This window comes from Balaenoptera borealis, assembly GCF_965194805.1.
Source record: "Balaenoptera borealis genome assembly, chromosome: 5".
Taxonomy (NCBI): Eukaryota; Metazoa; Chordata; class Mammalia; order Artiodactyla; family Balaenopteridae; genus Balaenoptera; species Balaenoptera borealis.
Genome location: NC_138862.1, coordinates 118,409,268 through 118,933,947, shown reverse-complemented (window position 1 = coordinate 118,933,947; position 524,680 = coordinate 118,409,268). Strand labels below are relative to the sequence as shown.

The 524,680-nt window shown below is 37.9% G+C and overlaps 3 protein-coding genes and 2 pseudogenes across 23 annotated transcripts; 2 read left to right on the top strand and 3 right to left on the bottom strand.

Moving 5' to 3' along the window:
- Positions 1-50,932: 50,932 nt before the first annotated feature.
- Positions 50,933-73,969, bottom strand: ZIC4 (Zic family member 4; the record flags this gene model as incomplete). 9 transcript variants are annotated; one of them, XM_082395133.1, is made up of 6 exons in its annotated part: positions 50,933-53,727; positions 55,834-56,152; positions 60,692-61,309; positions 67,267-67,351; positions 70,339-70,516; positions 71,020-73,961. In XM_082395133.1, coding segments are annotated over 5 exons (1,131 nt in total). In that variant the 3' UTR covers positions 50,933-53,726. The 9 variants fall into 9 exon arrangements, with proteins under 9 accessions (XP_082251259.1, XP_082251263.1, XP_082251257.1 ...); XM_082395137.1 differs by having other exon boundaries at positions 70,343-70,516; XM_082395131.1 differs by lacking the exon at positions 70,339-70,516 and having other exon boundaries at positions 73,823-73,969.
- A 54-nt stretch (positions 73,970-74,023) lies between these two features.
- Positions 74,024-78,738, top strand: ZIC1 (Zic family member 1). The gene is made up of 3 exons (XM_082395129.1): positions 74,024-75,774; positions 77,211-77,374; positions 78,064-78,738. The coding sequence occupies exons 1-3, from the start codon at positions 74,793-74,795 to the stop codon at positions 78,259-78,261; spliced, it is 1,344 nt and encodes a 447-aa protein (XP_082251255.1). The 5' UTR covers positions 74,024-74,792; the 3' UTR covers positions 78,262-78,738.
- Positions 78,739-85,980: 7,242 nt separating this feature from the next.
- LOC309629921 (uncharacterized protein) lies at positions 85,981-407,164 on the top strand. Of its 11 annotated transcripts, XM_082394513.1 has the most exons (10): positions 85,981-86,272; positions 284,837-286,591; positions 287,201-287,284; positions 319,099-319,237; positions 320,601-320,719; positions 326,847-326,993; positions 382,532-382,599; positions 383,534-383,609; positions 403,996-404,088; positions 405,421-407,164. In XM_082394513.1, exons 6-10 carry the CDS (start codon positions 326,856-326,858, stop codon positions 405,499-405,501), a joined length of 456 nt encoding a protein of 151 aa, XP_082250639.1. In that variant the 5' UTR covers positions 85,981-86,272; positions 284,837-286,591; positions 287,201-287,284; positions 319,099-319,237; positions 320,601-320,719; positions 326,847-326,855; the 3' UTR covers positions 405,502-407,164. The 11 variants fall into 11 exon arrangements, 6 of the variants coding, with proteins under 6 accessions (XP_082250639.1, XP_082250641.1, XP_082250638.1 ...); XR_014245282.1 differs by lacking the exons at positions 319,099-319,237; positions 320,601-320,719 and adding an exon at positions 371,826-371,874 and having other exon boundaries at positions 382,532-382,605; positions 403,931-404,088; positions 405,419-407,164; XR_014245283.1 differs by lacking the exons at positions 319,099-319,237; positions 320,601-320,719 and adding an exon at positions 371,826-371,878 and having other exon boundaries at positions 382,532-382,605; positions 403,931-404,088; positions 405,419-407,164.
- Positions 101,753-104,687, bottom strand: LOC309628946 (large ribosomal subunit protein uL23 pseudogene; annotated as a pseudogene). Its single transcript, XR_014249502.1, has 2 exons — positions 102,101-104,687; positions 101,753-101,764 (listed from the first exon to the last, which is right to left on the bottom strand). The product of XR_014249502.1 is annotated as a large ribosomal subunit protein uL23 pseudogene (transcript).
- A 53,125-nt stretch (positions 407,165-460,289) lies between the features above and the next one.
- On the bottom strand, positions 460,290-461,223 carry LOC309628933 (small ribosomal subunit protein uS5 pseudogene; annotated as a pseudogene). Its single transcript has one exon. The product of its transcript is annotated as a small ribosomal subunit protein uS5 pseudogene (transcript).
- Positions 461,224-524,680: the final 63,457 nt, after the last annotated feature.

Genomic DNA, 524,680 nt, shown 5'->3' with positions numbered 1-524,680 from the left:
ATTTTATCCAGTAAAAATATAACTATAATCCTACACTGGACAATTGTATCTATATTATTTAGGTAGTAACCAAATAATACAAGATAATTAATTGGTAATTAGTCCTCTAATTCATTTGCTGTTTCCAACCAAGATACTTTATTGGTCTCATATTGTCGAAATTGCTTTATTACTAAGAAAGTCTAATATAGGTTCAGTTTTAAACTGTGTCATGTAGAATTGCCTTTATATTCCATAATATTTGAAATATGATAAAACTACAAAATGCTCTTTATTATCAAGATGAAATCATGTCCCCTAAAACTAAAAAATTTATTCCTGAAAACTTTAGCCTACGGTGATGTATCCCAATAGAGAGATATTTATTTGGGAGACTTACAAACCTTTATAGATTTATATTTCACTAGCAGCTTTTTTTTCCATAACAAAAATCCAAAAAGTTTCACTCTATCTACCAGACTGGTTGTGCTACTAGTCATACAACTATTTCTTAAGTGTCTATATGGTACACAGACTTATGCTAGCTGTATTATTTTAAAAATTTTAAAGGCTGAAAGTATGCAACATTTTCAAAAGTACAACAGATCATTGCCATCATTTCCAAAAAAAAAAGGAAGAAAAGGATGGTAAGAAGGAAGGAAGGAAGAAAGAGAAGAATTACTAAAACAATGTCTCCTGGTGTCTGAAAATAATACTGACATTACAATGTAGAAACAACCTCAGCCCCCTCATTGGAAATACACAGGTTTAATTGCATGTTATAAAGCCATTTTGATCCTGTGAAGCCTTAAAAAATTACCTATAATTTAGTATTTCTCTCTAAAAAATTTATCTAAAGATGAACAGGCATCTTAAATTCTAAATGTGTTATTTTGAAGAAAAATGTGCATTGAGCATGTATCTAATATTCCTTTAACATTTAACATATCTTAGAGCTTTTAAATATCTAAAAGGAAATATACAAAACCTTAAAGCATATAGCTAACATATAAAACTATAACCACCATTTACAGCTCAAAATGTTACATGTCAATCACAGCCAACAAAACAGCTTTTTCTTCTCTAATAGGTCACAAATATATATGAGAATGCTAACCTTTAAAAAACGGATAAACGCATGTACTCCATAAAGTAAGACATCAGAGGACTCTAGCAGTTTCATAATCTGACAATAAAATTTATTATTGTTCTCTGAAGACATGTGTTTACAAAAAGCAAATCATGCATGGCTTTCACTTTCTCTCCCACCATCCCTACCACCCACAATTTGGGTAGTTAGGAAGAAATCTGTTCATCTTTTCATAAATTTCAAAATCTATCCTTTGGGCAAAACTCAAAACTCCTTAGTCACGTCTCTTCAAAATATTTCAAATTCTAAAACTGAAGTCTCACTCACGGAGTACCAAAAATCTTGATTAATGCTTTTCAACATTTCTGTTTCTCTCTCATATTTATCATCTGAGCATATAAATTGGAGGAAAAGCTATTCACTTGTTAATCATAGGATTACAATTCTACTGTGAGCAGTAGTTCCCTTTTGAACAGATACACTTTTGAAACTGGAAATATCTGTTAAGAACCCTAAATCTTATGCAGGCTATTTTGTGAAATGTTCACCATGCAAGTATAATAATCATGGTGGTGCACCCCTCCCTCAAAAAAAGATGGATTTTACAGTTCTGGGTGAAGCATAAATTCAAGCCACATAAATTCAATCATTATTTCAGGGGGAAATAAAATGTATCTCACAACTCAAAGATGTCACAATAAAATATGTTGCTGTGAAACTATATTAAGTTTATTACTTCAGGATATAATATACATGTTATGATCATTGAAGTGATTAAAATGTCTTCCTCTAGCCCTACAACCAACAAGCAGATGCCCGTTGCACTCATAAATCTGCTCCTGGGAGAACAGTAAGACTAGCAAACCTTCCATGACACTTGCTGTGTGCCAAGTACTTTGCTAAGAGCATAAGACACTCATCTCATCCTCAGTCCTCCTTATATGGCTCATTTCAACTTTGTGCAGTAGATGGAATCATTGCCCGTATATGACAGAATCATTACTTGTATATTACAAATACACCCATACGTTTGAAACACAGAGAGGTTAAGTACCTTACCCTGGGTCATACACTCAGTAAGCAAAACCACCATTGAGACAGTACTTATTTGTCTTCCTGGGTCAGAACAACAGACATAACTTTCTAGTTTCAACCTCCAAAGGAAGGGAGATAGACCTTGCCATGAAAGAAAGGGGGAAGTCAGAAAGAGGTGGCCAGTGAAATCAGAGTGAGGGGCAACAAACCTCCTAGTCAGTCAGATGGCCTGAGCATTTTCCTTTTCCCATCTTCTTAAAGAGAAATGATCATAGAGCTTGGAAAACCCCACCCCCATGATGTAAGAGCCTCACTTCTCCAACTATGGGGAAATGCTAAGTGAAGAGAGGGTACGTACCAGGGGTCACCAAGCAGAGATGAGCACCGAAAGACTGGCCCAACTCAGTGTGAAACCCAAGGTGAGGGGGTGGCAGGAGAAGCTGGAGTAGCACGGAAAACAGCAGAGCAGGAAATGCCCAGAGTGACAACAGCAGGAGAGAAATTCTATAAGGGGAGGGAACCCATTCGCCAACCAAGGAGGCGAGAGGCAAACGAACTTGCAAATATTTGTACTGAGAGTAACAAAGTCTCACTCACTGAACATTCATCTAAAGGAGTACAAGGCTACAAAAGCCAGCCTCAGACACCATAGACAGGCAGATGGGGACCAAAGAAACCGAAAGGAGATGAAAACAGCTGATGGAGAGAGGAGAAGGCAGCGACACAGCCATCATCAGAAAACATTCACCCCCCTCCCCAGACAAGAACAGGAAATGTGGTCAGAGAAAGGGTTGCCCTGACACAGTCTATATTTAATTGGCATGTTTGATTTCATATTTAGTAAATGGAGTTAAGAGTTTTTCCACAGAGCCCTTAGAATGTTCTCTAGACAATCCAGTTCTAATTACAAGTTTAAGAACCTTAATAGGAGTTTGTCATGTTCTGATAGCTAAATACAGCTGCATCCTAACAAGACGCTGGACACTGGACAGATGTGCAGAGATAACATGACTCAGCTGCAGGCTGATGGGGAAGGGTGAAAGGGACCAAATAACGCCAAGACCCTTAGTGCTTCATGGCCGCTGCAAGGTAAATCACCAAGTTCGTTCTTTCAGTTTATTCTCCACCAAGTATCAGACTATCTGGTATGTGCCAGGAGATATAGACATAATAGGATCAGTCTGCTGATGCCAATTAAGTAAACAATTTATGTAATATTGGGATAGGGGGATTTTTTTGTTTGAGCTTAAATGCTTTTTTTTTAATAAATTTATTTATTTTATTTTTGGCTGAGTTGGGTCTTCGTTGCTGTGCGCAGGCTGTCTCTAGTTGTGGCGAGCGGGTCTACTCTTCATTGTGGTGCGCGGGCTTCTCATCACGATGGCTTCTCTTGTTGTGGAGCACGGGCTCTACGTGCACAGGCTTTAGTAGTTGTGTCACACAGCCTTCAGTAGCTATGGCTCGAGGGCTGTAGAGTGCAGGCTCAGTAGTTGTGGCACACGGGCTTAGTTGCTCCGCGGCATGTGGGATCTTCTCGGACCAGGGCTCAAACCTGTGTCCCCTGTGTTGGCAGGTGGATTCTTAACCACTATGCCACCAGGGAAGTCCATGAGCTTAAATTCTTCTGAGCATTTTCCTTTTCCCATCTTCATCCTGTCTTTTTTTCTTCTTCAGTTTCCTCTTTGTTGGGCCCTTTTTGTTTTTCTCACCCCTAAGCATCTCTCTCCTCTTGGTGTGGTTCACATCTGCCTAACAACCTCCCTCCCTGCTCACCTGTGTCCATCAAAATCTAGTTTTTCATTGTAAATTCTAAAATTGTGGGATGCTATGTGGTCCGTTCGAGGAAAATATGTGTGTTTTTCTCTCTCTCCTCCTCTGAAACCATTTTAACCTACCTTTTGTTTTACAATTTTTATTTTATAAAAGCTCTAAAAATATATAGGAAAAGGAGTTTAGCTTTTCTTTCTAGTTCAAAGGTTCATACTGGAGTATTTAGTATATGCCCTGAACAGAAGTTAGCTAATTTGGAAGTCTATTTGAATCCTATCCAATTATAGCATAAGATATTACAATATAAAGTCTCTCTCCTGTTAGAGAAAGCCTTCTATTTTAGAAAAAGCTAACTGATAGAAATTAATACAAATAAAAAGCATCATCTCTTTAAAATTCATTATATTTGCATTCCACTCCCATGTAGTCCTCATTATCTCTTTGTAGTTGATGCCTGTAGCCCTGTACTCATTTTTCCAATTTTCATGAAGGAATTGTTATTTCTTTAAATTGCATGTGTTCCCAATATTTTAGTTGCCCCTAACTTTTTTCCAACAAAGGGCCAAAAGTCATAGTTTTGTCATGTTGTTTTTGCCACAATAAACATTATAGCTAATGTCCTTTGTCTAAATTGGTCTTCATTATCCTCTACATCTTTGTGGTGGTTGTTTTTTGCATTATATTTTTCCTAGCATTGCATCTCCATTCTCTTGAATATCTAATGTGTTGATATTATTTTCTGAGGCTCTCATTATTTCTAGCACTCTTAACCAGAGTAAACAACATATATTCCATTATTTTCTAAATTGCTTTTAAACTATTTTAGGGAAGTTTGAATAATTCGATGACTAGAATGCATGACTCTGAATTTCTTTTTGATTGACTAGGGCAAATCAGTGGAAATATAGAAACTGATAGGTCAGAAAGAACATGAAAAATATTTTATGAGTTAAACCCAGTCTAGGTATATCATTTGAAAAACAAAATCATCAATACATGTATCAAGCAAATATAATACTCTTTTTGTATGCTTAACTACAAAAATATTAGACGGTATTTTTACATGGCTTTGAAATTCAAACCGTAAAGCTTTTAAGTGATTTCTGCCCATTTTTAGAAGGGAAAATGGTTGAGGGGAGAAATTATAATCATGAATAAGAGAGAAATTTTGTACAAGGTGATTTATAATTATCAAACCTGAAACCAGGACAAAATCCTAAAGGTAAACACTCTTTCTTGTTGAAAAGTTCATTGGAACTTATACCATAAATGAAAACTTATTAGTTGTTATATAATTTTAATGTCATACTAAAAATTAAACTCCAGGTTGTATCCAAGAGGAAAACCTATGCAAAGAAATGTCTTCAATTACAGCCACAAGGATTACCAGAAAAGATCATGCTCAATCTAATTTTACTAAACGTGTGTTTTTCTGCTCCAGGGGCCTACAGCAGCCTCAGGTGTGCTTTTTGAATTAGGGCAAAAGTTACACTTCTCACATACCCAGACCACAGTCCCAAAACTAAAACCTAAAGACCATCACAGTCGACTGGAGTAAATTGAAAGGTGGTGAGGAGAGAGAGTGAGAGACCCATGTTACGAATTAAAAGCAACTTCTCTCAGATAGAACCAACATCTCAACATGAGCTTGGCTCTAGAAACTGGAGATATTATTAGATTGAAGGTACTGATTCCCAGAGCACACTTGCCCACCATGAGGAAGCTAATATTTCACTGAGAAACAGAAGTTTATTTTCCACTTAAAGTTGGTTTTTGATAAATGCCATAATAATGGATTGTCTTTATATCTTGATGCTTATTTATTGGGGTGGCGGAGACCCTGAAACACGGCTAGTTAGGTACTGTAATAAGTGATATTTTAAATACTAAGCTAATGTTAGGAATGATTAAGATAGCTCCATGTCTCTAGAGGAGATTCCAGAGAAACAGTCTACCTAGGCCAGCTTAAGGAGGCAGGAATATGTTTTGAACAGGGATTGTTAGGTATTCTGAATATAGAGGTCACCCCCTGCTGTTTGAAATTGCATCAACAGAAAAACCTGGAAAGAAGTTGCCAATTGCTACCCAAGGTAGTCAGCTTACTGGTGAAAGGTTGGCCGCAAGCCAAAACCTTTAAAGTCACAAACACCCAATTTCCAATTTTATCACTATTACTATTATGAATTATTATTAGCCTAACATATAAATAATTATGTGAACCATTTCCATGACCTCCATCCACAGCATTCTCATTCCTGGCATTGGAGATAGTCATGACGACAACCTCTTACCTCTATCTTTAAAATTCTGATCCTGCAAGTGGTTCCCAAATCCCATTGTTAGGTTTACATAGTGAGAAATAAAATGTACAAACTGAAAGCCATCAATGAGAGGAAGGTACACTTTCAGACTTTGTTTTAACATGCCTATGGATGAGTTCTTATTTTTTATATTATTTTAAATGAAGACCTCAGAAGAACACTTTCTCCATCTATTTCTTTTTACTTCATGGGAAATGACAGTAAACCTAGGAACGTAAAGGACACCTCTATATCTCTTATAATATATATGTTTCTATACAAAATAACATCTCTATGATGTAATGATTTTTGTTTAAAGCATCAATCAGCTATTTAACAGAGATTGGAGTTTAAATGAAGACTTGCTGTTGAGACTGTTAAAAACCAAGCCTACATGTCTAAGACTTTAAGCTGATGAAGGTATAAATTCATACCTTCTCTGCATCAGAGATGCTCAAAAGAGAAATGAATTTGAAGAGGTTAGAAAAGAATGGAAAAGAGATAAGCTTAGTGATGGCATGAGAAAAACCCCAAAGGGCAATTAGTGGCTCACCCCACTGTGGGGAGATGAAATGGACGAGAAGGAGAATTCTTGACAGAAGTGAGAAATCAAAAAGTCAAAGGGTACTAAAGGCTTTGTTTACTTTACCACTATTACCCGTAATCAGAAAATACTGCCCATGCCACCAACACAAAGATACCTGTGGCAAAAACCCACAAAACATTTCATATTATAAAGGTGTTAGTCTGATCTACAATCTCCAATACTTTCTCTCAAAAGCGTTATTTTTTTAAAAAGAAGAGGTTCAACTATAAGTGATTAGCCTTTATTTATGTTACCATAATTCACCTTTTTTTCTCAAAACTTACATCATTTGCCAGACATACTAAAATCTCTTCTCCAGACGTATTAAATCTGTTTCGTGCTAATGTACTCACTTCCTACAATTTGCACTACATTACCCCAAATTTGTCCTCGCTCTGCAGAAGTGCTTCGTGAAGACTCTCATTGTTTGCCAAGAAATTAACTCTCCAGAACGGGCAGAGGTTCCCATACAAGTGCTAATGAGCGCTGGGCTCCCACACAGCAATCTCGCCACTGCAGCTCCCACACAACAGTGTTAATAAGTATTTAACACCTTTAGGGAAGTCTCCTGGGTTGAGGATAAAGCCCCCCCCCCCCACCCCGCACCCCCCAGGAGGATGTTCTAATCCTCCGCCCCCGCGGTTTTCAACCTCTGGCATGTTTGGCAGATTTCAGAATCACCCAGAGCACTTCCTAAAATATAGGTGCCGGAGCTCCTTTACCCATCCTCATCCCAACGCTGTGGAGCTGGGATGAGGCCCAGGCATCTGCATTTTATGCGTCCACCTCCACCTGTAATTCTACCGCGGCTAGTTCACGAATAAGGTTTATCCTGAAAGATTCCAGTTTCCGCTTGCTGTCTTGACATGATTATTAACAGGAACCACTTTGATTCTCAAAGTATCTTTGTTTCGACAGACTATATAGTCACCAACAGTGGACCCAACATTATAGAGTCACCCACGTGGATTACATTTGATTACCCCTATTCTAGACCGTCTTTAAGGACAGAAAGTGCTCATTACTGATCTCCAGACCACTTTAGATGCTATCACAATTGTACCCATTCATTTGACAACTATTTTTGAATGCTTACTATCAGCCAGATATTGATCTGGGCCCTGGGACACAGTAGCAAACAAACAAGGCTTATAGCTTCTATTTCGTAAGAGTGAGGGAAGTCAGATAATAAACAGGGAAGCAAGACGTACACAAAGATAATGTCAGTTAGAAAATGCTAGGACAAAACTGAGACAGGAACTGACCTGGAAAATACCTGAACGTGGGGAGCAAAACAGACAGGGTGATCCGGGAAGTCCTGGCTGAAGAGGCAATCTCAAGCTCAAGGTACTGAAGTATACGTGCTTGACGTGAGCGAGAAACACCACCAGTCAGTGCGGCTGAAGGGTAGATTGGGGTAAGACGAGGTCAGGAAAATAGTAATCATCACAATGGCAATGTTCTGTGAGCCAAGCGCAGTTGTAAACCCTTTAGATACATGAGGGTTTACAATAACTCTATAAAGGAAGCACTATTCTTCCCATTTTACAGATGAGGAAACAGAAACATGGAGACGTAAGTAACTTGACCAAAGACCCACAGGTTGCAAGTCATGAAGCCAAAATTTAAAGTCTGGCAATCTGGTCTCCAAGTTCACGCTTTCAGAACAGCCTCCATGATGGTGATACTAATGGCAGTAGTGATTATAATAATTAATAACAGCAGCTCACCTTAAATGAGTGCTTACTATTATACTCCTTTTAAAGTGCATTTCAGGTGTAATCTCACTTTATCCTTACAAAGCCTTTTGGAGACAGGTACTATTATTTTCCTTATTTTACTTATCAGAAAAGCTGAGGCACAAAAAGGGGCTTATAACTTACACATGGTCACAAGTCAGCAAGTGTTAGAGCAGAAAGAGATTACAATGAGCCTTGCAAACCGTGAAAGATCATATTGAATTAGATAACTCTGACCTTTTTCTATACACAGTTTTGCTCTTGAAATAAAGAATCTAAATGATTTTCCAGTAATTTTCCTGTCTTGAATATATCTTTAAATTGGACTTTGAGTATTAGCTTTGGAGTCTCTTGCAAACCACTTAAGATTCTCTTTTGCAACATCTGAATTCTGCTTTTCTCTTGAACTGTCACATCTTATGGGATACCTTATTCTTTCTTAACACATTGCCACTTTTCTACACTAACCTTCTAACTGGAACTTGACCAAGCGTTCTAACTGTGTTTTTGCTTTCATTTTGACACTTTTTTTTCTCCCACAGGGTCTTAGTTGAGGCTCCAGGGCTCCTTAGTTGTGGCTTGCCGGCTCTTTAGTTGTGGCATGCGAACTCTTAGTCGCAGCGTGCATGTGGGATCTAGTTCCCTGACCAGGGATCGAACCTGGGCCCCCTGCATTGGGAGCACGGAGTCTTATTCACTGCGCCACCAGGGAAGTCCCCATTTTGATACTTAATGCATGGATTTGTGTTGCTTCCTTTTCATTTATGAAGACCAGATCTTTATGATTCTATGGTTTAAATTAAATATTTATTGAAACCCTGCCCTCTTCAAAGGATACCAGAGGCCAGGTTCTTAAGTCTCCAAGTACACAGCAGTAGAGGAACCCATAGCTGTGTGTCTCTAAAACAAGGTACAATGCAAGAAACGCCCCTGGACTTCTGTGCATTCCATCAGCTCACAAATCTCATTCCCACGCTCCCACACCATCATCACAAAGCACATTGTTTTTCCCATACAAAAGCCACTTTAGGTTGTTATTCTGTACTTGCTTTTCCCCTTTAAAGTTGTTCTTAAAATCATTCTAAAATAAACATCACCTGCATAAAATGCTGGGCCTGTGAGAGCCACAGTAGTGAGCCCTCCACCCTCTAGAAATGGTTGGAAAGCAAAGTAAGGTTGGTCTATATGCGCTAATTCCAGATACTTTGTAGACCTGACGATTTTGTAAAGCAATTTACTCAGAAAATATATCCCATTGTCTCATTAGCTTCCTCCTCATCATTTCACAAATAATAATAAATCTGAAGCACAGAGAAGTTAAGTGACTTGCTGAAAGTCACAAAAATCAAATGGTAAATACTAGAAATAATCAAAGAAATGGAATACATGAGCAAGACACCATCTTCATAAGACAAAGAGATGGCAATCTGTCAACCTGTATGGAATCATGCAAACATGGGAGGAAAGACACCCAGAGAACAATTCCCGGAAACAAAGCAGAAGTAGACCACACTTGATCTAATCAAAACCTAGCAAGTGTGCTGGAGAAATCATCCAGCTTTAAATTTTTAAAAACCATTAGTTGTCCAATTAGATAGAAGATGAAAGAAAAAAATTGCCTTTTACTGAGACCTACTGCTAAATTTGGTCAATTTTGTTGTTTATCAGAGCAGAAAGTCCTTACACTTGCCATTTGACAAATCTGAAGAAAAAAAACACTTGCTGCAATCAGGTGAAGTAGGTTATTAATGGTTCTGAACAGACATACAGGATTGCCTCATCCTGAGGCAATTAAGGCTGGGGAGAAAGTGTGTTTAAAATCTCTGAGGATTGACTATCATGGAACAGGTGGTCTTCCTACAATTGGCATTGTTTGTATAATTCTGAATCGCTCAATACATTTCATCTTTTTAACAAATCACTCATGAATTTAGAGGTCTTCTTTTTTTTGTTAACTCTAGCTCAGCAATAACAAAAATTACCCAAAGAAAGCTGGAGATTTTAAAAGGAAAACAGAAGCAAAAAACTAATTAGCGCTATAACACTTCACATCATCAAGCTTGGAAGAAAATGGAGTCAAACTATTGAAAGTGAGAACAAAAATCAAGTAATAACAAACTTCCAGGTGAGTTTGTAAGTTAAATCCCTGCATCACTGTGACCTTGGCAACTCAGTGTAATATTACTTGCCTATCAAAATTGCAAAGCATAGCATTTGTAAATTACTGAGGACAAAAGCTCTTGGGAGGGAAAACATACTATTTCCCAAATACAATAATGTAGGTAAACAGAAATTAATCCAATGCCCAAGTTTCTATTTTCTGTTATTTCCCCCAGGAAATATCTCCCCTCCACCATCTCTCCACCACACACATACACACAAGCACAGGATTAGATCTGATGGTCCTAAGTGATCTCTCAAAGTGTCCTGTACTCCTCTTATTCTAGCAGACATCAGACATTACTGCCATTGATTATATAATTTACTGTCTTTCCTGGTTTCAAAGTATATTCAGCCTTAAGTAACGGAATCCCAAATAAAATGACTTAATAAGGATATTTATTATCTACTTAACATGAAAATGGGAGATAGATGGATCAAGATGGTCATCGAAGCACCAACTTCTTTCTTGCCTTCCTATCATCCTCAGCTAATCAACTCCTCCCCTCGTGGTCACAAGACAACTACAGCATCTCTCCAGACAGACAGAGGGTGGGATCCTGGTTGAGTCAGGTACACACTGAGTGGACTTGTGTCCTGGTTTGTCTGAGGAAATTCCTTTTTACACCAGTTGTCTGGGCTTAATTATTCACAGTACCCCCTTTTGTGCCCAGAAGTGTCTCTGAATGAGAAATTACATGATCACTCTCTTGGGTGTCCTGAGGAAAGTTTCTTCAAGTCGTGGAGCCCCCATTTTCTTTATAAATGATGATGACACCTCTTGAATGAGGTACATGTGAGAATGAATGGAATATTTTATGTAAAGTGCCCAACATCTGGTTGATCCTGAAAGGATGACAGCTCTTTAGATAATCTGCCTCGATATCAAAGATGAACTGGAAGGTGGAAAGTTAAGTAGAGAAACACATTAAAATTATTCAGGTGAGAAGAAACAAAGGATTAAAAGGAGGAAAAATATGGAACAATCTGGAACTGGAGGACTTAATGACAAATTGGATGTGGGCTTAAGGGGAAAAAGTGAAAAGAAAACTCCTTCATTGTAAACTTGAAGGACTGAAAGTTATTGATCCTATTAAACAAAATTATGAAATATACTTTGGGGGTAGGGGGGAAGAGAAGAGATGGAGAAGATCTTCAGGTCCATTTTGGACCTGTCCGGTTTGACAAGCCATGTATTAAGAAATATACATCTCTGCTGGGAAACTGGAAATGGGTCTTAGGAAGTCAAGATGGAGCCTGAGGCTGTAAAGAGACACTTAGGAGTTATCCACATGTAATTTTAGAAACTACAGAAAGAAATTGTCAAGGCAGAGAGTATAATGAAAGAAGAAATATTAGACCAAACTCAGAAACTTGATGGAAGGACTTATATTTAAAGTTGGGAGTTAGGGACTTCCCTGGTGGTCCAGTGGTTGAGAATTAGGCTTCCAATGCAGGGGACGTTGGTTCGATCCCTGGTCGGGTAACTAAGAGCCCACATGTCACGGGGCAACTAAGCCCGTGCGCCACAACTACAGAGCCCATGCGCCCTGGAGCCTGCATGCCACAAGTAGAGAGAAGCCCGCGAGCCACAATGAAGACCCGACACAGCCAAAAATAAATAAATAAATAAATAAATAAATAAATAAATATTTAAAAAATAATGAAGTTGGGAGTTAAAGCTTGGTTTGTGCTATAAATTAAAAAGATATTTCAGACCCAAGGAGCTGCTCTCGAGCAAAAAAGGGCCAGCTTAGTACTCAGCAAATCATCTAATCTGATTGTGTGAGTTCATTATGCCTTCAACTGTCTATTTCATTCGGCGTGAAGCTCCAGTCATATGGAGTTTGTATCAAACCTACAACAGATGATTACAAAATAATTCAATCCTCAATACACTTGTAAGGAATGACTATGCCTTTTTTGAAATGGCCTTATTTTGGAGTCGTTCTGTCACTCGTGCTGCTATTGTCACCATTATCACACACCCACTCCAGGAGCAAGTGCAGTAATGCACACAGGAGGTTCAGCAACATTCCGTCTGAAATCATGGGACAAAGCAAGTGCCCCCACTTGACCACCACCTTGCCTCTGAAGTTCTCACATATAAAGAGTGTTTTGTTTTCTCTAAAGAAGATACTAGATACTTCCCTTACTGTTATCAAATATATTAATGACAATAATATCAAGCAGAATAATAATACTAAGTTCAGCTTTATTATTATTCACTCTTCAATTTTCATGACTATGTGTATACTTTTATAGGAATGATGTTTAATCTTTTAATTATGTTTCCTCATTTGTGATAGAGTCAAGTGTTTACTAGTTCATCTTTTTCACATGCATAAAAATCTCTGGTTTTTCAGTGGTTTCAATAACGTATAGTCCAATTCACTGTACGATCTATCCACATTCTCTAAATATTATCCAAAATGTAACACTCTCTGCAAGGGGTCACTGGTCATCAGAGACAGAATGAAAAAATCCCTTCCTGTATTCTGATGCTTTATCCCTTCATCCAAATAAAATCAAGTCAATCTTTCTGCTGAGTGAAAAGTTCCAAATACTGCCTCTCTGTGGCAGTATCCTGTGGGACCGATATCTTCCACTGATTACATGACCCCAACTTAATTCTGTATTGCTCAGCAAAAAGAAAAAAGGATCCCAATTAAAGTATGCCAACAGCAAGAGGGGTATCTTTTCTGAGTAACAAAAAAAATGCCTTGAAAAAGAGGTTTCAACAACATCAGATTGTGGCACTAATATACCATCAATTAGAAAGATCTTTTGCCATGGAATAGAATCACATTTAAAAAAATGAAGGATGAAGTAAGCTGGTGACCCAGGAGCACCCAAGCAAGATAAGTAAAATCCTCAGTCCTTGAAAGATCGTGTGCAATACAGGTATTGATGTAAATACCCCATTCTAGGTTAGGTATTAAGAAAGCCAGGCTAATTCTCAAGCTAATAGGACCTTGGGTCAGGGGGACCCAATTTTCCCCCAAAATTGATTTCCTATCTTCCTCAATTTCCAGCCCCCAGAGTGCAGCAAAAATTTAGATTATATAAGACAGATATTGGCAAATGTAGGGAAGAAGAAACAGTATTTTCCCAACTCAAACTATATACTCCAGATATTTGTTGACAGTTCATGAAAACACTAGACTGCCAAAGCATCAAAATTATCAACATTTACTTATTTCAGATAATAAAATCTTTTCCCAGAGTTATTCTAAATCTTGTAATATTTAAAGACTTTTGTGTAACCACTAATAAGTCAAATATTCCCAAACGTTCCCTGGGGAAATAATTTAATTTGGGGGCACTTAACTTTTTCAGTTTAAAGAGTAGAAATAGGAACGATATGTTATTTTTAAGGCAAAATTTTACTAATTCAGTCCATCATTGCAAAATGAGTTAAAATGACAACATTGTAAATCAACTATACTTCAATTTTAAAAAAGAGAATGAAATACAAGGCAGTCAACATTGTTTTTCTAGACCACTAAAGAGCATTTTGCTCCCTAAATGACATACAGAAAAATAAAATAATAATGAAGTATATATATTTTAAGCTATGTACTACTAAGCATATAGTATTTGAATAATTTATTCTGTGCGAAATTGTGCCAAATTGTGTGCTGAGAGCTAACTTTCCACTGTGTATAGCGTCCTTGTGCAAGCCCTACCTACTCACATATTCTGGCACTAATCTCGCTCTTAAGGCTTCTCAAAGCTCCTTTCGTGTACGTGCTTATGTCATGTCACTTATTTCAGCCTTGGGATCACAACCCTCAATGGGCCAAGGACCAACCGAGGACCTCCTTTTCTCTCAAATAAGAGTCCACTAACAATAGCATCCTCCCTTATCATACCTACTGCATCCTTATTCCAAGGTTTCCAGGATAGACTAGGTTTCTGGTGAGTAATTTAGTCTTGCCCTCCTTAAGAAATTTCGTCCACACTCAGGACTTCAGTTTCACTGTTTTCACTCAGAGCATTTTGTTCCAAGGCACGTGCAGGTACAATAAACTTGGGAGAGGCACAGATTTGCCTTTCAAAGAGATTACAGTCATCATTAATGTGCCTCTTCCATGAATAAAAGCTGGATGGAGACCAGGAGACCTAGATCTGGTCCTGGACTAGCTATGTTAATTAGAATCAGTTCTTTTCCATGACCATCATTTTCTTCATCTGTAAAAGAAAGGACCAATGTAAGTGATATTTGGACCTCCATCAAAGACAAGCCTCTCTTATACCCACATTGTATCCCCAAAGTTGCCTAAATGATGGGAAGTCATCATTTAGACTCAAATTTTGTTTCGTATTTTGTTTCAACCAGCTTTGATACCTATCTTTCCCCTACTATATTGCTAAATGTAGATGGATCTCTTCAAATTCTTTCAGGCTATTTAAATTTTATAAAAGTTCTCTAAATGGTCATTTCAATATAATAAAATAAAACAATGAAAGTGTCTAATCCTCTGTGATTCTGAGTGTGTAAAAACATTCTTTTGACATATATATGTATATATGCATATACATGGATATAGATATTTATATATAGACACATATATACAGAGCTGATCAGAAGAATTCCATACATGAAATGTTTGGGTTTTTTTTTAACTCTCAGTACTATAGAAAATGTAAAGGATATTTGCTTTTTCAGAACTAAAAGGGTCCAAGTGCTCTTTCAGAGACCAGACACGGGGTTTAACCCATCAGGTTCTTCATGACTGAAAAAGATGGTGGGGCTTCCCTGGTGGCGCAGTGGTTGAGAATCTGCCTGCCAATGCAGGGGACACGGGTTAGAGCCCTGGTCTGGGAAGATCCCACATGCCACGGAGCAACTGGGCCCGTGAGCCACAACTACTGAGCCTGCGTGTCTGGAGCCTGTGCTCCGCAACAAGAGAGGCCGCGATAGTGAGAGGCCCGCGCACCGCGATGAAGAGTGGCCCCCGCTCGCCTCAACTAAAGAAAGCCCTCGCACAGAAACGAAGACCCAACACAGCCATAAATAAATAAATAAATAAATAAATAAATAAAATAAAAAATAAAAAAGATGGTGAACTCTCCACCTGAAAAACAAACAGGCAGCTGGTAAAAAGGCTCCCTGCTCTCAAGAACACAGTTGGGTTGTCTACACCCTCGGTTTGAGAGCCAAGCATTTCAGTATAGGCTGGCACAACATGTTCTGGGCTATCAGCTCCACCTCCAAAATATAATGTGTCCAGTGTGAGGTAAGTATCACCGTAGCCAATATAAACAAACTGCTTTTGGTAGGTTCTACTTTTATTTCATAGTTGTGTTATACAAAAAACCATGTTGTTTTAAAGATCTGCTGAGTTGACTGGGGTAGGAAAATAGTTAAGATGTTGCTATAAAGAGTTAATTGTGAGTAAATATTTTCCATATTTACAAAAGCACTCACATAGAAAACCGATCCCCAGTCAGTTGCAATGTAATATTATGTTTTCTAATAAATACTAGCATATTAAAGGTGTGGCTCAACCAATACCTAAATTAAAGCTCCTGCAAGAGAAGCTTATTTAATAAGATGGTAGGATATCTAAAATATTGAAATCTCAAATGATCATTAGAGAAGGTGGCATATTATATCAATCTTACTACTTGGCAAATAGTTAATTTTCTCATTTGTTACTTTGACTAAAAAACAAGTTTTTAAAGACTATCTCATTATAGGTATCTTTACTTTTGTAAAAATGGACAACCTATAAAAAAGATTTTATCTCCTATAAACTTGTTTTAATCTGTGCATGTGTGTATACATGTGTATGTGCGTGTATACAGATACCTATATAAAGCTAATATGTTTAAAAGCATATTGACTATTTAAATAATTATTTAATTTAATTCACATTTATACTTCATGATGTAAGATGGTAATACAAACTTTTTCTTCCTCCACCTTAGTTGATTAATGTGAACATACCCATATTTCCAATATAAGGTTTGGTGGTATTGAAAACAACAAATATTACAGAGAAATTTTTCCTTTGGGAAAGAAATTGTAATTAACTCCCCATTGTCATCCCCAAACATACAAGGATACTAGAACTCGCCTGAAGTATTGTCTCGGTCCACCAATAAGCTTACACAATTATGTGCATTTTTTACAATCTGACCAAACACAGATCAAAGCCCACACATATTAAGGGAACTTTGTTTTTCCTATCACCCTTCATTCCAATGGTTGTGCTATGATTTTTGCCTTGAAATCTTCATAAGAGAGAGAGGTTGTCTGAGCTAAAAGAAAAGGCATATTAAGCCATTACAAGCAAAGTGTTTTTTAAAGAAATAGGAAAATATAGTTCTTTTGGACTTTTTGTTAGAAAATCATCTACATTAATGCACTAATGGTCTACTCGCTTGTTTGAATATGTAACAATAATATTATAACAAAAATAGCCTGAGTCTCTGACTAACCATGAACCAGAACTTCATGAAATTTCAGGGGCTACGGATATTTATTATGCTCAGGAAACTTCATTCACAATTAACACTGAGAATAAAAATATCTTTTAATCAAAGAACCATGATACAAACATATTCAGAAATAACTAAAACTTAGCCTTATATTAAAGGAGAGCTGCAGAGGGAGCAATTCAGAGGTATTTAACTGAAAGCAATAGAAAAAGTTTTAAATCATTGTATAATCCAGGAATTAGGTCATTCATTCAAGATGAATATACTTTCATTTTAAAGTGATGATTAAGGGGTGGGGTACAAGGTTTATGTAGATTATCAGAGACTGCTCATAAAATTTGAAGGTGTTTGAGGTAAACAGAAAAATGTATGCAGTGAAGTTTGGGAGGGAGAAAGGGGCAATTAATGCAAATATTTTACTTTATAGATTCAAAATAAATAAACATCTCCTGTCAGGTCTCCTAGAATCCTAAATGCTTATTAATCATGAGATTAGAACAATTTCCCCCATTTTAGCCCTTATTCTAGAGGAAGCAGAGGTTATAGGGCCTCGTGCTTACTTTCCAGTCACTTAGTCAGGGGCTACCCAAAGACGCCTACATCTTCAGCCAGGTGGGATTTCATAAATTACCGCTTTCTAGAGTCACAGACTCAGCTGACATTGCACACAGCCCTCATCTTCTCTAATTCTATGTCCTTTAATTCTGGCCCCTGCCATTGCTGTTTTCGTGTTTGTATTTATGACTTATCTTTCTGGGTGTATTTTTTGTTTGTCTATATGTCTGTGTATAAAGATGTTTATCTGTGTGCATGTAAATAGAAAAACGATCACTGCAAAATGAAGAGTACACTTACTTGTGGGATTCATAGCCCATTAACTCAAGGCATCTTGACTATTTTCACTGAAACATTTGTGTGCTGATAGCTAACTTTCCTAAAGAAAGAACACTATTCAGGAACTGGCTTCTCAGGAACTCACTTCAGAAGCATTTTTACCTCCACTAGTTCCCCCAACTCTTTACTTATCTCTGCTTATAAAATACTGGTTGTCTTGGGCTCCATGAATAAAAAATCATACATAAGTCCTCTGGGAAAATATTTGTGTACACCTTTAGCTAGAGTCCTGTGGAGTTTTTAAAGCTGGAGGGGATCGACTAATTGAATAGCAACGCATCTATATTTTTTTTAAAGAAAATCTCTCTAACAGTCCACAAGGATGCTTAGTTTTCTGTTCTAATGCTCATTCAGCTCTCCTCTTCTGTAAATTTCAAAGCCTAGATGCTTTCTTCCAAAATTACCTTCATAGACGGCTGGTATATTGTAAATTTTGCTAATGTAAGGAAATATTTAAGAAGATACTCAGTAAGCCAAATAGTGTATTATTCGATTATTTCAGCACAGTTTCCATCTGAACTCATAAGGTTTGAAGGTAATTACAGATTTTTTTTTTTTGAGGACATCATTCAAATATGTGACTCCCTGTCCTAAAAATACAGTTGCAGCCCTAGCCAGATTAAAGTAAATGTAGATGAACTCTTTGTTTTTGACGGGGAATCGATGTGTAAGTATAAGATCACAAATAATTGTAGCTGGGTGATAGCAGAGTGACCCTCACCAAACTTGTGAGAGGACACTCTCTGTGTGTTAAAATCCCTAACTTTAGCTACTCATTCAGGAAATTATATCTGAAGTGAATTTAAATGCATTCTCATTTGGAAAATTAACTCTCCCTCTAGAGATTATTAGAGGGGGGTCTCCACATTTTCCCCGTTTATTCCCCAGTTTTGACAACTTGTTTGACCACGCTGATTTACTGGATCTCTACTTAAACAGAGACAAGGCTTTCATTTCCCAAAACGTTCAGTCTCCTCAAGGCTCCCCTCATAGTCTAGGAAGTTTTTCCAAGCAATTCCCTGGATATCTCAAGCTTTTTGCCTGAATTGCAAAAGCTTTCAAGGAATCACAACACTTGGCAAAGCAAAGTTGCTTCGACTCCAGGGAGGGGGTGGGGGGGGGAGAAACCCCGGTGTCCCTCTTTTTCCTCCGCCAACCCTTTTTCTGAAATCTTGACATCCACCGGGTGGAAAAGTAGGTTAATTAGGCAGGAGTCTCTGGCTCGGCCCCCGGCGGCGGTTTTCAGGTGGCTGCGAGCCCCGCCGCCTTCGGAGCGCGGAGTGATGAAAAGTGGAGGGCGGCCGCGCGGGCTCGCCGGAGGCACACAATGGCGCAATTATTTGTCTAAAGTTCCATCCTCCGCCGAGCTCCTTGCATAATTCAAGCGTAATTAGGCCGACGGTGTTCCCTTTAAAGGCATGACTTCGAGCGGGGAAGAGGGTGTTTATTTACTTTGGGGCTTCGCTTCGAGAGCAGCTTCCGGAGGAGCTGGAAAATGATTACAGGCGGATTGGCACCATCTGCGTGGAGAGTTGAGAAAGTTTTTCCTCTTGCAAATCGAAGCTTTGCAAACTTTCCACTCCCCTGCTCCCCCTTCACTTGCAACCTGTCACAGGCTCACATTCAAGAACCGCTAGCTCTAAAAAAAAAAAAAAAAAAATCCACCGAGGAACTGTGCTCACAAGCCCAACAGTCTAAATGCTGGTTCTCACCTTGAATGTTATTCCTCGCAGTCAACTATCATGTTTCCTGGTGGCAGGACTAGGGCTGAGTCACGCCTTTTGCTCAGCTCTCCTTGTCCCGGGGTCTCAGAACCCCGGAATTTGGTCCTCTAAAGTCACCATGCCGAGGGAACATTTGAACCAAACTCAAAACCCAAAGAAACTAGCTTTGAGGCCAAGGGGCCCGGTGGGTTGAAGGCTGGAGTGTTTTGCTTGTCTACCTATTTCTGTGATTTTTCTTATTTATATCAAGGTAGTGGAGGTGATGCGGGAAGTTAGAAGTAGCATGAATAAGAAGGTGCTTGTTTTGGTCTCGGCCAGCTAGGGTTAGAGCTCAAAAGGTTTCACTCTGCATCGTGCAAAATTGTAAATACACCCTCTAAAAACAAATGCATATGTCTCCAGCTTATTATATATATCACCCAATTTATAATCCGCTTCCTATTAGATAATGTTGGTCCCTACATGCAATTTTATTATCATCTCTTAATATACAATATAGTTCCCAAATGGCAATACACATCTACTATAATATGTATCACCATATATACATATAAATCCTAATATATAACATACACCACGTAATATACATACATATGTCATTTAATGTACTCTTGTGTAAAAAGAAAATGAAAACATATGTTAATATACATCAAGTAAGGTGGTATGTATTAGGTGAGATAAATATACAATAGATATAGAAATATCTATAGATAATGCGAATATATATATACATAAAAATATTACACCTATGGGCACATGTTAGATGGTGCATATTAGATACTAGGATCGGCTCTGAAGCCGCATTCCACTCTCTTTCACCAGTTGTTGAAAAGCCTGTGGCCCCCAGAAGTAGGAACCTAGTGCATTGACTAGTCTCTCTTTCTTCCCCACAAATTCAAGCTTGAGAGATACCTATCACTCCCGTGGCAATGGAAGGGAAGTCCTTGATCAAATTAGCAGACTGCATCGGGTCTAAGCCAACAGCTGGTACTTCTATTTCAGAGGAGGCCGAGACAGCCCAGGCCACGGGAAAACTCCCTAGAAGTTCAACTTCTCCTGGCTAGGCTGGGTCAAAGTTCCAACTTGAGGAAATGGTCTTAAATCTGCTCAGGACGATCGTCTCGCACCGAGGCGGGCTTACCTGGTGCGGCCAGGTTATTGTGGCCCTCAGTACTTGGGGTTGGGTGGGGAGGTCCTCCAGACTCGCGTCCCCCTGCGGCTCCGCCCCCCTGCCCCCAAAATCTGGGCCCCTTGGAAACACCTCTCCGGGCCTCCGCACCAGATTCTGGGGAAGTGCAAAAGAATTAATATGATTCTCCTGTTATTCGACTTCCATTCTCAGGGTTCTTAAGTCTGGCCTTTTCTAGACTCTATTCTGCGCCAAGAAGAGTTAGATTTTGCCAAACGCTCCCGCACCCAGGAATCTTGACCACTCGGAGGGACTTGGAGAATGGAAAATTCGTGAATTTTAAGAGACATTTTGGGAGAGAAGTTGGGTGAGAAAAGGACTAGTGCTACGCCAGAAAAATCCATGCTTGAACCCTCCGGCCCCGGCACAAACGGTCTCCTGGGATGGGATGGAGGGAACACTTTTCCTTAACCTGCGTCGGGGCGCCTCCCTCCCTGCCCTGAAGCTAAGCCATTCGGGCGAGTTTCTGCGCAGTATTGAGAACATATCCTAATGTCTCTTAAAAACTTGGTGGAAAGAATTTGATGAATGTGTCTAATTGGTTTAACCCGCCAACTATTCAGGAGAAGAAAAGCTCCGTCATTAGCCTTAATTAGGTTTTTTTTTTTTTAAGTCTCTGGCTTTAATGATCGTAGAAACCGCGAAGTCCAACACCAGCATCCGTGTCATTTTAATTACCCTGTGTATTTGTTGGGGATGGGGCACCGTTACCCAATATTTCCCCACATCCTTTCCAATTCATAGTGGAGCCCCGCAAGCAGGGCAGGCTCGCATCCAACGTAGAGGACAAGCACAGCGTCTGGAGAGTTGAGGCTGAATCGCTTGGCGGGGCTTCCAGTCTTTTCTGCCACGCGCGCCCCCGAGCGCCAGCTATTTGAAGAATCTGGACCACCGCCTGAGGAACGATTTGCCATCGGAGTTGTCCTCGGCAAATGTCTCACCAAACAAACACAAAAACGAAAGACAAAACCCTGCAAGTTGCAAATAAGTGTTCTGGAAAGAGGGCTGCTGGAAAGCTTCTGCACACCTGACCGTACTGGGAGGCTCGCGGTCCCCTTGTCATCTGTCCACAGGAGTCTGCACTGACTGACAAGAAAAACGAGCTTGCCGCATCCCCTCCCCAGCGGGCCGGGGCCGGAGGCGCCGGCGTTCATTCCAAAGTTTCCTTTTAATCTCTACAGTTTTCCTGGTTAGGGAAACAGGAAGACAGACTTCCTGGAATCCGGTAGTTGGTTTGACGTCCCACGTCTCCTCCCCAAACAAATCATTTACACACATAAAAACACACACGAAAGCAATTAGAGCCAATGTCAGAATGTTTAAAACTCATTCATTTTTCGTGTTAATTAAACTTTGACGATTCAGCTTGGATGGGCTGGGACCTCAAGGCTTCCCGTCCGCACACCTGTATCTCAGGAACTTTGTAGCTTCTGCTTCTCAGAACTCTGGCCTTCACTTCACCCTCTACTATTCTCTCGGTCGTCTAAGAAAAATAAAAGCTGAAAACAATACAAATTCTTGAGCATTGTTGGACACGTAGCAGGAGCTTGAGTGCTTGAAACTCTTGACTCTCTAGAGTCAAAGGTTTTTATTCAGTCAGGTGCTAGAGGATTTTTCAGCAGCAACATCCTGACAGCGTTTTACATTTTTGGTACCCTTTTGCCTCCAACTTCCTAAGCTAGATGAATGGTCTTATTCTCCAATGTCTGGGAGACCATTGTTATTCAAAATGGAATTTAATATTTTTTTTTCTCGAAATGGAGAAAAGGGATCATGAGGGAATTAGCGCCAAACACCAAGAGAAGAGCAGCCAACGCTTTTTTTTTTTTCCCCCCCAGAGCAAGGAGGCAAGTAGCTGACTCTCTGGCAAGTGTCATTAGCCACAGCTCTGGACTTGGGCACCACTCTCGCTGAGGCGGCTCACGTTTGTCTCTCTGAGGATCTGAAACGCTTTGTTGACTTTGGGTTCAGTGAGGGCCCGAAAGGCAGGCCCCAGACGGCTGGACAAGCCTTGGACTTGGCCGCTCAAAACGTAATTCCGAGAAGTGTGTCCCACAGATCCCTCTTAAGCGGGAGCCACAGAGTCCGAAGAATGTGTTTGGGTGGCCATGGGTCTGGAAGCTATAAGAAGGGTCATCTCGGGAGCCACCCCTGTACTTCCATCAAGTTCTAGCTGCTCGGTAAATTTCCCCTCAGCCTGCAACCCCTCTTGCTCTGGTCTCTAGGAGGGAAAAGTCATTTCACCCTAGCAAGCTCCTGCTGGCATGGGTTGAAGTTGCCCTGGGAGAGTTTGAACTGGACAACACCAGTTTAAAACTCTGGATCCTATGCTCCCTTTACCCCTCCCCAGTGCTTCCAGCACCCTCCCCACCCTTGCTGGGTGGGGGGAGAGCAGGAGTTGTGGGGAGAGGGTGTTGAAATTCCGATTTCATCCTTAGCAGAAATTCAGGCCTGCAAAGTGCCACCCAGGTGGTTGAACCCTTGGGGGACTTCTGTCGAGTCCCCTGGGTGAGCCCAAGACCCAAGACCAACCCTCCTACCCCACAGCTCAGGGAATGGTACTACCCTGGTCCCTTCCACCTCTCCCCCTGCCCCCGCTTTCTGTCTTCCAACACATACACCAACTTATCCAAGACAGACAACTCAGGATAAACAAAGATCCCCTGTTTAACAAGATAGTTCTTGCTTTCAGGTTTATTGGGATTTCCAACCTCCTATTCTTTTGTTCTATAATAATGTACTTCTCACCCCCATTCTTGGGAAGGGAGGGGGTCTTTTTGCCTTCACCCACCCCCACCCCATTCCTCCCCAGGTTCTGGATTTTTTGCACCCGTGCTCAGTTACTTAAGGAGAAAAATTGTCCAGAGAGGCTGGGCTGCTGAAGGAGAGGCAGAAGAAAAGCCCTGGCGGCCTTGGGGGGAGATGGGAGGTGATGTGTGCAGCCCGCTCTGGTCTGTTTTTCGTGCACAGAGTTGGCGCCGGGGCAGCGAAGGAGTCTCCAGCCCTGGCCAGACAATGCGCGGCTGGACAGCTGCGGTCGCTACAAAGGAGCCCCTCGGCCGCGGGCACTGTTTACTTAGTGTCGGGCCTGACCCCGGGGCCGCTGGCAGCCGGTACAGATGCTGATCCCACCCGGGGAACCGGCTTTCTCCCCTCCGTGGTCCGCTCCGGCCCTCGCGTGTTTACAAACAACTTCATTGACTTCTCTAATATTCGTCTGCTGGCGTTGGCTTTGGAGAAATTGAAGTGGGGGAAAGGCGCGCGGCCTCTGGAGGGTTAGCTCCCCACACACACGTCCTGGCCGTCTGGCTGATTATCTTCGCGTCTTTCCAGAGGAAGCGGAGAGTCTCCAGCTTTTGAAAATTTATTGTTTTAATGTCCCAGCCACAAGGTCCTGAAGAAGCAGGACAGCAAGCCCACAAGCAGCTCCGCGGATGGGAGCAGCCTTTCTCCGAGCCCGCGCGCGCGCACACGTGCGCGCGCGCACACACACACACACCCAGCGCAGGTCAGGCCAGAGAATTCTCTTTGTGCACGTGAACAAGACATTCATCTAGGACTGCTGCTGGTCTATTCCTTTCCATGCTCTTCTACTGATACACCCTGGAATCCACATCCCTGACTTTGCAACTTGCCTTAGATTTAAAAAGGAAAAGTGGAAGTCAGCTAGTCTTTCTCGCCAAGAGTATCCGAAAAACATTTAGAATTTGTTTCTTAGATGTGCAAATTAAGGGACTGTAAGGAAGGAGGTACCTCACTGAACTGCCCCTGTGAAAGTCTTCCCCTTTGGCCAGCCTCTCTCTTGGAAGAGCTGCCAGGAACCTACAACTGCAAAGACAACTAGTGGGGCTGCCCTAAAATCCCCAGACCCAAGGTGTTCTATACCCCACCCCAGTCCACATCTAGGTCTAAAGATCCTGCTGTCTCCTCTGCACCCCAGAACTACATACCACGACCTTGATTGTCCTGAGCTTAATTTGGTGAGACAAGAAGCCAGCCTGACACAACTCCCTTTCCCCCTAATTTCAGCAGATCTCATTTTTCCTAAGTGCCCCTGTAGGACTGAGGGTGAGGGTGGGTTTTTGCCAGGAGCTCCTTCTGCGAGGGGGGCCGGGTGGACACCTCCTCTGACACCCACTCTGGAAGATGGTTGGAAACCAGGCTGGGGCAGGGGAAGCAGAGTTCCTGGTGCCCCCACTCCTCCTTTTATTCCCCTTCAAGACCGTGTTCTCAATGACGGTCTAGTTCAGATATGACGAGGCTAGTTCCTCCCTTGAAATGGAAACAGAGGACTAAATAAAGAAGAAAAAAGTACTTTGTAGTCTGCATCGTCTATCTTTAATTCAGAGACGCATCTATACTCCAGGGAGCCCTGCCTTTGATCTCTTTGATTTTTTTTACACGAGATCTGTTATGGACTAAAATTCCTAGGTTTTCCATAGAAACATCTCCATTCCTTCGGGATATTGATGTTTTCTTCTTCCTGGGGGTTATGATATGGTAAATCAGATTCAAAAAAGAAGGGACAATGCCAGCATTCATTGGCCTGGGGTGGGGTTTCTCTTGGCCTTCCCCCTCCCTCCCTCTCTCTCATATTCTCTCTTCTCTTTCGCTCCCTCATTCATTCGTATTCTCTCCGTGTCTCTCTCTCTCTCTCTCTCTCTCTGTCTCTCTCTCTCCCCCCACCCCCCCTTCCCCTCGTCCTCTCTTTCTCCCTTTCCTCCTCCTTTCTTTCTCTGCTTCATTTTCGCCCCGTTGTTCACGGGGAACTGAAATAGGGTTGTGATTCTGGTCTCTTCAAGCCCTTTCAAGCGCCTTCAACTTTGGCGGCGGCGGCAGCAGCAGGTTGCGTTGCCATGGTGACTCTACTGTATGGTGGTGGCGGCAGCCGCCGCAGCTCGAATCCCCCGAACAATGCCGCGCCAAGCGCAGGTTTCTCGCCCTTTTCCGTGCACTTTTCCCTTCTAATGGGGCTAGTGGCCTCAAATGGGCGCTGCATCTTGACACGACAACAATCCCTACCCCCTCTCTTTTTCCCCCTCCCCTGCTTTTCCTTCCTCCCTCCACGTCTTTGATCTATTAAAAATCAAAAGAACAAAGTCACAGAGGAAAGTTGGGTTTTGTTGTGGCTGCCACTGCACAAAATGGGGCTCTTCAAACAGAGTGTGGTGGAACCGAGGTCTGACAATACTGATCCAGGATTGGTTGTAACTACAGGTCAGACTGGACAGCTCTATACACGAGGATGCAAATTATAACCAGGCCCGCCAAGGGGCAGCCAGACTCTCCGTCTCAAACTGGCTGTAGCGAGGAGCTTCTGGTGGCCAGAGGTGCATCCAGCCAGGCTCCAAGTGCAACATGGGTGAGATCAGGGTTCTGAAGAGACCCCCAGGTGAGGAGCCACGAGGACCCAAAGCTAGAATATAAGCTCAGTCCTAAAGCATCTTACAAAGCCCCTGCGTGGCAGTGGACTCTGCCCAGATCTGGACACACTTCAGCTTCCTCCACAGTGCTTGGCACACAGCAGGTGATCCATAAATAATCACTGGTTGTCCTGCTTCTGGTGCACTGTCAAACCCTCCCCTAGGGGGCAGAAGAGAGGTTTACCCAGCCCGGAGGGAATGGTTAGACACCAGAAGTCAAGAAACAATCAGGGCTTCCCTGGCGGCTCAATGGTTAAGAATCCGCCTGCCAATGCAGGGGACATGGGTTCGAGCCCTGATCTGGGAAGATCCCACATGTCACAGAGCAACTAAGTCTGTGCACCACAACTACTGAGCCCACATGCCACAACTACTGAAGCCCGTGTGCCTAGAGCCCGTGCTCCACAACAAGAGAAGCCACCACAATGAGAAGACCGCGCACCGCAATGAAGAGTAGCCCCCGTTCTCCACAACTAGAGAAAGTCTGCGCACAGCAACGAAGACCCAATGCAGCCAAAAATAAATAAATTAAATAAATAAATTTATTAAAAAAAAGAAACAATCAACAGCCATACTTTGTCATAAAGAATGATTAGAGAGTTGGGGGAAATGTCAAACCATCTGTGAATGGACACTAAATTCAGTGGGTTTTTTTTCCCCAACGTGACAGTAACAATATTATTATAATGGTCAGATGTCATTTGCCACAATATATTTCTGGAGAGACATCTCTGAGCCAAAAAATACCTGGGCCATTTTCCCCATACCAAGACCATTGTAAGAACCTCAACCTTGAGATACTTGAAGCATTTCTTTAGATAATACTTTCATCACTTATGACTTAAATATAGTAGCAATATTAATTGAACTGGTTATATCTGGGTCTAATATGCAAACAACATGTTTATAGATTGATTTTGTCCCAATGAATTTTCTATTTAGATAGAAGAAAACACAAATAGATTTGTATTACATTCATCTCAATTTAAAGTTAGTAAGTGAACTTTATATACTTCAAAATTTTACTCAGTTTGGATTAAACATTAAGTATCCAATTCCTTTGGCAACATCTGGCTTTCTATACTTAAAAGCTCCAATTTAAAATAAAATTGGAGGTTTCCCTGGTGGCACAGTGGTTAAGAATCCACCTGCCAAAGCAGGGGACATGGGTTTGAGCCCTGGTCCAGGAAGATCCCACATGCTGCGGAACAACTAAGCCCATGAGCCACAACTACTGAGCCTGCACTCTGGAGACCACAAGCCACAACTACTGAGAACACGTGCCACAACTACTGAAGCCCGCGCGCCTAGAGCCTGTGCTCCACAACAGGAGAAGCCACCGCAATGAGAAGCCCTTGCACCGCAACGAAGAGTAGCCCCTGCTTGCCGCAACTAGAGAAAGCCCGCGCGCAGCAACGAAGGCCCAACGCAGCCAAAAATAAATAAATTTATTTTAAAATAAATAAATAAATAAATAAATAAATAAAATTGGCTAAAGCTCCAATTTTCAATAAAATAGAGAATAATATACAGAGATCTTATAGTGGGAGAAAGGAAAGCAAGACCAACTTGAAATCTTTAAAAATCTGAATGATTGGATTGTTTTGGTAGTTGATGTCTAACTTAGCATTTCTCAAGGAGCTGGTATGCTGCTGATCTCTTGAAACATTTTAGTAATGTCTGTAATGTTTTGGGCTAGAATACAACTAAGAAAATGTGCTAGCAAAGGGACATTTGACAAAATTAACTTTTTTTTCAAACCAGGAAAAAAGCTATGCATTAGCAAAATTCCAGTCATTTTTAATAACAGGATTATAAGAGAAACATGTTAGTACAATTAGGTTTTTCCTAATGCACATTAGAACAGTATAGTTATTTTTAATATGAGGAGATAAGATGGGAAATTTGGGGGTGTTGAAGTGTTGCTAAGGATTTGTGAACATAGAAAGGGCTGTACAAACGCTAGTCAAGATCACGGAACTCTAATCCCTAGACCAGACCCATAGTCTCCAAAGGCAGACTAGAAATTTCTGCCTTGGTCACTAAACCTAGAGAAAATGAGATTGAAAACAGTTGGCCAAATCAGCTGGGAGCAAATGTACAGAGATATTCTTGACCCAAGTGACCAGGATTGGGGATTTATATTGTCAAGTAAACCCAAATCTAAAATAAACTATTGCCTAGCATCATAACTGCTTATGGTATGTATTCTCTAACTGGTTAAGCATATCACATAGACACACACATATCCACACTAAGAAAGTTGAATTTGAGGGATTTTCTTTTTTTTATGTTTTTCCCCCTTTATACACATACACTTGCAGTTCCAAATAAATTAAGACAACCATTCCCTAGAACATGAACTGGCTAAAAGTTTCTGGGCCACATTCCAGCCTTCAAGAAGGACCGAAGGGAGAGGTCTATGATGCTTCTTCACAAGCAGATGGCGAAGGACCAGGAAGTAACCATGGTAACCACTACCCAGGCTAGAGAAGGTAATTCTGTAGGGCCCGAGTCCTCTTATCCATTTAGAATGAAGCTTAACCACAAAGGTAGTCAGCAAACCCTCTAACACACACACACACCCCCCAAGGCTCACAAACAGTAAAGCTACCCAGAGTGACTAGCATTTCAGTGACCCAAGACCCAATTCCCCCCAGTTCTAAACACCATTAACCTCATGAAAAATGTACACTGAGGACTTAGGAAAAGACATGTCCTGGACACAACCTTTTTTCCTTTTTCCCCTTCCTCTCATGGAAGAAGCCCTAACCATGAAGATGATTTGGTCATTTCCTGAGAAACTAAACCTTCATCAGAATGAATTCACACTTCCAAAGTATCTTCTGGCTTGGGAAGAGTTTAGGGCACTATTCCCATCTAGACAGCACCATTCTGCTCTTGAACGTCCATGTTCTTTGGACCTCCCTCTGTCTTCTAACTGTACAATAGGATTCCCTTCATACTGCTGAGACATTAAATTTCCTCAAAATGTGCTTCCAGAGCAGCAGACTCAGCGGCACCTGGGAACTCGTTAGAAATGCAAATTCTCTGGTTCTATCTCAGGTCTACTGAATCAGAAGTTCTGGGGGTGGGGCCCAGCAATCTCTGGTTGTTTTATTTTGTTTTGTTTTTTAACAGACTCTGAGTGATTCTGAAGCTTGATCGAGTTGAAGAACCATCAATTTAAAGGACCCTATCTCCCACCCCGATGATGGAAATGTTACACTTTTGAGTCTGTGTCTCTGAATTTGGGAGACAAATCTGGAAGGAGAGTCCAGGAAAAGTTCTCTGAAGCTGAAAACTGAGAGCAGAGAAGTCGAATCAGAGGACTGGCTTCCAGCTGCAACTCATGGGTGAAAACGGAGGCAGCCATGTCCGCTTCTCCAAAGAGGAGTCCAGAACGGGACAGGGGAGATACTAACCTCTGGTGTGGAGGGAGGAGGGATTGGAGGGCAAGAGGCTGGAAGTTAGCTTCTCCAGAAAAGAGAGAGAGGAGCTCAAATACCAGCAGGCGAAAAGCAGTTTGAGGGGCTGGCTTGTGTACCTGAGTGAGAGTAGGAGTCTGAGTATGGGGTACGCGTGAGTGGTGTGGGAGATGCGAATCAAGCGGGTACACGAAGTGGAGGCAATGCCAGGAGGTATGTGAGCAGTGTGGAGGATGGGTAGGTGTGATGTAAAAGGATCAGGGAGGTGCAGAGGTCAGAGGGTAAGGGGAGTCTGGGGGGTTGTGAGAGGGTGTGTAGGAGTATAACGGGGTGTGGGGCGAAGGGGGGTGAGGTGGTGAAGAATATGAGACAGGTGAGAGGAGTAAGGAGGGTGCAGGACATATGCGGAGCTTGTGGGTTTGCGTGGAAAGGGGTGACAGGAAGAAAAAAGTCAAAGGGCTGGGAGGGACTGGGAAGAGCTGGGAAGGAGAGTGAGAAGGAGAGGGTATGTGAAGGACTGAGGCGGCAGGAAAGGGTGAGAGGGTGTGAGGTGTCGGAGAAGCTGAGTGGGGAGGTCGGAGCCGGCCAGGGTGCAGGGTTGGTCTCGCGGGCTGCTGCGGGGGGCGGGAAATGCAAATGAACAGGGATCCGAAAAGCGTGAGCGACCACGTCGGGAGCCAGGGAAACCTTACTCCCGGGCCCTCGCTCCCCCACCAGCCGGCACTGAGATAAATCCGAGAGTGAGCCCCACCTCTCCTCACGCCCGCGGTATCCGCCTCGCTCGCTCCCTGGGGGGATGTGCTTCCGAGAGTAACTGATTAACACAGGCGCTCGGCTGAGCGCGGCTGGCAAATTAAGGGAATTCCTGAAATGTCAGGTGGGAACGTGGTTCCCAGACCTTGCAGGTGCGGGCGCTTGCCCGGGGCCCGGGGCTTGGGCCCCTGCGCGCCCCTCTGATGTTTTCACTGCTCCCTCCTCCTTAACTCTGAATTCACAACTTTAACAAAACAAAACCAAAAAAAAAAAAAAAAAAAAAGAAAGAGAGAGTGGATTAAGATGGGGGCCCAGACTGCTCGACGTCCGGGATTTTCCACGACTGTCCATTGGAACAATCTCTGCTTATCCAGGTCTTAAATCTCACTTCTTGGGCGAAGCTTGGCGTGGCCCCTTCCAAATGCCCTCTGGCACCCAAGCCCGGCCCAGTATTGCCCCAGCCTCCCTGTTCCCTTTGCCAGGACTAGGTTATTAGGGCCTGATGTCGGATGCAATAGGCGTTGGAAATAGGAGCACAATTTATTTGGTCAGAGATCGTGTATCAAGATGGAGGTGAGAAGGACTCTCTTTTTCTGTAACAAGAAAACCTAGACTTGTCACCAACCAGGTGGTCTCTGAACCCCGACTTTAACACAGCCTGGCTATTCACATGCACAAACACAATGCCTGGAGGTGGCATATTTGGGCTATTTCAACTCAAGTTCGGTCGTTAATAGTACAATTCACATGCCTCCAAACCATCTGTAAGATTTCACGCGCTGGGTAGAATGGAATTTAATAGCAAGTAATTGTTGAGGATTATTAAGACAATATAAGCCATCTCTGCACATATTAGTGGAAAAGAATTATCTCTGAGGGGATAGAATGGGAGGAAAGTCTGAGGTGCTACCTCCAGCACCTGAAACCTAACTTTTCTTTTTCACTTTAATCTCACTGCATAGTAAAATAAAAACTTTCACAGATTCTGGCAGATGTCATTTTATAGTTGTCAGTAAGAATATTATTAACAGAAGTTAATGAATACTATAGAACCATCTAAAAGATGTTACAGTTTTAGTGTCAGCCAAATGCAATCATTTTACCTTTAATGAATGTGAATTTCATATGCAAATGAATTTTCAGCAGAGATTTTCTGAACTACTCAACTCAGAAGAATAAATCAGTTAACCTTAATTTCTCAAATATAGTTATAAACTAATTTTACACCTTTTTATTTTTTGCTCTAAGGAAAATAACATTACTATAAAAGCTCTATTATTTTCAGAAATGATAAAAAATTTTCCTCCTTTCTTCTCCATTAAAGTTGTGTTATTCACTTGAATAAGAATGGTTTTGGCAATTATGCTATGCCTTCATTTGTATCAATAAATAACTATATGTTGTCTTGAACACTGCCAGATAAAACCACCTACAGATTTCACAGTATAAATATTTAATGGTATTTTTGCTTTGGCCAGAAATGCACACTTCCTAGATGTCATCCAGCAATAGATCGAATTGATCATTTCTCTTCAATTTGATTCATTATACTTGAATAACTAAATGAACACATAGACTAAATAATTTTTGATAACTAGAATATATGTGAAATATATTTTATATAACAGATATTTTTCTAACTAGATGTGTTAGATGTATCTATTTAAAACTAAGCAAACTGGAAATTTCTTGAATTCCTAAACTGATTTTTACAACAACTAGACTTGAACCTAAGTCTTTTATATTCATTATCATGGGTTGTGGATTCTAGGTCCCAATCCACCCATGAGCCTGAACAAACTTCATCTACCACAAGTACAACTATAGGATAGCTGGAAACATATTGCTGGAGGCTAGAAACATGTCACTGCCTTGCTTCCTCCATGTCATTGTAGAATATCTCAGAAGACAGAGCCCTAAAATGTGCATTTCTATATCTTTAATTTCTAAATTCTCTAAAAGGTTGGGGAATGGGTGAGAAGGGCAGGGAGAGAAAAGAGAATACCTAGAGTCGTTTTCCTTTTAAATGAAACAATTTTTTAAAAATCGTTAAAATGATTATAAGTTTAAGAAAACAAGCATATATCCTCTGAGGACTTAAGTATGATTTCTATGTGTATCCAATTTCCTACATTTCTAAGCCTAAAGTCAAAATACTCATTCACATTCTTTTCTGTGAAACTTACAGAACTGTTTTGAAATGGCTCAGACCTACCACATTATTAATTAAATAATAAGGATAAACTAACAAATCTACCTATTCATTAAAAAATTCTTAAGGGGGAATTATTCAAAAATAGAGGTAGTCTCCTTCATTTTCTTCTGTATCACTTATGTCTACTATTCTTTTAAGCCTCTCCTGATTCCAATTCTCTGCAAGGTGCTTGTTCTCAAATATATCTTTTTCTTTTGCATTCTGGGCTTGTTTATACCTTTCTGCTACTTTTGTGCTACACCAAAATTCTATGTGGAACAAAGCTTTTGTTAAGCAAACTTCCCCCTGCTCTGACCCAGAGCCTACCAGAGAGAGAAAGTAAATTCTGCCCAGAGAACATGAGAAGGGGCTTCCAAGGAGAACTGGTGACCCACCCTCCTCTCTACCTGCAGATGGTTAAAAGAAACCTGAAAGAGACCTGGCCAATGTTTGGAGAAATCACAGAGGCTCTCAGACATTCAAATCTGCATACCCGGGTTGTGGCATGAGTTGGCGCTGCCCTGGTCAACTCCATCCTTTTGGAACAAAGTAAGCACTCCTCTCACCCAAAGGAATGACACTCCCTAAAGAGAGTACTGCAAATGCCCCTGTTCTTTTTAATTTGTCCTCTGTGTTTCTGCAGCTCTATCTGCCCCAGAAATTAAGCCATGGAAATTGGTGAGGTTTTGCCATCTTGCTGGTAAAGAAAGGAATGTGGAAAATTCTGAACCCAGCTAGAAAACACAGCCAAGGGAAGTTCATTTTTTCCTCTATGTCAAAGTTCAGGGAAAGGCAGCCCAGCCCTCTAAATCATTTCAGATCTACAACGCGGGGGTTAAAAAGAGGGTTTAAACCAATTTTAGACTTTTACAAGATGTTTTTCTCCACCTGCTAAAGTATTTAGTTTTATTGGAGGAAGTATTCAGAACCATAAAGCTCAGGAATTGGGAAAACTTCCCCAGTCCCACAGGGTTCCCAGGGGCCCCAAGAGCTTCTGGACTCTCATGGCTCCTCCAGGAACAATAAATCCTCCAGGATCTTCGGGTTCATTTCCCAAACCTCCCCGTTACCAACTGTCCTGAGCATTAGTCCCTCAGTTCTCCCCACCGTTCCTCTCTCTCCCTCCATCCACTCCCCATCCTTGTGGAAAAGTCATTTGTAAGAGAACTACAGTCTTGTGCCATGGATGTGATCAAACTAGAATCTGTTGACTCCTCCAAATATAAACTTTCCTCCACTACCAATTTTGTTTCCTGATTATCTTATCGACTTTTTTGAAGGAAAAAAAAAAAAAAAGAAAGACCAGAGAGAGATGTGTATCCCACACCCAAATTGTCTTCTATTTAACCAGCAACTAGCAATCATCCGACATTAATTTATACGGTTTGTACAAATACCTAAGCTATTTAAAAGGCTGCTCTGGGTCGTGTGTGGCAGGGAACATCTATCTGGTGAATAGGCAGTGTCACACGGTAGCATGCTCCCTTGTCAAGGCCGATTGTGTTTTAGGCAAACATTTGTGCAAACATAAAGGCAAAGGTCAAGGACTGTTCAGTCCCAGTATGTGCTAATTCACCTAGCGAACCAATGGGGCAAAAGTTGCATTTTATATGCTCGCCCCGCCAGACCCAAGCGCAGGAGTCGCGCCTGCTAATGAACAAAATCACCTCCGCTCCGCGATCAGCTAGCTCTCTTGTTAACTTCTCTCTGGCTGCCTAAGTCAGTTTCTCTGGGCTTCCTTGGCAATAACTGGCAAAGACGTGTTTGCCAACATGTGGATCATCTCTGCCCAACCTTTGGCGCAGCACGTGTTTATTCCACTTTCCTGAGTAGGGGTGACCTAAAATTAGTAAATAAAATCTGGCTCACGGCAGATGCTTGCGGGTCGCTGTTTAGTGCTTGAATGAACGACCACTCTGTCCGGGTGCCTAAATATTGGTGTCATGAAATATACAACAGATCAGCAATATTATTCAAACCACAAAACCGAATCCCAGAGCCGCGGGTTCGTGACAGGAAAGTGCATATTACTACGCATTTGCAACACATGTTTGTGGAAAAGGGCGCGCGCGCGCTGGGAGCCGCCTTTCCAGTTTCTCTGGGGCCACTTTCAAACAATTCAGCGAACACGGGGCATCGCTTTCCGGTGAGATATGCCTCTCACTAATACATGTCTACGCCATCTCCCACAGATCATTCCTAGTTATTTTCCCAACCCCTGGGAAAAAAAATACAAACGATTTCGAGTGGATGTCAGTTTGAGCAACTCGGAAGTGGAATACTTTTAGGGTTAAACAAACGCGCGCGCGCTCCAACCCTAGGGTTTACTTTGCATCAATAATCATCTGGCGAGAACCAATGGCTGAGTTTTTCCAAACCGTCCATTTAAGGGAAGAGTTTTTTCCGCTGATCAACCCGAGGGTCGCAGCTGTGCGCGTCCACAGGCAAAGAGTTTACACGTGCAAGATTCATTCCTGCGAGGCGGGCCCCTGGCTCAACAGCGGAGCGGCGCGGCTCTCGCCCGGGGCTAGAGGCCAGGACTTGTTGCCTCTGCCGCCGGAGAGGCTCTCCAAACCCGGGCACTCAGGGCTCCAGGGCTTCTGGGACCTTGATGACAGGGCTCGAGAAGAAAGCGCCTCCCTGTAAAACACCCGCAAAACCAGAGCAAAGTCGCAGGAGGCAGCCAACCCAGGAGGGAGCCTGGAGTTAGTTTCTCTTCCCTAAAACCAACAGGAAAACTCTCCCCGAAGTGCATTTTCACTGCGTTCCAAAACCAAAGAGAAAACAGGAAAAAAAAAAAAAAAAAGTAACTTACCCCGACCTGCCACAATACTACATTCTGAGCGTCCTTTTAACACTTTGATTCTTCCTTTAGTGCTGCAGCCTTTTCTTTCCTCTTGCCAGAAACCAACTTTCAAACTAGCTGCAATGTAAAAATAAAAATAAAAATAAACAAACAAAACTAAATAAAACCGGCTTTTACCCTTCTCACATCTTGCCAGCTAGAATCTGCCTCAAATACTTCTTCATTCTTTCTTTACCAAAATTTCCTAAACACCACCTGGGCAGCTTCACGAGGCTTAAAGTTTGTGTGGTTTGTGTGCGCAAATGTGCTAGTGTGTGTGAGTGTGTGTGTGTGCGCGCGCGCGCGCGGGTGTGAGAGTTAGTTGCTTTTAAAAAGACGTCGTTGTCATTCAGAGTAATAAAAGTGTGGCCCCCATCTTTGGGTGTGAGTTCTTACATGCACCTCTCATTCCAGTTAACTTTTTTCGAGCTGAGAAAAGCTGCTAGCTTACTTTCGGGAGACTTTGCTCGTTATTCATCTGTTTAGTCGCCTCAGAGGCACAAAAGCGGATCCGCGGCGTTATGAAAAATGGCCTGGGCGCGGAGAATGTCACAGTGGTCGGCGTATTATTTTAGCCTTCTTAAAAAAAAAAAAAAAAAACTCAGGGAAAGTTTGCTTTTGATGAATTCAATAAAAGCGAAACTGCAACGGAAGAGATTTTCAGCTAAAATCATACAGCATGGGGCAGAGCTTAAAACAGCCAGATGGCCAAAGGTAGAGAGACCCTCTCGGTTTCAAAACCCAGATCTGGAATTCCGCCGGCTGGACTTCTTAGTTTATTTAATCCCGCGTGTATCTTTATTTTTTTTTTCAGTTGATTTTCCCCGCTCTTTTTTCCACCTCTCTTTTGGTTCCCCACTCCAGAGCTGCTGGTGAGACCCTGTCTTGGGATTTGCAGAAGTCACTTTGCAATTTCCCCTTTGATAATAGAGTTAAACTTTCCAGCGCTCGCAGTCTAGGGAGAAGCTAACTCGGAAGGCGGTAGGCCCGCTTGTTTTGGCCCATCATCAGGTTCTTGATTCAAATGCCGCGGCCTTTGACAGCTAAGGCCTTTGAATATAAGGACAAATATTCATCCCACCCCGCCTGACCACCCCTCACCCTGCACCCCGCAATCGTGGAGTATCAGAAGAGTTTGGCTCATTCCTCAGCTTTGTGCCCTCATGGATCCCTCCCTTGCGATCCCAACCCACAGGGAGCTACTTAGAGTCCCAGTAGATTTCTTAAAGATTCCCTAAAATATCCTCGGGCATCAAAGAGGAACAGACTGGAGTGACCACAGTGGCTCCTTCCCGACTTGGAATGGGACTTGTGAAATTAATATACATCCTATTTGAACCTTGTTCTTGAAGTCAGATGTTGGTTAAGCAGAGAAATGGGGGGGGAGCAGTAAAAACGGATGATAGGACTTAACACCTGGGACTCTTCCTCTCGAGATGGGAGGTGGGGTCGGAAGGCACCCAGGACCCCATCCCTCAGAGTCAGCCCTGACAGGATTTAGTTTGGTTTGCGAGTTAGGCCATCACCTCCGGGAAGGCCTCCGGATGGACTCTGTCCTAGAATCACTGCAACTCTCTAGGCTGAGGAACTGGCCGTGAAGGGGCAGGTTTTCAGAAGGATTTAGCGAGTTGGACCTGGCCCATCCTAGTCTAAATCCGAAAGACAACACCCCAAATTGCAGGGGGTTTGGGGCATGGGTGAGAAAGAGGACAGAGAGATCAGGAAGAGCAAGGATTAGTACTGGAGACTTGACTTCAGCGATCCTGCGGGGGCGGAGAAAGGGGAGGCACTATCTGAACTGCCCCAGCCTCCCCAAAGCTGAAGGGGAGAAGCAGCTCAGGCAAGGAGAACAGTGGGCCCTTTGGGGGCTCGCTGCTCCTAGTATCTGCTGTGCCACTTCCTAGCTGAGGGATCCTAATTAACGTCCCAGCCCTCTGTTTCCTCATCTCTAAAATGGACATAAATGTAGAATCTGTTTCAAATGAGGGTTTTGGTTCGTTCGTTTTATATGGGACTGTGAATGCAAAGCGCTTAGAGAAAGAGCACAGTAAACATTTACTAGTGTGTTGTCAGTGTTACTTCCGCTGTTGTTTTATTATAGGCTGACGTAGGCGTTGCGGTGACAATACCTCGAAGCACAGGCTCCAAACAAGCGGGTCTCTGGACCCACCTTCTCACTCTCTAGGCTCTAGAGACCCAGACTCAGGCCCCTGGAACCCTACAGAAATCTCGACAGTCCTGGGATCGGGCCAGCTCTGCCCACCCGAGTCTATCTCCCTCCTTTCCTTGCGCAGAGCTGCAGAACCCCAGGTATCTCCGGGAAGGCCTGGAGCATTCCCAACCCTGGTCTCTCAACAGTGCCCGCACTCTAGAAAAAGCCTCCAGCTTTTCCAGAACGGGGTTGGAAAAGGCCTTTTGGAAAAGACAAGGCGCTCACTTTTCTTTTGGAAGCAAAGGGAATCAGCTGGGGAAGGGGAACGGCAGAAAGACTTGGGGGTGACTGAGAGGGTCAGGCCAGCGCACCCTGCTCACCCCAAGTTCACACCTCGGAGCTTCCTGCTCAAGTATTTTTCGCAGAGGATGCTGGGAGGAAACCTCTGCCTTCTCGTCAGCAGACCTAAGGGGCGGAGGGGGTGGAGAGGTGCGGTCGGCCCCAGAATGGAAGCTGAAGCCCCCAACTGCTCTAGGACCCTGCAGGAAAGAGGCACAAGAACAGATCGGAATCCAAGGTACAACTCTGAAATACACTGTCATAATCAATGTCCCCATCTTGTGGGACAACCGAGCTAAAAATCCACAAGCCATGAGGCTGGCTCACATCAACCAGCGTTATGGGGCACATAGATAACAAGCCCTTTTACCTCCGCTTGGAGTTCCGCACTCATCTGTGATGTTTGAAGTGCACAAAGGTGATGCCTGGCCTCCACCTGGTCTGAAGAGGCAATGAGAACTAGAGTTCCGTCAGTGCTTTGCCTACTTTGGGCATCTCACACCTCAGACCCAAATTAGAGCACTGCCTAGCATTCAAGTTAAAGTGGTGCAGGTCCCACACGTCCTCAAGAGAAGGGGGTACCGTAAGTCCAAATCCATCCCAGGGCCTCGGACTCTCGTTCCTGCGGGGGAAGCTGAGTCATGGCTTAGGGCGCAGTCGCCTCTCTCCTCTTCACTCCCCCGCTGCTGCCAAGGTTCTTTCCCAGGCAGGAGACAGAGTTTGCAGCCGTGCCTCACGTCGAATATTTACACCCTCAAGAATGGCGGTGGGAGAGAGAGGAATTCCAGGACTGAAGTTTGTGCCTAGGTTGCTCGGAAATAGGGGGAAATTTATTGGCTTCGTCCTGAAGATTTCTGTAGTTTTAACTCAGAAAAACAAGCTGCCTGTGGCCAATAGACGTTTGTAGGGGACGGGGGTTGGAGCTGATTTTCATAACTGTCCTAACAGACCCCTGACCTTCTGGGCTGAAGATTTCTTACGATCAATGAGTAGGCTCTGCTTTGAGCTTTGCAATTCTAATTAAACTACTGGAGACTCTGTCCACTTAAACATGTGTCCCGCTCCGAGGTGATGAATCGTGGTCTGTCCAAGGCACTCGCTTAGCCTCCGCTTTTAGGGCATCGCATTCAGACAACTCCGTTGGGCCAACGTTTGCTTAGGACAAATTCCACCCCCCACTCCCTACCCTACCCGGCATCTCTCTCTTTCTCTCCCTCTCTCTCTCTCTCTGTCTCTCTTAATTCTCACTTGTTCTTGCCTTTCTGGGTTGGGCAAGTATCCATAGAAAGGAACTTGGGCGCACAGGGTGGATGACTTTCCCGCCTGAGGTGGAGATCTCACATTAATTGTCCCAATAAATTGAGATATAGTGTGCATAATGCAATGGAACAATATGGTCATAGTTCACGTGTATGACTTAATTAAGCTATTTGCAGCTTGATGCTGCAAGTCAACGGGTGTGCAAGTGGATTAACAATTGCCCGCTCCCTTATCCTCAGGATGGCGCATAATTACTTTACTAGCGGTACATATCAATTTTTGATGATTGCGGAAGCCATGCTAGCTTCACCAAGAAGCCGCTTAATAACTCTCCGTTGTGTATTAAAAAAGTAGTGTTTGGAAATATTTTGAAGCCGCTCCCAACATTTTTATAGGTTCTGATTGTGGCCTTTAATGGGCCGCTGTTTCATTCCTGATGTATATTTTATAAAGGGGCAAAGGCTAAACTCCTAAGTCCCTGCTCTGAGAGGGAATTGGAGTCCCCCACCTGCTCTCCACCCAGCGAAAGTCTCTCGCTTCTGCTCCAAGCCGAGTTGGCTGACTGGTACGTAATAGATCCATATAAAGGCTTGCAGCCAGGGCTGCCACCCTTTAAAATCTTCTCTTTCTGACTCCACTTCTCTCTCTCTCTCTCACACCCACCCACACACACACACACACACACACAGTCTCTTTCTCTTTCTACTAAAAGATAATCCAGGAAATCCAGAAAGACTATGAGCCCCCTCCTTCCAGGACCCTCTTCCCAGCTCCCCAAACACCTCTATGTCCTGAAGGATGCATGTCCCTCATGGGCAAGACTAAGGAAAGCAAGGCGTCTGGTGGCCCAGCAGGGAAGTGTGTACTAACATGGGTTGATAAAATTTGCAACAGGGCTAATAAAATTACCCAACTTGATGACAGAGATATTGACAGTCAGACTTCCCCTGCTCTTTGCCCTTTGTCTGGAGTAAGATGGCGTCAAAGCCCCAGCTCACTTCCATCGTGGTTGGGGATGGTGACGATGATGTGTGTTTGTTCCATGTGATTTACTATTTGAATCTTAAGTCAAGGCTGATCGTTTGACCTCTCTGGATTGAACTAAATTCATCACTTATAATTTTATTTAAAAGCCCTGTGGCCATCCATCATAATGAGAGCATGAGGAGCCAACATTTTCCAGGGAAATGTGTCAACTTCATGGACACATGGCGCTTACACCATCCCTTTCCTGTCCTGGACTGAGCAGACACATACCTAGGGTTCCCTCTGAGGACACAAGGTTAATTCAGCTCCTGATGGGTGATGACATTTGAAAAGAGGAGTCCTTTGCTTGCCTAGGACCAAAGCTGAGTGAGATGACGCCAAGATTTAGGCCGAGTTCTAAATGAGCTCCCTGCCTTTGGACTCAAGAGATGGTTTACGAACTGTGTGCCCATCCTCAATCCAAAGGAAATTTCAAAACATTCCAAAAATTCCTGTGAAATCAGGATCAGAGTGGATCTCCCTCATTCCTAATAGTGCTGCTGTAAATCACTTTGAAACTGCAGTATATCTCAGCTCTACATCTTTCTGAGTATCCATGTTATTGCCTTCTAGTGAATAAATGTTACAGCAGTCTCATTAAAAATTTTAAGAAGAGTAAAAATTTCCAGTGGTCTTTAGACCCAACTCAACATTAATTCTTAAAACTAAGGTTACAGAGTCCCTATTTCGAAGGCTTCCTGGTTGAGTCTATTTGTTCTTCTACCTGAAGCAGGTGATGTTTCTGCAGAAACATCTGAATGACAGCGGGAGTGAAGGACAAATCTGATAAAGCCTAATAAAGCATGAGCATTGAAATGTCATTAAACTTGCAAAGATGAGACTCAAAATCACCAAAAAGGTAAATGTCTTCATTAGTCTGATCTCTGAAGACTGTCGAACATTTCATTAATTTATAATTTATGATTGTTTGACAAATATTGAAAAGTATGTAAATATGAGCTGGATAATGTCTTTTCTGCGGGAGATGAGGAAATGACCCAAACTGTACGTGCCTGCAAGATTACACACAGGACCCAGCTCTCTGTATCAAACTGTGCCACCCCTTTAGCCAACATATTGTGCAAGTGACAAGTGAAATAGTGCAGATAAACCAATGGTTTAAAACGTAATAAAGACAACAGCCATTTGCATTTTTTACATTTTATTACAAAGGTAATTTACTATGACACATTTCTGAATGTAATTTATGAAAACATGTTAAAGCAATTACATAGTGTATACAGCCCTCAGAGCTACAAAATTCAGATAAATAATAATATTATAGACCTTTAGAGATGTTCACTATTGAAAACATATCCTTTATTTCAAAAATGGGTTGTACAGAAGAAAATAATGGCATTAAAATTTGAAATTAAGAATAAAATCTTGAAGAACAATAGAAAGTAAATGAATAATATTCTTTGCTGGAGTTGCAAAATTAAATCTTTACGATGACAATTTGCTTATTTCACAGGGTTTATTATCAACAATTTTTTTTTTTCCTTCCTGGATTCAATGTTAAGTGCAAAGTATTAAAGGATTTGGGGGAGGGAGATACAAGAGGAATGTATGTTTCCTCTTTCAAACTTCTCAGCTCATTCCTTTGCCCCATTTCTCTTTTCTGAAGCACAGGATTGTGCCAGCTTTGAAAAGTAAAGAGAAATCCACTCCCTGAAGGTCAGTACTGTCTGAACTGATCCTTCAAGCAGATTTTCTACACCAGCCTGTCATGAGTTATCAAAATGGGAGAGGATTCCATGGGGGACAGGAGGAGGAAAGTTTACATAATAGAGCAGGAAATAAAAATGAGAAATGTTTCATTTCGGCTCCCACTTCCCAGACATTAATTTATTTCATAATAACTTCATATTATGCTTTAAATCTGGGAGTGCAGGATTAGGTCCTTAAGATTCAGCCTCCAACTATTCTTATCAACTTTTTTTGAGGGGGGGAATCTTCCTTCCTTTTGTATTTATAGGTAAAATGCTTTTCAATTGCTTTAGCTTTAAACTGTCAATCATAAAAGCAAGCCTGAAATGGGGCCTTTTCCTGCCTGTGGGGGGCATGCCCTGGGTTTATTCCACAAACTTGAGACAATCTGCAAGGCCTGTTGTATGTTTGCTTGAAAGATCCCTAGGGAGTGTTAGCTGCTGCGACGGACTTACAGCCATAATTTCCCTCCCAGCCATATTAAATCTCTCAAGAAACAAACAAACAAAAACAACAACAACAAAAACACCTTATCACAACTAAATCAGAATTTGTGGGGCATTGGAAGCATATAATAATTGTGCCGAGTCCTCTTTTTCAGCTGGGAAACCTAGCAGCCCACAATAACCGGCCTTCAAAATTTTCCCCATGCCTCCCGGTTCGAGCACCCAACACCCCACCCCCCAAGTGGATGCACAGGCACTGGGCCCCTTGAAGCACCCCCATAGAGTGCTGTCCAGTTACCAGACGTGGACCATCGCCTGAATGTGGCCACCTTTCTCCAGAGCAGTGGGCAAGTGAGTCCGGGTATAGTGACCTGGACTCCCGAACTCCCTGCCCACGAACTTCTGCTTTGCCCCGCCCCCCGCTCTACTGAGCAAGCAGCTGACCGTCATTCCACCTTCAGGCGAAGCTGGCACCGGGGATGCTTCTCCCGCCAAACATCCCTCAGGTTGACGTCGCTGACGGACAGACCAGCAGCTCAGCGGGCTTTAGCTTCAGGACCCATCCCTCACCCCTACCGTACCCTTTCAGCGCCTTGGGTCGCCCTTGTACCCTGCTTTAGAGCTGATTCTCACTTTGACGCCAGGAATTGCCCCCACCAGCCGTCCCTAGCCCAGCCAAGGCTGGGGCCTAAGCCTGTTAGTCCCTGGCTCGAGCCGGGTCTCGGCACCTTCTCCTTGCCTCCAGAGCCGGACTGGGCCAAGGAGGTAGGCTGTGGGTTTGTTTTCACCAGGGTTAAGTCAGTCCTCGGTTCCAGCCTTTGTCTCTCTTGGAATGTTTAGGGGCTGCATATGCTTTTGTGTTGCAAACAGCAAGCGGGGTCCCCAGGAGTCCCTGACCCCATGCCTTGGCGGGAGCACGGTTTCCCTGGACGACTGTGGCTGGCGAGGGGGGAGGGGGCACCGGGTGGTAATCTTGCGCAGGCACGCTGCCACGCACCCCCGAGCCAGCGCAGACGAGCAGCGCCCGCAAACACACACAAAGAAAAGTTCCTAAAGAAATGAAGAATGAATGAATGAATGAATTGCACTGATGGTGAACTCCCTGAATTCGTGGACTAGAGAAAGGAGGGAAATATAATGAGGGAGGGGATCAATAAAGAGAGGGGGCCAGAGGGAAAAGAAATAATACCTGCTGATGTGTCAACTTCAATGGGCAATCTTATAATAACAAATGAAACAATGAAAGGACTGCATTGTTTCCTATTAAGCGCTCCATCCATGACCCCGTTTATATCTGCAACAGCCATGTTTTGATGACTTGGAGTATATGCAAAAACAAACTTTCCCGCGGTGTTATTTTTTTTTCTCTCCTTCTACTCTGCTTGTCAAGCTTTTCTTTCCAAACAGTCAGATATTTTTTTTTTAAAAAGGCAAAGGAGAAGAAGTGGGAAAGAAACCTCCACCACCATCGCTACCCAAGAAATGATAAATAGCATCGAATAGCTAATCGCTGGAGGGCGCGTTTACCAATTCATAATCATTTATTCTTGGTGATGTATGGCTCTTACTCTTAAATCTGAAAAGCTTCTATTTGAAGGTGTAAATAGCTTTTTTTCTTTCTTGCAGTAAACCTTCCTGCATTAGCAGTGATTGATCTCATGTACAATTCGTCCCAGAGTGCTATTTTACAGGGGGAACACTAGCTTTTGGAGATTAACTGGGGCGTCTATTACATATTAATGAAGCCGGGAGATATACTAACGTTTTGGTAATTTAGTTATTTGTATCTATAGCTATCCTCGTTATTTTCTTTTAGACCCCTGCGGTTGTTATCTATCGAATTAAAAAGTGGTCCTCAGAATTATTTTTTTTCCACTGGCAACTAAACGCCATTTAATGTGAAAAACAAATGTTGACTTCTCTCTTGAAGGAAGTGTGTTTCTTGGCAAGACATCAAAGTGTTTTAAACTGTATTAGTGGGTGATGTTAGTTCTCTTACTGGGCAGAGCCTGCGCTAAAGTAATAACTAACAGGAGGAAAAAGAAAAAAGAAGTCTTGGCTTGCTTCTATCTTAGAAAAATTATTCGATCTTCTAGGAGAGAGGGAGAAAGTTAAAACTCTAGGGTGAATGTGTTCCTCGCAAGAGGTTCCCCAAAACATTTGGAAATCCAAACTTAATCAATGTTGGGAGTGGGGTGGGGGAGGAGGAGCACAGGTTGCTCATTGATTTGCAACTTGATAATTAATATCCCACCAAATGAGACATCAACATCATTAATGCCTCTGTATTCCCGGAGACAGATTTAGTGAATTGCAATCCCGAATAAAAGCCACGTTCGACAAAGAGGTTGCTTCATGGCCCGGGATTAAATGGCCCTATTTCTCTGTTTTCTTGTAGGATTTTTATGGGGAGGGAGATTTCCTAAAATGCTCTGGCTTCCCACAGAAGATCTGCGGGATTGTCTGCGGGCAGGAAGTCTCTCCTGACACCCCGCAATTTCCCGGGTTCTGTGGAGGACGTAGGGCCACTGCCGATTGCGGGAGTAGGGATAGGAGAGGGGAAAAGGGGTTGCGAAAGGCTTTGGTTCGAAGGTGGATCACCCTTTTCTACTTCCGGGAACTGCCTGCTGAGTTCAGGAGAGGCCAGGAAGCGGCATAACATCCCCGAGGGACACATCTGCCCCTGGGTCCTGACCATGTGAATCTCAGCCCCTTGGCCCTTCGGATCGCCTACCCAGGCCCGGTGCGTCTCCCCTCCTCCAAAAGGGAGTCCCCTCTACATTCCCCTCCCACAGCCTGTTACCACCCTTCTCCCAGAAGCCCAGATCTGGAGCTCCAGATGACTGGGGCCTTCCAGCCCAGCGTTTGCAGTGAGGGCAGCTTCAAGACGCAACAAACTTTCTAGAGCCGCGAAACACTGAAGCGTGATGGCGCCAGTTGGCCGGGGCGCGCCCCTTTTGTTTTCGGGGGGCGATTTATGTTCTTTATAAAAATGTGGTTTGGAAAAATAGAAAGGGCCTTGAAAACGTTGTTACAATGAAAAAGGGACAAATTAGAAGACATTTTCCGTGATCAAAGGCGAGAGGGAGAGCGCGCATGGGCATTCACAAAGCTTGACTTATTCACTCCCCTCCTTTGCAAGCCAGGGCAACAAGCGTGTCCCCCATTGACAAGGCGCCCTATTCAGACTGCAGGTGCGAAGTGGGCCGGAGAGGCCGGCCACATTATGTCAAGGTTGTTGGAGATTAGTGTTCGGCCTTAATAACTAAAGCGCTTGATTTACATTGGAAAAAAGCCCCCTCAGCCGTGAAAACAAAATCGTTGAACGCGTGATCATTGCGAGGGCGGCTGATATCCTAATACTCGAATTGTTCTCTGCTGGGCCCAGGCGCACCCTGGCCTCCTCAGGAAGGACAAAGCCTGGGTTGCTGGCCTTGGACCAGGTCTCCAATCACACACCCTGTCCGGGTTCTGGAGAAATGATGATGGGTAGAAGTTTTACAGGGGCCTGAGGAAGACAGAGTGGGAGCTTCCCTGGGAGTCTAGATCTGGTCCCCCTGTTTTGGCAAAGCCTGGCATGGGAGAATCATGGCGGCTCCAGGGCCTCAGGCCCAGTGGTCAACTGTCTGAAGGCTGAAGGGTCTCTGGCATTACTTCGGTGGGAAAGCTGAGGGACTTGTCTTGAAGTGTCATGGGCAAGAACAATTCTACTCAAAGGTGATGATCCTTTGGGAATGACTGGAGAGCTGAAGGAACTTAGGAAGGACTAAGACACACCGACTAATCTGGGCTGGCTCCAAGAAGGCCAGAGTGTTCAGGCCAAATCTATTCCTCAAGGGAGAGCCCACTTCAGAGACATCCAGAACTACTTGCAGCCTCTACCTCGCTTTCTCTGCACTTTCCCTGTTTCATTTTCCCAGAGATTGGTTGGGGGGGGGGTCCACCTTGGCCTTCGTTCTGCTTCCCCTTGTGTGGAGATTTTAGGGCAGATTCCATCCCCTCCCCCATACATTACTGTATCTGTGCCTCCCAGACTTCCTCCTCCCCCACCCATGAAAAGGGATGCAGAGAACAAGAGATCTGTGGTTGGGACCTAAGAACAGCCATTTCTATATGGATATGTATCTATTCTAACTTCAATATAGTTTGTAAAAGTCAAGCTACTTAAGGCAATTTCCATAAGATCTGTACTAGAAGAAAAGGTTCGGTGGGGACAAGGTGAGAATGCTGTTAACTATTGTCTGGCCCTGAAAAGGTCGTAAGTCAGAGCCTTGGTAGCTGACTTGTCAGGGGAAGGTAAAAAGGCTTTAATCATGCGGTGGCTGCAATGTTCTCAGCTCTCACAAAAGTGTTTTTATGATTAGATTCTCTTACCTCTTTTCTTAATTAAAAAGCTGAACCATTAGAACAGCACCTGCATCGTGTCCTGATGGTGCCTGCATACTAATTCCAGAGGCTTTACAACCAGTAATTATAACATAAAATCAGAGATTGAATAAAACAGAAGGATTTTGCTCCCAAAGCCCTGCTAATCCCCTTTTAAAAGGGTCTGGTGAAATAATTCAGAACAGTATCCGGAAGTTGGATTACCGTTCCTTTTTTAACTTTTTACAATGAAATGATATTTCACACTTAAAGGAAGCTCTGTTTTTCTACAACAGTTTTTTTTTTTTTGTAAGAAAGTTGGCAGGTTTTTTGAACTATACAAAGCGTTTGACTATGGATTCCTTGCTTACTAAATGCAGTGCCAGAAAATGTAGGGGAAATTTGTATGGCAGGTTTGAAACACATTTTCTCAGGTAAAAGTGGCTGCAGCGTGATTGAGAATTGTATATGTGCATCAGGCAATTCTTCTCACTTCTTTCAGAGAAAATAAATAAGCAAATCTTTTGGGGTCAGATGCCTATTTTTCATGACTTAGAAATATGCACATTTCAGGCAAAACACTTCACTAAGATGCTTTTTAACACTTAACGAATACATTGATGAGTTCAAAGGCTAGATGCCTCCGTTGAACCCCGAGCAAGACCGTGCAGTGGCACAAGCCAAGGACCATGAGCTGTCTGCAGTTTCTCCCCAGGTCTGGCAAAGAACATTATCCTCATCTGGCTAATCTGATCTTGCATGGGCCAGCCGTCAGTCACAGACAAGAGAAAACTGGGTCATCCTGATTTTCTGTATGAATCATCTGATCATATTGTGGGTGGGTTTTCCCTCTTCTTTTCACCATCATTCCACAAATGCATGGCACAGCCAAAAGCATAGAAATTTACCCAATTTTGGTTTCTTTTCTCTGCAGACGTTTCTCAAGGCTGCCCATTTATTATTGAGGTTCCGAACCATGCATGGTTGACTTGTTTTGAATTGATGAATACTCTTGCCCTGCATGCTGGCTCACACAGAGTCTATACTGGATCTAAAGAAGCCAAAAATGCAAGACAAGCTTCAAGTTCATCTCCCTGGTCCTACTTACATTTTATCAACTTGCAGCCTGAAGTAATTTTTTTCTACACAGCTGTTTTGGATGTTTGCAAAGCCACTGGAAGATTCAGAGGCAAACGTCAGGACCTCTCTTAGTTGCCTACTGAGTTTCTCTTTTTCTTAAATGGTTTTGGGCTCTGAACTTGATAATGTTCCTAGAAAACTCTCAGGCATTTTCCTCATTGAAGATATCTGGCTAAAAAGGCAATGGTGTCCTGATGCCCAGACAGGAAGTTGGTGACAAGTAGAACATGTTACTGTGGGATTCTCAGTCACTTGGTGACTAAGATCTTATTAATTTTCCCACAATGGAGATTCAGTATGGAAAAACTATGATTATGAAGAAAAAAAAAAAAAAAGGTTCTGATGCCTTACTGGAAAGAATGTGTTTTTGTGTGACTTTTGCCCCAAACCGCTCTGCCCTGGGTTGCCCACCTTTCCTCCCCACTTGCATATTCCCTCCCTTTACACCTGGGTCTTGAAAAGCCCAAAACCAACACCGGACTCAGAGTAACCTCAGAGACTTATGGTAAAAATAAATCAACATCTGGGCCGTCTGCAGTGTCAGTGTCTTAACAAGTCATGGGGGTGACATTATGATGATCGGGTTTCTCCTGCTTCATTCTGCACCGAAATAAACTCGATTCCCTCTCATGTTTCTTGAGCCTTTCAAAAACAAATGGCGTCTCTGCCTCAGTGCCCCACTGCACCAGCATCTGGAACTCTCAGAGAACATAAACTCATGCTGTTTCAGGACCCTCAGCTAGCCTAGGTGCTGCCTGCCGAGGCACACCCTGATCTGGAGTTTGAGGCCCCTGGGTGCCACGCTTTCTAGGAGGGTCTGGAAATCTGATTCAGGGAGGAGCTAGGGGACGTGTCTGAAAGATGGAGTCTTGTGAGTAATAATAACAACAACATTAACAGCAAGCACTTAACGGGTAATTCTGGATGGTTTCAAGGATTATCCTATTTCTTGCTCAAGACACACTTGTGGAGACGATTCTTTGAAATTCTCTTTTGGCAGATGAGGAAACTGAAGCACAGGGAGGTTTCATCCCTCATCCAGGGGCACAGGGCCACAGGTGGACAAGCCCAGCCAATATTCCCATCACACCCGCACTTTCTACCTAATGCTCGCTTTCGAAGAAGCTAGTGGAGAGGCTCACCGGAAATCATTAGCAGGCTAAGGCGCCCCCAAACTTCCCTCGGGACTGCCACTGCGGGATAGGAGGTGGGTAACTTCTTCAAAGGACACTTGAGGTTTTCTCTAGGGTGAGCTAGCCATGGGCACTCGGGCAAGAGTGACTTCACCCCTCTGCCAAAGGTCACACCATTCAACTTTCTGCCAAACATAACTTTTCGAAAGAAGCCCGAGAACTCTTAGGGGCAGCGGCGCGCAGGTGTCCCAGCGCACTTCCCCTTTCCTCTCCTCATCCCGTGATTCCTCGGCTCGAACTCGAACTTGGGAGGCTCACAGGGCAGCGGCCCTCCTCACTCTCTCCTCTCGGCTCTCGGGGACGGTTGGGCCGCGACTCCCCGGTGCCCCTGCGGCACAGCGCGGTCCCAGGCGGGGTGCGAAGGCGCAGCTGGAGGCGCGGACGTTTCCTCTGGCAGACGTTTCCTGGGGCGGCCGTGCGGGCGGGAGGCAGCGGGATCCGGCGACGAGCCTGGAAGAGCCCTGGCCCGGGGTGCCCGGGGCCCTTCTCATCCCCACCTGCTCCCACCACAAGGATTCCGCCAGTGAAAGGGCTTTACTGAGTGCACCCTCCCACAGAGGCCGGGCGGGGGGACCCAAACAGCAGGAGAGGCTCCTCTAACTGGTCCCGGACCCCGAGGAGGGGGACCCTTCGGCGAGAGGGACGGGAGGGGGCGCTCATCCCAGGACTAATGGCCAAGGACCTCCTCCCTCGCGGCGCCCACCGACTCGGACGCGTCGCGGCGGTTCCAGTGGGCGTCCCCTCGCGGCCGCTCTTTTCACACCCGCGCGTCGCCCTGGCACCTTTGCGCGCTGAGGTCCCTCCCGCAACCTTCTCTGCAGGCCTGCCGCCCTTGCCCTACAAGCTGGTTCTCCCAGGTGTTCTCGAAGGGAACCTAGCATCCAGACCCCAAGAGCCGTCGTCTTCCCACTCAGAGCACCCCAAGCCCCAGCCAGGCCCTGGAGACCCAACTTCTCCCTCTTCCGGCCAGGCGCATGCGGCGCCTGCGCAGTAGGAGCAAGGGAGCCCGGCACGCGAGCGCCCGGAGGCTCAGTGACCACAGGGGAGGGTGGAGCAAGGCTCTGGTGGTTCAGGTGCTTCTGATACATCTGAAATAATTTCTCCAGTGGCCGGGCCGGATAAGAGAGCTTCTGCGTCAGATGCTAAAACTCACTGAAGAGCCCAGTCTCCCAATCGGGGCTCAGCGAAGAGTCCTGTGGGCTGTAGCCGCACAGTCTTAGGGCTTGGCCCTTCGCAGCTCTCTGCAGGGAGTAGGGAGTCCAGAGGTCTGAGCATCCGCTACTCCCAGAGAGAGGAGCGTCCAGCTGGGAAGACTCTTGCGGGCAACTGTGCCCGAGGTACCCCATCAGGGCTTAGGGAAGGCTTGGAGCCAGCCCGCCCTCTCTTTTTCTTTGTTTTATTCCCGCCAGCTAGCAGACATTTCTCTGGGAAGTCAGAGGTGGTTTGTGAGAGGGTGCGCGGTGCCGCGGAAGGCAGCCTTTCTCGGAAGACACTGCGAGCATGGTTTTACGTTTTTCTCTTCCGCAATGGAAACCGGTTAATGAGTGCCAGTGTCATTGGGGTGAAATTGGGAGCGAGAGAAGTCTTCTCTACGAAGGCTGCTTAGGTGGGTCCCTGTGTTTTTGTTGCCCCGCATAACTAGGCTTTAGAGTTGTCTCTGCGAAGCCCCGAGGGAAGGCAGGATGCTGCGGAAGGGCCCCAAATCTCTCCCAAGATGATGAAGCAGTAACAGGACACTCGGATTCAAAAGGGGAAGGGGAACATCACATCGTGTATTTCCAAAGAAAATAGCAAGACGGAGCTCCATGTACACAAAAGCCTTTGGAGGGAAAAGGAATCACAGATTTTAATTCACTTTTACATATTTACAGCGAAATTAAACCACAGCTTTCAACTATGTTTTCATTCAACAATCACTTTCAGTCAAATACATGACAACTTTTTTTTTCTTTCAAGTTAGTTCATAATTTAAGGATGCTAAGGGGACAGGTGATAAATCACAAACAGTGTGGCTAGAGAGGGTACCAAATAGTCTAAGATTTCAGTCAGGCGTTCTTGCGTGTGTGAATTATGATTACAAAACATTTGCCTGTCTGTATAATTCACATTCATTGCAATCATTACATTGTCCCATAAATTAGCAATATAAACAAACATATGGGGACCTCCAGTAAACAAATAAAAATCAATATAAGAGACAACATTTTGTAGCAACTATAATAACAGCATGGGTTACAGCTTGGGGAAACTTCTTTACAAATCATTTAGTCAGCACACACGGGGTGGGGAGGCTGGAACATCCTTGTTTATTTAAACCACCTTTAAAACTACATCAGAAGGTTTGGGGAAAGCTGGACGGGTGAAAGTTTCTTTCTCGGGCACAATATGAAATGAAGAACTGCACATGTGGATGGGAGGGGGGCGTTTGCATGCACTTTGGGGTCGTGGACCTTCTGAACTCCAACTGCCAAGATTCTGAAGAAAACAGGAAATTATAAAAATGTCTGTCTCCCTCAAGCCACTCTCCTTTCTATTAATGGCAGAAAGAGCTTGCTGATTGCTGCTAGTGGGAAGAAACACACAATGGGTCTATTTTTAGCAGAGATTGTCTTCGAAGGAGCAGGAAATAGTAACAATTGCTTGGCTGCAGCTTTGGTTCCAAGGATTCGGAGCAAGAATATTGGGAGCTTGAGGGGTCTCTAGGTGACCTGACTTGGACTAATTGAGTGCAGACCAGAGAAGAGAGAAGCAGACATACAGTGTAGGCTTAGGGTGTACACCCTCTGCCTGCGCTGTCTCTGCATTTTTTTCCTCCTGTCCCAGAGCCTGGGCAAAGGGCCCCTCAACATCTGCACACCTCCGCAGGCTCTGGACCTGATGTCTCTGCATTGCTTTTGTTTTTCCCTTAGCAGGACTTGGCCCTAAGTTATCAGTTAGTGTAGTGTGCATGTATTTAAAAAAAAAAAAAGTTAGATTTTATCTCTTTAGAAACGGTTTGAAACTAACGGGGCAGAGGGAGTTTGACAGAGAGGAGAACAAATCGCTGACAAAGAACCTTTTACGTTTCATCAGCGTTGTTAGGACGACAAGCAGGAATGTCTCAGATAATAACTCCCACTTCAAAGATTTCTCAGCTCAATAGAAAGCGGACCATCCTTTTTATTCAACCACAAGGACTGGCACTAAAGAAGACTCCACTGTTTGATTTTTTTTCCACCGTGTTTATTTTTCCCCTATTCACTGGGGTACTTGGATAAAATAAACAACAAGACAATTAAGGGAACATGGACTTCTAACTTTCCTGCCATCTTCCCTATACCCTTGGCCTTGGGCTCTTGAGTCTCTGCCCAGGGCCAGCGCAGGCCTGAGGGTTACCATACACCCCACCCTGCGGAGAAACAAGTTTGGGGGTCTGTGAGAAACTTCCGGGATAGAGAGGCAGAATGGGCTGGGCTGGGGGCCAGAGTGAAAATGTCCCAAAGGCACAGTCTGAACTCCCCAGACTCATCCAGGGTGGCTCCTTTCCTTCCTCCAAGTCCCATTGAAATTCAGGCCTCCAACATGCTCAAGATGCTGAGAGGCACTTGGCACAAAACCGAGCTGGGGATGCTCATTTGTTAAGCTTCTGAGCTCGTCCTAAAGTTATTTACTTCTGACCCTGGAGCCTCTTTAGGGCGCAGTCAAGATGCACGAGTCTGGCTCCTCCCTTTCCTGAAAGCTTCCCTGCTGCCAAAGCGCCCCTCCCCCGCCCCCATCGGAGTGCCAGGTGAACCCCTAAACGCTGGCGAGGCAGGTCCTAAGGAGGAAGTATATACTGGAGAGCACAGTGACAGTATTAAATGGCGTGAAAGCAAAGGTCAGCGCAAATGTATCTTAATAGAGTGTCTGCAGTGAAGTGTGCCGCCTTTGAAGCGGCCGCTCCCCGCGCGCATTTCCATGGCGAGCCTAACGCGGCATGCTGATGCACCGTCAAACTCACACTTTCAACCCCAAAACCCGACTCTTTGAACAACCCGAGCTTGATTAGACCTTTCTCCTTTTCTTTCCCCTCTTACAAACCATTTCCTCGCCTTTAGAAACTCGCCATCAAACCCAAATGCGCCCTCTGATCACCGCAGAAAGCAGAAACAAAGGGAGCTGAGCGGCGATTCAAGCGGCCCTTTTCTTCCCTCACATTATTATCCATTTTTATTATGATCGGGAACAAGTGCCCATTCGCGTGGGTTTTGTTTACCGGAAATTAAATGAAAATGATTTAGTCCGCGTCAAACAAAAATATATACTTGTATACACAAGAAAAAAGGCCTGTTAGACGTAAATATTATGTCCTTAATGAAAAGCCTGGACGGGCTCCAGGCTCGGCCTTTCAGGATTTCAGTGCGACTTGCCCATTGCCATAGAAATCCTAACTTACCATGAAGATGCACCGTGGCGAAGAAACATTGCTTTGTGCGCGGGCCCTTTGATGTCGCAGGCGCAAGATGCGGGCGCTCAGCTGCGCAGGGCGAGATTACCTTGCGAGCAACGCGGAGGACATCTGTAACAAGCAAATGAAAAATTAAAGGCGATTAGTGACCGACTACGCATTTTTATTTTATTTCATTATTTTGGATGGGGGTGGGAGGAAAAATGGGGCCTAGAAATAGAAGAGAAAGAAAGGAGTCCTCTTTGGAGAGGGGGAAATTTTTTAACATCTTCAGAAGAAGCAAGTTCCCCAGATGCCCTCTGCACCTTGGCGGTGGGGCGGGTGTTTCCCGATGGGAAAGAGTTGTTTGCTGCCGACCGCGGGCCCTTGGCTAGGAGGCCTCTGGGCCCTATTGTAGTGGCGGCAGGGCGGGAAGGGGATTGCAGACACCCTTCCACAAGGACGGATTCACTAAGGATGTATTTGGAAGATTCTGGTTTTTATTAGGAGTAATGAAAACAGTCCCTCTCCAGTTAGGACGTTATTTATCTGATGGAAGTGTGCGGCCACGGGGCAGGAGTGAGAATCTTCGAATGGTGTCTGAAGGGGAAAGAACAGAAGAAAATCCAGCAGAGTGGCAGAATCAGGGCTTGTTTGCTGGGCTCAGCTTTTTAAATTGAGCTCTTTGGGGGCTCCACCTAGGTAGGAGTACCACACCCCTACTTATCTCCAAATTCTCAGGGGAGTGGGATGGGTCTACCAAAACTTTCTCCCCCTCCGTTTTATTCACGTCCCCCCCCCACCCCAAATCTTAGCAAGAATTTGGAGCAGCACCATTCTCCCTGCAGAGGGTGACAGACTGGGAACCAGGCCCTGAATTTTTCCCCCCTTGGCAACAATTGCACAGACTTTTTCTCTTCCCTGCCTCCAACATCTGGTTCCTTTTCAGGGGATTTGGTACCCAGCATATCAAATACACATTCAATCTAGACCCATTGGGTGTTTGCCTTTAAAACATTTATTATTGCAGTTCATCTCTTGTTCCCCTCCCCCCGGCCTTTTTAAAACTAAGACCAACATTGTGTGATTTTTGACAAAGACCATCACAGAATTGATGTGATTCGTCCAGACACTGTAGCCTAAGCTGGATCCCTTTGCTGTGGAGGCCTGGCCTCAGTGACATCATTGGCCCATTCTGCACCCTCAATGCCAAGCACCCAAAAGATTCCACAGGCAGCTCCTCAACAATTGTGGGGTGTGAGGAGAGGGTGATTGGTCTGAGGAGGCCTCAGAGCATTGAATCCTAAAGCCCCTTTACAGCTCTTTTGTCTGTAATTCCTGTTGTTTGGACTCCCCTCTTACCCCGAGTATATAATGCATACAGAGCAGACAGACAGGCAGACAGATGTCTCTGTGTGCTTGGGCCAGTCTCTGGGGGAGGGGCATAAAATCCCTAGGGAAGATGCTGAACCTCCCCTCTCTTCCCTATCATCTCCTTTATGAAGCAGTTGGAAAATTTTGCATCTGGGATTTAAATAGCTGGGGGAGGGGAAGTGTAGGGAGGCAAAAGAGGAAGGAAAGAGGACGGAAGACAACGGCTCAGGAATTCCCTCTGCCACCTTCCCGCCACAGGAACTTCCGAGGAGGCTCCGACTGGGAGCTGGGAACGGAGTAGGGGTGGCCGTCGGGGCGGCCCAGGCCTCGAGGAAAACATTTCCCATTCTGTGAACCACACAGGGACTTTGTGGTGTTACTTTTGCCGACTGCAGTTGCCAAGATTGCACAGAAACTCTCCTAATATGTTTTCTTGTTTACCTTCTGCCTGTCTCTTTTATTTTCTCTACCCCAACCCTGGTTTCAAGCTACCCAGTTATGAGGGCGTCTCGGGGTGGGGGTGGTGGGTGGGTGCTGGGTGTGACTGTAGAATCCGCATGGGTACCATATTGATATTTTAAGACAATGGACATTATATCAGCATATTCATTGAGCTCTAACAACTATTAGTGGTGACCTTCCTCCCTTCCTGCCTTCCCTGCTTCCTTCCTCACTCTCTCTTCAAGCCTCAATAACCCGGCCTAGACCTGGCAGTCAGGGTACGCGGAAGCAGCAACCACAGCAGCAACCCTGGTACCGAAGGCGGCGGCGGCGGCGGCGGCGGCGGCGGTGCCAGGTGGCGGCGCGGGGCTTGGGGACGCAGTGGGGGCAGCGGGGGCGGGGCCCGCGCCCTGACACACGTACCATTCGCTCAGGTCGGCGCTACGCGCCGCCACCGCCGCCGAGGAGGCCACCGGGGGCTCGCGGCCGACGTCCGACGAGGGCGACACGAGGGCAGACGGTGTGGCCGAGTCGTAGCCAGAGCTGGGCGGCGGCGGCGAGCGCCCGTGCACCTTCATGTGCTTACGCAGCGAGCTGGGGTGCGTGTAGCACTTGTCGCAGCCGCGCACTTTGCACGTGTAGGGCTTGTCACTCGTGTGCACGTGCGAGTGCTTCTTGCGGTCGCTGCTGTTGGCGAAGCGCCGCTCGCAGCCCTCGAACTCGCACCTGAAGGGCTTCTCCCCTGGTGGAGGCAACGCAGAGACATTAGTGCGCGTGGGCTGTGGCCCCGGCTCGGCCTCACTACCCTACCCCAATTTCTCTGCCATTTTTGGGAAGAGAGCCACCAAAAAATTCAGAAACCTCTTTCCCTGGCGTCGCAAGCCTGGCACCCCCTTTCGCCGCTCAGAGCGCGCCCCCTGAGCTCCCTCCTGCACGCCTCCCCCCCTCCCCTTCTCCCGCCGGGACCTGGGGGAGGGGACGGAGCAGGAGCAACAAAGACTCCATCTTAGTCGAGTTTCCTTCCTGGAAAATCCTGATCCACTCCGGTTGTTTTCCTCCAGATTTTCTCCACCTGGAGCCAGAAGCACCTTTGCCCGGAGAATAGAGTTGACTGAGGAGCTCGCATCTGCTCAAAATTGCTGTTCCAGCCAAATGTCTTTGCTCCCCACTCCCCGCCCAGCGGTCCACCCCAAACACATCCTGGCCCAAATTGTTTCTTAAAGTAGGTTTTGTGCAAACGCCAAAGCGATGGAATAATTTAAGGATGCGCAGCCGATGCACACGGCATGTGCATAACGTGGATTCGTGCTGCAGGGAAAGGTACTCCGAGCAATTCACTTCAGACGCGATTTTTACGGGGAATGGAGCCCCTCCCCCTTCCCCTCTACCCCCTGAGGGCAAACATTTCGTAGCATTCTTCAAATCTTGCCTAAACCATCCGGGATCCCTCCAGATACTCGCGCCGGCAATAATGTTTTATTACGCTGCTCCAGCGGCTTCCCGGAGTCTCCGCCGCGGAGAGCCTGCTCTCCCAGTCCGAGCCGACTGTGAGAGGTCGAGCGGCCTCCCTAGACCACCCATGGCCCACGGTCCGGCCTCCCCAGCCTGAGCCGAGAAACCGGCAAGGCAGGTTCTGCCCGGGCCAAGAGGGATCCGGGGCCATTCCCGCGATCGCACCCGTGGTCGCGGTGGCTTCAGGATGAGCGCAGCTGCTGCGATCAGGCGAGGCCTGGCTCCGCGGACCGGAGGGCAAGCGGGCAGCCGGGGTAGGCCCGGGAGGGGCTCTGATCAGTGGTGTGATGCCCTGTAGAGCCGCGGGAAGGCGCGAGCGCGCGCTAGGGTGGAAATATTGGCCGAGGACAGAGTCCCAATCCGGGAGCTCACCGCCGGCTGGATTTGCTAGCGTGTGGGGGAGGAAAGGACCCCAAGAACCCGGAAGCCCAGGTTCCTCTGGAGCTGCAGATGCTAAAGGAAGGAGAGAAAGAAATGTCCGGGTGCTGCAACAAATGGATTCTGCCGGGCGCCCTGGGTTGAGGGAGAGACTACCAAGCGTCTGGCGAAGGAGGGAGAGATGCCCGGCTGGTGGAATGTTGCCTTTGTGGTTGCTTCTCCCGCCGCTTCCAGGAAAGATGGGTGCTTTGGGGCAGGTTTGAATAAACAAAGCCCCTACTCCCGAGTCCTGTTGAGGCTTAGGCAGAGTCAGAGGTTTACGCACAACCCTCGCCTCCACACGGCAGCGGGTTAGAAGCCCAGGGCTCCTGCACTGCGCGGCCGCTGCGTCCTCCCGCTGCAGGAGTATTGTTAGTACAGTGGAACACTGGACAGTGCTGGCATCTGCCGTTTCTCGGCACACCGGTACAGTTTTATTTAGAAAAATAGAAAGATGCAGAATAAACCCTATGTCCCTATGTGCCCCTCGTTTTCTCCCCTCATCCCTGTTAGCATCTGCAAAACTAAAACTTTTCTTCCTCCCTTCCTTCTGTCTTTTCTTTCTAAAATCACTTACAAGAACCATGTAATTCAGGACCTGCAAAAGAAAGCAAGCTCTGCTAAGACAACAGAGGAGAAATAGAATTTGAGGTTGATTGCCACCCCCCAAGTATTCCCCCCCCCAACACACACACACTTATCCCATCTTGTGACCGACCGCCTTGTTGGACATTCATGTAAAACAGAAACAATGATTTTGTCCCAGACGAGGTACTGAGGCGAAAAAAGCAGGGCACTGAAGGTGATATGGGCAGCCTGGAAGTTCCAAGGCCCCTGGGAGGCCAGGTGAGGCCGCGCCCCTGCGCCCTCCCGGCCTCTCCCCAGCAGCAGGAGGAGCCCCGGACTCCTCGCCTAACTCTGCACACCCCCCGCCCCACCCAACACGCAGCCTCCCGCCCTCTCCCTCCCACCAGATCTGGGCGCTGAGCCCTAGGTGGGGTGGGTGGATGGATGTGGAGAAGCAGGGTTGGGCCGGGACCCCGCAGCCCGCCCTGAGTAGCCTGGGCCTGAGGCTGAGTCCTGCAAGGCCCGGGGTCTCCTCCTAGAGCCTCAGCAGCCGCGAGAGGTCTCTGCCCCGGTCCGGCACCAGGCCCGCCCGACAAAGTTGGCAGTGGCGGGGCGGTTCGACTCGCGCCATTTTCTCGCACTTGTGGCTGGGCCGGGCTGCGCGAGCATTCCGCCCCGGCGCGGTCTCTTCTCCTCTGCCTCGGATCCCAGCCCTCCCTCCCTCTACCGACTGCCTGGGAGAGTGGGGCGAGCCCCCAACACAGGGGTCCCGGGATGGGCGGCGGGCCCGCGTCTCCCTCGCGGCGGCACCATTGTTCCGGGATTTCTGTGACCGCCGCAAAGCGAAAGCTTTCGGAGTGGGATCGGAGCCGCTGCCTCCGAAGCCAGGCCCGGGATTCAGATCCCGGAAAATCTCAACTCCTGAGAAAGCAGCCTATTCGCCACTTCCGCGACTCGAGGAAATGAAACGCCATTAATATTTGAAAAGGCAATTATTTTCCTGTTGAATCGAGAACCGTCTTCATGAATAATTTGTAGTGAGGTCTATTGCCATTTGAGAAACATTTTGTTGTTGTTGTTGTTGTTGTTTTCTCCTCTTTTCATTACTTAGGAGGAGGGTTTGAGGGAAACGCCAGAGCAGGAGAGGCTCTGTAGATTTTTTTTTTTTTTTAACTCCGGTGATACTGAATCAGGTTTGCCAGTGGAAAGGGAAAGGATGCACTTAGAATTCTGTTCTGAATAGACGCAAACCTGAGCCAGCTCGGGCGCACTGAACTTGATTCTCTGCTGTAGGTCGATTGCACTGAGAATTTAACCATTTTCTGCTTCACGGACTTCAAACAGTAGGCCGGCAAAGAGCAGTAAAAGTTTGTTTAAAACCCCCCTGTCATTAAAAATGAGTTCCTACTCTGGCTCAGGACTTCGAGTCTCCCTTCGTGGTGCGGGCCGCCAGCTCAATGAATAGGGAGCCTGAGGGCGGCGATCTGGGTCTCACTTCTCTCCTTCTTCCCCTGGATAAAAATCGGAGGGAGGGAGGAGTGGGGGGACAAATGCCTGCGAGAGGTTGGGGGGGGGATCCCGGAAACAGCTCAGAAAAACTATACATTTCCGAAATAAAGTAGGAGACTTAAAAGTGGACTTTAATCTGGCCTCCGAGTGTGCCAATCTCCTGGCCAGGGACCTTCCCCAAGACTGCAGGGTTTGGGGGGAGAAGGTGGGATTTAGCAAGCTTCTTTCCCGTGTAGTGCCAACCTGGGTGAGTTCTTTGACTCTAATAATTGCTGATGTTTTCACCAAGAATAGAGGCGCATAAGGCAGAGTGCCAGGGAGTAGAAGTGGGGCACCAAGCTGGAACTTATTTCATCCTCTCTGTCTCTCCCATCGGTCCCCTTCTCCCGCACCCAAAATGGAAGAGGGGAGATGTTGACTTCTTAAACTTTGAGGAAGCGAGGGCAAGAAAACCCTAGCTAAGAAGAGTACAAACATCCGGCTGCTAAACTAATTAATGTAACTTCACAGGCTGTTCTGGGAAGTGTGAAAACTTTCTCCTTGCAATTGCATTAATTAGAGATGCTTCTGGCCGGAGGAGTTCAACTTCGCAGGCTTTTGAGAGGGCTCATTTTCTTTCTGTTAACTAGAACTAACAGATGTGGTTGACACATGTCGCCATTTCACTTAACAGCTCAGTAAATGACATTTAAGGTGAATGAGTCTCCTTGGGTCTCTGCTAAAGCAAAAGGGAGGGTTTGTGAAACGTCCCGAGTGTGGGTCACCAAGGCTCCAAAACAGGGGCAAAATTAGCCCATGAGACCCTCAAATACTAAAGAAGTCACTAAGGGCCTGGTGCACTCTCACTTCAAGTGGCAGTCAGGTTGTCAGGCTGACTATTGGAAGAGTGCACCTCACACAATTCCAAAGGGACAGGGAAAAATTAAATTGTTCCTATGTCTTTACAACTTTGGGGAACAGTGCCCTTTAAAATACCTTAAAATCAAACTCCGTTAAGCAGGGACCACACATTTGCACACACAGAAACCCGAGTATCCCCTTCACAACCCCCAGAGCAGAAATCTCATACTATCCTTCCCACACACAGCCTCAGGAAACTTCTGTGATTCTAATTGAAGGGCATAATTAATATTTTATGAACTTGGCTCATGGAAACACCAAAATATCCCCCCTCTCCGCCCAGGTGGAACTTGAGGAAATCCAGCTCCGAGGGCCCGGAAGAGGCCCCCTGCCTCCCCAGAGGGTCCGAACGAGACAGACAGTGGCGAATACTGACCTGTGTGAGTTCTTTTGTGTATTTTGAGATTTTCTGATCTAGCAAAGACTTTCCCACACCCCGGGAAAGGACAAGGGAAGGGCTTCTCGCCCGTGTGCACGCGGATGTGATTTACAAGTTTGTATTTGGCTTTAAAGGGCTTGCCCTGGCGCGGACACTCCTCCCAGAAGCAGATGTGGTTACTCTGCTCAGGGCCTCCGACGTGCTCCACGGTGACGTGCGTGACCAGCTCGTGCATGTTGCTGAAAGTTTTGGAGCAGAGGCGCGGGGGTGCGGGGCCGTCGGCCGCCAGCCACTTGCAGATGAGCTCCTGTTTGATGGGCTGGCGCATGTAGCGGAAGAAGGCGCCGGGACCGTGGGGTGCGGCGAGGTTCATGGTCAGGTTCATGCCCCCGTAGTTGTGCAGGGCTGCGGCAGCTGCCAGGGCGTCGCTGCGGGCCACAGGTCCCGGCGGGAAGGGTTCGGGCCGTGCGTACATGTCTCCGGGGAGCCCCAGACGCAGGAGTCCGTTCAAAGTGCAGCTAGGGGAGACCTGGGGAGGCTGCTCGTGAAAGCCCGGTAACACCGAGGGGCTGGAGGCGGCAGCGAGCTGGGGGCCATGGTGTCCGGAGCTGCTACCTGTTGTTGAGACAAATAGCGCGAGTGAGAACGGGTGGCGAGGGCTGAGCGTCCTACCCGGCCCCAGGGGGCAGGCCCAGCCCAGCCACACCACGGCCTCGGCGGTCAACGCCGGCACCGAAAGCCAGACTGCGGCGGCAGCGATCCGGGTGGACAACGCGAGGCCAAGCGCCTCCACCGCGGTCCGGCTGGGTGGCTGTTCTATAGAGCCCCCTGTCGCTTCATGAGCAGGAGAGTGATGGTGGCGGCGGGGTGGGTGGAAGGGGCAGTGGGGTGCGCCATGCTGAGGCTGTGGGTTGCTGGGTGTCCCTGGGCTCTGCTCCAAAGGGGTCCGACTGGCGCTCCGAGCGCGCTTTGGCGGCCAACTCCCCCGGGCCCTCGGGGCCGCGGAGCCCTGCGGGGGAGTGGAGGTGGGGGAAGCGGTGATGTTGTAGGTGGTGGTGGTGCCCAAGAGCTCCGGCCATATGTACGAATTTCAGCGCCCAGCTCGGCTGGGAGAGGGAGGCCTGCTGCATCCCGGCCGGGACTCCCCGGAGCTCCTTAGGTCGGGGCGCTCACGCCACCGTCACCTGACAGCGGGGAGGGGTAAGAACAGCCATAGACAACTTCTGCAAAGTTCCCCCCCATCAAGTTTTGGGTTGTGACTTTTTTTTTCTCCCTCTCTATCAGTCTTTAATGCCTACTTGAAATCCTGTACACTACAGAGGCAGCAGCGGGGCGCGTGAGGAAGTGAATAGAGATTCGGGGCCGTGGCCCGGGCCCGCCGAGAGGAACAATCGCCTAGGTCGCCCATTGGCCCGCGTCCCGGTCCGACGTCAGCGATGACAGGTCCCTCAGCACGGGGACACACACACACTCACACACACACACACACACGCAGAGTCACAACTGCTCCCGCTCCCCTCCCCACCCCCCAGCTCGCGCTTCTACTGCACATGCGCTCTGACCCGGGCACGGATTCTTTTCTCTACTCGTGAGCCCCCTCCCCCTTCTCTCCCCGAAAGCTGGGCAGATCTGCTCTGCCTCGCCGCTCTTGGAAGTGAGCGGGGCTGGGTTATGCCTCCATTCCCCACGGCTTTGGGGAGGGGGCGTTGCGCTGCACGTAATGTCCTTCCGGGCAGACGGGACCCCCCAGCCCTGCCGGGGCCGATGGGCAGCACCCGGAGCGCGGGGACTGCGGCCTGCTTCGGCAGCTTGTCCCGGGAGTCGGGAGGAGGCGAGGGCCGGGATCCAGGGAGGAAAGGCGGCTGCAGACTAGGAGGCCGGGAGCGGGGGAGATCCTAGGCTAACAGACCTTGCGCCTAATTTTGTTTTCTCGCTTTTCCAAATTTTCTCGCGTCGCTCAGCTTTCTCGCTCTCGCTCTTTCTCTAGCTCTCGCTCTCAGTTCCACGAACCCCCTGACCACACTTCGCCTTCCTACTTGGATCCTTTCTTCTCCCCTCCCCCTCTGTCTTCTCCCCACTCCATTCTTCCCACTTGGCCTTGCCGGCCCCTCCTCCCGGGTGCCTGGAGCGCCCAGAGACTGGAGGACCCAAGAATCTGGCCCTGAGCCGAGCCCCAGGACGGGGCCGGAGACGGTGATGACCTGGGAGAGGCTGGCTTCGAACCCACACCGCCCGCCCAAGAGGGCCTAAGAATTCTTCCCGCCGCAAATCACACCGACCCGCGGGCGACGGGCCAGAGAAATAAAGGCGAGGGGAGCGCAGCGAGGAGAAGCGGGTCCTCACCCCAGGTCTCTCTCCCACTGTCAAATTGCGGTCCTGAGCTCTGTACCCTGCCGCCGGGCGGAGCCTTTGGGAAAGGGAACTTAAGAATCGTTTCCACTTTTGAGCTCCCTCTGGCCACTTGTTGCCCGCGGCCGGAGTCTCTGTCTCTACTCGCTTGCCTAGAGCCGAGGCCACCTTTCCCGGCCCAGGCTGTGAGAGCGACCTCGGGCCACGGCCTCCTCTCGCGGGATGCCCTCCCGGGCTGCGGGTTCCGCTCTCTTGGGGTGGGGATCGGCCGGTGGAAGAAACCTTCAGTTCTGGACCAGCCGAGTGTGGCATAAACAGGGGGGAGTGTCCTTTGTTTGTGCCGACCGGCTAGGGCCGGCTGCATCGCCCGGCGATTTAAAGTGCTGCTGGCCCTCAAGCCTGCGTTGCACTCAGTAGCCGAAAATGCCAACCTAAGTTCTCTCAGGGCTCCTCGGCAGCCATAGACAGCGCCCTCAAAGCAGTGAAAGCCTTGGGTTTTTAAGAGAAGTTTGACGGATTGAGCAAAAGACCCCGCTCCCCTAGCAGAGGTGAGAAGTTTGGACAGATTACAAGGAACTCTGATGAAGTTGATTGAGCTGCCCCAGCCATCTCCAGCACCAAGAACTATTCTTAAACATTTCCTGGTCAGTAAATAAGGGTTTCTTTTAAATTTTTAAAAATAATTAACTTATTTATAATGGTTGGCAGATTCTTTGAGCCTTTCTTCATTTAATGCATTGTTCCTGGCTCAGGGCCGCAATTTAGCGAGGGATTAACTTCCACGACAATTTTCCTCGGCTTTGACAAGTCCAGGTCTTTTTGCTCCTCCGGCGGCCGGAAGAGCTTAAGCAAGCTACCAATAGATGCTGAGTTAGCATAAAAAAAAAAAAAAAAAAAAGTTGAAGGAGAGCATTTGACAGCTGAAGCCCTTCTGCTCTGGAAACCAAGGGCTTCCACACAGCAGTGTTGAGACTAGACTTGGAGGATTTGTCTCCTTTCCTGGCTTTCACCCTCTCCCACACTCTCGCTTTCTGGGATTTATCCCCTTTGCCCACAGGTGCCTCCTCTCTGTTTTCCTGTCCTGTTTTCCCTTCCTCAAAGCGCTGGTTTCAAGGCTTCTCACCACACAGGTGTCTCTTGAATGATACAGTTGTCTAGGCAAACCCATGAAGGGTTCTGAAAACAACAAAAACCAAAACAAAAAACCAAACCAGTATATTCCTCTTTGGGACCCCTTGCCCAGCACTTTCTCCTAACCATTCATCAACACAGACCTTAGTCAGCTCCTCCTGCAGCACTGAGGCCTAAGTGCGGGGGCACTGATGCAGTAGTCCAACAGTGAAAATATTTTCTTTCCCATCCGAAAGTTGGCAATCTACAACCTACTGTTCAGGATGTTTGTCAAACTAACCATCTACTTTGGCTTCCATTAAAACTCTGATTTGCACAAAAACGAACCACTTAATATATACACCGTGACCACACCCGCATCAAAAGCTTTGAATAACAGTACAGAACAGGAGTATTCAAGTTGTTTTAGGTTGTGGACCCTTTTGAAACCTGGTGAAGCTAGTGAACTTTAATAATCCCGTGCCTTTTGCCCACACTCATAATAGAAGAAAGCTATAACATTCCATTAGAAGGTGGCGAAAATAAAGATGCATTTTTTCCCATCCAAATTCGTGGGACCCCCCCACCCCGAATTCTAAGCACTGATTCCACAGACTCCAGGGATAAGAAGCAGAGGTTATATACAATAGACTGTTACTGCACTACACAGTCTCTCTTGATAAGTTTACCCTTGAAAAGCTTTGAACATGTGTATGGCTTTTTGTGCCAACAGTGAAAGGGCAGATACATCTGATTCAGCCAAATTCACCGACAGTAACCTGGCCCCATGGAGCTCCTTCCCAGATGCAGACTTCTTTTGAAGCACTGAAAACATCTGGACCCATCCTGGGGAGATGCTTCTTGAATAGTCAGGGGTCAGTTGACCTAAGGTCACTAAGGTTGCCTAATCTTTGCAAGTGCCTTAGAGCCACGTGGTTCACACCTTGGTTGGCTGAACACAGCAATGGAACCAAGCATTCTCCCAGAGGGACATTTCCTCAGGGACAGAGATAGGGAGAAAAAAAAGCCATTTTACTCACTAATATTTATAAACAGGGAACTTTGGGTGATTACATAAGGGTCTTCAAGGCGTATCTCTGAAATAAGCCCCAAAGCAGTATCCAGCTTATCACAGATGACAGATGGGGCACTGACGTCAGTGAGGCATATTTTAGTTTTCAGGGCCATTCCTTTGAGTCTTCCAGTGCCCAGGTAGCAAGGATTCCAGGTTTCATTGACTATTCATTGGGCAGGCTAAGTAGTGGTGTCCCTCAGTGGTGCTCAAAATTTTTCTTTCAAAAGTTATCTCACCACACTTACCCCCAATACCAAATGTTTGGCTGAACCATTCTATTCCTAACCATGCTGGGGGTTATGGCATTGTTGAGTCCACATTTCTGCTTGATTTGCAGAAAAAAAGAGACACATTTGCAGCTCAGAGATCTTCAGCAGAGTTTCAAGAACCACTGGGGGTTTTCATGGGGGCCTATTTGGAACAAGTTCCACCACCAGACTCCAAACAACCTCCAGACCTCAGAATCATGCCCTAAGCACCTTTGTTTACCTCAGCTGTGACAAAGCAACATCATAAACTAAAGTAATTTCCTAGTCCTGCTGTATAGAAATATATTTTGGTGGTCCTACCATCTGTTATAGCTCCTCACATCACTGGCTTAAGTGGGGGAATGTCTGACTTCCTTTCTTTGGAAAGAAAACAATGGGGGAGATTTCAGATCAATAGCTGGGATATTTTTTCCATTTTCATCTTTTCAACAATGCTAAATGATGATTATCTGTTGCAGCTTATGCCTGAGCCAGGATACCAGAAGCTGAGGGCCACTGTACAAAGCCTGGCCAAGCACAAACCTTGTTGCATGAATATTGTGCATCTAGGTCTGCAGTCACTTGTTCAATCCTTTCTTCCCTGTTTCTGGCGAGGGTACCATCCAAAACAAGGGGGCAAATCCCTTCGTAGGCTACTCGCAGACAGAATTCAAGATTCCTACAGTGAGAGGTTGTCTCTAGTCTTGCGGGAGAAAAAAATAACAACTTAAGCCCCAGGAGCCTTCCACAGGTCCATGCCCACATTGTACAAAGGAGAAGGGATCTGTCAGGATTTTGAAGATAAAGGAAGATATTCCTCCCCTCTTCTATGGAAGTTTGGGCTTTAATCATCATTAATGGAAGTACATATGAAAGAAAATATGCTTGGATAAAATTTAATTTCCCAGCAAACCATCATTTGACAAATGATTAGGAAACATTGTTAAAGGATCTTCCAGAACAGCACTGAGGAATTAAAACAACGGAATTTACATAATAACCACATCCCTCTAGGGAATTTGCCATCAAATCATCCCAAAATAATAGGAGAGAGTCATTTCCTAAGTTGTCCATTTAACTTTTATTAAGAAGGTTGCATTTCCTACCAACAAGGGAATACCTTGGAGGCAACCGTCAGCTGGTGGTGTAGTTGAAATGAGGGAAACTAGATGCCTGAAAGGGGAAACACCCAACCCTAAATCATATGCTTATTCTAAATGGAATATTAAATTAAATTCTTCACAATGAAGGTATTCCTGACAGAGCGGCTGTCAGTCACTCCCTGTTCAGACACCACATTGTGGGAACATCGTGGTTGCCACATTGCGGAAGGCTGGTGTCCCTGGTAAAGTTGATGCATATCATGTAAACCCCATCACCAAGATCAAAGTCTGCTCCTTTCATGGAAGCCAATACATGTCAAACCTCATTCCAATCAAATCGTCCGGAAATGAATTCAAGATGAATATGTCATAGAATAATGTGACAGTGGAACTGCAGAAGGTCAGGGGTGGTTGTTTCAATGAGAGAGTCGTCAAATATTAATTCTAGAACGTCCAGATGAGTAGACATTGAGGGGGCTTAGCTGGCTGCTGGTGGGACGTTGTGTCGCTGATTTGTGTGCAAATGCATCAAACACCAAGGTGTTGTTCTAAGTTTCATTGGAATTCAAGAAACACCCCCAAACTCACAACCAACATAACCAAAAGACCAAAAAAACATACGAAAATAACTTCCTACTTCAAAAATAACTTCCGCAAACCAATATTCAAAAGAGGATATTAACTTACTTGACTCTTTCAGGGCGTTTCGGTAAAGCCGCATTCGTTTCCTCATCACCAAAGAAGTCTTGTATCTCATTTTCTGACTTTGAGCCTGTTTGGGAAGAAAAGAGAGACAGTCACTAGTTAAACGATTTCCTACATGCTCGTATGGCAAGACTGTGTGGCCTGAATGTATGAGTGAAAGAAAGTGTTGGTCTGAAGACCTTTTCAGTGTTTTCTTTGACTATTTTCAAATTTGGAAGTGAAAGAAGAGAATTCTGCTGGGAACTACCTATATTTACTGCAAAATAATATGTCCTGGGTGATAAAAAATATTAAAAATCATCACTTCCCAACTAGATTTTTATCCGTAACTTATTTGTGGATCTCCCTTACAGGTAGAGTTAAGCACACTTTCAGTCAGTCAGTGTTCAAACGTCTCTCACTCCAGAATTTAAACATTTTTATCTGAGAAGCCCCCATCATTTTAAGTTCATTAATTAATTGAGTTTAGTGAGAAGGAGGGCTGGGTGTCCTCTGGGAGGTTAGCAGGTTAAAAATTGAGTTGTAAGTGTTGGAACTGATAGGAGAGGAATTTCTTTGCAGGCATGTAGCTCCTGTTGTGCCCAAAGTGGTGTGGAATCCCTAACCCTCACATGGCTTCCGCCCCCTCACCCATCTGGAAGCCATCGCAGTTGGTTTTTGAAAGTGAATAATATAAAATTCATCAGATTGGGGTTGGGGGGGAGATTATTTCTATCAATTGGTCCTGGTTGTCCACATATTTTAGTTAAGCAGCTTAGAAATAACCCACCCCCACCCCCAAAATATTTGCATTCCTTATCAAATTCACTTTTTGGATAGAGCTACCCAGACTTTGGTCATCTTAAAACCTTAAACTCATCTTGGGGACTTCTGCATCTGTCAGGCAAAGCTGAAAGCAGTGGAACAGCCAAACAGAGGCGATTCACCCAGCCCCAAACCTCAATTTGGCCTAGAAAGACAAACAGTCATTGAAAAGGTCTCAGGCTGGACAAACACAGCAAGCTCTCTGTCAATGAGGACGTCTGCCTGTCTTGACACTCCAGCCCACAGAACAAGCAGTTGTTTAACTTGTTGAACCACAGGCCAAATCCAAGTGGGCCTCTGCTATCTCAAAGACTTTCCAGTTCTCTATGCTCAAAGATCTCTTTCTCTCTCCCTCAACCCCCAACCCGGGTTTGAACTAGCTTAGGTATTTTCACCTTTCACTCTCCCTTCTTTTCTGGGTCCAAGCCTGAGGGGTAGGAGTAGGGGTTTAGACTCACCTTTTCCCAGAGGGTTTTATTTATTTTCGATTCTTTCTAACCAAAAAGCATCTGTCCCCAAAGGTAATAAGCTCCTTCCCGCACAAATCAGGAAAGAAAGAAAGCCCAACTTTGCATTCCTACAGAAGGGCAGCGTGCTGGGTGTCCTTGCTCTAAAATTTCCTCATGGCAGGATGTCTGGCACAGGAAAAGTCCTGGTTGGTTGGAACTAATAGAATTTACTTTTTTGCTTCAGAGGGAAATGGGTGTGAGTTTCCCTAAAGAACTCTGTCCACACCTACAATGCTGCTCGAGCCCTCCCTTTAAGAGGCCTGGGTCACTTCTATCCCCAGGTCCTGACAATCTTTTGTGCATTATAAACCCACAGGCATGCAAACAAATGTCTCAGAGGCTGGACTTCAGGCAGGCAACTGGGACCAACCTTAAACTGCTCCTGTAGCAGCTCCATCACCGGGCCTGTGCATGGAACCCGGGTAAATATCTTCTCCTTTGGTTCAAACTCTGACCCCACTTAGCAAGCCAGTCATCTCGCTGAAGGAGGGGTGAGAGAATCTAGGAGCAGTCCCTGGGCCCCTGGACCTGAGATCCTTGCCAACCCAGGGATATAAAAGCCCTGAAAATGCTCAGCTTGGTTTTCCCCAAATGATTGCTCCTGACTTGTCTCCTCACACCAGCCCTGGGCACTGAATCACCAGTCAGGAGCACAACCTGGAGACTTATTGGAATCTGCCTTCTTTCCCTTGAGACAAGAAAAGTGTGCCAATGAGCTTCAGTAATTGATCGTGCTGGGGGAGAGCTGTGAAAGTGGGCCAGTGGGTACAGGCAAAAGGCATCATTTTTCTTTTGGGGGAACACCAAGCCTGCACATTGTGGGGTCGCCCTAACAGGCGCAGGCCTGCCCAAGGTCAGAGGTCATCTTCAGCCTGCTTCCCAAGCCAGCGACTTCAGTCCCCGAGACTTCCCCGCTGCTCCACACTGATTAACCCGCAGGAGCGCCGGCAAAGGCATGCCCGCCTCTCGGCCACAGCTCAGCCGGCCGGGCGGGTGCAGAGCAGGGGCCCGGCAGGCTGTCTGGGAGCTCCCTGGCTAAAGGCAAAACGGCTCCGGCCTCTGCCCGTGGCCTGCTGTCGCCAGCTGCACCCGGAACCTCCCTGACTCCCCTTCATCGGGCCCTCAAACACCAGGAATTTGGGCTTTGAGGCTGGGTTGTGCAACGGCCTTTTCTCATTCTTCTCTTCCCTAGAGGGAAAAGCTGAGGTTCCTCCAGCTGGGGGCTGAAGACTGGGCGACCTCCGTGTGCCCAGAATAGAATCTGCGTTAGTGGGTCGCTTGAAGTACCAGCCTGGACATTTAACCATCCCTTTGAACCCCCCCCCCCCACAAAACTGCCGGCGGCCAGACAGAGGAAGGGAACATGGTGCCTCTTCGCAGGCCGCTCTGAGGCCAATGCTGTCGGAAAAGGGGTAGAAATATGACCTTGCGATCCAAAGGGAGTTTCCTGCAGACGGTGCAGGCCAAGTTGCAGCCCCTCCAACGCCCCTTCTCCATTCCGAAGACCTCGCTGGCTCCCAGATGTCCCCATGGACCATTCATCAACCCCAAACTTTCCCTTTGGGGCAGTTCTAGCTTTCTTTCACAGCCTGACTCTGTTCCCGCCCCACTTGTCCCTAATTTCCAGGGCCTCTATGTGTCTAGGGTAGTGGCCAGAATCCCAGGTAGCTACGGCCTTCTCCTTTGAGAGCTAGTCATAGCCCTCATTCGCATCCCGGAGAAAGAAAGTCAAGTCCCAAACCCACAGCCCGCCGCGCGCAGAGAGCGGATCCCGGCGGTCAGTGTCCTGAGGCAGGACCAGACTGCACGAAGGCGAGGATGCGGGCCCCGCAGCTGACCCAGCCGGCATCCCCCGTCAGGTTGCGGTGGAGAAGCTCCATCATCTTGCTGCCAGCCGGGGTAACTTGGCTCCTTTGACCCTGGAGAGGGGAAGCCGAGTCTTTCCCTGCCATCCTCTCGGGGGCAGGACGGAGAAGCTGTCTGCAGGGGCCCTCTCCTGCGCGGGCCCAGCTTACTCGGGGCGAGGGAAGCTCTGGGCCATGACTCCCCTTCTTGGGCCAACGGTGGGGCACCCAGGCGATTTACAAAGAGGGGAGGGAAGGCGGGCAGGCAACAAGCTGCCCTTGGTCCGCGTGCCAGTGGGAGCCCCATTCGTCCCCCTTGCACCGCCCCCCAGAAGAAGGGATGGACTCATCTCCAGCGTAGCCTCTCGGCGGAAGGGCCCCCTCCTCCCCTCAGTGTCAGCGGGGTGGGGCCTGTACCCACAGTTGGGGGGCTACGGAGGGAGGGGATGGGGGAAAAATCTAGCTGGGCCTCTTACCCCAGTGGGGTTTGGGTGCCAAGGGCCGCGATAAGGGTGCTTCCTACCCCGCTGCTGGGGGTACAGGTCCGGTCTGTCTGCCCCCCGGACTCACGCACTTACCCCGCTCCACCTGTTGCCGGGATCGCCTCATTTCTGCACATCACTTTGAGGTGGCTGAGGGGGACCACAAAACCCTCCAAGCCTCTCTTTTGTGGCTCCAGCGAGGCGGTCATCTTTCATTTCTCCTTTTCCAGCTTTCGGGAAGCAGTTAGGGAATGTATGATGAAGCAGAAATGAGCCGTCAGGATGATATTTTAATGGCTTATATGTCACGTTGGTGCATGTGGCTTTGAACTGGAGCCGCTTGCGTTTCCTGCAGAGAGCGCCGCAAATCCCACTTGATAACTTCTACAACCCACAACTTTTTTTTTCTCACATTCACTCTTACTCTGTATATTTGGACGCGTTTCCTAAAAATACCCTCTTGTCAACGTCCCCCTTGGATATTCCACGAACAGGAGAGGAGAGGACTGACTTTTCTTTTTTGAAGAATTATTTCCCCTCTCCCCCTCCCAACGGCGGCTACCCTTCTCCCCTCAGGTCCCCTCCCTTGTTTTTTTTTTTTTTTTTTTTGAAAGGCAGGAGAGGTGGGTTCAAGATTTGTTCTCCCTGGTGAAAGCAGTACAGCCTCTAGAGAAAGCTTCTCCTTGCAGATAAGAGTTTTACAACGGCAGTGGAGGCAGGATCCAAATTTCCCTTGTAGGCAGCAGAAAAGACTGAGTGGCTCCGATATATCTTTTTTAAAAACAAAGTATATAACATTTTTTTTTAAAACCACCCTTCAAGCCCCAGCCCTTTGCCTTCATTCCCCATCCTGGTTCCACTCAAAGCTGGCAGGGAATTCGGGGGCTGCTGCACTCAGACTTGTTGCTGGGGACCGAACATTTGATTTTTTTTTCTTTCTCAAATTTCTATTTCCCAGCACAACAAGCGCAAATGCTCAGCCAGTTTCCTTCAGACACCAGGAAACCATCCCAGCTAACAGAAGTCCAGTTTTGAGCAGGGAGAGCCCAGGGAAAGGGCAGCTCAGCTCGCCAGCCCCAAGCGAGAATCTAGTCGATGAAAAGACCAGGAAACCAGAAAGGAGGACAGGCCAACGCTGACCCTGCCTTCTTCCAGCCTGTGCAGCCCGAACAGGCGACTGGGCAAAAAATGTTCATTTTCATTTTCCTCTCGCCCAGGCACTGGTGAGTTTCCTAACGGGGCCGCCTGTGAAAGGATGAGTTGAGGTCTCTTTGTCTGAGAAAAGAGTTTAGGGCTGTGATTCAGCTGCAAAGAAGCCAAATGAAGTTAGAAACAAAGGGCAAATTGAAGGATTCCGACTCTTGGCTTTTTGTGTTTTCCTTACTAGAAAATAATTAGACCTAATGAATATGCAGACGCTTCAGCTAAACCCTCGGCCTGGGCTGCTGGGTTTTAAACAGAGCTGCGGAGAAATGCAACCTTCATCCCCCAACCCCCCGCATCCGCATGCATTTTTTGAAATGCATAAATGTTGCTCGCCTTAATTGATTGAGTCACAGGGATTTTTTTCCCCTGCTTTTAAGTGCCATACTCCTCTACCTTTCAACAATCATTTTAATATATAGTCAATGGCTCTTTGTGGACGGGACAAAAAGCAACTACGCGCAGTTGTTGAATAGACTTTGCGCTGGGCAAAGACAGGTTAATCGAGGGCCGCATCGCGAAAACAAGCGAGTGTTGTATGTTTGCACTGAATCCAAATGTCTGCATTTTCCTAACTAAATCAAAGGGAGTGTTATTTCTTTTTCTGCTCACTCATCTGAAGGTAAGTAAATTTTCTCTGGCGATCAAAAGCCTGGTCGGCAACAAAGACCGCGCCCGCTTTTTCCACCGTCCTGGTGTGGCGAGTTGCGGAATTTCAATAACTGTGACAAGGGTGACTGATTTGTGAACTAGAAAAGGTTTGAATGTCACAAAATTTACATTGGTCCTATCTATCGGAGATTTAAATACCAAAAAAAGTATTCGGGGATTTCTAGGGAGCTTTGGGCAGTCCTGAAGAACAATGGCGTGTTGGGAAATTTACAGTTTTACCTGAATGAAAGGGGCCAGGGTTGGGAACAGGAGTGCAGAGAGAGGGGTTAGTGGGGGCAGACAAGGGAGACTAGGGAAAAGGGAGAAAAGAAAAGAATAACACAGGAAAGGAAAAAATAAAAATTCGGCAACAATGTTTTCAATTTGGTAAAAAAAAAAAAAAAAAAAAAAAACCCACAAAAACGAAAAACCCTGAACCTGGAAAGTTGGAGCTCTCATCCACCTGTGCTTATTTTTGGGGGGGAAGGAGGGAGCAGGAGGTCTGATTGATTTGATAACAGTGAGAAAATCGAGGCAACCGGTTATCCTGAGAAATCACATTTCTGGTAAAGAGAAAGTGGTGTGCCTGTGTGCTCCCTAGATCTTAAATTATAAACAGGAGGGGGACGAAGCAAGAGGGAAGCGAACTTCAAAAGGAGCAAATAACAAAAGCCTCCTTTGCTGCCCTTCAAGGCGGGGACGGGGGAAAGAAAGAAAAGAAAGTTGCTGAATCGGGACATTCTGGAAGTGCCTTAGCTTAGTGTTTACCAGCCCCATCCCCGCCTCCTGTTCTCGGAGACGCCCGAAGTCGCTAATCGCTAAGCTAAGAGCAGGTCTGAAGAAGGACAAGATAAAGAGAGATGGAGAGGGAAAGGGAGAGGGATACGGATAAAGAGGAGAGAGAATGTCTATGAATGCGAAAAGGAAAAGAAATCGTGGCAAAAATTTTTTTCCATAAGAAGAGGGAAAAAATTTGGCTAAAAAAAAAGTTGCTACTCCTGGCAGCCCTGTTTGTCAAAAGGGGATGTCAAGCGCTTTACAATACCTGGGATTGATGAGGCGGGCGGGCCAATGAAAGGCGCGCGGCGCCTCGGCGCGCCCTCCGTTGGCGCGGCGGCTGCGGGCGGGGGGAGCGCGGGCACACCAATGGGCGCCCGCGTCGGCAGCACGTGACGCCTCCCCCTGCTCCCATTCATCAAGGGGGGGACGGTGTCGTCCTTTCAATTCATTTATCTGCAGGAATGATTGCTGCTATCAGTCTCGCGCTCACCGCCCGGCTGAGGAGGTGAAAGTTTCTCCCCAGGAAGATAAACCGCAAAAGACAATATTGTGCATGATTTGCGCCTTTTCTTTGGCTTTTTCTTTCTTTCTTTTTTTTCTCCCCCTCCACCGCCCCCCCTTTTTTTTTTTTTTTTTTTTTTTTTGCAAAAAGCAGAGGGGGAAAAAGGAGAGTGAAGGAGCGAGGAGGCGAGCCTGAGAGAAAGGAGAGAGAGAGAGAGAGAGAAAAGAAAGGGCGAGGGGCTAGTGGAGAAGTGAGGAGGGGCGTACGGCGCGAGGCGGAGAGAGGGCTAGCAGTCGCTGCTCCGGCGCTCACATTCCTCTATGCTGCAAACCCGGGAGGAAGTTTTTTTGGGGGGCTGAGATGCTCCATGCCTTTCCCTGGGCAGCCTTGACGCGGGGTCCTCTCGGCAGAGACTGAGCGGCGAGAAAGTGCTAGCCGGGCCGGCGGGGTCTGCTCGGCGGGCGCCGGAGCCCGCCTTGCTCGCGGCCCGCAGCAGTCAGGCTTCCCCGCGCTTGGCCGGGCGGGCGCCCCGGCGCGCCGCGCCGCTGCCTGCGGGCTAGGACTTCGCGAGGTGGGTCGACTCCTCCTCCCTCCTCTTCTTCTTCCTCCTCTTCCTCCGCCTCCCGTTCCTCCTCCTCCACTACCTCCTCCTCCTCCTCCTCCTAATTTTCCCTCCTCGGCGGGCGAGGGTGGGGGGGGCGGGGGAGGCCGGGGCTCGCCCCGAGCAGCCACGATGCTCCTGGACGCCGGCCCCCAGTACCCCGCGATCGGCGTGACCACCTTTGGCGCGTCCCGCCACCACTCGGCGGGCGACGTGGCCGAGCGCGACGTGGGCCTGGGCATCAACCCGTTCGCCGACGGCATGGGTGCCTTCAAGCTCAACCCCAGCTCGCACGAGCTGGCCTCCGCGGGCCAGACGGCCTTCACGTCTCAGGCTCCCGGCTACGCGGCTGCGGCGGCCCTGGGACATCACCACCATCCGGGCCACGTCGGCTCCTATTCGAGCGCAGCCTTCAACTCCACGCGGGACTTTCTGTTCCGCAACCGGGGCTTTGGCGACGCGGCGGCTGCAGCCAGCGCGCAACACAGTCTGTTCGCTGCTTCAGCCGGGGGCTTCGGGGGCCCACACGGCCACACGGACGCCGCGGGCCACCTCCTCTTCCCCGGCCTTCACGAGCAGGCGGCGGGCCATGCATCGCCCAACGTGGTCAACGGGCAGATGAGGCTTGGCTTCTCGGGGGACATGTACCCGCGGCCCGAGCAGTATGGCCAGGTGACCAGTCCGCGTTCAGAGCACTATGCCGCGCCGCAGCTGCACGGCTACGGGCCCATGAACGTGAACATGGCCGCGCATCACGGCGCCGGCGCCTTCTTCCGCTATATGCGCCAGCCCATCAAACAGGAGCTCATCTGCAAGTGGATCGAGCCCGAGCAGCTGGCCAACCCCAAAAAGTCGTGCAACAAAACTTTCAGCACCATGCACGAGCTGGTCACGCACGTCACCGTGGAGCACGTCGGCGGACCCGAGCAGAGTAACCACATCTGCTTCTGGGAGGAGTGTCCGCGCGAGGGCAAGCCCTTCAAAGCCAAATACAAACTGGTCAACCACATCCGCGTGCACACGGGCGAGAAGCCCTTCCCCTGCCCCTTCCCTGGCTGCGGCAAGGTCTTCGCCCGTTCTGAGAACTTAAAGATCCACAAAAGGACGCACACAGGTACGGAAACGGCTGTCCTTGACACCCCTCGTTCCCTATCCCAGGCCTGGGACCCGAAATCCAAAAGTCAGCGGCGTGGGCGCACAAACCCGGCCTCGGTTGGGTCTGGAAGTCAGATTCCAGCAGGCAGACAGCGAAAGTGTGCGCTGGTTTTTAGTTTGAAGCTTGAAATTCTGGTAAAGTACAGAGAGGATCGGATTAGAGGGATCTAGGGATATAGATTTTTAAATGAGAACTAAAAAAAGGCGGGGAGAGCTGAGAGACAAACCCGGTTTTGCGGAGTCCTTGGTGCGCGCGAAGCCGGGAGAGGTGGCCGGCTCCCGGCGGCGGCGGCAGCGGCAGCGGCAGCGGAGGCGCCAGCCGCTCCAGCTGCAGGCAAATCTAAACGTTTGCTTTCGGCCAACATCCCTTCTCCACGCACCTTAGTGAGGACTTTGCCAAAGGAAGGAGCTGAGGAAATTGGAGGAGATCGGATGAAGGGGCACAGAAAGAAACAAAAAGAGACAGAAAGGAGGGGGTGGCGATGGTGAAAGGAAGTCAATCGGACCTGAGGAGGCTTATGCATATTTAAAGAGCCCCGATTTTAGTAGTGACTTGTTTGTGAGCAGGCTTCAGGAGTCGGGAAAGTCAGCAGAAGGCGGAGAAGTCCGTTTTGTCAATTAGATTCTATGAGGACTTTTCGAAACACCGAATACCCTGAGTTGGCCTTTAAAAATAAATAGACCTGTCGGGAGCAGTTAAAAGAAAAGTTCGCGGCGTGCTCAGGGCTCTAGTGTGGGTCGAGCAGGCCATTCTGGGCCTCTTGGGCCAACAAGGCCGGGAATCCGGTCTGCTTCCCTGTCCTGGTTTGCCCGGGTGATTTCTGAGTACTGCGTTTGGAACTTGGCGTTTTACGCCGGAGCCAGGGAAGAACTTGCGGCGCCGAGCTCTCGGCCCGGATTACCCTATAAAATGTGAGTGTGTATAGGGGTGGGGTGGGGGCGGCGACGAGCGGGGTGCGGAGCGTCGGGGAGGGGGTAAGGGGAGGAGAGAAGAGCAAAACAGCATGAGAATCAGCCCGGAATGTGAAAATTAGAAACCTAGAGCTAGGTAGAAGCTGCCTGAAGTCCTCTGTATAGCCCCGGGCCTCAAAACCAGCAGCCAGACCTGCTGCTACTCTGGGATCTAAAAAACTACCACGACCACTAATAATAATAATAATAAAATAATAAAATCTGGATCTAATTGGATTAAGGGTTAAAATAGTTCAGATGTTTAAAATTCCAATGCAGATATATGACTTTGTTAAAGATCCGGGTTTTGAGCTTGCAAAGTGTTAACCCTGGGCCGCTGCCTTTTTAATTTTTGTTTTTATTTTTTCCTTTTGTTTAATTTTTTAAAAAGAGCCGCGGGGTTTGTTCTAACCAGACCTCTCTCTTTCTTGCCTTTCGCACCAGGGGAGAAGCCCTTCAAGTGCGAGTTCGAGGGCTGCGACCGACGCTTCGCCAATAGCAGCGATCGCAAGAAGCACATGCACGTGCACACGAGTGACAAGCCCTATCTTTGCAAGATGTGCGACAAATCCTACACGCACCCCAGCTCGTTGCGCAAACACATGAAGGTAATCGCCGCGCTCTCGCCGCCCGCCTTGGAGCCAAGAGCCCGCTCAGCTCTTCGGCCGGGGTCGGGCGGCGAGTGGCAGCCGGGCGGTGGCAGGAGCCGGCAGAGGCGGAAAGGCCACGATTCCTCTCTGCTGACTGGGGCTGGGCAGAGAGGGCAGGAGCTGGAAAAGGAGATGGGGCACCCGAGGCCGTTCTAAATTTACTGTTTAATAATAAAAATCAAAAGAAGTGAGCACTGTAGCAGAGGCCGCCACTGATGGGGAACCAGGATAGCCCCAGCGGGATGATTCTGACGAAGCTACGGCCATGGCGGCTTGGCTGGCAGCGTTGGGCAGAGAGCTGGGGTCTTGCACGCGGTCCTGAGCGCTGGCTCACCTAACCCTGAGCAAGCAACGTTCAGCGGCTGCCGTGAGGACCATCTCAGGCTCTGGCCTCACATCCAGCCTCCTCCTCCCTAGATATTTTCTTTTGTTGAGTCCCCGGGGCACTGTCCCTCCCCGGAGCCCAGCCTCTGCAGGGCCGAGGCGGGGCAACCAAGCCCAAGTCCCGCGGGTCTGGCCTCCCTGGAGTTCAAGGGGATCCAGGGCTCCTGGGGGAGGCAGCGCTCGGCCTTCACCCCGCCCCCCCCCGCCAGGCGGCCGCCGCGGCGGGTCTTTATCTCCGTAAAAACGCGACTTTATTCCCGCAGGTCCACGAATCCTCCTCGCAGGGCTCGCAACCTTCGCCGGCCGCCAGCTCGGGCTATGAGTCCTCCACGCCGCCCACCATCGTGTCTCCCTCCACAGACAACCCGACCACCAGCTCCCTGTCGCCCTCCTCCTCCGCGGTCCACCACACAGCCGGCCACAGCGCGCTCTCTTCCAATTTTAACGAATGGTACGTTTAAAATCAGAAACAAAACACCGAACAAAACCCTATTTAAGAGACTGAGCACACACACACATACAAAATATTACTGAAAGAACCCTGAGCATCAAAGCAGTCCCCTCCCCACCCCCTAATCCTATTTTTTCTAAACCTGCCGATAGACCCAGGACCGAGTAAGAGAGAAGCACCAAACCTTTACTTTTTTTTTTTTTTCTTTTCTTTTCTTAGTTTGGCAAAGGCTTGGTAGCCAAGGGGTGGGAGGGGGGTGGAGGAGAAGGCGGTCGCCTGACCAAATGCCGCCAACCCCGAGGGCCAGTTTCTCCTGGGAATCTGAACAGGCTCTCTGGGAGTCGGCTTTTTTTTTTTTTCTTTCTTCTTTGCATTCTTGTAAATACAGAATTATTAGCTTAAAACTGTACTGTTGGATTCTGTATATAGTTATATCTTGGTTGGAACGGGGGGGGTGGGGTGGGATCGTGGCGTTGTGGTCTTTGCATTGGGGGAGGGGGGAGGGGCTGGGGGGAGGGGGAGGGGGAGGGGGAGGGGTGGGCGGCCGAAAGCCAACTGTTTGTACTGAATGGCAAGAATGTTCTAGTAAATGTGTACCAAAATGTGAATTACTTTGTACGATTACAGTCTCCACGTCGATCTAACAGAATATTATTGGTATTAATGTGCTTTTTTTGTATAAAGTGCAAACATTTCGTCCCAAAGTCTAAGTACTTTAGTGCAGTAAAATGTTGTTTTCACGTCCTGTCAAGAATTCGTATAGTACGAGCTTGGATCTGCGTGTCAAACTGTTCCATTTGTTTATGTAAAGTGATATTAAAAAAAGATATAAACTATAACTGTCCGTTGCTTTTGGCAAAAGATACAACCACATAATGTATATAATTCCTAGTTTCCATATTTATCCGCATGTAAAGGGCCGGTTTATTCATGTTACAGCTATTCAATATTTATGGCTAGAAGAACTCGTATGTACACTTTAGTTTCCAGAACTGTTTGGTAACCTTTCGTACGTTATTAAAGATTCTTAAATCTCAGTGATTGTGGTAGGAATTTCTTCTTCACCCCCAGCAACCTGCTGCCTCTTCTGCCAGCCTTAGTGGGTCTTGGGAAAAGCTCACCAGTCTTCCCTTTCTGTCATCGCAGGTCGTATAAACGTGATAAATGAACGCTACCCTGCTGGCTCTCCGAGAGGGTGTAATTAGTATTTATATCAAAATTTATGAAACAAATTTTCGGCCGCAGTATAATTTAAATGACCTTTGCAGACATAGAATAACAACCATAAAAATAACAGAAATAGATTGCGCAGGCGACATCAATATTAATGTAGGCGAATTGTCAGAAGCTCAAGGGCTCGCTCTGCAGCTTTGCAAATGAACTTGCAGCCGAGGGTTCTGCTGTCCCCCAAATTAAATTCCCCGAGTTGAAACCAAGTTGCAGATTTACAATATCATATTTTAAATTGCTGTCTTCAATTAAACCATTTATGGCCATAACTAATTTTCAGGATGTCGATGCATGCTTTTCCAGGTCTTCCTTCTTTGTACAAAAGTAAACCTCCATAAAGCATTTTATTTATATTTCTTCAAACGTGATGCTAATTTAAATTAATTACTTCCTGTGATATGTTATTATTCCTATAATTTTGCCAGTTATTAGTTCTCTCAAAAATACATCTAGGGAAGAGAATTATTTTATGTAATTTGATTATCTTTCTATCTCTTTTATTTATTTCTCATTTACTTAAGAAATTTGTTCCATTGGCTGGCGTTGATACAGTAAATTTGTAAATGAGGAGACAATATAAAAAATCTAAATTACTTGTGCTTAATGACTGTAGCAGAACGCCTTTTCTCTAAATCAGATTGTCTTTCTTGCAGTTTAGTTTGATAGATTTGCAAGCTATGCTGCTCCCTCGAAGTTAGCTGCGCTGGTAGGAACGCGAGCTTCTTTGTCTCTGGTTGTAGCTTGCATGATCGCCCCATTAAGCAGACAGCGTAGCCGGAGATCACAAATCAGGGCCTTGGCTGTAGCTGCAAGGGTGCTGATGTGTCAGAGCACGAGACGGAAACTGACCTCACTGTAGGCAAGTAGGAACCCAGACTTGCATCTTTAATATACAGTGTTATGTGTGACTCTGAGAAGGAAAGCAAGAGGGAAAAACCCTCAAGAGTATGAGAACCCCTTAAGATATTCATATCTGTTTCGAAGTGTACCATTGACCAATTACAAAATCAAAATGTTAAATTTTTTTTTGACTCGTCCTTTCATTGCTTGCTATTTGTATTTGTCACTTTTAGGCAACAAAGTTTTACTAGGTAAGGAGGGGATTTGCTACACTTTCTGTAGCACATCAAAAACTAGAGATGGTGGTGTTTAACTTTTAAAAAATTGTTTTTATGATCTTTAAGAGTAAAGATCAACCTTTCATGAAAAGAGCGCCACCTTGCAAGGTTTGGTGAGATTTAAGGAGGTTGAACACCTAAGCAGAAATTGCTGCTGGTTCCGAAAATTTGTGAGACTATAAGCTGGCCCCAGTTGGCTCTGGAGGTTTAAAATTAACTAACAGCATAGTAGTTGAAGTGACTCCAGACATTAGGGCCAATAATTAATAAACATAGAAAATAGCTCATCTCTCTAGGAAAGAAAGGTAAACACCTCAATTAACAATCCTTCCCTTTCCTTTAGAGATTAGAATGTCTGGGAGCCTGATATAAGTATAATAATAATAACAACAGTACTTTTGTAACTTTGTTAGTGTATTTAGGAAGATAGTCAATGAGTGTATTTTTCCTTTGACCATTCCTGAAAGCAGTTTACTTCAAATTTGGAAATATAAATGTCTCATTATTTGTTAGGTACCTGATGCCCTTCTAAACTTTAATAACATAGTATAATAATTAAATATCATACTATGATATATAATTTAAGTAGGATATTTTAAAGATAAATTTTAGGGATAAATGTTTACTTCAAAACTACTTCATATTAAAAAATTTTTTAGACATTGAATGCCAAATAATTTTTTTTAAAAAAAACCATTTGAGGAGTACTGTGTGTGTGTGTTTGTGAATAACCTCACCAGAAAGGAACTTTTATAGTAGAAGCCAATATTTACGCCAGTCCCCCTTACACATTCTCTTCTCCAACACTTATCACAAAGAAAAAGTCATTAATGATGTAGGTTGCCTAAAATAATGCTTCAAACTTAAATGTAGTCTATTATTTTGCTGGTACCTTTAATGTTTGCTTCTTGGGATGCATTCTTTCTACTTTTCTTCATGGGCTATTAGGTTTTGAAATACATGAATGTGAACAGCGAAATATATTGTTAGACCCTATTTAGCAGGAGCTGAAGATGCTGCAAATGGCTGGTTTGTGTGTGTAGCTGTGGATTTTGATTTAGGCAGAAAGCTGTCCTGGTTCATATTTTGACTGCATTGTTTCTATCACTATCAAATGATTAGAACAGCTAACAAGTTATTAAAAAGTTATATTGCGTCAACAAAAGATGCCTGACTACAAGCAACCATATTTGAGAAATGAAGAGAAATGAGTTGTGGTATGTGTGTGTGTGTACATTTATAGAGTAAGCATGTAAATATACAAGCACCATTTATATGGGGGCTAAGTAATTTTCAAACATTTCAGATCCTTTGTTTTCTTCTTCAAAAGCTACCCCCAACTGCTTTAAGCATTTGCAGCTGATGATTTTGATTTTTTAAAGTCAAGCATTCAAGTTAACCTTTAAGAAGCAAACCACCTCCAAAAGAAAGATGTAACCTTTCAATTGCCCCATATGCTTATCATTTTTTTTTTCTTTTTCTTTCTTTTTTTTTTTTCTTTAGCTGACAGTGTAAATAGCACTAACCTTCTTTGCTCATGGGCCTGGCATTTAGATGTTTTTATTTGTTGATGGTGAAGTTTTCTCAGAACTTTTAAAGGGCTGGCAACAGAACTACATTCCCCAAATACCTTGCCCAGCCCTGAAAACCTTCCTGATGTTCCCTTTTAGAGGTCAAGTTGTAATCAGTGTCCTGGTCTCCTTGTGAATCAGTATTGGTGGAGTTGGTACCTGAGCATACTGCTTTCCAGGAAGCAGCTTGGGGAAGGCTCTGGTCCTTACAGAGCAGAACCAATTTATGATGGGCTGGGAGTAACTATATGTGGTCTGGCAAACTCAAAATGAAGGCACTGAGCTTGTGCCTTTGATTATTTGTGAACTAGATATGAAGTCAGCAGATTCCCAGCTCACATTTCTTTTTTTTTTCCAACTCAAAATACTAATTACAAATTAATCTTGTCCTCTCTAGGTACAGAGTTCTCGCTTGCTCCTAGCATCAAGTGTAGTTCTTAGAACTATGTGTTCATATTAGGAAAACAAAGTGTTGTTTTCATAAAATTTGCCACAGTTCATATCACTCTCTGGTTTTAGAATTCTTGAAAACAGAGTGGCAGTGGAAAGATCTATCTCATCTATGCCAGGCAAACCTGGTTCATGTTACTATAGGTTCATATTACTCAGGGTGCTGAGTTTTTTTTTTTTTTTCCAGCTTTTTACCACCCTATTCACTATCAGTAATATGTACCCATTTAAACTGGTTAGATATAGAATGTAAGATTTTATAAGAGTAACTATACAGCAATCTCTTTTTTTTTTTTTCAAATGATAATCACTAGTTTGGGGCAAGAAATAAGAAAAAAATGGTAATAACTTTCTATAGCATGCCACATTTGAGCCTTTTCCTCAAAGTTTATTGCAAGTATAACGGCATAATATACACAAAATATGAGCAGTGTTCCCCATTAATCTATGCAAGTCAGGTTCATTCCGGAGTGTCTCACCAAGCAAGAGGAAACACGATCAGCCCAAATCAGGGCCTATTTTTACCATGCAAGTTGAATTCTGGCATTAGTTCCTAACGTTTATTTCCACTTTAGAGCAAGGAGCAAAAACAGTATGAAGTTTCCAATTGATGCTATACTGGAGGTGGGTTTTTCAAGAATAAGAAACTGAATTTAGCTATCTAGTATGGAAATGACATTGCTTGTCAATGGTACTAGAGACTTCAATTGTCTGTCTCTTTTCCACAAAATTTTGACTGCCTCTGATATTGTGGGTCATATTTGTAAGTATATGCAGAAGAATTCACGGGTTGTGAAACTTACACAGTGATATTTTCACCTACAGCATACACAAGAATCAACTATTAAGCGTGGATATAAACAGATGGGAATTATATCTATAAAAAGAAAAACAACAACAGACGTTCGAAGGCCAGCGACCTTAGCAAACTAAAAAAAAAAAATTATGATTATTTTGCTTCTGTCTTTTGTGTAATAATCCCCGTTAAGCTACAGAAAACATAAGGACATAAAGAAGGTGAGAGAAGCTTACATCCTAACTCCTTTTTAATTTTTTTTTCTGTCTATCCGGGAAAATCCTAGCCTCTGGCAAAGAAAGCTGAAAACTGTGGAGGAAGGTAAAACCACGAAAAAGGATAGGGGTGGGTGAGTCTGCGTCAAGGGAGATTTTTGTCCTGGAGAATTTCTTGAAAATATATAAACACAGGCTTTGGAGGTGAGTTTGTGGCGGTGGGCTGGAACAGCAAGACTGCCCCACAGCCCCTCCACAGAAGGCCTGGCGGTCAGCGTTCGAGGGGCCCCTTGCGCCACCCTGCAGCCCTGCGGGGCGCTTTCGAAGTCGCTGCCGCGGGCTGGGACTGTGGCTGGGAGAGCAGTGCGCAAGCGCGGCCCTGGGCCCGCGGTTCCACGTGCTAATGAATATGCATGAGGCGCCCCCCCCCCCCTCGCCCACACGGGCCGCGGGGAACAGCTCTGCGGCTCTGGCCCGCGAAAGCTGCCGGCCCGGCTGCCAAAACAGCGCGGCGAGGAAGCTGCACGTGTTTGTTTTGAAACCGCACTGGTTTAAGTGAGTTCACAAAGCCAGGCAGACAGTGTAGGCTCCAGCCATCGAGTGGGCCGGCAATCTCCCCCTCTTTAAGGGCCGCCCCAGTGGACTACGAGCCCTGCCCACTTAGGAGCTGTCCTCCTCCTGTCCCCTTCCAGGGAGCTGGCAGTTCTTCTAGCTCCTTGGAGAAGACGTCCCCTCCAGTCACCTGGCCCCCCTCCAGTTACAGACCCCACGCCTGCGGTGGGAGGGCAGGGCACTAAGGGTTTTCCTATCGCCCACCCTCTTTCTTTGCTCTGATCCAGGCTTGAGTGTCCCCTGTCTTTGTCTGTCTCTCTCTCCCCCTTTTCCTTTCTCTCTCCGGGTTCCTATTCCTGTCTCTGGCTGTCCCCCAGCCCCTACCCACTCATGCGGGGGGCTATCAGCCGCTTGCTTGAACGATTGCTCTAGGGTTTTCTCTCGACCCTTCCCAGATAATACTCGTCAGCTCGCGCATGCTTAAGAGCTGGTATAGTCCTGTTGAGCTCAAACGTGCTTACATGGTGCAAACGTGACAACTGGTGGAGGAACTGCCCTGGCCACGAGACCTGGAAAGTGTAGGGTGTGGTGAGGGAAACCCAGAGTTCAGGCGCTGAGCTATTGCTTTCCCCTCCTGGTGACATTCCTGGGGCTCTGCACATTGCATAATATTTTGTGGTCAATGTACTGACATTTCCAGAGCAAGTGCCTAATATGTCTGGTGGAGTGACCAACACCTGTAAACAAAGGGGAGGGGTAGTGGAGAGTCCCTGGGGCACTCTATCCTCACACCACTGTCTATAGAGCTATGCTTTTGGGTGTCTTGGTCAAAATCGTAGATCCCATGACATCAGAAAATGGCTGCCAGACAGGTTCCAATCCTCCTTTGGATTTTACTTTCAGCTGGAGGGACAGACCCATTCCATGGGGCCCACGCCTCTCACTTCCCTCACTGCTAACAGGAGAGGGCTTTTGTCACTGCCCGGTTCGCGCTGCAGCTAATCCAGGGCCAGCTTCGTTCCTGCCGGTTCTGAGATCCGGGGGCCATAGCATCATTTCACCTGACAGCCACCATTCGCCACGTCTTCAGCTTTGAACCTGGAGGTGTGGCAGAGGGGTTTTGGAAACGTTCCTGCTAGGAAAAGTCCTGTCCTCCCACCCAGCATCCGAGTCTCGGAGCTCAATAACATAGGGGTGGCCCGAGAAGAGCTGCTGGGGACCTGGCCCAGGGAGGCCTGGCAGAAGCCAATCAGCCTGGGACTGGTCCCAGGGACTCGGTGGAAAGGGGGCTGGCTCACCAGAGTTCTCTTGTCCGAGGTCCCCGGAGGACAGAGCACCTGGCGTCTAGTTAGGGGCGAAGAGTCCTTCCATGCACCGAATCCCCGCCACAAGGGCCACCCCACAGGAAACCCATTCCCGAGTTGGGTCCTTTTATGTTTTAATATGTTGGGAGAAGGGGGCGATCTAGACTCTACGAACTCCACGCTAATTATGAAGACCTGGGTCGGGCTCGCTCTGAGCCGCTCTAACCCAGCGTGGGTTCCTGCGTTCTTGCCCAAAAGGCCAAGGCCCAAAGAACCCTTTGCATTTGGCGGAGGGCTAGAGGGAAAGGAGGGGCGGGGGCGGGAGCAGGCCGGGGTCTGCAAGCCGGCAGCCCGGCGCGGCGAACTTGGGGCTCCCGGGCTTGGCCGCCGCGTCCGTGGCGGCGACGCGGTTGCCCTCTCCGGGCCAGAGAGCGGGGACGCCCCTTCCCCGCCCCTGGCGCCCCCAGCGCCCCCGGGGTCGGCGCCAGAGTCCCCGAGGCCCGGAGGCTCTGACTTCAGGCGGCGAGGCGGGCTCTGGGGCCTCCCCGGGCCAGGCCGAGTTTGGTCTGCGGGGGCGATAGCGCGGGGCGGGGTGGTTGGGGGACGCGGGCCAGGGCCAAGGAACGAGGGACCCCAAACCGGACAGGCGTTTTCCTTCCCTCCCCCTTCCCCCCGCCCCAGCCGCGCCTCAGTCCCTGCCCAAACTGCCCGTCTCCGGTAGGACTGACTGTCTGCCCGGCCTCACTCTGCTGCCAACCTTGCCCGAAATCTAGACCCCAGACCCGGTAAGTCGCGTTCTTTCCCCCACCCCGTCCCGCCACCTTCCCGGCGGACTCGGCCCGCGGCTGCGTGTGCGCGAGGGGCCCGAGGCGCGCGCCGAGAAGTTGGGCTGATGTGGAGAAGCCGCGCCAGCCCGGCCTCTGCGGCTGGTGTGTAGGAACGCCGAGCACCCCAAGGTAGTCAGAGATGTCGCGGGGCTCCCCAGTGAGGAGGGACCGAAGAGGGTCCAGCCTCGCTCTCCTGGATCCTCTTTGTCCCTGTGAACAGCCACTAAAGCTATCTTTTAAGAATAAGCTTTCTGCTGGTCTCTAGTGTGTGTGTGAGTGTGTGTGTGTGTGTGTGTGTGTGTGTGTGTGTGTTGGGGGAGGGGAGCGGGGGAGGAGAAGTGCCCCTTCCCCTAAGCAGTTTCTAATCCCTAAGGTCCCCAACAAAGTTTACTTATGGTTTCCATTTGAATGCTGTGAAGTTAGTATTATTATTACTATTTTAAGTGAAGATTTCTAAGAGTCCCAACTTCTCAAATATACGTGCCTCTTGAGGGCATTTCGACAATTACCTTGTCCACTAACTCCCCTCCTTTCCCACTGGAAAAAAATAAACTTAATTTTTCAGTAGTTGCCTTAGGACACGTCGTTTACAAATCACTAATGTGAGGGAAGAAAGGAAGAAAGAAAAACAAGCTTGGCATTTCTCGTTGGGAGTCCGCGTGCTCTATTACTGAAATGTGCAAGATGGATTTTTTTGGGGGGAGGGAGAGGCAGGGCGCTGGAAGAGTGCTTTTGAACCGCGCTGCCCTGTTGCACGGGGCTGACCTTTGGCTGACACGGCCACGGAGCAGGCCGTTCGTTAACGAGGGTTTGATACATTAGACATTCGAGCTGGGCGTGTAAACCCACACTCTGAATCCAGATTTCGCTCAAATTAGTGTACGAGGAAATGATCTTTTTAAGTCCTGAGGCTTAACCAAGTGTCAGGAGAGCCGATTGCTGCCTGAAAAGGGCAGCGAAGGACACTGGGTAAAAGGCACATTCCTAGCTCCTTAAAAAACAAACAAAATAAAACCCCTAAATCTTCTTTGAATAATTCCTGAAATCCTCCAAGTCGCCACTTTTAAGTAATGCTTATAAATAAGGCTTATCATCTCGTTCTAGTGAATTCTGTTGTATTAAATCCTAACGCGAGGCAAAGTTGTGAAGACAGTGTCACAGTTATGGATATATATATATATACACACATACACACAATATATATTATACATGTATACATAATATATTCATGTATATAATTTTTTTCTCTTTTACTCTCTGGAGATGCTAGAATTTGACAATTTATATCCGCCAGGTTGTGGGGCACCTACGGAGGGGAGAGTCACAGATTTTAAAGCCGTTTAAAAGTTGACGCGTCTCGATTTAATTTGGTGCGACTCGTGTCCAGACTTCAGAGCCCAGAAAGGGAAGGCAGGCTGGCCACAGGGACCCCGGCCTGGGGCGCGGCGGCGGAACCTTCAGCTCCCCAGCAGGCTGGAGTTGGGGACTCGGCTGTGCAGTGGCAGTGGAATGGGAGGCCAATTGGAGGATGCGGCGACTCCCGCGGTATTTACTGGCTTGGGAAAGGTATCATTTTATTTAAGTTGGCAATAGAGCTCCCCAACTTAAAATTTTAAAAAAAGCACCCCCCAGAAAATGTTTTCCTTCTTTTTCTCCTAATAGCAGAGCCCGCGAAGTGCTCTGAATTGTAGAGGAGGAGAATCGCTCCTGCCGGAGTTCCCAGCCACTCTTAGGGTGGAAGAGGGAAGACGAAGGGAAATCGTGTTTTTGCTCTGTGTCCCGCAGCCCTGCAACGGCGATTTCCTTCAGCTACTGTCCTGGGGGAGGATCGCAGCGACAGAGGCAGTTTTCTGCACCTGAGTGTTGGCTTCCGCTGCTGGGTTTTGCTGGCGCTGCACAGAGGCGGTTGCTGGGACCAGAATTTATTCCAGGCGAAAACGTACGCGAAGCAGTTTTCGGCCTCAAATCTTTGCTCGGGGAGTCTCTGCCTCCACTCCCCTCTGTCCTCTGGATGTGGATAAAAAGACGAAAAATTAAACGAGAAAGGCACTATCTATAATGAAAAAAAAAAAAAAAGATAGTTTAAAAGCAAGGATTCTAGGGGAGAGAAGTGATTCTCCCAGACCTACGATGAAGAAATCCAGACAGGGCCCACGAGAGCTACAGGATTCGTTCCAGACCGAGTTCTGTAGACCTAGTCCCACTCACAGACTGACGGCTCGCCAAACTCGGGTCCCCGATCTTTAGGACAAGGGCAACTGGGCCGGTGGAACACTTTTCGGAACAGAGGCCCTGACCCCCTTTGGAGAAATCACACCTCTCCAGAATCTTGAGAACGCCCCTGGCTTGGGAGGGTTGCAAAAGCTGGTCTTAGGGTGAAGAGGCGAGTTGGGGGAAGAGGGAAATGTTGGGAGAGGAAGGAGAGAGGAAAAGTTGTGGCTGGTCGACTGCGAGATCGAGTTCATTTCCCCCCAGTGGCGGGTCCCAGCATCCTTCTTCCCCAGGTTTGGAGCACCAGCGAGCGGTGTTTGGGGGAGAAACTCCCCGGATCACCGACGTTCAAGTTGTGTCAAGTTTGAGGTAGAAAAGGCGGGTCGATTTCATTTTAAGGTCCACTTTTGGAGTCAGTGGGAACAATCTACCGTTGACTTTCATAAAGAGTGGAAGGGAGGAAGCGCCCGCCGCTTGAGGACTTGCCCGAGTTTCTTTGGCCCTCTGTCTAGACCGCCCACGAACGTCCAGCCCCGGGAGTCTCCCCCTGGCTTGGGGCCTCCACACGCGGTCTCGAGTCTGGGTGCCCGCGTGTGTCCGGAAGCAGCGGGCGCTGCGGTTTTGCCTGCGGCAGGACTTTTTGGTGGGCACGGGGGCAGCCCCTTCGCCCCTTCTGGGGTTTCCTCCGGCCCTGCCCCGGGCTCCCTCCCCGCAGCCCCCGCTGCCCCCGCTGCCCGGGGCCCGGCCACCCGGGGGCTGCTCTGGACCTGACGCAGGCAGCGCGGTCGCTGACGTCAGGGGCTCCCGGTGGCCCGAGCCCCGGCCACGAGGCACCCGGCGCGAGCGTCATTAATTATCAGGCGCCAGATATTGTGAAGAAAGCTCAAGCTTTTCAGGCGGGAACTGATTTTGAGATTTATATGTATATATATATTTTGGTGTGGGGAGCGGGAAAAGAAGAGAAAAAAAAAGTGGAGTGGGAAACAGTGATTCGGTTTCTCAAAGCATAGTTAGTAACTTCGCACCCTCCAGCGTCCAGGTCCGCCCCCTGGGTGCACCCTTCCGTAGGTGTGGGCTCCTCATTTTGTACCTGGTTTGGGAGGTTCTTGGTGGACGCGCCAATATTTGTTCCTGCGAGACTCGCAGCGACAACTTCCCTGTAAATTCAACCTCGAGGAGTTCAATCATCTCCAGCACCCAAGGGGATGAGATGGAGTTGGGCATTGCGTCCTAAACCTGGATCTAGGATGTTCATAGCACCCTTTCCATTTGGTTAGATCCTTAGCCAGAGATCTGATATTATTATTGTTGTTGTTGAGTAAAAAGAGGGGGGAAACCCCCACGTACACCGATAGGGCCAAGATAAATGAGCAGTGCGATTCGGTATCAGCAACGAAACCTTTCATTTGTAGCATCGAAAACAGCTCTCCTTTTTTCTTTTGTTTTAAAAGGAATTAGACATATAGTATTTAGCTCAAAATAGAATTTTAAGCGGCAAAAACTTCTTCAAAATCACACCAGTTCTTGGTTCTAGCTCTAATACATTTTCAAAAACCCTTTCTCTGAGGATCACTGCCGAGTAAACACAGGGCACAGCAGGGTCATTGTGAGGCGAATTCTCTCTTGGGCTCTTCCCTGCAAAGGGAAAAAAAAAAAAAAAAAAATCATGCAGTATGATAAATTCCACAGGTGATGGTGAAGTGATTTTCTGAAAAAAAGAAGAAAGTGAAATTAGAATTAAACTAAAAACCCACCCAAATTAAGACAATTTTTATGTAAGTGGAAATAATAATCCACAAATTCAAATGTCTTAAATATTATCTTATTTGCCATAAATAATTTCCTTGAAATTGGCTAGTTGAATTAGCCATTTGGAAGATCCTGAATATAAAAATAAAACTCATATATATCACTGCATATAGTCAGTAAATAGAGGCTCTCACAGATATAAAATTATCTTCATACATATGAATACAGAATGTATTTGATAGTACCCATGGAGTCAGAACACAAAGCCTCTCTAGTTATATCTATAGGAGGTTAGAAATATCCTGAAAAGTACTTTAAATGGCAGGTAATTTGTTTAGAGTTTCACAGACAGAAAAAGAATGGACTGAACTTTAATTTTTCTTTTGAAACTTTTAGAGCCCTGTAGGCAGCTTTTGATTCAGAACTGTGATGGTGACCATTTTATTCTGAAATCAGTAATTTATTTTTAACCAGTAATTATATGATAAACGTTTAGCAAGTATATACTGATTTCTCAGAAGTGTACAGCAACTATTTTGTAAAATATGAGGAAAAATGGAGCTCATTCTTAAACAAAGTGTAAATATATTTGTAGTATTGAAATCTTTATGGAGAATTTTAAAAAGATTAAAAGGTCACATTAATAAATGTACAAAATTCCACAAACACGCACCAATAAAAATTTCCAGGAATTGTGTGTTAAAAGTATTTGAAAAGAGATACCCGCACACAAAAAGAAAAATAAAAAGGAACCTTAGGGTAAATAAAAACAAAGGTCCAGGGTCCAACCTTTTTTCTCTTTAATTATTATTATGTTTTTATGGCTTGTAATACCTAGACTTTTGTTTAAAATTCTAAAAGTGTGTGTTAACTGTAATAAAAGATATTTGAAGTTGAGGACAACAGTTAATCAGCATTCAACAACTTCAGTTTCTATTTTACGTGCTACTACTTTTATATACTATAAATATTTCCAGAGAGCTCTGCTCTTTTTTGGTACAGTAGGATGAAATTTATGGGTCTAAGATGTTTTCTGGATTATGTTTATTATACTCCGGCTGAGAAAAACCTTAAGATATTCATTAGATTAAAAAAGTCAGCTAATATTGTTATAGTTCCTGAATCAATAAATATTTACAGATTTAAGGCAATAATTGAATTGAAGTGCCAAATTTCAAGGTCATTATGTGTGTATGTATATCTTCACATAGTAATTTGTACAAGTTGGACAGTATCCTATGGGGTTTATGTGATTTTTGGTGCTGCCTCAGTCATAATTTCACTTGCTGACCTGGTAAAGTCAGTTGATATCCTTGGCTCTTAGCTTTTTCACTTGTGAAATCAGTGCCCTAGATAAGATGCTCACTAAATTTTTATATAGTTCTTAAAGCAGTGGTCTGTCTTACTCTTACTTATGGATTAACATTTTAAAAACTTTTAAAGGTAGAATTTTATTTGTGAAAAAAATTTAATCAGGGAAATCTACTTAACTGATTTGGATATAAATGCAATCGACTAGCAATTCCGATTGTAAAACATCATCATTAAGGTTTTTTTTGTGAGTCCTGTTTTAGAAATATGCATTCTATTAAACGGGGCAGGGCCAGGGCGGGGGGATACAGGAAACCTATCTTTCTCTCTTATCTTGAAAAGGAAATAACATACATTCCTAATGTTTTGTTTGTGTGAATTACAAAGAATATTTTCATAAACCTGGGGCAGAGGGTACTTAGGAGATGGAAACATTATTAAATTCAGTTGTTTAAGGGCATGCATTTGGGAATTGTGAACTTTCAGTCCTGGTCATATGCAAATATATGTTTGCTATATGTATTAATTCACTGAATTTACAAATCCAACTATGTAAAATAACAAAAATAAGAGGAAAACACAATTCTCCTGCACACTCTTATGGCTGGATCAGTGTGAAGAGCTAAATATATTGAGTATATTATTCAATCTACAGGTTTTGCAGCTGTAGCTTGTTACTTACCTATCAGCTGACTGAATTTGACTGGACCAATTAATTGATTAATTAATTAAAGCAACAAACTTTAAAATATGGTCATTGTTATTGAGACTATGGCATTTCCAAAAAAAAAAATTCCAAATGCTTTCTTCCCTCCAGGAATATAATAGGAGAGACACATAGAATTAAACAAAATGTAAGGTAAGATATGGTATTTGTCATGAGAGGCAGAAACAAAATTTGATTGGGCAGTGTTTGACGTTTTGATCACTTGCTGATTTCCAAAATCAGAACAAAATTTCACATCACAAACTTTTCCTTCTCTTTCATACTCTCCTTTCCTCCATTCCCTCCCCTTACCTCCTCCCTTTTCTCTTCCCCTCTCCCTGGCTCTGAAACCTAAGGCAATATGACATTTTCAAAAGACCTTTCTTGGGGTGGTGGCAGTGGGTTTGTGAGCTTGCTGCCTGAATCCTCTCCAGGCTTTTGTCTTTTGGGGGCAGTTTTGTCCGAGTGCCCATCTGTAGCCAGCTAGCCTGGGCTCCCATAGATGAGCTTAAGCTCTGTGAATGCTGGGTCTAAGGGCTGGTCAGAGCTTTTCAGCTACGAGGGTGTCCATTTTTATGGTTGAAGTGGGTCAGACCAAGCAGAGACCAAGTTCTGACAACTCCAGACAAATATTTGAAAAGAGGACACTCGTCACCAGGACATTCACACTTGCAGAATTGTGCAGGATTTCTCTCTCTTCTATTATTTGTTTGATCTAATACAGATTCCCTTGTCACTAACAAAAAGGCCTTTTTCTCCTTTTCATGATGGTTCATTTGTTCATTTTTATTGTTTTAAAAATATTTACTATAAAAATTTCAGCATACTGACTACTTTTTTTCATAAATTTTCTATCTGTTCTGAAATGTTAAGCAGTTGAGCCATGTTTTTCCTTTCCCTGAGGCTGACTTGATTCTCTGGCAGTATGTTCCAAGAAAATTTTATGTCCTCCTTATACTATTTCATAGTCACCCCATGAAACCAAGGAATAATTAATTTTCTCCAAAACGGGTTGCATTCAAGTGTTTTAGAAGCTCTAAGTAGGACTAACCTGTAGCTAATCAAAGATGTAGAAATAACTGGTCAGTTCATATGTTATTTCAGATTCCTCTTTTTTCTCCTTTGTTGCCATTCTTTGGGTCAGTTGGAAAGTGGCACAGCCCAGACCAGTCTGATTAGTACTTGCTGGCTGTTTGGATGAGTAGATTCAGGCAGGAGGGGTTGCAAAGTGTGTTTGAGGACTTGGTTTTGTCATTTTCATGTGATTCCTATCCTGTTTGTAAAATAAAGTCTTCATTCTGAACAATTTCTAGCATATACAAAAGTAGAGAGAATAATGTAATAAATCTCCATCACCCAACATCAATATTTATCAACTCATAGCCAATTTAATTTTGTCTATATTTCCATCCACTATTCTCCCCCAGGATTATTTTAAAGCACATTCTAGACATATTATTTAATATGTAAATATTTATTATTTAACTAATATATAGTTAATGTTTGCTACAAAGCCGAGTGGCTTTTTCAAAGCAACTAGTGTGTTTTTCTGAAACACTGCCTGGTTTGAGCTTTTAGGTTGCTGTTCTTGATCCTTTTAACGGTTTTGCTTCCAATACCAGAGCCTTTATTAGCCACTGGAATCAAGGAGCTCTGTAGTTCTCAAGAGAAAAAGAATAATTCAGTTGATTATCATCATAATCAATGAAGATGGAAGCTTCAAGTGGGAAATCTCACAATTCCCAGAGTCTAGTAGTCAAAGTGGAATCAGAATAATTTACTCAGAAGTTTCTGAGTTTGGGAAAATGTGATGACTATAAATTTCTTTTATAAAAAAATAATATGAACTTGTGCTGGTATGGAAAAACCATTGTACTTGAAAAACTATCACCTATGTGCATTGGATTTCAGCTTCAAACTACCCAAGGCAACCCCCCAATTATCGATACAATAATAAATATGAATTTGTGCACTGTGTTTTAAGTGTAATGTTTTCTTATCTCATTAAATTGTATGAAGCTGTATGCTGTGGTTAATTTTTAAAAAGAGAGTACTGATCCCTTAGAAATCTATGCCAAACTATTTATGGATGAAATAGTATGATGTCTAGAATTCGCTTCAAATAATCTTGGGTGGGGGGTGGTGAGTGAGTGTAGGAAGAATCAAGATTTTTATTGCTGGGTGATGGGTACTTGGGGGTTCATGATAATATTCTCACTACTTCTGTAAATAATTAAATTTTTTCTTAATAAAATAGTAAAAAAAAAAAAAAGACAAAAAAGCCAGGAAAATCCCACTAAAGTGTCTATCTATCCATTCATCTATCAGCAGAGAAGTCAAAAGTTAGAATGAAAATGTTTGGAATTTAAAATTAAAAAGGTGGAGGTTTATTTCCTTCACCTTGGACTACCTATGTGTATACTTGGAAAAGCCAATGAACCTCTTTTAATTTGGGTTTTCACATGTATAAAAATACTCCACCTGGTTTAAACAAATGCCAGTATTTTTCCAGATACCCCTATATGTTAGATATCAATTCCTAACACCTTGCAAGCAAAAATGTTGCTTAATAATTTAAACTTGCAGTTACTTGAATGTTTGCCATCTAATTGTTTTGAGATCTATGGAAAGATCTAGTTGTTACTTTCTGCTTGTAGTTGTTTTGTGCATTGATTATGATAGAACCTTTCTCAGTATGTGGGGAAAATAATGATTGCTATAGATTTTAAAATGAGATTATTGCTAGAGCATAATGCTGCGCCATCCACTTTCCTGGTGGGAGATGTGGACTCTTGAAGTTCAGGGTTAACCCCTGCCTCATTGTTTCTTCCTTTATAGCATATCTGCCCTTCAGACTTCATTTCTGGGCCATTCCTGCTGGAGGTAGAAAACATATCAGCCTCCTCAGCTTCAGTTCATTGTGGAACTTGGAGTTGAATCATGATTTTCAGTCTTGGGTTTTCAGAGCAGGTCTCTGTTTTTAGATTATGTTGCCCTTCCTCATTGTCTAGCCAGGTGTGCAATATTAGGGATGAGAACCAGTAAACCCTTCAAAGTGGCAAACCTACCTTCCTCCTAACCTGATCTTCCCATAGATTGGGACTCTACATGAGCTGGCTATGCCAGATTTTCCTGCCTGGGACTCAGATCTCCCCTAGGGTACAAAACAGCCCTAGACCTTACGCTGAGACTAGAACATTAGAAGCATTCTAGTCCTTTCCTTCCTGGGGCTAGATCCTGGTCCATACATCTCCAGTAGCTGTGGTTCTCCTGATAGCACTCAGAAATGGTGGCTTGGCTTTTCTTATCACTGTGCTATGCCTGCTGCAACAGACTTCTGGTACCAAACCATATCTGAACATGCCAAGCTTTGGAAGCCATGCAGTGAACTGACTGACCTTCCTTGGTCCAACCTTTGCCATCAAGTAAGCATTTCCCAGAGGGTTTGCATCAGAATCATCTGGGGGATGTTTGTAAAAATTCATATTCCTGGACTTTACTCCAGATCTAATGAATCAGAATGTCTGGGTCAGGGTGTTCATCAGGAATGTGCATTTTATTTTATTTTTTATTTTTTTGGCTGTGCTGCATTGCTTGTGGGATCTTAGTTCCCCAACCAGGGATTGAAACCACGCCCTCTGCAGTGAAAGCACGGAGTCTTAACCACTGGACTGCCAGGGAATTCCCAGGAATGTGTATTTTAATTAAATGCAGTTTAAAAATCACTAACTAAAGCCTTAGACTTTGCCCTTGGATTTGGGCTTTTCTCTGAACCCAAGTTTTCTTTTCTTTCTCTGGTTTCCATTGCTATGATTTTAAATTGCCTGATTCCTGTGCTTTCTAGTGTCTGGACTTTAGTAGAGATTCAGAAAAACAACAGCAACAATAATAAGAAGAACACTGGACTGGTTCTTAGCAAGCAAGGCTAGCTGTCTCAAACATACTACTTGTGTTACCACCAGTTCCCTTACTGAAATTCACTGTCTTCTTCTTGATCTAGCATTAGAGTATGAATAAGTGCATGATGCTAGTAATAATAACTCACATGAAAGTACTTTTCAGGAAGTTTAAAATCACTATATAAGTGCAATGTATTATTTAACAAACAGTTAATGAACTCATAGTCTATTTGGGGGCACTGTACAACTTGCCCCCTGAACACAGTACAAAGGAAATGAAGGATATATTTTCTGCCCGAGGAAAACCTATAATGAAGATAACAGGCACACATAATATTACAGGAAAACAATCGGAAAGCAACATACCTGATCAGTATCCCAAATATTCTCTTTAGTGATGCAAATCTGAGTTCCCTGGAAGATATTGGATAACCATGTGTTTATGTACCGACTGTTGTATCTGTTTATGTTATCTATGATTTTGTGTAGTCATCTCTATCAAATGCCTACTATTCATTATATCTATATTTTTCTGTTTTTAAGTGAATGTGAGGTGCTTAGAATGTAAGCTCCATGCGGGCGAGCATTTTTCTCTGTTTTCTTTACTGATGTGTTTTTACTACGCAAACTGTGTCAGCTACATAATGTACGTTCAATAAGTATTTGTTGTCTGACTGACTGTCCTAATGGTTGACTAAATGAAGTTAATCAGAAAATAGTTTCAAAAGGGGATGAGTGTAAGGGAGATCTCACAGGTGTCCATAGATACATAGGAAATGGTTGTGGGGGGGGACTGTGGGATTGTAAAATAGAATTGTCTTGGGGGGGGGCGGGGTGAATGTCTCCACATTTGACAGTTTTGGTCTGCCTCCTATGGGCCAAGTCAGTTACTGATGACTTGGGGTGGTTGTAATTGTGATTTTCTGGCTCTGAGGAGGAAACCCCCCGCCTTTAGATCTGAGACTGTTGAGTAGTGGAACTTAATTCTGTTTGGGGATGTAGGCATGGGGAGGTGCTTTTTGGAATTGGAAATTTTTTTTCCTTTAGGAATTTTGTCTGTTTGCCTACACAAATACTTTGGACGGTGGCACACATTTGCCAAGTTTGACTGGCTGTGGTTTCATTTGTAGCATTGTCTCCTTTGCAATTTCAGTTTCCAATCCATATGAGGAAAGAGAGGAAGATTTTCTCTTGGAAACTATTCCTGAGGTTAGTCAATGTTGAACCAGCTACTGATCATACACCGCTTGTACCCAACCAGGATTCTAAATCCATCTGGAATATAATTCGGCAATCTTTTGATCTATATTATACGTGAAATTTTAATTGTTAAAAAAATTACTTGCACATATAGCAGTTTGTTGTTTGTATCCCAGTACTGAAGAACAGTGATACCATGTGTGGACATATATTTTAAAACTGCAGTTTTCAACCTTTCATTCACTCAACAAATATTTATTGCCTGCCTCCTAAGTGCCGGGCCCTCTTCTAGGTTCTGGAGACAAGGTGATCAACAAGTCAAATTTCCTTGTGGAAATTACATTCTAGTGGGAAGACAGGTGATGATAATAAACACGGAAAGAACACATATAAAAGGGAACTTCAGATAGTCTTAAGTGCTCTGTTAAACCAACATAGGATAATGTGTTAGAGAAAGCCTTGAGGGGTGGAGAGGCTAGTGTAATCAGTGGCCTTTCTGAGGTGTCAGCGTTTGGGCTGAGACCCAAATGATGTGCAGGAATTAGCTATGAGAAGAATAAGGGGTAGGGGATTCTGGCTGAGGAAAAAGCATATAAAGGCCCTGGTCAGGAACTAGCTTGATGTGTTCATTAAAGCATTCATTTATCCTCTAAGCAAGTATTTGCTCAGTGCCTATTTTGTGCCAGGTACAACATACTCTAAAGTACTAGGGAAATGTTGATGAATAAAACAGGCATTTTGGGTTCCAGCTCTCATAGAACTATGTTCTAGTGGGGAAGAAAGACAAAACAAAAACAAACAAGAGAAGTATCAGATGATAATAAATGAATACTAAGTGAGAAGGAATAACGTGATAGGAACTTTTTGGTGGGGCCAGAGAATGCCTTTCTGAGTAAGTGAGCTGTATATTAGGAAGGTGGCAATATGAAATTCACACTTGTGTCACATCCTCCCTTTGGATATTTCAAGTGATGGGTTGGTACATAGTAATACAGGCTGAGGATAATGTGTGACACCTGTAGATTTACCTGTAACCCCAGCACTTTCTCTTCCGCTGATGAATGCATATGGGAATGCAAGGAACTACAACTGTTTGAGTTTACAAAAAAGAGAAATATTTTGTAAATTTATGTACTTTATTAGTAGTAGTAAATTACGTACAGCTCTCCTCTCCAAGGGTTTGGGATATTTAGGTTCAAAATATCTGTTTTAATTGGTGGGAATGTATGGCAGAATTAAGGAGCTTTTGCTAAATAAATATTAAAGAATAGCTTTAATAGTGATGAAACTTAAAATTAAATAATGAGGGTATGCAAATTAATGTGGATATGAGCAATCCTGCAAAGGCAAGAGTCAGCCTTGGTTTTAGCCTTCTTATACTTTTTTATTAAAAGCAGTGGATTCAGCATTGAGAACATTTTTTGTATAATTTGTTTCAAATGTTGGGATATTGCCTTATTTTATACCATGGAAAATGTATTGGATATTTAAGTTAAGAGTCTAACATTGCAAGGAATCCAATTCTGTTTAAAGTAGTTCACGTTAAAGGGTGTTTACTGATAGGAAAGAGCGTAAGGAAACAGAGCTTACATTCTGCATGTGGATGGCACTGAAAAGTAGGAGGCCACATGCATCTCTGTCTCTACACATCTGCTCCATCTATTCTCCTGTTCCTCCCCTCTCATAAGCTTTCTTTCCTTACGTATCTTTTTTCCGTTTCTCCAAAAATTCACTTTACATGTGGTGTTGGTTGATAATGGTCTCAAATTCTACATGGCCTATAGTTCCAGCCCTCACAGTAGTCTGACTGACTTAATCTCTCCACGACCCTATTCCAAATTTTTGGAAGAGTTGATCTGATTTTTTTCCACTTTGAATCAGATTGGTCCAATCTAATTAGACTCTGGTCCAATCAGCTATAGCTGGAGTGGGGAAGCATCAGATAGGGGCTACATAGTATGTACCTGTGGTATATTAGGTAATTATTAACAAATAATATCCCCTTACATAAAAAGTAATTAATGACTATATCACGTTTAAAAACTTGAAACAATCCTTACAAGGGTAAAGTATCAATACTCTATTGATAGACTTTCCATCCACACCAATCATGAGCCCATTCACCCTTTCCCTACTCACTAGTCTCCCTAGAGCTAAACTAGATTTGAAGATATACACATATACACACATTCCATAGAAAATACATAATATTATATAAATTAATTTCTCTGTTTAACAAATATTAATTGAATACGCTGGGGATTAGGCATTGAATAAAGTGAATAAAGATCCTTGCCCTCATGGAGCTTACCTTCTAGGGGATGCAGACAGAGATAAAACTAAATAAATAAATGTGTTATGTGGTATTTGAAAAGATCGTAAGTGCTGTGCAAAAAAAAATAAATCCTGAGGATAAATAGGAAACAAACAGAGTGGTCAGAGAACAGTTCTAATTGAAGGTGACACTTGAGCCAAGACTTGTAAGAGGTCATCTAGAGAAAGGACATTCTAAACAGAAGGAACAGCAAGTGACCTGCATGTTCAAAGAACACAAATTTCTGTGAGTCTGAAGCAGAATGAATGAGGGGAGAGTAGGAGCGGTCAGAGTGATTGAGAAATGCTGGGAGCTGGGGAAGGAGTTGGGTGACTGATCATTCAGGTTCTTGCTAACAAGTTTAAGGCCTTTGGCTTTTATTCTCTGTGAAGTGGAAGACACTGTTAGGTTTTGAGCGGAGTAAGTTGATCTGACATATTTTAAGTGGATCATTATGGTTTCTGTGTTGAGACCAGACTGAAGGAGGCTGGCAGCGGCCGGATGTTAGGAGGCTGTGGCTACGAGGCAGGCAAGAGCTCATAGTGACTTTGACAAAGAAGTACGTAGCAGAAAAGGTGGTGAGTAGTCAAGATTGTGGACTGATTCTGAAGGGGGAGCCAACAGAGGTTTCTTCTGGATTAGATGTCCAGGTGAGAGAAAGCAAGAGGTCAGGGTTGACAAGTTTCTGAACTTCAATAACTGCAATGCAGTTTTCAGTAACTGAGATACAGAAGACTGTGGAAAGGGAAGGTTTTTAGTATGTGTGTGTGTTTGTGGGAAAATCAGGAACTCGATTTTGGGAAGGTTAAATTAAAGATGCCTTTAGACATTTGGGTCGAGTGGTTGAGCAGGCAGTCGGATTTGAGTCCTCAGCATAGTGACAGTATTTAAAGCCTTGAGACTGAATGAGACCAGCAAGAAATGAATTTGACGGTAGAAAAGAAGAGGTTTAAAGCCCATCTTTGGCACCCCAATATTTATTTATTTTTTAATTAAAAAAAATTTTTGGCTGTGTTGGGTCTTCATTGCGGTGTGTCGACTTTCTCTAGTTGTGACGAGCGTGGGCTACTCTTCGTTGCGGTGCGCAGGCTCTAGGCGCGTGGGCTCAGTAGTTGTGGCACGTGGGCTCTAGAGCGCAGCCTCAGTAGTTGTGGTGCACAGGCTTAGTTGCTTCACGGCATATGGGATCTTCTCGGACCAGGGCTTGAACCTGTGTCCCCTGCATTGGCGGGCGGATTCTTAACCACTGCACCACTAGGGAAGTCCTGACACCCCAATATTTAGAAGTCTTAGAGATTGGCAAGAATTAGCAAAGGAGACTGAGAAACAGTGAGAAAGGAGGAAATACAGGAAAGGTGGTGTCCAGGAAGCCAAGTGAGGGAGGTGTTTCAAGAAGGAAGGAATGAGGCTTCCCTGGTGGCGCAGTGGTTGAAAATCTGCCTGCCAATGCAGGGGACACGGGTTCGAGCTCTGGTCTGGGAAGATCCCACATGCCGCGGAGCAACTAGGCCCATGAGCCACAACTACTGAGCCTGCGCGTCTGGAGCCTGTGCCCCGCAACAAGAGAGGCCACGACACTGAAAGGCCCGCGCACCGCGATGAAGAGTGGCCACCGTTTGCCGCAACTAGAGAAAGCCCTCGCACAGAAACAAAGACCCAACACAGCCAAAAATAAATAAATAAATAAATAAATTTATAAAAAAAAAAAAAAAAAAGAAGGAAGGAATGATCAGATGTGCCAAATATTGATTATAGGCCAAGTCAGATAAGTGATCATTTGATTCAGTAACACAGAGGCTATTTGACGTAAGCAGTTGGGGTTGTGATGGTGGAGATAAAGATCTCTTTGGAGTGGGTTTGAAGGAGACAATAAGAAGAAAGGAATTGGAGACAATGACTATATAGGATGAATAAAATGGTAATTTTATGTATTCTGCAAATTTTTCACAGAGCAATATGTGCTAGGGTTTCATACTATTCTTTACAGCTCTAGCTCACTTCTCTTAATCATTCCATAACTTTCAATTATATGAATGACCACAAAGTGTTAAGATGGTTCTCTAAACAGGCCCTAACTCTCTGTTTTATTTATTTTTTATTTTTTATTTTTTATAAATTTTATTTATTTATTTATTTATTTATTTTTGGCTGTGTTGGGTCTTCGTTTCTGTGCAAGGGCTTTCTCTAGTTGCGGCAAGCGGGGGCCACTCTTAATCGCGGTGCGCGGGCCTCTCACTGTTGTGGCCTCTCTTGTCGCGGAGCACAGGCTCCAGACGTGCAGGCTCAGTAGTTGTGGCTCATGGGCCCAGTTGCTCCGCGGCATGTGGGATCCTCCCAGACCAGGGCTCGAACCCGTGCCCCTGCATTGGCAGGCTGATTCTCAACCACTGCGCCACCAGGGAAGCCCCTAACTCTCTGTTTTAGTAGCAAGAATGTCATTCATCCCTACCCTAACACACTAATACAGATGAAATGTTAAGTGGAAATCCAGAGATAGTGGGAGAGGCCAAAGCATTTTCAATAGTCTGTATGGGGACAAGAATAGACAGCAGCCTGGGTGCAGTGGGGATTTCATAAGGAAACCAGTAGAAAATAAAGGTTCCTAAACTGGTCTCTGAGAGCTCTCCTCCTTGGATTAGGACCAACACTACACAGGCAAACATAGTCCTATGCCTCACAAGAGACACCCTTTCAGACCATAGATACTTCTTCCAGTAATATATTTTTTTCAAAACATGCAAGTTCCCATAATTTGGTTATGAAACCAATTATAGCTCTCCATTTCCTTTGTGCTAAAGAGTGAAAGTTTTTTCAGTTGTTGTTTGGGTACCAATCTCTGGGATGAACATCCGTGCTCTCTGATACTATTCTCTCTACTCTCAAAACAACTCATCCTATTTTGGAATGCTTTCTAGCTTGGAACCTCTTTTAGTTCCAAACTCTCTCTTATGAAGACAGGAGCTGTCTCTCCCCAACCTCCCACATTGCACAGCTGTTTATGAGGCTTGTAATTAATGAAGATTTGCTAACAATCACACACCCAGTGATGTTCCGGGCTTGTTGAGAGAAGCAAGGGTGGGCAGCAGTCACTGGGCTGGGCCTTCAACTGTGCATTTTGCCAATGGGTTGTAGCTTAGCTATTATATTTTTTAGTAAGAGAATTTCTGGAAGCTCTACTGGTATAGTTCAGGCTATATTACTTGGGAAATATGGAATGATCTGTAATGTAGAAAAGTTACAGGGGAATTTTCTGAACAGAATTAGGTTTTGTTGCTGTTGTTATTGTTAGGCCTATTTAAAGTGTAGTAATACTATATCCCCTACCAATTCTTTAGAATTTCCCCATTTCTTATCTGGGTTGGTTGATTTCTATTTTCAATTGATTATAAAATGATAGCTTCTGCAGCCAACCTCACTTTCTTTGTTCTGATGATGAGAGCTTGATCTAGTATGAAGGTTGAAAAGTCAAGTATCTGTAGGAGTCAAAGAAGGAACCAAGCAAAGCAGCCCAGCATTAGAAGTCACTGGATGGAAAAAAAAAAAGAAAAAGAAATCACTGGAGAGAGATGAGGACTGGGGTGGATTAGTGAGAGAATGCTCTGCTCCATTCAGTTGCCATGTGAGAATGTGTGCCTGCTCTGAATACTCCTCAAGTGTTTCAAGAGAAGCTAGGAATCTGGATTTTAACATGACAGCTTTCAGCTTGGAAATGTTGGCAACAAACTCAAAGTTTTAAGAAAAGCACTCTGTAACCCAATACGTTGCGGGCCAAAGCAAACACATCTGCAGGCTGGATCCAACCCCAGGCCATCAGTTTGTGACTTCTGATCCAGACGGATCAGTGGTTATGGCGATGATTTGGGACTGGTTCTTTTCAGACTTAAAAACAACTGGTTGCTAGTGATCTAAACGTTCTCACTTACAAGTTGTTCTCTTCGTTTCCTGTTTTTGTAACGAATCTTAAATCACATCAGTCTGATATTTGAAACCTGCTGGTTAAAAGTAGAGGGACCATACATTCAGGACTGCCCAGCACAGCACTGGCTTAGGCCTGTAGCAGTTAAAATTATGAATACTGTTCTCTTTCATTCCTGACATGTTCCAGTTTGGACAATAAATTATATAGATGCTTTATTTAAGAGTCTCTTTTATCCCCACTCCCCCATTTTTCACTTACTTTTACCTTTTATTTATTTTTTTAGAGTGAAAACTTTTATGTTTAGAATTAGCCAGCTGGACTCAGTTTAGGTGACCCCAATTTTGCTGGCAACATCCAAGGCATCATACTCAGGAGCCAGTGGAACATATACCTTCCTCCCTCCATCAGGCCTGATGAGAGTGTTGACTTTGGCCATGTCAATGTCATAGAGCTTCTTCACAGCCTGTTCAATTTGGTGCTTGTTGGCCTTGACATCCACAATGAACACCGGTGTGTTGTTGTCTTCTATTTTCTTCACGGCTGACTCGGTGGTGAGGGGGAACTTGATGATGGTATAGTGGTCAAGCTTGTTTCTCCTAGGGGGCGCTCTTCCGAGGATATTTGGGCTGCCTCCTGAGCTGCAGTGCTTTGCGCCGTCCGAAGGTGTGTGACGTCCGGACCTCCTTTTTTTTTTGTGGCTGTGGACGCCTTTCAACACTGCTTTCTTGGCCTTCGAAGCCTTTGCTTCGGCTTGGGCTTTAGGAGGAGCAGGGGCTTCCTTCTTCGCCTTTGGCGCCATCTTTGTGAAAAGGGGTCACTTATTTTATTATTTATTTATTTATTTAATTTTTATTGAAGTATAGTTAATTTACAATGTTGTGTTAGTTTCAAGTATACAGCAAAGTGATTCGGTCAGATTCTTTTCCGTAATAGGTTATTACAAGATATTGAGTATAGTTCTCTGTGGTATACAGTGGGTACTTGTTGTTTGCCTACTTTATATATAGTAGTATGTGTCCATATATATGCATTTTGTGTGTGTGTTATATATATATATTTTTTTTCTTTAACAGTTTTATTGGAGTATAATTGCCTTACAATGGTGTGTTAGTTTCTGCTTTATAACAAAGTGAATCAGTTATACATATACATATGTTCCCATATCTCTTCCCTCTTGCATCTCCCTCCCTCCAAACCTCCCTATCCCACCCCTCTAGGTGGTCACAAAGCACCTAGCTGATCTCCCTGTGCTATGCGGCTGTTTCCCACTAGCTCTCTATCTTATGTTTGGTAGTGTATATATGTCCATGCCACTCTCTCACTTTGTCCCAGCTTACCCTTCCCCCTCCCCGTATCCTCAAGTCCATTCTCTAGTAGGTCTGTGTCTTTATTCCCGTCTTACCCCTAGGTTCTTCATGACCTTTTTTTTTTTTTAGATTCCATATATATGTCTTAGCATACTGTATTTGTTTTTCTCTTTCTGACTTGCTTCACTCTGTATGACAGACTCTGGGTCCATCCACCTCACTACAAATAACTCAATTTCGTTTCTTTTTCTTTTTCGTTTCCATTGTATATATGTGCCACATCTTCTTTATCCATTCATCTGTTGATGGACACTTAGTTTGTTTCCATGTCCTGGCTATTGTAAATAGAGCTGCAATGAACATTTTGGTACATGACTCTTTTTGAATTATGGTTTTCTCAGGGTATATGCCCAGTAGTGGGATTGCTGGGTCATATGGTAGTTCTATTTTCAGTTTTTTAAGGAACCTCCATACTGTTCTCCATAGTGGCTATATCAATTTACGTTCCCACTAACAGTGCAAGAGGGTTCCTTTTTCTCCACACCCTCTCCAGCATTTATTGTTTGTAGATTTTTTGATGATCGCCATTCTGACCGGTGTGAGATGATATCTCATTGTAGTTTTGATTTGCATTTATCTAATGATTAATAATGTTGAGTATTCTTTCATGTGTCTGTTGGCAATCTGTATATCTTCTTTGGAGAAATGTCTATTTAGGTCTTCTGCCCATTTTTGGATTGGGTTGTTTGTTTTTTTGATATTGAGCTGCATGAGCTGCTTGTAAATTTTGGAGATTAATCCTTTGTCAGTTGCTTCATTTGTAAATATATTCTCCCATTCTGAGGGTTGTCTTCTCGTCTTATTTATGGTTTCCTTTGCTGTGCAAAAGTTTTAAGTTTCCTTACGTCCATTTGTTTATTTTTGTTTTTATTTCCATTTCTCTAGGAGGTGGGTCAAAAAGGATCTTGCTGTGATTTATGTCCAAGAGTGTTCTGCCTATGTTTTCCTCTAAGAGTTTGATAGTGTCTGGCCTTACATTTAGGTCTTTAATCCATTTTGAGTTTATTTTTGTGTATGGTGTTAGGGAGTGTTCTAATTTCATTCTTTTCCATGTAGCTGTCCAGTTTTCCCAGCACCACTTATTGAAGAGGCTGTCTTTTCTCCACTGTATATTCTTGCCTCATTTATCAAAAATAAAGTGATCATATGTGCATGGGTTTATCTCTGGGCTTTCTATCCTGTTCCATTGATCTATATTTCTGTTTTTGTGCCAGTACCATACTGTCTTGATTACTGTAGCTTTGTAGTATAGTCTGAAGTCAGGGAGTCTGATTCCTCCAGCTCCGTTTTTCTTTCTCAAGATTCTTTAGCTATTCGGGGTCTTTTGTGTTTCCATACAAATTGTGAAATTTTTTGTTCTAGTTCTATGAAAACTGCCAGTGGTAATTTGATAGGGATTGCATTGAATCTGTAGATTGCTTTGGGTAGTAGAGTCATTTTCACAGTGTTGATTCTTCCAATCCAAGAACATGGTATATCTCTCCATCTTTTTGTATCATCTTTAATTTCTTTCATCAGTGTCTTATAATTTTCTGCATACAGATCTTTTGTCTCCTTAGATAGGCTTATTCCTATATATTTTATTCTTTTTGTTGCAGTGGTAAATGGGAGAGTTTCCTTAATTTCTCTTTCATATTTTTCATCATTAGTGTATAGGAATGCAAGAGATTTCTGTGCATTAATTTTGTATCCTGCTACTTTACCAAATTCATTGATTAGCTCTAGGAGTTTTCTGGTAGCATCTTTAGGTTTCTCTATGCATAGTATCATGTCATATGCAAACAGTGACAGCTTTACATTTTCTTTTCCAATTTGGATTCCTTTTATTTCCTTTTCTTCTCTGATTGCTGTGGCTAAAACTTCCAAAACTATGTTGAATAATATTGGTGAGAGTGGGCAACCTTGTCTTGTTCCTGATCTTAGTGGAAATGGTTTCAGTTTTTCACCATTGAGGACGATGTTGGCTGTGGGTTTGTCATATATGGCCTTTATTATGTTGAGGAAATTTCCCTCTATGCCTACTTTCTGGAGGGTTTTTATCATAAATGGGTGTTGAATTTTGTTGAAAGCTTTCTCTGCATCTATTGAGATGATCATATGGTTTTTCTCCATCAATTTGTTAATATGGTGTATCACATTGATTGATTTGCGTATATTGAAGAATCTTTGCATTCCTGGGATAAACCCCATTTGATCATGGTGTGTGATCCTTTTAATGTGCTGTTGGATTCTGTTTGCTAGTATTTTGTTGAGAATTTTTGCATCTATGTTCATCAGTGATATGGGCCTGTAGTTTTCTTTCTTTGTGACATCTTTGTCTGGTTTTGGTATCAGGGTGATGGTGGCCTCGTAGAATGAGTTTGGGAGTGTTCCTCCCTCTGCTATATCTTGGAAGAGTTTGAGAAGGATAAGTGTTAGCTCTTCTCTAAATGTTTGATAGAATTTGCCTGTTAAGCCATCTGGTCCTGGGCTTTTTTTTGTTGGAAGATTTTTAATCACAGTTTCAATTTCAGGGCTTGTGATTGGTCTGTTCATATTTTCTATTTCTTCCTGGTTCAGTCTCGGAAGGTTGTGCATTTCTAAGAATGTGTCCATTTCCTCCAGGTTTTCCATTTTATTGGCATATAGTTTCTTGTAGTAATCTCTCATGATCCTTTGTATTTCTGCAGTGTCAGTTGTTACTTCTCCTTTTTGATTTCTAATTCTATAGATTTGAGTTTTCTCCTTTTTATTCTTGATGAGTCTGGCTAATGGTTTATCAATTTTGTTTATCTTCTCAAAGAACCAGCTTTTAGTTTTATCGATCTTTGCTATCGTCTCCTTCATTTCTTTTTCATTTATTTCTGATCTGATCCTTATGATTTCTTTCCTTCTGCTAACTTTGGGGTTTTATTGTTCTTCTTTGTCTCTAATTGCTTTAGTTGTAGGGTTTGGTTGTTTATTTGAGATGTTTCTTGTTTCTTAAAGTAGGGTTGTATTGCTATAAACTTCCCTCTTAGAACTGCTTTTGCTGCATCCCGTAGGTTTTAGGTCGTCATGTTTTCATTGTCATTTGTTTCTAGGTATTTTTTGATTTCCTCTTTGATATCTTCAGTGATCTCTTGGTTATTAAGTAGTGTATTGTTTAGCCTCCATGGGTTTGTGTTTTTTACAGATTTTTTCCTGTAATTAATATCTAGTCTCATAGCGCTGTGTTTGGAAAAGATACTTGATACAACTTCAGTTTTCTTAAATTTACCAAGGCTTGATTTGTGACCCAAGATATGATCTATCCTGGAGAATGTTCCATGAACACTTGAGAAGAATGTGTATTCTGTTGTTTTTGGATGGAATGTCCTATAAATATCAATTAAGTCCATCTTGTTTAATGTATCATTTAAAGCTTGTGTTTCCTTATTTATTTTCATTTTGGATGATCTGTCTATTGGTGAAAGTGGGGTTTTAAAGTCCCCTACTATGATTGTGTTACTGTCGATTTCCCCTTTTATGGCTGTTAGTATTTGCCTTATGTATTGAGGTGCTCCTATGTTGGGTGCATAAATATTTCAATTATTATATCTTCTTCTTGGATCGATCCCTTGATCATTATGTAGTGTCCTTCTTAGTCTCTTGTAATAGTCTTTGTTTTAAAGTCTATTTTGTCTGATATGAGAATTGCTACTCCAGCTTTCTTTTGATTTCCATTTGCATGGAATATCTTTTTCCATCCCCTCACTTTCAGTCTGTATGTGTCCCTAGGTCTGAATCGGGTCTCTTGTAGACAGCATATATACGGGTCTTGTTTTTTTATCCATTCAGCCAGTCTATGTCTTTTGGTTGGAGCATTTAATCCATTTACGTTTAAGGTAATTATCGATATGTATGTTCATATTACCATTTTCTTAACTGTTTTGGGATTGTTTTTGTAGGTCTTTTCCTTCTCTTGTGTTTTCTGTGTAGAGAAGTTCCTTTAGCATTTGTTGTAGAGCTGGTTTGGTGGTGCTGAATTCTCTTAGCTTTTGCTTGTCTGTAAAGGTTTTAATTTCTCCATCAAATCTGAATGAGGTCCTTGCTGCGTAGAATAATCTTGGTTGTAGGTTTTTCTCCTTCATTACTTTAAATATGTCCTGCCACTCCCTTCTGGCTTGCAGAGTTTCTGCTGAAAGATAAGTTGTTAACTTTATGGGGATTCCCTTGTGTGTTATTTGTTGTTTTTCCCTTGCTGCTTTTAATATTTTTTCTTTGTATTTAATTTTTGATAGTTTAATATGTGTCTTGGAGTGTTTCTCCTTGGATTTATCCTGTATGGGACTTTCTGTGCTTCCTGGACTTGATTAACTATTTCCTTTCCCATATTAGGGAAGTTTTCAACTATAATCTCTTCAAATATTTTCTCAATCCCTTTCTTTTTCTCTTCTTCTTCTGGGAACCCTACCATTCGAATGTTAGTGTGTTTATCATTGTCCCAGACGTCTCTGAGACTGTCCTCAATTCTTTTCATTCTTTTTTCTGTATTCTGCTTTGCAGTAGTTATTTCCATTATTTTATCATCCAGGTCACTTATCTGTTCTTCTGCCTCAGTTATTCTGCTATTGATCCCTTCTAGAGAATTTTTAATTTCATTTATTGTGTTGTTCATCACTGTTTGTTTGCTCTTTAGTTCTTCTAGGTGCTTGTTAAACGTTTCTTGTATTTTCTCCATTCTATTTCCAAGATTTTGGATCTTCTTTACTATCGTTACTCTGAATTCTTTTTCAGGTAAAATGCCTATTTTCTCTTCATTTGTTAGGTCTGGTGGCTTTTTGCCTTGCTCCTTCATCTGCTGTGTGTTTCTCTGTCTTCTCATTTTGCTTAACTTACTGTGTTTGGGGTCTCCTTTTCACAGGCTGCAGGTTCATAGTTCCAGTTGTTTTTGGTGTCTGTCCCCAGTGACTAAGGTTTGTTCAGTGGGTTGTGTAGGCTTCCTGGTGGAGGGGACTGGTGCCTGTGTTCTGGTGGATGAGTATGGATCTTGTCTTTCTGGTGGGCACGTCCACATCTGGTGGTGTGTTTTGGGGTGTCTGTGGCCTTATTATGATTTTAGGCAGCCTCTCTGCTAATGGATGGGTTTGTGTTCCTGTCTTGCTAGTTGTTTGGCATAGGGTGTCCAGCACTGTAGCTTGCTGGTTGTTGAGTGGAGCTGGGTCTTAGTGTTGAGATGGAGATCTCTGGGAGATTTTTGCCATTTGATATTACATGGAGGTGGGAGGTCTCTTGTGGACCAGTGTCTTGAACTTGGCTCTCCCACTTCAGAGGCACAGCCCTGACGCCTGGCTGGAGCACCAAGAGCCTGTCATCCATATGGCTCAGAATAAAAGGGAGAAAAAAATGAAAGAAAGAAAACAGAAGATAAAATAAAATAAAGTGAAATAAAATAAAATAAAGTTATGAAAATAAAAAGTAATTATTAAAAAAATTTTTGAGAAGTAATAAAAAAAAAGAAAGAAGAAGAGAGCAACCAAACCAAAAAACAAATCCACCAATTATAACAAGTGCTAAGAACTATACTAAAAACAAAAACAAAAAACGGACAGACAGAACCCTAGGACAAATGGTGAAAGTAAAGCGATACAGACAAAATCACACACAGAAGCACACACATACACACTCACAAAAAGAGAAAAAGGGAAAAAATATGTATATATTGTTGCTCTCAAAGTCCACCTCCTCAATTTGGGATGATTCGTTGTCTATTCAGGTATTCCACAGATGCAGGGTACATCAAGTTGATTGTGGAGATTTAATCCGCTGCTCCTGAGGTTGCTGGGAGAAATTTCCCTTTCTCTTCTTTGTTTGCACAGCTCCTGGGGTTCAGCTTTGGATTTGGACCCGCCTCTGCATGTAGGTCACCTGAGGACGTCTGTTCTTCACTCAGACAGGACAGGGTTAAAGGAGCCTCTGATTGGGGGCTCTGGCTCACTCAGGCGGGGGGGAAGGAGGGGTATGGAGTCTGGGGCGAGCCTGCAGTGGCAGAGGCCAGCATGAAGTTGCACCAGTTTGAGGTGTGCTGTGTGTTCTCCCGGGGAAGTTGTCCCTGGATCCCAGGACCCTGGCAGTGGCAGGCTGCACAAGCTCCCGGTAGGGGCGGTGTGGATAGTGACCTGTGCTCGCACACAGGCTTCTTGGTGGCGGCAGCAGCAGCCTTAGCATCTCATGCCCGTCTCTGGGGTCCGCGCTGATAGCCGCGGCTCGTGCCCGTCTCTGGAGCTCGTTTAGGTGGTGCTCTGAATCCCCTCTCCTCGCGCACCCCGAAACAATGTTCTCTTGCCTCTTCAGCAGCTCCAGACTTTCCCGGACTCCCTCCCGCCTAGCTGTGGCGCACTAGACTCCTTCAGGCTGTGTTCACGCAGCCAACCCCAGTCCTCTCCCTGGGATCCGACCTCCGAAGCCCGAGCCTCAGCTCCCAGCCCCCTCCTGCCCTGGCAGGTGAGCAGACAAGCCTCTCGGGCTGGTGAGTGCTGGTCGGCACCCATCCTCTGTGTGGGAATCTCTCCGCTTTGCCCTCCGCACCCCTGTGGCTGCGCTCTCCTCCGTGGCTCCGAAGCTTCCCGCCTCCGCCACCCACAGTCTCCGCCCATGAAGGGCCTTCCTAGTGTGTGGAAACCTTTCCTCCTTCACAGCTCCCTCCCACTGGTGCAGGCCCCGTCCCTATTCTTTTGTCTCTGCTTTTTCTTTTGCCCTACCCAGGTACGTGGGGAGTTTCTTGCCTTTTGGGAGGTCTGAGGTCTTCTGCTAGTGTTCAGTAGGTGTTCTGTAGGAGTTGTTCCACATGTAGATGTATTTCTGATGTATTTGTGGGGAGGAAGGTGATCTCCACGTCTTAATCTTCCGCCATCTTGAAGCTCCTCCGGTCACTTATTTTTAAATTTGTTTCTTTTTAAAAAAGCTCTCATAGAACATTTAAAATATTTAAAAAACTGATAATGCCATAAACATCTATGTAGCCATCATCCAGTTTCAGCAACTATCAACTAACCACCAATAATGTTTCTTCTATACCCTCAGCCACTCCCCAACTCCTGTATTATTTTGAAGGATATACCAGATTCCATATTATTTTATCCATAATTTTTATGCCCTTTGAATCAATATTATTTAAGTACCAACCTCCCACTAAACATTTGCATTTTAACTCATTACATTTCAAATTTCTTATCTTCGCCAATACCTTGACTTCTTTGTAGCCTCTTTCCTTTCCCACTGTCTGCCATTAGTCTGTCCTTCTGTTCCTGAGTCCTAGTACTGAGAGACTTCATCAGTATTTCTCAAGAACTTTTCAGGAGTCATTGAATACTTGTTGCTGCTGAGGGAGATAGCCAATATTTGTGTCTAAAAACAAATTATTTTATTTATTATTAAAAATAAAAGGTAATATTTTGAACTTTGTTTTTTCTAGTCTGTTAACTGCATCCATCTTTTCAAATATTGATTTGTCCATTGGTTTGCCCTTTGAATTATTTTTGGTGAATGTATCTCATTGCTTTGTTACACAGTTGGAAGAGTGTTGCCAGATTCCAGTTCTCTGAAGACTTCTGTTGTCTATTGTGGACTAATCCTGGGGTCTAATTTCAAGATTCATTTGACATTTTGGTGGAAAATGTGTATTCTGGTAGCTATGTCCTTTGAAAAACTTTGTGAGTTGCACATGATCAGAAAGAGAGAGAGAGAGCGAGAGAAAGCATGACTGTTAAACTTTGATAAATTTATTAAGGACTCAAGATACTTTTTATGTTAGAATTTTCTTCATAGTTTAAAATATTTAGATTAATGCCTATGAATGCACATTATATAATACATATATATAATTTGATAATACAAATAATTGATTCCTCAAATAAGCTAGTTTTGTTAGTTTGTATTTTATCTATTTGGAAAACTTGAATAAAAAGTATTACACTTTTACTCCCTTTTGATTTTCTCTGTATTGTATTTATATTTTTCTTAGTTTTTTTTTTTTTTTTTTTTTGGCTGTGTTGGGTCTTTGTTGCTGCGCACGGGCTTTCTCTAGTTGTGGCGAGTGGGGCTACTCTTCCTTGCAGTGCATGGGCTTCTTGTTGAGGTGGCTTCTCTTGTTGCAGAGCACAGGCTCTAGGTGTGCGGGATTCAGTAGTTGTGGCTCCTGGCCTCTAGAGCACAGGCTCAGTAGTTGTGGTGCACGGGCTTAGTTGGTCCGCGGCATGTGGGATCTTCCCGGACCAGGGATCGAACCCATGTCCCCTGCATCGGTGGGTGGATTCTTAACCACTGTGTCACCAGGGAAGCCCTGTATTTTTCTTTTCTATGATTTTTTTTCCGTAACTTATATTAAGATTTTCTCTTTGAGTATTACATTGTTTTTTCTTTTCTTCATATGTTGGTAATCCCCATCTGCATTCTTTCCCATTATTCAATCTTCACATAGATCCAACTTCAACATTTTCTAAATTCATATACTATGCATGGATTAATAATGAGGATTACTCTTTACCCATTTCAAACTCAACCAAATGATTAAATGTATTTTTAAGGAGCATATAATTTTTCATACTAGGTTGAAATTTCCTGGAGACCAGAATCTCAACCTTTTATATCAGTATCAATGTATCAACATAAAATTTGAATATGGTAGACTCTCCAAATATTTGTTGACTTAAAATCTAGTTAGAAAAAATCATGTTTTTTAAAAAAATTATTTATTTATTTATTTATTTTTAGCTGTGTTGGGTCTTTGTTTCTGCACGAGGGCTTTCTCTAGTTGCGGCGAGCGGGGGCCACTCTTCATTGCGGTGCGCGGGCCTCTCACTATCATGGCCTCTCTTTTTGCGGAGCACAGGCTCCAGATGCGCAGGTTCAATAGTTGTGGCTCATGGGCCCAGTTGCTCCGCGGCATGTGGGATCTTCCCAGACCAGGGCTCGAACCCGCGTCCCCTGCATTGGCAGGCAGATTCTCAACCACTGCGCCACCAGGGAAGCCCAGAAAAATCATGTTTTGCTACATGTTTCATGTACTTGCCGACTAAGATATAAATAAATTCATCCGTGTTATGATCTTATACATTATAAATATTTAAAACATTAGCGACATTAATGAAGTTCTAAATAAAGCATAGAAAAGTTTTAGCCACAATTCCACTATTCAATTCCAATTTTTAAAATGTAAATTTTAAAATTAAAAAATTTAAAAAATAAATTGAAGATAATTGATTTACAATGTTGTGTTAGTTTCTGGTGTACAGCAAAGTGATTCAGTTATATATATATATTCTTTTTCAGATTCTTTTCCATTATAGTTTATTACTATATTGAATATAGTTCCCTGTGCTATATCGTAGGACCTTGTTGTTTATTTATTTTATACATAGTAGTTTGTATCTGCTATACCCAAACTCCTAACTTTTCCCTTCCCCTCCTTTCCCTTTTGGTAAGTTTGTTTTATATGTAAGCGAGTCTGTTTCTGTTTTGTAAATAAGTTCATTTGTAACACTTTTTGGATTCCACATATAAGTGATATCACATATTTCTCTTTCCCTGTCTGACTTATTTCACTTACTATGATAATCTCTAAGTCCATCCATGTTGCTGCAAATGGCATCATTTCATTCTTTTTTTTATGGCTGAGTACTATTCCATTGTATATATATGCCACAATTTGTTTATTCATTCATCTATATATGGGCACTTAGGTTGCTTCCACATCTTGGCTATTATAAATAGTGCTGCTATGAACATTGGGGTGCATATATCTTTTTGAATTTGAGTTTTCTCCAGATATATGTAAGGACAAATAATTTCTACACTGCTATAATTAGTGCCATAGATACTTTGTTTTAAAAATCAACTTTATTAAGGTAAAATTCACATACAATAAAATGTACCCATTTTTGGTGTACATTTTTGAAAAGTTTCAAAAAGTTTTCCTTTTCATTAGAAAATTCTCACTTAATATAATTTTGCAATGTTTTTTGGTCTTAATAATCTTTATATTTTGATTATATATACATATATTTAATTGAAAAAAGCTGTTAAAAGGTAAAAAATACTACTCTTTTTCTAGCTATTGATACAAGTTTCCAGTCTTACTCTACATACAAATTTTTCTGGCTAAGACTGGCCCTGGGTAAAATTTGGAAACAAGCAAAGATTTTGCTTTAAATTTCCTCTTGGAGTCCATTTCTGCTTCCTCCTCCTCATCATTCCAAGGTGGCCTGTCATCACAAGCCGCACCTCCACCTCAGTTGTTTGTCACTTTGGGACAGAACTTTTTTACACTTTAGATTCCTGATTTTGTATTTAATCTGCTAATGCATTTAGTGGTAGAGATTTTCAGTCAAATATATAAATGTGCCTTAATCATGTGTTGTTTGAAGACTTATCCCTTCTATAAAGTTACCTCTGACAGTACATTTGGTCATTTCTAGATTTTCTCTGACTTTTGCAGGTATCTAATTCCTATCCTGCAAGGAGTGCATGAAAGCACAAAGCATCATGAGTGTGTGTGTGTGTGTGTGTGTGTGTATGTGTGTACCAACACGTGTTTTATTGCCTTGGAAAGAAGAGGTATCCTTCTCCAATATCTTGTGTAGGATGAGTTGGAGAGTTTTCTACTTTTCAAACTTTTATAAATTCTCTAGTCCTGACATATCCTCTTCTTTGCCTGGCTGGGTAGATAAAGTGCAAGCTTGAAGGGCTACGCTGGCAGAATGACCTTTCATTCTCCCAGGTGGATTGAATCAGATACTGCTTTCCTCAAACACTCAATCACAATTCTTAGTCACAGACTAGGTCACAGCCAAGCAGTCAGCCTCAGGGTATGGTCATGTTCAAGTTCAGCTCATTAGTACCAACCGGGGCTAATGTCTTTTGTTTTTGTTCTCATAGTTCTGTTAGGAAAGTGCAGGATTTAGGCTGCTTTGAAAAATTTAATCCCCCCTTCCCAAGTTTTTGACTGTGGAACAGCTAGAGAGGGATGGACTTTGGAATTAAACAGACCCATCTGTGTGTGTATTTATTTCCTCTCTCCCTCCCTTCCTCCCTTCCTTCCTTCTTTCCTTCCTTTTTTCCTTTCTTGTTTATTGTTTCATTTGTTTATTATTGAAAAGAGATAAAAGAGCATGGTACAATTTCAAACAAATTTAAGAGTATGTGATGGAAAGTAAGCAGTCCCTCTATCTCAAGTCTCTAAACTCCTTTCCTAAAGGCAGCCAAACTTAGCATTTTCGTATGCGTCCCTCCGTAAAATTTCAGTTCATAATCAAACACATATTTGTATTTATACCCTTTAATTTATATCCTGTTAAAAAGCTCAGATGTACCTGGCTTATTTTCACTTGAAACATGTCCAGAATATTGTTTCAAAACAGCACCTACAGATCTAACCGCATTCTTTCTAAAGACCATGTTTGGCTTCATAGTGTTCTATTGCATTGTACATACTTTGTTGAACCAGTCTCCTGTGGAGGGAACTTAAGTTATTTCTAGTCAAAAAATTCTTTTTGGTTATTAAGGATGATACCACAGTGAGTATTCATAGAGATACATGAGGATAATTATTGGAGACATTCCTGAAGTAGATTGCGATGTCTAACATTAAAATTTTAATAGTTATTGCCAAATTGTCCTTCAATGAAGTTTCATCAACTTATCCTCCCAGTAACAACATTTGAAAATGCTTGGTTTCAGACTATTAGTATCAAACTTTTCCAACTTTGCCTACAAATTCATTTTTCTTCAATAAATAACAAGCACTCTCCCTTCCTTTCTCCATTGTCCTGCCACCTTTGTCTTATTTTTAATCACAGAGTAAGATATTGAAGGTTATAGCTTATTAGAGTTAAGCATAAATTCCAAATGTTGACTATGCAGTCATTCCTTGTAAGGAAGAAAGAGGTGTTTCTCTGGGCCTACATTCAATTTCCATGCTTCAGTCCCTCTTTGCTTTAACTCTGCCCACATGCTGCTTATGTGGCAGTGTTAATTGGGCATTCTGCTTTTTGAATCTCATGTAGAGTGTACATCTAACTCGTTTACCACAAAATTTAAAACAAAAATGAAGAGAGTGAACACAACCATTAGAGTTGTTGTGAATCATTTGAGTTAAATGTAAATGCAGAAAGAAAATAGGAAAACTACTATTAAGTGCACCTTGCCCTTCTCAGTGTAATACAGTACAGATTTACAATGTTAACTATTTCCACCATCTATCTATTTAAAAGCTGTGAGATTGAAATATGAATAAGTCAGGTATTTAAATACTAATTTTACTTTAAAAAATCTGTACTTTTTATTAAAATATCATTATGCATATTTTAAAGTTAAAACTCTGTGCTATGTAAATGTAGAGGTAAAATTCCCATTTATCGTCCACTGAATGTGAGGGAAATTGGATTTGTCAGGAAGCTGATTGATATCTCGAAGTGTTTTGTTTTCAGTGACTGGCACTGCCGAGCTACAACCATCTATCATCTAACAGGTAATTAGTCAGATTTCTCATCATGAGCCTTCAATCCTGCTGTTTTATTGTTGAAATACCACAAACCAGTAGGCAATTTGAATGCAGATAAAGTTCTCTGTCATGGTCTTAAGGACAAAGACAACATTTTGCAATTCAGCAGTAGTGAGTTTGAATAAAAGTCACTGAAATGTAAGTTTGGGTCTCATAAGAAAATAAACATAATAAAAAATATAATTTGATACCCTACTTGTCCTCTAAAGTGACAACTGAGAAACTGGCTATTTACAAAGCCACTTAATGTTCTAAAATGAGCTTACTTTATTATAACATTTTATAAGTAGAAAGTTAAGTGGAAGAACATTGATCGCATGAAAAATAAAGTTAGATAAAATAGATGAACCAGGTCCTGAATAGCTTTCATCCATTTTCTAAAATATTTTAGATGGTAGATAAAAATAATCTGTAATTAATAGCAGCTAATCATATGAAAAGTTTACTCCTTTTTAAATAATTTTATAAGGAAGTTTAGAAATTAAAATAACTGGAAACTCTAAAGATGAATTATTTGATCACTCTTACATGTGCTTTGTACTAAACAAGCCTGCTCCTGAAATTGGTGCTAAGACACTTTTGGGGCCTTCTATGGTTTATAGGTTTCAGACAATTGATTCACATTATTGGATCCCAACAAGGTTGGTAACTTTATACCATTGAATATTATTTTCTTGACTTAATTCAAAATCGTTTATTATCTTTCAGAAAAATGGATCTCAAAATACTTCAGCTTTCCAAAAAGTCACAGATACCATAGTCATTACTTCTTAATGAAGTGTACATATAACGTGTCTTCTTTCAAACATTTTGTGTGGAAATGAATGTATTTACATGATTTCTCAAACCTTGGTTAAATAATAATTTCCTTTATGCCACAAAGTAATGTATATGCAGCATGTGTACATTAAAATTTATTAGATAAGCAATGTTTTAATTCAATTACATAGTCATATTTTCTGGTAAATAATAGACTTTACCAGAGAGAAAATTTTTACATAATTGAGTTTGATTTTAAAATATAAACTAAACTTTAGTTTTGTATGCAGATTAAACACATACTTTACGAACATGGTATATAATGTGGACATTCAACAATTCCTATGCAATATGTAGAATATAATATCGCATATTATCAAGTTGTTTAGACTTATTTAAAATATGGCACTATAATTTTTCTTGTATTATCTTTATTAAAAATACAGCCATTTATACACATATCTCTGTGTTTCCTTAAATAGCATAAGCTTTGGTTCTACCATGAATATTTCATAAAACCTTTTCATATGAAAACAAATACCAATTTATTATAAATCATGATTTCTTTCAACATCTTGATTCAATGTAAAAAAATACTCTTGTAGGTATTATCACACGAGAATAAAAAGTTGAGAGTAATTATCATTAAATAAGTACTCTTGTTAGACAGATAAATAGAATATTACATACACTGTTGCTCAATATAGATCTGTATTATCACACAAAAGGCAGAGTTACTAGTTCCCGGAGAATTTTATTTAAATATTTTTATGCAACACCGAATAAACACAAACTGAAAACTTAAGTCAGACTTCTAGGCTCTTACAGGCATCAAAATGCAGCACACATACCCTGTTGGGGATGTGTGTAATAAATGCAAAAACCCAGGAGTAAGAGCATACCTGATGGTTCCCGGAAGAGCAAGGAGGCCAGGTAACTGGAGGAGAGTGAGCCAGGGAAGACTAGTAGGAGATGAGTTCAGAAGTGGGGTGATTTTGTAGGCAGGGCTTGTAGCTGTCGTGAGAACTTTGGTTTTGCCTCTGAATGAGGGGGAGCCACTGCAGGGTTTCAAGTAGAAGAGCGACATGGTCTGCTCTATGTTTTAATAGGATCTTGCTGCTGCTATGTGGAAAACAGACTGAAAGGGCAAAGGTGGAAGCAGGAAAATCGGTTTGGAGGCTACTGTAATTATCCAGATGAGAGTGATTGTAGCTGTGACCAGTGCTGGGGTGGTCGATGTGGTAAGAGTTTGGATGCTGAAAGTATGTAGTTGGAAGAGAGGGCAACCAGAATTTCCTAACAGATAGGATATGGGATGAGAGTGACAGAAAGGCATCCGAGATGATTCTGAGAGGATCAGCAAGGAGAGGAGAAAGAGTGACTGGGTTGGGAGAAGTCAGGAGTACAGGTTTTGACACAGGAGCTCTGAGATGTCTGTTAGACATCCCCTTAGGGAAGCCAAGTAGGCAGTTTTATATGCAAATCTGGAGTTTGGTGGTAAGGTCCAACTCAGAGACATAAACTTGAGAGCTGTTAGGGTGTGAATGGTATTTAAAGTCATGAGATGGAGGAGATCCCAGGAATTCCAGAATTTGGAAAAACGTTCAAAAATTAAGAAGAATAAGGTAGATTATAGCATCTGATAATACTAATAAGCCAACACATATAGAGTTTATGCCATGTATCAAGCACTGCTCTAAAGGATTTGCACTTAAACCTTATAAAACCCTATGTGTTCAAAAAATCTACAAACAATAAATGCTGGAGAGGGTGTGGAGAAAAGGGAACCCTCTTGCACTCTTGGTGGGAATGTAAATTGATACAGCCACTATGGAGAACGGTATGGAGGTTCCTTAAAAAACTAAAAATAGAACTACCATACGACCCAGCGATCCCACTACTGGGCTTATACCCTGAGAAAACCATAATTCAAAAAGAGTCATGTACCAAAATGCTCATTGCAGCTCTATTTACAATAGCCAGGACATGGAAGCAACCTGAGTGTCCATCAACAGATGAATGGATAAAGAAGATGTGGCACATATATACAATGGAATACTTACTTACTTACTTACTTACTCAGCCGTAAGAAGAAACGAAATTTAGTTATTTGTAGTGAGGTGGATGGACCTAGAGTCTGTCATACAGAGTGAAGTAAGTCAGAAAGAGAAAAACAAATACTGTATGCTAACACATATATATGGAATCTAAAAAAAAAGAAAAAAAGGTTCTGAAGAACCTAGGGGCAGGACAGGAATAAAGATGAAGATGTAGAGAATGGACTGGAGGACACAGAGAGGGGAAGGGTAAGCTGGGATGAAGTGAGAGAGTGTCATGGACATATATACACTACCAAATGTAAAATAGATAGCTAGTGGGAAGCAGCCGCATAGCACAGGGAGATCAGTTCAGTGCTTTGTAACCACCTAGAGGGGTGGGATAGGGAGGGTGGGAGGGAGACGCAAGAGGGAGGAGATATGGGGATATATGTATATGTATAACTGATTCACTTTGTTATAAAGCAGAAACTAACACACCATTGAAAAGCAATTATACTCCAATAAAGATGTTAAAAAACCCCAAAAAAACCCTATGAGGGAGGTAATATTACTATCCCCACCTTCCAGATGGGAAAACTGAAGCAGGAAGGAGATTAAGTAACTTGTCTGAGGTCACACAGGTGATAAAGGGGTTGAGTTGGGGTTTGACCCTAGGCTGTCTGTTTTTTTTGTTTGTTTGTTTGTTTTTTAAATTATTAGCACCTTTTAATTATTATTTATTTATTTATTTATTTATTTGGCTGTGTTGGGTCTTCGTTTCTGTGCGAGGGCTTCCTCTAGTTGCGGCGAGCGGGGGCCACTCTTCATCGCCGTGCGCGGGCCTCTCACTATCGTGGCCTCTCTTGTTGCGGAGCACAGGCGCCAGACGCGCAGGCTCAGTAGTTGTGGCTCACGGGCCTAGTTGCTCCGCAGCATGTGGGATCTTCCCAGACCAGGGCTCGAACCCGTGTCCCCTGCATTAGCAGGCAGATTCTCAACCACTGCGCCACCAGGGAAGCCCAGGCTGTCTGTTTTTAACCACAGACAGATGAAAATAAGTTGCAGAATAACGTTATCAACGTGATATAAAGGCTTTAATCACAGTCATTTATTTCTGCATATGAACATACATGAAAACAATTGCAAAGGAAAGATCTGGATGTATACATGTCAAATAGGAATTAAAGGTTTGGGATAGCTCAAGGAGACTTTAAATTCATCAGTAGTAATAGTTAACATCTTTTGGGAATGCAAAACTACTTGGGTATATGCTTCAGTTTCTTGGTACCAAAATAGTGTTTATTCCTACATTCTTTATCACTCTTGAACCTAAGTAAATTCTTACTTGAAAAGACTTCTTGGACATAAGTTAGAAAAATAATACTTAAGGATACTAATTTAGATCAGACACTATTAAACCAATATATCCCACACTTTTAATGCAATTTTAGTGCAAGAAAATTTCATTAAAACAAAATTTGTCATGGGTGGGCTTTAGCCTATATAAAGTAATGTGACATCACTTATTGCCTACTCACAAATTTGGATTCATAATACCTGCCTAAGGTATAAAGAATTTTCACAAACTGAGTTTTGGATTTTACTCCAATATGCTCTATTATGCTAGTATTTTAAGTATCTTGTGAAGGGAAATACTAATTCAATCAAAGGATACTCTACTGCTTAAAAAACTTGCCCATGCAAATATCCTTGATTATTAATTCATTGAATCATAAATAAAATATAAGTTAAATTAATTTTGACTTTGCATTTGGTTTCATCTTAAGGCCACATTCTGCCCTTTTGCATACCAGCTGATGTTTCTGGAAAAAGGTTTGCAGCTGTTTCCATAACCAGTGCTATAATGACTCACCTGCCAGACCTGTGCTGTGCTCCTTGTGAAAGCCCCATGGCAGGATATTGATTTCTTTAAAGGCTATTAACATTCTCAGTGATGGGGGTGTAAAGGATAAAGCAGAGGGAGACAGGAAGAAGAAACCTTAGAAACGTTCAGATAGATCTTCAAAATGGGAATACATCGAGAAGTTAATCTGCTAGTTATCTGACCTCTACACCTTTGCAGAATGCAAGCCTGATCTGAAAAATCGCTTTGTAGCAAAGTTTCTATGAAATTTGGCGTCTTCTGCTTCAGGCTCGAACTACTAGGCACTGTTTCTCACTACCATTTTCCTTCTAGTGAGATTTTTTTTTGTAGTAAAATGCCTCATGAATGTCCTTACATTTGGAAAAGAAGATGGTTAGAGCTTGTTTTAGCACATGGACATGATACAGTATGGTTACCATCTCTCATTTCTAAGTTGATTAATTAGGTAAACATTTATTTAATGTGGATACTAAGCACTAAGCTTGATGCTGGGTATGCAAAGGTGAATAAGTCCAGATCCTACCATCAAGGCAATCTGGGCTGAGAGGGGAGAAACACAGCATATAGGGCCACATATTAAAATGTGATAAATACTATCCTAGCATATGCACTAAGAAAGAAAATCTCTAAAGGTAGTGATGACTAATTCTGCTTTGGGTGGGAAGCACAGTTGGAAGGTTTCAAAAAAGGAGCTGACATTTGAGCTAAGCTTTGAGCCCATAGAAGTTTGAAGCATGGGGATGATCAGAGCTAAGTATGAATGCTACAGATGTAGCATCTGTGTAGGAAAGATGGCTGTGACTGGTGTGTTGAGGAGGAATGAAGTGGTTGAGAGATTGAAGCGTGTGGCTATTGTAATGTTCTAGTTAAGAGACAGCGTAGGGCTGGATTTGGGCAGTGTAGAGGGAGGAAGGCATGAATAGGAGATTTTGGAGGTACATCTCATGGGACATGGTGAAGAGTTGATGGTGGTGGTTGAAGAAGGAGGGAAGGTGGAGAAGGGAGAACTGAGATTTAGTCTCAAGAACCTAGTCTAGATTACCAGAAGGGGAGAGGAGCTATTGAAGGGAGAGATTATAGGTTCAGTTTTGTGCATGTAGAGTTTGGGTTTTCAGCAGATTATTCAAATGGAAATATCATGCAGGAGGTTCTGCAGATGGGTCTGGAGCTCAGGAGGGAAGGGCCAGTTCTGGAATTGTTTATATTAGGACTCATCAGTATACAGGTGATGGCTGAAACCTTTTTGGCTGATGTTCCCGAGAAAGTGGCTCTTTTTGATTCCTTCTCTAAGCCTCATTTTCTCAGGCTCCGTTCCTCATGTTCAGTAAATATCTTCTCATCAGTAAAAAAGGAATAGTAATAGCACCTACACTATGAGTTTTTGATGAGAAGATGGATAAGGCAGAGCATATAAAGCGTTGTGCCTGAAACCTAGTTAAGTGCTCAATCTATGTTAGTGATTATTGTAGTTGTTGTTAGTTTTATTTGCTTAATAGCAGAGGCAGTAGAGGGCTGGGCATGGTGAGCGTAATGCACTCCTACAAGACACGTAGAGAGGATAGGCATGAGAGAAATGGGAAAATCCATAAGGAGGGAAGCTTTTTTTTTTCAGAGATGGAGAAAATGATATATTTATAAGTTTATGTAGATGAGGAGAGATATTAAAGACACCGAAGAGAGATGGAAAAAATCTTGGAGCTTGGGTCAGGCAGCTTAGTGGACATGTTCCTAAATTCTCACCTGGGCTCTAGCATTCATGGTTGAGGGCTTGGAGGTTCAGAAACAGCTTCAGTGGGAAATGAGAAAAGAGGCTGTCCTGGCTGTGGGGGTAAGGGTGTCTTTTGTTGATTAGTCTCTAAGGTCCTACTGATTTTACCAGAACCTAGATTTGCTTCTTCATTAATTAATACCTTAGTTCATTCCTATAATATCAGACTCTCTAGTCATGCCCTGCATGCCATTCCAGTCTCTACATAGCCAATTAGTCTTATCTTAAAATGCACATATTCTGATACATCCCTAGTTAAACCTTTCCCCTGTCTCCCCATTGCCTTTAGGAAGATCTTGATTCCTTAATATGTTTCTTTATTCTTACCCACTTCTCCAATATGCCTAAGATTCCAGTAATTCTGAACTATGATATGTCTCTTTCATTAGGCTGACCATATACTGTATTGTCCAAAAGAGAACACTTTTGAGAGTAAAAGAAGATGCTACTAAACAATTATGTCCGGACAACAGGCGAAAACTGGATCACAGTGTCTATCATCTCCCTGATTTTTCACATTTGTGTCTTATTTGTGTCTACTGCTCAGTTTGCTTGGAATACCCCCTCTGTCATTAATCTCATTCTCTCCCTGGTGAAATTTTACCCATCCTTCAAAACCCAATTCAACTGCCAAGTGCCAGAGGTAATCAATTCCCTCTGATTTCCCTGGCTGGCTCGATTAACCATTTCCTCCTCTATGCTTTTATAGCAGATTTTACGTACCCCTGCTTTAGCCCTTAGCATGTTGTTGTGTAACTTGTTTGCTTTTATATCTGCCCTTTTCATTGTACTGTGAGCTCCCCAAATCCAGAATATTGGTGTATATACTTGGCACCTGCTACACTGCCAGGCCCATAGAAGTCATTCAATCACAAAATCACATATTCCTTGGAATTGTCATTATTATGTTTGTCAATTTCCTTATTAGATTATAAACTCATGGAGTCTTTGATTGCTTCCAATTTATCTTTTTATCCACTTTAGTACTAGCACATTTTCTTTTAAATAGTAGGTCCTGAGCTGTATTTGGTAAACAGAAGAATAAAAAAGACACTGAAAAATACACTTAAGTTTCAGGTTATTAGTGTAGAATTCTAAAAACCTGTCCTTGAAGGAATATAGTACCTTATAGAATCCTCTCTTGTTAAATGATTTCCAACCTAAAGTTTCAGCCTTGGGTTAATTTTCCAAAGAGATTATTTTATGGGTAATGGTGATTTAAAGCTCAAAATATGTTTAATGCTTGGACAAGCAAATCCTTTTAACATCAGTTGAATTTAAATGTGCGATTTCTTCTTATTTCACTCTCTACGTACAAAGTAGGGCAACCTCTATCCTAAGAGTGATCCAGATTCTTGAGCTGGGCTTTATTGGTTGTGTAGGGAGGGATCATGGAGAGCTTTGTGTGAAACAATTGAGGATTTATGGTATTCATATAGGAAGAACAGATGATGTTTTGTGAACAACAGGCATTATTAGTTGCATTCCAGAAATTGTCTTCCGGGGAGAAGCCAGAAAGAAGCCTTTGCCTTCTGATGGGAGAGACAAACTGCTCGGGGATCTGCCTGAACATTTGGGAGCTTCCAAATGTTCTCTGATGGTCTTTGTAGGGTTAGCCTTTTAGCTAGTCTACTCTCTACTAGTTGGCATTATTGAGATAAAATAAAAAACCCGAGGCTGGATTTTTATTTTGAAGTAGTTACTGCCGGAATCTTCAAACTATTTAAACTAGTTGTTAAGTGACACTATTATTTGAAGTAATTGAGGCTGTCAAAGGCTGCAGCTGTCCCGTCCATAAGCAGTTACCACTCTGAGGTGTCAGAGACCAGGGGAATTGAGATTTTTATTATTGGTTTTATTTTTAGCTGGTGTCAGTCAGTCATGCTGACTGAGGGCTGACACTAAAGCCAGCATATAATGAGATGTCATGATTTGGTACTTTTATGCATTCACCTTGGGGCAGTCATCATACCAAGAGAACAGCTCACAGCATCTCTTCCTATAGCTCCTACTGCCATCTCTGGCTCCCGCTGTTCCTGCAGTCATTTTTCGCCCTCTCCTGCCAGCACCGTCTCTAGCCAGGGTTTTCCACCTCACTTTTCCCTGCTATTGCTGATGGCTCCTGGCTCCTGGTGGCTCAGCTAATGTCTGAAGCTAAAGACTGCTCTCTCATTGAAGTGTCGTTTCCCAGAGTGTAGCAGAGAGTTGTGCACGGACTACTGTGAAAAGACGCACCTGCCCCCACTTGCAGACAAGAGAGGTGCAGCCCATACAGCTGGTCAGATGGGCACTCAATGAACTGCGGTGTCCAGCTATAGGGCAACCTTTTAAGCATCAAGATACTTTTAAGACTTTTTAAAACTGCTTCCTATTATTATTCTATGTAAGTCCCAATTGAAATGATTTCTAGTTTCTTATTTTGTGCTTCGAAGGTTGACAATAGAATATTTCTTACGAAAATCATTACAATAAGAAAATAAATGTGGGGCTTCCCTGGTGGCGCAGTGGTTAAGAATCCGCCTGCCAATGCAGGGGACACGGATTCGATCCCTGGCCCGGGGAAGATCCCACATGCCACGGAGCAACTAAGCCCCTGTGCCACAACTACTGAGCCTGCGCTCTAGAGCCCGCGAGCCACAGCTACTGAGCCCGCGCGCCTAGAGCCCGTGCTCCACAACAAAAGAAGCCACCGCAATGAGAAGCCCGCACACTGCAATGAAGAGTAGCCCCTGCTCGCTGCAACTAGAGAAAGCCCGTGCACAACACTGAAGACCCAACACCACCCAAAAAAAAAAAAAAAAAAATGTGATGGTGCCGAAGGACATTTTCTTGTCCATCAGTAGCAGAATTAATAAATAGTTTTTGGTGATTATAAATAAGGTTGCTATGGAAATTATTGTCCTGTCTTTTAGTGAACATATATGTATACATTTTTGTTGGCTATGTACCTTGGAGTAGAATTGTTGGGTCATGAGGTAAATGCATATTGTTTAAACGGATACTTCGTTTTTCATTTAACTTCCTACCATAAATATTTTTATTGATTACTACACAGTCTTTAAAACTAATTTTTGATAGTTACACAATATTTCAGCAAGTGGTCGTAATGCAGTTTACTTAATCCTTTTCTTACTAGTTCAGTATTTTGCTGGCTTACCATTTCAGAAATCCTTAAAAAAGGGTTTATAAAATCTTTATTAATTTTGGGTATAACTATTTTTACTTTATTTGTGGAATGTCTAAATGACATCCTAGAGATGATAGTCACAGTATGCATATGCACTTATTTACCATCTGATTTGAACCAGGCATTGAGAAAAGTGCTATATTTATGAGGATGAAATAAATGTTGTCTTAAACACTCAAAAACTTATTACCTTGTGGCTGGGTCAGAATCAAATTCCCTCTCACTTGGTCTCTCATCTCTTTTTAAGCACAACTCATAGAATACTTTACACTTTGCATTGTACCTTGATATTTTTCACTCAGCAACACATTTGAAGATTTTTTTCCTATCAGTACATACAGATCTGCCTGTTCTTTTTCATGGCTCATGCCATTTTAATTAGTTGAATTACCAATTAGCATATTACTCCATTAAATAATTATGCAACAGTAAAGGCTGAGAAATCAGTAATCAACAACCAAGACATAAACTATAAATTTTGGTAGACTTTTCCACTGTAGAAGAGGCTTTTTAGGCTGCAAGCCCTATTTTCAGCAAACATGACTTCACATATATAGTTCATCCTCACAAAATGGCAAAAAATAACTATCTAATTTATTCAGTTTTTCAGTGACTGGCATCTTCGCTGTTTATTTCTTTCAACAAATGGGGGAACTAAAATTCTGGTGTATTATTCAATTAAACCAAAGAAACACAGCAAGTGGTATCCAAGCTGGGATTACAGTTCAGGGGCTCTCCTGGTTTCATGGACTGCTTATTAAGTCATGTTTCAATTAGTGCATCATTTCATATTCCCTGGTGTCTCATGCAAATGCAAAATGTTTAAGTTAAGGAGATTATGTTTTTAAGAACTCCAAATTGCATTTGAGCATAAATTCCAGGAAGCTGACTCACCTTCAGAACAAAAAAGGATTTTATAAGAAGAGGGTCTTGCAGTTAGGTATCTAGGGTCAGAATGACTGCATTTTGTCCCTCTTTCCTGAGAGTATTTGGAAGTGGCTCTGAGGCCCAGATGCATAGCTCAATTTGTGAAAAATTCAGCTATGGGCTTGGAGTATGCTCAGATTTAGAAGCAATATGTTTTTCTCTTTTTCCATTATTCTTTGTTGTGCTAGTTAGATGAACCTTTGTATAGCCACAGAATCTAAGTCAAGCCATGTTCGTAGCAGGGACCTCGTAAACACTTTATCAAATTGACTTTTTGTTTGACTTACTTCTGCTTGCAAGTTTCTATTCTTAAGGTTTTATCTACTCAACATCTGTTGGTGTATTTGCTGAAAACATTATAAAAAAGCATACTATCTCAAGACAAATAAGATGCTTAATATTTAAATCAATAAAAATATGTTAAATACTTCATGATGGACATGACAGTGCATAGAGAAATATTAGTATGACCTTACTAGAATTTGTTTAGCTACTGATTTAAACAAGTGAAAAACAGAGACAAGTGGTGAGAAAGATTTTCTACTGCATCCACACGCAATATACGTACACATAAGATATAATGTAGTCTTGTAAATCTGAAAAGTACACAATATGCTAAAGCTCAATTTTATAATTTCTTTTAAAAATAATTATACCCTGCTGCTAAGGGCAGAAGGATACTAAAATCAGTTTTCTATGCTTTCCTAGTTATGGGATGCAAACCAGCATGCCCACATACCCAATAGTTACTGTATATTAGAGAACAGGCCCATAGCTTTCAGATACTAGATAAAACACACACACACACACACACACACACACACACGCACTCACACACACGCACAGAATCTTTTTCCTTTTAGAAACAATGACAACAACCAAGTAGCATTATTATTGATATTTCAACTTGTCAACCACTGGAATGCTTTGTTTATTAAAAACAAATCACTTTTTCATAAAACAAGTGATGTATTTTTGCTACTGTGAGTAATCTAGGGATCTGCTTTAATTTTCTTATAGGGGAAAAAAAAACTTTATTTAAATTCCTGAGTCAACTCTGCAAATAGGCTAAATAACAACAACAAAAAAACCCTCATCATATTACTAACATCATATAATTTTCTTGGTGAATTTTATTGTCAATACGACAGTGAATTTTAGTATAATATGTTAAAGAACATCTTGAATAAAATTGAGCCTTGCTCCTGCCAAACAAATATTTCCTGATCAGAATTAATTGCTTTATACTTTTCTAATTAATCAAGAAAAATATTTTAGAAACACCAAACAAGATACATACATCACACTTATTCTTTTAACACTGATACTCTCTACCGAGTGAGATTTAGACAAAGAGGACATCTCTTTCATTAAGGGTGCAGAGAGACACTGAGTGTGATAATAATGTGGTGAATTTTAATATTACACAATTTTGAAAGAAAGAGGTAAGTTACTGTGTTTTGTACCTAAACATGCTATTCATTAACAAACTATTCATAACATGATAAATTTTTTTCCAAAATGGTGCAGTGAGAATAAATACTTGTCAGTGTTAGTTACCGAGAGCAGAATCCAGTGAGCTAGTTTCAGCAGAACAAGATTTATTACAGGGTGTGAAATGGCTTGCTGAATCTTGAGGAGGGCTCAAGAAACAGACTTTAGATTGAGCTTGCAGGAACACCTGTAAGAGCCATACTCCTGAACTGGGCTGCCAAGGGAGTTGCCGATGTTGCCCTGACCATGTTTAACTGGGAAGCTGCAATAGAACCACCCAGCTCCATGCTGCCTCGGATCCAGTTTCCACTGGCAAAATGGATGCCTCATGTCACTTATCCCCCATTTACTTCGGATCCAAATTCTAGTCCTGCATGAATACATCTGATGGCAGAAGGTAACATCTGGAAAGCTAACTGCAGGGGAGTCTGAGAAGTTCAGCTTTTACCTTTCTAGCCTTTGTAGCACACAAAGGACCATTAGGAGGAGATTGGAAAAGAGATTCAGCAAAGCAATTTACATGATATGCCATAGAAGAGAACAGTAACACATAGAGAACAGTAGCACAAAGGAATGCATAAGTTAAATAACTATTAAAAGCTTAAATCATGGCAGATGTAGTTCTTTAGTTTTATAATTTCATATTCAGGATATTGATTCCTATTCACAATTCTCTTTGTTCTTGCATAGAAGTTCAAGTCCCCAATCCTTTTTTTGATATTTGAAGTTTCCCAAAGCTGACTTTTCCATAACCATTCAACATATTTACCCTCATGACTCATTAACACCAATCCTTTGTTTCACTCCCCTACACCTACAATGTACAGCCATACTTCCATACTCACCCAATAATGTCCACTTTGGAATTTTCTCTTCCTTTCTTTTTCTGGACTCATTTAATTCTTATCCAGTTCTCAAAGGTCAACACAAATTTTATTTTCTCAGTGCAGACCTTGTCAGCATCCATTTCACAAAATAGTCTTTGTGTTTTTTTTAAAGCATAAAATGATTAGGAAGTGATGTTTTGAGTATTTGTTTTGTAAATGATTAACCGAAGCATAATTGACTTAAAATAAACTGCACATATTTTAAATGTACATTTTGATGTTTTGATATATGGTTACACCATTGAAATCAAAATTTCCTCCTGCCCTTTTTTCCAATTTTTTTTTACTGTGGTAAAATACACATAAGACTTACTGTCATAACCCTTTTGTGTGTACAATTCAATCTTATTAGATACATTCATATTGTTGTATAACAACGATACTTTCTTAACTGTCCTTGTAATAGCACTAGCTCTCTATATGCCACAAGTTATCCTGCTTTCTGTATTGGCACGATAGACTTCTTGGTCATTTGACTCTGGCTGTCTGGATAAAAATCAGGGGTTCATAGAATTACAGAAAGGCTGAAGACTAGGCTAGAAAGTGAATGAAAAACAAGGGTTAGGCAACTTATACCACAGCAAATATTAAAGTGTAGGAACAGTCCTCCCCATGTTCTCCCTATGCTTCAGGGAAATTTGAACTCCAATGATCTCTAAATTGTTAAGTCACTTGTTCAGGATTTGAAGTCCCATGTGTGAGGCTGTGTTTCTGATTGGAGAACCTAAGCCAAGCATACAGTCGCTGGCAGGACAGGGGCAGAGAGAGGGACTGTTCTGCTTCCATGGGTTTCCATGGTGGGAGGGGTCCCTACCTTAAAGACGACACACAATAGGGGATTCCCCAGATGGGGGTTTTAGCAACTGTTCATGCATCTCCCAACTCTGTAATGTGATTATAAGGCCTTGCCTTGTGTATCTCTCGTTTTCCCATAATTGGAAAATTTCTAAATATATTGCAAGTTGTCCATATACATTTTTAAAATTAATTTAAATAGCAAGATATTATTCTTACATTTCTCAGAGGCTATGTTCAACTAATACTCACTAGTTCATTTGGTATAAATAAATAAATAAAAATATAAATTAATGGGTGAATGGGGCAGTAAACCCAAGACTGCTGAATGTCTACTTCTTTTTTTTTTTTTAATTTATTTATTTATTATTTATTTATTTATTTATTTATGGCTGTGTTGGGTCTCCGTTTCTGTGCGCGGGCTTTCTCTAGTTGCGGCAAGCGGGGGCCACTCTTCATCGCGGTGCGCGGGCCTCTCACTATCGCAGCCTCTCTTGTTGCGGAGCACAGGCTCCAGACGCGCAGGCTCAGTAGCTGTGGCTCACGGGCCCAGCTGCTCCGCGGCACGTGGGATCTTCCCAGCCCAGGGCTCGAACCCGTGTCCCCTGCATTGGCAGGCAGACTCTAAACCACCGCGCCACCAGGGAAGCCCTGAATGTCTACTTCTATGTCCAATCTCATTTATGAGCATATTTGGTTCATGCCAAATGGTTTTGAACAGGACCAAATATCAGGGACCTTTTGCCATGAACCAAATGTCTCCATGGATGTTTTGGACAGGATCAAAATGTCCTGCAAATATCAAGGACCTTTGGGCTTGGACCAAAATTCTTATGGACATTTTGGACAGGACCAAATATCAAGGACTTTTTGGCATGGACCAAATGTCTTACAGGTGTTTTGGATAGGACCAAATGTCTGCTAACCAAGTGTGTGCTATCTGTGAATATAGATACTTTTATTTCTTCCTTTCCAGTTTGAATGTCTTTTCTTTTTCTTGCCTAATTGCTCTGCTAGAATTTCCAGGACTATGTTGAATAGAAATGGTGAAAGCAGCCATCCTCGTCCTGTTCTTGATATCAAGGAAACACTTTCCATCTTTCACCATTTAGTGTGATGTCAGCTACACAGATTTTTTGCAGTTTAGTATATTCCATCCACTTTTACCCCTGCTGCCACTTTTTGAGTATTTTTTAATTTTTTTTATTTTTTTAAATTTTCTATGATTGCTTTTTAAAAACTCAAGCTAGTCACATGTTAGTTCTCTTTTCTGTCCTTTCCAAAACTATCATATTCATTTCTATCATTTTCAGCTGTGTGTCCATATCCTCTTTATGCTAGGGGATCTTTCTTAATTTTGTTCTACACATTACTGATTCCATTTTTTTTTTATTATTGGTTCAGTTCTGTTCTTTCTCCAGTATGAATTTTTATTCTGTCATTGCACTTTAATTTCCTTATATTCAGTCCATAGTGCCCATATTGTCTTTTTTCTTGGCTTGTTCTCTTATTATGATCTTCTGTCTCTTTTCCATAAAGGCCACATCTTTTCACATTTCATTTTACGTTTACATCACAAGTACAAAAAACCAACGTGTGTATTCACATACATTGACATACATGAGAATGTCAAGCAATTTTATAAAATTTTGTCTTGAGTACTAAAATACAGCTTTCTATTTCCCTCTGTATCTCTCTTTATATTTACAGCTGTTTTTAAATATATGTGTATAATTTTTTACTAATACTGGTCTTTCCTATTTAACTTTAAACTTAATGCACAAGGCCCATGTCTAATTTATTTTCCATTCTATGTCCAGTGCCTCACACAGTGCTTATTATGTAGAACAGGTTCAAAAAATATTTGATGAACAAATGAGTAAATAAATAGTTTTAGAATTATCTCTATCTTTCCCTTATTCATTATGTTTCTCAGAGACATCAGGTTGAACTTGTACATGTATTTGTTTATCAATATGACAAGATCTAGCTACACTTTAGATTTTAAACATGGATAGGCCTGGACCTACTCTTGTCTATGTGAATAGTAGTTGAATGTTTTTTTCAGATCTGAAGTCAGAAGGTAAGTTGGCATTCTATTCCAATTTCTAGCAGAAAATTTCCCTATACAATTCTGCCCTCATTAAGGTGCCTTCTTATCCCTCTTCCATTTGATCTTAACACCCTGTACTAATGGAATGTATTTTAAAACTACAAATTCCAGCATGCACTGCTACTTGGCTTTAGCTTGCACACATCCCAAGATGCTACTTGCTACTACCCATCCTTTTAGATGGTCTGTAAGTGGATGTGATGTGCAAATCTGGGGAGTAGTGATGGGGATGAGTTTCTATGTGTATGCATGTATAAAATATTTTTCTAGCTAACTAAAATTGAAGCATCTTAAACTTGTATAATAAAGAAATTAATACATGGTATCCAGGCTGCTACAGATTGTGAATGTCTAAATTAGAGAATAATCAATATACCCCCCTTTTAAAAAGTAGTCTGTATTTACTGAGATGAAATCTAGATTGTTAAAAAAATCAGGACAGTTATATTCCTTTCATATTTCATGGGTTTTTCACCCTAATTTTGATATTAGGTATGTTTTATTCAGTCTCAATTTTCAGCTGTGGTGTGGGATTTGGTGTTTTTTCCTGTATATTTTAGTGGGAAGTAGGAAAACTTGTATGGGTGACACTTTTCTAGTTGTCATTCTAAATTGAAGATTCCTGAATTCTGTTTTCAAATTGATAGCTGGATACTACCTGAAAGAATAGTAAATTCACAGAGTCTTCCAAATCTTTTTTACAAACAAAATGTGGTGATATCACCAGATAATGATCAATGAGGTAACTGGAGACTCTCAGGAATTAAAGTGTGAAACCATGGGCCAGAATATAAGTGAAAAATTGTAAACATTCTTCATACTGAGTCTGGCTAACTGTTAACAAGACACCATTCTACCAAAAGTTCCTAAAGGGTCTCTGCTAACTATGGACCAGTATATCTCACTCTCCTAATGGAAAGCCAGTAACATCTGTAGGTAAAGGTAGGTTTTCTGAACAAGTATCTTTGAAATTGATTATCTTTCCATCAGTGGCTTTGTGGCTACAGCACAGGATATGGTTCCCTACCTTAAATCAATTTGGTCAAGGCATTAAAGAACTATTCCTCTGCCAGGGCTCTGCCATTCCTGGTCTCTGCCATGGTCACAATCTATCCTGCCCCCAACCAGCACTGGATGACATACCTAATACCACAGGATGGCCCTTTATTTCTAACCATTGTCATTATTTATTTCGAGGCAGAAAGCAGCTATAGTTGCTCTATATGACTTTATTGGAACTTTAAATGTTTATTTTTCAGTATCAGTGTTTGAAGTTTGGGAGAAATTTCTTACTACTATGATAAAATGCATTTATGAATTTCAACGTGGCATGAGGATGGAAGAGATGATATAGCGTGTTGAACCATATTAAAATTTTAATTTAAGATCCCTTAGCTTGGGCTACATTAATTTGTATAATCTTGAAGTAGAATTTTGTTAAAATGTGCTGCGGTAAGTGGTGATTGAACGTGTGAAATAAAAAACTCCTCACCTCCAAGACAGGATCTCATTTTCTTGGAGGAAGAGCTACTTTTAATTTTCCTCAACTCTTAACATGTTTAGGGGACAAGGAGATATGGTCAGCTAGTACTAACTGTTGATGGAAATGCTCTTGGGGCTTATAACCACTACCAGATCCCTGTGGGATATAGAGATGGTTATGAAGATGAGTCAACTAATATTGAACTCTTTCCCAGTGAAAACCAAATAATGGTGTGATACTGATCAAGTTGTTGGTTAGTCTGAAAGGGTGACGATATTTGATAGTTATTTACATGTTTGCATGCCCAGCTCTGAATGGGAGAATATGATCTCTACTAGGCATCATTGTGAACAACCCATATGGGGCTGAATTGCATACACAATGCTTGCTCAGAAATCAGGCAGGGTCAGGGTCAAGAGTAACCGTGAATGCCACCATTTTACAAACGAAGTAAGAGAGGCAGAAACTAGCTGAGAAATTCCTTAGGGTACATCACAAATTAGAGACAGACTTAGAATGAAATTCACAAGCACTGAGGTTCCAGTCTGTTGCTTAGTCACCAAATCTTTCCTCTATTCAGCCTTCAGTCATGGTTCTCCTTTTAGATTGAAAGACAGATTTACTTATGAAAGTTGGTGCATATAGTGTGACGGGGAATGAGAAGGAGCAAGAATCCAAGGGACGTTTCTAAATGTAGCCATTGTGGACGCGGGCAAATTTAGGCAGTAAATATTTTATTCATTACTTCAGATGTATCTTTCATGTTAAAAAGGATACATACTTTCAAAAAAATTGGCATTATAGTAAAGCAAGAAAGAACAATTAAAAAATAATTGTCCAATTATCCCCCAAAAAATCATTTTACTGAATTTCTTTCTTTGAACACACATATACAATTTTTATTATATGTATTATATTCTAATTTTATCAATCTTTAGACTATGTTTGAAATTTTAAAAAAGTAATTTTAGTAATTATTGTGAAGATTGGAATTTAATGGTTAGAATTCTAAAGGACTGGCTACTACTCTGAAACTGAACATACAAAATATGACAGAAATTCAAGGTTTGCCATGCAGTTCTATAGAGATATAATAAATATTTGTTGAATAAATGAACATGTATATATGTAGGTAGATAATGCTTTATGTTATTTATATTTATATTACTTATATGTGTGAACACCCATAATTGGCTCAATTGGCTAGGAAGAGACCAGAAATAAATACCAAAGTCTTCAATGGGATTTCTTTATCTCATAATACTATGTAATAATAATGACCATTTATTATGTACCTACTGTTGTACATAATACCATACGTATGTAAATTCTCTTTACAATAACAACCAAGAAAGAGGTGCACAATTATCTCAGTTTTGCAGATGAAGCTTAGAGAATTGAAGTTATTTGCACAGGTTCACACAGCCAGTAAGTTGCTGAATTTGAACCAATTTATATTTAATTCCAAAGTCCTTCCATTTTTAATCAGGGCAAGGGGGTAATAACAAACTTCAGTTTCTGAATATCTATAGTTTCACAAAAGATTAGATGCTACTAAAAGACTAATAAATGAGGTTAGTCTCCTACTAGCCAAACTCAGTGACCTATTATAATAAATTCTATAAATTTATTCCTCCATAAATACATGGCATAAATATCTTTTATGGAAGGAAAATTCTTCTTTTAAAATTATCAATAAAATAAAGGTGTAGTGTTCTGAATGTTGTACGTTGGAAATTTACCCTCTGCTAAACTATTCTGGTCTACCTATCACTTTAAAAAAAACAGTTTTGAGGTATACTTGAAATACAATAAACTGCATATTTTAAAAGTGTACAATTTGGTAAGTCTGACATATGCATATGCATGTGAAGCCATCACCACATGTCCATCACCCCACTGCCTTCATATTTTTATGTGAAGCCCCCTCTCATCCTTTCCCCTCTTCCCCCTGCCCACTAGGCAACCACTGATCTATTTTCTGTCACTATAGATTAGATGATTTTGTAGTTTCCAGAGTTTTATATAAATGGAATTATATAGTGTATATTTTTGGGGTCTGGATTCTTTATCATAATTATTTAAAATTCATCCTTTGTTGTGTGTATCAAAAATCCATTTCTTTTTATTGTTGAGTAGTATTACATGGTATGTATTTACCACAATTTGTTTATTCATTCTCCGTTGATAGATATTTAGGTAGCTTATAATGTTTGGCTATTACAAATAAAGCTGCTATGAACATTCATGCACAATTTGCTGTGTGGACATATGCTTTCTTTTCTCTCAGGAAAATACCTAGGAGTGGAATGTCTGGCTCATATTATAGTGTACATTTAACTATTTGAGAAATTACCAAACTGTTTAACAAAGTTGTACCATTTTACATTCCCACCAATAGTGCATGAGAGTTCCAGTTCCCTATATTCTCCTCTACCCATGGAAAGGTCAGTCTTTTAATTTGACCCATTCTGATCTATCTACCATTTAAAAATGATATTAACAAGTTAAACAATCATTTTTTTTTTTTTGGTGGTGTAAATATTCAAACTAGGATAATATTAGCCTAAAAATGTCAAAAGGATAATAAAGCCTTCCTTGATCACATTATATAACATTGTCAATTTTTAAAATATTTGATGATGTTATGAACATTTTTATTTCAGGGTTTTCCATTTAATTACAAGTCCTAGGTTAGAGAAAATGTTATTTATGGTTTTTTTGTTTTTTTCGTTTGTAAATTATTTATTTATTTATTTATTTATTTATTGGCTGTGTTGGGTCTTCGTTGCTGTGCGCGGGCTTTCTCTAGTTGCGGCGATCAGGGCTACTCTTCATTGCGGTGTGCGGGCTTCTCATTGCAGTGGCTTCTCTTGTGCGGAGCATGGACTCTAGGTGCACGGGCTTCAGTAGTTGCAGCACACAGACTCAGTAGTTGTGGTGCACGGGCTTAGTTGCTCCGCAGCACGTGGGATCTTCCTGGACCAGGAATCGAACCTGTGTCCCCTGAATTGGCAGGCGGATTCTTAACCACTGCGCCACCAGGGAAGTCTCTATGGGTCTTTTTTATGGCTTTCCCGAAGTTTTATAACTTTCATAGGTAAGTCATGTATATTTTTGTTACTCTAGTTTTAGTTATTTTGAAAGTCTTTTGTTACTGTGAATATCATTTTAAAAATAATATTTTATATATATTTTCTATATTTAAAAAATATTGTTGATTGTTTATAGGAACAATGTCTTAGTTTTATTCAACCTCTGATAAACTTTTAACAGTCGGTTTATCTATAGATTCATTTATATTTTCTATATGTAGGCAATCATTTTGTTTGAAATGACATTTTTTCATCTTTTCCAATTGTATACCTCTTATTTGTCTTTTAATATTGTATAGCACTGAAATTAAATGCTTTTTCAAACCGACAGATTATTAAGGTTCTCTTCCTAGTGTTCATTTTGGACCAAACAGGCAAATGGTATGGTGCCCTTTGAAGACATGAATTCTAGTCTGTGCTACTTATTATCTGTGTAAACTCGAACAAGTAATTTGTTTAACTGAGTCTCAGTTTCCTCATCTGAGAATAGGGATAATAAAAATATTTGCAAACAATTTACTGGGATGATGTGAAGAACAAATGAAATAAAATATGTGAAAGCAATTTTTAAGCTGTAAACTGCCACGTAGAGATTAAATTATATGCCCTTTATGGAGGAGCTATTGCATCTGTTTCTTTGGAATTGTTTCAAGGGAGCTATTTTATCCTTAAGTAACTTTATAAATAGTCATTAGCTTGTTAAGAACTTCTCTTTTTATTCAATGATTGGTTCAGAGCCAACTATAAGAAAAGTTAGCATGACAAATCAATATAAATAATGAGAAAATCGTTAACAGTTTGGTGTTTCAGCAAAAAGGTAAAAATCTGAGAAAAAGCAAACCAAACTAATAAAGGTATCATATGTGGGGATGCTTTTGCGAATAAGACATTGTCTTGGTTTAGAAATTAGATCATAGAAAAGCCTGAAATATGAAGTATGGTCACTCTAAATGACATACTTTGAACACAATAATCATCATTACAGTTATATTTTGGTAGTCTGTAGGAGTTCTACTCATTGCTAGATGACAAATTTTAAAGTAGTTTTCCTTTTTTATACAGAAAAATTTATATGAGAAATATGTATAGCCACATACTCTAGCTAAATGTACCAGTTAATACTGAATTACTCATAAAACTGGTCATCAAGAAATTGTTCTGACCTTTGAAGTAAGACTTGCATTCTGATCAATGAACATTCACTCTTGTTGATCAAAGGCAAACCAGTTATCAATAGAAGAAAGAAAAACTAGGTCAAAAGGTGAAAAACAAATGGGGAATAAACTAAAAGAAAGTATCTTTCATTCCTAGATCACTAGTTAATCATGAGTTTTTTTAAAAACATATTTAAACGTTTTAGTCATTGTAAGATACCATGGATTAAACAGTTTTCACCAGTTTAGACACATGAACAGAATTTATGGTGATCTGTATATCAGACAATGATTTTTAAATGTGACAAATGGAAAGCATACTTTGCAATAGTGGAAAAGAGGTAATTTTGCCACTCTGAATCTACCCAGAATTTATAAATTAGGACATTTTCCAATTGCTATTATATGTTCCTGCAACATGGATGAAATAATTGAACACTAACTTTAAAATTATGTCCATAAATCTAATGTCATGGTAGATACGGTTCAAGCAAGTAGCACAGAGTTCCGACTTTGAGGGCAAGAAATCCTAAGTTTTTCCAGAGTTTGAGCTACATCTGACTTATTCAAAGTGGATACGTAGAAGTGTGTTGTGGGAGGAGAAGAGGAGAAAGGAGTATTGGGAAGGTGTCCTCACAGGGAAATCATTGATCACAGAGAAGGGTATGTCTGCCAGCTGCGTCGTCTTGAGTCTGAGCTATGGAGAATGGTGTGTCGTAATGGCTTGGATGTTGATTCTTAAGGGTTCTAGATTAATGGGTAGATTGGAGCTAGTTGCTGAAGAATGTTATTTTAGGAGAATCTCAAACAAAGCATCTCTATAAGCAAACTATGGAATTTTGTATATCTTCAACCTTTTCTATTATTTCTTCCAATTTTTTGTAACCTGACTTTTCTCAGTCTTTCATCTACCCTATTTCTACCATTAATTGGTTTCCATTGCCATCTCTCACTACTTTGATGATGTCAGCACAGAGTTCCGCATTTTCTTCTCTATTCTGCATTCTCATCTCTATCTCTGTGCTTGATTCATAAAACTATGGATTCATATTTCCTGAATCACTTCAATTTTGCTGAATTAAATCCTCAGCTCATTTCAGCCATGTATCAACCACCATCCTGTCATAGATCATGCCAACATTTTGAATGTCTGAATATCTTAGAGTAACAAATCCCCTCATCATAATTTCATTGATTTCATATCTTTCACTCCTTCACTTCTACTACCATCCTATACCTTCTTAAAGAGTTCATCCCCCTCCTTATGACTTTTGATTCTTTGATTTCTTAGTTGTCTTGATATGTTTCCTGCTCTATGCATTAGCTTATACCATTCTTTCTGTCCAGAATACTATCCACCTATTGAAATACCCTTCAGCATCCAAAGATCATTCTGAATGCCATTTGCCTGAAGCATCCTCTGACGTCTTCGGTTGAGATAAAAAACCTTTACATTGATAAGGTGCTTTCTCCTACAGTATTTTATTTTATGATCATAGCAACCTTGTGAGTTCTGCTGTTATTGCATCCATTTTACATGTGGCAGAAATGGATTTATAGATGAGGTTTTACTCCTTGTTCAGTGCTCTTTCTGCTAACCCAGACTGCCAGAAGCAAATCCTCAGAATTTGTTTAGTATATCGTTTGCATCATTCAATAACTTAACTTATAGTGGTTTATTGTGTAGTTATTTTTATACATGTACGAGCTCCTGCTTCTATTTTTTAAGCTCTAGATAATGTCTTAATTTCCTTTAGAGTCCCAAAGCAGCTGCCCCAGTGCCTTAAACATGGAAGATGCTCAATATATATTTGTTGAATAGATGAACAAATTAATTAAAGGACAGTACAAAAGATAGAGTGTTGGAAGCCAGACCCAGGATGCAGGGCAACATGCTTTCACAATACTATTTTGTAAGTAAAACAATTGAGGCTTAAAGGGGGCAAAAGGTTTCTTGGGGTCACGTCACAAATTAGGAACAGAATTAAAAAGAAAACTCAGAGGCCCTGAGGTTCCACTCTGCTGCTTAGTCACTGAATCTTTCTTCTTTTCAGCTTTCAGTCATGGCTCTCTTTCTAGATTGAAAGAAAGATTCGCTTACGGAAAATGGTGCATATAGTGTGACGGGGAATGAGAGTCTGGCCCCATGACATTTCCATACACCCTTAACAAGATCAGCTGTGTTTAGCATCTTTCTTTATCAGTTTTATCCACTTCATGATCTTTCAGGTTTAAATGTGATCCTTACTTCATAAACGATCCCATAAATATGGGGACGTTATGAAGATTAGTGATGCAAGACACATAATATCTAGCAAGCTCCACAGAAGAAAGGTATTACATAAATACAAAGCATGATTAATTCTGCCACTAGCAAGACCAAGTTTACCAACACATAGTTCACAGGCTGCTGAGCCATCAGCAGATGATATACATTTTTTTTTTCTCTACATGGATTAAAGTGGAAAAGATTTCTCTTAGGATATATGGGCCATTTACTCAAGTTTTCTTTTTTGGGGGGGTGGTGAGGTGGTTAGTGGTGGTGGTAGAGGGAGAGAGTTAGAAGTGAAATTAATTTTAGATTAAAACAAGCACAGAGTGACAAACAGGAAGACTAATATAAAGATATAAATAGAAAATTAATACTAACCTGTGAAAAATATGGACTTGTTTGTCCCTTGCTTGCATCTCTTGTGATACTGGGTTTATTCTGAAACAAGTATGATCAAACACACTGAGTTCAGTTGAACTTAGAAGAAGAAAGATTGTGAGGTCTTCTGGGAGACCTCTCAGTATTCAATAGAGATGTGATAAAATTTAGATTTGATTATAAGAAACATTACTTTATGAAAATAGTTTCATATGAAATCAATGTTATTACCTGATTTGTTGTGATTCATACTTCTCATCTGGAAGGAATGTAAATTTCATGACTTAGTGGTCAGATAATAGTCTTAAGTGGTGGAAAACAGGGTTCACCTTTTTCTACTTTTGTTTCATGTACGTGTTGGTATTTAGGCATTTTTTTTTATCCACAGTGGAAAAGGTATACTTCCATAGTCTGATGACCTGGTTTGATGGCTCCATGAGGCAAATGACTGTAGAATTTACTGCCAGGAAGATTGACTCAACATTTACTAGGGAAAGTGAAATTCATTATCTGACAAAGACATGCTCCTAAAATTAGAACAGTGAACACTAAATGTCTGTATATATCTGGTCCGTGTGTTCAATGATCTGGGCACATATTTGCAGCTAACTAACTCTGTCATGCTCATGGGAAAGCTAAGTGGCTCAGAATCATCTAAGCCTTGGAAGTTTTACTGAGGTTTTTCTGTGGCCAATGTGGGCAATTGGAAGAGTCTGCTTTGTACAGTTCCCAGGTTGATATTAGACTAATTCTATGGTGTGGAAATCTGAATCCTTGTCTAATTACTGAAGGTGAACCCCAGTTGTTCCTGGGGGTGGGGAGGATTCTGGCTTTGCCTCCTCTCCTTGAGGTTCTTCCATAGAATGAGAATCTTGGATAGGCTTTTTTTTTTAACATCTTTATTGGAGTATAATTGCTTTACAATGGTGTGTTAGTTTCTGCTTTATAACAAAGTGAATCAGCTATACATATACATATATCCCCATATCTCTTCCCTCTTGCGTCTCCCTCCCTCCCACCCTCCCTATCCCACCCCTCTAGGTGGTCACAAAGCACCGAGCTGATTTGGATAGGCTTTTCAAGCATCATAAAAATTGTAACAGTTTTACCTACTCATCTGGAATCCAATGTCCCTTATAATTTTTCTGCAGCAAGTAATGTCTTCTCCAGGGCATGTGTCTGGTGATTTTTATGTCCTGCCTCTATTTCTCAACTGTATATTTCCGCTAAGAAAACTGAGGCTCAGGGAAGTGAAATGAGTTGTCCAAGATGAAAAGGACTGTCACATCTGGATTTCCTTGATTCCAAAGCCTGTGATCCTTTCCATGTGCTACCATTCATCCAAAGTCTGACTGTAAGATGTGATTTTTTAGAGATATTAGTCCAAGGGCCTGTCCTCCATCAATTTCTGTGGATACTCATATGTTTTATCATTGGATCCAATTTGAAGCCAGAATGGCAATAATATTCATCTACGTTAAATAAGACCTGGTAGAATTACTCTCCCTGCCTCTAACTTTTATTGAAAGAGATCACAAAAAACAGCAACATTAGTCTTTCTTCCTCTGAGTTCCCAGATTAAATCTCACAGGAGACTTTCTGTTAGAATTTAGAAACTAAGTGTTATAATTTTCTTCTATGAGGAATTAATATGCTTTCTACTTTTGATTAATAAAAATTACACACCTTTACAAGTTTCTTTTTTACACTGACTGTTACAAAGATCAGAGTTAAATTGGATATTTTTTCATATGAACTAAATAATGTTTTTGGCTAAAATACTTAGTTTTTCTCTTCTTCTTGGTTCTGTTTTTCTAATTTATTAAGTGTACTTTGCATGTTATTCACTTCAACCATCTCAATTCATGGTCAATAAGTAAGAGTAAATATCTTTATAAAGATATTAAGTTCTATTCGAACTTAATCCTTCTACATTTTATCCTTCTTATGCTGTCTTCAAGAGAAATTATATGCTGTATAATGTATCCTTTTATAGAAGAAGATCTGAATTCTAGGTAAATATTCTAGGGAGAATGACCATGTTGAAGATAAAGAATCCAGTTAAACTTATCTACTGCTTTTTGAGTACAGACTACGTGTTAGGCACTGTGGGATACTATAAGCATTAATGTAAATGAAAACGTAGCCCTTGACTTTTCCAGCTCACAAACTAGAATGCAAAAAAAAATTGGCACAGTGTATATTTAATTTTATAAAAAATTCAAAGGACTTACAGAAAATTAAAAATCTCTAGAATATATTATGATAGTGACATTTTAAAACTTGAAACCATCCATGATAGTAACTTAAAATTTTTATTCTCGAAACTAAATAAGAATATCTCAGCAACATATTCTAATGCGTGATTAACCTTGTGTTCTAATGTTCCTTATACTGAGCTTTTTACCCACTGCAACGTACATCATAGTATTGTTCCATGAACAATACACTATGCACAGGCAATTGCATGGATATTGTAGCCTGTGGATTACGTATCTTTTTTGGCTTATCAACCCAACCTCTTCCATTCAAGAAAGCAGATGGGAATGCAAATGAGAGTGATATTATTTTAAGGATATTAAATATTTGTTATTTGAATCTGCTCTCATTTATATGAAAAGTGAATTATTTACAAACTACCACCTAATTGTGACTACAGTGTGTAAAGAAAATTGCTATGCCACACCAAAACAGGGTCAAAATGAATAGGTTTTAATTTTGTTCCAGTTTCAAATTCTTGAAAAATACTTGATCACTATCGCTCTTATGGAGTCTTTGCTTTTCTAAACTTAATTGTTTTAATTCCTTTAAACCATTCCTTGTGTCTTGTTTTTATTGCTAGGCAACTCAATGCCTAGCTCTGTGTTGGTAACAAATGGAAGACAAGGATCTATTAGTATCTGTGGATTTGTGAGCTTTCAGTCTAAACTAGCCACATTGATTGCCTGCACAATCAATTCATTAGATTCCAGGTCTTGTTTCACTTTTTACTGATAGTAAAGATATCAGGATTGTGATTCTTGAATGTATTACTTTGAGAGTTTGACAAGACCTTTAACCTTCTTGCGTTCCTCAGGATTCCTGATATTTCTGAAATGTCTTAGTTATAGAATAACTAATATATAATTTTAGACCAAAATATAACATTTTCTAATTATACATATTTAACTAAGGCAGGCAGGTGTATGATTTTGGATGGGCTTATGGGAAACTTTTACCATAATGATACAATACAAGAAGGACCTACTGTATTAGTTGGGGTAGGTTATGCTATAGTAACCGTCGACCTCTAAATCTCAACATTTTAAAACAACAAAGATCTGTATCTTTACATATCACTGCAGGTGGTGGGGAGGGGATCCCTACATAATCACTCAGGGACCTAGGCTGACAGATTCTCCATCATCTTATGCTATCTCCATCTCAACATGAGGCTTCAGGTTTTGCCATGATAATCATGGAAGATCATCTTCGACTTTTAAATGGCTCCATCTAGAAATGACATATCACTTCTCCTTACATTTCATTTGCTGAATCAAGCTGTATGGTTATGACAAAATTCAAGGGACAGGGAAGATTAATCCTCCTGCAAGACAAGGAAGGGGAAGACCAGTAATAAGATCTATCATACTTATTGAGTTTGACTGTGACATCTCTGTTTAGAAATATTAAAGAGAAAAAAAGAAAACTGTTTATAACACGTATTTTAAAATATTTTTATAAATTTATAAATATCACATCACAGAAAAAAGAAAAAAAAAGATACTACCACAACCTTAATGCAACCCCTGATAACACAGATGTATTTTTCTTACACTTTTTTTCTATTTGTTTATTATTGTAATATAGTTGTAATTATAGTAGTGTTACAATTTTATGACTTGTTTTGTCTTTTAACATTATAACAGAAAAGCTATCTCTATAAGGCCAGTCATATTTATGACTATACTTTTAAATGGTTGCATGAAATCTTACTTAGTGGCTATACCATAATTTACTTAACCACTTTCCATTGGTGTCTCATTGTTTACCATTTTCCCAGCTTTAATACGGTATAGTTGACAAAAATTGTATATTTTGAGATTTACAATATGATGGTTTGATAAAAGTATACATTGTGAAATGATTACCACAATGAAGCCAATTAACACATCCATCACCTCACATAGTTACTGTTTGGCGTGTGTGTGTGTGTGTGTGTGTGTGTGTGGTAAAAGCACTTAAGATCTACTCTCTTAGGAAATTTCAAGTATACAATAGAGTATTATTTTTTTTTATATATATAGTGGTGTGTGTATGTTAATCCCAAATACAATACAGTATTATTAAGTATAGTCACCATGCTGTATATTAGATCCCCAGAACTTATTCATTTTATAACTGAAACTTTGTATCTTTTGATCAATATCTCCCCATTTTCCCCACCTCCCAGCCTTTGGTGACCACCATTACACTCTCTGGTTCTATGAGTTTGATTTTTTTTATATTCCATGTATAAGTGATACCATACAGTATTTGTCTTACTCTGGTTAATTTGACTTGGCATAATGTTCTACGGGTTCATCCATCTTGTCACAAATGGTAGGATTTCCTTCATTTTAATGGCTAAATAATATTCATTGTTTGTGTGTATGTCTATATATACCACATTTTCTTTGTCTGTTCATCTGTTGATGGACACAAGTTGTTTTCATATCTTGGCTATTATGATAAACTCTGCAATGAAAGATACTGATTTCATTTTCTTTGGAGAGGTGTATATGTATATACACATATATATATGTATATATACATATATATATATGTATATATCTCCAGTAGTGGCAATGCTGGATCGTTAAAATGGAGTTAAAACTATTTTTAATTTTTGAGGAACGACTATACCGTTTTCCACAATGGCTTTACCAGTTAATATTCCCACAACAGTGTCAAGTGCTCCCTTTTTTCCACACCTTCACCAACACTTCATATGTCTTGTCTTTTTGATAGTAGCCATCCTAATCATATATAAGGTGAGGTTTTAGAGTTTTTATTTGCATTTCTCTGATGATTAGTGATGTTGATCACCTTTCCATATACCTGTTGGCTGTATGTATGTCTTCTCTGGAAAAATACTTATTCAGTTTTTTTGTCCATTTTTAAATTGGGTTATGTTTGTTTGTTTTGTTTTTGTTTTGCTATTGAGTTGTATGAGGTCCTTATTTATTCTGGATATTGACCCCTTATAGAATATATGGTTTGTAAATATTTTCTCCCATTCTGTAAGTTGCCATTTCATTTTGTTGACTGTTTCCTTTGCTGTGCAAAAACTTTTTAGTTTGATATAGTCCCACTTGTTCATTTTTGCTTTTGTTGCCTGTTGCTTTTGATGTCATATCAAAAAAAAAAATCATTGCCAAGATCAATGTCAAGGAGCTTTTCCCCTATGTTTTCTTCTGGGAGTTTCACAGTTTCGGGTCTTACATTTAAGTCTTTAATCCATTTTGAGTCAATTTTTGTATATGGTGTAAGAGTTCAATTCCATTCTTTGGCATGTGGATGTTCACTTTTCCTGACATCATTTCCTGAAGAGACTATTCTTTCTTCATTGTGTATTCTTGGCACTTTTGTCATAGATCAGTTGACCCTATATGTGTGGGTTTATTTCTGGACTTTCTATTCTGTTCCATTGGTCTTGTGTTTGTTTTTATGCCAGTACCATATTGTTTTGATTACTATAGCTTTGTAATATCGTTTGCAATCACGAAGTGTGCTGTCTCTAGCTTTGTTTTTTCTCAAAATTGCTTTGGCTATTCAGGGTCTTTTCTTGTTCCATATGAATTTTAGAATTGTTGTCTCTATTTCAGTAAAAAAATGCCAAAATGCCTTTGGAATTTTGATAGGGGTTGCTTTGTATCTGTAGATAGCCTTGAGTAGTATGGACATTTTCACAATATTAATTTTTCCAATCCAAGAACATGGGATAACTTTCCATTTGTTTGTGTCTTCTTAAATTTCTTTCAACAGTGTTTTATAGCTTTCAGTGTACAGATTTTTTACCTTTTGGTTAAATTTATTCCTAAGTGTTTTATTCTTTTGATGCTATTGTAAGTGGGGTTGTTTTCTTAATTTCTTTTTTGAATAGTTCCTTGTTAGTGTATAGAAAAGCAACTGATTTTTGTATACTGATTTTGTATCCTGAAACTTTATTGAATTCATTTATTAGTTCTAACAGTTTCTTGGTGGAGTCTAACTGGTTAGAAATGAATATTCTTTGACCCTACCATCCAACTACTAAATCAGTTTTCAGTTTAACAAGATTTTCAGGTGATTTGTATACACATTAAAATTTGAGACACATTCATTCAGACCATTCTGCAGGCTAATGCTGACTGGCTTTAGGAGTAAGATAATTTTAGAAATATGGAATAGTGACTCTAATTTAACCTTTAGATTTATTGGTTCTCTAATTATATTTTTCCAGAATGTTATTAATGAAGTAGGTCAAAGTTTTCAAATTGTGCTTTCAAAAATGTTTAATTTTGTTAAATCCAAAATGGCCTTGTAATTAACTTTAAATGTGTAACAGCTAAAAAACTATATAAATTCACACATGCAGTCTGCTTATAAGTCTGTAGACAAAAGGACCATTGAGTAGGTACATGATTAAAGTAATACAGTTTTCCCTCTGTATCTGCTGGCTTTGCATTTATGTATTTAACCAACCATGGATCAAAATCCATGGATGTGAAACCCATGGATATGGAGGGCCAACTGTATTCATTGTACTACACCATTTCATATAAGGGACTTGAGCATCCTTGAATTTTGGTATTGGTGGGGGCTCCTGGAACCAATCCCTCCCGTTCCCCACCAGATACCAAAGGATGACTGTATATGTAGAGAATAATTTCAGTGGCTGGTTTGCATTTGTTCTCTCCATGAGTTGATTAAATTTCTTAGATACATGTCTGTTGAAAAAGAAAAGTGAATTTCAGTTTATAACTATGGAATGTGATAAAAGGTTCTGTGTTATGATATCTATATCTATTTATCTATCTATCTGTCATAAAAAAGTGTCCAGTATTTTATAGTATCCATGCCTATGACAGTGTTTATGTTTATAGCTACATATATGTAATTTTAATCAAAAAAGAGTGAACTTGTGGTTTCTTAGTCAATTCATAAACAATAGAACATTGAAACTGAAAGAATGTCTATTACACACATCCAATCAGTACCTGGTCTCCATTGTATATCTAAATCTGCCATTCTAAAACTTTCTGACCATAAGATTCAGCTGAGCCACTGTGTCCAGGAATCTGTATTTTAATAAGCTCTTAAGGTGATTCTTATGGAACAAGGATGTTTGGGAAACACTGAAATCAATGAGTTAATGTATGTATAAATTTTTCTCCATTTAGAAGAAAAATAGTTCATATAATATTAAAATTAATACATTCTTTTAAATTTTTAAATATGTATTTAGAGTTAACTCTAAATTTAGTATTTTGAGTTCCATATTTAGTATTTTATAATTCAGAAAGGTCTAAAGCCCTTTGAAAAGTCATAAAAATTCAATCATTTTTACTCACTTTTAGGTTTTTAAAAATATATAAATAAAAGAGGTAGTCCATGTCATTTGTGAAAGTGGATATTTTTATGATTATGAAAGACTGAACTAAGAGAGTATATACTCTTAACACAATCATTGGTGTGAAGTATATCATTAACTTGTTTGTCGTTTGTCTTGATGTTGACCTCTGTGTGTTCAGAGTTAGGGGGTTGCAGGACCTGAATATTTGGTCTATATCTATGAACCATGCAGGGAGACTTCGAGTCAGCTGCTGAAAAAATAAATGCAAAATCAGAAAGAGACTACAATTGAGCTGGCTGCTAAAAAAAAAAAAAAGAAAATAGGAAAATCAGATTCAGTAATTATCTCTGTCTTTATCTTAAGGGTGCACCAAATGTTTACAATCACTCGTTTGGCAAACTGAGTTTTTGCATATTACTTGTGGTTCAGGAGCCAAAACCATATGCTACTTACAATAATGGACTTTTTAGGGCACAAAGTTATCATATTCAAGTCACAGGAAGTGTTTACATAGGAGCAAAATGCTCTAGCATCAGAACAGATCAGTAATATTTCAGAGTTCAAATTTCCATATGCTTCCTTGGCATAATAAAGAAGAAAAATTCTGAAGTTGTGTAATACACTTTAATTAAAAACAAAACTTTTTTACAAATCATGGCAGTTCCCAAATAGTGCAGATATATCATTTTGCTGTATCATTCATCATCTTTAAGTGGAAATAAGAATAGAAGCTATAATGAAGATATTGTATACCTTTTCCTCTCAGAAAATATCAATTTATTTTGATCAATTCAAATAGGATTTTGTGTGGATTTGGTTTTAGGAGTTGAGCCATGTCAGACTGCATCGGGAGCAACTGAGCTATGTTGTCTAGGTGATACAGAGGTATCTAAAGCATTTAATTCTTTAAAAAATTATGAATTGAGGTTTAAGTTCTTAAGAAAACATCTGCTCATTTTTTATGTTTGCAAACTTATGTTCTTTAGGTTTCTTTTTATCATAAATATAGTTTATACCAATAGTTGATGATTTTGCTATTATTTAAAAGCTTATTTCACAGTTATTTTGATGCTCTTCAATGAAGAAAGGTCAGCAGGAGTACATGTAACAAGATATTTTCAAAATAGGATCCTGACTATGATAGGAAATAGTCAATATGCTTGTGAAAGAATTCCGTTTATGCGATGAGTGATTTAACGTACATGCTTATTCTTTGAGGAAAAAAAGTCATTTGAATTATTCAGAGATACCCAGAATAACAAAGTTATTTATAGTCATTTTTGCAAAATATACTCTTGCACAAAGGTGAAAGAAATAACAAAATCAATGTGTTTTTTAAAATTGAAGTTTCAGCCTTAAGTCGCTAAAGGGAATATTAAAGAAGTGACTCTTGAAATACTTCTTGTTTGCAAATAAAGCATGATTGAATTAAATCATCTGAACCTAGGATTTGGAATTATCATCAATTTCCCCAGACTGTTTAGATTAAAAAACTCTTGGATTTTTTTTCACTCTGTAAAAGTAAGTAGTAGAGCTGTTAATTTCATATGAAAAGGATAAGAATCTCTATTTAGATCCTTGTTTTTAATAGTAATTGCAAATAAAGCAAAAAGCAAAATTTCAGATCTCCCTCCCCAATCATATCACATGTTTTAAAATAGAAAATACAGGATTTTGTACTATATCTCCAAAGTGTAGACTAAGGAGCGCACACAGCTTCCAGTTGCATGGGTATTATATTTTGAACCCAGTAGCAGTAAAACCATTTTCACTGTTGGATGAGTACATAGGCTTGAACGTGTTTTTAAGGTAGCCAGGATCAAACATAATATAAAATTTTGCTTTATTTTTTGCCCTGCACTTTGAGTTGCACCTGGAAGTAAATAGCTAACAAGAATAGACTAATGATGTGCTCAGTGTCGCCAAGAGCCGTGGAGTAAGTACCTCTCCCTGTCTGGGTTCTCCAGTGAACTCTTAAACCATTGGCTTTTAATTCAGGAACACACTCTGAGGGGCGTGTCCCCTGCTCTTTATTGCATTCCAGGGGCAGCTCCATCAAACTGCGTCACTGTGGCTTAGCACAGCACTTACTCTCTCTAATGAAAAAAACACTCCAGGTGCTATATTGAATGGATTATTATCAACGGAGGATTCCAAAATTTGGTTTATGCCCTCCTCTTGCAAGATTCAGCGCAGCCTGAGGTCCCAGATGTGTTTTATGAGTGCCAACGTGACAACTAAAAAAGATCGGGCCGGATGCATAAAGATGGTCAGCAGAGAGCAACGTTCCATATTGTTGGCTTAGGAAACCATTTCAGGAGAAACAAAGATGGTTACTAAGCCCCTTTGTGAAAAGGATATCAAAGGTAAAATGGTTGATAAAGAAAAAAAGAGAAGCAGCAATAGCGAGGGTGAAAGAGAAAGCAAGCCAGCGAGTGAGAGAATACCAATGGGACCTACAGCATTGAGGAAACAATTCCTTAGATATAGTAGTTACCTTCAAAAAGGACTAAGTACCTGATTCCTTCATAGAAAGAAAACCAAGAACTTAAGAAAATATATAAATGACGGGATTCATAGTCCCTTTAAAGATTATTTAAGAAAAGTATTTTAATACTAGTATAAAATAATCAAACCCTGGTAAACTAGGCAGTATATAAATTTTTAATGATAAATATTTATCTCAAAAATAGATGTTTGTGTACAAAATAATTCTTTGAAGTCAAAGACTAAATTCCAACATGGTACACAGTGATCTCTTACCTGCTGCCTCTTTTCTTCCCTTACGAGTGTCCTCCTTTAAATCTTCCTGCTCTCACATTTTTATGTTTCATTAGCAGTGAATGGTACTATTATTCTCCACACACACCCGTTTTTTTCCTCATCTCTGTGGCTTTGCATATAATCTCTTCTGCATTTAGAACTTCAGTTCCTTTTTTGTCTATCTAACGCAAGCCTTATATTGAGGCTTAGATCAAGAGGTGCCTCGTCTAGAAAGCCTTCCTTGATGTCCTCACCTCCATTCAGCACATATGTGTACACCCTTAATACCTACTGCATTTCTCCATTGCACTGTAATTGCATTTTTCGATGTCTTTCTTCTTAACCAGTCTCGCTTGTTTGACTACAGAAACTGGATTGAATGCATCATTAAATTCCATGTTTCCAGAACTTAGTGGCTGTTCAGTAAATAATTTTGGAAAGATGAATGACTGAAGTGTCTTTAGTAACTTGTAAACCTACCGTTAGGAAAAATCAACTTAGATAATTTTATAAAGGGAAATGTTTTGAGTCCCAGATTTGCAATACTTGTGGGCTTCAAATAAAAGCCTTTAATTGCTGGCTAGGCAAAGCCAGGGTTAGAAAGATACGCTTGGTAGGTAGGAAGATACTGAAATGACTATTCTAACAGAACTAGAAACATTGGTACATACTCCAATGAGTCATTCAGAAACTGTGAATTTCATTTCATTTAATATCTCTTTAAAAATAAAGTAGCTTCTGTCATTCATTCACATATTTATTTTTGAGAAATTATAATGAGCCAAGCCCTATGTTAGGATCTGGGGAAACAAGGCTGGATACGACACGTGTTTTGTCTGTGAGAGTTCACAGTCTGGTCAGAGGTAATACTATGGCTAGCAGACAGTCCTATGGGGATGAAAGATTTTGAGTGATGAGAATTTAGCCTAGTACATGTAGAAAAATCTTCAAATAGAAACAGACAACTTAAATCAAATCTGCAGACTAAAGCAAGATGGGAGACGGCAAGCCAGAAGTTCTCAGGAGCCATCAAGGTGGGCAAGAGCTCAGACTTGTGTGATTTATTTTCCTGGGAAGGATTTTCATGGAAGAAAGAGAAGGAAAACAGTGAAAAAGCCTGCTTGAGATAGATTATGGTGGTAGAGCTGGAAGGGTTACACCTTTGTTCCCTATAAGCTTGTGATACTGTCCTGAACTTAAGCCTCAGTTTCCTTACCTGTAAAGTGGGTATAGAGAAAGGGTGATGTAAAATCTTTATGCAAAGGCAAAGTAAGAATCAGACAATAATGCTGTTTTTTTTTTTTTAAACAAATCAAGACATTTTTAGCATACTTTTATGCAGAGACTATAAATGCTTTGGGTGTTGTTGGCTCTGGCTGAGGTGCCCCTGACAGAAGACCCTCAGAAGGCCCCAGCCAAGGCAGTGCTGGCTGAACAAGGCTTACTGAGCTCAGGAGCACAGCCTGGCCTTCTCTTCTCCGCATTTGTAGCTCGAGGCCTTAACCTCTTATCGTTATTTTAATGATGTTTTTATGTTTAATTTAACTGTAAATCACATTAACAGAGTTTTGACTGGTATGTCAGAGGGCTCAAAACTGAGTTAAAGTCACTCTAAGAGCTAAAGAATTTGTCAGCTCTGACATGTTTAGTCAAGATGATCCATTCAAGAGTGGAGATGTCAGAGAGATGGTGTTTAATTTGTTTAGGATTTGAGGGGTGGAAATGAACTTGTAGTAGAGCTTTTGCTCCATAGTGGCAACTGTTAAGAGGATAATTTATGGCTTTTGTTAAGGACATTAACCAAGGCAAAAATGCCCCTATAAAGCAACTAATTGTATATTATGCTTAAGTTATTTTCTGAAGAATATGGTCACACCAGAACATGGCATAATTTAGGAAGCATTAGTGAAATTCTATACTGCCCTTATATTTCATAAATGTATTGTGGTCATGAAAGACAGGCGTTCATTTTTCTGTATTTGGAAATCATACCTTTAGGGGTCGAAAAAAACCATTTGTGAGGTTTTTATTACAAAATAGGTTTTTAAGCAAGAGCAATGTAATATATAAAAAAGCGACTATTAATACTGTTAATATTTTGATGTATATAGTATTTTCACTCTTTTTTTTTTTATAGTAATCTTTTATTTATTTATTTATTATATTTATTTTTGGCTGTGTTGGGTCTTCGTTTCTGTGCGAGGGCTTCCTCTAGTTGCGGCAAGTGGGGGCCACTCTTCATCGCGGTGCGCGGGCCTCTCACTATCGTGGCCTCTCTTGTTGCGGAGCACAGGCTCCAGACGCGCAGGCTCAGTAGTTGTGGCTCACGGGCCCAGTCGCTCTGCGGCACGTGGGATCTTCCCAGACCAGGGCTCGAACCCGTGTCCCCTGCATTGGCAGGCAGATTCTCAACCACTGCGCCACCAGGGAAGCCCTCACTCTTTTATATGAATAATATTAGTCAGGATACCTCAACTGCTAGGCAGATATCCTCTAAAATATTGGGGGCTTAACGCAAGAGTTTATTTCTTACTTAGAGGGGATTGCCAGCGGTGGGGGTAGCGGCTCAGGGGTTCTCTGTTCCACGCGGTCACTGCAGGGCAGGTGCCGGCGTGAACGCCTGCTACTGGAGATTCCTGCCCTTTGACCTCCAGCCAGCGGGGAGAGGGAGAGGATGGTAAGAGAGGTGTTTATACGTTTTAGACCGCAAAATGGTGAACTATCAATACATTTCTGCTTACACTAGGAAACGTAGTCTAGCAATATGCCCAGTCTGGAGGGGAAGCAAGTTGATGTGCATATTGTCTCTGTGCCATAGCAAATATGTGTGTCAACAGGCTCACACACTACAGTACATTCTGTTTACTATACACTCTATACATACAACATTGCTTATTTACTCAGTCAATGTATCTCAACTTCTTTTCGTTATTTGTATCATTGTTTGATTGTACTGCAATTTATTTTCCTTGTTAAATTCTTGTTAAACATTTTGGTTATTACCAGTTTTCATGACTGTGTGCAGTACTCTAATAACATTCTTATACTTTTGCTTACTAGCCAAGTTGCTTTCTTAAAAAAATTCCCAGAAGTAGAATTGCTGGGTCAAATGGTATGTAATTAAAAAAAAAAGACTTTTGACACTTTGCCAAATTTCCTCCAGAAATTTATTTTCCTACCATCAATGAGTGCACCAGTGGATGACATTTTCCTTTTGAGTAATGGGGCCTTAGGTGGAAGCTGAAAATTGCACTTACAGTGTCCTTTTTATTTTTGTGTGAATTAAAGAATCAATTATCACATACTTGAGCATCTATTGTACTAAGTGACTGGCCTGTGCTATAGGGAACTCAAGAAAAGTAAGTAAGGTTTTTTTTATTGGGAAACAGTACCCTATTCTATATATTTAACACAAAAAGGGAGTTTCAGTTTCCTGCCTCTCCCCAACTCAGTAACTGATGCTTTGGTTTTTACTGTGGCTATAGAAGGGAGTAGGGAGACTAAGGTTTTTCTTAAAATTATGAAGGATGAGACACCTATGCTATAACAAATTCAAATGAAAAAATAAGGTACTTAAGTTCATTCTTATTGTGATAATGAGTTCAAAATGATTTCTGGCTACAGGTGGCCACAGGTCACAAAATTAGGTAAAGGCAACACTAATCCAAGGAATGTCTAGAGAGGACCTCAGAATCATGCCTCAGCTTTGGCTTCATGTATTTCTAGAAAAAAAAAAATAGGATATGTAATTACATTACTGTTGTATTGATAATTAAGTTATGAATTCCCATGGCCAGTAGTAGCCAAAGATAAGCTTAATTTTTAAGTTTAGCTTTAAACATTAAGGATACTTTTAAAGAGGTGTAAAGTTTGAGGCATCTCGTGAGCTTTCTTACTTTTTCTCATTACTTTGATGATCATTTTCTAAGTAGCTAATGATCATTACGTGCTCATTTTAAAATATGTTTGGATATACCCTGAAACCACATAGATTGACTGTATTTCAATGATAATTATGTCTTTTCTTTCATTATTTAAAATTATACTGGATTTAACTTTTATTTTAAAGTTATGGATTTCTCAGATTTAGATTTGTTGCTATGTTTATGTGTATATTAAATGGAAATAATTTATTAGGAAATTCATTAATTAGATTCTTGTTTGTTTTCCTGTTGTAAGCTATATAAATTTTTAGTGAAAGTAAGATCCTGTGTCTTCCTGAGATGTAGTGTCTATAGAAATGCTATTTCCATGAAATGGAAATATGGTCTTTGTTATTAGATAGCTGAGTTATAGGTATGTATATATGTACCTCTATGATATATAAACATTTCTATGACCAGATAAATTGATGCACATTGTATAGAAATCAGAAACTTTTCAGATAGATGCTCTAGTCTTTAAATACTCAGAATGGCCCTGAGAAAGTTAAAAGAATAATAGAGTAGTTTTCAAATCTAGTAGGCATAGGTACTTGGAGTTGAGAAAATAATTACAGCTGTCCCTCTGTACCTGTGGGGGATTGGTTCCAGGAACCAACCCCCCAACAGACACTAACATTCACAGATGCTAAGTCACTTATATAGAACAACATAGTATTTGCATGTCATTTGCACACATCCTCCCATATTCTTTGAATCATCTCTAGATTACTTATAATACCTAATACAATGTGAATGCTGTGTAAATAGCTGCTGGCATATGACAAACTCAAGTTTTGCTTTTTGGAACTTTCTGGAATTATTTTCCTGAATATTTTCTATCCTCAGTTGGTTGAATCTGAGATGTGGAACCTGTGGATACAGAGGGCTGATTCTATAAACAACAGACAAATAAATCACACGAAAAAGGAATTCCCATTTAGGTATTTTAAAATACCTAAACTGAAATTCTCAATGTCTAGACTTGCCTCTCAACTACTTGTTAACTTCAAAAACTTTTTTTTAAACCTAAGGCCATTGACTCAATTAATTCATCAAGCACACATTGTGTGTGAGATACATAGTCCATTTTTCTTAAGTCTTCATAATCTGCTGGAGGAAAAAAAACAGAGAATCACAATTCAAAATGATAAGTCCTATCATAGAGGGAAGTCCTGGGTTCTCTGGGAACATAAGAAAGAGACCGAGTCTAGAATACCAAAAAAAGTTTCCTGAAGGAGGAGGTCAGAGACAGAGATGGTTTTATATTTAAATTGACTAGATGTATTTTGAAGAATTTGCTAATTTGTTAGTTTTGAAAACTTCTGAGTTATCACCGTTGCTAAAGACTCTTCTGACCATTCAAAGAGGAACACGTCTAGCTGTTCAAGTTTATGAAAAAGGACTATAAAAAGTACTGGGAAGGCAGTCTGTAGTGAACCATAGTGGTCTGTGTAGCTTGTCGTCTTTAGACTTCAATTATTATTGATGTTACTATTCCAGACAATACTATTTGCAAACCTTATTAAAGTGTACACATCCTAAACTTAGGAAAAATATATACTGCATAAATATTAATAATTATGATGATGTGTGAGTTTTAATTGTTTATCCTCAATCCTGTAATTTTACGAGTGATCACAATGAAGTCCAAATAGACTTGAAATGGCTAAGGTCAAGGGGGATTTGAAGGACTTGAATTGGACTGAGAGAACATCAAAAAGGACCAGAGAATTGACATGTACACACTGCTGTATTTAAAATGGATAACCAACTGTACAGCACAGGGAGCTCCGCTCAATATTATGTAACAACCTAAAAGGGAAAAGAATTTGAAAAAGAATAGATACATGTATATGTATAACTGAATCACTTTGCTGTACACCTGAAACTAACACAACATTGTTAATCAACTATACTCCAATAGAAAATAAAAAGGTAAAAAAAGAAAAGGACCAGAGAATCTGCAACTTAGGGTCAGAGTGGCCTGAGGTCAGGAAGAGGGAGGGTCTCTGTAAAAGTCTCCCAACAGCTGGGTTGTAAAAGGTACAGCTGGAGCAGTTGGAAGGGAGATTGGAAGGCCTGAAACTGCAGAAGAATGAGGGTGAAATGAGATGTGACTTGCTCAGGACAATAAAGGAAAGGCAGGAACAGCTGCAGGGTTTGGATCTGAGATGCACGGCAAACTCGGTTTGCAGATGGCTTAAACGAATAGTGATGGGAAATGTATATTTATGTATATATAGATCTGAAGACACAGAAAACAAATGCTTAGGAAAAACTAACATGCTTAGAAAGTTCTGAGCAATGCACTGGAGCAATGAAGATTAAAAGCCAGAGAGAACTGGATTTTGATTATGCTTTCATGTTAGCAATGTACTGTAAATACCATGCTAAGAAATACTTGGAACTCTACACTGGTCACCAAAACCAGTTATGTTCTAAGTGAGTTTGGTATTTTACAAGTTCTTAATTGGAGCCTTTAAAACATGCCCCAGTCGATTTTTACATGGACTAATAGGAAATCAATTTAACTTGCTCTACAACAGTTTAAAAATATTAAAACATTCCCATAATTCTGAGATATTTTTCATCATAATGGTAACAGGGTACAGTAGTCGATTAATTTTTTCCTTCCTTGTTAACAATGAGCTTTTATGAAATTGCTGCTTGGTGCAAGAACTGCCTTCTATCTTTGGGTCATTAGATTTGCTGACTTGAATTTAAAGGGAAAATAATATTAATCCTCCCAAATATCTTCTCTTCAAATTATGTAGCATTGCCTTTTTTGTTTTTCTCTTCTTTTTTTCACTGCATAATATAGTCTGGCAAAAAGTAAGTGTGATCTTAATTGTTAGACTTGTTTATTCCGGGGAGGAACCAATGGAGCACTTACAGTAATTAACATATTTTCTCTGGTCTTCTCATTTTGTTAATGATATCTTATTGAAGGCTGTGCAGTAATTACTGCCCACTGAGGTACATACGCTGAAACAAATTAATGGCCAATGACCAATAATGATTACACTTGTAATTACCTATTGTGAAGTATAAGCATAAAAAAATTGAAATTAAAAACAATGTTCTTTGAAGCTAAAATTAAACTATATTGTGAAACTGTCCTAAAAATCATATTAACAACTCAACAGAGAAATGATATTTTATGACTTTATCATTATCCCCACCACTTTCATATAAGTTACAAGACACATTTTTTTGCTGTGTTTCAGAGCACAAAGAATAGGACATGTTTACTTTTAGGTATGACTTTTGGGTATTGGTGGAACATTTATCTTAACATGGGCAGCATAATTTTCAGTGATTTCAAGAAGTTAAAGTAATTTTCTATACCAGGAGGCAATATTTCCTTCTTCCTTCTCAAGAGGAGATGTTTTTTCTCCCCAGTGGCTTCTTTCTACCTATCTATGCTTAAGAAATTCTGGGTCACTTAGCACTTTTAGCAAGATCAATACTCTTTAATGCTCAAACTTCATTTATCTCATGGGTTTATCAAAATAAACAGTAATTTTCCTGTAATGCTGCCACTATAACTTGGGATAGAGGGTGGTGATAGATGTTCACACAATTTTCATATGATACAGTTTGATTTTGTAAAGTTGAGTGATTTGAAACTCCTCTTTCTTTAGACTGCCAACAACTTCAGCATCTACTTTTTACATGTGGAAAAAATAATAAATTTTAGCTAAGGATTAACATAGTACAGTATTTGGTTTCTCCAGAATGAAATAGAGGAGACCTGGGATCTAAGTCTGGGTCACTAATTAGCTGGCAAGTCACTCATTGTCTCTGGGCCTTGGCTTTCTGACCTGAGAAATGGGAGCTTTGTATTAGATCATCTCCAAGGTCACTCGTAGGCGTTAATGGGCTATGGTAGGCTTTGTGATAAGGATCACAGGAGACTGGGAATTCTCTCTCTTATCTCTGGTTAAATTGTTGTGTGAAAACATTAAGATTTTTGGATTTTTTTCATTATTTGGAGTTCAGTTTACAAGTCAGATTTTTTAACGTTTCATTCTCAGTCCTTATCATAGACTTGGATATTGAACAGAATACTAAATTTTTGTTCACCTGAGTAGGAAAAATGAAACTAGCTTCTAAATCTGGATAACTAGCTTAAATGTATACATTTTCAAATTTCAAACACTATAATAAAATCACTACATTTTGTTAAATATTTTAACTAAAAATTATATCCTTCTAAATATTATTTTCAATTATAGTGTTTTGTTTCTAATGAGAATTTGAGTTCCTGCAGGATCAGAATTAAGTTTTTATGTGTTTTCATACCTGTTAGCACATATTTGTGTTCAAGAAATATTCGTCGAAAGAAAAAAAAAACATGCTTGTCAACATATCTTTGTTTTTGGACATTCTGTATGTTGCTATGTTGTTTTAAACTGTTTTCAGGGTAAACTATCTTCTCTCCCTCAAATGGGAAGTTGACTTTCTACATGACAACTTCAGTGTTCTACAATGAAGCAATTAAGGCTTGATTCTTTGAGTTAAGGTTTCTTTTTTTAAAAATTTTATTTATTTATTTATGGCTGTGTTGGGTCTTCATTTCTGTACGAGGGCTTTCTCTAGTTGCGGCAAGCGGGGGCCACTCTTCATCGCGGTGCGCGGGCCTCTCACTATCGCGGCCTCTCTTGTTGCGGAGCACAGGCTCCAGACGCGCAGGCTCAGTAATTGTGGCTCACGGGCCCAGTTGCTCTGCGGCATGTGGGATCTTCCCAGACCAGGGCTCGAACCCGTGTCCCCTGCGTTGGCAGGCAGATTTTCAACCACTGCGCCACCAGGGAAACCCCGAGTTAAGGTTTCTTATTTGGGTATGGACATCACAATGGAATTATGATCTCGCTGTTATGCGTTGGATATCACATCCAAATTACTTTTTTTACATATGAGGAAATTGGGCATAATGAGGATGGAAATTGCTAGATTATTATTATCTAAAATCTCTGCCCCAGAATTTGTAGTCTATTAAAGCTTATTAATGTCTTCTTTAAGATCCACTAGCAAAAGATGAGAAAAGTTGTTATCCAGCTTTAAGATTTTTCAGGACCTCTTACTGCTTTTAATTTTTCCTTTCAGTTCATGGGAGCTAGTCTTGTACGCCTGGTTGAACTTGGTTTAGAATTTTGACAGTTTTTTTTTTTTTAAACATTTTTATTGAAGTATAATTGCCTTACAATGGTGTGTTAGCTTCTGCTTTATAACAAAGTGAATCAGTTATACATATACTATATGTTCCCATTTCTCTTTGACAGTTTTTTTATTTGTGTCCCATTTGGATGTTTTTCACAATGTCCAGACTATTCACATTACATCTGAATAAGCACTACCCAATGGTTTAATTCAAATTGTCTGACATACCTCTAATTAGTGTTGTTAATGTTTACAGAGTATTCTTAATAAAATAAAGCTTTCTGGCTTAATTTAAAAACAAAAACTGATAACAGAAAAAATTTTAAATAAATGTAATGTGGAAATTGTCATAAGTTTTACAGAAAAATTTGTTTATAAAAACTAACATTGATAGAAAACTCTTGGTTGGGATGAAATGAGAAATGACAGAGTGCCAAAGTAACTATGTCTTATGATATAATTCCCAATTTAAAATAATCTTGATAGTCATCTATTAATATATTTAGACTTAGCAACATTGGCAAACTGAAGGTTATAGAGATGTATATAGAGAATGGTTAGCTAGTCTTGCTATACTAGTAATTACCAGTAAATTTTAATTATGTCCAAATCCATTATATGCCTGCACATCTGTAAGTATCATAGCAATTTTAAAAAAAAGTCAATTTGCTACAATATTAAGTTAGAATTTTTTTCCAGTTCTAACTTAACAGTGAGTGAAAAACAACAGTTTCTGAGAAGATTATTATTTAAAGGTAGACTGGAAAAATAAAATACTCATTGTATGGCTATATGTTTCCAGCCCTGAGGTCATGATATACTTTTGTTTATTTTGCTCAATATCATTTAAAGAAAGTTATTTAAAAAGTAAATAAGGCAAGAACCTGAAATTTGTTTGATTTAAAAAATCATGACTTTAAAAAAGGGAGGTTGTGGGCTCTTGTACTATGATTTTGTCTCTAGCTAAGCTGCTTCATGAACTTGGGCAAGCGTATTTATCATTCAGAGGCTCATTTTCCTCATCTGATGTTCTAAACTTGTCTGAAGCAGCACTAAAGTCCTTTCAGAAACCATTTGCTATGTGTATATTGGTGTTTATGGTTTTCGTTTATATATATTAGTTTACATTTAGTTTGTGTATATATGATATATAGCATTACAAATTCTCTTAAAATTTATATGAACATTTATAACTTTTCAATGTAAATATGTATGTATACCTTGTATGTTAAAGAAGAATAATGCAAAGGAATAAATTACTTTCCTTATTTTGTTCATATATTTAAAATATTTCCTACCATGTCATTTTCTTCAATGATGTGTGTATTGGAATTATGGTCATAGTAATATCACATTCATTATTGTTTTTTGGAAGCATTTCAACATCTCTATTCAAGGACTGAGTAGATTGTGTTTACAGAGGCTTTACAAGGCATCTGTTCTTAGCCACAGCTGAGAATGGGGCCCACCGTGCAGACTGGAAGCATCCACCTAGAATTTGTTGAATTAAGTCCTTGCACCTGGATATAATTGTCGTGCCGCTGTGCTGGGGTTTTCTTAAGCTACTGGTAAAACAAATTAGCTCAATTTTAAACTGGCATCCAGTAGAGAAGCAACAACTCACCTCATATAATGTTTTTCAAATAATTATTTTTGTATTGCCAGTTTTACCTCATGAATATTTTCCGGGAGGGCTGAGTGAGAAGAAAAAATGTAGCTAAACCAGAGACGTGATAAAAATTCTACTCATGTTATAGGCTTTGATATCATGGCAGTATAATTAAGATATGGGTAAATATGTGATTATAATTTCAGTTCAGCTGGATTTTTTCCCCCACTAAACAAAACATAAATTCATGTATTTAGTTGTGATGCAGAGTTTAAGAAATATTCTCATATCCATGTGCAAGTTTCATAAACCATTGTCATGTTTGCTGTACTTTAATGACAACTATTTTTATAGATAGAAAAGATGCATGTGAGAATCATGGTAAACAGGAGACAAGATTCATTTATGTTTGTCAGAATTCATGGAACTCATTTGGTTATGCATTTTTGAGTCATTTATACTTGGCAACCAATTTCACAAGCTTTCTAGAAATCCAATAAATTCCAAACTTTAATGGCTGGTAAGAATGGGGTTAGTTCTTGTGGAATTATGAAGCCAATACATGCATGTATTTCTGTGTGCATTCATTACATATCCACTTATTACAAATTTCACGGGCACCATTTAGGGGTCAGGCAGGATTCTCAGCATTGAGGACAGAGCAGGGAAGGATGAGAAGTTCCTGCCTTCCTGAAGTTTATGTTCTAGTTTGGGAGACAGACAAAAAAAAAGAAAGAAGGAAGGAAAGGAGGAAAGGAAAGAAGGGAGGGAGGAAGGGAGGGAGGGGGGAAAGAAGAAAGAGAGAGAGAGGGGGAGGGAGGGAGGGAAGGAGGAAGGAAGGAAGGAAAGAAGGAAGGAAGGAAGGAAGGACGAAACAAATTAAGAATTTAATTTCAGTTAGTGTTGTTAAGTTCTATGAAGAACAAATGTGGGTTAATTACAGAGTAGTTAAAAGGTACAATTAGATTGGTTAAGAAGACCTCTAGAGAAAGTTTCTGTGTCGCTCTATGTATCAGTAAGCACATATGCTAGCTCATTAATATACACATTTATTTCTTAATATGCCTTCCAGTGTTTTACACAATGTCTAGCATAAGATGGGAGAAAAATGCCCTACTTGATTTGAGATGGAAGGCACATAGCATTTAGAAAAATCTGTGCACATGTGTAGCCATGTATCCCAAGTATAACATACAGAATGCAATAGATCAATATTACATATGATTTATTACAAAGGTTTGAATGTAAAGCCCTACAGAGCCTTTCCTAACCATTTTTTCTTCAAACGTTGTCACTTCTTCCCATCATAATAACTTGTACGTATTTCTTTTGTAGCACACCCCACCTTGCATTGCCTTTAGTTGTACACCAATGTCTTTTCCTTTCAAGATTTTACTCCTTGACACAGCTTTCCTTTATATATCTTTATATTTCCAGGGCTTTACACCAAGTCTAGAAGCAAATACAATGTGTTTTAATATAAATGTGTAATAAAGAGATGCTACCGTATTTCAATTGACATGCTCAGAGCTGATTACATAGAAAAGTTTCACTGATTTATTGATGTTCCGAGAGTAAAATATTGTGTATAAGTGACCGAGCTGAATTCCAAATTCTAGCAACCCAGCTAGCTGACTTGTGCTTATTGTTGGCAATAAACATTGCAGCTGAGTTTGATTAGCAGTGACAACACTACTGCTGCTAATGGAAATAGCTACCATTTATTCAGCTCTTTCTAATGTCGGCTGTTGGCCACTATGTACATCGTCCTCTAAAATCCTGACAATGAGCCTGTGAAGCAGGTGTTATTGCCCCACTTTGCAGATAAGTAGTTGAAACTCAGAGAGAATGAAAAACTGGCTGAAGTCACCAAGCTTGTCATAGATTAAAATAGATTATAATAATGTGTATTCCAAATTATATTCATGAAATGTATGATGTATAATAAAAATAGAATAAAATTTCAAATAAAAAATTTATAAAATGGCTGCCATATATATATATATATGTATATATATATATGTATGTATGTTTGTGTTGTTATGTGGCAGGGATGATCTTTCCAATGCTTGGTGAGGAAAGGGTGTGAAGTGGCAGGGATATGTACTTTGATAAAGTTTGGGATGGTAAATATATGTGTGAGTGTATGTGTGTGAGTGTGTGTGTATATATATGCTCGTCATATGCATAGATATTTGCATAGTTTGATACTATTAGTTTTGAACTGACTTATACTCATTATGGTGCAATGTCAACTTTGGAGGACAGGGCCATTTCTCGGTTATCCCTGTATCCCCAGTGTAGGTGCAGTACAGTGTAGGCACCTACTAAATGCTTGTTTCAAAAATGAAAAATTAAAACAATGTTATCACTAAGGCAATTCATGGAATAGGAGCACTTAAGATTTTTACTCCCATTAGCTTTAAAAACCAATGTCAACAACATGGGAAAACAACACATAAATATCTGTTGGTTTTTTTTTTATTTTAAAAGCTCAGTGGAGCTTTTTTTATTACAAGAATTAATCTATTTCAATATTATAGTTCTGAGTTAGGCAATATGGTATGGAAATGCAAAACTTGAGAAAATCACACATATGTGGAAAAATCTAGCAATAGTTTTCCTTATTAAAGTCTAAAACTGGCATGTAATCAACAAAATAAGCAGCTAAATGAGGTATTTTATAAACTTGATGCTAATGGTCATTGATATTCACACATTTATATATAGTCACTCAGCATGTCATAATATTGACTAATATATGTGTGTGTTCTAATACATCATTCACACATATATACGCTGTAACCCAAAATAAGGCTGCCACACTATAAAGCTAACTATATAGATTCACCAAATATCACATGCATTTCAAGTTATGGATTTTTTTGTTAATATAAACAAAGGCAGAAAAGACGTGCAGACAAAAAAAAATCAGTAACCTAAAAATCAGAAGTACAAATCTTTACAAATAAGCCTTTTCAGAAATTTTAAAATAGCATTTGTTAAAAATTAAGTAAAAGGATATTTTTGTCTTTCTATGGGATGATGGAGGTGAAGGTCAGTTCCTCACTGCTGGTAATTTATGTTTATATGCCTCTAAGTACAGAGAAAGTAGAACTCACCCAAAACGCTTTCTAAGAATTTAAGCACACACACTCTATTCTATGCAACTCAAAGTGAAGACCTGGTCTGGATATAAATGTAGGCAATTTTATTAAACAATCTTACTTTTATGTAATTATATATTTCAGACACTAGAAAAACCAAAATATGATTCTCAATGAGTTCAACTTCCAAAATTACTAAGTGCACAGTAAGAATAATCCAGTCCACAGCGTCTATTTGTTAGAAGTGGGAGATTTTGGGTAGAAGCTCTTTATAGACTGTGCAGTGCAAGTGCCCAATTCTCAGAATTAAAGGGAGAATTAACTCCCTTTAGTTCATTCTCTGGAATTGGAACCACCTTGGGAATAATGTCTCACAGAATGACATGCTGCCTTAGACATCCCAGTATGAGCAAGACTCTTACAGTTCTAATATTTTTCTTAAATTAATATTTAGACCAAAATGTGAATGTGACAGGATTTAAAATTTCCCACCTTATCTGACCTACTCTTAGTGTTCCAAGTGTAACTCTGAAGACAAATTAAATTGTGTTTGTTGAAAGATAGTGTTGGAGAGACTTATTATAAGGCTCTAGATGTTACCTGCCTGTCACAGAAGATTTGTTTTTATGGAACTGAATGAGAGAGTGTTGGTTTCATGGAAAATTCTATATTTTCAAATTTTTGATGTCCCAAATTTAATTTTACTAAATGATACCCATAGAGTGGTTATGCTAAAGTGATACAGAGATAGGTAATTGGAAATGAAGAGGTACACAATAAGCTAGGTGCTCCAGACAAAAACTAAGGAGGCATTTTTGATTTTTCCTACTCTTTCGTTACTGCAAATGCTCTACACTCTGCTTTCAAAGTAAGTATTGTGATTCTATTGATTTCTTTCTGTCTTCACTTGAACCAGCACCATCTTCTGTCACCTGGACTACTGGGCTGGCTTCCCTGCCTCTGGCCTCCCACTTTCGACACCCTAAAATTCATTCTCCACACAGCAGCCAGAAAGTGGTTTTCTTTGTGTGTGTAAGTCAGATCATGTCACTTCTTCTCTAAAAGCCTCCATAGCTGGCCCCAACTGCAAAGAACCCAAATGTTTATCAACCAGTGAATGGATAAACAAATAGTACATTCTTAAAATGGAATTCTTTAGGCAAAAGTGAACAACTGATATACACAACAACATGGATGAGTCTGAAAGGCATAATGCTGAGTGAAAGAAGCAGGACACAAAAGGCTACATGATACCATTTATATGAAATCCTGGAAGAACTATAGGAACAAAGATCAGATCAGTGGTGGCTAGTGGGGGAGGACACAAAGGAACTTTTGGGTGATGAAAATGATCTATTTCTTGACTGTGGTAGTTACACAGCTTTATACTTTTGTCTATAATCTTCAAACACATGCACGAAAAGGGTGAATTTTATTACATTTATATGTGCGATGGTTACATATATATAGGATATATAGAGAGAATATATATAACCAGCACATATATGAATGTAATAAAACATAAATAATAATTATGTACATATATACATATATATATACATATATACATACATATATATATATGAGAGAGAGTGCCAATTCCATAGATACACTAAGTACTAAGTGTCCCCTGGAGAAAACAAGAGAATAAACCCATCTTTATAAAGTGCCTCCCTTGAACTCTGAGAATTGTACATGTATACTATAGAGCTTTTGAGGGGCTTCTACCCCAAATTATATACACATGAGGTAGACTATATCTCAATAACCGTGACTTAAAAAAAATAAAATCATTTTATGGCCTCCTCCTGTACTTAGACTAAAAATCCATACGCCTGACTCAGGCCTGTAAGGCCCTTTGTGAACTCGCCAGTGCCTGCCCTTCACCTCATTTCTCTCCCTGCCTCATATAGTTCTAGACTATTTAGGATATTTTCTTAGATATTTGATTTGATGTTTAACTTTTAAAACAAATAAATCATTAGCCTTTAAAAATGACATTTAATTTTGACTAATGAGGATTTAAAGTATAAAATTATGTGTTAATAATTCTTTTGCATAATACCTATATTTTCTCATAAAAATAAAAAAACCCATCTACAAATACTCTGCTGTCATCGTCATAGGCATACTGATTCTCTCTTTGTTCATGGAAAGGGAAGAGAAGGGGCAATAATTTTAAATGTCTGAGATCATCTTCAACTTACTTAGTGGCCAGGTACTTTCTGTCAGTTAAACATAATATAAGAAAAAATGAATGTATGCAATATTAATTAATTAATTAAACAAGTGATTTTGATACTATTATGTAGCAGGATCCTCAAGGGGGCTATTTTTCACTTTATAAAAATATGAAAATTGAATTTCATTAAATAATAACCTCTCCTATTTTATTTACAAATATAAATGTAATATGCAAACGTTTAATCACATATATTTCAGATATACACCTTCAGGTATGTTGAATGTGAAGCCAACACACAAACATACAGAGAGTATAACATTAAAAGAGAGAGAAACTCTGTGTAGAAAACACACACATCTACACCCACACGCACATTTTATTCATTTCTAAGAAAAATACATTTTTCTAACAGTGGTATCATATAGAACTAAAAATTCAGTTCACATATCTAAATTAGATTTACAGAACTTCCATAAATGCATTAAAACAGATTCACATAAATCACTAAAATGTCATCTTAAAAAAACAAGTCACATATATTATCTGATAGTATACCTCATCACATCGGTTACACTTACATATCATGCACCCCAGGAATATGTCAGGACTAGACAAAATTTTCAGCTCATGTGAGACATAGCAAAAATACAAGTTGACTCTTTAGTGGGATTAGGACACTTGAATTTTATAAATTTTTTAATTGACTATTTCCTTCCTCTCTCTTTTTCTACTCCTCCTTCCTCACTTTCCTCCTTCCTTCCCACTTCTCATTCTTCTTTAGGCTTCCTTTTTTCCTTATGTCACTTAAAGAATATGGTTAATTGCAGGAAGTTTCCAGTTTATGGCTTTAGGATATTTTCAATTTACTCTAAACTTTTGCTGTTCATCATGAATACAGTCAACATACAGATTGCTTACTAGCCCAGAGTCCCAGAATTTGTTTCTTTTCTTTAATTTCTCTTTAAGCTATCCAAGAATAGGATGATAATATTCAGGAAACATCTTGTGCAATGATCCCACGTCCATCACTGGACTAAGAGCTTGTTTTCAACTTTATAAACTAGTGGGGTAAGCTTCTGTTCCCAAGAGAGGGCCTAAAATGCACTGGGAAAAGCTCTGCTTCTTGAAATAGATGTTCACTGTTACAGATGTTCAGGTGACTGACTGATGGTTTCCTCCCCCCATAAGACAGCTCCTGGGAAGCTCTAGAATGACTTTAAACTGGAATGACTCTGGAGAGATGTTTGATATGGCATGGTCTCAAGGCATTCTTAGTCTGAAGTTCTTCCAGAAAGTCTGGTGAGTTCTAAAACTTCCCTGGCAACCCAATCTGCTCCGACAGCACAAAGAGGGAAATGTAAACAAGGGAAATATCAAGGTCAGGTTTTCTTTGGTGCTTCTTGGGTGTAATATAACATAGTGGTGAAAAACTCTAGCTCTCAAGTTAAGATGCTTGGCTACAATTCCTGGTTTCACCCCTGCTGGCTGCAAGACCAGAGCCTCAGTTTCATATTTATTATTATTTTATAGTCATAATAACACTCTTCTGATGGAATTGCTCTGAGGATTAAACTCAATTAACACAGAGCCTAGCACAAAGTAAAAACTAAAGGTTATCTATTAGTATTGTTGTAATTGCTATTATTGTCATCCTAAGCCTCAGAAGATAATTTGGCCATAGTTGAGAGACTGCTAGGGATTTTGTCCTTTTATCAATTATGAGAATAATTTATACAACAGCTGTGATAAAATGTATGTAGAGAGCTAAGCACATTGGTAAGTAGAGTTCAAAAATGCAATTGGGTGCTGAAATTTAAAATATTCAGGACTAGTTTATATAGAGGAAGGAAAACTTTGTGTTTTGAGTCAGGTTACTTAGTTAGTTCAGTTTTATGCACAAACATCTCATTTTCCTGGTTTTCTAATTAGATATAATATTTAAGGTCACCAAAATATTACTTACTGGAGGTGGCAGCTTAAGAAGAAAATCAATATGTGTTATATTTTTTCTAGTATAACATTTCTGTGAGAAATTAGATTAAAATAAGAAAAATAAAATCTCCTGTTAGAGTTCCTCCATCATTTTGTAATACTCCTTATACAAAATGCTAAAACCAAAAAAAGTCCTGTTTTATTTGTTTATTTACTGCACATACTTTGGTAAATTCTGTACCAAGTCTGGGAAGCTAATTATTAAAAGTGCATCTTCCAGAAAATAAATGGGTAAATGTTATTATGCTGTTTTAATATAAAATCAATAGAAAATATTAAACATTATCTTTATGGTATCTGTTTCCTCATCTTCCTTTGTTTCTCATTAATATTTTTAATACTATTATTATTAGTGTAGTGGCATAGAAATGACATACTATAAATACCAGTGAACACTGGAGGTTAAACAAAGTTAATTTATGCAAGAAAACTCCAACTAGAAAAGAGGGAAGACCATTTTTTTTTTTTTAATTTTATTTTTATTTATTTATTTATTTATTTTTGGCTGTGTTGGGTCTTCATTTCTGTGCAGGGGCTTTCTCTAGTTGCGGCAAGCGGGGGCCACTCTTCATCGCGGTGCGCGGGCCTCTCACTATCGCGGCCTCTCTTGTTGCGGAGCACAGGCTCCAGACGCGCAGGCTCAGTAGTTGTGGCTCACGGGTCTAGTCGCTCTGTGGCTCGTGGGATCTTCCCAGACCAGGGCTCGAACCCATGTCCCCTGCACTGGCAGGCAGATTCTCAACCACTGCGCCAACAGGGAAGCCCGGGAAGACCATTTTTTACTTAATAAATACACTATTAGCACAGGTCATTTTTACCTGCTGAGTATTTCCAGGCATGCAAATAATTGTTATTCTCAACCGTCTCTTCTTGTGTCTTAGCCAAGCTAAGCCACAAAGGACAAGCAGCTCAGAGCTTAGTGAGTGCTTCTCTGCTGTCCCACATAAGAGCTGAGAGCAAGCCTGAAGAGTTTCCCAGAAGGCCTGAAAGCACTCACCAGCAGCATCTTGGATAAAGCAGAAATGGCCTTGGATAAAGTTCACTTTGGATTCCTCTTTTGGCTTTGTGATCTTGGGAGAGTTACTGACCTTCCTCCATTTCTTCACACACAAAACAAGAGGATCAATACCTACCTTACAAATATATATATATATTTTTTTAATGAGAAACAAAGGAAATAATGTTTGTAAAATATTTGCTAAGTGTAAAATGCTTATTCCGGTTAAATCTATCACAGTAGTTCAAAGTGTGCCATCAGTTTGATTCTCTGTTCTCAGATGGGAATAATCGTCTTACTGCTCAGAGTTGTTGGAAAGGAGCTATTACATATAAAGCAGTTGGGGCAGTTCTTGATACATTTGAATCCTTTTGTTATCATCAGTCCACATACTTAATGTAGATCACAAGAGTGATAGGGAAATAAGATTAATTTTAAAAATCGAAATCGAAAGGGAGAATAACCACATATTGTTGATGAATATGCAGTATTTAAGTTCTACATGTTGGACGGTGATCAGATGGTTCCAATTACAGAAATATTAACTGAGAGGAGTAATTTTGATCATTTAGATTTTTATATTACTTGGACAGGCTCATGGGAGCATGAAATGAGATGGCTTTAGAAAGCCTTTCTGCCTTTGGCTGGAAATAATGTTTTTAATCGGAGGCTGTTTTGCACCTGGTGGAGTTTAACTTCTTCAGTAATTAGTACATGGCAACATTAGCTAGGTGGTTTTTGAACATTCAGAGATTTTTTTTTATCGTAAAAAGATTGTGTTTCATGATTCATGTAAAACATATAAGCTTCTATGCTCTTTCAGATCTGATGAAAAGGAATGATTTTATTCTACATTAGAAAAACTGGGCTGGTGCTTCCTAAATGTTAACAGGTGCAGTGAGGACAATAAAATTAATCACAGTAAAAAAATTCAGCTGGTCAAGTTTGAGAAACACTAGGTTAATTAAACGCTAAAAGTAAAGCTTCTATTGCAGCATTTCTCAGAATCTTTACTGTATAATGTGTGTTGAGAATCTCTAAGCATGGCAGTAGTTGTTTGCTATGCTTGCTAATATTATTTGACCACTGAATCCTTTTCTTGAGGGGCTATTGTGAGGAATGTATTTTGGGACGTGCTGGGCTAGAGGATTGTTGTGTTTCTTGTCTTCATTTTTAAATGAGGGTAAACAATGTGCATCCAAACGCCAGGATGGCATATGAGTTTAGAATTTTCTACCGCATTCCCACCTTGTTTGGTCATTTCCATTGGGGGCATCCTTGTCAAGTTAGCTTTTTAGACAATTCCTAGGATAAGGGACTGTAGCTCCTGGCTTATCCCTTTCTTCCTTCTCCCATTTTAAAAGTGCAAATGATTTCATAGGCTAGGTCCAGAAAAGTGCTGGTTTTGCTTCTAAGAGTGTCTGAACCTGAGGATGAGAAAAAAAGTAGCATCTGTGATTTAAAGTACCAGGAGAAAGAGACAACACTCCAAAGAAAAGTTGATATTCACAAGAACAGCCTGGGAACTTTAAAATATCATTTTAAATTAGAAATGTGGAGCCATCAATAAAATCACAAAGGTGATAGTGATGACAGTTGTTTTATCATGGGTTTTATCTATCTTTCTCCAGGAAGGAGGGGGCAATAGAAAAAAAGAAAATCTCAGTTGAGCATCCTTTTATTTTGTTTTGTTGTTTTTGTTTGTTCGGTTTTAGCCTTCCAGCCTTGACACTGTTGACATTGGGGGCTAGATAACTCTTTCTTGTGTGGGACTATCTTGTGCACTGTCTTGTGCCACAGCATTTCTGGCCTCTACCCACCAGATGCTAGTAGCACCTCATTCCCTACCTGTGATAATCAAAAGTATCTCCAGTCACTGCTGAACGTCTCCTGGGGGGCAAAGTCACTGCCAGTTGACAACCATTGGTCTACTCCTTTCCCACAGTTTCCACCCCTTTGGTACTAAACGATGGATATAGACAATTGAAGGGCCTCATGCTGTATATGTTCATGTGAATAATACAGTAAAACTGCAAATAAGTTCAAGATGAGTAACAATTCTGTAAAAGGTTTTCTGTCATTTTTCTAAATCTCAGTCTGGAAGTATGGGATCACTTTCTAATCTCCTATTAGCTGATTTATCTTTTGTCCTTCTGCCCTGACTGATTGCCATTTCCACTTAAAAGAATACTAGCAAAATGTTTGCTCTTCACTTAAGAAGGAAATTACTAAACTGTGGCTTAAGCTGTCCCCTGGTTGGTGTAATGCTTTTGGAATTATCGAACATTAGTCATTTAAATGAAATAAGTTGCCAAATATGTTGGTTAAATCTATAAACCCAATGAAATGGGATGGCATACAGTGCCTTGCCTATTTATATATTGACATTGTTTTGGGCCTTAAATTTACACCTATTTTTCTGTCTCAATAGTTTCCACTTTTCATACCGGTGTTTGGGACTCCGTTATAAGACTAGAAACTGTCCATGATGGGTTAGAAAAGAGAGTGTCTGAAAATAAGATTGTGTTTTTCTAGCACAATCATGACTAAAAATTACATTGTGAGATTATTATTTTAATTATTATTTATGTTTATATTTGTCTTGAGTGTCTAGGATTGAACATTCACTTCTGGAAAGGAACATGATGAATTTTAAAATTTAACTAACTTATGTTGAATTTGAGTAACTTCCTAAATAGAGAAGAAAAAAGAAAGAATAACTGAAAAAAAAAGGCTGTATGTTCTCATAACTATATAGATTCTCAAAGCTTGCTTCTGTGATGTACCCATGGAAAAATTTAACATTTTGACGTATATTCTGTTTAATTAATATTCAATTATATATTTTCCAGTTTTAAATAGTGTATCTAATTATAGTATAGGTAAAAGGATGAGCTCTAAAGACATCTATATCTTAAGAGCAGGAATATTATTTTCTTTTTGCTTCCCAAAGTTTCTATTTGAGTACAGAGTTTTAAACTGATACAAAATACATTCACCAACCACTTATTCTAAGTGCTTATATTAGCCTTAAATAATAAAAAGCTTAAAGCGCATTTTTTCATTTTTGAGTTGTACATGTGATTACATTTAATTTAATCTTCCTTATTTGTTTTCCTTTTATAAAAAGTTACTCTGTTACCTCTGTCAGATTACATTAGAGGATTTCAGTGACATTCTTGTACTAGAGAAACTACAAACACTTCTGCAAGCTATGTATTTATGCAGCCACAATGGACATAATCCTATTTTTATGAAGAATGAATAGAATTGACTTAAAAATAAAAATACCTTCCTGAAATCACCTATATTCTATTTAGTCCAATTAAAAAAAAATATCTTGAAAGCATGTTGCAAACATTCAAATCAGATAAATCCGAACAATCCTTTGCCAAAGGTCAGAAAGATTGCAATAAAAATCCAAACAGACTATCAATTGGAACCTGACAAGGCAAAGGAAATGGACAATTCAAATAAATTTCTTTCTGAATACACATTTGCTCATCTTTGCTCAAGGGTCAAGACAGAATTATTCTGGAATAGAAATGGTGGCTATATGACCTGTTGTTTAATGCATGTTTCTAAACTGGTCTATAATTACCAAATTAATCTCAGTATATATTACAAACCTATTTGCACAAGCTACGTACAAGTAAAAAAGGGAGCAGAGCACTTTACCTGCATCAATACAAAGCATTGCATAACAAGTATTTGTTTTTGTAGCTATTGTGGCTTTGGGAACAAGTAAATATAAACAGCAGGAAACACAAATACAGAGGCAGTGCGACTGAAGGTTGTCAGGGAGCAGTATGGTGGCTTTAGGAACTGAATTTGGCTTGAAATAAGCTTTGTCTCAGTATGCATAAGAGGCTTTGGCGCTGTATCAGACCTCTGGGGCAACCACTCAGCGGGACAGGGATTATCCAGTGGTTTACTATAGTCTGTGCTTCCCAGTTCATAGAAAACTTGCCTCGCTGTCATACCCTTACATTAACTCACTAGGTGCTGACGTTTCCATCTATTTTTATTCCTTCTGGGATTGTGGCTCTTTTGGCTAAAAACAGTAGCAGATGTTAATTCAGAATCTAAAAAAAATACTTAATGAACATGATTGAGAAGATACCAAATGTATGACATCTACAGGTAGTAATAAAGCACAACCGTGGGTCGTTTTGCAAGCTAACTCCCATTTTCTGAAATTGATTTTTTTTTTTTATTGGTGGCCCTACCAAAATGTCCTAAGCACAAATGGGCTGTATTTTAACATAGCTGCTACTCACTCAAATAAAGTTCCAAATGTATTTCTATTCTAACAATGAGATGTATTCTTTTTTTTTTTTCCTTTTTCTTTTCTTCTCTCTTTCTATCTCTCTCTCTCTTTTTTTTTTTTTTTTCCTTGAGGCTTGACAGGGTTAATTCCATTTAGCTGTGGGAAGACGATGTTGTGGTGGAAACCCCATGGTTATTCCAAACGCATGACCATCAAAGAGCCAGATTAGCTGAGTGAGAAGGGAAAGGAAGCTGTGCACTTCCTGTCTCTTAATAAAGCTAAGATTACAGAAGTATTTAATAACCATTGTGGGTTTTTATAGGAAATTGTATGAACACTTTCGGTAATTCGCTCAATCTACGGTTACCGTTGAAGATTGTTTTTGTTTAAGCTAGCTTAGATATCTAGAAAATATTGTAAAACCAGGATCCTATTACGCATAGCACTGCTAAGTAATCAACTATAAAGACATTACAGGTTCTTTTTGGCTATCTCATTTGCACTGAGAAGAGTGGGTTGCACCACGGCTAAAGAAACAACAGCAATAGTTTTATAAGCACTGAGAAGGCAATAAAATGTGGATTCCTTATGTAGGTCCAAATGTAGCAGCTGGATTTGGCTTTATGAACCATGAAAAATAGTTTCCATCTGGAAGTTGATGTTGAATAAAGATGCAACAGCAAGACAGCATTTTACATGAAACATTTTATATGTCCAGAACAATCATTGGTACTTTCCAGTTATAATTAGAAAATAATAATGGAGGATCCATGAGTTTAGTAACAAATACCCAAAACTTTCTTAATCTTGGAGTGATGTTTGTTTTGTTCATTAAAAACAAACTAGATGATAGCAAAATTGCTTTTGCATTTTCTTAATAAATAACTAGTACTCGGTAGTTACACAATTTCAACTTAGAAGTAAAAATTTTCATTGCCAATAATGAAATATTGATAATTAGTAAAAAAAAAAAAAAAGTAAATTCTTTTCTAATCGAAAAATGTATGGTGATGTGTACAATTCCTTCCTTCATTATGCAGCATATAATAAAATATTAGTTTTCTCTTTGAGTAAATTCCTTATCAAGCCTTCCATGTAACCAATACATGAAGTTACAGATGAACTGGACCTTCTGAGGTTATTTAACTATCCCCTTGCTTTTGAGGAGTAATATTCTGGAATACCAAATAAACATATAACCATAAATTCAAATTTATAAGATTGGGATAATGCTTGTCAGCATGTTCCAATCTCCCCCTGAATTTATTATGTAAATTGATCAAAATTATTGCTTACTGCCAACTCTTTTGAGTAGATGCTTTGCATTTAGCAAGGACAGACATAATTTGCCCCCTTTTTGCAGTTGTTTTGTCCATATTAAAATTGAGAGACTGAGTAAATAGTAAGAATACTGACATTGTTTATAGTCTATAATACATCATTTGATTTATGTTAATCTAACTATATAAGATATAAACTCAAAAATGCTATTGTTTAGGTTTTTTCACATTGATTCTTTAAAACAGATGAGGATTCTAAATTACTAGTCTGTCTTTTTTTTTTTTGCTTTTTAAAACATTGCATTTTTGAGTTACTTAATCATTTCAGATAAAACAAAGTCTGCTTTAGTATATCTGAAAATTAAAAATATCTTTGTAGCGTGGGATTGCCACAATAATTCTTTGGACAACTGTCTCTCTCTATATCTATCTATCTATCAATATGTGACATGACATACATATACATGTAGTTTTGACTTTGTATTTATAATCTTCTACTCTTTAGATAGTCACACAGGTAAATTTAGTAACCAAGTACATAGTAACTTTCTTAAAAGCAAACACTGTATTTTCACAAAATGCTGACTCATAATTCACAGCTTTGAATATGATAGGCACACAGTAAATATTTGTTGCTTCTCTATACTTGACAAAGCATTCAATCAGTAATTCTCAACCACGGATGGTTTTGCCTCTCAGTAGACATTCGAAATGTTTGGACAGTTTGGGGACATATTATCTCCTTACAGTGGGGGGCTGGTATGTGTGTGTAGGAATGTGGGTTGCTATTAGCATCGAGGGGCAGAGGCCAGGGATGCAAGTAAACATCCTATGGCGCACGGGATGACCCACTTGCCTCCCTGACATACTCTTACTAGGTACTGTCTTTGCCATCTATTTTTTCCTTCCAGGATTTTAGGTCATTTGGCAAAAAAGAGTAGACCCTAAGACAGCAAAATGTTATATAGCCCAAAGTTTCAATAGTGCCAAAGATGAGAAACCCTGCATTACATCAAATTCCATGGTCACACAGTTAAATAGCAAAAATTCAAAAAGAATCTTTGCTGGGGAAATCTAAAGATATATAATTTTTCCTTTGTCCAGAATTTTACTAAATTTTGCATAGAATGTGAAATATTAGGCTTTTTATTATGTAAATTATATTACTCTTTCTCATGAATATTTATTTAAAGAGCATACATTTTATTATATAGATCTTACCATTTTGCCAAGTAGGTTCCTTTCTAGTTTGAAAGCAGAGACCTAGGGGAAAAAAGCCAATAGAAAAGTCATAGAAATCATATGTGTTTTACCAGGTAGAATGAAAATAAAAATTAAGGCCATTTCTCAATTTTGCTTATTTTGGGAACTTGACTGATTTCAATATTTTTTGTTGAAATATTTTACCTGCTTTCTCTTCCCTCAGATTAAACTCTGTACCTATCTTTATTCCTATCTTACCACTTTTACAACTAGGTAACAAAGATTCCATTAAATTCAATTGCGCTTGGGTTGGCTGTAAATTTCAGAAAGACAGGTCCACTGGGACTTTTTTTCTGAGGGAATTACAACATCTTATGGGAAGGGAGTGTTACTTCCATCTAATGACAGTGGAGAGTTGACATTGCAAAATGTAGAACTGAATCCGGCATAAGGTTTTTACTCATTTTGTTCTCAGGCCCAGTCATCTCTTCCCTTCTTTCTTATACCTTGAGTCTGTGCCAGAGCCCTGGGGAGAGAACCGTCATGATGGTCTTTGTCTCTCCAGCCTTTCTTAGGTTTTTGACACAAAACAACATAAGGTGGGGGAAAGAAGAGGCCTTAACAATATTCACCTCTTTGTGAATATTGGTGTATTATGTATTTTCTTTTTAATGTTTGAAGGTTTCTTCTAATTTGTGAAGTAGAAATATCAGGAATTAGCTTCTAAGTTTATCTTTTAAATACCTTTCTATCTTAGTTTTGGGACTATCTTTCATACCTCCATAAATGTAGTTATAAAGAAGTTTTAAGTAATAGCAATTTCTTACCAACAACCAGGTACAAATTCTATGCCAGTGTTAGCATATTTAAAAACATTCTCAGAATTTTTTTCTTAGGAAGTAAATTGTGAAAGCTGTGGTTTAGCAAACTATGTAATTTGCATTATACGGTGGTATTAAATTCCTAGGTCTATTTTGCACTCTAGAACATCAATATTACTTTGTTGGAGACCAAACTCTGTTAGAAACAAAGTCATCCCTTGGTATCTGCTGGGGATTGGTTCCAGTACCCCCGCAGAAACCAAAATTCTTGGATGCTCCAGTCTCTTATATAAAATAGTGTAGTGTTTGCATATAGCCCACTGCACATCCTCTTGTATACTTTAATCTCTAGATTACTTTAAATACCTAATACAATGTAAATGCTGTGTAAATAGTTGCAGGCGTGTGGCAAATTCAAGTTTTTTTATTTTGGAATTTCCTGAAATTAAAAAAAAAGAAATAATTTGATCCTCCATTTGTTGAATCTGTGGAAGGGGAACCCATGGATATGAAGGCCAACTGTATTATATTTCAGAATAATAGACTTACTCTATATTGAAGCAGGTCATGTTTAAGATACTGTCAACAAAAATACTTTATGTATCCTGTTCCATAATACCATGATTTCAAAAATAACTTTCAGTTTCTCTGAGAAGCAATCTCAAGAGCCACCATGCAAGAGATGCATTTATTTAGACATCAAATGTTTATAACAAATATCCCCATCTATTTCTTTTTCTTTTGGCAAAGCTATCCCTCCTTCATTGAATTGCTTTTGCACCTTTGTCAATAGAAAGTTGAGTATATCTGAGTAGCTCATCTTGATTTCTTTCATTAACATTTTGTAGTAGTTTTCATCATGGAAGTTTTGTGCAAGTTTTGATAGAATTACACTGAACTATTTATTTTATTAAGTGATTATAAATGATATTATATATATATTTTTAACATCTTTACTGGAGTACAATTGCTTTAAAATGGTGTGTTAGTTTCTGCTGTATAATGAAGTGAGTCAGCTATACGTATACATATATCCCCATATCCCCTCCCTCTCGTGTTTCCCTCACACCTTACCTATCCCACCCCTCTAGGTGGTCACAAAGCACCGAGCTGATCTCCCTGTGCTATGCAGCTGCTTCCCACTAGCTATCTATTTTACATTTGGTAGTGTATATATGTCCATACCACTCTCTCACTTCGTCCCAGCTTTCCCTTCCCCCTTGCCATGTCCTCAAGATGAATGGATAAAGAAGATGTGGTACATATACACAATGGAATATTACTCAGCCATAAAAAGAAATTAAATTGAGTTATTTGCAGTGAGGTGGATGGACCTAGAATCTGTCATACAGAGTGAAGTAAGCCAGAAAGAGAAAAACAAATGCCGTATGCTAACACACATATATGGTGGGATAGGGAGGGTGGGAGGGAGGCGCCAGAGGGAGGAGATATGGGGATATATGTATATGTATAGCTGATTCACTTTGTTATAAAGCAGAAACTAACACACCATTGTAAAGCAATTATACTCCAATAAAGATGTTAAAAAAAAATGTTTCTAGGGACAGGAGAGGAATAAAGACGCAGACGTAGAGAATGGACTCCACATCTATTTCTAAAATCCTATTCAGTGTTCTTAGATTAGCTGTCATCAATTTTCCCTTTCTGGTAAGTTTCTTTTTCTTTCTTTCTTTCTTTCTTTCTTTCTTTCTTTCTTTCTTTCTTTCTTTCCTTTTCTTTCTTTCTTTTCTCAAATTCTTATTCTTACAAACCCCCACTCATACTTGGAAAAATAAAATATTTTTGCAGAATTCTTTCAAATACCTTCTTTTTCCCCTTCTCCAGTTATAATTCTATGTATCCTACAAATGCACATTACGTTGTCTTTGAAAATATTTGTCTCTATTTTGAGCTTATTCTAAAAGGGAATGACCAATGAATAACTGCAGTGGTGCTTTGAAGTGTGGTGGCTATCATTTATCATTCTAGTTGGAGAATGAGACTACTGTTAAATTATAAAAAGTAATCCCTTATTGCTCATACACATGGAAATGACTCACTATTTTGCAAATCATCAGTCTTACTTTTAATGGGTCTGGTTTGGCCTAGTCAAACAAAAATGTGAGTGCAGAAAAAATAATGTGGACATCCTGAATACCCAATGGTACTAGACTTTCAAAAGGAGTCAATGTTTAGGCTATAGATGCAGAAAGAGGTAGACAGTATTTAAAATTATGGGGTTAGAGTGAAGGGAGAGATAATAGGTAAATATGGTTCCTTTAAGAAATTTAAAGACAAACAAGTAGAGAAAAGATATAAGTAAGTATATTAAGCTAATTCTGAAGTTAATTTTCTTTTTTTTTTTTTATTACCTGCAGGAACTTCCTGCTGCCTCATTATCTTTTCTTTCTTTACATGTACAACTCTCCAACCACACGATGAGCTCCTGAGGGCAGGGATTGAATTTCAATCTTTATGTTCCCTGGACTATATGAACTGAAGTAGCAAGTATGTTCATTGGAACAATCAGAATACATGAAAAAATGGTGGAAATATAGTGGTTTGGAAAAATCATCATTGAACTTTTAAAAATGTTTAAAAAATTTTCAAAGCTACAGAACAGTATGGAAACAATATAACAAACATGCATATAACCAACATACTGATGTAACAGATGTTGACAGCTTGCTGTATTTTCCTCAAATCATTTTTAGAAGTAGCTAAAATTCCTTTTTTACCTTCTTCAATCTCCTTCACTTCCCTTCCTCCTCATAGGCAATCACTTGTCTGACATTGGTGTGTTTACTCCCTTTTCATGTTTTTAATACATTTAAGAAACTAAAACAACATTGTAAAGCAATTATACTCCGATAAAGATGTTAAAAAAATATAACCTGTAAACAAAATAGTGTATTGTATTTCATGCTTAAAATTTACATAAATGGCATGGTACTCGATGTGTCCTTCTACATCTGGTGAATTTAAAGTGTATAAAATCCTATCTCATTGTTATTTTAATTTACATTTGCATATCTCTGATTTCCAGTGAGATTGAGCAAAGTAATATAGGTTTACTTGTTTGTGAGGTTTTGCTTCTGTGAACTGTCTATTCATACCCTTTGCCCATTTTTCTACCAAAAAGCCCCTAAGTTGTATGTATGGCCAATATTCTCTTCCTATTTCATTTGTCTATAAATGTTCATAGTGCCTTTTGTACAGGTATTTTAATTTTTTTCTTTTTTTTCTTTGATTGTATTGAAATATAGTTGATTTACAATGTTGTGTAAATTTCTGGTGTACAGCAAACTGATTCAGTCTTATATATATATATATGTATAAAATATATATATATATATATATTATATATATATACATATATATATATGTTCTTTTTCATATTCTTGTCCACTATGGTTTATTACAGGATATTGAATATAGTTCCCTGTGCTATACAGTAGGACCTTGTTGTTTATCCATTCTCTCTCTCTCCCTCGCTATACATATATATATATATATAGTAGTTTCATCTGCTAATCTCAAACTCCCAATCCATCCTTCCCCCTAAAGTTATTTTAATTTTAAAGCAGACACATTTATCAATCTTTTCTGATAAGAGATATTTTATTTAAAGAAACTTTAAAACATATCATGAGGTCATAAAACTTTTCACTACATTTTCTTCTTTTCTAATGCAAGAGGTCCATTTAAGTCTTGTCCATCTGGAACTTATTTTGGAGTATAGAGTGTGTTAGATTTCTTATTTTATTTTATCCCATATGGATAACCAATTTCTCTGGCCTTTTTCCTTGAGCAGAACATCCTTTATTCATTGCATTGTAATGCCATATGCCAAATTCCCAGATATGTGTGGGGTTGGTTCTGGCCTCTCAGCCTAATTTAATTGATCTATTGGTTTTTGTGTGCACAAATGTCATATTATTTTAATTAATGTATTGTTATATTATGTCTCAGTATGTACTAGAGTGAGTTCTACGTTTTTGTATTGGCCATTCTTGGCTATTTGCATTTCATATGAATTTTAGGATAAACCTATGAAATTAAAACTTGGTATTTTGATTGGATTTGCACTAATCCCTAAATCAATTATGGAGAATAGCATCTTCATGCTATTGAGTCTTTTCAACTATGAACATTGAGTATATCTCCAGTTTTTAAAGGCTTTTTAATGTCCTTCCTTAAAATTAGATAATTTTCTCTCTACAGGCCTCATTCTTCTTTTGTTAGATTTGTTCTTGGCAACATTATTGATTATACCAGTATTGTTAGTGGAATTTTCCCTTAGTGTAGAGTAGATAGCGATTAAGAAGTCTGGGTTCCAGATCCCAATGCCTGAGTTCAAATCCTGTCTCTACCACTTACTACATGTGTCTCCATTTATTTAGTGCTAATTTGGGAATGATAATAGCACTTAATAGGGTTGTTGTGAAGAGTAATTGAAGTAACATAAGCCTAGATCATAGTACTTAATATATTTGAGTTATTAGAACTACTCCAAATTTTATTACTCTTACTCCTTAGCTTTTGCTGTCATAAAGGACATTATTAATTTTTATATGTTGCTCTGTAGTTACTCTTGCATTTTCCAGATAGAAAATTATATCAGACAAAGATGTCACAAAGAAAGAAAACAACAGGCCAATATCATTGATGAACATAGATGCAAAAAACCTCAACAAAAATACTAGCAAACAGAATCCAACAGCATATTAAAAGGATCATACACCATGATCAAGTGGGGTTTATCCAGGGATGCAAGGATTCTTCAATATATGCAAATCAATCAATGTGATATACCATATTAACAAATTATGGATAAAAACCATATGATCATCTCAATAGATGCAGAAAAAACTTTTGACAAAATTCAATACCCATTTATGATAAAAACCCTCCAGAAAGTAGGCATAGAAGGAACTTTCCTCAACATAATAAAGGCCATATATAACAAACCCACAGCCAAAATCGTTCTCAACGGTGAAAAACTGAAACCATTTCCACTAAGATAAGGAACAAGACAAGGGTGCCCACTCTCACTGCTATTATTCAACATAGTTTTGGAAGTTTTAGCAACAGCAATCAGAGAAGAAAAAGAAATAAAAGGAATCCAAATCGGAAAAGAAAAAGTAAAGCTGTCACTGTTTGCAGATGACATGATACTATACATAGAGAATCCTAAAGACACTACCAGAAAACTACTAGAGTTAATCAATGAATTTGGTAGAGTAGCAGGAAACAAAATTAATGCACAGAAATCTCTTGTATTCCTATACACTAATGATGAAAAATCTGAAAGAGGAATTAAGGAAACACTCCGATTTACCATTGCAACAAAAAGAATAAAATACCTAGGAATAAACCTACCTAAGGAGACAAAAGACCTGTATGTGGAAAACTACAAGACACTGATGAAAGAAATTAAAGATGATACAAACAGATGGAGAGATATACCATGTTCTTGGATTGGAAGAATCAACATTGTGGAAATGACTCTACTACCCAAAGTAATCTACAGATTCAATGCAATCCCTATCAAACTACCAATGGCATTTTTCACAGAACTAGAACAAAAAATCTCACAATTTGTATGGAAACACAAAAGACCCCGAATAACCAAAGCAATCTTTAGGAAGAAAAATGGAGCTGGAGGATCAGGCTCCCTGACTTCAGACCATACTACAAAGCTACAGTAATCAAGATGGTATGGTACTGGCACAAAAACAGAAATATAGATCAGTAGAACAGGATAGAAAGCCCAGAGATAAACCCACACATATACGGTCACCTTATTTTTGTTAAAGAGGCAAGAATATACAGTGGAGGAAAGACAGCCTTTTCAATAAGTGGTGCTGGGAAAACTGGACAGCTACATGGAAAAGAATGAAATTAGAACACTCCTTAACACCGTACACAAAAATAAACTCAAAATGGATTAAAGACCTAAATGTAAGGCCAGACACTATCAAACTCTTAGAGGAAAACATAGGCAGAACACTCTATGACATAAATCACAGCAAGATCCTTTTTGACCCACCTCCTAGAGAAATGGAAATAAATACAAAAATAAGCAAATGGGACCTAATGAAACTTAAAAGCTTTTGCACAGCAAAGGAAACCATAAACAAGACGAAAAGACAACCCTCAGAATGGGAGAAAATATTTGCAAATGAAGCAATTGACAAAGGATTAATCTCCAAAATTTACAAGCAGCTCATGCAGCTCAATATCAAAAAAACAAACAACCCAATCCAAAAATGGACAGAAGACCTAAATAGACATTTCTCCAGAGAAGGTATACAGATAGCCAACAAACACATGAAAGAATGCTCAACATCACTAATCATTAGAGAAATGCAAATCAAAACTACAATGAGGTATCACCTCACACCGGTCAGAATGCCCATCATCAAAAAATCTACAAACAATAAATGCTGGAGAGGGTGTAGAGAAAAGGGAACCCTCTTGCACTGTTGGTGGGAATGTAAATTGATATAGCCACTATGGAGAACAGTATGGAGGTTCCTAAAAAACTAAAACTAGAACTACCATACAACCCAGCAATCCCACTACTGGGCATATACTCTGAGAACACCATAATTCAAAAAGAGTCATGTACCACAATGTTCATTGCAGCTCTCTTTATAATAGCCAGGACATGGAAGCAACCTAAGTGTCCATTGACAGATGAACGGATAAAGAAGGTGTGGCACATATATACAATGGAATATTACTCAGACATAAAAAGAAATGAAATTGAGTTATTTGTAGTGAGGTGGATGGACCTAGAGTCTGTCATACAGAGTGAAGTAAGTCAGAAAGAGAAAAACAAATACCATATGCTAACACATGTATATGGAATCTAAAAAAAAAAAAAAGTGGTTCTGAAGAACCTAGGGGCAGAACAGGAATAAAGATGCAGACGTAGAGAATGGACTTGAAGACATGGGGAGGGGGAAGGGTAAGCTGGGATGAAGTGAGAGAGTGGCATGGACTTATATATACTACCAAATGTAAAATAGATAGCTAGTGGGAAGCAGTCGCATAGCACGGGGAGATCAGCTCAGTGCTTTGTGACCACCTAGAGGGTTGGGATAGGGAATGTGGGAGGGAGACGCAAGAAGGAGGAGATATGGGGATATATGTATATGTATAGCTGATTCACTTTGTTATAAAGCAGAAAGTAACACACCAGTGTAAAGCAATTATACTCCAATAAAGGTGTTTAAAAAAAACCCCCCAAAAAAAAACAAAAAAAGAAAATTATATCAGACGTGAATAATGACTCTTTTATTTCTCCTTTTAAATTCCCACACCCCTTATTTTTTCTTCTCTTATTATGTTAGCTAGGACCTCTAATATAATGCTGCACATTAACACATTGCTACTTCTTCAATTAAACAAATTAGACTTTCAGAGAATATTTATGTGAGTTGCCTTTTGTGCCAACGATTAATTACCATATAAGTGTGGTAATCTACTCTTTCTACTTATTTTAGATATTTTGCAAAGAAAACAAACAAAACATGGATCTATATATCAAACTTTTCCTTCTGCCTATAATGTTATTCCTCTATCATATTCATCTTCCTAAATCCTACCCATATTCAAAACCTAGTCTAAATGCTACTTTCTCCATGAGTCCTGTGGCTTCTTCTAGCTGGAAATAACATCTCCAGTCCCTTACTCTTTAATGCTTCATCAGAATCTCTCTTATTTATACTTTAAGTTACACTGTGGCTTTTCTACATGTTTTATCATCCCTACTCCAATCCTAAGATTTTTGAGGTCAGGATCAGCATCTGTTTTGTTTTGAATTTCTTTTCCTGCTACTACCAGCAAAATTCACACTCAACAATTAGTAAGTAATTGAAAGAATAAATAATGTCTGGAACTAAATATCAAAAATGCCTAAAGCCTTTAAGGGAAGAAGCACAGAACCAGAAACATATCCTTAGTTTTTTCTGGTAGCTTGCTATCATTTTTTTTAAAAAAAGTGCGTGGCCATGAATGTACACACATATAAATATTCTGCAACAAAGTAAGAATTTGACTACCACTGTGTTTTTTGATTAATTAACTCCTCTAGAATAGAAAGGTAGTACAAGAGCACCCTCATGGGGACAACCAGGATGCACAAATAAATGTCATTCATTGCTATTTAACAGAAAACGTAATCATCTATTCCATTTTATTCTCTCCAGCTTATTCCGGGCCATTTCAAGAGTGCTCTTTGGAGAAATATTTTTCAAGAAGTAAACTGACTGAGGTGTTTGTAAATATGATATTTTGATATTTCTTCCTGTTTTTCGACAATTTTTTTTTTTTTTTAATTAGAGGAGTGGTGTATTGGAAAATACATTGTAATGATCCCTATCATCATTCAGTCTTTGAGTTTTCCATAGTTGCTTCATCTTACATGGATTTTGCCCCGTTGGAGTCTTTAAGTTCTTTGCATCTAGACCAGGTGTCACAGCAAATAGAAACTGTTTGGCATAAATGGCAGACTGTTTCACCTTTGAGAAGAAATAGAACCCAAGGTTTTTATTCATGAACCATACAGAAGCTTTATACAAAAAATGTTCTAAATATGTAAATATAAGATGTCCTAAAAATAATTTCCCAAGTTCTTAATTTATGCCGTCTCTGGTTTTCGGAACTTGATCTTGAAACTTTATTTCTCAGAATATATCTGCAGAGGTCTGCAGGTTTCTGCAGACCAGCATCTGCTCCTGGAGGCCAAGTTTCCAGTTTGCATTGACTTTCAGGATTTTCCTTCAGGCACACACCTGGAGGCAATCATCTGCAGATGCCATTCTGCGAGCAGATGTATATGGGTAGGACAGCAGCACTTTATGCCATTAGAACAGCTGGGAGGAACGAAAATGAATGTGTTCTGCTTTCCTTTGTGTCATATAAAACTCCCTAAGAGTATTCTCACCTGGAACCCATTTTCCTTCTCTTATGGTCTTTGCTTGTTTGGACGGGAAAAGAAACTTGCCTTATCAACCTTCCAGGTTAAGAGGAAGTTTGTTCTTCCTTGACATCAATCAACTCGGTTGAGAAAGTTGCTTGGCCAGCATTCTTACATTTGCCTAAAATGTTTTCTTTTCCAGGAAGTGAGCCTCTTGAAGGGATTACCTCTGATTCTGTAATTACTCCACTGTATGGTGCCTAGTACAAGTTTAAACACACAGAGACACATAAATAATTATGATTTCCAATATATGTCAGGTACAGGTGAAAATTTAATGTGCATGATTTTACTTATCATTTAAAAAATATATCCTCAAATTTGGTTTATTGATGAGATTTAGTTTGGAAAAAGTACTAATTTGATATTACACTTGAGAAACAAGTTTGTTCCTTTTTATTCCTCAGTGGTATTCCATCGTAGAGATATAGCACAGTTTGTTTATCCATCCAGCAACTGAAGGATATTTGGGTTGTTTCCAGTTTTTGGTGACTGTGAATAGAGCTGTATAAACATTCATGTTCAGGCTTTTAAGTAAACATAGGTTTTCATTTCATTTGGTTAAATAGTTAGGAGTGGCATTGCTAGGTCACGAAGTAAGTGTACACTTAACTTTATAAAAAACTTCCAAAATGTTTTCCAGAGCGGTTGTACCATTTTGTATTTCCACAGCAATACAGCAGAAACATATTAAATTTTCTTAACTTTAAGACTTTTAGTTAAAGTAACATATTGACCAGATGAAAAAAATCACACATAGTAGATACTACCAATTGGCTCCAGACAGTTTTAAGATTCTTCTTTGAAATTCCTTTCAGAGCCTCTGACACATATCTGAATGACTCATGATACTGTTGTGTACTTGGAGGGTGGATTCAATTTTTAGACATGTCAGAAGTCATTTATTGGCTAGGCTTGGTAAGGGAGGTAGAGATCAGGAAAGAAAATACTTCCAAGTCTTTGAGACTGAATTGTACTTAAGTAACACTCCTTACTCCTCAGATTTAATGGAACAAACCCATATGGATGCAAATATTCTGCGTATCTGTCCAAATCAATCTACTTCACAGTTGATTCCTTGAAATAAGGACTGTGCTGTGTTCACTGCTGTGTCCCCAGTGCCTAGAGCAGGAGTTGGAATGTGACATACATTCCACCGATAAGTGTCGAGTAGGAGAATGTTATGATTCTCATTTAAAAACTCATGACACTGAATTTCAAATGGGTTAGATAGAATCAGAGAGTTTGTAGATGGTAGAACCATCATTGAAATTAAATATATGATTTTCCTTATTCAAACTCCAGTTTGTCTCTCTGATTTTCTGCTCAATAGAAGGTTCCTAAATGCAGAACTAGGGAAGAACTGTGGACTGTTGCCATATCAAATGAAGGCATGAAGATAGAATGAGGGACCCAGCTCAGTGGATTCAGAAGCAGAATTAAGTCTGACACGTATGATGATAACAGTTGGCATTTGCAATAACTTTATGTGGCGTTATGTGGCATTATATATTCATTAATAAGTCTACATAATACTGCATTATGTGAGTCTTCATTACTGAATTTTAAGTACCTCAGAAATAACACTGAATTAGCAATTAAACTAAGCCACATGAATAAACAGACACAGTACAGCATTCTATGAAGTCAAAGTGAACATTCAGTTCTTTGGAGTAAGAACTCAGAAATCAGGCTTTTCTTCATACTATTAAAAAAACTTTGCTTTTCCCCCTTCTCTAGGGCATCATTTCTCATGAAGCAGCCAGACGATTCAATGAAAAGTCCAAGTTAATTGATTTTTATATTTAAGTTAATTTTAGTTATGTAATCAATTTTTTAATGTTTATTTATGTCTTGAGGGAAATTAGTTATTTACAATTTTATTATCCAACTTCTTTTTTCCATGTAATATTTCTGTTCCCTGGCAATGAAAAAAAAAGAATACACTTTTAAAATGTCCATTCCTCAATTGTACTTTAACTTTCCAAGTTGAAAGCAAAATAAATCCAATCAAGTTAGATTGGATAAGTAAGTAGAGAAAAGGCCAAAACAAAAAAGGTGTGAATAATAGAAACTGTATTTTAAACACTAAATTTTAACAGAATATATACTATAAGTGAATCTTTTTTCCTTTTTTCATAAGGGAGGTGAACAGGAGGCAAACTTTAGAATAGCCTTTACTTTGTTTCAGAAAGAGATGTCTGCTAAAACAGGCATGTTCTAGTTAAAATGGGATTTTGGAAAGGGAGAAGACTATTCTACATGTTTTTTCCCCCTGTAACAAAGGATCCCCAGGAGGCAATTGAGCCCAGGGTTAGAGCCTTAAGGTACTGACACAAACAACAATGGCAGGCGAATGGGATTTTCCTCTGTGAATTCTGATTTTCTCAGGGCTTTCCAGAAGTGGAGAAGTTGCTTCTCCTTCTGTCTGGCGTAGGAAGAGGGAGACTAATAACAGAAGCTGTACAAGGCTCTGCCTCCATGGGGATGCTTTCATTTGTTCACTTCTCCTCAGATGAGGCAGAATTATTTTTAAATGTTTGAAACTAAAACAGATGAAGTTAGTAGTTAAAAAACCCTAACTATAAATAGTTGCTACCCTTTAAAAGATATAAAAATTCTAGGTATTGGTTAAGTAGAAGACATCCAGGAACTATCAGGATCTGGTCTGGAGCATGACTGGTACAGCAGCATTATTTCAGGTCTTGAAGCAAGAGAACATCTGTACTATGGAAGAAATAAGTTCATTAGAAGTCCCTAGAGGTGCACATAGCTAGGTGACGGTGAGCAGTGTTGAAGATCGCCCAGATGGAATGGAAATAATATATCTCTTCTTGGTGTCTCTAACTCCAGCTTGAGATAGATGAAAAGATGTCAGTCTGGTTTTGGGGACCCCGTAAGTGTCAATTTGACTATAATAGTACTCATGAAGCAAGAAGCATACACAAGAGATAGCTCTATGGCATTGTAAACGAAAATGTAGTTAAAATCCTCTATAGAAATACTGAGAGAGATGCTTCAACTGTGAAATACTTTTAAAAAAAGTTGAAAATAGAGTCACACATTTCTTCTCTTTAAAAATTGCCTGTCAAGTTAGTGGTGAAGAAGTGTGAATGAAATAAGCTAATTTGTAAGTAACTGATTCAAAACAGTTTATAGGGCAATCAGATGCAACTATGGTCTAGCCATATGTTTCACTGGCAATACAGTTGTGTTATTCCAATAAGGGCAGATTTGTGTACCATTTCTGTAGGATTTTTTAAAATTAAATTTCAGAATTGCCTAGGCAAAATGTGCATCAAAAAAATCATTTTAGGACTTCATGAGAAGAAATGTAGATGGGCCACATACATATGAAGAGATGTTCAACTTTTCTACAAAAGAAAAAAATCAAATTAATAAAAATTTTGACACTTAGTTTTAGAAAAAAACATTAAGATAGATATTTTTTAAAATCTGGTATTGGCAAAGATATAGCAAAATGTGTACTCTATACACATTACTATATATAAAATGGTCACTAATTAGAACCTGCTGTATAGCACAGGGAACTCTAGTCAATACTCTGTAGTGGCTTATATGGGAAAAGAATCTAAAAAAAAAAAAGAGTGGATATATGTATACGTATAACTGATTCACTTTGCTGTACACCTAAAACTAACATAACATTGTAAATCAACTATAGTCCAATTAAAAAAAAAATGTGTACTCTGCAGAGCTGCAGAGTGCATAAATTAGTGAAACTTTTTTGACAATCTATATCAAAATTTAACTTTTGTATACAATTTGATCCAACAATTACTTGTTGAAATTTATTCTCAGGAAACGATTGAACAAGTGTCCAAAGATGATTTAAATATTGGAATAGCAACACTGTAGTTGGTGGCAAGTAGCAAATATTCATTAAGTGGTCAAATACATTGTGGTGTATTCATATAACAGAAAACTCTGATTACTAAAAATGATATTGTATATTTATTTTTATTGACAAGAAAAGCTCTCTATAAAATATTTTTGGGTGAACTATGGATATTAAAATGCAGCATTTTGATTAAGCCCATTAAAATTACATTTTTATGTATTGAGGGATGTTGAGGATCATGTTCCCCAAAATGTTGAGTGAATCTTCCTTAGTAATGGGATTACAGGTAATGTTTAACATCCTTTGTCATACTTTTCTGTTTGAACTGTATAATGGCACATATTTTAAAATCTAGAAAACCTAAACCTATTTTAATTTTGTAAAAGAAATCTTTCTTAAATGCTATATATATATATATACTTTATTTTCTACATTAGTAAAAGTAAAGTTCAACAAAATTAAGACACTTTTTCATTTGCTCTCACTGTATCTGCTCTCACTGTATCCCCCCTCCAATCCCCAGTCCCCAGCTCTCAGTGTTTCCATGGAAATGTTGATTAGGCCAGCTATTCTACTTATAAAATTTCTATGGGATTTAAAAAATTACTTCCATCCCCCAAATGATACAGAGGTAAATTAAATTGCAAAGATTGCTACTTGTATGGCATTTGTTTAGGTAATGATTTAAATACAGGTAGTGTTGTATGGAAAACTAATAGACTACAACCAGATTTTTTTTTTTTTTAGCTTTAGTTTCTATAAAGTTTGGTTTATTGTTTTGTCTCATTTCCTAAAGTAACATAGATAACAATCATGTCTTCATTACTACAGCACCCCCAGTAAAGATCTATTCATATTGAAAAAAAAGTACTATACTTTATTTTTGAATTTGTTTACTCATTCTTTTTTCTTGAGAATTTATTTTTGATAAACAAAAGGATAAATATTTCAAGTTATTGAAGTATTGAATTTAGTTTTTGAAGGATACTTATGGGCTGAATAAAGTTAAAAATAGAGGCTCTTTCTGACTAAATGCTCTTAATAAAAGTTTGTTTTGAAACAGAGATGATAATAATAAATTCCAAGAATCTGTGTACAGCTTGTAGCAAAATGAAAGTTGTGGTGAATTTCCCTGATTTTGAGCTCAGGATCTTTCAGCAGTTACATCTCTACAAGGTTCAAAATTAAATACTCATTATCTTGTTTAAAAAATAGAAATGCCTAAAAATAGCAGAAAGTGGCATCATAATTCTCAAATTCTTTCCTTAAACAATTTCATAATGTGAGTGGATGAAACCTACAATGCAGCATGACAGTAGCTATCATTCCACATGAATGAAATTCACTTCTAAGCTGTAAATTATAAAATTTTAATGAGCAGACAAAGAATTCTGAATTTAGCTGTGCTAGGCAAATAACTACTCTTTACTTTTTTAGGAAAAAATAAACAAAGAAATACTTAATAAACACTTTAGATCTCTTTTCATCTTTTTTTATTTTACTGTCAACTTTACTGAAGAGAAATTCCACTCCAAAATGAAAATGAGTCAATTTGAGGTAGTTGCCCATGAGGTAATGAAACTTGAATAATAGCTTATGAAAAATTTTATAAAGTTTTTAAATTTATGAATTCAAAATTTTATGAATTTGCGAATTCTCTATAAAAGATTCTCAATTCTTTATGAATTTGTGAAAATAGTCTATGAAAAATTTCTCATGCTTTGTTGATAATCCTATTCTCCAAGTTCTTTCCATTAGGGTTTTTGCTAATTATTTCTGTCTTGATAATATACCTTATTCTATTTATTCCGTAGCACTTCTTTCTAAAGACATTGCACTATTTGGGATATATCCTTGGTGGAAAGATTGACTGTGAGGTTTGCATGAAAAGAAGATAATATAGAAGCTTTGATAATGGGACTAAAACAATAGGCCATTATAAACAAAGACCTTTGAGTTAGAAGGAAGTTTATTGTCCTATGGGTTGCATGATATAAGAAATGTAAGGACTTAAGGAATTTATAAATCAGTGATTCTTCTTACTGGCATTTGTTAGTTAACTAGCAAAAAAGTTTAATGATTTGTAAAAACTCAGTTGATTAATTGACATGTAATTTGAATGAGCTAAATTAATAGAAGTTGAAATTGTTTGGGTCAGTGTCTTGTCTGACTAAGGAATGGCTTTCTTTTAGTTACCTAGTCACTTTTAGGGACTAAACTATCTGGGTTCTTTTTTTCTTTCTTCCTCTCTCTCTCTCTTCCTTCCTTCCTTCCTTCCTTTTTCTTTCTGATAAAATAGCTTACCATGGAAACTTTCACTTTATGTGCTATTTCCATAGATCATAGATAATGCAACTTATTTATAACATAAAATAAAATGAATTGCAATTACAGTTTAGCAAAAGTAGGAAGTAATATTAATAATAGAATCATAACCACTAATAAATTCCATGTTAAGTATATCTAATTATCTTATAAAGTAAAGGGGGAAATAAGATTCTGTTAAACTTTTATTAGGTAGCCATTGATTTCATCCATATATGGAATGTTCATGTGAACTTTTGATTTTGTTGTAGTTTCTTTGAAATGTAAAGGAAAAGTTCTTGCTTCATTTGGAAAACTGTATATTCTCAACTGAAGCTTGATTTTACTTGAAAACAAAGACTGAAGATTTTTATGATAGAGATGTGATGATAATGACATATTTCAAAATTCTTTAAAGTTGATATATAACCGAGAAACTTAGAACATTGTACTATTTGAAGCCACTAGGTATTCTGTCTGAAGGCCTTGGATGATATTCTTTGTGGTTTTCTTGACAACAGTAATTGAACTTATGTGGAGAAATCAAGCTACCAGAAAGACTTATGATCTACTTTATGCTCTTTTTTCCATTGAGTTTCCCTTTTAGTTTTAGAGATGACAAAAATAGTAGTTATGCTTATCCAATAGTTTTATGGCTTCACATGTGTCTAGTTATCTTCAATTTTGTGTTGGTCATTGTATTTGGAAACCCATTTGTAGAAAATATTTCTGGTTTATATCTTCCTCCGAAGAAGATTTTCTTTGCTTTTTCTTGACATATGGGAGCACTAGCAATCCATGACCACATTAATCCAAATTCAGAGTCTGATATATTCTGCAGTGCAGAAATGACTTGAATCTAGGCAGCAACCCATTGTAGAACTGGCTTACTTCCAATGCAATTCCTACAGTGCAGCTCTTTGAGTCCCAGTCTAAGTGAGAGTTAGTTCATCAAAATGTCTACCCTTTGTGAGTCCTGAACTCTAACTATTGTCTCTAGTTCTAAGTGTCACCAAAAAGCAGCTCAGTTGATTTCCTACCTTTCAGGATTGACAAGTACTTTACAGGTGAAGACAATCCAAGGGCCAGAATTATCTCTTTGAATTTTAGGCTGGTAATTACTTAATATGTTGTTAGCTTTTTAATACTTTTAAAAGATTTGTAAAATGTGAAATCTAGTTTTTAAGTTAATTTTAGTGGGATAATGATTTCAAATTACTTTGCCATTAACAGAAGCAGAAGTCCTATATTCCTTTTAAATGTAAATATTCCATCATGTAACCTCCTTGGGCATTTTTTCCTGTGAAATTATTGTTACACACACACACACACACACACGTATAACCAGGAATAGAATTTCTGGATCATAAGATATAGTATCTTTAACTGGAGTAGATAATAGTAAACAGCTTTCCAATGTGGTATACTACTTTATACTCTCATCATATTATATGTGTTCCCAGATATTGCAAATTCTTTTAGTATTAAAGACTTTCAAAATTTTGCCAATATGGTGGGGTAGTTGTATTTCATTGAAGTTTTTGTTTTTTTTTTTTAAACTAATTTATTTATTTGTTTATTTTTGGCTGTGTTGGGTCTTCGTTTCTATGCGAGGGCTTTCTCTAGTTGTGGCAAGTGGGGGCCACTCTTCATCGCGGTGTGCGGGCCTCTCACTATCGTGGCCTCTCTTGTTGTGGAGCACAGGCTCCAGTCCCACAGGCTCAGTAGTTGTGGCTCACGGGCCTAGTTGCTCCACGGCATGTGGGATTTTCCCAGACCAGGGCTCGAACCCGTGTCCCCTGCATTGGCAGGCAGATTCTCAACCACTGCACCACCAGGGAAGCCCCTTCATTGAAGTTTTAATTGGCATTTCCAATTTTTAATTTGAGTGAACCCCTTTGTGTATTTTTATTTTCCATTTGAATTTTTTTCTTTTGAGGAGTGCCTGTTATCTCTTGCTTATTTTTAAAAATTGTATTGTTTGTTACTTTCTTACTGCTATGTGTGATTCTAGGTCTTTGTCTCTTAATTGTGCTGCAAATATCTCCTCCCACTCTGAAGTCTTTTTCACTATCTTAATGGTATTTTTGGGTGCGCAGAAGTTATTCATTTTATGGAACTCAAATTTATTAATCTTCTCCTTTATTACTAATGCTTTGTAATCTCCTGAGGTCAGAAGATATTGTCTGACATTATCTTTTAAATATCTTTTAATTTTGTTTTTCAACTTTAGGTCTTTAAACACTTGTAATTTATTTTTGTGTATGGTGTGATTCATGGGTTCAATTTCACTCTCTTTTTCTAAAATGGATATCCGATTTTCCTACCACTGTTTATTAACAAGACCACCTTTCCCCACTGCCCTGTTGGTAAGTAGAGGAGTGATAAGATGGTAACCTCTGTCATAAATTAAATATTTATATATGTAAGATTCTATTCTGAGCTTTTTGTCTTATTCCATTTTTCTATTTGTCTATCTCTGTATAAATACAGCACAATTCTAAATACTCTAGTTTTATTATAAATACTGATATCTAGTAGAGCAAGTCCTCACAATTTGTTCTGCAGTGTGTAATGATTATTTCTTGCCCCTTGCATTTTCATATAAATGTTAGAATAAATTTCTCAAGGTCCACCAAAAATAAAAACAAATAACTTTTGTTGGAATTCCAGTTAGAATTGCATTTAAGCTATAAATAAATTAGGAAAGAATTGTCATTTTTACGATTCCCAGTCTTCCAATCCCTGAACATCTTATAAACAATTTATAAACGGTTTATCCTGTAGGGTTTTTAGGCTGAGCAAATGCTAGTAGCTGAGCAACTCTTAATAAAATGTTTAATATATATGTTAGATCATCATCATCATCATTAGTAGTAGGAACATTTTATGGTATATCACTCTATACCATATTTATATCTCTCTTTACTGTTTCTCAAAAAGTTTGATAATTTTTTTGTAATTTTCCTGATAGAGGTTTTGTGCAACTTACATTTAATTTATTCCTAGGTACTTGATATTTTTATTCTGTTATAAATGGAATTATTTATATATTTTATTCTATATCTGTTTCTTGTGTATAAAAATTAAATTGATTTCTTATATTGATTTAAGTCAAACAATCTTGCTAAACTCTTTAATTAATTCTAATAATTAATCTATAGAATATTTTGGATTTTCTATACACTTAATTTTATCATCTGTTAACAATGACTATTTGGTTTTTTTCTTTTCAAGACTGACCTTACTATTTTCTTTCCTTTTTGGACTGTGGGCTAGGGTCTCCTTTAAAATATTGAATTGATATTCTGACAGCAGATCTTTTAACCTTTTTCCTCAACTCAAAGGGAAAGTTTTTAAAGCTTTACTGTTTAATACAATGTTCACTATAGGTTTTTTGTAAATACCCCTTATCAGGTTAAGAAAGCTCACTTTTGCTCTTAGTGTGGCACAAATTGTTATCATCAATGGACTTTAAATTTTATCAGTGGTTTCTCTACACCTATTGAGCTTAAAATGTTTATCTCCTTTTATTTTTTGATGGAGTGGTGAATTACATTAATTGATTTTTTAAAAAATAAGGTTAAGCCCACATTTCATTGTGGGATAAAATCAGTTGGTCATAATATATTATCCTCTTTGTATATTAATAGATTTGGTTTAATAACATTTAAAAACATTTTTGTATTCAAAGCAAGACTTGAAACTGACTTTTAATTTTCCTTTCTCATGCTGCCCTTTAGGTTTTCTATCAAGTTGATTATAAATGAACTGGGATATAACATGTTTTTCTATTCTCTGAAAGAATTTGTATAAGTCTATGTCTTAGTCTGCCTGAGTTGCCATAACAAAATACCATAGACTGGGTGGCTTAAACAACGGACATTAATTTTCTCACCATTCTTGAGGCTGGACATGTGAGATCAGGGTGCAGCATATTTGGACTAGGGCGAAGACTCTCTTCCTGGCTTTCAGATGGCTACCTTCTCACTGTGTCCTCACATCAAAAAGAGAAAGACAGGGAGAGAGAGAGAGAGAGAAAGAGAGCAAGCAAGAGCAAGCTCCCTGGTGAATAAACTCATGGTAATCCAGAGCGTACAATCCCATCGTTAGGGTTTCACCCTCATTACTTCATCTAAACCTAATCATCCCCCAAAGGTCTCACCTCTAGATACCATCACATTGGGGCTTAGGGCTTCAACATATAAAATCTGAGGGGAAACGACTCAGTCCAGAGCAATCTGGAAATGTTTCTTCAGTGACTGCATGGTAAACTTATTCATAAAGTTATCTGGACCTGTGGGAAGAATTTTTTTACACTTGATTCAATTTCTTTAAAGGATTATTTAGGTTTTCCATCTCTTCTTGAGTCAAATTTTGTTCAAGATACACTTTTCTAGGAACTTATAAATTTGTTCACAGTATCTCCTTTTTATCTGTTTCATGTCTGCAGCATCTGCAGTGATTTCTGCTATTCATTCCTAATATTCTCTCTCTCTCTCCTTTTCTCCTTCCCTCCTTCACCCCCTCTATCTCTCTCTCCCTTCTTGGTTAATCTTATCACAGGATTTGTCTTTTCCAACATATACCTTTAGCTTTGTTGGTCTTCTATACTTCATATTTTTAAAACATTTTACTAATTTTTGCACTTGTCTCCATTTCCTTCCTCCACATTTCTTTGGTTTTATTTTTTGATAATTTTTCTAACTACTTTAGATAGATGTTTAGTATGCTTAGTTTATCAATTTTCAACACTTCTCTTTTCTGTTACATGCATTTCCTGCTAATAATATTATTTTACATGTTACCTTATATTCACCCCATAAGCTTTGCTATATAGCATTTGTTATTTACACAGTTCAAAATATTTTCTAATTTCTTTTATGATATTTCTTTGACCAATGTGATATTTAGAATATATTGTTTAGTTTCTGAAAATATGGGAAATTTTCTAGTTCCAGTTTCTGAATGATTTCTAACATAAATGCATTGTGGTCAGAGAACATACTTTGTATGGTTCAGATCTATTTAAAAAATATTGTGAAATATGAATCACACACAAAAAAGTGCATAAAATAGCTATATAGCTTAACAAATTATTATAATGTGATTGTTCATGTTACTACCACACAGCGTAAGCTACAAAACAATGCCAAACCCCCAGAAATTACCTTGTGCTCCTTTCCAATTTTCTCTGTGTTTCTAATCCTTTGATATTTGTTGACGTGTACTTTATGGCACAATATACAGTCAGTTTTCTAAATGTTCCATGTGTACTTGAAAAAAATATGTATTCTACAATTGCAGGGTATAATGTCCATAGGTCAATTTTGTTAATTATGTTTTAAAATCTCTACAGCCTTACTTATTTTTTCTGTTCATTTTATCAACAACTAAGAGAGGTATATCGTAATCTCCCACTATAATTATGGATTTGTCCCTTATTTTGGTACTATCAATATTTGCTTTTTTTGAGGATGTATGACTAGGTGCACACAAATTTGGAAACATTATTATTTCCTCCTGGAATTTTTCTCTTAATCCTTCTTGTCTTTTATATTCTCTTATATTTTTCTGTGTTTTTATCTCTAGTTGCAGCTTTCTGTATATTTTCTCCGGATTGATCTTCCAGTTTTCTACTTTTTACTATTTTGCTGCTGTTTCATCTGCTGCCAAACATGACTACTGAGTATATTTTTAAATTTTTAAATTTTATTTTTTACACTTTTATAGAATTGAATTTTTATAATTATTTTGTGTTATGTTTTTACTGTATTGTATTTTGTAATACTTTTTATTCCTTTAAACTGATTTAGTTGTTTTTCAAACTTGCTTTTTCACTTTTTGTAGCTTCCTATACTCTGCAGATATTTTATGTATAGTAAGTGTAGTCATATTGTAATCTGTTTGTAATAACATCACTATGCAAAGTCTTGTATTTTCCTTTTCCATGTGTGTTTGGTTATCTTCAACTCTCATGGCTCTTGAAAAATCATTTTTGAGATTCCCCAAAGCTTAGAGTCTAGATACCTTTTTTTTTTGGTGAGATAATTTGCTTATACTTACTCCAGTGGAGGGTAACAATCTAAGATCACGTTAAACTGATTTTGGAGCTTAAAGTTACAAATTCGCACAAAAACCACAGATGACAGTGTAGGTTAGTAGATTTCTTAACCACTATGACATAGTGAGCCCTTAAAAAATAATTTTGATAAATGAAATGATGATTGACAGGAGTTTTGTGGTAAGCAGAATTTCTCCCCACCAGGCAAGGCCTCATTCCCCAGCAGGCAGAAGAAAAACAAGCAAAACACGTCTATAATAGAAATAGTAATAATAGGGATAGTTGTATATATTGAACACTTACTCTATGCTAGGTACCGTTAAACACAATATAGAATATATTATTTAATCCTTAACTTATGTTGTCCTCATTTTGCTGTTAAAGAAAGTCTCCATGAGGTCAAGCAAGGTCTAAGGCATAAGAGGCTAATAAATCGACCTGAAATTCATCCTCTGGTAACTCAAGAACATATGGGCAGAGAAAAAAAAAGGTTCATAGTATCATCTTTGGCATTTTCCCAAAAAGTACATTAGCATGTTAGTGTAGAAACAGTGGTTGGCGAAGGAAATACCTAAGCATTACCTTGCCTCCCTGACTTAGACAGTTAATTCATTTTATCCAGTCTTGAATAAATTCTCATGCTGCACTAAGCTATTTTTATGGGTGAAAGATCATAAAATACTTTGGAATACTTCTGGATTAAAAAAAAGTAAGATACTCTTTTCTATTTGATTAATGTTGCTGCTGCTTAAAGTATTATTGATGGCATTTGAAATGGATAGAAATGCCATTTTTATATTTTCTTAAAGAAGAAATAAGAAAAGAGCAATTGAGAAAGAAACATAAAATGATTTTTTGTCAGCTTGTAAGTGAAGCCTTTAAATAGTTGATTCTCAGTTTTAATGGAGGGGTATAAGGACAAATAAACAAGTCAGCCTAAAAATGTGAAAAATCAGGAACGATATATGATTTGTTAACAGATAATACTGGCATTTTGTGAATCACAGTCTCTCTCTCCCTCTCTCTTTCTTTTTTGAAAGGCAGTAATACAGTTGTTTTGAAATCCTGAAAAAGCTTATTCATGTTGCTGCATTGTCTTCCGTTGCTAACACTTTGGTACAATTTTTAACATGCAAAATCAGCTGCAGAGTTACTGTGCCTCTGTGCTTGGAAACTCAGCACCGCTTTGCTCTGCTTATGTGTCATAACTTCTCATGGATTTTTTATTGTTGCTTACCTGGATAATTCGTGACACTGCATTCAGAATTAACTTTCCAAATTGTAAATCTGACCACAGAGCTCCCGTGCAGCTCCCGTGCTTAAAATTTTTTAGCAACTTTTCTTTGCCTGCACTATAAGACAGAAATGTTACAGCTAGTATACAATGTCTTTCATTTTTGGCCTCTGGCTCATTCTCCAGTCTCACTTTAAATTTCCTCCTTCTTTATCCATTCATCTGTCCATGGTCATTTAAGTTGCTTCCGTGGAACCAAAAAAAAAAAAATGGTACTGATGAACCTAGTGGCAGGGCAGGAATAAAGACACAGACGTAGAGAACGGACTTGAGGACACGGGGAGGGGGAAGGGTAAGCTGGGACGAAGTGAGAGAGTGTCAAGGACTTATATATACTACCAAATGTAAAATAGATAGCTAGTGGGAAGCAGCCGCATAGCACAGGGAGATCAGCTCGGTGCTCTGTGACCACCTAGAGGGGTGGGATAGGGAGGGTGGGAGGGAGGCTCCAGAGGGAGAGGATATGGCGATATATGTATACGTATAGCTGATTCACTTTGTTGTACAACAGAAACTAACACAGTATTGTGAAGCAATTATACTCCAATAAAGATCTATTAAAAAAAAAGGTATAGGCATAAAAAAAAATTTCCTCCTTACTTCCTCTGCCCTCAGCTACACCAAATTATTTGTTATTCCTCAAATGGGCCATGCTGTGTGTTACACACGCTGTTCCATCTGTCTGTAATGCCCTTTTTTTTTTTTCAGATTTCCAGGCACCTTTTTTCCTTTACCTCTAGGTTCCCCTATCACTACCTCTTTGGAGCTCTTAGACCCACCCCAACAGAAAGCCACCATATCCTCAGTTCATTAACCCTCCAGGGACCTCACCCTGGCTTTTATATCAGTGCTTCTCCATTGTATTGTAATTATTTACAAGCTTGCTACTGCTTTCCCAGTAAGCCTTAAGCCTGGCACGACAGCAAAAGCAAAATATATTTTGTTGGATAAAAAAAGTGCATGGATGATAATGATAATTCACAGAGGTGAATGATAATAATAATGATAATTCACAAAGGTATTATAAAACGATATGAAAAGATGGAGAGGAAACCGTTTGTAAGTTACCAGACACTATAGAATTGCTATTTATATATTTATCTATTTTCTGCCCAAATGCTCAGCATGCAAGCCAGGCCAGACCACACCTAAAGACATTTTGAGGAGGGATGGAAATTATGCATTTTTGTGTTTGAGCTTGTAAAATGTGCAGACTATGAGCAAAATTAGGGATTTAAAGAACGCTATCTGATATCAGAAAGCCTATTACCTACACTGTAAGATAAGACATAAAAAACCCCAAATCTCTGGATAACAAATGATGCAGGATTGCCTAGTGGATGAATGGGTCTTTGGTGCTATAGGAGTTACTGAGTGTGGCATGCGAAGGCTGTTATGAGGAAGCTGATTTTGAACTAGGTTTTAGGGAAGATTGAAATGAGAAGGGTGGTGACCTTTTAATTGAGGAGGGGGGTGTACCAAGGCTAAGGAAGGAGCTGCCATGCTTTCTTCTATTAAATTTGTTCTACTGTGGGTGCAGTGTCTTCTCTGAGATCATCTCTTTCATGGATTTCTCTGGCACTGATCACATGATAAAATTCTGAGCATTCTTCAAGGTTTAGCTCAAATGTTACTAAAAATACCCAATGGAAGTATCCCTTTTTTTTTTTCCCCTCTGAATTTCCAAGGGTATATCTTGTAGGACCAAGGTCAACTTTACATAACAGAACCCCCCCCCCCTTCCTTCTTAATAGCTTAAGCAATAGAGATACTTATTTTTTTTATGACTCCACAATCATCAAAGACTCAGGCCCCATTTTATTTCTCTGTTCCTCCCACTTCCACTTTGGATTTTCTCATCATCCAAGGTAGTTGCTGGAGATCTGTTAGGTAGTTAGACATTAGCAGCAAGGAGGTGACAGTAGCGAAAAGACAATAGTCAAGTTACACCCCAACCATCTGGGGGCCCTCCCCTGACCCACCCAGAACGGGCGAAACTATGGTCGGGTGGTGAGCAACTTACCCTGATAGAGAGCTCGGTAACACGAGGGAACTTCCCTGGGCTGCACATGCCCAGACTAGACAGGCGTATAACCTAGAGTAAACCCAAACTCATTATACCATCAGTATAATAAAATCTGCATGTGGTTTTGCCTCCCGCCCCGTGGGCTTTTCTTAGCGAATCAAGGGCGAGGGCAGGCGCAATAATGAACTTGTTACATAACTTGGGACTGTTAATCAAATAATGATCCCCTGTCACTCATCCATGATCGCACCCCGCCTCCTCGCAGAATGCTCTTTATAAACACCCTTAAGCCTGTAAAACAGGGCAGGTTTCACTTCGCAGAAACAGCCCGCTCTCCCTCTGAGAGTGTAACTGTGCTTTAATAAACTTTGCCTTGCGCTTAAGCCCAAAGTGGTAGTGTGCAATTCTTTGCTTACTATCACAAGGACCGAGACTGCTGGTCCGGGTCTTCCATTGACCTCCTCGATTGAAGCTATTTGACACAACGCACGCCAACCCGGTAACATAACCATCTTGTTTTAGTTTCGGACAGCAGGAAACAGGAAGAGAAGCAAAAAAGAAACATGCCCCTATAAAGAGCTTGCCAAGGAATCCAACTCAACTTTGGCTTTCATTTCATGAACCAGAGCTTCCCATGGCCGCATCAGTTGCAAGTGAAGTTAGTAACAAAGCCATACCTAACCACAAGGGTGCCTAAGAACACTGCGAGCTAGAAGAAAAACAGGGTCTGGTATTAAGAGGAAGAGGAGCATGGATATTGTATGGGTAGCTGTCAGTCTCTGCCACAGGCACAGTCTTTTAATGTTTCTTGAGACATTTATCATTATCTTCTTTTCATGCCAATTATTTGGGACAATGCTTATTTCCCCGCCCCCCAAACCCTAATTCTTTGAGCGCAAGGGCCATAGTTGATAAATAGTTAAAAGGAATTAATTAAATCTGTGAAGAGAGAGAACTGGATGGAATCAGGTGGTGTGTGCAGTGGAGTACTGGGAGATAAGAAAAGCAATGTAGATTAGGACTAGATTATAAAAGTAAGGAGTAAATAAAAATGCCATTATTAAAAGTTATAAGCATTTACCTCAATTTCTACTAAAGGATAATTAAGGAAATAAAATTGACCTCTCAATTTATTTGAAGTTTGTGTCAGTGCAGTGACAACTAGCAACTTCATTTTTTCTCCAAGAGGAATAAGTGGCTATGATATTGAACTATCCAAAGTGAAAATGGTAAATAAAGGAAATTAGCTGTGCAAAATCTGGTTGTCAGAAAGTCTACACAAAGAAATGACCCTTCCACATGGGACGTTTCCTTCAAAGAGATAAAATGGAGAACAAAAGAAACAATAGACATTTACACATTTGACATTTTCTACAAAACTTCCTTTTTCTGGAATCTGCTAGAATGTGCAAGATTTTGCTGTGCTTCATTAAAATATTTATTTTTTATATCAAAGTCCTCACACTAAAGAAATCTTTCAAGAGATTTTTAGAATTATGGCCAGCACTTTATTCACTGTGGACAAAGAATCTATTTTCCTAAATCAGTAGCCTTCAAGTTTTTAAAATCATGGACCCTATGGGTAAAACATTTTTTACTCTCCTTACTTATTTATACTTATTTATTTCTAAATTCATGGTGAAATTTATTGTGTATAATAGCAAATATACTCCAATATAGAAATTAAACAAAGGATGATATAAAATATATATTACTAAAATTCCACTATTTTCTTCTTACCCCAAAGTGGATCATCTTCACACCTTTACAAACCAGAGAACAAACCTCATTTAGCCCCCATTGCCACCTCCCTTCACCCCTCACCTCTATCCCTTTCTCCCCAGAGAGTTGGGAAGACTATTGAGGTTAAGCAGTGGTTTTCAAACTTTTTGGAATCAGGAAGCCTTTACACTCTTTCTTTTTCAATTTGAAGTATAGTTGATTTACAATATTATGTTAGTTTCAGGCGTACAACATAGTGATGCAGGTATATATATATATATTTTTTTTTTCAGTCCTTTTCCAGTATAGGTTATTACAGCATATTGAATATAGTTCCCTGTGCTATACAGTAAATCCTTGTTGTTTATTTTATATATAGTGGTGTGTATCTGCTAATCCCATACTCCTAATTTATCCCTCCCCAGCCATTTTCCCCTTTGGTAACCATAAGTTAGTTTTCTATGTCTGTGAGTCTATTTCTGTTTGTAAATAAGTTCCCTTGTATTATTTTTAAAATTCCACATATAAGTGATATCATATTTTTTTTTTTCTCTGTCTGACTTACTTCACTCTGTATGATAAGCTCTAGGTCCATCCATGTTGCTACAAATGGCAAGATTTCATTCTTTTTTAGGGCCAAGTAATATTCCAGTGTGTGTGTGTGTGTGTGTGTATGCCACATTTTCTTTATCCATTCCTTTTTTGATGGGAACTTAGGTTGCTTCCACGTCTTGGCTATTGTAAATAATGTCACAATGAAGATGGGGGGCATGTATCTTTTCAAATTAGCATTTTCTCTTTTCTGAATATATGGGAATTGCTGGATCATATGGTAGTTTTATTTTTAGTTTTTTTTAAGGAACCTCCATACTGTTTTCCATAGTGACTGCACCAATTTACATTCCCACCAACAGTGTAAGAGAGGAATCCCTTACAGTCTTACAAAACAACTGAGGACTCTTGAAACTTGTTTATGTGGATCTTACCTATAAATATTTATCATATTAGAAATTAGTGCAGCATTCAGCCTGTGGGATATTTTGTTTAGGTTGAAGTAGATCCAGAAAACCTGGCTTCACATGGATACGTCATTGGAAAAAGGAGGACTTCTTGGACCCCTTGGAAAGACCCTAGGAACCTGCTGGGTGTCCTTGGGCCACACTGAGAACTGTTGAGATGAAATAATAGGTAGCTACAAAGTGTTAAAAACCAAAAAAAGAAACCAAACAGGATCCCTTTCATGGTGGAGGGAAATACAAAATTTGTATAAATACATTATTATTTGTTTTGAAGACTCAATTCCATCAGTTTATAGAGCATATTTTGTTACACTGACATCTATATGCTTCTGTTTAAAACGAGGATCCAGAATGCAAGTCTTGCTTGCACAGTTCTGAGAAAGAAGAGAGTTCTGTCCAATAGCATCTATAAATCTGTTAAACATTTACTGCCTGCTTCATTTTAGAAAAGACAATGTCTTTACTTAAAAGTCATTTCATATATAAATGAGATAATGAACTTGAAAGTGTTTAATCTCCCCTTCCCTCCCTCTTCTCACAGCCACTCTGGGTAAGGCCCTCCAGAAAGAAAAATAATCTTTTGAGGAAAGGTCTTTCTTCTAATTAAAAATATATGTAAACATACATACACACATCCACACCCAAAAATGTCTTAGGAAAAACACATTCTCTTTTTAGCTGACCTGGTAGTCTGTTGAAGGAAGATATGCAGGTTTGGGCCTGTTTTCACTCTTAATTATGATTCCGTGTCGTTTATGCAGTTGAAGGAGGCTCAATGTGGCATAAGACAGAGCCTGGCAGAGGACACAAATTTTCATGAGTCCCTTGGAATATTCCCGAGGCCTTTGGATACGGATGGTAACCTGCTAATTCTATGCCTGGGCCACCACCATTTTGAAGGGACACATGCTTTGCTTAGATATGTCGAATTACGTTCCATACAGTATGGATGAGACAATGCGGGAATCTTCCTCTCCCTTCCTTTAACTAGTTCCGGCCTTTCTTTATGAAGTCACGCCAACGTCACATGTAGTTTATTAGTCTCCTATTGCTGCTACATCAAACTACCACCAAGTCATAACTTAGTAGCTTAAACAATACAAATTTATTATTTTACTATTCTGTGGATCAGAAGTCTGACATGGGTCTCAATGGGCTAATATCAAGGTGTCAGTGTGGCTGCCTTCCTTTATGGAGATTCAATTTCCTTACCTTTTCCAGCTTTCGGCGGCCACCTAAATTGCTTGGCTAATGCTCCCTTCCTTCATTTTCAAAGTCAGCAATGTAGCATCACTCTGAGCTTTCTCCTGTCATCATATCTTTTCATAACCTCAGCTGTGAAAGGTTTTCTGTTTTTAAAGACTCATGTGATTAGACTGAGCTCACCCAAATAATTCAGGATTATCCCTCCATTTCAATATCTGTGCCCTTATTTACATCTTCAAGGTCCCTCATGCCATGTGAGGTAACATCTTCACGGGGTCCAGGGACCAGGGCATGGACATCTTTGGGGGCCATTATTCTGCCTAACACACTCAAATAAATCTCAGTGGTTTTCATTTTGTTAACCCCCATTTTTAAACTATCAAAGCAAAAAAGGGAAGGTAAAAGAGGAGAAGAAATCTATGGAAAAATAGTATTGATGTCATCAACTGCAAGTTGGAAAACACATATTTAAAAATCTATTATCCCATATATATTAGGTTAAAACTTTAGGATTCCATAATCAATAGTGTTTGTTATATAGTCAGTTTTACTGTAAGAAAGACAAATGTCTGCACTTCACAGCTCATGTACCATTTGATTCACTGGTTGCTATGGAGATCACCCATTTTAAGTAAATATTAGACAGTATATAGATCTGCATAAGATGATGTGATGTGAATGGGCATGCATTCTGAGGTCTTTCTTGTTCCTTAAAAAGGTGTCTTTTCCTTTTATCGATTTTTTAGCTGAACTCTTACCTCATTTTCTTTTGCTTTATAGAACTTTTCAGACATTAGACTGACATATATATTTTATTTACAAATTAAAATGTCTCTAAGAAGATGGAAACTCCCATTTCCTGATTTTGTTCAAATTGTTGAAATTAATATAAAGACAACATTCTTAGACAAATTTTAGGTAGGTTAACTTAAGTTAATTAACATTATTTAGAGATTGTATTCAGTCTGAAAAATATGTATTTTGTTTTTTTCAGATTTATTGAAGCATAATTGACAAATACAGTTGTAATGTATTACATGACATCATCCAACGATGATGATGATTTGATATATGTATACATTATGAAATGATTACCACAATCAAGTTACTTAAAATATATACCACCTCACATAGTTACCCTGTTTTCAAAACGAGAATGCTTAAAATCTACTCTCTTAGCAGATTTCAAGTATACGATACAATATTATTAACTATTAACTATGGCCACCAAACTGTACATTAGATCCCCAGAACTTACTCATTTATAACTGAAAGTTTGTATACTTTGACCAATATCCCCTTATTTCCCCCATCCCCACACCTCTGGTAACTACCACTCTACTATTTGTTTCTATGAGCTTGACTTCCTTTTTTTTTTTTTTTTTTTGTTTCCACATATAAGTGATACTATGTAGTATTTGTTTTTCTTTCCTGGCTTATGTCACATAGAACAGTGCCTTCAGGGTTCATCCATGTTGTTGCAGATGGCAGGATTTTCTTCTTTTTAAAATGAATGTTGAAGATTACATACTTAATATATGTAAGCATTATATGCAGTTCATAAGTCTAAAAAATGCAATGTTAATTTGCTGGATGGATCAGGGGTAAACCATGCATAAATTAGATAACTGGCAAGGTTATCATTCAGAATTGAAGGAGAGAGAAAGAATTCCTCAGAAAAGCAAAAGCTGTAGGAGTTCGTCACCACTAAACCAGCCTTGCAAGAAATGTTAAGGGGACTTCTTTAAACGGAAAAGAAAAGGTCATAACTAGAAACAAGAAAATTATGATTTAAAAAATTTCACTGGTAAAAGCAAACATGTAACAAGGGTAGTGGATCAACCACCTATAAATCTAGTATAACGCTTAAAAGACAAAAGTGATAAAACCATCTATAGCTAAAATAATTAGTTAAGCTACATGCAAAATTAAAAAATGTAAAATATGACATCAAAAACATAAAACTTTGGGAGGGTACTAAAAATGTGCATAATGTACTCAAACTTAAGTGACCATCAACTTAAAATAGACTGCTAAATACATAGATTTTTATATATGAACTTCATGGTAACTACAAACCCCAAGCCTATAACATATACACAAAAAATGAAGAGAAAGGAATCCAAACATAATACTAAAGAAAGCCATAAAGTCACAAGAAAAAGGGAACAAGAGAAGAAAGGAACTGAGAACTACAAAAACAACCAGAGAACAATAAACAAAATGGCAATAAGTACATACCTATCAATAAATTACCTTAAGTGGAAATAAAATAAATGCTCCAATCAAAAGACATAATGTGGCTAAATGGATAAAGGAGACCCATATATATGCTGCCTACCATTGACTCATTTCAGACTTAAGGACACATACAAACTGAAAGTGAAGGGATGCAAAAAGATATTCCATGGAAACAAAAAGAAAACTAGGGTAGAAAGCTGATATGACAATACTCATATCAGACAAAAAGACTTTAAACAAAGATTGTAACATGAGACAAAGAAAGTCATCAGATTGTGAAAAAGAGGTCAATCCAACAAGAGGATATAAAAATTGTAAAATCTATGTACCCAACATAGGACCACCTAAATACCTAAAGCAAATATTAACAAACATAAAGGGAAACACAATATTAATTGGAGACTTTAACACCCCACTTACATCAATGGAGAGCTCATACAGACAGATATTCAATAAGGAAATTTTAGCCTTAAATGACACATCAGATCACACACACTTATTAGATATATACCAAGCACTCCACCCAAAAGCAGCAGAATACACATTCTTTTCAAGTGCCCATGGAATAGATCACAGAATAGATCACATGTTAGTCCACAAAACAAGTTTCAATAAGTTTAAGAAGATTGAAATCATATCAAGCATCTTTTCTGACCACAGTGGTATAAAACTGGAAATCAACTGCAAGAAGAAAACTAAAAAAAACATAAACACATGCAGGCTAAACAACAAGCTTCTAAACAGTCAATGGGTCAATGAAGAAATCAAAGAGAAAAATGAAAATGGAAATACAATTTTTCAAAATCTGTAGTGGGGAAAAGACAATCTGTTCAATAAATATTGGGAAAACTGGACAGTTACATGCAAAAAAATGAAACTGGAACACTTTCTTATACTATATACAAAAATAAATTCAAAATGAATTAGATGTATATGTAAGAACTGAAACCATAAAACTCCCAGAAGGAATCATATACTCTTTGACATGTCTTGGCAATATTTTTTTGTATATGTCTCTTCAGGCAAGAGCAGCAAAAGCAAAAATAAACAAATGGGACTACAGCAAACATTAATTTGAAAAGATACATGCACCTCTATGTTCATTGCAGCATTATTTACAACAGCCAAAATATGAAAGCAACCTAAATGTCATTGATAGATGAATGGATTAAGAAGATGTATTTATATATAGTGGAATATTACTAAGCCATAAAAAAGAATGAAATCTTGCCCTTTTTGACAACATGGTTGGAGCTAGAGGGTATTTTACTAAGTGAAATAACTCAGACAGACAAAGACAAATAACATATGATTTCACTTATATGTGGAATCCAAAAATCAAAACAAACAAACAAAACAAAACAGAAACAGACTCATAGTTACAGAGACAAACTGGTGGTCTCCAGAGAGGAGGGTAGGGGGATGGGTAAAATATGTGAAGGGGATTAAGAGGTACAAACTTCTAGTTATAAAATAAGTCACAAGGTTGTAATGTACAGCATAGGGAATATAGTCAATAGTATTGTAATAACTTTGTATGGTTACAGAAGTTACTAGATTTATTGTGGTAATTAACTTGCAATATATATAAATGTAGAATCATTATGTTGTACACCTGAAACTAATATAATATTGTATGCCAACTATACTTCACTAAAAAATAAAAAGGAAAAAAGATTTACACATGAATCATAGACAAAATGTTCTACTTTTGTTTTTTTGTTTCCAAACTGTATGTGAATGTAATCATGCTATAAGTATTCTTTGGTGCTTTGCATTTAGAGCCAGCATTATGTTTATAAGATTCATCTGTGTTATTGTGAGTAAATTTAAATTGTTTATTTTCATTGCTCTGCAGTGCTCCATTTCATGAATATACCAAAATTTACTTATTCATACTACTCTTGATGGACTTGAGTTGTTTTTAGTTTACATACCTTTCTTCATTGTAGACACCCAACTGGAATTGCTGTGTTACAGTATATAGAGAGCGATTTTTGTGCTTGACTATATGTTGCCAAAGTGTTTGCCAAAGTGCTTTTGTCAATTGCACTCATACCAGCCCTATGTGATAATTTCTATTGCTCCCCATTCTTGTTAACATTTGACATTGTTGGGATTTTAATTTTTAAAATAATCTGATGTGTGTTTAATGTTTTCCATTATACTTTTAATTAGCATTTTCCTATTTCTAAATAAGTTGAGTAGTTTTTCTTTTGTTTACAAGGCATTCATATATCGTATTTTATGAAGTGCACACTGAGGTCATTTTCTCATTTTTCTATCTAGTTTTCCATTTTCTTTGTTGGGCTTGTAGTTCTTTATATATTATGGAAACTATTATTTTGCCTCTTACCTTTGTTGTGAATATTATCTACACTTCTATGGGTTACCGTTTTACTTTCTTAATAGTATTATTGAGAAACAGAATTTGTTAATTTTAATGAAGTTCAATTTCTCACTTTTTACTTTTTTGTTACTTCTATCTTTGGTTAGTTTTTTTCCAAGTGAGTATGTTTTGTTTAAAAAAATCTGTCCCTATCCCAAAGTCAAGAAGATGCCCTTCTATATTAGGTCTATAATCTGAAAAGGAGAACAGTAAAGCTTGCAGGAGATAATTAAGGAGAGTCTCTTTATGACCAGGGGATAGAAAGATTTCTTAAATAAGAGACAAAAATATCTGTAATCTTAGTTGATTTTTATTTTGTGTACAATGTAAGGTCAGGGTCCATTTTTTTTTTTTTTTCATAGAGACACCGAATGTCATAGTACAATTTATTGAATATGATTCTTTTCCCACTGCTGTGCATGCTACCTTTGTCATGAAAGTTTCATTCTGTTCTATTGGCCTATTTGTCTAATTTATGCCAACTAAACACTCTTTTAATTGAGAACTGATGGAGCAAGTGCTTCCACCTTGTTCTTCCTCTTCAAGAGTGTCTTAGCTATATATCTTTTTTTTTGCATTTCCATATAAATTTTAGAAATAGCTTGTCAAGTTACACAAAATATCCTGTTGATATTTGATTGGGTTTATATTAAATCTGTAGAACAATATGGGCAGAATTCAATATCGAGTCTTCCAACATAGAAACATAGATATATATCCATTTTTGTGAGTCTTTTTTAATGTTTCAAAAAAACGTTTTGTAATTTTTCCTTATATGTGTTTCATTAGACTTATTCCTAAGCAGTTCATGTTTTTGATGCTATTGTCAATGGATTTTTAAAAGTTATATTTTTTGTTTGTAGATGATGTATAAAAATGCATTGAATTTAGGTAGTAATTTTTTATTCAGCAAACTTACTAAATCTCATTAATTACAGTAATTTATGTGTCTATTCTGTTGGATTCTCTATGTAAATGATCATGATATTTTAGAACAATGACAGTCTTATTTGCTTTTTAAAAAGTGTTTCACTAGTTATTTCTCTTTTTTTGTCTTATTGCATCAATTATGACATGATTAAAATGTTTAATAGAAGTCTGCGTAGAGAACATCTTTATGTTGTTCCTCAACCGAAAGTGAAAATTTGTTTTGTTTCATCACTTATTATGATGCTTGCTATGGGTTTTTTGTAGATATTCTTTTTCAGTATTTCAAAGATCCCTTCTATTTTGGCCAGCTAAAAGTTGCTTTTGCTTTTTTTTTTTTAAATCATTAACACATGGTAAATTTTACCAATGCGTTTTCTACATCTATTAAGATGATTGCATAATTTTTATTCCTTCATCTCTTTATGTAGTAAATTGCATTAACTCTCTAGTATTATTTTATTTTAATTTTTTATTCTTTCATTGTTGTCATATATTATATGTCAGGTGATATACTAGGCATTGGAAATATAAAGATGAAGAAGATTTGTTCCAGCCCAAGGTGTTCTTGCTCTAGTGGAGAACACATAGGACTGGGTAATTATACAAGGTGACACATGGTATGAGAGAAGCAAGAGAGGAGCTGGCTCTGTGCCAGAGGATGGGCTGGGTCATGACACCTGGAGGAGGAACCATTTCGAGATGGGCCTTGAAGGCTGAAGACAAAAGACAAAAGACAAAAGAAGGGAAAGTCATTCCAGAGAGATGAAATGTCATAGGCAATAGCATGCACAGAAAATAGTAAGGACTTCAGGGCCATGGGAAAAGACAGTAGGAGACAGATTTAAAAGACATTTTGTAGGTAGAATTGATAAAACTTGTTGTTCATTTGAATGTAAGAGTTGACAAAGGCAATGTAAGGATATTGCCAAAGATGACCTTGAGGTTTGGGCTTCTGGGTTAATCAGTATAGGGGATATTTAGTTCTGAGCATAGTGAGCTCTTGAGGTGAGTGTGTGAAACTTACCTGAAGGTACTGGCTGCGCTACTAAAATTCTAGTCTGAGATTTAGGGAGTGGCTGCTAAGAGAGGTTTGGGCTGCTTCTTACGGTCGTGGGCCCTCACCAAGTAACTTGCTGCTGTAGAGAGAGCATCTAAGTTTGATCTGTGGGTCAAAGAGCATGACAGAATGCATTTATTCTACATTAACTTTAGGTTTTAAAGAACAGATGGTCTTTTTTGCTTTGGGGATTTTATTGAAGAGAAATCTGAGAGACAGAGAAAATTATAGTATATGTATTCTCCTTTAAGTATAATTTAAATTGAGAAAAGGAATTTACAGTAAAGTTCTTTAGAAGGAGGGGAAATAGAATAATCAAAACACTTCATGGAAGATATGGCATAACCCTCTGTATTCTTTTACGACCCCTGTAATTTTACAAAACTTAAGTGGAATTTTAAAAAATGGGCGGGCTTCCCTGGTGGCGCAGTGGTTGAGAATCTGCCTGCTAATGCAGGGGACACGGGTTCGAGCCCTGGTCTGGGAAGATCCCACATGCCGCGGAGCAACTAGGCCCGTGAGCCACGATTACTGAGCCTGCGCGTCTGGAGCCTGTGCTCCGCAACAAGAGAGACCGCGATAGTGAGAGGCCCGCGCACCGCGATGAAGAGTGGCCCCCGTTCGCCGCAACTAGAGAAAGCCCACGCACAGAAACGAAGACCCAACACAGCCAAAAATAAATAAATAAATAAAGTGTAAAAATTAAAAAAAAAGAAAAAATGGGCAATTTCAGGATAATGGTAATTGGTGATTTCCCTGATTGTTAGAGGATAAAAAAGAATCACTTGCAGCCTGACAGAAGATATGTAAAAAGAGATATCCAGGGGCCTTGATGTTATCCATACTGTTTATTAGAACTTTAATTATTTGCTTGATATCACTTCAATGGAATTTTCTTACTGCTTAAAGATTCTAGTGTCAAATTTAAAAGCACTAGAGTTAGGGCTTTAGGGAGTTATGTGGTCCTGATAATATTCTGTACTTGTTCATAACTATATTCACTTTGCAAGATTCATTAAGCTATACATTTAAGATCTATGGGTATTTGGGATATATTTTATACATCAATAAAATATTTACTAAAAAAAGCAATAGTGGGACTTCCCTGGCAGTCCAGTGGGTAAGACTCCGCACTCCCAATGCAGGGGGCCCGGGTTTGATCCCTGGTCGGGGAACTTGATCCTGCATGCATGCCGCAACTGAGTCTGCATGCCGCAACTAAGAGTCCACATACCTCAATTAAGAAGTCCACATGCCACAACTAAAGATCCCGCATGCCGAAACGAAGATCCCAAGTGCTGCAACTAAGACCTGGAGTGGCCAAAAATAAATAATAAATAAAATAAATTAAACAAACAAACAAACAAAACCCCAAAAAAGCAATGGTACATGTTTCAGATATACATAATGTGGTTATTTCTTATGCTTTTTTTAAAAAGTACGTGTTCTGCAGTGAAATAATTTGATTAGAAATTTTACATACTGTTACTTGTTTTTGTCTGTTAGATTTGCATATGTTTTCACGTAGTCACATAAAAATTGCATTGCACCAAGAAAAGTGGTTTGAAAAATACAGAATGTGCTCTATGTGTGTCAGGTGATTTAAGGTTTTCCAAACAGTGTTCAGAGATTCCATTTATGTACCCAAACTGCAAACTAAAACTTAGAAAAATGCTTCCCTGAGGTGAAGTTAACTTGCCTGGGACAGAAGACTTTTTAAGGATGCCAGTTTGCCCACTGTATGGCCAACTGTTTATTCAGCTGAGGCTTGGATGAAAGCCACCACATCAATGTCACAGTCTCAGCACATGTGAGGAAAATACATGTGATACATAGCAAATTAGGTGTCATGCTCTGGGAAGGGTGGAATGGGATTGATTTGCCACTTTTAGCAATGCTCTTTTACTGTCAGCTGTGGCTTTGAGGAAAGCATTAGAGATTCTTGTCACAGATGTTTCTTTCATAAACTGTTGTGGGAGAATGACGTTCTGCAAAAATGGTTTACTACTCTTCTTTCTTCTCTTGGGGAAACAAAGTATGCTCACCATCCTAGCCAAATGGACTCAAGGAGCGCTCTTCATTTCTCCCACAATAGCATTAAGGATCATGACATTTACAAAGTTGATTTTAGAACTTAGCTGGCAAATGTAGCATGTTGAGGTATTTATTCAATGTATGTGCCATTGAGGAGGTTTGTAAGACTCATTATGGGGGAGATAGAAACCAGCCCTTTGGGTGTTTAAAACTGAAATTAAAAATGTTTGTACAATTTTTATTTAATGGTTCACAATTGATTAAAGTAATTCATCTTTTTAGCATATTATACTCCACACAAACTACTAAATTACAAGAAGTTAAGAATTCTTTCTAGCTCAGCCATTGGTGTTTATAAGATGATGAAATTTATGAAGAACAATATTGGTATGAAAAAACATGATAAAACTATTTGATGGTAATTTTAAACTTAAGGGACAAGAGCTGCTTATCCACTGTGAATTTTAATTCATCACTTCCATTGGGTATAATTTTCACTGAGAATTTGGTGAGTAAATGTAAGCATTCTGTACATAAGTATTTTCCTGCTGAACAAAAATACAGTTACTATAGCAACTGCAACATCACATAGGATCTAAGAGATAGAAAGAATATTTTACAAAAAGTGTGTTATCCATGTGTCATATTAATTTTTCTACTTTATACTATGGGTGAGTCAGAATATTTTCCTTTGATGCTATGTGGATACCCAGTATTAAATTATTCATTAAAGGTTTTTTTTTTTTTTAAATGTTCCAGATTGCCTACAGAAGTTTTTCTCTATTTTAAATATAAGTGCATACCAATTGGGATATGTAAAATGTCACTTGCCAATTTAAATAATGAAGATTAAAATAGGGCAATTGCCTGTTTCTTTAAAGTGAGTTGATTACTTTTTAAATTTATGTGAAAAAATAATGCACCTTATTGTTTTGAAGTGTAAGGAAAGCAAACCATATTAAGGCAGGTCATATTGCTGGTTGAAACATTTTGTCCTCTTCCACCAGGTTGCAAATATGAAGTCTTAAATGTTTATTTTGAAAGACTTCCATCCTCTTTGCTGACAGGGAACTTAAATTTTTGATTAATTGAGTGTAAATGAATGAGAAACAGATGGTGAAAATATTTTTGATACAGATGAGTTTAAAGTTATATTTTCCTTTTTTTTTTTTTTTAAACACAAACATGTAGCAATTTACTCATTCTGAGGTCTGGATGGTTTCCTCTAGGAAGCAGAAACATGTCATGGAGCTTTTCTGTATAATTACCTCCTAATTCTATGCTTCAAAGTATCTGTTCTTATTGCACTTTGGAGTCTGTTTATTTGGTGGAAAGTGTTTTCCTAAAATCATCTTTAGAACTGTTACTTTTGTGAAAGAGGCTGTGTTCTCTGGAAGTTTTGCTAGATAACAGGTTCACTGAACTAGGGTGGAAGTACCCTCAAACTCTTTTTTTATTTCATACTCTTCCTTTGTGAGTTCCAAATTCACATGGTTCATGACTGTGATTTAAAATCTGAAGGTCACTGAGGAGAGATTGAGAGAGATGTTTGGAGTGACTCTTCTCTAAGAAATACTGTAATATCTTACTTAATAAAGATTCAAACTGGAATTGTTGGAGACACAAAAGACTTTTTTTTGGAGGCAATGCCTGTAACATAAACTGAGGGCTATTTTTGATGAAAAGTGTCTCACAAAGTTAGATAAAATTCAACAAATAAAAGCTTGTGTGATGGTTATAAAACATTTGTTGACTTGAATTTGTATGCATGTTATTTCAGAAGTGTGTGGATTCATAGTCCAAACAGGCACTTTGACATGGTAGTTTACATGTTTGTTTCAGGTTCTACTCCAATAGTGATTCACAGTCAAACACTTGTGTGCTAGAGATTAGCATAAAAGAAGTACCAGCCTTATCATTACTTTCTTCTTCCCCGGTACTAAAAAGGGATTTGTTTCAGTCTGTAGATTTGGTACTTGACCTCTTCATTTACAGGCTGTTTGACTGTTGTAGCTATCTGCTTTCTTCCACCACTTCCTTAAAGAAAACACAAGTTAGCTTTAGATATTCACATTTAAATTCTCTTACTTTATTTTTATTAAAGAGTTTTGGTTATTTGTAATAAATCTTGAGATTAATTTCCATTTGAAATAGTGATAAGTAGGAGGAGACTTGCACAAGCTTCTCTTTCCCCATCATGCCATGCCAGGAAGTTGATTAAATTGTGTTGAATTGGGTGAATTTTTGGTATCTGTGATAGATCTTGTGTATAATTTCAAATAATGATAGAATAGCATGAACTTTGCACAATCCTTTTCTTTCATACCATGGACGGTAATGTTGAAAAAACTTTGACTGAATCAGCAGGTGTGGGTATTCTCAGGATTTTAGAGGCTAATTTTAACTTCTCCAAAGCCTTATGGTCACCAGGACTCTGTGTGTGTGTGCGTGAGTGTGTGCGTGTGTGTATGTGTGTTTTAACAGCAGAAGCTGATGAATGGAATGAAGGTATATGCTGGTTGCTAGGCTTACTGATACTGGGCTTACTTACTAGTTTACTGCTGGAAATCACTCAGACCATGTATATATACAGCAGACATATTCAAGTTTGGCTGGCCTTGAAGATAGATTTGTTTCTCTAAATGCCCTGTCTGGAAGTTAAGGCTATGAATCACCCCTAGGTAACGGTGGTGTTATATTATGTCCTATGTCCTTGTAATTTAGTCCTCCTCCAAACACAGATGGATGAGATGCAGAAACTGGTTGATTCAAAACGACATGTGTGCTCTTTAGTAATATATTTTTTAATTAAAATAAAAATAATTAATTAAATAACTGTTCAGTAAGGAGTGGTTGGTCAAAACAAAATACAAGATATGAAGAAATAAGAAACCCAGACGTCATCAATTTTTTTTGTTTTTTTTTTTTGATCCCCGTCAGGGATAGCAAACTTACACAAAGCTAGCGCCAGGTCATGTCATTACCTTTCTACGGTTCACCAGGATTTTTTTTTTTTTTTTTTTTAATGTATAGGAAGTTGCAAACACTCCTCTTTTTTTTTTTTTAATTTAATTTATTTATTTATTTATGGCTGTGTTGGGTCTTTGTTTCTTTGCGAGGGCTTCCTCTAGTTGTGGCAAGTGGGGGCCACCCTTCATCGCGGTGCGTGGGCCTCTCACTATCGTGGCCTCTCTTGTTGCAGAGCACAGGCTCCAGACGCGCAGGCTCAGTAGTTGTGGCTCACGGGCCCAGTTGCTCCGCGGCATGTGGGATCTTCCCAGACCAGGGCTCGAACCCGTGTCCCCTGCATTGGCAGGCGGATTCTCAACCACTGTGCCACCAGGGAAGCCCTTCACCAGGATTTTCACTCAGGGGCCAACCAATGGACTTGTTGACTCTCAATGATCTCATTAGCAACCTGCCCCATCTTCTGTTCTGCCCTACACTTGCTGTGGTGAGGCAGTCAGTGCCGATCCTTCTTGGGCTGAGGCGGCTACTACTAAACTGCAACCACCAAAGAAGAAGTGTTGACGCCAGTAGCATCTCTACTGTCAAGACTTTTTCCTCAATTAGAAAAAGCACCTGCTTCTGTCTAACTCTTCTGACTCGACAGTTCAGGTCAATTCATATCCAGTAATGATTGGACCTAAACTGACTGCCCAGAAGCGTTAAGACCCCCCGGATATCAGACACACCTTCTGCACTATTTCTCATTCTCCTCTATCTTCAACTCCTTCTCCCAAACCCCGATCCCTGGCTTCTTAAGGGGACCAGCTTTTGACAAGCTTCAGAAGAATTTGTAAACTGTTTAAAGAAGTGACTTTTCAACTTGTCCTTACCTTTTTTAAACGAATCCAGATTTTTTTCAATTAACCTGACCCACTTTAATCACTCATTATTCCACAATCCCAAAGTCAATTCATACTGAAAAACTTTTCTTAGAAAACAGAAAATTAGAAAATTCTAGAGTAACAAGGCAATTTTTGCTTTAAATTCTTTCAAGGTTTTAATGATTTATTTTATATATTTTCTCACCAACTCTTTTTTTTTTAAACATCTTTATTGGAGTATAATTGCTTTACAATGGTATGTTAGTTTCTGCTTTATAAAAACATGAACCAGCTGTACATACATATATCCCCATATCTCCTCCCTCTTGTGTCTCGCTCCCACCTTCCCTATCCCACCCTCTAGGTGGTCACAAAGCACTGAGCTGATCTCCCTGTCCTATGCGACTGCTTCGCACTAGCTATCTATTTTACATTTGGTAGTGTATATATGTCCATGCCACTCTCTCACTTTGTCCCAGCTTACCCTTCCCCCTCCCTGTGTCCTCAAGTCCATTCTCTACATCTGCATCTTTATTCCTGTCCTGCCCCTATGTTCTTTATAACCATTTTTTTTTAGACTCCATATATATATGTTAGCATACAGTATTTGTTTTTGACTTTCTGACTTCACTCTGTATGACAGACTCAAGGTCCAACCACCTCACTACAAATAACTCAATTTCGTTTCTTCTTATGGCTGAGTAATATTCCATTGTATATATGTGCCACATCTTCTTTATCCATTCATCTGTCAATGGACACTTAGGTTGCTTCCATGTCCTGGCTATTGTAAATAGTGCTGAAGTGAACACTGTGGTACATGACTCTTTTTGATTTATGGTTTTCTCAGGGTATATGCCCAGTAGTGGGATTGCTGGGTCGTATGGTAGTTCTAGTTTTAGTTTTTTAAGGAAACTCCATACTGTTCTCCATAGTGGCTGTATCAATTTACATTCCCACCAACAGTGCAAGAGGGTTCCCTTTGCTCCACACGATCTCCAGCATTTATGGTCTGTAGATATTCTGATGATGGCCATTCTGACTGGTGTGAGGTTGTACCTCATTGTAGTTTTGATTTGCATTTCTCTAATGATTAGTGATATTGAGCATTCTTTCATGTGTTTGTTGGCTATCTGTATATCTTCTTTGAAGAAATGTCTATTTAGGTCTTCTGCTCATTTTTGGATTGGGTTGTTTGTTTTTTTGTTATTGAGCTGCGTGAGCTGCTTGTAAATTTTGGAGTTTAATCCTTTGTCAGTTGCTTCATTTGCAAATATTTTCTCCCATTCTGAGGGTTGTCTTTTCGTCTTGTTTATGGTTTCCTTTGCTGTGCAAAAGCTTTTAAGTTTCATTAGGTCCCATTAGTTTATTTTTGTTTTTATTTCCATTTCTCTAGGAGGTGGGTCAAAAAGGATCTTGCTCTGATTTATGTCATAGAGTGTTCTGCCTATGTTTTCCTCTAAGAGTTTGATAGTGTCTGGCCTTACATGTAGGTCTTTGATCCATTTTGAGTTTATTTTTGTGTATGGTGTTAGCGAGTGTTCTCATTTCATTATTTTCCATGTAACTGCCCAGTTTTCCCAGCACCACTTATTGAAGAGGCTGTCTTTTCTCCATTGTATATTCTTGCCTCCTTTATCAAAGATAAGGTGACCATAGGAGCGTGGGTTTATCTCTGGGCTTTCTATCCTGTTCCCTTGATCTGTATTTCTGTTTTTGTGCCAGTACCATACTGTCTTGATTACTGTAGCTTTGTGGTATAGTCTGAAGTCAAGGAGCCTGATTCCTCCAGCTCCGTTTTTCTTTCTCAAGATTGCTTTGACTATTTGGGGTCTTTTGTGTTTCCATACAAATTGTGAAATTTTTTGTTCTAGTTCTGTGAAAAATACCAGTGGTAGTTTCATAGGGATTGCATGGAATCTGTAGATTGCTTTGCATACTAGAGTCATTTTCACAATGTTTATTCTTCCAATCCAAGAACATGGTATATCTCTCAATCTATTTGTATCATCTTTAATTTCTTTCATCAGTGTCTTATAATTTTCTGCATACAGGTCTTTTGTCTCCTTAGGTAGGTTTATTCCTATATATTTTATTCTTTTTGTTGCAATGGTAAATGGGAGGGTTTTCTTAATTTCACTTTCAGATTTTTCATCATTATTGTATAAGAATGCAAGAGATTTCTGTGCATTAATTTTGTATCCTGCTACTTTACCAAATTCATTGATTAGCTCTAGTAGTTTTCTGGTAGCATCTTTAGGATTCTCTATGTATAGTATCCTGTCATCTGCAAACAGTGACAGTTTTACTTCTTCTTTTGTAATTTGGATTCCTTTTATTTCTTTTTCTTCTCTGATTGCTGTGGCTAAAAATTCCAAAACTGTGTTGAATAGTGGTGGTAAGAGTGGGCAACCTTGTCTTGTTCCTGATCTTAGTGGAAATGGTTTCAGTTTTTCACCATTGAGGATGATGTTGGCTGTGGGTTTGTCATATATGGCCTTTATTATGTTGAGGGAAGTTCCCTCTATGCCTACTTTCTGCAGGGTTTTTATCATAAATCGGTGTTGAAATTTGTCAAAAGCTTTCTCTGCATCTACTGAGATGATCATATGGTTTTTCTCCTTCAATTTGTTAATATGGTGTATCACGTTGATTGATTTGCATATATTGAAGAATCCTTGTATTCCTGGAATAAACCCCACTTGATCATGGTGTATGATCCTTTTAATGTGCTGTTGGATTCTGTTTGCTAGTATTTTTGAGGATTTTTGCATCTATGTTCATCAGTGATATTGGCCTGTAGTTTTCTTTCTTTGTGACATCTTTGTCTGGTTTTGGTATCAGGGTGATGGTGGCCTCGTAGAATGAATTTGCAAGTGTTCCTCCCTCTGCAATATTTTGGAAAAGTTTGAGAAGGATAGGTGTTAGCTCTTCTCTAAATCTTTGATAAAATTCGCCTGTGAAGCCATCTGGTCCTGGGCTTTTGTTTGTTGGAAGATTTTTAATCACAGTCTCAATTTCAGTGCTTGTGATTGGTCTGTTTATATTTTCTATTTCTTCCTGGTTCAGTCTCAGAAGGTTGTGCATTTCTAAGAATGTGTCCATTTCTTCCAGGTTGTCCATTTTATCGGCATATAATTGCTTATAGTAATCTCTCATGATCCTTTGTATTTCTGCAGTATCAGTTGTTACTTCTCCTTCTTCATTTCTAATTCTATTGATCTGAGTCTTCTCCCTCTTTTTCTTCATGAGTCTGGCTAATGGTTTATCAGTTTTGTTTATCTTCTCAAAGAACCAGCTTATAGTTTTACTGATCTCTGCTATTGGTTCCTTCATTTGTTTTTTCATTTATTGCTCATCTGATCTATATGATTTCTTTCCTTCTGCTAACTTTGGGGGCTTTTGTTCTTCTTTTTCTAATTACTTTAGGTTTGAGGTTAGGTTGTTTATTTGAGATGTTTCTTGTTTCTTGAGGTAGGATTGTATTGCTATAAACTTCCCTCTTAGAACTGCTTTTGTTGTATCCCATAGGTTTTGGGTCATCGTGTTTTCATTGTCATTTGTTTCTAGGTATTTTTTGATTTCCTCTTTGATTTCTTCAGTGATCTCTTGGTTATTAAGTAGTGTATTGTTTAGCCTCCATGTGTTTGTATTTTTTACAGATTTTTTCCTGTAATTGATATCTAGTCTCATAGTGCTGTGGTCGGAAAAGATACTTGATATGATTTCAGCTTTCTTAAATTTACCAAGGCTTGATTTGTGACCCAAGGTATGGAGAATGTTCCATGAGCACTTGAGAAGAAACTATTCTGTTGTTTTTGGATGGACTGTCCTATAAATATCAATTAAGTCCATGTTGTTTAAAGTATCATTTAAAGCTTGTGTTTCCTTATTTATTTTCATTTTGGATGATCTGTCCACTGGTGAAAGTGGGGTGTTAAAGTTCCCTACTATGATTGTGTTACTGTCGATTTCCCCTTTTATGGCTGTTAGCATTTGCCTTATGTATGGAGGTGCTCTTATGTTGGGTGCATAAATATTTGCAATTTTTATATCTTCTTGGATTGATCCCTTGATCATTATGTAGTGTCCTTCTTTGTCTCTTTTAATAGTCTTTATTTAAAATCTATTTTGTCTGATATGAGAATTGCTACTCCAGCTTTCTTTTGATTTCCATTTGCATGGAATATCTTTTTCCATCCCCTCACTTTCAGTCTGTATGTATCCCTACGTCTGAAGTGGGTCTCTTGTAGACAGCATATATACAGGTCTTGTTTTTGTATCCATTCAGCCAGTATATGTCTTTTGGTTGGAGCATTTAATCCATTTACGTTTAAGGTAATTATGAATATGTATGTTCCTATTACCATTTTCTTAAATGTTTTAGGTTTTTATTGCAGGTCTTTTCCTTCTCTTGTGTTTCCTGCCTAGAGAAGTTCCTTTAGCATTTGTTGTAAAGCTGGTTTGGTGGTGCTGAATTCTCTTAGCTTTGCTTGTCTGTAAAGGTTTTAATTTCTCCATTGAATCTGAATGAGATCCTTGCTGGGTACAGTAATCTTGGTTGTAGGCTTTTCCTTTTCATCGCTTTAAATATGTCCTGCCACTCCCTTCTGGCTTGCAGAGTTTCTGCTGAAAGATCAGCTGTTAACCTTATGGAGATTCCCTTATGTGTTATTTGTTGTTTTTCCCTTGCTGCTTTTAATATTTTTTCTTTGTATTTAATTTTTGATAGTTTGATTAATATGTGTCTTGGCATGTTTCTCCTTGGATTTATCCTGTATGGGACTCTCTCTGCTTCATGGACTTGATTAACTATTTCCTTTCCCATGTTATGGAAGTTTTCAACTATATTCTCTTCAAGTATTTTCTCAGTCCCTTTCTTTCCCTCTTCTTCTTCTGTGACCCCTATAATTTGAATGTTGGTGCGTTTAATGTTGTCCCAGTGGTCTCTGAGACTGTCCTCACTTCTCTTCATTCTTTTTTCTTTGTTCTGTTCTGCAGTAGTTATTTCCACTATTTTATCTTCCAGGTCACTTATCCATTCTTCTGCCTCAGTTATTCGCTATTGATTCCTTCTAGAGAATTTTTAATTTCATGTACTGTGTTGTTCATAATTGTTTGTTTGCTCTTTAGTTCTTCTAGGTCCTTGTTAAACGTTTCTTGTATTTTCTACATTCTATTTCCAAGATTTTGGATCATCTTTACTATCATTACTCTGAATTCTTTTTCAGGTAGACTGCCTATTTCCTCTTCATTTGTTTGGTCTGGTGGGTTTTTACCTTGCTCCTTCATCAGCTGTGTTTCTCTGTCTTCTCATTTTGCTTGACTTATTGTGTTTGGGGTCTCTTTTTCAGAGGCTGCAGGTTCATAGTTCCCGCTGTTTTTGGTGTCTTCCCCCAGTGGCTAAGGTTGGTTCAGTGGGTTATGTAGGCTTCCTGGTGTAGGAAAGTTGTGCCTGTGTTCTGGAGGATGAGGCTGGATCTTGTCTTTCTGGTGGGGAGGACCGCATCCGGTGATGTGTTTTGGGCTGTCTGTGACGTTATTATGATTTTAGGCAGCCTCTCTGCTAATGAGTGGGATTGTGTTCCTGTCTTGCAATTGTTTGGCATAGGGTGTCCAGCACTGTAGCTTGGTGGTCGTTGAGTGGAGCTGGGTCTTAGTGTTGAGATGGAGATCTCTGGGAGAGCTTTCACCCTTTAATATTACATGGAGCCGGGAGCTCTGTGGTGGACCAGTGTCCTCAACTCGGCTCTCCTACCTTAGAGGCACAGGCCTGACACCCGGCCAGAGCACCAAGACCCTGTCAGCCACATGGCTTAGAAGAAAAGAGAGAAAAGAAGAAAGAAAAAATATAAAATAAAATAAAGTATTAAAATAAAAAATAAAATATAATTATTAAAAATAAAAAATTTAAAAGTAATTAAAAAAAAGAAAAAAAGAAAGAAAGAAAGAAGAGAGCAACCAAACGAAAAAACAAATCCACCAATGATAATAAGAGCTAAAAACTTTACTAAGACAAACAAACAAACAAAAAAACAGACAGATCCCTAGGACAAATTGTAAAAGCAAAGCTATACAGACAAAATCACACAAAGAAGCATACACATACAGACTCAGAAAAAGAGATAAAGTAAAAAAAATATATATTGTTGCTCCCAAAGTCCACCACCTCAATTTTGGGATGATTCGTTGTGTATTCAGGCATTCCACAGATGCAGGGTCTATCAAGTTGATTGCGAAGATTTAATCTGCTGCTCCTGAGCCTGCTGGGAGAGATTTCCCTTTCTCTTCTTTGTTCGCACAGCTCCTGGGGTTCAGCTTTGGATTTGGCTCTGCCTCTTCATGTAGGTCACCTGAGAGTGTCTCTTCTTCACTCAGATAGGACAGGGTTAAAGGAGAAGCTGATCCGGGGGCTCTGGCTCACTCAGGCCGGGGGGAGGGAAGGGTACGGATGCGGGGCGAGCCTGCGGCGGCAGAGGCCAGGGTGACATTGCAACAGCCTGAGGTGCACCATGTGTTCTCTCAGGGAAGTTATCCCTGGGTCACGGGACCCTGGCAGTGGTGGGCTGCACAGGCTCCCGGGAGGGGAGGTGTGGAGAGTCACGTGTGCTTGCACACAGGCTTCTTGGTGGAGGCAGCAGCAGCCTTAGCGTCTCATGCCCGTCTCTGGGGTCCACGCTGATAGCCGCGGCTCACGCCCGTCTCTGGAGCTCGTTTAGGAGGTGCTCTGAATCCCCTCTCCTCGCTCACCCCGAAACAATGGTCTCTTGCCTCTTAGGCAGGTTCAGACCTTTTCCCGGACTCCCTCCCGGCTAGCTGTGGCGCACTAGCTCCCTTCAGGCTGTGTTCATGCCGCCAACCCCAGTCCTCTCCCTGTGATCCGACCAAAGCCTGAGCCTCAGCTCCCAGCCCCGCCCGCCCCGGCGGGGGAGCAGACAAGCCTCTCGGGCTGGTGAGTGCTGGTCAGCACCAATCCTCTGTGCGAGAATCTCTCCGCTTTGCCCTCCGCACCCCTGTGGCTGCGCTCTCCTCCGTGGCTCCGAAGCTTCCCCCTCCGCCACCCGCAGTCTCTGCCCGCGAAGGGGCTTCCTAGTGTGTGGAAACCTTTCCTCCTTCACGGCTTCCTCCCACTGGTGCAGGTCCCGTCCCTATTCTTTTGTCTCTGTTTTTTCTTTTTTCTTTTGCCCTACCCAGGTATGTGGGGAGTTTTTTGCCTTTTGGGAAGTGTGAGGTCTTCTGCCAGCGTTCAGTAGGTGTTCTGTAGGAGTTGTTCCACATGTAGATGTATTTCTGATGTATTTGTGGGGAGGAAGGTGATCTCCATGTCTCACTCCTCCGCCATCTTGAAGGTCTCACCAACTCTGTTTTAAGCTATTGAGAATGTATTTGGTCTTAGCCTACAAACAGTAAACTGTAACATATATTTGTGAATTAAAAGACTTCTTCCAGATGAAGTCTTTTAAGTATGTTTACCTAAAATATAACACAATAAATTTATGCTTAATGTAAAATGGTCAAACAGTACAGAAATATTAAAGTAAAAATAAATTACTCTTCACCTTTTCTCTTAATCCAGTCTTCTCTCTGCACAGAAGAGCAATGTTTATAGGTTGGTAAATGTCCCACAGGCCTTCTTCATGCATATGTACACAAACATACAACTCTATAAAGTATGCACATTTTTCTGTCTTGAAGATCTTTCCACGTCACCCTATATAGTTTCATTACTATTAACACGTGTACAGCACAATAATTCAGTTATCTTCTTATTGCTACATACTTAGTGGAAAAAACTTAATATTATAAAAATACCATAAATAAACAGTTTTGTCCAGCTATGAGTATTTCTATAGGATACACTTACCAGGAGTTGAAATGCAAATGTGGTTTTAAAAAATTGTAAGTATTACAGTTTTATAATGATTCTGATATTTCCGGTAGACACAGAGGCTCTTATTGGAATTTTAATATATTATGTTCAGTCACTGAATTTTAAGAGGGCTATAAGGAGATTTAAGAAAGTGGTTTAGGGAAGATGACGACAGTAATTAAATAAATACAGAATGAGCTCTTTGGAGATAAGTTGGGAGTAAGGGCAGTTTAGCCACAGAAGAGAAGGCTGTTTTAGGATGCTGCCCATTTTTTTTTTTCACTTCTGCAGAAATTCCAATTGTAGATTTACATTTCAGTAACTGAAATCAACCAGATGTGGTGAACACTTCGTTATTATACTTTTACTTATATCCTAGGACTAAGTAGAAATGGACGTTATAAAACCTCTGATTTTTGAAGTCTGAAAATGGAATAGGCATCTGCATTTTTTATGAGACCCATGAGTTATTTTTTTTCCCATTTATGTTCCCACTGCTTTATCGGTGCTAGTTTTGAACATAAATCACATCCCTATAGGAATTTACAGAGATAAATGTAAGACTCAATATTCTCTCCCAGAAACACTGATAGTTCCCCTCTGAACTCTTGCGGTTCTGGTTTATCCCACTCACATATCTCTCACGAAAGACTTTGGAATTTATCTGGGCACTGTCTCATCTCCTTTAAGAGATTTTAGACATCTTAGTGGAAGGGAAAAAGTTTTGTTTATCTTTGTGTCCTGCCCAACATTTGGCACAGTTTTTCATGTACAAACAATGCCCAGTAAATATTCTTATGAATAATTAACAGATAAAAGTTATGTTTGCCCCTGGGCACAAGGTCACTAAGAAAACCTAATACTGTTATGAGAAATATGATTTAAGGAACGCTCTGAATGATAAGGAATCAGGATCACTTTCTCACACAGGAAGGACAGTATCATTTTATGAAAATCCTTTTTAGTGTGAAGGGAAAGTGGTATAAAAATCATAAAAAAAATGTAAACCAAGCTTCTCTAGAAAATTCCATTGGTTCTGTATATACAGTATTCACACATTATAGGATGTTATGATCAATTTTCTACGATTCTCTTATTCTATACTTTCTAATGAGAATTTTTGATGTTTACCAAATTTTTTTTTAAAGTGGTTAATTAGAAAAAAATTTTGAGTTATTATTCTCTAAAGAAAGAACATGGTGTACTTTGAAGCTGAGTTAAGGCATAAGCACAAGGGCATAGTATAAGCTAGAGTCTGCCTCTTAGATTACCTAACATTGCTACCAAAAATAAAATGGATACATTTGCATTAGCTAGGAACATAGAGACAGAAATCACTTTCAATAGACATTTACAGCAACACCTTTTTTTTCTCATATCAAGGTTTTCTTTTTCCCATCAATTATTGGGCTAATTCAAGAGAACAATACTTTGATAGGGCTTTGATGATATTGCAGCATCTTGTAACAATATCATTCAAAAGTCTAAAGTGGTTCACAGAACTCAGGGAAACACTTACTTGTGTTTGCCTGCTTATTAAAGGATGCGATAAAAGATACAGATGAACAACCAGATGATGAGATACGTAGACAAGGTCCAGGAGGGTCCTGAGTGTCGGAGCTTCTGTTTCCATAGAATTAGAGTGACATCCTCCTCCTGGTGGGGATGTGTTCACCAACCTTGAAGCTCTCTGAATCCCGTACTTTTGGGATATTATGGAAGCTTTATCACTATACATGATCGACCATTAACTCCATTTTCAAACCTTCTCTGTTCTCAAAAGAATGGGGGCATCATTTTATCGTAATTTGCTTGTTTGACATAGATTAGTCATAGTCTAGGTCAATTTTTGATGTCATTCCTCACACTCTTTGGTAAACTAAACAGAGATTCCTTTTTTCTTTTTTTTTTTTAATAGTGAAAATTCATATCCTGGAGTCTCCCTCAGAGAGGAGGGGAGGGCATGAGTGTTGATTGTCATGTACATCTTTGTGGTCACTACTGGGAGAGAGTTAAGGAGGTATGTGTCTGCAGCCTCCAGTCTTGGCACATCTGCGACCTTTTCTACAAATGGATGGTGCAGGGATGGTGCGATTCCCGGGAGTCTTACTGGTCTTTTTACCCTGTGACTTTTATAAAATTATGGACGTGGGAGAGACTGGGACCTGAGATTGACCAGATTCGTTTCCAAAATTGATCGGTGAACTGTGAAAAATTTGTTGGGAGTCTTAATACAAATGACAAGGTAAATGGATTAACTACCAGGCATTAAATTTTGAGAGGAGTGATACATTTAATCTTTATATATCCATAATGTTAATATTTTTGCTTTGGGTATACTCATATGGAGACTGGATATATTAGCAAGGTAGAGATAAAATTCTCTCTAAACCACAGCTTTAGCAATATAATTTCTAATAAAAAGCACCAATTGACATTAGGAAGGGGCAGAACCATTTTGGCAAGTAGTGATTGAGTCTCCACCAAAAAATATTTAATCAAATAGATTTCTTAGAAAGGCAAACCAGATACCATGATTTAAGGTGATTAAGAGTAAAGTCATTCCCTGACTAGAGTAAACTTGCTTTTGGTTAGTCTTGATAAACACAACAAAATACCGACTGACAAACAGGAGAGTTTTGAGAAGATTTAAAATTAACAAGAAGGACTATAAAGGGCATTAAACTCAGTTTTTGATTCAACTGGTTTTCAGTCAGGAGATAGTACAGACACAAGCTGCTCTATGTTGCGGTACATGTGTTTTCCTGTGGGTTTTTTTTCTTTAATATAAGCTATCTGATATATATTTTTGGATGTATGAGAAGTGAAGCATATAACAATTGCAGCCTTTTTAACCTTTGTTTCTTTCTAATGGAAAGGACCAGATTGCATCCAATAAAAGCTTTCTTCCTAGCCAAAATTTGGTCAGATTTTGGTGAATAGTATTTTCCCGGAGTGGAACTAGTAGTACTCAAATTACAGTAATTTATTAGAATTTGATCCTATAAGACACATAAAACTATTTTACAGTGCTACATTTATTTCCATCATCTCTTTCTTTGCCAGCTATAAATCATTTAAGTTTTCAAAGCATAAATAGTATTCTGTCTAGAAATAATTGGATGACCACATAAATGGGTCCTGTATTTTTGGAACCGTTATGACATGGCTGTGGAAGAAATCAGTGTTTTAGAGTATTATTCTGGGTAATGGGATTGATGCTCACTGAAACAACAAACCATCTTATTTACATAATGTAATAACACATTCATTACATAAAGGGAAGTAGTAGAAATGTAAATGGTGAACATTATAGACCTTGTCTTTTTCTTAAAGTACAAACTTTTCACTCTGAATCAGGAAAATTTCAGACCATTTAAACTACTTTTTCTAAACCCAAGGATAAATAAATAAATAATTTCCATTAGATTTAAGGTTTCATGAAACTTGCAGTGATCTCCTTAAAAAGGTTAGGTTCTGTTTCTTTGCTTATTTATCTGTTTGTTTGTTGATGGGCATTTGACTTGTTCCCATTTTTGGGCTATTAATAATGAATAATGTTGCTATGAATAACAACTCTGTAAACTGACTAAAAATCATTGGATTGTTCACTTAAAATGGGTAAATGTAATAGCATGTAAATAATACCTCAATAAAGCTGGTTTTTTAAAAGGCTAGTTTTAAATACAGCTAGATTATACAGCTCCAGTTGATTATTTGCAAGATGTCAAGAAGACTTTCTTGTCCCAGTGTATCTTGCTCACTTACCTTTATCAATATCTGACATTTCACCATTAGAGACTTATTATTTGGGTTATGAACTTAATCATACTTGAAATGGCATTGGGAAGGATAACACATGAAAGCTCATCACTTTGTTGTGGGAGGTACAATGAATGACATACAACTGAATTAAAAATATATATTTGTCTTTCTCTGTCTGGCTTACTTCACTTAGTATGATGGTCTCTAGGTCCATCCATGTTGGCACAAATATCATATGATATAGCTTATATGTAGAATCTAAGAAAAGGGTACAAATGAACTTACTTACAAAACAGAAATAGACTCACAGACACAGAAAACAAACTTATGGTTACCAAAGGGGAAAGAGGGGGAAGGACAAATTAGGAGTTTGGGATTAAAATATACACATTACTCTACAGAAAACAGATAACCAACAAGGACCTACTGTATAGCACAGGGAATGATACTCAATATCTTGTAATAACCTATAATGGAAGAAAATGTAAAAAAAAGACTATATATATATTTTTATATATTTATAACTGAACCACTTTACTGTACACCTGAAACTCATACAACATTGTAAATCAACTCTATTTCAATAACAATTTTTTAAAAACAAAAAAAAATATAATTGGGTAAAGTCCAAGGGATAATTTTGCAGGATGCTGGTTGGAGTAGAACATGAAAAGGGTGAAATAAAGGTCCAGAGCAGGGGAACTTCTCAGGAAGAGAAGCTGTAGATTGGGTACCACAGAGGAGGCCCCAGGGAAGCAGAGAGATACTGGAAGCCCTGGGGAGGGGGCATCCAGCTTGTGCATCCAACATTCCAAAATGGTGGCAAGAGGTTGCACTCCTTCCTGAGCTTTGCCCTGCTTTATAATTTAGCTTCAATCTTTCCCTGGGTACTAAAATCACAGTGCTTACATCTATAAGTATTTCCAAAAGAATACCGGAGTCTCACAGTGAAACAGTAGGCTCTGGCAGCCTACTGGTGATGGTCAGATTCACAGACCCAAAGAGCTGTAAACTATTAGAACAGTATTGTGGAGAAAGCTAGCTTCTGGGTAATCTTAGAAAAAAGGAAACAGGATGTCATAATGAAAAACAACATTTTTAAGTTTTATGTTACGTTTGAATTCCTAAGAGTTTCTGTTGATTGCAAACGGGGCAGATATTCCAGTAGTATAATTCTTTTGACTGTATAGTGAATTATGTCCCAAACAACAGTGTTTTTGATGACATTTGTCAATGTTTATTGTGGTATTTTTTGTAAGGTCAGAATTTCTGTTCAGGCCAATTTTTTACTGAAGTTGCCGTCTCACAGCCACCTGTTTTGTAATAGATTATTTCCCCCAGCACAAAGAAAGTCATCTCTGAATACTTAGCTATAAGCCTCAAGCTATCTAATCTTCTATATTCAGTATGTCTGGGTTTTGATTAATAATTCTAAACCAAGCACGAGAGATAGTAGTAGACAGAGAATTACTCTTATACAAGTCTCTCTGTTATTATTTCATTGGCACTAAATGAGGATGGGGCCAGTCGATGAATTATTCATGTAATGCAGGGAAAAGCTGTCACTCCAGTCCCTGGACCCCTGCAGAGTTCCACAGATTTTTACCAAAATGTTTTGTAGTTTTCTGTTTTTTTAACTTAAAAATATGGAAGACTTGAATGAAATGGATAGGTCTCCTTCAAGAGTCAAAAAAAAATTCAATTTCATTGCTCAGCATGTAACATTTTTTTCTCTGTGTTTCAAATTATATTGTGAAAGTAAATCTCCATGTCTTTTTAATACAAAACTTAGTGTTGTAGATTGAAAAAAATCATACAATACATCAGCTTTCTGTGATTATGCTTTCATATTTAATAAATAACGTTTTCTAATGCTCTATTAGTAGCACATTTTTATTTTATTTCATAAGGAAGGCAACATTTAAGATAATATTTCTTCCCTGACTATGAGGAATGAGGAATCTATGCAAATATAGAGAAATTACATCACAGGTGTTTTGGCCTCTTGTACCTCAATACCTTCTTGCAAAGAATGCTGTCAGGATAACTCTAAAGGGTAAGTGTGACTTGCTGAAATATTTATCTGAGGCCTGATTGGAACCCTATTGGAAAACAGCAGCATGCCAGGAAGAGGGCCCATAAAAACACTAATTTCCTTAGAGATGATTTCTAGTAATGCATTGATCACTGTATTGTATATAAGAAACAAGTGAAGAATTTTTTGCATTTGATGATGGATAATATCTTATAAATATGTCGAAGTCAATTTGTGGGATCTAGAAGTTTTAATTAATCCAAACATATCTAGAATGTGCTTTCAAGTCGACATTACCATAATCTACCAATAGAAAGGCTATTAGACAAATACAACTCCTGTAGTTACAATTTTTTTAAATAAAAATGACTCTCGGTAGTTGCTAAAGACAAAGGCAATTCAGGTGACAGTTCAAGAAAGTGAAAGGATAATGCAGTAGGTGTTATGTAAATAGTAGCACTAATAGCTAGCATTATTGAGCCTTAGCTATGTGGTAGGACTGTTCTAAATATTTAACATGTTTTTTTCACAGTTAATATTATAAAGGACTTGAGGTAGCTACAAGTTTATAAAGGGTACCTGTTTTTTTGCAGATGGAGTAATTAAGCAAGAATGTCATTAGAGAACACATAGTTTGGCAAATACTAGGATTGCCTGCCCAATATTTATATCTGCCACCAGAACCCCTAATGTAGTGATGTTCTCAGATGCATGTAATGGATCATTATTGGTCTAAATCTAGGGCCAGGAAACTTACTATGAAGGATCAAATAGTAAATATTTTAGGCTTTGTGGGCCAGAAGATTTATCTTGCAATTACTACTCAACTTTGCTATTGTAGCATGAAAGCATCTATATATAAAAAAGAATGTGTGTGGTTGTTCCGATAAAACTTTATTTATAAAAACAGACAGCAGGCAGCATTTGGCCCATGCGAGTGGGATGTAGTTTGCTGACTCCTGGTCTAAACCAATCATGGCCATTCTGTTTCTCATTTTTCAGCCTCTGGTGCTGTGATTTTGTGATAAACTCAGATAAATGAAAGACAATATCTGCTGGGAGTGTGTTGAGACCTATACAACTGGCATTACCCTTCTCTCTTTCCTTTTTTCTGATTTTAATGCTTTGCTGGAGCAAAAAGTTCCCATTTTATGACCATGAGGTAACAAGGCGGTATGTTAAGAATGGAAGAACAGATAGATGGAGAGTTTCCCTATGGCAAAGTTGAGGCTCTGGACCATTACCTGCAGCTGCCTGTCTTTGGACTTACTGTTATACGAGAAAAAGTAATTATTTGTCCAAAACACTTCGGTTTTATTGTTGTTAGTTGCAGAGGAAGGGAATTCTGACACATTTCTCCAGAAATTCAAATTTAAATGCAAAATCCTAGAAAGTTAAATTATTCAATGTTGTAATTTTTCAAAGAACAGTGATATTTTTGCATTTTAAAATATGGTGATCTACATTCTGAGCACACATGAACCTACAATTTCTAATTTTAGAGATCATGAATTTATCCTTTGTACAGAGTACAAATTACTCTTTTACAGACCTCAACATTTTCTGAAAGTGCTTAAAGTCTCATTCTCATCCTTTGTCTCACTGGTGGTTCTCAAACTTTTGAGAGTATACAAAGTATTGAGAGCTTATTAAACGTTCAGGTACCTGAGTTCCATTGCAAAAGTTTCTGACATTGCAGGGCTGTACATAAGTCTGGGTTTTAAATAATTACTCCCAGTGATTGTGAAACAGGACCTTGAGAAACACTGCTCTAGAGTCTAGACTAATTTGACTGGGTAAGAAAAGCCAGGGTGGTGGTAATTTTTATAGATAGATGTATTGACAAAAATCATGACTCTGAGACCTCTCTCTTAGTTCCCACCAACAACCAAACGTCTGTCTTACACTAATAGCTTTTAAATGGAATTACTTTTTAGCTGGCTGGCAATTTGATTCAGTGGGATGCTTGATTCTTTTTGCTTTGGCTGAATAGTGTTGAGTGATATCCAGTAGATTCAGTCATGAAACAGCCATGGATGGTTAGGTTGCAAACACATGGACGTGTTTTTCTGGCTTTGGTTAGGAAGCCTGTGTGGATGATATCCAGTACTTTGAGCACAGTAGGTGCACAATAAATATGTTGAGTAGATTGTAGTTTTTTATGGTAGAATTGGCTGAGATATAGGTTTCACCAACATTTGAACCTAAATTCTTTATGGTCATGAGCAGTCATTCATTCACCATGAACAGCACTCTCTGAGGTCCAGGCATACACTGTGGTGCTTAAGAACATACCTTAGAGCCAGATTTTGGCTCTATCTCTGAGTGACCTTGGGTAAGTTATTTAACCTCTCTGCCATTCAGTTTTCTCATCTGAAATGAGAATGCTTCTAAGTTTCCCAATTCGTGGGGTGGTTGTGAGGTTTAAATTAATTAATAGATGTAAAGCAGTCAGAAGAGTGCATAATATGCCCTTAGTAATGTTAGTAAATACTATATTTATATATAAACACCTACATTGCATCCAGGTAGATTGTAGGCCAAACTTATAAATACCATGCTTATCCAAAGTTTGAGTGGGAAATGTATTACCTAGTTTGCCAAGTTTCTACCAGTCTCTTTTAGTTGTCTCTGTACCTTTCACATATTTACACTGACTGCCTCATCACCGAAGACTGAAATTTATTACCTTTGCTCATGACTTATTGTTATAGTGTAATTAATTTAAAAATTATAATGGAAAAATTGATTGACCTACATGCAGAAAGGGAGGTAATGAGTGTCAAAAATAAGTTGAAATATTCAAGATTCAGGATACAAGGAGCCCAACAAATGGGGTACTGTAATGGCAAATTCTAATGACAAGTCTTTAGTAGATTAATTAGCTAAGTTCTGTCTGAATTTAAGGAGAGAAATCATAGGGCCAGTGATAACTCTGGTTCTAGCTTCTGGAGTCTTTTACGTTTCAGCTCCAGTGTAACTTTTCAGCACCTCTCCCCTGCACACAGCAATTAGTTCAGTTTAACCTTGCAATTTTCTGCTTCTGCAACTGGCATCTTTGCTCAAGAACACTCTTTTTACAGTGCTCCAAGCTGTCTTCCCCAGGGACGCTATTAGAAGGACTCTTCCTGTCCCCTAAAATCTACAGCCTGGATCTGCAGATTTTAAATGTTCCTTATTTCTTCCTACTATGTGACTGTACAGTACAGTGGAAAGAACTTGGGCTTTCAAGACAGAGAAAAGAAAGTTAGAATCATGTCTCATGTTTGTTGGATGACCTGTGAGGCTTAGTAACCTCATCTATAATGAATGTAATATAACCCCCCTCCCATTCAGAGTTATAATAATCATTGGAGATAATCTGTGGTCCTGGAAGGAGACGCTTCTCCCTGGTGACCCTCGTTTTGCTGCTGCTTCTCTGTCCCAGGTTAACATGATGTTCAAGGCACACAAAGGCATGACTTGGCCATCGGATTCATGACACAAGACGCAGGAGCCTTCTAACTTTGAGTTATCCCAATACTTGTTTTATTCTTACACCAGTGTTGGTTCAAGGTAGGAGACTAACAGGCTACATGGCAATCTGTAGTTCTCAAAAAACACGATTCAAAGAGTTGCCTTAAACAAATGCCTGAAACGTGCCTTCTGATTGATTCCCCTGCCGTCTCCCTCCAAGCAGATGTCCTGGCAGGGCAGGGAGTCTGGCCTGGACTACAAATGGCTTTTAACACACTCCTGTTTTATTGCCTCTTTGTCTGCATTGGGTAACCCCCAAATGAAGTTATCAGTAGGGAATAAGGAAAGTGAGAAGGTCAAGATAGGCAGGCTGCTGAGGGTTTGGCCTCTTAAGTTCCTGCTTACTCACAGGTAAGTGTTGTACTTCACATCTCAGCCTTATGTGTATATCATCAAGAATGGTGATTGGCATGTGATAAGTATACAATAGTTACCGGCAACTAGTATGCCGTTTTTATTTCTTAGTGAGAGTTACCATTATTCATTTCTTTATACCCTGTATGTAGCCCAGTGCTTTGAATGTAGCAGGGCCTTACTGTATTTGTTGTATTTGTTAACTAACACATAAGAGTCTTGTAAGGGGTTGGGAATAAAAGAAGGCACTGGGCATATAGAGGGCAGAAGATACAGCTGTGGAGAAGAAAGGGTCAGAAAGGAGAACAAATGGATGGAAAGGCAAATGTCACTGAATTATAGTTTTGATGCAGAAGGTACCTTGACCTTATGTGTTTGGACCCAAAGAAGTTGAGAACAAAGGTATGCTTTGCCTTGGTCCCCATCAGTGCTATCCTTTATTCAGGTCATTTAACCATTGGATAGAAGTATTTATTGAATGTCTGCCATTTGGCAGGCCCGGTGCTAGGTTCTGGATGTATAACATGAACAAAAACAAACAAGATTCTTACCTTTGTGGGGCCTACAATTTCCTGGGAGAGTTAGATATTAATGAAATAAACACATGAATAAATATAAAATTATTATTTGTTTAAATGCTGGAAGGAATTTCATGTTACACTATAAGAGTGGAAAATAAGAGGACGTAACATTATGTAGGAGCAAGAATGGCTTCCTTATAGAAATGATACTTGGAGTGAGATGTAAAGAATAAATAGATGTTAAGCTAGCAAACGGATATTGGAATAAGGTACAGAAGCACACATTCAGTTGAGGGAACATCAACTGCCAGACTTTCTGCGGGAGCATGACACAATTGAGAGATGTGATATAAACTGTATGTGGCTGGACCACTAAGAGGAAGTGAGAGGTGAGTCTGGCGTGGGGATTCTTTGGGGCCTTGTAGACCCGGATTTATTTTGAGATCAGAAGGGAATACTTACTAGGTATTTTAAACATGTTATGACATGATATGATTAGCATTTTAAAAATCACTCTGGCTGCAGTAGAGAACAGATTGGAAGATCTGTTGGCTAGATCAGTTAGGTTATGGGTTGTAGTTCAGGAGAGAGGTGAAGGCACCTTTTTGGAAAGAGGAGTGAATGAATTTAGGGGATCTCAAGATGTAAAATTGAGAGGAATTGATGGTGGATAGGATATGGCTGGGAGAAAGGAAAATGTCATAGATGAAGTGTGACTGGATAGATGGTGATGCTATCCACTGAGGAAGGCAGTACTGGAAAAGAATCAAGTTTGGAAAAGATCATGAGTAAATCAGAGAGTCAGTTGGTTTTACTGGAAAGCTATATAGTATTGGCTTCTAAAATGAACTTCCTATCATACATGGATTTTTTTTTTCTAGAGATAACTTAAGAACCATTTCTTCAATGTCCCCCAAAAGTCCCCAAATCTATTGTGTGCTACCTTTAAGTAATGTTCTATCTCTATACCTTAAGCAAGAGTAACACTTACTTAAAAAGTGTGTGCAATTATGGACACCAGGTATATTCTTTACCAGTAAGGAAAAATTGCTGAAAAAGAGGAAAATAACCCTATCATCTCGGCATATTGTTTTTATTTTTTCACATCTTTTTAATTTTGTGTCCCTATTAATCTTTTTCTATAGTCATAATCAAAGTGTGTAGTCCATTTTGAGTGGCGTGGAATAATAGAAAAAAATACTTTAGTGAGACATGGACCGAAAATTCCTGCTTGGTTTTTTTCTAGCTACATGATCTTTAGCAAAAGTTTTAACTCTCTGAACCTAAACTTTTCCATCTGGAAAATGGGGTGTAGGAAAGGGTTATCATCCTCTCCATTCATTACTGGGGTAATGATTAAATAAAGTAATATTTGTGTAAAATATTTAGTGTTTGGAACATAGTCGGTGCTTAATAAATGTTAGACATTCTTTCCCTATTTCTTGTAGCCTGCCTTTTCCACACAGCATTATATTGTAAATGTTGAAAGATCAGTATAATGTTTATAATTATACTTCTATTTTCTTCAAAACATTTCAATGAGTTGTGTTGCTTAATTTTCTTTAACCTCTTTCCTACTGTTGGATACTATTTTTCCACTTTTTGCCAATTGTAGATAATATTGCATCTGTGCATGTATTTTGAATTATTTCTTAATAAACATTCAATATTTTGATTACATTAGGTCAAAATTATGATGGTTTGTACATTATTTGGATGCAAGTTTCTTGTATTGGTCTATAGAGTCATAAAAGTATGAATGCACCACATCAAACTTTTGCACTAGTATAACATGCTTCATGAGACTGGGGGAACAGCCCTATGTTGGGAACAGTACTATCACAGTGAAGAAGAACAGGGGCTCTGAACTCAGTCTATGAGTGGAAAATCTCAATTTCTCCATTTATGTATGACTTTGCACAGTTACCTAACATCTACAAATGTCCATTTTTTTATCTCTAAAAATGGGGAGAATAATAGTGCCTTCCTTTAGGGTTTCTGTGATAAATAAATCACAATAAATACAGTGTCTAATATATAGTAAACATTGTGAATATTAGTTTTTAAGTTACTATGTATTACAATAGCTAGTTTATAGGTTAAGCTGCTATAACAAATAGACTGTCTTAATGTGTTAGAAATAGCTGACTTAATAGGACAGAAGTTTGTTTCCTTCTTATATAACAGTCTGGAGATAGAAAGATGCTTTGAATAGGTTGGTGGCTTTGCTTTGTGGAATTATCTGGGGACTCAGGTTCCTTCTATATTATTAACCTGCTATTCTATGAGGTATTTTCTCTCCCTGGTGTGCAGTGATGAGGAGGTGGAATAGAGAAAAAGAAGCAAGGACCTCTTTACTTAGCTGTCCTCTCTTGGTTTTGGATACCTGCAGGATACTTATGGACGGGTTTACTTGGATGTCATGCAACTGTCCCCCTACTGCACAGTTTCTAAACTTGAAGGATTGCTCCAGTGTGAACATTTCCTTCACTGCCCCCTTCAGCTTCTTCTCAAGGCAGTGCACCTGTAGTCTTTAGCACCCAAGGTTTCCTCATCTAGAAGGCACCATATCCAGGAGTGGCAAAATGGCCTAAATCCAGCCATCTTCTATGGTCCACTTGACCTGCAGGCAACTCACACAGCCTTGCCATTTCAAACAGTGGGAGTACAAACTGCTCTGCTGCATCTCTCCAATTCTTTTTTTCCTTTCTTTAAACAGGTACCCAGGGCAGCCACAGTAGTCCACCTTATAAACCAAAATTCAAATGGGAGGTGAGATGTCAGATTTCCCCTGAGAGTTTTTAAAAGGTTCTCTTAGAATCCTTCTCGATCTGGCTCTAGGTGAGAGAAGGGAAGACGCCACCCCTGAAATGATCCTCCTTGATTCCTCTCATTTCATTATTATTATTATCATTTTTGCTCTGGAATGGTGATGGCAAGGGTAGTCAGGCACGTCTGCCTTCTCTTGGTAAGTTCTGTGGGGATGTACTGGGTGGTACTCTTGTTTGTGAGACTACTGATTCCATTGTTCTTTTAGCATTGGAACTTCAGTGGCATTCTATGAAAACAGGAAAGATACTGGGTTCCTTCTGGGGGTTACAGAATGTAGATAAAGAAGTTTTGTGATTCTTTTTATTAAAATAGCCAAATCAGTTACTGAAATATGGAAATAACTGTTCTAGTTCATATAGGACTTAATCTGTAGTAGTGATTTGTTGCTATGATATCATCATCTATATGTGCTCCAAATATGTAACAACTGACCATTAGCCTTTTAAGTCAGGCTTAATTAAGATATAACTTACATGCAGTAAAATTCTCCACTTTTAGATGTTTCAATGCTTTTTAGCACACATATACATACAGATATATCTATATAGCTATATCTATATCTATCTATAACTATACTTTTGTAACCACCACCATCACATTTGAGTTATAGAACATCTCCATCATCCAAAGAAACCCCCTCATGCTCCTCTGTACTCAACCCCCTTGCTGGACCTCCAGCCCCTCATCTGATTTCTATCCCTATACTTTTTCTTTTGCTAGAATGCCATATGAATGGAAGTATACAGTATATGGCCTCTTTGTTTCTGGCTTATTTCACTTAGCATTATTATTCTGAAATTCTTCCATGTCGTTGCATATATAAGTGGTTTGTTCCTTTTTATTGCTGAGTAGTGTTCCATTATATGAATATTCCACAGTTTGTGTGAACATTCACCAATTGATGAATATTTGACATGGCTCCAATTTTTAGATATTATAAATAAAGCTGCTATAAAATTTACATATAGGTATTTCTGTGGATATATACATTGGTTTTTTTGGAAAATGAATTATTTTATTTAGGAGTGAGATTAATAGGTTACTTATTAATTGTATGTTTATCTTTCTAATAAACTGCCACACTGTTTTCTAAAGAGCTGTACCATTTTGCATTCCCACCAGCAAGGAATTAGAGTTCAAGTTGCTCCTCATCCTCATGAGTACTTGGCATTGTCAGGTTACCTGGTGTTTTTTTTTTTTTTTTTTTAAATTTCAGTCATTCTAGTAGGTGTGTAGTGGTATCTTATTATAGTTTTAATTTGCTTTCCCCTAATAACCAGTAGTATCGACATTTTTTAGTCTACTTATTACCCATCCATATAACTTGTTTGGTGAAGTGTCTTTTGTCTATTTTGGGAAGGAGAAAAGGAAGTTGTTTGTTTTCTTATTATTAAGTTTTGGGAGTTCTTTACATCTGAACACACACAGCTGTGTTCTGCCCTCCCCAATTTGTGACTCATTTGATAGTGTCTATATTGTTATTTCATTAGTAAATGATTAACAAAGAGAGGAACAATTGACTCGGTACATTAAACTTTAAATAGAAGACCAGCATTAGAAGCAGGAGATCCATAAAATATTACCACTCTTCTTCTCAAAGACAGTTTTAGAGACCTAGATAATAAAAACAATATGGCACTTCTTATTTTACCTTGTGGTACAATTGATATTCATTCGAGTCTTACTCGTTGGCCATGTAGGGACTTGATTCTTTGGGACTGATTTGTGTGATGCTGATAGGAAACCTCTGATCAAACGACCTAATACAATTAACCCATTAAAGGATTAACTCTTGCCATCTATTCCCTTGTAGAAATCAAGGAGTCCTGCAAGAATAAAACACAGGATACAGCAAGTTGAAATTTTGTGGGTATATGATGTGTAGACCAACAGCCTACAACTTAGCTCAGGGTTTCCTTCCTCAGATATACATTATGTAATCTTGTATTATAAAAATTCTCTTTCTACGTTCTTAAAAACAAAACAATGACAACAACAAGTTCTGTATTGGTATTTTCATCAGTAGTTTGGCAAAGGAAATAAAACAAGTGAGTAAATTTTTTATTTGTTGGTGCTCTGTTGCCTTTGAACTTAAAATGAGGTTTGGTGATTAATTTTAGCTTTTTAATTTTCTTAAAATTAATTAATTAATTAATTTTTTTTGGCTGTGTTGGGTCTTCGTTTCTGTGCGAGGGCTTTCTTTAGTTGCGGCGAGCGGGGGCCACTCTTCATCACAGTGTGCGTGCCTCTCACTATCGCGGCCTCTCTTGTTGCGGAGCACAGGCTCCAGACGTGCAGGCTCAGTAGTTGTGGCTCATGGGCCTAGTTGCTCCGCGGCATGTGGGATCTTCCCAGACCAGGGCTTGAACCCGTGTCCCCTGCATTGGCAGGCAGATTCTCAACCACTGCGCCACCCGGGAAGCCCCAGCTTTTTAATTTTTTATTTCCCGAAGCATTGAACAAAGGCAGTGGGAATTTAATTGCAGCATGAGAGATTTAAGTTAAAGAGAAGAGAGGCTGGGAGAAAAAGGATATATCTAGTATTGATCACTTACTCTGTACTAACACTGTGCTAAATGTTTTTTTATATCTTACTTTATATAAGTCAATGATGGTTGACTTAGAAAATAATACTAAAAAGGCAAATTAGTTCATCCTCTTATTTAGAAATCATTTATTGAGCATCACGTTTGTGTACAAAACATATACCAAAAGATAAAGAGGAGGTAAAAAGATTTGCAAATATACATCTTTTCTCTGGTTATAGGTTAAATCACCTTGGATCATCCTCTTTGAAAGAGAATGAGTAGGTGATTAGATTATATCCCAAGTCACTTGTAATTCTATCAGTATAATTCAGTATGTCTTATTCTACTACAAAGAGAGGAATCAATAAGTGACCACAATGAGGTGCTTTTAAATGTGTGGCTTTCAAGTACACTCTTGTAAAAGGAACACTTCACAACACTGTGTCTTCAGGAATGATCTTATCTGGGCCTTTTGTCCAGCACTCATAAAGCATTTGTTGACTTAATTTCTTTAAATCTATCTAAAATATTGCTAGCTGGAACTGTAGGATTTAACAAGATGCATCTCTCCTGCTCTCAAGGAGTCCACAGTCTAAAGAAAATCAGAAAGGCAAACACTATTTACAATACAATTTGACAACTCTTAAATAAGAGCATTGTAAGCAGGAAGGCAGAGACTCTAACTCCACCTGAAGAGTCGGGGAAGGTCTTGCTGCAAAGAAGAAGGGAATCAGCTGAATTGAGAAATTCACCAGGTGAAATTCACCGGGTGAATCACCAAATTCACCAGGTGAATCGCACAGAATCACCAGGTGAATCACCAGGTGAATGTGTGGAAGCACAGCCAAGAAAGAGCAAACAACATGTGTCAATACAAGAAAATGCTGCCTTGTTCCAATGGCTAGGGACACAGCTTGGGTTCGAAGGATTAGCTGGAAATAAAGCTGGGAGAGGAAGATGGGAGACAGATAATGAGGGGCTTGGCTTTACTAGTCTTTAGAGTAGAGCTTCTCAAACTTCAGTGTGCACACATTTCACTTTGGAAATTTTATTAATATTGCAGATTTTTATTCAGTGGTTCTGGAATGGGGACTGAAATTTGGCCTTTCTGAGAGACTCCCAGCCATCTGCTGGCTCCCAAACCTCAATTTGGGTAGTAAGGAGTTAGGTAGGTGTTAAAGATTCTGGAACAGTGTAGAGGCTCAATTAGATTTGTATTTTAGAAAGACAGCTCTGGACATTGTGTGGAATGCAAATATATTGGAGGGTTGTCATTGAGATGCTTTTTTTCCCAATGAAAACTTATTAATTAGTACCTGTATGAACAAATTTAGGAGCAGTATAGAGGACAGCTGAAAATAAGTTTCACCGAAGACCAACTATTTCAAAAAAGATTTTCTGATCACTGATATATCATGACTGAAACAATAAGAATATTGTTTCTAATATTTTTGCCATCTTAAATGACACAGTTAAGCATAGACACAAAATTAATCTCTTACTTACCCTACTTTGACTTTCTTTCTTCCTCTCACTTTTCCTTTTAATAGTTGACCAAGCAACATCAAAGTAGTAGCATGATGAATATTTGTTGAAAAAAGTTAACCAGCTCCTGGTCTCAGGAGGCACACGATCAGAATGGGAAAATGTTATTTTTATAAGGCTATAATAAATATAATACTACAAATACTACAGTAATATCAAGCCCATTGCAATTATCACATCTTAGAAATGAGCATTCTCAAGAACAGCTTATCAACTGTGAAACATGTAATGATTATAAATCACAAGCACATTACCTAGAAAAGAACCAAACATAAAACTCTTTGGAAGGATGTATATGGTTAGGAGTTCTATAATTTTGGTTGTCCATTCACATTTGGTTATCTCAGTGGTATTTATCCCTCTGGAAGGGAAGAAAAATTCTCAACACACCAGTTAGGTCCATGGTTCTGAATAGCTGGCTGAATGTTAGAATCATCTGGGGAACGTTCAAAAAATACCAATGCTCAAAGCTCCATCCCCAGAGATTCTGATTTACTTAGCTTGGAATGGAGTCACAGCACTGATATTTTTTAAATGCTTCATATTGAGTTTAATATATGCATTTAGAAGAGTGCATATAAGTATATAGTTTGATAAATTTTCATGAACTGAAAACACCCATTATTCAACACACAAGTCAAAACCAGGATATTACAAGTCCTCATCATAGCAGCCAAGATTGAGAACCACTGATCTGGCTGATGACCATACAAATCTGTGAGATTTCAAAGAAAGGAGACATCTTTTCAGGATGATTGGGGGAGGATAGAGAGAAAACTTTTGTTCATTGCATGGAGGATGTGACATCTGAGACTGGGCTTGAAAGATGGCGGAATTTGGAGATACAGGTTTTGGGGAAATTTATAGACACGTGAATGAAGGAAGATTGACAGGAAATCAATGTGATGTTTAGGGAACAAGGAATGGTTCAATTTGGTTGTACAGGAGAATGCTTGAGGTGAAGTGGAGTTAAAAATAGGGTGGAAAGTTGACTATTTATAAACAGGGCTAAGTTAGTATGGCAAAGAACATCACACATGACATAGCATTAAATTATTTCATTTATGGAACAAAGGTAAACTGCATGGTAGCGTATTTATGATTTTAGGCTTTTGTATTTGTAAGTCTGTATTTAACAGTACAAGAAAAAAACTATAATTAACATAAAGTATACATATGGTCTGACACACTCACTTAGTAATATATTATATGGTTTTAAATATTCATTCATTTACTCATTCTGAATAATTTACATGAAGCAATTTTCAAAAAAAATTAAAAAGCTATTAATTTTAACTTTCTTTTTTAGAAAAAGAGCCTCCAATCCTTATATGTGCAGTATTTTTAGATCTTCCAGTAGCACAAGAAGGGAGTGAAAATCATTATTGTAAGCAAAGATAATCTTTTATTTCAGGTGTATATATGTACTCTGAATATAAAATTCATCATAATATAAATAATTATCCCTGTCACTTGAAAATGATAAGTATCTCATTTACATGTCTATGACTTTTAAAATGTATCATACTACTTCAATAAATTACATTCTGGATCATATCAGTATCTCTTCAAGAAAATGAAGTTAAATCTTTGTAGTAACCAGCAGCTTAATTTTCATTAGGCTAGCTATTTGATAATTAGTCATGCATCATAAATCAAATCGCCAAGTCTTCTTCTGGTTTCTTAATTGAAAATTATTGTTTCTTGGCTCTCTGGTTGAAAGTGCAGCAAGTGTGAGTGTGATCGATGTGGAATCCGGCACAAACAGTTTGAGATAGTCAGAACTTGATAGATCATTGCCCCGAAGGGGCTTGCAATGGTGGGTAGGAAGAAATCTCCAAATTAAAGATTTACTTTTAAAATTGCAAGTGCAAAGAAAGCTCTGGTATATCCCATCCATCTCTACATTTTGGCCACTTTACTTTTTTTCTTTTTTTCCATTTTTAAAAAATGTCAGTTTGAATCTACCCATTTGCACCAGTGACTATGGAGATAATATAAGATTATTGGAAAATCTAACTTTCTGTTTGGGATTAAAAACATGAAAATATTCTTCATTAATGTCATGAACAAATATTGAACTTGTTGGTATTTTAAAGTAATTTGAAAACATTGACTAAAAACACTCTACTCATCTGACAGCTAATCGGAGAGAACAGATGGCTACCCAAGTATTGCCCCCAGTCATGAAATCATTTCAAATATGATACTGTTGAAGCTAAATAAAAGACTTTGCAAGTAATAAGGAAAATATTGCTTCATTGAATGGCTGCAGCTTGTTGCCATTTTTCTTCTGACAATCTAGGAGGATTTGCAGGAAACTTTGGTCATGTTTGCAGTTCTTTAGTTAAGAACAGCCACGGGGTGTTCCAGCATTCATTTCTTGTTTCCTAGTGGCCTGGCAGCCAGGACCTTGATGAGGCCCACAGCGGGGAGCACTGTGAAATGCACCATAAATTTCAATGTGTGAAGTCAAAAGAGCTAAAAAAAAAATCTGGGCACAAGAACCAGAGTTAGAGTTTGAAAATTAGCTGGGCAAATGCGCCCTGAAATAAATTCAGCATTTTACCAGTTCTATGTATAAAGTGAAGTTGGGGGGGGTGTTTAAAGAGGGGTACCTTGCCAATAGTGCATGAAGACTAACGTTGATATTATTTACTCCCGCATAATCACACCATTGTTATATGTTTTAGTTACATCAGCCCTTCTAGATGGCACATTGAAATAATTTTGGTTGGTTTTGTGAAAGGGATTTAAATAAAGCTTTTTGATAAATTACGGTTCAGGCTAAAATAAGACTGAGCTAGAAAGCCTGTGGAGATATGATACCTAGCCATGAATTATATCTTAGAACTCAAGGAATCTTACCACCCTTCAAAGAAAATCCAAAAATAATGACATACATATATTTTACTATCTTTAAGACTTTGAACAAGTTGTTAAATCTCTTTAGACAAAAGGTATCTTATCTATAAAATAAGGAAATTGTGGTCATTGAACTCCAGTACTTTTTCCTATTCTAACATTTTGTGATTTTGTGGAAAATTGGTATATGAGGCTAAATTCCTCATTCTTGATTATATTGGATTTTGCCTGGAGGAATAATTAGAATCCACACACATTTGCATAAGGTGTCTGTGTTTGTGTATGTAGTTAAGGTATGTGCAGATAGATTCACAAAGTAGCTGTATGAAGGCCTGATTCTATCAATAGGTATGTTTCGTCTTACCAAGAGTGTGTTAAAAATTCTTGATAATTGCCAACATTTCAAAATCCAGAAATGTCACTTAGAAATCTGATTTCTGACTTTTTCTATACAACAGAAAATAAAGAAAAACATCTTTTTGCAAGAATATAATCACCTAGAACTGAATAGCAGTTTCTTTCTCCATAGATTACAATCTCTCCAATTCTAGTTTTCTTGTCTATGCAGAGGCTGGGTGTCAGTTACCATTTATCAGTGTTGTTGCCATGTTATACACTTTGGTCTACGTGGTCTCTTCACTTATTTATATTATGTATTGTGGTGGCCATGGCCAGGCCATGTGCAATGAAACCTCCAGTAGGCCTGGGATAATGCAGAATATATTATGCAAAATGTAAGTTAAGCACATTATTTTTCCCCCCCTGGTAATAAGGGAAGTGCTAACATGCTTCTCTTCCAAACACTCAAAAAAAAAAAAAAAAAAAAAGTGAGCCTGAGCCTGAGGTTCTAGAATTTGCTAATCTGCCTGGTTCCTCACTCTATGAGTACTGTCAAACCTGTTGAAATTTAGACAAAACTTTGAGGATCCAGGAAGGCAACAGGAGCTGTGTCTACTGAATTATACCTTTAATCTGATGAGTATCCTTTACATTCCTTGTTTGCTGAATCAATAGTAAACTGACATTAAAACAACTTCAATGGAGTCTGAGTCACGGTTCATGCCAGTCTTTGAACCTATACCGGTCATTGTAGACTGTTCCAACTCACCTATTTGGCCAGTGTGTTCTAGGTACTATCTGGATTTTTTTCTGTTGTTGTGTTAGACAGGTTCATAATTTTCTCTAGATTTTCATGCTTCTTTCTAAAAGAACCTTTCCAACTCTAGTAGTCTGAGAAGAGGCCATTCTCATGTACCAACTAAATCTCTCATGAGCACTGATCACAAAATCTGACTAGACCGGGCCAATCAGATTCATTCTTCCAAGTAAGGGGATTGAGACATGGAGACTGCACCGCTTAGTTGTGGGGAACCAAGCTAGGTGATCCTCTGGATCCAAGGCTGATACTACCATCCTGGGAGGGTATTGATGTGGCTATGGGAAAGCAGAGGTAGAGTCACAGAGGGAGACAGAGATAAGTCACTATGTGGCTCAGTGGAGCTATAATGTCTTTCTAGCAACTGTGTTCTGGGAGATTTCCTGTGATAAATTTCTTGGTGACTCACTCTTAAATATGAATGAAGAGCTAAGACTTTCCAGACATTTGAGCAAAGACTTAATTACAGTAATACAAAGGTCAAAACAAATCAAAAATGAGCTATAGAAAACTCCTAGAAGAAAGCATAGGCAAAATACTCTGTGACATAAATTGTAGCAATACTTTTTAAGATCTATTTCCTAAAGCAAAGGAGATAAAAGCAAAAATAAACAAATGGGGCCTAATTAGACTTAAAAGCTTTTGCACAGCAAAGGAAACCATCGACAAAAGGAAAAGACAACCTACTGAATGGGAGAAAATATTTGCTAATGATATAACCGGTATGTTTTGCATTTGAGCAGTTCAATTCAATAGCCACTAGCCACATGTGACTACTGTGCACTTGCAATGTGTCTGGTGGAACTGAGGAAGTGAATTTTTAATTTTAATTCTTTTAAATGTAAATAGCTAGCTCAGAACCTAGAGAAGTAGACAGTGGAGGTGCAGGAGGAGAAAGGTGGGAACTGAAGGAGTAAAGTTTTGAGTCAGTGCAAAAAATAGTGCCTAAACCGGTGTGGAAGAATGGCACTAGGAGAAAAAAATATATATTTTCCATTGTTAGAGGAGGAAAAAGGAAAAGATGGAGTCACATGGAGTAAGTTAGTAGATGAGTGGGAAAATGAGGGCGTTGTCATAACAATGAAGCATGAAGCAAAGATAAGAGGGAGGGAAGGAGGAACAGATGGATGTTTCAGGAGGGGCTATGTGGCCGATCGTATTTCTTATACATAAAGAGTCTATGAAAAAATACATAAAAATTATCTGACTATAGAGGGGGGAAACTGGATGGATGGAAAGAGGGATAAGAAGAAGAATTTTCACTTTATTTTCATTCTTTGTTTTGCATTTTGAGCCCATGTAAATGTATTACTTATTCAAAAATTAAAATAAATTTTAAAGTACTAGATAAGAAGAGTTAGAAATGAATTTATCAGATAATAATAAATAGGGAAATGTTGAGGACTCTGTAGAAATTTCAGCTTTATAAGACACATGTTTTGTTTCTGTTTCTCTTTTTTAAAAAATGTATATTTTCCAGTGCATATTATCATGGAAAGTACTGATTTCATCTGCACAAAAGTAACAAAACGTTTTAGATAAGATATTTTGATGTAGTAATGCAGTTAAATAGATTTTATTTAATAAATCTATAGATTTATTATACATCTGTCATATATGCATATTTATATAAATCCATAGATTTATAGCTGTGTGGTCCTTGACTGGCACTGATGGGGGTGAGGATAGGATAGTGATTGTGGGTGGATCTAGTAACATTAAACTGTAAGTAGGTTATAGTTCTTTAGAAACTAGTTTAAAATAGTTTGGACACAACAACTGGGCCCTACTGACAACTAAACATAGTAGGGATATTCCATGGTATGCTTTGTATAAGTAGACATTGCCCAAACCCCAAGTTTTTGGATAATGATAATGTGCTGTCAGAGAACTTTATGCCATTAAAAAATAATCATTCGGATAAACTCTTAAAAGCAGGTTTTCTTCCAGTTTCCTGTTTCCTTGAAAAATTTTGTTTTCCTGTCACCTGAACCATCCTTCTTTGACTCATGTTTGCTAACACTCAAGACTCTATGTTCTATAGCAAAATAGCCCTGGTGGGCTCCCTGAAACTTGAACTAGGAACTGGGATCTCATAGCAAGATGACAACAATGAAAAAGGGGAAAATGAATTCTGCTTAAGTTTGTATATATTTTGCCCCCATTTTCAACAGAATGAGGCCTATGGGTATCACTTTGCCTTCTCATAGAGACTTAATCCATCAACCACCTTTTCTTCTTGCCTTCCAACTTTCTTGGAACTATAATACACTGGCAACCTGTTCATATGTGTGTCAAATGCAAGGCTCCGTAACAGAAGATATATCTTAAATGCAAGAAAAATATAGAAAATCAAATGCCTTTGTGATCTCAGTTCTATACTTATGTGTGGGATCTATGTATATTATATCAAAGAGGCTATTACATATTAAAATTAGATTTTATGGTGATCATTCTTCAAGTGTCTTCCACACAAAACCTCTGTACTGAACAATAAACATTCCTTCTTAATGAAACACATTGCTTAGCCTGTCATGATGCAGCCATACTCTTCTGTAAAGACTCTACACATGGGTTTTTCTCAGCGTCCGTAGAAAAATGTGTCAAGAAACGAGCAGCAAGAACTGTGTCTGATTTTAAAGGACAGATTGCTTGGTTGTTCTGGGGGAGTCTACCTTGTTCAGGGGAGAATTTTCCCCAAACTCAAGAGAGAGAGTCCCTTCATTTTTGTTCACAACTCCTAGAAGAAATGACACCACACCTTTTTGCCTTTAGACTAAAATAAATACATCCTGTTGAAAGAGTAATTCCAAATAACCTATTGTTATGAAGGTGAGAACATTTAGTCATTTAATATTCGACCTGCAACATACCAGGGTATTAAGTAGAAATGCCTGGTATTTTAAGGACTTGCTTTCTACAGTAACCCAGTAGCGAAAGGGGATCACTCGCCTACTCTAGGCTATTGGAAGAAGGCACTTAAAATGAGATTGAGTATGAAAATGAAACCTAACACCAGTGGGTCTCTTCTGACCACTCTGCGCAATCTAATGTCCTTAAACTCTTCCTGTAAAGTCCTGCTGCTTTTCTGTTGTTTGATATTCTGACCATTTTTGAACGCTTGAACTCTGACAGAGGAGGGACTTGGAGAGGCTGTCATCTGATCTGTGTTAGCAGCAAAAGGAATAGCTTTCTCTCTAATAGCACTTCTCTCTGTTAAACAGTTGGTGGGAGATTAAAATGCTCTAGGTGGAGAAGACTGGTGAAAGGTCTGGGGACATCAGTTTTTTGGGAGGGCTTGTCTGTATGTCAAGAAAACAAGCAGGGTTTATTTTTTCCCCTTTTCTTTGCTGTCGCACATTCATAATATTTCACTGCTTATTTATCCATTTTTATGATTTACTCCAAGTCTTAAAGGAGAATAAATTCCTGCTATGCTCCTATTCGGCCAGGATCGTGGTTAGACTCTGACATTCTGAGTTCCAGCCATATTAATTGCTAGATAAAGGCTATAATCCTTCTCTCTTTGAAGCCCAAGGCTGATTTTTAGGCAACACTTCAAAAGCAGAGCTCTACCAGCACTGAATTACCATGATTGACTCAGCTTGCGTTAGTCTACATATGCCTTACATATTTGGTGACCCAACCAAACAATTTGATTTTGATACTAGAGAGTAAAAGAAAGTACCTTTTATTATCTAAAGGGTGATCTATAACTCTACGTGAGGTAGATTTCCCTGGTTGCTTAAAACACCTTAGAAATAGGAACACCTAAATCACTCTTTTCTTACACTAGAAAACACCATGTTTGAAACTTCTCTCCTTTATCTCTCTCTTTCATGTTTTGGCATGACATCATATAAACCATCAGTCTGAGTCCTCTATGATTAATGACAAAAGCCCATGTAGACAAGGCATTTCACACATTCTCAAATTATTATATCCCCTGTAAGTTCTTTTCAAAATAATTTTCAACATCAGCTGTTTAAAATTCAACCCAATATATGTAAAACAATTATAACTGAGATTTTAAAATAAGGAAGTATGAAGAGTAAATGTTCTGTAAAAGACTAAACCAAAATGACAAATACACAAAAAAAAAAAAAGCAACAACACACAAAATAAAAAAACCTCTCAAGTAAAATGGAAATCCATGACCAATATGGAACTCTTTGTTGGTGCCTATTTCACTTACAGCTTGTTTCTCTCTGGCTCTGTACTATAGGGACTTGCTCATATAGGATTTGCCAAGTATACTTAGTGTGCTATGTTTGAGAAAGATTAACAGTGTTGCAGATCAAAGGAGGACCCTGCTGCATGGTCTTAGGAGATTGTCATTCACTCCCATTATGGCTCATTTGCACAAGATTTTCATGTAATATGAGCCATTGTTTTGATGGCAGTGATTTGACATAAAGACAGGGCCGAACTGCATCTCAGCGTCCTCATCAGTCAGGCTGGGGGTATCTTGGTCCCAAAGAACTTGCCAATCATAAAAAGGCAACTGTTAGTTATGGATCAGCCCTCGCCCTCCACTGTCCTCTGCCCCCCACCTCCTTGCTTTCTAAGGTGGAAAACTTCTTGAATGTTCATGGACACCATAAAACTCAGACAATGCTTACTTGTGCTAGATTAGATACAGTTTAACCAGACAAAGTTTCAGATACCCTATTCAAAGGAGAAAGTTATGAGCCATTTTAGTGAACCGCTTTTTCTTCTTGTGCTTTCTGCCATGCTTATTTTGATTTTAAAATAACTTGAAGTGGTGAAAAGTCATGCCTGAGCTACATTCAAAACTTTCCTTTAAGCTATATTTATGTTCTTCTAGTGATTTCGTTTAGTGGATATGCATGGAATATATATTTCCATATACTAGTCACTGATGTTCTCTCCCTCTTTCTCTCTGCAAGTTAAATTTAAAAGAAAAAGAGAAATGCTACTGCCTCTTTGATAGTGACTGATAATATAAGTGAAAAAGAAATATTCAGTCAAAGTCTGGATAATTTCAAACGTAACTTTATTTAACTAGAGAGAATATCCTTTTCTCAACTCTATTCAGCATATATCACAATACGAAAAATACATTTAGATGTAGCAAATATATAACTATGGAAAGAAAACTTTCGAAATGGTTTATTCTAAGTATCACATTAAATGTAAAGAATTAAGAATGAACACTACATTAGAATAATAGAATCTATTTTTAGTGTCTGGCTAGAGTTTTCTAAGTTAATGCATTTTAAATCTGGAATTGTAACGCTTATATAGCATTTGCCATTTCTGGTAAAGTGCTGGCTTGTTATATGTAGCATTTATTCAATGCCTTCTATATAAAGATGCATTCAAGTTTTTAGATTTTAAAAACTGATTATTTTAAGTTATAACAATGTCTTACCTAAATTTTGTGTTTAGAACAAGACTGACTATGATTTGCTTGGTTTTTTTAAAATCTATTTTTAAATTCTTTACAGCAACCATATGTCATAGAACAAAAGAAGTGAACTCAAATGATTTCATGATATTGAAGAAAATGTTTAAAACTCAGAGAAATCACTATTATATACTTATTTTAAAACATTTTGTAAATATAGGAGTGAATATGAATTTTTATTTTAAAATTATTTTTCTCTGCTCAATCTCAATCAATTAATGATAGAAATATTATATTTTTCATATACTCAAGATAAACTTTTACATTTTTGGACTGCATTAAAAGTTAACCAAAAAGAAGCTAGCATGCTCAGTGATATATTTTTAAAATATATACTAACTTAGAAAAATAATTAACAGAAATAACCATAGGAATTAAAAATGAGTTAGAATATTTCCCCCAAGTTTTTAGTTTGAAGAATTTCAAATATAGAAAATGTTGGCAACACAATTTAACAAACACTTGCAAGTCCCCCACCCAGAAGCAGCAACTATTCACATTTTTGCCATTTACTTCTTTTTTCCCTGAGCCATTTGAAAATGACACCCGTAGATTTTTCAGCATGCATCTCCTGAGTCACAAGACCATTCTTTTTACATAATTATGCTACCAAAAAGTTGAAATATTCATATAATATCTAGTAACCAGGATGTTTAAAATGAATTAAAGTTTCACTAGAACTCAGGGATGATTAAAAATACACATATCCTTAATGTCAAATGCAACGACTTTAATGATCAATTACACGAACAGCTACTTTAAATTTAAAGTCAGGCTTTACACGTTAATACTTCCATTGTAATTTGTAGGCAGGTTTTGAAAAACAAATACTAAACTATTAGCTGAATGTGTTTTGCTTTAGGAAACACTTTCAAAATACATGAACAACAGCGCCCTCTACATGTGGATAGCACATGATGAAAAAGAGTTTACTGGTTGTGTAAAGGAGCATTTTAACAATAATCACTGTGGGTTTGGGGACAAGTGATGTGATTGTAATACATTACAAAATTACCCGGTAATCTCTCATATGAGTTTACAGTATTTTAAACCATTGATTTAGTATGGGAAATCAAAATCTGGAAATTCAGTATTGTACCATTCAGCAAACAAACTGACAGAAATAATAGTCAAGAGGAAATAGAAAGCTCTCTAGGAGATTATATAAACCTGTTTCAAAAATAAACTTAATCATATTATTTAATAGGTTTTCTGAAATTAGTTGTGAGTAGTTAAAATCATATTATTTTCCTTTCTTGCTTATATAAATAGGACGTTGTGATGTTTTCAAATTTGGAAATGGACTGAAGGTTTTTAAAAAATCCTGTATAGTTTTCAGTATCCAAATATTGAAGAAACGACAGACTTAGAATCTAGCATTTAATATGTTTGCGTGAAATAAAATAAAATAAATTTGTGTTTAAGTAAGTTCTTTTGAAGATTCTTTTTCAGATTAAGTCATAATAAAGTTGATATGAAATTATAAAGACATAAAAATATAATCAGTCATCTTATATGTAGACCCTCATGTCTGTAATTAATTCGCAAAACTATCCCCCAAACAATTAGAATATCATCCTTTAAATAATTCAGAAGGGAAAAATTATGCACATATGTTATACATTTTAAAAAATTATAACTGATTTTGTATAGCATAGAATAAAAATTTTAATTATATTTGCAATTCCTTTTTCTACCTATAAACTCTTTATTTTATGACACCTAAATTTTAATTTCTCTCAATAGAAAACTCAGTTAAAAAAATGTGCTTAATAGAAATAAAATCAATCTAATAGATTGGCATTTGAAAGGTTTACTTTTCTGTTTAGTTTTGTTTTCTTAGTGCAACTTTTTCACTTAAGAAAAATGATGCTTATTTTAAAAATAATATTTTCCTTAAATGTATTCTTTAACACACAAGTTTGATACTGCTTCACTGTGAAATTTTGAGGGCAACTTAAATACTAGAGTCTAAAGTAAAAATCTTTCAGTGAATTATTTGTAAGATCTCAGTTGGCAAAGAACAGATTAAGATAGGTAAAAACCAGAAGCATATTGTGTTAACTCTCATCAATTTAAAGCAAGTGTTTCAATGTCTAAGTCACTTCATTTAAATAGAAAACAACACAAAAATTAGAAATGAATAATTAACAAACACATATCTATGTTTTAAAAAGAGTCAACCACTAAGCTAACTAAAATAAACTCCTGCAGACTGCTTTGTGCATTTTAAGTTACAGCAAACCTGAATACTTATATAGCTTGTGAGAAAAAAAGAATGCTCTTTGAAATGATTCCTTTAGTCTTTTCCTTTGCTTATAGTGCCATGAAAAATCCTACAGCATGCTCTAAATTTCTAAAGACAAAGTGCCAGTGACTCTGGGGATCATCTCGTTCGTTTTAAGAACAAATTAAAACAGTGAAAGAATGGGGCAAATAATTGTTTCATATGTTCTTTGCTTGTGACTGCTGTAATCATCGGGCCTGATTTACAAATGTAGACTTGAAGGTTCCTCAGCTTCCTGCAGGGTAGGAGACTGTTACTTTGGCACTCACCCTCTCACCCTTGTAATCACCACTCAAAACTGTGCCTTGGTACTTCCAATTCCCAGTGTCTTGATTGAACACCTCATTCTGTGCTAACAAGGTGTTCAAGGTATTTGAACAGGGGCTTCAGTCAGAAAATTGTTAATGGTTTTGCTCATTAAGAGTTGCTGTACTAGTTTTGGTAATTTGGTAACTGTCTAAATTGCAAGTTGGTTTTTTCTGCCTTCAGCTTGAGGAAGGATGTTAAATTTAAGACAGTAACGGTGTTCTGTTTCAAAATTAACAAGGGAAGTTGAGTGCTGTCTAGATTATGATGCAATGGTTTTCACAGAATTAATAAAATTATTTTGAATGTCTAGGTTTATTCCTGAGTTATTTTTAAGACATGATTAAAAAGGAAAGTTGAAGATAAAAATTTTTCACAGGATGCACCTATGAAATAGCTAAGATTTTCTAGAAGCTTAAAAGATAAAGAGCAACAAAAATGATTTCTTTAAAAACATGAGAAAGTATAGGGTTATGACAATGCTTCTAAATACTTTGTTAAAATAAAATTGATTAATTCTATTTTTGACACCTACTCTGTTTCTATAAATATACAAGTATATCTTTAAAAAAACACATATAGTCTATTTTATTTTTAAGAAAATATAATGTTGATTTACTTTATTTGCCATTAGAATGACTTTTTATGATCATAATTGCAAAGCCCATTTAATACAAAGATAGGCAACTTTAATAGATATATTTTTCTACTGAATGGTTATTTAAAAAATAATTTTAGATATGATCTGAATGCTTGAATTTGACTTTTCCAAATATACATAAAAATCCTGAGAACATTTTTCATGAGTTTAATTGCAGTCACCTCTATGGAAATGGCCCTGACAATGACAAATTATTTTACTTACATAATCCATTTTTTAATATCTCTATACTTTATAAAAGATACATTTCCCAAGAGGAATTAAGAAAAAAGTCAATATTTATATATCTTTTGGTTTAGTTTAAAACCTGTGATTTACTTTATCCATTCAGATTTAGAAGGGAGACCATTTCTGAAAAGAGTTTTTCTTACACATTCTCTATTTGTTTCTTTCATAATCATGAAAGGCTTTACTAAGTTTGGCAGCAATATCTGCAGGGATTTATTTTAAATTACTTTTAGTGATTTGGACAGTTGCCATTTTATCATAGAGATGAAAAGGTGGGAGATGAGATTCAGCTGAGGATGGAAGTTTTTCCCCTATACAGAGCAAAGGGCTATTTTAAAGTGATTTATGTGGCAGTTTTCTTCTGTGTCACCATTATGTCCCTGCTGCCTGAGTGTGACAGCGCGGTGCTTGCTAACATTTTGGTAATAATTTATTGGGATGAGATTTTCTTTGCCTGGAGTTCAGCCTGCAATCCTTTTAACACTCTGCTAAAAGGCGTAAGTTCTCTACAGGCTTATTTATTTTTCACTTTGGAACTGTGCACTCACACAAAAACCTGCCTACATAAATCTGCAACTTTTCTTTTTGAATTGGAAGTTGAATACAGACCATGACTTGTGCATATAAAAAAATGCAGAAATAATGCCCCCCTACTGCGTAAGTATTTTTGTTTTTCATGAATCAAGCCCAAAGTTATTTAAATTAATTCTAGTCTCATCATGGTAATAGAATATCATTTTTTTGCCTCTTAAAAATACTAATGCATGGATGTAATTTTACCGGTTACTCGACCAAGTTTTTTCACACATTTTAAAATTCTGTAACACAAAGAAAAAAACCTATGGCTATAGTTTCATGTTAACAGGCTTTAATAAATCAATATGAAAATATAATTTTTGATGTTTACAGAGCATTATATTTTCATTATATCTTTGAAAATCTAGAAAACAAAGAATTTACGGGGTTTTTTTCCCATGTGTTTACACTGAAAGCTGTGCAGCTGATTAATCAATCAGGAAACTTCTGAAATCTTGTCCTTTGGAGCTAGGTGTTATGATTTAGCAATTCTATTGCACATCTAAGCTGGATACATTTGCTTGAAAATAAAGGCTCTGACTTCCCTCTATGTCTGGCCATAAACATAGGCAGATTAAAAATATAGTTTATTTTACTAGACCTAGTTTTAGTTATAAGTGAAAAATAAATTAGTGGGGTTTTTTTCCAATACTTAAATCTTCAACACCTAATTTAATTATCTTTCCAGTTGTTTGGCACTGCAGAGATTTCAATATGCCCATGAATGTATTAGGATGATTTTTGCTAATATTAGTGGCAAGTAGCTAGAGATTGGATTTGTTTTTTTAATCTTGGGGATAAAACAACAGATTCCTGCTTGGAAAATACCACTGACTTTCACAGTCATGTATCTGTAATTAGGATATGATCAAGCCATAAACTGAAGAGATAAACGTTAACTGGTGGAGATTCCAAGCTTCTAAAATTACTTTTGGAGTTTTCTATTGTGGTGCGATTTTCTTGACAAAACTAAGTACTGCTACTTCAAAGAAGATAAAATTGTTTTACAATGCTTTGGCTAAATGATATCAATGTATGTAGTGAATTTAGGTAATTGGTTTCTATACGTGGTCCTGGGAATCGCTCAAAATTTATCTCTGTTTCTTGTATGGACAAAATTGTTATGGAATACAGTAAAAGAAACTATTATTTAGGTAGTTATTTAAAAAATATTTTGACTAGGCATGTTAGCATTAGTTGTAACTTTAAATAATGCTGAATGTACTTTTACCATTATAAAATAGGGCTGGCTCCACAAAGGGAAGGTAACACTTTTTATTTTCTTTTTTTGTGGAGGGGGAGGTGAGAGCCTAACTTTGCATGTGTCTCAGTGCTTAGTGTATTGTTTGTTTTTAATAATTGCTGAAGTGCATGATCAGAGTTTGCACTCTAATTTCCATGAGAAGGTAATGCACTTATTACTTTAAAGGCTAGTATCACACAGTGAAAAGACAGTGAGCACTGAGATGCTTATTGTTATCAGTTTGTTTATGTTATACTCAGATGTCTTACATCCTAAGTCATGACTATGGTAAGAAAGCTAATGATGTGGCTCACTAATCTACAGAGAAGACAAAATTTGATTTCAATATAATAGTGTAAAGAATTGTCTTTTAAGTGACTAAAATATGATGCATTTCTAAGCCTGTAAACATTTTGTCTAGAGTGAATTTATTCTAGTGTTTGAGAAAGCTGGCTTCATGTTGATGTTTAGGGGAATTCACATTTGCTTTATTTTGTCTATCACTGTTATTCAAATGTAAAAATAGAAGTCAGTGTCGGAAGGGATGTTAAGTGTTGATTTGCAAATGGGCAAAATTTGATACAGAGTCAAGGCAAACTTGCATATAAGTTTTCTTTATAGAACTTGAATTTTAGAGTCAGAGACTTTTTGGTTAAATTATTCCAAGGGCTTCATTTTAAAGATAAGGAAGTTGAAGGCCTGAGAATTTCAGGACTTTTCCCAAAGTCTCACAGACAGTTAGCAGTCCCAGCACTAGAATATGAGTTCCCTACTTCCTAAGCCAGTATTCTTTCCATCCCCCCAACCCATTCAGTCACATCAAAATTAATACCTACTTGAATGGTTGTATTGAATAGAAAACTCGCAGTTGTGCTGACTTGGAATCACTGAACTATTGAAGCTGATTTGATCCTACTCATGCATTCGTTACTTGTTAAAACACATTTAAATCATTCTTATGAACTAACTCATGGTGCAAAGATTAGAAACAGGATGACAAGATGAAGTTTTGCTAAAAAGACTAGGAAATTTGGAAAACAGATTACTTGTGCCTTTTACTGAAGTTATCCTGAATATGAGAAATATTGAAGGAAGACATTTATATACACTTGATGCTGAGCTGGTTTTCATGGTATTACTATGCCAATGGAGATGGTACATATTTTAGAGAAAAGATCTAAGTGTGCGTGTATAGGTATACATGTAGTTGGAGTGTATGGTATATGAGTGGTTGAAGTTGGGTTGGGTATGTTCTTGGGGATATTGTGTTCATCTATTGCTTTCTATGCTATTGTCTAGAAACCACCCACAAAAGTTATGACTTAGTTGTAGGAAACAAGTGTCTGGGATCCAGCCAATCAATGAGGACTGTTACATGATTATGTAATATGATGGTATAGTCTAAGTCAAGGGGAATAGAGATTGGAGAGCTATGATACAGTCAGAGATGATCAGGGACCAGTGGAGGTAAATTTTATGAAAAACCTTGAAGGATATATAGGAGATCATTATACTAATGAGGACTATAGAGAAGTTTATCATAATGAGAACTCACCATATTTTCTGGCCTACTGGAATATTCTCTGTGTTTTGGTATGCAGTATGCTTTCTCATCTCTGTGAATTTTCTCATTCCCCTCTTTCTACCTAAAATACAATTGTTCTACCGGAAAAATGCCCATTCGTTCTTTAAAACCTGACTGGAGTGATACTACAGCTCTTTAGCTCTCTTGGACTTTCTCGTGCCTCAGTCAAAATTAAATGCTTTCTAACATACTACACATTACGTTGTATTCTAAATTACAAGAGTAATAAATGCTAATTTAGAAAATAAGCATTCACGATCCTGCCACCAGAGAAAACCATTTTCACATTTTGATATTTTTTTTTCACCAAAAATACACACACATGCTCATATATACATGCTATTTACACATTACATATATTCATATATAGTTGAAGTTATACTAGTCATACATTTTTTATCCAATTTATACAATTTTTAAAGTGTTTTTGTTCACTTAATATCATATTGGGAGTATTTGCCCTTAGAATTGTCTTCTTTATTTTGGCAATACCCAAAATCCTCTTTGAATTGAACAGATGTGGGCTTTAGAAAGAAAACTGGAGGTGGTTGAGAGAAGACAGATTGGAGGGAAATTTATTATTATAGTGTTTCAGGCAAGAGCCAATAAAGGATGAAGCCAGGGCAATGGGAGTGGGGAGCAGAGAGGGTAAGGACTCAGTCATGTTGAATGTGCTAGAGAGAGGTCAAGCGAGGTGAGGATCTCAAAGGTGCCCCTGAACGTGACAATTAGTAAATTGTTAGTAATGCTGGTGAAGATAGTTTAAGAGAAGTAGAGGGGCAGGAGGAAGATAGCCTGGAAAAAGGAGCAAATGAAAGATGAGAAGTTAGATGCTACAGTATGGATTCTCCCCCAAGGATTTTGGCAGAAGGGAAAAAGATAAATAATATAGAAGCTTGAGGGAGAGGCAGGGACCGGTGAGGTCTTTGCTACTTTTGCTCTTTAAGAAAATAATAAACACATTTGGGTTCAAAGTGGGGGAAACCAATGAAGAGTGGGGAAATGGAGGATGCAAAGGAGATAGAAGGTAATTTGCAGAATGGTACCCCAAGGATGCAGAAGGGATAGAACACAGAGGAAATTTGCCTATTTATAATCCAAGTCTTTAAATGCTTGGCTATGTATCTCAGAATTTTGAAATTGAACATATGACAGAAATGTTTGTCATGAGAAATTTTCATTTGACTATGAATAAGGGCTATGTGATTTGACTGAGCAGTCAATATGGAGGTTCTAGTGCAAATACTCAGGCTGAATGAGACCTGGCATGTTTGAGGAAGAACAAGGCCTCCAGTTCTGAAGCATAGTGAGTGAGAGGATAATAGAGAAGTAAAGAATTAACACATGACCACATTTGGTAGTATAGTGGGGCTAATTTTCTCATCTTGAGTAGGGCACAATTAAGATGTCATCAAAAACTTCACAACAAGAAATAGAAGTTTATTATGTTACTTAAAGTTTACTTACTAATTATATTATGTAAATAATAGAAAGTTAAAAAAGCAAACAATAGAAAATTAAAATTAATTTAACAAACATTACTAATAAGGGAAAATAAGCTACAACTATGTTCCTTAGCTTTCAAAGCCTTCTGTAAATATATGTAATAAAATAAATGACGAGAAACAAGTATAAGCATTTTATTTAGATTCATGGTTTTGAACAAGTAAAAGAATAAAGTTTAGACTGGGAGTTCAAGATAGCCAGGTAGGAAGATCATGAACTCACCTCGAACCATGGACAAACCAAATCTACAGTAACATATGGAATAATTCTCTCTGAAAAAGAACTGAAAACTAGCTGAACTGATCGTCCACAACAAAGAACCACAGTGAGATGGGTAGGAGAGGCAGAGACACAGTCTTTCCAAAAACCCCACCCCCAGAATTGCAACTCAACAACTGGGAGAGATTTCACAAGTCTGGAGCTCCTTTTGGAAAAGAGAAGTGTTTGTGCCGCACATCAGGAACCCCAACGCTTGGGACTTGCACCAGATATATGTGCCTCCAAAGGCCTGGTTTAGAAAGCCAATGGGATTTACATCCGAGAAGCCCAACGGGATGTAGTGAACTGAGAGTCTCCTTTTAAAGAGCTCATGTGTGGCTTCAGTCACCAACCGACCCAGTGCAAAAGCAGTAGTTTGAAAACTGGACTATATGTGGAGACTCATTTGTTAATCTTAAAGCATCTGCTGGAAGGGCAGGGTTACCACACATCTAAATGCTTTGGATGTGCTCTCAGGGAATGTACACAGGGATACACTGTCCTTGTGCACTCCCTTGGCCTTGCTACAGCTCAGTGATACCTCCCAGAAAGGGGTTTAGACACTCAGCTAGAGCCCAAATTCTGCATACGAAGGGATACTTCCAGATCCCCTGCTCTGGAGGCCAGTAAGGTTTTCAATTTTAGCCCCACAGGACTATATATATTTGCATATTTTAAAAGCTGCCACCTGAGGGTCTGGCTTCCAATCAGCCTGAAACTAGGTACTAAATGAAATCCTTCTCCTGGTAACACTGACAAGTCTTGGCACACCTTCAACAATGGGGACCTGTTAAGAATAAATCAGGCTGCTTAGATAATCACAAAGATACAAGAGACAAACAAGAGCTAGGGCAAATTTGAACAATAAGATTCATTACCCACACAAGGCTACTCCTTCAAGACTGGAAAAAGTAGCTGTTTTGCCTAATATATAAAAACAAAGACTCAAACAAAATGGAATAAGAGAAATATGTTCCAAATTAAAGAGCAAGATAAAGCCTCAGAAAAAGACTTTAATGGAAAAGAGATAAGTAATCTACCTGATGAAGAATTCAAAGTAATGGTCATAAAGATGCTCACCAAACAAGGGAGAAGAATGGATGGACACAGTGAGAATTTCAATTTGAGATAGAAAATATAAGAAAGTACCAAGCATACTTGGTATGAAGTCATAGAGCAGAAGAATACAGTAACTAAACTGAAAAATACACTAGAGGGATTAAACATCAGACTAGACAAAGCATCATAAGAGACTACTATGGGAGGACCTTCAAGACGGTGGAGGATTAAGACATGGAGATCACCTTTTTCCCCACAAATACATCAAAAATACATCTACAAGTGGAACAACTCCTACAGAACACCTACTGAACGCTGGCAGAAGAACTCAGACTTCCCAAAAGGCAAGAAACTCCCCACCTACCTGGCCGTGTGGCTGACAGGGTCTTGGTGCTACGGCCGGGTGTCAGGCCTGAGCCTCTTAGGTAGGAGAGCCGAGTCCAGGACATTGGACCACCAGAGACCTCCCCACATAATATCAAATGGTGAAAGCACTCCCAGAGATCTCCATCTCAATGCTAAGCTCCACTCAACGACCAGCAAGCTACAGTGCTTGACACCCCATACCAAACAACTAGCAAGACAGGAACACAAACCCATCCATTAGCAGAGAGGCTGCCTAAAATCATAATAAGTTTACAGACACCCCAAAACACACCAACGGAAGTGGTCCTGCCCACCAGAAAGACAAGGTCCAGCCTCATCCACCAGAACACAGGCACTAGTCCCCTCCAACAGGAAGCCTACAAAACCCACTGAACCAACCTTACTGGGGGCAGAAGCCAAAAACAATGGGAACTATGAACCTGCAGCCAGAGAAAAGGAGACCCCAAATGCAGTAAGTTAAGCAAAATGAGAAGACAGAGAAATACACAGCAAATGAAGGAGCAAGGTAAAAACTCACCAGACCAAAAAAATGAAGAGGAAATAAGCAGTCTACCTGAAAAAGAATTCAGAGTAATGATAGTAAAGATGATCCAAAATCTTGGAAATAGAATGGAGAAAATAAAAGAAACGTTTAACAAGGACCTAGAAGAACTAAAGAGCAAACAGACAATGATGAACAACACAATAAATGAAATTAAAAATTCTCTAGAAGGGATCAATAGCAGAATAATTGAGGCAGAAGAACGGATAAGTGACCTGGAAGGTAAAATAGTGGAAATAACTACTGCAGAGCAGAATAAAGAATGAAAAGAATTGAGGACAGTCTCAGAGACATCTGGGACAACATTAAATGCACCAACATTCGAATTATAGGGGTCCCAGAAGAAGAAGAGAAAAAGAAAGGGACTGAGAAAATATTAAAGAGATTATAGTTGAAAACTTCCCTAATATGGGAAAGGAAATAGTCAGTCAAGTAGAGGAAGCATACAGAGTCCCATACAGGATAAATCCAAGGAGAAACATGCCAAGACACATATTAATCAAACTATCAAAAAATACAAAGAAAAAATATTAAAAGCAGCAAGGGAAAAGCAACAAATAACATACAAGGGAATCCCCATAAGGTTAACAGCTGATCTTTCAGCAGAAACTCTGCAAGCCAGAAGGGAGTGGCAGGACACATTTAAAGTGATGAAAGGGAAAAACCTACAACCAAGATTACTCTACCCAGCAAGGATCTCTTTCAGATTTGACAGAGAAACTAAAACCTTTACAGACAAGCAAAAGCTAAGAGAATTCAGCACCACCAAACCAGCTTTACAACAAATGCTAAAGGAAATTCTCTAGGCAGGAAACACAACAGAAGATAAACACCTACAAAAGCAAACCCAAAACAATTAAGAAAATGGTAATAGGAACATATCAATAATTACCTTAAATATAAATGGATTAAATGCTCCAACCAAAAGGCACAGACTGGCTGAATGGATACAAAAACAAGACCTGTATATATGCTGTCTACAAAAGACTGACTTCAGACCTAGGGAAACATAATGACTGAAAGTGAAGGGATGGAAAAAGATACTCCATGCAAATGGAAATCAGAACAAAGCTGGAGTAGCAATTCTCATATCAGACAAAATAGACTTTAAATAAAGACTATTACAAGAGACAAAGAAGGACCCTACATAATGATCAAGGGATCAATCCAAGAAGAAGATATAACAATTGCAAATATTTATGCACCCAACATAAGAGCACCTCCATACCTAAGGCAAATGCTAACAGCCATAAAAGGGGAAAGCGACAGCAACACAATCATAGTAGGGAACTTTAACACCTCACTTTCACCAACAGACAGATCATCCAAAATGAAAATAAATAAGGAAAGACAAGCTTTAAATGATACATTAAACAAGATGGACTTAATTGATATTTCTAGGACATTCCATCCAAAAACAACAGAATACACTTTCTTCTCAAGTGCTTATGGAACATTCTCCAGGATAGATCATATCTTGGGTCACAAATGAAGCCTTGGTAAATTTAAGAAAACTGAAGTCGTATCAAGTATATTTTCCAAACACAGCGCTATGAGACTAGATATCAATTACAGGAAAAAAAAACTGTAAAAAATACAAACACATGGAGGCTAAACAGTACACCACTAAATAACAAAGAGATCACTGAAGAAATCAAAGAGGAAATCAAGAAATACCTAGAAACAAATGACAATGAAAACACGATGACCCAAAGCCTATGGGATGCAGCAAAAGCAGTTCTAAGAGGGAAGTTTATAGCAATACAATCCTACCTCAAGAAACAAGGAACATCTCAAATAAACAACCTAACCTTAAACCTAAAGCAATTAGAGAAAGAAGAACAAAAAAACCCCAAAGTTAGCAGAAGGAAAGAAATCATAAAGATCAGCTCAGAAATAAATGGAAAAGAAATGAAGGAAATGATAGCAAAAATCAATAAAACTAAAAGCTGGTTCTTTGAGAAGATAAACAAAATTGATAAACCATTAGACAGACTCATCAAGAAAAAAAGGGAGAAGACTCAAATCAATAGAGTTAGAAATGAAAAAGAAGAACTAACAACTGACACTGCAGAAATACAAAGGATCATGAGGGATTACTACAAGCAACTATAAGCCAATAAAATGGACAACCTGGAAGAAATGGACAAATTCTTAGAAAAGCGCAACCTTCAGAGACTGAACCAGGAAGAAATAGAAAATATGAACAGACCAATCACAAGCACTGAAATTGAGACTGTGATTAAAAATCTTCCAACAAACAAAAGCCCAGGACCAGATGGCTTAACAGGCAAACTGTACCAAACATTTAGAGAAGAGCTAACACCTATTCTTCTCAAACTCTTCCAAAATATAGCAGAGGGAGGAACACTCCCAAACTCATTCTATGAGGCCACCATCACCCTGATACCAAAACCAGACAAAGATGTCACGAAGAAAGAAAACTACAGGCCAATATCACTGATGAATATAGATGAAAAAATCCTCAACAAAATACTATCAAACAGAATCCAACAGCCATTTAAAGGATCATACACCATGATCAAGGGGGGTTTATCCCAGGAATCCAAGGATTCTTCAGTATATGCAAATCAATCAGTGTGATAAACCATATTAAGAAACTGAAGGAGAAAAACCATACGATCATCTCAATAGATGCAGAAAAAGCTTTCGATAAAATTCAACACCCATTTATGATAAAAACCCCCCAGAAAGTAGGCATAGAAAGAACTTTTTTCAACATAATAAAGGCCATATATTACAAACCCACAGTCAACATTGTTCTTAATGGTGAAAAACTGAAACCATTTCCACTAAGATCAGGAACAAGACAAGGTTGCTCACTCTCACCACTATTATTCAACATAGTTTTGGAAGTTTTAGCAACAGCAATCAGAGAAGAAAAAGAAATAAAAGGAATACAAATTGGAAAAGAAGAAGTAAAATTGTCACTGTTTGCAGATGACATGATACTATACATAGGGAATCCTAAAGATGCTACCAGAAAACTACTAGAGCTAATCAATGAATTTGGTAAAGTAGCAGGATACAAAGTTAATGCACAGAAATCTCTTGCATTCCTATACCCTAATGATGAAAAATCTGAAAGAGAAATTAAGGAAACACTCCCATTCACCACTGCAACAAAAAGAATGAAATACCTAGGAATAAACCTACCTAAGAAGACAAAAGATCTGTAGGAAGAAAGCTATAAGACACAGATGAAAGTAATTAAAGATGATACAAACAAATGGAGAGAGATACCATGTTCTTGGATTGGAAGAGTCAACACTGTGAAAATGACTCTACTACCCATAGGAATCTACAGATTCAATGCAATCCCTATCAAACTACCACTGGCATTTTTCACAGAACTAGAACAAAAAATTTCACAATTTGTATGGAAACACAAAAGACCCCAAATAGCCAAAGCAATCTTGAGAAAGAAAAACGGAGCTGGAGGAATCAGGATCCCTGACTTCAGACTATACTACAAAGCTACAGTAATCAAGACAGTATGGTACTGGCACAAAAACAGATATATAGATCAATGGAACAGAATAGAAAACCCAGAGATAAACCCACGCACATATGGTCACCTTATCTTTGATAAAGGAGGCAAGAATATACAGTGGAGAAAAGGCAGCCTCTTCAATAAGCGGTGCTGGGAAAACTGGACAGCTACATGTAAAAGAATGAAATTAGAACACTCCCTAACACCATACACAAAAATAAACTCCAAATAGAGTAATGACCTAAATGTAAGGCCAGACACTATAAAACTCTTAGAGGAAAACATAGGCAGAACACTCTTGGACATAAATCACAGCAAGATCCTTTTTGACCCACCTCCTAGAGAAATGGAAATAAAAACAAAAATAAACTAATGGGACGTAATGAAACTTCAAAGCTTTTGCACAGCAAAGGAAACCATAAACAAGATGAAAAGACAACCCTCAGAATGGGAGAAAGTATTTTCAAACGAAGCAACTGACAAATGATTAACCTCCAAAATATAGAAGTAGCTCATGCAGCTCAATATCAAAAAACTAACAACCCAATCCAAAAATGGCAGAAGACCTAAATAGACATTTCTCCAAAGAAGATATACAGATTGCCAATAAACACATGAAAGGATGCTCAACATCACTAATCATTAGAGAATGCAAATCAAAACTATAATGAGGTATCACCTCACACCAGTTAGAATGGCCATCATCAAAAAATCTACAAACAATAAATGCTGGAGAGGTTGTGGAGAAAAGGGAACCCTCTTGCACTGTTGGTGGAAATGTAGATTGATACAACCACTATGGAGAACAGTATGGAGGTTCCTTAAAAAACTAAAACTAGAACTACCATACGACCCAGCAATTCCACTACTGGACATATACCCTTAGAAAACCATAATTCAAAAAGAGTCATGTACCAGAATGTTCATTACAGCACTATTTACAACAGCCAGGACATGGAAGCCACCTTAGTGTCCATCGACAGATGAATGGATAAAGAAGATGTAGCACATATATACAATGGAATATTACTCAGCCATAAAAAGAAACGAAATTCAGTTATTTGTAATGAGGTGGGTGGACCTAGAGATTGTGATACAGAGTGAAGTAAGTCAGAAAGAGAAAAACAAATACCGTATACTAACACATATATATGGAATCTAAAAAGAAATACGTTCTGACGAACCTAGGGGCAGGAGAGGAATAAAGACACAGACATAGAGAATGGACTTGAGGGCATGGGGAGGGGGAAAGGTAAGCTGGGACGAAGTGAGAGAGTGGCATGGACATATATACACTACCAAATGTAAAATAGATAGCTAGTGGGAAGCAGCTGCATACCACAGGGAGATCAGCTCAGTGCTTTGTGACCACCTAGAGGGGTGGGATAGGGAGGGTGGGAGGGAGACGCAAGAGGGAGGAGATATGGAGATATATGTACACATATAGCTGATTCACTTTGTTATAAAGCAGAAACTAACACACCATTGTAAAGCAATTATACTCCAATAAAGATGTGAAAAAAAAAAGAGAGACTACTATGAACAATTATACACCAAGAAATTGGACAGCCTAGAAGAAATAGACAAATTCTTAGAATTATACTATCTTCCAAGACTGAATCAGGAAGAAATAGAAAATCTGAGTATAACAATTTACTAGTAAGGAGATTGAATTAGTAATCAAAAAAAATCCCTATAAGCATAAGTTCGTGACCATATGATTTTACTCATGAATTCTACCAAACATTCAAAGATTTGCTACCTCTCCTTAACCAAGGAGGTGAAAGACCTGTACCCTGAAAACTATGTCATTGATGAAAGGAATTGAAGAAGACACAAAGAAATGGAAAGATATTCCATGTTCTTGGATTGGAAGAACTGATATTATTAACATAGTATGTTATCCAAAGTAGTATCCAGATTCAATGCAACCCCTATTAAAACTCCAGTGACATTTTTCATTGAACAATGAAATTGTTCAAATGAAATAGAACAAACATTTCAAAAATTTACATGGCATCAGAAAATATCCTGAATAGCTAAACCAATCTTGAGGAAAAAAAGAACATATCTGGAGGCATCACTCTCCCTGATTTCAAACTAAATTACAGAGCTATAGTAATCAAAACAATATGGTACTGGCATAAAAACAGACACATAGATCAATGGAACAGAAGAGAGAACCCAGAATTAACCTCATGCATATATGGTCAGTTAATTTATGACAAAGGTGGCAAGAATATACAGTGGGAAAAAGACAGGCTCTTTAATAAATGGTACTAGGAAAACTGGACAGCTACATGCAAATGAATGAAATAACCACTATGTTATACCATACACAAAAACAAACTCAAAATGGAGTTAAAACTTGAATGTAAGACCTGAAACCATGAAACTCCTTGTAGAAAACATAGCCAGTAAGCTACTTAATGTTGGTCTTCGCAATGAATTTTTGGATGTGACTTTAAAAGCAAAGGCAACGATAGCAAAAATAAACAAGTGGGACTATATCAAACTAAAAAGCTTCTGCACAGCAAAGAAAACCATCACCAAAATGAAAAGACAACCTACTGAATGGCAGGAAATATTTGCAAATAATGTATTTGATAAGGGTTTTATATCCAAAATATATATAGAACTCATAAAACTCAATAGCAAAAAAAACCCCAAACAATCTGATTAAAAAATGGGCGGAGGATCTGAATAGACATTTTTCCAAAGGACACATAAGATGGCCAGCAGACACATGAAAAGGTGCTCAGTCTCACTAATTGTCAGGGAAATGCAAATCAAAAGCACAGTGAGATATCACTTCACACCTGTTAGAATGGCTGTTATCAAAAAGACAAGAAATAACAAGTGTTGGTGAGGATGTGGAGAAAAGGGAACTCTTATGCACTGTTGGTGGGAATGTAAATTGGTGTAGCCACTATGGAAAACAATATGGAGATCCCTCAAAAAATTAGAAGTAGAACTACCATCTGATCCAGCAATTCCATTTCTGGGTATTTATCCAAAAGAAACAAAAGAGTAATTTGAAAAGATATATGCACCCCTATGTTCATTGCAGCATTATTTATAATAGCCAAGATATGAATGCAACTCAAGTGTCCATTGATAGGTAAATGGATAAAGAAGTGGTATATATACAATGGAATACTACTCAGTCATAAAAAAGAAATAAAATCTTGCCATTTGCAATAACATGGATGGACCTTGAGGGAACTACGCTAAGTGAAATACGTCAGACAGAGAAAGACAAATACCATACGATTTCATTTATATGTGGAATCTAAAAACAAAACAAATTAACAAAACAAAACAAAAATCACAGATACAAAGAACAGAATGATGGTTGCTAGAGAGGAGGAGGTTGGGGAGTGAGTAAAATGGGTGAAAGGAGTCAAGAGGTACACACTTCCAGTTATAAAATAAGTCATGGGGAGGTAATGTACAGCATGGTGATTTTATTCAATAATATTGTAGACCATACTTTTAAGTTGCCAGGAGAATAAATCCTAAAAGTTAACTTTGTATGGTGACAGATGGTAGCTAGACTTATCCTGGTGGTCATTTTGCAATGCATACAAATGTTGAAGCAGTATGTCGTACACTTGAAACTAATATAATATTATATGTCAATTACACCTAATAAAGAAATAAAAAAGAATAGAGTTTAGAGTATTTAAGCCTAGGGAGTGAAAGTGGGGTTAGTGAAAAATACTTTTGCATTTAATTTAATACTGTTCTTTAGTATTTGAATTAGCTTATATGCATATATAACTTTTATAATAAAGAATCGTAGAATAAATAAATGAGTTAAGCATGTTTGGGGTTTCAGATTCTGTTCCTCAGAATTCAGTTCAAATGTGTCAAAAAATGTTCTGAGTGTTCAGGGTGGCTGAAAAATCAGGGTGCTATGCTTCCTACCCTCACTTCACTAGAGCAGTTATGCTTTTATTATTTTTTAGAATTGTCATACTAGATTTCATTTGAATAAAGGATTCTGTTTCTGTTCTCTTTCATCCTTCCTCCTTCTCCTTCCTCCCTCCCTCCTTCCTTCCTTCCTTCTTTTCTTTCTTTCCTTCCTTTCTTTTTTTGTCTTTCTCCCATTAAATCCACAATAGGTTTCCATTTTTTTCTGTGACTTAGTTGTGTACCCTTGGTGTAACTCTGAATCTCTCAGCAACTCAGTCCTCTTATGCAAAATGAGATAATATTGATCTTTTAGAACGGTTTAAAGAATAATGTGAGATAATTCATGTTAATCACTCAAAGAAGAAAAAACTTCTAATCACCTCCACAGACATAAAAAGACACAATTATAAATTTTAATTCATCCTTGATAATAATCTTTTAGTAACATAGGAATAGACATACTTTTTTTTAGATGATAAAAATATTTACATTTCAAGACTAAAGCTTAATGGTGAAACATAAGATCATGACTTCCACAATTATTATTTAAAGTTTTTCTGGAATTAATGGCCAATGTAATTAAAGAAATAAGGAATTGGGAAAATTATCATTGTTTACAGATAATATGATGGTATACTCAAAAAAATCTAGATAAAATGTAAAAACTTTAGAAAAATAGAAGAATGCCATACCATTGTTTTGATTAAAATACATATACTTAGGCTCTAGAAAGTTTTTCTCTGTTAATGTTTATTTATACCACTCTTCCTACTAAGGATGTAATTATGACTCATTCATTTAAAATTACATTTTACATAGAATAAGAGACTATCTGGCTGCAGTGCATGAGGAAGAGAGGAAATAGTTATGAAAGTAGGTTTAAAAAAGGCGGATCCATCCAGACAAAGAGAGAAGAAGGAGCAATCAGAGGAGTGGAAAGAAATTCATAGAATTTAAGGCTATGAAAGCCTTGATGACAGTTTGAAGAAAGAGAACATGGGCAATAGAGAAAAATAGTGTGAGGAAGGCAAACATAAAAAAGACTGGAGAGAGCGTGAGAGGTGGCATTTTGAAGGTCAGTGGTCATGTTTGACAGAGTAATTTCAGTAGAGAAAAGGGGCTGAAATTAGATTGAAGTGAGTTATTGTGTACTAAGAAAATCGAGGCAGAAAGAGAAATCTGGCAACTTAAAGAGGTAAGGTCAATTAATTACTATTTTTTTTTTTTTAAGTTGGGAATTTTTGGAGGCAGAAAGTAGGAGAATAGTTTTAAGATGATACAATGTCTCAGAGAAAGTGAAGTAAATGCAATCAATAGTAAAAATAGAGTAATTATGCTTGGCATCCGTTGAAAACAATTCTCTCTCAGAGACTGGCATCAAGAAGGCAAAAAAGCACAAATATGATTGAAAATGTTTGAGATGGGGGAACTATAGTCAGATGGCTGCAATCTTCAGTGTCAAATAGGAGAAAATGTCATTGGTGAGTGTTTGGGGGACAGCCATTGGATTAGCTACTTAATGTGGTAGACTTTTGCCAATAATGTCATAGAATAACAAATAATAAGGAGGATTAAAGAATTTTTGAGCAGGTAAGGACCCAGTAGAGGCTAAAAAATAATGTAATAATATGAAAAGAACCTAATCAGCTCCCACTGGGCTTCAAAGAAGTTACTCAAAATAATTAACATGCTCCTTTTTGTTTGATCACCTTTATTTGGACATCAGAAATTACGCCTTGAATCACAATTTTTGGCTCCATTTTTCAGCCAGTTCCAATTTAGTTAAAACTGGAATATTTAAAATTGGAAAAATGGGAAAATTGTTTACTATTTTAAAATAATTTTTATCTCTTGGAAGTTCTCTTTTTGCGTTTCTACCACTATTATGATTAAAATATGTATGCTTAAGCTCTAGAATGTTTCTTCCCCATTAATGTTTATTTTATCCCACTCTTCTTAGCAAGGGTGTAATCATGGTGCATTCATTTAAAATTGCATTTTACATAAAAGCCTCCTCATCCTGAAAATGTCATTGTGTGTGACTCCTTTCAGTCAGATTGTGTCCCATCCAAGAACCCCTCCAGTGTAAAATAGTAGTTTAAAAATCATTAGTGTTTGGGTTATCTGGAGGACTGTGCAAAAATCTAAGATTCCTTTATGGTTTTTAAAATGTTTTATTTTTATATAGAAGATATTTTTGCTTAATTTTTCTTATTGCTTTGACCATGAAAAGAACAATTTTTCATTTACCTCTGGATAGGCTTCACTCATTCTACACTGAGAGAGTTCCAAGTTTTTAGTAATATAGTAGGGAGTAATGGTTAAGAAAGATCCACATTTGAATTCTGGTTCTGTCACCAACTAGCTGGATGACTCTGGAAAAATTATTTATCCTTTCTGGGCCTCAGTTGCTACTTTTCCCAGCCTATGGTGACTTTTCCTTTTCATTTAGAATTTCTTACAACTGGAGGTCTGTATTTTTATTGCTGCTGTAACAAATTACCAAAAACAACACAAAATTACTGTTTTACAATTCTGGAGTTCAGGAGTCTGAAATGGATCTCCTTGGGCTAATGTCAATGTGTCAGCAGGGCTGCATTCCTTCTAGAAGTTCTAGGGGAATATCTGTTTCCTTACCTTTTTCAGTTTCTAGGTGCCACCCTCCTCCTGCCTGTGACCCCCTTCCATATTGAAGGCAATCAATTGCATCACTGTGACCTCTGCTTCAGTTGCTATGTCTCCTTCTCTGACACTCTTACCTCCTTCGTTCATGTATAAAAACCCTTGTGATTAAAAATAATCTAGGATAATCTCCAAATTTTTAAAATTTAATCACATCTGTAAAGTCCATTTTGCCATGTAAGGTAACATATCCTTATGTTACAGAATACAGGGATTAGGATGCAGACATCTTTTGGGGAGGAGGATGCATTATTCTGCCCATCACAAAGTCAGAAAAGATACACTCTATAGATTTCCACCTCTTCACCCAACTACCGTCAGGGAAAAATATCACTTTTATGAAAATTCTCCATGCGAGTGAGAAAAATATCTCTTTTTCTTTCTGAGTTTATTTGTATAATGAATTATCTCTCTAAAAATGCCAACGTGTAAGAGTTCCATTAGTATGCTTGAACATTAATTAACAGGGGCACTTCTTATTTCATTTGACTTTCATAGGTTTTGTCCATCAATACTACACTGTGGAATGGATGATTCTTTCCCACTGCAGCATCTTATTTTATTTCCTATGTATGGCTTCATGCTAGCCAAAAGGTTAGATGTTACAATTATTTATGCTAATCTCAATTTGCTTTTGTGCTGTAGACAGTACAAATAAAGCTGCAGCAATTGATTACACATCACTGACAGCAGAAGAAACATACAGTTTCATCAATGAAAAAACTGAGTCATGTAACAAGTCAATAGTTATGTGCAGCCTCATGAGAATGACAATCAAAACCAGGTCATAATGATATAAATATTTATTGGGTACCTCATCCTGCTTGGTGATTTTAATAGTCTGTAAAAAAAATTTGTTTAAAAGGAAACATTTCTGTTTTTATTGAATACTCTTTTGTAAAATACATTGTATTATATTGGACTTTTAAGTATTTTTACATTGAGTCTCTTGTTTTTAAGTTTTCTTATTTTATAGTCATTTGATTTAATCTTAAAATGGATAAATATCATATTTAAATATCTATATTCACAAATACTTCTATGTCTGACACAGGTCTATTGTTGTCTTATACGGATATTATTTTGGTAAATTACACTGAGGAATAGTTAGAAACGGTATAAATGTGTAAAAATAATGTCTTAACAGTTAAAATAAACATCTATAAAATTTATTCATCAAAATAATTGTCTGAGGCTTTGTAATAAATTACTGAAAGAATAGAAATAGAATGCATAACTTCCAAAGTGTTGGGGGAAAGAAAAAGGAGAATAAAGAAAACTCTCTCAGTTCAACAGAAGTCTAGAAAGGAAGGGGAAAAAAATCAGAGAAAATATGGGCCAAATATTCAGCAAATATTTAATGAGCATCTGCTATAGACCAGAAATTTTTCCCTGAAAATGTTATTCAAACAAATTGTTAAGTACAATAAGTGTAAATAGATTAAATTCTTCTATTAAATGTCAAAGACTTTCAGCTTGGATACACTGGTTTTCTAAAAGACTCTAGATGTATATCAGTGACACAGCTAAATCAAAACATACAGAAAGACTTATAACAAAGGAATGGGAAAAGATATACAATATGAATGTGTTTCATCTAATGACATAACCTTAAAACATGTAAAGCCAAAGATACAGAATTACAAGGTAAAGTCAACAAATGCACAATCATAGTGGGTTTTTAAAAAAATATTTCAGAAATTAATCTATCATAACTAAATTTAGTAAGGATTTAAAAATCTTAATATACAGACTAGATTTTAAAAATTAAAGTTTAGCTTTAAAATTAGCAGAAGGCACATCATTTTTGTTTCTATTTAGTTGTCATTGACTAAATTTTCAGGCTATCTGATCAATCTAACAAATTGTAGAGCAAAATTTTAACAAAATCTTCTGATTCTGAAATCAAAATCCTCTGGCAATCTGGCTAGTTAGTCTTAACAGACCTGCTTTCTGCCTCCATTTGTTCCTCGCTTTTCCAATGAAAAGTTATTAAAGAGTATTAAATCTCAGCCCTCAAGGAAAAGAGGACACAGATGAGAAAGTATCTACTTACTAAAGCATTCTCTATGAGTGAAGGAAACCGCACTACTTTCTAATTCTGTAGAAGATAGATATCCTTTGCATATTTTAACACACTCAGATTGCCTAAATGAATACGAAAATAACACAAAAGTTTTGAATTCTACAACTATGCATTCTAGTTGCCAAGAAGAAAATTACATGAAGTGGGCATTCTAAATTTATTTTGGTAAATAATCTTAATGAGGAAATCTTGTTAATAATAAATAAAATGAGATGCAATATGAAAAAATTATGATATTCAAAACTGTATTTGGTTGTTTAAATTGGGTTGCATTATTTTGTTCTGAAGCTTGGTAGATAATGTGGTACTATATCATTTGGATTTCTTTTCAGTGAAACACAGATTGGATATTTAAACACAAAGAATGCCTACAACACCCTGTTATATTATGTCTTCCTGACTCAACGGTGTTCTTTTTTAGGTAGGATAATTAGTGATACAATCAGCCTTTATCACAATGGAATTAGACAGCATCCTAATGTTTAGCATACATCCAAGCAAAGAATACTCTTTTCAGAGAGGAATGAGAAAACAGATCAATCAGAAAAGATAACACTATGAAGTTAACATTTCAAATTATTGGGTTTTTTTGTGCGTTTTATTTTTTTTTTGGTGTTTGGGCCTATATTTTATTAATTTCTAACTGGTTCTTCTGGCTGTTATGTTAATCTTCTGCAAAGTATCAGTGATAGCATGTAGAAAGTAAGATGTGGTCTCCAAAGCAGTGTTAATCTAAGCATAATTTTTGGTTTAAAAGGTCTTCACTACACACCTTTAAACATGGCCACACTTTGCTAGACCCAGGACTTTTAACATTTTTGATATTTGATTACTCTAAAATAGAAATGTAAAAGGTGTCTTTGAATAACTCCAGAACTGCTAATCAACCTAAACTAAGAATAAAAACCAGAATTAGAATCTCTTCCTAGTCTAAAATTTGTTATTCTTCCTATATTCTTTAATATTCTTTCTGAGAATATTCTTTAATATTTTTATTCCTATTTGTTATTCCTTTTCTTTATTACTGTATTTTTAAAACCAAAAACACTTTGACTACTAGTTTAATCTTTCTGAATTGCCTACAGTCTATAACTTTTTTGTATTACACATGATTAAATACCTGATATAAAGTTTAAATACTTAATCAAAGGTAGGTTGAGGGAAAGAGTGGGAAGAAATAACCCATACTACTACTTTCATTGTCATGATGGGCCACTGAATTATTTTGATTAAAAATCTCCTCTTACTGTTCAAATAAGTTTGTATTTGAACAGTACAAGTTAGTAAGTTAGCTAGGGCCAAAATTTTTTACCAGGTCAATAAGGAAAGCTGCTAAGAATTATCTTCTCAATTTTAGTTGAAAATGTCATGTAACTTAACTTTATCATTTAAAAAAATCAGCATTTACACTAATAACTTGTCATGTTAGGCTGAAAATATAAATCCTCCATTAAAATATTTTTCTTGTCATATGATATAGACAAGTTAAATAGAATATCCCATATAATGTTATTTCATAAGTTTTTTATTGTTTTTTTTTTTTACTGTGGATGTCTTTAAAATATTATTGAAATGGATAGTCTATAGAATTTTTTTCTGTTGGTCCCTTTGTTTTATGGAATAAATTCTGTGACCACATGTACCTTTATGGACTGGAACTGGAAATATATTTTTCATTTTATGTAATATAATAAAAATTTTTAAATTATGTATAATAATCACCCAATATAAATTTATTATAAAGTTTCACAGTCTTTGATGTAGCCTGGAAGAAAACACTGTGTTAGACAATGGCATGATTGAATTGACAATTAAGTCAATAGTTGGGCTGCATTCAATAGAATTTCGGTCCCTAGAACCAAGGAGGTAATACCCTGACTCTACCCTGCATGCCTATTTTATTGTCTTCATTTCTGGTTCCCACTAAAATGATTGTAGAATCAATCTGGTGGTGAGACAACAGGATAGAAAACATTATATGGATCAGGGCATATGAGGAGCCACTGGAAGAAAAGAAAAATGGAAGACTCTTGGATTATGTGATAATAATCTTAAATAATTAACTGAATAGAAAAGAGAATTTTACATTCTTCTGTGTACGATAGAGAAGGATAAAATGTGAGATTATATGGACATAAAATTAGATTAAATAAGAAACAATTTAAGTTATATCAAGCTGGAATGAGGTAGTGATTTTCTTCCATGGAAGTCTGAATAATCATTTATGGATGGTATTTATAAAGCATTTTGGTATGGTTGAAAACCTAAGATAGATTACTTCTGAGCTTTCTCTTAAACTCTAAATTTTATTTTTCCATATTTAAAGAGTGGAAGAAATTCTCTACCAAAATTCATCTGGGCCATGTGGAACATTGATCTCCTGCTAATTGTACTCTAATAATAATTATTAATAATAAAAATAGATAAATAGTATCATTACTTCCATTTTACAGATGAATAAACTGGGGCAAAGTGAAATTCAGCAACATGCCCAGTCACAGAGCTAAGGAGACCCTTGGAACTGGGATTTTAACTCAGGTGAATCTGACTCCTGAGCCTGAGCTCTTAATGCACATATTCTGCTGCCAATTTATGGAAAAAAAGCTTAAATAGCCAATGTGCTCTCAAATCTCTGGAGAGTCATTTCACTTAAAGAAAATAAAGTGGCAGGATAGGTATTTTGAGATTTCTTACGCCAAAATTTCAGAGGACATGATAATACTGATAATGAAATCAACAATTACACTTTCTCCTGAAACAGTTGCTGCTATCCTAATTTATTGGGACTTACAAAGTCCCAGCCACTCTGTAAACATTTTCAGGTATTATCTCATTTAATTCTTAAAACAATCTTTCTTGTAAGGTAGGTACAATTATTTTTGTTTAACAGATGAAGAAGCTGAGGTCCAAAGTTACACTCCAAGAAATGATAGCTGTCTTATTACCTAGAGCAGCTTTTATTCACTCAGCTTAGTCTTTCATTCTATAGAATGAGTCTATTCTCATTTTATATAGAATCATTGTCTCTTATCTAGAAGTTTCTCCAAATGCAAAAGTTGGCATGTTCTCAAACCAGGATCATAGAATACTCTCTTAAACTCATTTTTAACAGCTATTTATAAACAAAAGAATTCCTATAGTCTATGAAGAATAGTCTATCAGTGAATTAATTACTGAATTAGTCAGCAATCAGTGTGCTAGACACTGTGAAGGATACAACAACAATTCCTGCTGTCCAGGAGCTTACACCTTAGCTGAGGAGTCAGAAAATGTAGACCTAAACACTTAACAGTAAAAGGAAGTCAAATGATTGGTACAAACAGTAAAAGATTTTACAGTGAAAGAAACTGTATTATGGTGCACCGTTAGTGCTAGGGAAAGCCTCATGGGATTTACCCTGTGTGTTGATGAATGACTGATTTAGATGAGTGAAGAGAATCAAGAGAGAGCATCTGACATAGAGAGAAAGAAAAGAATGAACACTGACAAGCAGTTTGTAGTATATAAGACATGTTGGGCTCCAGTGACTAGATGGGTAAGGCCATGGGCGGGTGGGTATTTTACTTGATTATTTATAATGTTACATTAGTTCTTTATTTTAGTAGTAATACTTTTACATTTTCCTTAAGAATATGTACAAATATCAAAAGCAATAGATTCTGATTGAGAAGCATGATAAGATGTAAAAGTTAACTTTTTCAAGCGTCTTATCTATAGGTTGGCCACCCAGAGAAAAAGTCCCCTTGCACAGCTCTAGTAAATTAGTCTATGTCCCTATGGTTAGTCATTCAATCCTGGTGCTGTCATTTACAAAGGTGGCCCAAATCTATGACATTTTCCCATCAGGGGGCTGGATCTAGGCCCCAACTTGCGTGGAACCATGCCTGCTTTTACCAATAGAGTAGAGCAGACATGACACTATGTGATCTCCAAGGCTGAGTCATGAAAAGCCATGAAGTTTTGTCCTTCTTTCCCAGAACACTCACCCTTGGAGTCCAGAGACACCATGTAAAAATGTCTGTCAACCCTGAGGCTGCCGTGTTCTCCTTAGGGAGAGGCCATGTTTGGATGTCCTGGTCAACACAATCGGCCTCACTGTCCTTGCCAAGGAACCAGATATGTGAGTGAAGTCATGTTAGACCCTCCAGATCAGCACATCTGCCAGCTGAATACAACTCAAGCTCTGTCAGTGCCACATTAAACAGAAGAATCACGTAGCTGAGACTTGACTGCATTTCTAACTCATGAAATCATGAGGTATATATAATACAATATGTTTTTATGCAGTAATAGATAACTAAAAGACCTGATCAACTCTAAGGCTTGAATCCCAGCCCCGACCACTGACCCCTGCCATCATGCTAGTAGTGTAGCTTTTGCTTCCAGAGTTAGGAAACCTGATATGGCAAATACCTTCGCTATCCTGCACTGCCCTAGAATGTAATAAGCTCTGGGGGAACTGGATCTCCTCTATTGCTCCAGTCCCTGTGAATATTCCCTGGTGAATATTGCCAAACTGACCTAGCAGAGGGTGTACTGCCTGTTCAACCACCAGCTCTAGTTTGCACAACACATGGGTTTTTCAACATTCCATGAGGTACTGTGGGACCTCATTAGACAATCTAGAAGTAGGGTGGGTACTAAAACACTGAAGAAAAAGATATTCAAAAGCAGGGTACTGACCACACTCTACTATTGTGAATTTTCTGGGGCAGCCCTGATTCTAAATGTTCTATCTCTATCACCAAAAATTATTGAAACCTCTTAGAATCTCCTATATTTTTGGTGTCTGACATTTCTTCCAGACTACCTCTTTCACTGGAAGAGTCACATAATCTTTTGTCAGACTATATGTCCCAGTTTTGTGTTCAGAAAAATAGGCCAATGTACTTTTAACTCAAAGTTACAGTGTGACAAATTTGGTACCTCTCATCAGAGTATAGAGGCTGAAGGCCTGCTGGACATTATAAAAGGAGAAAGTAGAAGAGAAAAAGTTTCTGTATAAGGTCTATATTTAGTTCATATATACAGATATCCTGAAAAAGTCATAATTTAGCCTAGTTTTTTAATTGTTGAAATCGTCATTATAAGTCTTTCTGGTAAGTGTGCATTTCTCAACAATATTTTCTTGTGGATTTTTAAAGATGTGCTTTTAGTATCATAAGAGAGGAAAAATTTCATCTCAGCAAGAAGCTATTGAAATTCCTTAACCTATTTTTGTGTTTGTCTTTTTCCCTGTTGATATACTGAACTTTTAAAATTATGGTAGACCATAGTCATTGCTATAATTCACGTTTTACCTTTACTATATACTGTCAGACTAACAGTGAGGGGAGAGCTATCAAAACTTCACGGCCCCATAGCTCAACTGGGTTCTGGACACTCCACAAATAATGTGTATGGGGCTAATACTGCCTTGACATGCAACTGTTTACCATATACAGCTGAACTTTCATGCGGCACCTCCTCGCTAGAGATGACCAAGTGGGCTTTATGTACTAGTCTCTTTAATGATAATCAAATTAAAAGAGATTTAAGCCTGTGGAAACAATATCTGCCAACTAAGGTCTTTTCCTCTTTTCCAGGATGTCAACGTTATATAAGTAATTCCAACATTATTGGTGTACATAGTTAAGAATTTTTAAAAAAATATAGCCTTCACATTTCTAATTATATCTCTGATATATCATGGAGTAATTTTGTCACCCTATTACTCTGCCATCTTCTAATCCATCATTGTATTTTCCCTTAAATTTGTTTACATTACCGCCATAAACTGGATTATTTTATTGATCAGTAGTAGTCTATAAAATGAGAGGATATCTGTATTCTTTCCTATAAAAAAAGATGCCTTAATGGTTAATTGACACAATTCTCCTAAGGAAAAATTTAAATTTTACTTACAAAGAAACTACGTTACTCCGAGGTTTACTATATTTTAAAACTTTTTGAGAAAATATTCATTAAAAAAAAATTTCTTAAAGGGAATGGCCACTTTAGGAAATAAGAAATGATGGCAGAAGAATGCAGATAATAAAAATGCATGATTTGGTCAAAGAGTGATTCAAGTAATTGAATACATATAAAGGAGGAAAGGGAAAGTCAATTAAATGAATGAGTTACTTAATTGCCAACCTTCTTGAATGAAAGTGACATCAAAGCGTCTGAATAAAAATTTACATTGATTAGGTGCAAATAGTTTGACTGTTTCTCCAAGTTTTGGGTTTCTGATGGAGAAAAGAGAAAAGATTTATAGAAGCTGAGAAAGTGGTAGAAGAGACGGTTGCAGGCCTGCTTCAAGATTAGCAAGGCGGCCCCTTTTTAAGAGCTTCATTGCTTAATTAAATCTAAGTGCCAGGATAGAAGAAGTTCATTTATCAGTGCTTCTGAATTAAAGCATAATGTAGGGGAAAGAACTTTAAGAAGTTTTGTAGCTGGTGGTTTGCTTAAAGTCATGGACAGGAAAAAGAGACAAGATATTTCAACTCCTGAGAGCTCTGTCTTGAAAGCAAAGGCATACCAGGAATGGAAGGGAATCTAACATTTAGTTAGGAAGCCATTCACCAACAGTTTAGTGAGGCAAGGCTCTATCTGCAGGTGTTTACATTTGTTTAACTTGACACTGTGGCTTGCCTTAAATACATTAATAATATGCCTGGTGCAGTAGAGAGCATGTGGGATCACGACTGAATGACTACATAGAAATTAGAATTGTGCGCCTTATCAGTAGTAAGTTCTTTATAACTGGCATAAAATGATAACCTTTATATGTACTTTTATTGTAATATTATTGAGTTAAAACATAGGTAGGGGAAACATTAGCTTGGGTGGAGACTCTGTCTTATAGTCTCACCTATTCATGCTGGAAAAGGATGGGGCAAGGGAAAGCAATTTACATTTTTTGAATGCCTACTGCATGCCAGGAATGGGACTAGACACTTGATTACTCAATTCTGGGGGAAGTTTGTGAGATGGTTAATCTCATACCCATTTTATAGGGAAAGAAACTGAGCCTCAGAGAGGTAATCTGTTCAAGTGTTGATGATGATGGGTTATACAGTTTGAGAATCAAACATAGATCTGCATGTCTTTAAAGGTCATGCTCTTTCTTTTCTACCAACTTCCTGATAAAATCATGAGGAAAAAACCGTTCTTCGGTCATTAAAAGAAAAATCTAGTAAAAAAAATCTAGTAAACGACAGGTAATAACACTCATGAGGGTGGGTGTTCAATTCCTCTAGCATTTTTTTCATGGCTGTTTCAGGGGCTGATATTCTCACCCCCTCTGCTCTCCTGCAATTCCTAAATATATGATAGTCATTTCAACATCGGTTTAAATTTGAGTTGGTGTACTAACTCTTCCAGCAAGATTTTCATGTTCACTATTATTTCTACTGGTAATAATTTTGAAAAGCTAAAACGTGTTAAAAGGTGCCTAGTAAAAAGCATACTGTGTGCCTGTTGTATGCATCAGTTCATTTGAATCTCATGATAACTTTTGAGGTGATTTACAACTGTCATTGTATCTTACAGATGTTGAAATCAAGGCTTGGGAGATTGCCTACATTCAGACAGTTAGTGAGCGGAGGAGCTTGGTTTTCTAATGCCAGAGCCCTTCTTCCTGGGCACTGTGCTGCACTGTTAGATGCCTAGAGGTGATGAGTATCTCTTGTTAGTATGACCACTGATGTAAAGTTCATGAAATGTGCAAAACATACTAGGGACGAGAACATTCTTAGAGCTCTTGATAATATTAACCTAATGTTGACCCTCGAGTGGTCACACAATGTAAATTCACACACACACACACAGACACACACATCACAATATTTAAGGAAAGGACAGATGAGCCAAGTGATGTCTAGGACCAATTCTGTGAAATGATTTTCAGAATTGATTGAATGTAAAGTATTCAATATTATATCTAAATATTTCCATTTCCACAGGAAGTATATGTTTTTGAAACCATATCCTAAATCTACATCTTATTTCTGTTTCAGTGAACAAAAGAATACCCTCCGTGAACAGCAACAGCATAAAATTTATGGGTAAGAGAATATAATTTCTGGTTGACTTGCTTAGAACGACACCATGGTTATGAGGGGAGCATTTCTGAATTCAAATTTCTGCATGATCTCTGAATTCTCTCACCAAAGTCTGGCTTTGGATATCCAGCCATACTCTAGGAAGATACTCAGACACATTTTTTTGTTGTGGTGGTTTTTAACAGAACATCTGGTATTTATTGGCAGAATGCATTAGTGACGATGTCCTGTAAAATTTAAGCCAAAACTTGATGGAGTATGAGTTTGTTTTGTTTTATGTCATTTTCTCTGTGTGAAATCCAGAGTCCAAATATTGCTTCCTACCTACAATGGCATCTGAAAACATACTAATCACAGTCATTGGATTTTAGAGATTTCAACCAAAGATTAGCAGAGCATTAAGATGAAATAGCAGATGAATAATTTAGAATGATAACAGACTCTAATGTTAAATATAACTCTAATGTTAAATATATAGGAAAAGCAACTTCACAAAAATACACTTTTTCTCTTTTAGTTTTCAATATAGTTGGAAAGAGACATATCTTAATTCCATTTCTCAAAGCGCAAGTATATTCCCTCCTGAACCAATCTTTCCTCAGCAGGCTGATTTAGATAAGAAAATGAAAAGGAGATAACTGAATGGATCCTCCAACCTTGCAATTCGGGAATTGGGGCTGGGCGCCCCTTGGGGTGGCAGAGCAATTCTGAGGCTGTTGAAGCTCTCTGAACAGCTGTTTGGTAGTAGTCTCAACAGAGCCCGTTAGCACAGCTCCTGGTCAGGGCCAAGTTAACTGCATCCTTTTACTGTCGCCACCACACTCCCTCTTATCATGTCCCTCCGTTATCACTTGCTCGCCTCCCCAGCTTGCTCTGTTAGCATTTCTACTCTCCTAGGAGGAAAGAATTCTCTCTTCTCTCCCCCACCCCCCCAACTAATTCTCTCTCACCTCTCCCACTTTTCCTCTCTATCCAAGACTGCTGCCTCTTTTCCTTTCTTCCTTCTCCCATGGCTTTTTCTCCCAAACCAAATATGTGGGTTCTTTCTTTCCCTCTGTCAAGCACTACTCTTCACTAGTTTCCATACTTTTGATGGAGGGAACTCCTTGAATATCTTAAATCATCAGACTAGAGGTGTATTCTCTTCCTTTGGGAGGGAGGCAGTAAACAGAATTGGTTAAGAACACAGGCTTTGAAATTAGACTAGAACTTGACTTACAGCTCAGTTCTGACATGCTGTTGAAAGCAGCGCACATTACTTACTCTCCCTTAGCTCCCATTTCCACCTCCATTAAATGGGGATGATAGTATCTTCCTAAAGTTAAGTATAGGGATTAAAGAAACCATTGTTATAAATGCACTTTACCCAGTAACTGGAACAGAACCAGCAGGCAATAAAGAACAGCTCCTGTTATTCATACACCATAACTGTTGATCAGATAGGACTGGTATCAAGTCTTTGGCTTAGCTAAATTCTCTGTCTTCCCTCTTTGCCCATCCAGGGATGCCTGTTCACCTACAGGTACCTCATTCATTTATTCACTGTTCATTCAGGAACCTACCTAGAGGATATGTTATGTCCTATCCACAGGTACTTTTTTTTAATATAAATTTTATTTATTTATTTATTTATTTTTGGCTGCGTTGGGTCTTCGTTGCTGTGCGCGGGCTTTCTCTAGTTGCAGCAAGCAGGGGCTACTCTTCATTGCAGTACGTGGGCTCTTCATTGCGGTGGCTTCTCTTGTTACAGAGCATGGGCTCTAGGCACACAGACTTCAGTAGTTGTGGAACACAGGCTTAGCAGTTGTGGCTCGCGGGCTCTAGAGCCCAGGCTCAGTAGTTGTGGCGCATGGGCTTAGTTGCTCTGCGGCATGTGGGATCTTCCCAGACCAGGGCTCGAACCCGTATCCCCTGCACTGGCAGGTGGATTCTTAACCACTGTGCCACCAGGGAAGTCCCTCCCCTGGTACTTTTTATCACTCTGCCATAGTCACAAAAATTAATCCAACAAACAATCTAATTAATAATTAATTTAATAATTTAATTAATAAGTAATAATTTATTTAATAATTTAATTAGTTGATAAACTTCCAGGCATTATTCCTTCTAGACAGTTTAATGATCTAGAGGTGGGGGAAGGGAAAGAGGAAATGAGGAAGAGATAAGGAAGGATGGTAGGGAGTCCCTTTAACTTCTAAAGGGTCTTCTGTTCCCAAAGAGTAGATTTCCTGGTAATGGACCAGCTGTGTGGGCAGGAGTTGTGAACTGATGAAATTACAACAGCCATAAAACACTGATTTTTCTACTTGCACTGTTTAGGTCAAAAGAGAAAGCACAGGTTCACACCTCACCAGAGAAGAATGAAGATTTGAAATCAGAAGCTGCAAGCTAATGGACTTCAAGGTGAATCACACTCATAGACATATGTGGTTTAACTCACCCAGTGTTTTAGTTTTGGTTTTTATTTCTTTCTTTTCTTTCTTTTTTTTTTTTTTATAAATTTATTTATTTATTTTTGGCTGCGTTGGGTCTTCATTGCTGTGCGCGGGCTTTCTTTTTAGGTGCGGCGAGCGGGGGCTACTCTTCGTTGTGGTGCGCAGGCCTCTCATTACGGTGGCTTCTCTTGTTGCGGAGCACGGGCTCTAGGCGTGCGGGCTTCAGTAGTTGTGGCACATGGGCTCAGTAGTTGTGGCTCATGGGCTCTAAAGTACAAGCTCAGTAGTTGTGATACACTGGCTTAGTTGCTCCACGGCATGTGGGATCTTCCCGGACCAGGGCTCGAACCCATGTCCCCTGCATTGGCGGACGGATTCCCAACCACTGCCACCAGGGAAGCCCAGGTTTTTATTTCTTTCTTGAATTAGTTGAGAATATTTAGAAATCAATAGATTTCACATACAGATTCAGATGTCTAGTGTCACTTGAAAGATCAGATGACTTCATAACACTGGGCTGGGGAGCAGCAACTTCTACGGGGCACACACCCTCCAGTTTGCCACAGTTGTCCTCTGGCTGATTTATTTTATTTGCTTAAATCCTGTAGCATTTGAGGTTTGGATCCCAGGCTTAAGGACTAGTTTTCAGATGACGTTTCCAACACATTCATTTTTGATCTGCTTCCAATTCACCTCTTTTATCTGTGGGCACCTATACCTTATTCTCAGGGTGGGTACTCAAGAGATCAGACTAGTGGGCAGCTGGCTTCCAACCACCAGGAACCAACCAACTAGAAAGAACAGAAGTCCCCACAATGCAACCTGCAGGATCTCATGCTGGGCCAGTTTCACCCCTTTTGTTTCTAAACCTTGGGAAAGTTGGGGGAGGGGCTTCGGCAGCCAAGGTGAAGGAGGGTACTCCAGTATGGAAATGATTCACCATTTAAACAAGTAGGACTGCTGTGCTGGTGCCCGCCCATGAAGGATCAGCCCTGCCTATATCTGAGGCAAAGTGTACAGTGTCTTTGCCCTTGAACACACCCTCCACAAGTCTAACTCTGTGCATTAGATGTGTATGTTGTGTGTGTTTGTGTGTATGTCAGGTTTGCTTACTAGATTTAAGCTTGACAAAGGTAGTATAGAGCCTTGCACAATGTAGACAGGTCATAAACGTATTTTAAGTGGAGTAGATTGAATTATTTATTTATTCCAGGGTCTCTGTAATGTTCATTGCCATGTGATAAATGAAACCATGTTTGGTTTCCTTGTGCATATTTGATTTTCATACACCTATATTTCATATCAAGAAGAAAACCAATCAACACTGCCATATAGAAACATCTCTGAACCACACATAAAATATCTTTAAAAAAACATTTAACCTTTGAAATTGAAGTATAAACAGGAGAAGAATTCATAGATTTTCTAATTGTCTTATCCTGCTGTGGACACTAGCAGACATTCTGTCTATAGCTATGACTGTGAATGCACACAATAATTAATGCAGAGCCTAGGAAAATTAGTTTAGAAGTATAAGGTCATTTTCAGATCACTAGATATTGATAGTACTTTTAATTTCATCCTCTACTAAATTTTAAGCTTGGAAAATTTTAATACAGATAGAAATAATAAGAAGAAATAATTGCTAGAGGAAATATTTCTATTAAAATGGTGGATTAAGGAGAAGGTAAAATTTTCCCGGCTGAATACAAATTTTCCATATAATTATACAAAGATCTTAAAATAATCATAAAAGATTCTTCCAATAAAAGCTATTAAATGACTGTGTAGTTGATATAGAAGATTTGGCTCAAATATTCCATGTGTAGTAGTGCAAAATACTTTCTAATGGAAACTTTTCAAGGAGCCGTATTGAGTCAAGAAATTTCTTTCTGTTTAGACAATACTGTGAATAGTAACTGATGCTTAGCAGGGTTTAAGAGACTTTTTCTCTTTGAAACAATGGATTTTCTTCTAACCCCATTGCCTTTCGTAAAAAGATGTCTTTGGAGATATTGGTAAGACACACACAATTACTGAATTGACTTTATTCAATGAATCTGCTGTGTTATTTTACTCCAAAAAAAAAAAAAAATTCACATGCGTTCTGAAATTTGATGACTTAAAAGTTAATTTTAAGAGAAGATGCAAGTAACTGAAGCAAAAAATAGTTTCTTTCAATGCTCAGAAGATTTCGTCTCTAACCATACACACTCATCTTACCATAATGCGAATAGGATTCTTGTATTTGTTCTTTTCAAGTGATCTATAATTTCAAAGTCTGGATTACACAAAAATGGATATTTAATTTGTCTTAAAAACAACTATATAGTGGCACAAAAGTGTTACAAAAAAATCCTAACCAAATTAGAATTATGTCAGTGAAGGGAAAGTTTGGTGCCCTGGCAGCAGTAGCCTGATTTGGTTGCCTCTACTCCTCAACCTCTCCAGAATGCTGGGCTGAGTCCAGGCTCTTCAGACGGCAGAGTTGATTTTGGGTTGCTTAGCGAAGAGCTGTCAGCACCGAAATGATAGTAGCAAAGCTGAAACCAGAGGCTATCCACGGTCAGTCAGATGTTGTCACACAGCAGGGGATACTGGAGTCCATCAGACTGAGAGTCTGGAGGGATGGGTGAGTTCAGAATCTGTGGGTTCTGTCATGGGAGCATTTCCTTTGAAGACTTCAGGACTAGCCACTGAGGTCATGGCTTTGGCCAGTCCTAAAGGTAGAGTACTTAGAAATTGGGACATGACAAACAGCACCAGAAATGTGGGGTTTTCTCTTCAGTGGAAGATAAAATGTTCGCCTTATTTCTCCATACTTTGCAAGCTGATTGGTCACAAATTCTCATGAGAATTTCATGACTATGCCCAGTCATGTATGGTCATTTTACTCTGCTTTACTAAGATTTCTGGGTTAGGCTGACACTTCACTTGAGTTCTTCGAAATTTTAAAGGGTCTTTGTAATAATATGGTGAGTCTTCAATAGGTCTCCTTAAGCCTCGTGGTATATTGTGTTATTGTCCAAGTGTCATTTCGGCTGAAAAGTTATTGTCTATGTCAAAAGACTAAATCCTAAAGATGCAATTTAAGCAACGCATGGAGTTGCCAACATGCAAATCAGGCTGGTTTTTCAAGAAGGTCAGTTGTTTTGGATGAATGAAAGATTTTTACTCTTTGGACTCTGAGTATAATATTGGTAGATGCAACATGGGACTCAGTCAGTCCTGGCAACTTTTCTTGGATTGGTTACTTGGGCTTTGAATCTTGGGTTTCTCCATTTGGAAATAATTCCTATCTTACAGGCTTGTTGTAAGAAATAATAATAAGCTGGATACATATGAAGAAACTTTATATACAATAATACACTATACAAATGTCAAGTAAAAAAAAATACTTTGCCTATAGGTAAAATCAGGAGTCAATGGGTACCAGAGTTGTTGGTAATAATATTTCATGCCCTCTAAGAAAATTAATTTTCTTTTTACATTTCTATTCTGAACAATTGAAACATCTAACTATATGAAACATACATTACTGAACACAAGTTCCTGTGCCTGAGTCACAGCGAGGCCAACAGCGGAGTTTGGAGCAGAGAAAGGTTTATTGCAGAGCCATGCAAGGAGACACGCGGCTCATGCCCAAAAAACCCCAAACTCCTCAAAGGGTTTCAGCAAAGCACTTTTAAAGGCAAGGTGAGGGAGGGGAGTGGTTAGTTGTTGCAAACTTCCTGGTGTCCGAATCCTTTGTTCTTGCAGCTGTCCTTGTAGGTCAGGTCATGATGTTCCTGTAAACCTCCAATAAAACAAATGCTATTCTCTGTTCTGCAACTTTATATCTCTATATGAATGGACTGTTAAAGGTCAGAGCCCTGAGAATAGGCTACCTTGTGTATTTCAGGCTACAGGCAACATTCTTTTACAAAAGGTGCAGAGCCAGCATGACTAAGCACAAGCAATAGAACAGATCTAATATGGAGTCAGATTTGTTCTTCCCCATTACACATACACTTACTTTCCGAAGATTTCAAACTAGAAACAGGGAGGTGGATATATTTACTGTATAAGTAATTTATCCCCTGGTTCTTCTCATACATCTATGTCCATTACTTCTCTATTTCTTTCCTTGGGTTCTTTTTCTCTCTTTTTATTTTTTCTGTTTCTCTTTGTTCTCTAGCTTTTTCTCATCACAATTTTGTCATATACCATGGACTTAATGACCACTTAACAAATATTCCTCAATCTGCATTTTTAGCTCAGAAATCTCTCCTGAACTGCAGAGTAGTGTACACCTAGGTATTCACAGATACCTGAGCTCCCAAGCCCCTAAACTTGTTCCTTTTTCTGTATTCCATTCCTTGGTCATGCTCCATTTAAATTTATTCTCCACTGGAGTTAGGGTTATCTTTCTTAAATGCAAATCTGATCATGTTAAGCCCTTATTTATTAAACCCTTCTATTTTCCATCCCCTTTAGAATTCATATCTGTTTATCTTTCCAAACGCAACTCCTCACAGAATTGACCTGTGGTTTTCCAGATACGTTAGACAGCTTCTTTCCTTCACACTACTGCTCATGCTGTTCTCTCTGTCTGGAATGGCCTTTCTGATCTTGTCTGCTTAGCAAGCTCCTGTTTCACATTCAGACAGTCAAAATGTCTTCTGTAACATCTGTCACAATATCCTCTAAGAAACCTGACCTGCCTGCCAGCTTCTCCAAACAGGATTAATTACTTCTATTATTGTACTTTGTACACTGTATTACAATTATTTGTTTATGTACCCTTCTCTCTTACCAGGCTCTGAGTAATTCACATATGAGGTCCATACCTTATTCTCTTGAGCACATGGCTTACAGCACAGTTTCACACACACATAGATGTTTAAGGTTTGTGGAGAGCAGTTCAATGAAGACTGCAACGTTGTTACACAATTGATCTCTGAACTGGTTTGGGTCTATCTGGGCAGTGGGGAAATGTGGATGTGGAGAGGGTATTACTTTTGTCTCTTACTTGTTCATGTCTATTCCTCTGGAATTTATGTACTCTGTTAAGAAGATTCTTTCCTGGGTGGAAAAAAATGAAAGAAGACTGTTTTCAGTAAATATTTTCAGTGGATTTTCTATCATCAGGAAGTAATAAGAAAAATACTCATTGAGTGTAATTTACAGAGAAAAACATCATTCATTCATTGAACACATGTTCTCTGATCACCTACTGTCTGCCCAACACTGTTCTGAGCATTTGAAATATAGCAGTGAATAAGGCAGACACAGATCTCCACCTTCATAGCAAGCAAGAAGGAAGGAAGGAAGGAAGGAAGGGAAGGAAGGAAGGAACGGAAGGAAGGAAGGAAGGAAGGAAGGAAGAAAGAAAGAAAGAAAGAAAGAAAGAAAGAAAGAAAGAAAGAAAGAAAGAAAGAAAGAAAGAAAAGAAGCAAAGAAACTTCATTAACAGAGAAAAGGCACTTATTTTTTCCACAGATCTTATATCATGATTTCTTCCTCCAAAATCCTCCTTCCTTCCTCCCTACTTTCTCACTTTAGAACATTTTACAGGCTTAAAAGAAAAGGCAAATACAAAAACTGAAATGTTCTCAGAAGGGCTAGCTTAAAGTTCATGACAAATTTTGGAAATGGAGTGTTCATATATACTTTGTAGAAAAAGTGAGAAAAGACCGCCATTTTTGGTAAGGTTAATTGGGATGCAAAGGATTGAAAATCAGTGTGTTCCTCACTATGGATTCCACTACCAACCTGTGTTTTTGGTCTAATAAGTTTTAAAAAATATGTTTTGCTAAATTATTGTATCCTTGTTTCCTCAGTCAGAATGAATATATGTGTGTGGTTTGTGTCAAGGCAGCTCTTCAAAGTGCAGTTGGTCTGATACGTATAGTGTTGGCGTGTGTGCTCAGTAATTTTTCACTCGAACGGACAGCATGTAATATTCAGCCATCCCAGGGCAGTAGTAACTCGTACTCTCCACTTTTTGATGATTCTTTCAAAAGATTTGATGAATATGTATATCATATGACAGTAAGAACTATGTCTGCCCATTTTCCATCTTTTCAACTGGTTGTAGTTTAGTTGCCTAAAACCAAAAGTTTACAGTGCATAACCACGTTGGAGAATGGAAACAGAATTTTAATGGATGTCAAACAAGAAAAGCAGCAGACACCTAGAGCAAAGTGCTCTACACTCCCCTTGAGTAATGATAGTTCATTTACATGGGTGGGAGCCAAGTCTGCTTGGCTAGGAGGCAGTTTTTAATGGTGTATGTCAGGGACACAAAATGAAGTTTTCCATGTATCCTCACAGAGGAGTCTTACATTCCTGAAGTAATGATTAATGAAGTTTCTGTGCTAGAATTTTAGTCATATGGATTTTATTTTCTCCTTCGTTTAGTCACAGCTTTTCTCATTTTCCTTTATGGCCAGCTCCTGACTTTGGAAACTCTGCAAACACACTTAGGCAAAAGCACAAGAACAATAGTTCTGGAAAATGTAGGCCAATGTTGCTGAGAGCCCTTGCCAGAAACTAATTTTAGTTAAAGAGACTGACTATTTTCAAGCCATTCACTTTCCACCCTTCCTACCAACCCTGGAACATTACAGATGAAAGTGCCTCACGGAGTTTGGAATTTGTGACAAGAGGGTTCTTTAAACCATTTTCATCATTTTATAACAAATTCAAGAGTTATGCTAGGTCAGGGGTTGGTGACCTATGGCATGCACACCAAAAGTGGATTGAGAATAAGGGACAACATTTTGGATACATTCTTCCTTTCTGACGAACACTCCTTTCCTTCCTCCAGATAGAACTTAGCTCCAGGAGGGCTGCACACCCACCAAAACCCTCACCCAGTTTCTTTCTTTTTTTAGGTTGGCTTCTAGTTGCTAAGGTGTTAACTGCTAGACTAAATGAGTGAATTAAGGGCAACCCCTCCCAAACCATTTGCATTTAAAAGGAGATAGTAGGAGATTGGAGAGCCAAAGGCAGCTTTAGTCCTGGAAGGAGAAGCCGAGGGTGCTATTTTCAGACCTGGGCAGCTAAGCTTTCTACTTTGCACTCTGCCCCTTGCACTTACAGCCAAGATTATAGGTAGATGGTTACAAATAGGTTTCTTAGGTTCAAACTCCATTTTCATAACTATTTTTTTCTATTCATAGCTTCAACAAAAAGAATCTCAGACATATATTACAAACATCAAATCCTTACTATATTATTCCTCAGGCATCCTATTTTTTATCTGGAAAATTTAAATTCCTGTTAAGATTTCTTTTTATGGTCATCTAATTCTAATTCTTTGGCCAGTGTCACTGCTTTCTTTTGAACTGTCTCCAGGTTATCTTTTTTCCCTTAATTGTGCAGTCGATAACCAAATATATCTCTAGAGTAATAGTCAACATACGGAGAAGTTGGAAAGAAAAATTTCTACAGGTGATACTGTTGTTTTTTTACTGTTTTAAATTTATTCTATTAATTCCAAGCATAAAATTATTGATGAATTTGAAACTATATCTTTTTATATATCCAAATTCATCAAGATTCACAATCACTTTTGAAAGATAAAAAAGCTAGGTTGAAATTATAGCCGTTTCTTGTTCAATTTGCAGCCCCAGTCTAGACCCTTAAAATTTATTCACAACCATGCACAATACATTTTTACTTTATATTTCAATAATTTAATTTAAAATTGTACCATCCAACGTATATCTCTTTAGATAACTCAACCTTTTCCTGATTATTTTTCCAAATTATTTAGATTTTCTTGAATTTTAATCAAATTTTCGAAAGGTTAAGCACCACCTCCTTCCAGGATTTCATGTTTAAAATGGATAAACAGGATCCCTGTTTCATCTTCCAAGTTGTGGATAAAATGTGTAAAAGCCTTTGGCTTACCTTCTGGCTTGAAACACATCCAAGCAGTCCTTCTTAATTGGTGTCCTAGATTGTATAAATTAGGAACACTATTTCTTTAACGCTTGACCACTGCCCCCACAGTCTGGGTAATGAACACTGAATTTCCAACCCATTTGCCTAACTCGAACATTTCACATTACCGAGACAGAGCTTGGTAGGCAGAGGACAGATGGATGCCCTAGGCAATGCTATCATAAGACATTAGAAAGTGTTTTTGGGGAGTGAGGTGGCTTGGGCATGGAATGGGAGAAGACAAATTCCTGAAGGGCAAGAACTCTAGTCCATTAAAAGAATTCAGAACAGTCAGTGCATTGGCCATGAAATATTTGAAGAATATATTCAACATTAATTTGTAGAAATTACGTACCCTCTAGGTGTAAGATGGTAATTTATTCTTTATGACAAATATCAGAATTGATTAATTGAGAAATAGAGTGAGACAGAACTTGAGCTTCAGTCAGATGATTGACTCTTGGCCCAACTGCATGGCTTTTTTAGCAGTGAGGAACCGCAAATAGCCCAGTGTCACCACTGGTTAAGAGTGAACTGGACGATAATCCATGTTTATTGAATACTAGGACAGTGTTCTTTCCAATACACCATCACTCACATTATAACTTTCCTAATCACTATTTATCAGTCTAGCAGCTCCTTTCAGTGACAGCCATTTACAGTATAGTTGAAATGTATTTATTTCAATTGCATTTCTTCTGAATGAATTACTGCTTTTGCTATGCTCTGATAGAAGTTTTATGAATAGTAGCTATCAATTTCTATTAATTTTGTTGCTCAACTTTATTACCTTGATTTCATGTTTCGCTTATTTTTATCTGACTTTTCTCAGTGTTTTACTTAAATAAATTTAAAGAGAGCAAAAAAGGTAACCTTCATATACCCCCAAATCAGATAATTATAAATTTTCAGTTGTTTTATTGAAACATTCCAAAACATTTCCAAACTGCAGTTAAAATGCTGAATTCTAGCTTTATCAAATATGCCATTTCCATCAAGAAAGAAAAAGAAAATATGCAGGCGTCTTCCTTTACAGGTTGTCCCCCGCCACCCATTCTGATTTTAAAAAGTTGCCTTTCTAAATCAAGTACTTATTTTTTTTTTTTTTAAAGTATGATGTATTTCTAACTGTAAACCCTCAAATATTGTGTATGTTCTTGACCGGGGAAAATTTTGGAATTTACAGTGTGTCAAGGATATTCTAATTCTGCTAATAATTGTCATGGCAAATTATTTGAGGAATTTTCCACAGACTAACTTCTGGCTCTTATTTCTTGGCCACAACCCATGTATTTCCTGCACCGGGCACCATAGGGTATGTTCAGATCACAATACAATCTCTGGCCCTGCACATTTATGTCATTGTACTAAGTTAGCTCAGTGGGCAGTTGAAATATTTATAGAAGCCTTTCCTAAATGTGTATAACTAACAGTAACTTAGCTACACAGGGAAGTGACTGCAAACCTCATAAATCTATTCCACTAAGCCAAAGCAAATGTGTCTCCAACTCAGCTTCCCCTTAGCTAGACCTCAACTCTGTCCACAGTTTCTCCAATACAGTGGTGTATGGTAAGTGTTTAACAGCCCGTTCTCCGGGACAAAATGTATGAGTATATATATGTACATATATTTATTGTAGATTTTACACATATAAAGGATTTATACATAATTTTTAACTACTAATAAGATATACAATACTCCACTGTGAATTCCTAATACAGCCAAATTGATTTTCACAGAAAGTTTCCCTTGATTTTTGCTGAACTCTTGGATTGGTGACCAACCTATGGTTTCCATTCAACTAGGATTTGACAAATGCAATTGCATCTCTTTTCTTATAAAAGGACAGAAGGAAATAAAAATAGAAACAAAAGCCAAAGACAAAAACATTTTAGTTGAAAAGAGTGATAGTCGTTGAAATCTTTATCCTCATTCCCCTGCCCCATTTCCAGGCTAAGAGGCAGTCCCTGTCAGCCGTTTCCTTTCTAGGAATTTTAACGGAAACAGCATGATGTGGAGAAGAGGCCGCCACCTAGGATCCAGTTCTGGTGCTGCCATCTACTCTCTGTGTGATCACAGGCAAGTTCTTTACCTCTCAGTTTCTTCATTTGAAATTTGGGGCAATAATAGCACCCGCATCATAGGGTTTGTATGATTAAATTAGTTAAAATGTAGAATTTGGGGCACTTAATAATGAATTAGGACTAAAAGAGTTAATATATCTTAGCACTTAGTACATGGAAGAGAGAGAGCTACAAAGATGAAAAAAGACATAACCTTTGCATATAAATAAATTTACAACTTGAAAAAGAAAGCATTGCAAACCAATTTAAACTTTGGAAATGTACTTTTAGTATAATACAGGCTGTTCTCTGAGGTCATCACCCCCTTTAACTTACATTCATTGATTCACACATTCATACATTTAGCAAGTATTTATTTAACAGATAATGGATAGAAGATACTGTATGAAGCATAGGATGAATAATTGTACTATAGTCTCAAGAAGCTTGGATTAAAGTAGTCAAAAGTATACACACATATACACACACATCTTTAAAGAAAGATAACATCTGGTAAGCGTATGAGCACATACAAACAATCTATCTGTGAGTTCAGAGATGGGAGAGAGAGTTTCTAACCAGTATGCTCTAGAAAAGGAATAATGGTGGTAGAGGATTTGGCCTGATCCGTTGAAACAGAAGGGAAAAACTGATCATTCAAAGGCTGAATTTGTCACCAGGCTAAAAATGCACAATATTTAGAGGTATTTTCTTTTTGCATTATTTTCCAACATTTAAACATTGGAAATTTTCTCAGAAACGTCTGTGTTTTGGGCTTTTATTGAAAAATTAGAAGATCTGGCAACAATCCTTAACCTCTGTTCCAACATTGCCACTATCATTTGGAAGCAAGTTATCTTGGTCCGTTCAGGCTGCTACTACAAAATACCATAGACTGGAGAGCTTATAAACAACAAGAATTATTTCTCAGTAGCAGAGGCTGCAAAGTCCAATATAGGGCACCAACAGATTCAATGTCTGGTGAGAGCCTGTTCCCCGGTTCACAGGCTGCATCGTCTTACTGTGTCCTCATATGGCAGAAGGGCAGACAGGGGAAGCTAGCTCTCTCATGACTCCCTTAAGGAGTCCCAAATGTGAGGCATTCACTAATCTCACTCATAAGGGCTCCACCTTCATGACCTCATGTAACTCTAATTACCACCCAAATGCCCCACCTCTTAATACCATCACATTGGGGTGTAGCGTTTCAACATATGAATTTTGGGGGGACACAAACATTCAGTCCATAACACCAGTAACAATTACCCCTCCAGAAGGGACATCCACTCTTTCCATGTGGCAGCAGTAGCCACATACTCAAACCTGTGAACTGGATTCCAAACTTGCAGCCGCTGAAGAACAAATGGCACACAGCAATTAAAGACTTCAATTCCAGGTTTACACACTGCTTGGCTGCCAATTACAGTCACTCTTCCACCTGTTTGGCTTTGTTGAGAGGCAAAAAATATGTACTCAGCAATGATACGTAACGTAATTGAACTTGTCAACTCTCTCCACAAGTAGATCAGTGGCATCTTGCATTGTTACAAAAGGCACTGACCACACCTTTCCAGGATGTGTACCATATCAGAGGGCGGATCTAGCCCAAAGTAGTAAAACCACCTCTGAACTGCTCTTTTCCCCACTTACCCCTGTGTTTATAGTCCTGTGTTCCTTTTTCTTTTTTTTAATTGTGGTAAGATTTATCTAACATAACACTTACTATTTTACCCACTTTAGGGCTACAGTTCAGTGGCACCAAGTACTTTCACATTGTTGTACAACCATCATCACTATCCATCTCCAGAACTCCTTTCATCTTGCAAAATGAAAACTCCAAACTAATTAAACATCCTAACCCCTGGCAATCACCATTCTTCTTTCAGTCTCTGTGAATTTGACTACTCTAGGTACCTCATGTAATTGTATGTGGAATCATCCAATTTTTGTCCTTTCGTGACTAGCTTATTTCATTTAGCATAATGTCTTCAAGGTTCAGCCATGTTATAACATGTGTCAGAACTTCCTTCCTCTTTAAGGCTAAATAATAGTCCAATGAAAATGTTAAACCACACTTCGTTTATCCATTCATTCGTCAGTGGACACTTGGGTTGTTTCCACTTTTTTGTTATTGTGAATAATGCTGCCATGAACATGGGTATACGAATATCTGAGGTTCTGCTTTCAATTCTTTCGGGTATATACCCAGAAGTGAAATTACCAGAAGTGGTAATTCTGTGTTTAATTTTTTGAGAAAACACCAGACAATTTTCCACAGCAGCTGCACCATTTGACATTCCCACCAGCAACACACAAGGGTTCCAATTTCTCCACCACAGTCATGTGGTCCTTTATCTTTTCTCCCCTCCCTGCAGCAGAAACTCCCTTTTCTGTGGCAAGTTTGAAGTCTACCTTAAAATATGGTGTGATAAAAGAAAAATATTAAAATAAGTGTCAGAGTAAGGTTCAACTTGAAAATTCCACAGGACTAGGAAAAGATCATGTAACACAATGCTTTTGCTAGGCACGTGGAAAGCCCTAATCCCCCTTCTTCCAGGGAGAAGTTTGATCCCTTCTAGCTGGAGAGATTTAATAGGTGTTAAAATGATTGAGACTTGAGCTTAAGGAATTACAGAATTTTAATAGTTAGCATAAAACATCCAACACAGACATACTTAAAAATTCTGTACAACACAGGAGGAGAAAATTGGGAATAAAGAACTAGCTAAAATGAATCCCTTGCGTGGTATTAAAAGGAGGCCTGGGGAACTATTTCCGTGACTATGTTTGCCAGATTGTACAGTAAATATATGAATGGGAATGGTGCTAGATAGAGCTTTTAGATATAGCTTTTTGTTCTTATTCCACTTGCATGTGTAGTTTAGAAACTAGAGGATCTAGATAGCAAGGGACTCAACTTCCATCACTTGCACTTAACAGAGACTCAAAGACGGGCAGAGGAGAAGGAGAGTTTTCTAGTAGAAAAAAGAGAAGTCTTCAGGGTGTAGCAGCCATATTCCTTGCCATGTTCCATGCCAGTTATTTGTTGGGGGTGGGGCTGGTCATCCAATTAAAAAACAAAGAGAGAAACTAGGGAATCTAAATTTAATAGGAGGATGTGACCACTCTTGTAGAAGAAAGGGTTTGGAGGCATCACGATCTGCGCAGCCCAAGAGACTCTGACAATGCAAAAGTGGTCTGCAAAGCTCTACACCAGTTGTCCTCCTATTACTGCAATAGAACCAAGCAACTTGGAGATAAGGGAAGTTGCACTGTATTTGAGGGGTGGGATTAAGGCCAAAAAAAAATTCTTAATCTCAGATAAAGTTGAGTAGGATCAGAGTAGGTGTCTTATTGACTGAGATCCACACAGCAAGCCTCATGCCCTGGCTCACTTATCTCTCTGCTCCAGGAAGAGGAAGAATGATGATATTTAAGACCCTTCTGCTCTAGCATTTTTAGGACGCTTCTTATAGTGCCTGAGTATTAGTTCAGCTTTTATTTATTTTTTTACTGTTGTTATATGTATCGTTCTACTACTTCTGGATTGGGATGGCTCGGTGATGTATCACTGTCTTGCTTACATTTATTTATTCCAGTTAAATCTTTACATATTCTATCAGTTTTTATTTCTATAATAGCTTTTAATACAAGTTCATTTTCCTAAAACACGATTGATTCCTGTATTGTTAAGTTATCTCACCATTTTCATATGTCTTTTGTACTTTTTTAGGAGGCAGCATCTAACTAGTGTAGTTGTAAATTAAAGTACCCTTGCTCAAAAAAAGACAATTCATTTAGTGAGTCCCCATAATGCCTGTTATTTAACCAGAGAAATTAACCTTTGGAACAAAATGTGTTCTTCTCTTCAATCAGCAGGTCTCTTTAGTGTTCCTCCTTCTCAGACATGCTGTGCTTTAAAAGCAGATTAGAACTGACAACAATTAGTCACGTGTCTGAATTTTAGACGGAAAATAAAAATGAGCTCCTGTGCACAGGAAGCCCAAAATTCATCTTTCTTTTGCCTAAGGTTTTCTGTCCTCAATATCAGTTATCAGTTTAATATAATATTGTTGACTTAACAATGATATATTTCAAGCTGAAGGCAGAAATGAATTTTGCATTAATAAATTGTTTGGAGATGGATTCAAAGAGTATTTCATTATATAAGAAGGGTAGCTATAAAACATGTTTGGTGGTCTTTCCATCATTACTACCTGTGGCCCATTTGTGGAGATGACATTTATCAGTGTGACAGGGAATGTTAAGCAAGTGATAGACAGTTATTAGCTGAAGTCCTGATATATTTACACCATGGGAAAATGCACTTGGTATTTTCTTTCTGGCAACTGGTCGGCTGTTCATAATTTTATGGAAAATTGATTAATCACACATTTAACTCAATGCAAGATCTTCTGCACTGTAATAAATTATGGCCATTAATCAATAAGTACAAAGTAATTCCAAGAGTCTGGAGACATGCTGGTTTCTAATAGAAAAACTTGCACTTAGGCCTTTCTGCCAGTGACCACTTCGTCTGAGGTATTTTGCACCTGCCTCAATCCAATTAGATGACATAATTAATGAACCTCAATGCTCTTGATAATTTGTTACACAAAAGAAAGAATGCTTTGGCACATCCATTAAAACCTGATGTATAACACTTTGCAGAAAAGGAAAAAAAATGGATGAACTAAAGCAACAGAGGGGCTTATGCTGGGAATCTTTGTGTTCAAGTGTAAATGTGAGAAGCTGCAGTCTTACTTCATGTTGGGTGAAGATTCAGTTGCATTTGTTAAAATAATCCAACGGGGACTTTTTTTTTCCATTAAAAAAGTGAATTCCACCTGTGTGTAAAATTTCATGCCATCTTGTTTCTTTTATGACAAATTAAATGGTATGATTAGAATAAGTATTCAGGAAGTATTGTTTCAGAGGCAATCTAATAAATGTTTCCTTGGTTAAGTATCAGTTACAGTTTTACATATCACAGTCATTCTGCACCTGTTTTATGCAACTAACAATAGGCCTCTCAACAGATTTTCATGAGAGAAAGCCTGGGAAGATAAAAAGAAAACCAGTTTGCAGCTAATTCTGTCACTACGAAACGCCAGGAGTAGATTGTGTTTAGAGACTTTGAAAAACAATTAGCTATGGATTATACAACTGAAAGCCCTTTCCTAACTGTACCTGGAAAATACTTTGCCCATTTAATGCCTTCTAAGCTGTCACTGAGCTTGAACTTCAGTCCCAGTGATTAATGAAAAGCTGCAGGGCACAGCTAGGAGCTAAAGTCTCAATTATGAAAAAGCAGTAACTAGTTTAATGTGCTGATGCTTTTATACTTAAAGTGACAGCTATGAAAAATGGCAATATTTCCAATCATGCTTTAATAATTTATCATTCATTTATTGGCATGTCCAATGTGCTTTACTCCCACTGTTCTTTTTCTTCTTCTGGGCTCCTGGTGTTATCACACTGAAGAACACAATGTGATCTGGTTCCTTAAAAAGCAGACCTTCCTTTTTGGAAGCTGGGACCTATCATCATAAAAGTTTTATGTCTGTCTGTCTGTGTATGTCTGTCTGACTCTATCTATCTCTCTATCATCTATCAATTATCTATGTAATTTCCAATTAGTGCCAAGATATAGCAATAGAGTTTTTGAAAAGAGCACAGTCCAGTGACTCTTGTCTCTGTGTAGGTCACGAATTGCCACCTTAATTCCTCACAGACACCTTGAATTATATGCCTTTGGTTATAAGAGAAACTAGACAGGGGTGTGTGGAGGAATCAACATAAGTCTCCCTGTGCCAAAGGGAAATCAATCCGTATGTGCAGACAGTGGACCAATAGAAGCCAATTATAGAGCAGTAAATGAGGTTGGGGGAAGACACACCATAGTTTTGTGGGTAGTGCTACCAAGATATCTTGTAAAGTTATTTAGGTTTAATTTTACATTTTTAATTTCAGCAATGAACTGTTTGTTCAACAGCTATAGTCATTCCCTTGGTTTGTTTTATTAGGTTATATTAGACGGTTTATTGTAGTTTGTGCAGGGCTTACCATAGTACCTGGCATAGCACCTGATGAGGGGACAAGAAAACAAATGACGAATGTGAAGACACAAACCTGGGCTGCTTATTTGATTTCCATTAAATTTCTGAAGTATTGTTTGAGTGTCCGCTGGTACACTCAAACATGAATGTACAAAATGAGTGGGACTTCAAGGAACCTGCAAACCACAATTATATTAATAAGCATTTTAAATTGAGATTATAACACATTATAATAAAGTTTTATATAGGATCTACATTGATATTGGATGGCATAATATTTTCCACTCTCCTTAAGTGGAATAAAGGCACAAACAAATATATTTAGTAGTTCTTAAGTTGCAACTGTCTAGGATTTTGCTGAGTTTGGCTTTTTAAAAAATAGATTATTAGTACTTATGAAATACTAATAAATAGTATAGATAATACTTTTATTTTATTTTATTTTTTTTGAGGTAGATTAGATAAATGTTTGATTTTTGAACATTCATTTCAAACAACAAAATTGAAATAACCTAAAATTTTCATGAAAGCTGTGCGGACATTCTAAATCAGTTATGCCATCATTTTGAAAATGGTCAAGATGGGAAGGGGAGGTAGGAAGATGGGATTCCACGTAAAATTCATCCGAAATATTTTTCTAAGAGGATTTGAACAACACACTTAGGATTTCAGGGATGCCCATTCTGCGTATAACGTATCTATCTGCAAACGTGTTACGGCAAGCATCACTTGGCTGACACACCTGCCCACTGTCCTACCTACAGCGAGCTGTCTGAGATGTCATGGGAGTTGCCTCTAACCAGGACCTGATACCCAATGCCCTGACAACGCTGCTTTTTCAAAGCTTGAACTGTGACTCTTCACTTGGCTTCGCAGGCCCAGGGCAACTTGAACACCTGGCAAGATAGTAAGTTGGCAGATTCCTGCCTCTGAAAGATATGCAATTTTTTTTTTTTTTCACACACACACACTGTATTTTATTTTTACAAGAGATAAATAGATTGACACCAAGCATTGTACATGGATGACCACAACAAAAGCAACAATGATTGCAATTACCAAACATGAAACACACTCATACTATGTCATAATATTGACATTCAGTCCAGTAATCCTCCACTGTAACAGCTCCTTTACTTTGCAGTGAAAATTGATTTGTATATTCTTTGCCTCTGAGTCCTTGTGGGATTTTTTTTTTTTTTTTTAATTCAGACAGAAAGTCACAAAAATTATACTCATCCTCATCAGTTCACTCAGTCCCATGTAATTCATTTTTTTTTTCATCTTGATCTTTTGTTAGCACTTTTATGAGTTCATCAGTTTTTCATTAGAGTTCTGAAAATGCTTATTCATTCAGTTCAGCAGTACAGTCAGTTACCAGAAACCTGTACTTGTCAGTCTTTTCCATGAATTTCTTGAAGATGAAACCCTTTTATAGGAACATATTTGCAAAATCATCAGAGTACACCCAGAACTGTCTGTAAATGACAAAAGACTTAAAAATGACCACGGTTAAAGATTTGATGAAAGTTCATAATAATGCAGTTGACAAGAAAATTAGTTATTTCTGAGATATACATTTTAAAGTAATAACTAGGATTATTACTTATAACATTATACCAGAACATATAAGATTTTTAGAAATTTCATGTAATGTCTGAAACATTTATATTAACATATTTCCATACATATTTCCATACAAATACAAATATAAGATTTTTAGAAATTTCATGTAATGTCTGAAACATTTATATTAACATGATAATACTTTTAAATTGCCTTAGGTTCATTTGTTGTCTAGAGGTTTTCCTTTCCTTCTTAATTTTTTTCTGTAGTTATAAAATATATTTCCCTATTTTAAAGTAAAAACATTTATACATCATAAGAATATATATAATTTGTCAATAAAACAAGTTGTAGAACTATTTGGGCAGCCTAGGAAGAAAACATATAATTAAAAAATATCTTTCTTATAATCTGATAGTGAACAACATGTTTTGTTTTCTTTAACTACCATCATCAGTGGTGCTTGGTAACAGGCCCCCAAGGAGTCAGATCACAAGTTGGTAAAAGAATATACCTACAAGTGAGGTCATAAAACTCAAGTTTCAAGGCAGGTGGCAGTTTTGCTAGTAAAATATTTAAGGAACCACTTGTAACTAAAATGGGCTTAAAGTACTTCTTGTTTGTCCCGGTGGCAGCTCAATTTTGACCCAGATAACAGTGGTGCTGTTCACCAGACCACATGGATCTTGGTTTTTGATGAATTGTTAGGATGCTATTCGAGTACAGTGATAGAAATGGTACACATTGTCATCTCTCTGTGTTTGATCTGCTCCCATAAATAAAGCAGACAGGTGACAACCCATTCACAGGACTGAACTTATCAAAACTGTAAAAGTAAAACTGGAGACTGGGTTTAAAACTCACTTTTAAATTCAGCAGGCTGTCTAATTTTCTTTAGATAAAAGACCCAGATATTTGGGGGCAAGGATATTTAATGCATTATGAAAAAAGTAACGCAACAATATAGTTACAAGGAAAAATGATGTCCCTTTTGGGCGCTTATATTTAGCATTCATTAATCGGTTAATTTTCTTTTTGACATTTTTTCCTCTGTGCAAGCTAAGCCAAGAGACTATGAGCCCATGTTTATCCTATTTACTACTACTCTTGAGTCCGTGTAAATAACTTGTTAGTAAGACTGTCTTGACTATTATCCTGTTAGTGTCTTAAACAGTACGTTATCACGCTCAGATCAGCTTTTCATACCCAGGCATGCTTCTCTGGATTTTTCTTTTTTTATGACATGATTTTCATATGCTATTTAACTTATCTAATAACTTTCTTTTCAAAATGCTTCAAATCACTTTCCAGGATTATTCTTAAGCTTAAAGTTGATCATATTCTTTAGGCCTTTATTATGGTTCAGATCCATTCCTCCAGCAAAATTTGGCTGGGGACTCTGATAGGTCATATTTTCCCACCCTTTTCTCCAAACATCTGTGAATTTACCAGCACACACTGAAATGTACCACGCATGCTGCCTTGTTATTTTCTGTAGACATTGATCCAGGCATCTGTCCACAGACATTTTCTTACTCACATATGTGGGTGCACCCATGCACCACTCACACACATACATACAAACACAACCTACACATACATATAACACGCACACACGCACCACTCACACACATACATACAAACACAACCTACACACACATACAACACGCACACACGCACCACTCACACACATACATACATACAACACGCACACACGCACCACTCACACACATACATACAAACACAACCTACACATACATACAACACGCACACACACACCACTCACACACATACATACAAACACAACCTACACATACATATAACACGCACACACGCACCACTCACGCACATACATACAAACACAACCTACACATACATATAACACGCACACACGCACCACTCACGCACATACATACAAACACAACCTACACATACATACAACACGCACACATGCACCACTCACACACATACATACATACAACACGCACACACGCACCACTCACACACATACATACAAACACAACCTACACATACATACAACACGCACACACACACCACTCACACACATACATACAAACACAACCTACACATACATATAACACGCACACATGCACCACTCACACACATACATACAAACACAACCTACACACACATACAACACACACACACGCACCACTCACGCACATACATACAAACACAACCTACACATACATACAACACGCACACATGCACCACTCACACACATACATACATACAACACGCACACACGCACCACTCACACACATACATACAAACACAACCTACACATACATACAACACACACACACACACCACTCACACACATACATACAAACACAACCTACACATACATACAACGCACACACACACACACAACCCATGCTCTGTGTTGGATATGAATAGATTTTCATTTATTTAAGGCTATCAGCCTTTGTTTCTCTTTAGTCTCATCTTGTCCCATATAGAACTTAAAAAAAATAGTTATGTTTCTTTAAATAGCTTCATTGCTTCTCCTTTGGAAAAAGGGAAGAAACAGCAGCTTCAACCCAGTTGCTTGGAGCACAGTGATGGAGTTAATATCCCTTAGGTGGCAGAAAACAGCTCTAGGCTCTTTGGATAAGAATGACATGATCCTCCCATGGAATTTTAGGAAGTTTTGGAATTTTCAATTAAACTGCTCCATCTACGGGTAGTTTCCTCAAAGCTATGGGGGCAGCTTGCCCAGATCCTTTTTCCCGCAGATCAGACAAGGTTAAGAAGTGGGAGCAGTGCCAGGAAGGAGCTTGAGCTATTAGGTCCAGCTGTAAGATTTTATCTTCTGTTTCTGTCTTGTGGGGGGGGTCATTCCACCTACGCGTTGTTTTGATAGATAGTTCCTAACACAGCAGACAGTTTTCCTCTGGGACGATCTAAACAATCATCATAGGCTTCAGTTTTAGAATGTTTTTAACTGACATCTTCTCAACATTTTAGGAGGTCTGTATATGTGAACTTACGGTCTTCTTTTTACAGTAATAATATAATAATAATTATGGTGCTCATGATGATTGCTGACATTTATTACCTATTGTTCCAATATATTTGTATATATTAATTTATTAAATTTGTTCCACAATCCTATGAGTTATTATTATCCCCTTTATATAGAGGGGGAAACTGATGCATAAAATGTTTAAATATCTTGACTGAATCTATACAACTGGCAAATGACAGAGCTGGGATTTGCACATAGGTACTCTTACTCCAGAGTGTTCACTCTTAATTGCTTTGCTATATTTCTAACTAGTATGAATTACTTTCTATTTTATAACATGGGTGAAACATAGGAGAAATGAAGTCATTACAAAGTAGTTGCTATGACAAGGTCTCTAGCAACTGAAAATTTTATACAAAACCCTTTTCTATCATAATCTCTTCTTCCCACACATAGCCCATTTTGCATGGATTCTTTGTCTCTTGATCATAAATGATAAAATGGAGAGAGGAAACTGATCAAGCATTTCTTGATAATGTCTCTCAATATCTGGGAAATGCTGCTCAGCCTCTCTGGAAGCAACCATGTTTTCATTTCTGTACCAGCCATTGGATTCCCCTCACTCTTCTTTACCCTATTTCTACCTCATCAAACATGTATCAAAATTGCAAGTGAACATAATTCTTTGGAAAATAGCTGTTTATACCTCTGCAAAATATTATTTCCTTCAGGGAACCCAATATCTCAAGTTTCTGACCAGCTACATACTTAATTTTCAGAAAATTTACCATATGTTTGAGTTTTATCTCTCCATTTTGGGTTCTGGAATAGCATTATTTCCTCCTGCTTTTAGATCTCTGAACCATATGCCAAATCTCCACAACTCCACATATTGCTTTATAGTGTGGTACATACATGTAATAAGCCTTAATTTGTTGATGTTCTTTGAATATTTTATAGAGTTGTTTTATCAGCCAATTTTATATATTCCACTCTTTAAAAATATATCATCTTCACATTTTATCCCATTGTTTTTAGTTTACTATATTTGAGAAATTTAAGACTCTAGCATCTCAGAAAATATTTTAAATGTTTTAAATATAGTAGGTTAAGCTATAAGAAAATAGCTACCTTCATAAGAAATCATACATTTTCTAAAAATTCCATCATAAACATTCATTTGAGAAAAAGGAGTTAGGAGATTGAGGTTTTCAGACCTATGATAAGAAGGCTATATAATTTAAAATAGTAAAATAACTTATATTATTGAAAACTAAAATAATCAATCAGAAAATCATATCTAGAAACTCCAAGTGAATCTTGAAGTACATTTAGACTGGACCAAAGTCAGTGGGTTTACAGACCATTAAAACACAAACAAATTGCTGCATGGCTCACAATATCAATGGAAGACCAAACAAACAAACAAACAAAAAACAAAAAAAAAATCCAGCACTGAGAAGGCACCTCCTACAATAAAACAGATGTTTATCCCTATACTGAAGCAAAAGAGCTTTAAAAACATGCTCTCAGTACTATTTGCTAATTGTCATTATGTTATAATCAATTGTGGTCCATATTGCATTTCTTAATTAATTGATCTAACATTTTAGAAAATGATTGGTGTTGGTTTTTCAGTAGTGTAATAGAGCTGGTCTGTGCTAATTTGCAAGAGCTGATTGCTACACTTTTAGGAAATTTGAGAACCAGTTGATAAATCTAGCCATTATTAAAATGTAAATGATATAAACTTACAAATAAATTGGGTCATAAATACTAAAAAATTCACCACTTCCTGAATATTTACTACATTTTACTATTACCTATGTCTTGAGTTTATTTATGTCTATTGTACCTGCATGGTAGAAATACCATGTAATGGTGTTCACGATTCTTTCCAACTCCACATTCAGTGATATCACATTGCTCACTTAAAATTGATTAGTAAGAGTATTTACACCATAGAAATTGATGAACTCTACAAATTAAGACACTCTCCAACCCTCCCAACCCACCACCATCTAGAGCTGGTTGTTAAACATTGAGCAGCACACCACTGTTTGGCTTTCATACAAATCGAATTAATACAATGAGATTTTACCTTAGTATGAAATGGGTATTTTCAGCATTCCTATAAAAACATTAACAGGAGATTGGTTGGACTTTCTGATCAAGAATGGTTTTATTTTAGGGACTTCCCTGGCGGTCCAGTGGTTAAGACTCTGTGCTTCCACTGCAGGGGGCGCGGATGCGATCCCTTGTCAGGGGGAACTAAGATCCCACATGCTGCCCGGCGCAGCTCAAAAAACAAACAAAAAGAAGTATTTTTTAATTTTAAATATCAGAAACAATAATTAGAATTAACAGATAAACTTAATGCTTACAGTCAATCAGTTAACAGGTGGCCAGTCAGCAAATACTACTGAGCTCTGTGATATTAGCTGCAGTGAAGAGTACATTAGAAACAGCTGTGTGACCAGTTTCAGTTGTATTGTATAATGCTTTTTAGGATATTGTCCATTATATCACATAAAGAACCCATTTCGGAGGAGCAAATGGGTCTGAAAAAATTTCTCTCCAACTCAGATAAATAGAATTTACTAAATTGAGAGGGTTTGCTTTTCCTTAGCTACTGGACAGTTTTTTGTCATGCAAGTGGTGAATTTTGCAGCTTATTATGTCTCCACCTTTAGCTTGGCTATTATGATACTTAGAAACAAATATGCAACCCCCTTTAACAACTGCCCAGGACCTTCTGATCTGCATTTTTGTGTATCAATTTTAACACTGGATTTATTTTACTGTTCTATTTTTATTTTCTGTTTTGTACTCTATTTTTAGTGGGTATGTGTTGAACTGTCTGGCTAGGATCCCTTAGGTGGGAATTTCCCCTTCCCCACAGCCTCATGGATCTACTTAACCTGACGTAACCTCATTCTTGGCCACAGGTGATTGGGCCCTGACTTAACCTGGGCCAGATGAATCTCTTTCCTTTGGTTTGGACTTGGGGCAGAGGGAAACAAGTCAGTCTCTCTTCAGGGACCTCTAATTAGATTAAAACTTGGTGTACTTGATGACCTCGTGCTGCCTTGTGGACCAAGAACAAAGGAAGACAGTCAATAGTGAGAGAAAAGGGAGGGTGGAGCAGATTCTGGGCAAGACCCCAGTTAGGAAACACTTAGAGAATGTGCCGACCACATTTGGTTTTGTGTCTGTTTGGTCCCAAGGCAGAGCTGCATTCCTGTCCTTGAACCTCTGAGCCCTCCTCAAATCATTATAGTAAATTCTCTTTTAGGTTGTTACTTCTAGTTGCTTTCTTTTACTTGCAAGCAAAGACTGCTGACAGCACACTAAATGTTATTCTACTATACATATTTTTGTTTGATAACTCTGTCTATTGGTAATGGGGTAGATGTAAATAAATAAAATATTTATAATCAGTGCTATATTATTGTAATATTTTATATTAACAAAGTTTTCCAAGTGATAAAATTGCCTTAGGAAGACAAACCTACGTACTTCCCAATTAAGTTCACAGAAACATTTTATATTTTGCTATTTACAATGAAGAAGAAAATGGCTTTGTAGTTTTGCTTTGTGACTCAAAATTTTACTGCCTCCACCTCAGCCCCTTTCATAATTCCCCTTCCTCCTATGTTCTAACTTAGTGTAACTTGATTTTCTATTGCTGCTGTAACAAAATTCCTGCAAACTCAGTGCATTAAAACAACAAAGTTCTGTGGGTCATAAGTGTGTTATGGATCCCACCAGACTAAAATCAAAACATTGGCAGGCTGTGTTCCTTTCTGGAGGCTCTAGGGGAGACTCTACTACCTGTTCTTTCAGGTTGTTGGTAAAGTTCAGTTCCCCATGGATATAGGTCTGAGATCGCAGTTCCCTTGCAGGCGTTCCCAGCTGAGGAGTGTTCCCAGCTCCCAGAGGCCATCTGCATTCCTTGGCTCGTAATATCCTTTCCTCCATCTTCAGAGTCAGCAACGGCAAGTGGAGTCTTTCTTACATCTCGTCTCTCTGACCCACTCCCCTGCCTTCCTCTTCCATTTTTAAAACCTGTGTGATTAGATTGAGTCCCCCTGCGATCCCCCCTGTCTCAAAGTCCTTAACCCCAGTCACATCAGTAAAATATCTTTTGTCATGTAAAGTAGCATATTCACAGGTTCTGGGGGTTCAGCCATGGACCTCTGTGGAGGGACATTATTCTACCACACCCTTGGGTCATAATGTGGATTTTTTTGTTTCACCCCTACATATGCAAGAGTCCCATAATACCCAATCCTGGCAGTCTATAAGTGACATAGTGCACCATCTTGCCCAACAGAGCTGATTCTAGCAGTATTATGCTCCTTTCATCTGCCTCCTGTATTTCCAGCAGTGGTTATTGGCACTACAACCCACCTACTCACCCAACCTGGAGATCACACTCACCCTTATTTACTAATCTGAAACTTGCTAAATCCTTTTGCTTTTTCTTTTTCCTGTGCTCTCAGTTGATACCCTCATCACCTCTCCCCTGAAATACTGACACATTCGTACTCATTCCTTCAGCTTCATATTTCTTTCCCATTGTTCTCCAATATATTCCCAGCTATTTTTCTTTAATACAACTCTTAGCACCTCTTTTCTTACACAGTTTGATGGCTCTTTATAAACAGTGAGAGTTGTCTATGACCTGACTCCTATCTATTTGTTTATCCTCATCTTCTTTGTTCCCTTTCTCAAACCTTCAACCTGTGTATATCCACTACTTTTTGTTCCCTATTTTACCTGCGCACATACTGTTCTCTTTCCCTAAAAATGGTTCCGCCCCCCCCCCCCCATTTGCCTCCTTCTGAAACCCTGCCATTCTCTTGGTAAACTACTGTTCACTTCTAAAATCTTAATTTAAACCTTCTCTGCACCTCTTGGTCCTCTGAGCCATCACTATAATTTATAAGTACCTCTTTTTAGCATTCTTCATAATGCAAGAGATATTTTATTTTTTTATATGTGTGATTCTCCTTTTGGATTTTACCTCCTTGAAGTTGGTTACCATATCCTTTTCATCTTTGTGTACCAATGGGCCTAGCATAGTCCCTTGCACACAGATAGCACACAATAGTGCCAAGTGAATGGATCTACAAAAGTAACAAGCTATAAAAAATTTGTGGAATACATATTTGGAATCCAAACTTTTAGCTACTTAATTAGTGCTGGTCTGGAAAATAAACCAAACATTCAGATTTTCCTAGCAGTTGAACTTTAGCAGTTGGAAAGATAGAATGAATCTATGATTTTGGATAGAGTTTAAGCACCAAATGATGTCAGGGTTCCTGAAGATTTGACAATTACTGCATCAAGTTACCACCAGTAAAGGATTTGGATATTAACAGGAAGCCCATTTGGTAAGCTTGTTTCAAGATCATTTTTAATGCTTTTTCATTATATCAGTTATAACTAAACTACTTTATATATGTAATTATGTGGCCCAGTAATCGAGACAATATATTATGAAACTGTAAAACAAGTCCTACAGATTTGTACTTCTTCCGGACTCTGTTAGTATTTAATCGGTTTCTGGCCACCCACTGAGCTGGTCTGGAAGAAGCTGCCTTTTGATCCCTTTTATGAAATGACCTTTGAGGGCAAAAATAGATGAGACTAAACCTTAAAAGGTTTGTTATAAATATTCTGTTTGGCATCATGTATCTTTCCAAAATGCCAGAATAAAACACTTAACTAAAAAGGGTAACTTTAATGTCTTAGACAAACAAGGCTAAGCCCACCACTATAGGCTGCTTGTAATATATGCTGGTCCAATTGGCCACAGAGACCCGCACAATTGCCTTGTCTAGGAGCCAGCAACAAGCGAGGATGAAGAAACTCCTTCCACACTTGATTACAATACCAGAGGTGGTCTTTTGTTATTTTAGTATCCCTTTTGCCCTGTAATTCTCAGTCTTTGCAGTCTGTGTAACCAGCCAATGCTCCCATCTGTCATTAGAAGCAACATATGTACTCAGAAGGGAGGAACAGTTCATATTAATGATGCCAACCTGCTCTGTCCTTCTTTAATCAGAAAAGGCTTATATAAAGCCTGTGTAAAGGGTGCGCAGGTGAAAACAGCTTATGACTGACAAATGTAACGGGTCCCGAGACTACAAAAATATATTTTTTATTACGACTAGATACAAGAACAGTGATTGTGATGAAACGATGTAAGATTTCTCTTCAAAAAATGATGTAAGGAGGATTGATTCCTTCTTTCCATGTTTAAATCTCTGAATCAGATTAGCCGGCCCATTCTCCATCACTTACTCATACAACAAACACTTACTGGTGACTTACTATGTGAGAAGCACAAGTTGCTAAAAATAGAACAAGGGTCTACAACTCTCCACACAGATATATGCTTTATATTCTCACTGTTATAGGTCAAGGTTTCTATAATTCTTACCATGCACAACTATTGAATTTTCTTTGTGTATTTTCATCTTTAACATCTCCCAGAACTGGCTTCTATTTTAGTTTATTTTTGACCAAATGACCCGCTTTTGTTGAAGGAGGGCCTTCAAGACAGAGACCCATGATTGTACCATCTCAGAGAAAAGTGTTATCATCTCAAAGCAATGGTGTTGGGATGTCACGTTGGGATAAAGAAAAGTCTTGTCAGGCAGAAACCTAATGTGATGTTAAAGGGAGAGTAAAGACCGGAAGTGTTTGAAACGACTTAAAGGTCTGAACAAGGAAATCAGAGGAAAAATGAGGCTGTAAAACAATTTCATCATTCAGCATGTAGATTTATAGATGTTTACTACCTGATCTAAGATGACAGCAACTCCAAGAAAAGTTACACACACAAAAACTTCTCTCCCTCTCAAGATACACCAGAGAGGAAGGCATGTGTAATTGTAGGAATGAACAACAGATTAAGCTGAAGAAGAAATAAAAGTAGAGAACAAGACGGAGGAATTATGAGAACTAGGTAAATGTAAAGATAAAGATAAAAATTCTTATTTAAAACAAGTTAAAACTTTGAAACTATAAAGTACCTATCCATAGAGTGCGGCAAATAAGTCAATTATTTGACCTATCCAAAAAAGGCTTTATAATTTCTTTAGGAACACACACACACATGCACACACACAAAGCAAATTTGGAGAAAGCCTATTTAAACTTTATTCCATTTTTAAATTAAAAATGAATAAATGCTAGTTTGCTAACTTCTGGAATGTTAGATTTAATGCATATAAAATTTTAGAAATATCTTAAAACATTATAAATTCTAATCAGTAATAACGCATTTAAATTTTTGAGAAAAGGAAATAATTACTTATGATTTTAATCGGCTAAGTTAAATAACCTACCATAAATATGTTAACTTAAATTCATTAATATTTTTAATATTAGACATATTATTTATTATCTATTAAATGTCAGAGAGGGACCTTACTGTATGATTTCTAGTAATAATCTATGATGTCATTGTTCTATTTCTATATATATTTACATTTAGTTGAATAATTTGTCACTTAGAAAAGTTAAAGATATACCTAAGCTTTAGTTTCTTGAGACAGTAAACTTATATTCCTCAGAAGATTTAAGTTATCCTCTAAGCATTAATTTATTCAATGTGCTTGATAGGTGGGAAGAAAAGTAGAATGTTAGTAAAAATCAGCACAGGATATTTACAATTTATTATTCTATTTCACAGCAATAGCTATTGCTAGTATTTTAGTGTATGTTCTTTTCTTTCCCCCAATGAACACAATGTCTCTATATTTGTACTTTTAAAATAAAACACACTGTACAATGTGTGCTGTTTGGTAATTTGCTCTTCTACTCAAACTCAATGTATCATAGACATATGTTTCAATTTCAACAAATAAAATAATGGCTGAATATGTTCCATATTTTTAAGTGTACCATAATTACCAACATATTGATGAGCATTATGTTAACCAATTTTCTTCTTTCTAAGCATGGTCTTCTATATACATCTATACACATCCTTAGGCATGTGGGGTCAATGGTGTTCATGTTTAAAAATTTTTTACATATTTTTAAAAGTTGCTCAAAAGATTGTACTAATTTATGTATTCATAAGCCATAGAGTTTCATTGTCCTGAATTCTGGACAGTAGCAGTTATTTCTATTTTTAATCTTTGCTAATATGATTTTGGAAAAAAGTGACATTTTCCATCAAAATTTCTAATTTGTATTTTTAACTAGTGGAGAGATTGAACTTTACTTTAATCAGAAATTTATTAGTGCATTATAATCCTTCTTTTGTATGGTTTCTTCAATTCTATCTCTTTTTTAATTGAAGTAAAGTTGATTTACAATATCACATTAGTTTCAGGTGTACAACAACTAGGTCCTTTTTTCCACTGAGGTGTTTCTCTAGTTTTTGTTGATCTGCAAGAACCTTTATATATTAGTAATTTTGTCCTCATATATTTCAAGTGTCTTTCCCCAGTTCAGCATACAAAATGAAAAAATTTTAAATATTTGTTATGCAGTGAACAAAATACGTCCAACCAAAAGACAATAGGGAAATTCTTATTTTTCACTTTAAATTCAAGTGGAAGAAAAAAATGTCAAGGAAGCTGTTTCTGTATTCTCTTTTAAAATAGATTTCTGTAACAATTTGAGTTAATTTATCATTTCCGAGATGCTTACCCACTTGAGAGTGTTTGAAACCCAGTATTAACTAAATTACTTATGCCATTGTTAAATAATAAACTGTTTAAAATATTAGATATTTTTGAAAAATTATAGAAACAAAAGATATAGACTAAATATATATTCTAAAGATATAGACTAAATATATATTCTATATATAGAATTTAATCTCTGAAAGACTTAATTGTTAATCTCATACTATAACTTATTTGATTTTAGATACAGAATGAAAATCTTCATCCTTAGAGATCAACCCACAGGTAGGAATGGCGATCAGCTGTCCTTTCCCCAGGACACCAATAACCCATATCAGTTAGATCGTTGACATCTGTGTAGTTCCTGTGCAGAATTTTACTTCTTTCAATGAACGAGGTCTTTCCATTCTGTTTTTATTTGCTGACAGCAGAAAATATGTCTACAGTTCATTCACATAATGAATGGGGTGGGAAATTAATTCTATGGGGACTAAGATTGTTTGGTTTGTCATGAGACCTACTCAGCATTTATGGCTTTTTCCCTTTTGTGCTATTCCAGTACACTGTTAAAAGATTGTGCCATAAATCCGAAAGCATGTTTTGCAAAGTTCATATCTGCATTTGCTACCTTTCATATTAATAGGAGTGTATCTTTAAAGTGAGTAAATTGAGAAAGTGGCTGAAACTATAGTTTATAAAAGAAGATTAGTGGGTTTAATATGCACTGGAGAGTAAAAGAAAAATCTTATTACTGTATGGAGAAATTGCCTCATAAAGAAGCTAATACAACAGGCTAGGGAGTAATTTTTAACAAGGTTTTTATGATGCACAAGTGTGGGCAAGTTAATGAACTTATCTTTCTAGTTATTTTCAGATTGTAACAATGCTAGCCTTTTCTAGTTCTTGTGTTTTAAAAAGTAAAATACATTTAATCACCTACAATGAAACTAATTCATTACTTTAATAAATCAAGTACAATCTTACACTGTATACTTAAATGTTGTGGCAGTAATGCTGGAAACCAGATCAGGTGTTAATGTTTATCATGAAATAGAGCAAAAGGTAAGCAGGAAGCTTATTTATTATTTAAATTAGTGTCTCATTTTGACAGTGCACAGTCATTTTGGGAAGATTTGACTCCCTTTCCAGCTATTGGATGCAGGAAGTAGAGACAAAAAATGAGGAAATACTTTGTTTTAGTAATCACACACTGCTTTGCAGCATGACCATTTTCTCTTTGAAATTCACACAAACAATTCTGAAGAATTGTACATTCAACAGACAAACAACTTGGGGAGGAATCAGTAAATCCAGAATGTCCATCTGCCAACATCTTGCATGGATCAGTTAGGGATTATTTAGGAAGAGCATGTCTGCATTTTTTCTGCTCAACGACAAAAGACAAACTACCGAATCTTCACACTAATTGCTAAGAAGCTTCCTATCCTGAAAAAGTGATGAATTTGTAAAAATAAAGTGAAGAAAAAGGTAAATGGATAAAGAAATGGTCAGAAAAATAAATCTCTTTGTAATATCTAACCTAAATCAGATTTATGATAACAGGTTCACCATCCATCCCTCCAAATTATAGTACATAACGTACACACACACACATACACACTAACATCTTATTTTAATTTTTACTTTTCTTCAACATTGGGATACCAAAGAAAATCATTTGAATTAGAATGACCAGTGTAAAATCCTGCACATGTGCCATGTTAGAATCAGTACTAGACTTAGATGAAATGCTCTGTCTTAGAGATACTAGGTGCCCAGTCTCTCCTGATTTTATCCTCTTAATAACACAGCCTTTCACAGAACCATCTAGGGTCCCTGTGCCCTGCAGCCAAACACTGGTTTTTAGGGTCCCTTGCAGTAACTCTGCTGAATGTCACTCTGTCTGCTGGGCATTTCTTATCTCCTTTCACTATCCACCTGTCTCCAATCAATATTTTTCTGTCTTATACTACTCTCTTGGCACTTTCTCTGATAAATCACAGAGGATCATATTGAGTTTAAGTAATTCAAGCTGAAGTGTTAGCCGACTGATAGATTACCATTTATAGATAGTAAAATGCCTATTTCTTTATAGTACTATTGTATGATGCTGATCACAGTAAATTCAGGCATGATAGCAGCCTAGTGGTGAAGGTACCATATTTTCACCAATGTTACTTAAGGTGTCCTTAAATTACCACATACAAGTAGCTGCCTACTCTCAGTTTTGGGGAAGTTGACTTTGAAGTTGACTAAGAATTCACTGAATTTATTCTACCTAAGGATTGGTTTCTGAGTTGCAGAAATTAGATGTCTTACATGGTATCCAAATGATGGCAACCCCACCAACCCAGTTTTCAAAGGTAATAAACTGGTACAAGGGTAGAACTTCTTGATACCTAACTATTATTGTTATGATGAAATAATGTGTTTTTCCATACTGAGGGATTTTACAACCAAAGTAATTCTAGGTTGTTGGGAAGATTTTGATAAATTATATGTGTTTCTTTCCAAGGTCTTGGAAGATCAGTCAATGGTGGGAAAAGTGTCACAACAACCTAGAAGGCAATCTGGAATGCTTGATCTCACTCTGGAGATTTGGTTGGATTGTTGAATAGAATTCCATAGTCAGCATTGAACTGAAATCTTTATATGTAATGTTCATCTTTATGCTCTAAACTCTTTATTTTTTTTCTTTGTCTCCCTGGGTTACTCCTCTCCAAGTCATCAAGACCATTGTCCTTGTGGTGGTCCTTGTGTTTTAAGGGAATGGATACCTCTGGGAAGTTCTTTCTACTAAGCCAGAATCAGAAAACCCCTCATAAGAGATAAGATGTGTACAATAGGATAACAGAAAGAAAGCAGACAGAAAACTGAAGTGTGAGTAGGTGTGTGCTCCAGGCCTGACCATCTGGGAGTGGAGATGGAATTGGTCACTGTGGTTTTGGCAGTGAGGGTTGGGCCGGGAGAGATCTCAGGCAGAACAGATAAGGGCACTGGGTGGTGAGATTTGATAGAGACAGTGTGTAGCCATGTGGCTGGGGGCACTGTCTAAATCCTCCAGAAATCAGAGAGGTGACCTGTTGGCAGATGTCTAAATGCCTAATGCAATAGTTGGATTTTCTCAGGAAAAAGTTTAATTGTTACATAAAATAAATAACTTTCATTGTTTTTTCTCTTAATTCAAAAGAAATTAGTTTCTGAATTTGGGGTGTTTAGGCTTTTACTTCCTTTCCTTTCCCTGCCTTCCTGCTTTCCCACCTTCCTTCCTTCATCCCCACTCCATCCTTCCATCCCTCTTTCTTTTCCTTCCTCCCTTTTTCTTTCTCCCTCTCTTTTCCTTCCTTCCTTCTTCCTTCCTCCCTTTCTTCCTTCCTCCCTTCCTTCCTTCCTTTTTTCTTTCTTCCCTTCTTTTTCTTTCTTTCTCTCTTTCTTTCAATTACAAGCACTACCACAGTTGCTGCTTAGGATGCATTCTAGAAATATAATTTCTGAATCAAAATACATTTTAAAAATCAAAGGCTTTTAATTAAAAAAATGTCCTTCACAAATATTCTAACAACTTTCCCTCCCTCCAACAATACACGAGTCCCTGTTTCTCCATCCCCTCATCTACAGTGGATATTATCATTTAACAGTACTTTTGATAATTTGATTAAGTATAAGCTTAGTATCAGAAATAGTACTCATCAAAACTCAGTATTTCTCAGAAAATGGACTAGAATTTCCCATGATGAATTACAAGAGTGGCAAAGATCTTTCTGAGGAATAATTTTAATTCTATTTCCTTGAATCATCCCTTTTTACTGGGATAGTTCAGGAAGATTCTCTTTTTCTCTCTGTGACAGAAATCTCAATATGATAATTTTAATGTTCTGGTTCTCTAGTCATTACAAAATTCCTACTCTATGGTCACATTCTGGTTTTGAAACTAATGAATTGGTTTTAGGGATTTCTTTCTCTTTTATGCCTTTTCTATCAGAGGCCCCCGACTTTTTGTTGTCCTTTCTTTTCTAGGTGGTGTTCTATGGGCAGTGAATTTAAAAGTTGGTCTCAAATGCAACTGGTTGTAAGGACTGGGGTCAACTGATGTTCCTCATTTGTGATTGTCTACAAAGATAGCCAATATCTCAGAGGTAGTCCCCTTGAAGTAATGACATTCAGGGCTAAACTGCACACATGCATATATATAAGTATGTGTGTTTCTGTTGAGAGTGGGGGGTGAAGAAATAGTGAATAAGTGAAGAAATGATTCTGTAAATGAAAGATTCAATGTGAAGTGTTTTTTTTCCTGAAAAAATTGTGTTATTACTTTATTTGTGATATAAGAAAAAATAATAAGCACAAAAACTCACCCATGACATGTTCCCAGTCTTTGGAAATGTGATTTTAACAGATTCCATAGTTTCATCATCTAGTCCTGCTTAACAAATATGTCCTGTCTGTCCTTTGCTTCTCCACCCCTACAAAGTCCACATCATTCTCTTTGTCCAAAAGCTCAGTTAGGAGCCTGCTGAACATGTGGTACATGTTACCTACCTTGTTTTGTTAATGTATTCCACATGTCCCCGGCCTATTTTATGAAATAGTTTCCTTATCTATTCTATTTGTCTTTATTTCTTACTGTTCTAAATACAGCCATTCTCTTTCATGTTATTTGCCACTGAGAATATTTAATATAAATGTTTTCCATTCATAAATTTACTTTACATATAAATAATGATGCTTTCAATATAGTTCAGGACCACAGAGGGCTAATCCTCCCTAAACCATATGGTCTGAATATTTGAACTTAAAATATAGGCTTTAAAGACAAGTATTCAATCGGCAGGGAAACAGTCTATTTAAAATCTGTTACTCATAGAGACATCAAGGAACATCACACATTCTCATTTGCTATTAGCTGTTTGTTATTAGGAAAACCTTTTACATGGATAATCAACCATGTGAGAATTACAAAGCACTTCACTAATCCATTTATGAAGCAGCTCTGCCTAGAGTGACTCTGGACAGGAGGCAAATAGAGTTTGTACACTAACATGGAGACACCAGCCCTTGACTGTAATACAGACTGGAGCACACCTTCATCTGATAAATGAATGAGTCATGCTAATCCAGATGTGCTGTTGATTCATTATCTGGCCTGGAACATAATGCACCCTCTTAAGAGGTGAGAAGGGGAGAAGGAAAGGACTAAACACTCTCCCTCCACACCCTTCCTGAACTCAGAGGTTTATATCTAAATTAAGGCCAAGAATCGCTCAGCCAGAGCTGTCAGCCTCCATGGTCACTGACTTAGCAGCTTTCCATAACGCTGAGAAATCTGTCATTCAAGATGCAGCTGTAGAGCATCTGCACATGGGCAGGGTTGGCCTTGCCTGGCTCAGGACTGGTCACGTGAATGTGTTTGCATTTCTGTGTTTTTCTCCAATTCCCGGGAAATACCTGCTCCCTTTCCACTCCCTGTGGCCCAAGGTAAAGCACAGAAAGAGTTCTGGCCCAGGAATTAGACAGGGCCAGGAGTAGCCTTGGATCTGAGGTGAACTGAAGGAAACCCACTTTACTGTTTCATTTTCTACAACCGCTAAGTGCACAATAATTCTTATTTTGCCTTTATTCATAAGAATAATGTAAGGATAAAATTATACAATGGGCATAAAGATATTTTGGAAGTTTAAGTGTTCTTCAACTTTGTGCTTTTCTCTATGTACATTTTTCTGCAGTAAATATGTATTTACTTTTTACTATAAAAGAACCAATACATCCTATTTTTTTAAAAAATTCTACCTACATATGGTATGAGCATATTCTAAAGAATGTATACTGGAAAATTAAAATAGCAGTACTTAATGGTGGCAGGAAAGTGCAACTTGGTTGCAAATATACATAGATTAGAATTCCAGCATGAGTTTATTTTAAAGATTTGTGAAATTAATCAGGGCAAACATATACTTTCTAAATCCTTACTACATACTGAAAAGAATCCAACATAATAAATAGTGTTAGCCCATAATACAGAAGCTTGCCTGTTTCCTCACCTCAGTGTTATTGATGAATCAATGTAGCAATGAGACAATTAGGAATTTGGGAGTCCAAGGAAGAGCTTCAGCAAGCTTCTTCTTTGTGATGATGAACACTTTACCAAGCAGGGTAACAAGATCCTGGTACCTATGTAATTTAGGGGGTGCTTGTGTAATTCTTGTTCAGGCTTGTAAAAAAAGAGTAAGAACAGAAAGTAGGAACTGTCTCTCTCTTCTGAGAACTTGCTTTCCAGCCCTATGAATAGTTAATTCCCTTCATTAGTTGATCTCCAGTCCTGTCCTGGCCATCATAGCACCAGTCCTTGCCTTAAATTGTGCACGAGATGATTCTATTTGCATATCTTGCCTTCCTTACACTCAACATTTCCAAATTCAGATAGCTATCACATCTGGAAAGGATATCCTTATATTAGTAGAAGTGTAGACACTTGAAAATAATTATCGACGTCGTAAGAGAAATTACAGGAAACTAGTCGCTGTTGGAAAGCATACATTGGAGGAGAAAGAACCTGTCTTCCTCTGGCCAACACGACCTTATTTAAGTGACATGTTGGTTACATTTCTAATGATATGTTAAATTGGCCTTAAGTAACCAGGTCACAAGGTTAGTAGAAGGTAGCATTAGTTGGAGAAGAGTTTTGAATCTCCTGAAATGATCATCTCCTTCCTCTCCCCTACAGGCAGTCAACAAAATGCATATGTTTATTATGTGATTTTTTTAATGTAGAATTTTAAAAATTGTTTATGTATTTTAACCTCATTTCTGGGCCTATGGTCTCTTCACATTTTTACTTCAAGACTTACCTCAAATTCTGTTCATTTCTGAGGTTAAAAATACCTTAGGTCTTGATGGCATTGGAATCAACAAAGGATGTTTCACTTCATAGAGCCCCTAAACTTTTCCCTTCTACAAAGTAAATGGAGAGGTGGGTATGACTTTCTCTTGAGATGCAGGGAAGAGATTAGTTTGGGAGTGAAACAAAGTAATAAGAGTAATACCACAAGCAATGCTGAAAAATACATTTTATTACTTAAAAGTCACCTTGAATTTTAGGTAGTGACAGAAAGTATGTTAATTTCTCAGTCTTCAAATCAGGACTCAAGCACCTAACCCTAAATTTGCTAGGAAACTTGAAACAAAATATCTAATACCTGTTCCCATTTCCTGTAACACTTCTATCCACCATGGTTCAAAACATCAGCAAAATTTTTGATTTACATTTATTTCCCTCTGTAACCAGTCAGTCATCAAAGTAGTTTTGATTTTCCCTTTTTAGAATGACTGGCTATCTGTTCTTCATCCTTCATTGACACTGATACATCATTCCAGACTAAACCCTTCTCACTTCAAATATCAATTACTGAAACATTCTATTTGATTAAATAGCCATGTGATGGTATAACATGTCGATAGACCATTGCTCTTCCATGGAATAGAAATACCAAAAATAATTACAGATAATTAAAGTAATAATAATAATGTAATTATGGCAGAGAAGCTGAAGCAAAGGTAGAAATGGAAATATTTCAAAATAAAACTACTGATTTCAACATCTGTAATGTTTTCCAGTATATGAATGGGCTATCTTACAAAAACTGAGATTGATTGTTTTCAGAGTAGTCCAGAAGGTGGTACATTTAGGCGTTTTTTATATCAATTATGATAAATGTTTCTGATCATTTAGGGTCAATTTGGACAGAGCCTTGTCATCTTGTTTATTCAATATACTTCATTTGTTGTAAACATCAACACTACTACTAATAATAGTATTAATGAAATACAATCTATTAATTGAGAAGCCTCTATTCAATTTCAGTTATTTTATCAGCTCTTTTTATACTGCCTCAGTGCTGCCATTTTACCATCAGAATGGAAGGAAGTGTGTGCATGCTTTTGAAGGAAGTACAGTATTTAGTTTTGTTTTTTGTTGGTGGTTTTAGCAAAAGGTAGAGCTAGGAGAAGATGAAGAAACAAATAACAAAAATAAACATGCTTGTTAAGGAGATGTTAAGTGAATTCCTATGAAATGGGGTATTGACTATATTACCAAAAGAAGGGAGAGCGTTTGATAATTATAAATTATTATTTTTCTTTTGCTTTTTCTAAAAATAAAACTTCACTGTAGTCAGTTATGCATCCATCTGCCTGGGAGCACATTTGTGTAGAGATCAGATACATTACAGAAGTCACTGAGAAAAAAGAAATGCAAAATAGGATTACACATCAAGACAGTAACTTCATAAACCAGGCTATCGCCTTGAAAGAGGATTTTCCAAATTCTTTCTTCTCCCATTTAGCATATCAAAAGCCGAGCACTGAGCTCCTGGTATTTTTTGGTACAGAAAAAGTTCTCTTTAGGCTCCAGACAGCAAAGCCAGTAGGCTTACTGTTGCTGAGCAGAATTCTATGGTTTAGGATAACTTAAAGAACTTGTCTACCTGGGAGAAAATGGGAAGCAGAGGGGGAAGGAAAAGAGAGTCAGGCAGCCATGTATCTGGGGCTTTGGTCCAGAGGAGAAAGGCATGCTAAATAAGGCAGGATCAACTCAATGGCAGAAGGCAATCTGGAAGAAATCCCAGCTTATTCAATCTTATGCAAAGGAAATATTGCTGTCATTTTTTTGTTTATGTCAATACTATCATACCGTGGATTGTATAGGATGTGTATATGGACTTTAGTACCTAGTATAGTCCCTAATATATGATAGATACTAAAAAAAAGTTTGATGAATTAAGGAATGATTAGATAATCTCACATTGGGACACTATTTTCCTTATATATTACAGGTACTTTTCCTAAATCATCAAAGAGAAGAACGTAATGCATCCTTTTATTATGTTGACTTGGTAACATGTGCTCTCAGAACAAAAAAATTACAGTATAAACAGTATTTATAGATCAGTTATGAAAAATAAATGTGTTGAAAATACAAGTTTTAAAAATAAATATTCTATAGGGAATTTTGAAAATTATTTTGGGGGAAACGAGAGGACCCTTTTCAAAGGCAGGAAGTACCTGAAGCAAAAGCCACGCTCAACATTTTGTTACGGTTCTCAACTGATGCCAGTTTCCAAGCTCAGGCATTCATATCATTGCCCAAGACTGTGAGCATGGAGAATTCCATGATCCCCAGTGAGCACTGTATATGTGTCTCATGAGCCCTTAGTGATAACCAGCTTCCTAAAGTGAGGGAAGAGGACAGACCAGAGCAGAACTATAATGCAATTCAGTGGTGCTTGTACTATAAGAATAAAAAATTTTAAAAAATGAAAAAGAAAAAATACCATCACAGAGATTTTTGAGGGTTTCACTTAACTATAATCTAAGAGACAATACTGATAGCAAGAGTGCCCTTTGCCTACAAGTTTGCTTTGTTTTCTTTCTCCTGTCCCCTGCCTCCATCTTTTCCCTAGTTCTGATGCAATAGGACACGGGCAGCAAGTGATACAGGGGACTGCCCTGCAAACTGAAGTCAGGCTAGAACGGAACGAAGTGTTAGAGGTTTCTCTTTAAAATTCATCAGACATTCACACCCAACTTTAGAAATCAATGATCAGTGCATGCAGTACTTCAATCACGGAAGTGAGGAAATGCATTAATGGGTGTCAGAAAACAGGTTAAGAGGGCTCACCCCAGGGCCAACGGTCCTGTGAAATGGCAGAATTCAACTGTGAAAGAGTTCTTGGAGAGTTATGGTGTCTGCTTCTAAATAGTTTTCACTGCAAACTACCGCATAAAATATTTGCCCTTCATTACTGATCCCTCAATTCCTAATATGTTATTATTGTTGTCATTTCATTATTATTCTTTGTGACAGTCCTAGACATCAGTTATTGAAATAAAGGGAAATTTAGATTTTGATTGTTTTTCATTTAAGTTCAAGGCTTCATTAATAGTTGGAAAGGTATAAATTGTGTTGGAATAAATGGAATAGATTTAAGACAAGGCATGTTAAATTTAAATCATGTATAGGTTTTCATACAGAAGAGAGAGAATTTGGGGGTTAGGGAGAGCTATGAGAAAAGTACAGGCACCAAGTAAATTCCAGAGGCCATAACATGAAGGCATGGTGTGATCCCTGCCCACTTCTCAATTTTTATCTCCTCCCATGTAAGGCTGGCTTCATGGGCCTGTGACACACAGGACCTCATGCTTGATTTAATGCTTCATTGTTGCCATTCTGAAATTCTTAATTTTGCCTTTGAATTTGTGTTTTATAAGTGAATTCCAATGAGACAACGGAGCATGCCCACAAACAGAAGGAATGAGTGTCATGTGTGGGCCCACCGTTCCTCTATGCCCCAGTTCGCTACGCCCTATCAGCGCAAAATTCCACTGGATTCACGAGTATGTCAAAGCAACTACAAGGTAAGTGCGCTGTCTATACATATGGGTAAGAGGATGGTGCTGACAGCCCCCAGAGGCCATCTTCCAGTGCAGAAAGAAGGCAATAGCATCCTAAGAAACACAAAGGATCAAGCAATCCTATCATGTCCTTTCTTACTCTTACTTCCCTTATTAGCTGATCACTTACACTGAAAGGGATGGTAGGGATGGGAAGGGAAAGAGAGCAGCCCATAGTCCCTTTTCCATTTCCTCCTTCCTCCTTATCCATCAGTTAACTGAAGGTGGAGAGTGTTGGTAGAATGTGTTTGTATCAGAAGTCAAATAAAAACAGTGGAGTTAGTTTTGTGCAGCATTTTTACTCTTTTGGTAAGAATGAAATACATATGTATGTACGAGCTATGAAACACAAATCGTGCAATTCCGGTGATTCTGCATATGAGGTAAATGTTCTTATATTCACACTTAAAAGTGGCATTGCCCAATATAAAGATAAATGGAAAACATTATGGAAATGATTTAAAATTTTAACTTTTTTTATTTTTTAGACTTAGAATGATATTAAATAACACATAAAACAAAACAAAACAAAACAAAAATCCACTGTGACAAATCAAAAGAGACAGTGGAACAAAGGAAAAGATCTTATATTTTAGGAACTTTAATGACACATTTTTCTGCTTTTGGAACAAGGGGCCACATGTTCATTTTGTACTGGGTCCTGTAAATCAGGTAGTTTACTGTGCTTCCACTCTCCCCTTTGACCACATGAAATCGTTCTTGTTTCCAATCTCAGTGGTTCTTTCCCATCTCCAGTCCCTCCAGCGAGCTCATCCCTCTGCTTGGACCACTTTCCTCCCTGCCTTCCACCTGGTTCGGCTTCCTTCCCATCTGAGTGAAATGTCACATTGCTCTCCATCACTGCTCCCTCCTTGTCTCTTAGCACTTATTAGTTATAATTAATTATTCAGTAATTCTTTTCTTTAAAATTTTTATTGAGGTATAATTGATTAACAATGTTGTGTTGGTTTCAGGTGTACAGCAAAGTGAATCAGTTATACATATATATATACACTCTTTTTTAGATTCTTTTCCCATATAGGCCATTACAGAGCATTGAGAAGAGTTCCCTGTGTCATACAGTGGGTCCTTATTATCTTTTTTTTTTTTTAATTTATTTATTTATGGTTGTGTTGGATCTTCGTTTCTGTGCGAGGGTTTTCTCTAGTTGCGGCAAGCGGGGACCACTCTTCATCGCGGTGCGCGGGCCTCTCACTGTCGCGGCCTCTCCCGTTGCGGAGCACAGGCTCCAGACGTGCAGGCTCAGTAGCTGTGGCTCATGGGCCCAGTTGCTCTGCGGCATGTGGGATCCTCCCAGACCAGGGCTCGAACCCGTGTCCCCTGCATTGGCAGGCAGATTCTCAACCACTGCGACACCAGGGAAGCCCCTAGTTATCTATTTTATATATAGTAGTGTGTATATGTCAAGCCCAACATTCCAATTTGTCCCTCTCCCCAACCCCCCCGGTAATGATAAGTTTCTTTTCTACCTCTGTATTCAGTAATTCTTTAATCTACTTTTCAAAAAAAAATATCATCTTCCCAATGACATTGTAAGCTCCCAAGGGAAAGGGACTACTATTTATTCACTAAGTGGACTCAGTCTGGACAGGGTAACAGCCAATCAATATTTGTTGAATGAATAATGGAATTTGAGTTGAAGGAACTTTGCACCCAGATAATGAGAAATGTAAGGTATCTTCCTAGAGAAATGTTATTTCACAGCTTGAATGTCTTTCAGAAGAGATGCCCAATAAAGGCCAGGATGCTCAGTTAAATGTAAATTTATGTTTGCTAAATCCCGTATCTCATTCTGTGTTTTTATAATCTAAATCTGTAAACCTTACCCTAAGAAACAGTTGTACAAAGGCTTGAGTCTTTAAATCAAGTGTGAGTATGATAATAGCAGAGTGTAGTAGTTTGAACTTTATCTCAGTTATGAACCCAGTTAGAGATCTGATAAAAGCTATAAGTTATTTCCGCCCCCCCCCCCAGGAAAATGCATATAATCATATGCATTTACCTTCCTGGGGGAAGGCTTATAAGCTCTCTGAAGCCCATCCTTGAGTCTTCCTGCTCTCACCGTCCCACATCTAATTGATCTTCAAATCTCCCAAATATACTCAAATCTATGCCCTTGTTCCTGTTCCCAGGGCCACTTAGTTCAAAGCCATCATTTGTCATTAGGATTGTACAGTGGCTTCTCAACTGGTCCTTCCTTTTGTCTTTATCGCCTTTAATTCGATTTCACGTAGCCTCTAAACTAGAGTTTTCTCCCTAAAACACGTTTCATTATCCCTCTCCCCTATTTAATATCCTTGCAGTATCCCTGAAAACGTCTTTACAATGGTATAGAAAATTTTGCCTACCTGGTGATGTTAAAAAAGGTTTAAAGAAGACAATTTAGCTGATACAAACAAAGCTTATTTAACACTTCACGAAATGGACAGTCTCCTTTCGGAGAACTGCAAAATGGGGTGGAAGGCAAAAAGCTTTTATTGGGTAAAGAATAAAGAACAACGAAGAGGCAAATAGAAAATATCTGATTGTCTGGGGCTACATAGTCCACCTTGTTTGGAAATAAAATACAGAGCCCAGTGTGGACTTGACGTTTGGGGATTGGCTGATTGCATATCCTGTTTCTGGTCAAGTGAAATGTACAGGGACACGAAAGTTATCTAAGTTTCAGTTTACATTACTGACCTGCACCCAGGACAAGAGCAGCTCCACCTTGGTCCTAGTAAGCTCCTCCCCTTCCACTTTGTTAGTACTGGATTATTTGTAGTTTCTCAGTTCTACTGTGCTGTTTATAACTCTGTTTGGTGTACTTACTGTTTCCTAGACCTAGAATGTACTCTTACCCTATTGCCTGTGTAGGGAAAGAAAACGTTTTGCTTGACTTCCTTAGGGTCCATGGCTGGGTCTGAACATCAGACCGACAAAGATTCACAGGAGAAAGGTGTACAGATTTACTTAATATAAATTTTATGTGACATGGAAGATTTCATAAGGAACTGAAGACCTGAAGAAATAGTTAAGATTAAGTATTGTCATGCTAGGTTTGATGATCAGTGAGCAATCATGTAGAAATTTGATAGGTTAAGGAGTATAAGGTAAGGGTAGTAAACTGGGGAGAAATTTAACAAGGCCTATTTGTTAGGATTCTTCTCAGCATCTCTTTGACTTTGGAGATGAAGACACTCCTTTCTTCCAGGTACAGGGAGTGCCCCTCTCACATAAGAGCTTTATGACCTGTTTCAGATGAGAAGGATGGTATGAAGGTCAAAGTGACTTTCCTGCTTTTACTATTTTCGCAAACTCCTTCCAATTGAAAAATTTTATATGCCAAGGTGTCATATTTGGGAGTAGTGTGTCCTGAACACCATCAGTCAGCCAAGCAGAAGTTCTTCTGTGAAGCCTCGCCTGAATCTCCTCCCCATCCTTACCCCCACCTAAGGCTGACTTGACAACTCTTAGGTCCCCTGTTTCTCGTAAATACACCACCAATAAAGTTTTGACAAATGAGTAAATAAATGCTTATATGTATTTAATAATTATTGTCATATCACACACACACACACACACACACACACACACATACACCAAATCAAACTGTCAACAAATCAAAACGCAAAGGGAAGATTACAGAGGTATTTATGGTGGGTCATGGTGGCCCATTATGGATTTATTTTAGTAAGAAACATCACAACAAGAACAGTATTAGCAATTCTTAGTGTTTTGCTAAGCCCTAAACTTATTAATATCTGAGAAGGTGTGACAATTATGACCCATGTGATTTCCTCATGTGAAAATGAATAAGTAAATACAATTTCAGAGAACAAAGTGACAAATTTTGTAAAGTAGGAAGGAAATCATTAGGCAAATACATATTTTTCTTTTTTGTTGTTTTCTACTTATGAAATTCCACAAGATACATGCTAATCTACTAAAAATGGTTCTATTTGGCTTATCACACAAAATAAATATAACTCAAACAAATTAAAACTATTTGAAAAGCCAGTTATTTTTATCCATGGTGGGGTTCATGAAGTATGAATGGAATGACATTCTGTCAATATTGCCTGTCTTGTTTAGGGAGAGTGTTCACTTGGCAAAGCTATAAATTTCTGTCATAAGGGATATGTATTTTTTTCTAATTAAAAATTGTCTTAGCACATAAATTATGACTTTATTCTTTTTTACAAAATTCAAACAACACATATGTACATCAAGTTAACTGTGAGCCATCATCCTTTGGTGGAATCACCTCCACCCTCATTTTGTAATCCCCTCCCAAAAGGTAACCACTACTAGCATTGTGCTGCCTGACTTCAAGTCCTTCTTCTGTTTTGGGCAGACATCTCTGTGTCTCTAAATATAGTTTTGTTTTGTTTTTTTACACAAAATTGAACCGTACACATCTATCTGTAAAATTCTCAATGAAATCTGTAATGAACATGTAGGACCCTACATTTAGAGTATACTCTCTCCTTTTCTGGTTAAAACAATGTAATTGTCTGTTGGAGAACTCACTCTTTTTTCCTTGCTGCCCCCATGCTCTGGGTAGGATTGACCCAGCCATGCTTCCTGGGTGGACCCTGATTGGTTTATCTAATCAGCAGTTCCTCCTCCGGGCCACAGTGACTGGCTTCTGGTTGGGCTCTAAACCTATCTGAGCCAATGAGAAAGGGGTGACAGGGTTGAGAATTGCAAGAAGCTGTAATAGATGCTTTGTAAAGTCGAAGGGTGAGATCTTTCTCCAGGCTAAACTTGATTTTTTTCTTTAAAAATAAGCAACAAGGCAGAAATTTCAGGGCATCATTGTTCTAATAGACCAGTGAAAGTGTTACATGGCTGCCCTATATTGCCTGTTTGAAATAATACTACAACACTAAGATGTTATACTCTAGGTACAGTGTGTCACCTGTGAGAGTTCCTACTTTTTTAGTATTTGCAAGCAGGACTCACTACCCCTTGTCCCCAACACTCATGCATACTTTTTGGCAGGCAGACTGGGCTTCTACTTCAAAGGAAGAGGGATATTTTAGCTCTCTCATAATGCCTTTTAAGTTAAAAATGATTGGCAGTGATGACATCCAATCAAAACTTCATCATCCAATTTGAGATGGGTTTCATGAGTCAGGTCTTTTGACCAATATTAAACAACAAGTTAAGACTATTAGTAGATAAATATTTTCCATAAGAATTACATCTTTGATTTATTACAAGCTTATGAATTGATTTTTCTTCCACAAGTTTATCTACAGATCTTAGAGTGACTTTCTTGAGAGTCACATTTTCTCCTCACCTTTTAATCTAGAGAGAAGAAAAACATTATTAATATATGGAGAGTATAAAGGAAACTTCAAGCCTGTAAAGGATATGACCAAGTGTTTCTCAGAAAAGATAGAAAAGCCAGCTTCTTCCATGAGAACGACCAGAAGGAACTCTCTTTCCATTGGAAATGATCAAGGAGAGGGAGGATGTAGTCTCATTGCTCTTGAGAAATCCTACCCCATCACCCATCTGGCTTTAAAAACTTTTTCTTTACTTAAGTAATTTGAAATGAGTTTTTATCAGTTGCATCTGGGTCCTGACTAATAGAGACCCTGTGATATAAAGATAAGGCATGATTTCTTATCCTCAAGGAGTTTACAATATGATAACAGAGACAGATACTGGAGTAGAGGACCTTGACTGCTATTTTGACCTTTGTAACATTACGTAGCCAAATCTGGAATCTAATGAATAGAGGTAACATTTGAGCAGTACCTGAAATAAGTGAGGAATCATGAGGGTTTATGGATAAAAAGCATCCTTGTTATGAGAATAGCACAAGCAAAGGCCCTGAAGTAAATCATGCTTGGCATGTTCCAGTTACAGCAAGGACTCCAGTGTGAAAGGAATAAGCAAAAAGTAGAATGTTGGTCACTGAAGTCAAGACAATTACAGGGGACCAAATCACCTCAGGGCTTGTAATCCATTGTAAGTACTCCAGATTTTACTCCAAGTGACACTAGAAGGCACTGGGGGCTTTTGAGCCATGAGTAACATAATCTAATTTGTGTTTTACAAGGTTATTCTGGCAGTAATGTGGAGAATATCTGTGGAGGTGAGAATGGAAATAGTGAGACCAGTTCAGAGGCTATACCAACAGTCCAGTGAGTCATAATGTGTCTCGAACAAGGGACGGGAGCTAGAGACGGTGAAATTTAAACTTTTTAAAAAAAGAGTCGTAAGATTTGCTCAGGATTTGGTATTAACAAAGAGAGGAGGTAAGAAAAACACTAAGAGTTTTGGTTTGGGTTGTGGAAAAATGGAGGTACCATTTATGGAGATGGGAAGTCAGTAAGAAGGCAGTTTTGGGAGCTTGGAAATGTAGAGCTTGAGTTTGGACATATTGCATTTGAGATGCCTAGTAGACAACCAAATAGAGATGAGAGTAGGCAGTTAAAAAAGAAAAAAAGTCTGCAGTTTGAGAAAGGTCTGGGCTGCTGAGATACGTTTGAGATACATTAGCATATAGATGGGATTAAAAGGCATGAGACATCTGAGATGACCAAGAGACAGAGTGTAGACAGAGAAGAAAAGAGTTCTGGGGATACAGCCTTGGGGCACTCTATGACATTTAGGGTTGAATAGACAAGTAGGAATCAGCAAATGAAACAGAAGGAGCAGCCAAATAGGGAGAAGGAGAGCCAGGAAAGACTGGTGTCCAGCTAGCCAAGGAAAGGAAGGGTTTCAAGAAAGCCTAACTTATCAGCTCTGCCAAATACCATCAAATAAGTTGAGGACTGAACATTGACTGTTAGTTTTAGCATGTGGAGGTTCTTAAAGACCTTAACAAGAGCCGTTGAGTGCAGGAGGGGACAAAGACTTAAAATGGGTTCATGCAACAATGGGCAAGCTGGAGGGGGATGTGAGTTTTGGAGACTTTCTAAATTTTGATCATCATTATTAGGAATTACTTTTGATGGCAATTAATAGAGGAAATATTGCTATTATTAATCTTTTATTTTTATGCTAATAAAAGAAACCAATCTGATAGTGAGAAAAGTTTGGGAAAAACAAAGCTAACTATGGGATTGAGGGCATTCATTAGGGGAGGGGGGTTGGAATTTAGTATAGATGAGATGGACATGGCCTTCGGCCATGAAGATTTTATTTATTATTACGTGATTATGACCGGAAGATAGACAACATATATGGGTGCAGCTATAGATAGGTTTGTTGACTTGGTGATGGGAGTAGAATTCCCTGTGCGGCCAGAAAGAGAGCAAATCAAACAGGGCATAGGTGTTAAAACGCAACAAAACTGAGAATTTAGTGAAAACAGCAACTTAGAACCAAGAGTGAACATGAACTCCCCCAAGGTTTCCTTTGGCTTTCCTTAGCTATAATCTGTGTTGTTTTAAACACATAGATTCACACATACACACATACGCACACATACACACAAACACACCTCTTATTATGTACAAATGAACATTTGATCTAAAGTCACATAATCTGATACCAGTGTTGGTTGACTGTGATACTTTGTGGAAAGTTGAATCCTCTCTGAGCTTCCATTTCATCGGCAAAATAGAAGTAACATTTCATTTACATATAACTTGTGAACACAGATCTACCTATCCAAATCCATTGTAGATATCTCCATATGATTTCCCATAGATATTTCAGATATCCAAAATCAAAATCATTTCTTCTCTAATTTCTCCATCATATCACCACACTTTAATGAATGGACATTGTCATGGACCAAGTTACCCAACTCTTCCACCTCCAATATTTAACCTAGACCTCTACTCTACTCTCCCACCATCTCAAGTTTAACTGATAAAGTCCTGAAAATTTTACCCCCTAAGTATGTCACCTGACCATAATTTATGTTTCTAATATCTGGTCTATAAATAGGTTTTTGTAAATAACATAGCATGAGTTCCCACACTTTTCTTTGGATTTTGTTTTAACTTAATTCTTATTGTTTCCTAAATCGTGTTTGCATTGTCATTGTTATGTTCTAATTTTTTTCTCCTTCCCCAAGGTTTTGCTTTTATTTTCTTGGACTTAAAATATGAATTCCTTAACCACTTCAGCATTTTTGGTTCCATTTTTTGTCTAAAGTTTCTACCATTCTTCATAAAATATTTATCTACTGAATATTTACTAATATATACTAAATGTATATTAAGTATCAAACATCTTAGATTTTGTCTGAGTTGTAGAGTATTGACCTTCAACTTTGAAAAAGCGTTTCTGCATCTGGATTTCCTGCTTGCCCCTGCATTTGAATAATGAGTCAAATAGCCTTATGAGCAAGTGGATCTTTTGGGCAATTAGAACTTTCCCCTGCATTATAATTTATTGTATGGTTGAATTGAGCAACATGTAACCAGTCATTTTACTGAGGCTTTTAAGGAAGTTATTTCTAAAGGTCTGACTAAGAGACTAAAATATGTGTGAATTAAAAAGAATGACAGGCTGCAATCAGAACCATAAAATAAAGGTGCTCAGTCAGCAGCCCTATTACAATCAGAAAGTGAAGGAAATGGATCTCTGTCTTGTGTGCAGAGACAGAGGAAATGATGAATACCTGAGGTAACTCATTCTGTGCAAAATCAATCTTTCACTGTCAATTTTAAATGAACTAATTTGTTCACAAATCTGCTCAGTCAGTTTGGAAGCATACTCTGTTCCTTCATATTAGCAAATCCTTTAATCTTGACTAGTCCACTGAGTAAGAAATCTAGAAATGTGTTAATATGATCGGACATATGTAGTTGGATAAGAATTGATTCTTTTAATTAGTGTCTGCTCAAGTTAGAGTCCCTTTCTTGGCTGAACTATTGACCTACTAATATATCAAGAGATTATGTTGCCACGAACATATATCTAAAGTTCAGTTTAACTCTTTCATTGTCAGTCAATATCGCAGTAAACTTTCTAGAGACTAAATCCTTTATATCTTTTTTAAGGAAAGTTTAGCTATAGGTGCTAAAAAATGGAAAAATATAAATGCATGAGTACCCGAACATTAATTCTTTGCACCACAGCCTATGTTCAAATTGTGCATTGATACAGTTCTCACTCTTTGGAGAATCGAAATTCTTCATAAATTTAATTGTCACCTATTAAAATGAAAAATGTCTAATACCATTTCCTACACGAGCTTCACTTTTAATGAGTGCATCTAGTTCATTCAACAAATACTCATTTTACATCTTTTGTATGCAATGTCCTGTACTAGGAATTTTGTGGGATTCCAAAAGCTGTCACAGCCCCTGATTTAAAGGAAGCTTTAATTTAAACTTTAATCTCAAAGGCTATGCATTATTTTAACACGAAAGTCAGGTTTGCACTTTGCCCAAAGCTGATATACTTATCCCCTCCCTCAAAACTGCTCTACCAGTAGGTAGCCTTTCCCATCTCACTTGTGGCAACTCCATTCTTCTAGTTGATCAAACAAAAACTTTTGGGATCATCTTTAATTCCTCTCATTCCTTCTCATTCCACACCTAACTGGGTAGGAAATATGTCGCCTCCATCTTAAACTTTATCCAGAATCAAAGTGTTTCACCTCCCCCATAGCTTCCTCACTGGTGCCAGTTACCACCATCTCTCCCGGATATGGTGCAGCCTCTTTTTTTTTTTTTTTTTTTTTATTTTATTTATTTATGGCTGTGTTGGGTCTTCGTTTCTGTGTGAGGGCTTTCGCCAGTTGCGGCAAGCGGGGGCCACTCTTCATCGCGGTGCGCGGGCCTCTCACTATCGCGGCCTCTCTTGTTGCGGGGCACAGGCTCCAGACGCGCAGGCTCAGTAATTGCGGCTCACGGGCTTAGTTGCTCCGCGGCATGTGGGATCTTCCCAGACCAGGGCTCGAACCCGTGTTCCCCGCATTGGCAGGCGGACTCCCAATCACTGCGCCACCAGGGAAGCCCGGTGCAGCCTCTTCATTATTCTCCTTGCTTCTGTCTTTGCCTCTCTCCTCCCCTACATTCTGTTAACACATTTCAGAGTGAGCTGCTAAAACTTAACTCAGATGCTGTCATCCCTCTGTTCAGAACCTTGTAATATCTCTTTTGCACTCATCACAAATGGCTAAGTACTTACAATGGTTTACACCGTCCTTAAAGAGCCTACCTTCTCTTAGGTCTATGACCTCATCTCCTCTCCCTCTTAATCTGTTACAGTCACATTGACCTTCTGGCTATTACTCAAGCACACCACTCACCTTGCCGCCTCAGGGCATGGACACCAGGTGCTCCCTCTGTCTGCAAGGCTTCTCACCCAGGTAGCCACATGGTTAACACTTGCACCTCCTTCAAGGCTGCTCAGATGTCTTATTCTCAATGAGGCCTGCCATGACAACCATATTTGAAATCTCAAACTTTGACCCTGCAATCCAAATCCCCCTTGCCTCACTTCATTTTTTTCTTAGCACTTATCGATACCTAACATGCTACCTAGTTGACTTGTTATGACAATTTTTTATTGCCTGTCTCCCTAGAATCTCTGTTTTGTGTGCTAATGGTATTCTGAGCACCTAAATTCATGCCTGGTACTTAGTAATATCCAATAAACATTTGTTGAATAAAAAAAGGAGTTAACATTTATACTAGATTGTGGTTTGAGTGTAAAAAACTTGTGGTTCTTAGGAGTATGACTATTTTGTCTATGTTATTATGTTGAATTATTATCTTAGTACTTAGTTTCTCCTTTTGTTTCTAAAGATATAATATGAATTTCCTTTTAAAGCATTGATATCTGCCTTGGCTGGTAACAATGATTCTATAGAATGAACCAAATGTTAATATATTTGTCTCACTAGTTTTATCTATTGGTATCTTGATCTTTTTATCTGTGGCTGCAAATTCGGTGAGCTCTGCTTTCTAAATCATTTGGTTTATTTGTTGAATGATAGCTGATGCTTTTGCAAATAGTTCTGAAGTAAAAGCTATTTAACAGTCTCTTATTTACAAATCCAAATTTCCTATTTGTTCAAGATATATGATGAAAAAAACCCCAAGTATTTACAAATTTTTTAGCCTTAACAACTGTACTCTATTATAATTTATTGATGGTTACTATTCTTCAAGTTTAGATACTTCATAGGTGCTCACTAAACGCTGTGGATTAATTGATTGAATTTGAAGCCTGTTTCTCTTTTGGTGCTAAACAATTCATTCATTCACTATTGTATTTTATCAAGATGGGCTAACATCTAATAGAAGATGTAAATATATCTTAACTTTTTTTAAGATCACAACTTCTAATTATGTGAAATGGCTTACCTATTTTGAAAATTTCGAATTATATTTGCCAACACGTTCCATTGGTGAGGGTCTGTTAAACGGGTACTCTTGTACATTGCTGGCAGGAATGCAAAATTATACACCTCTTATGGAAGGAAATTTGGTAATGTCTAGCAAGTTACATATACACAGAATCTTGGGTCTATTTCTCCAAAAGCAGATCCTGCAATAAGTTTTCATGTACAAATGGGTAATTAGGTAAGTGCTCCTAGGAGACACTGCTAAAAGAGTGATGGCAAAGAAGAGTTTAATTTCAGGCAACATTTTCAGAGTAAAGCTTCTGCCTAATTTCACAGGGGTATTTGGGCTTTCACACTTTGGCACCAGTCTATCCTTTGCTAAAGCCATCCTGGAAGGAGGTAAATTTCTAGGTATTCCTAGGTACCTCCTCTAGTACCCCGAGGGCAATTCTCCAGTTACAGCTGCAGGCCATAAGAAGCAAAGACTCAGGGATACTGGGGAAGGAGTGCACAGAATTGGGAAGAAGGGAGACACTGAAGGAGCACAGACTCTGTCTGCTGTATTCAGCAATCCCACGTCTGAGAGTATATTCCAAAGATATACTGGTAAAAATACAAACTGGTGACTGCGTGAGGCTATTTATAGTGGTAGTATTTATTATACCAAAGAATGGAATAAACCCAGATATCACTTCGTAGGACACTCTTGGTACATCCACATATAGGAGAACCTTACAAAATGAAGGAGGAAGATATCTATCTACTGATACAGACATTTATCCAATGCTATTGTTAAGTGAAAAAAAGCAAGTATGCTAACTTGTATCTAAGAAAGTGGTGGAAATATGAATATTTATATGTATTACTTGCTTATATTTTTCAAAAATATATAATAGAAAAAAAAATCCTCCAAAATTAATAACAATGGTTACTTTTAGGGGGAGCAAAAAAACAGAATGAATTAGACAGAGATGGAAACAAGATTTTTGTGGTGCACCTTGTTATGGAGCTCTGTAACTGTTTAACATGATTGAAACACTGAATTAAACGTGAAAACTTGCTAAAAATTGAAAAATAATTGAAACAAATGAACATAACTTTTTATCAATCGTAGGAATAATCATTTAGAGAAGAGAATTATTTTAGGTGACTTTGAAATACAATACTTTAAGTGGATACCTTTGGTATATTATATTCAAATAATTTTTTAAAAAATCTTAAACTTTATTCAATATTCTTAATTTTAATGGTAATGTTCATATTTAAATTTTGAAATTATTATAGGTATATTTCAGAATAAATAAAATAAAAATTTCTGAGATAGAGAACAAAAATAAAATTGCAAAATCATAGAAGCTAAATAAATCTATATAACCTTAAATTTAAAATATCAGTATTAATTCAAATTCATATATATTATTTATTTATTTCCTGGCTTTGTCCACTGAAAAAAAGCCATGAAAACTTTGCAGCAATGTGCACCCCTAGCACCCAGGCTGTGGTCTCTAAATATTGCTAGCCACTGAAAGAAACCAGAGTTCAGGGTTCCTTGGAGAAATGACTCATTCTTTACCTAAAGGTAAGAACTAAAACTATAAAACTTTTAGAAGAAAATGCAGGAGTACTTCTTTATGAACTCAGGTTAGGTAATAATTTCTTAGATTCAACACCAATACAAACAAACAAACAAAGTAATAAAAGGAAAATCAATAAACTGGACTTCATCAAAATTGAAATTTTTGTGCCTCAAATGACATCATTAAGAGACTGAAAAGACAACCCACAGAGGAGAAAATATATGAAAATCATACATCTAATAAGGACTTGTAATCAGAATATATAAAAAACTCTTACAACTCAATAATAAAAAAAACACCATTATAAAAGTGGGCTGAAGATTTTAATAGACATTTCTGTAAAGAAGATATATGAATTGTTAATAAGTGCAAAAAAAAGACCCTCAACATCATTAATCATTTGGGAAAGGCAAAACAAAACCACAGAGATATCACTTATAAAGAAAATGACTTTAATAAAAATGGCAGACAATAGCCATTCCAAGACTCGCCATGGATAGCAAACTTTGTGAATGCTCATGCCCTCTGTATACTTGGGTTCTGCATCTGTGGATTCAACCAACCATGAATCATAAACATAACATATGATCAGCAGTTGGTTGAATGCTTGGATCCAGAACCTGTGGATATGGAGGGACAACTGTAGATTTATTGAAAAAAATCCACGTAAAAGTAGACCTGAGCAGTTTAAACCCATGTTATTCAAGGTTCAACTGTATTTGCAAGGATGTGAAGAAACTGGAAAATTGGAAACCTAATTCATTGCTAGTGGGGATGTAAAGTGGGAAGCCACTTTGGAAAACAGTTTGGCATTTACTCAAAATGTTGAACATAGAGTTATCATACGACTCAGGAATTCCATGAATAGTTATGTACCCTAGATAAATGAAATTATAAGTCCACGCAATAACTTGTACATGGATTTCATAGCAGCATTATTCATAATAGCTGAAAAGCAGAAATAATTCAAACAACTACCAATACGTGAATGGATAAACAAAATATGGTATATCCAGAAAATGGAACATTATTCAGCAATAAAAAGGAATGAATTACTTTAAAAAATATATCTGTGAGCTCATAATGATACCTAAAATACATACACAAACACGCATAACTAATTACCATTGATGGTTGGTTAGGCATCATCTTACTATTCTGAAAACTGATAAAACAAAATGATAAAAAATTACCTTTTTCAAATTGTCAATTTAGCCTAAGTAATATTTCTTATAATGCTGTTTCAATGAGATACAACTTCAAGAGATTTTATCCCAAACCTAATATATTAAAAAGTTGTAAGTTGTACATTTGACAGTGTTCCTCACATTGCATACAACTAAAAATCAAGTCAACAAAGTTTGCTTTATATGTGATACAGATTCTAATTCAGTAAATAATATTTACTTTTTTCCTTCATAAGTTTATTTTTTCCTTCTTTGAACTTTCCACTTTGGTTTCTTTGTTTTGTCCTCCATGGATTTAACCACTCGTAGGAAAAATTAGTCCCAATTAAAAAAAATTTGAATGCTAACTGGAAACAAATTTATTCACACATGCGTGAATATAAACACTTGTGGGACGGTTCTCTTCTCCTTATAAATAACATTCATTTTAAACCTGAAGTTTTCAGCTAGATACTTTCTAAAGGCCCTGAAAATCAATCAGCACAGCAAAATATCACCATGTCATTAGCAATGACATACATTAGATGAAAGCAAAAATAAATTTCAATTTCTACTAAAAGCAGAGAAAACTGATAAAACAATGATCTTAATGATCGCTTGATGTTTAATAAAAACGAACAGGAATTAGAACACTATGGGCCCTCTCACCCTTAAATTTTCTTAACAGCTATGATAGCTTTAACAATGTAATGTCTTTTTACCAGAAAGTATATGTATATGTAAATATATATATTTTAAATGTGAGGCTGTATTTAAGGCCCTCATTTGATTTCCAGGCCAGTCCTAAAATCTACAACTCGGAGGCTGCAGAAACTCAGTTTCCATTTTGTTGTTACAAGGGAAGGACTAGCCAGTAGTGGAACCGGTCTGTGCATCTGCCATCCCCAGGTGCTGTCTTGGTGAGACTTGTCAGTCTTCTCCGCCTTGTGCGCTGATGCTGAAGACCCCCCCCTGACCAGACCCTAGTCACTTGCCAGGCTCTCCCCATCATGGGGAGTTACATGGCAACTGATCTTCATGCTCACCCTGCTGTCAAAGCATTCCAATTTTTAATCGCTACATGACTTGTCAGATTCAATATGAACCACATGGCCACAATTAAAACCTCTCTAATAACGAGAAGGCCAAAAAAAGGGGGAAAACTCTGGGCATGTTTCCTGTCACTGTTTCACATCCTGAAACAAACTAAGTTTGAGAAAATCCTTCCGCTGAAATTTGTGTTTACATGTTGAGAAGCTAAATGGTTATTCCCTTAGTCCTCACAACAATGCTTGTGGCTGCACTTACTGAATATTTCTAAAATTCTGGTTGACTCTCACAGAGCATATTTCCTCTATGGAAAAGAGTCCATCTCCTATGATTAGGGAAGAAAGCAGCCAGACTCGCAGTCCCAGATCCGTACACCACACCTGTCACTTCCTTACCTACTGGGAGATATTCTCTTCTTGGCTATATTTAGCTGGAAGTGCTAAAGCATATTTTAAAAACTCTTTATAAACTCAAGAGAATGAACTTTATTTTCCTGAAAATGTTACGTGAATCACGGTCTTAGTTGTTTCTCCCCCAGAGTTTGAATTTGAATTTCCACAGGATTGAGAATTAGGATGAAAATGGAAGGCCAATTTTTTACTAATTAAAAATTGAAATTACTTTACTCGCAGTTGTGTATAAATATGGATCCTATGCTTTAGAACATAGTTAGAAGAGATGCGGCAAGTACTGTTATTTACTGGCTTCTGACAAGGCTTTTATACGCAGACAAAAGTCGCATCAGCTAAGAGACACATCAGGCTATTTGTGGAAAAGATCTAATGGCATAGATGGTAACTGTGAACAGCTTATTCTAATTTGCGTCTTCCCCCAGGGTTTACTGAGATTGAGTAAAGAAAAAATTAGTCTTGGAGGCCCTATGTGGAGTGAATACCTTGGCAATTTAGACATTTCTCTGTCTTAATTCATTCAAATTTAACTTGTATCCTGGTATCTCAAGATTTTTTTTTTTTCAGAGTATTCATTTGGCTGTCATTTTAGATATTTATGTTCTGAATACCATCAAGCGGCAAAAATCTGTGAGGAGTTTCTATAGTTCTTTTCTTTTCTGTTCTGTTCTTTTATTGTGGTAAGAACACAATGTGAGATCTACCCTTTTAACAAATTCTTAAGTATACAATACATGACTGTTGACTACAGATACAATGCTATTATATAGAAGATCTCTAGAGCTTATTCATCCTGCTTAACTGAAACTTTATGCCACTGATTAGTAATTCCTCATCAAGAACTTTGTTATAGAAAGTGTGAGCTAAATAATCAAATCCTAAAGAAAGCACTAAATATGTAAGACTCTTCATTACCAGATCTTCTACATTGTTGCCATGTGTCACAATCTCTCAAACTGGAAAACATTTTAATGATTTATAGGATCCAGGTTTCCATTAATCTCTTTTGGAATTGTCAAGCATGACTTACCTACATATGAAAGCTCAATCCTTTATCTTTTAATAAAGAAACCAAGGAGTAAATTCTACCGACCACTTTTCTTTCTACTTACTATAGGCTAGTCCTGGACCAAGGAATATCTTGAAAGAGGAAATCTAAGCACACCTTTTTAAATACTAAAATTCATGTACAACTTCAGATTTTATTGAGTAGAAGTATCTACAAAAGCTCTACTTCATTTACCAACACAGGACTATGGCTTCCCTTCAATAGTCAATGGGCTTCTTGGGGTCATCACCATATCTTATTAGTCTTTGTGTCCACAATAGGAAAACAGTGCATACTCAGGCACACAGTAGGTGCTAAATAAGTGATTAGTTAAGTTAAACTTACAAGGCTAGAAATTAATTTCTATTAAGTCATAGAGAATCCCTGTCCCAACAAATTGTTATCCATAACAACTTTCAAGTTATGTATATGTTGAGAGAATCATATTCTTAGAGGTTTTTCTTCTATTCTTTATCCTTTCTTTATTTTTCTTTCTTCTTTGTTATAAACTGGAATTGAATATCATGTAATAATATGACCCTTAAATTTTTCTACCCATTTCTCTAAGCCGTACAAAGTTTCAGGGTCTATTCAACTTATCAAGAGAGAATGGAAGTAACCCATACCTAGCAAACTGAAAGCTTTAGAATATTCACCATTTAAATTGGACACTGAAGTTGACACCTTTAAAGCTGAAATCTATTCGTGTAAATTCCACTCAAGCACATTCCAGTAAAAAGTAGAGTTTGATAAGGTTGTGCTGAAATTCCCAATTCTAATATGACCCCTAAAATCTTAGTCACATTTGAATTAATTGGCTATTTCTCTCCGCTTTGATACTATAACAAATGAACTGATTACGGTATCACACTATTAATCCACACCAGCAATTCCACTTTTAGCTCAGCCATTTTTTTTACTGCAAAAATTCAAATACTAGAGTTTTGGGTTATGTATTGAAAGAATTAAATTACATTCATTGTTTGTATTCTTCCCTGTTTTGTCTTTCAGCATGGTTTTGTCATTTACCTAGAAGAGTTTTTTACTCTGTCCGGTCCTTTTTATATACTTGGGAAGCAAAGCTCTCCCCTGTGAGAGTGCTGACTTGGGGCACTGATACTAACTCGAGGCGATCCTGCACCTGTTACCTCACATCCCCCACAAATCTTAGTCTGCTTTACATCATGTAGCACAACCCACTCATCTCACCACTGAGAGTGATGAACATTGCTACAACAGTGTTTAAATTTACTTGTATGTATTTTTAAAAACCTTTTAAGTTTAAATTAAATTATCAATATATTTCAAAGGCATACCCATGAAATGTCTAAAGTACACTAGTCAGGAAAATAGAATCTTTTTTTTCCTTGTTCTTTTCCATAATAACATTTGATTAGTTTTCAACACAATTTTGCTTTTATTTCCAGATAATAGGAGAAGACCTTACATCACTTCATAGGTTATTTTCTATGAAACATTTATAGTCTATTGATAAGGCTGCCAGATTTAGTACTAAAAAATATAGGACACCCAGTTAAATGTGAATTTCAGATAAACAATGGAATTTTAAAACTTATTTGGGACATAGTTTCTTAAAAAGTTATTCACCTGAAATTTGAATTGAACTTGTATCCTGTTCACAACCCTTTTTGTCGATCTTGATGAAAAATGTATGTTAAAATTTTCTAGTAAAAATAATTCTAGAAATAAGAAAGGGATCACAGTAGGAACCCATTCTGACATGATGAATTATTACATAAAGTCAGATATACGGAAGGCTAGAGAATATCTGTCAAAAGTAGAAGATGCACAGAGTAAAACACAATTTGGAGTGACAATCCCTATCCCACTGTCATAAAATTATTCATTAATTGACCGTCTATGATATTTCAGAAACTAACTATACTAATTCCAAATGTAACCAGGGCAGCAAAAGTCCCTTTGAAATTAGACGGGAAGCTCTGACACTCAAGAGAGAGATGTAGCCATGGTAGTGATGAAATTGTTTAGGTGAAAAGAGAAGAGGCCTAGAGCAGAAACTTAAAGACCCCTGCATGTAGGAGCTGGCAGAGGAAGATTAGTCGTGAAAGAGACTGAGAAAGGGCATCAGAGGGAGGGGGTGGTGAGGATGCATTCCCCACAGAAATAAACCAGAATCCCTTGGAAAGATGGTTGATTCCAAGACAAGGGAAGTAATAGAAGATTCAAGATGAGCCTAAAATATCTGTGGTACCAGAAATAAGTACTGAAAAATATGAAATGTCACAAGGATCCAGGAACCAACATGAAAGGACTCCCCTAGGCTCAAACAATAGAAATGTATTAGAACTTATTAAATAAAATTTGATTCCATGAGTCTCTGCTAATAATAGCCAATAGATAGATGATAGATAGATAGACAGATAGATAGATGGATAGATAGAGAAGGGAAACTTGTTCTTTACAGCGAGGTGCTGACTTATAAATATAGAAAGAATGATAGAATCGCCATTTTGCAACCATCACTGTAAAAACTGATTAAGACAAGAATAAACGGATAATAAATTTGGTGTGGGAGAGGTTAAATGAGGTGCAGAACAGTTACATATTAAATATCTTCCCAGGAATTACTTATTACATTGATTGATTACAAATTCTGTATTTGTGAATTCACCTGTTCCCCAAAATTCATTTGTACCCCAAATTCTCAGTCATTTGTGGATATGCACAAAGGGATGGAAAACCTGAATCACTTGATGTGCATTCTCATTTCAGCTCTCATACTGTAAATAAGCATCTTTAGTGTCAGGATTTTGCATTTTTGTGCTTTTCATTGGTTAATTTGATTGTTTGTTGGATTTCTGCTGTTTAAAATAGTTTCAAAGCACAGCAATGATGTCCTTTCTGGTGTTCCTAAGCATGAGAACTCTGTGATGTGCTTTATGGAAAAAAATGTATGTGTTAGATAAGCTTCTTCAGGCATGAGTTGCAATAAGGTTGGCTATAAGTTTAATGTTAATGGATTGACAATATAAAATTACCTGTCTTTAAACAAAAAAACCCCCACATAAAACAAGATTAGGTATTGATTGGTTGATAAACGTGTGACTAGAGGCACACGGGAACCTAATCCAGGGTTTCCTCTGGGAACAATGCTCAGTATCTCATAATTCAGTGTTTGCAGCGACTTAATAGAACATAACTACTGTGAATAATGGCATTTGACTATAATTACTGTTGACCTGAAGTAGATAAACTGCCAAATATTTCTCTAGTAAAGATGAGTTTATTTGGGATCAGCAGAGAATTGCAATTCAGGGTGTGCAACCATGGTAAGCCATGTGCAAATCCCTGCAGGACAAGGGAAGGAGATCGCTTTTATAGGAGGGAAAAGAAAGTTAGGAGGGCTATTGTAAACAAAAAGTCCATGGCTTTTCATGGGCTGAGTCCTTGCTAGAAAAGAAGAGGAGTCTTTCTTCTTCTCTTGGGCTATGCAATTGTCACAGGGAGTAAGAGCTCCCCCTTCTGGTAGCCCAAATCTAATTGAGGTTTCTGTTTATTAATTTTTTACATATCCCCATTTTGATCAGGATCTTTCTCTGAAAGCATCACTGATCAAGAGTCAGCTTTTCTAGCTGTAGTGATATTTTTGTCCCTCAATGCAAAGAAGGACCTCTCCTGAGTGTAGTGCCTCATATTGAAGGGAAAGGGCACAAATTGGAAACTTATTTGAGGTTACATTTGAGTAACAGGGAGTGGTAGGAGGGAGAGCTCTCAGGAATTTTTATCCAAACTTCATATGTTATCAAGATCATAGACACTGGAGATCATCTGAAGCATTATGTCATCATCAAAGGTTTGGCTAAAAAGTTCCAACAAACCAGCTTCAGTATCTTGGGAAAGCTGTGTCATCAGATGTCATCTGCCTCAATTCTGGGAAATCTTTACTTTCAGGTCACCAGATGATGCGCAGGTCTAGCCAGTGTCTGCACTTTCTTTAGGTGTGTCATGTGAATCCAAGAGTCTATTCCTTGCAGTTTGGCGGCACAAGGGTTGGTTAGCAGTACCTGATAAGGGCCTCTTCAGGGAGTTTGAAGAGTGTTCTTCTGGAGGTGTCTTTTCCACTGGACAAAATCTCCAGGTTGCAAGGTGGGATGCTTAAGGTCTTCATCTGCTGAGAGCACACTGTGAAAAAATTGCTCTACCAAAACATGATTATTTTTAATAGAGGCAATTAGGTCTTTGCGATATTGGAGTGTCTCTCCTTTTATCAGTTGTGGGCCAAAAGAAGCAGGAGACAAGTGTTTTGGGCACACTGTGAATATCTCAAAGGGTGATAGATTTTGAGTTCCAAAAGAGGTGGATTTAGGAGGACCAACAGCAATGCTTTGGGCCAAGGTATTTGGATGGCCTCTACAAATTTTGCCAATTGAGTCTTAATAATGCCATTAATGTCTTCACCTAAATCAGAGGACTGGGGTTGGGAAGTGCAGTGACAGTGTTGTCACTGTCAAACAGCACAGACTTGTGAAAGTACCTGGCCAGTAAAATGGGTTGCTTAATCACCATGAACTTTGAGAGGAGTTCCCCAGGTGGGATAATCTTAACCAAAGGGACTTTGGCCACAGAAGAGGCAGTAGCCTATCTACACGGGGAGTCTTCGCTCCAGTGTGAACATACACAGACCATGACTAAAACATTTATAGTCATGAGATGGAGGAAGTTGTATGAAATCCATTTGCCTGAATTCAAGTGGTCCACTAAAGAGTTTAAAATGTATGAAAGCAGTATGAACAAGCGTCTCTGGATTGTGCTTCAGATAAGTGGGACAGTGAAATAGGCACTTTTTCCAGCCCTGGTAATGCTTCCCCACCAGTTCTGATTCATGAAAGCTATCATTTTGTCAGTAGGCCAATGGTTTAATGCATGCACAGTGGTGAGGAGTGGTGATTTTAGAGTCTCTGGTAGGACTGAGTTGTTATTTGGTCCAAACCAGAACTTTCTCTTTTTATCAAACCAACAGCTGTTGAATTTCCAATCTTGTTTTTTTCTTTTCTGAGACCAGTTGATGGGCTTATCTAGCCAGTTTTTCTAAGATATTATTTGTGGAAATATCCCTTTGGACCATAACAGAGGTTTGGCTGCTGTTGGTCCCTTTAAAGGCAGCATTACTTGTGGAAATGTCAGCAAGATGGTTTCTTTTAGCTTCCAAAGAGTCAAGTTTAGAATGCCCTGGAATCTAAATCATAGCTAAAAGGGACAGGTAAAAATATTGAATCCAATAATTCCTGAGCATAGGGGCCATTTGGGGGGGGGATTTTAAATTTTATTTTCACTGGAAGTAAGGAAGCTATGTTGCTTCCGTAGCATTGCAAAATCAAGAGCTACTCAGAAAGCATATTTACTATCAGTATAATTAATAGCAGTTTTGTCCTTAGCTAAAGTACAAGTCCCTATAAGAGTGTATAATTCAGCCTGTTGGGCTGAAGTAGTCATAGGTAAAGATGCTGCTTCAACAACATCAAAAGGATTGGCAAAAGCATACCAAGCACAATATTTGCCATTGTCACCTTTTAAATAAGAACCATCAGTGAAACATGAGAAGTCAGCGTTACTTACAGGACTTTCCTGTAAATCATCATGAGGAGTCAGGAGGTGGTCTGTCGGCTTTAAGCAGTCGTGAGGGACTTTATCAGTGACAGAGGGGAGAAAAGTAGCCAGTTTATTATTACAACGTAAAAGAGTAATATGAGGAGCAGTTAACAAAAGGACTTCATTGGAGGTGAGACAGCTGAATGAGGTACAAAAGTAGTTGGGGGTGGGGGTCCCTAAACAATTTTCTCAGTGGTCTTAACCAAAAGGGCAGTGGCCAAAATGGCTCTAAGGCCCTGGCCCAGTTGCTGGTTATAATAGCCTATGGGTTGATTTTGGTCCCAGTGATTTGGGGTGAGTACCTCAAGGGCATTCCCTTCCTTTTCATATACGATAAGGAAAAAGGGAATCGGATAATCAGAATGCCCAATGGCAGGTGGGTTCATCAAACTCTCCTTTGAGGCCTTGAAGATTATGTCATCCAGTTCTTCCCATAAAATTGGGTCAAGTTTGTTATTGTTTAGTAAAACATAGAGGTTTGGCCATAAGAGAGAAATTTGGAATTCAACTTCAGCAGTACCCAACTAGCCTGTGAAAACCTTACAGTTGGCACTTAGTTTTGGATTTTGGGAAACTTAGGACACTGTGAAGTCTATCTGGATTTAGGTGTAACCCTCATTTTGATATTCAGTGCCCTAAATATCAAACCTGGGTTTGGGCCAACTGCAGTTTTTTTGGCAACCTTATGTCCCTTTAAGGCTACAAACTTTAGCAAGTAGATGCTGTCTTCCTATAAAGAGGCTTGAAAAGCAGAGCAAAGAAGCAAATCACCCACATATTGCAACAAAGCAGAACCTCTAAGGAACTTTTTACCATCCAGATCAGCCTTCAGGATTTGAGGGAAATAGGAAGGACTTTCAGTAAAACCCTGAGACATTACTGTGCAGATGAATTGTTTTTCTTCCCAAGAGAAGACATAAAGGTATTGGCTAGTTTCACCAAATAAAATACTAAAGAATGTGCTGCATAAATAAATTACAATAAAGAATTTACTTCCAGTGGGAATGGATGTTAGTAACATACGTATGAGGGTTAGGAACAGTGGGGTGTTATGGGATAACAATGTTGTTTATTGCTTGGAGGTCCTGGACAAACCTCCATTCTGGGCCCTCAGGTTTTCTTGCAGGTAAAATGGGAGTGTTACAGGGGCTAGTGCAATGGATAATGAAACTTTGAGGCTTACATCTTTTATTATGGGCTTTATGCCTTGAAAGACTTCTTTACTTATATGATATTGATTAATCTTGGGAAGAGGTTTTGAGGGATCTATTTGAATCTTGATGGGAGGTGCGCTGTGAATTTTGCAAACAAGGGTTGGTGATTTTGTCCATCAGGAGGATGGTAGTTGATTCAATAGTGGTAAACAATCAGTGTTTCCAGAATCAGCTCTAGTACTGTCAGAGATGTAACAAATTAAACTAGTGGTATTTAATTCACCTGATGGGTTACTTTGATTACTGTTAAATTCTAGAATTATTTCTTTTTTGGAGGGGGGGGAGAAAGAAATTCTGGCATGATACTTCTCTAAGATGTCTCAACCTAATAGTTGGGTAGGGGTAGAGGAACGAAGGAGAAAAATGGTGTGTATCTCCCAAGGGGCATAACACATGGGAATAGATTCAGAGACAGGAACCTCTTGAGGTTCATTACAGGGCCCCAGTATTTGAAGTGCTTTAGTACTCTGAGGCAAGGGCTGCTTTACATTCAAGGGGCTGAGCACCAAGAGTGTGGCTCAGGTGTCAGTTAGGACTGGAAGAGGTTAATCCCCAATCTGGAGAAATGTTTCTCCAAGCCAATTAAGAGGGAAGATTGGGAGGAGCACCTGTAGTTCCTTGGCGCCTTGTCATTGAGAGTTGGGAGGACTTTGGAAAGGCTGATTAGGGAGCTGAAAGTGCTTAATGCACTAGAATTTGTAACAATCTCTTTTCTAATATCCTGGCTTTTTGCAATAATAGCAGTAACTAGGAGATTTTTGGTTTTGTTTGGGACCCTTTATTTGCTGAAGTTGAAGATTAAGAATTTGGTGGTCTTCCTTTGAGGTGACTTGTCTGGAATGTGAGAGAGTTGGTTAGCCAGATTAACTAAATCTGAAGTGGACATAGTTTCCCATTCCATCCTGGTCCATTTTACTACAAGGGAAAGGTCCTAGTTTAGTCCATTAATAAACATAGAGTCAAAAGCTACCTGAGTGAAATCAACATCTGAAAGAAAACCAAAATTTTCTTTAAAAATGATCCGAAGTCAGTTGCAACATTCATGAACAGATTCCTCAGATTTTTGTGTGCAAGCCTAATTTTTGTTTCAATCAACAGGTTTTAGAAAAGCTCTAGGAGTTGCTCAATGAAATCACTTAGCAATTGCTTGAGCCAGATCGTATAATAAGTTACCAGGCTGGTCTCACAGTTGTAATTCCAGAGACCCTTCAAGATTTTCCCACCTAGTGATCTTCATTCCAGTGCTGGGCATGGCCTCCACTGACAAGCACATGAACTAGCAGATATAAGTCAGAGAAACTAGGTTGATAAGTCTGAATGACTATATTAAAGTCTTTAGCAAATCTGTGAGGATCTTCAGTTACTTTGGGAAAATCTTTGACTGTGGCTCGCAGTTCAATTTTAGTCCAGGAAACATAAGAAATGAAGGGTTTAGCCTCTGGATCTTCAGAAGGCTTAATTTTAAAGGGACAGGTTCTGGCAAATTCAGAGGAAAAGGAAGTGGAGAGAGTTTCAGAGAGAAGGGGAAGTTTGGCGAGAGGACTAGTATTGGGGTATTGAGAGTATAGGTGGTGTAGAGGGGAAGGAGAGAGATGGCGCTGGAGGCAGAGCCTGAGAAAAGGAAGGCAAGGAAGAAGAACCTGAGGCTTTGGGAGCCATTTTATCTTTCTTTTATCTCAGTTAATCTTAAAATCTTAATTTACAAAGAGCCAATTTTAGACTCCTGATAACCTTGGGAGCCTCAAAATAACAATCAAAATAAACGTTCTACTCAGTTCTGGAACTTTCTGAGCAATTGTAGTCCAATTCAGTTTTAAGGAAAATAAGTTTGGGGATTTCAAAAGTTCTCCTTTGGTCAGGTAGGTCCATTTAGTTGTAAATGAGCATGAGGAAGGTCTAAGGTTTTTAAATGTAAATTCAGTTGGAGTCCCTGTTGGGGGACACCCTCAAAATATTTAGATAACTGAGATGTCATTTGTCAGAAGTGTTTCTTTAGAGTAAAAAAACAATTTTCAAACAGCTCAGACAGCTTAAAGCTCAAACGGTTTAATCCAATCAGCTTCCAAGCTTAAACACCAGCTAATTCTAAGGAAACAGCTTGTTCTTGGAGAAGCCAGGCCAAAGCCTTTTTCAGCCGATTTCCAGAGAATGGCCCCTTCCAAAGGAATAGGCTGAAGGCTGAAAAATGGCACAGTTTCAGTGAAGTGGCCCCTGTTCCTGAAGGAATGCACTGAAGACATTTTCAGCCAGCTTTGGTTGAAAGAGTCTGATCTCAAAATCAGACCAAAGTGCCAAATGAGTACTTGAATACAGAACAAGATCTTAACCAATAAGACAAATCCTTAAAATAGATTCTAGATAAAACCTGGAGAGCTTTGAATACAAAAAGTGTGTGAGCTTGGATCCAGGATATAGATGTACCTTCAAACTCCAGGGTCAGTGAGAAAGCAGTGGGTAACAATGGGTTCAATAGTGGATACCACACCTGTTTGCTCACCAGCCCTAGAGCCTTTGGGGGTCTTCTCTGATCCTGTATGGGCCACCAAAATTTGACCTGAAACAAACAGACTGCCAGCTATTTTTTAGCAAAAATGGGTTTATTTGGGATCAGCAGAAAATTGCAATTCAGGATCTGCAACCATGGTGAGCCATATACATGTTTCTGAATGGCAAGGGAAGGAGAACTCTTTTATAGAGGGGAAAAGGAACTTGGGTGAGCTATAGTAAATAAAGAGTCCATGGCTTTTCATTGGCTAAGTCTTTACCAGGAAAGAAAAGGAGTATTTTTTCTTCCTGCTGGGCTCTGTTACCAGTGCAGGGCATGAGAGGTCCCCCTTCTGATCTCCCAACTCTGTTTAATTGAGGTTTCTGTTGATTTATTTTTTTTTACATTACCAAAGGAGAAATAACAAACATATGGTGGAGATATTGGACAAAGGTTTAACCAAATGATCCATATTAATATCACTAATAAGGAGAAATGAACATCATGGTCCACCAGATTTGATACTCTGAAAGGCATAGAATATTCCTTATACAGTATTCCAGCCCCAAATATTTAAAAGTTGGATTTAAAATAGAAAAAAACACCAGAGAACTCAGGGTGAAAAGCATTCTATAAAACAATTGACCTTTGTTCTTTAAAAATGTCGATGACTTGAAAGTCAAAGAAAGATTGAGGACCTCTCAAGATTAAATAGATTCAAAAAAGCATATAAATGCATTGTGCAATTCGTCAAAAAATTCTGTGTCAAAAAAGCTGTAAAAGACATTAGGAAAATGGACTGTATTAGATAAAATTTTGTATCAATATTAAATTTCTTGAATTTGATAATTATACTGTGGTTATGTAAGAGAATATTGTTTTTAGGAAACACTTATAGAAGTGACATGGAGTAAAGAGAAGTGAAGTATGTAACTTATGCTGAAAAGACTCAGGAAAAAACCTAGCATATCTCCTTAACTATCTATTTATCTATCATCTATCAAGAAAAAAGAGAAAGTACAAAAGTGGAAAAATATTACAAATAGTTGAATCTATTCTTGCAACTTTGTTTGGAATGGTTTCAAAATATGAAGTTTGAAAGAAGGAGGAGGAAAAAGCTTACGAGAGTGTGTTGTGAGAGGAGTCCAGAGAAGTGGTTGGCAGTGTCAGATGCTGCAGAGGTAAATAAGATTTGGGATTTAGGCTAGATTTAGCAGCAGGGAGTTTCTAGTGATGCAAATTTCTGTGGCTTAGTAGAGACAGAAACCTGCTTGTCATGGGTGCAAATGAAGTGGTGTATGGAAATACAGACACCAGTTTCTAGAATTTTAGCTGTGAAGGAAAGGAAAGTTAGTACGGTAGAAGCTGGAGTGAGAAAAGAAATCGTGTGGTATTTTTGTTGTTGTTGTTTGTTTGATTTTACATTGGAGAGGTGCAAGCATTTATAAATGGTCATGGGGACCCATCTTTGGCCAATGAGAGAGAGGAGAAAGACTTGAAGGTAAATGGGAAAGAAGTAATAATTGAGAGAAGGAGGTCTCTAATGAAAGGTAGGAGATGGGATAAAAAGCAAAGCTAAGATAGAAGGCAATTTTTAATTCAACTTATTTAACTGGAAAATGGATCTGTTTAAAAATTGCAATGATGTTGACATCTTTTAAAGAAAAGTCTGTATTTATGAATGCTTTGTGATTATAATAGGGGAAATAGTATATTAATATAGAAAACATGTTTTAAAAGTAAAGGTACTGCAGTACCTGGAAAAAAACCAACGGTTTATCTTTTTTTTTTTTAACAATTTTTATTTTATTTATTTATTTTTAACAGGCAGTAAGTCTTCTTTTTTTTAAATTTATTTATTTATGGCTGTGTTGGGTCTTCGTTTCTGTGCGAGGGCTTTCTCTAGTTGCGGCAAGCGGGGGCCACTCTTCATCGCGGTGCGCGGGCCTCTCACTACCGCGGCCTCTCTTGTTGCGGAGCACAGGCTCCAGACGCGCAGGCTCAGTAGTTGTGGCTCACGGGCCCAGCTGCTCTGCGGCATGTGGGATCTTCCCAGACCAGGGCTCGAACCCGTGTTCCCTGCATTGGCAGGCAGATTCTTAACCACTGCACCACCAGGGAAGCCCTGGTTTATCTTTAATATTACGGTTTCTTAAAAAATAAAAGGATATTATTTACAATCATATGTCTTAACATCTTTTCTTTCTTCTCTGTAAAATCTCCAAGTCCATTCTCCTAATTTTGACTGTAGTTCTGGGTCCATGTTTCTAACTGCCTTCAGCGGTCATAATTTTCTTCCCCAAACCAGATTCTTTACACCTTTTTTTTTTTTTTGAAGTATCTAATTGAGGTGAAAAATAGCATAATACATTGAAAACTATTTTGATAGACAAGGTTTGTTTTCCATTACTGAGTAATTGCATAAAGCATTCTTTCATTTTTCCAGGAGGCTGGGGCGAGGAGTTGTGCATCCCAAAGAGAAGAAAAGTATCACATTTAAATAATTTTGGTGTTGTATACTTAACTGAGAATGTAGTGATTTAACATTTTTGGAGTAGCCTAAAAACAAACAACACTATTGTTAAGTCTATCTTAAAGTCTCATTAAATGCTAAAGTAATAATTAAAATTTCAACCTCATAATTAAAATATTCAACTTAGGTGCTTGTGTTTGAACCTGAATTGAAACTGAACAAATGGAACGACTTTGACTGCTTTTGACACTAGATTTGCTCGCACCGGCTCCAGAATAGCCCCAACTAACTTTTTTAAAAGTTTAAGCAAATTACAGGTTGTAAACACTCACCAGTAAACAATTCCAACTGAAAATGGTAAAGTTGAGTCCAATATTTTTGTTTGTGTGGGAACAGGAGGAAGAGGTAGAGGAAGATTAAAAAAGAGAGAGGGGTGTGGGGATAAATGTTTCTGTAGGAAAAATAGAAAATCTGGATTTTTTTCTGCTGCTATTATGTACCAAAATGTTAATCGACTGCTAACTCTCTGCTTATTCTTCTTTGAATTGTTGGAACCAAAACGATGTGTCATTTACTCCACAGCTTCTTTGTATGCTACATTTTTTATTTTCTTTGGACAAAAGCCCAAGGCAACTTACTTGATTGGGGCAACAAATATATAAGCTTGTAGAATCCTGGAATCTATCAAATGTGAAGAGACCAGGTTATTTTAGCATTAAATGAGAATAAGCTGTGTTTTTAGAAAAAAAAAATCTATTTAAGTTTTTTGACTATAGGGTCATAATTGAATAAGCAGTTCTTTGAGAAATCGTTATAATTTTTGTTATTTCTCCAAGACTGTAAAAACATACATGGACAATGTTAACTTTGTTTCTAAATTGTCCTAGTGGTTCTTCCTGTCTTCTTTCCAGGTTCCGGGATTACTAACATTTGTGAAATCACTTCACAAAGGGATTAGGACATTAAGTACAGGGGCAAAAACAGCTAAATTTGTAAATATTTGAGTAGATGCACCCAAAAAATCCTATTCATTAAGTAATGGTGCTTTGTAACAAGTTCATTTGACTGTGGAAATTTGAAAAATGTGTTACCGTGTGGGTCATTTTAAAAACCATGATTTGAAAAAATATGGTGTGAGTTGTAATTCTTTCTAATTAAAAACCAGGCAAGCCCTTAGGTGGGAGTCACAGCGAGCTACCCTGAGTTTTTCCCAAGCCTAACAAAAGAGAGACGAACTGGCCACTGCTTGTGCCTGCCAACCGTGCATTGTTCAAGGAATCAAAATAAAGAGGCAGAGGGGTCAAGGGTTAGGAGCTCATATTTCCACTCTACATGACCCTGTCTCGGGCTGGGGGTGCTCTTGTCGTCTGTTTCTGAAGGTCTATCAACACAAGGCTCTCCTCCACCCCTTTCGGGAAACTCCCGTGTAGACGATGCTGGTGATTAATGAAAAGGGCTCACAGGAGACCTTCTTAAAATTCTTTGGACAAAAGAGTCCTCAGCACGAAGGCTTCAGAAGAATACCTGCAGACATTACTGTCTAGAGAATATAGTGGAAATATCTGTGTTTTCCACCAATTCCACCTTTTTAGAACATATTAAATAACTTGATGAATGGTATGCCACTTTCTATTCTTGTTACAGGCTGTCACTAGAATACTTAAATCTTCACACTTCATGTAGCTGCAGAATATGGGGTTGATTTTTATTTTTATATTATTTTCATTATCTCAAAGTGGAATTAAGTGACTATTGGGTTGAATCCTGAAATTCTACTTCGTCCACAAATAGTGGGGAAAATTATGATTGTGTTCTAGAAAATAAAATTGAGATGTATAGGACAATTTTATCAAAATCTGACAAAGTAGAACATATATTATGAATGGTTTCCTCGTGACATTGTAGATACCTGAACAAAAAGCACACAAAAACATACTTCATTCAAACCCAAACCTTGTTAGTATCACATTCTCATTGGCAGCTTTGCTAGAAATTTCTCAAGGGATTGTGAAACATATTAATGAAAATCCGAAAGTACTCTTAAAAGATTTTTTTTTTCTCCAAATACTTTTATGACAGTGAAATTAAACATGCTGTGGCTATTATTCTTTCTAGCGGTTTAGGACAGTGAAATAAGACATAGGCTCCAGTTCTAAGAGCTATCTGGGGTTCAACTTCTGGAGACCATAACGTCTAATGCCTAACCTACAGCTGTACTGATTAGAACAGTGTTTCTTAAATTCCACACTGTTAGCACTAATGAGCCTACCAAAAACTAGGAATTATCAGTTAAATCTGCTGTTAAGCTGCTCCCTTCACAGTATATCAGCTACACGACATTTCTTACTATCCTACAACTCAATATAGCATTTCTCGAAATGGCCACCTTCTAGTTAACAGAAATTTGTTGTGGAGGAAGGAAGGGAAAGGGGAGAGGCCAATTTGCCTATGACAATGAGTGTAACACGCCTCCAACCCAAAATTGTAATTTGTAGAGTGATTTCTATCAAACGCCATCCCTTCAGTCTGTCTACATGGAATGTTATAGAAATATTCTTTACCAAATATATATATTTTCTCCCGTTTTCTGTGCTTACCAGCTTTCCAAAGCAAAAGGATTTCAGATTTCCTAACCTGTGCAAATCACAACTATAGACTTTGAGGCAGTTTTGACCAAACTAAAGAAAAACAACAAAAAAGAATAAAACACTTCCTTTAGCTAAATTTCATTAAATTTAAATTTAGGTAAGTAGGAGTTTCCCCCTGTTTTATGAAAGTGTTTAACCTCTAAAATAACCATTGCTATGGAGAAGTAATATATGTATGTTGGGAGCACAGTAACATTTTCTAGATAAACTGAATCATGATTCAGCCTTTTTCTTTTCTCAGAGATATACTGCAACTTTTCAGGTTGATAAAAAACTGATACAAAGGGAAGGGTTAGCAAACACATATATACAAGCAGAGGAAACTATATGAAAACAAAATTCTTTTTCAAAATTGTTTAGAAATCTTCTTTGTCTATTTCCAGGGACCATTAGTCAAATTTGAAGTTTTAGTTCATGTCCCCTTTTTCCTCTTAAATGGTGGTTTGATCACATCCAGCTAAATGTCCTTTCTGCCTTCTCTGCCATCACCTCCCCGCCATTCTTCCAGCTTCCTTCACCCCCCACCTGCATTTCTTTCTCTCCTGTTTTTCTGTTGTAGGTTAAGTAAGTGACAGTGCGGTATGAAGGGTTAGAACCTGAACGCAGGGGCTAGATTTCCTGTGTCTTTCATTTACCAGCTGTGTGAGTTCAGACAAATTACTTAATCTCTCTATGCTCCATTTCTTCATATATAAAATGGAGATCATAATAATACCTACGCTATAGACTTGATAAGCGGGTTAAAATAATTTATATAAAGCATGGACCATAGTAAGCACTATATTATGATTGGAGCCATTTGCATGCAGGTGTTTCCATACAAGCTCCTTGAAGGCAGGGGCCAGGTTTTCTTTTTCTTTTTTAAAAAAATTCTCTGAATTCCTTTTTCAGAGTCCAGCAGTCATAGCTCTTAAATGAATGCGGAATCAAGGGGAAAATAGAACTGAATACATTGCTGTGGTTAGAAGTTTTGTTAGTAGACAGCATTTGATTCCATCTGAATTGGACAGAATTATTGCTCTGCTGTCTCCTTTTTGCTTCCGTTTCTCCACGGCTTCTGCCTGGAACACGCACAGCGATCTGTGTGCAGCCTGAACCCTAAGCCAGAGCACAACTTTTGAAGTTGGTAGGGCTTCTAGAGGGAGGCGAGAGGTGAGAGATGCTAAGTGGGGATTGACACCAGCTATACATATGCCCTAGTACATTTCTATACGAATTTCAATGTGAAAAAGTACAATGTATTCAAGGTCTTGGAACTGATTCTCTGTAATATTTATATAAGTAAAGAGACATTTACTTAAATAAAAAGTGTAAATTTGGAAACAAAATCACTTGTTTCTAATGCAGAAGCAGCTAAAGTTTTGCAGAGAAAGAGGGCCAACTGCTTTGCCCCTTTTGAAACTATCTCTGATTCTGCTGGGGAAGTGATTATATGAATATGCTTAAATTTGAATATAAACATAATATCAGGCACAGATATTCTTCATGTCGGGCGCCTGTGTTTGCAGTCACTGACAACACCTTTATCAGTGAACCCTGTCATATTTATGTGTTATAATCACTGCCTTGACAGATTTAGATAAGCACCTGTAGAGATTCTTAAAAAGAAGTTTGCTCCCTTTATCTGAAAACTGCCGGTACCTTTACTTTTAAGCACTCTTGCTTTGCACAATGTAAGTTATTAGTTTGAAGATTTGAATTAACAGGATGTCAAAAATGTGGAGATGGGTAACTAAATGCCAGTAACTAAACTGAAGAAATGCACCATTTTCACTGCACAAGCTGGGCTGACAAGCCACTGGCCCGAGGAGCTAACAAATGAACATGTTCCTAAAGATTGGCTTCTGTTTAAAAATGCAGTCTCCCCCCTCAAATGTCTAGTTTCATGTATCAATAGCAATTGATTCAACAATTAAGGAAGACCATGATAATTATTTGACCAGCTACCTGGTTTATTTGAGGTGTCAACAAAATATCTTTTATGAACTCCAGATAGACTTTCTGCTTTGCAAACATTAGCCCCTGTTTACTTGTTAGCCTTGATGACACAAACATTGCTGTATCAAACTGTAAAAAGCAGCTCCTTGCTCAGGAAACCCAAAGTAATATCTAGCATCTTGGCATTCTCCTGAAGAATTAGTGCCTGGAGGCAAAGCAACATTAGTGAGGATTAATAGAATTCTTGAGTAAGCCTTCTTTCTCCCTCCTCTCTCTGCCCCAGCTTTTATGTGTTAACCTTCAAATAATTTTAGCGTGTTTTTTTAGTGTGTGCTGAATTATTAAAAGTGGTATTTTTTCTGTATCTAGCTAGTAGATTGTTTATGGTGGCGTCACATTTTTTCTGACAGCCACTCCATATTTCAATTTCTATACTTTAATATTGCTACGGTTTAAAATCCAAGTAGATAAGAGATGATATGTCTTCTAAAAAATGTATTTTTTCCAGGTACATTGATTTAGTAGCTTTGCTGACTATGTCAGAGGGCCCTTAAACCTTTGTCAGACATTTCTGGGAGTTAATAAGAGATAGAGGAAGAAACTCTTATATAAAGAAGTTTTCTGTCACCTCACAAATAGTGGGATGTTTTGCAAGTATTAGCTTGCCCGTGTCTGATTCTAACAAATAATGGACTTGAACTGGATGATTTTGTGAGTTGCTTCCACACTGGAGTCATATTAGACACTTTAGCCAACAGGAAATCTGAGGCCCTTGGTCTTGCAGTTTGACTGGAGTAATAGAAATTGGAAGGAAGGATGGGCGTTTTAAGTGACATAAAGCGCTCTGCATAAAGAGCATGAGATATAAAATAAAGCCTAGAAACCACACAGTTCCAATGAGGTTACCATCCTCAACGATATAGTTTTTAAACTGCAATCTGTAGACTCCAGCACTTCAAGACCTCATGCAAAGTGGCCTTAAAATGGATTGCATAGACATACTTCTGGAATCATTTTTAAGAATTAGGTAAGGTGAGGGCTTCCCTGGTGGCTCAGTGGTTGAGAATCTGCCTGCCAATGCAGGGGACACGGGTTCGAGCCCTGGTCTGGGAGGATCCCACATGCCGCGGAGCAACTGGGCCTGTGAGCCACAACTACTGAGCCTGTGCTTCTGGAGCTTGTGCTCCGCAACAAGAGAGGCCGCGACAGTGAGAGGCCTGCGCACCGTGATGAAGAGTGGCCCCCGCTTGCCGCAACTAGAGAAAGCCCTCACACAGAAACGAAGACCCAACACAGCCATAAAAATAAATAAATAAATTAATTAATTAAAAAAAAATAAATAAAGTATATAAATTGAATACCTTTAAAAAAAAAAGAATTAGGTAAGGTGAAATCATTGTCATGTCCTATGCTTTTATTGAAATAAGATTATCTTTATTTCTAGCTTGTTAATATGGTCACATTCTGAAGGCATTTTTTTGAGTTGCAAATTGCTCAGAAAATCAGTGACATTCCAAAATATTAAAAATGTTCTGTCTAAATATATCAACTACTGCCTTTAGTTAACAGTTCTATCAATTATCTCACTACTCCCTCTCATACTAATAAGACTGGTGGAATCTTTTTCCTAATTTAATTCAACCAAGCCACACCAATCCAATCGTCTGATTCCCAAGCCTTTCAGTTAGCGGCAGAACTGAAGTTCTTGGTTTAAGTTGGAACTATTATACACATAAATTGCCATAAATAACAATTCCTTGAGAAGAATGTAGGTCATAAACATAAAGAATATAATATAAAAGACAGTTTCAAGCATATGTTGCTTCATTTCTGTTCAAATAGTCTGGATAGCCTGTTAAGATGCTCCAACTTCCTGTAATAGAGAGTGAAATGAACATTTTTCTATAAAATGTGTCCCTCTTGGTTATTTAATGTAGCAGAACAATAGCAAAATAAAATACCAGCAGACTATCTGATAATTTTTTATTGAGGAAACAGGGAAGTTAGGATGAAATGTAGGACTCTTCAAGTTAACAGGAAAATACACTTCTAGCTTTCAGGGCCACCTCAAGATGCTCTACCATTTATCAAAAAATCTCTTCAATTTTCAAAATCCCTCTTCGGACCTCCTGGGACTATAAACAAAGGCCATATTGTATCCTTGGCTGAAGCTTGTTAAGTGGTTCATGAATAATACCAAATTCATCTCCCCGTAAATCTCCTTGATGTAGGACTACTGTTACCCAGCCACAAACTTCACTGACATCCATCATAAACTCAGAGATGGGAGATTTGCAACATGCATCCAAATAACTGCTTCCAGTATCCCGTCAATGGGAGTCTCTTGAACACAAAGTCAGAGAACAGAGAAATATTTGCCCTTTTTTTGTCTTTAGCGCAATGAGTTGAAAACACTTCTAATATTCTTTGGACTGATCTTTCAGAACAATAATTTAAGGTGATGAATCATTGGCACTTACATTTGTAAAGGCATTTCGTTCAGAGTAAGTGGAAAGATTTAAGTGCTGTGAAGACTATTTCAGAGATCCTGGACATGTTATTCTTTAACTTTTTTTTTTTTTTTTTTTTTTAAAGAGAAGAGCACAAGTGATGTCTTTAGATGTCTATGTAAGTTAGTAAGAACTTGGACGTGTTTCTTCTAATGAACAACATATTTGGGGGATCTATTTGTGGCCACAAAAAGAAGAAATGGCAAGTGGGATCTGGTGCATCCCAGGGATGTTTCCTGTAGAGAGGAAGGGGAAATCTAAGGCGAAATTACATGTTTAGAGTCCCCCTGTGATTAGCAGGATTTAGTGGTAAGTTCAGTGTCACTTGAAGCTGCATTACTCGTCTTTTTTCTTTCAAGTGTATTTGTCATGTAAAACTGTATTGTTTCAACAGGGAAAGGATTTATTTAATATCTCACAATGGTCTCTTGATTTTCAGGGTAAGCAGAAGCTACATCGGGCACTTTCAATAGATCCAAGACGTGAAACACCATGTAAAATATGTTTCATCCACTGTCCTGTAATTTAGATCTATTACTAAGGAAATATTTTAATACCTACAGTAATAAATCAGTTAACGTCATTGTTCTTTCCAGGAACTATGGGTGAAGTTAAGTCTGTCCTTGAGCTTGTTAATGCTTGTGTAGAGGATGTGGCTCTCTGAATGCCTCGGTCTTAGTACCTCTTCACAGTGAATGTGTATCAAGCCATGGCTACTTTTTTTTTAACATCTTTATTGGAGCATAATTGCTTTACAATGTTGTGTTAGTTTCTGCTGTATAACAGCTATATGTATATATATATCCCCATATCCCCTCCCTCTTGCGTCTCCCTCCCACCCTCCCTATCCCACCCTTCTATGTGGTCACAAAGCACTGAGCTGATCTCCCTGTGCTATGTAGCTGCTTCCCACTAGCTTATCTATTTTACATTTGGTAGTGTATATATGTCAATGCCACTCTCTCACTTCATCCCAGCTTACCTTTCCCCCTACCCGTGTCCTCAAGTCCATTCTCTATGTCTGCATCTTGATTCCTGTCCTGCCCTAGGTTCATCAGAAACATTTTTTTTTCCTTAGATTCCATATATATGTGTTAGCATACAGTATTTGTTTTTCTCTTTCTGACTTACTTCCCTCTGTATGACAGACTCTAGGTCTATCCACCTCACTACAAATAACTCTCTATGACACAAATCACAGCAAGATCCTTTTTGACCCACCTCCTAGAGAAATGGAAATAAAAACAAAAATAAACAAATGGGACCTAATGAAACTTAAAAGCTTTTGCACAGCAAAGGAAACCATAAACAAGACGAAAAGACAACCATCAGAACAGGAGAAAATATTTGCAAACGAAACAACGGACAAAAGATTAATCTCCAAAATATACAAGCAGCTCATGCAGCTCAATACCAAAAAAAGCAAACAACCCAATCCAAAAATGGGCAGAAGACCTAAATAGACATTTCTCCAAAGACGACATACAGATTGCCAACAAACACATGAAAGGATGCTCAACATCACTAATCATTACAGAAATGCAAATCAAAACTACAATGAGGTATCACCTCACACCGGTCAGAATGCCCATCATCAAAAAATCTACAAACAATAAATGCTGGAGAGGGTGTAGCGAAAAGGGAACCCTCTTGCACTGTTGGTGGGAATGTAAATTGATACAGCCACTATGGAGAACAGTATGGAGGTTCTTTAAAAAACTAAAAATAGAAATACAATATGACCCAGCAATCCCACTACTGGGCATATATCCTGAGAAAACCGTAATTCAAAAAGAGTCATGAACCACAATGTTCATTGCAGCACTGTTTACAATAGCCAGGACATGGAAGCAACCTAAATGTCCATCAACAGATGAATGGATAAAGAAGATGTGGCACATATATGCAATGGAATATTACTCAGCCATGGCTATTTATTTAGACAAGTGCATGTCAGCCTCCCATTGTAAATGCATACGAATTTTGTTAAATTCTTCTAGAAGTCAGACACTGTAGCTTTTCTGCTTGTTGATATACTATAGGCTAACTATGATAGAGTAAAACAAGCCTTCAAAATTTAGTATGTTCTTTTTATAAAAACATAAAATGACAAGGCGTTTGCTAGCATAAACCAAGATCATTAGATTAACCAGCTGAAAGTGATTTTATTGGTGGCAAATGTTTCCAGACCTGGGGAGTTCAGGAGGCTTAGGTAGAATTATTTAAGAACACATTTGAAACACGGAAACATTATTATTATTATTATTATTATTATTTACTGTTCACTAAGAGAATTTATGAATGCTAAAAGCTAATACAATGCTTGTTTGGATAAGTGGTTGCATAGAGAAATATTCTTAGTTCAACAGATAACAATTCTCAGACGTTTTCCCTCACACTGAGCATGGGTAGTGATTAGTACTTAATTTAAACAAATCTATAGTGCTCACATAATTCCATATAAGAAAAATATGTTTAGAAGATTGAACACTATTGCATTTAATAAAATACTTTATAGAGTCATAAATTAAGTAAACTAAATAAATTATAGAACCATAAGTTAAAGAACCATAATTATACCCTCCAGCCTCCTTCCTCCCAAAGAAAACTTGTTCAGGGGAAGTCTTCCAAACTTATGCTCATGGGCAATGGAGGTCATATTTTGCATCATTGGCCAAGTATGTAAAACTTGACATGCAATGTCAGCTGCATTCCAAAACAAAAGAATATTCTGTTGATACAGCTGTAACAGGGTATAGTTTTCTTCCTACAGATGCAATTGTTTCTTTACTGAAAATAACAAAACTGTGGGAGATAATGTCCCCAACCCAGCAGACTTGAAGCATATCCAGTACATATCTAAATATTAGCAAAACAGATATGAACTATTTGCTTAATGCATTTGTCTTCTTAGTATTTTGTGTGGATGCATGTACATGCATAAATGTCTGTGATTCTGTTTGCATTGTAACCTTTGGTAAGTTTTTTTGCCTAGGAATGGTGATGATGTCAGTAAGAGCTCTATAACTGGACAGTGTTTATTTTTCATTAACAATTGCCAAAAATTGATACTTAGAAAGTTTTCATTGTCCTAAAGCAGGGGATGGCAATGTTTCCTTCAAAGGTCCAGGTAGTAAATAATGTAGGCTCTAAGGGCATCTCAGCTCTGTTGCAACTATAACTGTGTCATTACAGTACAAAGGCACTCCTAGACAATATATACATGAAAGAGTATGACTCTGTGCCAATAAAATTTTACTGATGGGCAAGTTTAAATTCCATACAATTTCACATGTCACAAAATATTATTCTTCTTTCAATTTTGTTTCAACCATTTGGAAATGTAAAAACCATTCATAGCTGGTGAGATGTGTAAAACAAAAACAGGCCTTGGGTTGGATTTGGCCAGTAGGTTGGAGTTTGCCAAATCCTGTCCTAGGGGAATGTTTGGATAGATATTTACTCCATAATTCAGTTCATTATATGTTAATTTTGGTGTAATATTTGGTTCCTCTTGAAGAACCAATTTTCTACATTTCTTCATACTTAATGTCAGACATTAATAATTAGGGTTGGGTTTTTTTTTGTTTTTTGTGTTTTTGTTTTGCGAGATGGGGGAACAGAGGAGGCCAGCAGAGAAGAAGAGATGAGGAAGTAAGCTCTTTGCACTAAACAAATCAAGAAGGCAAAATCACCTAAATTTTTGTTTTTCCAAAGAAAAGCTGTTGTTTGATATTTGACAGTCTCTCAATAATGTTGCTGCAACTTTCAGACTGTCTAGGGAAATGCAAAAATGACACCTTCCATAAAGTGTTCATTACTGTGTTACTTTTGTTAAGAAAATTAATACAACTTGAACAAAGTGAAGGCTAGTAGTCAGCGTATTAGTTCTAAAAGTGTATAATTGAAGTAAAAGCTTATTTTCTCAAAATACTCTTGAAATATGATGAATATGTTGATAAGAAAGAGATTCTTAATAATTATGGAAAATCATCATGAGTATTAATACATTAACTCTGGAAGGAATTCTTGATAACTTATTGCTTTAGCTTAATGTTCTTAAAAATTCAATTTCATTGACTGAATATTTCACCATATTAAGAAATGAGTATTTTTTAAAGGTATGATAATGTTTTGTGGTAAAGTTAATGAAAATAGACTATGTTTTAGAGATGCATAATAAAATATAGATGAAATACTAGGATTTCTGGGTACTTTTCAGTAATTCCAGGTGGGGAGATGAGTGGCATATAGTTGAAACCATAGGTGGATAATTGTTGGAAGTTGAGTGATGGATCCTAGAGGTTCATTATGCTATTCTTTCTATTTTGGCCTAAGTTTGAAATGTGTGTGTGTGTGTGTGTGTGTGAATATATATGTATATATATGAGGGTGTGTATCTATATCCATATCTATATATACATACTTATAAATATCCCCTTAGAGCTTATTATTCTTAGAAAGGTCAGTAATACAGTTGAGCTTAACTTTCCTTTTAGTTTTATTCAGGCAGAATAGTTTATTGAGACACTCATCTGTATTTTGTTCTCACAGCTGCAGAGATTCCCTTTTCAACCTTTTATCTAAAGATAGACAACATTTCAACATTTGGGGTTATCTTGACTCAAAGTCATTAAGAATATCAGAAAATATCTCTCTTAGTGAGATAACGTTTAAGCAGGATTGTCTGGTAAAAGGGGATCCTAGGGATGGAAGAAACAGAAATAGACCCTCCAGATCCCAAGAAGGATGCTGAGGAATGACTGAACTTGGAGCAGAGTAGGTGAGGAAAATTTGCCAGGAGGTTCCAACAGGAGGTTTGACTAGGTTTGCTAGTGAAAGCACTCTGGCTCTGAATACCAGGGAGTCTGTAGTCACTCAGGTAAATCACTGCGGGTTATGTCTGAGTTAGCCCAGACAAGAGTCCTCAGATCTGGATATCAGAAAGAACAATGGCCGTGATGGCCACCACGGTGGACCGTGAGCCCCGTGTCCCCTCACCAAAATGAGCGCCATCTTATAATTCTGCCACAACCCTAGAAAGAAAGGAGGGCCCTTTCAAGCAGGATTATTACTGAATTTCTTCCATCCTTGCAGGTGGGGTCTTGGAAAAGATTTAATTGATTTAGAAAAGAAAACTGATTTTTTTTGATCCAAGTTTCATAGAGAAATTTTTGTAATAGCTACAGGGGATCTAAATGTTAAAATATGAATTATTGTATATTGAATCAATTAATAAATGTATACTCTATTTAGAGTCTCTTTTGTAATAATTGTATTTATGTTCTTCTTTAGAGTTTGTCAAAGCAGTTGAGAGTGTGGACTTGGAAGTTAGACACATGCATCCCTTGCCAGTTCTGTGATCTTAGGCAAGTTACTTAACTTTGTTAAGCCTCAGTTTCTTCCAGTGGAAAATAGGTGTAATTTTACCTACTTCATAGGGTTTTTAAATTACATAAAGATAATATTTAATTACATAATGCAGTTAAAATGTTTAGTATAGTAGTAACTTGGAAATAATAAATATTCAATAAATGTTAGTAATTATTATAAATAACAAATGTTGTTATTTTTAAGTTTTATCATTGTATTTGAAAATAATGCATGGGAATAAAAAAATATTGTGTACGGTCTTATATTCGCCTACCCTTCTTCACATCAAAAGTCTTAGTCTGCAGAGGAAGCCACTTATAACAGTGGTAACTGTTTTAAAGTGATCAGTTTTATTCTCTAAATGATATGACTATATTGCTATTTATTTATCTTGTACAATATCTATTAACCTCATATTAAAATAGATAAGGCTAATTTAAAACCACCCTTACCTACTCTCATCCTGATTTTTAAAACATCTTCCTTTCTTTCTTTCTTCTTCCCTCCCTCCCTTCCTCCCTTCCTTCCTTCCTTCCTTCTTTCCTTCCTTCCTTTCTTTCTTTCCTCCCCCATCACTCTTTCCTCTACTTCTTTTATTTCCTTGAGAAACTATCTAGATATGTATTCTTATCTATAAAGAGTATGCTTTGCAGAATCATTTTCAACCTAGGGTTGTTTATCAGAATCATATCTGAGGAATATTTAAAGTACAGTTATCGAGGTACCACCTCAGTCCCAGCTGATCAGAATCTTCAGGGATTGAGCTCAGGCATTTGTACTTTTATGAAAGTACACTTGATTCTAAATCATTCATTTTAAACTTATTGATAGCTTTTAATCTACAGGATGAAGTATTTCTTCAGCTTGGGAATGTTTTCTTTTATTACATCATTAATTATTTTGTGTGTCTCCCTTTTTTTTTTTCACTCTGGAATACCTGTTATGTATACCCATTCTCTCTTCTCCAAATCCACAATTTTCTTTCTTAGTGTTCTGATTTCTGTACGTTTCCTTCATTTTACCAATAAGAATGCACTAAAGTCTATTCTTTTTAACTTGAAGATGATGGCACTGATAGGATTGTTCTCTTTTTGTGAAGGATAGTTAAATTATAATTCCCAATGTATAACCAATATTAAATTATGCCTAAGAATTTTTTTGTCACTGTAGCTGCCATATAATAATCCCATATTTGACTGAGACTCTATAAGTGAAATCTGTAGAATGTAAAGCCTTTTTTACATAGTGGAGAGGAGGTGGTGTGATGGTATCTTATCTCTTATGAATTAATGCATATAGGAGTAACTGAGGAGACTTGAGGGCAGAACTGCCAGGGCGTTAAACTTTTCAGGGATTTGTGAAGTCCCTTTAGAAGGAATTCATATTGTGGGAAGAAAGAGACCAAGCATACAATGGATTTGTCATGGAAGGCAGTGAAAAATTAAGGTATTTAGTTTACACTGTCTTCCTTTACTGACTACCCCAGTTGGTTTCCTCATCTATTTCTTTTTTCCACAATATACATACCTTTGACCACGAAGTCACATTGGCCAGAACCGTAATGAATAGAGGCTGTAACTATAAACTTTTTAACATTTTGAGAGCATGAAACTCAAAGCATTTAATGCACTGAAATTTAAAAGGAGGGAAAAAGTGATTGATGTTACTTTGGCATGAAACCTGTCATTGTTTCAGAACAAGAAAAGTTATAGAATACATAATGTGGGCTTGGCATAAGATTGGTTTATTAGTAGCTTCTTTGGCCCTGGGACTTGGTGTCCAAGGCTTTCTTAGTGATGGGACTCTGTGCCCAAACCATAGCTATTTTCACTTTGTAGAGGCAGTACTCTCAGCAATAAATATTGGCAGCTTTGATGTAGACCTTGGCAATCATCACCAACTTCTGGAGCAGCTTTGTCACTTTCAGCATCCTTGGCAACAAATCATGGATCAGTGTTTGAATTTAAGCAAGAACAGATCATAATGCCAGCTGAGACATAGGAGACAGCTCTTGAGGAACTCCACAAATAAATGAATGGGGATTTTTGAAGGGAGAGTGAGAATTTCCTAAAAAATATGGAGGATGCATACTTGGATAAATGTATTTATTTTTTCAGTAATATGACCTACCTATCATAGTAACCCCTGACTGATAGAACCTCAAGAAGCACAAGTTATACTTTGGAAAGAACCTATTTCTTTGTACTTAAGATTAGGTCTCCCTGATGCAAACAGAAGATGTCAGGTTTGGAATAAAGACATTAAAGACAAAAAAAGGCATGAGCATGTGAAATTCATGAGCCTCTCTTTAGGAAAATAATGATCAATGATCAATAAGTCAATTTTCCTGATATAAACACAGGACTTACCATAGCTTACAGAAACAACCGAAATTTTCCACAGTTCAGACTTCAGGGCCTAACTCTGCTTATACCAGAAGCAGACAGGGGAGTCTTCCAGGAAGCCTGGGAACTGGTAGCTCATAATGGTTTGGCTGGTTTTGATGAAAATTAGTGTGATATAATGCACAGATGAAAGAGCAAATGGGTTTTCTTTACTTGATGAAAGCAGTGGATTCTGAAATTATGCACAGCAGGTACAGATGGAAGATACTGCACAGATTTCAAAAGATATCTCACATAGTTTTTATGCCGAAACATTTGTTTTATCCTTTTACCTCACAGCCATTTTGTGGGGAGAGGAAGAGCATATTAATCTGAAAGTGAGCATATTAATCTAAATAAGAAGACCTTATTTTATAGGGAAAGGTAAATGATGAAAAGACCATCATAAATCATGCTGCTTACTCTTCATTCATCCATTTATTTAAAGTAAATATTTATTGAGTCCCCACTATGTGGGCACTTTGCTATAGCAGATTTCTAACCTTCTTCAGTTGACTAAAATAGTGTCAACTGATTGTTTAATCAGGGTCATTTCTAGGCAATATTGTGAAGCAAACAAATTTTCTCTAGACCTTGGTCTTCCTTTTCCTGAGACTCTGCCTCTTCCATTCCCAGAGTTATCATTCACTGATTCCACTTTTATTAGCGCTTTACTCTCTTCTATCAATTATAATTTCTTTTAAGCATCAGCTTACAAAGGCCTATGTCTTTGGAATCCAATGGAAACATAAAGCATTAAGACAATGTGTATGTTTGTGTGTATGTGTGAGTGTGTGCGTCCACAGGTGTGTGTGTAAAAAAGTATTTTGGAGTGAGAGTTCTGCTTGGAAGTCTGCAAATCACACAATATTGACACGATGCTCTTTATATCCAAAATCAAATTTGTGTACCCTTCTTTGAAATCCTTGGGGATAGAAACAATTTCGATTTCTTTGGTCTCTCCATAGTAGATATTCAATAAATCTCTTCTAGCATAATTTAGATATTTTAGTTCATTCATCCATTCATTCAATTTTTGAGTACTTACACTATGTTGTTCTAGGGGTTTGGGATATAGGAATGAACAAGTTAGACAACAAAAAACCCTTATCCTTATGGAGCTTCCATTCTAGTGGGGGTAAAATGACAATGAGAGTAAGCATCATACATAAGAAATTGTGTAGTTTGTAACAATGTAATAATTTCCAAGTGAAAACAAAAAGAGAGTAGCAAAAGGAAAGTTGAGAGTGTGGAGGGGTGGGGAAATTGCAATTTTAATGGCCAAAGTAAACCTCATTGAAAAGTTGACATTTGAGCAAGTACTTGAAGGAAGTGAGGAAATTAGCCACTTGGTTATTTAGAAAAGAGTATTCTAGACCGAGGTAGAGTCTATGTAATGGCCCTGAGGTGAAGAGTATGTGATGTGTTCCAGGAACCACAAAAAGGCCAGTAGACCTGGAGCTGAGTGAACAAAGGGAAGAGAAGTAGGTGTTGAGCTCAGAGGGACCGTAGTGCGTGAGGTCTGGTAAGACATTGTAAAAACTTTGGCTTTTATTCTGATTAAAATGGAGAGCCACTGCAGGGCTTTGACATGATCTTATTTATCATTTTAAGGGATCTTTCTGACTGCTTGGGCAAGAGTGGAAGCAGAGACTTGGGAGAGGCAAGTAAGTTTCTTTGTTTTGTTTGCTTTAAATGGATAACTCTGATTTCTTTCCATAGACTCTCTCTATCTCAGTTAAGCTGAATAAGTGGAAAATCGTTACTTCTTAGATGTAAATTTGATGAGTCTTATGTTTGAGGGCAGTAGAGTCTCCATCTTAAGGGAAAGGATGAGCTGGGAAGGGCACATCAGGTAGTAACCATTTACTGCACTGGGCTCCTTCAGTGTTGTCACCTTAGAAATACCAGGAGATCTGTAACAACAACAACAACATAATAATAGTTCCTGGGCCCCAAACCAAATAATTAAATCAGAATCCTGTGGTTGAAGCTCAACCACTGGTTCATTTTATAAACTTCCCAAGTGATTCTCATGAACAGCCAAGCATGCTAGTCACTGGGCTACATTCGAAGCTCTAGAAATCTATCTTCTACGTATGACTTCAAAGATTACTCCAGCCATCTTCATTTATTTTCATCCAAATGGCAAGGAAAAAGGAGCAGCATGTCCAGGGCTAGTGCCTTTTAAGCAGAAGTTGCACACCTCACTTTTCTTTTCACATTTCACTGGTGAGAAATGAATCTTTTGTCCATACCTAGTCATGAGGGAGGTGGGGAAATATAGTTGAGTTGGGCATCCATATGGAAACAACGTGTGTTGTGAGGAGGGGCAGGGGACAAATGAAAGGGTTTGTCATATTATCTCCATATCCCATAGGGAGAAGGTAAGTTTGGGAATGACTTGATAAAGGCCAGTTCTTTTTGGCATCTATAATCCAGCCAGTTATAGATGAGAACTGAGTTCTGAAAAATCTGAGAAGCTGAAAGACTTGAAATATGAAAGTTTTCCTTTCTTGTCCATTCTGTGTCAAAATAACATTTGAAAGGAACTGAGCTGACTATGAATGTAAAAATAACAACCTAAGAGTTTCCTCAATTGATTGTTTCTATATCGATGCTAATACAAGAAATTTGGGGTACGGGAGGGAATGGGGGTGGTTTCACAGGATATTATCCTGCTATAGTGATAACCTTGGTTTGTTAAATACATAACCTATTCAATCTCCTCTCTACTAGAGATCCACCACCGTGGGTTTTCTTCAATGTAGTGGGTTGAAAATAGACCATCAGAGTCTGCATCTATTGTTTGAATTGTCTATTACAAACAGTGATTGTTAGGCAAGAAGGCTGGAGATTCCATGCCCTGACAGTCAGGGGTAGCAAGAGAATTGGATGCTGGCACAGGGAGTGCCACGCTGGATGAATAATGGTACTCTCTGCATTTGCCCCGCTCGTAGCAAGCAGAAAGTAACACTCCGTGGAAGCAAGTGAAGGAAGAGAAGAAAGAAAAATATAAATTTTCATTTTGGAACAGCCAACTTGAGGTGGTACAGGGATCTGAGAAAAGCCTGTTCATATCAGCTCAGGGTGATTATATAATTAAGAGCAAACATGTCTAATAATCCAATAATAACAGCTGCTTCTTTTGAACCTATGATGGTAACAATTGTTCTCTTAATCAGAGAGATTAACTTTCCCAAGGTCACATAGCTTCATATCCAAGATTGGCAACTTCATCAGACTTTGTCTTTTAATCTTGCTTGATTGATTTTATTTTATTATCTAGCTTTCCCTGGGTCTATAAGGTCTCTTTCCAAGTAGATATTAAGTTCTGTGGACCTCAAGGACCCTGAGCGTTACCGCTCACAACAATTCTTTCCTATAATGTGCTCAAAGGATGGTTATTAAATAAATGCATGAAAATGAAATAATATATAAAGAAGTTCATCCCTCTTCATACCAACCAGAATATATCCTTTTATAACTCACACTATTTTTCAAGAATAGTATATCAAATTGTGGGAACTTTTAGGAAATGTTTTCCCCCAGGAGTAGTCAGGTTATCTCCGATGGGGTCATTGCTTCAGCAAATATTTTCCCATTGATTCAGAACCCTTTAAAAGTAACTTCTCTTACCTTCAGCTGGGTGAAAAATGGCTTGATTAGAACTAGATGTGTGCAGTTCTCCTAATGTAACTGTATAACATCTGCTGTCATTTATTTTTCTTATTAAATTGTAACCTGTGAGGCAGGCTAGAAGCTTAGTGGTAGTATTACTGCCAAGACACGAGCCAATTCTCAGTCTAAACGCCAAGCTACATAGAGTGTAGAAAAGCTAAGTTAAGCTTTAGGATCTCAAATGGATTTTATGGTAGTCTCTGACACTGGTCATCTTAAGCAATAGTGAAACATAGCTGTGGTGTTTGAATATTTTCCGGCATTTAAGGTATAGATTTTTATGGAGAGCTGCTCTCGTATCAAATAGATTGCAGTAGCAGTGCAGGAGAGGGTTTTTGTCTTTTTATTTTTTTCACTGGTATACCTCTTATAGACAGAATAGTGCCAGGAACACAGTAGGTTCTCGATAAGTATCTGTTAAGTTAATGCCCAAATTGCATGGGGATCGTTTCTGTCTCCATGGAAGGGTCTTGGAAGGTGGAGGTGGATAGGGGCAGCAAGGTTAATAAGCTCTTACTTTGATGATTGATCAAACTCCAGTACTCATTGTAGAATATATATATATTTTGGGGGGGGCGTGCGCACCGTGCAGTTTGTGGGATCGTAGTTCCCCAACCAGGGATTGAACCCAGGCCCTTGGCAGTGAAAGCATGGAGTCCTAACCATTGGACCGTCAGGGAATTCCCTAGAAAACATATTTTTAAAATTTATTTCTTCATTTTGGGGCAGGAGAATATATCTAATAGAAAAATGGAAATGTCAGTGCTTTTAAAACTTAAGACTATTGCTCTAAATAAAAAAAGTCAACATATCTTATCATTTAAAAGAAACTTCTCAGAGAAAAGAGACTATAGCTTCAAGAAGAAAATGTTAGAAGGTGAAAGGTTGTCTTATATCCCATATCCTGTATTCTGATTGAGAAAGCCAGTAACTGAAAGAGAAGAAAGAGGGAGAGATAGGAAGGAGGGTCAGGAGGGAGAGAGAGAAAGAAGGAGAAGGAGAAGTAGGAGAACAAGAAGAAGAAGAAGAACGAGAGCAAGAAGGAAGCGGAGGAGGGGGGGCATTGGATAAAGCTATTGCGGTATTTGGGGAACGAGGAAGCTCCTCTGACAATACAGGAATTCTTAAAATTTTATCACTGGAAGTATTAGAATAAAGGGGTTTGTGAATTTTATTAAGGTAGTTGATTTTTTTAAAAAGGAGAAACAAACAATGCCATTCCTACAACAGCAAAGCATTTCAGTAATTGTATCTTCTAGTCTCTTAGAAGGTGCAAAGGAAATCACCTGTTACAAACCTAGCTGGATAGCATGTTAGTTTCAAAATATTTCTTAGCATTCTGTTACTATCAACATTGACAGATGAAGCTGGAGTAACGCTATATGAAATCTTGCCAGTACAAAGATGAAATGTTAAGTGGCACATACCAAATCCCAATATTTCTGGATTAGGAAAGCCCCCTTTCAATGACACAGTTACTCTACACTCACCATCTTTTGTTGACACATAGGGGCAGAAGGTAGTCAGTCAGAAAGATATTAGTGATATTTAGAAGTACCTGACTTTCAAATTATTAGTCAGAAATTTTATATGTAAAACCAATTTCCTGTATCAAAATTGTAATCTAATTTCATAGATCAGGCACTTTACATTAGGAAATAAATACTGTATCAAACAAAATCGAGTATATCTGAAAAGTGTGGGTCTTGCCCCTTAGAATAGTTCCTAAATGATATCATGATTAGCCTCTGACAAAAATATCAATATTTGATGGCAGTAATTTTTCCATTGTCAATCTAAGTACATCCTGTATTAATGTGAAAATCTATCTGGTATTTGGTCATTTAAAGTATAATAAATATATCATTATATTTATTTTTTAAGCTTTGCAAAACTTAATGATATCTGGACTAGTGATCTAAACATTTTTATTTGTACATTCTTTTCATTATAAATGTTTAAGTGTGTACTCCCAACATAGTTATTTTAAAAGATTAAAATACATGCACTTTTATATGTAATATACTATATATTTTATAAAGTATAAACAAAGCTAAAAATAATGAAGTCGAATTTCTATTTATATATATTTTTACCTAAAAAAGTTGAGTTGCCCAGATACTAAGTTACAGGTATCCTACTTTGGAAACCACTGACCTAAAAACTGTCATATTCATAACAATAAAGGTATATAAGGAACAAAAGATACAGGTCAGTAACTATGGTGGAAGGGGACCTTTTAGTAATATCAATGAAGAAAACACTAAATACTTCAATGGAATCATGGCAGGAGTCACTCTGGAAAAATGATATATGAATCTAAGAAGTACTATCAAGATTTCTTATCCTGCTTCATCAAGATGATCACTTGATTCTATACGTGTGTGTGTGTGTGTGTGTGTGTGTGTGTGTGTGTGTGTGTGTGTTTTCATACCTGTAGAATGTACAAATGGCTATCATGTAATGAATTTTTTTTCATTTTTTTAATAGATCTTTATTGGAGTATAATTGCTTCACAATACCGTGTTAGTTTCTGTTGTACAACAAAGTGAATCAACCATATGCATATTCCCATATTCTCTCCCTCTTGAGCCTCCCTCCCACCCTCCCTATCCCACCCCTCTAGGTCATCGCAAAGCACCGAGCTGATCTCCGTGTGCTATGCTGCTGCTTCCCACCAACCAACCGTTTTACATTCGGTAGTGTATATATGTTGATGCTACTCTTACTTCGCCCCAGCTTCCCCCTCCCCAACACCATGTCCTCAAATCCATTCTCTATGTCTTCGTCTTTATTCCTGCCCTGCCACTAGGTTCATCAGTACCATTTTTTTTTTTTTTTTTAGATTCCATATATATGTGTTAGCATACGGTATTTGTTTTTCTCTTTCTGACTTACAGGCTCTGTATGACAGACTCTAGGTCCATCCACCTCACTACAAGTAACTCAATTTCATTTCTTTTCATGGCTGAGTAATATTCCGCTGTATATATGTGCCACATCTTCTTTATCCATTCATCTGTCAATGGACATTTAGGGTGGTTCCATATCCTGGCTATCGTAAATAGTGCTGCAATGAACATTGTGGTACATCTCTCTTTCTGAATGATGGTTTTCTCAGGGTATATGCCCAGTAGTGGGATTTCTGGGTCATATGATAGTTCTATTTTTAGTTTTTTAAGTAACCTCCATACTGTTTTCCATAGTGGTTGTATAAATTTACACTCCCACCAAAAGTGCAGGAGGGTTCCCTTTTCACCACACCCTTTCCAGCATTTATTGTTTCTAGATTTTTTTTTAATTAATTTATTTATTTTTGGCTGTGTTGGGTCTTTGCTGCTGCACGTGGGCTAGATTTTTTGATAATGGCCATTCTGACTGGTGTGAGGTGATACCTCATTGTAGTTTTGACTTGCATTTCTCTAATAATTAGTGATGTTGAGCATCCTTTCATGTGCCTCTTGGCCATCTGTATGTCTTCTTTGGTGAAATGTCTATTTAGGTCTTCTACCCATTTTTTAATTTTTTTTTTTTTTTTTTGATATTGAGCTCCATGAGCTGTTTGTATATTTTGGAGATTGATCCTTTGTCCAGTGTTTCATTTCCAAATATTTTCTCCCATTCTGAGGGTTGTCTTTTCATCTTGTATATGGTTTCCTTTGCTGTGCAAAAGCTTTTAAGTTTCATTAGGTCCCATTTGTTTATTTTTGTTTTTATTTCCATTACTGTAGGAGGTGGGTCAAAAAATATCCTGCTGTGGTTTATGTCAAAGAGTGTTCTTCCTATGTTTTCCTCTAAGAGTTTTATAGTGTCTGGTCTTACATTTAGGTTTTTAATCCATTTGGAGTTTTTTTCTGTGCATGATGTTAGGTAGTGTTCTAATTTCATTCTTTTCCATGTAGCTGTCCAGTTTTCCCAGCACCACTTGTTGAAGAGGCTGTCTTTTCTCCACTGTATGCTCTTGCCTCCTTTGTCATAAATTAGGTGGCCACATGTGTGTGGGTTTATCTCTGGGCTTTCTATCCTGTTCCATTGATCTATATTTTTGTTTTTGTGCCAGTACCATACTCTCTTGATTACTGTAGGTTTGTGTATAGTTTGAAGTCAGGGAGCCTGATTCCTCCTGCTCTGTTTTTTTTTCTCAAGATTGCTTTGGCTATTCGGGGTCTTTTGTGTTTCCATACAAATTGTAAAATTTTTTGTCCTAATTGCCATTGGTAATTTGATAGGGATTGCACTGAATCTGTAGATTGCTTTGGGTAGTATAGTCATTTTCACAATATTGACTCTTCCAACATGGTATATTTCTCCATCTGTTTATGTCATCTTTGATTTCTTTCATCAGTGTTTTATAGTTTTCTGAGTACAAGTCTTTTGCCTCCTTAGGTAGATTTACTCCTAGGTATTTTATCTTTTTGTTGTGACGGTAAATGGGAGTGTTTCCTTAATTTCTCCTTCTGATTTTTCATTAATAGTATAGGAATGCCAGAGATTCCTGTGCATTACTTTTGTATCCTGCAACTTTACCAAATTCATTGATTAGTTCTAGTAGTTTTCTGGTGGCATCTTTAGGATTTTCTATGTATAGAAATATGTATTTTCTATGTATAGAAACACTATGTATATGTCATCTGCAAACAGTGACAGTTTTACTTCTTCTTTTCCAATTTGTATGCCTTTTATTTCTTTTTCTTCTCTGATTGCCGTGGCCAGGACTTCCAAAACTATGTTGAATAACAGTGGCGGGAGTGGAATGTAATGAATTTTTAAAGGTCAACTAATGTAAAAGTTTGGTTCAAAAATAGTGACCATGTTCTTATGGTAAAGACTGCTTCTCTTTTAATGACACTATGAGAAACACAATGAGTTCCAGCTTCATTTTGCCTTTCGTGACTTTCTAGTGCTTCATGACAAATCATAAAACCATAATTTAAGTACAGCCTTGGCTAAGAATTTCCTCATTTATTTTTCAAAAGTAATGCTGTAAAAAACACTTCCAGGAACATTATAAATCACATATTACTATACTGAGATACTTAACCAAATCCAGAGGCATTCTTGCTTTTCAAGTAAATATGAATTGTCTTGTTTAAATATGCACCCAGAATTAGTCCTATAAATTATTTTGCCTTTTGTCACTAAATATGCACACACATAAATACACACACACACACACACACACATTTCAGCATGGACATTATTTTAGATATTGACTGTAACTAAATACTTAGGCAACTTTCAAAGATCTTTTTCTTAAATGAATGGATCATCCGAATTTCTTTCAAGCCATTAAGTCCACGCTATGAATATAGCACCAAGTGAGAAATGGTATTCTGTACACACATTAGAAAGGCAAAATAAATGTGTCTTTAAAATAAAATTGCATACTTTTAGCTTTCTAATGTTAATAACGAGTTCTCCATTACTGACAAATAGCCATACAAATTTCTGTTTAGAAATGGAGGCCCAATGGCAGATGTAAGTGACTATTTGGATACCTCACATTTAATTATCCTCAGGGGTAGCACATTATTTCTCTTGAGAAAAGAGTTCTGAAACAGGTCAATCCCCAGCAGGCACCTGGGCATTATGGGGGTACCAGAGTGTCACTCTATCACTGAAAAATGTCCTAGGAATATCTGAACATCAGACGAGAGAGATTTTTTTTTTAATGTGACTTTAAAAAAATTCCTCTTCTGAAGCTTCCCGATCCTCCTATATCATCATCCCAGTGACATGACCAGTTGTCATTTTATTTTCTGTCTACGTAACCTCATGCACAGCTAGGAAATAATGATTTAGGACTTGAAATTCAAAACATAATGGTGTTCCTGTTTTTCATTCCTCATTTTACTCAACACCCCTGCAGAGTTGATGCAAGTACCAAGCTCCCTTTGAAGTCAGCTTGCATCATCTTTGATGGAGTATAAAGCAATAGGAGACACTGACTGAAGTTTTGAGCATCTCAATTCCCATCTCAGATGATGCCCACACATTTGTCATTAAATGCATGGCCTGAGTAAATCCTTGGAAGAATTGCCAAGCAGTTAAAATTGACAGGTATAGGCTATATATTTCCACGATAAAAGAATAGAAAAGAAAAATGTTAACCTGTTTTTAAAGCATTTTATCTCATATTCCACTTAGGTTATTCTTCCTGTGAGCGATTTTGTAACATATTCTTTTTACTTGGTTCACTTTTTCTAATACTTTTCCTGCTTTGCAAAGTTATGTTATATATGTGTGTGTGTATATATATATATATATATATATATATATATATATATATATCCAAAACATTTGAGATCTTGAAGGATGACGTTCTTCTTTGTTTGCGTAATGGTAAAATAAAATGGTATCTGTGGATGAACACTGGGAGTTTTGGCTTTTTAATACACTTTTTAATACACTTTGCTCTCAGCAATAATTATATACCATAGAGTGAAGATGAGAGTAATTTGGAGATAAAAGAAAAGCAAGGCATTTGATTGTGAACATTTTCTGCATTTGTGGTAGGCAGTAGTACTGATCACCAATCTCTGGTTCTCATCTTCTATGGGTCCCATAGGAAAATTGTACTTCTTTGTCCCCTTGATGGTGGGTTTTAGCCACGTGACATGCTTTGGCCAATAAAATATGAGCAGGGGGCCTAGGTGAAGCTTTTGATTACTTGCACTCTTTTCTTGGTCTTCTGTGGAGATGATTGTGGAAATTACGTGTGCCACGAGATCAAAGCACACTGTGACAACAAGTAAACATGTGGAATGCAGATGCTGTAGAAAGTGACCCAGGAGGCTGCAGTGGACTTGCCTGATTAAAAATTTAATTTTGGTTGTGTTAAACTATTGAGATTTTAGTGCTGTTTGTTACCACTACACAACCTAGCCTATCCTGGCTGGCATATATATATATATATATACTTTTTTATACAGGTGATCTTTGAATAACATGGGTTTGAATGGCATGGGTCCATTTATACTCAATTTTTTTTCACTATATATGTACTACAGTACTACACAGTTCATGGTTGATTGAATCCTTAGATGTGGAACCACAGATATGGAGGTCCTACAGTAAAGCTTCACAGGGATTTTTGACTGTGTGGTGGGTCGGCACCCATAACCCACACACCTTTCAAGGGTTCAACTGTATTTATAAACTTTTTGTGTATGTATACACACACACATATATACACAAGATTTTAAAGAAAATACATTTAGTAATTATAACAACTCAAAATAAAAGATACCAAAAATCTGTCTGTGAAATCACGCAATACTTTTGTGATTACCATTGGCCTCAGTGGAATATGCTATATATAGCTCTGCAGTAAATGTCTCCAAGCCTTCTTTCTTTAGGCACTGAACATTCTACTCTTATTAAGATAATCATACTAATTTCTCTTGCCTTATACCCTTCTGAAATTGGAGTCGTCAAAATCATTATATTGTTAATAATAATTTAGAATACATTTCTATTGTTGGGGGAAAAAAAGGATTTCAAAGCAACGAGTCAGCAGGTAACAACTTTATAGGAGTTAAAAGAGCAGAGTTTATTGTAGAGGATGTGTAGTTGGTCTGGGTGGTTGGATCATGGGTTAGAAGGTGGCCAGGAGCGGAGAGGAGGATTGTGGCAGAAAATACGTATGGATAATTCTTTCCTGTGTTACCTTATGTCTATATATCACAACAAGATATTACATTCCATTAAATTTTACAACATTTCCATTAAAAACATAATCTGAATCCTAAGAGGAAAATACTGACTACCAGAAACATAAGATTCTCAGAGGGCTTAGCAAACTGTATGCTAAATTGCAGACAGACATGTTAGTTACCTTTGAATCAGTAATTTAAATCTTTCCCCTTATTTTTCCATTGAATTTTCAGTAGGTCACTCTCAAGTCAAAATTTAATTTTATGTGGTTGAAGTGGTAGAGCCAAAATGAAATTGCATGCTATAGGGGGAAAAATTTAACCACTTTTAATAGCCCCTTTGAAAGATACTTTAAAGACATGACTTACTCTCATAGCATGTTGACTATCTGAAGAATGAATTATTATATCCTTGTCAAATTTTAAATAGCATGCTGTTAAAAATATTAGTCACACAGGGGGCTGTTTGACAATAATGTCACAGAAAAGCTCTGGTCTATATGAACAGAGTCTGCAACTTAATATTATAGTTCCATGGAGCTCTGCTTTCTGCGGGGATCCACAGAGACGTGAGGGTAGGAAATCGTTTCAGCTTTACTTGGAACGTTGGCGGGACTCGCCAACTGATGCTGAGGGGGCCTTGTGTTTCCTCTCTGCCCGTCCTTCCCCGGCAGAACTTAGCGGAGAGCCTAAAAGAAATGAAAAAGCTATCATTTCAAGTGGGAAGAGTTTCTTTCTTTTTTAACAAAAATACATCCAAGAAATATGAGTTGAGATCTAGACTAGAGGTTGTAAAGAAAATGATCCAAAGAATTTCTTTTAAAAGGCAGGGGTTTTTTTGTTTTGTTTTATTTTGTTTTTTTTAAGCCTAAAAAGTAAGATTAGAAACTGTCTTGGATGAGTCCAACTGTGATTAAAAAAATAAATCTTTTATAGTTCAGTCAAGAATTGTTCCCCTTTTTGTTCTTTGACTTTTCCTTGCAGGGAAAGGGGCAATCTTTACCTAATCAGAGCGAGGCAAGAATCACTGAGGCAGCGGAAGCATCATGCAGGTGAAGGTCAGGCCAATTTTCCCCAAGTAATGCTGTTTTATCACTCATCCAACAAAGATTGGGGCCTTTTTTTCCTTGATCCTTTTGTGCTTTCCCCTATTACTTTAACAGATCTGAACAAACCAGAGATTCTTCATCCAAAAGTTCCATTTAGCTCCATTTATTTCAAATCCCCCCAATTTCACATCTCAGTGTTATGGCAACTTATGGGTAATATAAAATCCATGCATCAGGCAGGAAGGCAAAGGTACCTAAAAACAGAATTGACACAGGACACTGATTGTTTTCATTGGTCCTTTGCCCTTCAGCGCTGGGCTTCACGTCAGCCCTGTTATTCCACCCACCTTTTAGTTTCAAGGGTTTCTGTCTTCTGTGTGTCTACCACACATGAATATTGTTGATGAAATATTGAGTTACAAACTGAATGATGTTACTCTTGGCAACTTGGATAAAGGGCGGGTTGAGAAGCCAAGACTATAAAACAAATACTCACCCTAGGGATGTGAGGCATCCTAAACAAATGTATTCAGTTGCCTCTGATTAACTGCTACAAGGCTGTAACACTCCAGGTCACAATGCTACTCTTGTTACCCATTTACTCTTGGGAGTAGATCTGGTGTTGCCACAATGGAATATCAACAGGAGGAAATGGGAAAAGTGACATTTTGCAAGATAAAGTTAAGAATTAGTTTCATAATTTTAAAAAATCATCTTATTTTAAAAGTATAGCATTTTGATTTATAAGCAGCACTAAGGCACTGCTTCTTAATCCTGGCAGCTTTGACTCAGTTTTCCTGTATCTGAGGAACTCTAAATTATCCTGGCTTGCTTAGCCTGCCCTCTCTCCACCTTTCTCCTTTCATTGATCTTTTTTGTCTCACATCTTTACTTGCCAATTATTTCTCTCTCCTTTTTCCCTCTCTTCCTTCTCCAGAGCCCAGGTGACGGGATGGCTGCTTTCAGATGGAGGGATCCATCTGGATACTTTTCCCCTCTCAAAGTGGCTTAAAGTAGGTTTTTAAAGCTAAAAATTTCAAAGCTTCATGAACATACTGAAAATGTTATTTTGAGAACACTGTAATGACTCTCTAAATGCTAGTCATTTGAGTTCTTTAGAGATGAGTAGATTAGGGTCTCTGAGAGGGTCAATATTCATATTTAATCATAAACACTTTGTATCATTATAAAAGATCCAGAATTATTTGCAGGTATTTTCTTAGCAAGTCAGTTCATATTACTATCTTGAAAGAAAAAGAATTTAAAATATCACCAGTTTTTCCTTTATTTTGGAATATACTTTCTATCACCCATTTTGAATCAATGAACTTTCACAATATGTATATCTGCATCCCATTCTCCAGAGTTCCATTTATCTTCAAGTGGAACAATTTCAAACAACATTTTAAAAAGAATTATTATTAGAAGAATTCAGTGACTTCCAGTTCTATCACAAATATGGCTAAAATAAAAATGCGTATTTGGTAGCTTTTTATTTGATTCACAAAGCAGTTTTCAGAAACCAGTAATGTATGATTCCCTGTCTGGCACAGTAAACAACAGAGCACTTTTTATCTCTCAGCTGATGTTTGTATGCTCAGTTAACCAGCCCTTGTATGCTGTCTCTTCTAAGGGTTGTAGAAATCTAAATACAGTAAATGCTCTATGACACTGCTGCTGTTGTGAAGTTAATTCTTTTCCTCGAGGAGAAGATCAGTTAGCAATTACTTCAGAGCAGTCCATACAGGCCATCTTAGTTGGCCATTAATTAAGCAATAAGATATGACAGGCAATGTATTTCTGGGCCATTTAACATACCTCTTGAGAGATTTTTTTTTTAAGCAAGAGGGTAAAGGTCAAGTGACTTTAACTACTTGAGAAGTTCACGCCAAAAATTTTCTATTACTACAAGGACATTTAAATGAAAATTATTGATACTAAGACAAACACAGGGAGTTTCTAGTGTATAGTTAGGAAATCAAGCCAAAACAATAAAAAAAAATGCTAATGGGAATACTGTACATTGTACTACAGTTTATCATATTGCATCTCATTTAATTTTCCCAATGACCTTATGAGGTGCCTCTTATCCCCATTATACAGTAGAGGCCTGTGAGGCTCTGGCTAAATTGTTTTGCACTATGATTTAGAATTCTGAAATTAAATGTTATTGGATTCCAAGCTCTTGATTTAGCTGACTTAAAGCATTGTTCTCCCCTACCCAGACCCTAACTTCTTTTGATGAGAGCAAAGATCTTTAGAGAAAAAATGGCTGTCCCATGGGCTACTAGAAAACCAATTCTCCAAACTTCATGACTCCTTTTTTAGTGAGTTTTGCAAAAATTAATAACAGAGGTTATTAAGTAAACCATTAATTAATCCCATAAATCAAAGAATAAATATAATAGCAGACATGCTAGACAAGCCATCTGGAAGACAATTTTTGGGTTTCACTGGACAATACTAAGATTTGTCTGGAAAATGCCCCGCCATGCTGAGGTCCTTTCTTGATAACATTGTCCTATTTATACACCTTATTCCATCTCCCTTGGTCCAGGCACTCATTGTCCTCATTTGGCTCCTAGATGCTGTGCTCAACCCCACTCTTGTTGTATGTATGGACCCACTCTATTAGTTTCTTATTGTGAAAGAAACATGGTCAACTCTCTCTTAGAATTAATGGGTTAATTTTTCCTAAGTTACCCCTGACCCCTCACTCAGTACTTGGTATGCTTCAGACTTAACCTCTCAATTCTACCCATCTTTTTTGAGTTTTCATACTCTACTGATTCCCATCTTTCCCTGCTTATTGTTTTCACTAGAGATACCCTGATAAGCAACACCTAATTTCATTTTATATTCCAAGTGCTTATCACAGTATCTGATATATATTAGATGCTCAATAAATAGCTGTTTTATTTGCTAAATTGATGTATGAATAATTTTATGGATCCAAAATTTCAAAATTTTCAAACATTAACTAAATATTAACCAACAGAGAATAGTCTTTAATGTCTAATTTAATTTTTTATCATGGCATTTTTTAGCTTTCCAAACTCACTTTCACTTTTAATACGCCCAGATTTTAATATGCCTAGATTTTATTTCTTTGTCTTCATTGAAACAGTTTTTAATGTCAGCTCCTGTGACACACCACTCACCTTGTTTTTATTCTGTCTAATGACTTCATCCACTTACTCAATATCTATTGAGGATCGACTATACTTCATCTTTTTTCACGTTATCAAGATTACAGTTTTAGCAGAACTCAATAGCTTTATATTGAGTTAAAATTGTTTCCAGATTCTCACCCTACATTATTCCTCAGTCTTAATTTTCCAAAATTGTACAGTTTTATTGTGTGTGTCTGGGTACATGTGCACACATGTGTATTCCTGGATATATTCCAGGTCAGAATTTGTTGAGTCAGTTATTATGCAAGTGACATTTTAAACCAAAAGAATGCCCTTTGGTCACTCTTTTGGTCAAACATAGAGGAAATTCATAGGTATGGTTTTCTGTTGTCTCCATTGGCTAAAATCAAAGGAAACCCCTGTACATTTTATCATTTAAATCTAGGTGAGTTCAATCAAACAGTAATTGGGGCTCCCTCAAGTTTTTGAGAGGGGATTTTGATTTGAAATGTTGAAGGGGATAGTTGTTTTCATAGGACATGGATTTGTGAGGATGTGTGCAATCCTAGAGGATCTGGCAGCCTTCTCGTGGGGCTGAGGGTTGCCTGTCTGAGGGAGGAAGCAACCTAAAGAGAAGAAGACCTAAGAGGCAGAGAGAAGAGAGTGACTTCTGATGTCATTCTTCGAACTTCTGGATATTATTCTATCCTTGATGATGTTCCCAGGGTGAGTGATATAAATTACCACAAATATGTTGAACCTAGATGAAGTGTAGCTCTCCAAATATAAACTTATGGTTGAAATAGGCTTCTAAGTTTCTTCAGAGTTCTTTCATAAGGTGGATTAGACAGAATGTTTACCACAAGCCTTCCGTGGTTTCACTGTTAAAGAAGACTTGCAGCAGTCAAATTATGGTGTCACATAAAAATTTATTCAACAAAGTCTTCTTGTAGAAATCTCAGACGAAATAGGTCTTTATGGTGAACTGTTTGAGTGCTACTTCCTGTTTAAATGAAGTTCCATGGCGACCATGCATTTTGAGGTCCAATATTGAGACCAAACTTCAAGGTGTATTTTGTTCATCTTTTCTAGGCATCTGAGGTCTGCACAAATATTAAGCTTTTATCCTTAGAATGCTTTTTCAGACTATTGCCAGGAAGACCTGATCTGCTGTATTACTGTAGATGGCTGTCTCTAATACACCAATAGTTATTAAAGGCTCAAATCATGGGTTCTTAGATTCCCCCCCAATTTTTCCTTTTTTTTCATTTGTAACAGGCTTCTGTAAGAATTACTGTACATGCACAAAAAGGGTCCATTTAGAAAATAGTTTGTGAATCCCCATTTTGTACAGTAATGGTCCATATAACTGTATTAAGTCACTTCCTTTAATAGGGAGAGTGCCTTTTTAGTTTTTGAGAAATATGCCCCTGCTGAGGTTTGAACCAGGTACCCTTGGATCTAAAAGCATTTGCTTTACTCTTTAGATAAAGTGAAATCTTCTTAAAAGGGGATCGGGGGGGTGGTGGGTGTTCTCTTTGACTTTGGAGCCATGTCTTTGGCAATTTTATTTTTCTTTCTGAGTTGCTTTCTTGGTCTCTTCTCTTCCTCCTTTATTTTATCTGTTCTAGGTTCTTTTATCATTTCATTGTTTGGCTGGTGTTGGCTTTTAAAAATATGAATATGAACTTCTGCATCTAAAACCAGTATTTAATATCTAATAATGACCATTTGCTGAGCTAAACAATCTGTAAATGCCAGGCCCCAAACATGGGCTAGAGAATCTCTAATATTCTCCCACCTGGAAGAGTTCATGAGTCTAAGTTATTTGTGTCAAGTTAAAAGTGGAAATATTTTTTTCCGTGGAAGAAAAATGATCATGTGGTAGTTTGAATTGGATAGTTTCTGTGAATTGCTTCGTGGTAGCCATTTTGCCAATAAGACTTCTAGAATACTCCTCTTAAAAATATATTGGGAGATCAGCTCGGTGCTTTGTAACCACCTAGAGGGGTGGGATAAGGAGGGTGGGAGGGAGACGCAAGAGGGAGGAGATATAGGGATATATGTATACGTATAGCTGATTCACTTTGTTATACAGCAGAAACTAACACAACATTGTAAAGCAATTATACTCCAATAAAGATGTTAAAAAATTTTTTTAAAAAATAAAGTGAGAAAAAGCAAAACAAAACAAAAACAAACACAAACTATATATATATATATATATATATATATATATATATATATATATATATATATAGTGGTAATTAAAGAAAAGTTTAATCTCATGTATCCCCTCAGATTCCCACTATATACCCACTAGGAAAATTCTAGTGATCTTGTAATTCGTGATGCAACATGCCATCATTCTTTGCAAATCTCTTCATATTCAAAAAGGTTTAACAAGTGAATTATAGATACTTATGAGCTTTTATAGGATGCACTTGTTTTATTCTCAAAACCTGATTGTGTTCCAAATGTTTCCTAAGCAAAATAGCATGTGGAAATCTCTAATAAATGGGCTAGATTGGATGATAGGGTATAATACTACAGGAACCACAGTGACTTTCTTCCTCCTTTGTCAGGGCAGGGATCCACTCAGATTACAGTAGCCACAGGAAACCAGGCTGTAGATCCTTAGTTGCCATTGTTTCATCATTAAACACGTCTTAAATGTTCACAATATGCCAGGTGCCTTATGGAACATGTAAAGACTAGTTCTTGCATAGGAGAAAGAAAGTTTGTTCAAGGATGACATTGGACACATTGTAATTACTCCCACTGGAGCCATATATATATATAGCAAAAAGGGTTTCTGGGTACAGGAAAGAGAATTTATCAAGGCATGTTTTCTTTTTGTTGCAATGCCAGCCTTAATTCTTCACCCATAGCTCTCTGAGGCCAAGCTTGTAACAATTTAGATCTGAATTTGGTAATTCATTCAAGATCAGAATATGAAAAACATTGTTATTTAACAGGATCTTTGAAAGCCAGGAAAGCCTATATGGATTCTTTCTTGGACAGTGAAGTTGCAATCCAGCTCTAAGTTCCTGGAATCACCTTGTATTTGAAAGAAGTCACCAGCAACAGCTAAAACCTTGAGGTTCAAAGTTGACCTGAAATCAGGCTGGAGAGTCTTTGTATCAGAGAGTAACACCAGTTCTACACTAGATTGGGAGACGAAATCTAAAAATAAGTGCTTTTTAATTATCCATAGTCTCTTTAGTGTCAGACCCAGTTAACTACACAACACGCATATGAATGTCCAGCAAAGTACTTGCAATGTAACATTGATTCAATAAATATTTGTGGAACTAAGGAAGTTCCGAGAACTGTAGTAAGAAAATATGAACCATGAACCATGACCAGAAGAAAATGAAATTAATATTTGCAAACCAATTAGACACCGTGATAATTGAGAAGTGCTGGGTCTGAATTTCTGTTCCCCTAGCCTAGACTATTATGCACTACAAAATATCAAAAATAGTTTTTCTTTCAGGGACAATATTAGGCATTTTTTAAGTTTTAGGGGCAATAAGAATGTACCACTGAACTCTTCACAAAAGATTTCTCCCTTCTCAGGTGTTTTCCGGAAAAAAACTTTTTTTAAAGAGTTCACAATTTCAGTCATAGAGATAAAGGGCTTAAATGCTTTGTTTTGCTAATTGGAAGAGTTACGATAAAAAAGGTTTACTAGTTCCTTTCTCGTTTCTCTGGGTCAGGAATAGGAAGGCTCTGGATGCCTAAAGGAAGAAACATAAATATCAATGAAGAATGCAAGAGTACAGAAAGGGTACATTAAATATTAGACTCCTTGCTTCTGCGTGAAAAAGTAAACATAAAAGTTGTGTTCAGTCATTTCAAACAATCACGAGCACCATCTCCAGCTGAGAATTTTGGTCATTTTTATATAGTTGTATTTTCCTGTTCAGTAGTATAAACATCAAGAACACAATTCTCTCCAGGCAGATTATTGCCTCCCCAAATTCGCTTTAATGTAGTCAATACCTTTTCTTTCCACCTTCAATTCTTTATTAAAGAAGCATAATTATCAGCAAACATGTTTTATAGAAAGATAAGGAGAGATGAAATTACAATTTAAAGTCTTGTGAATGATTACCTTCCACTGTATCTTCCTTTAATTAATTGCCCTGTCATGTCCTGCAGATAACTAGCACCTTGAAAGAGGGAGACTCCCTAGGGTGCAACCAGAATAATATTCTATCTCTCCTCTCCCTGCTCTCTCCACTCTCTGCCACCATTACCTTAATTATTCAAACCTCTTCTCCAGACTTGTTTTCTCTGCTGCTTGCATGAAGTCTCAAGCATACCATAACTTTTTCTGGACATTCTTAGATAATAAGTCCCTTAGTCAATTTTGGTAGAAACAAGTTCTCATAGATATTATGAAAATGTCCCATCCAGGGTAATACTAAAAATTTACTGAATTTCACATAAAATCAAAGCTTCTCCCCCTTTTCCAGCATGGAGCTGCTTTAGGCATCAGACAAAGGAGAGGAAGGGCATGGTTGGCTTCATCTTTGTTCCTTATCCTTAAGGCCTCCATCCTGTATCTATTTCCCTTGCTGGATGAGGTTTCTAATCCTTCCACAGATGGAGTGAGAAAAAGGAGGCGTCAGAAACAGTACAGATCATATTTGATGACACTAATTTAATCTAATGATGTTATTCTTAGACAGGACACCCCAGATTCCTGATTCTGATTCTTCCAGAGGGTGACTTTGTGGCTTATTTGGAGACTATCCTGCCAAGATCCTCCAATTTCAGTGATCTCATATGGCAAGGTTTCTAGGTGGCTAGCTGCTCACAACTTCAGTCCTCAGAGTGTAGGAGGTCCTCTCCACATACAACATCACTGATGAGACTCCATCACCAAGCCAGGAATCTCTTTTGGGAAAGTTTTTTCAGACTGGCTTGAATCTAGCTTCTTCTCACATGGTCCACATTTGGTCCATGGGAAACATGCCTTTGCATGAAAATATGGTAGGTGATTTCAATAGAAGAGTCGTTATACCAGATTAAGGAAACAGCATGGATATAGTGAAAATACTGGGGCATGATTTTAGTAAAATATTTTGGTTGTATATGATATATGAAAAAGAAAAAACTAAAAAGGAAGACTTCAGCCAGACTTAAGAGAGTCATAAATGCCAGGATTAGAGAGATTGGAATTTATTCAGTAAGGAAAGTGTGTGAGGGAGGTTACTGGCAGGAAAAGAAAATTAAATAATTGGGATAATTATTTGGAAAGGTTAAATTGGTAGCAGAAAAAGTTAAAAACTAATCAATGGAATGCTTGAAAATGGAAAATAGAAAGTAACTGTGAATTTAAGACAATGACCCAATCAAGAAGCAATGAATTCCTGAATGAATGAGTATAGTGAGAAGAGAAGAGAGAGAAATGAATGCAGAACTATGTCCATGGCAGAGTGGATAGGACTTGCGTACTGGTTGGACATTGGCATTGGAAAGGGAGAGTAGTCAGTATGACTTTAGGATTTATACTCTGAAGGTACAATTCCCCAAAATAGGGAAAAAGTCTATGTTCCAATACAAGAAATAAGTGATGATACAAAATCAAGTGATATTTGATGTTCAGAGAAAGCAATCAGTGGCTGGAGCAGCTGAGAAAAGACTTCGTCAGAAGCTTTGAAAGTTGAACAATAGTTCCTAGTAAAATTGTGAGATGGAATAGAAAATTAATGTGCAAATAAAAGACTCTGACCATTTCCAGTTTGTGTCTAGGTTTTCCAAATACAAATATGTTACCAGAGATTATTCTGTTTTCAGTATCTAAGGTAATCAAGAACAGGAAGAACTGAGGTTTAGATTCACTTAGGATGATATATAAGGAAGCTAAGTCTTAGAAGAAAAATACTTTTTTGAATTTGGTTTATTTTTCAACTTATTTTTCATTTAACAAACAGTAAAATTCTCTATTTTTGGTGTACAGTCCTATGAGTATTGAGAAAATCATAGTCGTGTAGCCACCACTTAAATCAAGACACACATTCACTCCAAAAATTTTTCTCTCACTGTTCCTTTGTAGTCAGCCCCTCCCCTTGCATCTAACTCTCAGCAACCACAGGTCTGTTCTCTTTCCCTATAGTTTTGCCTTTTTCAGAAAGTTGTGGTAGATACAATTTTAATATGGCATTCACTTCTGGTCATAAAAGCTCCCATGATTATGCTACGTTATATGGGTGGGTCAAATATAATTACACAAGCCCTTTAAAAGCAGAGAATTTTTGCCAGCTGGTAACAGAAAAGGAAACCAGAGATTTGAAGCAGGAGGGAGATTCAGGGTGACGTTGCTGGCTTGTTGATGAAGGGAGTCATGTGGAAAGGACCTAACTGTGAACTCTAGGAGCTGAGAACGATCCCCAGCTGATGGGCAGCAGGGAAACTAGCACCAGTGCTACAATGATAAGGAACTAAATTCTGCCAACACCTGAATGAACTTGGATGTTGCTTCTTCCCCAGAACCTCTAGGTAAGGATACAGCCCTTGTTTTTGTGAGATCCTAAGCAGTGAACTTCTGACATATGAAAGTGTGAGCTAATTAGTGGACATTGTTTTAAGCTGCTGAATTTGTTTTACTTTGTTATGCAGTAATAGAAGACAACTACAGTCATATCAATGAAGTTATAGAATATGTTGCCTTTGGGGACTTGCTTCTTTCATTCGACATAATGCATTGGAAATTCATTCATATCGTTATATGGATCACTGAGTAGTATTACATTGAATGAATGTACCACAATTTGTTTATCCATTCACCACTTGGAAGACACTTACGTTGTTTCTAGTTTTCGGAGATTAGAGAAAGGCTGCTCTAATCATTAGTATACAAGTTTTGGGTGAGAATAAGTTTTCATTTCTCTTGTAACAATGCAGGAGTGGGGTTTTGCATCACATCATAAGTATATGTTAAAATTGGTAAGAAACTGCCAAACTGTTTTCTACAGTGGTTGTACCATTTTGCGTTTGCACCGGCAATGTATGGAATTCCCAGTAGGTATTGTCAGTCTTACTTATTCTAGCCATGTGAATAGGTGTATAGCAGTGTATTGCTATTTAATTTGATTTTAAATACATTTGCACAAATTATCATTTTTATAAAATTGTGATAAGCATATTAGCACATAAGCATATTTTAGCTTCTTTACTTGGAAATCACATTTTGAAAATATCCCTTGGGTCAAGATCATCACATTTTTAGATATTAAGAGTTTTCCAGTGAGATATTAAGAAAGCAGATTTGGGCTGAGATTCATTCATTTATTCAACATTTACTGATATCAGATACTGGCTGTGTGCCAGGAATGATGCCAGGTGCCAGGGATAAAAGATGTGTAATATATGGCCCTACCCTCAAGAAGTCCATACTCTCTGAGGAAACACACATGATGTGTACTTGTAATGCAGTCTGGTAGTGGTCATGATGAAGGTATGTGAATGCTCCTATGAGGTCACAGGTGAGGGAGCAATGAATTCTCCTTGAGGGAGCAAGCTAGTGAGGTGATGAGATATGACTCTAGGTGTGCATGGCCTGAGACTGAAGACTTACTATCAGGGAATATTAGCAGTGAAGATTTACATAGAATAGATCACTGGTGTCCAATTGGAGTCACTTTGAACAACCTAATGACAGATGTTTTCTTTCAAATTCTTTCAGATTTTTGGAATCCTTCCCAAATAACTGTGTTGGATATATAATTAAGGATAATATATGACATGATTTTGTAGATTCCCAATAGGAGAGATTCTTATTCTCACAGATGTGTTTTCTTGGTAGAAGCACAAAAGTGGGTAGAACAAACATGCTTTGGAATTTTTTTGAGGGGCACCAATAAACACAGTAAACAGGATTTCTTGGCAGAATCTTTCTCATTTTGGTGTTGCCTTTGTTTTGAAGTTAGTCAATCATTTTTGTAGCACAAATATGTGTGTGTGTATGTTTGTTTGTGCGTGTGTGTATCAGTAAAACAGAGTTAGTTGGGAATAATTAGAAATGTCTTCATGTGAGACAACTAACATGCTTTAAGTGGCTACTTCTGCTAGTGCTGTGATCTTTGAATCTCACATTCAAGAACAAATTACCTGTATTCTAACATGAATAGTACAGCACGTGTTAAAAGCAATAAAAGGGACATTTGTAGTTCTATTTCCCATATCTGGGGCCAGCGCATGTGTGGCAGGGCTATACATGTGAGAACAATTGTGAGTAAACAAAATTGTGCCAAACAAATTAGGGATGGTATAAATAACAGAATAAATAGAGGGTTAATCATTCAATCACTGTAAAAAACATTCTCACACACAACGCCCAAGTTCTAAAGCAAACATTTGGACATTGTGAGTTTTACTTGATTTTAAATTTCAGAAGACTTTTCACTGAGGTAACATTTACTTTCGAGGTGTGTAATCTGGGCTCAGCAGGTTTTAATGCCTTTGATGTTCACCAAGTTTGTTTATGAACTGTGCTAGAGATGGCAATCCAATAACTTCCATGAAAATTCAGAGACAAACACAGGACATCTTTTTTTTCTGTTCTGTTCATAATAGTGTCCTTACTGCCAGAATGTAACCAAGATCTGTTAGAAATGTAAACAAGATTGCCTCTGTGCACCAAAGAGAAGGTGATTGGTGTACCAATAGCAAAAGCCAATGAATTTTAGGTGATTTCAAAATGTACTCTCAATCAATACCATGAGTGCAACATCCTGAGGCATTTTCAAAGCTGCCTGAAGCCATGCATAAGCACCGAATCTATAGACTGTGAGTTATTTGTGCACACCAATGTATTTTCAAAATACTGTGTGTTTTCTTTTGTTTGTTTTTGGCTTTTTGCAACCTATCAGCTTGAGCTAGGTTTTGTGAGAGCTACTGAGACACCATATTGCAATTTTTGAGAGCTCTGCTTTTGATGGCTTGCAATAAACCACACAGGATATTCCCACTGGGGGGAAAGAAGTTGTAAACTGTCACGAATATTACCATTTACATGATTTGGAGCTTGGGGATCTCTTGTTTAGATTTTTAACTCCAGCTAATCACAGATTTTTCTGTTTTGAAAGCAAGGAGTTGAATGTAAACCAATGCAAAGAGGCACAATAAGGCAATTTCAACATGCTAATTAATTTCTATAAAAAACAGAAAGAAATTTCACATGCTCTGATTTTTTCTTTTTCTTTTTTTTTTTTTTTTTGAGGATGGCTCCAGAACATACACTTGACTTGCAGAATCAGTCAAAACCAGTTCTACTGATAAACATAGAGTTGATCTCTGTCTTTGTCTGAAGATGACATCCAGCCAGGTAGCACTGTGAAAATATATTAACACTCATCCAAAAGAGGTAATTAGGATGTGTCAGATGAAAACACTAAAAAAATAAAAAATAAAAAAATAGAATAAATCACAAACATCTACTACATACAAGAAAAGGATTTTCGTTTTCATAAAACTATTAATTTAGAATGTTAAATGATAGACTCATCATCTCTGTTATGTCCAAAGCAGACAGAATATTGGCAGATCTCAAGCTTTTTCAATTTGTTTTTCCCTCTTTATAAAGACATTCTTCTTGAATTTTCTACAAATGCAGCCATCTTGTCAGAACCACTTTCAAAGGGAAATGTGTACTTCAAGAGTAAATAAACCAGATGAATAATCCATTTGCTCATCTTGTAAAAGTAAATGTAACCTGTCTATAAGTAAATATTTTATGAATTTTCATTAACAAAAGTAGAAATGTTCACTTACGGACATTTTAAAAGAATCTATCTAATTTCAAAAATTGTTATCCATATCCTTTTTTTCAGTTTTACAAATGGGCTACTTTATATGTTTAAATAAAATGTAAACCACCACTGTTGAGTGAGAAACCTTTAACTGTTCATTAGTTTAACAAATATTTATCAAGGACCACTCACTGCGACTACTCACTGCGACTCTTCCATGTGGAGCTACCATCATCTCTCCCCTGAATCATTGCACTAGGCTCTGAATAGATCTCTCTGCTTCTGCCCTTGTTTTCTTATTGTTAAGGAGCAGCCAGAATGATTCTGTTAAAGTATGAATCATCCTGTGGCTCTTCTTCTCTGTGCAAAATCTTCCAGTTATTTCCCATTTCACTAAGAGTAAAAGCTGAAATCATTTTATTGGCCTCAAAGACCCTAAATGATCTGTTCCCATCCTCTGTCCTTACTTTTCCTCCCTGACCACACCTTCCAGCTCTTTCCATCTTGCTTATGACCTTCTAGACCTTTAGCAAATTGAGCCATTCCTAGAGAGCATTAGGTGCATTCCAGCCTCAGGAAACTTGCATTTGCTGTTTCCTCTGGCTGGAGCACCCTTCCCCAGCTAGCTGTAAGACTCACTTTCTTCAGGTTTTGACTCAAATGTTACCTTCTCATTGAGGATTTCCTTGCCTATTTTAAGATTGCTACACTTCTCTACTCCCTGTACAATCATAGATCATGTCTGCCTTTCCTCGCTTGATTTTTTTTTCCCACCTTAACACTTACCGCTATCTACTAGACTACATATTTTACTTATTAAAATCTTTTTTATTGTCAGTCTCTCCCACTGGAATCTAAACTCCATGAGGGCAGTGAGTTTTGTCGTTTTGTTTACTTCTTGATTCCTAACATCTGGCACGATACCTGACACAATATATACTACTCTAGGGCAGGCATTGTGGTGAGTGCTGGGATCCAGGTGTGAACAAGTAGATAAGTTCTGCTCTCACGACATGACCTGTCTAATGAGGAAAATAGATAACAAACAAGTCAGCAGGTAAGTGTGATAGCATCAGATTAGAGATAAATGCTATGAAGTATATAACATGTCAAGGAAACATGATAAAGTGAGCAGTGGCCATGGGTGGTGGGCACTTATACTTGGGTGGTTAATAAAAGCATTCCTAAGAAGTAACATTTGAGCTGAGGCCTGAAGAACAAGAAGCAGTACAAAGAGAGCTGTGTCAAAGGCTACGTGGTCTAACATCTGAGAGAACAGAATTTTATATTTAATAACGTTTATTATTAATCAGCAAGGGTTTATTTCTCAAATGTGGCTAGTTGGTGTGCTGGTTTCAAAAGAATTTAAGATATGGTGCTTGCTATAAAGTTACTTGTTATATACTTGGGAACCAATGTTCACTCATATGAAGCAACAGATATTAAAAGATGGAATTTCTAAAAGGAGACACAGCTATGAACGTGGGCTGTAATGATCATCACTAGAGAACGTGGGAAGTGAAGACTGAAAACCTTCTGAGCAAAGGTGAGAATGAGTTTTGTGTGTAAAAAAAATAAGGAGGAAATGTGTTTTACTGCTGTTGAGGTTTCGTAGTAGAGAGAGGGACTCTCAGGGTTGATACAAAGGGCGCACTTGCCTTGGACGGTAACCAAATGTTTAGGACCCATTTTCTAGAAATCACAGGAGCCGTGCCCAATTCTTCCACTGTACTCACACTTACACCCAGTTCATCAGTAAGACAGGGAAGCTCTGTTTCCAACATATATCCCAAATCATCCACCTTTCCAGCTACTACCTTATCCAATTTACTCTCCTCTCTTGCCTGGACTATGGAGTTCCAATTCTTCTCCCTGTTTTCACTCTTGGACCCCTACATTCCTTTCTCCATGCAATGCATGTTCAAAACATGTCAGTCACTTCCTTTCGAACTTAGAATAGAATTCGATCTCCTTACCATGACCTAGCAGTCCTGTATGACCTACCCTTGCCCACCCATCTTCTACGAGAACTCCCATACCTCACCATATGCTCCGGCCACACCTTCCTTATGTTCTCCATTCTCTGGAAATTATAGACGGTTATCAGGCTTTAGTTACCTAGCTCTTGGTATGCACTCTGTCTTAATAATTTTCACTCATCCTCACGGCTTTCTCCTTGTCACTCAGGATTCACCTTAATGTCAAGTCCCTGTGGAGGACCTTCCTGACCATCTTATCTAAAACACCATCCTCGGCATTTTCTGTAACATTACCCAGCTGCCTTTTCTTACTAGTTTTTAATCATTATGTGGAAATATTTTATGTATTTGTTTATCTGTTTATTATTTGTCTTTCTCTACCAGGATATAAGCTCTGTGAGAGCAGAGATTTTTGTTTGTCTTATTCCTCACCATGTCTCCAGAGCCTAAAAACTAATTTTTTTTAGGCCTTTCTGGAATGTAATAGGTAGATAATGTTTAATTAAATGAATGAAAATAGGGAAATGTTGAAACCTATGTATATGAAATTGGAAAGCATATGTCAGAGTAGCCTGTCAGGGAGATCTGGACTGAAAATAAAGAGGAATTGACAGTTGTGAGATACTTCGTACAATAAATCAGTGGGGCCCACTCACTGGCAAGAGACAGAGAATTGCAATGAAATCAAAGGCGAATACTTCAAAAATGATTCATTCTGTCATCATCAGTGGATGAATCAAAAATAATTTTTAGCAAGATTCCAGTGGCTACATGAAATAGTTAATATGGGATATTAGTAATTAGCAAATGTTGCTCTATGGTTGGGAATAATTCTGTGCACAAATTTGTGTTTTTGTTTTTATCCTGGCATATTTTTGCTATATTATTGTTGCTGTCATTATTGTGCATTTATTTGCAATTGTGGACCCATAATGAGGTGTGAACTGCTCCCCTGGGGTAGATTAGTCACTTTTGGAAAGTTTGTGTCGTATCTTTGGAGCCATAAGGGTACTATTGAGTAAACTGCTGCTCCGCTACACAAGCTTTCCTCATGATACTCTGGCCTTAAAGAAAAATCTTAATGAATCTTTCAACTGTATTTCTTTCTCTTAGCTCCTTTCCATCAGAGTACATTTTTAGCTATCACATTTCCTTACCTCTTTTATCTTGAACAGTTTTCCCAGAGAATTGACCCAGGTAACTTGTAACCACTTTTTACTCTTAAAAATTATTAAAGACCCCAAAGAACTTTTGTTTACGGGGGTCTTATCTTTCAGTACTCACCGTATTAGAAAGGGAAACTCTGTGGTTGCAAGAGAATGAGATTGAAAAATTAAGTAATATTGGTATTAAATAGTATTGTTATGAAAATAGTTTTGACCTTGCAGACTCCTTGAAAGGGTGGCAGGGACCCCAAGGTCCCCAGATCACACTTGGAGAACCACTAGTAGATAATAATACCTAGCATTTATAGAGATATTGTCGATCTGCCATTTGCTTCCTTGGGGAGAAAAAGGTATGTCTTAGTATTTCCATATCTAAAAATATTTCTTTATAGGGCTGGTGTCAGGATCGGATGTAATAATGAAAATAAAATTTTTTTCCACAAGCATAAATTCTTATATGCACATAAGAACAAAGTTTAGAGTATCATTAATAACTCATAAAAAACTTAGATTTTGAAAATTCTGACTTTTTATTGACTTCTGAAGTTTTCTGCATTCTAGCTTTGTAAACTATGATGATAATTTTTATTAAATCACACAGTACCATTTTGTTTGTCTCAAAGCATGAAATAGTTTGGCATATTTACCAACAAATATATGAGTTTTTGCTCATAGTACTGTAGTTTATGCTTTATTCTCATACTCAAGTTATATTATAACATATCAAAAATGCCAGGTTATGACTTCTTCATAATATACAGGATAACATAGTTAATGCCAAATACACAATTGAAAGTGTATCAGTTTAATTGCATATTCTTTAAAGAAACTTTGAGGACAAAAGGAACTAATACTCCTATGAGTTATAATATCTAAAAATTTCATGGTGTTTCTAATTTACATTCATGGTGTTTCTAATTTACATACATGGTGTTTCTAATTTACATTACTTTCTTCACATTCATGGTATCTTTTTTGTCTCCACAATAATTCTGCGAGATTACAAGTTATCTTCTGTATCTTCCTTTTATAAAAGAAAAATAAAATTGAGGCTTTGGGAGTTTATTAGTTTTCTATGGCTGCTGTAAAAAATTACCACAGACATAGTGACTTAACACAAATTTATTATTTTACAGTTCTGTAGTTCAGAAGGTTATTGCCATTGGCTTAAAATCAAGGTATCGGCAGAGCTGCATTCTTTCCTGGAGGCTTTAGAGGAAAATCCATCTCCTTGCCTTTTCCAGCTTCTAGAGACTGCACACATTCTTTATCTCATGTCCCTTTCCTCCGTCTTCAAAACCAGCAACATTGGGCCGAGTGTTTCTCATACTGCCATCTCTCTGGGTCTATTTTCTGATTTCCTCTTCTACTTTTAAAGACCCTTGTGATTACATTGCACCTACCTGGATAATCCAGGATAATCTTCCTATTTTAAGGTCATCTGATTAGCAAACAATTCCACTTGCAACCTTAATTCTCCTGTGCCACGTATCCTAATATATTCATAAATTCTAATGGTTATGACATAGACATCTTTGAGGGAGAAGGGCATTATCCTGCCTACCCCAGGGAGGATAAGCATGTTTGCCAAGCTAAGAAAGGTGAGGTTTGGACTTAGATCTGGCCCTCTGACTCCTTTGTCCTTTCAGGGAAAATTGTCTTTGCTCTTGAAGGTCTTAACCATGGGATGAAGGACAGCTAATACTGCTGGAGAAGGGCTGGTGGTGGAGAGATTTGACACATGAGATCTTGAACATATCACGAGGCATCTGGGGCCTTTAAGGAGAGGCTGTAGTCTCGAGGTAGAGTTTGATTGCATCTGTCCTCTTCTTCCTGTGCCTTTATTGATCTGTACTCTTCATCTTCCCTTTATTTCCTTAAATCATCATGACATGGAGATGACATATAACCTAAATGTTAGGTTACATTTTTATTTTTAAATGCATTGTTATAGTACCTGTTGTCGATTGACACTTCCTTATTTTGTAAATTAAAAAAATCTAGGGCTTCCCTGGTGGCACAGTGGTTAGGAATCCGCCTGCCAATGCAGGGGACACGGGTTCGAGCCCTGGTCCAGGAAGATCCCACATGCCTCGGAGCAGCTAAGCCCATGTGCCACAACTACTGAGCCTGCGCTCTAGAGCCTGCAAGCCACAACTACTGAGCCCACGTGCCACAACTACTGAAGCTCGCGTGCCTAGAGCCCATGCTCCGCAGCAAGAGAGGTCACTGCAATGAGAAGCCCGTGCGCCACAATGAAGAGTAACCCCCCGCTCACTGCAACTAGGGAAAGCCTGCACGCAGCAACAAAGACTCAATAGCCAAAAATAAATAAATAAATAAATTTATTAAAAAAAAAAATCTAAAACAAATTGTGCTCTGATTCTGTAACCCAGTGTCTGTGCTAGACACATAAACTTTTGTTTGAGGTGTGTAAAATGATTTTTACTTCTGTGAGTCGGTGATTTTTGATAGAAAAAAGCTCCACTATTTACTTATTTCCTCCTTTTATTTGATACAACTATGTTATCTTGTAAATAGAACGCATTAAATTATTTAGCATGAATCTACCTAGTCAATTAATTATCTAGTTAGATAGACTCTGGAGACAAAGGACACGTAAGTTTTGATAAGGGTGAAAGAGATATGAAAGGAGAGAGGAAAGAGGGTCATGAAAACAGTGACGATTCTGAAGAGAGAAGACAAGTATTTTTTGCTAGTGGGCAATTTGGGAAAATTACTTGGTCTCTCTGTGCCATGGTTTCCTCAACTATAAAATGGGGATTATGAGAGAATCCTATTTTAGGTGTTGTGAAACATAATGTGTTAATTGACGTAAAGTACTTAGAACATTGCTTAGAGTTTTACATGTATTAAATTTACTTACTTTAATATGCAAAACTATTATAATTATTAGTGTTATGTTTATTAGGGAGATAGTCCTCAAAGAAGAACGTGAGTAAAAAGGGTTAGGAGAAAACCCACTCTTTGCCTAATTCACAATTTTCTTTATGGCTGAACCTGTTTTGACAGTTAGAGTCTTGAGATTTCTATATCTCTGTTAACATGAGAGAAATCCCTTCTAAATGTTTCCTACTTTCTGTAAAAGGAATATACCTATAAATATACAGATCTCTATCTCTCCTAAAATATAAAAGCTTCCACTTGAACCCAAAGTGTCCTGTAATCACAGAGTTTTTCTCCTCCTAACTTTTGGTGCCAAGTAGTTCCATCCAGAGGGTGACGCTTACTGCCTTTGTATCCTCACCACATACCTTCTTCTCAGTGCCCTACAATCCTAGCTTTAACTGCTACCACACCAATATCAGTTCTTTTAACACCATCAAACCCTTCACAGATTGTACTACATTCAGAAACACTGGCAGAATAGAGGCATGTTCTGGAATCCACAAAAACTTAGGTTAAAGCTTCCCAGGTTATTTAACCCTACTGGACTTCAATTCTCTTATCTCTAAAATGGGAATAATGGAGGATAAAGATTACTCAACATAGTATCTGTCACGTAGTCTCTGTCAGTGAATGGTTTTTATAGTATAGGTCATTTGATGTGTATTTTGAAATAAGTGGATTGCTAAAAGTGTGGAAAATATTAGTTTCATTTTATACATCAAATTTGGAAAATAGTCAAAAATTGTGCAATTTTAAAGGGGCAGGTGGAGTTAATAATAAACTGTATTTGTGCTGTTGTCACATGGCAGCATCACTTTCAGACAAATTGAAAGACAAAATAGGCAATACCATTGGTCATGCTCTACCCATATCAGACATTTTCTGAGTAATTTTTTGATAATGATTGTAGTATTTAGTTTTTGAATTATCAATATTAAAATTTATTTTTAATACTATAACAATGTTGCTTGAATTCTTAAGTTGTGATAACGCTGTTGCTGAAAATATGAAAAACTTTGGAAAGATGTTTAGATGTGATATAAACACTTTGAAGAGGATCTAGAATCCCCACAATACCTTGTGCTCTTAATTTTGGAGAGGATACTTGGAGTAGTTTCAGAAAAAGAGTTGAGAAAAATGCAGTACTTTTTAAACATTTTTACTGACATATAGTTGATTTACAATGTTGTGTCAGTTTCAGGTGTACAGTAAAGTGATTCAGTTATACATATATATATAAATACATATATTCTTTTTAAAATTATCTTCCATTATAGGTTATTACAAGATATTGAGTATAGTTCCCTGTGCTGTACAGTAGGTCCTTATTGGTTATCTATTTTATATATAATAGTGTGTATATTTTAATCCCAAACTCCTAATTTATCCCTCTCTCCCCTTCCCTTTTGGTAATCATAAATTTGTTTTCTAAGTCTGGGAGTCTATTTCTGTTTTGTAAATAAGTTCATTTGTATCTTTTTTTCAGATTCCACATATAAGTGATATCATATGATATTTGTCTTTCTCTTTCATTTAGTATGATAGTCTCTAAGTCCACCTATGTTGCTGCAAATGGCATTATTTCATTCTTTTTTTATGGCTGAGTAATATTCCATTGTTTATAAATATATATGTATTGGTATATACTGTATGCTATATATATATATATCCATTCATCTGTCAATGGACATTTAGGTTGTTCCATGTCTTGGCTATTGTAAATAGTGCTGCAATGAACATTGGGGTGCGTGTATCTTTTCAAATTATGTTTTTCTCTGGTTATATGCCCAAGAGTGGGATTGCTGGGTCATATGGCAGCTCTATTTTTAGTTTTTTAAGGAACCTCCATACTGTTCTCCATAGTGGCTGTACCAATTTACATTCCTACCAACAGTGTAGGAGGGTTCCTTTTTCTCCATGCTCTCTCCATCATTTATTATCTGAAAAATAAGGTACTTTTTGATTCACATACTTCATATAACTGGGCCAAAAAAATTTTTTAAAAAAAGGAAAAAAAAGAATGTGAGGCATGACATGACTGTGAGAAAAAAACAAGGTCAAATGCCCCTAAGCCACATTGGCTGGAGATTTATGCATATCAAAAACACAACCTTTACATTTATTCCTGTGGGAAAGTTCATCTTAACTCATGTGTGCTTTGAATTATGTGAGGTCTTCAGGAACACATTTCTCTCATAATATTAGACCACCCTGCATCTTTAAGTTCAAGTTCCGTTTCAGTCACCGTGTGCTGGTGGAGTGTTTAAACAATTTGTTTAAATAAATACTCTTTGTAAAGCTTGCATGTATAAACCAATGACTTATTTTCAAAAATACCTCTGATATGTCTTTCTTAATGAACAAAGAAATGTTTCCTGCAGTGAAGAAGCACATTCCCCGCTCTGCAAGCTCAGGGATGGTCTTCGGCTCTATTCTCCTTGTCCAGCTGCAGGAAATTCCCTTACCTGTCGTTCAATGTCTGGCCTGTGTTAGAGATGCTGTTTTGGCAGAATCCAACAGCTTGTCTGCTACTCCTCAGGTATACATACATGACGGGTTAGGGTCTTTTGATGTCCAGCTCAGCCGTGACACTTGTGAGACCAGGGACACTTGTTTTCTAATATAACCTACTAGGGCCTCTTCCTACACCCCTCAATTCTCCATGCCCTTGACCCACAGATACCTCTACCACAGTTAGCAAACTCTGTTTAGTGCTTCCTAGAGACACTGTGGATTAGAAAATATGCCGATGACATTACCGTCCACTTGACAGCACTTTGTGGTCCTCAGCATTGTGTGGCGGGTCTAGGATATCCTCCGCTCATGGTCCCCAAAGGTAGAGGGTTTGGGAGCTCTTGGTAGAGCTGAACAGGCATCATCCACCTAAAGTTATAGACCTCCTCAGAGCCTGTACACAGATCATTTCTTCTGTCAGTATATTGATTGATGAAGTCATTGCTCTGCCTAAAATACTTCTTGTGAATACATTTGCAGCAATGACACAACCACAAACAAAATAAAACAAATAAGACCCCAAAAAAACCCCAGATAGTTTGAACCATAATTTGTTCTCACTTTGAAAATGAGCTACTGCAACTCTTGAAAAGTTGGAAAAGTTGCAAATGGAAGTTATTTCTGCCAAATGTTACAGACATAATGTGTGAGAAAGGTTTTCTCAAATTGCTCAGTATATATGCTCAGCATATATTTCCTATACTCAAGGCTGTCAATCTAACTGTTTAAATAAATACCGCTTGGAGAGCTTATATGAATAAGAGCTTTATTATCTAAGCTGCTTATTTTATGAAGTCCATCTCTTTCTCAAGGCTTATTTCAAATATACACTTTCTCTCCTGCCACCAAGATTGTGAATCACGTTTATAGACATAAAAATGTAACACAGGTTTTGTTTAGTTCTATGTTTTAGTTTATCAGATCTATTTGAATCTACAATCTGCAAACCAATGAAAACTACAGAAATGTGAAAAATCATTTTTCTACTTGATTTTTATGTGCACTCTTAGAATTATATGTTTCTTCCTTATAACAACAAAGAAGCTATTTATCCTTAACAATGCACAGAATAGTTTTCTTAAGTGAGCTGGGAAAAATAACTTACTAACTTTTTACTATAAAACTTCTAAGTAGAAACCAATTTATAACAATAATTTAATGTCCTTATTATCATGAGTGATATTTAAATATGTAATAAATCTTACATGTACATTGGTGCATGGGCACCAATCAAACAGAAAGGGTATTGATCAGTTGGAATTGTCCCTTGTATTGTAATAACTGTGATACCAGCTCTGATATAGCCCTGCTAGTTGCTCCTTATTGTGATTTATGTGGCTTTTTTTTTTTTCTAGAGAAGAAGCACAGAAAAGGAAGAGGAGATGGACAGTTTTTGCTTTTCCATCTATTCTCTGTAGGACAAAATATTTGGTTATAAATTTGGGCCTGCAATGAAACTAAAAAGATTTCTAAAGAATATCAATTTTAAATTAATTCAACCAAGAAATGTTTGCTGAATGTATGAATTTGTTCCAATTTTTCCAGTGTATGAGATATCATTTATAAGTCATTGTGCTGGTCAGAACACAGTGACATACAAGAACAAGCTTGAAAAGTACAAAGTTGCACCAAGTGAGAATATTATCTGTGGAAATTTAGATTGTGGCAGCCAGATACACTAGCTCGGGATCCACTAGCTGAATGAGTAGCCCATTTTTCTCCCCAAAGAGAAAATAACCACTTGATCACCAACAGTTGGTCAGGTACTGCCTAGGAGACACTAGATCTGCATCTTCTGCGGATTTAGGTTCTGAAGTTACCTTATAGAGTCAGATTCATTAATATCAAAATTATTCCTGAAAACCTCTTACAACAAACAACATCACCATGGAGACTGAAATTCCATCTCTTCATAAATCCGGAATCAGTTTTTTCATCAGCTTTGGGACAGATTGTTCTTTCTTGCTTTGATTCACATATGAAATAGCTTGTATTTAAAGAGAAAGGCTCATCTTGAAACACTATAAAAAAATGTTTCAAAATGGCAAGATGCTTACACCACAAGAGATGCAAAGGACCTGAGACCAAAAGCATGAGTTCACACCTCTCAGCTAATGCTCACTCACACTGAGACCTAAGTTCTTTGAATATCAAAGTGGGTGGAATCTCCTGCATCTTTTAAAAGTGCTGTTTTCTCTTTCTTTCTTTCTCTACCCCACTCTTGAAGCCCAAGTATATAAAGTTGAATTTGCCTTATCACCAATTGAATGTGCCTAGCATATTACCCTACCTATATACAAGGTAAGTTAATCGTTCTCATTTAAAAGGTAAAACACTGAAGCTAGGAGAGGTTAAACGTCACGTTGCAGATCGCATGGCTGGCAGAGCAAAGTCTGAAGAAGCACCGACTCCGAAGATGTTATGTTTCCACCAGGTCACAGCAGTCCTCCAGCTAGTGTCCTGGTACTCTATTGTTTACAGAAGCTCCACCAGGCCCCTGTCCTTAGAAGTCTATTTATGGACTGGAAATACTGCTGAGACTCTAGCTGACCTGCGGAGTGAGAGGGTTCTCCTCTTGTCTCTAGGCTCAGGGTCTGAAAAAAAATGCTGGGTATCAGATAATTCAGCCTCAGAGCAATTGTCCATTGGAAATAAAACTTTAATATAAAAATCTTAGCTCTTAAAATTCTATTTGCCATTAGTTCTCAGGGTTATCAGACTTTAGGTTGAACCACATCAAATTGCCATTTTTGTGGGTGAAAAATGTTGATTATAAGCAATTTCGTGGGGTCCGATGTAAATTTATCACCGTGACTTTTATAGTAGAAAAAGGCCTGTAACAACATAAAATGTTTTCTGGTCACCTTATAAAATATAGCCTTCTGTTCACTCTTTATTCTGTCAACCTGGGTTTTATTTTTCTCTTTCTCTTCATAGCAATGATCAGAATCTGGATATGCTTTGTCTTTTTTTTCTTACTTTTTTCCCCGCCCTTGCCCCCATCAGTAGAATTTACTCTCATCACCTAGAGAAGTACCTGGAACATAAAAAGCGCTCAATAAATATTTGTTGAGTAAAATAAACTTGATGATTTGAAAATATCTGCCTAAAATGTTGAATTATTAGATATATTTTCTATTTGGAGTGTTGCTATAAAACATACATTTCCAATTCCCCAATGTCCCTTTGGAAAAGATAAATTAATTCATTTCATTAGTGATATTGTATTGCCTGCGGCATGACTTGTCAGGGTGGCTACAAGAGACTAATGATTGGATAATCAGAGTTTATTTATCATAGAACCATTTTTTGCTACTGAACTGAAGAATAAATAATGGTATATCAGTATTTACATTATAAATACTGTTTTGGGGTTTGTTAGTTGGTCAAAAAATTCTCCCTAGGCTGAAACAGCTAGTGGGTAAACATTGCATGTACCACATATAATATATCAAAATGAGAGTATAGTGATCCTTTGTTAAGCAAAGAACAAACATTGCATACAAGTAACTTTTGTCTGATGAGAGTGAAGCTGTTGAAGGATCCCAATATCTTGAAGACACTCAGCATCTTGGAAAAATGAGAGGATTAACATAATCTTGTGGAGATAAACTGCGTACCAATAAGAAAAGATGAAGTTCTACTAGAATTTTCATTCAGAAGAGAAGATTATATTCCTCAGATAATATTAAGGGGCAAGACTGGTTTAAACTGTGGCAAAAAAATTGGTGGGACCAGAAAGAGTTGTTGCCAAGAAATACAGCTCTGGCTGCTGGTGTGCCAGCACTCTTGACGTTCAAGGGCCGTATGACCTCTCCAAGTGATTGATTTTTATGAACCTGTTGTATAAATCATTACTTTCAGGGAAAATACAATTTGGCTACATAAATCTCTCCCATGTCCAAAAAACATTTCCCCAAACATAGTATTATTGTTCATTGAGAATACCCCCAAATCCTTCCTTTCCTCCATCCTCAGACCATGGAGGTGCCAATCAAGTCACTTCTCCAGTGGGGCTATTGTGGTTAAAGACATCACCATTACAGAACTTAGTGAGCAGCCTAAGGCCGTCCTGGAGCTTCTGGTTTTCTGGTAGCTAAGGGTAGACAGATTTGCAAACAGCCAGCAGCAGGAAATGATTGTGACCTGTTTTGGAACCAATAAGCATTGAGTTACTATACTAATGACTCATCTAAATTATTTTAAATTTCCTCTGAAATGACAATTTTTTTGCCGCTTCAGGGGTTTTGTACATTTTATTTCTTTGGCTGCACCACCCGGCATGCAGGATCTTAGTTCCCTGACCAGAGATTGACCCGTGACCCCTGTAGTGGAAGTACGGAGTCCTAACCATTGGACCACCAGGGAATTCCTGGTTTTGTACATGTTGTTTTATCTCCCTAAGATGTTCTTCTCTTGGTTAATGCCTACTTATCCTTTCAGGATTCTGTTCATATATCATTTTCTCAGAAAAACCTTCCTTACTATTAACCCCCCCAACCTCCATCCTGAAACCACAGTTATACACACACACACACACACACACACACACCCACACACACACACACACAGGCCTTCCTATTACACATTCTCATAGCCCCTTCTGCACTTCCTCCATAGGACCTTAATGTGTGTGTGACCATTAGCTCCATAAGGGCAGGCATGTCTTTTCAGTTTTTTGCTGCATCCTAAGTATCTAACCAAGTACATGGCACACAGTGGATGCTTAGTAAATATTGCTGAGTGCTCGACTTTTTGAAGTTGTTTTTGTTCTGTTCCTCTGTGTTTTTCTTTGAACTAGAGTTTACAATAGATACAGACTGTACATTCCTTCGTGGACCTGCCCTGCTCTGTTTCTAGCCTTAACTCCACATTCCAGCCAAACCAACCATTTGTCATCTCCCATTAATGGCTCAGTGCCTGCTAACTGCAGCTGCTGCTTTGGGGTTGGCTCTCCTATAAGATTCATGATGAGACAAGTTTCCTTGGCATCAAACTTTTGGTTCTATTCAGTGAGCATTTATTGAGCATCTGTAACTCACCGTACACTGTGTTAGGAGCTCTGATATAAAAATGAAGATTGGTCTTATTTCTGAGGATCTTTGAGCCAAGAGGTGGGCAGAGAAACACATGGATGGATTAATGCAGTAATTGTGTGCTGAGTGTCACAATCAAGGTGCTTTATGATTTAGCCTATATGGATAGAAAGGGGTTTCCACATTGCCTGTAACATGCTGACATACCAGGATCCCTGGTACTCGTATATTCAGTGATTCTCTCATTAGAAGCAAATGCTTTACAGGTTGAATCATGGGTATATCAGACGGTGACACAAGTTCTTAAATACTTACATGAAATAAATTTGTCTGGGAAAGGAATTTCATAGATCTTATTCTTAGTCTGTGTTTCTTTTAAATGCAGCATTCCAGGTTCTCATCTCTAATCAGAGCTCTTGCTTCAGTAGTTTTCTTTTTTCCCCCTTTATTTATTTATTTTTTAATTGAGGTATAGTTGATTTACAGTGCTGTGTTTGTTTCAGGTGTACAGCAAAGTCATTCAGTTGCATATATATATATATATATATATATATATATATATATAAATCTATTCTTTTTCATATTATTTTCCATTATAGGCTTTAATCAGCATTCAGATATTTCTGATGCTGTACGGCCACAGACCCAGCCCTTTTCTCACAAACATCAACATTAACTTGCTTGGGTTATCGAAATCATATTCTACTGAGCTACAACCTTCTTTTTCACCCTTTCCTTGCTACTTTACAAGAAATTTAATTTCTTTTCATAGAAGTCATTCTCATTTTGAAGACGTTCTCACATTAAACCAAAGAAAGAAATAATTATATTTGGTGGAAAGTACAGCTTCTAAGTAAAGATCTCCTTCCCTCGATTGTTACAGGAGAAGGATGGAAAGGCAAAGCCAGCTCCGGGGGCCAGTGCATTGTATGCTGCTACCTCACTTGTAACCAACAACCGGTCTCTTTGAAATGCTCACACACCGTGGATTGAAATTGTTAACGGAAATCCTAGCAAATAGAGACCATGGGTTTTAGGCATTTATATGAGTATAAAGCGTCCTATTGTGAGACTCTGCCATTTCCATTAAGTACATTTTAGCTCTAATTGAGAAGCCTTCTTGCTATTACCCCAGTTGGACTTGATCTTTTATTCTTCAGGGCTTTATTTATTTATTTTTTGGCAACTCCTCCCATCCATCATACTTACTGAATTCTTTCTTGAAATATACTCAACTGGAAATTAGAATCTGAGTTCTGAAAGGGACCTCATCTCTGAAAATATGGAGCAAAATCAAGTACAAGCTAGAAACCATGAGTCCCGCCTGCCTGCCTCTCACCAAATCATCACTAACATTTGTATAGCACTTCACACATTCAAAAGGCATTTTTCAAACATTATCTCATTTAATTCTTGCCCCTTCCCTGTGAGTTAGTTATTCATGACTCTACTTTACAGATAAGAAAATAGGGTTCAGGAGAAGTCAAATGACTGGCCAAAGATCACAGAGCAAGTAGAGGAAAACAGCCATCAAAAGGAAGCCTTTTGCCTTCAAATTTCATGAACTTCATATATCTTCTAAATGCACAATCATCCTTATAGGCTGTGTTGGTTTCCTCCAGGCCAAAAATTTTATTAATCTTTATACCCATCACCCCAGTGGCCCTTCCACCTGGCCTAAGTGGAGTTTAATGAGTACATTTCTTGGATAGATTGATTTTGTTCTTTGGGTGAGAGTTTGTTCAGTAGTTATTCTATTTTCCTTTAAAAAAAAAAAAAAGGTAAGTATTTTACATTACAAACTTAATTTCAAAGTCCAGAAGGAAACAAACAAACAAAAAAGACTAAAACAAGCCAAACAACAAAAACAAATCAGCATTTCCTCTAAAATGAAAACAATGGCATTTAAGCTTCAATTACACTTCTCGCTGCCCTGCAAATAGTCACGCCAGGACCCAGGGCTTCTTGCTGATTGAGAGCACATTTTGAGTTCCCCCCATTGTTCCTGGCAACCCTGCTCCCATGTAGCAAGCAGGATATTCAACTTGACAAGGCTCTTTCTTTCTGGATCAGGGAGGGAGCAAGGTTCTTGTCAGTTTGAATCATGAGCCCACACTTGGCAAAGCTGAGTGGACAGGCGCAGTGGGGGGAGGTGCCATGTGCACGCCATCCATGAACCCATCATGTGGGCCTCTCTCCCCATCTCCTAAATAACTCTACTGGCTTCTAGCTAATCCTGCTCCTAGAGGGCCTCTTTACTATTTGGCCAGCTGATTTGCTTCTGACACTAAATCAACTCGTTATCCAGCTTCTAAAATTTTACTTCAAGACTTCATCATTCTACCAATATTTTTTTCAGAAGTGCAGCTGAGAATATCCAATTCTGCCATTCTCAAGGTTTTAATGTTTTAAAACATATTTCTAAGGATGAAAATGCCTTTTTTTTGGAGTCCACATCAAAAGGCTTTTAGAAGTCATCAAAGAAGACTGAAAACCTAGTGTATGCAGCTCTAAAAATAGTTTGTCTTTATTATTATTTTAAAACACTGAGCTTTAAAAGAATGACAAATAGAATTAATAAAAGATGAAATCTGGAAATTCTGATTATGTAATAAAGAAAACAAAAGTGTCTTATTATTTCATACTTTTACCCCTAAGAGTTCACACTTCAGTTGTATTTGTTTCAAGAGGAGAAAAGAACAAACCTTTACTGGTTAAACGTCCTAACATATGTCTGAAAAGTAAGTAATCTGGCCCCATTTTTCTTCTCATAGGCATTGAGAACAATATTTTTGGTTATTATATGAATGTAGAATTTTATCCTTTGCTGTTTTCTTTTTAATCATGAAATAGCAGTAAAGCTTCTTTCGAATACAGGTAAATCTTTCTTTAAAGTATTTTTACGGCAATGGAACCCATCACAAGCTTTTCGAGGTTTAATTATAGAATTTTGTGATGCTGTCAGGGTGGGAAAAAATTGTCCTCTTTCCTTCTAGGTTTTTCTGGCTGGTCTAAGAATTAAATTGACATGAGACAGATTAACAGGAGAAAATCAAATTGAAGTTTGTATGTAAAGGAACACCACATACGTGAAAGGCTCAAAGACAGAAAGGTAAAATGAGGTGTCTATGCCATCCTGAGCTAGGGAAAGTGATAGGGACCTGGGACTTCCAAGGACAGTAAGGTCACTCACAGGATGAGAAGAAGAAGAGCAGATGTTGAGTAATTAGGTGTTTGCCCAGCCATACACATGGGTACCTGACATAAAATTTATCTCTGGTAATTATTCTCATTCTGGGAAAGAACCAACCCCCAATTCTTTAAGGAGGAGATAGTTTCTCTTGAGCCCGGATGGTCTCAATTGCCTTCAACTCAAAATAATCCACATGCCAACGTGACACATCTTCGAATGAATAGTCATAAAGGGGTTCTGAACAGGCCTCCCCAAGATGTGTCACATGGGCATGTGGATTATTTTGAGCTGAAAGCAGTCAAACCCTGTGAGCTCAAAAGGAACTTTTACCTCTCCCTTAAGGAATTTAAACTGGGGAGGCCTGTTCTGAACCCCTTCATGACTATCCAATGCTAAACATGTAAACAAACCAAGTAATTAAGGGAGGGAGAAAAAGAAAATGACTAATAATGTTAAATTCAGTCAAAACAGTTGTCCTGTACTTTCAACCATCTTTTTCAATGTTCTCAGCTGAATCTAAATCTCAAGTAATAAAATAACACTTTGCATAACAAACTCAATTTTTTTGTCTTGTTACCTAATACTAAATGATACTTCACCACACCTTTACATGTATATCTAAATCTTGGCTTGCATTAAGAACCCATAACAGATAATAACTATGAAAACATTGTTCTTTGGGGCTATTGCCCATATCTTTTTTTCAGTCTTTAATTCCTTTGTTTCAGTTACATTCTATTTGTCCCCTTTACCAGAAAGTTATAGGGGGAATGTATTATCATTACTGACTTAACTACACTTCAGATGTAGCTCTTTCCCACTGGGGTACCTTTATGGATTGCTCTAATGCACTAAATTATCACTGTCATCATTCATTGATAATTATTTTCTGAGTATTTACTAACCTGGATGGTACCTCACAAGGCCCTGTGATGCTATATATTTTTTCAGTTATAGTTCCAGCCCTAAAAGATTTTGCAGTCTAAAACCATGAATATAGACCAGTATTGAAGTTAATGATTATTCATAAAATTTGGACAAGTACTCAATATATATGTACATGTAACTTATCACTTGAAATTGGAGCTACATAGTGTTTAGGATAAAGGTTAGTTGAGGGCTGAGCCAATAGATAAGATCCAGAATAGTCAAGCAGAGATTAAAGTGCAAAGCAGAAAAACTTAGAGAGCAGGATTTTTTTTTTTTTTTGTCTCCTGGGGTCTTCAGGGTAGTGAAGATCTCTCCTGCTGTAAACAGATGTGCAGGGAAGATTAAATTACTATTTAGGGTTGGAGGGGGGTGATCCTTACCCAATAGATGGATGAAGCTTTCATATTAATCATGACAAGAAAGTATTGCTTAAAGCCTATGTTGGTCACTAACCCTGGAGAGGGTGGTTTGAGGATTTGATTATGCTTTTCTGAGGTGGTCTTACCCTCTCAGCTTTTAAGAGGAGTTTGAGAAAGGACACCTATGGCAGACTCTTATGTTGATATCATTGGAAATACCTTGGGTGGCAGAGGCTACCAGCTTACCAGGATCTTCGAGAGATCCTACATCATTGAATGATAACAGGACAGCCCTGGGGTTGGTAGGGGAGCAGTGATAGGAAAATGAGGGGAAGCCACAATTAGGGAAATCTCATTCCCTAATCCTGTTTATAGATTTCTCAAGTGCAAGTTGATGCAACACAAAGGTTAGCTAAAAGTTTGATTTCTTCTTTTCTGTTTGTTTGTTTAGTTGTAATATACAGCTGTGTATTCCCATAAAAATGTGAAACAAAAAGTTAAAATAGTTCAGAGATGATCAGATGAACGGTTTACAGTGGGGGCAATAAAGACCATTTTAAAACGGAATATAAAATCACCTGGAAAAGGCTAGATTTTGAACTAACTGGGCATATTAACATGTGTTATGAGTTAGTGGTCTTGTGATTTTCAAATTATGCCACTGTACATAATAGAGTGTTGTTTGATAGGCCTCACTAAGTGGCCTGGCACTAAACCAGATCTGTCATCTAGAGGAAAGGAAGGCAATTCCAATTTCATCCAAATAAGCTCATATTAAAATACGGAAAAACAAATGTGACACAGCTGCCATAGCCTGGCCAAGTTAAAATGCTTACAAATATTTTATGTCTGTAATATAAGACCGCTTACTAATGGGAGAATATTATGTGCAAAAGAGTGCCAGATTGCCTTTGATATAAGTTGGTAATAAAAATGCTATAGGGTTAGTTTTTATGGTTCTTGTAGGTTATAATAACATGCTTCCTGTGTTATTACTTTAACAGACACTAAGAGAAAAATCTATACGGTGCGGTCACTTTCCTTAAATAGCATGTACAACACGTGCACAATCAGCTAGGATATTGAATCAACAATTTATTGGGCCTTGTTACATATCTTGGAAGTAATAGTTTATTTAAACATGTGCCTTTTCTTTCCCGAGGAGAATTTCCTGTGTGCTCTGGATCATGCTATGTTCTACTGCTATACAAATACGAAAATATGTAAGAGTCATGTTTTAGTCAATACTACACAATGTTCTTTATTAGAGGGGGGGAAAGAATATAGCTGAGTTAAAGCAATATAACATGATGAAGTTCTGAAATATATGAATAAAGACACCTTATTTATTATACAAAGTTAAGGAATTTCCCCTTGGGGAAAAGAAAATGTAACACATCTACTGATGTCTTTGAAACAAAAAAATAGACTCCTAAAAAGAATCGTGTAACTTCCATCATTTCAATCTATAATGTAATTAGGAAATATAAGAATAACATGAAGGAAAATAATCCCAACAGTATAGGAGGCCATTTGGCAAAGGGAAGATTATAGTGATATTTTGGTTTTGACTTCAACATAGGATTTTTAATTTGCTTCTTTAATGAATATTACTTTAGGAGACAAACATGTATGGATACTTGTAATGTCAATCCGGAAGTGCTGAAGTGTTCCTGTAAAAGAGTATCATCAACATTGAATTTGAATCACCTCTCTCTGACACATCCTAGCCAACTCCTTGACCTTGACCTGTTGACTATTAACTGTGCTATATCTAGAGATAAATCCAACAGAATGACATTATTGAAGTTGACGTCAGGTTTTATTTCAAGCATGGGAAGACATTTTAAAGCAGATATCGTCATATGGCATTCCTTCAACCATTCTACGTGTGTGCTAATTATTCTACCTTCATGCTGATCTGGCCCACACACATGGTTTCTTCTTGAGAAAGTGTTTTGCAAGTATTTTTGATAGAAATAAGTGGGATTTTCATCTAGCCCATATTTAGGGTGATACTCAGTAATTAAATAAAAAGTGATGTAGTTTGGGGTCAGATATGCAAAAATTGATATAGTGTGGTAGCCAGAATTCCAAGATGGTCTCCAAGAGTCCTGCCCTTTCATGTACATGCCCTGTAGAATCCTCTCCCTATTAGTGTGGGTGGGGCCTGTGAATACCATGGCATAGTACTCCCATGATTTTGTTACATTATATGGCAAAAGTGAAGTGATTTTACACATGTGATTAGGGTCTTTAATCAGTTTATTTTGAATTAACCAAAAGAGGAATTATCCTGCGTGGGTCTGAATGAATCAGTGAGACTTAAGAGGTAAGAAACAGCAGGACACTCCCTCCTGTTTGCCTTGAAGAAGCAAAATGCCATGGTGTGGAGAGGACAGATTGGCAGGGAATGGGCCTCAGCTGCAAGGAGCTGAATTCTGCCAATAGCCAGTGAGCTTGGAAGAGGACTCCAAGATAACATGAGATTGTACCTCCAGCCAACACCTTGACCTTGAGGAAAGGACCCAGCTAGACCATGCTCAGACTCCAGACCCACAGAAATGGTAAAATAATAAATAGTAAATGTATGTTGTTTTAAACTACTAAGTTTGTGGTACAAAACTATTTGTCACACAGCCAATACAGACAGTCTCCCATTCTTTTTGTCAGGGTTCAGTTGCTCTTACTCCTAGAAAAGTCTCTTACTGAATTGAAGTCCATGCCTTGGGGTGTGTGTTCTAAGGAAATAGATAATTGCTGGAAACTGCCCTCCTTGTAATAACTAGTAACTTTCCCTTAGATTTCTCATCTATACATCAAGAAATCTGGATTCTATTAACTTTTATAGGTAAACTTTTAACCTCTACCTTCACTTAACATTCCTATAATACACATTTTTAGTTTTTATGATGTTTCTTTCTGAACTCACTTCAGTTTTCTCACATATCCTGTGTTGACTTAAATAGATTCGAGATCCCATAAGGAACTTGCCACTGATGATAGAATGGAGACATTAATCCTTGCTTCTATTTTCCAGGCATCCTTGCATCCTGTGTGTAGGAGAATATCCCATTCGTTTGGCTTTCTGCCTACTTGTTTACTTGTTACTATTTTTAACACCAGCTAGAAAATTTTTGATTCAAACTCAATTCGGGTGCCCATTCTGACTTACAGCTCTTCTCTTTATCACTGAAGCCATAGCAGACATTTCCCAATTTTAACTGTGTTTGGAACCAATAGAACCAGGAAGGTATTGACAGCTTGTTTCTGTTTTTTGTTTTTGTTTCATTTTGTTTTAATTGTGGTAAAAAACACATAACATACAATTTATCTTAACCATTGTTGAGTGTACTGTTCAGTAGTGCCAAGTATATTAACATTATTGTGTAACCAATCTCCAGAAATTTTTTGTCTTGTAAAACTGAAACTCTATACCTGTTAAACAACTTCCTATTTCTCCCTCCTCACAGCTGCTGTAACCACCACATCACTTTATGTTTATATAAATTTGAATACTCTAAATATCTCATATAAATGGAATCATACAGTACTGGTCATTTTGTGACTGGTTTATTTTGCTTAACCAGGTACTCAAGTTTCGTCTACATGTTAGTCAGGGCTTTATATTAGGGTTCTCCAGAGAAACAGAACCAATAGGATATATATCCTATTGGTTCTGGTTTTTTTTTAACAAATACTATTTTATTATTTACAAATACATAGCAATCATAAGGGTACATGTCACAAATTACAAATGGGAAAAGTACAAGGAAAAGTTGACAAGGAAAAGTTAAGACAAATGTGTTAAATGACAACAAGGTATCCATTAATATGGAATCCATTTAGAATAAAACAGCCCTTTGTTAAAGTTAGACAAGGCCAAGAGCATGTACATTGTTGAGTAGGAAATGCCAGTTACTTAGAAATATACTTCTACCAGAAAAGTAGAAATGTGTTAGTAGTGTACATAAATTAAATCATAGCATATAAAGGTCCAGTGTTCCACAGTACAACCATTGGTTTTAGGCAGGAATCTGTGAGAGAATTGACTGGCTATCTTGTTGGAAGAGGAAAGCCCCAGGACTGATTAACTTCTCTACCTTCCATAAAGCTTTGTTCAGGTGACTTTGGCATGTGGAATTTTTGCATATATGCAAAAATTGAGATTGGGTGGTAGGCAGAATTCCAAGATGGCCTCCAAGAGTCCCATCCTTTCATGTACATGCTCTGTAGGATCTTCTTTCCATTAGTGTGTGGGACCTTTTTGCTTGTTTGTTTTTTAAATATTTTGTATGGTAAAAATAGAGCAAAAATAATTTTTTTGTCCAAAGAGGCAAAAAGATACTCCTATAGTCACAGCTCTAAGGATGATTTAAGTAGTCTCTGCCTCTCAGTTGTGCATTGTAGTGTAAGTTGATTTCAACCACAGCTTCTCCAGCTTTCATAATTTATCAAAAGCTAAAATCATACTGTAAAGATACATGAAGAACCAGAGCTTGTGGACACCAACCTTGATCATGGCTCCTTTCGTTTTGTGACTTCAGCTGCCCTTGATTGTGTATTTCTGTGGAACAAACACTCCTATGTTACCACTTGGCACCATAATGAACTGATATATATTCTCACTTTTCCTTTCCCAGGAAAGTTGAGAAGGAAGATGAAGCAGTGAAGTGAAATAAACATTAAAACCGTGAAAAGGGTATCAATCAATTCTGGAATCACCCACTTGTTTAATTTAGAGCAACATGATCTAGCATTAAAATAATCACATACTAAATCAGACAATGTAACTATGAAGTACACTAAGTCAACGGTCAAAGAGAGAGCAGTCGAACATCACCACCTCCCTCCTCCTCCTCCTCTCTCTCTCCCTCTCTCTCTTTCTCTCCCCGTCTGGTTGTTTTCTTTAATTGTGAAGTTTACTCCTGTACAATTTGTTTGATCTTCTTCCCTAATTCACTGATTTGTTTCTGAGTATATTGTTTAGTTATTTTTCTTTCTTTTTTTTGGAATATCATTGTGCAGACTATTTCAGAAACAGGAAATGATTGGCTATGGAATAGCAATGCCAGTGCCTTCCTTCAGAGTTTTCTGAGTAGTTGACCTGGGCATTCGTTATCTGGCTAAAGCTGGACAGGTAACTCTAAAGTGGGAGGGCAGACTCCTGAGATTCCCATAATGAGTCCTGGGGCCAGAGAAAGGGGGCAAGGAATCTATATAACTTAGAGCTGCTGTGAGGGGTAAGTCCTTTAGCACTTGGTGGACAGACAATCTGCATACCTTAAGAGAAAGCCTGCTCTGCCCAGATGCTTATTTCCCCCTCTGTGGAGCCACAACTTCTGCAATCAGGGTTCTGTCATCAGAAATTGCCTTTACTGCCAGGTATACAGGTACTGTCATTTGGGTTAATGAAATGAATTTAGATTTCATATTTGTTGACCCTCATCTCATCTACACATATAGGTGAGAGAAATAAAAAGAAGCACCAAGACATAAAAAGGGAAAAACTTATCTGAAGGGAAGGGAGTTAGTATAGGAAACAGGAGAAAATATTTAAATAGTTAAAGTTAGTATCTTCATGGAGATTTTAAATAATAATATCACATCTACTACAATAATTCAACAACAGGCAGCACTGAATAAATTCCTGGGAGTTAAACTTAATTCCCCATGTGTCACTTTTCATTTTGCATTTATTAAGCTGTTTTTCAAAACCAGTGTTTTAGATTGCAAAGTGTGGTCCCTTGACCCGCAGCAGCATTAGCAGCAACTAAGAACTTGTTAGAAATGTAAATTCATGAGCCTCAACATAGATAGACCTTTTGAATTAGGAGTGTTAGGTATGGAACCCAGCACTCTGTTTTATTGAGCCCTGCAGATGGTTTTGATGTGTGCTGACGTCTGAGAATCACCGCTTGACTGCATATTAGAATCACTACTGGTGACTGGCTCCTACCCCACGCAATTCTGATTTAATAGACTTAAGGTGCAATTTGGGCTTCAGGAGTTTTAAAAGTTCCCCAGGTGATTCTAATGTGCAGATAAGATGAGCACCAATGATCTAAATCCACTGGGCATGAATAATTAGATCCCTTCCCAGATCTGGTTAGAGCAGTGGTTCCCAAACATGTCTACTCTTTGGAATCACTTGGAGAACTTCACAGACAACTCTGAACTGTGGTATAGCATCCCTAGACACTGTGATTTAATTGGTCTGGGGTGTGGCCTGGACTTTAAAAAACAAAAGTCAGGTTATTCTAATGTGCAAAGTTTGAGAAACAATGGGTTAAAAGCTAAATTCCTTGTTCTAAAGATACATTTCTAGATCCTAAGACTAAATTCCTAGATCTAAAGCAGACACTAGGTGTATGATCTTTATAAAGACTAATTATATAGATTTATTTTATATATATATGCACACACACACACACATAACTGAACTAAGATTTAACTGCCTCCTGACATCCCTAAACAAAATTAAGCCTAAAAAAAAAAAAAAAAAAAGATGATTTGTAGCCCAAGGTAAGGTACAGAGCTTCTCAATCTTGCAGTGCATTAGAATGTCATGGGAGGTTTTAAAACCTCTAATACTTAAGCCTCACCTCAGACCAATTAAATACAATTAAATCAGAACCTCTGGATGTGACTGAGGTATCAGAATTAAATCAGAACATTGCAGAGTAATCAAAGGTTCAGTATTATTGGAATAGCCTCAGAAGGTTCCAAAGGGCACATGAGGTTGAGAACCATGTGTTAAGAGTGTAGCCTTACTTCAGGTGAAAAGGAGATTTGCTCATTCCAATTTTCTCATAGGTCATGGAGGAGCTGGGCCTGCTTTGTGTGCTCAGGAATGAAATGACAATGTCGCCATCAGGGGTAATGATACCCACATCAATATAGGACCTTGTGTAATAAGAGGCTGTCTGGTATACTTTTGGCTTTTATTAGAGTGGTTTGGCATTTGGTGTCTGGATGCCCCTGTACAAGTCACCGAATGATCTGTTAATATTATTTTTCATTATTATTACTAAAAGTAAAACTTTTGAGCTGCCAAACTACTGCAGTAAAACTAAGTTGCAATAGCTTATGTTAGTGAAGTGATTTTCAACCAATGGTGATTTTGTTACCCAGAGGCTATTTGACAATGTCTGGAAATATTTTGTTTGTGACAACTGTGGGGGGAGGGAAGTCTTCCACTGGCATCTAGTGGGTAAAGGTCAGGGAAGCTTCTAAACATCCTGTAATGCACAGGATGACTTCCCACTCCCATAAAGAATTATCCAGACTAAAATGTCAGTAGTGCCGAGGTTGAGAAATCTTGCTTTTGTGGAAAGCCTACAGGCTTCTACTATTTCACGGGAAATTGTAGACCAAAGGTAGAAAGTCTATTACAAAGAAGAATTTGCTTGGGGGAGATTGTAGAAAATCTCCAGAACTTCTTGATAGAACCAAATATTCTGAAGATCATAACTTTTTCCTAAGAAACTCAACCACACAGTGGTTTTGAATTAACACAGCATCTATTTGAAGTTTGCTCCTGTATTTCTCAAAGTAAATTCAAACTTACAATATCAAATACATTCTTACAATATCAAATACATTCTAATAATAGAACCTCATCTCTATGTAAATATATTTAGACCAAACAAATCATCTAGAGGGTTTCTTATTTCCGTGCTTTTGTTCCCTAAGCCCTGAGTGCCTTCCTCTATCTTCTATCCAGGGTAGCCCAGGAACATTTTTTAAGTGACCAGTGAGGAGTCAAATCCTCCAGAAAGCCTTGCGTGGCCTGGGACCCCCATATAAAAAGAGCTTCCCTCTTTCATGTTCTCAGAATACTCTGTGTGCATTTCTATCATAGTACTCACATAAATGTTTTAAAATATGACTCTAACTCCTTAATAAGCTGCATTTCTTGAAGGTAGAGCATTTGCTCTGTAGCACCAAGACCTAGCAGAACCGCTAGCACATTGCAGGTATTCAAAGTTTTGTTAAACAAACAAATGAATGGTGATACATTTGCATCATTAATTGTTTTAAGGCAATACCAGGAAAACAACTCTTGCATGAACTTTTATGTGGGTAACTTAGATCTATCATATCAAAAACTGTATTGAAGTTCACTCAACCACAAAAGCCCACATTTATGCTTAGACTCATTTATCATTGCTGCTTCCTGCTTTTCCTAGTCACTTTCAGCCCTCATTTTAAAAGTTCAAGGTCACTGAACACAAATAATAGTTTCTCTTCCCCATATAAAATACTGTAAAAACTTAACCAAAACGGAATAGCAAGAATCTATGGAGTTTAATGTTATTTTCAAACTCATTATTTCAAAAAAATCTTCATGAGAATACATTTTGCTTGTTTTAAAATATTTTTACCAAGAAAAAAAAGAGCTTGAACCTCTGACCTTCTGAGAATATGCTTTCCCACTCCTTCTAGCTATACCTGCCAAAGTCCTAGTTCTAGGCACTTGTAAGATATTTTTAATCATTTGTGCCTATTCATTTTGATTAAAGAAATTGGAGGAAAAAGGGAAGTGAGCCATTCCAGAAAGGGCTACAGAAAGCATGTCATTAACATTTTTCTACCGCCAAATTTAGTCATCAACTTAATTGCTGAGATTTAATTGTTCTCCTGAGGCTTTCACAGTGACTGCTTCATTGACCATCTTGTTCAACAAAGAAAATATACGTACTGACTCTGAAATACTATATTATTTCTGGAAAAATAGCATCATTTAGCTGATAGAGAAAGCAAATGTATTTAGTTCAAAATATGTATTTGTGAGAGTTTTGGAGAATAGTCTGTGCAAATCTAAGAATACTTCCCATTCCTTCAGCCCCTGACAGCTAAGGATCTCAATGCACCACTTACAGCATATCAGAGTCAGCAGCTAGTCAACAGACCTCCAGTAAAACCTTCTTCCCCTTCACTTATAGTTAACAAAAATAGAAAGACCATTGAAATACAGACTAAAGAAAAAGCAAGACTATAAACTTTAAGTCTGACTCACTAAAGGACTTTTTATGTCTTCCCTGGTGCTGTATCTCAATTGTCTATGTACTTTAGCTGTATTTCTGTGAGTTCTCTTCCTGTTTTCCCAAGATAATTTTGTATTATGGAGGAGGAGATAAGAAAGGGGTGCTGTATTTTGGAGCTAAGAGACTAGGTTCCTATATATGCACTTTCTCACTGCTACTGACTTGTACTCTACAATTAATATCTACATAGCATTCTATTCTCTGTATTCCCCATAAAACATCACTGGATACAGGTTAATTTTAAGTAAAAGACCAGTTAAGCCTTATATCATTCCATTATACCCACCACAACTAAATTTGTTTCTATGTATAAATATACAGATTTATGTGTATTGTTCCAGAAGCAAAGTTTAATGGTCCTGGAAACCACTAATTGTGTAATGTGATAGATGTCATAGAAAGAAAAATATAAGATGCATTTTTCAAAGTTATATATACACACATACCCATATGTGTCTGGGGGTGTGCTTACTGGATATAGAAAAGTGGGAAGCATGAAGGCTTAGTTGAGAGTGGCATTTGAGGAGTGGCAAAGACACACAGCATGAGGAAATACATAAATATACATTGTAACCTCCTCTCCACAATATAGGTGAATCAATTACCTGTCAATGAGGGTGTTGAACAAGATTATGTAGATTTCTTATTTCTATGAAATTTTAGGATTCTATGAATGAGTTTTTTTTTTTTTTTTTTCTAAAGCAACACACCTGCCCACTAAAGTTTAAATTAGTATCCTGGTCCATCGTTTTCATTTTTCTGATCACTTCACAGTTAACTCTTTCTTCAGATTCTCTATGAATCCTTCATTGAACCATTAGAGGTTGTGTTCAGAGGTTTAGTAAGGGAAGAAAACTGTGGAGAATGTTTTACAAAGTAAGAATACAAAAAGCTAAGTGATAAAAGTTGCTCTATCTCTTTTAAGGGGCAGTTGCAACAAATGACAACATTTTCTTCCAATTTTCATGTTTTCAGCAAGTCAGCTTACTTTGAAACAATTCATTACTTAAAATTATTTCAAGATGTATATGCTTCATGAGGGGAATGACTTGCCCAGTTATTTTAACACTTATTCCTAATGCGTAATGCAGTCCTGGATAGGCAGTAGAAGTCAAGCAGTATTGTTTGTCCATGGTAAAATGCTACCACAGGGAAGGAGGAGTCTCCAATATTTTTGTTTTCTGGAAAATGAAACAATAGCTACTAGAGGTACTACTGTTAAATTACAGCTCTCTATTCCAACATACAAACTTGGTTGCAGATAACAGTATCTACTCTAGTTAGTTTAACTAGTAGGGGATTATTAAGAAATATTAGAAATGTAACAAAACCTTTGGAAGGGCTGAGGGAATAGATTCTAGATTGAGTTTACAGTAATAATTCCAATCATCACACTGCAGAACTGCCCATACCAGAAACATAGTGTTTTTAAATCTCATGCAAATGCATCTGATTAGTGGAAAATGCAGCTCATGTAAAGGGGGAATATGTAAAATTTTCAGAGTTTACCTTGGGAAGGTTTACAATGTCTGAGACTATCAAAATATGAGAATGGGGTTCAGAAGCTTGGAGACATCCACAGATGACAGATACCTACCCTGTGAACTCTTAAGCAAGAATCCTCAATACTGTGGTCTTACCTTTACTTTTACTATGATTCTAATTTGGGATCTGAGGGCCAGAATAAGAAAAACCAGTAAGTTAATGGCTCTCCAGCATTGAAATAATGCAACAAAAAAGTCGGGATTTGTTTGTTACCCTGTACTGAATTGTCTAATTTAGCAAATATTTTCGACTTCTTTGATACGGCATCAAATTCCATTTTAATATGGGCAACCTAATTTATCAGTTCAGAACCATTGTAACAAAAATTATATCTCTAGGTTTCTAGTGAGTGGTTAGGCCATAAAGTCTGGATCAAGCCAGGGGGAATTCCATGGTGGTCTAGTGGTTAGGACTCTGCGCTCTCACTGCCGAGGGCCTGGGTTCAATCCCTGGTCAGGGAACTAAGATCCCACAAGCTGCACAGTGCAGCCAGAAAAGATCCAAAGGTTTCAGTTCACATAGCTTTCGGACTGCTGGAATTTCCAATTTACTTTGAAACAGTCCTCTACAGAGAGCACATGTTGGCGTGATAAAGTCAGAATGACCTCCCCATAAACACAGTCTTAATTTTCTCTAGATAACGACTAGCTGGATATTCTCTCCAGACTTAGGCAGCCTCTTCCACATGGGTATGGAAGAATTCAGAGTAATATAAGAAGAATATAAGAATTATATGAATAAAATATATAAAATTAATATACAATCATATACAAATAGATACAAATAAACATAATGTAAATAATAATATAAGAATACAGGGACTTTGAGTCTAAAGTAAAATTTGTTTTTACATTTGACAAATGAAAACTATCATCCACATTTGAGCTTTCCAGAGTATAAAAACAGTGTAATGAAATATTGGAGGACCAGACTCAATTTTACCAGCTTTCTTTTCTTTGGACCAAGTGTGTGTGGTAAATATTTCATACGAATAACAGCATGTGTTCAAAGTTCAGGCAAGCACATAATTTCTTAATGAAAACAATTAACAGCATTGGCAAACACTTATCTTGATGTTTTCTTTTTCCAAGCCTACGACTGGATCTATGTGAGAAACACGTGTGCATTTATGGCGATTCCTTTCACAATTTGTGCTCCCCAAAATATTTTCTAGGGCTGACCTCATCTCTCTCTCAAGCAAAATCTTCCCCCACCTGTTTCCCCTACCGTCACGCCAGCCTCTCCCCTTTTCCTGTCCCTCATGGCCATAGCCACATTTTATCTTTTCTTCTTTGTTGCTGCTTCTGCCCAATCTTTCCCGGTGCTGCTTTCTCTTTCTTGCTTTTGCTCTACTTGTTTATGTTCATCTTAATAAACTTTTATAAAATTCTCTTGCATATACTGCTCTTCCATATAAACTCAAATGGGCTGTCACCCAATGGGTTGACAGTAGGACCAGTCCTTTAAGTAGCAGTTTTGGGAGAAGGGGTGGCATCTAGGCAATGCTGAGATGATGGTACCTGCATGGCTAAAATGGACATGTATTCTTTTCTTTATGGGCTGGGAAATTTGACTCCGAATGTTGTTAAGAGAGCAGGCTTGAGATTCCTAAATTTTAGGCTATCATCAATAATAATGAAGGAAAAAAAAAAAAAAGAACACTATCGATGTTTAAGAAAGTTTTCGGAGCAAAGAAATGTCAGAGACCTTTACCAAGTAAAATGTGTTCAATCTCACACTCAGACACTTCACGTAAAGAGTAGGGCTGAAGGATGCAAGTATGGCTAAAGCTGTCTTTAGGAGGTGGTGGAATGCAACAAATATTGTGAAGAATATTTTTTTGTTAGCAAAAGAATGTTCATAATCTCTAAGGATAATTACATTTTTTTTTACCCATTTATATGTCCTTATTTACCAGAATAAGTGTTCAGTGAACAAAATGGCTGTTATTGATTAATTGATTTTTTAATAGGATGGCTTCTACTGTTTATCTCATCTGGCAAAGAATGGTAATATAACTTTAGCTCCAGGGGGTTTTGAACAGGAGAAAAGTTTCATGAACAAGAGAAAGCAAGAGAGAGAGAAAGACCAAAACAGAGAGAAAAACAGAGAGACAGAAAGAGACAAAGACAGAGAGACACAGAAAGGCAGATAGAGCAGCTTTTCATGAATGCAGCTAGCTGATTGAGGTTACAAAAGCAAATATGGTATAGCTGTTTTTAGGGCTTTTATTCTAGCAGGGAATCAGTCCTGTGGGAGAGAGTGATATATTCCGTCTCAAGGATCAAGGAATTCTTCACAGAAGAGTTATTGCCTGAACATGGTTTTTAAAGCCTATTTCTCAAAATTTAGTGCAGTTATTCTCAGTTCTTTGCTGAATATTAGGAAAAAAATATTACCTGAGAAGTACTTAAATCACACCATTGTCCAAACATCTTGTGAGTGTTTCCCCAAAGCCCCCTCCAAGATCCTAGGTTATTCTAATGTGTAGCTTGGATTGAAAATCATTGGTGCAATGCCCATTATTTGTATCAGAAATGCTTAGGTTCTTAGGTTCTCAGAGTGGTGGACACTTTGAACAAATATCTCAAATGATGCTTTATATACCTAGGTGTCTGAAAATTTTAAACAATAGACAAAATGTTACTAGGTGGATTGACAATGGTGGGAGAATAAGACATCCCAAGTAGTGACAACAGTCTGTGCAAACCCACAGAGGTATGGAGCTGGATGGTGGGTGAAGAGGATGAAGATGAAAAGAAGAGGCTCCGTTATGAAGAGTGTAGCATGCCAGCTAAGGAGCCTGACTCTTGCCATGACTCTTGCAGATGAAGAGAGCCATGAGGGTTTTAAAGCCCAAGTGACATGCTCAGAGATGAATTTGTGAGGACCATTCTGGTGGGAGTGTGTAGGAAGGACTGAAGAAAGGAAAACCAATATGGAAGCTATTGAAAAGGTCCAGGTGGTAGATAGAGCAATGATGAGGAAACAAAAGTCCCACGTACATTTAAAAAGAAGGGTTCATAGAACTTAGAGATGTATTGAGAAAAAGAAGAGGACTTGCATGTTTGTTTGTTTTTGCTTTGAATGGCAACAGCAGCACCTGGGTTTTCTATTCCACATGTAATTAAAGGGAATAACACACACCCAGTCCATGCTCTCTATGAATGTTTAATACAAATACATGAATGCAGAGAAACATACAATATTGACATGTAGAAAAAGGGAAACACTATCAATCAGTAAGTGAATTTCCTTTAGATGGTCACAAGAAATTGAGTTCACTTGTTGAATTTTAAGGTGAATAATTGCATGCAACATCAACTAAATTGAGATCTAGCTTTGGGAATACAGTTTTGAAAATTCTGATGTAGTGTAGCAAGACTAAAAGGTAAAATCATTTATTTTCTGACCATCCCTGGTTTTATGAAACTGACTTAGAACTTGAGGAAACAGCTCTGATTGGGAACTAGACCTCCCATAGCTTCACCTATTATATCACATTCTCTCTGGAGTTCGAACTGGAGACAACTTTATTTTTGAGTGTTTTTGTTTGGTTGTTTGGATTTAATAACTATATGTGAGAAATAACTAATAAAGTTGTTTTCAGGAGTGCTGTGAATGTAAAATGTGAACAAACACATAATAATGTACTTAATGGACTATAAAAATAAAAGGGTAGATTAATATCTTGTGAAACTTTAGCAAGCTAATTATAAGAGGGGCCAACGCACATGTATTTTACTTAGCTCTGTGTGGGAAGGGAATTTCCCATATCCCTGGTTCATAGGCGATCACTGGTGTGCTGGATCACAGAAGCAAAAAGGGCACGATGTTCATTAAGGACAGAGTGGGAAAATTAAAAATACAGCAATTATGGCAACTGCATGTGTTGTTTTCAAATTTCAATCACTTATTTAAATATTTTAACAACTCCCAAGTGATACATATAGTTTGAAATAAAATTATCAAAAAGGAGTAAAGTCATGTTTTGGGGAGAGTTACAAGTACAAAAAATGATCATGTCACTGGAAATTGGAAAACTTCCATGGATACTAGCAAAATAAATAGTGTATGTAAGTCAATACATACAAGGATTAGTTCATTTATTACTTATTTAGGTAAAAGATTTTAATGAAAATAGTCATCATCTTTTCTAATTATAAGAAAAATTCATACACACTGCAAGCTTTTCAGAAAACTATGAAGAAGAAAATCAATATCATATATTTTTTTCCTCTACCCAGAGATGACTACTACTGATTTTTTGGTTATGCATCCATGAAAAATAACCTTGAAGGTTATCTGCCTTAAGCTCTTTGCATAACCTGCTCTTTTTCTCTTAGTAGTGTGGTGTATACACTTTATAAGGTCAACTGTTTAAAATGATTGTAAACTCCCTACTATCAGATATTAAGTTCTTACCATTTAAAAAAATACAAACAAACCTGCAATAAACACCCTTGTACATAAACCTTCTCACACTCATCTAATTACTTTCCTAGAAAACTAAGTTAGTAACCTCAAATTATAAAACCGAATTGATGTTTAAAAAAAATCAGTGTATAATTCACACTTATATTGTTACTGAAAATGTTCATATTTAAGCCCTAACCAATTTCATAGCAAAAAAATTCTGTCTAAACAACTTTTAATGTGTTTTTGAACATTTATACATTTTTTGTACATGATCCTGCTCATTACTACATTTTCTATTGTTTTATTGTTCATTATAATTTTTATATAATTCAATCTATTAAACTTTTCCTTGGAAAGCTGTTCCCAACCTTAAAATTATAAAAATAACTTCCTAAACATTCTTTATGTTTTATTATTATTTTCTTCCAATTAAATCATTAATTCATTTGAGTTTTTGATATAAGGAAAAAATATAATATTTTTGAGTCAAAATCAAATTGTTCTAATGTCATTTATTCTTTAATCCATCCTTTACTCCCACTGATAGAAAATTCTAGTTTTACCACATAATAAATCCTCATATATACTTAAGTCTGTTTCTGGAATCTTTAATGTATTCCATTGATTTTTTTTTTTACCCCTATTCTTTTCTCAGGAACAGTTTAATTGATTATATTTTTACAATAAGTTTCTGATACCTGGTAGAGCAAATCCTTCTCATTTTTATTTTTAAATTGTTTTCTGGTAATACACATTTTTTTATTTTGATAAACTTCAATATAATCATAAGTTTTTTCTTAAGTTCAGTTGGAGTATTAAGACTCATTACATTCATAGGTTAATTTTTAGAAAATTTATCCATACAATGCAGAGTGTTACAATGCAAGAATATGGCATGTGAGTCTAAAGTTGTTGTTAACTCTGTAGTCAAGATTTAAAGCTTTCTTTACATAATTACTGCCTAATTCTTGTTAGGTTTATTCCTAAGTGTTTTATGTTTTTGGTGTTTGTTTTTATTGTTGTTATTGCTATTTTGAATGGATCTTTACATAGTAATTTGCTTATTTATTTTGGAACTGATTCTCTTATTGAATTCTTAATTTTCCTTTGATTCTCTTGGATTTTCCTTATATTGCATAACTTGTAAATTGTACTACTTTTACCCTATCCTTTCTATATTTATAAGTTCTATTATATGATAGCTCTGTCGAAGCAACATTAAAAATAGTAGTGACTGTATACAAACCCATTTGGTCCTTGATTGAAATGGGATTATCTGTTGTATTTTGCTGTTAGACATAAAGCTTGCTACAGGTATACAGACACACACACAGAGATCAATTTTAATAAATGTCTTTTTTTGTTATCAATTGAGATGATTATATGACTTTCTCTTTTCCTGAACCATTAATGTGGTGAACACCATACATATCCTACTCATATGACACAAACAGATAATTATAAATTTCTGTTCATTGTGAGGACAATTTAAATTATTTTTGTCTGACCCAGTGATCTCCAAATTGGGATGCCACATTCAGGTAACTGAGAGAAAAAGTGTTAAAACTTCAAGTTGGCCAGAAATTTTTGGACCTTCTCATTGGAGTTACATTTTATTAGGGTTGCCATATATTTGGACCTATATAGTATTCTCAGTCACCTTTGGTCAGTGATGAAAAATTGCTTCAAGAAGGCCTTCATTAGGAACCAGAGTAAGGCCAATAAGGCGGCTTTGCTGAAATGTCTTCTGAAGACTGCTTTGTCACTTCTCAAAACAGAATAAGCAGGCCTGATTCTGATCTTTGTGGGGCTAAGAGGAAGAGAGCAAATGGAGGCCCACTACCATCTATAGTGATTATTTTAAATTGTAAAACAATCTGACGATTAAATATATTCCCATCATCTTACATAGACAAATATACTGACAAAAATTCTTTGCCTGACCAAACTTTGGTCAGGTTCCTGAAACTTCTAGACCCATCTGTGCACTCCTTTGTAAAATCTAGTTTTAATAAGAACCCTGCCAAGTCAGTTTAACCAGAACCCCCATCCTCAGCATCTGATCACCCACAGTACAGTTAAATCCCTGACATACGAATGAGTTCCATTCTGAGAGCACATTCGTAAGTCCAATTTGTACTTAAGTCCAACAAAGTTAGCCTAGGTACCCAACTAACACAATCGGCTATATAGTACTACTGTGATAGGTTTATAATACTTTTCACGCAAGTACTACATAACAAACAAACACAAAAGATAAAGAAAACATTTTTAATCTCACAGTACAGTGCCTTGAAAAGTACAGTAGTACAGTACAACAGCTGGCATCCAGGGGCTGGCATCGAGTGAACAGGCAAGAAGAGTTACTGACTGGAGGAGGGAGAGGAGATGGGAGATGGTAGAGCTGAAGGATCGTCAGCAATAGGAGACAGAGAACAAGCTGCAATTTCACTCATGCCTTATGTGATTGGACATGCGAACGCAAGTTTGCATCTTTGAAAGTTTGCAGCAAGGTTCGTATGGAGGGGACTTACTGTATCTGATCAGTTTCTTCATCCTCTGCCATCTCCCAAGTGATACCTGATCACTGAGGCCTGTCTTCAGTAAGAATTCTGTAGATCAGTTTAGCCAGAACCCCTCTTACTCCTGATGTTTCCCCCTTAGTAATTTTCCATCCACTGCCCCACCCCCGACCTGGCTCCTCAGCTGTAAGTTTCCTCTTGCCCATCTGGAGTTGAGCCCAATTTCTCTCCTTCACTGTAAAATCCCCTTGCAGTGGCCTCTATACCTTTCTTGGTAGTCCTGATTAAAGTCTTGTCATTTTTAACAAGTGAAATTTAATATTTTTTTCTCTTTAACAGTGCTTTCATAAAAGCAAAATTAAAAAAATATTTGTAAAGCAATAGTTTTCATGTGACTGGAAAGTCACCAAAATTCCAAAGAATAATTCATTCTTTATTGTGCATATCTGAGTGTCCTGGTGATGACTCAGCAATGTTTAGATGAGTAATAAGATAAAGCCATGCTTTGTTAATAAATTCTTATTTTTCATGAAAGTAATTTGTATTGCCTCTATTTTAGCAAAATCAATAAACGTGTTATAATTGAGATGTTTCACATAATTTGTGTTATAAATGTAATGTTACACTAGACCACATTTCTTTAGGCATTGTGGTCCCTATTTTTCATTATTTTCATTTTGAAAACTACTCACTCTGCTAAATTTTACATACCATGTGTTATAGGTTAAATCATGTCCTCCCCAAATTATTTTGCTCAAGTCCTAACCCCAGTACCTCAGAAAGTGACCTTGTTTGGAAATAGGGTTGCTGCCAATGTAATTAGTTAAGATGTGGTCATATTGCATTAGGGTGGGCTTCTAATCCAATATGACTGGTGTCCTTATAAAACTGAGGAAATGTGAACACAGACACACATACAGGGAGAATGCCATGTAAAGATGAAGGGAGAAGTCAGGGTGATGCATCTACAAGCCAAGGAAGGACAAAGATTGCCAGCAAACCACCAGAAGCTAAGAGAGGGACATGGAATGAATTCTTCCTCACAGCCCTCAGAGGGAACCAACACTGCCAATACCTTGATATTGACTTCCAGACTCCAGAACTGCAAGACAAGTTTCTGTTGTTTAAGCCACCCAGTTTGTGGTACTTTGTCATGGCAGCCCTTGCAAACTAATTCACCACATTTGAGCTTTGTAATGGGCTAACATATAACTCATTTTATTGGTAAAATTTAAACATTTTATGTTTTCTCCAAACTGCTCTTCTTATGTCATAGTTTCATCATCTCTCAAAATCTAAAATTATACAGTTCTTTAAAATCCTTTAATTCTGGAATATTTTAAAGAAGATCAAAAATAGCATACGTTGATCAATTCTTTCCGAGTGCTTTTTTTTTTAACATCTTTATTGGAGTATAACTGGTTTACAATGGTGTGTTAGTTTCTGCTTTATAACAAAGTGAATCAGCTCTACATGTACATATATCCCCATATCTCCTCCCTCTTGCGTCTCCCTCCCACCCTCCCTATCCCACCCCTCTAGGTGGTCACAAAGCACCTAGCGCTTTTCAAATGAGATGAAACCTTGATCTACCATGCCAGCAACCACTCTCTATAGAAATTAAATCTTAGTAAATAGTTTATTAAAATAAAACTACTCACAATTCTAGTGTTCAGTTTCCATGTAGCTGCCAATGCCAGGGATCTGTATTTAGCTTCAAGCATGTTACATCTAGACCTACATTTATAGAAATATAAGAAGAATGTGAACTGTTCAGTGTTGTAAAACATTCCTCAACCCCTGCAACTAGTTTGTGAGTACTTCTGGAACCAAGAAGAAAGTGAAGAAAAGCAAGAAAGTAGATGGTTGGTACTGTTGGAAAACAAGTCTTCATTGTGCAAGAAATACTACATTCAGAGGATCTGAGATAGAAGATTTTATGAGTTAATTAGTCTTTTTCCTTCCCTAGGTGTTTCAGCTACGAATATCCTCCCTGAACTGTGGTGCAGCACCATCTTTTGTGGCAGAACCCGCAGTATCTCAGGGTGTTGAGATGCATTCAACAAGAGCTGTGGACAAGAGTTTCTCCCAGGGTCAGAACAGTTAGTCCCAAGAGTCATTGTTTAGCTGTGTGTTGTCAGTGCTGAGCCCTGAATTCTTTGTGTTAAAGCGCCCTGTATGTGCGCTAATGGATTTACTTTTGTGTGTTTCTGATAGACAAGGTATAAGAGACTCTCTAAACCGTGAGCCCAGGGCAGGAATTCCTCCTTCCAAGTCTGTGCTGCTCATTACTGAAGGGCAGAACTGGGGATAAGGCCCTACAGGGTTTTTTGACTTTTCTCAGGGCTCACTTCTGTCCCTTTGCCAGTTCTCATCTCTTTAACCTGATCTTGTCATAGCACCATTCAGAATTGTCTCATTTATCATCCTCTAGAGATTAAAAATGAAAAGGCTACATATTGAAACTCTATGTCCTCTTTTGATTTGCTTCAAAATTTGTTATATCAGGCACATATTTTCAGAGGCAGTGTGCACCTGTGTGTGTGTCTGTGTGTGTGTGTGTGTGTGTGATTACAACCATTTTCAACTTGTATTAAGGATGGAATATACTCCATTTTTAGTTCTTTTTATTCATTTTTGTATGTTTTTGAGAGAAGAGAGAGAAAAGCATGCCGTATCTGCTGCCTGTTTAAACATTCCTGAGTAATTTTTAAATCTAGAAATATTTATGGCTGAATTCATAAAATTCACTGAATTCAGCATGAAAAGTTTCCAACGTAAAAAAATGTATACCTGAGAAAATATACTGAGAAAGTATACCTGAGAAAAAGTTTAAGACTCAGAAATGAATTGGTAGTTACTGAATAGAACCCAAGAAGTGAGGGTAAGTAACACAAGGAAAAACAATACGGTTGTGTTTATATCCTGTAGAACCCTTGTAGACCATAGAACCAGGAGTTCCAAGAAGGTTATGAAGACTATACCTGTAGATGAATCCCATTTCAATACAGAAAATATTACAGTAAGTTTAAGTGAAAACAAAAGAAGTATAACAGTTCTGAGAAAGAAGATACATCAAGTTCATAAAATTTTCTGGTTGATTAAAAATTACCCTGAAATTGATTTTTGTTTCAATGCTCATTGGTTAGAAAGCTTTCTAAAATACACATTTAGTGCTTTCTTCTACTTTAGTAAATAGCATGCAGATATTTTCTGGAGATTAAAGATTATGCAATACCTTTGGGCCATTCTGTACACTAAACAATTTGATACTGTACAAGCATACTGATAGATTAAAACTTCATCTAGAGAGACTTTAGCACAAACTCCAGTAATTATTATTTTGGATTAAATTTCTTCCTGTTCACTGCCATTTGATTTTTTTTTTTTTTTTTTTTTTTTTTGGTAAGAGTCCGGAGCAGATAGTTTAAATCTGCATTTGTGTATAAGTGTTTTTGCTTTGGAATCCATTCCTCTTTTACATACTTAAGACAAATCCCTCTGACAGTTTCTCTCTCTTCTTCATACGAACAATTTTTCTCTCTCTACTGAGTCATTCCCAGTAATATATAAACATGGTATTTCTCTCACTTAAAAAAATATTTTTAAAACTAAATTTCTGGCCAGCAGCCTCTTTAATTCTCTGAAACTTTTTTTTTTTTAATTCTTACTTACTTATTTATTTATTTATTTTTTGGCTGTGTTGGGTCTTCGTTTCTGTGCGAGGGCTTTCTCTAGTTGCGGCAAGCGGGGGCCAATTTTCATCGTGGTGCGCGGGCCTCTCACTATCGCGGCCTCTCTTGTTGCGGAGCACAGGCTCCAGACGCGCAGGCTCAGTAGTTGTGGCTCACGGGCCCAGCCGCTCCGCAGCATGTGGGATTTTCCCAGACCAGGGCTCGAACCCGTGTCCCCTGCATTGGCAGGCAGACTCTCAATCACTGCGCCACCAGGGAAGCCCTCTATGAAACTTTTCTATGAAACACCTTGAAATAATGGTACATATCTGCAGCTCTCAATTCCTTTCCTCCCACTCCCTTTTAGCCCTTTCCAATTATGCTCTTGTGCCCATCACATCACTGAAACTTAAGTTTTCAGTCTAATCTTCATGTTACTAAATTCAGTAGTCATGCTCTCAGTCCTCTTCTTAATAGATCCTTCATTAAATTTACTCAATTGATCCTCCTCCTCCTTGGTACACCTTTTTCCCTTTACTTAACACCACACTTTCTTGGTTTTCATCCTACCTTCATGCTCACTCCTCAATTTTCTTTTGCTCAATTCTTTTCTTTTTTTTTTTTTTTAAGATTTTTTTTTTTTTTTTTTGATGTGGACCATTTTCAAAGTCTTTATTGAATTTGTTACAATATTGCTTCTGCTTTCTGTTTTGGATTTTTGGCCCCGAGGCATGTGGGATCTTCGCTCCCTGACCAGGGATTGAACCTGCACCCCCTGCATTGGAAGGCAAAGTCTTAACCACTGGACCGCCAGGGAAGTTCCACTCAATTCTTTTCTTCTCTGAACTTCTTAATATTGGGATTTTCCCTATCTATGCTTATTTTCTTGATGACTGCATTTAGACTCAAGACTCTACACATTATTCATAGGTCAAGAACTCCCAAACTTAAATCTCCAGTCCAGAGCACTCTCCTGAAGTCCTGAAACAATTTGGATAGAATCAGGACTCAAACACTAGTTCTTTTGATTCCACATATTGTGATCTCTAATCAAACACAAACTTTTCCCCACACTTAATTTAAAGATCTATAAAATGAAAACGCAGGTACCATGTTTACTGAAAAAAATCCACATTTAAGTGGACATGCACAATTCAAACCCACGTTATTCCAAGGTCAACTGTACAGAATGCAGATGGGTATGACCAAGACTAGAAAGACCTGCATAAACCAACAGGGAGACGGAGAGAAGGGTGATGGGAGAAGCTGGGAATGAAGAAGTATTATAGCACACTCTACACACCAAGTGGAAAAGAACACTAGTAGCAAATACTTTCATGAGGAGAAGAAGCTTACCTTGAGTTGAAACCTGAGTGGACAGCTCTGAGAAGGACGGGAGACAATGGCAAATCCTCACAGCCTCCAAGGTAAAGGGAATGCAAGAAAATCTGTGTTTGAACTTGGGAACATCACAGAGTTCTAAGATGTCTAGGCCTTGAGAATTAGTGAAGTATTCAGTACCTCCCTCCCCCACAACCTCCCCTGACTTCTAGAAGGACAAAGACTTACTCTGAGAAAACTGGGAAGAACAAACACACCTGACGACAGAAGCAAACTTGAGCAGAGCAGACATGACTGGGAGAAATAGAGGTCAAAGTATCAGACAGCAGGAGGGAGTAGAAAGGAGGAAACAGTTCCCAAAAGGTACCTTAACAGCAAAACGTAATGTCAAAGCTAACTCACCATTCAGGTAGGCAAGGCCCGTCAAGCTTAGGGCTTTGTATGCGGCTAGAGGCTGAAAATCTTTCTGAATGGCCTTAGATCTATATAGATAGACCATATTTTGAGCCCCTGGGTAGCAACAGAAGAGGAAACACTTAAGCCCCCATATGCCATAGTCTATTTGGACTGCTGTAACAAGATACTATAGACTAGAGCTTATAAACGAAAGAAATTTATTTCTCCCAGTTCTAGAGGCTGGAAATCCAAGATCAGGGTGCTAAGATGGTCATGTGAGGGCCCTCTCCTGCTCTGGCCAGAACCTTAAAGCTGTGTCCTCACAGCTGTGGAAGGAGCTAGGGGTCTCTCTCAAGACTCTTTTATAAGGCACTAATCCCACTCATGAAGACTACACCTTCATGACTTAAGCACCTTCCAAAGGCCTCACCTCCCAATACCATCATTTTTGAGGGTTGGAATTTCAACATATGAATTGTTTGGGTGGGACACAAACATTTAGACCATAGCACCATAATATTGGGAAAGCTACACTATTGTCCATTTCTCTCCTAAGAAGTCTCTTTCCAGTAGCCTGGGAAAATCTATTTCCTTTAAAAATGTGGGGAGAAAAATACAATCTAACTCTTATAAAAGTTATTGCAAAAAAGTGACGTGCTCCAACAGACAATGGGGACACATGAGAAAAAAATGTAGCTTTGAAACTGATAGGAACTTAACATAATATTTCAAAGTAAGATAAAGAAAATATTAGAAATTTTGAAACAATAGCACAGTTAAGAAATTTGAAATCTCAGAAATTATGCTGCTGGATGGTAGAAATATATGAAGAGAGAATTTACAAATACCAAAAATGAATTTGAAAAGGAAAAGAAAAACATTCAAAAATAAAAATAAGTGGAACACAAAAATGAATAGAAACCAGGAAAAACACTGTAATAGAAGTAAAATAGATAGCTAATAAATTAAAAAATGAAACAAAATCAGAATTTAAAGAAAGATGTTAAAAAGATTTGAAAAGCTGATGAAGGAAACCTGCAGAGTTGATAAAATATGCATTTAATCATTGTTCATAAAGATGGGCACTAAAACAGTGGAACAGAAAAAAATTATTTAAAATCACCACTCAACAAAAACTTTCTGGAAAAGAAAGAATTAATTTGACTAAAATTTCATACTCTCTGTGTACCTGGAACCAGTGCAGCCAATACCAAGACATAGCACAGCAAAACTGTTAGACTTTAAGATAAGGAAAAATTACCTTTGGAAATCCAGACACACACCCCCACCTCCACCCCCATCCCCCAGCACACACATACAAATCAAATAACAAATATGGGAAAGAAAAAGAGAATAGCATCAAAGTTCTCAGAAGCAATATTTTAAGCTACAAAACAATGAAATAATGTAGTTAAAGTACTCCAAAAAAGGAAATATGAGCCAAGATTTTTATACCCAGCCAAATATCTTTTTAATACAAGGGCTACAAAGAGTTATAAACATGCAATGCACGAAAGAGTTTATTCCAATAAACCTTTCCTGAGGAATCCTCTACAGAAAGAGTTTCAGAAAAACATAGTATCTGGAGAAGCTTCTTCATAAGCTCTGGGGGTATGGCAGTAAGTATTTAAAACCTAAAAGATGAAGAAAAAAAAAGACAAAATACTGTGTGCATATTACAGGTTCTGATGTTGGAGAATAACGCAACCAGTTAAAAAATGAAAAGAGAAAGCGTAGAGTAAATGGAGAATAGAATGAACTTGCTGATTGACCCAGTGGTGTTAGGAGTAAAAAGATATTTAAATCTGATAAATGAAGAACTTGAAGCTTAAGTATATTTTGCTCAACAAACATCAGAACTAAGATTATACTAAAGAAGAATAGAGGAAAAGAAGCAGGTACCTCCTGACATTAATAGTGATAACAGAAAGAAGCTAATAGTTTCAGAACAAAGTTGTGGTTAAAACTATTATAGAAAGGTATTTGTGTAAAGCTAACCATTAGAAAAAGAGTCCAAACCTTCACAAATAGCAACGGAAATAACAAGGGAAATGATAGAACAGCAAACTGCTAATATAATGGAATATATACATACATACACACTTATAAAACGTAATACTCCATTACAGAACTGAGACCAACCATATTAGTTGTACCAATCCATGTTAGTGGGCTTAACTTACATAATATAAGAAAAAGATTTTCAGATTGACTAAGAAAGCTAAATTCAACTTTATGCTGTATGCAAAAGACATACCTAAAATAAAGTGAATTTAAAGGACTAAAGATAAAAGCATGAGCAAAAATATATCAAGTAAAGGCAAGTAAGAAGAAAGCAGAGGCCATGATCTTGATCTAAAACAAGGTAGAATTCAGACAAAGAAGAATTCAACAATACAAAGTAGGACACTCTGTAATGCTAAAGGCTACCATTCACAATGAAGATATTAATATCTATTCACCAAATACCAGTAAAGCTTTCATAGAGCAGAAATGATAGGAGATGAAAGGAGAAACAGACACATATTAAAAATAGGAAACTTTAGCACACCTTGCTCAGATCTAGATAGATCAAGAGGACAAAATGTTAGTGAGGACATAGAAGACCTGAAAACCATAAGATAGAGTCTACAGATATATAATAAATACTTCATCCTGATAGCACAAAATATACCTTGTTTTCAAGTGTACATAAACATCTATTAAATTAGCTAATATTTGTTTACAAATAACTTAAAAAACAGAAATTCAAACTTTATCAGACCACAATGCAATATATCCTCAATTAGTTATAGTAATAACAAAAAAGGCTCTTTCACCAGGGAATTTGAAAGAAGTTAACTCTTATATTAAAGCAAAAATATGAACCAAAATGTCTGGACGAGAATAATGATAAAAACATACTGTATTAGAATCCAATAAGAATCTCATAAAAGAGCTAGTAGAATATCTTGTGTTTGGGAGAGCCTTTCTATGCATAAAGAACTAGAGAGAACCGTACTTGAATATCACTGTGATTGCAGTGTGGAGAATGGATAGATGGGGCATAGAAGCTCAGAGACCAGGTAACTTAGGTTAGAATGGTAGCAGTGGAGATGGAAAAAGTGGGCAGATTTCAGTTTAGGGGATTTTTTTTAAGACATAATCTAGAAAACTTGGGAAAGGATTGAATGTAAGTGACAATGGGCAGTGAGTAGCAAGGGAAAGTCATGGTTCACGGCATAGGACTTGAATGGGTGGAAATGCCATTTAGCAAGATAGGAAGACTGAGAAGATTTGGGGTGTTCTGGGGGTGGAAAATAACTTACAAAATAAGTTACAAAACAAATTTAAATAGGAGAAATTCAAACCATCAATAAGATATGGTTAAATTCAACTTTACTCTTCATCAAAGAAATCTATATTAAAAAAAATATTTAACCTATCAAATTGACAAATTATCAATGATGGTAGTGAAGTGGACACTTTCATACCCTTCTAATGTTTTTTATAAACTTTATCCTTCTGATTAGTGATATGGAAATATATGGTCTATACCCTATAATTCAATTTCTAGGAATGTAACCTGAAGCACTAATTAGTTATTTGGAAAAATATATATGTACAAAAATGCCAATCACTGCCTTATATATAATAGCAAAAATTGGAGTGAATCATGAATTTTCACGATATAAATTTAAAATAACAAATAACTAAATTATTATACGAACATAAAATAAGCATCTATACAGTTATTATTAATCATGGTTTTGAAGGCATACTTCAAAAGGCATTTTTAGTTATATCAATGGAGAGTTCTTTGAAGTTAGCAAGATATGTGCACCAAGCTTCATTCTAAAAATACAGATAAAGTAAATTCACATAAAAATAAGCAACAGAAATGTATTAAGGTCAAATAACCATAAAAAGTTACAGTAAGAAAAATGAAAAAGAGTAGCATAATAGTCCGAAAGACAAAGAAAGCACACTGTAATCACATGTGTGATCAAAACTCTTATATCTTACTTCACAGTAAGTTAAAAGTCATTAGGAAAATTATTCAAGACACAAAACAACAGCATAAACATGAACTAGAAAACTCGGAAATAAGGCAGTGTCAAGTAAGAATGAATGAGCTATATAGAGTGATTAGAATTGTGGGATCTCATGTGACTACAGAGAGACCAAACTATGAACATTGCAGAACACACACAAACACACACACACACACAGGGCAAATTTTTTTTTTTTAATATTTCAAAATGTTCCCAGTGGTTGTCTCTAAGTGGTAGAATTACAGATGATTTAAATTTTCTTGTCTTTTTTATGTTGTCTATTTTTTACACAATAAAAAAACATTCTTTCCATAAATCTCGTCATGGAGAGGACCACAGGTGCAGAAGAGGAAAATAATGATACTCCTCAATTCATGAAATACTATCATCTGTTGTCTCTATGAGACCTTGTTCTTGTCTTACGTATGTGTTTATTCTCCTTATTTCCATCCCTACTTCTATTGTCCTTCCTTCCTTAAGCAACTACCCTCTTGTATTCAATGCATGCCACTTTGTTTATATGTCTTCTTTTAAGTATTTCTATTTATGTGCATGCATTTTAGTTTACATCAGTGGAGAGCTCTCTGAAGTTACCAAGCTCTCTGCACCAAGGTTCCTTCATTTTATTCTCATAGAATAAAATATGCAACAAGAGTATATTAAGGTAAAATATCATACAAAGTTACAATAAAAGAATGAAAAGAAGTAGCATACATTCCTAAAGACAAGGAAAGCACGCTATATTGGCATACTTAACGAAAAATTAAGCAGTAAATCATTCAAGACATGAAAGAACAACATAAACATGAATTAGAAAACTCAGAAATCATTGACAGAAGTTAAGGAAAATTTTTAAAAATATGGAAAAAGTTATTTTACGAATGAAAAATAAGCTGGTTTAAATAAAAGAGTAACCAAAACAACATCATGCCTTCAAAAAATTAAAAATGTCGAAGAAGGAAAATGATAAAAAATCAAAAGGAAATCAAGAAGGAGATTAAAACAATTTTGAAAGAATGAGACAAATCATGAAGGTAGGCAAAATAGATCTAACATGAGTATTGTAGTCCTTGAAGAACAAACCACTGCAAAGGAACAGGAGCAATATTAAGAAGTACAACTCAGTACATTTTTCTAGAAACAAAGACACAGATTTGAAACCACATATTGAAAGAGTACACTTTGTACCTGAGAATATCAATCCAGGATGGCCAACATCAAAACAAATTGTAAGATTTCTGGACTTCAAAGAAAAAAAAATATCCCATAGGTATTTAAGCAAAATGATTCTGTGACTTACAGGTGACATAAAATTAGATTATCATCAGAAAATTTTGACAGCAACTCTTTAGCCCCCGAAGGAAATGAAGCAATATGTTTAACATATTCAAGGAAAAAAATGTAAACCAAAGACTTCTTTAATGTAGCAAAAAGTACCTTTAAGTATAGCGTGCAGAAGCAAATGGTTATCAAAATGTCTGACCTCGGGGAATATTGTTACTATGATCTTTCCTAAAGGATCAACTTTAGGCAAACAAAATTACTAAAGAGACATTTGCATAAGAACTAGTGGGGGGCATTACATAGCTTTTTATAGAACTAGAATTATAAGAGGATTAAAAGAGGTTGTGGGCTTCCCTGGTGGCACAGTGGTTGAGAGTCTGCCTGCCAATGCAAGGGACACGGGTTTGAGCCCTGGTCCGGGAAGATTCTCACATGCTGCAGAGCAGCTAGGCCCGTGCGCCACAACTACTGAGCCCGCGTGCCACAACTACTGAAGCCCACGAGCCTAGAGCCTGTGCTCTGCAACAGGAGAGGCCAAGGTAGTGAGAATCTCTTGCACCGCAGCGAGGAGTGGCCCCCGCTCGCCACGACTGGAGAAGAGCCCACATGCAGCAACGAAGACCCAACGCAGCCAAAAAAAAAAAAAAGAAAGAAGAAAGATTGTGATATGCAAAGTCAACATGATCTGACAAGGTAGTTATATTACAAACCTAAAAAATGGGCGTAGAATGGAAAGAGTGTGTGCAAAATTTGTTTTAGCTGTTCAGTAATCATATTTTGTTATGGTGGACCTGTGTTGTTATTCTGAGACTGTTATATGTACAGAGTAGTATAAGGGGGTATAAAGCAAATGGATATAAAATATTAGAATTCTGTTATATCTAGTGTCTTTGTGATCCAGAACTCCTAGTATGGATGACAGGAGATATTGCTGTTATATAGAAGAAATGAAGTAAAAGCTCTCTAGTCCTGAATTAGCATTGGAACTCTCAAGGCATCTTATTTTTAAAAAGATGAATATGTAATGTAAATAACCTCCCTGCTATTTTAAAAAAGCCTAGAAGCAACGCCTGATGACCCACCCAGTAGCAGTGGTCATCTGTAGGCTTCAGATATTGGTCCTGAAAGAGTGAAACATTTTTCTTCTTGGTGTTTGTTCTTATTGACAAGCTTTGGAAAAATAAGAACATCTACTTCCCTCCCTTCTCTCCCTCCCTCTACCTACCTTCCTTCCTTCCTTTCTTTCTCTTTTTTCTTTTGCTTTCTTTCTACCATGGAGAAAGCTTGACAAAGTTTAAACAGCTTAGATGCTAAAAAGACAAATTATCTTTTCTTCTCTTTACTCTAGATAACCATTTTAAAAAGATAACTGTCTTAAAAAAACAATAAATTAAATAACTCTTCTAAAAATTGGCAATTAATTTTTTTTTGTTTAACCTAAAATGTTGAACACCAAGATTAAAGTGCTAAAAATGATTTAAATAATATTCAGTTATGTAAAGACACAGAACACACATCTGGAGTAAATTATTTGGTAAAAGGAAAGCTTATGGATGATTAAAATAGTGTTGATACAATAAAAAAGAGAAACATTGCTTGGAAAAATTTTTTCTACTCAAAAATTATTCAGAAAATGTGGTTTAGCTTTATCAAATTCTGGTTTTGGTACTCTGCAAAAAAGTATTGTTCTGTTCTAAAGTCTTTCTTCAAGAATGAAAATGGTCCTTCTGGCTTCTCAAGTGATCCCTTAATATATGTTAGGTTTTTATTTTATTTTTTACTTAACAGTTTCTAATAGTCTTCCCAGATCCTTGTAGTTATCAATCAATCCCCACTTTCAGGCATTACAGGCCTACTAATTATTGCCTACTGCATTTGAAAGCCACCATGGGATTGTCAGCATTCCTGAATATGTCCTTAGCTTGTATACACACTATGTTCATTCGCTACTAGTCTAGAAATTCTGAAATTTTCCTATTTCAATATCATTATGCAAAACTGAAAAAATCGACCCATTTCCTGAAAAATAGTTGAGGCGTTTAGATGTTTATTTTATGAAATAAGTTTTCAGTGGAGATTATACCTCTTTTTAAAGTAAATGTAATAATTTATTTTTAAACTGAAATAATAATCATGATATAAGGTTTCCAGAGATATCCTATGGGTTACATGGGCATGTACTAAAACCCCACATCTCCACTCTTCATGACTGTCATTCTCTATCATCATTCCACTGGAAGACAAGTCATCCTGTGTTATGAAATCCAAGTTTCTACTGTGGTCCCCTCAATAATTACTTCTGAGAACACCAGAGAAATGCTTGAATGTTCCGCTAATCCATCCTGGTTTCCCCCTGTCAAGTCACCCATTCCATTCATTTTGGAACACTCTTGCAATTATTATAGATAATCTTTTATTTCTTTAAAATCGCTTCTCCAGGTTCTAAGTGTAAACAGGTAAAATTGCTTACTTTCTTAACATGTAGCTAATACCAGAATATAAACATTTCACTACACTACACTGAGGTCTTGGTGGCAAGAAAAGGAACTTATAATGTGGAAAATAAAAACTTCACGTTCGCTACTGGGCACCACAACTTCTGGACACTGAGACTGAAACCTTGCTCAAAAATCGTATCTGTCCCCTCAAGCTTATGTCATTTGTCTGCCGTCAGGCTACCTCTCCCTAACTAGACTGGCTTTGCCCCTAAATACCTTCCCTCCAGTTTTCACTCTCCCAGTGAGAATTTATCAGTCAGGAAATGAACTTTGCTCTAAGAGTAACCCCCCACATAAGAGTAGAAAAGAATTCAGGAGGCTGCTGTACAGGGCTGGAAATGGGGCATCCAGACCATATTTGGCTTCTCTGCCATAAAGTATATGCCCCTCCCCCCGACACAGGTTTCCAAGATGGATGTTTGAACTCCAGTGATCCCTTTGCTCTTCCACCCAGCAGGAAGGAAGAAAAAGGGCCTGCTCAGTCCCTAAGGAGATTTTCTTCCATAGGACTACACAACATGTCTGGTTACATCTCATTGGTCAGAACTTATTTAAATTGCCCACTAGCCACAGGGCCACGTGTCTCCCTGAATAAATTTGAAGTTCTATTACTGAACAGGAGGAAGATGAGTGTTCAGAGTTATCAAGAAGTCTCTGCCAAAGAGAGGATAAACTCAAAATGTTTCATCTTCAGCTCAAGTCTCTGGCCCAGCTCTTCATTATATGCCCCGAGACACAACCAGGGATCCCAGAGAAGAGAGGTTTCTATGGGATCGTGCAGAAAACTCCAGCTCCTTTTAATCGAAATTTTCCATGCCAGAGTAAGAGCTTTATCTTTGCATAGGAAAGGTTTACTGGGAGTTTTGCCAAACAAAATATTTGCGTGTCCCCAAAGATAAAGTCTCTGTCCTCTCCCAAATTTATAGAGCAAAAATGTTGACACTTTTCAAAATAGTGTCTGTGTATACATACATACATACATAAAAATATACATAATACATAAATATGTGAATGTGTGGGTATGTGTATGCATCTTTATGAAACAGTGAGAATATGCAAATGTTACAATTGTTATTCTTTCTGGCTGGTGAGATCATGTGTAGATTTTAAGATTACTGTGTTTGTCAAATTTTCTGCAAAGAACTTTTAAAAATTGTAATAAGAAAAATAATGTTTGCAAATTTTTATGTTGATGCTTAATACGTAAATGTCAATGGAACCTTTCTGGCTCAGAAGAAAAACATTAGCACATTGAAAGTGCAATATCATCTAATCCATAAGTAGCAACTGTAAACTGTAGGTTCCTGATAAACAAACAGTCATAACTGTACATAACAGCAGGGTGGGATTCCTAACTTGTATTTAAAAGTAAAGGAATTAGCTCCTTAGTATGTTCGTTTAATAAACTTGCAGTTTAGTCTTCTTAATTAGGACTCTCTTGGGTGTACTGGGCTCTGTATGCAGACAAAATATGGAATTCTGCTTTCCTATATTACATGTTGTTAATGCTAATATATGTGCATTGCAGTGTCTTTGCAAATTTATTTTCCATTTCTCTATATTTATATTTGTGCTTATTTTTGTCTTCTGTGAAAGCAACCATTTCCTTTAGAAATATATGTATGTGTAAATACCTATATATGTATATTTGTGTATGGACCTTTGTCTGTAAAATGTATACATTTTTAATATATACATGTGTATGAATATATATATATAAGTATGTGTGTGTATATAGATGTGTATGTATGTGTGGGTGTGTGTATATATATACATATATTTTAACTTCCCAATATTTTCTCTTTCCTTGTGTTTCTAAAGCCTCACTGAATCCTAATTAAATATGTTAGTCATACTGGGGTAGCTATTGACATGATCATGACAGAATACTATTTAGTTATTGGCTGAGAATATAACCTTATGAAAGCCATGGTCTATATGGTTACTTGCCTCCATTCAAGTGTGACATGGGAAACATTTAACTATCAGTGTGGGCTCCCCTGGTGGCACAGTGGTTAAGAATCTGCCTGCTAATGCAGGGGACACGGGTTCAATCCCTGGTCCAGGAAGATCCCACGTGCCGCAGAGCAACTAAGCCCGTGCGCCACAACCACTGAGCCTGCGTGCCACAACTACTGAAGCCAGCACGGCTAGAGCCTGTCCTCTGCAACACGAGAAGTCACAGCAATGAGAAGCCCGCGCACCGTAACAAAGAGTAGCCCCAGCTCACCACAACTGGAGAAAGCCCGTACATCAACGAAGACCCAACACAGCCAAAAAAAAAAAAAAAAAAAAACAGTGTACCATGACCACTGACCAATCAGAGTAGACATCCATTCAATCAGAACAAATTTCCAACACTTGCACATCCCAGAAAAATTTTAAATCTTCTCCTAAAGTGTTTTGTCTAATGGTACAAATTTGATATATTTTCTAAGAAGTTGGGAGTAGTTTTAACAGTGAAAAACATGTATCTTGAATGATTTTCCCATTCCATCAAAGGATAAGTCAACAGAGAATGGATACCCAGCCTTTTTCTTCATATTCATTCACAGACTGTTTCCAGACATCAAAAAGAACTCTGTAAAAAATGGAGCAGAAGAAAGATCAGAAAATTCATAGAATTTCCAAGGCTATACAGCTGGTCCATAGCCACACAAAAACTGGAAAATGTTTCCTTTCTCTCACACAGATTTCTTGAATTGGGTTGAAGAACCTCAGAGGAGTAGGTTATAAAATCATTCTTAGGATCAAATGGAGGCCAAATGGGCAAATATGATATGGTGAGCTCTGAGCTGTTGCCTAAGGGAAACTTGGTCCTTCCCATTTTTTGATTTCCTTTTGTTCATATTTTAAGTTTATTAGCACTGTGGCCATACCAGGAGAGAAATCAATGTTATTGGCCTCTGAATCAATATTAATAGATATGTTAGCCATAGAGTTTAATTTTTTCCCTCACTTAAAATTAACACATGGTTATAAAATATTATAAAAATACATCAGCATATAAATAATCATTTTAATATGTTTATAGGATTCTTTTGATTTCAAGTGCTCAGAAACTTAGGCAAACTGGCTTGAACAAAGAAGAAAATTTATTGGCTCTCCTAACTGAAAATTCTGGGAAAAGATTTGGCTTCACAAGTAGCTTGATCTAGAAACACAATGTTCCTTTCCATCTTTTAGTTCTGGTCTCTGGAGTTTTGGCTCCATTATCAGATAGTCTCTCTCTTCAAGATGGCAGCCATCTTTGTTTTAAATCCCCTAGGAAGGATCTCTTTCAATAAGCCCACGAAAAGTGTCACTGTAGCTTCTCAGTACTGATAGAACACCTGCCTAATCAGGAAAATACAATAGTCTGAATGGTCAGGTCTGACTCACATCCCATCCCAAGAGTGGTTGAGGCAGAGCATGGCTCCCTAAAGTAAAATCATAGTATGGTCAAACGCAAAGTATGAGTGAATAGGTAGCAATTACAACACATTTTCTGATACATGTAGACTAAGAGACTCTATCACCCACAAGACTTTACTGAAAGAACTAGTAAAACATCCAATTCCGCAAGAGAAAAAGTAAACTCAGGAGCAAGAATGGGGTACAAGAAACAATAGTTAGCATAGAAACAGACGAAGTATCTTAGCAAGTTTAAAAAATTACTTAAACTTGAGTGTCCCCCCCATCAGACTGCCCCCCAAATGTCCACATCATAACCCCCAGAACCTGTGAACATGTTACCTTACAGACAAAAGGAACTTTATAATGTGATTCAATTAAGGATCTTATAATGGGAGATTTACTCTGCCATCTTTGGATTATCTGGGTGGGCTCAATGTTATCACAGGAGTTCTTATAAGAGGGAGGCAGGGGTTCAGAAAGGAGAGAAGACTCTGGGTGGACTTTGAAGATGGAGGAAGGAGCCACAAGCCAAGAGAAGTAGGCACCCCTCAGAAGCTAGAAAAGGCAAGGAAATGGATGGTCCCCTGGAGCTTCCAAAAGGAACACAGTCCCACCAATACCTTAATTTTAGACTTCTGACCTCCAGAACTATGAAAGAATAAATTTGTGTTCTTTTAAGGCACTAAGTTTGTGATAATTTATTACAGCAGCAATAGGAAACTAATACAGTACTAAACATAAAAACTAAGTTCTCTATATTTTGCAAATAAAAATAGAACATCTAGTTAATTTTTTTTTGTTTATCTGAAATTGAAATATAACTGAGCACCCTATATTTTACCTGGCAACTGTAATAAAACATAACTTTTTTGTTATGTTGGATATTTTTTTATTTTATTATGTTATTAATAAAATAATGAAAAAGGAAACAAAAAAGGTAATGAACAAAATCAGAGAAGGCATTTGATGGGTAGTTTAAGTCATGACGTAAATGTTGGTAGAATTCTCCCACTGCGTTTGGTAAACTGGCAGTAGTTTTGGCAAGAGTGACTTTTTATAGGCTCAAGTGGCTTTGTATAGAGTGGAAAGGATCTTCTTAGGCTGCAGGAAAAGGGTAACAAAGTATTCCTGGAAATGATGCATAGTCTGATGAATGCAGTGTGAGAAGGATTTACACTTACCAAGAGGAATGATATTTAGCCTTGCTCAGTCTTAGTTTCCTCATCTGTAAAGCAGGGAGAAAAACAATACTTTAATTCCTCTTTAAGGAGGTCTGGGAATTAATAAGATAATATGTAGAAAGTGTTTGAACTAGTATTGAGCAAGTAATAATCAGTAAACAAATGTTTAGCTATTATTATCATGACATATCTACCAGTAGACAGTGACACAATTATGTATACACACACAGTGCCTTCTGTATCAGGGGCACTGATTTTTCCAACTATATTCTAACCAATTATGTTTAATTGATGTGTGCTTAGACAGTATAGGCAACTCTTCTTCCCCAGTCTCTGCACGTTTTTCTCGAATTTCATTGTAAGATCATTTTATTTTTTAATGCTACTTTCTATGTATCTAAAATTCATTTTTATTCCATCCCCCATTTCACCAATGAAAATCTAAATCATCTATGCCTAGGATTGATTCCATTGCAGTCAGTTATGTACCTGAATTTTAATTTTATTTAAGAGATATATTTTCTAGTTTATTGATTAATAAGGATGAAGAGGGCTGATCCAACTAACGTCAATGATAAGTGGCAATGTAGCCACTTATTGATGTATCTCATCAAATGTATGATGAGAATGTGACCATCACTCATTTTGAGAGAATTAATTTTGTAAACATTTATCCTATTTTTGATATATGTCTTCCTTATTGTGTCAATATAACATGATTATTTTAAAAGTAAAATAATTTTATTATTTTATCAATATGTTGCAAAAGAAAAAGATTAGTGATTTTTTTTTAGCTGGATTGATTAATTTGATTAAGTATTGTCATGATGAACTTAGCCTTTAGTTTTCATTTTCTCTGATAAATTTTTCTAAATTAGTTTTGAAAATTAAATTTATAAATTTAATATAAGTAATATAGTATGCACTTCAAATCCCATAATATAATTTTATTTTATAACCTGGTAAGATAACTACATTTGAACATTTTTCTTGAAGATGTGACATGTGATTTTTTTATGTTCTGCACATCTACACTCACACACAGCTTGGTGGTTATCAAACTACTGCACTGAATGATCACAGAAACACAGTTCCTCATAATTTATTAAGTTGTTTTAATAGCACTGTTAATTCTGCTATGAAATTTATTTGATCCTAGGAGATTCATTAATTGATGTATTAATCTAAAATACTAGAAGTATAACTATCTGGAATGTATTCCTCCATCAATAAAATATAAGGATCTTTATCTATTTGAGAGTAATTTTAGAATAAAAGAGAACTAAGAGTGGATCCAACTTCCTTATTTTTCAGGTGAAGAAACTGAGCCTCAGGGAGATGAGGAAGTTTTAATCATTCTAGGTATGACTTTTGGTGAGTAGCTTTCAAAGAGATAGCATGTTGATCTACATTGTTTCCACATGGAATTGGCTTTTCAGTCACTTTAATTTTATTTAAAAATTTTTGATTATTAAAATATCCAATAAAACATTGCTGTTGTGCTTTCCAATCTTCCCCACATATCATTCACATTCCATTTCTCTGACGCAGATGGAAAAACCAAGATGTACTCTACAAGATACATATCAGTGCCACTATTATCCACCATTCTTCTTAAGTGTCTATGACACATTCTTCCTTTAAAAAAAAACTATACAAATTTCAAAGGGAAAAATATATAGTAATTGTATAGATTTTATGGGCAAATGAGTATTTCTATAGCTTTGATTGATTTTTAAAAATTTTATGGAAGTATAGTTGATTTACAATGCTGTGTTTAATTTCTGCTGTAAAGCAAAGTGACTCAGTTATACATATATATATTCTTTTTCATATTCTTTTCCATTATGGTTTATCAAAGGATACTGAATATAGTTCCCTGTGCTATACAGTAGGACCTTGTTGTTTATCTATCCTATATATAATAGTTTGCATCTGCTAATACCTAACTCCCAATCCTTCCCTCCTCCACCCCTCTCCTTAAATATAATTAATTTTTTTTATATTTAAGACACTTGCAAACTCTGGAATCAGAAAGCTGTATTTAAAGTGAATTTATGTCTTCAACATGTTGGTAATTATAAGCCAGCATCTAAGACCCATAGGAAACATATGTGTGTACACATTCAACAAATGTAAAATATGTATGTTCACAACATACACACATATATACATATATATGATATACATACACATATACATACCATATATATGTGTGTGTATATATGTGTGTGTGTGCATATAAATATATATAGCATGTGTATGTGTGTGTGTGTGTGTGTGTGTGTATAAATGTAATGGTCTTGTGGAGCCAAGCTGCAGAAGCTAGACTTACTTCATATACTAATCCATGTTTTCTAGCTTCACGGGGGCTTAGATTATTTTCTATTGAGCTTTCTTGTCCACTGAATTAAAAGAAAAAACTCAGGGACTAATTTGCTAAGCCACAAAGCCTACTCAACTCATTTTAATCTGTGGATGTGCTGAATATGAAAGAAAGACATGAATGAAAATGTGAACACTTTCTTTGAGTCATAAAATGCCCAATAGAACTTAGATTCTTTTCTTGAAATGAATACCCTTATGTGTCTAGATGTGTAAACATTACATGCATAAAATATCTATATAATAGACTTGCATAGACCTTAATGTGTTGATTTTCAAATGCATCTGTGATATGGTCTAACAGTAAATCTTTTTATTATAAACTGTTATTATATTTGAAACCATTATGTGCTTGGAGCACCTGGTTAATCTTTGGCTTAAATGCTATGTCAGCCAGGTGTCTGTCCTCTTAGGGATCACAGAAAGATTGGACCTCGCTTAAGTGTGAAATAATCCTGTTGCTTCTATCTGAGAGTGAATGAGCCCAGGATTAGATCAGATAAAACACACTCAAGCTAAAGTGCACAAGGTGGATTATTCAAGAAAAGAGGATTTAGTGAAGAACGGATCCACAACTTTTTGTTAACACAGAGAATGGTGGCTTTTGTAAGCAACATTTGTGGAAACTCAACTGGAGCTTTAAAAGCTATGTCTTTTGTTGTACATTTCTCTGCATACATTTGCTTTGTAGTTGGGAATGCTAACTTGGGAAGCCATGCTGGGCCAGGGCTCATGCTCATTTTGCCTAATGAAAGGCTAAGGATGTACTTTTACTCATACATTCTTGTTTTGTCTTCTTTGAAGTTTATAATGCTCTCCTGAAAGATGTGAAGTTCATTAGGGTGTTATTATCATGACCACAAATTAAATATCTGTTCCCTGGGGAGTGATAAGCTTCAAGTATAAGCTGTACTTACTATAATATTTACTTAATTACTAACATACTGTCTCTTGTTTTTAATATTTAAAAAAAAACTATAAAGATCTATTAGGGTACATTCTGAATATAATGTTATACTTGTTACATTATTAATGTTTTCATGCATCTTCTCAAAGTTACAAGTTATATATACAGCTGAAAGATATATAGGCAAGAGATGCTTTCAGCATTGCTAGTGTAAGATTTTGCACTAGAACTTCTAAATATCATAATTCTATGCAACTCCCTGGCTGTAGAAGTTTTTCTATATTCAGAGGCATGTTCCTTCAGCTTAGAAGTTTCAACATTTCTGTTTTAACATATGAGCCTTTTAAATGGAAAGGGAAATAGACATTGTATGCATCCATTGGTTTTATTTTGTGATAGAACCAACCAGTGGAACTTCTAACATAGGGTTTAAATGATTATCAAGTCCTCTCAATTATTTCTACTTTATTGTAATTAATTTAAATATCTATATATTCTCTGATCAACCAAATTATTAACTATTGGTTGTCAGTGAGTACCTCTCATACCTGTTTTTACCTGTATCACTGAGCCACGTGTTATATTTTCTGAGTGTTTTTGTTAATGTTGTACTTAAAAGAGATGACAAAGTAGACATGGCCAAAAAGCAGGTAATTCTGGAAGTCTGGGTATAAAATTATTGCTTGAATTAATCAAATTTCTGATTGAGAAACTCTTTTAATACAACTAAGTTAAGAACGAGCTTAACAATCATACCTTCTTCAGAATTTTGTTTTGCTATAATTCATTCCTAATGAAGAAGTGTTAAAGCATATTTATGAGACTATGGAAATATTACATACATGATGAGAAATATCTCTACTCTTAGTTACAAGGGGATGTGATTCAAGAGGAAAAGATAAGTCTGGCTTCTTCAAAATACCTTTCTTACCAGTCTACCACAAAGATATAATTTTTATCGAGAATAGTTTATTAGATATGTACTTTCTGTGGCTTATCTTAAAATGTCTTAAAACTTGAGTAATAAATTGAAAAATGGGCAAATTAAGCCAGTAGAGGGTGATAGCAGATGAATGGCTCATTCAATGTACATTATTATATGTAATGTTGTATTAGGAAACAAATGAATATAAAATAGCTCAATTACTGTCGAAGCATATGAGAGGAAGTCTTTGTCAACGGGATTTCAATGAGAGAAATAGATTTCTGGCGTCCTCATTTGGATACTGAATAATTCAGTAACAATTCTTTCTGATAAATAATGCCATGATTTTACTTTAGCTATCAAGAGATTTGTGCCAAATTCATGACCCAATGCCCTTAACTCTATAGGAACATTTGTTATGCATTTTTGCATGCTAATATTTCTCGTGGACTTTTTTTTTCTTAATCACATTCTCCCTTCAATCAGATTCCTTTGGTTATTAATATCATCCTTTTGTATCGCCAGTATTTATGTAGGCCACTTTAAATCCTTCTGTGGAATGAAACAGGAAAAAATATATAAATAATGCTATAAATGATCTATAACTCTATGAACTTATTTAATTTTATTTACTCTGTACATTATAATTATTATATATTTCACTAAGTGGAATTTGTATACATTTTCTCACTTAAATTTAAAATATATGACAGTTTATCCAGAGAGTTTAATAAGCTTTTTATATATTTTTAAAAATATGTTACTGACATATTAACCATAATTCATAACTGTGGTTTTCAAAGAATTGTCAGTTGATCAACTGTCCATAGGCAGTTTGGGAAGAAAAAGTTGTACAATTTTTGTTCACATACATTTGAGAAATTTGAAAAAGAAGGCTGATTAAGATTATCATAAAAATCCTGGCATCTGCTTAGTAATCTTTACTGTATTAAAGATTGTGAAGGTACTGAAAAGAATATATTTGTCAGTTTATCTCAGCTGTATTTATTTTTCAGTAGACAGCTCACTTGGTTAATTTCTTTTCATATCATTGTGTATTATATTCCATATATGTTAAATATTTATTTTTATTTTAACTAATAGGTTGTGTTAGGTCCCTAATTGTTTTATATTATAAATGGCTCAAAAGTTGGTCATTGAAAAGCAAAAGTCTTGAAAATCAAAAAGCCCTATTCAGAATAATGCTATAGTTAAATACTTAACAATACTCCAGTGAAATTATAAAATGTAAAGCTGTATGTGTAGGAATAAGAGAATATATCATGATGTCTCTGAAGAAAGTGATAAAGAAAACTGGGACAAAATGTGACACAATATCTGAAAACTGGCTTTTATTCAGCCAACTAGAGACTATCTTAATCCTCAGGATATTGTCTGTTATAAAGTATGATTAAATAGCAACATAAAGCTATGGAGACTTTTATGCCATTTTTAAAAGCAAAATGACCTCACTGGTAAATATGTCCAGAACAATTACAAATTCATGCTTTTTAGCAAGAAATTGATGAATTTTTCTGCTAAAATAGAAAATAATCAAAATTTATTACTTTTTAAATAGTAAAACCATTTGCAAATCACACATTGCCAAGAAGCATATACAACCATCTGCAAAGTGACAAATATTATGCTCAGAAGAAAGCAAGGCAAGCTGTTGGCAAAATTCCTTTATCAAATGACACCATTTGGCTTTGTATATCAATAAGCCCACGACCGGGAAGAGAAACATTATGTTGGGTGAGTGTGAAGAGATCTTGACTTATAGTTGGATGAAACCTACAAAGTGGGAATCCGTTCTTAATATATGTGCAGGGAAAGATATATACTCAATAACTTATTATGATATTCGTTTCCAAATACCAAAACTATAGGAGAAGAATTCTTATTTTATGAGCCATGACGTGGATTGGAGAAGGTGCTTCAGGCTCATTTCTGAGGGAATACAAGCAATGCGTACATCAAGAAAGGCATTGTTAAGTGAATAAAGCAGCTCTGTTGATCCACACACTGCTTTGCCCACATACTGCTTTATTCGTAGATGCCAGTTGGTGGTTAACAAAATGCCTCCTGATTTTGATTTAGTGCTGAAAGAAATGGTGAAAATTGTGGTCCAATGATGCTAAACGTTTGAGAAATCCTGTTAAATATCAGGCTCTGATAGTGCCTCATTAGAATTATTGTTAGAACCTTTCTGATTAGTTTCTGAAAGCATTCTTGACTCACTCTAATCCATGGGTTGGCAAATTTTTTTTTCTGTGAAGTCTTCAATTGTAAATACTTTCAGTTTTGCAGGACATATGGCTTGTGTTGTAACTAATCAACTCTGTCATGGTAGCACAATATGTAAACAAATAAACGTGGCTATGTTCCGATAACACTTTATTCACAAAAATCAAGTAGTGGGCTGGATGTGGTCCATGGGCTACAATTTTCTGCCTCCTGCTAATCTGTCTGATACTTCTTCCAGAGAAAGGGGAGGTTAATGCTATGTGAAAGTTTGATCTTAACACACCTCTAAGAAACGGCCTTCATTTTCCTTTGTCTGTAATTAAGGTCTGGATTCTTTAGAATCATATTCCAAGATTTTTCTTATTTGACTTCTCTCTCCCTTTTGAATCTCATCTTACGCTTTTCTTCAGTATGCCCTTGGGATTAATGTTTAAACCATTCAGAGTTTCTTCAGTGTGCCATGGTCTTTAGGCCTCTGTGCCTTTAAAGAGAATGTATACCTTGAACATAGCTTGACTATTTGTACAACTTAGTAGTTGTACTATTATTATTTGTTTACACGTCTGACTACTGGATTAGAATGTGAGTCCCTCAAGGGAGTGAAGTATACTTTATTTTTGTATAGATAGAGTTAAGGGTGGTGCCTGGCCAATTCTAGACACTCAGTAAATGTTTGTCAAAAATAGTCAAATGATTAAAGCTCATCCACTAATGGAGGGATTAACCTCCAAAGTATTAGAAAACATACTTCTCCTTTCTAAACTTCTTTTCCATTTTTAGCAAATATTAAAATGTTAGACTCCATTTATATAGTGGGACTTCTTAATGCATTCCAATTGCATGTGCCTTACCCTACATAATCATTCAAGAGGTAATTTTAGTAAAGCTTAAAAAAAGGAAATAAAGAGTCTGATTTCTGTTTCTAGCCAAGATGGGATAACAGAGACGGGATTTACCATCCCATCTGAAGTAATCGAAAAACTGGACAAAATATATGAAACAATAGTTCTCAAGACACTGGACATCAGACAACAAAGAACAGTGATCCGTCCTTGAGAAATGGGACACATATGAGGTTAGCACTGTAATAGACCCAGCTTATTATCTGGAACTTTTTTCCAGGTTGCAGTGTAAAGAGGAGGGAAATAGTAGTAGTTGGCAGTTTCCTTGAGAAAACCAGCCAACTGAGAGTCTAGGAAATTCACAGCCACCTTAGGGGAGAAAAGAGAGTACAGGAGAGGAGAGAGCTGCCCAGAGAGAAAACTCCAGAGATCTTCAGAGGGTCCCCCCTTGTGTATTTGGCTGAGTACTGATCAGTACTTGTGGGTGAGAAAATGACTTGAGAGAAAGAACTGCCAAAATGATCAGAGGAAACAATTCATAGAGATCCTAAAAGTCTGGGAATAGTGTCAGTTACTATTAGAAGTGTCAGTGAAAAACCCGTAGTTCACAGGGCGTTAAGCAGAGACTCAGAAGGGTTTAGTCTCAATAGTAGGACAAAGTTAGCACTAAACTAAACACTATTTTGATCCTAACTAATACAATTAAAAGCAAAACCTGTAAGAATTAAATTATTTCCAATTAACTTCTCAGAATAAACTTTAACAGGGTAATAGTCACAATGTCACACATTGAATAAAAGTTATCAGGCGTGAGAAGCAGAAAAATAAGACCCATAATGAGGACAAAAAGCAATAAATTGAAACAGACCCAGAAATGACGTATATGACAGAATCAGTCAACAAGAACGTTAAATCAGTTATTATAACTGAATTTCTAACATTTAAGAAGCTAGGCAATATTTCACCATATTAGGTGAAAACATAGAAGATATAAAGAAGAGGCAAATTAATCTTTTAGGGATAAAAACTATCATGTCTGAGATTAAATATACACTGGATAAAACTAAGCCTAGATTAGGCATAGCAAAATAAAATATTCTTGAACTTGAAGATATAGCAATTCTACTCAAAATAAAACACATAGAGCAAAAGATAAATAAACCAGTGTGTCTGTGAAATGTAATAACTTCAAGGATTCTTGTGGGTGGGTGTGTGTGTGCATGTGATTGGAGTGCTAAAGAAAAGGATAGAAAGAGAGGAGAACAAAAATATTTGGAAAATAGTGGCAGAAAATTTTCCAAATTTGATGAAAACTATAAATGCACAGATTCAAAAAGCCCAATAGATCTAAACACAAGTAACAAGGAAAAGAACCACACAAAGCGCATTGTAACCGAAGTGCTTAAAACTAGTAATAAGGAGAAAATCTTAAAAGCAGAGAAAGTAAAACGACACATTATATTTCAAGTAACAAAAATAAATATGACATCAGGTTTCAACTTGGAAAGAATACAAGCCAGGAGAAAGTGAAGCAACATCTTTAAAGTATTAATAAGAAAAAAATAATAAAGCAAACAAAATTATTAACCTCAAATCTTTGCCCAGTTAAAACATCTTTCAAAAACAAAGGTGAGTTTGATGGTTCCTTAAAAAATTAAACAGAATTACAGAAGACTTAGAAGTTCCACTGCTAGCTAGATACTGAATAATTGAAAACATGGAGTCAGAGGGATACTTGTTCACCAAAGTTCATAGCAATATTATTCACAACTGCTAAAATGTGGAAACAACCCAAGCAACAATGAACAGATGAATGGATGAACAAAATGTGATATGCAGAAATACAATGGGATATTATTTAGTCATAAAAATGAATGAAGTACTGTTATATGCTATGACGTGGAAGACTCTTGAAAACACTATGGTAAGTAAAATAATCCAGACACAAAAGGACAAATATCATGTGATTCTACTCATATGAAATATCTAGGATAAGCAAATTCATAGAGACAGAGGTAGATTGGAGGCTACCAAAGGCTGGGAGGAGAGGGAGTGGGGAATTATTGTTTAATGGGTACAGAGTTTCTGTTTGGGGTGATGAAAATTTTGGAAATAGTTAGTAGTGTTAGTTGTACAACATTGTCAAATTAATTAATTTTACTTCGTCTCAAAAATTATTAAAATGGAAAATTTTGTGTTGTGTGTATTACCACAATAAAAAAAATTTCTTAAAAATTTAATAAATTAAAAGAAAACTTTAAAGGTGCTTAAAACACTGCCTGGAAAATAAAAAGTACCATAACACAAACCAAAACAAAACACATAAAAACCCCAAAGTGAGATAAAGACTTTCTAAGACATACAAAAGCTAAAAGAATCCATCACTCTAAAACCTGCATTACAGGAAATATTAAAGGAAGTCCTTCAGGCAGAAGAAAAATGATACCAGATGAAAATCTGAGTCTAAACAAACACCAAAAATGGTAACTACAATATAAATATATTTTTATTATTATTTAAATATTTTATAAAGATAACTGTTTACAGCAAAATATCATAAAATATTGTTGGGTTTATAACATATGTAAAGCAATGTTTAAGACAACAATAACACAAAGTCTGGGAGCAAAGAAATGGAGAAATTCTGTTATGAAGTTCTCATATTATACATGAAGTGGTATTATATCACTTGAAAGTACACTTTAATAATTTAAAGATGTATACTATCAACCCTAAAGCTACCACATTTGAACACTCAGCAGACTAACAATCATTCCAAATGCAGATAAAACATTTTCTAACATAGATCATATAACGGGCAAAAAAACAAGTCTCAATAAATTTAAAAGGATTTAAGTCATACAAAGTTGTTCTCTGATTACAAGGGAACTAAACTACAATTCATTATTAGAATGATATCTAGAAAATCCTCAAATATTTGGAAACTAAATTGCATACTTCAAAATAAACCATAGATTTGAAAAGGAAATTAGAAAATATTTTGAACTGAATGAAAACAAAACACAGCACATCAAAATTTATGGGATGAAGCTAATTAAAGAGAAATTTATAGAACTAAACACCTATGTTAGAAAATGAGAAAGGTCTCAAATCAATAACCTCAGTTTCTACCTTACAAAATAGAAAAAAAGAAGAACAAATGAAACCTAAAGAAAGCACAAGAAAGGAAATATATAGCTGAAAGAGGAAATCAATGCAATAGAGAACAAAAAATCGATAGAGAAAATAAGTAAAACCAAAACTGCTTCTCTGAGATCAATACAATTTATGAACTTCTAGTTACACTGATCAGAAAAAATAAGAATACACAAATTAACAACATCAGGAAGGAAAGTGGAGACATCAAAGATTCTAAAGATATTTAAATGATAATAAGAAAATATTATGAACTTTTGCCAATTAATGTGACAATTCAGATTAAATGAATACATTCCCTGAAAGAGAAAAACTACCAACGATCACTCAGAAAGTGGATAACCTGATTGTCTTATATCTACTAAAGAAATTATAAAAATTAGAGTTATTAGAGTATTTAGTCTCTAGAGTATTTAGAGTTATTAGAGTATTTAGAGTTAATAATCTTTCCACAGAGAAAAACCCAGGCCCAGATGGTTTCCCTGGAAAAGTCTACAAGCATTTAAGGAAGAAGTAACACCAATTTTACACAAACTCTGCCAGAAAATTGAAGATCAGGAAATATTTCCCAACATGAGAACAACACAACTCTTACACCAAAACTAGGAAAAGACATTATAAGCAAAGAAAACTACATACCAATATACCAACATCCTCCATGAATATAAAACTATATACCAAAATCCTCCGTGAACATATTTTAAAAATCTCAAAAAAATTTTAGCAAATGGAACTCAACCTTCTATAAAAAATTTACTACATCATGACCAAGTGGGATATAGCCAAGGAAAAATGTTTAACATTCAAAATTCAATCAAGATATTTTACCATATTAACAGACAAAATAAGAAAAAAAAATATGATCATCTCAATAGGTGCAAAGTATTTAACATAATCCAACATCCATTCTTTTTTTTTTTTTTTTTTTTTAGCTTCAATCACTTTATTTTTCTTATAGAAAACTATGTGGTGGCTACAGCTGGAGCCTGGGTCCTCTGCACGGAAACTCTGGTGTGGGTCTTCACAAGATGGTCAGTGAATTCCTGATACGGAGACTTGGTGAACACCGTCTCTTTCCAGAGATCAGGAGTGAGATAACTGTAGGTCTTGGAAATGGCATCAAAAGTGGCCTTGGCAAAGTTGCCCAGTGTGCCAGTGCAGCCCCTGGCAGAGGTGTAGCAGTCGTCAATTCCAGCCATCATCAGTAGCTTCTTGGGCACAGGGGCTGAGACGATGCCAGTGCCCCTGGGGGCAGGGATGAGGCGCACCAGCACAGAGCCACAGCGGCCAGTCACCTTGCAAGGGACAGTCTGGGGCTTGCCGATCTTGTTCCCCCAGTAGCCTCGTCACACGGGGACAATGGAGAGCTTGGCCAGAATGATGGCCCCACGGATGGCAGTGGCTACCTCCTTAGAGCACTTCACACCCAAACCAACATGTCCGTTGTAATCCCCGATGGCGACAAACGCCTTGAACCTGGTGCGCTGGCCAGCACGGGTCTGCTTTTGCACAGGCATAATCTTCAAAACCTCGTCCTTGAGAGATGCCCCCAAGAAAATGTCAGTGATCTCAGATTCCTTGATGGGCAAAGAAAAGAGATAGATCTCCTCCAGGGACTTGATCTTCATGACCTTGACCAAGCGGCCCAGCTTGGTGACGGGGAGCCACTCCTTGTCCTCGGCCTTGCCTCCGCGAGCTCCGCGGCCTCGGCCCCGGCCCCGGACGCCGCTGCCGAAGCCTCCGCGGAAGTCACCGCGGCCTCCCATGCCAGGGCCTCCGGGCCCTCCCGCAGCACTGGCGTCATCCGCCATTTGGTGTTTTTAGGGAAAAAAAGCCAACATCCATTCTTGATTAAAAAATAAAGACTTACCAAACTAGTACTGAAAGGAAACTTTCTCAACCTGATAAAGGACATCTACAAAACCTATGGTTAACATCATACTTAATGGTGAAACACTAACTGCTTTTTCCCTAAAGTCAAGAACTTTAGGGAAAGTCAAAAGGGTGTCCATTTTACCCATTTTATTCATCATTGTACTGGTTATTGGGCCCAAGGCAATAAATCAAGAAAAAGGAATAAAAGGCATCCGAATTGAAAAGGAAAAAACAAAAGTCTTTATTCAGGTATTACATGATTGTATACATGGAAAGTCTGATAAATAAAAGCTACTAGAAGTAATGCGTGAGTTTAGCAAGGTGAAAAAATAACAAAATCAATATAAAAATTAAATTGTATTTCTATATACTATAAAACTGAAAGAATAATGCCATTTATAATAGCAACAAAATATAACTTACTAAGGAGTGGGTATGATAAAAGGTGTACGAGACCTATGTTCACTGAAAACTACAAAATATTGCTGAGGGTATTTAAAGGAGACCTAAGTAAATAAAAAGATCTACTGTCCTCATGGATCAGAGAATTCAATAGCTATTAACATGTCAGTTCTCCCCATCTCAATCTTTAGATTTAATTCAATCTCAGTGAAAAATCCCAGCCTGGCTATTTGTAGAATTTGACAAGCTGATTCTGAAATTCATATGGAAATGGAAAGAACTTGGAATAGACAAAACAACTTTGAAAAAAAGTACAAATTTGCAACACTAGCAGTACCTGATTTCAAGATTTGTTTTAAAGCTACAGAAATCAAGTCTCTATATTAACATTAAGACAGACAAATCGAGTAATGGAGCAGAAGAGAGAATCCAGGGCAAGCCCCACATGTGTAAACAATTGATTTTTCAATGCTGGTGCAAAAGAGATTCAGTGAATAAAGGACAGTCTTTATAACTAATTATGCTGGGACAATGGACTTTCATAAGCAAAAAAATAAACTTGAATTCATATTTCATACCATATAAGATATTAAACTCAAATGAACAACAAATCTTAATATACAACCTGAAATTATAAAACTTCTAGAAATAAACACAGGATAAAAGCAAATTCTTAGCTAAAACACTAAAATCATGATCTATAAAGAAAATATTTAAAAATTAGATTTACCAAAATTAAGAACATCTGTTCTTCAAAATATACTGCTAAGAGGATAAAAAAAGACTAGCTATACACTGAGAGAACATGCTTGTAAGTCATGTGTTTGGTAATGGACTTGTATCTAGAATGTGTATATAAAGAAATCCCAAAACTCACTAAAAAGAACAAACAACCCAATTATTAAAATGTTCAATATATTTTAACAGACCCTACACCAAACAAAATATACAGATGGTAAATAACCACATGAAAAGATGCTTAACATCATTATCTATTAAGGAAATTCTTATTAAAACCATAAGGGAATAGCATTATACACCCACCAGAATGGCTAAATTAAGAAAAAATAACCTAATCACATCAAATATTGGTGTGAATGTGGAACAACAAGAACTCTCATCACTTCTATAGTATGAATATAAAATGGCACAATCACTTTGGAAAACAACTTGAAATTTCTTAGACATTATATACCTACCATACAACTCAGCCATTCCATTCCTAGATATTTACTAAAGAAAAATGGAGACATATGTCCATACAAAAACTGGTATATGAATATGCGTATTGGTTTTATCTGGAGTAGCCTCAGACTGGAAACAAACAAAATGTCTATCACCCGGTAAATGGATAAACAAATTGTGGATTATCCATGCAGTGAAAAACTGAATTATTGGTACATACAACTACATGGATCAATCTAGAAATAATTTTTAAAAAGACATACTGTATGATTACGTTTAAATAAAACTCTAGAAAATGCACACAAATCTGGAGTAACAGGAAGATCAGTGGTTGCCTCTCAGAGGTAGGCATGGAAGGGCAGAAAGGAGGAATTACAAGGGGGAAAGAGGAATTTGCGAGATAATGGATACTTTCATCATCTTGATTGTGGTGCCAGTTTCATGGGTGTATATTTATAAAATATATCAAAGGATTCTTTTAAAATATGTACAATTTATTATATGTCTATTATACTTCAATAAGACTGTTAAAAAGGAAAAGACAGTCTTTTCTCTCAAGGAGCTTTCAATCTTGAATCTTTTGGGGAGGCATTACATGGCTCTGCAATGATTTTTGAGATGAGACATTCAAATTTAAGTACTATTGAATTATTTTAAGGAGAAATAAAAGCATTTGTCAGACAGATAAAGATTCCTTTTCGTTGACTCAGGTACCTAGTCTGCCAAAGCCTCTTATGTGTTGGGTGTTCCTAATGAAGACATGGTTGGCCTTCTAAGAAGATAAACATGTACAAACATGATGTCTATGAAATAATGCCTTAAGGCAGATTCTGACCTTTCTCCAGTAGGTAAAGTTCGGTATGGCTCATCTATGAATTCCACAGCAGGTATGAAGTTAGCCAGTTGGGAATTTACTAGGGAATCAAATATGACATCATCGTGTGTTTAAATCAAGGAATGATTTGTTTTTCAGTTTTATAAGTCTTTCCAGGGGGAGGCAATTTTTATCTGTCTTATGGTTTATATATGCTATCTAGAAAGTTCAGAGTTAACCCCCTGAAGGATTGCAAATGACTTATTCACCTAGTTTTCTCATTCACACTTTCACTCATTTATTTCCTCAATAAATTCACAGGAAAGGTTACTCTTCCAATGTTCTCATCTTCTTTCCCTGATTTTACAATTCCTGCCCATCAGATGCTCTTTGCTATGTCCTCTCTCTACTTAATTTGTCTTCCCCGACTTTCTCCAACTCACCCGCACTCCCACTTCCCACCCCTCACTGACCTTACAACTGACCACCTCGGGGATGTTTGGAGAAAACCCACTTTCGCAAAAAAGATAAATAGTTGTTATAATACATATGTTGAACAAACACTATCTGTGACATCATCAAAGTGCAACTTTTCTTCGTATCTCACCATCAGTTTAAAATTTGTTCCTTGAGACCAACGTGTCTATCCCTGGATAGAAACTTGGGATGATATTATGAATTTTGTGCTCACTCTTAGATATAGTCTTGGTTCAGTAATTAGGAAGTGTCCAGTAGAAGATAATCAATACTTCAATTTTCTTCCCAAGTTAAACCTTTCTTCCCTTCCCACAAGCTAGTTAGTGGTTGCCTGAACCATCATATAATGATTATGATTCAATTCCCTCCCTTTTTTCCTACTTATCTTCTTCTTCACTTGGTAGCTGCTATGTTAGGTCATTTCAGGTTCAAGAAGAGGAGGAGGAAAGGTAAGAGACAAGGCTTTTTTCATTAGGCTGAGTGGCTTTCTATACTTTCTGTGTCCAACATATGATAAAAGCCAAACTTCAGGGGGGGATATAAGGGTTCTTTGGAGATTTCTATCAATGGGAACACTCTTGTGAAGTTCCTCTGACCCCAGGCGGACACTACTCTATACTCAGTGGTCCATTGCAATTCATTCTGCAGGTGCTGGCATCCAAATTTGCCTTCAACTTCACGCTGCAACCCTTCAGTCCTCCTTCTGAACAGGACCTAAAACAGTACTATGTATTTGTCCCTAGTAGTCCATTTGGAGTAAGAAAATTTCTCATGCATCCCTTGCGTCTACAAGGCAAATATTCTCTTGTAAAATCTTCATGTAGGCATTCTTCTCTCACGCACTTTAGAATCTGGTATGTCATATTGGCTTTTGAGTTGAAACTTCAATTTTAACCCTATGATACTAATTAGGCTTAAAGTCTTACATCTCTCATGATCATTAAAAGCGATTACTCCTTAAGACATTCAAAGTAATCTCTGGCTATAGAGTTTCAGGTCTTACTTGGTAAGAGTGAATATTTTATACATGTACATATGCAAGGTGTTCAGAGAGACAAAAATTACTCCCAGGATCTTGGAAATCATTCCACAAAGGCAGCTGCCATAAGCTTTAGCTATACTGTTTATCCCCAAACTATTCAAACTAGAAAAAAGGGCAGTTTTCATTGCTTTACAGGTTTGAAAAATCTATCCCCTTCTTTCTCTTTCTCCAGTGCATGCTTGGCCTATAGGAACCATGCTTTCTTGTTACTTTGGACCAGGAGACAAGTTTAACAATTTCTTCACAAAATACTTTTAAAAGACTAATTTATTGCATTATTTGTAGGTATTATTTTTTTTAAACCTCCTTTCCTATTCTACTCATTCAAATTTACTTTTATCAAATATGGTTGAAAACGAGAAGGACTTTTGCCCTATGCAAAACCCACAAGATACTGGTATAAATCTATAAGTTGGTATAAATTGCAAACTGTAATTGGTAAGGCAGTAGTCATATTCAAATTCCTACATAGGTTAATACAACTCATCTACTGTACCTAAATCCTCAACATATCAATAAAAACAAGTAGGTAGAGAAATTGCAAAATATTGTGTCTACATAGAAGTATATACTTATTTTTATCTAATTAGCCTAACCAGGGCAGTTCTTATAATGACTAGTGCTATTTTGTATGAATTGACTCCATCTTTTGGGAAAATGAAGATGGAGGAAAGTAAGTAAGAAAGAAGATTTTTACCTTGCAATACTACAGACCCCACTTATTTAGAAAGTGCTCATGGAACACTTTGCCAAAGTTTTGTTGTTTGTTTGTTCTGGCTAAAATCTGGCTCTCTGTGAGGCTGGATAAAGCATCTTGTTTTCTTGTCTGTTTTCTTGTTGTTCTTCAACTCAGGGCTAGATGGGTGCCAAAAATGTTATTGAGACAGAGTTTGCTAAGTGCTTTGGGAGACTTCAGGATAAAAGGTACCATATTACATATATAATTAATACTAATGTATCCTGCTGATATAAGCTTAAGGTTTGTGGTCTCCTCCTTCCTTTTCCTCTACCTCTACAACTTCTTTTTTTTCAATGCAATAAGTTTATTATGGGTACATATCAAATAGTTATGCTGAGTGAAAGGCAAAGTACATACCCTTTTCTTTTTTTATTGAAGTATAGTTTGATTTACAATGTCATGTTAGTTGCAGGTGTACAGCAAAGTGATTCAGTTCTCTCTGTCTCTGTCTATGTATATATATCTATGTATATTAGGCTTAAAATCTTACATCTCATTAAAGAATATATATATATATTTTTTCAGATTCTTTTCCCTTATAGGTTATTACAAAATATTGAGTATAGTTCACGGTGCTATACAGTAGGTCCTTGTTGGTTATCTATTTTATATATAGTAGTGTATATATGTTAATCCCAAACTCCCAATTTATCCCTCTCCCCACTTCCCCTTCAGTAACCATAAGTTTGTTTTCTGTGTCTTTGGGCCTATTTCTGCTCTGTAAATAAGTTCATTTGTATCCTTTTTTTTCAGATTCCACATATAAGCAATATCAGATGATATTTGTCTTTCACTTAATTTGATAATCTCTAGGTTCATCCATGTTGCTGCAAAAGGCATTATTTCATTCTTTTTTATGGCTGAGTAGTACTCCATTGTATATATACATATACAATGTATACATATAAATGTATATATATTTAGTTCTTTAAAAAATTAAAAATAAAGTTACCATAGGATCCTGCAATCCCACTCCTGGGCATATACCTGGAGAAAACTAATTTGAAAAGATACATGTTCACTGAAGCACTATTTACAACAGCCAGGACATGGAAGCAACCTAAATGTCCATCGACAGATGAATGGATAAAGAAGATGTGGCATATATCAATATATATTCCACTTCTTTTACAGTATTTCAAACAAAGAACAGCCAGTCGTTTTAGGGCAGCCATGGAAAGATTTTGAGCCACAGCTGACTTCTTGGACCTCTGTTCATACTACCCCTTTCCTCCAAACTGTGCAACTCAAATCCTTTGGCATAAGTAATGCATATTTGATGTGACAGATGAAAATATGAAGGCTGGGATGATATGTGTATAGCAATACAATGTAAAAATGTTTTAATGATTTCAAGCTACTGATTTGTATGTTTTGTACAACATGAGATCTCAGTTGGCCATCCTATTAGATATGCATCATATTTCTAAAAATATGGCAAGTATGAATCTGTATATCTCTTCCCATGGTTAAAACTTTTTGAAAACTTTTTTCATAACACCGATTTTCAATCAGATCTGACACTATACCTTGATTGTAAATATTTCCTTAAAATGAATATAATATTTAAAATGCAATTTTTAAAGACTAAAATCAAGCCACAGGAGATTGAATAACATATCTGAAGTGATCTTAAGAATACATATACTTAGGCACCACATTTTAATTTAAACTCCTGTTATTACAGTAACGAGTCACAAAATGGTTCCCTATTTATGCAATATGTTAGCTGTAATGTTGCTTAAATTGAACAGAGGAGTGCCTTCTAATAATGTATGTTTACTTCATGAACTTGTGGGCCATTACATTGTAATTATGTCTTTGTAGGTGCTTTTTACTGACATATAGAGCGCCAGTACATTTGAAATGTAATTGCAGTTCTCTGTACCACTTAGCAAAACTGAAGATTGTTAAAGGTTTGTAAATTACCTACATTTAGACCATAAGCAACTAGGCAAATTAAGTGACAGTGTCAGTAATGTTACAACATAAATTGGTACCAAGTATAAACTCAAGGTAGACTTTCTTTTCTAAATCAGAATGTTGTTTACAGAGTGCCTTCTAAAAAATAAATAAATAAATAAGCAAAAAAAAGAAAAGAAAGAAGAAAGAAAGAAAAGTGCACGCTACTCATGATCAGCCTTTTAGTGCGCCTGAAAAACAATGACTGGTCTGCAATAATGTTGTCAATTGTAAAGCTGTTTAAAATCAGGAATCTGAATTGGTTGTATGGTACTTGGAGTAAATGAGTACATGATTGCTCTGGAGAAAACCTTCCTATGCAGAATTTTCGTGAAACTATGTAGCAAAGTGGGGAAAACCTGGCATTCAGAGTTGAACAGAATTCTGTCACTTTTTATTTCTACGACCTTGTTCGAGTTACTTCATTCTTGAGCTTCAACTTTTTAATCTAAAATATGAGAAGAATAATAGCCAGCTTCAAAGGGCTACGGTGAAGATTAAGATGGAATATTGTATTCAGGCCCTCAGAAAAGGTGAGTTCCCTCAGTCTTACCTTCTCCTGATGGGTGATTTGGTCTGCTACTTGAAAAAAAATTTTTTTTCTTTAGATGTGCTGAAGGCTTCTCTGAGACTGTGTTGAATCAGCCATGAAACTGCAAAGCTTACGCAGATTTATTTCACCCCATGGGATTAAAGAAACCTAGTGACGATTGTATACTGAAAAATGCTCACTTCTGCTTCTGAAGCAATGTCCCATAGAGGAGACCAGTCTCCAAAGACCGGCGACGGCAGTTAAGGAAATTAATTGTGAAAGTATTACTCTGTCACTTTGTGCCTTCAGGCCAGTCGCTTATTGATGGCAAGGGTTTAGGTTCGGATAAAACCATTTCACCCATGCAAGCCCTCTCCATTAAACGGGAAACGAGCCTCTGAGCTTGACAGCTCAGTGGGCTCTGCTGTTCAGAAAACCATTCTTAGAGGGTCACTTTATTTAAGTGTAAGATTAGAGAGAGAGTCAGGGCGAGGCCACGTTCTTAGAGTACAAATAATGAATTAATAATATGATAGAATTACGTGCATTTTTTAAAGTCCCATATCCATATGACATACAAATGATTACAGTTAACGTTTTTAACTGGGAGATCCTGTAGCTGTAGAGAGAGGCATTGAATAAGCATCAGACAGCCGCTCACAGGCAGCTCTTTCTCACTTACCAAGTAACATCAGGCATGCCACTTGCCACTCCGAGTCACAATTTCCTCTTTAAAAAATAACAATAATTAAGAGCTGCCAATCCTCCTCAGTTTTAACTTTATAAATGAAATAATGCATGAGAAAAGACTTTATCAAGTATCTATACAGTACAGTAGTTTATGGTGTACTGATATTTTTTGTAGACATTTGGCCTGGAAACTTAAAACTATGATATTTTTCCTTTCCCATAGTTCTCTTTCACATATTCTTATCGTTATGTTTTTTTCATCTTGTCTAGAGGTATGACTGAATATTGGCTTATGTATCAGGAAAGTCAAAGAAAAAGCCACCACCACATTCAAACAAGCAAAAATAGTGGCACGTGTGCTCTGTAATATGTTCCATTTTCTCCATAGATGAGACCAATAGAAGTGTATCCGTAGATGGAAGAAGCAAGCCAGCCTCAGTTGTCTGCTCATAAAGGAAGCTGGGTCAGTAGAATCCTGTGAAGAGAAGCAAATTTGACTTAAGATTGGCAGTAAAGGGAGCTTCTCAGGAGGTAGAAGGGCTGTTTAAAGTAGATTTGGGATTTCACAGGGCTCAGAAGAAGGAGGTATAAGGTCCAGGAGCACACAGTAACATGGTGTCAAGAAAGTTTTCTGGAAAGCTAGAGGGCTAAGGGTGACAGGGATTAGCAACTCCATGAAATTAACTGGCCTCCAGAACTGGCCAGTGAGAAGACCGCAGGCATTTTCAGAGTCTCACTGAGGCCTGAAGTCTTTGTTCTTCTCTGAAGTCTTTTGATCCAGCTCAGAATGGAATATTGGCACAAGGTGTTTCAGAATCTCTAGAAAATCTATGTCCAGTGAGTTGAGGGAGGGATTTAATTTCTCTGAAAATGAAATGGGAAGTTTTCTTTTTTTTTTTTTTTTAAATAAATTTATTTTATTTATTTTTATTTTTGGCTGCGTTGGGTCTTTGTTGCTACATGTGGGCTTTCTCTAGTTGCAGCGAGCGGGGGCTCCTCTTCCTTGCAGTGCACGGACTTCTCATTGCGTTGGCTTCTCTTGCTGCGGAGCACGGGCTCTAGGCACGTGGGCTTCAGTAGTTGTGGCACGTGAGCTCAGTAGTTGTGGCGCACGGACCTAGTTGCTCTGTGGCATGTGGGATCTTCCCGGACCAGGGCTCAAACCCGTGTCCCCTGCATTGGCAGGCAGATTCTCAACCACTGCCACCAGGGAAGCCCGGGAAGTTTTCTTGTGGGTCTGATTCTCACAGAAGACCACTGATGCCAGAGAAGCAACACATGTGGAAGGATGGAGCCAGGCGACCAAGAAGTGGCCTCAGAGAGCAAACAACCATGTGTGAGAGGGAATTCCAAGAGGGAGGCTTTCTAGCATCTACATAGCCTACTTCCCATTTTGACCCCAGGGTTGGCCTTATTAGACAAACTCTTAAAATGGAAGTGGTTTTGTTGTAGGTTAACTCTGCTGGGTGTGAAGGGTGGACAATGGAGAATATAATGTTGGCAATGAAAATAAAGTCCATTTGAACAGTAGTTAGACTTAAAAAGTACTCTTAAATATATTTGTTTCTCTGAACTGCTTGATAATAAATGGGATTGATTCAGCATATATTTGGGCCCGCATTCTACAGAAGGGGAAATCAAGATTGACAAAAGACAAATGACTTGAGAACAGACTGAGGGAGTGTTAGGAAAAGTCTACCCCTCAATGTTTCCCTGTCCCAATGGTGAAAATCCTGAACCACTGTCCAGTGGTGATAATGAATTACCCTGATGGCTGTTAGCTGGTGAACAGAAGCTGAGGTTCCAAAGGCCTGAGGCCCATAAATGTGGAAAAAATGAACTTATGGAGGAGACAGCTGTATTAAAGACTTGGAGGAAGGGTTTCATTCTTTCTCTTTTTCTTATTAGAAACAGTTACTTCTTCTAGATAGAGAGCATGTCATATTAGCTTTATTTATTAACTAACACATTATTTCCCCACTGAAACAGATAAAAATCAGCTAACTTCAAGGTGATAATAATACTCACATTTACTGAACACTTGTATTCAAGGGTACCCTAAACTCTTTATATGCATTAACTTATTTAACACTCATATGAAGAAAGTGGTAGTCTCATTTTGCATACTAGGAAACTGAAGCATGCAGAGTTTAAGCAGTTGGAACTTGGAAGGTCATAGACTTGGGACTTGGAAAAGGCAGGACTCAAAAACCCAAGTGGTCCAATTCTGGAGCCCATTCTTAACCACAGTGTGATGAAAATAAGAACAAAAACTAACAATATATTTAACAAGAAAATGATACTTTTATATCACTAAACCTCTAAAATCTTATTAAAGAAAATTAAAGCCACTAGAAACATCTTTAACATCTAAACAGCCATTAACACCATCTTCTTAGGAGGGATCTTAGTGAAGTCTTATTCTCTCCTTAAGGCTCAGTGGAAAGCTATGCAGCCTTTTACCCAGAGCAGTAATAAAGTTTGTGCTGGGATGTTGTTGGTCACAATTGGTTCTTGTCTTGTCCTTGTTTTTTTGTTTGCTTATTTGTTTATTTTTAATGCGTGTGAATAAAAATTGCCCACTAGTTGAAAGATGAAAACACCTCGTGAATCCATGCCTTCTCCTCCCTTCTCACTGGCACAATATGACTTAGCCTCTTACTACCTCACCTCTGGGTTACTACTGTGGTCTCTTGGCTGAGCTCTTTCTGTCCAGGCTTCTCTCAAATTTAGTCCCTGCTGCACCCAAGCTCTTCCAAGTGGCTTGCACTGCATTTACTTTCCGTGGCTCTCTACTGTTTTTCACACTAAATCCACCCTTCTCTGTGTGGCTTGCCAGCCTCCCACCATTCTCAGTGCATACATTAGCTACCCAGATATATTTCTGACCCTTTTCTATCAATCAGACTCCACTCAAAAAAGCGTGCCATCTTCATTCCCAGCTTGATCGTTTTACTCTCCCTAAGTCCCCTGCCATCTTCTTTTCCTCTGCAAACCTACACATTACTCACGGCTTAGTTTGTGTCAACCCTTCATAGCAAAGCCTTCTCTGATGATCAAATTCTCATTAATTTCCCTCTCCTTTGAACTCCTATATAATATATCTTCTGTAGTGTGAAATTAAATAGGTGCTTAATTATGTATTATTAGCAGTTATTATTGTTTCAAGGTAGAAGTCTTATCTTCCTAATTCAAGTAGCTCCCTTGAGGGCAAAGATGTTTTCTTTACTCTCTCTCAATAGCATAGATTAATCAAAAGTTTTGTCTATTGTCAAACCATTGGTTATTTCAGCAGGAAATGCATTTGGATGCAGGCATCAGAGATCCAACCATGGTGACTTGAATGCATAACGGTTTATAATTATTTTTTCATGTAATTAAAAATCTGGAAGGAGAGGGCAACTGGCATTGGTTCAGTGGCTCAAGAGTGTCCAAGCTGAGGTCTCGGCAATTCTTTCTGGTCTCTTCCTCATGGTCTAGGAAGGGTTCTGGAGCTCTAACCATCATGTCTAATCTCCAAGCAGGGAGAAGGAGGAGTGGGCAAGAGAGTCACACTTTAAAGCACTTTCCCTAAAGCCCTACCTGACATGTTTACATCCCATTGATTATGTTGATTAGCTCTCTTTTCATGGAAAACCTCTACAGTAAGTCTCCTACATATAAACCTTCAAGTTGTGAAATTTCAAAGATGGAAACGTGCCCCTGTATGCCAGCCGTTGTACTGTACTACTGTACTTTTCAAGGTACGTACTGTAAGATTAAAAATGTTTATTTTTTGTGTTTGTTTTTTATGTATTATTTGTGGAAAAATATTATAAACCTATTTCAGTACAGTACTATATAGCCGATTGTGTTAGTTGGGTACCTAGGCCAAATTTGTTGGACTTAAGAACAAGTTGGACTTACGAAAGTACTCTCAGAACGGAACTCGTTCGTATGTAGGGGACTTACTGTATTTATAAAGAGGACCAGTTACTAAAAAAAAAGAAGACACTAGATATGAAGAAGCAACTACCAGTTTTTTCCACAACCTACTCGACTGAAGACTTTCTCCTTCTAATCCATCCATAACACAACATTGGCAGACTTACTGTTTTTGTGCATGGCTTTTCCTTTCAAAGCCACACAGAAGAATCTCCTATGTATTACTATATTATTTAGCCTGGCTTTTAATGCTTTCTCATAACTTGGCCCAACTATACTGGCCTAATTGTACCTACAAATACCATGTTTACATCCAGGTTTTTCTTTTCATTGTGCTGCTTCTTCCTATTTCTGAATCTGCCCTCATGTACTGTTCTCTCTACCTGAAATGTTCTAATACTTGACCATCCCATCTTTTCTCTGATTCCCTTTGGGAATCTAAGACTTATTCTCCCAGATGCTATGAGTGCTGCTGGCAGATAGCCCTTAGATCTTAGCCTTCTTCGGGGTTTGCCATAGATAAGACAGAAAACTTACCCAAAGTCATGCCTCTTCCCAGGGCAACCCACATCCAGTAATGAAAGTGGGGTTGTAAAGGCTTGGCTTCTTAGCCCCAAGTTGGGATGGCTATGAAGCGTTGTTCCCTCTATAAGGCTCCTCGAATGGTTGCTTAAGGCTCCCAGTGAGGCTGTGGGTTCCCTGTCAGCCTGCCTTCTCCTTCTGCCCATTCTTACTTCCTTCCCTTCTCTTCTCTAGGTGCGGATTCCAAAAGCATCCTAAGGAAAATCTCATGTTCTGTTTCCAAGGGAACCCAACTCACAATGCTTCTCATTCCTGCCCTTCTTAAAACTGCCACTTTGATTGTCCTTATATCGACCCCCTGAAAAACTCCCTACAAGGGCTGAGTGAAGGGTCCACAAAGGTTTACACAATTTCCTCCCACCCTGAAGTCAGTGTCTCTATTGTGTGGTGATGATGATGATGATAAGGAAAAAGAGAAGATAATTAAAATTATTAACATTACACAACTTACTGGCTATTTGGTCCATGATAACATTTACAGCTTTGTCTTTACAAAATATGTGTAAGATGATTAATATGGCACATAGTATAGGCACTCAAAACACAGAAAAGCAGGGAATATAATATTTTTTTTTCCTTTTTTTCCCCAGAGTGAATAATATTATGCTATCCACACAGTAGGAAAGACACTTGTTGATTAATAGTTAAAACTCAAAAACCTCTGAAACATCCTACATATATCAGGCTTCCCTACGTGAGGAACAGTGGTCCCTGACATGTTCATAAAGAAGAGAAACTCTCATGCTTGGTGAACCACTCAATCCTGTTGCTGTCCTTCTTTCTCCTGAATCCATCTGTTTCCTTCCCCCTTGCTCCCCCAGCTCTCCCAAATGCCACGTAAGCTCCATTCTCTGCACTAAGCCCTTCATTTGAGGAATTCCTAGAGTGGCTTCTGTTTTTTTGACTGTACCCTGGCTAATATTGAGGTAGCATGTCCACTCCAATCACTTAGTGATCGTCTTTACCATACAGAAAGGTTGCCATGCCATGTGTATTTCCTTTGTCTGTTACTATTTCAACACTGACAAACATTTCTTATGAACGACAACAAAAAAGAACAATCATCATCATAATTGGGAATCCATAGTTCAGAACACATTTTTTTTCAGAAAATATTATTTGAAAAAAGTCTTTATGAATGCTATAAAGCAGAACACTAAAGATTAAAAAAATTAAATGTTGAGATCCACTTCTTCACGTAGATATAGAACAAAGCATAACCTACATTATGACTGCTCATAAAAAATAATGCTGTGCAAAAACATGAGTTTCCAACAAATTTGATAACCTGTTTCTGTCTCCCCCTTTCTCCATTAAATTGAACTCTCTGAATTATTCATGAGGGCTATTTTAATGGGATAATTTTTTCTTGCAAACGCTGACACTAATACTGAGGAATATCTCTAGGTATTCATCTCGGATAAATAAGGGTCCTGGTAACTAGTTTTCTTGATGCTTCACCTTATTCAAATGAACATATACGGAAGTAAGTAATGTTGACAATTTCTTTTACACTTAATGTTTTCAGTATGTTTCTCTCTGTATATGTCTAGCCAAACATATGTTTACTCAAGAATTAGCCAGGATAATAAATTAAATGAGAGTGAAGCAGGAAGTTAAGGAAATCTCAGGTGAACTCAGGCAGGGCATTAAGAAGAAATTTAAAGTCCACATTTTCCAGGTGTGATGACAGTTCAGAGTGACTTTGGGAATTGCCCATCCCTCCATGGTACTTTGGCCATATTCAGAAACGATCACTCACTTGGATGTGTACATTAGGGGTTCTCAACTCAAGACAGTAGGATTTTAGGGCATTGGTAAATTCCCTGAAACTGTATACCAAATTTTCCTTGTATGATTTTTTTTCTGAAAAGAAAGTTGATAGCATTCATCAAATTCCCAGAGGTGTTGGTGACTACTCCACCACCACCGCCTCTGATGGTAAGAATTCTCATGTGACACAAAAGTAAGATTTCAAAAGTCAGGATTCTCTAGATTTCTCTATGTGGAGGGGGAGGTATGGGTGGTTATTTGTCTATCATTAAATTTAGTATTATGAAGATTCACATGAAATGTTTCTAGGACTTGGAGAAAATTATGTTTTGTGGATTAATTATATTTCATTACTTAATACAGTTTAATTTTTACCAATATCTGAGAACTCTTTTCCAGGTATCTTATAAGGCTGTTCTTATAATCTTTCCCTAAATATTACCCCAAATCTTTTTGTGTTTTTTGTACTGACACATGTTAATTAAGAAATGAAGTTAAATTTGGGGATGATCATCTTTAACCTATTCTATTGGATGAAAGTGCTCAAATACATAGTAGTCGGATTGCTTGACGGTGTAATAGTACATGAAAAGGATGCTGTTACGTAATAATGCTGAAGACACCGCAGTTCCTAGGGTAATAAAAGTTTTTGTTTTAATCACAATGTAAAATAAGGACTTAATTTACCTTTAAGGAAATAAAATTCTAAGAAAACACACTCGTTATTTGCCCCCAATGCTGCTTTCTAACATTTCTTACGGTTCAGTAATAAATCCGACAAGATTTTTAAGACGCTGAAGTGACTGTCACTGCTGGAATGTGTCCCGGAGGCTTCTTCTGTCAGAGGAGATGACAGTGACTCTTCCAATGCAGATTAAGCTGGTGTTTACAGATTTGCCCTGGGTGTGCATTTTTATCCCGCTGTGATCAAGTAACACCGCCTGACGAGTGCCAGACAGATCTCTGGATAAAAAAGGCTCAAATGTGCCCTTGCCTTGCACAGGGCACAGCCTGAATCGGTTACCCATGGCAAGGATCCACTGCTTGTTCCCCGGTGCAATGATACTGTTCAATACACTCTACCTTTACTTGTTCCCTTCCCCTTTGAGTGAAGCATTGAGAATGAACCTACAAAGGATTCAACAGTGAATTCTGTGCTGAAACTCAGACTATTAAATGTAGAATGTCAGGAAAAAAAGAGATCAGTACTTGGATTCAGTTTTTGGAGATGTGATAGGAGGCCTGTGAGACATATAGGAGATATCAAAAAAACATTAGAGTCGTTTGCAGTACTTTGAAACATTTTGTTAATTTTCACATGGCAGAATTTTCACAGACAAAACCAATGAGACAAGAAATCTTATTTTGGGCAAAAGCTAATCGGGCTCCAGATGCCATGAGTGTAAAGCCAGGGACAGTGGAGCTGGAGCTGCCTGTGAGGACACATCCCCAAACCCCCAGTGCCTCCCACCTCCTGCCTTTTCATTCTAAACAAGCATTTTTAATATCCATGAAAGAAAACCGGCTGTTGTCATCAATACTGACACGAGCTCTCTACATTTTGATTTCTTACTTCATTTCAATAAGAACAGTCCATAGAGAAATGTGTTAGGTTTTGAAAGGGATTACATTTTCTTTTTTCATAAGTATACTTCAGTACGCTGAGTTGGAAAATTACAAAGTGGCATGCAAAAAGGGAAACCACGTTAGATTGAAGATTCAAGTTCCCAACTCTGCCACTGTTTAGCTTTGAGATCTTGGCAAAGTCATTTACCCTGAGTGTGACTTGCCTTATCTGTAAAACAGGAGCAATAAAACCTTTCTGTCTCCCATGCCCTGCTCAGGACAGCTGTAACTGAGCAGGACACTATGGGGCCTTGCCGGGACAAACCCCTTCCCCATATCCTCTGCTCCTCTCTGAAGTACCTAGATAACAATATCTGATGCACATTTCCTGAGTTGTTTTACAGATGCCAAAACTCTCACCAAATGGAAGAAGTTAACTACCTGATGACCATGAGCACGTAGCCCCCAGACCTACTGGAGCCTGAGGATGGATAATGTGACACTGTCCTGTCACCTCACCATCAACCAGAGAATTGTGCATGAACTGATCACAACCCTGAGACTCCCCTCCCTCACCTGGCCTTTAAAAATGCTTTGTTGAAAAAGCATTGTTCATTGCAGCACTATTTACAACAGCCAGGTCATGGAAGCAACCTAAATGCCCATCAACAGACGAATGGATAAAGAAGTTGTGGTACATGTATACAATGGAATATTACTCAGCCATAAAAAGGAACGAAATTGAGTCATTTGTTGAGACATGGATGGATCTAGAGACTGTCATACAGAGTGAAGTAAGTCAGAAAGAGAAAAACAAATATCGTATATTAACGCATGTATGTGGAACCTAGAAAAATGGTACAGGTGAACCGGTTTGCAGGGCAGAAGTTGAGACACAGATGTAGAGAACAAACGTATGGGCACGAAGGGGGGAAAACTGCGGTGGGGTGGGGATGGTGGTGTGCTGAATTGGGCAATTGGGATTGACATGTATACACTGATGTGTATAAAATTGATGACTGATTTAAAAAAAAAAAGAAAAAGCACTAGTTGCCCTGGATTCCTTGATTAGCGCCTTGCAATAAATGCTGCACTTTCCTTCACCACAGCCCAGTGTCAGTGTAACTGGCTTTACTGTGCATGTGGGCGAGTGGATCCAAGTTTGGTTTTGTAACACAATCTGTAATCTGCAGAGTACAACACTAGAAACATTTCTATCGTGCTCCATAGCCTTTAGCACACATCTCTCACTCCTAAGATGCAATCAATCAGTATTTGTGGATTTCATAATAATTTTTAAAAGCATGTGATTTTAGTATGGCTACTTCCTTATCCAGACTTTGGAATAGAGGTCTCATTACAACCAGTTACTAGTAGCCAAAAGCTTTTCCTCTCAGCAAATGGTGCTGGAAAAACCATATATTTGATCATCTACTCTTTCAAATTAGTTTTGGGGCTGCATTTTAAAAATTATTAATTTTGACAATAATGAGTATCACATACATAGAAACTATAAGAAAAGTATAGAAAAAATTCTAAGAAACAATGATGCAATCCTAGTCTCTCTGAGAATATCTTGAGTCAGCTGTCATCTCTGAAGGCCTGATGGTCTAGCCAGCTATCCAGTTTTTGTTTTAGACCCATCAACTTCCAAAAAAGGAATCCAGACCAGAACACAAATATAACAAATTAAGCTCAAGGGAAAGGAACTGATGATTATGACTCTCAGCGCTTACCTTTCTTCACAGTGTCCCCACGTAACAAGTAGAGAGGCTTCAGTCCACACAGCTGGTGAAAGAGGCAGGGGTGGGCTTGATTCTAAAACCAGTGCATTTTCTTCAGTATGCTACATCCCCAAGAGACAGAAGGGCCAAAAGAGTACAGTAATTCTCTCCATATGGGTTAGTTTTGAAAGCAGCCTCTATTTTCAAAATGTTGTCCAGAATGTGTGTATGGATAAGACTTAGGTTATTCATTTTGTAGAGCTGAATTTTCTTCTTAAGTGATTAAGTGACTTAATTTATTCTTTAACTAACTTCCTTCCTCCTCCTTTTTTTTTTTTTTTTGTACTTTTTCCTTTTTAAAAAATTTATCTTGTACTGGTTTCCTCCAGATGATGACCTTATGACAAGGATTTGAGTGCATTTTAGTTTATTTGGAATGTGATTCCAGAAAACACCTGTGAGGTTGTAGGGGCATAAGACAGATAAAGGAAGGTGGCCCGTACAGGGTGCATTAATGAATGAACACGGAGCTGCCGGCAGTCTCTGGCAAACTCTGGGAAACAGAACAGAACCTGTTCCAGGGTTGTCCCACCAGAATGGTGAAAAGCTGGGCCATTTATCTACCAGCTCCTAAATCTCATCACTGACTGCTGCTCCCAGGGGCTATTAACCCCCAGGAAGCTCTGCCTGTCCTGTACCCAGCTGCGCATGCTTCTGCCACCAAAGACAACCCCTGCGAGGAGAGTTGCAGGTATTCGCAATAAGAAGCCATTGGGATGCGCAGGAAAGGTGACTGGGGGATCTGGGCAGAATAGCTAAAGGGATCACTACAGACACTGTTTAGATTCCTTTGTGTGATGAGAGGAGGCCATTACCTGCTCAATGTTATTTCAACAAATTTAGTTTAACAATGAACATGAACAACAAACATGGCATAGTCAGGGAACATGTGACCCTTTTTTGCAGGAAAAGAAATGCCAGTAGGCAGACAGAGAATAATGGGTCTGGCCTGACCTAGATTGGGAAGAATTTAGAAATCTGTCCTCTGGGAAGGAAGGTCTTTCTTAACAATGCTCAGAGTAGATAGGATGGGCCGAGAAAGCTTTTCACCCCTTTTATTAAAGAACATTATAAAATGGACTATAGACTTTAAAAAACCCCTGTGAGGCCGGAGTTAGCAAGATTGAAAAAAGAGCCAAGTTATGAAACAAATTATTAGCTAACTAGAGTTTGGAACAGTTAAGCAGTGAGGATAGAACTCAGTTTCTGCTTAGAATTTTATTTTAAATTAAGCTCTTGCTCTGTCTAGGGTTTTAAGCTATACAGAAATCAAAACTTAAGCTTATACATATTGGATATTAGAGAGTTATTTCATTGGTAGAACAGTGAAAAAGCACTGCATGTATTTATGTAATTCATCTTTGAAATAAGCCCAAAACCTGGATTCATATTACTCTGATCCTTCCATCTCTTGAAACTTCACCTCATCAGGAACCTGATCTTCAGAGGAAATTAGTTCACGTCCAAAAGTCACACTTCTTGCACCCTTTCTATCAGTCGTGGAAAAGCCACAATCCATCCACACGCATCCAGTTTTGTAGTATTGTAGGTCAATATTGACTCAAAAAAGCAATGCATAATTAATAATAACAAATCTCTGTGGATGCAACAGTAAGTACTTTACACAAGAGTTCAAACCCAATCTCACAAGCAGTTTTCAAGACTTGACTTCAATCATGCCTACTAATATCCCATTGGTCAAACCAAGAAGCATAACCAAACCCACAATCAAAGGATGGGGAAATACTCCATCCATGAAACTGAGGGAAAGAGAGTGAATATTTTGAACAACAGTCAGTCACACAGAGGAAAGGAGAAGAAATACGTAACTCATTTTGTGTTTCCATTTGGAGAAAGAAATTTTGTCTAGTATGGAAATATATACACCTGTCTGTCCTTACTTTCCTTTAAAATTAAATTATACTGCTATAATTCTTATCCTTTTTCTCTCTAGAATCTACTATGAAAAAAAAAGCTTAAGGAGTGGAGCTGGGGTTCTAGTTGACATGCCATTTGTTATCCCTGCCTTCCAAGAGGTTAAAGAGAGTGGAGAAATATAATAATGACACATAATAATTAGAACATAAGAATCTGAAAATTAATATTAAGGGAGATATAATTATGCCCGTGGTGTTTCATCTTTTGTTAGAATAAAGGCATGACAGGTATGGACGGCTCTCTAAACATTCTATCTGCTCCCCAGTATTTCTTGACCTCTTCACAGTTAAGTGGGCTATGACTTACTCTAGCTAATGAAATGATTGCAAAAGTGATGTCTCTCTTCCACCAGGGAAAGAAAGAGTGTCAGAAGAAGAAAGAGTGTGACCTGTGGCTGCTTTAGAGCAATGTCATATACCTGATGAACTCGTAGCTCTGGGAAAAGAGATGAGAGAACAGAACACCAATAACTAGTGTTGTTGTTTCTCGGCTGTGCTTGTTAACAAGAAAGAGACATGCCTGGGGAAGAGTTGGCTGAATTTCAAATAGAAATGAAATGTTCTAGAGGAAGTCTAGAAATCTAAGGCCTTGTGGGTTTGGAAATAGCCATTGTTTCTTGACTTTGGTAAAAATAAAGATTGAAGAAACAGTCTAGTGAAAAGGACTGGACTAATATCCAAACTGCATTGAGGTTTTCAGAGAAGCCCAGAGAGCCTCCAGGAAACCCCCTTAGAATAAAGAGAAAGGAAGAGTTAGGCAGGTGAGGTAAGCAAAGACACATGGAACTGTAAATTATCTCAAAAAGACTGCGTGTGGTTATTGCACAGAAAACTTTCTGGAATCAACAGGTAAAAGCCTGCTAAGTTTGAAAGAGCTTGTTTGTCAAGAGCCATGACCCTGACAATTTCTAATTATAGACAGTCCTCAGTGCTTAATCTCAGACCCTCTTCTCTTTCTTTCTCCATATCTGATCTCACTCACTTTCATTGTTTTTCAATATTATCTATTGGCCTAGTCCTATTATACTTAGTCTCCAATGCAGATCTCAACTAAGCTCCAAAATATTAACTCCTACTCCTTACGTCATCTCTCCAGTTAGATGTCTCCCAAGTACCTTAAATCACTGCCCCTTGCCTGGTCCTCAACAATAATCACCTAACCTACTTGCCCTTTTCCTCCTTTCCAATCTCTTCTTCACACAGCAGCCAGATGATCTTTTAGAAATATGGATTGGATCTTGTCTCCACCCCTGCTTAAATTCCTTTGGGGGAATTCCCATTGAACTTTCAGACCACGATGGCAAAATCCCTAACAGGGACTATGGGCTCTGCAGGACCTGGTCTTTACCTTCTTTCCAATCCACTGGCCCTGCTTGTTTTCCCCCAGCCCACTGGCCTTCATGCAATGTCTTGAAGGCCTCGTATGCTTCTGTGTCTCAGAACCTTCGTACTTACTGTTCTCTCTCCACATTCCTCGTAAAAATGACAAAACCTCACAGAGGTTTTTCAAAATCACTCCTTCTTCTGATCTAAATTAGGTCTGCCAGAGCGTACCCTCCCAAGGCACTCTCTCTTTTACCTTTACAGCTCTTAGTATTATTTGTAATTCTATATTTATATATGCATATGGATTCTTGGGTAAAATGTAACCTCGCAGGACGGGAGCCGCTTGGCTGTGGGCAGCTGGCACTCAACATCTGTACCTGCACCTCTAGCTGCCTCCGTGCATTCCAGGGGTGGAAAGTTAACAGACTTCTTTACCTCTAGCCTTTTGCATGGGAATTATGCTCCACCTGTGAAATATACTCCTGTGAAATTTGGACATGAGATGGAGCCCATCTTTCTGCTCCTTGGGGCAGTTTTTGGCTGTCAAGCAGGAGACTGAAGACATAGGTTTTTCTGCAGCATTGTCCCAGTGTCCAGTCCCCAGCCTAGTGCTTGTTCAGAAGCAGGTGCAGCAGAGCCGGGGCCAGGATGGCAGTCATCATGAAGAAGCAGTTGTGGCAGGTTCACCAGTGGCTTGTTGCGTCAAATCCATCGCGGCACTGATGAATTAGATCTCAATGATTCCAAGGTGGCCTCCTCACTCCCTATCGCTCTGACTGTACTCATCCCTGGTGAGACTATTCTATGGTGTTCTGGGAGATCTCGATTAGACTACTCCTCCAGCCTTTCCCATAATTTTGTAAGCATCAAAGCCATCTGTTAAATCCTTTTCTGCTTTCAACAACAGAGGTTCCTCTTCTCTGCACCGATTCCTTACTAACACAACCTGTGACAATGTTTGCATTGCTCATCCCTCTCTACCCACTGCCAAAGACAAGGTCAGTCAAAATGTAGTTGGGTATTGAATAAATAATTGAAGTAGTTAATGATGTTTAGCAACTCCATTTTTGGAAGTGTAACAATCTTTAAATTACAATGAGTTCCTAGACTCCATCCCTCTCCCCCAGTAAAATCTATTCCTCCTCAGTCTTGTGGTAGATATTTAACAAGCTTTCATTTTAAAAAGGTTTTGTGTAACATTTTAAATTTAATGACAAGTATTTGCTTATCACTCTTTAAAAAAGAGATTTTTTTTTTAAATTCCTTCAAATAAATGCTAAAAATGTGTCAGTATGTGATATATTTATTTTTCTTTTCTTAGGCCTTTCTCTAAACCAGTGGATAGACCATAAAATAAATCAAATCACTGTGCTTTACAACTTGCCAAGGATATGCTATTTTGCTGAGTGTGTGAATCTTTGTAATTTTATAATATATAAGAGTTCAAGGCCAGATATTTATATATTAAAATTTAGATATGACCTTTGCTTATATTTTTGTCCAGAAAACCCACAGGTAAAAGTTTTTTAATAAGAAATGCAGTATCCACCAACAACATGGCCTGAATTACAGCATCAGGGGTATAGAATTTTAGTTGGAGAAAAGCCCTGGAGGTTGAGGGGAAGGAATTTTGAGGTGGTTGACACATAACAAAGACCACACCCTTAAACACCATTAAACAAACATGTAACTTGTGCAAACTGCTTGTCCAAATCTGTTTTCTTATCTTTAAGAAAGAGATCATTATATTTCTCATTCAACTGCATTGTTGTGGTACATGTAGCATTAAAAAAATATTAACTACTATTATTTGTTATGATTATTACACTATTTATGTAGCAAGTTTTCATTTATAAATGTTTGCATTTTTATTATCCACTAAACCAAAATCGAAATAATACACTAGAAAATCCACAAAGGATTTTTAAGTCCCTTAATCTTAAAATCAGTTTCTCAAAAACAAGAATCATGTTAAAGTTTCTTAAAGAAAGCTATTACAGAATTTTGAATAATGACTTTTTCCTCTGAGAGGAACTGTGCCTACTCCTCATAAAAACCCAAAGTCAGGTGTTTGAAGAAAACACTGTCAATCGAATTTAGTTAAAACGTAAGCAATAGAAACTTGAAATTTCAAAAAGCAAACTACATGCTATTGAAGAAGTTGTGTCCAATCCCCAAATAGCAGTGTAATACAGTTTTCTGAGTTTGAATTTTTTTGATCATTTTTTCTGATTACAGCAATAATATACCAAAGAATACATGGCATGCCAGTTTATTGCTCATTTAAAAGATTTTAGGCTCATTTAAACATCTTGGGTAAAGAAAAATCTTAGTGAAAGTTTTAAAATTAAAAGGAAATTAGAACAAGAGGGAAAGTTGGTTGGCTTGAATTTTTATGTCTGTCCTGATTATTTTTATGAAACACATAGAACATAAGAGTAGTTTTAAGGAATTTACATGCAGGTGTAGGTTTGTGTGTGTTCCGATTATAATAGGAATCCTTTCAAATTGTACACAAGTTGTAAAATGCAGAAAAATAATTACAAACAGTATATGATCCAGTCCCTGTTTACCTCTCCCCTGTGATTTTGTGCTACTCTGCTTCTCATCCACAATATTCCAGCCGTACTGGTCTCCACTGATTTCTAAGAGGGTCTTCACGTGCCATTCTTCTGGCTAGAATGTTCTTCCCACTGGTCTTCCTCCCATGGCTAACTCTTAGGTTCAGATTAAATGCCCTTGTCTCTAGGAGACATTCCTGAATTCTGCATGTAAAGTAGTTCTACCATCTACCCTCCATTTGCTTCCTTTACAGCTCTTAACACCATTTGTGATTCAATATTGTCTCATATACTTGTTTACTTCTAGAGTAGAAGCTCCATAAGGGCAAAAATCCCATCTGTTTCATTGACCAACCTCTGTGCTAGGTGTGACCCACCAACACTTCCTTGATTAGTATTTCACTCCTCTTCCCCAGAAACAATGATGAGAAAAACATATCCCTGCAGAGGGGCTTTGACTCCCCATAGTACCCTGGTTATGTGGGGTCACTTTAGGACTCACTCTTCTTTTATACCTTTGGTCCCCTCTTTCTCCCAATGAAGAGAAGTGTCACAGGTCACAAGTGCTGGCAAATCTGTTGGTGTTCTTTAACTGTACGTAACAAAACAATCTAAAATTAAACAACACGGACAGTACCTACCATTATAAGATATCGAGCAATAAAGCAGTTTCAAGTTTGATTTGAACAGTGAACAGCTTTTTATCATGACACATATGGCTCTTTACACTGTGGCCCAGCTCCATCTCCCACGCTCATTCATGTACAGCCCAAGGTGCCACAAACATATTTTATGTGGTTATACATTCTGTTTCCTCTCTTGGGAGCAATACAAATTTTAGCTAATATTTGTAGAATATTTACTATTCCACACCAATCACTACACCAATCACTTTCCCTTCATTATTTAATTTAATCCTCACATGATCTGATGAGGTAGAGAGTATTCATCTGGTCTTACTGATGGGTTAAATAACACAACCTGTCACACAGCTAGAAAGTAGAAAGCCCGGAGGTAAACTCAGTTCATCTGATTTAAGCACTTTTACTTTGTAAACTCAGTGCCTGACCCACTCCTTCCAAAATCAGCTTAAAAGACATTTCACCAACAGCTTTCTGTTTCTCTCTCTATATCCTCCCCCATTCTAATGTTTCAAAAAATCACTTTATATTAAACAATATTGGTGTTTAGTTCACTATGATGTAATTATTTTTGCATATATGCCTCTGAGATATTCTGTGTAAGGCAGGGACCACAATTTTTTTTTCTGTTTTAATCCCAAGAATACATTAAATTGCCCTGTTTATGATACATGTTCAATGAAGATTTGTTAATTGAATGAGTGAATTATTATTCTGATTTAAACGCTCAACCAAAATACATCAAAAGGATCCCATTAAGATAGATTTTCAAATATGATCGTGAATCTTGGGCAAAAATTTCTGTTCGTGTGATGAACAGCCAGCATCTGATCAAATAAACTATCACTAGATTCCATTTGAAAACAACTTTTTTTTTTTATTAGAAAAAGTCACAGCATGTAGCATTGCTCTTAAGTAAAAGTTAAATAGAGTAGTTAGTTCAGCTGGTTAGAAAATGTGCTTCAAGCTTAAAACCACATATCACTGTTTATACAGATGATTATTTGGGACGAACTTCAATAGAATTATACTTCTCTAGAAAAGAAGGCGGCTTTGGCAATAGCACACAGTGATCAACAAGAGTGACTCATATTTTCCAACTGAGATCAATGAATCCTAATCCATTAACACAGACCTAACTATCACCTGATAGGAAAAGATGACAATGGAAATGTAAGAAATGTATGGAGTATTCAGATTTAGGAGATTTTTTTTTTTCATGTTTTAATTCCTTTTCATACTCTACAAGAAAGCAGTATAATTTTAGATTTTCAATTAGCTTACCCTAGCTATTAAATGAAAAATATCTTTTTGAGTAACGTAAACTAGTTTCATTCACCTACTTCGAGCTTCCCTTTACAGAATTTGATTTTTAAAAGTGCTTGGCAGTATCATAAGCAATAAGCCAATTTAAAATGTCAACAAATAGTTTCATTTGGGGGTGGATTATAATCTTGCCAATAAATCAGATGCCTCCCAGATATTTAAATTGTTAAAGGGCAAGCCAGTGAATTAATCACAAAGCTATCCACAAAAAACTATATTGAACTAAAAACAATTCAAATACAAAAAAAAAAAAAAAAAGAATTGGTTCTTCAGTTTATCACAGTATTTTTAAGTATGCACTTGCCAATAGAATTATTTTATTTACATATTTAAATTTATTGTGCAGGCCTTAATAAGTTATATATTACATTGCACTGATGTAGATTGAGAAAGGAATCTGGGAGTTACGTTTGGGCCCATAATATGCAGTCTGTGGTCTCCTTTTCTTTTATCCTCTTTCTTTCCTTCCTTGGGTATCTTTTTCTTATATTTTCTTACTTAATTTTTGGATCTATTGATTTGTTCTTTTCCCCCTTACTCTAAGATTTATAAGCCTCTTGAGGGTAGAGACGACAGTTTATTTTCCTTTACCCCAGAACTCAGTCAAAGTGTGAATTATGTCCCAAATATTTCTTGAATGATTGAATGAATGACAAGACCAATAGTTATAAAGATAACTCCATAGTGTACCTAAGTGAAAAAACTGGATGAACCCTATTTTTCTAATTATTAGTCAAAGTGACGTAGTAAACTAGATTGCCATGTCACACTTCTAACTACTAACAGTTTTTACATCTAATACTTTTCTGGATAGCACAATAATGATATGAAAGCAATTATATAACTTTGCTGAGGACGTTGCAGTGGACACAAACACAAATGTATAATCTTCCTGAATAGAAAGACTCAATGTTGTAGAAAATGTCAACTCTCCACAAATTAATCTATAAATTTAATGTGTTTTTCAAGTTTTATAACAAGATGCTTAATTTTTGGAACTTGAAGGGCAATTTTAGAGTTGAAAGGGAAAGTGTGATTTCTAAGAATATTGTGAAAGAAAAAAATAGAACACAGAGGAACACTTTACCTCTTGAATAGCATAACATATTGTATAGAATCAGTAAAGGAGTCAAGAGTGGAAGCAGGAAAAGCAGTGGAGGGATTATTACAGTAAGCCCTGTTGGCAAGCCCCTCTCTGAGTCCCCACATCCTTACTAATTTTCTTGATCTACCAGTTTCTGCTAAGTGTGTTACAATAATCCACCATGAGTGTAGATTAGTTCCTTTCTCTTTGTACTTCTGTCAGTTACTGCTTTTATATTTTGAAGCTATGTTATTAAATGCATATAAGTTTGTGATGATTGTTCTTTATTAATATTAAAAAATTTTTGTTTCTCTTAATGTTCTTTTATTCCAATTCTATTTGACTAATATTAATATTGCTATAATACTTTGTGGAATAATTTGCAAGGCATATCTTTTTCTATCACTTTATACTCAGTCTTTACATGTGGTTTTGCTTTAGGAGTATTTTTTATAAGCAGAAGATAGTGGATTTTACTTTCTTTTTTCAAAAAAATTGATAATCTCCATAATATAACAGTTTTACCTATTTAACTTTAATGTGATTACTGACAGATTTAGAGTTATTTCTGCCATTTTATTTTGTCATCTTATCATCCTTTCTTTTTCATATATTAAAGAATATATTATATATAATATGCTGTATATTTTATATATTTTTTCTATACTAATTGGGAAACTATAGGTTTTTATTTATGTTCTTTTAGAGGTTACTTTTAGATTTTAAGATACATACTATATATATTCAATAGATTTCTGTCTTTCCAAACACCATAAAATTTTAGCATGTCTTACATTCCCATTTAACAGTCTCTACCCCCATGATATTAATGTTGTTTAGAGTTGTAGTTTTGCCTTCTTATAATCAAATAAAGAACAGTTTAAGGTTAGTTTCAATAGTTAATATTTAATAAGTTACAGACATGTTTTGTCAATGTTAGCACACACTGTCATTTCACATATCTAGTATCTTTTGTCTGTTTTTACTTTTATTTTACCAGAAGCCCATAATAATTATTTGAGTGACAGCCTTTATTTGTTTCTATATGTTTGCAAGTATCATATTTTCCTTACTCTTAAAAGCAAATTTGGCTAGGAATAAAGTTCTGTGTAGACAGATACATTCCCTCTATGACAGAAAATAGAACTCTACTGACTTCTGGCGTGAATTGATGCCAAATAATTCTGATGAAGAAGTGTTGCTGTTAGTTTAAATGTCATTCCTTAGTAAGAAAAATATTTTTCCCCTCAGTGAGATTTTAGATCATCTGTTGGTAATGATGATCTGAGGTATAATTATAAGGTATCTAGGTATAGATTTATTTTTCTTTATTCTGCTTGTATTTGGAGTATAATTTTAATTCTGGAAAGTTGTCAGTAATTACCTCTCCAAATATTGATCTTTCTGCCATGTCTTCCAATCTGTTCTTTTAGAACTCTTGATGTTTCTCAATTGCTCACCACATCTTTTTATCTTTAACTCTTTATGGTACCATAATCTAGGTTACTAATTTTTTTCTGACCACATCCATTCTTAAATTTATCCCAACATTATTTTTAAATTTAATAATTATGTTTTTTATTTTTAAATATTTAAACTTATTCTTTCTTATCTTTTATTATTCTTTTGACTATTTTGTTTCATAAATTGTCATTGATTTTAAAAGAAGCAATGTATAGTTTCATTTCTTTGGAAATCCATAGCATATTTATTTTAAAGTTTTTGTCAGATTGTTCTATAGCTCTAAACTTGTCTGGAATGAATTCCCCTTCCAGTTGTTTCTTCCGTTGTGACACATTTTTTTTTTTTTTTTTTGGTGACACTTTTATCATTAGGTTTTTTTTTTTATTCATGGTTTAGAATTTGCATTTGCGGGTTAATTTTAATTGGAATGGATTCATATATTTGTTTCTCTCCATCGGTTCCCTTCTTTGCCTACCCTTCCCTGCACTTGCAGGTTTTGCACTCGCCTCTATTCAGCTCGCTGGACCCCCAATATAAGACAAAGGTTTTTAAAGGCCTTTCAGAGCACACAGTAACATTATGGGTTTGCAGATCCAGCTTCTGATTCAGCAAGCAGTCTGCCTCATCCCCATAGGCTATGCCTGTTCCCTCTGATCCTTAGGTCTACAGCTCCCCGAAACTAAGACCTCAGAGAGTATAAATTGGTGGGAGACATTTTCAGCCTCTTTTAAAACTAGGAGAGTTGCACTAAGTCCTTGGCCACAAGCAGTGAGCCTGATTCCAGACCCTGCTTATGGTGGGCACTTGTTTCTTTTAACCCATAGGAGCCAATTCCTGAGCACCACTTCCTGCTTCAGGACTCTGAGCCCAACAAGGTCAGCTAGAGTCCCAATTATCATATTGCACCTATGACCCATTTCTGGTCTGAAAACATGTTTGAACCTTTATCTGAGCCAACTATATCTTTTTTATTTATTTTTCCTCTCTCTTTTTTAAGAATTTCATCCATCACTCCTCTTTGGAAAAGAAGATTTTTGACCTAGAATTCGTCACTCTTTCTTTAAAACAAACTTGTTAGGTAAATAAGCAGGGCTGGAAAGTCAGAGATTATTAGGTGCCCTATTTTATTAATTTTACAGGTAAGATATTGTAGAAATATAAGTAATTTTCTAATATTTTAGAGTAAGTTGAATGAAGCACGGCTAGATCTCAGGACTTTACATTTCCATTCCAAACGCTGTTTCTCTACAGCATCTTTTTTTCCCTTAGTCTTATTCTCTTTTATTTATAAAAAAAAATTGAGGTAGACCTTTATTTGAAAATAATTCTAATGCTTATACTTTGAGAATACTTTGGATATCTACATAACCAAGACAGCCTATACTACTGTCTGATAGCTTAATGATTGCAGATACTTTTTCCCTAGTCCCAAGGTCAGGTATGAAGAGCTGAAACCCATCACCTCATAACTTCTGTCCATTGGATTGTCATAGGAAACAACCCAGAATAACTTCTTCATCTTTGTTCGTGGCATAACTGAGAATAAACCTATGATGGGCATATATTCTTGTTCATATATTCATTCATTTAATGAATAATTAATGAATACCTATTGTGTGACTATCTCCAGTTTGCCAGGGAGGACTCAGTGCTCTGTCCAGTTTAGCATTTGTCTCAGACAAAAGCGACCCAGTTTGGTTGATAAATTGTATGTTTCCCTTAAATAAGTACCAGCCCTGATCTGGGTGCTGTGGCTACTTGAGTGACTCAAACAAACAAAACTTCCTGCCTGTCTTTTCAGTCTCCAGCCACTTTTACTCTACTTTGAAAGCATGCTCACTATAAATGGAGAGGTCAGTGGATTCTTAGATAAGAGATGGTTACTGCTGTCTGAAGTCAAACAGTGTAATGGGCACTCAGAGACTAATAAATTGTGTACACAAGCAGAAACTATATCCCCTCTAAGAAAATAAAGGGATCAAGAGTGTTGAGTGGTGGGGCCCGTTATCATTGGTGATGTTGACTCTTCACCACTCCCTCCAACTCCTTTCCTGCTTCTCCAATTGGTCTTTCACCTCTTGTTATTAGGCTCATTTAGGAGAAAACTTAAAAAACAAACACGGCAGTCATTTCTATAGTGGGTTTGTGAACTCTGGAAGAGATATAATTTCTGAGTCAAAGTGTAGAAAATCAAGCATGCATGCATGTTTAAAATACAATAAATATGCCCATAATTAGAACCTTTCAAAGTTTGGTAAGTACCAAGGCTCAATATATGTTCCAAGGCCCCCATAGGGTAAAATTAAGGAAATGCCTAGATAGGGTTCAAATCGTTACCTATTAAATATAAAAATTACAGGGTGAACATCTCTCCCCAAATTTTCTAGTGTGTGTCTCGAATCCTATATGTTTCTATTTCTTTGAATATTTTGATTATATCAAAAGTCTAAATGCAAGACCCCTCTGGGGCCTAGGCTTTCTCTACACACACACACACACACACACACACACACACACACACAAGGACTCTGCCTATAATGGCACATTTTAGGGTAGCAGCAATAAAGTAGTTTTTTTTTTTTTTCATTCTCTCCTTTTTTCAGAGCAAATACCTTTTATAGCAATTCTTTATTCAGGCATTCAGACAGACTGAAAGCACAAAAAATATCTATACATAAATACTCATATATAAAGAAAGGTGTGTTGTTTTATATATGAAGTTGCCCATTAACCATTGGATTTTGATATTCAAAGTTCTAACCAAAGAGGGAGAAAAGTGTATATCATTTTGACCAAGGAGGACACGAGTATCTTAGGAAAATGAGAAGCTAGACAAGGCTAGTTGCGAAGGTTCTCTGTCAGGGAACAATGCTCCCTTGGATGGGTACAGACAGAGGCAGAACGGGTTTTCTCCCACTATGCACCCCAACTCTTCATTAAAGGACAAAACAAAGTCACTGTCATGGGAAGTCATATCCAGTTACAAGTGGATCAGTACCATCTCTGCCACTTACTTTCCCAGCACAATCTTTGTGAGAAGGCATTGCCTTAAAAAGGTTTACATATGCGTCTACTGACTTTGTAATCTTAAACAGATTAACAGACATTGGAAATGATTCAGAATTGCCTCTGGTAACAGTCATGACTCATATTGTTAGTTTATTTTCTCTCTTACTTTTTTGTTTATGATCCATACCCAAAATATGGCAGAAAATCTTGACCAGACATGCAACTGTCAAGCTGGTTTAATTTTTCTTTAGATTTTACAAACTACTTGGGTTGATTCTAATGAAATGGATGGAGGAGAAAGAATCCAGGAAATATTGCATCTGTATTTACCTCCTGAGGATAAACTGTTAAACAACTGAAATAACTTAAGATGACATGGCTGTCTTTATTTATGAGGCAACTGAGCCTACACCTGATTTTCATCAAGAACGTCTAGGCATTTAGAGGCTGGGCATTCACTACTTTAAAAGGATATTACCAAGATTCAGTTGCACTTTTTTATTTTAAATCAAGCGTCAAAGCAGTCAGCTGCATTAGTTAATCAAGACCTATAGAATGCAATTATCTTGGGGTAGTATTAAAGGCAAAACATTCATTAAAATGTGGCACCTCCCATGGGGTAATCCTAGGGACCCCTTAAAATACACCTTTCACTATGATTCCACCTGGAAGAGATCTGTTCTTAGGCTTAACCACTGTTACACAGTGTCCCCCACTCAAGGTGCACATATTGTTGGTTATCTTCTCATACATATGCCTCATATCACTAATTAGAGCTAGAGCCTGAGGTCTAAAACGTAAGGTCTCTAACATGAAAATGTCTACGTATGTGTTTAATATTTATTACTATTTTACCTCCAGAATACAAGGCGACTCAGAACCTAGATGATCAACAAGGTTAGATCTCGTTGATACCTCAGACATCATTCAGTCCAGTGTCCTTCAAACTTTTGTTTAAGTATCTGAGCCTGTTCTTATAAAGAAACATAACTCAGAAGTGTAAAGTATAAAAGACCTGTAAGGAGAAGCTGGCTGGGTAGAGCCTAGTGAGCTCTATTTCCTTGAACCTCCCATTGCTCAGGTCTTCCCCATCCTAACCACTTGCTTTCTTTTTTTATTTAAGCAGATGTCTTTAGTAACAGCTGTATTTACTTACAATTAAAATTTAATTAGAAATTTACAGCATGTAGCATTAGAAAAAAAAAATTGCCCTCAGTTTCTTTTTTTCCTGTGGATTTGTCTTTTTCTTTTTAAAAATTTATTTATATATTTATTTATTGAGGTATAGTTGACTTACAATATCATGTTAGTTTCATTTTTTACAGCATAGTGATTCACATGAGTATATATATCTTCTTCTTCAGACTCACTTCCCTTACAGGTTATTACAAAATATTGAGTATAGCTCCCTCTGCCATACAGTAGTTCCTTGTTGGTTATCTATTTTATACATAGTAGTGTGTATACGTTAATCTTAACCTCCTAATTTATCCCGCCCCCAACCTCTTTACCCCTTTGGTAACTAACCATAAGTTTGTTTTCTATGTCTGTAGGTCTCTTTCTGTTTCAGAAATAAGTTCACTTGTATCTTTTTTTTAGATTCCACATATAAGGGATATCATATGATACCACTTGCAATGAACTTCCAGGACCCCCTGAAGTATACTGTCTAAAAAACACTGATTTCTTCCATTTAAAGATGAAAGAACTATGAGAGTGACTGTCTTCAAAAATTTTAGATCACATATGCTTATCAGTAAAAACATTTTAAACATATGCTGCAAAGTATATTTATATATTACTATGGTATGTTCTTATAAAACATACACACAAAATAAAATATGTACAAAATAAAAATATATAAATAATGACTTGAAAATATGAAAGTTATACTTTCCTCCCATATCCTAATAGATCATCTTGTGTGCCCTGTGTTCCCCATATGGAGAACAGTCTATAGATGTGAGGGCTGGCATTCCCAAACCTCATGACTGATTGCAATAAAACAAGTATGCAATATCTACTTAGTGGTCCAGCATTCTACTTACTTTACAAATGTTCACTCAAGTTCAGGGTATGTTGCTCTAGAAGTGTGTTTTCTAGCAATGCTCAACTTTCTTTATAGCAACAAAGTACAAATTCCTTGCCCTTCTAGTTCTTGTGCAACAATAAAAAGAAAAAAAACCTAGTTTACAAATCAAATATGATCCAAACTACAAAATCAATGAACACCAAAGTTGTCGGCATGAATTGATTGTGATGGATTTTGTTACTTTGATGAAATTAAATTACCAACTGTATCAACTAGTAACGATTTCACGTGACTATGACAGCAAACAAAACTTACAAAGGCTTAAAAAAGGGATCTGTTTCTCACATGGGAGGAAGGCTGTGGACAGGAATTCTGGCTTTGTTTAGGGGTTTAACAATGTCAAGGATTCTGTATCTGGAAGTCTTGTTGGCCTTTCCTTCACAGTTGTAAGATAAATACAGTAGTTACTTTTATTTTTAATAACACATTTCAACACTGGACTGATGAATGAGCTACTCAATATAGTAGTACACAGCAATAGATAAAGCCAAAAAAATTCATTGCTTTCAAAACAAAAAGTTATTTTCTGTGTATTTACAACTACCTCTTCTGCTAATTAATTGACTTAAGCTGATGCATAAGTAGGACAGGCCCCACTGACATTTTCATTATTTCAAATGAATGACCAAATTGTCATTAACTCAAGACTGAGCAGCCTCAGGAATGGGACTATTGAGAGTAAAAGATAAGGAGCATTGAATACGCATTCCTCCTTCTTCACAATATGCTGTTGGGAATATCTCAGCTTAGAACTCATCTTTAAGTGTATTTTTTCAGGGTCTGTGTATATACGATATCTTCCTAGGTTATTTGGAAATTAGACAAATATTTAGAAACCAATGCATGATTGTATAATGGATGGATTAGATAATCACTGGAAAACAGGGGAAGTGGATGAATGTGTGACACCTATACAGGTAGGAAATTGAGAAGGGAAAGGTCACAGAGATGATCAGGGACCAGATCATGAGAAACCCAGGAACAATTTAAAAGACTTTGAATTTTATTCTCTGTGGAATAAGGAGCCTTTGGAGGGTTTTAAGCAGGATAGTGACATGATCGGACATACATCTGGAGAAGTTAAACAAGTTCTGTAAGATCAAACAACCTAGAAGCTGGTGAAGTTGTGATTCAAACTCAGGTCTGTTCTACTCCAAAGCCTGAGTTTTTAACAACCTATACTACAGAGTATTGCCTTACTTTTGATATTATTATCCAAATCAAATCCTAAACTCAAAGCTTGAGTTTGTGTCAAAGTTTGTCTTTGCCTAAAGAGAGTCTATCCGTAATAACATATTTTGACTCTTTGAAATATATTATGAAACATGAAGACACAATAAAGAGATGTTATAGAAAACCCTCTATTGGAAGAAAAGGTAATGAAAACTTCACTACATTGAAAACATGTAAGCAAAATGACATCCAAGAGTAATTCAGACATTAATTTATGTTAGTTGCATTTATATACTATGACTTATAATGTGAATTATTACATCAAAATAATTCTGATTTTTCCTTCAAAATTTTTGTATAGAATAAAAATTGAGCTGAGCATACTATGTACATAAATTCTTTATGAATTTTTCATATATCTTGTCTTCTATATTGCTATCAGGTGTATGATTAGATATGTTGAAATCTATAAGAAAGGCTCATGTTGTATTTTCCTCCTGATTGGAAGAAAACTCATGAGAGAAACTAATCCCTGTTCCTGTACAATTTGCAGTCTCAAGAAGATTGGATAGTTCAAAGCAAAGCCTCATTCTGTTTTGAAATTCTTCCATTATTTATTTATTCTGAAGTCATATTGTTGCGTTCTCCTTTTCCCCTTTCTTCTGAGGGCGCTAAGAGAGGAGAATTTTATGGAGGAAATATCTCAGAACAAAATTTCACATTTATTTATTCAAATGATTTCTTGTACTGATGGGTCTTAATTTTCTGTGTTTCTTTATTTTTCTATGAAGCAAAGAAAATGAAACTTCCTAAGTGGATCAAATAGTACCTCAGGGCTGCACAGACTCTTAGTTTGTTTTATGTTGGCCTTAAAAAAAAAAAGCCCCAAATTTGTTTAATATCTGCTGAGTCTATTCTTTCCTCCAATCTAGACCTGCATTTGGCCAATACCTTATATAGGTGATTATATTTTGTCATGAGAACCATACAAGTCTGAGGTAAAATATATATATTTTTATGTGATTTCTATATTTAGTAAATTGAGGACAATTCTTCATGCCAATGAATATATTGATACTGCTACAGTATTACACTGTGAACAACTTCAAAATATTTCATTATGTGAATGTACTAAAGTTCATTGAAATAAACCCTTACTGTTGTATATTTAAGCTTTTTTTATATTTAATTATGATTTAAAGATTGTAAAGAACACAATCATAATTTCATTCATTTAACAATATTCAACAATTTTTCCCCACATAGTTGAAGTAATCTTTTTCCAAAGACAGTTCTGCTTATATTTAAAACTCATTAAAGCTTTGAAGGGAAACCTTAGTTATTTGAGAAAAGGAACAAAGCTCTGAAAAAAAAAAGAAGAGAGAGAACTCAGGTGCTTTCTTATCCCCTCCTGCCTCCTTGCATACCGCAGTCCCGCTTCTCTTGCCATTCCAGCCACAGTGGTCTCCTGTCAGCTCCTTGTATTCACCACATCTCCTCCTACCTCCGGACATTTGCACATGCTACTTCTCTGCTTGCAACCTCCTTTCTTCTCTTTTATGGTTGACACATGTTCCTTAATCAGCTTTCAGCTTAAAGGGCCTTCTTGAGAGAAGTCTTCCTTGATCTTTTTGTTTTTTATTTAATTTTTATTTTTGGCTGCATTGGGTCTTTCTTGCTGTGTGCAGGCTTTCTCTAGTTGCAGCAAGCAGGGGCTACTCTTCACTGAGGTGCGCAGGCTTCTCATTGCCGTGGCTTCTCTTGCTGCAGCGCGCCGGCTCTAGGGTGCGTGGGCTTCAGTAGTTGTGGCTCACGGGCTCTAGAGAGCAGGCTCAGTAGTTGTGGTGCCCGGGCTTAGTTGCTCTGTGGCATGTGAGATCTTCCCAGACCAGGGCTCGAACTCGTGTACCCTGCATTGCCAGGCAGATTTTTAACCACTGCACCACCAGGGAAGCCCCTTGCTTGATCTCTTTGACCGTGTTAAACACCTCTCTAAATAGTGCTCATCTCTCCCTTACATAGCACTTGCCACAGCTGCCACGTTTGTCTGATTTTTAATGTGTCTCCACCACTAAACTCTAACTTCGTGAAAACAGGGACTTGTCATCATTGAATACCCGGTGCCTGGCATACTGAGTGACAGAAGTACGTATGTAGTATGTATGCGTGTATGTGTCTGTGTGTGTAAAATATTCATCAAGTATATACTATGTGTCAAGTATTATGCTAATTTATATACACATGTGAATTTTTAAGTATGTTCTTAGGATACATTTCTAGAAGTGTCAAAGGATATGCATGCTTTCACATTTTTAATACACATTGTCAATTTGCTTTCAAGAAATGTTGTACTCAATTAAAATCCCAAGATAAATATATAAGGGTAAGAACACTTTTCCCTGAATCCCCCCAAAATACTTATAATTGTCATGTTCAGTGATTTTCATTTTTTGTTCCTAGTAAGAAATAGTATTTGTTTATGTTTATTGATCATTTGTACTTATTGCATAAATTCTCAGATTTAAATCCCTCAGCAACATTTTACAAATAAAAATGTATAGACTCATATGGTTCCACAAATTTCTTCTGGACGATCTTCAATACTTTTCAAATTTTGTGTTTTCATCTGAATAAAATTATAAAAGGAAATTATATAGGTATATTCTGGCCATCGGGAGAACCACCATAAAATCAAGTCCCACTAAATGATTTTAGTACCAATGTTTGCATTATGATAAAAAAGGAACCACGTAGCACAACTTTACTTATCAACAGTGAGAAAAGAACAAAGGCACACTTAGTAATGACATGATGTTTTTATACCAAGGAACGCCAAATGATGCCATTGTATGCTCTATAAGTAATAATGCCATAGTTATTTAGAAAGATGAAATTTCTGGGAGAACTCAAAAAACTTTCATAAGTACTATAGTCATATTCTAAGAGGTGATTTAGCTTCTGTAAAACAACATCATCTTTCATATTAAATCACAATTGTTAGCTTGGATCTTATGGTTTGTATAGGGATTTGGTTGTCATTTAATTTAAAAATATGGCTTTGTTACATAGTATAAGATTTATATATCAAGTTTATATTTACTCTTGTTTGCCAGTATATAATTAATTTCAATTGACATTAGGAGTCCTAAAGAATATTTTCTTTTTAAAATATATCTTTTTATTACTCAACTGTGTGAAACACAATCATAGACCAACATAGTTTGAATTGAAATATACAGCTGACACTTACCTAATGAATTATGAAGAAAAAATATCAACTGTTGTTAAGATGACCATAAAATCTGTGGCTCAAATTTTGAGAGTGAACGGGAGTGCTGTTAATAATTATGCCAGAACTATAGGTGTAAGCCTAAGTCCTGTGCAGACTGTGTTGTTTGGTGACCCAAAGTATATAATTGGCTTTGTTGTAACTTTTTGTCATATAAAAATCAGGGCAGGGAAAAATGCAGACTTAACTAGTTCAGTGGTCTGGTAATTGGGACTGGGCATAATAATTACGGGATTTTGGCCTTTGAGATTTGACTCACTGAATTAAAGAATGACAAGCAATAGGAGTATTTTTTGGAATGATTATATCTGAAAACGGGTAGAAAGCACAAAATGAGTTGCGTATAAAACCAAGTAAGTGGAGAAAAAAGCAGGCAGAACATGATATGAATTTTTTAAATAAATTAGATTCCAAGCACAATTTGCTAGTCCCATCCATTTCCCTATAGAGAGGAACTGCTCCAAGAACACACACCTCAAGCAATACACCTTCAGTTTGGCTTTAAATGTCATCTGTAAATGAGGACTTCCAAATTCATATCTCTGGATCCAGCTCTCCCCTGAACTCCAGAATCATATATCCAACTCTCTGCTTGATATATAGAAGACATCTCAGAATTAACATAGCCTGTCTTAGTCTGCTCAAACTGCCATAACAAAATACCATAGACTGAGTGGTTTAAACAACAGAAATTTATCTTCTAGTAGTTCTGGAGGGTGGGAAGTTGTTCAATATCAAATAGGTGGCCAAGGTAGTTTCTGGTGAGGGCTCTCTTGTTGGCTTGCACTTTCTTTCTGCGTCCCTATGTAGTGGAGAGAGAGAGGGAGAGAGAGAATGCATGTGCCTGAGCAAACAAGTTCTGATCCCTTCTTATAAGAGCACAAATCTCATCATGAGGGCCCCACCCTTATGACCTCATCTAATCCTAATTACTTCTGAAAACCCCCACCTCCAAATGCCATCACACTGGGGGCTAACACTTCAAAATGTGAATTTGGGGTGAGACATTCAGTACATAACATATGCCAAACTTTTTATATACCCTTCAACCTAAACTGACTTGTCTTTTAGGCCTCCTCATTTCAGTAAATGACACTTCATTCAAAATTGCTCCAGTCAAACATCTTGACCCTTCTTTTTCTCCCACACCTCCCAATCAAAAAATCCTTTTAGTTCTAAATGCAAAATAATGCTTACCCTGTATTACAATGTCCTGTGAGATCTGGTGTCTGGCTAACTCTCATTTTCTCACCATTTCTGGTCACACTTTCTTGGTTAATAATAATTACATTTTATACTATAACCAACATCTCCATAACTGGTTAGCCTTATTTCTGTATTTAAGTGGTTTCAATACTCATTCCAAGTATTTTTCCTTGTTTTCTCTAGTCTTCTATAAGTCAACCAAATTTCATCATCCCAATGGTAGCATTGTGCTGTGAGTTCTTGCATGTTTGAAAATGTATGCTTTTTTGCCTTTATTCTTGAGCAATGACTTGACTTAATATAAAATTCTTGAATCGTGTTTCCATTCCTTGTTATCTGTTTAACACTACCATCTTCTGGTATTAAATGTTGCTAATCAGAGCCAAGAGCAGCTTAATTTTCACCCTGAGTTGGTGACGTTTGTTTTTTTAATGGTATTCTTTTTTTTTTAATCCTTGAAATCTAGTAATTTTATAAATACATAACTTGATGTTGATTATTCTGTCTCAATTATTTCTCAGACATAGTTCAGTGTTCAGTATGCAGATTCTACTGTGTCAAATATTTTCAGTTCCAATTAAGTTGTATTCTTCTTCAGTTACAACATATAAGTGCATATTTCATCCTCAGTATATGTCCTCCATACCTATTCTTTTTTCCAATCCTCTTCAATTTTTATGCATTTTGAAATTCATTTTCTTCATGTCTGTCCTTCATGTCCCCAACTGTGGCTTCAGCAGTGTCTGTTTGAATTATTGGCTTTATTTTAATCATATAGGTAAGTTGAGTCTAGCAGTTTACTTTCATATCTTAATTCTTGTGTACATATCTTTGACTTTTTTTTAATAAGCCATGTTTTCATTAGTTCTTTGAGATCATGAATATGTTCTTGTTTGCCTGGCATAATTATTTTGATAATTCCCCCTCTTGTCTTTATATATTAATTTCCTTTCTCCTGCTTCCTTTTCTTTTCTTCCTTCTTTTCCTCAAACTTTTTATTCATTTTTGCCTAACTCCACGATTGCTTTCTTCTAGTTATTACTCATCTTTTAATGTGGTCAATTCTATCTCAATCAACTTATTGTATAAGAAGAGACAAAGAACAATGAAGAGGTGATTGAGTAGGAGAATCAGGCAAATCCATTCCAGATATGGTGTCTCAGAGCCTTTATGCCAAATATTCTTAGTTTTTTGCCTTAGGGACTTGTCTTTACCCAATCTTTTCAGTTGTCCCTGGGAGAGAGTGGAAGATTTCTGAGGATCACAGCAAAATCTCCAATGTCACTCATTTTTGTGTGACGATTTAACATTTACTTATTTAATTTTAGATGTTTGTGATCAGCAGCTTCAGAGTAAATTGCCTCCATCTGTTTCCCACCCTGAGAAATGGACTACTTTCAACTTAAAGAGATGACACCTGTCTCCTGACTCAACTTTACCTCCACCCTGTGATGTATACTTGGCTCAGAGATACTCTCTCAGGCCATCCCTCCCCAAACCTACCTGGACCAAGTATAGAGACACTGATCAGGCCCTTTTACTTTAGAAGAATTCTGAAATTTGAGCTAGATCTATAGAGGTGTGTATCCTACTTGGCATTCACCCTCAAATTAATCTAAATTTCAAATTTTTGTCATTGTGGCTGTTTTCTACTTCATTGGAGGTGGAGTTTACAATTATATTGTTCTTTGCAATGGTTGGCTGGTTTCAAAGAGAAGAAATAGAAATGGCTCTATTCTTCCATCTTTAACTGGAAGTTTGATTCAGAAGATTTATAAATAAAAATATGAAGCCAATTGTCAAGACACTCATAGTCTAATATGAGAAAATCATCCTTAACAAACAATTCCTATTTCATATGCTATATGCTGTAATATTCAACAGCTTGCTTATTTTAATGCCTTCTTCAGCTCTTATCATAAAATAACTTCTTAAGCAAAAACATACATGTAGGCAAAATTTATAATTTTAAATTACATAAAGTAGCTGAATTTATGCTTTTATTCACTAGGAATTTTAAAATTCAAATGAAAATAATAACATAATATTGTTAAATACTCATAATATTGACAAAATTTTAAAGTTTGATAATTCTAGGCTTTAATGAGGAGGTAGAACACAGGAAATTCTCATACCACTGGAGGCATCAATGCTACTCCTAGCATTGATCCTTTAAAAGAATTCTTTTTTATATAGAAAAGATAAGAAGATTTTCATTCTAACATTATTGATGATATCAAAATATTGGCAACCAACTAAATGTGCCTTAATTGGAAAATGGGTAAATAAATTGTAGTAAATAAAGCATTGGCATATTATATATCAATTAAAATGAATGAAATAAAGGTACATGTATTAACATGGATTCATCTCAAAAATATAAATAAGAAAAAAGAAAATTGAGGAAGAGTAGGTAGAGTAGGTTGCTATTTGCAGAAAGTTTAAAACAGTATAAAACAATACACTATTTCTATCAGATAGCATTTGATCAGGAAATTAAAACACACATTATATTCCAAGTATTAAGAACTTTGATACAAGAGATTAGAGGTGTACAAAACAATTGAAAGGGCTGGGAGACTATAATAAGGGGATTCACTAGTAACGATTAGTTAGTGGTAACAGCAGAGCTGGTGGTTTTCATGATGTTATTCAGAAAACATTGAAAGTCTCAGGAATCAAGAGAAAGCCCCAACTATCCCAGCAAGCAAACACTGATTCTCAAGAAGCCATTGCTTGATACCTCAATTGTCTACAGCACTAAAGCAGATGAGCTTTCCAGAAAGCTGTTGTGGTCTTCTTGTTTGCAATCTACCCAGTGTCTGTCTGAAAGTACCTCCAGAAAATCCTATCCACCCCTTCTTTCCTACCTTCCAAATGCCACTCAAGTGCTTCTTATTGGCAAACTCTAACCCAGAACCATGTGGAAAAAGGAACTCAGTGAAAAGTTGTTCCTGGATTTTCCTCTGCAACACAGAGTCCTTTGGAGACCTTGAAAGGGATGGCAGCTATGCCATATTGACAACAATCCAGCCAAATATTCTTGCTGGATAAAAAAATATATATAATAAATGTTTAAAAATAAGCTCCAGAATGATAAGCACAACATACAGGATAGTGGTTACTTCTGAGCAGGGAGGCTTTCAAAGTAAAAGCAATTCAAGGTTACGTGGAGAAACTATCAGTCTTAAAAAAAAGTTAGATAGCATTGCAGCTTCTAATGAATAGAGTTGTTTACAAACTATGTTTCAAGCCCATGTGTAAACACTGTAAATTTGCAGTTTCACTTATCATCTAAGCTTTGTTTTATGTTTTGAGTTTAGCCAAGTACAAAAAGTTTTCAAATCTTCCAGATTCTTTGATAAAGAAGGTATACAATTGTCTCTAGTCTGAAGGACTTCACATCTGTGACTCTATCCATCATCACAGAGGTTCAAGATGACTTAATTCTGTGTAAGATGAGGGGGACAGTAAATGTATAACTAAATGGGCCAGTGTGGATCACATATAACCTTAGATTGTACTTGAAGAGGAAAGCCTGATGATTTCCTACTTGGAATTGATCAAAGGACTGAGCGGATTCATTTTTCAAGTTTCCAGTGTATATATATTTCCTTATATCATCTCATGGAAAGGCAAAGAAAGAAAGAAAATTTAAGGAGCAATGGGGTACTCTGAGGCTGTGTGAAATTCTGAGGACCCCTTTTCAATCACAGGAAAGTATTTTTTACATTTTTCTATCACATTTTAATTTAATCCAAACTTCTTTCTCCCATCCTGTTCCTGGTCTCCATAATTATTGTCATAGTTCTCTCACAGTGGGTTTTTTTTTTTTTTTTTTAATGAATGGGTTTTTTGTTTTTTCTTTTAATTTGTATTTATTTATTTATTTATTTATTTATTTATGGCTGTGTTGGGTCTTCATTTCTGTGCGAGGGCTTTCTCTAGTTGTGGCAAGCGGGGGCCACTCTTCATCACGGTGCGTGGCCCTCTCACTATCGCGGCCTCTCTTGTTGTGGAGCACAGGCTCCAGATGCGCAAGCTCAGTAATTGGGGCTCACGGACCTAGTTGCTCCGCGGCATGTGGGATCTTCCCAGACCAGGGCTCGAACCCGTGTCCCCTGCATTGGCAGGCAGACTCTCAACCACTGCGCCACCAGGGAAGCCCTCTCACAGTGTTTTTATCTTGACCTCTGACATTGATTACTTTTTTTCCAAAACGATAATATCCAGTTTCCTATAACTTTAGAAACATTTAGAACTACTTTATATTTTAAACTTTTAAAACATTGATGTGCTTTAACATGCTTAAAAACACACAAGTAAAATATTCATAAGTATGTACTTTCATCTATACGTATACTTCTGTAAGATAGCTAAATGTAAACTTTCTAAGTAGCTTCTAACAATTCTTCTATATGTATCTTCACATTCCTAAGAACTCACTCATTGGTATCTAAGAATGCACAGAAGTAAATTACAACCTGTAGTATTGAGAAGTGAAAATGTAACAATGTTATAACCCTAGCTTTGTACTAATGTGAATGTTCAAATAGACTGTGATGCAAAAACTGTTCAAAAGTCAGTCATGTAAAATGGGCTGAAAACCAGTAATCTCTAATAGACGGCGAGGGGAGATAATCTTCAAAATGTCTATAGCTACAGATGCCAACAGAAGAGCAAGTGACTAAAAAACAGCCAGTGAAAGAGGGATTCCTGCTGCTGTCCAATAGTAAACATATGCCAATTTTTCCTTGATCAGACAAAAATAGTCACAGAAACTATGGGGCTGGACAGTTGCCATGTTTTTTCAAAAGAGTTTGTGGTTGTAGTTTGCAGCAAATGAAAAGCAGACAGAAAGAAAATGATCTAGCTACAGATTTTTGCTCAGAATTGACAGTCAACATCTGGAGAAATTAAGAGAAGTAAACCAATTTATCTAATTAAAGCCTTTGATAACTTGCAAAGCTCACTTAGTAATAACTAACCTGGAATTTAGGTTTTGTAAGGTGTTTTCACATTATACAACTTCCAAACCAAGGGCTTGAACATAGACACTCAACTAGAATATCGTATTGAACACTTAAAATTTAGTGTGTTTATTCAAAAGCATGTTCTCTTCACTCCATTAAAACACAGCAAAACAATAACAAATGAAATGACCAACAACAGAAAATCTCACAGTAAAAACTGACTTTTGGTTCTTAATAGAGAAACAGACTCTAGACACAGTTGTCCTAAACAGATTGACATGAGACCAAATTTATTTTAAAAGGATAAGCTTAAACCCAAGAACCTTAAAATTAGACAGCCTCACAAAACTTCTCAGCTGCCTCAGTATCCCCACATATATCCAATATTCCCCAGCAATCAGACAAAAGAACATGGGAAGTAAAGTATTCACTTAATAGCTGTTTTATACATAGGGCACTTAAGCATAAATTTTATATGCCTTTTAATATTCAAACTGGTCTCTCCACCTGCTCTGAAGATATAGAGAACTCAAGAGGTGAGCTCAAGAAATGCATTTAATGTGGCTCTTTGGACCTGTGATCCCAGAGGCAGAGACTTCAGGGGCCATTTTGTCTCCTACCACACTTGATAAAGGAAACTTTTAGATTCCCCAAAATCGATGGCTTCTGTGATTTCTTGGTCTTCAGCTTCCACAGTGCCCATGGTGAAGACCAGCTGAGAGAAGGCTGATTAGCTTCAGTTATGAAGTAAGGACACAACTGACCAGAGCAATTGCAGTTGTTCTGAAATCATTTCTGACCCAGAGAAGATTTCAGTGCAAATCAGACAATATATCTAATTTTTCAGAGATGGGTATTACAGAGTTGAGGAAGCTTAAAGTTCATCTAAGCTAACTGACCTTCCAAGTTATTTTTTCTACTTCTTGTTTTTGAAATTGCAGTGTATGTCTCATAATCTTTCTCACAGTGTATAAGGAAGTTGAATAATATTTATTCATTCAGTTTTCTATTAAATATTTATTGTGTGCCTTTTATATATGAAGCACTGTTTTAGGCATAGAGGTACAGCAGTGAACACAAACAATAAACTCTGTTCTTACGTAGCTTCCATTCTAGTGGGAAAAGAAAAACAGTAAACAAACAATTCACATAATTTCAAATGGAGGTAAATTATATGAAGACAATAATGGAATAGAGAGTACTTGGGGGATGGGTGTGGGTAACATAGTTAAGATATGGTTTTCAGATCAGGCTTCTGAGAGAAGGTAGTATTTGAATTAAATTCTGATCAAGGGAAAGAGGCCGGTCATGCAAGGACATGAGGCAAGAGTATTTCACGCAGAGAACATGGCAGGTGCAAAGGTCTGGAGGGAGGAATAAGATTATTGTCTTGCAAGAAGAGAAAGAGAGTCATTGTTTCTGGAGCAGAGCAAGCTTGAAGGATGTAATTTGAGATAAGATTAAAGATATGGGTAAATCATGTAGGACCTTAAGACTATATTGTAAGAAAATGGAAGCCATTGAAGGATTTTAAGCAGGGAAGCAACAGGATTTCCTACTGGATGTTGTATAAAGAATGGATTGGGCAAGCAAGAATAGAATCAGGGAGACAAACTTGGACTGTTGCAGTAGCTCAGATGAGAGATGTTAGCTTGTCATAAGTGAGCATGAAGATAAAGAGAATGGGACAGATTTGGGATACACATATTTTGAATGTATAATCCCAAGACCATATGTGGGTATTGAATGGGGTGGTGTGAGGTAAAAGAGGAATTAGAATTACATGAAATTCAGATTTCTAGGCTGAGTAACTGAATGAATTACTCATATGGAAAAGACCGAAGGACCAAGACTAGGGACACAAAGGGCTAAGACTGGGGACACAATTCTGTTTTGTGTATGTTAGATTCAATTTTTTTTTTTCATCTGTGGAGTGGGTGTCAGGTGGGTAAATATAAGAATCTGGAGTTCAGGGGAAACATCAAGGTCTGTGGTGATGGGGTTTCATCAGCATGGAGGTGTTATATAAAATTGTAGAACAAAATGAGATCACCTAGATTGGAGACTTAGAAAACAGAATAAGGACTAGAGCTGAAGCTTAAACATATGGACATTTAGAAGTTGAAAAGAATGTAGGCCAGCAAAGGAGACTGAGAAGAAGCCAGTTATGCAAAATGAAAATCAGGACATTTTAGTATTAGCAAATTATGTGCCTTTTTAAAATTGATGCAGACTCTCACCCCTTCTCGATATATCCATTGCTTCCACCTTTGTGGAAGGTGGAATTGCCTGAATTGCTAGAATAGCTTCTTGCTTCCATGCTTTCTCCTCAAAAAGCCAGGTGATCCTGTAAATACATCAGATAGATGTCATTCCTCTGCTCAAAACCTTGCATTGGGTCCTCATCTCATCTGGAGTTAAAGTCAACCTCTTTCCATGGTCTCAAGGCCTTTGACAGTTTGCACCATTATCCTTCTGATCCATTCTCCTTCCTTTACCCACTCTGTGTGTACCACACTGGCCTCATCACCATCCTCCAGGCACATCTGGCCCCCTCCCACTTCAGTGCTTTGCACTGGCCACCACTCTGCCCGGAAAACTCTCCCCCCATAAATTATCATGTTTTCTCACTTCCTTCAGTTTCTTTGCACATTGTTCACCCTTGTAGTGAGATCTTCCCTGAACATCCTGTTTAAAATGGCACCCCCCAACTCTCCTTAATATCCTTCCCTGCTTCATTTTTCCATAGCATGCAACAGTATCTGATGCGCTATAAATTTTATTCATTTATTTACAATATTGTTACCTGTGTTCCCTATGAGGACAGAACTTTTTTTTGAACCTGGAGCAATTCCCGGCACATAGGCAGTCAATAAATATTAGTTAAGTAGAGCCCAAGGGATGAAAGTTTTACAGAAAGGGAGGATTCAAATCTATTGACTACTGCTGAGAAGTAGTAGTTAAGATGCTATCATTTTATTTGGCAAGATAGAGGCCATCAGTGACCTTGACTGAGCCCTTTTGTGGAGGGGTGGAGATAGAAGCTTGATGAAGCCTGTTAGAGCCTGTTGAAGAGAAACAGGAGGTGAAGAAGAGGATAATCTGAATTTACACAACTCTTTTAAGTAGGTTTGCTTTAAAAGACAATAGAGAATAAAATGGTAGCTAAAGAGGTATTGGACAAGAATATATGTGTTCTGGTAGGAAGATCCAGGAGAGGAGAGCAGTTCATGATACAGAAGAGCAAAATGGCAGACACAAAATCCTTGAGTAGGCAAACAAGGATGAGAGCCAAAGGACAATTTGAAGAGAACATGTGTATATCTTCCATTGTAACGAGCGAGAAAGCATCTATTCAGTTACTGTTAAGCTCTTTCATGTGAAAGTCACTGTAATTGTGTGTATGTATATGTATACGTATGTGTATATGTATATGTATGTGTATGTGTATATGTATGTGTGTGTGTATATGTATGTGTGTGTGTGTGTGTGTGTGTGCATGCGCACCAAATACTTCGAAGGAGGGAGATAAACAATAAATACAGAAACTTAGGGTAGATAATTTTTGGAGTCAGACATTTCAAATCTTATCACCACCACTCACTTTAGGTATATTACCTTAGACAAGTTATTTAACTTTTCTAAGCCTCCATTTCCTCATTGTAAAATGGAGAGGGTAGTATTTGCCTCACAGAATTATGGTCAGATACAACGTAATTTTATTGGGGAGATAAAATATACATAAATGTATATAAATTTTTATATACGAAATAGTAGTGGGGATGCAAGCTGCAAATTATTACATTGTGTGCTAAAAGAAAATACACTCAGGCAGTGATGAGAGTGACATGAGGATAATCCTTGTTCCTATTCAACATCTCTGTGCTGTCAATACCCTAAATCCATATCTACAACCTGTAGGGTGACCAGCACACCCCAGTTTTCCCAAGGCTTTTCTGATCTTAGTACTGAAAGTCCAGCAAGAAACCCCGTAATTCAGGCAAACAGGAAGAAATTGGTCACGTGTCCAGCCTGTCCTATCTCCTGAGATTTGGCCGGACATCTCCATGTTACAGCCCACAGATGTCTTATTCTCAGGTGGACCCAAACCAAGTTATTCCTTACTTCCTGCAAAACTGCTCTTCTACTTGTGTTTCCTATCTCAGTAAATTCTACCACTATCTACCCTGAAGATCATACCAGACACTAGGTCTTTTTTTTTTTAACTTTCTTTTTTCTCTCATACCTTATCTCACACTTCTTGTTAATTCCTGCTCCGAAGAACACATGTTCCAAATTCCTTCCAAATTCCTCTTCAGTCTACCTTTAGATCTCTGCATTGACATTAAAGCTGTTAACTGGACTCCCTACCTCATTCTTGTCCCATTTAGTCTTTTCCACACTGAACTCAGAGCAGTTATTTTCTAAATCACTAATGTCATCATTTCACTTCTTTGATAAACATTTTTCCCAGTTTCCCTTCTTTGCTAATAGAAGCAAATCCACCCTCTTTAACATATAGCATATTGTATCTCCTTACTGCTTTGTTCACACAGTCATTTTGGCACTGGAACATTTTAAGTCAATCAAAAATCAAACATATTAAAAACTAACCAACTAAATAAATTAGCTACCAAGCCATGAAAAGACATGGAGAAAACTTAAATGCATATTACTAAGTGAAAGAAGCCAATCTGAAAAGCCTATATACTGTATGATTCCAACTATATGACGTTCTGGAAAAGGCAAAACGATGGAGACAGTAAAAAGATCAGTGGTGGTCAGTGTATGAGAGGAGAAGGAAGGATAAATAGGCGGAGCACAGAGGCTTTTTAGGGCTGTGAATCTACCCTGTATGATACTATAATGGTGGGCACGTCATGATAAATTTGTCCAAGCCCAAAGAACGTACAACACAAAAAGTGAACCTTAATATGAACTATGGAATTTGTATGATAATGATGTGTCAATGTGGGTTTATCAGTTGTAAGAAATGTACCACTCTGATGGGGGATGTTGATAGTGGAGAGGACTATGCATGTGTGGGAGCAGGGGATAAATGGAAAATCTCTGGACCTTCCACTCAATTTTGCTGTGAACCTAAAACTGCACTAAAAATAAAGTCCATTAAAACAATATCTTTCTTTCTACCAATAAAAAATAAGCTTGCTTTCTTTTAGTAAGTAAAGCATAAGTAATACATAAGTAGAGTAAGAGTCAAACCATATAAAAATTTTCAAAAAATAAAATAAAATGAAAGTCTGCAATAATTTTTGTACACATTACATAAACTTAATCTCAGTTATGTGATTTAATTCTTATTACTGAACTTTAGCATTTTCTGCTTTTGCAATCCCTATATAAAACATAAAAATCCGATCATAGGGGGCTTTCCTGGTGGCACGGTGGTTGAGAATCCGCCTGCCAATACAGGGGACACGGGTTCAATCCCTAGTCCAAGAAGATCCCACTTGCCACAGAGCAACTAAGCCCGTGTGCTACAACTACTGAGTCTGTGCTCTAGAGCCCGTGAGCCACAACTACTCAGCCCACGTGCCACAACTACTAGAGCTCCGCAACGAGAGAAGCCACCGCAATGAGAAGCCCACGCACCACAATGAAGAGCAGTCCCCGCTTGCCACAACTAGAGAAAGCCCGCGCACAGCAATGAAGACCCAATGCAGCCAAAAATAAATAAAATAAATAAATAAATTTTTAAAAAATTGAAATAAGATGGTGTAAGCACCTCCTCTCATGTGTAAAGTATCTTCCTACTACAAAACACGTTATGTGAAAAAAAATAAAAACAATCATATCAGAATCCCCTTTGGACTGGGGCTCAGATCTACTATTGCTAGGCCCACATCACACTGATAAACTGAGAAGCTTCCTTATATACTCCAAGAAGAGTATCTTTCAGAAAAGTCTGTGCATATTTCTTTAGTAACTCTAGAAGAGACTGCCAATTTTTCTCCAATATCTCTTATCTCCTTATTTCTCACTAAAAGAATCCCAGGATACAGGACTGCCAAGATAAAGACTGTATTTCTCAGCCTCCTTGCAGCTGCACTTAACTATTTGACCAGGTTTTGGCCAATGGGAGGTAAGAGGATGTGTAATATTCAACTACTGAGAAGTGTTCCTGGAGATAAGGGTCTTGTTTGCTCTTTTTCTTTTCTCCCTGCTGTGTCGAGCTGTTGCGAGACTGCAGCAGATGGCTTTGACTTGAGGATCGTGAAACAGCTCAGTAAAGACTGACGCTTTAGAGTTAACTGAGCATCATGGCTGAATAAGACTCCTTCCTTTGTATCCCTACTCAACAACAACAAGTTGGCATCCATCCATGGACAAAAGTGCTTTCGTGAGAGCTGTGGGTTTCAGCACCATACACCAATGGATTCAGGTGTCTTGCCCACATGTGCACTGGGTAATAGGTATACAGACTTCAGTTCTGGCCGTAGACCTCACAGTAGCCCACACACCTGCTCCAGCTCCACTCGGCTGTGGTCTGGAAGCTCCTGGAAAACACCATCTTAGAAGTTCACCCTGATGGAAAAGCCTTTGTGAAAGTCCAGTTTTGCAGCAAAGAAGTTCTAGCACATCATTGGGGCAAAAAAATATGAGCTTGGATGCATTGAAGAGGGTTAGAAAAACAATTCAACTTTACTTGTACCACCCCTCCCCCAAGGCAGCACAGCTCAGAGAGAAATCTTCTTGGACCATGATTTCTTCCATGGGGGAAAGTGAGAGTGTATGAACGAGTGCCCAGCTTTCCAGCTGTGCAGAATGCTGCCAAAGAGGTGTATTTCTTTCACATCCTATCCACAGTACTGAATAGGGAGCTTCATGACTGGGGGGCGGGCGGGAAGAAGCTGGGGCAGGGAGAGCGGGATAGAGATTCCCCCAAAGTATTTAAAAGATGCAGTTCCTACTAACTGCATCTCCATCAAGAAGCCTGCCCATGAGCCACTGAGATGGCAATACCTTGGCTTTTCCTAACTGCCCTTGGGTTAGAGCAGTTAGTTCACTAAGAACTAAAACTAAGGAACCTTGATTATGGCTCTGAAATTCACACCAAATAAATGTATTAAGTAGGTTCATTTTTAGTGAGGTGTGATGTCAGGATTTGATTATTACTCAAGAACTAAGTCCATGTGAATCAAGCTAAGACCAGATGGAAAATTTTATTAATACTCTTGGTTAACATATTAAAATAATCCTCACATAAAAGTTTCACAGAGAATAATACAACTGGAGTAGAACACATATCCCCATGAGTTTTATAAAGAATATTCTGTTTCCTAACAGCTTGAAACATTGTGCCAGTTGACAAAAATCTTAAAAACCAGAGAAATTACATTTTACTTTTGTAGGTCCCATGGTAGAGTTTCGAAAATCAACAACAATCTATTTATATTATGAGTCAGTGTAAGCCTATATTACAAACTGGTATACTGAGTAATTTTTGTAAGTCAACCAAAAATTATGAAAATTGATTCCTTCTCAAACAAAAGATGCAGTTGCTCCAATCATCTGCATGTTTCCAACTGACGTTCTGAGGTGAAAAGTTCTTTAAAGTAACCCTGAAAAAAATCGATGGTACATTTGTTAATTTTTTCTGTATAATTATCTTTCCCCAAATTTGGTACCTTAAAACGATCATTTGTTTTACCTCATAATTTTGTGTGCCATTAATTTAGATGGGGCTCATTTGGACAGCTCTTTTGCTGGTCTTGGTATGTCTCAAGCAACTGAGGTCAGTGTTGGGTCAGCTGGTGGTTAAATCTGGTTAGGGTGTTGCTCAGCTGGGACAAACCACTGCTCCCTGTGGTCTCTGATCATCCAGGAGGCAAACCTGGTCTTCTCCACATGGAGTCTCAGGGTTCTAAATAGTGAGTTCTAAACAGTGAGACAGAGCAAATGCCCCAGTGCACCATAACTTTTAAGTCTCTAATTGTGTCTCATTTGCTACATCCCATTGACAAACCAAGTCACAGGGCCAAATACAGATTCAAGAATGGAGAGATAAATTTCACCTACTAAGGAATGGAGTTGAAAAATAGTGCCACTATGTTTTTGTATGTTCGTTTGTTTCTTTTTTGGGGGTGGGACGTGGTCTACAACATAGAAAGCAGAAAGTTTCATTTAAACAAAATTGGATAAAAGTCTGATATATGTAAAACATTTCTGTACAAAACATAAAATTGAATAAGACATCTTTGTCTTCTGGAAGTCTGCAGACTAGGGGAAGAGATGAGTATGTAAACATCTAATCATACTGCAAGTCTGGGAAAAAAATTAATGCTGGACTTGAGCACAAGCTATATTTTGTTGGAACCCAAAGCCTCGTTTAGTCTGATAGTGGTAATGAGAGAAATTTTCATGGACGAAGTAACACATGTGCTGGACCTAAGTAGATGACTTTTTAGGTAAAAAGATAAAGACATTTTTGGATGGAGGGTATCCATCACATAAAATCATAGAGATGTGAATGTGCATGTGGTGATTAGTGAAATTAGACGTTTCATAATTTTCCAACCAGGTTGATTTCTTTCCCATCTGTAACAGTTAAAAATAAACTTGGCTGCAAGTAAGACAACCCATATTTACAGTGGCTTAAACAAATAGAGACTTCATTTACTCCCAAATGTCTGGTGATAGGTTGTTTTTAGATTTTTTTTCCATCCTGCTTTACCATTTTTAGCATATTAGCTTTTTTGTTCAAGTTTGTTGTGTCATGGTTGGAGGTGGCTATTATACCTTCAAACACTGTCTGTATTCAAGACAGAAAGGAAATAGATAAAGCTTTGCCAATGTAAAGGAAGAAAAAGTTCTCCTCAACCTTCTTAGTGCCCTTGGGTGGGTCGAAAATTTAAACTGACAAAGACAGTTTAACAGGAGAAAAGCATACAAATTCATTTCATATAAGTTTTATGTGACATAGGAGTCTTCATAAGGAAATGAAGACTTGAAGAAACAATTAAACCTGGGTGTTTGATGAAGAGTGGACAGCCATGTAGAAATGTGGTTGGTCAAAGTGTATGAGGTAAATATAATAAACAGGGAAACTTAGCAAGGTCTATTTGTTCGGATTCTTCTGGCATCCTTTTGTCTTCAGAGATAACGGATGCTCCTTTCCTATAGGTATAGGGAGGGCACCTCTCTCGTGAGGATTTATGACCTGTTTCAGGGAAGAAAGGTGGAGGGAAGGTCAGAGTGACCTTTCTGCTTCTGCTGTTTGCTTAAACTCCTTCAGCTTAAAGTATTCAGTGTGTCAAGGTACCATATTTTAGGATAGTGTGTTCTGAGCTCCATCATCAGTTGTATCTGTACCCTTATATCAGAAATGCAATCGTTTTCCCCAACCTTTCCCAGTAGACTTCACTTATACCAGTGGCTAAAGCTGGGTTGCAGCAACTCCCCTACTGCCCAAAAAGCTGGGAAATTAGAGAACAAATTTTTATATTTGGCTTGAAACAATGAATATTCATCTCCTAAACTTGGCAAATGACTGTCCTTAACCATGACAAAAAAGATTCTGTTAGTGCAGAAGGGGAAGTAATATCTGTTATATATCCCATAATATGACTTGGTTCTGACTCTCTGCCTATATCTATGTTATTTTTCTAGAATACAGTGCCTTTCCTTATCTTTATCACTCTTCAAAGATGGGCCAAAGTACCAACTCCTCTGTGAGGTCTTCCTAGGTAGCCCATTCCTAATAGACTGGTCCTCTTTCTGACCCATGTCACATAAAGTTGCCATTAATTACATTCTGTCTTCAATTGCTTGCTAATTGTTGTATGTATAAAATTTCTCTCCTTGGTGAAAATGTAAATATTGTTAAGGGAGCTAGAGACTGTAAATTATACTTTTATATTCCTGTTAATGCCTAGAAGAGTACTGGGCACATACAATATATGTCAATTAATCAAAAATTGTTGTTCCATTGCAGTTTTGCTTCATGAATGTTTAGATTCTTAGGATTGATTAAGCCATCCTTCTTTCACTTCCTTTATGCAATAACAAAGTTCATTGAAAAAAGGAGCTTTAATAAGCATGGTGAATATTTATTGTCCATTTCATGTTCTTAAGCACAGGAAATCTGTCTTTCTTCCAAAGAGGTTTGGATGGTTCTCTCTCCCCCTAGCTGATTCCTGGAAGGAACTTGAATTCAAGGCACGGACAGTCATCTCTTGGCCTCGATTATTAATACAAGAATGGGCATCTGACCCAAACCAGACCAGCAAGGTTCAATTAGGATATTTATGACCAAAATATTAGGACAGAGAAACATTCTCTTCCTTTGGAATAGAAGCTGGTGGGACATAGGCCTAAAACTGTTTCCTCTATGGAAGAATTTATGCCTCTAGGACCTAGGGTTTTTTTCTTTTTTTTTCCCCCAATCTTTCTGCATTACCATTCTTAGCAGACAAAAATAAAGCCAAACCACAGGAATTCAGAGCCAAGGGAGGGAAAGAAAAATAATTGAGTCCCCACAATACCATTTGAATTCCACGATCTAGTCATCCCTGAAGTCTGAAGATTTCAATTAAGCAATAAATTTCCTTTTGACAACTAATTCCCATTTGACGATAAATCCCCTTTTTGGCTTAAGCCACTTTTAGTTGGATTTCTATCACTTGCAACTGACCATGATATTTAGATTGATGCCTTGCCCTCTTCACTGTGAAGTCTCTCATTGTATTGACAACTCAACACAGCCTGACAGGATGGAAGTATCCTTGTTGTCATAGTCAAAAATTTACTCTAGTTTGCGCTCTGCCTCTTTCTAGCTATGTGGCCTTACACCAATGTGTTGGGTTGTGTGTTGCCAACTTGGCACTACGACGCTCATTTCAGATGGGTATTACATTTTCCAGAACTCCTATGCCTGCATGGTTCTGAGTTAGAGTTGAACAAGAAAGGAATTTTGCATGAGATTTGGAAGATAAAAGTGAAGAAATAGGACGTTACTCTTGGAAGGCCGTGGTGGTCAGATATGGTGAGGAACAGATACAAAGGTCCCCAGTGGGCCCCAGCTCGTCAGAGCTCGCCTTCTTCTGCACGCGCAACTTGTCTTTCTGACTACTGATCCTATGCACACACCATGGCCCCAAACCCACCATTATATTCTTGACTGTGAGATTACAGATGAGCACAGCTTCTCAAATGTTCCTGCAAGCTCTCACTTATCTTCCTGGGCCAGCATTTCATTTGGATCTGATTACTAACTGTATCTCTGACTTCTACTTCCCTCTTCCAGACCTGCACTTAAATAACTCCCCCCACATTCATTAAAAAATGTAATTTCTATACTAATTCCCTATTCCCAAAGTCCTTGTAATGGTTCTGTTTTCTTTATGGACCCTGTCTAATAAGGCCAGTTATTTACTCTCTTAAGCCTTGGTTGCTTTGCCTATAACAAGTGGGTTGTCCTGCCTGACTGTCGCTTCTGTAGGGAGACTCTCGTGATAATGAGCCTGGGGTGGAAACTGTAAATGTATAGCATTACTGCAGCCTGATTGTTGGTCCTTGGAAACAAGGGCCTTGGCTCAAGCATACAGGACTTTACTACCTTTCTTTCTTGTATAAACAAACCCTCAAAAGACAAAAAAGGAAGAAAGCAGTTTCCAACCTCAAAACAAGTGTATGCCTTAGAAGTTAAAAAAAAAAAAAAAAAAGGCAATTGCAGTTGAAATTCCCACTTAAGAATGTGCCTATTTCTTGATCCTTTAATTTTTTTTCTCCTTTTCATTCTAGAAAGAATATTGAGGTTTCCTTATTGACCACTGATTAATATTAAAATATTCCTTTTCCCCTATTATTCTCATCTAGATCCCACAGCTCCACACGTCCTCCCATTTCAAACCTTGTTGTTTCCATACCTATTCTTTGCATGGAAGATACAAAAGGAATGAATTGTTAAAAACTTCAATCAGATAAATAGCTATTTTAAATGTTTTTAGAGATTTATCTAGAGATTCAATCTTGTCCTTTTTATCTATACAAAATCCTCCTATATAGTTAATTGAAGATTACACATTTTATATATACATATATATATATTTTAAGCTATTGTCCTTTTAAATTTCATATATAAATTTAAATATATATAAAAGCTACCATCCAGTTTTATTTCTTAAGCAGGACTCGTTCATTGGTTGAGAAATCTTAAACTGAACAGAAGGGTTATGGAGAAAGATATATTTTCACTTGAACTTTTGCTCAGGATTGAAACCTGATGTTCTGGTGCAAGCCCCTCTTTTTGCTTGTAATAAAGTGTAAAATGGGTGTTCTACAGTGAATGCTGCCTTCCTACACAGAGATTTCCATCAATGTATAATTAAAAGTGGATTTCCTTTTCCTTTTTGGTTGATGGGAGGGAGGGGCAGGTAAACCTGGTTAAAGAAGGGAGAACAAAGAGAACTTTGATGAGTTCCCCTGCAAACAGTCTATCAGTTACAATTCCTAGTGTTCGAATGGCTGCACCATTCTAAAGAAGTTCCGGAATAAAAAAACTCAAGCAGGGGGTCCAAGGAAAATTCAACCCGCATGCCAACTAAGGGAAAGAAAGAAAAAGGCAGGGGGAAAAACCCTATTTTTTGTTGTAAAAAGAACTAATGAAGCTGCTGTTAGAACTGTCCACAGTGACACAACAAGGCTGTACACCCACACACATTGTTCAAGTGCCAGTCATCCCCCGTAATGGGAAAAGGAAATGCTGTGGTTTTAAGGTAGTGGTGGTACACATTGCTTTTGGAGTTTAACTTGGGAAATCTCAGTGAAGTCACACTTTGGCTTGTGTTAGCTCCCAGAAGTTAGTGCAAAAACGCATAAGGTTGTCTACTTCGGTCTTAAAGAAGAGATGGACTGGTGGGGGGTAAAATCCCATTGTCATTATAAATTGCTAATTAAATAATTATCAATTAGTTGGCAGACAGAACTAATTCCAGTGTATTCCTTAGAGAGCCGTTAATAAAGAAAAACAGTAATTTTGGCTTTTGTCCCTATGCAATATTCTTGCCTAGAGGTGCTAAATAGAGATAGCATGTGATATATTCTATGTTGGCTGTTTCACATAGACTATTATACATTATTGCTCAAAGATAAACACCAATTATAGCAAGAAAACATGAATTTCCATTATCCTAGTTACATGGTGTTAATCTTACCGTATTAACTCATTGACTGGGTCATTTTTCAAGGAACAGGCAATAAACTATTTATCTGCCAGCAAAGAAAAAAAAAAATCCCAACACTGAATTTTCTAAGCTATCATATAGAAAGTATTGAAACAAAATGTCAACTGATATTAATTTGGAAATCAGAGATTGTCCCTGCATTTTTACTTGCAAAAGTGTTTTATTTAAAACTTCTAGGCATATTCATTCTCTAATTACAAAGATAATTTAAAAATAGTCATTTAAAAATATAACTAGGAGAAAAAAGAAACATTCAGAAGAAATAAATATTAATACATAAAATATATGCACATACATATATATATTGCAAAAAGTAAATATATTTTGTCATTGTTTGGTTTTCAGGAGACAAGATATTTCTGAGGCTCAGATGAGGGCCCTGAGCAGAAATAAAACCCAAAGGCTATAACATCTGGAAAGATGGCAATCAAATTCCGAAGAGATTCAGTTACATTTCGATATAAATAAGCTTGTAGCCGTCCATTACATACATAGAGGTAGAACATTTCTCTCTTTGTAGAGAGATGTGAAGCTCTGAACCTCTCCAGCTATTTCCTCTGTTAACTTTGAATTTGAGAATGGTTGTAAATTTACCAAAAACTTTAGAAAATTCAACAGCATGTTATGGACAACTAATATGTAAAATAAATTTATTTTAGTAGCTATCGGGGAAAACATTTTTCTTTCTACCATGATACTTGGCACTGCAAATCTGCATAAAGTTCCATTTTGTTACGAAAATAGTAGTATTTTAAGGTTTGATTTTAAAACCACTTATGTACAGGTGACAGTGGTCTTGATTATACAGACCCAGCCTTCCTTATTATTTCAGTTAATTACCTCATAACAGATGAAAATAAGGTGTGTCTTGTCACAGCCTGATGCCCCTTCTAGACCATAGTTTCCTTTGGGGGACTTGGAATCAATTGAATTCTCAAAATCTTAAAAGATCTTCATTATGGCAAGGCCCTTAATTTGATTTACCTTAAGGAATAGTTAATGGTTAAAGGTCCGTACTGTGTTGTATTATTGAATTCTTGTTCATGGTTCAGGACTGATCCCCTTCAGCCTTTCAGCAGGGAGCAGTTTTCCAGGGAGGCTCAGCAGGACTCCAAATCAATAAGGTTAATAGATGTGAGGTCACTCAGTCAGAGGTGATAGGGCTGGCAGTTCTGATGCCAATGAAGACAAGTTCTGATGTCACTTTTATGCTGGCAACACTGTCATCCTAATTACCTGGAGCAAACCGTTGTTATGCGTTAACAGGACTGTGAATGGCCCAGTAATCTGAATTATCTTAAGGGAACTAGTTCAAAACAATTTTTCTACTCTTCTTTAAATTACCGGTCTCCATGATTTCTGAGATATCACCTGCTCCCTTGGTGTAGAAAATAGTAGTGTTTAGTTCTTCCTTGGTATTTTAGTACTCTCAACAACAGATTATAGCTCTGTAAAATGTTAGCCCCCCAAATTAGAGGGTATTTTGTCTAAAAAATGTCCATTTTTCTAAAAGAAACCTTATCTAAAGAGGGGGTTTGTAAATAGAAAAATCTGAAAGAGACAACTCGATCTAGAAAACCTTATGTTTATCTAGTAGTCTATATCAAGCAGCATGAAATATAAAGTAGTTAAGCAAAGAATGACTAGTCAAGTTTTGTTCTACTGTACTTTTATAGGTCTTCTCTTTAGGAAGCCCATAGAAAGGTAGCAGTCCCTTCCAAAGTCTATCAAAATGTACCTTTTATAGACATCCCACTGGGATGTTATATTGCTAAACCTGGAAACAAGTAGATAATAATTTATAATAATTATTTTGTTCAGATAAATTCTGCCAGTAGAGACAGAATGGACAGTTAAGCCGCAGATTGAATTACGGTATTCTTTTTTATTGTCTCGCATACTCATTAAACCTGTTAAATAGTAAAACATATTAGGTTAACGTGAAAATGCTTCACGACTGAAGGAAGCTAATTTTTTTTAAATTGCACTGGAGATTCTCTGTTGAGTTGTAATCAGTATTGATCATTAGCCCTTTGTTTTATGATTAAGATGTTAACAGTGACCATGGTGATGATGATGATGTAATGTGCACATAGAATGACGGAAATGTGTTCTGTTCATCTGAAGAGGGTTTGTTTTTATGCCAAATGCATATCGGTTTACGTGGTGGTCTTGTAGCAACCAAGAAAAAGGCAGGAGCAAACATTCTAGGCATTCAACTAGGCTAAAGGAGGAATTTTCATAATCTTAAATTACCTTTTCCATTCTCATGTTTGAAATGCTCACCCAAACTGTCTTGAAATTGAAATCATTTGTTGAGGATAAATACCATGATTTTTAATTTTTTTTCCAGTATGTATTATACTTATCTTCTAGGAGTAAGGCAGTTCTTTTGCCAGTTGCACAGTTTAAAAAATCACGTCTAATTTGAATAAATTAACATATTTTGCCATCAAAAATTAATTCTAAAACAGGAATGATAACCAGGAAAGCAATTTAATTGTGTATTTTATAGGAAAAGAGGGGAAAAAAAAACTTTGTCATTCACAGGGCTGCTCAGTATAATTTGATGTGCTTTGATATAAATTTGGGTGTTGCTTTAATTTCAAAACATATTTTTTCACTTAATAAGAGAGACAAAAGAAACTTTCAACCAGCATCTCCAGTTTGTTATCTCAGAATGTTTTGGCTTCTCAAATGTGAGAACATGATTGTCTTTATTTCCAGGAGGAGATAATAACACTGAAGCAATAAAAAAGAGTCAAGGCAGCATGCACAGCACAGGAAGTTCACAGCCAAAGACTTAATTTCTCACACAATGTGCTGTGCAATGGGCCCATTAATGTAGATGAATAGGCTCTTTAAAGGTTTTTTTTCTTCTTCTTCTTCTTCCAGATATGCAGCTGCCGCTGAATGGCGATATGTTAATAAGGTACTCACTTGCCTATTCTTCAGGTACTCTGGCATTCTCTACCTAGGTAATCTCTATATAGGAAAAGCTATTAGGGGGTTGTATCTGCTACCACACCTTCAATTATATTAACACCTGCACTGATAATCCACGTAAGGTAAACTAGTAGGGGGCCTATGGCCTTAGTCCACCCCTTTTCTCCCTACAAAGTTACATCTGAAGGGGAAGAAAAGGAAGAAGTAGAAGGAAAAAAAAAAAGGAAAGTCACTTTTATTGCACATCAGTGGGAACCTTCTGAAAAAGCTTTCATGCCTAGGAAATTGTTATTTCTTCAAACAGCTGACAGCCTGCGGAGGAAACTCTTAATGGAAACCCAGCTCCTGCATTGTTATGCATGGCCCTCATGTAGATTGGGGGCTGGGGGTGGATTAAGTTAGTTTCCAAAGGGTCTATTGTGTGTAGCATTAATTTGCAGGGCTCTTGATATTTCAGTTTGAAGGTTTGTAACCTCAGTGTTTACTTAGATGAACTATATCCTAGGTTTGTTTATTTCCATCTGCAGTCTCTTATTTCCTAGTAAATGTTACATTTATATTTGTTAACAGCAAGAATGTTGTTATAAATCTGAAAGAAATAATTACACACGCTCACATTCATTCATTTTAAAGCCTCGATCCTGGTCTTCCCAGGTCACCCTTCACTGTTATGTCTATAGAAGATTATACAGATAAATTCATTTCTCAAGAACATATATGCCATCCAGTTAAACAGCAGTGTGAAGACCATACAGTTAGGAATGAACGCTTAATTAGATCCTCCTCCAACATGATAACTTTCTGTGAAATTAACATTAATGCCCCTTGTTTCTTTTGTATAGCAATATTATAAATACATAGTCCCCCAAATCTGTGCCATTTTCTTCCAGATGAACAAATCTACTACAGAATTGATCATCACTTTCTTTTGTTACTGTTTGAATGATTACTTGTAAAGGGTAGGTTCCAATTTTGCAATTTTGAATATTTTTTAATGTTTCCAAATCGCGATTTGCAAACAACTCTGTGTGATGTTTTAGATATAGGAACCCTGCAAAAGTCTCATCTTCCAAGATTAAATTGCAAATTTACATTCACAAACTTGTTCAGCACCACTCCTAACCCTACTCCCTCCTCCTTTCCCCCCTAGATTGTATAGGCGGTTGCTAACATGAATTTAAAATTCAATATGAATGGCTAGGGGGAAAAAAAGGCATGCCCATTGGAACTTACTCTGGTCTTAATCTGGATTTAGGGACTCAATTGAATAGAAGTACATTATGCTTGAACAAGTGAAGTTTCTACTATTTTTAAACCTTTTTTATAGAAAACTACACCAACAGCATGTTGAATATTTTATTGCACATTTTCTGCTTTTGGTTAGTATTTTCAACGTCTCACAGATAATTTAAAGTGTCACTATTCATGGAATTATCCATGTTAGCATTTATATTTAACAGGTCTTGTGATATAAGGGTGAGATCATTTATTTTCTTAAATATCAGAGACCAGGATTTTTGTTTTGGCTCCAAGTACCTTGGGCTGGTCTCTGAACTTCTTTGGGGTCTTACTTTTTCATCTGTAAAAATTAGAGTGATAGTCTGATATCTAAGGCAATAAAGTTCTATGATTCTCACCAAAATATACTACTTCTTAGGAACTCCCAATAAAGCTGATATACCTGGACCTCCCTTACTCTCAAAAATTAGATTTGCCAATCTTTACGTATTTCCCAGGAATGTATATTTAATACTGTTGCTTACAGATATCACTATTTTTTCACCTTTTTTTTTTTTAATTTCAAAGGAAAACTTGATTAGGAAACTGTTGTTAGGAAAACTCTGACAGACCCAGTTGAAAACATACTGGCTCATAGTCATGAAACTTTGAAGTAAACTTTTAAGTTCTGATTACACTTAGCCTGGTAAGTAATCGTGAAAGATGGATCTTATTACCATTGGCTTGTTTGTTGTTTCATCATGCAGTTCTGTAGGCTGTTCCTATGTATCCTGAAAGACAATCCATCCAAAAATAGAATTTAGTTGATTCAGCAAATATTTCTCGAACACCTCTCATATGCCACACGTTGTGCTACATATTAAGGATACAGTTATACATAAGAAAGAAATGGCCTGTGTCTTGGGTTGATTATTTTGGGGGCAGTACCTATCATATTGTAGACACATAACAATTGTTTACTGAATGAATGAAGGTATATGTTTGCTTGTATGAACGAATGAATAAAGCTTATCCTTAATGAATTTATGTTTTTCCTAAGGCAGAGAAGATGTATCAGTTCAGTTCAGCTCAGCTCATTTTAACAGTAATTTATTGAACATTTTCTATGTGCCAGACATTAGGTTTAGCCTTGGGAATTTTTATTAGGGAAATTAAATACCAGCAAAAGTTGACATAGCAAGGTGAGAGGCTTTTATGGGCTATACTCAAATATTTGCCAATAGGCATAAATGCCAAGTGCTCTAATGTGTGCTGAAGTGCTGCTTCATGTGTGCTTCATTTAGTCCAGATTTTATCTCGATCTTAAAGTTGTTATAGGAGTTATACAAAAAGTTATTACAGTCTGGGGGAAACAACAACCAGAAAATATTCGGTCCTCAAAGGCCACTCATAAGCTGGACTCAGTGGCTCATACATAGCGCTAAAAGGAGGAAGAAAAGAGAAATAAATTTTTAGTTACTGTGTAGTGATGGTAAAAGTGATAATGATTATGATGCTATCGGCTGTCTTTTATAGTGGACTTACTAAACACCAAATTTTGTCCTGAATGCTCTATATGCATTACCTGATTAAATTTTTCTGATAGCCCTTGGAGGTGTGGGCATTATTATGCCCATTTGACAGATAAAGAAACTGAGGTTTAGAAGAACACGGTAACTTGCCCAAGCCACAAAGGTGGCAAATGGTAGAGCTGAAGTTCAAAGTCAGATTTCCCTTACTTCCCAGTCTCTCCTCTTAATCACTGCATTACTGTTATCCTATCTTTGTGGTCAAATCCCTCTGGTTATTTCAAGTCTGCTAGTTCTAACTTTGTTCTTTCTGCAATTCCTTAGGAGACTGGTAGTTACAAACGTTAATTGCAGCTTAGTACAAGAACAGCTTTCAGGACAGCAGTTCATCAAAGAGAATTCTGTTAATCTCTTGTCCAAAGTCTAGAAATATAACTTTTTTCCATGGCAATAGCTGCAGCAGTTTTATAGACTTCTAATGGAATATCAAATATAAGTGTCTGCTTCTTAAAAGTGTATGTATATATGTATATATATACATATTTAAAGCATCTTTGCAAGAATAAGACGAAGGAGGTAATAATGATTAAATGGTGGGTTTATGGAACTTGCAAACTGAACTGTTTTGAGAATAATAACTACATTCCATCATCATAGCAAAAAGTATGAGAGTTTCTAAATCTGAATGAAGAACATAAAGGAATACATAATTCTTTTATTCTCTCAAAAAGTAAATATAATACAGGGAGGGAAGGACAGAGAAAAGCAGCTGCAAGCAGGCTAGGATTAAGTGTCTGATCCACTACTTTGACAACTGTAAAAACATATTTGATCACTGATGTCATTACTGGATGCAATGGGTTTGCAGACAACACAAATCTCTTCATGCTTCTAGAGTTGCCATTTCTTGTTTATTTTACTAATAGGAACTTGCTCTCACAGTTTGTTTACATTTACAACCATGTATTAGT

What these genes read in the sequence shown, in the direction of transcription:
- LOC309629921 (XM_082394513.1), top strand. Translation starts at nt 326,856, where the DNA reads ATGAGACAACGGAGCATGCCCACAAACAGAAGGAATGAGTGTCATGTG. An exon ending in TATGTCAAAGCAACTACAAG is followed by an intron (nt 326,994 to 382,531) that starts GTAAGTGCGCTG and finishes TTTTCCTTGCAG; the next exon opens with GGAAAGGGGCAATCTTTACC. An exon ending in CCCTCTCAAAGTGGCTTAAA is followed by an intron (nt 383,610 to 403,995) that starts GTAGGTTTTTAA and finishes CTCCTTGTCCAG; the next exon opens with CTGCAGGAAATTCCCTTACC.
- ZIC1 (XM_082395129.1), top strand. Translation starts at nt 74,793, where the DNA reads ATGCTCCTGGACGCCGGCCCCCAGTACCCCGCGATCGGCGTGACCACC. An exon ending in CCACAAAAGGACGCACACAG is followed by an intron (nt 75,775 to 77,210) that starts GTACGGAAACGG and finishes CTTTCGCACCAG; the next exon opens with GGGAGAAGCCCTTCAAGTGC. An exon ending in CGTTGCGCAAACACATGAAG is followed by an intron (nt 77,375 to 78,063) that starts GTAATCGCCGCG and finishes TTATTCCCGCAG; the next exon opens with GTCCACGAATCCTCCTCGCA.